The sequence below is a fragment of the Sorex fumeus genome, unplaced genomic scaffold, assembly GCF_029834395.1.
Source record: "Sorex fumeus unplaced genomic scaffold, SorFum_2.1 ptg000007l, whole genome shotgun sequence".
Taxonomy (NCBI): Eukaryota; Metazoa; Chordata; class Mammalia; order Eulipotyphla; family Soricidae; genus Sorex; species Sorex fumeus.
In genome coordinates, this window is record NW_026606064.1 from 49,558,965 (window position 1) to 50,135,680 (window position 576,716).

General features: G+C 40.8%; 2 protein-coding genes, 1 non-coding gene and 2 pseudogenes across 3 annotated transcripts; 3 read left to right on the top strand and 2 right to left on the bottom strand.

Annotated features, from left to right (window-relative positions):
* Window positions 1-53,612: 53,612 nt before the first annotated feature.
* LBR (lamin B receptor) lies at window positions 53,613-85,650 on the top strand. Its single transcript, XM_056138486.1, has 14 exons — window positions 53,613-53,723; window positions 58,452-58,631; window positions 60,505-60,735; window positions 63,427-63,510; window positions 63,732-63,927; window positions 67,286-67,482; window positions 69,967-70,021; window positions 73,328-73,519; window positions 75,269-75,372; window positions 75,854-75,979; window positions 80,325-80,493; window positions 82,122-82,202; window positions 82,304-82,426; window positions 83,773-85,650. The coding sequence occupies exons 2-14, from the start codon at window positions 58,467-58,469 to the stop codon at window positions 83,931-83,933; spliced, it is 1,884 nt and encodes a 627-aa protein (XP_055994461.1). The 5' UTR covers window positions 53,613-53,723; window positions 58,452-58,466; the 3' UTR covers window positions 83,934-85,650.
* On the top strand, window positions 58,143-58,280 carry LOC130017258 (small nucleolar RNA SNORA15). The gene has a single exon (XR_008791366.1). It is a non-coding gene; the product is annotated as a small nucleolar RNA SNORA15 (small nucleolar RNA).
* Window positions 85,651-86,525: 875 nt separating the features above from the next.
* Window positions 86,526-428,910, bottom strand: DNAH14 (dynein axonemal heavy chain 14). Its single transcript, XM_056107024.1, is given in 84 exon segments — window positions 86,526-86,741; window positions 87,856-88,002; window positions 88,591-88,757; window positions 91,141-91,280; window positions 92,266-92,378; window positions 99,089-99,285; window positions 101,368-101,528; window positions 105,906-106,099; window positions 108,613-108,621; window positions 109,908-110,105; window positions 120,073-120,300; window positions 123,557-123,659; window positions 127,473-127,680; window positions 131,220-131,376; window positions 143,642-143,724; window positions 145,937-146,170; window positions 163,000-163,198; window positions 163,916-164,322; window positions 173,403-173,647; window positions 179,362-179,483; window positions 180,485-180,715; window positions 186,222-186,437; window positions 188,111-188,251; window positions 198,593-198,688; window positions 199,660-199,791; window positions 201,447-201,606; window positions 202,031-202,125; window positions 207,541-207,666; window positions 212,625-212,733; window positions 216,654-216,835; window positions 219,856-220,047; window positions 221,012-221,173; window positions 223,635-223,832; window positions 227,133-227,225; window positions 234,411-234,578; window positions 236,537-236,707; window positions 237,946-238,113; window positions 241,097-241,234; window positions 245,063-245,191; window positions 247,075-247,195; window positions 256,426-256,558; window positions 257,908-258,063; window positions 261,305-261,446; window positions 266,577-266,790; window positions 270,206-270,281; window positions 288,129-288,381; window positions 289,093-289,301; window positions 290,927-291,020; window positions 297,571-297,600; window positions 297,602-297,829; window positions 301,224-301,322; window positions 304,736-304,825; window positions 308,628-308,799; window positions 311,385-311,461; window positions 315,824-316,010; window positions 316,745-316,813; window positions 318,349-318,494; window positions 327,892-327,945; window positions 329,239-329,470; window positions 337,038-337,291; window positions 340,115-340,202; window positions 347,617-347,691; window positions 348,407-348,525; window positions 348,615-348,719; window positions 351,116-351,287; window positions 354,968-355,089; window positions 360,168-360,413; window positions 366,875-367,065; window positions 369,372-369,741; window positions 373,703-374,044; window positions 377,325-377,669; window positions 379,236-379,402; window positions 383,021-383,118; window positions 383,208-383,256; window positions 383,971-384,220; window positions 401,013-401,142; window positions 402,654-402,904; window positions 408,821-408,952; window positions 413,116-413,260; window positions 414,934-414,996; window positions 424,467-424,579; window positions 426,301-426,453; window positions 428,655-428,785; window positions 428,892-428,910. Coding segments are annotated over 84 exon segments (13,347 nt in total).
* LOC130016817 (uncharacterized) lies at window positions 91,642-91,775 on the bottom strand (annotated as a pseudogene).
* Window positions 428,911-526,167: 97,257 nt separating the features above from the next.
* Window positions 526,168-526,711, top strand: LOC130044012 (60S ribosomal protein L21-like; annotated as a pseudogene).
* The last annotated feature ends 50,005 nt before the right edge of the window (window positions 526,712-576,716 follow it).

Sequence of the window (576,716 nt, forward strand, 5' to 3'; positions counted from 1 at the left end):
GCTGCTCTTTTCCTGTGGATACTGGTGATTCACGGCTCTCCAGAGAATCCAGTAATCTCTATAGGGAGCACTAGACACCTGTAGTATCTACACACACGTGTAAGGAGGGGGTGTATGGAACTGACTCGTGATTATGGAGTCTGACATATCCCACAATTGCACTTAACAGGTAGAAGGCCCAGGGGGAACCAATGTCAATAATTCCAGTTGGAGTAGGCTGGGCTTGAGACCCTAGAAGAGCTGCATTTTCCTTTTGAGTTAAAAGACAAGAAAAAAAAATTTAAAAAAAAACCAGTGTTCCAGCTCCATAGGAGACATGCAAGAGGAGTTCCTTGCTTGTGGGAATATCACAATATCACTTTTTGTGCTCCTTGGGCGCTCAACTGGTTGGTTGTGACTCACGTTTGAGCCCTATCAGCTTTGCTTGATTTTCTGTCTGAAACAATGCTCCAGGGGATCCCATGCCATAAGGGATCTGGGAGTGTTCTATCATTCATTCTCTAGATTTTTCAGATTCATCCAGTTCAGTCTGTTTTGGTGTACTGTAAGGGTGCATCAGGAAAAAGAACCCTGTTCTTCATGGAGACCCCATGAGGGCGTCAGTCTTACGGTGCAGAGGGACCTCTGCCGGTCTCAGCCAACTGACCGAAGCGTCCCTACGACCCCTGGCGGTAGCTCTCGGCGGTGCAGACCTCCAAGGCGGGTGTGGCGCGCCCTCTGCCGGCCGACGGCCTGCCTTGCTTCCCTTTCCCACCCCCAACCCCCTCCCCCACCCCCCCCCACCCCCAATTTTATGCATGTTCTTTTTTTTTTTTTTTTTTTTTTTTGCTTTTTGGGTCACACCCGGCGATGCACAGGAGTTACTCCTGGTTCATGCACTCAGGAATTACTCCTGGCGGTGCTCAGGGGATCATATGAGATGCTGGGAATCGAACCTAGGTCGGCTGCATGCAAGGCAAACGCCCTACCCACTGTGCCATTGCTCCAGCCCTATACATGTTCTTTAAACAAACTTGTTTTTTTAAAAAAACATCATCACCTACCGGAGCGCATATTTGCAAGTCAACATTTATATTATGGCACCTTCAATAGTCATTCCATCACAAAGAGATACAACAATCAGAAATACTAATATATAAATTTGTGTTCCTAGATATTTTAAGGAATGCTGAGGGGAAAACGACATGTTATATATCTCCGATTATTTTATAAATATCTTTTAGAATAAATATAATTGGTGGTAAAATGTTCACAATCACGATCAGGACCATTCTGTTGTTCATCGATTGCCTCGAGCAGGCCCCAGTAACGTCTCCGTCCTAGCCCTGAGATTTTTTTTTAAAGTGCCATATTCAAGGCTCTTTTAAGGGTGAGGAGAATGAGACCCATCATTGTTACTGGTATTTGGCATATTGGGTACGCTACGGGGAGTTTGCCAGACTCTGCAGTGTGGGCAGGTTGCATTCAGTAGCCTGCCAGTTTGTCCAAAATAAGAATGAGATAATTCGCAGCCACACGCTTCCGGGAGCTGGGTTTTATATTCTCTGGGTCTTGGCCGTTGATGGGATTACACGGCGCCAGGGGGCCAGTTGGTGGGTGTGATTCCTGCCTACTGGAATATGGAGGATCTGGGTGGAGGATGCTCAGCCTCGATCTGAGCAGGCTTAGAGATCTCAGCCCAGGGACCCGCATGCCTTTGCTCCTGGTAAAATGTTAGAGATTATAAATATTAGACCAGAGAGATACTACAGTGGGTAGGATGCTTGCCTTGCATGTGTCAGACCTGGGTTCCTCAGTATCCCATATGGTTCTCCAAGCACTTCCAGAAGTGATTCCTGACTGCAAAGCCAGGAATAACCGTTGAGCAATGCTGGGTGTGATCCAGAAACTGAAATAAATAAATGAAAATTGTAGCACTGTAGCACTGTCCTCCCGTTGTTCATCGATTTGCTCAAGCAGGCCCAGTAATGTCTCCATTGTGAGAATTGTTGTTACTGTGTTTGGCATATCGAATACGCCACGGGTAACTTGCCAGGCTTTGCCGCGCGGGCGAGATACTCTCGGTAGCTTGCCGGGCTCTCCAAGAGGGGCGGAAGAATTGAACCCGGGTCGGTCCGGTCGGCTGCGTGCATGGCAAACGCCCTACCACTAGGCTATCACTCTAGCCCAAATGAAAATAAAGGTATATAAATTTTAAATGTGTCTCTATATGATGGAAAGGCTACCAATTCAGAATGAAGTATTTATAAGCCACTATGGCTGCATATCTAAACCACATCCTCCGATTTGTTAGTATACATTAGTAATAAAGCTAATGAGTTGGGATAGTACAGCAGATAAGGGACTTGCCTTATATGGTGGCCGACCCAGGTTCAGTCCTCAGCACCACATATGGTTCCTGAACACAACCAGGTATAGCCACAAAATGTAATACGTTCATCTGCCCTACTTAGGTTCTAAACTCAGAAGGAAAAGATGACTATTGTTTCCTAGCCACCCCCCTCCCACCTCCACCCTCAAAGTTTGAACAAGAAACTGAGCTATATGTTTCCACACTGAGAAATCATTTTCATAGTTCATGACTTGTTTTTGAATTCTTAATTTATATTCTGAAAATAACTCATTCTAAGGAAGAATGAAAACTATTTTAGAAAGATATAGTGAAGACAGAGCAAAACATAACATGTACGTCTATTTTCTCAGTAATTGTTTGACAGTCCATAATACTTGAGAGTATAGGTTGGAAGATACTGTATGTTCTTTAAAACATGAAGACATACACATCATATGTATGTTTCTGAACTAGCACAGTCCACTGTAGCACTGTCCTCCCGTTGTTCATCGATTTGCTCAAGCGGTCCCAGTAACGTCTCCATTGTGAGACTTGTTACTGTTTTTGGCGTATCGAATACGCCACAGGGAGCTTGCCAGGCTTTGCGGTGCGGGCGAGATACTCTCTTGGTAGCTTGCCGGGCTCTCTGAGAGGGGTGGAGGAACCGGACCTGACTCGGCCAGGCTGGCCGCACGCAAGGCAAACACCCTACCGCTATGCTATCATTCCAGCCCTGAAGTAAACTATTTTTAGTATTGATACTTATAAGTTAAAATTATAAACTCATAATGTTAAGCAGTACATGTGTTATTAAAAAATAGATGTAACGAAAATAACAGATAATAAAATCAAGTAAGTGCATCCATTTAAACCTTAAAACGTGGAACCAGAGCAATAGGACAGTAGGTAGGGCACTTGCCTTGCACATCGATTTCCAGTGTTCCATATGGACCCTGAGCCTGCCCCTTCCCCAAGAATAATCCTTGAGCACAGAGCCAGGAATAAACCTTGAGCACTGCTGAATGTGACCGTTCCCCTCCTTCCCCCAAATTTTAAAAGGATAATGCTAAAGTAGAAATATATACCTTTTCTCTCAAAACAAAATTAGAAAAACCTTAAGTGATAGAATCTTCCAAAGCTCTTGGACTAAAATAAATGAAACAAAGACAAGAGGAATCATATCAAGCCTACATTTGAAGTAATAAATTTAGTAAATTCTTTGTTCAGAATAATGTAGATTGACCCAGGTTCAACTGGTTAAGCTAGAGGGATACTGAAGACTGTTGACTTCTCTGAGCCTTACAGGGAGCTGAGGAAGTAAAAAACTCTCAAGTAAGATGTATTTGTTATTTCTGGGAGTGAACAACTCACTCTCACTAGCATCAATTCAATATATTTGAATTCAAAAACTACAGCCCAAGAATAATCTGGCAGTACAGTATATTTTTTAAATTAAAAAAATAAAGTCCTCTTGGAGCCAGAGTGACAGTACATCAGGTAGGGTGTTTGCCTTGCACACAGCAGTTCCGGTTCAACCCCTGGCATGCCACATGGCACCCTGAGCACTACCAGGAGTGATTCTTGAACATCTCTGGCTATGGACCCCCAAAATTAATGAATTAAGACATTATGGGGGGGTTCCTCCAAGTTTCTAACATTCCATTGTTGCAGTTTGCAGAAACATGTAATTTATCTTACTGGCTGTTCTTTCTCTGTGGTGTGTAGGAGAACCAAGGTTTCTATAATCACAGCTAAATTTATAAATAACGTATCTCATTAAATTAGATAACACTATTTCCTCTTCAGCTGCAGCTAATCAGAAGGTAAAATCTACCCAAAATTAAAAGCAGATTAGCAAAAAGCTATTCAGGAAGCATGGCCCATGCTTGGCTGTGGCTATGAACATTTATCTCCACTTAGACTCTGAACCACAGATCTCATTGAGTCTGATTCATCTACCTGCACTGGCTTCAAATTGGCTTCAAAGACAAAGCGCTTATGGGGACCAAAGCCATAGTACAGAACCTTACATGTAGCTGGCCTGGATTCGATTCCTGGTACCCCTTATGGTCCCCCAAGCACCTCCAGGAGAGATCCCTGAGTGCAAAGGCAGGAGTAAGCCCTGAGCCCCACTGGGTGTGGCCCCAAACCATATATACACACATATATATGTGTGTATATATATCCGTTTAAAAAATAATGGGATATTGGTAAGTCATGAGTAAAGATCAATTTCCTAATCCCAACCAACTAAATCCATTCCAAGAATTTTCAAGGAGTGAGACCAACTGGATATTTTGAAACTTGAAATTTGCAGCAAATCCAAATAATCACTTGGAAGTTCACAAGGAAATCATGATCTGAAGTGCCTTACTGAACTAGGGAATGTCAGGGGAACCCCCCCACCACCCCCTTCACCCCCGCGTCTCCTGGGACTTTGCCATCTGAAGACAAGGCGCTCACAAGCTATGAAACAGCATTGGGGAGTGGATCTAGTAACGACGGAAAAAGCTCAAAGTAGGATTTCTTCCTGCACTACTGCTAAAACTTCTCCCACAGACCGGTCGCCCACCCCCACCCCCCAAAGACAAAGGACAATAGGACAATAGTACACTGCTAGCCAGTGGGTTAAGGTCAGGGATCCCAGGCGAGTTTTGAGTTTGGAGAAAGGAGAGAAGTATGTGGCCATCTTCAGAACAATAAACTGGTCCTTTGGAATAGGGATCTAGGGCACACGAGTGTGAACTTAAAAACGTTATCTTGGGGCTGAGCGATAGCACAGCAGATAGGGCATTTGCCTTGCAGGGGCCCACCCAGGTTTGATTCCCAGCATCCCATATGGTTCCCTGAGCACCGCCAGGAGTAATTCCTGAGTGCAGAGCCAGGAGTAACCCCTGTACATCCCTGGGTGTGACCCAAAAAGCAAAACAAAACAAAACCAAAAAATCCCCGTGTATCTTTGGGCCAGAGTCATACATAGTACAGTGGGTTAGTACAAAGCATTAGCAGGGGTACCCTGCCCCCTCCAGAAAAGAGTCTATGGAAACAAAGATTCGACTGTGCTTTCCCCCTTGCTTCATCGAAGGGTTGTTCCTTTGGCGTTTCCGCAACTCCTCGAGTACTTGGAAAATAGAAGGGGGCGAGTATAGGAATGGTTTTTGAGGAAAACAGAGCATTTTCTGCCCAACTGACCATTTCAAGCCTCAAACAATTAAAAACTCCAAATAGGGCATTGTTTCCTGCCCCAGGCACAAAAAATTGGCATGAATTGATCAGCGTTAGAAACCCCCAGGAGGGAGCGTGAAGTCCGCAGAGAACTGCGCTTCCCGCTAGTTTAACCTTCATCTGCCATTCTTCCCAGGAAAACTCCCCTGGCGCGAGAGAAATGGGTGTCTTTGGCTGTGTGTCGGAAGACACAGCAGAACGCAACCTGAAATTCAATTGTCCCGCTACAGTTGGTGGAGAGGCGCAGAGAGCCAGGCAGGGGAGGCCCAGCTGGAGCCCACAGTCCCCTAGGGGCGGCCACACTAGCCGCCCAGCATCTGCGCCAGGAGCGCGCCAGCCCGATCCGGCATCTCTCCCCCTAGCGGCGGGGCAGGAGAAACCAGGCGCGGACAAGCCTGAGTCCCGCCAATCGCTTCCGAGTTGAGCCGAGATCGCGTCAGAGCCGAGCCGAGCCGAGCCGAGCCGAGCCGAGCCGAGCCGAGCCGAGCCGAGCCGAGACGAGCCGAGATGAGCCGAGATGAGCCGATCACGGCCGACCTTAGCCGATCGCGGCCGACTCGAGCCGATCGCGGCCGAGCCAAACTGAGCTAAGCCGATTGCGTTCGAGCCGAGCCGAGCTGAGCCGATTGCGTCCGAGCCGAGCCGAGCTGAGCTGATCGCGGCCGAGCCGAGCCGAGTCCAGCCGAACTGAGTCCAGCAGAGCCGCCTCCGAGGCCGCGAGGGCTAAGCGTGACCGCCTGGGGGCGCACGTGGAGCTCTGGGAACTGTCCGAGCAGCCCACCTGTCCACTCACCTCTCCAGGAGGAGGCCACCTCGCGCCTCCTGCTCTTGCCGCCTGCTGCTTCCCCTGCGGGATCTCTTCTGGGGGGGGAAGGGATGCAGCGTGGTTGTGTTTCTGTGCCCGCGGAGAGGAAGTCGGGGCGCGTGTTGGGGGGGGGGAGCTCACTGCTCTGCACTAAGGGCTCGTGGGGAGCCTGTCTTTCTTCGTTGGGGTTGGGCCCAGATCTTTCCGAGAGGGCCTATTCCCTTACAGCCTTGCTGTCCATCTTCCTTCACCACCTCCCTGGGCCCCCTGCGCACCCCGTCGGGATCACGTGGCGGGAGGAACTGGGCCTCCTTGTTGATCGTGGCTCTGCCCCAATTTTAATAGGTGTTCTTTTCAACTACTGTTCTTTTTCAACTACTGTTCTTTTCAACCTTGTGGGGAGAAGCTCACCCGCATTCCTCCTAAAAGCTGGAAGCAAAGTGGCCAGAGAGGTGGGAAGGGAGAGGTTCTGGGGGAGAGAACAGAGGCGAAAGCCCGGCATTCTTTGCAGATCCAGGTGGAGGAGAACCGGACCAAGTTCCCTGCGTTTGGGGAACAGAGTCTTTCATGTTGGCAAGTTTTAATGTGAAGTCAGAAAACTATTTCTGTTTGTACTCAAAGTTAGAAGTGCACGCGCGCGCGCGAGTGTGTGTGTGTGTGTGTGTGTGTGTGTGTTTACAAACTGTCAGATTGTCACCATAAGGACTGCAGCGCCAACTCAGTGTGGTGGGATGTTGATAGGGACAGGGGGCAGACAGGTAGATAGGGAAGTTTCCCCCCCTCCCTTCCCCAAGGCAATGGCAATGAATTTCCAGGAAAATATCAATAGCCCTTAAGTTGTAAAAAGCCAATTTTGCAAAAATAGGTACTATGGCCTGATAAGCTTTTCACCTAGTGCGCATAACAGACCCAGAGAAGTCTAGAAACTCCCCCCACCCCCAAACCCACCTCCAGCTCCAGCAGGAACAAAAGGCCAGGAAAGGAATTCCAAGGACCATCTATCAAACTTTAATTGAACCACCACCATTTCAAATTCCCAAATCTACCCCCTTGGCAAACTCCCTAGCAACGGACTTTTACCTAGTTAGCAGCTCTATGTGGAGGAGGGTTGGAAAAACCTTATGAAAGCCATCTTGAACAAAGGAAGGGTGCACATATGCTGCCGAACCCAAGTGCTGCTTGTGCCCACACGTGGTCGAGCACATGTGTAGCCCATATCTCCTCTCTTGTTGTGTACTTTCATGCTTCCATATCTAATGCTGGATTTGTGTAGGGGCTCTCTCTGTGTCCCTGGAGAAGCCTGGGTTCTCTCCAGCGCGTTACTCTCTCACTTTCTCTCCCTCCTTCCTCTTCCTAAAAACCTCCAAATAACATGTTTTTACTTCACTGCTTGTCTACTCCTGAAATTCTTTTCTTCGAGGCAGGACAAGAACATAGTAACCCTGGGTTCCAGGTAGCAGAGATGAATTGGGAGAAAGTGACCATCTCTCTCCTCCCTGCCTTACATAAGCTACCCATGGGGCCCAAAGACATCAGTGTTAGTCGTTTTGGGGGGGGGGAGTAATACTCTGGTGCTCAGTGTTTACTCCTGGCTCTGAGCTCAGGGATCACTCATGGCGGTGATGTCAGTGAGGTGGGGAGGAGAGAGATGGTCACTTTCTCCCCATACGCCTCTACCACCTGGGACCCAGGGTTATTGGGTTCTTGTTCCGTCTCACAGAAAAGAACTTTAGGAGTAGATGTGCAGTGAAGTAAACAGATTTTATTTGAGGGGTTTTTTTTTTGGTTTTTTGTCTTTTTTTTTTTTCCTTTTTGGGTTACACCCGGCGATGCTCAGGGATTACTCCTGGCTCTGCACTCAGGGATCACCCCTGGCGGTGCTCAGGGGACCATATGGGACACTGGGAATCGAACCTGGGTCGGCCGCGTGCAAGGCAAGCCCTACCCGCTGTGCTCTTGCTCCAGCCCCTTATTTGGAGGCTTTTGAAGGAGAGGGAAGAAAGTGGGAGAGAGTGGAGAGTAATTCTCAAGAGAGAAGCCAAGATTCCCCAAAGGTGGAGAAGCTCCTACACACCCCAGCATTAGGTAGGAAAGTACACATCTCAAGAGGGGAGATGAGGGCCACACGTGGGCTCTGGCAGCATTTGTGTGCCCTTCCTTTGCTCAAGGTGGCTTTTATAGGGTTTTTCCAACCTACCTACCCCCTTGTGGGGCTTCTACGTAGGTAAAGTCTGTTGCTAGGGAGGTTGCCAAGGGGGCTAGGGCTGGAAATGGTGATGGCCTTCTTTGAAATTCTTTTCCTGTTTTTACGTTTCTGCTGGAGCTTCTGCCGGAGGGGTGTCCTGCCTTCTCTGGGCCTGTTGCTGGCTTTCATTTCTGTTTTCTGCAAAGCCAACTTTTTTTTTTATAATTTCAGGATTATTGATATTATTGTTAGCTGCCCACACGGCAGAGTCTGGCAACCTCCCCGTGGCGTAATCAATATGCCAAATACCAGTAACAATGATGGGTCTCATTCTCCTAACCCTGAAAGAGCCTTGAATATGGCACTTTTTAAAATCTCAGGGCTAGGAGGAAGGAGACGTTACTGGGGCCTGCTTGAGGCAATCAACGAACAACAGGATGATCGTGATCGTGATATTATTATTTCCCAGGAAATTCATTGCAATCGCCTTGAGGGAGGGGCCTTCCCTATCTACCTGCCTGCCGACATCTGTGGTGCCCTGAGGTCCATAAGTGTGTTGGGAACGTGACTCTGATTGGCCACATGCAAGGCAAGCGCCCTCCCTGCTGTACTATCTCTCCTGCGTCCCCCCCTTGTTTTCCAGGGAGGGGGCACATCTGGAGGTGCTCAGGGGCTATTCTGACTCTCTCCTCAGTGGAGGTGGGGGTGGGGTCGCTTCTAGTGGCCCCCAGGGACCGTGTGGTGCTTGAGACTGAACCCCCATCTCCTCCATGCAAATAATACACTCATTCCTGTTTGGTGTGTGGTTTTTGTTTTTTCCTTTTGAGGCCACACCCAGCAGTGCTCAGAGATCACTCCTGGCAAGCTGGGAGGCCACCTGGGGTGACAGGGCTCAAACCTGACCGGCCTTGTTCAAGTGCATTACCAGCTATCCTGTCTTTGCTGGACTAGCTCTCTCTTTTACTATCTCTGCTGTACCTCAGTGTATTTTTGGCGCTTCAGTGTATTTTTACTTTTTGTTGGCCTGGTTTTGGTTTTTGAGTCACACCCAGACATGCTCAGGGCTGACTCCTGGCTCTGCGCTCAAGGATCACTCCTGGCAGTGCTTAGGAGACAGTACTGGATAGCAGAGATGAAACTTTCGTGGGCTGCATTCAAGGTAAGCAAGCAGGCAGATAGGGAAGGCCCCCTCCCAAGGCAATGGCAGTAAATTTCCTGGGAAGTAATAACCCTGACGTCATGCAGAACTGGTGCCAGTACATAACAGACCCTGGCCGCCCGGGTTGGGTGGTCTCGGACCACTCCTCCAGCCAGGTCGGCCCGTGCCATGGGGCAGACGGAGGAGGAAACCAGGGCCAAGCCGGTTGATGATCAGTTGCCGTTATTCCATTCTCCCCACGCACCTGTTCCAGTCTCTCTGTGCCCCCCATTCTAGTCTCCTCTTCTGCTCTTCATTTCCATTGTTAGGTCCCTAGGTACCCTGAGGGAGATTCCAGAGTTAAAACTCTACAAATTAGTAACTCTCCCTTTCCTGCCCCCTCCCTAGCAGAGCTTTAGAGTGAAACCATTCCTTATTGAAATGTAAATTCTGAAACCATTTGGTGGCCCTTCCTTATCTATTACCTCTGTTAGGAACTTTTCCTATCCACCTCCACCGGAATGCAGCGCTGAGAATCAAAGGAAGCCAGGTGATAACCAAATGTCCGAGTTACCAGATGCCCACTAGCCACAATGCCTATGTTACGTAGATGCTGATCTTTGAATCTATAGGCTAAGCAGTGATGTACTTTTAAATGGATTGGCTAAGAAAGTATATGTTGTTACAAATCTATTGGCTATGAAATGCGCGGGCTTTGCTGTAAGGGCCAGTGAAGGCCTATATAAGATCCCCTTTGAAAAAGTTCGGGGTCTTGCCTCACCTAACTGACCTGCATGTCTGTGTAGGTGGCTCGACCCTGGCTAGCCAGTCTTACAATAAACCTTGCTTGCTGTTTGCAGTCTCTGGAGTCTCTTTGTCGTTAAAGGGAGATCACGATCCGCGCCCTAACACCATCTCCTCCTGTCTCTCCCACTCATCTCTTCATGCTCCATCTTGCAGCCTGGGCTTTCTCTCTCCAACCGCCTGCTCCTTTATTCTTCTACATTCTTCTCCCTCTGTCCCCTTTACTAGTCTCTCCACGGTCCATCTCGCTGCCCTACTCTCTCACTCACCTCTCTCCAACTCTCTCCTCTCCAACTCACCAGCACTGGGGTTAGACACTATGCTACACCCCATCCTGTAGCAAAATCAACATAAGAAAGCCCTTCCTGACCACCCATCAGGCCTAGGGTGGAAACACCACCTAGGGGTGTTCCTCTTCTCCTTAGTCCAATAACAACATTTTAATTAACATCTTAATTCTACTTCTTAATATTAGTTATTTTGTATGGACACAGTAAGAGATACATTGAGTTTGTAGGGTGGCTCTCCTGGGAACATCTTGTCACAGACTCAGACTACAGTGCTCAGGTTAGATTAATCTTTTCTAACCCTAGCAAGGTCAGAATCTAGTTGTTACGTTTTGGATCATGACAGCATTTGTCCATGACCAAGCTCTTAACTTATAGTTAAGCATTATGCACTTTGGCCAGGCCCATCTTGATGCCAGGGTAGCACATAGCTCACAGTTTTCCCTGGGTCATCCAGTCCCTCATCGGGTTCCTGCTTTTGGGGTATTAGGAAGTAAGGGCAACTGAGGCTTAAGTTGAGAGAGCAGATGTCCAGGAGGTAAATATCATTCAGAGTCAATTAACTCCCAAGTTATGAAAGCATAGCATTAACTGTCTTCTTGTGTCCGTACAAAAAGAACATTGCTATAATTTACTATGCAAAGGACTTAAGGAAAAGGAAAAAACAATATTTACAAGTCTACAGAGCACAAAGAAGTTACAAATAAACACAGAGGAATGGGAGCACTGTGATGGGAGTAACCCAATAAATTTAAGCTCCCTGTGGCAAGGCAGAAAGGACAAACCAATGTTATCCTACACTTGAGGAGGCTGGACCCTCTTCCCACAAAAGCTCTATCAGGAACAAAAGGCCAGGAAAGGAATTTCAAAGAAGACCATCACTACTCCCAACTCTACCCCCTTGACAACCTCCTTAGTAACCAACTTTGACCTAGGTAGAAGCCCCATGTGGGGGCAGATTGAAGAACCCCTACAAAGGCCACCTTGAACAAAGGAAGGGTGCGCATATGCTACCCGAGCCCATGTATGTGGCCGAGAACATGCGGTGCCTGAGCACATGTGTCGCCCGCATATCCCCTCTTGAGATGTGTACTTTCATACTTTCACACCTAATGCTGGGATGTGCATAGGGGCTCTCTCCTCCCTTGGAGAAGCCTGGGTTATCTCTTGAGCATATTACTCTCCACTCTCTCCCACTTTCTCTCCCTCTTTCCCTTCAAAGCTTCCAAATAAAAACTGTGTAACTTCACTGCTCGTCTACTCCTGAAATTCCTTTCTGCGAGGCAAGACAAGACCCAGTAACCCTGGGTCCCAGGTGGCAGAGGTGGATCGGAAGAAAATGACTGTCTTTCTCCTCCCCACTTCACATGAGCCACCCGTGGGGCCCACCAACATCACTATCTCTCCAGCCCCCTCAGAGTATATTTAGAAACTGCACTTTCCCTGCTGAGGGCAGCAAGTCTGGGGAAGGTTTGGCAAGGGCCGTCAGTCGTAGTAAGTGCGTCACAATAGAGTTTGTAACTCAGAGCGCTGCTCGGCCCGGCTACGCGCTCCCCGCCTGCAGGACCGCCCGCTTCTACTGCTGGGGGCAGCGCGCAAGCTGCCCGGCAAGCTACCGAGAGTATTCGATATGCCAGACACAGTAACAACAAAGTCTCCAATGGAGACGTTACTGGGCCCGCTCGAGCAAATCGACGATCAACGGGAGGGCACTTTCCCTGAGTTGCTTTCATATAAGGCTCGCTCTCACAAATTCCCCATCAATATATCACTTGTCATATGATATATGTCATCAATATATCAATGTATCACTTGTCATCCGTTGCTCATCGATTTGCATTGATTTGCTCAAGTGGACGCCAGTAACATCTCCATTCATCCCTGTCGCATGCTAATGTTAGCCCAATGGGGTCTGCTCGCTCCAGGAACACAAAGAGCCTCAAACCGTTTCTTCAGGGTCTTGTTGAAGAAGTCTGACCATCTCGTAGGTGGGCAGTCAGGCGTTCTTTTGACGTCCCATGGAATCCATTCGGTAAGGGCTCTAGTCCAGCGGTCGTCTCCAAATCGCATTATGTGTCCTGCCCATCTGACTTTTGACACCTTGGTTACTGATTTCGACGCAGTAACAATATATAGCTATCAATATATAGCACTGTAGCACTGTCCTCCCACTGTTCATCAGTTTGCTCGAGCGGGCACTAGTAACGTCTCTCAACAAATTGTGAGACTTGTTCTTACTATTTTTGGCATATCAAATACATCACGGAGATCTTGCCAGGTTTTGCCATGCAGGCGAGATACGCTCAGTAGCTTACTGGGCTCTCTGAGAGGGGCGGAGGAATCGAACCCGGGTTGGCTGCGTGTAAGGCAAGGCCCTACCCACTGTGCTATCTCTCCAGCCCATCAATATATAATTATATTTATAGGGCTATAAAGATAGCGCACTTGCCTTATATATAGCCATTCCAGGTTCGATCCCTGGCACCCAGTACATCCCCCCCTAGCACGACCAGGCATGATCCTTGAGCACAGAGCCAGGAGTAAACCCTGAGCATGGCTGAGTGTGGCCCAGTCCTGGCCCCAAATTATTAAATTTAGAGAACAGAAAAATGAAAGTCCAGGCACGTTGCTAAGATCACCAACTTTCCAGTACTGAGGACTGATTGGTTGGCGAGAAGTTCCTGCAAATGTCTGTTTGTCCTAAAATGTCTTTTAGGTTCTCTTATTATCTCTATGAATAAAGCATGCTGGGAAAATCCTAAAACAAAAGGGAAACAAAAGAAATTGTCCAAACATGAGGAAATATTAAGTACATGATGTGGCTATTCAGCATTTTACCCTTGATTGAAAGTCTGCCTTTTAGTGGGTACTGGAAAAAAACAGAAAAAAAACAGAAGCCTAAAAACTCATAGTTGTGGAGGGGAGAGAGTTTGGTCACACCCCTCAATCCACAGGGCTACTCACACTCACTCCCGAATCTGTGCTCAGGGGTCACTCTTGGTGGTACTTGGGGAACTGTATGTGATGCCGGGGATTGAGGATAGAACTGGGTTGACCGTGTGCAAGGCAAGAGCTTCAACCTCTGTACTATCTCTTGGGCTCCTAAAGTCACACGTATCATGTATTTTGTTTTGTCTTTTGGACCACACCCAGTGGGGCTGACTCCTCCCCCTGAGTTCAGGGGTCACTCTTGGCTGTGCTCAGAGGACCATATGCGGTGCTGGGATTCAAACCATTGTCACAGCTGCTACCACATGCAAGATCTTAATCTCTGTGCAGAGAGTAGACTGAGTTCTCTGCATCCTAGAACAAAGTATAGATGGAATGGATTTTGTAACCATCAGCCTTCTCCTCTGTGAGGTATGCCTCTCTACTCATCCCAACCATTTTGGATCCGGCTGGAATGATAGTAGAGTTGGTAGGTTATTTGCCTTGTACGTGGCTGACCCAGATTCGATGCCCAGCACCCTGTATTGTTCTTTGAGCCCTGCTACGAATGAACCATGAGCACAGAGCCAAGAGTAAGCTCTGAGTACTGCTGGATGTAGCAAAAAATAAAACCAAGCACCCATAAACTTCTGTAACTCGATCTAATTGTAAACTGGATAATCCATGAAGGAAATTACACTTGTCAGTTTGTAAATAAGAATTTCACCTATCCGGCTGCCAAGAAATGGACTGAGAAAAACATTGTCATCAAGGAGCTGTAAAGACTTAATTATAAAAACTAAATGAAAGAATCTATCAAATCGTAAGATGACTACTTGAACAAAATGAAATGAAAATAAGAGAAATTATGGTAAGCATATATTGATATAATTAGCAAATTTATTAAACTCTCTCTTGGCCTAGGTTAACATAGATTGAGCCACTGTGCCTGCCTTGTGTGCGGGACCAAGTCTGCAAGGCCTGCCCATCTCACCCCCTATACTGAGTACCCCCAAATGAAGCCCTGGTGGCCCCAGCATCAATGGACCCAAAAACACACATCATGGACCTCATCAGGCATCGATTCATCCAACTCTGTTGGCCGAGACTCAACCCTGAGTACTGCTTGGGAGACCCAGCCCCAAAGTTAGAGAAGCAGAGGAAAGTCATGCAGTGTGTGCACACACACATCACAAACGCACACACATCACACACACACACACATCTCCATGATGCTATTTTCAGGGGAACAAATGAAAGAATATTACAAATATTAAATCATTTGGGCAAAAGTGATTATTTTGAATTTTTCTTGTCTGTCCTGTCTCATGGGATGCCGGGGATCGAACCCGGGTCGGCTGCATGTAAGGCAAGCGCCCTCCCTGCTGTGCTATCGCTCTGGCCATCATTCTTGGCTCACTCCCAGTTCTTCTTTCCTGCCATATCTTTTTCTATAAAGCTTTTGAGATTTACTACTTCTGGCTTCAACTTTTTCTTTAGTTTTGCTCATTTCTTTATTCTTTTGATGCTATTGTTTGTTTTGGGGCTACACCCAGCAATGCTCAAGGGTTACTCCTGGGTCCTGCACTCAGGAATTACTCCTGGCAGTGCTGGGGGAACTACATGGATGCCGGGGATGGAACCAGGGGCCAGTCAAGTGCAAGGCAAAAGCCCTCCCCACTGTACTGTCACTCAGGCTCTAGTTTTGCTAATTTCTTTTGCTAACTTTTCATACATAACAAAACTTTCACGCCTATGGAAGTACTTGCTTCTGTATCCCCAAAGAGGTTTCGGGAATGCACTTTCAGAGTTTAGCAGTAAAAGCATCTATTTGCAATAATAAAATAGTTAAGTTTGGTAAGGAAAAAAGTTGATTGAGGGGCCAGAGTGATAAAAAACCCCTAAGGTGTTTGCCTTGCATGCAGTCGACCGAGGTTCAATCTCTGGCATCCCCGACATCCCTGAGCGCTGCCAGAAGTAATTTCTGAATGCAAATCTAGGAGTAAATTCCTGAGTACTGCCAGATGTGGCCCAAAAATTTAAAAATATTTTTTAATTAAAAAAAATAAGCTGGTTGAGACTAGTGCAATTTGCAATACCAAATCTTGATATAAACGCAGTGGCAAATGTTTTCTAGATTGTAGGTCTCCCCCTTCCAGCTCCCAGCCCTTTTAGCTTTTGGGAAGTGCTGGGGATCTAATTTGAGGCCCTAGGTAGAACTCTTGTTCTCTTGGTGAAAGAGAAAGAACAATTCCAACTGTCCTGGGATCAACTGGTCTCTAGTGTTCTGTGAGGCTAGGGAGTTCAGTGCTCTGATCTGGCTGCCCCCCCCCCCCCCCCCCACCGCAGTGGGCCTCGCTCTGCGGGTACCCTTCCAGGACTGGAAGCCAGGGGGCGCACCTGGCCGCTTCCTAGCGGGCCGGGGGAGGGGGGGCAGGGGGGAGGGGAGCGGAGGAGGGGAGCAGCCCCAGCACTCCCTGACCGGCCTACCCTTTCTCCTTCCTACCACTCAACCTCCTTCAGAGATCTGGACAGGAAGTGAACTCCAGCACCCCAGCCACGAAAACAGGGACTCCCTCAAGCCCTGTAGGTGGGTTTTAAATCTGGTTCAGATTGTCCCTCTACTTTTAGGGGTGCAGGTGTGATCAGGCCACTTGCCTGTGGCCAGGCACTGTGTCCAAGTTAGCTACAAACACAGCCCTCCCACTCCAGCTCTGCCAGAGACTGCCCACCCTCCCACCCCCCCACACACCCCCGCCTTTCCACCATTGCCTCCCCCCTTGTAAAGGAGGAGGCAACCAAAGAAACGCTTCCCAGGTCCCAGCCTGCCCTGTTCCCACTGTGCTGGGTCTATTTCCCCTTGCTGGGTGTCCACAGGTTGAGAGTAGCCAGCTGTGTGGTTGTCATGGAAACCCCAATTCCCCAGTCTCAGGACCACAACTAGCCTTCCTTGGCCTTCTAGAGGCAGTGGGTGGGCAGGAGCCCTAATGCAGCCAGCAGGGCACTCGATTGCACATGGCTAATCCGGGTTCCATCCCTGGCACCCCACATAGTCCCTAGGAGCCCACCAGGACTGCAGAGCCAGGAGTCAGCCCCGAGTTACCCCAAAGCAAAACAAAAAGACACTTTGAGAGAAGAGGGAGGTTTCGTCCAGTTTCTGATGACCCTTTGGCTGACAGGGAGAGAAGCCTGACTTTGCTGGGACAGGCTCTGTGACCTTGGGCAAGTTACTCAACTTCTCTGGGCATCAGTCCCACATCAGCAAAGAGGGATCAAGCAATGGGGCTGTTGCAAGGATTAGCCAATGCAGGGAAAACTCATGATTCTATGCCTAGCCCATACTAGGTGCTCCACAGGGCCCACCCCTGGCCACCCCCCACCCCTGGGGAAACACAGGGACCAAAGAAGCAGCGGGGATGCCTGGATGTTCTTGGGGTGCCTAGATGCCATACTGCACCTCCATGTTCAGGTTCTCTCTGCTTCCTCATCTTCTTCCCAACGAGCGGTCTCTTTTGTTTGTTGGGGACCACAGTGGGATTCAGGGGCTCCACCTAGCTGCAGCTTGGGGGTCATTCCCAGCCTGAGCCCTGGAATGTTAAGGAAGCAAACACCATTGTTCTCAAGGAAATGAAATCCAAATCTCTTCCACCCGGGCAGGGGAAGGGGGGGCGGTTTGGGGGATCAGGAGGCTGCTGAGGGGAGCTCAAGGCCCAGCTCATTCCCCGCGGGCCCCCCCATATCTCTCGGCCTCTGAACAGGAAGACCACGAACAACCCCTTCACATTCAGGCCCCCATCCCGCCTGCTCCCTCCGAAGAGAAGCACAAAGACCATCTGTCCCTCTGGGCTGGGGAAGGAAACATTCCTCTGTTTCTTTCCTCCTCTGCAAACAACCCCAGAGCCTGCCTCACACTTGCCGCCAAAGATGATTCCAGGGTGACACCAGGCCTTTAGGTGGGGGAGAGACAACATGCAGGTGGAATCCGGCTGGGTCCGTGCCTCAGGCCTGTGCCACCTGCAGCCACCTTCACACCCAGCCCTAGGCTGCCCCCACCCCCACCCCTGCACTGTTGGGCCACTATTTCTACCCCTTCTTCCAGCCTCCTGTCCTCTCCCCAGCCTGTCCCTCGCCACCCGCTAGCCACCAGCTAACTAGCTTCGCCTTCTCCGCTTTCCCTCCTCCCCGGGCTGGCTCTCAAGCCGCCAAACACCCTATTTCCCCTGGGCACGGCAGCTGTGTCCCTGGGGGTGGCTGGGGAAGGACTTGTTTATGTCAGATCCAGACTTTCTTTCCACATTCCAGGCTGCGTGCCAGCTCCGTCCAGGCTAGCCGCCCAGCAAACCTCCTGCAGCAGGCAGGCGGCTCGGAGCCCTGAGTCCTGCCTCCCCACACCCCTCCTCATCTACCCAGCTCCCCATTTCCTCCTTCAGGATGCAGGCAGGGCTCCTGGGCAAGGGCCCAGACAAGCGTCCACGGCTCACAGGGAGACAAAGAGGCAACGGTCAGTAGTGAGCAGACCTGATCCCAAGTAAATTCTTCAGAGTCTGTGAGCATCTTTTAGCAGATTACACAGATTAGAAATCCCAGCGGCCCTACATCTGTGTGTATATCAACAACATAAAAATAGACGCATCATGGGGCTGGAATGATAGTGCAATGGGTGATGTCGGTGGACTCCACGGGTGGCTCACACGAGTCGGCAGGAGAGAAAGATGGTCACCCACTCTCACTCCGCCTCTGCCACCCAGGAGTCCCTGGGAAGGCTAAGACCGGTAAAGTCTGCAGTGAGCCCCTGCTCGGCATGGGCCTGAGCCCCGGCAGCCCCACAAGGTGGCCATGAGGCCACACCTGAAGTCCGCTTGGTCTTCTCAGCACGGGAGTTGATCACCGCCACCCGATTGCTCGGGGAGCCACGGACTCAGGTTGGGGCGAGGATTTGCTCTTTGCAGGAAAGGAGAGGCCAGTCCCAGGCCTTACCCAGGGTTTCTAGGGTTCTTGTCTCGCTCGCAGAAAATAATTTCAGGAGTAGACAAGCAGTGAAGTAACAGATTTTATTTGGAGGTTTTTGGGGAGGAAGAGAAAGGGGTAAGCGGCTAAGTGGGGAAATGGAGAGTAAGAGAGAGAGTAACGCGCTCAGAGAGAACGCAGGCTTCTCCAAAAATGGAGAGAGCCTAGAATGGGATTTTGGGTGGGTTTTTATAGGCTCTTGGGGTCGTCTTGGTCCGGAAGTTCTTGAGTCTTCTCTGGGTTGATTCACCAAAAGTTAATCGGGTTAAAAGATGCAGATGTGTCTGACGGCTCTCCGGTGAGGGATCAAATTTCTTCAGGGTCTGCTGAAGGGCTGATCAGGTCTTGTTTCCTTCCCAAAATTTTGTTGATCTACATTTCTTTGCCAAGGGCCTTTCCCTGTCTACCTGCCTACATCTTATTGAGGGCACTTGCCTCACACATGACTGACCTGGGTTCAATCCCCGGCATCCCTTATGGTACCCCAAGCACCGTCAGGAGTAATTCCTGAGTGCAGAGCCAAGAGTAACCCCTGAGAACGTGGTGTGGGCTCCCCCCAACCCCTCCCGCAAAAAAAAAAAAAAGACTGGTTAATCTAGCGGGGGAGGACTCATTTCTGTGCTCTAGCCACCCTGTTAATCCAAGACTGAGCAAGGAAGTTCACAAACAGAATCTTTCTCAATCCAGTGCTAATCAAAGGGGGTTATTCATCACTGCTGTAAAGCTAAGCGCCTTATCCACTCACCCCTTCCCCCTTACCTGGACAACCTTAGTTTAGCCAGCATCACCTCTCCCAGGCTCGCCGCCTTGGCCCCCTTCCCTTCCTCACTACAGCCTTACTAAGGACACTCCCCCGTCCCCAACCCCTACCCCCCCTCCCCACCCCGCCAGGTGGCCCCACGCACACCGGCGCAGCGCTGCCACGCTGTGCCCAGCAGGGGGCGACAAGCTTTCTCTGCGGAGGGTGAGCTACAAATACTCTCTGGCCACGAGGTCGACTCCGCCCGGCAGCCTCCCCAACCGCGCCCCAGGGACGCATCAGGATCTGACAAAAACAACCCAATAAAGGGGGCGGGGCGGAGGCTAAAAAGCACGAGGCTGGAGCTCGCGGCGGGCCTCGCTTTGTACTCCCGGGTCTGCGAGGCGCGAGTGGTGTGGCCGGCCCGCGTGTGTGTGTGTGTGTGTGTGTGGGGGGGGGGGGTCCTGGCCCTCAGCCTGCGGAGCTGCTGGTTCTGCAGCCCCCGGAGCAACGGCGGAATCCAGAGGGGAAGCGGGCCGTGGAGGCGTCCGGGGTAGGGAGAGAGGGGCGCCTCCCCGCCCACCCCTGCGCTCCTGCGCGCCCCGCGTCCGCGACTGCACCTCCCTCCGCTCCCTGCGCCCGCCCGCCTGCTCCTCGCGGGGCTGACTCCCCCGGGTCCCCACAGTCTCAGCATCGCCCTCCGGTGCCCACAGACTCAGCATCGCCCGCCGGGTTCCCACAGTCTCAGCATCGTCCCCCCAGGTCCCCACAGTCCCAGCATCGTCCCTCGGGTCTCCCAGTCTCAGCATCGTCCCCCCTCCAGCGCCCCCCCCCCCAAGTCTCAGCATCGCCCTCCCCCCACCGCCCCCTAGCCTCAGCATCGCCCCCGCTCCCCCCCCACCCCCCCGCCGCGCAGTCACCCTTCGGGCCACCCGCAGTCTCAGCATCGCCCCTGGGGGGGGGGGGGTCTTTCCCTGCACGCCCCACTGCACCTGGGCCTTAAGCACCAGTCCCTGCCGAGCGCTCCCACGCGTCTTTCCAGGTTTTCCAGCGGGGCTGGTCGCTCCTCCCCAGCTCCTCTGAAAACGCCCACGGTCGCTTTCCCCACCCTCGCCGGTGACCTCCCTCGCCAGGGGCTGCTCTAACTCGGGGTGTCCGCGCTGGAGGTCACCCCCTTTCTCCCCAAGTCCGCTCGTGGGCCCGAATTTCCTCTAGAAGGAGGCACTTGGGGTTGGGGGTGGGAGGCATCTTCATAGTGCAGAGCAAAAACGTCCAGCGAGCAATGCAAAACAAAAGCCAGGAACTTCGGGGGTCTCGCTTCCAGACACCTCAGGGCTCCAGGGGGCACTGCTTTGTGACCCAAGCGCCCCAATAAAGTGGACCACTTCGACTCTGCAGCATAGCGTGACACTCCAGCTTGGCATAGCGGGAAGAGCCCCCCAGCTGCATCCTTCGTCTCCCCCTAGCCCTCTTCTGTGGAGGGTCCTCCAGGACAGCCCCGAGCGCGCTTCCAGCTGCTCTCCGTGCTCTGCCCTGGGGGTACGAATCTGGTGGGTGCTGTCGTCTCTTCAGGGGGATGGGCGCGATGGGAGAGGTGGTGGGGAAGTGACTGAATTGGGGGAGGGGGCGCGAGGGAGAGCTAGGGAGGACCGAAGGGAGCCCTGCGCCCATTGTACAGATGGTGAAGGTGACTCAGAGAGTAGGGATGTGCTCTGAAGTCAGTTCTCCAGCCTCTGTGTCTCCAGCCGCCGGACCCTGTTCCCCACCCACTAGTTTCTGCTCTCTGGAATAGGCAGCCTCTCCAGGCCCCTCTGAATATCTGAAGCGCCTCATGCCACAGCTAGCCAGGCCTCTGCATCCTGCATTCTTTCTCTTGCTTCTGCGGCCTGGGAAGGCGGGGGTTGGGATGAGGGTGATGCAAACCCGGACAGATGCCTCCACAGATGCCTGGGAGGTGTCTGGCTTCTGGACAAAAACACAGCCCTTGCTACCCTGATCTAGGCGCGTGGGGGGGGCCCTAGGAGCTGCAACCAGGGCTTGCTTTGCAAAGGAATGGGATGTCTGCTGAAATCTCCCCAGGACCAACCCCTGGCCACGCACACAGCCTGCAGGGCAGAAGGGTTTCTGGCTCCGGAGGGTCTCTCCCTTCTCAGCTGCATTTCAAGGGATTGTTTTATAGTTTTTTTTTTTTTGCCTTTTGGGTTACACCCAGCAATGCTCAGGGGTCACTCCTGGCTCTGCACTCAGGAACTAATCCTGGTGGAGCTTGGGGGGCCATATGGGATGCCGGGGATCGAACCCGGGTCAGCCTTGTGCAAGGCAAACGCCCTACCCACTGTGCTATGGCTCCGGCCCTGTCTTATAGCTTTTTGAGTGCACCCCCCACTCCACCATCATCATTTTCCCGTCGGAGTCCTCCCCCTCTCCCCTCAGAAGACACACACTCAAACCTGGGGCAGGAGAGGAAATGACTTTCCAAAGCAATCCTCCACCCTTCACTTAGCCCTGGGAGGCAGGGAGCTCCCTACCCCCAGGTAGTAACACCCACAAACACGGGTGACTGAAAGCAGCAGGAGGTGATGTGAAGAGAAGTGAGTGACCTGCACTCTGGGACACAGTGGTGGGCAGGGCCCCAGCTCTGAAGCAACTCTGAAAGAGTTTACTTTCTAAAAAGTTTCACCACAGATCATGGTGGAGAGGGCTGGCTGGGGTAATAGGAAGAAATGGGTTGATGAGAAGTGAGGAGGGGTCTTTTTTTTTCCTTAATTTTTAAATGTTAATAAATCATCATCAACTTTCGTGATTATGTTCTGGTCATACAATGTTTGGGTACCCATCCTGCCACTCGTACCCATTCTCCACCACCAAAGTTCCCAGTATCCCTCCTGCCAACCCCCAGGTCCTCCTGTGGCAGGCACATTCCCTCCTACTCTCTCTCTTTTTGGGTGTTACGGTTTGCAATACAGATACCAAGCAGTCATCATGTTTGGTCTATAGTCTACTTTCAGCACGCACCTACCATCCTGAGCAAGCCTTGAGGGGGGTCTTGAATCTTTATTTCTGAAAACACTGGGCCAGGCTGGTGGGGAGGCTACTTGCTGTTTGGCCAGTCATTTGTGCCAGGGGCCCACCCTGCTGCACCCAGGGGTTCCTCCTGACTCTGCACTCAGGAATCCCGCTTGGTGGTACTCTTTTGACTTGCACACAGGTGAACCAGTGTTGATTGTGAGCAAGGCAAGTGCCATACTCCCTGTACTATTTCTCTAGCCCTTATTCATTTATTCTGGCAGGGCAGGGTGGGGAGCCATATCGGGCAGTGCTCAGGGCTTACTCCTGGCTCTGCTCAGGGATCATTCCTGGTGGGGCCAGGAATTTGGGGTGCCATGAATCAAGCCCAGGCCTTCGCCCTACTCACAGTACTATGCCTGGAGCTCCCTCATTCCTTCTTTATCCAGAGAAGGCCATCGGAGGGTCTGGAGCACAGGCACATCAAGTCTGATATCACTGAGAGTACAGATAAAAATATTCTCCTCAAGGAGGCAAAGAGACATACAGAGGGTAAGGCTTGCACGCAGCTGACTCAGCTCTCCCGAGCACCACCAGGAGTACTCTCAACAAAATATAAGCATAATCAATATATATATATATATATAATCTGGTAATATTTCTGTATGCAATGTGTCAGAGAAGAAGGAAAAAGAAGGTGGCTGGAGCCATAGTACAGTGGGGAGGAGGTTTGCCTTGCATGCATCTGACCTGGGTTTGATATCCAGCATCCCACATGGTCCTCCAAGTACCACTAGGAGTGATTCCTGAGTGCAGAGCCAGACACAACCTCTGAGCATCACTGGGTATGACCCAAAAAAAGCACACAAAATAGAAAAAGAAACAAAGAAAAGGAAAAAGAAGAGATAGTACAGTAGGTAGGGCTCTTGCCTTACAGCTGACCAAGGTTAGATCCCTGGCACCCCATATGATCGATTCCCTGAGCCCTGCCATGAGTGATCCCCGAACACAAAGCTAGGAATAAGCCCTGAGCACTCCCAGGTATAGCCCAAAAACAAAAGCAAAAAATAAAATTCCCAACCAAAGAAGAAGAAAATACAATTGCATCAGAAAGGATAAACTAACGTGGGAGCAGGAGTCCAGGGGTATGGATAAGTGGTTGAGAACCGCCTTGCAGGTGTGAGATGGCAAGTTCGATTCCAGGCACCATCCCATGCCCCTGGCTCTAAGTGTGAGCCTGGCAACACTGCTGCTTAGTCCCAGAGTAAGTGGCCAGTCCCAAGCACGGCCCAGCCAAGATGCGACCCCTGGCGAGCAAGGCAGCCAGAGTGTGTGGCGGGCGCCATAGCCCAGCACGCAAGCGCGCAGACTCACGCCAGGCACCATAGCCCTGCAGAAGCCAGGGCGAAATGCCTGGGAGCCAGGCAGGAGAGACAGCGTAGAGGGCTGGATGGAGCTTAGCCACGGGCAGCAGCCCTGCATTCCAGCCCTGGCACATTATGGCCCCCTCAATCAGCACGAGGTGGCCAGAGTAGCCCCTGAGCACCACCAGGATTGTACTGATGACCCCCAGCACCCTGGGACTGAACACTAAAACGTCAGGCCCATGTAGTTGGGCTGAATGTCAGTGAGTGGCCCTTGGCTTTCTGTGTTGCTTTGGAGGCCTCTCCCGATAAATTTATATATATATATATATATATGTATATATATATTGCTTTTTGGGTTATGCCCAGCGATGCATAGGGGTCACTCCTGGCTCTGCACTCAGGAATTACTCCTGGTGGTGCTGGGGAACTATGTGAGATGCCTGGAATCGAACCCGGGTTGTCTGCGTGCAAGGCAAACGCCCTAACCGCTGTACCCGCTCCAGCCCCCTCTCCCGATAAATTTAAAATATAACTAGGATGGGGGATGGAGACATAGTACGGAGGTTGAGCCACTTTCTTTTCTGGTGGTCAACGCAGGCTTGATCCCTGGCACTGCATCCCTGAGCACAGAGCCAGGAGTCAGCTCTGAGCACCAATGAGTGTGCCCAACACCCACACTCCCTCAATGAGCACCTGTGCAAGCCTCACAACTAAAAACAAGTCTGTGGCCTTCATTGGGTACCATAGCTGAACACAAGAGCAACCACAGCCAGATGTGAGACTTGCCCCTGGATTTGTACATAATGTGCGTATAAATGGCCCCTATCCATCCTCACAACAGCAAAGACAAAATGGAAGGGGGAAATCAAAATAAATAAGTACAACAGTCTTTCCATTTGCATGTGCTAAGCCCAACTTATGTTTTCCCTTTGCTTGCTTTGCTTGCTTTCATGGTTTCTGAGAAATCACCACATAATACAATGTCATGAAATTACAAAGCATTTGCCTGTCTTTTCTTGTGAGGTTAATGGTATTATCTCTTACATTTTCGCTTTAACATTTTGTTGCGGATATTCCCATCAAAAGTCAGTGAGACACCAAACAGCAAGTCTTCAGAAGCAGCAAAACACTTTTATTCCACTCGGGGCCCCCATTGAGCTGGTGCTCCAGACCCAGCTTCAATTCTAGGGGATGGGGTATTTGCATCCCTTAGGATAGCCCACAGGACAGAGCCTACAGAAGCAGAAATTTCAAAGCACATTATTTTGCTGAGTCTGAATCACCTCAAGGACACGAGCACATTTGGCATACATTCACTGGTTACCAAGGTGACCAAGTCACAATAGGACCGATTCAAGGACATCCTGAATGCACTCCATGGTCCTGTCATGCTACTCTCTCATGTCGGCCTGTTTGAAATATGGGCTGGGGCCTATTTTTCTCAACATATTTACGTAGATTCTTTAGTCCATTTTGAGATAATTTGGGGGACTATATTTGTGGATGTTCAGGGGTTCTCCTGGCTCTGCACCCAGGAATTACTTCTGGCGGTGTTTGGGGGATCATATGGGATGCCAGAAATCGAACCTGGGTCTGCTGCATGCAAAGCAAGCACCCTACCTTCTGTAATATCTCTACGGCCCCTGAGATAATTTTCTAAAATTTGGAATGAGGGAGGACTCCAGCTTCATCCTTTTGTTGTGACTATCTAGTTGTCCCATTATCATTTTATCCTTTATTTGTTCCTTATTATTTTTTTGAGGGGCACACCTGGTGATACTCAGGGATTACTCTTGGCTCTGTACTCAGGAATCACTCCTGGAGGGCTTGGGAGACCATATGGGATGCTGGAGTGGAACAGAGCAAACACCCTGCCCGCTGTACTACATCTCAAGCCCCTATTTGTCCCTTATTCAGTTGTTTCTGGACATATATCCAAAAAATCAACTAATCCATAAATGTGAGAGTGTATTTCTTAAATGACTTTATTGATCTCTATGTCTATTGCCATTTCAGTTCTGCAGACTTTTGTTTTGATTTGGGGTCATACCTGGTAGTACTCAGGATCTACTTCCAGCTCAGTGATAGGGGGATTTCTGGGGGTTGGTTCGGGGGGGGGGGGTATTCAGGGACCCATGTGGTTGGTGGATGGCGCCTAGGGCTTTGCATGCAAAAGATGTGCTCAGCCTATTGAGCTCTCTGGGCCCCCAACTTCTCAGTCTTGATTACTGTAGCTTTGTAATTAAGATTTGCAACAGAGGGGGCTGGAGCGATAGCACAGCAGATTGGGCGGTTGTCTTGCACAGGGCCAACCTGGGTTCGATTTCCAGCATCCCATATGGTCCCCCGAGCAATGCCAGAAGTAGTTTCTGAGTGCATGAGCCAGGAGTAACCCCTGTGCATCCCTGGGTGTGACCCAAAAAGCAAAAATAAATAAATAAATAAATAAATAAGATTTGCAACAGAAAAGGACACTTCCACTTTTGTTCCTTTTTAGGGTTGCTTGAACTATTCTGGGTCCCTTGGATACTCTCATAAATGAATGATTCTACCAGATACTCATAGAGTTGATTGGTGGGGGCAAAATGCAGCTCTGGTCTCCTGTGTTTTAGAGCAGCTCTCCCAGGGGCTGGCGTGGTAGCACAGTGGGAGAGCATTTGCGTTTGCTTTGCACATGGCCGACCCCGGTTTGATCTCCAGTATCCCATATGGTCCCTTGAGCACTGCCAGGAGTAATTCCTGAGTGCAGAGCCAGAAGTAAGCCCTGGGCATCATTAAATGTGGTCCAAATCCCCCCCCCCCCATAATAATAATAAAAAACAACGCTCCCAAAATAATTACTTCTGCTGACCTGGATTCAGTTCCCACAACCACATATGCCCTCCCAAGTGGTCCCTAACCACAGAGCCAGGAGTCCTGAGCACTGCCCAGGTGTGATTAAAAAAAAAAATCTTTTTAAATCCCTTTTTATTGCCCCTGGACTGTGGAGCAATCACCCGGTTTGCTGGTTTCCTGCGTCACACTGTAAGGAGCGGGTGGTGTGTGGGAAAAGCAGCAGCAGTCATCAGCCTGTGTTGGACAACACTCTGCTGTTCTGTTCACACCTCCATCACCCCAGTGCAGAGCGCTGAGTGGGTCACTTGTGTTTGAATCGGTGGTTGGGAAATGTCAGCTAGTTGACAGGCTGGTCTTGGTAGGTAGGAGGCATTTAACCCAGGGGTTCTTGTGCATCTACATGTGAAAACATCCTACAGTGGATAAGCCCGGGTCTTTTGTTTCAAGCAAGTACCTGAACTCCTGTGGTCACCACATCCAAGGCCCTTGCTCTTGGGACATTTCGCTCTAGATGAGTAGGCAGGTGATGAGCTGGATGACACGGAAGACTATATAACATGCTCCGAAGAGAAGGATGGTAGGACAGGGCAGCAGCAAAAGACCTTGGGACGTGAATGAGCACAAAACCAGATTTTCTGTGCTGGTGGGCTCTGGAGGATTGCGTGAAAGATTTGCATACAAAACTTGGGAGGTTAAAAAGGCAGTTGATTGTACAGATCAAATAGGTGGGTCCAGATCCTGCCCCCAATGTCCAGGCTTCTTCTTTACCTGTGTATCACGTCACGTATCCAGTCCTGTGAGTGACCTACCCATGTTATCCCATGTAGTCTGCTCGCTTCCCGTGAACACTGGCCAGGTCCCATCTCTCCGTCACTCTCCACCCTGAATTATTCACTTTCCTTAGTCTCCGGCCATGGCCATGTGCACATGGCCGAGACCCCTGTGCTCTGTACATGTCTCTGGGCCTCCAGCAGTTCCTGCCACGCTGTGCTGGCTTTACTCTGTCTCCAGCCACAGCCTAGCCACGTGCTCGAGAGGGAGTCTGTGCTCAGCATCTTACCACTACCTGGGCATCCAAGCCCTACCTGAGTCTGAGAGTTCCTGGCATCTGAGCCCTGCAGGTAATGTGCCCCACCTGGGCCTCTGAGGTCTACCTGAACCCAGCTGTCTGACCCCAGAGTCTGCTGATGAGCAGGGCCAGAAAGCGGGGGGGGGGGGGGGAGAGAGAGAGAGAGAGACAGAGATAGAGAGAGACAGAGAGACAGAGAGAGAGACAGAGAGACAGAGAGAGGCTGACGACCTCCACTATCTACTGCCATATCATACCCCCAGTCATCCCATAATCTATTCTGATTGGTTGCCTGTTCCATGGGCGAGATTTTTTTTTTATTTTGCTTTTTGGGTCACACCCAGCCATGCACAGGGATTACCCCTGGTTCATGCACTCAGCAATCACTCCTGGTGGTGCTCGGGAGATGGGATGCTGGGAATTGAACCCCAGTTGGCTTTGTACAAGGCAAACGCCCTACCCACTGTGCTATTGCTCCAGCCCCCATGGGCGAGATTTAAAGTGGCCAACTAAATGCCCCTGGCACGCCATCCTTCCAGTCCTGCTGTATCACTGAGACCCTCAACCTTTTTGACTGTGGCCCCTTTCTGACCCCGTTTCCATCCTGTGGCTCCCTGTGCTGTGCCTTGCCTCCACTGACGATCCTTTGGAATCTCTGTTTCTGGCTGAGAAATGCTGCTGTAGGGTAACTCTGAAGGGATTCGCAGAGAGAGCGTGGACAGCTGCCTCTGGGCAAGGTCTGCCTGACACTGTGCTGACCAGAGCCACACCCCCTTTCAGGAATGGCCATTTACATTTTGTCATTCTTGGGACCGGAATGATAGCACAGCTGGTATGGTGCTTGCCAGGCACGCAGCCAAACTGGTCTCAATCCCTGGCACCCAATCTGGTCCCCTGACTTCTGGCAGGTGTGACCCCCCAAATGAAGAAGACTACATTTTGTCAGGGTCTTCCCCTGTTTTCTCCTGCTTGCAGACATTTTCTTGACATCAGCTTGTTTTGATCTTGCTCACCCCTGGGGAAGGCCTGTTCCCTGAGGACAGGGCCGCTGTTTCCTTCCTGACCTGTTTTCAGTGCCCAGAACATAGTCTCAGCAAATATGTGTTGAATCAATTAAAGCTGCTGCCTCAACTGCCACTGAATTTACATGGATTCCCGGCAGCCATCAAAATGAACAAACACCCCTGGAGTGACTTGGAGGGGACGCAGGGCAGCTCAAACCTGAAATCATGTGGCTTCTCTCAAGAGGGCAGGGTGGGGGTAGCTGCTCCTTCTGTGATGTCCTGTGTTCTTTGATGTGAGAGAGGAGAGGCAACCCTGGTTTGGAGAATTTGTTTTATATTAGCCGCTTTATGTGTTATCTGGGCTAGAGCGATAGCACAGCGGTAGGGCGTTTGCCTTGCATGCACCCAGCCCGGCCGAGCCGGGTTCGATTCCTCTGCTCCTCTCGGAGAGCCCAGCAAGTACCGAGAGTATCTCGCCTGCACGGCAATGCCTGGCAAGCTACCCGTGACGTATTCGATATGCTAAACACAGTAACAAGAAGTCTCAAAATGGAGACGTTACTGGGCCCGCTCAAGCAAAAAATCGATGAACAACGGGAGGACAGTGTTTTTATGTGTTATCTATACTATATCTATCTATATTGCCAGATCTTAATGTGTTCTGCTTCTTTCAGAACAAGCTGTTGGTGGCAGGCGCGCTTAGCCCCATTTCACAGATGGGGAGGATAGCTCTGACTTCCTAGGTCACCTGAAGGCAGTCATATGACTGTCAGAAGAAAATCCTGCTTTACCGCTATTCTTGTTGTTAGTGGTTTGGTGGCCACAGCCAGCAGTGCTCAGGACTTATTCCTGCCTCTGTGCTCAGGGATCTCTCCTGGCTATGCTTGGGAAACCTTGTATGATGGTGGGGATTGAACTGAGGTTGGCTACATGCAGGGCGAGCATCTTAGCCGTGGCATGCTCTCTCTGGCTCAACTCTTGGTCTTTTGGAAGGTTTTTCATCATTGTTGTTGCTGTTTGTTTGTTTGTTTGTTTGGGGGCCACACCCAGCAGTGCTCAGGAGTTTCTTCTGGCTCTGCACTCAGAAATTACTCCTGGCAGGCCTGCAGTACCTTACCCACTATACCCAAATCTTAGAATCTTAATCCAGAAAATAAATTTCTAGAGCTGATGCTCCTGCCCATTATGCCCTCAAATAAATTTAAATACACGATCACATCTCAAAAGAATCCACAGGTGGAACTTACCCAAATATCGCAAATTCTCCTTGGCAGCTGAGTTGAGGTTATATATAGATAGTTTGCCTTGCTATTTTTTTTGTTTTGTTTTACTTTAGTGCCACAGTTGGAGGTGCTCAGGGTCAGGGGGTGAAGCCAGGCATACACTAGCCCTTTAAGTTATCTCCCTAGCTCCCTGCCGGCATTGCTAAGTGTACAGGCTAGGTCATGTGTTCGTTTACAGTATTGGGCCACAAGCACCATCCTCCCTGTACCTACCAGCTCGTCTTCTCAAACTAAAACCCCCAACCTTACCAGACTTTGCCCACCCCTGCCCCCCAGAAACCACCATCTGCTTCTGTTTCTCTGTGTCTGGGTCTTATCTCATCTAACACGTCCTGTACCATTCAGCGCATTTTCTTGGGACTCACTTATATCACTTATTGCAGTGGCCTCAAGGTTCACCTGCATGACAGGATGTGTCAGAACTTTCTTTTGAGAGGTTGGAGAGACAGTACAGTGGATAAGGCACACACTTTGCGCACAGCCTACTGGGGTTCAATCCCTGGTGTCCCATATCGTCCTTCTAGCACCATCAGGAGTGATTCCTGAGTGAGGAGCCAGGAGTAACCCCTGAACATTGTCAGGTATGACCCAACCTCCCTCACCACTACCCACCCACCTAGAAAATTTCTTTTGAAATAATATGGCCGAATAGGAGTCCAATGCAGGCAAGAACCCCGCTTTGCTGATGTCTTCTGGGGTGGTTAAGCTTAGGTGGCTGTTTGGACACCCCCCTACCCCCACTTTGGCTGTTGTGAGCAATGTTTAGATCATTCGTACCGAGGAAATAAAGGCCTTAGTGGGACAGTGCATCGGTGCATGTGTGCGTGTGTGCGTACGTGTGTGTGTGTGTGTGTGTGTGTATTTAGGAAACTAAGGCTTCAATGTTTGTGTGTGTATCTGTCTGTGTATATTAAGGAAATCGGGGCTTTAGTATGGATGTGTGTGTATGCGTGGACGAAGGAAAATCAAGGTTTTGGGGTGTGTGTGTGTGTGCGTGTGTGTCTAGGAATCAAGGCTTTGTGGGCCTCTGTTTGTGTTAGGGGGAGAGTCCTGGGGGTGGGAATCTCCCACCTGGCGCTCCCCTTGCTCCCACCTGCTTCCTCAGTGGTTCCTTAGACATGGCCTCCATCCTGGGGTCTGAGCGCCTGCCTGGTTCTCACCGTCTTGTCTCTTCAGCTCTTGGGGCCCAGCCTGGCTCTCCAAGAACTCTTTAGGGGTGGCAGCACGTGAGACCCCAGCCAGGCAGGGTGGGGTAGTGGACACTGGAGCACTAGAATGGGGTTCCTGAGGATACCCAGAGGCAGGCTAGACCGGGTGTCAGACATGTGCCAGGCGCTCTGGGCTCCGGTTCAACTCAGATGACCACAGGTCTTCCCTGACCCCCACAGAGTAGTGGGGTGCCCCAGCCACACCGCCCCACCAGATGACGGGGACAGGTGGGACCCAGGGACAGGACAGGTTGTGACAGACTGAATTCTAGAACCTTCCCTTTAAAAAATGCAAATTAAAGGTTCTGACCTCACAAAGGAATGTCTCAAGTGCTCACTTCCCAAAACTCATGGGTGAAATGGAGTCTGATCCGCTCTGCACTCCACAGCCTCCCAGGCTCTGCCACTGTCTGCACCCCTGTAGCATTTTGAGGGAGCAGCTACCCTGCCTGAAGCTTTGCTGTAGGGCTGGAGAAACCCACAGACACGCCCAGCGCCCTGCAAGAAACTGGCAAGAAAGTTGTCAAAACTGATGAGTGCCAAAAAGTGACAGTCACTGTTGAGGTCAGAATGCCGGGGAGATAGGGAAAGGAAGTGGAGGCTGAACAGTCCTGCCCCACCCCTCCTCACCCATCCCCTGCCCCTCCCCCTTCCTCATTTCTCCCCCTCCTTCCTCATCCCTTCCCTTCCTCATCCCTCCCCTTCCCTTCCCCATCCCTCCCCCATCCCTCTTCCCCACTGCCTTCCCTCACCTTTACTCCACCCCTATACACTACTGACCCCTCCCCACTCCCCCCCCTTTCTTTTTTGCTTTTTGGGTCACCTCCTGCAATGTTCAGGGGTAACTCCTGGCTTTGCACTCAGTAATTACTCCTTGCAGTGCTTGGGGGACCATGTGGGATGCTGGGAATTGAACTCGGGGGTGTTAGGGGTCCACCCTGTGCAAGGCAAACGCCCTACTGCCCTACCCGCTGTACTATCTCTCCATCTCCTCCCCTTTTTTGGGGGGGGGGTAGGGATTCATGCCACACCCTGTGTGCTCAGGGGCTGCTCCTGGCAAGTAACCAGGAGGCACGCCCACACCGGGCAGATGCAGGGCTGGGGAGATGGTGCCAGGTGAAGGTGTTTGCCTTGTGCTGCTGATCTGGACACCCCCTGCTCCTCTTAGATGCCTGGCACCAAACTGACATTTTCAAGAGAGTGATTGACCAGGAAGTGGGGGTGGGGGGTACGGGGGGCGGGGCAGAGCCCAGGGCACAAGGCCAGTGGAGGGAGTGTGTGAGGATGATCTGCGGGGCCTTGCACACCCAGACTGTGACAGGTGGGGTGCCACTAGAGAGTTTAAAACAGACAAATGGCATTTGACAAACATAAATAACTATGTGGTTTGAATTATCTATCCTCAGAGCCCAGACCTGGTGACCCAGTTCCTGGTGGCTCTGGCAGACTGTGGTGAAGGGGTGGTACAGTTTCTACATCTCCTGAGCCAGGTGAGAACACCTTTTGAACCAGTGGGTTCTGTGAAGAGTAGGGTGTGGGGTGAACCTCCTTTTTTTCTTTTGCCATCCTGTCCCTAAACCCCTTTTCCTAGAAGCAGTATCCCAATAAACCTCTGTTGAAACACTCCTGCCACACCTAGTGGGGTTGAACCAGTTCAGCAACGTGGTAGATTTGTGACTCAAGAATTTCTCATGGGGAGCTGGAGAAATAGCACAGGGGTTAAGGCCCTTGCCTTGAGTGCTGCTGACCCTAGTTCGATCCGCAGCACCTCACAGCATCCTCCCCAGCTCCCCAGAAAGTGATCTCTGAGTGCAAAGCCAGGAATAAGCCATGAGCATAGTCAGTGTGGCCCCAAAACAAGGCAAAAGAATTTTTCAATGAGGAAGGGGATACTTCAGTCAAAGTCATGAGGCAAAATGTGACTTTTCAAAGTTGCTCTAGGTTGGACATTTCCTGTCTACCAACAGGAAGTTGATGTGAATCTTGACCTGCTGGCAATGAAGCCATCTTTCCAATAGAAGTGGAGTCAGGGCAGGCATTGCCATCAGATGAGCCCCTGGATCAGGGTATACTGGAAGTATCCCTGGGCTTGTCTATCACGCACAATCACTCCTTTTCCTGTTCTCATTTTTGCATCAGTCACCTTGAATCTTCTTTTCCTTGCAATTTTCTGAGAAGACCCTGTTTTTGAAGACCCTGTTATAGTTCAGCGAGGGTCATACCCACAACAAGGTGAGCTGAGTTAGGTTATGTGGGCCACCACCATCTTTCCTACTCACTCGGCTGTGTGCTTCATTCAAGTGATTTCATGGACATCCACTATATTTCAGTCAGAAGAGATGAAAAATACTGTCTGGGCTGAAGGTAGAGGCACTTCTTGAGCTAAATGTCAGTCACATGCTGAAGAAGTCTGAAAGTTTCATCAGACATGTGGGCTTCCAAGTATCACTATTTATTTATTTAGTTAGTTAGTTTTGGGGCCACACCTGGTGATGCTCAGGGGTTAATCCTAACTCTGCACTCAGAAATCACTCCTGGGGGCTGGAGCGATAGGACAGCCGGTAGGGCATTTGCCTTCCACACAGCCAATCCAGGTCTGATTCCCAGCATCCCATATGGTCCCCCTGAACACTGCCAGGAGTAATTCCTGAGTGCAAAGCCAGGAGTAATCCCTGTGCATTGCCGAGTGTGACCCAAAAAACAAAACAAACAAACAAAAAAAGAAATCATTCCTGGTAGTGCTGGGGTGGGGAACCATATGGGATGCTGGGAGTTGAACCCGGGTTTGCTGATTGCAAGGCAAATGCCTTAGCTGCTATACTATCTCTACAGTCCAACTTCCAACTATTTCTTGAATCCAAAGAGATGTGCTGGGTTAATAAAACACAGGGAAAAAATTCATCATATTTCTCAAACCAAGTAAAATTCTGCTGGGAGAAATAAAACAAAATTATATCACGTAGTAATGTTTCGCATAACTGTTCAGGAATGAAGCTGTTTTGAGTGAGGACTGTTCCAAGTCCTTGGAGGAGAAGTGTTCGAAGAGCAGACGGACGGACCCTCAGTGATCGCCTGTCCCCATCCCCACTAGTCTGTGGAGGGAGATGAATCAGGGCCAGATCGCCAGGCAGCAGGAGTAGGGGGTGGGGGGATGAGTGTCCTTGAAGGGAGGGAGGGAAGAAGGGAGGAATCCACCAAGACTGGGAGCAGGGCCATAGTCTGGGAAGAAGAAAACTGGACTCTCTGGGTCCTGGTTTCTATCAGAGCACAACCACCCCTGAGCCTCATGTCAGCCTCCAGACTGTCAGCCTGCTGGGCTGCAAGGAGGCCCCAAGATGTCCCATGAGATCTTAGTGTTGGTCCTGCTCTTGGGGGACAAAGGGGAGAAAGTTCCCTCAACCTTTCTAGGTTATTTCAGCTAGAATTTAGTTGCTATGAGATTCAAAGACATTAAAAGAGGATTTGAAGAATGAGACAGATACACCATCTTCAACTAAGGAGGAGGAAGGGAGTGGGACTTCAAAGGGAAGTTCAGAAGAAGATGGAGGATCCAGGGTTTGGTAAACACATGTTCGCTGGGTGACACAGACACAATGGATCCAGGAAGGAATCAGGACTGGCCGGCTTTGCCAAATTTCCCTCATTTATTATATTGGCACTCTGCCTTTTGGGGGGGCTGGGGGAGAGGGAGGACATGCACAAGCGGTGCTGGAAATTAGAATCCAGGGCCCCACATATGCAGGGCAAATGCTCTACTTCTAGCTGCATCCCTGCCTCATATTTATTGGAATTAGCTCTGAGGTAGCCTAGTTCCTGGAACAGGGTTAAATTCCTTTTGGCGATTAAAGAGGGGAGATAAGAAGTCTTTGGGTCCTAATTGCCTTTAACTTAAAAACAATCCACATGCCAAGGAGGCATATTTTGGGATCGCATAGTTTGCTCTTCTTCACTGTATGCCACAAGTGCTCATAGAGGTTTCCTTGAATGCGTGGACATCTTGTCAACCATCATTCTGGAAGACAGCAGCCCCCACCCTAGTGTCCTGCAGGACATATGATTTGGGGGATTGTCCCAGACCAATGGTGCTCAGGGGACGATGTGGTGCTGGATGGGGGCGGGGGAACCATGAGATGCCACAGATTGAACCCAGGGCTCCCATGTTCAAAGCATGCACCCCAGTCCCCAATGCTGAGAGCCCCTGGCTTTAAGGGGGTATCATTTTTTTTTGCTTTTTTGGGTCACACCCAGCAGTGCACAGGAGTTACTCCTGGTTCATGCACTCAGGAATTACTCCTGGCGGTGCTTGGGGGACCATATGGGTTGCTGGGAATTGAACCTAGGTCGTCTGCGTGCAAGGCAAACACCCTACCCGCTGTGCTATTGCTCCAGCCCCAAGGGGGTATCATTTTTACAGTGGGCTACTGCACCAGGAATTGTGCAGAGGGAGCTCTCTGGGCACCTCGAGATGCCAAATATACTATTTTTGATCTGGCATCAACATTTTGGATGATTAAGTGTCTTTGAAATGCAACCTTTTAATTATAGGATGAATTCAGTCCTGGGAAGGGGCCTTTTCTCAAATGCTCTTGGCGGCAGGCCCGTCTGAGGGAAACATCCCACAGAGTGCCTGTGGCTGAGAGCAGACCCAAGTGCTCTGCTGAAAAAGGAGCCAGAGTGGGGGTGCTCCGAGTCACGAGAAAGGTCCCAAGGGGACAGAACAAGGGCCTCCCAATACAGCGCCCTGAGCTCCCTAAAGGAAGTTTGTAGCACAGGGGTGGGGAACAAGGGGGAACATGTGGCCCTGCTTCCCCATATCAAAATATTCCCTCCCCTCCGCGAACAGTGGCACAGTGCCAGAGCGTCAGGACCAGCAGGGCCGGCAATGGTTTCCCCGTGTAGCTCAGGCCCAGCCCCACACTGAGTCTGGTCTTTGTTCTCAGAAGCTCCATGAAGCCAGACAGCCCAAAGCCGGGAAGGGGGCTTCCGGGAAACATCTGGGTGCCTGACCAGAGCTGAACTGTGACCTGGCTCCCCAAAGAGTCCCATACACCCTTCCCAGCCTACTCCAAACTAATATCTGAGAACTCCATCCCCCAGGATCCCCGCCCCCCTCCTCACCCTGGGGCCCCCCTCCTGCCCTCCTCCCCAGGGAGCTGCATGTTTGCTTTAATAGCCAAGATGCTAATTAAGATCAAAGTGAGTCTGACATCACCTCGGAGGCACTGGGGAGGTCTGGGGAGGTGTTTGGACCACAAGAGCTTTGCCAGTTCTCCTGGGGGGCCAAGTCTGCAAGGGGGGTGTTTTTCTTTCATGGACCCTTCCACATCCTCATTCACCTAGGGGGTATACTTGGAAATGGAGTTGATGGGGTCTACGCTTTCAGAGTGATGAGAAATCTGGGAGGAGCTACGGTGACAGACCCTCCTGAGAAGCTTCCTCAAATCCAGGTGGCTTTCCCAGGCGCAGCTGCAGGCAGTCTGGCTCCCTCTTCACCCTGATGGTCCTTTCACCCCGTGCCTTCAGGATTCCTGGGACTGTTGGAAGGCATGTCTTTCTATCCCCATCAAGACTTCTGGTCAGAGGGCTGGAGCCATAGCACAGTGGGTAGGGTGTTTGCCTTGCACATTCGATTCCTGCATCCCATATGGTCCCCTGGGCACCGCCAGGAGTAATTCCTGAGTGCAGAGCCAGGAGTAACCCCTGTACATCGCCAGGTGTGACCCAAAAAGAAAAAAAAAAGAATTCTGGTTAGGAAACTTCCAGGGTGTCTCTCTTCCCCTGGCATATCCCTACGGTAACCTCCATGGTCTGCTCTCCAGCAGCGTTCTGCTAGCCAGGTTTCCCCGGCAGACTGAGAGCTGGACTGCCCAGCTTTTGTGTCTGCCCTCACCCAGGTGCCAAGCTGACTTCCATCATGAGCCTGTCCCAATTGCTTTAGCTAGGTGGCGGGCAGGGCTCTACTCACAGAAACGCCCTGGCATTGGGGCTGGGAGGGACAGGGTACCAGTTGCCCCCCTTCCTTATCACCAGGTCCCACATTGCCACATGGTTTCTCACTCAAGTTCAACCCCAGGGAGGGGTTGTTGGTTTCTAGACAAGATCAAAGCCTTTTTTTTTTTTTTTAAATAGAATTGCTTTCTTGTAAACATTTCTCTGTCTGTCCTATTCTTGATTTCATTTGAGGAAATTGTAAATCTCCAGAGTGGGAAGACTCTATCAGTTGCCAGGACCTAAGTGTTTGGGGGCTGGCCAGCAGTCAAGGCTCCATTCTGTCCTAACTTTTACACACAAGCGTCCCTGCTTTCATATTGCAACACAAAGCAAGCCGCAGAGGTTATGACTTCTCTGGGTTTCTTCTTTCATGAACACCAGGCAGTGCCGCCAGCCCGGCCCACTTCCTGTTCACGTGTGAGGTCTGTAACGACCTTTTACTCCCGGAAGTGAAGGGAAAAGCAAAACCCCAACAATAGGCGGCCACTCCCTGTGTCCAGCCCCCAGGCCTATGGTCTAGCCCGAATGTCCCTGGCTTCAGAAGGTGCCCGGGTTCCTTCTGAAGGCCAGTGTAGCCAGTGTTGCAGGCCTTTGAATACGAAAGAGGGACTCACAGCCCGCTTGTATGTGGGCAGATGGGAGTCTAAACTCACTCGTGTGTATCTGACTCTGATTACTCACTCTTGTGAATCTGACCCTTCCAATAGGAACCCGTGTAAGAGCTTGGAGGCCAAGATTTTGTAAAGTCAAAGAGTGTTGATTTTTTCTTTTTCTTCTCTGTGTGTTCGTGTAGGCTACATCTTGACAACATATTTACTTTTTTTTTTTAAACTTCTTTCTTTTTTTGGGTTTTGGGGCCACACCTGAACGTGCTTGGGGTTTAGTCTTGTCTTTGTGCTCAGGAATCACTCCTGTCATTGCTCAGGGTGCCTAGGATCAAACCTGGTCAGCTGTGTCAAGGCTGGGGCTCTACCCGCCTTATGCTTTCTGAGCCCTCTATGCACTAATAGTTTTGGATGTCTCTAGAGCATTGGTGTTTGGGCCTGTTTGCAATATTGGAGGTCTCCTGCTTAGACCCTGCTCTCATACTGCTGGGTTTTTTTGCGGGGAGAGGGGGAGCAGCACACCCAGTGATGCTCATGAGTTACTGCTCAGGGCTCTGCACTCAGAATTACTCCTGGCAGTACACAAGGCACCATGTGTGATGCTGGGGTGGGACCCAGGTCAGCTGCACGCAAGGCAAGTGTGCTACCTGCTGTGCTCTCTCTTCGCCCCCTCTCATTCTGTCTGTGTATGGAACACACCAGCTCTAGCACTCCCTTTGCTGCCTGGGTAGTTAGGGGTTCTGAGGAGAAGGGTGTAGAGAGGAACCAGCTGGGATTTCCTGCTACTCCTGGTGGCCCCTCTTAGTCCATTGTCTGTCACCCGTGGGCTCTGAGTTAGTCACCTGCGTCTCTCTTTCCAGTTCCCTGTGCTGACCATGCCAATCAGTCCTTTAATTTCCTCACAAGCAAAATGGGGATAAAGGTTCCCACCCATGGTGGGGAGTGTTGGCAGGATTAACTGAGTGAGGGTGGGTCAAATGGGGCACCTAGAGGCACACAAGAAGGTTAATATCTACCTTTTGTTTGGGGCAACATGTGGTGGTAATCGGGGATCACGCTTGTCAGGCTCGGAGAACCATATGAGGTGCTGGGGATTGAACCTGCATTGGCTACCTGCAAGGCAAGTGTCTTCCCTGCTGTGCTACACTCCAGCCCAGTGTTTACATTTTTGTTCCTCTCTGGGGGTCAGCAGAGGGTGTGAGCCTGTGGGACCCACATTTCCTTCTCTCTCCCTACCCCAAGGCTATCCTTTCTCCTCATACCAGGCAAGGCACTCCCAACTTTCCAGCTCCCAGTAGTGCTCTGTGCTTAGCCAGTCCTGATCACCTCCCTCCACAGGTGAGGTCACCGCATCCTGCAGCAAGGGCAGGGGTGACTCTAATAATCATGAAACTCTCTGAGCCAATATTGATCTCGAGATGCAAGGATAGGAAGGAAATAGATGGGGGAGATTAGAAAGCAAATGGCCCCAGAAGATTCCATAGAACTGACCCAGGATAGGCACCCCGGATAGACAGAGATGGGTTTTCTCAAACACTCTGTGCTCCCCAACCTCTTTATCTTCCCAGCCTGCATATTTTAAACCCAATTCAGAGTGCGCATCCATTCTATTTTTATATTCTCTTTCTTCCTGTCGTTCTTTCCTTTCTTGTGCTCAGGATTTACATCTGGCTTTGAGCTCAGGGGTCACTTCTTTTTCTTTCTTTCTTTCTTTCTTTCTTTCTTTCTTTCTTTCTTATTTCTTTGCTTTTTGGGTCACACCCAGCAATGCTCAGAGGTTATTCCTGGCTTTGTACTCAGAAATCACTCCTGGAGGTGCTCAGGGGACCATATGGGATGCTCGGAATCAAACCCAGGTCAGCTGAGTGCAAGGCAAATGCCCTACCCACTATACTATTGCTCCAGCCCCTTCTTTTTCTTATTAATGTAGGAGTATTGCTACTTATTCAGCTATTGATTAAGCTGATTGAATTGGACATGAACTCCACATTATTTTAAATTTTTTTAAATTAGATACCCATGAGATAGACCATCATAAATAAAGTTGCTAATAATTGGGTTTCAGTCATACAATGATCTAGCACCCATCCCTCCACCAGTGCACATTTCCCACCACCAATGTCCCCCATTTCCCAACTACCATCCCCCCAACTCCCCACCCCCTACCCCCAGCCTCTCTCTTTGGGAGGCATTTTCCTTCTAGCTCTCTCTCTCCTTTTCCTTTTATGCATTATGGCTTGCAATACAGGTGCTAAGAGGTCGTGGTGTTTGTTCAGGGCATTCAGTATTTTTATCGGGATGATAAGGCTAGAATAGCTTTTCAATTGGGTGGAAGCTTTGGGGTGTGGGATGTGACTGTTGAGGCTTCTAGAAGTACAGGGAGGTGGGAGGGAAGGTAGCCCATCCCGACTCAGGGGTCACTTCTGACAGTGCTCCAGGGACCCAATTGAATGAGGAAGCCTCAGTTTTCCCCTCCCAGTGAGAAAACAAGTCACAGTTTCCTCTCTCCAGATATTCCATCTCTCTCCTATCAACCTGAGATACATTTCATCCCAAGATCTGTCTCAACATTCCTGGGACTTTCCAGGAACATAAAACTCTGAGCCCGGAGTCTAGGCTGATGGGAAAACTAAGATAAAAGGCAACTCTGGAGTCCAGGCTGATGGGGAACCGGAGATAATGGGCAGTTTTGCCTGGAGATTTGTTTCCCCTTGCCAGTGAAGAAGGAAGCTAGGGCTTCTTTTTGCCACCTTTGCCCCATCAACCCAACAAACATTTCATCCCTAAAGTCCTGCCCCAGCTTTCTGAGAGCTTTCCAGGACCATAAAACTCTGTCCTAGAGTCTTGGCCGACAGGGAGACTAAGATAAGGGGCAGAATTATCAGAAAGATTGAGACCAACAAGACATCCCTGTGATTTTCTGGCATCTTTTCTAAATACTAATAAGGAATGCAAGGAGCCCTTAAAAAGGCCTCCCCCAAACTCCCTTACCTTAACTTCATCCTATACTAAGTTCCTCCCCACTTGGGGAGCTTCTTTTCTTTCCTCTTCTACTTTCCAGTAATTCTGCATCTGAGCATATTTATCACTCAATACTTTCGTTCTTGAAAATATTGAAGGACCTGGGAATCGCAAATGAACACCAAGCCCTGCTGCTGTGCCTTCTGTATCACCCACATCTCTATGGGGTGCGGGGGATTTGAGCCAGCTTTGTCATGTGTAAAACCTTAAGTCCTGCCTTGGACCTCTGCTTTCATTCTCCACTGCCTGAGGACAAGTGCCTGACAAGTTCCTGAGGACAACTGAGGACAACAGTTGGTCCTTTTCATCCAACCACCTGTAACCTCTCCAGAGTGTTGCTTATTCTTTTCTCTTTCTTTCTTTCTTTCTTTCTTTCTTTCTTTCTTTCTTTCTTTCTTTCTTTTTATTTATTTGTTGGTTTTGGGGTCACACCTGGTGATGCCCAGGGCTTACTCCTGGCTCTGCATTCAGGAACTACTCCTGGCAGTGCTTGGGAGACCACCTGGGATGCTGAACTTGAACCCTGGTCTGCCACATGCACGACAAGTGACCTACTCACTGTACCATCTCTCCGGCCTATGTGTTTTCTTGTTTTTTTTTTTTTTGTTTGTGTTGTCCTTGGAGCCACTCCCGGCAGTGCTTTGTGCTCAGAAATCGCTCCTGGAGTTGCCCAGGAAACTGTCTGTGATGTTGGGGCTCCAGCCCTGGTTTTAGACACGCACCAGGAGAGTGCCTTAACTGCTGGACTATTGCTCCAGCCCTGCAGAGTGGAGCATTTTCTTCCTCTATTCTCATTCTACCTTAATGCATTCTTTTCAACTTTTTTTCCGGGGGGACCAGACCCAGTGATACTCCTGGCAGTGCTCGGGGAACCATAAACTGTGCTGGTATAAAACTGATGACTGTCACGTGCAAAGCAAGCACTTTCCCCCTGTACTATCTCTCTAGTACCCTTCCTTGTGCCCTGGGGAATTTTGTTTCTATCCATCCAGCATAGCCCTATTGTCTGAAACCAGTTCAAGGATCTCAGAGTGTCCCATGATGAGGTACCAGCTCAGACAGAGCCAGGTATGTGGCCTGCTGGGCCCTTTTTCCCTCCCAGGGCACTGGCACCTTTGTGGGTGGTGGAAGGGGCCTGGAGAGCATTGTAGGGCGGTGATGGTGGTGGTGGAGACCCCCTCCTAGTCCTGGAGAGGAGCCTTGGTATCCAGGGGGTGCCTCGGGCCCTGCCAGGTGGGAGTGATTCTTCAGAGGATCAGTCTGTTTGGCTCTTCCTGTTTAGAAACATGATACAGAAAACGAAGGGGTCAATATTGTTTTATCCTTTTATCAGGTGCATAGCCAACGGCCAAGTTTCCAGCTGCTTTACTTTCGGTTTCACATGTTGGCCACGCTAAGGTTCTGAACTGTTCCCAGCTGTGCACCTTCTCCCGGGGCCACGAGTGGCACAGACAACAGTGACTTCAGCCTTGAAATTGAGAAGCTGCCGTTCAGAACGTCCACAGAGCTCTAGTGGCCGTATTTCACTTTAACTGTCACTCCCACGTATCTGTCATACCCCATTACCCCCCCAGCACCCCCCCAAATTGGCAATGATTATGTGATGAAATGCTATACTTACTACAAACAAACAAACAAACTGTGCTCTGCCCTTCAGCGCTTTGCTCTACCATATGTTTGTAGATTCTAAGTTTCTCTCTTCCTAAAGAGAAACAGAAAACAGAATCCCCTACCACCAAGGCAGAGCCAGCAGAGGGAGCTCAGGGATGGCGATCTGGGTTTATTGAGGACAGAACTTTGGCACCCAAATATTGGGAAATAATCCATATCTTGGTGGTCAGGAGAGAACTTCTGCACCTGTGGACAGAAGAAATCTATTTCCACAGATTTCTGGATGGCTGGACTTAGGACCACGAGTCTGAATGCCCATTGAGCCTGGCATGTGCCCATCCCTCGCCTCCTGTCTCTGTCCCAGGTGTGAACTCTATCGGTGCTGAGTACCCCAGGACTCGGGCAGGAGCTATACAGCACAGCCATTGAGAGACAGAGGAGTGGGTGAGGGCTCCAACACTGGACACAGGCCTTGCTCGAATCACTGGAGTATACTTCCTGCCACCTGATTCTTTGAGTTTTTGGTTTTGTTTGTTTGTTTTGGGCCACACTTGGCGGTGCTTAGGCTTCCTGGCTCTGAGTTCAGAGATCAGTCCTGGTGCCTGGGATCTAATGCAAGCGGATTGCACGCAAGGAAGTGCCTCAGACCCTGAGAGCAGACTACGTGTTGCTCTCCTTGTGTTTTCTTATCACGTTAAAATAACCAAAGGCCCATGGTTATTTTTCAGAAAAACGTTTTTGGATTCTGAAATATTTCCAGACTCAAGGAAAGACTTTTTTGAAGGTAGCTATTTAAAGCTGATTGAGGGATGTGGGGGACTAGCAATAAAGGGATGATTTTCCTGCCGGGTGTTAATTTAGGGAACTGGGCACTGCGGTCTTGGGCCCGTGGGAGGCTAAATTCTCAGCAACAGCAAGTTAGCTGGCCAGCTCACTCCGCAGGCGGGCTAATTGTACCATGGCCCTGGTGTCTTTGGGGCAAGTCTTATTGAAAGGAATTATTTCACTTCGTTTCCCCACCCCCACCCCCGTCCGGGCCTTATCCCATCAACCTACACCTAATTTCCATAAACATAAAAAGTCTTGGCATTTCTGGAATTTTTTGTAAAATTTGTTTCAAATGTAATTTTTCAATTCTTTTCAGACATATTTGGGGAAAAATCATAAACCAAAGAGTTAGAACAATTTCACAATAGTTTATGATTATCCTTAATCTTCACAATTACCCCACGACTGGGAGGTTTTTGTTTTCCCTTTTGGGTCACAATCTGCAGTGCTCAGGGCTAACTTCTGGTTTTGTGCTCAGGAATCCCTCTTGGTGGGCCTTGGAAGACCATATAGGGTGCCAGAAATCGAACCTGGGTTGTGCAAGGCAAATGCCTTTCCTGCTGTTCTATTTCTCAGGCTGTAGTGGGTATTATTATTATTATTATTTTCTCCTCCATATTACACATTAACTATCTCTTCTCAGGCATTGACTAGCACATTTAGCATGGGACATTGCTTTCTTGTAAAAGAAAGTCCTTTGAGGAGGAAACAATTTGGGCATGCTCGCCAAGCCCCTGCTCTTCCTTGAACATGTATTTTGTTTGCTTGTCTCTGCTTGCTTGCTTATTCTTTCAAGCTTATGTTCTCTCCTGAACATGTATTCCTCCCCCTCCCCCATCTCCCTAAGTAAGTTTCATTCAACAAAAACTATCTTGCTTCACACACACACACACACACACACACACACACACACACACACACACAATCACTAAGAAGAGGAAACAAATAATTTAGGGTTCTGGGAACATGTCTGACCTTGTGTGTAAGGCCAATACCATATTCATAGAAAGAATGGAGCAAGAATGCAAGGGGTTGGGTGTTTGCCTTGCATGTTACCCACCCAGTTTCAATCCCTGGCTCCCCATATGGTCCCCTGAGCCCTGTCAGGAGTAACCTCTGAGCATTGCCGGGCATAACCCAAGAACAACAAAAACAACAAATCTAACTAAGACCTGACAATGGTAAGTTGTTCAACAATATGATTTACAGTCAGACAACATGGAGAAAGGCTGGGAACTCCCAACTGGAGTAGCATTGCTATAGTAATGGTTATCTCCAGGATCTTACCTACATTTTTTTAACTTTAATTTTTACTTTTGAATCACCATGAGATATAGAGTTGTAGAGCTAATCGTGGTAGGGTTTCAGTCATACAGTGTTCCAACACCCATCCCTCCACCAGTGTACATTTCCCACCACCAATGTTCCCAGTTTCCCTCTCGCCACCCTCCATAGCCTGTCTCTATGGCAGGCACTTTCCTTCTCTCTCTGTCTCTGTCTGTCTGTCTGTCTGTCTGTTTGTCTGTCTCTCTCTCTCTCCCTCCCCCCTTTGGGGCATTACAGTTTGTAGTACAGATACTGAGAGGTTATCATGTTTCTCCCTTTACCTGTTTTCAGCATACAGTTCTTATCCAGAGTGATCATTTACAACTATCTTTGTCATGGGGCTTACCCACTCTCTTTCTTTCTTTCTTTCTTTCTTTCTTTCTTTCTTTCTTTCTTTCATTCTTTCTTCTTTTTTTCTTTTCAGGCCACACCCAGCAATTCTCAGGAGTTGCTCCTTGCTCTGCATGCATGAATCACTCCTGGTGGTGCTTGGAGGACCGTTTGAGGCCAGGGATCAAACCTGGGTCTGCTGTGAGCAAGGCAAGTGTCCTACCCACTGTGCTATCCCTCCAGCCCAATCCTATCTCCTCTTGTACTAAGCATAAGCAAGGGCCATAATATAGGGGTAAGGCACTTGCCTTGCATGTGACTGACTCTGGTTCCATCCTTTGGCACCATGCATGATCCCCTGGCACCAGTGGGAGTGATCTCTGAGTACAGATCTAAAAGTAAGCCCTGTGACTACATTAAATTAAGAAGCATCTGCACCTCAAATGATATAGTGACCAGAATACAAAGACAATCTACAAAATGGGAAAGGATATTCACTCAATACCCATCTGATAAGGAGTTGATATCAAGGATATACAAAGCATTGGTTGAACTCCACAAGAAGAAAACATCCAACCTCATCAAAAAATAGGGTGATGAGATGAACAGAAACTTTCTCAAAGAAGAAATCTGAATGGCTAAAAAGCACATGAGAAAATGCTCTACATTACTAATCATCAGGGAGATGCAGATCAAAACAATGAGATATCATCTCACAACACACAGACTGGCCCACATCCAAAAGAACAAAGGAAACTGGTGTTGGCACAGATGTGGGGAGAAAGGGGCTCTTCTTCACTGCTGGTGGGAATGTTGACTGGTTCAGCCCTTTTGGAAAACAGTATGGACGATTCTCAAAAAATTAGAAATTGAGCTCCCATTTGATCCAGTAATACCACTCCTGGGAATATATCCTGGAGAGGCAAAAAAGTATAGCTGAAATGACATTTGCACTTCTATATTCATTGCTGCACTGTTTATAATAGCCAAAATCTGGAAAAGACCCGAGTGCCCGAGAACAGATGACTGGTTATCTGTTTGGTATATCTATACAATGGAGTACTATGCAGCTGTTAAAAAAGACGAAGTAATGAAATTTACATACAAGTGGTACTATATGGAAGTATCATGCTAAGTGAAATGAGTCAGAAAGAGAGGGACAGACATAGAAAGATTGCATTCATCTGGGGAATATAAAGTAGCAAAATAGGAGACCAACATCTAAGAATAGTCTAGATAAGTACCAGGAGGTTCACTCCATGGCTTGAAGGCCAGCCGCACATCTAGGGGAAAGGGGAGCTCAGACAGAGAAGGGAACACCAAGTAAAGGGTGTTGAGAGGATCCTTCCAGGATAGGAAATGCATGCTGAAAGTAGACTATAGACTGAACATGATTGCCATTCAGTGCCTCTTTTGCAAACTTCAGCAACCAAAAGGAGAGAGAGAGAACAAAAGGCAATGCCCTGCCACAGAGGTGAGATGGGATGGGGGTGATGGGAGGGGTGGGAGGGATACTGGGATCATTGGGGATGGAGAATGGGCACTGGTGGAGGGATGGGTACTTGATCATTGTATAACTGAAACCCAAGCACAAACACTTGTAATGTCCACAACTGTATCTCATGGTGTTTCACTAATAAAAATAAATAAATAAAAAAAATAAAAGTAAGCCCTGAGCTCCACTGGGTGTGACCCAGATGACTCTTCCCCATCTACCAAATGAACAAGCCAGAGGATACCTTAACAATTTAGGATGAAGTTGCAATCTCCCTCTCCCCACTGCCAGAGTGCCACTGGGATTAGTGCAAAAAAGGCAAAAAGAAAAAAAAAGCCACTTTTTAAATTCATTAATATTTTCGCTAATATTTAAAATTGGTGACTAGCTCTTCCAGCCTCTTTTGTATGGCTCTGAAATAAATCTATGTTGCAACTAAAATTCATCTGCTAAAATATGATATTCACATGTATTTTTAGTCATTTATGTAGGTGTGTGTTATGAATTAAATAATTCAACACACTGCAGTGCTCCAAGTAAGTTTTAGGTTACACAATCAATTAAGACGTTCTTGCTCAAGGAACATGAATTCAAAGTAATTATGCAAATTTGATTTGAAACATTTGTCTCAAATATTTTATGTCATCACTCTCATGCATGTTTTAAGTTGATTTAATTGCCCTGGGTACAGTACTAAATAGAGAACAAAAATGACAGTGAGTTTGCCCTTGTTCTTGAAAAGCGAATCTTCTAGGGGCCTAGGAAGGAAGACAGACAGTGAGCCAAGCCCACTGAATCCAGGCTGAGGGAATATGAAAGAAAAGTTGTTTAGGAAAAAAAAATCAAAGGGTGGAGGCAAGGGCAAGTTTTTGTTTTCTTTTTTTCTTCTTTTTTTTTTTTTGTGGGGGTGGGGCACACCCGGCGATGCACAGGGGTTACTCCTGGCTCTGCACTCAGTAATTACTCCTGGCGGTACTCAGGGAACCGTATAGGAAGCTGGGAATCAAATCCAGGTCAGCCGTGTGCAAGGCACACACCCTACTCGCTGTGCTATTGCTCCAGCCCCAAGGGCAAGTTTTTCTTTAGGGGAGGCATAGTGAAGGTCAACTTGGTAATTTTATGTTTTGGCTATACTCAGCTGTGCTCAGGGCTTACTCCTGGCTCTGACTCAGGAGCCATTACTTGGTGCCGGGATTTGAACCCAGCTGGCAGCATGCAGGGCATACACCTTACACTGGACTCTCTTCAGCCTGTCTTGGGTAATTATTCGCCTAGGAAAATTGACAAAAAGTCCAGGTGCTGTACACTGATGACCTGAGAAGTCTCTACTTGGCAGAACAGATAGACCCTGTGATGTAACTTACAGGTGGTGACTAGAAATAGGTGGCCAGAAGCACTGGGCTGCTGCCTGTGGTGTCCTGATGGGTCAGGTCTGGAAAGAACAGACACTTTGGAAGCCTTGAACTTGAGCTAGAACTTCTGCTTCAGCATTTACTTGTTTGAATGGCAACCACGTGTGAAAGTGTGCTGAGCTTTCCGAGTTTCAGTTTCTTCATTCTGGGGTCCGAGGAGACAGTACAGTGTTGGATAACATTGGTTTGTCCTTGATCCTCCTGCAGGGAGCTTAGGCTTATTGAGTTATTCCTATTACAATGCTCCCAAGGTCAGCCTTACCCACTATTTTTCCTGCCCCTCTGTTACTTCTTGACTTGACCTAGCCTTCTAGGCTTTCAGTAACCAGCACAAGAGGGAGAAATTCACCAACCTGACTTTTAAAGAAAAATATCAGTGTCTTGGCTCTATCTAAGTTCCATAATTCATTCTTTCATCCATTTCATTTCATTTTGTTTTGTTTTTGGGCCACACCTGGAAGTGCTCTGTGGTTATTCCCGGCTCTGTACTCAGAAATTACTCCTGGCAGGGCTTAGGAGACCGTGTGGGATGCTGGGGATCAAACCCAGGTGGGCCACATGCAAGGCAAGTGCCCTACCCACTGTACTATTGATCCATCCCCTCATCTATTTAATCATTAAAAACACACTCCCATCTTATCTACTCCCATCCTGCCTCTTCTCCTCAGGTAACACTAGTTTTGTGATCAATGTCCATGGCAGGGCTCTACGGTAAGAACTTGCCTTGATGCGTGAAGCCCTGGATCATCCCTGGAACCGCCAAAAAAATATAGCTTAAAAATATTAAAAACGGGAAAGAAAGAATAAAGGAAGGAAGGAGGAAGCAAGCAAACAAGCAGGCAAGCAGGGGCCAAAAAGATAGTACAGCTGGTAGAGCTGGTAGGGTGAGTTGAACCTGAGTTCAATACTTGGCATCTCATATGGTTCCCTGAGCACTGCCAGAAGTAATTCTTGAGTGCAGAGCCAGGAGTAACCCATGTGTAAGGTGAGCATCCCCAGTACCTGCTGTACTGGCCCCAGGATCTGTAAGTTTAAGTCTAGCCCAGTAGCATAGATTTTTTTCAGTCAACATGGTATGGAAGTAAAGATTTTAAATAGAATATTTGGTCTAGATGTTCACTAAGGGTATACTAAAAGGTCAGATGTGCACTAAAGGTACACGGGTGATGGCACTTGCCTTGCATGTGGCTAACCTCGATTTGATGCCCAGCATCACACACTGTTCCCTGAGTACAGCCAAGGAGTTACCCTAGTGCAGAGACAGGAGTAAGTCCCGAGTATTGCCAGGTATGATCACCACCCCCAATAAAAATTAAAAAAAAAAGATATTTAATGTCCTGTAGCATTTATATTTTTTTCAGGGGTACACTGGTAGTGCTCAGGGGACTAGGTGTGGTGCTGGGGATTGAACCCAGGTCGGCCATGTGTAAGGCGAGCACCCCCTGTACCCAATGTATTATTGCTCTGGTCCCAATGAATAAAAATCTTAAAAAAGGAAGTGCACTAACAGAGGAATCAAAGGATTTATATACTTATATAAAAATACAACAAATGCATTAACATTTATTCACAATTTCTATTTCTATTCATAATTTCTATTTCTATAAAAGTACCCTATATTTGGGGCTGGAGCAATAGTATAGTGAGTAGTGTGTTTGCCTTGCACGCAGCTAACCTGGGTTCGATCGCTGGCATCCCATATGGTCCCCCAAGCACTGCCAGGAGTAATTCCTGAGTATAGAGCCAGGAGTAACACTTGTGCATCACTGGGTGTGACCCAAAAAGCAAAAGAAAAAAAAGTACCCTATATTCTAAAGTGTGTTTGAGTCATATCTAGCAGTGCTCAGGGCTTACTCTTGACTCTATGCTCAGGAATCACTCCTGGCTGGGTTCTGAGGCAGGCAGCATAGGGGCCCTAGAGTTGCAGGGAATTGAACTAAAGTTGGCCTTGTGCAAGGATTTTATCTGCTGTACTATCTTTCTGGTCACTAATTATAATTTATAATATTTCAATGGTGAATTTAAGGAACTTGAAATCAAATGAAGTTATAATAAGGTTATTGACTACTCTACCTTGGCATATAATAGTTTCATTTACTCCTTCTCAACTACCTAATAAAATAAACATAATCATTACCTTCATTACCCTCATTTACAGATGAGGAACTTGCTAGAGAAGAGCTGAGAGTGACAGATGAGACTGGAGTTCACAGAGCTTCTGGTTAGAGGGCTAAAGATACAAAACCATAACAGTGCAGCCAGTGGTGGAGGTAGAAAGATAATCGCCCCCCCCAAAAAAAACAGTTTTGGGCTATCTTGCCCTCTGGAGAAACCCACATTCTTCCTTGAACATGTATCTCTCTTTCCCTCTTTTTATTCCCTAATTTATCATTAAGTTATTTCTTTAGATAAAACTATTCTACTTTGGGGTCAGAGAAATAGTACAGTGGGTAGGACACTTGCCTGGCATGTGGCTGACCTGGGTTCAATTCCCAGTGACCCATATGATCCTGAGAGCCTGCCAGGAATGGTCCCTGAGCAGAGAGTCAGGAGTAAGCTCTGAGTACTTCTAGGGGTGGCCAAAAGCAAAACAAAAATAAATCACAAAGAACTATTATACTTCACTTAAAAACATAAAAAAGATCAGGAATTTTGTTTACAGACTCTCCTCCGATAATCCTGGAGCTTCCTTGCCTCCCCTACTCCTTTCTGTTTTCTTAAATAAAATATTTTATTTATCTTATGAATTCAGGAAAAGATAAAGGCTTGTTATTACTATGATTATTGTACTAGTTTCTGCTGCTTCCTTTTGTATCTCCATCATACAGACATTCAGGTATACCAAAAGTTACCCACCTACTAGAAGTTTTTCCTGCCAAGCTGGAGATGGAAGTGAACTTGAATCCATTTATTGCTTCCTTCACTGGCCTCTGACAATAGAATGTTAAGAAGAAAAAAGAGGGGCTGGAGAGATAGTACAGCAGTTAATTTAAAAATTTAAAAATTATTATTATTGTTATTATTTGTTTGGGTGCCACATCCAATGATGCTCAGGGGTTACTCCTGGATCTGCACTCAGGAATTACTCCTGGCCATGCTTGGGGGAACATTGGGATGCCAGGAACCCGGGTCAGCTACATCCAAGGAAAGTGCTCTACCTGCTGTACAATACTGCTCCTGCCTCAAGTACAACAGTTTTTTTTTTTTTATTGCAGTTAAGACTCTTGCTTTGCCCACTTCAACACAGGTTTGTTCCTCGCCAATCCATATGGTGCCCAGAGCCCTGCCAGGAGTGATCCTTGAGTGCAGAGCGAGCGCAGAGCAGGTGTAAGTGGGCCCTTGAACATATGTGGTGGCATATAATGAACCAGGGTCAGCCGCCAGCAAAGGAAGTGTCCTACCTACTGAACTATCTCTCTAATCCCTACTTCATCATGTCAAACATAAATTCCATTCCCTAGGAATGAAAACACTCAGATTGAGTGGCTTCAAAAGCACGAGTTGAAATGTGACTTATCAGATGACCTCACGGCACTTATAATTTGTGAATGAAGGCTTTCCGCAGCTCCCAGCGTATATGGGTGTATGCCTCATGGAACACTATCCTCTGAGCCCGGTGAAACTGACTAGATCTCCCAGCCCAGACTCTGGGAAGCAACACCGAACAACAGGCATGATGGAGCGTGTCTATGGTGCGGCACCCAGGTGGGTCTCTCGGGTGCTCAGCAACAGTGCCCAGGGTCTATTTTTCTATTTCTCATTTTCCTTGCAGGTGGAGAAGGGAAGTGTGTCACTCATGGCCACATGAATAACCATTTGCCAAGGGGTTTCAAGTGGCTTTTACTTTAGATATTTGAAAATATCTAAACAACTTGATCATCGTGGTTGACACTGCACAGTCTCAACTTCTAAAGTGATACCCTTTACTGCATATTAATTTGTCCCTGGTGATTCTCAGGGACCATGCTGTGCCAGCAATCAAACTGGGATTAGCAGCATTCAACGCAAATGTCTTAACTCCTATAACATCTTTCTGGCCCTGTGAATCTTCCTTTCTTTCAGAAACCAGAAGACTTGGGGAATGTGAGATCCAGTGAAATTATAGTTCTGGGTTGAACCTATAAGAACCATGTTAACACTGGCCTAGGTATTAGGAATATTAACCACTACAAGTTCCCAATACTCAACATAGGTTTCATTTCCATATTACTTGCTGGAAAAAATGAGTCAGAGCTAATATTCTGTACTTTAAGGGCTAAGGCAACTCAGTATTAGGGTTGCCCCAAATCATAAGGGTGTTCTGTCTCTGAAGTATAGTGTGCATTTCTTTAGTTCCTATTTTCATCTAGAGTATCGTTGACATCTCAGGTAACAATTTAGGGGGCTGTAGCGATAGTACAGTGGGTAGCTAACTTGCCTTGCATGTGGCTGAGCCAGGTTAGATCCCCAGCATCCCATGTGGTCCCCCTGAGCACTTCCAAAAGCAATTCCTGAGTGTAGAGCCAGGAGCAGCTCTAGAGTATTGCTGGGTGTGGCCTCAGAACGAAAACCCCCAAACCAAAACCAAAAAATCGCACCAAAAGACGAAAAAAAAAATCAGTATTAGAGCTTGTTCTCTGGAAAGGCCCAGACAAACTGGATGTGACAATAGTTCAATGTATTAAGTGTTTTGTTTTTATATTATAAACCTGGGTGTTTTGCAGTTACAATTCTGAGATGAGAAATCTTGTACCTGAAGCTAGGCTCAGTATTATAAATGGACACTTCTTCTAATGTAATAAGACACTTAAACTTGCCTAGTAAGAGTGTTAAGTAACACTTTGATTAAAACCACACGGAGAAATAGGGAACTTTCAGTGGACTGTTTTAAACTCTCAACCTCAAAGGAAGGAAGCCAGTGATGATAACTTGGAGGAAAAAAAGTTAAGGTTCATAAGAGATTCAGAGTTAGCAATGCAAAGATTCAGCATTTTGGAGGTCCATTGAAGCCAAATTTGAGGGATGCGATGAAAGTGGCATTTCAGTGAGGAATGGACAGAATTTCCAGTTCTGTGACCTATGTATTGTTGATCCTTTCCTTTATTGGTGAATCGTCCGCCTTAGTAGTTAGTAACCCCCCCTTCTCACAGCAGTGGTTGTAGGGAACCCTTGGACACTTTCGTCCCTCCCTCCTTCCCACTGTTTTCAAGCTGTGGTCCAGGTCGGGTTCTACCCAAGTACAACCCTGGTCAAGACAAAGAATTCCCTGATGGTCCCTGCTCGGCATCCAGGCTTCCGGAGAACGCCGTTAAGGAGAGCACTGCAGTGTTCTTAAGCAAGAAGCACCCGTAGTCCGGGCGAGTTGGTCTTCAGTTATCACCAAGTGAGCTTATTATTTACTTTGTAGCTTTTTATTATCTCATTCGCCACGCCACCTCGCACCCCAAATTCAGGTTGGCGGGCTGCAGTGGTGGGTGCCAAGAGAGTAGGGGCGGAAAACTGGCGGGGTCCGCGGGTGGCTGGGGTGCCTGGGTGATTGCGATAACGCACAGGTCAGGTAGAGCTCCTCCAAGCTTGCAAAAGCAGCCAACCCGCCGCGCTCCGCTCGGCCGCAGGAGCTACAAAGCTCGACTCTCCAAGCCCCGCGGGGCGGATGCTCCGCGGCGCACGACCAATCGGCAGCGCCGGGGACGATTCAAAAGATCGAGGAGCCAATGGGAGCCCGGAGACGCCCCGCGAGGGGGCGGCGCGGGCGGAGGCGGGGCCTGGGAGGCGCGCGCCCGGGCCGCGGGAGCGCGGGGCACAGGAGCGCGGCGGGGCGGCGTCGCGCGCGCGGAACCGCCGCCGGGTTGCTGCTCGGCGACTGTCCCGGAGCTGTTTGTTCGCGCCGGAGCTCGACGCAGGTGAGCGCCCCCACCCGCGACCCGCTCCCGGCGGCGGCGGAGGGGGGCGGCCGGGGCTGTGGGCTGGGGACGGCCCCGAGCAGCCCGGCCTGCGGCGGCGGCGGCTGCCTCGCCGTCCTCGCCGGGGCTCGCTCGGGGCCGCGGCGTGCGGAGGCTCCGGGCGCGCTCCGGGTGCTGCTGCGGAAATGGAGCCGCCGCGTTTAAATCGCCGACGTTTCCCTCCATTTTGGACGGGCTGCGTCGCTGCGAAATGATGCGGGTGGGGGCCGGCTCGGTGGAGGGGTGCGGGGGGTGGGGTGGGGGTGACCCTCGGCGGCCCCTTTGTCCCCGCCCTGCTGCAGCGGCCCTCCCAGGCCGGCCCCGAGCGTCTTTTAGGACAGATAAGTGGGGGGACTTGGCGGGTTCTGCCCCGCGGGAGGCGAGCCTGCGGCTGCAAGCCGGCGGATGGGGAAGTGTGCTTGCAAAGCTACGACTCTTACGGGGCGCAGGTGGTCGCCGCCGGCTCGTTCGGTTTCGGCTTTGGTGACTCTGGAGGGCGGACTGCTGGGGTGCCGGCGTGGTGCAAGTCTTTCAATTTCGTCGCCCGGTGTTTTTTTTTTTTTTTCCTTTTTCTTTTTTTAAATGCACGCTGGAAAAATGAGTTGGGCAGATTGGCGGGATCTGCTAAGACCTCCAGCCTGCTCTCCACCCTCTCCTCCTCCGTCATGGCCTTGACCGAGCCTTGACGGCGTCGTCCAGCTGGCTCAGGGGTGCATTTTGTGCAGCGTTCGATTGCCGAAGACCGGGTTCGAGGCGCCTCTCCCAGACGATTGCACGGGTCGGTGCGTGCGTCTTTGCTGTGGGTGCTTGGACTCCTGGGACAGCGCTCCTGGGTCTCAGCGGTCCGGCCTCGGGCACGTGTGCTGCCCACTGGCCTCGTGGGGCACGCACAGCCCGCTCGACCCACGCTCCCGGGTTCAGCCCGAGGGGCCTGGCCAACAAACACTAGTGGCTGGGCCAGCGCACTTTTGTCGCAGCTGCCTTCAAGGAGAGGATGGGGGCCGGGGCGCAGCGGGAGGAGTGGAGGCTCCTTCTGGCCGTTTTGGAGAGCTGTGTCGGTAGAAGGGGGGACAGTGAGTTGCAGGGGAGTGATCACTGCCGTCCGGGATCCACACGGTTGAGGGGAAATGTCCGGGATGGTGATGCTGCCGTTGCATCCTGCGGCGAGTTCCTGTTTGCCTTTTGGACTCAGGTGTTGATGGGGACACCGTCAAAATTTCAGAGGCGCTTCCCTTTCTCTGCCACCTCCAGACAAGTGAAGGAAAGGTGACCAGAGACAGTGTGTGTATGTAGGCACTGGACACATGGATATATATGTATATTTGTCTTTGAGCTACACCTGGTGTTGCTCAGGCTCTTTGCTAAGGGATCACCCGTGGCAAGGTTTAGGGGACCATATGGGGTGCCAGGGGTTTGGCCATGTGCTACACAAACCCCTACCTGCCACATACCATTACCCTGGACCTGGAAGGCATCATATTAGGGTATGATTGCAGTGAATTACCTGGACAATTGTGTTCAGATCTTGTGAACGGGGGTGCACATAATTGCTTCTAGTTTAGTCATGTGGAACATTTGTCTAGTTTGTAGGCTCCTGAGGACAGTGCTCTTTTCCAATGTACACTGATCACTACCCCAAATCCCATTTCTTTTTCTTTTTTTTTTGAATCCCAATTCTTGTCTTAAAACTTTAAGCATAGAAATCTACTGTCTTCCAGATAACTTACTTTGCATAGCTCCACATTTTTAATTGGTAAAGGAGAAAGCTCCATTGCTTTGGTCTCTGTTCAGTGTTGCACACATGCTGTGTAATAGGTGCAGCAGAAGGAGACCAATAAATAAAAATCAGAAGGGTACAGAAATTGTTCGTAGCCCCAAGGGAATAAAAAATCTAGGGACTAGACAGATAGTACAGTGGGTAGGGTGCTTACCTTTCATCTGGCTGGCTATTCAATTCCCGGTACCACTAGGAGTGATCCCCTGAGCACTGCTGGGTATGGCGCCCCCACCCCCCAAAAAAGACTATCCCCCAAAATTCTGGATTGCTCTTAAATTATGAGCGTCTGTGTTTCAAAAGGGTTTTTTTTTTTTTTGGTAAGGAGTGGCTTGAAATTTGGTATCTTCATGTAGAAAGACAAGAAAGACGCTGTCACCTGGCATTGGTTGCCTGCAGTTTGATTTTGTGTGTGTGTGTGTGTGTGTGTGTGTGTCTTAGGGGTGGGGATGGGGATGGGACTGAGGATAAGGTGGGGAGGCATGAGAAGAGAGAAAGTGGGTTGTTTCCTTCCTCTTTCTTGTAGGCTCTGAGCCAAGTGTTGAAATGGGCAGAGTTTTGCTATTGTCACCTTCCTTTTTTGTGCTCCTGTACACATTGTGAGGTGACCTGTCTGCTGCCCATCCCCCGGCCTCCTAGGTTCCTCCTCAGAGGTTATTCCTCATCCAGGTGTGACTTCAGCCTCAAGAGTTTCTGGATTCTCTCCTCTCTTCTCTAGGCCATTATTACTTCAGAGATACTATCTGGGGAGGGGTTTGGATATAGAAGCTTGTTTCTTTCTGTAAAATGGGCTGAACCTTTAATCACTAGATAAGTGGTTGCATCTTCTTTCATCTGCAGACCTAGCCACTAGCCAAACTAGAGAAGCTTGTAGTTAAGTACTTTTCTCAGGCCATTATGGGAAGACATGGGGTGTTTTGGAGAAACTGTCTTCACAATGAAACTTTTTTCTTGCTTGCTTTTTTGCTTTTTTGAGTCACATCTGGTGATGCTCAGGGGTTACTCCTGGCTCTTCACTAAGGAATTGCTCCTGGTGGTGCTTAGGACCATATGGGATGCTGGGAATTGAACCCGGGTCGGCTGCATGCAAGCCAAATGCCCTACCTGCTGAACCATCTATCTCTCTGGCCCCATTTTTTCTTTCTTAATTCCCCATCTTTAAATGGTCTGAGATGTTCTTTTTCCCTTCCCTTCCCCTCCCTCCCCCTCCCCCTCCTCCTCCCCTCCCCCCTCCCCTCCCCTCCCCTCCCCTCCCCCTCCTCCTCCCCTCCCCCCTCCCCTCCCCTCCCCTCCCCTCCCCTCCCCTCCCCCCTCTCCCTCCCCTCCCCTCCCCTCCCCTCCCCTCCCCTCCCCTCCCCCCCTCCCCTCCCCTCCCCTCCCCTCCCCTCCCCTCCCCTCCCCTTCCCCTCCCCTTCCCTTCCCTTCCCTTCCCTTCCCTTCCCTTCCCTTCCCTTCCCTTCCCTTCCCTTCCCTTCCCTTCCCTTCCCTTCCCTTCCCTTCCTCCTGCCCTACCCTCAGGAATTATCCTGGCAGTGCTTGGGGGGACCATATGGGATGCCAGGGATCGAACCTGGGTCTGTCATGTGCAAGGCAAACACCCTACTTGCTGTACTATCACTCTGGTACCCTGGGAATTATTTTTGTTGTAGAATGGGCTGTTTTGGTTGTAGAGTTAGCTCCTGACCCAGTCTGGTGAGGGGCTGTCTAGAGTTGCTTTAGTTGGTTCCTAGGGAGGGATCTTTCCTGCAGGGCTGTTGGTGGCTTCTCGGATTAGCCCCAACTAGTTCGTTGGTGGTGGAGGTGGGAGATAGAATGTGAAATCCACAGGTCAGTTGGAGGGAGGAATATTATTCCTACCACAGAGCTAGGAACCCCCAGCAATGAGGTGAGTTAGGAAAAAGGATGGCCCATACGGTTTATCATGAGAATGGCAATTCTGACAGATAGTTGTGGTTTCAGATTTTTTTTTTTAAACAAAACTGGGTCATATTTTAGTTCAGTGAAAAAGAATGTTGTAACTGAGGTCTGCTTTAGCAGGAGAGAGCCTAACTAGGATGATGGCCAGGTGTGTGCTTCCCAGGTATGTGGAATTGGCAGTTAATCTTGCTCTGCATTTGGGCCCTTGGCTGTCAGACCTGAAAGAACTTGATGAACTCCTGTTTGCTGTTCATCATAGGTCTGATCTCTCCCTCCATTGGTGGGTTCCAAAAATGGTAATGATGCAGTCTTGATTTCCCCAGATGGCTTGATATTTTTTTAAACTTTGTATTTTGTTGAAAATTAAGTGTATTTTTAGAGCCTCTGTAAGAGTATGCAAATTCATAAATCAGAATTGTGAGATGTGCCTCATTGGTTAGCATGAAACAACAGTTTGTTGTGGGTGTAGCATTTTGCCCAGACCCATTGATGCCTTTGTATGTTTATAATTAATCCTTACTCTCCTGGATAGTGGATAAATCATCCCCTGGAATGTGATTCTAAATGTGATACGTAATCAAAGAACTATGTGTTATCCTGTCATTTCATACCTTCTATTTTCATGTCTTTGGACTAAGCAATTAACATCTTCAAGCTTCACTTTTCTCATGTTAAGAAAACAAAAGCAAGCATGGCTGAATACTGTGTTCTTTTTATCAGTATTTTACACAGCCAGACACCATGCAAAAATAAAGTTCTCCCTTGAAATGGCTTTTGATGGTATGCAGCTTTTTTGTGGCATATCACTATTAAAAGGGGCTACAAATAAATGAGAAAAAAATAGAAAAGAGAAAAAGTTGAACGTACTTTTTGCTCCCAAGGTCTTCACCAGTACAAAGTTTTAGAAAATTGTATTTTAATGTTCAACCCATGAAAAAAAGACAAATGTCAGTATGTATGCATTGATTTCACTTTTTCCCCCCTTTGAAACTATTCAGACTAAGATTTTGAAAATGCCAAGTAGAAAATTTGCCGATGGCGAGGTGGTGAGAGGTCGCTGGCCTGGGAGTTCGCTTTATTATGAGGTAGAAATTCTGAGCCATGACGCCGGCTCCCAGCTCTATACCGTGAAGTACAAAGATGGAACCGAACTGGAACTGAAGGAGAATGATATCAAGGTAAGTGGCTCTTCGCTTCATCAGGCCATGTGGGAAGGAGCTGTTGGGTTTGGTTTTTGGCTTCCCCCAATCAGTTCTGGCGGTTTGGAGGCAAAGGTCATGCACCAGCTACTATGAATCAGACAGTTATTGGCTGCGGAAATGTACGAATGAGGCAGTGCCTTGTCTCCAAGAGGCTCACAGTTTACTGGGAAAGACGATGCTTGCCTCCGTTGTCTCCCTTGTTGAGCTTTTTTTCATTTTTTTTTGGTGGAAGTTTGTCCAGAGTGGTGTTGGGGTACATTGAAGTTAGGGATGGACACTGGCCTCACGGGCTTCAGAGAAAGTTCAAGCTGGTGACAGAGCCAGCGGCTTCCACAAGAGGGCAGCATACTAGTGGCGTGGTATGGGAACACAGCCAGTGTTAGAAGGGTGGACAGGTGTGTGTGTAGGGGGTGGGGGTGGGGGGGTGAAGTAGGGATGAGGGCCAGCATAGGGATACCAGCAGCCTAAACTGGAGGGCTCTAAGCTTCATCCTGAAAATTGGAGATTTTTAATTGAGTGTGACATGAATTAGACTTGTTCTAGCCTTTGTGGTGAGGGCCTAGGTTTCAAAGAATCTGATCTGTGGTATGCACATACTTTTGTAAAATATAAAAGCGAAGTAGGAAGCAGTTGGGGGGAAAATGAAGGCCTCACATTTATTAATTTATTTACTTTTTTGGTTTTTGGCTCACACCTGGTAGTGCTTAGGGCTCATTCCCGGCTCTGTGCTCGGGAATCACTGTGGGCTTGGGGGACCTGTGAGGTGCTGGGATCAAACCTGGGTTTGCAGCGTGTGAGGCAAGCGTCCTACCTGCTGTACTATTGTTCTGGTTCCAGGAGGCCTTAATTTTTCACGGTCAGATTCCATAGGCCTAACATTCCTTTGTCAGAATTAGCAGGTCATTACCGTGGCCCATAGTTTATGGACGACAGGTTCAGTGCTCTAGGAGAGAAATTCGCCAGGTTGTTGACTCAGTGATAGACAGTACATATTTTAGGTGTCAAGGACCCTGTGACTTCTTTGCACGGGAGCGAAGCTCTCGACAATAATGGCAGGGAATGGACCTGGATACGTTCCTTGGCACTGCTGGGTACTTCAGAGCAAGCATCATCGCATGTCTGTCTGTCATTGGTTGTTCCTCCCCACTTTCTACTTACCACCCTCCTGCTGTCACCCCCCCCCCCTGCTCTTGGTATGGCCCCCTTTTTTGGGGGGAAAAACCCTAAACCGGGGTGGGGTCTGCTAAGATTTTGACCTGGGAAATGGTGTGCATTCCAGATTCCAGGTCTCTGGACAGACTGGGATGATTGGTTTGGATTTCATGAGGATAGAGTGAAACCATCTGCTAGGTAATCCAAATGAGTGATTATTTTCAGGATCTGCCTGTAGGTTTTGTTCAGAGTAAAACTCTGCCTCCCCCCCACCCCCTTTTTAAATTTCTTTTGTCTTATCTCAGAATTAATGTTACTGGTGTAATACTAGTGTATTGGTACTCTTCCTTGTCTTTCTGTTTGTTTGTTTGTTTGTTCTTTTGGTGGGGAGGAAAAAAACCAGTGGTATTCAGGGATTATTCCTGTGCAGTTGGGATCACATGGGATGCTGGGAGCAAACCCTGGTTGGCTGCATACAAGACATGTGCCCTACCCACTGTGCTCTCTCTCTGGCCCTTTGTGCTGGTCTTTCAGAGCCCACCATTTCCAGGGATTGTTTCCAAGTTAATGGCAAGGGTTGATGCCCTTAATGGCACCAGTTGTTCCCTCTCTTTTTTGGATCTGTTTTTGTTATTTGTGGTCTTCTCTCAGACTTAATGGTCAAATTATAGCTCAAATTTGCCTTCTTCCCTCCCAGCCTCTGACTTCTTTTAGGCAAAGGAAAAGTGGCTCCACTTCCAGTTCTCCTTCCAGACGCCGAGGGAGTCGGTCACGGTCCCGGTCCCGGTCCCGGTCCCCGGGCCGATCCGCTGGCCGGCCACCCAAGAATTCCCGTCGGTCAGCATCGGCTTCCAGCCAGGCTACTATTCCCGATATTAAGAAAATGAGGAAGGAAGTATTGGAAGTGAAATTGACTCCCCTGGTATTGGTACGGTGGCCCTTCTGTATCACTATTCAGTTCTTTGTCCGAGTCTTCCCATTTGTGTATGGTTTAACTCAGATTACTTGTCGTTATATTAAAATAGAAGTGAAGCATCAAATCTCACTTTGGAAGATTAAATTCAAAAATAAATATTTGGAGGGATAGAAAGTATGCTCAAATTATCAGTGAAAAAGAATGTTTTAAAGTTAAGTTATTAAAATGTTACTTAATACTGAGGTTTTAGAAAAAGCAGTGTTTAAATTTAAAATAGACATAAATTATAGAATGACTTGCGTAAGGTTTGATGGTATCTTAAGAGTTCATGTGTAACCCTAGACATAGGTGGTAAAAAGTTAGTTGGGACTGCATTCCCTGTTATTTCAAGCATCATCACTAGAATAGGATGACTTCTGGAATGCAAAGTGGAAAGTTCGGGCACGTAGAATCTGTAAGGACTTAACACAGTGAGTATTTTGGATTAATTGTATTTTTTGTTTTTAGTAAAAAGTAGAATAAGGTAATTTAAAAAATTATGTTCACTGTTATTTTGGTTTTTGGGCCACATCTGCAGTGCTCAGGGCTTACTCCTGACTCTGTGCTCAGGGATCACCCCTGGCAACTCTTGGGACTATACAAAGGGTGCTGGGAATGGAACCCGGGGTGGCCGCCTGTGAATCAAGCACCCTGTCTCTCTGACCCCCTAAACTTTAATGATTTTAAAACACTATAATAATTATGCTGTTTTGTAGTTAGATTAAAAAAGTTTATTGGGTTAACATTTGTTGACATCCTTTGCTGTCCATTGTTTTTGGGTCACACCCAACTATGCTCAGGGCTTACTTCTGGCTCTGTGCACTGCGTCGAACTCCTGGTGTTGCTCAGGAGACCCTGTGGGGTGCTACGGATTGAACCTGGGTTGGCTACTTGCAAGACAAGTACCCTACCCACAGTACTCTCTCTTTCTCTCTTTTTGGCCCTACCGGCTTTGCTCAGGACTTACTCCTGGCTCTGTATTCAGGAGTCTTCCTGTTGGTGCTTGGGGACTATAGCAAGGGGGTGCTGAGGTCAAACCTGGGTCAGCTGTTTGCAAGGCAAGCTCCCTGCCCACTGGACTACCTCTCTGGTACAGTGTATTTCCTCTTTTACTCGCCGTTTTCACTTGCATTTTGATAATTAGTGAGTGTAAATTTTTGCCCGTTGATTAGTGGCTCTCCTTACTGGTCAGGTGACTTAGGAAACAGATGCATGGTGCTTTCTGTCACATTTTTATTTTTAGCCTTTAGCAGCCATCATATTTTTATACTGTAACCTTCTTATGGCCCTCCTGGTGTCCACTAGCCAGAGCCTGACTCTGCTTCTGCCCTGGAAGTCTCGGACTCCCTGTGTCCCCGCCTGGCGTTTGGGCTGGGGTGTTGCCTAAGAAAGATCAGACTTAAGCTGCAGGGAGCTTTGGCTGTCAAGTCAGCCCTGTGCTTGTTGGCGCCTGGTTGTGTTCTTTTGCAATCATCTCTGCATCCACTCCTGAGTGTCTGTTCGTTTGCACTCAGCACAGTTCCGGGTTGGCTGACCAGCTGTTTACAGGGTTACACTTGTGCTTACTATAGATAATATATTGGACATTTGAAAACAGAGTGGGTCCATTTGCTGCCTTAGTGGCTCATTGGCGTTTAGGCATTTTAGGTATTTATTGAATGTTATTACTGCCCAATTAGACCTTGGTGTGACAGGTCTGGATGCTGTATTAAAGCTGTCCTTTGTAAACTGGCCTCTGAAAAGACAGACTGGCACTTTTCACCTGTTTTCCTTTTTATTTATTCGTATTTTTAATATGCCAGTGACTTTTAAAGGGTCAGAGTGAGAGAGATTATCCATCCATGCTGTGTGGAAAAGTCTTTTGCAATCCAGATCGCATCCTCTGTTCAGTCTGGTGAGAAATTCCCTCCCACTGCATGAAGAGAAAGCTCTCAGGAGACTTGAGTTGAGAAAAAGATTAGAGAAGAGAACAGTTAGGTTAAATAAAATCAGGTAGCATGAGAATCTGAAAATAGGTAGTTTGTTGGCCAGTAATAAAGTTCTGTTAGTATTTTCTATTTAATAGTTTCCCATTACTGGCTGTTCTGGGGCCAGTCAGTTATTCCCCCTTTTTAATTTTTAAAAATTATTATTTTTGGCCACACTTGGAGATGCTCAGGGCTTAAACCTGACTCTGCACTCAAGGATCACTCCTAATGGTGCTCAGGAGACTATATATGGTGCTGGGAATCAAACCCGGGTCAGATATGTAAGGCAAATGACCCTACCTGCTATACTATCACCCCAGTCTTCCCTGTACCCCATTTTAAAGACCCAGTTAATGAACAAATTTATCAGTTTTATACTTTATCTTCGTAAACAAATATTGTTGAGTACATGTTACTGAATAATTGTTACACTCAGTCTAATTACATTTAAAAGATAAGAAATTGTCGGCAGAAATCTGTATTATTATAGATTTAATCCTTGTATGTTTGGAAAATGATAGCCAATTTTATACTAATTGTATTTTTTTTTTTTTAACAAAAGTCGGATGAATTGAGTCTGAAAACCTGTAGCTTGTTTTACTGCTTGATTTATATAATAGTAAGTTTTTGTGATTGGGTTCTTTTTTTCATCAGTCAAGAGTCTCATGATTAAAATGTTTTATATTCTTTAATTTAGAAGCCATTTGGAAATAGCATCCACAGATATAATGGGGAGTCTGAGCACGTGGAGAAGAATGACTTGCCTTACAAAAACACAGAGGTTCGTGAGTGTTACTCTATCCTGTTAAGGGGACTTTCTCTGAGGTAGCCCACTGAAGCAACTTGAGTATTTCTTTTGTCTTCTAAAATTTCGTTCTGAAGTTAGAACTGGATGTTACTCAGTGAACTTATGCCTTGCCATATCGGGATGTGGAGTTAATGTGGTTGCATTAAAGATGATCATCAATTTCACGTATTTGACACAGTTCATCTTTTCATTAGGAAAAATTCCATTTGTCACAAGATAGTAGCTACATTGCTACACAGTACAGCCTGCGCCCAAGAAGAGAAGAGATCAAATTAAAAGAGATCGATTTTAAGGAAGAGAAAAGGGTTACGAAAGGACCAACATCACTGAGAACCTTTGAAGCGCCAACGATGGCACAGACGAAAGACTTGGAGTTTGGAGGAGTCCCGGGTAGGCATCAGAACTGGGCCTCGGGAGGGGAAATGGCTGAAGTTTGCTGTGTGGTGGGCAGGAAGAGCCTTTCTCTGAACAAACTCTGAAGCAGGAACTGAGGGATCTGGGCATGGGATGGGCCCTGGGGGGGAGCCTTCTGATGAACCGCAGATCCAAAGGCCTAAAGGGGAAGTCCCTTTTTAAAAAAATTTTTTTGATTTTTTGGGCCACACCCAGCTGTGCTCAGGGCTTACTCCTGGCTCTTTGTTCAGGAGTCACTCCTGGTGGTGCTCAGGGAACCCTGTGGAGTGCTGGGGATCAAACCCAGGTTGGCTCTGTGCAAAGAAGTGCCCTACCCACTGTATTAAATTTTGAAAATTACTGCAGGCTAGGAAGGATTATAATGCTGTTGTATTTGATTATTAGTTTTTTTTTCTTTTTGTTTTTGGACAACACCTGGCGATGCTCAGAGGCTGCTTCACACAACTCAGGGGTTACTTGACATTCAGGAATTACTCTTGGCAGTATTTGGGGGGGGTGACATATGGGATGCCATATATTGAACCCTTAACCTGGGTCGGCTGTGTGCAAAACAAATGCCCTTCCCACTATACTATTGCTCCAGCCCCTGTGGTTGTATTTGAAACTTTACTAATAGGACTTGAACAGACAATGCGAAGAAGTGATAAGAGAACGTGTTTTGTGAGAGTCTGTGCAGGAAAGATGGTGAGTGGTCAGGGAACTCTGTTGATGGTCAGTCCTGAGCAGCTGCAGGTGGGAAGCCGCCGGCGTGAGCTGAGCAATAGTGTCTATCTGACCCGCCAGGCAGGTCCAGGGGGGCGATGGCATAGAGCTGAAGTGTTCACAGTAAATAAAAGCTTGGATCCCTTAGTGGGTGGAACTGGCAAGTTTATGAGCTTATTAAAGAAAATACTTCTTGCCCAATAGATGAAATTCCTGCATGTCTTAATTGCTTTGTAAATTTTTTATACTCCATAGGAGCTAATCTGGTGAAAGATGGTGTCCGTTATCACTTAAAATCTAGGCACATGTTGCATGGATGTGACACTAATTTTGTTAGGACATGAGGGGTATAGTGGGCCAGACAGATAGTACAGCACCCTTCTTTTACATGGCTGACCCCGGTTTGATCCCCAGCACTGCAGATGGTCCGCTGAGCACTGCTAGAAGTGTTCCCTGAGCACAGAGCCAGGGGTTAGCCCAACAATAAAAACTCAAAACAATAAGAACAATGATAGCAACAAAATGACAAGAGAAATGAGGGCTTATAAAATGTTTTTTTGTTTGTTTTTTTTTCTTTTTGGTCTTTTTTGGATCACACCCAGTGATTGTCAGGGATTACTCCTGGCTCTGCACTCAGAAATTACTCCAGGCGGTGCTTTGGGAACCATATGGGATGCCGGGGATCAAACCACGTCGGCCACGTGCAAGGCCAACGCCCTACGTGCTGTACTATCGCTCTGGCCCCATAAGAAGTTTTTTTAAAAAAATTTTAAGATGAGGCTGGTAATTGTGGATGTTTTAATCTTCAGTTTGTTGATGTTTCAATACTTTTATTCCAGATTGATTTGAGATAGAGTTTAGCTTGATCTACTACTAGTAGTATTTCAGTACTATTTGCTAGTAATGTACTACTATTGTTGATGATGATGATGATGATATTGATGGAGCTAATACCCAGCAGTGGTCATGGCTCTGTGCTTAGCAATAACCCCCGGTGGTACACTGGAATCATATGTGGTGTTGGGGATTAGAACCATGATCATTTGGAACAAGGCAAGCAACTGTATTAATCCTTGTTCTCTTTCTGGCACTCCCCTGAGCCCTCTTACTACTTTTATTTATTTATTTGTTTATTGCTTTTTGGGTCACACCCGGCGATGCACAGGGGTTACTCCTGGCTCTGCACTCAGGAATTACTCATGGCGGTGCTTGGGGGACCGTATGGGATGCTGGGAATTGAACCCGGATCGGCCGTGTGCAAGGCAAACGCCCTACCCGCTGTGCTATCGCTCCAGCCCCCACCTCTTACTACTTTTAAAGCCTATGATTGCTTGCCTATTGGACTTACAGGTAGAGATTAGGAGGCTTTTGTTTTTGAAATATATATATATATATATATATATATATATATCCAATATATATTATCAAAATATGTTGCCTTCTACTTTACACCCCATCATATGTGATGTCCTATTCTTGCTGCATTTAAGTGGGGCAGAGTATGAGATGTTGCAAGGCTGCATTCATAGAATTTTAGAATTTGCTCCAGGAATTCTAAAATTTTAAATAGGGTAATATAGCTAGAGTTAAATTTTTAACTGGATGGTGACTTTGGAGTGTGGGGGTATCTCTGCAGCATGTTGCTCTCTTCTGAGATTTATTTGTGTTTGGATCATGGCTGTCAATGAGCTTATATGGCGCCAGAGGCTGTTCATGGGCATCACTGCCAGGCTCCAGGAAGCACAGAGAGATGTGGGAGGTTACTCTCATTCCCACTCTGAGAGACTGGAGATTTTGGTCACAAAACCGGCATTCCTGAGTTTTTTTTTTTTTTTTAGCAAATTCATTATCATGGATGGGCTCATCTGAGCCTGTGGAGATATGTGAGCATGGAGGCATGACAGTGTTGGGGTTCTGGAGGTTTTTGGCTGCCGGGGCTCTGCTGGGGCAGGCGAAGGGACTCACCTGCGCTCCCCCCGCCTCCCCCCGCACCGAGTGAAACGGAGGCATCTCTATTTTTCGGTTTCTTTATCCAGTCATTTATTCTTGCACACATGGTTTGTTTCCAAAGTTTGACTATTGTGATTAGTGCTGCAGTGAACATAGGAGTCTCTTCTGAGTAGAGATGAAATTTTTCTTTTTCTCTTTTTGGTTTTGGGCCATTTCTGGTTCTGCTTTCAGGGCTATCTCGTGGTGGTGCATGGGGGATCATGGGGTGTTAGAGATCCAACCCAGTCAGCAATCATGTGCAAGAGAAGTGCCCTACATGCTGTACTATTGCTCTGGTTCTTAGATTAGGAGTTTTTAATTGTATGTTAGAAACTGATTTTAGGGTCTAGAAACTGATTTTGGGGCTGTAGTGATACAATAGCGGATAAGGTGCTTGCCTTGCATGCAATCGACCTAGGTTCAATCCCCGGCATCCCATATGGTCCCCCAAGCACCATCAGGAGTAACCCCTGAGTATCAGGGGGTGTGACCCCCAAAACAAAAAACAAAGAGAGAAATTGATTTCAAACACCAGTTGAGTTCTGACCTTAATAAAAGTGATTGGTGGGGGACTGGGAGGTGGAGTGAGGGGTGGGGGAGACGGATGGCCAATCACACCTTGAATGTGCATGATTATTTGCAGGTGTGCTTTTCCTCATGCTTGGGCTGCCTGTCTTCCCTTTCCTGCTCCTGTTGATGGGTCAGCAGAAGGATCCCAGTCTTCTGAATTTCCCTCCTCCCTTGCCGGATCTGACTGGTTTATGGGAGACCAGAGTGTTTGGGATCTACCTTCTCTGGTTTTTCCTCCAGGCTCTGTTCTACATACTGCCGATAGGAAAGGTAAGTTTCTTTTTAGTAGGGCATAGTGTGATGAGATTTTTTTTTTCTTCCTCTTTCTCCTATCTATATGTAAAAAATTTGATTATTGTTTTAGGGTTAAAATTTATCTTCGATTATAAGTACCAAGCTTTTTTAGTTTCTTAAGACTATACTCTTGTATCCTGAAGCATTTGCTGGCTTATGAAGCAGAAGTTTGAAATCTAATTGAGGTTTCTTGTGTAACTTCCCAAACAAACCAAATTGGAAAGAGTATAAGCTATTTTGCACATGAACCCAGCTTATAGAGTTTTAAGGAAGAAAATTTTCTCTTACTATATGTCACTTGAGGTGGAGAATTTTAAATTATCAGTCAATACTAAAATTTGGGCTGGAGCAGTAGCACAGTGGGTAGGGCGTTTGCCTTGCATGTGGCCAACATGGCTGACCCGAGTTTGAGTCCTTCGCCCCTCTCGGAGAGCCTGGCAAGCTACTGAGAGTATCTCGCCCACACAGCAAAGCCTGGCAAGCTACCCGTGACATATTCAATATGCCAAACACAGTAACAAGTCTCACAATGTTATTGGGCCCACTTGAGCAAATCGATGAACAATGGGAGGACAGTGACAGTGACAGTGACTAAAATTTCCTTAGAGATATTTAAAGGAACAAAAGATTCCCTAAACATTAATTCATTTAATGACCTTTTTATTTGGATTTTGCAAGCTTATGGACTGTTGGTAAAACGAAAGAATAAATTTATTAGCTAATGCTGCTATAGGAGGTGTGATAGGAGGGTCGAGCTATCAACTCAAGTACTTTGGAATCTCACTGTAACATGATTCCTTTAGTGGGATTTTTGTGATAATCAGGCGTTTTTACAGGAAAACGCTACAATTAAAAAAGTCTAAGTTAGAATAATTACTAGACTGCTTTAAATTTGATACTCATTAAGGAAAGCAAATTTCTTGGTTAGAAATTTTATATGTAGTCGTAGAATAAAATTACCCCCATGGTCTTTGTTAGATACTTTTACTAGATGAGGGTCATTTAAAGTTAGTATGTGGGTTTTTGCTAACCAATCATGTGGTCTCAAAGGGGTATTTACGTTTCTCTTGGGTTCCCTTTCTTAGCTAATGAAAAAGTCTAGTGGTTTAGCTGTAACTCATATTTTACTGTGGGAATGGGTTGTATATGTCTGGTTTATTTGTGTGTGTGTGTGTGTGTGTGTGTGTGTGTGTGTATGTATGTGTGCGCGCGCACATCTGGTGATACTCGGGTCTTACTCCTGGCCCGATGCTCAGGGATCACTCCTGGCAGTACTTAGGGGACTCTATGGAATGTTGGGATTGAAAAAGGGTCAGCTGGGTGCAAGACAAGCAGCGTATTATTGCTCCGACCCCAGAATTGTACATTTCTGAGTTGTGATTTTTGCACATAAAATGTGTTTGCCATGGCGAAGACTTTAGTTTGACTCATCTTGTTTAAATTGTACCTTTCCTGCGCACCTTTTTTTTTTTTTAAGAAGTTTTATTGGATCACTATGAGATACAGTTACAAACTTGCATGATTGTTTCAGTCATACAGTGCTCGAGCACCAGTCACTCCACCAGTGCACATTTTCCACCACCATTGTTCCCAGTGTCCTACCTGCCACCTCTACCCCACCCCACTCCCTGCCTCTGTAGCAGGTATAATCCTTCTTACTCTCTCTCTATTTTAGGCGTTATGATTTGCAATACAGATACTAAGAGGTCATCGTGTTTGGTCCTTGGTCTACTTTCAGCACAAATCTCCCATCCTAAGCCATCCCCCCAGTCATCATTTACTTAGTGGTTCCTTCTCCATCCCAACTGCCATTTTCCCCAGCAAGTGGGGCTGACTTCCAAACCATGCTGAAGACCCTTCTTGAGCACCTTCTTGTATGAGTATCTCTGCTGGGTATTGTAATTTCATATGAAGAGGTGAAATGCTCCCAGCCCAACAAGTGCTTGTGATCTTTTCTGGAGATAAAATATCCCAGGAGTGATTGGCTAACTGGGTAAAGCACATGCGTATAAGTAGTTCAGCAGGTATCTAAATGAATAATATCTCATGTACCGGAGTGGATTGGTAAGTGGGTGAGTCCAGTGAAAGGGGCCTCATACATGTCAGACATTTACATTATTTTTTGAGTAGTGAAAAGTTACAGGACATTTTTGAAATTAGAAATTGATTAGGTTTCTTGAAAGCAGTTTGTCTCGTGGCGTGTGGGAGGGTAGTGCTGTTGCAGTGGTCTTAGCATATTGAGAAGTTATTACTAGATTTATATTTAAGGTAAATTCTGAAGGTGGAATTGCATCACTGGAGGGCATGCATGCCATTATGGTATTTTGAAAATTACTATTGATTAAACTTTTTTTGTTATCAGATGATTCCCCCTGGGCATGTTGAAATTTAAGTCATATTTGAAGACATGTATGATGGTATAAGCATTAGACTTTAAAGCTTTTTTTTTTTTCTTTAAAGGTTGCAGAAGGAACGCCTCTTTGTGATGGAAGAAGACTCAAATATAGATTAAATGGTGATTTTTTTTTTTTAAGACTCTACTTAATAATAGTTTAGGTTTTTGAATTTTTGTTGTTGTTTTGCTTTGTTTTGGGACCACACCTGTTGAGATGCTCAGTCGTTACTCCTGACTCTGTACTCAGGAATTACTCCTGGAGGTGCACAGGGGACCATGTTGGTTAATGGGCATTGAATCCTGGCTGACTGAGTGCAAGGCAAATGCCTTAGCTGCTGTACTATTGTACTGGCCCCTGGTTTTTGAATTTTGTACTCGTAAATCTATTTGAAACTGATAATAGCTCAGTACTTCCTCTGTGTGAAGGACCATATAGTGTTTGTATATCTATATTCAGCCAACTTTTATATGCAGTAAAATAGCCTCTCACTCATCCCTGTTATTCAATTTTATTTTCTTGGTAGCATTTTTTACCAACTGGAATAATATCTGTGTTGCCATCCAGTCCTTGCTCAGTCAAGTCAGAAATGCTCCATGTATTGGAGTTACTGCACTCCTGTGCTCAGCTGCTTGCCTGGTCCCCACTCAGTATGACCACTGGCCACTGTATTGTCTCTTGCATGTGTTTTAGATCTGTTCTTAGTGCTTTCACATGGAATATTTCCCCTCTAAATGTCTGATCCTTGGGCCCCTTCTCTCCTGCTTTCTCCCTTTTCCCGAGTTATGCCATTCTGACGTCAGCATTGGTTTGGGCATTGGTGTCTGTCTGATGACAGAATTTAGATTCATGGTTTGAAATTGATTCCGTGATTATTAGTGCCCTTGATTCCAGGAAATTGACAGGTAGGAGGTGTTGTTAATAGGAGAGCTCTGAGTGGTGGTCTCACTGAGCCCCTGAAGATCCAGGCACACATTGCCCCTCAATATGGGTATGCCCAGTGTGGTGGTGTGCATGCTAAAAGGGTTAGTCCTCCTTAGCCTGGTGAAGATTTTGATAAATTGCAATTAACTTGACTTTAAGAAATTTACTTAAGTTTAGTTTTTATTAAATGATCTTTTGTTTTATTACATTCTATATTTTAATTTTTAACTTTTGTTTTATTAGTTGCTAATGTTTTACTTTTATTATTTACATTTTTAGTTTTTGGGTCACACCTGGCTATGCTCAGGGGTTACTCCTGTCCCTGAACTCAGGAATTACTCCTGGCGGTGCTTAGGGGACCATAGGGGATTCCGGGGATTGAACCTGGGTCAGCCACATGCAAGGCAAGCACCCCTGCAACTGTCCTATCTCTCTAGCCCCCTCTTACTTATTGAGCCAAACCTGGTACTGGATCCTTTCAAAAAAAATTTCTTGGGCCCGAGAGATAGAAAGTACAGGATAAGGCACTTGTGTGCAAGAGCAACCCCTGGTTTGTTCCCCAGCACCACATATGGTCCCCTTGGCACTGCCAGGAGTGACTCCTGAGCAGAGCCAGGCGTGATCCCTGGGCACCGCCTGGTTTGGCCCAACTCACCCCACACACTAAAGGAAAGAAAGAACAAAACCAATTTCCTCATCTAGTTACCCAGGCTTTAGTATTACGGCTTTTCTCTTTGTGAGGTTTGGCCAACATAAACTAAGGAGATTCCTAAAAACAGTTTGAACAATTATTTAAAATCCACAAAAGCTAAAGAGCAAGAAGAAGCTGCTTTTTATTTTTTTCTTTAATATTTATAATAACTGGAGGGCTGCCCAAGAGTTGTTCAGGAAACCCTGGAATCCTTCCCATTGATTCTCTGCCTATTGAACTTGTGGTCCCAGACCTGGGGTACTCCAGCCTCCAGGGCTGTACCTAGTGATGTCCAGGGGACCATGTGGCACTGGGATTCATAAAAACCGTGTAGGTTTAAAAGAGTTTAATAAGAACAAAACAAAACAAAAAAAAAAACACCAAACTTCTGAGGCTACTCTCTGGAGTATGTCTTATATATGGGGGGGGAAAAGTGGATTTAAATAGTACATTGCCTTCTATGCTGCTGGCCTGGGTTCGATTCCAGCACCCCATATATGGTCTCCTGAGTCTGTCAGGAGTGATCCCTGAGTGTAGAGCTTTGAGCATCGCCAGGTATGGCACCAGAACCAAATCCAAACAACCAAACCCAAATAAGAGATGACCATTTTACTTAGGAAAAATTTTGATTTGGGGGCCAGGACTATGCGGCCTACCCCAGTTTGATCCGCAGAAAGGAATGTTTTAGGTCCAAACACAAAAACCAAAAGAGCTCTTAGGATAAAGACTAAAAAAAAAAAAAAAAAAAAAAAAAATTGATTTTAGAATACTTAATATAACTGACTACTTTTCCATGTTGTTCTGATTTTCCAGATCAATTTGGACTGAGAACACAACTCTCGCAGGCACTCAGCTTCTAAAAGTAAAACTGCCAAAAGAAAAAGATAGGGTCGGAGAGATTGTACAGGGAGAAAGGCGTTTGCCCTGCACACTGCTGACCTGGTTCGATCTCTGGTATAGCATATGGTTTTCTGCACATAGCCAGGACTCCCTCCTGAACGCAGAATCAGGAATAGCCTCTGAGCACCTCTGGGTGTGCCTCTCCCGCAGCCCATCCTCCTTCAGCCTCCACCCCCCCAAAAAAAGACAGTCCACTGTGTTGGTTAGCTAATCTGGCTTGGAGCAGGAGTTTTAATACTCATGGGAGAGTTAATACTCTCCCCCATTTGGGAGGCTGGAGCGATAGGATCTAGGGTAGGTCTCTTGCTTGATGTGGCTGACCCAGGTTTGATCCTTGACACCCCCTGCAGTCCCCTGAGCTCTACTAGGAGTGATCTCTGAGTACAGAGACGAGGAAGTCCTGAGCACTACCACGTTTGACCCAACGTCACTTGCCTTTGGGCCTGAGAATTTGGATCATAGGAGTTTTGATATTCAGCTTTTTCAGAGTAAATCTCTATGCATTTCTTTTCAGCTTTTTCTCCATGGAAAGCAGATTATGACTGCTTAGAGTGAAAAATAATAGCATAAACATACTAGAATACTTGAAAAGTTGTGAGTTATTTCTATCCCTCATATATTTGTATATATTGGATTTACAGATGAAATTAAGACTTCAATAAAAAAGGCATGACATTATTTTGGGTGTTGGGCTACACCTGGCAGTGCTCAGGGCTTACTCCTGGCTCTGAGATCAGGGATCACTCCTGCAGGGGCTCAGGGTACCCAATGGGGTGCTGGCGGTCGAACCTGGGTTGGCTGCCTACAGGGCAAATGCCCCACTACGGCTCCTGCTGCAGGACATTATATTGTAGTCGTGTGATTCTCATGTTAGCTTCAGGTTAACGTTAATTTTTTCTTCTTCTTCCCCAAGGATTCTACGCTTTTCTCCTGACGGCTGCAGCGGTTGGTGCCTCTCTCTTTGGGGGCATCGAGTTTGATTATATGTACAATCATTTCCAGCAGTTTGCATTGGCAGCCACGGCATTTTCTGTGGTCTTGAGTTTTTATCTCTACTTTCGGGCCCTGAGAGCACCGAGGGATAAACTGTCGCCTAACAGCTCTGGTGAGCCTTGGAGAGCTTCCGTCCTCGAGCCCGCAGACTATTGCAGTTGCTACCTAGACTGGCAAAGATGGCTTTGTTTCTAGATTCAGTTTCTGAAAGATGAAGAAGAAACACGCAGAAATAAAAAGACAAAAAATATTTGAAGAATGCATCGAGGGGCTGGAGGGATATAGTATGGCGGACATGGTTGACCTGGGTTCAATCCTGGCACTGCATTTGGTTCTCTGAGCACCGCCAGGAGTGATCTCTGAGACCGAGCTGGGAGTAAACACAACCAAGTCTGGTCTCAAAAAACAGCAACCAATCAATGGAAAGAGGTTTGAGAGATAATAGAGTAGTAAAGGCACTTGCCCTGCATGCAGCATAACTTGGTTTCCTCCCCGGCATTGCAGCACCTCCAAGCCCTTCTTTATCCTGAATGTTGGCCACCAGGAACATTAGTGACTCCCCCACCAAAAAAAAAAAAAAAATTAGAAGATACTAATTTGATTTTTCTTTCCTCATGCTTTTCTGATTTTTCCTTTTTATGTTAACTTGATGATAAGTAAACATTTCAAGATTTTTACTTTAAGTAACATTAATTAAAGTTAATAAAAATATCGCTCCAGCCCTAGGGCTGGAGCGATAGCACAGCGGTAGGGTGTTCGCCTTACTAGCGGCCAGCATGGCCGACCCAAGTTCGATTCCTCCGCCCCTCTCGGAGAGCCCGGCAAGCTACCGAGAGTATTTGATATGCCAGACACAGTAACAACAAAGTCTCCAATGGAGACGTTACTGGGCCCGCTCGAGCAAATCGACGATCAACGGGAGGGCCTTTACCTTTACCTTTTTAATAAAAATATACAGTAACATTACAGTACATGGCCGCTACTACTATTACTACTGCTACACCTCCGTCCCCCAGGGAAAACATGCTCCAGCCCTTTGAGTTGTCTCCTTGGCCCAGCTATTATTTTTTGACTGAGCAGTGAGCGTTCGTTAAATGCGTGCGTGCGTGCACACACACATCCGCGCGCACACCAAGGTTGTAGATTGATTCTAACCTAAAGTATTTAAATATTAAAAAAACTAACTAAAGGTGCACATTAAAAAAAATTGAGTTTATCATTCAAAACCTCTAACTCTGTAAAATCCAGTGACTTGGCCCCAAGGACTGGCACCCCATGAAGCCAGCCCGCAACCATGTTTTAGTTCTGACTCAGTGTCCTCCCTCCCAGCCCATCCCCGTCCCTCAGGGATTCTTTGTCGGGCTCCTGAAGGCAGTTGCATAGTGAGCCCTGGATATTAGGCAACAGTGACGTTTCATTAGAAGAAAAATTGGGGCTGGGGGGCTAGGGGCCACACCCACAGTGCTCAGGGCTTCCTCCTGGCCCTGAGCCCAGGAATTGCTCCAGGTGGACTGTGGCGACCAGATGAGATGCTGAAGATTGAGCCTAGGTTTGCCATGTGCAAGTCAAATGCTTTATGATCTCTCTAACCCAGCAGTACAATTTTAAAGCCCCATAATTGTGTTTAGAGTTCTGTTGTTTGGTTAAAAACTTTTCCTTTTTTTTTTTTTTTCAAATACACTGTTTTTATTTGTTGGAAACATTACAAAGTTGTATATTCCATCTGCAACTGTTAACCAAAATACAAAAATCATGGCAGCATAAAAAATAATAAACCAGAATTACGTGGTGAAAAGTCAGATTCTTTAAAAGTAGTGCATCTACTCTCATAACCATAGAGCAAAAACTTTTCCTTTCTTAGGAAATGCCATCTATGATTTCTTCATCGGCCGGGAATTAAATCCTCGGATTGGCTCCTTTGATCTCAAATACTTTTGTGAATTGCGTCCTGGATTGATTGGATGGGTATGTCTTTTTTTCATTTAAAATTTCAGCTTAGTAGTGCAAATTTGTCTCAGAGACACAAATGTAGGTATTTTTAAGTGGGAGGTTTTTTAGAATAATGATAGCTTACCATAGATCTGTGTACTACTAAAAACATTTCCTGACTGTAAACAGATTCCAAAGGTTTAAGAAAACCTATGAAAATTAGAGTTCATTTTGATTACATCTGTTTGTATTTTTGTAGGAAAATTATAGTGTAGATCAGTGTTTCCCAAAGTAGGTGATTTTCCCTACACCTTTCTCTGCTGGGTGGGGGTTGTTGCTGGAGCAGTGGTGGGCTAGGAACCTCGGGGTTCAGTTGGGGGCTTCTCGTCGTGTATCTTGCAGGGGTTCACCCTGTGGACGTGTCTTGTCACTGACAGGTGCCGTCTGTGGCTTTCCCAGCTGGAGGAGACTGTCTCTATGGGGAGACACTGAGACACGTTTGCTCCTTTGATTTCAGGTGATAATTAACTTGGTGATGTTAATGGCTGAGATGAAGGTACACAATCGAGAGACTCCATCGGTAGCGATGATTCTGGTGAATAGTTTCCAGCTCCTTTACGTGGTGGATGCTCTCTGGAACGAGGTAATTCATTTTAAAAGTCCAGCCTGGAGCTGGAGCGATAGTACCATGAGTTGAGCTTTTGCCTTGCATGAGGCTGATCTGGGTCCGATCCCTGGCATCCTACATGGTCCCACAGCATCACCAGGAGTGATCCCTGAGTGTGGAAACACATAAGTCCTGAGCACTGCCTGGGGGAGAAAAAACCTGAAGGAAATGTGAACTCCCCCAAATGAGAGCTGCCTCTGGCTTGTCTGGAGACCCCAGGACTGGGTGGAATGTCCGCCCCGCTCCTGCTGTCAGGTATCTTCCTTAGGAAAGGGTGCACAGCCCCTGCCCAGGGTCCAGGAGGCAGTCACTGCATCTGCTTGCTTATCTACTCCTTGATTACTTTCATCCTGTTTTGGTCCAGAAAATTCAGAGCCAAGTACATGATAATGGGCAGTCTTGACTCGTGTGGGGCTGAAAGTCCCCCAAGAGTTCATGGCATCCATTCTCCTGTGCTGGTGGTGCTTGGGACCCTCGGGCTCAGTGCAGGGGCTGATGGGATGCCTGGGATTGAAGCTGGTGGCTTCTGGGTGCAAAATATGTGTGCCAGCCTGTCCAACCATCTCCCTGCTCTACTTTCTGCCTTGTCGAAAAAACACCATCACTTGGGAGGTATTAATCCTAGAACATTGATTTGGGGGGCTTGGGTGTGTGTGTGTGGGGATGACCTCTGGCAGTTCTGAGCCCAGAGGTAGTTTGGGAGATTGAACTGAATTCTGCCGCATGCACAACACATGCATTGAGCCCCGTGCTCTCTCTCTGGCCCCATGGAACATTGATTCTTCAACAGATGTGAATTCTCAGAGTGTTCTACATCTGATCCATTTGGAAGTTAGAGGCAGCTGAGGGATACTGTCAGGTTAGGCCTTTTGAGGTTTGTTTTGTTGTTCTATTTTGAGGTACTCAGTGTAGCCTGTGTTGCTGGGGATCCAACCAGGGGACCTCCTTCTGTGCACTGCAGGTGCTCAGCCCAGGGTGCTCTCTCAGCCCCCATTCTGAGTTCTGACCCTCAGTGCGGTCTCTTCATCCAGTCTGGCCTGCAGGCATCCAGGCCACAGAAGTGATCTGGCTATTGATACTAGTTAAGCAAATCCACAAGAGAAGGCCGTTCATTTATGACTGATTTACTCCAGAGGTTTACCGTGTGTGTAAACACACAAAAAAACGGGCAAAGGGACGGCAGCGGCCTATCTCTCCCACCGCTTGCGTTCAGTAGTCTCAGGCCGTTTCCCCACTCCAGGGAGGTCGATGGCGATGGTCAGGCGAAGGAAGGAAACGAGGGCCAGGCTGGTTGGTCTTAGTAGCAATTAATTACATGGAAGAGATGTATGTCATAGAGGCCCCAGGATCTTTCAAGCACGTGCTCACTTGTTCTCTCAGCTTCCATCCCCATTCTCTCAGCCCCATCTTCCCAGGTTCTCTAACGCACGTGTTCCCCAGAATCTCTCAGCCTGTGTTCCCCATTCTCTCAGGCACATGTTCCCCCAGAGAGCCCTGAAATCTCTCTTATATAGATCATGGTACCTCTAAAGGGCGCAATACAGTGATGTCATCAAAAGGAGTTACAGAAAGAACATTGAGGGGGCAAAACATACATTGTTGCTATACATCTGTAGGCCAGTAATCTTGGCCTCTGGAAAGAGGATGCAAAACCAAGACTGAAACCTTTCACAAGCACTTTCACAAGCTACAAGCACTTGGATTTGCATCCCAAAGACCAGTCTGCTAGAGCTTGGAATCTACATCCCAAAGACAAGTATCTGAGCTTTGCATCCCAAAGACTAGCCTGCCTAGAGCCTGGAATCTACATCCCAAAGATCAGGCCTGGCTAACACTTGAGATTACTGAGAGAAAAGGGAAAATGCCTCTTAAAATTTACTGAAATTATTTACTGAAGGCAGTTTGAAGGGGAGAAATGTTCAGTCTCATCCAAGCTAGTCAGGACACACGGGAAAGCTGCTTCTAGGACAGATTCTCATTTAGCAGATCAACCCACCCTAGAACGGAATTCCCTGGGTGTGTTTCTCCTCTCCTTGTCTGACCAACATATAAGCATACATAATATAAATAATTTTGTATGGACACAGTAAGAAATACTTTAAGCTTATAGAATTGCTCTCCTAGGGCCATCTCGATCTCAGACTGCAATGCTCAGGCCAGATATCTTTCCTATTCTTAGCAGGGTCCTAGTCTTGTTACTTTTGGATCATGACAGCATTTGCCTATGATCAGACTCTTAACCTATAGTTAAGAATCGTGGCACCTTGGCCTGGCCCATCTCGATGCAAGGGTAGCACATAACTTACCGGCTTGCCCTGATTCCATCCAGTCCCACGTTGGGACCCTGCTTTTGGGGCCACTAGGAAGTGAGGGCAACTTAGGCTTAAGTTGAAAAAGCAGATGCCCAGGAGTGAATAGTATTCAAAGCCAATCAACTCCTAAGTTACAAAGCATAATGTTAATTGTCTTCTGTATCTATACAAAAAGGACGTTGCATTAAACTATTCAAAAGACGTAAGGAGAGGAGAAAGGCAATATTAACTTACAGTACAACTTCAGTGTCTTAGAAGGATGAGACCTTACAAATTTGTTGGGAAAGAGAGCACAAAGAAGTAGTTATAGACAAAGTACTGGGAATGACTCGGGAGCACTGTGATGGGTGCAACCTGATAATACCTAAGTTCCTCGTACTCCAACACCGTGTTGCTCAGTATTACCTTATAGCGTGGAATAGTTCACATCTGTATGTGAAAAGCCAGATTGCGATTCAGTGGCACTGACAGTCTTCGGACTCTCACAGGTGTCCTTGTGAACCCTTTACTCCTTTACTCTGTGCCAGGTGTGCTAGGTGCCAGGAGGCAAGGCTGAAAAGAGGGCCTGCCCCCCCCCCCCCACCTCCCCCATCAGCTTGGCTCTAGACCACCAACCGGTAGCTTTAAGAAGCTCTTAAGAGGGCTGAGGAGTGGTGAAAGGTGGTAGTCCAGAGAAGGCTTCAGCTGAATTTGGAAAAGACAAAGGGAGGGACCTGGGTAAAGGCCTGGTGGTGAAAGTATCTCGGAAATGTGTTAGTTTAGGATCATCTGAGTGGCCAGAGATGAAGCCCACAGCACGGCTCAGTGTGACATCAGAGTCACATCCCAGTGCCGCTCCCCTCCCACGTTTATTTTCAACACACACACACACACACACACACACACACACACACACACACTATTGAATCACTGTGAGATACAGTTACAAAGCTTTCATGTTTGAGTTTTAGTCATACAGTGATCAAAGACCCATCCCTCCACCAATGCACATTTTCCATCACCAATCACTGCATCACTGTCATCCTGTTGTTCATCGATTGCCTTGAGCAGGCACCAGTAACGTCTCCTTCGTCCTAGCCCTGAGATTTTAGAAAGTGCCACATTCGAGGCTCTTTCAGGGTCAGGAGAATGAAACCCATCACTGTTACTGGTTTTTGACATATTGAATACACCACGGGGAGTTTGCCAGACTCTGTCGTGTGGGCAGGATACTTTGGTAGCCTGCCAGGTTCTCCAGAGTAAGAACTAGATAATAAGATGTCGCTTGGCCGCAAATGCAGCGGCACGCTTCCAGGAGCTGGGTTTATAGTCTCTGGGTCCTGGCCGTTGATGGGATTACACGGCGCCGGGGGCAGTTGGTGGTGTAATGCCTACATACTGGAAGATGGGGGATCTGGGTGGAGGAGGCCCAGTCCCAATCTGAGCAGGCTTGGAGATCTACACCCTGGTTCTGCACACCTGGGTTCCTCTGCCGGTTCCATCACCAATGTCCCATTCAATACCCCCCTCCCCCCATCCCAGCTCTCCTCCTGCCTCTACGTCAGACAGTTTTCCTCTTACTCTCTCTTTACTACTTTTGGGCATTATGGTTTGCAGTACAGATATTGAGAGCCCATCATGTTCATCTACTTTCAGCACACATCTCCCATCCCGAGCGCTCCCTCCAACCATCATTGACTTGGTGATCCCTTCTATACTCTGTATTTTGTGGTGCCAGAGATGTAGCTGTGGCTTCACAGCGCAAGGCATACACTCTGCCACCGAGCCACGTCCCTGATTCCATCCTCCCCGCAGTGCTCTGGGCTTACTTCTGGCACTGTGCTCAGCGATCACACCATGTGCCAGGTGCTCAGCGGTTGCTCCTGGTGGTGCTCAGGGACTCTATGCCAGGCCAGGGGTTTGAACTGGATTTGGCCTGAGACAAGTGCCACAACTCCTATGTTCTTTCTCTGACCTTCCCCTCTCCTCCTGTTTCAAAAGCATAATTTCTTTCACCCGTTTTCGTCTAGGAGGCAGTTCTGACCACCATGGACATCACCCACGATGGCTTTGGATTCATGCTGGCTTTCGGAGATTTAGTGTGGGTTCCATTCATCTACAGCTTCCAGGCCTTTTATTTAGTCAATCATCCTCACGAAGTGTCTTGGCCTGTAGCCTCACTCATTATCGTTCTGAAACGTGAGTCTGAACTTCATTTTCTCTGTCCTTAATGTTTCCTGCTGAGCCTGTCGTGCTCGGAGTGTCTCCGTATGTGTGACCTGCCCTTGTGATGATTATGGTTAGCATCTGCCTGATGTCTTTTGTGGTAGATGAGTAATAAAGGAAGTCTTGCAGCTAAGCAGAGGGGCTCTGTCTTCTTAGGCTCACTAGAGTTTTCTAAATTCTAAACAAATAAGTTTACACAAACAGTTTTGTGTTTTGGATTTAATTTGTTTTTAATGAAATTGTTTTAGTAGCCTTCCCCCCCCCCCCCCCCCCCCAATTAAACACCTGCATTTTCTGGTAGGCACCTTTAAGAGCAGGAAGATTCTTTTGCCTTCCGAGGGCCTGTGTCTGCCTTGGGAGCCCCTGGAAGAGCACTGGGGAAGAGTGGGAGTTTATTAAATGGAATATTAGAGGGTGCAAGGGAGTGAGGAGATAATCTTATCATGGAGGACCTCTTTGAGGTTGGGACGTGGGGAGTGTGAGCTGTGCCTGGTCGAGTTTGGTTGGAGCTCAGGTTTCTGATGGGGCTGTTCCCCGCTCAGTGTTCAGGGGTGTCTCCTGGCGGTGCTGGGGACCATGCCTGCTGGGAATCGGACCTGGGCCTCTTGTATACAAAGCCAGAGCTCCATGTGTGAAGCGATCACTACGGACAAATGCTTTGAGCTATCTTCCTTACATGGCTTTGAATTATTCTCTTTTTGGCCACACCCAGCTGTGCTCAGGGGTGACTCTTGGCAGTGCCTGGGGGACCATTCAGGGTTGGGGATTGAACCAGTGGCAGCATGCATCTTTTTATTACTCCTCCCCGACAGATGTCTATCTCTGGTTCTTTATAGAAATCAATTTATTTTTCTTGTTTATTGAATCACTATGAGATACAAAGTTACAAAGTTGTTCATGATTGAGTTTCAGTCATACCATGTAGGAACACCCATCCTTCACCAGTGTCCACTTCCCTCTACCAGTGTCCTCAGTTTCCCTCCCATCCCCCACCCAGCCTCTATGGCAGACCCTTTGCTGTTTTCTCTTAGGCACTGGTTTGCGATACTGTTACTGAAGGGGTATGTTGCCTATCACTCTACTTCCTTTTGGCACCGGGGTGACCACTTCCTCCTCTCATTGTCTTCTTAACCTCCCTTCCCCACTGTGGCAAACTTCATACTGAGAACCAGTTCCCCTGCCCTTCATTTCTTTTGTCTTGGGACACTTTTCTCCTATGTTTCTTTATAGCTCGCAAGTGAGTGCAACTCTTAAATGTCTGTCCCTCTTCCTCTGACTCAGTTCACTCAGCATGATATTCTCCGTGTCCATCCATGTATCAGCAAATTTCTACTTCATTTTTTCCCTAACAGCTGTGTAGTATTCGAATGTGTAGTGTGCCGTAGCTTCTTGATCCACTCACCTGTTCTCAGGCACTTGAGATTCTGGCTATTGTGAATACTGCTGCAGTGAACATAGGAGTGTAAATGCTCTTTTTGCATTGTATTTTGGCCCCATGTTTATAACAGACTGTGCAAACTAGTGCAGAGATGCTTTCTAAGTGAAATTACAGTTACTCTTAAATATGAACTTAGTTAACATAAATTCAAACACTTTCACAGTTTCTGGATATGTGATCTTCCGATGTGCAAATTCTCAGAAAAATGCATTCCGGAAGAATCCTGCTGATCCGAAGCTCGCACGTAAGTTTTGATTTAAGTTTCTTAATGACTGATTTTCTCTGTGTTTTTAATGTCTCTCTTGGTGTAGGGGTATTGAAGACTTTTTTTTTTAATTTATGTAGATTTAAAAACGATTCATACATCAACGGGAAAAAATCTCCTCGTGTCTGGTTGGTGGGGCTTTGTCCGCCACCCCAATTATTTGGGTGATCTCATCATGGCCCTGGCTTGGTCTCTGCCTTGTGGTAAGTATCTCAGAGTGCTCCCGGGGTCACTCCAGGGGGCGCGCGCTTTGTTGGGACTCTGTGTGTGTGTGTGTGTGTGTGTGTGTGGTGTGGTATGGTGTGGTGTGCATGTACACACAGGTGTGAGGCTAGGGAGTCCCTCTGCCTTGTTAGGGAAAGTGGGGGTGAAAGGGGGTGCACTGGCAGAATCCTGCCTCACCCAGGTGCTCTGTCTTGCTCCTGCGGGGGGCCAGGAGCCTGAATTTTCACTTGCCAAATTGGAAGTTTTCTTTTCTGTTTGGGGGCTACACTCAGTTGTGCTCGGGGCTTTCTCCCGACTCAGTACTCAGGGATCTCTACCGTGGTACTTGGGGTGCCATATGGGATTCCATGGGTGGAACCAGGGTTGGTCGCATGCAAGGCAAGTACCCTCCCTGCTGCACTTCGTTCCAGCCTCAAGCCTGAAAGTTTTCAACTGCCTGAGAGGTTCCCCCCCTCTCCCTTTGAGAGGATATGGACATTAACCTTCATATTTATGACCCAAGGCAAGAGAGACTCAGAAAAACCATTTTGGTTTTTGGTTCTTCCTGAGGAAGAAGAGAGACTCATCTATTTTATCTGTGTTTGCTCACCGTCGAAGGGGCTGGGGGGGGCTGGCCTGTACCCCACAAGTGTCTCCTGCTTTCCCCCCAACCCCCACCCCTTCCACTCACCACTTCACTGATGGGTGTGGGAGAAGGAGAAAGATCGGGGCTAGGGAGACAGCTCAGCGGGTGGAAGCATGTGCCAAGTTCGATCCCTAGCTTGCCAGCTTTGGCCCTGGATTGGTGTGCCCAGCCAGGCGGGGGGAAGAAGAGGCCAGATGATCATGATAGTTGCTTGACTGCATTCTTCTCTGAAGAGCTTCTGTTTTCTCTTCTGCCATGCTCTAATGCAGTTGTTTTGGGGGTCACACCTGGCGGTGCTCAAGGGCTGCTCCTGGCACTTGAGCTCATGTTGTTCTGAGGGATGAATATGGGCCTCTTGCACATCCAGGTGCTCAGCTCTCTCCGGCTCTCAAGGGAAGCGTATTTATTTTTTGATTCGGGGCCATGCCTGACGGTGCTCAGGGCTCACTCCTGACGGTGCTTGGGGCAGCATCTGTGGTGCTGGGATTCCAGCCGAGATGGTCTGGCTGTGTGTTTAACCCCTCTGCTGTATCTGATCCCATCACTCATAGAACTTTTATGAATTGGTTTGCTATTCCCCCTTGTAGGGAGCAAATAAAGTTATCGAGTGGCTTATTTGTAGAGGGTTTATAGAAAAGCAAAGAATACTATGTAGCATTAATAAAGTTACTTAACACAGTTTACTCTTGTCACCCACAGGATTTAATCACATTCTGCCGTATTTTTATGTGATTTATTTCACCGTGTTGCTTATCCATCGAGAAGCTCGTGATGAGCATCACTGTAAGAAGAAGTATGGCTTGGCTTGGGAAAAGTATTGCCAACGTGTGCCCTACCGTATATTTCCTTATATTTACTAGTCTCTTGCCTTGTTTGTAAAATGCTCCTGCAGTTCTGGCTTTCGGCTGTGAAAACAAGAAGAAAATCCAAAATGAACCCTTTTTCATTGCACTGACGGGATCTTTACATTTTCTTTTTCCTTTTTGAGTCAGGACTAATGTATGTTACTCCAACTTTGTCTATTTTTTTTAATTAAATCCTAACAACATCAGGGAAAATAGATAAAGAAGTTAGAATTTTTATTCTAGTTAGCAGGAAAATTTTAACCCTTTAAATCTGAAAGTCATTTGTTTATGGTCAGAATTACTATTTGGGTTACTATTTAAGTTTTGAATTTTTTTTTTTGGTTACCTGTTGTTTTTTCTTATAAAAACACTGTTACATTTAAAGTACACTTACATTCTGCATTTAGAATAAAATTTTATTCATTTCCCTTTTGATCATTTACTCGTTGTATGATTTGAAAGTAGAAATTGGTCTTATATGAACTGTTCCTTATGAAGAGGGTTGAAAGGTAATTTAGTATACATTGTCAGGGAGATTATTAGTAGCAGTTTGCTTTACTTCGGCTTCTACAAAGAAACAGCATTTGAAAATGTAAATACTTAGCTTTTATGTAATATATGGGGACTTCAGATTTGTCTGTACAGTATTTTGAATGTGATATAATTATCAGGACTAAGTATCTTTTTAACGAAAACATTTTCAGTATTTTCAATTAAGTTTTGTAAAGCAATATATGTGAATTAAAATCTTTGAAACAATTAGACTACATTTAATGTTGTGTAGAAGATACTTTCAAAATGCAGGAAGGGTATTTTTCTTAATCCAAAGTTTGTGAATTTGGCTTTGCTACCTCAATTGCAGGTGTTTTGTTTGCCTTTATAAACTATTGCAAATAGAAAAGTATATATTTTTAGAGTAACATCACTATTTAAGCATTTTTACACAGATTGGTGTTTGAAAATTTGCCATTTAGGCTAATATTTTTATATGTTTTTGACTTTTTAAATTAAACAGTATTTTTGCTACTGTTTAGCTTTATGCAGTTTATACTGTATTTTGTATATCCTTTATATGTACAGAACTCTACTGCCTATAAAGGAGTGTTGTTTATCTTTAGAAGTCTATTCATCTAAAAAAAGTAATAGTTTAAAATGTCTTAAATAGATTTGCATAAGGTAGCTTTTGCCATTGCGTTTAGTTTTGTTCACACAGTCTTGTTTTTAATTGTCCTTTAAGGAACAATAGAATAGCAAATTCATTCAACTTTTGTATTCAAAGTAAAATTGCTTTCAGTATGGTAAATATAAGGAATCTAATAAATATAGTGTATATGTTTGGGTTTTTAATGATACATTTTATATATGAGCCATTTAGATACAGTGTTCTGTATTGCTTTGAAGTGTATGTTGACTTAGCTTATGTTAATACAGATCATGAACTTGGTTTGCTGTAGCAGTCTGCATCCTATAGATTCTTCAAACATAGTTTTGGTGAAATTGTTAATTTTTTAAATTATTATTATATTTTCCTCCTGGCATGGGAGAGTGTCATGGGAATTTCAGGGAGGAAAGAAGGTAATTCTGTTCCTGGTAATGAGAAAAAAAAGAGCCTCTGCTACTATTTCTTGATTTCAGCTATCATCTGTAATTTTGTTTTGACATATTTGTTTGACACGTTTTATAATTGTTTCAAGTTGGAAATAATATTGGAAATAAAAAGATGTTGCTTTGATCATTTTGGAGTCTTGTGTTTTTTCTTGTAACTTGGGATCTTTGGTACCCACAAGAATCTAATTCTTTTTTTCCCCCCTAGTTACTTTTACCTGCGAACCTAGAAGTGATAGCACAGTGGGTAGGGTGTTAGCCTCGCACACGGCTGACCTGAGTTTGATTCCTTCACCCCTCTTGGAGAGCCTGGCAAGTTACTGAGAGTATCTTGCAAGCACGGCAAAGCCTGGCAAGCTACCTGTGATATGCCAAAAACAGTAACAACAAGTCTCACAATTGAGCAAATCGATGAACAACAGGAGGACAGTGCTACAGTGCTACTTTTACCCAGGATGGGTGCCTTCCTGTACCACAGGGAATCCAAAAGGCAAACTGGGATCTCTAGTAACTGCTGTTTATGTGAAGGCTCTCTGATTGGAACTTGAGAAGATTCACTATTCATCTTCCAGGTGATGGTCATCGTACTATTGTTGATTTCATAATATTTGTAAATGAATTTTCATTTTTTTTTTGAGGGGGTGGGGTAGCGCACCCGACTGTGCTCAGGTTCTGCACTCAGGGATCACTCTTGGTAGGGTTGAGGTGCTGGGAATCAATCTAAAATTTTTTAATTTAAAGTTTGGTCAGTTTTATTCAGTGGGGTGCTGGGGATCAAATCCAGGTCAGTGGCTGATGGAAAGCCCTTCATGCTGTCCTTGTCAGTGAGTTGAGCTGAGCCCACCTGTGGATCTCCAGTTCTCATCTGGCTGTGGTCCTACAGGGGTGAGACTGGGGCCGGAGAGAGGACAGTGAGTACTCTCACTTTGGCCCTGAACATGTTTGTTTTTAATGAAGGCTATTGTGAATGTAAATACACACCAATCTGCAAAGAGAAGTTTTTTATTTTTCTTTCTTTTCACACAGCAGTGCAACATTCATTTTGATCCAGTGAGTAGGATCAGTCTTTGTGGGTAAATTCACTGAGGTTAAAAAGTTGGAGGGTGAGCCAGTCGTTGTCAAAATTCTTGACCGTTCAGGTGTCTGGTAAACTGGGCATTGATAAGTGTAGAGCTCCGAACTGGTCTCTTCTGTTGGCTTAGAATTTTCAGAAGAAATCTGCAGAGAAAAAAAAAATCTGTAAGATAAATTGGAGAACTCAAGCAAACTAACCTTGAATTTGGGAGATTGCCTACTTTTAAAATAATAGTCTATATACCAGTGAAACTGCCCAACAAAGAGGAATTGTCACGACTTTTTAATATTTTTTTTTTCTTTTTGGGTCACACCTGGCTCTGCACTCAGAAATTACTACTGGCAGTGCTTGGGGGACTATATGGGTTGCCGGGGATCAAACCTGGATAGGCTCCATGCAAAGCAAACTAGTATATGTTCTTGAGAAAGAACATTGGAGGTTATAGCGTCTTCCTCGATTTTAGTTTATATTTTGAGTTTTTTTCTTTTTTTGTGCCAATGGTTCTCGGAATTTACCCCTAGCTCTGGCCGACTTGGAGGACTATACGGGATAACGGAATCCAACCCAGATGGACCCCATGCAAGGCCTGCTTTACTATTTTCTGCTCCTTGGGACTGCGGGTGTTTGCCTTGCACGCGGCTGACCTGGGTTCGATTCCTCCATCCCTCTTGGAGAGCCCGACAAGCTACTGAGAGTATCCCGCCTGCACAGCAGAGCCTGGCAAGCTCCCCGTGGCATATTTGATATGCCAAAAACAGTAACAACAAGTCTCACTGAACAAGTGCTACAGTGCTACAGTTTAAAGTATGTTACCAAAGTAAATATGAGACCCTGTAAAATCTTAGAAGGTGAAATGGGTGAATGAAAATTCAGAGACTAGGACCATCTGTGGTGAGCAAGGGAACCAAGACCTGGTGCAGGGGCTGAGACTGCCTGCAAGTGGCCACAAGTCCAGTCTGGCAGCAATACTGAATTCCTTGGCACCACTGGCAACTACAGTCATTCCACAATCGAATGGTGCAGTTGCAGACAGCACTGCTGCTGGAAAGAGATGCAGACATCCCAGGACATGCCCCACGCCTGCAAGGGGCCTGTGCGCTCGTGTGGGAGCACCGCGCATGGCAGGAGGGGATCACAGCTCCATGTGCGAGCACCAGCCGGCAGCCCCAGCCACTGACGAAACATCAGCCGGGAGAAGTGGTGGTGGTGGTGGTGGTGGGGGGGGTGGCACCAAAGCTGCAGGAAATGGGTGGTTACCTTGGTTGGCAGAAAGTATATTTCAGGAAAATCACAACACAGCTCAAAAGGCAGCGAGTCTTCGAGTATGTTTTGTTCATGATTCCACCTTGCCCCCTCGATGAACAAACCAAAGATGTGAACCCCAATGTGATGGGGGTGTATACCCTGAGATCAAAGAGAGGTGGTGTCAGTGAATTTCCAGATAGGGTTCTTCCTTAAATAGAAGCTCCACTCTCCACCTGGAGGGCTGCTTGGAGAAGGGGACCTCACTTCCCTTCCATCACTGTGGGGCACCATCCTGCTTACGGTAATTTTCCCAGGTCAATTCTCCAACCTATATGTAGGCGTTGGTCTATTAGTGATCATCCCAATCAGAAAAAGCACTTTAAATAGTATTTCCCATTGAGCCTAGAGACCCTGGTTTGGACACCAATCTTGTAAGTTCTACTAGTACCAGAGGAGGACCTCTTTTTTTTTTTCCCCCTTTTTGGGTCACACCCAGCGATGCTCAGGAATTACTCCTGGTGGTGTTCAGGGGACCATATGGGATCCTGGGTCGGCCGAATGTAAGGCAAACACCCTACTCGCTGTACTATCGCTCCAGCCCCAAGAGGACCTATTTATGTAGTTCTTATTTTCAAACATTTTGGGGGCACACCCAGTGGTGCTCAGGAAGCACTTCAGGTGCAGTGCTCAGAAGCCAGGAGTTCAGTTTCTCAGCTCCTTCCCCAACACCTGTAAGCTCTCCAGTACCTTAAAGGCTTTCCGGATCATGTTGAGTCTCCTTTGCAAAACTAGGGAGAACATCGCGTCTTCGTTGGCATTGGGATTATCAGAGATTACTTTGTGGGTGAAAGTGAGAGCATTCAGAGGGATTCCTTGGTACCTTCCGAAGTCTTGAAGCACAGAAGTAAGAAAGGCTTTGGAGAAGAAAAACACATCAATATGATCCTATGAGTTTCAGGGATTAAGATTCAGGGACTGTTTCCCTAAAGTTACTGCTGTGGTTAGCAGTGCTGAAGTCTCTTGCGGAGGATGAAGCAGAGGAGAGCTGGGAGATGCAGGAGGAAGGAAGGAGGAGTGTGTGGGTCCAGCCCCTAACTCAGGCTTGAGATATCAGCTGCACCAGATGCATGAGCGTCCTGGGTAGCGTGGGCTACCATGCTGTTTTGGTAGGTCCTGTTCCAGCCAGATTCTCGTCAACCCATCCTTGCTAGATTCATTTGTGGGGAGATGGGTCTTACCCATGTCTGACCCAGTATTGGAGGGTCAGAGTATGTCACCCTTCTGGCAATAACAATGGGCTACAGGGTGTGATGGAGAATGTCATAGTCTTTTCAGAAACTGGTATATGGGCCTCAGGGAAAGGGAAACGAGTTGCTAAACTGCCTGTGGCCACCTTTTTGCCCTTTGATTGCAGAGAGAGTGAGAAAGAGAGCGAGAGAGAGGAAAGTAGAATCTTAAGAAATGAGGAATGACGAAGATGGCCATTTGATCAAGACAAATGGATCGCCTAGGTAGAACTATACCTGAAACCAAGCACCCCCCTTCTCTGTCTCTGTCTCTGTCTCTGTCTCTGTCTCTGTCTCTCTCTCTCTCTCTCTCTCTCTCTCTCTCTCTCTCTCACACACACACACACACACACACACACATTATTTTCCTTCCTTCTGTTCCCTATTTACACAAACAAAACCTTATACTATTTTGCTCAGGCATATTCAGATTGTACTTTTGTGTCTTTTTGGGGGGGAAGGGGTTGTTTGCACACCTGCAGTGCTCAGAGACTAATCCTGCAATATTGCTTGGATGGCACTGCCAGTGGTGCTCATGGAACGATATGGTACTGACGATCAAACTCAGGCCTTATGCAAGCAAAGCATGCACTCCAGCCTTTCGAACCACCTCCCCACCCCCAACACAACTCTTCAGTTTTCTGTTTCCCACAATCTCCTCTTTCCCCTGCTAACCCATGTTGCATAAAAAAGTCAGTTTAGTAACTTCATCCTATGACTAGGGCCTGGAATCTGCCTCAGGTGCTCACAGAGTCATTTTAATTCCTTGACTACGCAATTAAATCCCCAGTCCTGCCCACACCTTTTAGACTGGAATGCCACCTCTTTGCTATTCCATAAACAATCCACCAAGGGTGCCTGAGTTGAAGACCTTTGCTCCTATCCTCCTCCTTGGATAATCTTTCTCACATTTCTCTATCATTCATCAAGACCAAAGAGCATTTCTCTGGGGCCAGCCAGAAACGACTGACTCCTCCCCATGTTCATCTCAGGGGGCTACAGGCCGTGAGAGAAGAGATGTGGATTTTGATGGGTTCTGTGTTTGTGGTGGGAGCTGACATGCTGTGTCTTTGCTGGAGGTGCTCATCTCGGTCACACACTATTCAATCCGACCCAAGCCATTCTCCTGAGCTCCTGCCCCACAGACCCAACTGCTGAATGAACATTGTGTTTGGATTCTCCAAACATCTCAAACTTGCCATGACTTCTTGTCTCCCTGAAACAGGCTCCCTTCCATGTGGGGTGCTTAGGGATGAACCTGGGTTGGCTTTGTACAAAGCAAACACCTTACCCACTTTACTATTTCTCAGCCCCAGTGTTGGCACTTTAAACCTCCTATCACACCCTCATCATGTGTTGGTGTCAGTTATATCTTATGATTGGATGTTTGTCTTGTTGGACATTTATGACACAACCAATACTCATCCTTTTTTCCTGTTCAGTGGGTAAATGAATGAGAAATCAAATCCCTTGTAGGTGTTCATCTGATGAATCCCTTACACTCCATAGGGGCCAGAGAAATAATATAGGGGTGAAGGTGCTTGCCTTGCATGTGGCTGACTCTGGTTTGATCCCCAGAACTGCATATGATTGATTCCCCGAGCAATGCCAGGAGTGAGCCCTAAGCACAGGAACAGGAGTAATCCCTGAGCACCACTGGATGACTGGATGTGACCCCCAAACTCCCTGTCCCTCAGTCAAAAGAATGCAGTGAACTTTGGGAGAAAACTAATGTCACTCACTGACATCACAGGATCAGTGACCGGAGGTGAGAAAGGGAAGCTCTGCCAAGGTGCATGTGAGGTGTACCAAGAACGAGAGGCATTTGGTAGGGTAGTGGGAGGATCAAGGATGTACTTGAGTGCAAGACCGGGCCCGAGAACTTTGGAGATGCACAGGTGCTGTAGGATCCTCTCATCCTCACAGGGAGGAAGAAAGTATAGCCAGGGAGGGACTGGGGCCAAGCTTGCCTGTGTCAAGTGTGGGATTGTTCCTTGATTCTTACACTCACCTTGTGGGAAAAAGAAAGCTGGGAACCAGTATTTGGTAGGAAATCCTTCTCTACCCATGTCACTCTCTCTCTGCAAATAGGCAGGCTTCAAGTTTTTTGATAAAATTTTGGACATCCAAGGAGTGATGAATTTCAGATACCTAGTGGAAGACAGAGCATGGGATGGAGCCATCAAGGGTGTTGTAACATCCCACTTAGACGTCCTGAGCCATTTTCTCCTTTCTGCCTTTCCTTTAAATCTCAAGTTCTGCCATATTCACAACACCTTATCCTGTACATGGATGGAAACCAGCTAAGACCTGACACCACAACGTGCTTTGGAAGACAGTGGATTTGGGCAACTTTGGCTGTTGCTCTAAAACGAGAATAGTGATAGATGATATTTGTCACCTGGGATTACTATGAGAAGGAAGTAAGTTAGTGTGAGTAAAGCACTCAGCAAAATGTGTCACCAGGCACTTTAGGCCTTTCAAATAGTTTGTATTCTGTGTCAAACCCATTAAATATTACATGCAACTAATTTTTTATTTCCCTTTTGATTTACCCTTGCTAGTTTTGCAGGGTATAATATAGAATATTAAACTGATAAGAACAGATACTACACTTGATCTTAGCCAAAAGGGCTGGAGTGATAGCACAGCGGTAGGGCATTTGCCTTGCATGCAGCCAACATGGCCGACTCGAGTTCAATTCCTCCGCTCCTCTCGGAGAGCTCAGCAAGCTACCGAGAGTATCTCGCCCGCATGGCAGAGCCTGGCAAGCTCCCTGTGACGTACTCTATATGCCAAACACAGTAACAATAAGTCTCATGATGGAGACGTTACTGGGCCCGCTCGAGCAAATCGATGAACAACGGGAGGACTGTGACTGTGACAATATAGAATAATAGAAAGAGAAACGTACTGGGGTGTGGTCCTTGCTCTGTCCTTGGAATAGAATTACCATGGACAAGACTCTCAGCTGCTTAGGGTTCCTTTACTCATCCTAAAGTGAAGATAAGAATGCCTCCCTGGCTTTTTCCCTCAGATGGTGTGAGAACCCAGAGACCAAGTATGTGAAATAATGTTTTAAATGGTTAAACCTTGAGCAAAAGGAAGGAAGAATGTGATGCTCTTTCATCCATACCTATTATGTATTGCAGCATATGCCATTTTGGTCCAGGTATTGAAGAAATTCACACGCTGGATGAGATCATTGACCCAGGACACCAGGGGTTTACAGGACTTGTAGGCATGTTTCTGTTGGGATTTTGAGACAGGCATGTAATTTAATTTTATTACTCCAGCTTTGTCTTGAGGGTCATGGGGAACATATAAACAAATTTTTCCCAGAAGAAATAATTTGTAAGGAGTAGGTATTCTCAATGTTAAAGTACATACATAGTGAGAATGCTGGAAACCATGATTGGGGCAAAACAGCATTATCTTAATGGAAAATAATCATCATTTCAATATAAACAGCAAAGCTATTTCACAAAATTAAATATATTTTAATGATAAAAATGAAGGAAATTAGGTAAAGAAGAAATATCTCAGCATATTAAAAGTCATTCATAAGAAACTCAATGCTAACAGTGGAAAATGAAAAACCTTTCCTCTAAGCAAGGATGCCCAGTCTTGTTATTTTTGTTTGGCCCAGTATTGGAAGTCAGAGTAGGGCTATTAGGCAAGGAGATACATAAGACATCTAAGACAGGAAGAAAGATATTAAATTATCATTGCTTTCAGATGGCATCTTCTTAGAGATCTGAAAGATTTCAAAAACCACAAGCTATTAGAATTAGTAAGTGAACTCTGTAAAGCTGCAGGATAAAAAAAATCAAGATAGAGAACCAAGTTACATTTCTAGATAGGTACAAAGACTATCTGAAAGGTGAATGAAGAAAACAATTTCATTTACCACAGAAACAATAAAACATACACTAATAACTTTAACGAAGGAGGTAAAAGACCTCTATCCTAAAATCTGCAACACATTGAAAATGTTGAAGTCACAGATAATCGGAAAGTTATTGCCTTTTTCTTTTGGATTGGAGGAATTAGTGTCTATACTGCCTACAGTTATCTATATACAATGCAATCCTGATAAAAACCCAACAGGCAGGCCCAGTAGAGTACCTGTCTTGTATATATGCAACCATGAGTTCCGTCCCCAGGGCTGTCCTACTTGCCAAGTGAAATCCTGTTGGCACTGATGTTTGTGACCTGATGCTACAACAAAGTGTTGGACCTCTGACACACTGCAACCAAATGCATGCCAACACCACAACTAAAGAGAATTGAGGCCAGGGAAGCTGAGGCGGGAGTTAAGAGGAGGAAGATGGAGTTAACAGGGGCAGGGGCCAGTGGCCTTGGATACATTGGTGGTGTGGGGCTGAGATATATGTATCTGAACCACAGAACTAACCATACTGTCACCATGAGATCCAAACCGTAACGAACTTGAAAATGTGTCTGTTAAGGAGGTAGGCTGGGGTGGGGGTGTGTGTGTGGAAGTGATCCCGGGGAATATTGGGGAGGGAAGTAGACACTGAAGATGGGATGAGTGTTGGAACATTGTATGCCTGAAACTCAACTACAAATAACTTTGTAAATCATGGTGACTTTATAAAAAATTCTTAAAAAATACAAGAGTTTCATCTTTGGCAAGTGCCAAAACCAAATGTGGGTTCATCAAGTCACTACAACAATCAAGGGAAGGGGAAATTCCAATGACATGGTCCACAGAAATAGAAGACCTGCCTACAATTTATATGGAACCATAAAGTCAAACCAATACCAAGAAGGAAGAACAACAATGTAGGCATATTCCTTCTTTCAAGGCACATTATAAAGCTATAATAAGAAAAATAGTAGGGTACTGTCATAAAACTGCACCAGTGCAAAAGAATAGAGGAGTAGTCTTCAACCACTGAACAGGAGCCAGCCCAAGTGTGAAAAGTTGAAGAACACTGAAATAGAGAGCCCAGAAATAAACCGACACATATATTATCAATTAATCAATTTTTTTTTTTTTTTGCTTTTTGGGTCACACCCGGCGATGCTCAGGGGTTACTCCTGGCTCATGCACTCAGGAATTGCTCCTGGCAGTGCTCGGGGAACCATATGGGATGCTGGGAATCGAACCCAGGTCGGCCATGTTGGCTGCGTCAAGGCAAACGCCTTACCCGCTGTGCTATCGCTCCAGCCCCATCAATTAATCAAATTTTTAATCCTCCCAAGCAATGCTCGGATAATGCTCTGGAACCATGCCTGATAATTGGCTGGCTAAGAGGCTTGGATGATTCAACTCTTAGGTCTGAACATGTGGTACTGTGTGGGCCATTGTTTTCATTCTTTAGTCTTTCTCTTTCTTTCTTTCTTTCTTTCTTTCTTTCTTTCTTTCTTTCTTTCTTTCTTTCTTTCTTTCTTCTTTTAATTTTATTAAATCACCATGAGATAGTTACAAGCTTTCATGTTTGGGTTACAGTCACACAATGATCAAATACCCATCCCTCCACCAGTGCATATTCCCCACCACCAATATACCCGCTATACCCTCTCCCTTCTCACCTTCTCCATGCCTTCACGGCAGACAATATTCCCCATACTCTCTCAAAAAGTATTTGGGCATTATGATTTGCAATGCAGATACTGAGAGGTTATTATGTTTGGTCCATTGGTCCCTTTTTCTGCATTCTGAATAATTTTTTTTGAGGAGTGGGTTAATGTATTTGGGCCACATTTGGCAGTGCTCAGGGGCTATTCCTGGTTTTGTATTCAGCTGTGGTCCCTGACAATGTTTGAGGCACCATAGGCAGTGCTGGGGATAGAACTGGGCAAGGAAGAGGGTTGTTAACCAGCATGCAAGGCAAGTCCCTTCCCTCCTGAAGGATTTCTTTGCCCTCCTGGATACATTCTTACCAATTTATTGTATGGAGAAATCTGCTTCCAACAGGGTTCAATCTCCTGTCAAGCCTGCTGTCTTTGTGAATAGTTTCTTGTTCTTTGAGCTATATAGCTTGTTTAAGTCTGTTTATTCCAGGATCCATAGAAAGTCTTTTGTTTTCATGTTTGATAACTCTATTACCTTAAGTATTTGGGTCAGTTTGCACTGTTTATTTGTTGTGGTTCTTGCCTATAATATCTTCTTTTTCAGTCCATTTGGCTATTTAGACTGACTGTTCATTCCCCTTGCAAAAGACTGAGGAATTCCCTGAGGCTTATAAGGAATATTACTTCTTCCTTCTTCCAGAGGTCCTGATGGATCTATCACATCTTCCAGAAGGGCAATGGAGAAGATTGTCCATGACTTGCACTCAGATCTCTTTGATAGCCACATCCACCTGCCCACATACCAAATTTCTCAGGATGGATATATCGTTCCCAACGTTCTCCCTTCCTAAATCTGACACGCCATTTCATCGGTAAAGAAACGAACAGAACCTGGCCCAGACAAGATCAGACCTGAACACCCGAAGAACCTGCCATCAGTACTCATTAATACACTGGCTCGGCTCTTCACACGCTACCTGTCTGAATGCAAGGTTTCATCCCAGTGGAAAACCAGCAGGACTGTACTACTCTGCAAAAAGGGAAACATCCACGACATTGGCAACTATCGCCTGATCTGCCTATTGTCTGTCATCTACAAGCTGTTCACTCGAGTCATCCTGAACAGGATTGGCAGAACACTAGATGAAGGACAACCATGCGAGCAAGCTGGTTTTCGAAAAGGATTCAGCACGATTGACCATATCCACATGATAACCAAGCTCATTGAGGTTTCTCGGGAGTTCAAGATGCCGCTCTGTCTAATGTTCATTGATTTAAAGAAGGCCTTTGGCTCTATTGAGATGGAAGCGGTGATTAAAGTCCTAGTCAATCAGGGCATCCAAACTCAATACATCAGGATCCTCTGTGAGCTGTATTACGGATTGACTACCAGGATCCCACCATTCTACAAAGTGATCATCAATGTCAAGAGAGGGGTTGGTTCGGCAGGGTGATACCATTTCACCAAAACTCTTCAGTGCCACCCTCGAGAACGTCATGCGACGACTGGAATGGGAAGGAATGGGAGTGAAGATAGATGGTCGGCAACTACGCCACCTCCGCTTTGCTGATGACATTGTTCTAATAACACCAAACATTAGCCAAATGGCACAAATGCTGGCCGACTTCGACTGTGAATGTGGAAAGGTTGGGATCCAGCTGAATCTCACGAAGACAATGTTTATGAGAAACAGTCTCATTCCTGACATTCCATTCGCTCTCAATGGAATGACCATCTCCACATGCAAAAGTTATGTGTATGTAGGTTGAGAAGTCAACATGACGAATGACCTGGCACTTGAGTTGTGCAGGAAGAGAGAGGCTTAGAATGCCTTTAAGAGCATCAAAGAAATAGCTAAGTGGATGAAGAACCTCTGGGTCTGGGCACATCTCTTCAATTCCACAGTTCTTCCTGCATTAACATACACCTCAGTGCCCTGGGCCCTACGAAAACAGGATGAGAACGCTATTTGGGTCTCCCAAAGAGGAATTGAAAGAGCTATGCTTGGAGTATCACGTTTCACTCAAATGAGAGAAAGAATCCGGAGTTCCGATCTCTGTCGAAGGTCAAGAATCAGGGAACACTATCTCATTTGCCAAGGCGTCGAAAATCAGATGGGCTGGACACGTAATGAGATTTGGAGACGACTGCTGGACTAGAGTCATTACCGACTGGATTCCGTGGGACGTCAAAAGACGGCGTGGCCACCCACCTACAAGATGGTCAGACTTATTCGTCAAGACCCTGAACGATCAGTTTGAAGCTCTTTGTGTTCCTAGAACGAACAGACGCCATTGAGCTACACTAGCATGTGACAGGGACGAATGGAGACGTTACTGGTGCCCACTCGAGCAAATCGATGATTAACGGGAAGTCAAGTGATCAAGTGATCAAGTGATCCTTTCAGAAAGGCTTTGAGATTACTTTTCCATGTGTACCCTACATTAATTTGGGCCATCAGTCCTTTACTTTTATGTTTCTTTTGGAAGCTGCAAGGGGCAGTGCTCAGTTTCCTTCTGACTCTGTGTTCAGAGATCACACCTGCCATCAGAGGACCACATGTGATGCTGGGGGGTCCAACTGGGTTGGCCATGTGCTTACCTGCTGTACTGTCTCTCCTGTCCAACACTGGTTGTTTAAAGTGGGAAGCTGCCATTTACCAAGGCTCAGGGAAAGATTTTCTTTCTTTTCCTCATGTTCTCCACCCTGACCCTTCCCCCCCTTTTTTTCTGATCACACCCTGTGATGCTCAGGGGTTACTCTGCTTCTGCACTCAGGAATCACTCCTGGTAGTATTCAGGGGACCATATGGGTTTCCAGGAATCAAATCCAGGGTGGCCATGTACAAGGCAAGTGCTCTACCTACTGAACAATCTTCTCCAACCCTTCCCTCTTGTTCTTTGCTGCAGAGCCCTGGGAGTTGCAGAGGTGATCAGACTTTTTTTCTGGCTGCTTTTCTGTATGAGAGTAGAATTCTTTGAGGTGCTGATCTGACATCAGACATTTCACCTTGGTTGAGCCCTGGAACTGATGTTTGTCCCTTCTTCCCTACAGACCGCTAAATCAGCTAGCTGTTTGTATAGCATTTGTAACAAATACTCTCAGGGCTAAATTCTTGGTATGCTTTCACTGAAACATTCTTTTTCTAATATTGAGCTACAGAGGCATTTGTGTTCTCTTACTGTAATTTTTTTGGGGGAGGGTCACACCCAGTGATGCTCAGGTCTTACTCCTAGCTCTGTGTTTAGGGATCACTCCTGGTGTTTCTCTGGGAACCATATGGGGTGGCAGGGATTGAGCCCTGGTTGGCTGTGTTGAAGGCGACTTCCCTACTGGCTATACTATCTCTCTGGCCTCTTGCTTTAGATTTTGCCTGTTAATTTCTTATTTTCTTATCAGCTCTTTAGTGCATTTAGTGAATTAAAGTTCTTTATTTCTTTTTGGGGGACAAGCCCTGACTGTGCTCAGGGCTTATTCCTACCTCTGCGCTTATGATCAGCTGCATACAAAGCAAATGCCTTACCTGCTATACTATATCTTTGACCCCTATTACAAGGCACTTTTTTTCTTTTCTTTCTTCTCTCTCTCTCTCTCTCTCTCTCTCTCTCTCTCTCTCGGGACCTTATGGTTTGTAATACAGATACTGAAAGGTTATAAACTATATTCCTTTACCTACTTTCAGCACCCATTTCCTGTCCAAAAGGATCATTTCCAGCTATTAGCAATACATTTCAGAGGTATTTTCATATCAGCTTGAATCAGCGTGCTTTGGATGCAACATAATTTAGCTAACCAGATTCCTAATAATAAATAGTTGAGTTGTTTTTAATTTTATGGTATTATAAACTTCTGATAACATCTCTTAGATGCAATTATTTAAGTCAAATTGACAATTTTTCTCTACATTCACAGCAAATCAGTCATTACGTTTTAACAGTAATAATATTTCATCATGTAGTAGTACCGTAGTTAATTTGTTTCTCTTCTGGAATTGAGACATTTATTATTTATTTATTTATTTATTTATTTATTTTTGGGTCACACCTGGCGACACACAGGGGTTACTCCTGGCTCTGCACTCAGGAATCAGCCCTGGCAGTGCTCAGGGGACCATATGGGATGCTGGGAATCGAACCTGGATTGGCCGTGTGCAAGGCAAACGCCCTACCCGCTGTGCTATTGCTCCGGCCCTTATTATTTATTTTTGATCCACACTTGGAGGGTGCTCAGGGTTTACTCCTTGTTCTGTACTCAGGGATCATTCCCAAGGGGCCTGGGGAACATGTGGGGTTCTGGGATTGAACTGAGTCAGCTGCGTGCAAGGTAAGCCCCCTACCCACTTTACTACCTCTCTGACCCTCAGACATTAATTTTTTTTTATCAAGTAAGTAAATAGAAAGTCATTGTTAGTTACCTGCCACAATGCTGGCACTTTCATATTAAGAAAGGAGTGATATAACTCATCCAACTCATCAGTAAAAAAGTACATTCCTTTTAGAGAAAGTTGAAGATCATTCAAAGAATTATGTACAATAATTAATAACTTATCAAATCGTTCAATTTCTTGGCACAGAAAAGTTAACAAGACCGAATGTATAAGGGGATCATAACCTGGATTGAGAAAAAAAAAAGTTAAAGTTACAACACATATAGGGTAAAAGGACTTTCTCTGGACACAAGTTAGAGGAATTTAATGTGTGTAGACCAGGGACAGGGAAGATTTTCTGTGAAGACCAATGAGTCTTTTTAGGGCTTCTAGGGTTTCCTGGAAAACACCCAGATTTTCCCCTTGGAGATGAATACGTCGTGCGACTATGCAGACAAACAGACATGGCCGCATTTCAATAAGGGATCTCAAGTTTGAATTTCACACAACATTTACATATCACACATTATTCTTCTCTTGATTTTTCAAATGATTAAAAAATAAAAAATGGGAAGAAAGGATATAGCTCAATGGTAGAGCACATGGCTAGCATGTTTCAGGCCCTGGGTTCCAGCCTTAGCAAAACATAAAATAGCAACAAAATCCATAAGAACTCCCCACATCACCCTCAGTCTTTGGTAACTACAAACACACATACAAACATCCACACACACTCACACACACACACTCACACACACACACACACAAAGTATAAAATATCTTGGCTTATAGGCTGTGCAAAGCAAATGCTAGTATTGGATTTAACCCATTAACCCTAGTTCAGTAATCATTGACCTAAACAACAGTATTATTTGGATAGACTGTAGCACTGTAGCACTGTCTTCCAGTTGTTCATCGATTTGCTTGAGTGGGCACCAGTAACATCTCACAACAAATTGTGAGACTTGTTGTTACTGTTTTTGGCATGTCGAATACGTCACAGGTAGCTTGCCAGGCTTTGCCGTTCGGGCGAGATACTCTCCGTAGCTTGCCGGGCTCTCCGAGAGGGGCGGAGGAATCAAACTCAGGTCGGCCATGTTGACTGTGTGCAAGGCAAACGCCCTACCCGCTGTGCTATCGCTCCAGCCCTTTGGATAGACTACTGCTTAATATTTAGTGTCAAATAAACCTTTTGTGTGTTTTGTGTCACAACTGGAATCCAAATCAGCTGCATGCAAGGTAAGTGTCTTACCCACTGTACTAACCCTCTGCCCCCTCAAATGATCTTTTCTTTCCCCTCTACATTTTGAACCAGACTTGACTGTGCTCAGGACTTACTCCTGACTCTGCACTCAGGGATGACTCCTGGCAGGCTTGGGGGACAATATGGGGACCTGGGAATTGAACATGGGTCAGTCATATGCAAGGCAAGCACCTTACCTGTTGTAATATCTCTCTGACCCCCAACCCCATGACCCATTTTTAAAGAACTAAAAAATGGATGTTGAAATTTACCTGAGTAAGTTATTGCAATACAATATTTGAGATCCTTAGAGCTGGGGAGCTAACTTGGGTACAATTAAACTGGTGCTGTCTCCCTTGGGCCTCTCCATCCTCCCTTTTTATCTATATATCTATTTTTTAATTTGTTGGCCACACCTGGTGATGCTCAGGATAGGAATTATCCTGGTGGGGTTTAAGGGACCATATGGGATAGCAGGGATCAAACCCGGGTCAGCCATGTGCAAGGCAAGTGCCTGCTCAGGCCCTTTCCTCTTATTTTTAAATTAATTAATAAATTTTTATTTGGTTTGTTTTTTGGCCACACTCAGAGGTACTGAATGTGTACTCCTGGCTCTGCACTCAGGGATCACTCCTGGTGATGCTCGAGGGATCATCTGGGGTCCTGCGGGGATCAAGTCCAGATCAGCTATCTGCAAAGCAATCACCCCACTGACTGTACTATTTTTCCAGGCCCATGCAGCATCATTTTCTTCTCTCTATCTCCCAAGAAGGGAGAGAAGCAGGTAGCAGAGATACAGCCTCCCATCTCATCTTAGTCTTTGTTTTGGGACCACACCTGCCAGTGCTTGGGGCCTACTTCTGGCTTTGCTCAGGGGTCATTCCTGTGGGTGCTCAGGGACCATGAGGTACTGGAGATTGAATTCAGGCATCCCACATGCCAAGCATGCTCTCAGTCCATTGAGCTATATCTCTGGCCCCTCATCGCAATCTTTCTACTCCTGGGGTACTTTTTGTCTCTCTTCCTTCTGATGCCAGAATCCTTTCCTGAGGAGACTGAGGGGTGCATCTTATGCTAGTCTCACCTTTCAAAGTTTTATTCAGAGACTCCCACATGGGGCTGGACAGGATGCACTTCAGGGTGCTCTGAGTTCCAGCACAGTCTTCTTTCTCTACAGATAAGGGCAGACGCTTCAGCAAGTCCATTATAATCGCCATCACTTGTTCATTGTCACTCTTCTTACGGCTGCAGAAGTAATAGAGAAAACAACATGCTACAGAGCAGGGCAAACCAGAAACGGCCTTCTCTCCAGGGAAACAGTGTCACAGAGCCACAAAGCCACAAGACAGGGGAACGTGAGACCATGGAGTGAGTCTCATGTTACCACTGTCTGATTGTTTTCCATTTGTTTGTTTTTTGGTCCACACTCAGCAGTGCTCAGGCCTTACACCTTACTCTTTGCTCAGGGGTCACTCCTGGAAGGCTCAAGGGACCATGTGGGGAGCTTATGGTCGACTGTGTGCGAGGCAAGTGCCTTCCCCACTGTACTATTGCTCTGGGAGCCTAGTGTACCTGACATGTTTGCAAGGAGTTGAAGTTTTCCTCGGATTATTTTGGTAAAATATTCTTATATTAAAAAAAAGAATAAAATATTCTTTAGATTTGCTCGAGCAGGCACAGTAACGTCTCCATTGGAGACTTTGTTGTTACTGTGTCTGGCATATCGAATACTCTCGGTAGCTTGCCGGGCTCTCCGAGAGGGGCGGAGGAATCGAACTCGGGTCGGCCATGTTGGCCGTGTGTAAGGCGAACGCCCTACCAGCTGTGCTATCGCTCCAGCCTTTAGATAAACATGTGCATGAAAGAAGTCCCAAGCCTGCAACAAAGAAGGGGAGACCAGCAGGCCAAGAGAGGTGGCCTAAGGAGCCGACAGCCTGTTGAGTTTGTCTGTTTTCATACCAGGGTTTCTGGTAACCACTCAGGGGTGAAGACAGTGTGGGTGCAGGTGTGAGTAAGGTTGTGATATGGAGCACAGCCATAAAACACTCAGGCGGAAACAGTTGTTTGGAATCTTCCAAGAGACGCAGAAACCAGAGCTCAGGTTAGTGGTTGACAGTTAATGGGGGGAGAAAGGGAAGGGACACACCTATTTTTTTTAATCACTGTGAACTACACTTACAATGCTTTCATATTTGAATTTCAGTCATACAATGATCAAACACCCATCTCTCCACCAGTGCACATTTTCCACCACCAATGTCCCCAGTATCCTCCTCCCTCCCTATCCAACAGGCCCCCTGCCTCTATGAAAGACAGTTTCCTTCTTTCCCTCTACTTATGGGCATTCTGGTTTTCAATACAAATACTTAGAGGTCATAATGTCTGGTCCTTTATCTGCTTTCAGCACACATCTCCCATCCTAGACAATCCCTCCAACCATCATTGACTTAGTCATCCCTTCTTTATTCCAGTTGCCTTCTTCCTAGCTCATGAGGCTTCCAACTGTGGAGCAATCTGTTTGGCCCTGTCTCTACTATTGTTGGGTATTAGTCTCATATTATGATACTTTATATTCCACAAATGAGTGCAATCATTCTATGTCTGTCCCTCTTTTTCTGACTCACTTCACTTAGCATTATACTCTCCAGGATCATTCCCTTTAAGCAAATTTTATGATTTCATCTTTCCTAATAACTGCATAGTATTTCATTGTGTAGGTGTACCAGAGTTTCTTTAACCAGTCGTCTGTTCTCAGGCATTTAGGTTGTTTCTAGATTCTGGCTATTGGGGACACACCTCTTCTGAGCTCCTTCTTTCTGCTTCTTTAGGGGGAATTACTCAGTCCAATGACTGTGCTCCTTCAAAGCCTGGGTGATCTGGAAGCCTTGGAGTACGCTTGGTAGCTAAGCAAAACTGCTGAGTCAGTTTACAAATCAGAACAAACAGAATTCTCTGCTTTTTAATTTCTCAGCTTTCTCATTGGATTTAATTCCTTTTTTAATTTTTGGGCCACACCCAGAAGTGCTCAGGGATTTCTCCTGGCTCTACCCTCAGGAATCACTGCTGGCAGGCACGGGGAACTATCTAAGGTTCCGAGGATTGAACCTGGGTTGACCATGTGTAAGACAAGCACCCTACCCGATGTACTATTGCTCTGACCCCTCACAAGACAGTTTCTGATTGTAAAGTTGGATTTCTCGGTGGAATTCATTCAAGGTCATGTTTAGTGAGTGGAAAGATGGAAATCTAAAATCTTGAAATGCTTTAATAGGAAAAGATTTGCGACAGCAGAGGATGTAAAATTGATCATGACAGGCCAAGACATGACAGGGTTACTGTGGTGAGGGTGCACGCCTGGATGTGACAGATCCAAGTTCAATTCCTGGACCACCCTGGAGGTCCCCAGCACTGCCAGTTGCCTGAGTTTTCCTGACATAGCAGGTACCGGGCATCATCTCATTGAACTCATTGAACCAGTAGGCTGAGAGTTGCTGATGGGGGCCAACCCCGCAAGTGAATCTGAAGTGCCAGAAGTGGAGAGAGAAGTTCACAGAGTCACGTGGTGGAGCTGGACTGGGAACACAGACATGAGGAAGAAGGAAGGAGGAGTGTGCCTGGAGAGGTGGCCTATTTCCTGAGCAGATGTCAAGATTCCCCTTCGAGATCATGGGAGCACATTTTGGGAGCAAAAAGTGAAACAATCCCTTTGGAAATCAAGCTGTTGAGGGTTTAAGCCTTGTATTCCTGGTTGTAGTAAGCAAGGTAGTGTTTTATAGTCACAGGTTGAAGGCAGCCTGAAGATTTGGATTTTCCAAACTATCCTATTATCATTCTCATGATAGCCTGGATGGGTAGACATAGATCCTTGTTTATGGAAAAGTGGATAAAGATATTGAGACATTGTGATCCAGGAAACAAATATAAAATGTTGGAATGGCATAGGCTTCCAAATATTAGGGCTTCTATTTCCTTTAACCCTCACCCCCTACCCCACAGCCACCCTTTTGGGGGCAGGAATCAAATCCAGCTTATCCACATTCAAGACATGCATGCTATCATTAAGTCACATCTTTGGTCCCTCCCCCACCCCCCACATTGATCTCTACTTATAGAACACTTCTTTGTTCCAGTGCTCTAGGAGTAAATGACATTTCACATTTAAGCTAATTTAGTTTAAAAATACCATTCACTGGTGGTGGTAAAATCTGAGTAAAATATAATGCCCAACCAAAATGCATCTGGACTGTGTATTTAACTGTGGTGCTATGCCACCCTGGGAGGGGAAGGATGGCTGTCCCTCCATCTGTCCCCTTTTGTGGCGGCACCATGGTGGCCTGCATATTTTAGAGTCTAATGAACAGCCAGGTATGAGGCTGCATTGACGAGGCACGTGGGGCTTCGTGGGATGGGGGGGGTGGAATTGGCCCTGCTCCCCACCATGACAATGCTCCAGATTGCCACCCTCAAATGCCTCCTCGGGCTTCTGACCGACCATGAACCCAGAGGCACACATACCAATCTCGGAACCCAGGGGCTTCTGACAGTAATCCCTCTAGGTTTATTACTAAAATATCAGAAATTCAAATTCACATGGTCGCTATTGTGGCCACATGACATCATATGCTCTTCATAATCAGCAATAGAAAACAAATTTTCTAATGATGTCTTTGTGGCAGGTCTGAATGTTTGTTGGTGAAAACTCCAAATAACAATGTTAGGTCTTTTGTCTTAATATTGAATATGATCAATGGAGAAGGAGAGGGAGAGAGAGAGAGAGAGAGAGAGGGAGAGAGAGAGAGTGTAAAGCAGAAATCTGCCACACAGGTGGGGGTGGGTGGGAGAGGGGTATACTGGGGTTCTTGGTGGTGGAAAATGTGCACTGGTGAAGGGACGGGTGTTTGATCATTGTATGACTGACCGAGACTTGAACTGAAAGGCTTTGTGACTGTTCTCACTGTGATTCAATAAAAACAAACAAATAAACAAACAAACAAAAATACCATTCACCAGATAAAATTCAATGACCATTCAAAGACTGAAGCCTACTGTGTACTTGGGGATATTTTTGTGTGCTTGTGCATGTGCGAGTGCATGTGTGCGTGCGTGCATGCATGTGTGTGTGTGTGTGTGTGTGTGTGTGTGTGTGTTTGATTTGTTTTGTTTTTGCTTTGAGCCACACCTGGAAGTGCTCAGAGGTTATTCTTGGTGGTGCTTGGGTGACGGTAAGCAAGCACTGTTAGCTCTCTATGATCTCTCTGGTCCTGCACTTGTGTTATTTGGAGAATTCAGATTTTATGTTTTTAGATGGGATATTTGTTTGCTTTTTTTTTTTTTTTTTTGCTTTTTTGGGTCACACTCAGCGATGCTCAGGGATTCCTCCTGGCTATGAACTAGAAAATTACTCCTAGCAGTGCTTGGGACACCATATGAGATGCCGGGGATTGAACCCAAGTTGGCTACATGCAAGGCAAACACCTTACCCGCTATACTGGCCCCTATATGGGATATTTGGATTGTACTTTATACCATATTTTAGTCTGCATCCTTTCATTACTCTTGTTCTCTACCTCTTCAAATGAATATTTAACAAGCTTCAACTTCTAATTCTCCTTGAATTCTTACCCGATCAGGAGGTCAGCTGTGCTAGGTTTTGGCTGCAGAGCAATGAGGTCCTCAATGAACTTTTGGGCTGTGGTCTCTCTGAATTCCCTTGTGATCTCAGGGTGCATTTCTAAAAGTTCAGGAGTGTCGTCGTCAGGCAAGGCTTTGATAATTGTTATGTAGTCCTTCATCGTTTCAGGTGTTCCCAGCTGAGGCTGAAATATCAGAAAATTTAAACAGTTTGTTAGTTTTTTCTAGTGAAACATTTACTTGAGCAGTACATCAAGTAGAGTGCACACTATGTGCCCATGAAATTTTTATTCTTAAGGCTGTTATTTGTAAGTGGCCTGTTCTAGAAAATCTTGTTAAAAGCTAGGTTTGGAACTATTGTAAGGCTCACAGATGCTTAATATACACTTTGAATTTTTTTTTTGTCAGGAGAAAGGAAAGAAAGGACAAATATAGGCAGAGATGGGTCTTACTTCATCTTGCCTTAGTGAACTACCTTTTGGCTTTGGGGTCACCCCGTTGATGCTCAAGGGTTACTCCGGGCTCTGAAGTCAGAGCTTACTCCTGGAGTGCTTGGAGGACCATATGAGATGCCAGGGATTGAACCTGGGTTGATCACATGCAAGGCAAATGAGGCAAATATCCTACCCCATACTCTGACTCTGACCACAGAAATCAGTCTTTGAAAAATAGTTTTTCTTTGGCAAAAATTATAGGAGGAGGAGCTGGAGCAATAGTACAGTGAGTAGGGCATTTGCCTTGCACGTGGCCAACCCGGGTTCGATCCCATATGGCATCCCATATGGTCCCCCCAGCACCACCAGGAGTAATTCCTGAGTGCAGAGCCAGGAGTAACCCCTGTGCATTGCCGGGTGTAACCCAAAAAGTAAAAAAAAATATGAGGAATGTGAAAATGGTCTTATGAATAAGTGACCTCTTGGGAATTAGACAAAGTGGGTGAAAATTGTCATAAACTAGAGACTTCCATGGGGTTGGGGAGATAGCTCAAAAGCTTGGAGTATATGCCTTGCATATATGATGTCCTGTGTTTGGTTTTAGGGACCACAAGACTACATGAACACCACTGGATATGGCCCTTGTTGGCTTCCAGCACTGCTGGACCCAAGTAGCATCACATTGTTGGGCGTGAGAATTGAACCATTATATCCAGTTAATTGAGTATCCCTGGGGGTGACCTCTGGGCCCATAAAACTTGCTTAGGAGGCTCTTCCCAAGATTTTATTATAAAATACATAAAACATGATGTAATATAAAAGGGAAGGAAAGAGCTCTTGCTTCCTATGTATCAATTGATTCTTCCTGTTCATTAGCTTTAAGTACTGAGGGATACATTCTCCACTAAGGACAGTAGTTTTTCCACTGTCTCTGCCCCAGGGTTACAACTTTTAAAAATTTATTAGTGATTATAATGATTATAATGTGATTATAATGTGACTGTGTTGATTCAAAGTATGTCCACATATTCTCTGGCATTCATCTCTTCAAAAGGGGTGGATGACTTGCTTCTCAGGAAGCAGATCAAATGAAAGGGATGGTGTGTGACTCTTGAGGCCTGGTAGCATACACACTGCAACTTCTTTTCTCTTGGTTTATTTACTATAGGGTGCCAGTTGCCAGATTTTGAAGTTACTCCAGCAGCCCTCTAGTCCCAACGTTGAAGCACGGTGCTCCTGGTTCCCAGCTCCCTTAGTGAGCAAGGAAGTGGGTTTCTTTGCCATGGTTAAGCCTCATGTTAAGAGTGTAGTCACTGGTTTCTTCACTGCAATGTCATGAGCCACAATTCTACAGCTAAGCCCTGTTCTTAATTTGTTTTGATGTGGTTTCTAGAAACAGCTGGAGTCTAGAATATAAACTGATTTAAAATATACATGTACATTTAAAAATGAATTGTGAGACCTCAGAGAGAGAGAGAGAGAGAGTTCAACAAGCTGGTGTACCTGTTTCACATGTAGGAGGGTTTGGTTTGATCCTTGGCACCGTTTGGTCCCTAAATGCCACTGTATGTAGCCCCAAAACAAAAACAAAAAATGGGGCCAGGGGTAGGGTGCAGTGTGCTTGTCTTGCATGCGGCTGACCTGGCACCAATATTTGGCTCCCTGAACACTGCCAGGGGTGATTCCTGAGTACCACTGGATATAATCCAAAAAACAAAACAGAAGAAAACAAAGTTTCCTCCCCCCTCAAAACTCAACAAAGAAAGACTGTGGAGAGAAAAAAGAAAAGAAATAGAACTTTCATATGACCCAAGTGATTCTACTTCTTGGCACTTATCCTCCCCCCACCCCCATACACACACACACACACACACACACACACACACTTAACGTGTGGATATCATGTTAAATGAAATAAACCAGAGGAAGAAGGACAAATACCGGATGATCTCACTCATCAGTGGTATGCAGAGAGACAAAACAAGGGTACCAGACAGTATTGAATGATGACAAACTCTTGGCCTTTGATTGCAAAACTGAGATTACCAAGCAGTGAGGAAAGGGGAAAGAGTTGGACTGGAGGAAACATAAGCATTGCTCTACCCACTAGAGGACACATCAGCAAGCGCACCACACACAGTACTCCGGCCCCCTAAGTCAATGAATTTTAAAAAATTGTGACAGCTTGAATGATAAGGGACAGAGACAATAAAACATAAGGGAAGGGGCTTGAGATAGTGGTGTAGAGTGCACTTGTCCTGGACACAGCAAACCTGGGTTTGATCCTATATGGTCCCCCAAGCCTGCCAGAAATGATCCCAGAGCTCAGAGCCAGGAGTAATCCCTGAGCATTGCTGGCCCAGACCACACCTCCCCTTTCATTCCTCGCCCCGTCCCCCCAAGAAAATAGCTATAAAGATTTAAAAACAGATTTAGCTATAGATAGGAGTTCCTTTTTGTGAGGGTGCTCAGATGTAGACCAGTTCTAGCAAAGCAAGAAGTGGGTCATATATGGGAGAGATTATTTTTTTGCACAGGCCATATTGATTTACCAAAGTGCAAATGTTTTAGGGGTACAATATTACCACACCACACCCACCACCAAAGTGCCAATATCTCTTGGCCATTGAACGCTTCCCTCCTGCCTCCTTTTCCCTTCCTCTACTCTCAATAACTTTACTCCTGATTAACCATTTCTCATCTTTTTTTAAAATTTATGGTGCTGCATTATACACCCCTTTATTTTTCCTTTTTAGGTCACACCCGGCAATGCAGGGGTTACTCCTGGCCCATGCACTCAGAAATTACTCCTGATTGAACTCGGGGGGACCATATGGGATGCTGGGAATAGAATCTGGGTCGGCCTCATGCAAGGCAAATGCCCTACCTGCTGTGCTATCGCTCCAGCTCTCTGCATTATACATTATTATATCTAATTGATCTCTGTTAGATGGAAATTGACTTTTGTAATACTGAGAGTTAATGAAAGGCACTGCATGTGAATATGAAAGCTAATTTATAGATTTTAAATAATTTAATAGTATTTACTTAAACATGGGCTAGAGCGATAGCACAGCGGTAGGGTGTTTGCCTTGCGCGCAACTGGCCGGCCAAGCCAGGTTCAATTCCTCTGCCCCTCTAGAAAGCCCAGCAAGCTACTGAGAGTATCTCACTCACACGGCAAAGCCTGGCAAGCTACCCATGATGCATTCAATATGCTAAACACAGTAACAACAAGTCTCATGATGGAGACGTTACTGGGCCCACTCGAGCAAATTAATGAACAATGGGAGGATTGTGACAGTGGACAGTGACAGTGACTGCAATAGCACAGCGGTAGGGCGTTCGCCTTACAAGCGGCCAACATGGCCGACCCGAGTTCGATTCCTCCGCCCCTCTAGGAGAGCCCGGCAAGCTACCGAGAGTATTCGATATGCCAAACACAGTAACAACAAAGTCTCCAATGGAGACGTTACTGGGCCCGCTCGAGCAAATCAACGATTAACGGGAGGGCCTTTACCTTTAATAGAATACATAAGAAAACAAATTCCTTTCCTACCTTATCAGCGGAGAATTGGAAGTCCTTTGTCAGCACATCAGGATTACAGTATTTGTAGAGCAGAGTGTTTAAACATCGCTGGTCCCAGATGTCCGTGGTCCAGCCACCATAAATGACTTCCCCAATCACACTTTGCAGTGTCTGCCAGGGGACCTCTGACTGTGCGTTTAGGATACTGCCTATCAGATTTATAGATGCCTTTAGGAAGGAAGTAGGAAATATAGCAGTTTTTATTATTTCAGTACATGTTTCCTTCTTTGATCTGTTAAACTAAAAACCAGTAACTCTCAAAGAAAGAATTCAAGAGTGAGCTTCTATATGACCCAGCAATTCTTTTTCTTCGATTTACTCGAACCGGCTCCAGTAAAGTCTCCATTCGTCCCAGCCCTGAGATTTTAGCAGCTTCTCCTTACTCATCTTACCCAACGTATTGGAGGCTCTTTCAGGTCAGGGGAATGAGACCCATTATTATTATTACTGTTTTTGTCTGAGTAAAGTAATAGACAATAGAGCATCCTCCACCCAGATCCTCCAAATTCCAGTAGGCGGGGGTCACAGCCACCAACTGTCCCCCTGGCACCGTGTAATCCCATCAACGGCCAAGACTCAGAGACTATAAAACCCAGCTCCCGGAAGAGAACAGCACAGAGTCTCCTGCCCCTGCACCTGGCTGTCCTCGCTGGGGCCCCTTGGAGGGGAACGGGTTGAGTTCTCCTCCCCGCCCCGACCAGGGCTCTGGCAGCCGAAGACCTCCAGAACCAGCCACCACTATGCTGAGACCACTCTCCACACACATGAAGGTACCAGCAGAGGAACAAAGGCATGCGGGTCCTGGGACTGAGATCTCCCAGCCTACTCGGATCGGGGCTGAACATCCTCCACCCAGATCCTTCAAATTCCAGTAGGCGGGGGTCACACCCACCAACTGGCCCCCTGGCCACCGTGTAATCCCATCAACGACCAAGACTCAGAGACTATAAAACCCAGCTCCCGGAAGCGACATCTTATTATCTCATTCCTACTTTGGACAAACTGGCAGGCTACCGAATGTAACCTGCCCACACGGCAGAATCTGGCAAACTCCCAGTGGCATACCCAATATGCCAAATACCAGTAACAATGTTGGATCTCATTCTCCTAACCCCGAAAGAGCCTTGAATATGGCACTTTAAAAAAAAATCTCAGGACTAGGACGAAGGAGACGTTACTGGGGCATGCTCAAGGCAATCGACGATTAATAGTACGGTCGTGATCGTGGTGATCATGATCGTTTTTGTCATATGGATTACGCCACAGCTAGCCTGTCAGACTCTGCCACGTGGACAGGATACTCTCGGTAGCTTTCCGGGCTCTCTGGGATATATATATATATATATATATATATATATATATATATATATATAAAATATGGGCTGGAGCGATAGCACAGCGGTAGGGCGTTTGCCTTACAAGTGGCCAACATGGCCGACCCGAGTTCGATTCCTCCACCCCTCTCGGAGAGCCCAGCAAGCTACCGAGAGTATCTCGCCCGCATGGCAGAGCCTGGCAAGCTACCCGTGATGTATTCGATATGCCTAAACACAGTAGCAACAAGTCTCATGATAGAGATGTTACTGGGCCCACTCGAGCAAATTGATGAACAACGGGAGGACCGTGACCGTGACTGGTGTGGTAATTATGGAAAATGGGTAAGGAGTGTCTTACGATGTGTTGCGTGTTCCAGGAATATGTTCACTCATATGTGAGGCTCGCCTGAGTGGGTGGGAAGCGGCCTGGAGCGTGACGACAGTCGGGTAGTGTAGGTTGGCAGCCGGGGCTGAGTCCCTTAGGGAGGGGAGGGCTCTCACCTGCCCCCCGATGGGGCATCCAGAGTGAAAACAGCCTGGCGTGGAGTCTGGTGGCATGGTTATGGGGGCCTCATTTAATACTCCTGTCTGGGAGGAGCAGCTGTGAGTTCTGGAGAGTGGCCGATGAGGAGATTATCTGGTGCTGGCAGGCTGTTTTCACTCGGGGCGCCCCAGAGGGGTCGGGTGAGAGCCATCCCTGCCCCAAAGGACCCAGCCCTGACAGCAGACCTCCAATACCCAACTGCCGTCATGCTCTAGGCCGCTTTCTACATGCTCGGCCCGAGCCTCACAAATGAGTGAAGTTCCCACAGAACCCTGGTAATGCGGAATTTTGTAACCTTGAACTCTGGACTCAAAGGACCCAGGACCAGAGATCCTCTGCCTCTTCCCCCAGTCTCGGGTGACCTAGAGGTCACACCCATAAGCCATACCCTGCCAGCACCAGATATGTATATAGCACAGTGGGTAGGCGTTTACCTTGCACACGGCTGACCCAGGTTCAATTCCTTCGTCCCTCTTGGAGAGCCTGGCAAGCTACCAAGAGTATCTCGCACACATAGCAGAGCCTGGCAAGCTACCTGTGGCATATTCGATATGCCAAAAACAGTAACAACAAGTCTCACAATGGAGATGATACTGTTGCCTGCTCGAAAGTTTAGTGCATTTTTGCTGTTATATTTTGGGCCATACCTGGTGGTGCTCAGGGCTTACTCCTGGCTCTGTGCTCAGGGATCACTTCTGTTAGGGTTCAGGGGAACCATATGTGCCAGTGATTGAACCTGGGTTGATGCATGCAAGACTTACAGCCATACACACTGTACTATCGCTTCAGTTCAGTTTAGCACTTTTTTTTTTTTTTTTGCTTTTTGGGTCACACCCAGCGATGCACAGCGGTTACTCCTGGTTCATGCACTCAGGAATTACTCCTGGTGGTGCTCAGGGGACCATATGGGATGCTGGGAATTGAACCAGGTCAGGCTGCGTGCAAGGCAAACGTCCTACCCGCTGTGCTTATCACTCTAGCCTCTTAGTACTTTTAATTGAAAACTCTTACAGAAAATTTAAACTATATAAATATATATGTAAATGCATTGCTTGTTGATTTTTCCTTCCAATTAATATGTATTAAATAATTCTAGCACTTAGACTATTCATTATCAATCATTTTTATTATACATTTTGATTGAACAATGCAAGACTTAACAATGTGTACCACAATTTCTACCCCTCTTCATTTTTATTAGGCCTCCATTCTGATAAACTTATAAATAAATAGTTATAGCACTTACTCAAGTAAGTGCTTTCCATAGATCGATAACACTCATTAGATATTATCTACATCTTTGCAAATAAGCAACTATTCCTTTTTTGTTGTTGTTGTTTGCATGTTTTATTTTTTAAATTTTTTAAAAAAAATTTTTATTTTGTGAAACACCATGAGGTACAGTTGTAGATTTACAAATTTTTGTGCTTGGGTTTCAATTATACAATGATCAAGTACCCATCCCTCCACCAGTGCCCATTTTCCACCACCACGGATCCCAGTATCCCTCCCATTCCCCATCCCCCCCGCCCCCCCCCCCCCCGGTCCCACCCTGCCTCTGTGGCAGGGCATTCCCTTTTGTTCTCTCTCTCTTTTAGGGTGCTGTGGTTTGCAAAAGAGGCATTGAGTGGCAATCATGTTCAGTCTATAGTCTACTTTCAGCATGCTTCTCCCATCCTGGGAGGATCCTCCAGACACCCTTTATTTGGTGCTCCCTTCTCTATCTGAACTGCCCTTTCCCCTAGAATGCCTGGCTGGCCTCTAAGCTATGGAGTAATCCTCCTGGTGCTGATCTCGGCTATTCTTGGGTATTAATCTCATATTTTATTACTTTATATCCCCCAGATGAATGCAATCTTCCTATGTCTATCCCTCTCTTTCTGATTCATTTCGCTTAGCATGATACTTTCCATGTTGTACCACTTGTATGTAAATTTCATGACTTCATCTTTTCGAACAGCTACATAGTACTCCATTGTGTAGATGTACCAAAATTTTTTTTTTTTTGCTTTTTTGGGTCACACCTAGCAATGCTCAGAGGTTATTCCTGGCTCTGCACTCAGGAATTCCTCCTGGCAGTGCTTGGGGGACCATTTGGGATGCCGGGGATCGAATCCAGGTTAGCCGCGTGCAAGGCAAACGCCCTACCTGCTGTGCTATTGCTCCAGCCCCTGTACCAAAATTTCTTTAACCACAACTATTCCTTCTTCTTTTGGCAGGATGAATGAAATCTTGGCTGGGAACAAGATTTATGTTCAGTGTTATTCTTTTCTAATTGCTAGGTGCTATTCCACTGTCTTCTAAGTCAGTGAAATAAATAAAAAGTCTAATGTCATACTGATCTTTTATAGCTTGTCCTAGATGCTTAGAGTTTAGAAAATTTTCAGCAGATGTCCAAATGTACATATTTGCAATGATTCTATCTGAATTGGTATTCTTAAATTTTTAAAAAATTGAATCACCATGAGATTCACATTTACAAAATTCTTCATGATTGAGTTTCAGTCATATGATGTTCCAACACCCCACTCTTTATGATTTGGAATTTTTTTTCTTTTTTGGGCCTGGCGATGCACAGGGGTTACTCCTGGTTCTGCAATCAGGAGTTACTCCTAGAGGTGTTCGGGGACCTTATGGGATGCTGGGAATTGAACCAGGGTTGGCCGTGTGCAAGGCAAACGTCCTACCCGCTGTGCTATCGCCCCAGCCCCTGATTTGGAATTCTTAATAGGCAAACTCAAATCTGTCATCAGTTCAGGAGAAATAAACAACTGTCCTTTTGGATTGTTTTTTTCCATCTATTCAATTTTCTCCCCAGAAATTCATATCATTTGAGTGTTAGGTTTCCCTACAAATTTTAGGATCATGATTTTTATTTGGGCTGGAGTGATAGCACAGCGGTAGGGTGTTTGCCTTGCACGCAGTCAGCCTGGCCGAGCTGGGTTCGATTCCTCTGCCCCTCTTGGAGAGCCTGGCAAGCTACCGAGAGTATTCAATATGCCAAACACAGTAACAAGAAGTCTCACAATGGAGATGTTACTGGGCCCGCTCGAGCAAATCGATGAACAACGGGAGGACTGTGAGACCGCGGGATTTTTATTTATTTATTTATTTATTGGTCTTTTTTTGGGTCACACCTGTGCACCGTGATTATTAATTCTTTCATATATCTCACTGTTTTTAGTACACATAGATCTGTACTGTAATTAAACTGTGAACTACCTGTGATCTACTGAGTACCTTTTGCTATGCATGTATAAATAAATCATGTTCAAATATATAAGATATGTTTTTTGTGATAATCGCTATCACTATCACCTCGTTGTTCATCGATTTGCTCTAGCGGGCACCAGTAACATCTCCATCCATCCCTGTCAAGTGATAGTGTAGCCCGATGGCATACTGGGGGCTCTTTCTGGGTCAGGGGAATGAGGACAATCAATGTTACTGTTTTTAGCATATCGAGTATGCCACGGATAGCTTGCCAGGCTCTGCCTTGCGGGTGGGATACTCTTGGTAGCTTGCCGGATTCTCTGAGAGGGATGGAGGCTTTTGGGGTAGCCTCTAATCACATTTACAGGTGTTCCCAGTCAGGCATATATGTGGAAAGGATACTCTCGGTGGTCTGCCGGGTTCTCTGTGAGTGAGAACTAGACAATAAGAGATTGTGATAATAATGTTTGCAAAATGTTTATAACCATAAATAGAACTGTTATTATTTTTTGTTTTTTGCTTTTGCGACACATGTAGCAGTGCTCAGGGCTTATCTCTGGCTCTGTGCTCAGGGATTACTCCTGGCAAGATTTGGAGGTATTGGGGTGTTAGAGATTGAACTTGTGTGCAAGAGTGCAAGACAAGTACTCTATCCATTGTACTATCTTTCTAGGCCCACATAAATAGAGCTGTTAAGAAAAAAACCAAAATGGCAAAATTTGGAAATGAGGTAAAAGTGTGACTTTTTCAATGTCTTACTGGAACACGCTCATTTAATGTTCATCAGAAACTCTAGTACCATCTTTGGTTATTTGACCTTGTTAATTATTGATTATGTACTTTAAAACTTAAGACTGGATGCCAACCTAGAGAAAATTGATAGCCCTGTATATGATTCCTTCTGATAACAAAGCAAATGAGTTTTGTCCCAAGAAACATATATACAGGTACACTGAAAAAGTCTCAATCTAAAGGATGCACTTTTATTATTAGGGAATTTGCCAGTTTTGTATGTAATTTAATAATCATACTTTATTCCTATTACTTTCAATAGCTATAAATACTCATAGTTTAAAAAGCTTAGTAATCCTGCTAGTTCTTAGATCGATGGATTAAAAATACTTTGAGGTATACTCACTTAAAAATTATATGTGTGAAAGACAGGGAGATAGCTCAAAAAACTTGAATGGGGTTGGAGTGATAGTGTAGCAGATAAGGCATTTGCCTTGCATGTGGCTGACTCAGGTTAGATCCCCAGCATCCCATATGGTCCCCTTGAGACTGCCAGGAGTAATTACTAAGTGCAGAGCCAGAATAATGACTGAGTACTCCTGTGTGTGATGACCACTCCCCCTCCAACCCCCAAGAAAGCTTGAATGCATGCTTTGCGTGCAAGAGTCCTGGATTCGGGCTGGAGAGTTAGCACAGTGGGTAAGGCATTTGCCTTGCACGCGGCTGACCCGGGCTCGATTCCCAGCATCCCATATGGTCCCCTGAGCACTGCCAGGAGTAACTCCTGAGTGCAGAGCCAGGAGTAACCCCTGTGCATCGCCAGGTGTGACCCAAAAAGCAAAACAAAACAAACAAACAAAAAAAGAGTACTGGATTCAATCACCAGCACCACCTGGTCCTCTGAGGATAGCTGGGAGTAACTTCTAAGTACTGAGCTGGGAGGAAGCAGCCCCCAAGTATTGATGGGAAGCAGCCCCCAAGTATTAAGCAGTCCCTAAGTATTGACATCAATACTTATTTTCAAACAAATAAGCAAGCAATCTTATGTGTGTAATATGCATGTGAATGGGTTTCTATATCTTTTCAGAGCTCTAATAATTTACTGTTCTCTTTCTTGTATATTTTCTCTCTTTACCTCCTGGATCTCACTGGATATTATTTTTTCCAGGTTTTTGTTGGATCCTAGGTCCAGGTTTTGGGGAGTTTTTAGTGGTGGTAGCCCTTTACCTGGTATCTACTGGAGCCTGATGAAACATGGATTGATAAACTGCTAGACAGAGGGTCCCCTAAGGAGACACATTTAAGTTGCCCGCAATGGGGACCTCCCCATAATGAAAGGAGTTCCCCTCTCTCCGCATTCCTTAGTGTGTTCAAAAGTAATTCCACAGTGAAACTATAGTGCTCAGGCCTCAGTGAAGAAGGCTGTGCATAAATCCAACTTCCCACAAAGCCTTGAAGTTAGCAGCTGTAGTTTCTAGAAAACTCCCAGGAACACCAGTCGCCTAAACTCAGACAGCTGTGCCCTTGGCATTATGGACCTCTCCTGTTGGCAAGTCTACTACTACATACAGGCTTCACCGAGAGGGAGAACAAAGGAAGGGAATGGAGACCAGCCCTGTGATGTCACCCCCTGCGTGTGGCTGAAGCAAGTCTCTTTGCAAGATGCCAGAAGAGAGCAGCCCCCCAGGAATCCCGGCCTTGAGGACTGAGATACTGCTGGCATACGCCCAGGCTGCCCCACTCCTATTCTCCATTTCCCTCGCAGATGAGATCATCTGTAAGTTCAATTTATACGGAAGTAAATACATAGTGTGGCTCTTTGTGCAGACATGAGCTCATGCGATTGATGCTCTTTGGATAGCCCAATTTTATTAAACAATCTTATAAACGTGGCTTCCTCTACAACATCAACAATACTCAGAATCCTCTCAAAGCCTTTGATGTAGATGACTAAATTGCCTTTCAGAAAGTAACAGTTTAATTTCCAACAGCAATGCTCGGATCTCCTGCCTCTCCACATTTTTGTTTATTTTACTCACTGTGAATGCAAGGGCCTGAGGAGGTGGTGCTGCTCAGGCCTGGTGGTATCGAGGATTACCCAGCCCGCCCTGGCAGTGTCAGCAGCCTTCAGGGGCCTAGCGATGCTCAGGGGTTCATGCTAGGAGTTGAACTGGGATCAGTCACATACAAGCTGCCTCCTGTACTATCATTTCTCAAAGCCTGGCACATAAGTAACCATGTCATTTGCTGATGAAATGGAACAATTTTTCATAATCTTACTTTTGTGTATTTAATTGAGAATTATTGATACATGTCCTTACTAATTAGGATTTTAAAAATTTCTCTTACAGGAAATTCTTTATGTAAGTCTATAAACTCTTTGTCTTATATATGGCATAAGTCCCTGGGTCCACTTATATATCATTTATCTTTTATTGAGCATTGAGTAAGGTCTGGACAGAGGCCTACTTGAGCTCACATTTCACATTCCTTGACAAGCATTGAGAGTACAGCTGTTTTCTTTTATGTTTTGGTTGAGTGCCCAGGCATATACACTGCCAGGCAATTGAACTTGCAGTGAGTCTGACAGCCTCTTGTGAAAATAATGAAACTTAATGAAGACATAGGAAATGCACAAGGAGACCTAGTCAACATGGGTCTGAGTGATAGATGCCCTGTGACATTACTCAAATTTTTCTTTGCAAAGTGATTCTGGGGGCCAAAGAAATAGTCCGGCAGGTAAGGCTCTTGCCTTCCATGTGCTGACCTGGATTTGATCCCTAACACCCCAAATGGTTCCCCCAAACCCCTCCAGAATTGATCCCTGATCACAGGGCCAGGAATGGTCCTGAGTACCACCAAGTGTGCCCTGCCTGGCCCCTGTCCTACACCCCCCCCCCCCCACAAAAAAAAAGGATTTAAGTATTTTCTCTAGCATATCAACAAGACAATGTTTTGTTCTGTGTCGGAGGACAAAAGTATAAGAAATTAACTTGGGACAAATTTAATCAGGTGTTCCCACCTGTCTATTTGAGCACTGAAGAAAACACTCCTGGGGCTGGATAGATAGCACAGGGATAAGTTTATTTTGCACAAAGTGATCTCAGTTTGATCTCTGAAACCTTGTGTGGTTCCCTGAGTATGGCCAGGTGTGATCCCTGGGCACAGAGCCAGGAGTAAGTCCTGAGCAACAACAATGGAGGAGGAGGAGGAGGAGATGAAGAAGTGGAAGAGGAGAAGGAGGAGGAGATGGAGAAGGAGAATAAGGAGAAGATAAAGAAGAAGTGGAAGAGGAGGAAGAGGAGGAAGAGGAGGAGGAGGAGAAGAAGAAGAAGGAAGAGGAGAAGGAGGAGAAGGAGGAGAAGAAGGAGAAGAAGAAGAAGAAGAAGAAGAAGAAGAAGAAGAAGAAGAAGAAGAAGAAGAAGAAGAAGAAGAAGAAGAAGGAGGAGGAGGAGGAGGAGGAGGAGGAGGAGGAGGAGGAGGAGGAGGAGGAGGAGGAGGAGAAGGAGGAGGAGGAGGAGAAGGAGAAAGAGAAGGAGAAGGAAGAGAAGGAGAAGGAAGAGAAGGAGAAGGAGGAGGAGGAGGAGAAGAAGGAGAAGGAAAAGATGAAGAGGAGGAGGAGAAGAAGAAGAGGAAGAGGAGGAGGAGGAGAATGAGGAGAAGATGAAGAAGTAGAAGAGGAGGAAGAGGAGGAGGAGGAGAAGAAGAAGAAGAAGAAGAAGGAAAAGGAGAAGGAGGAGAAGGAGGAGAAGGAGAAGGAGGAGGAGGAGGAGAAGGAAGAGATGAAGAGGAGGAGGAGGAGGAAAAGAAGAAGATGAAGAGGAAGAAGAGGAGGAGGAGGACCACTCGTCAACACAAGACTGTTAAGTTAAATTCCTGATTCTATGCCTGGTCACAATTTCTTCTGTTTTAAACAAATAAGAACAACAAACACATTTTTGCATTTTATCTATGTTAGATACTGTTCTGATGCTATAGACCTTGATTTGGCCTCCTATCTGGCTCTTGAGAGCAGGCACTGACATTTCCCTCAATAGCCCTCACACCTCTGTTTTGGGTCGAAGAAACTAAGAGTTTCTTTCTTTCAATTAGTTTGTTGGACAGATGAAATTTGTGTAAGGTTGAAGAGCTAGAGCTGTGATTTCATTCCAGAAAAGTAGGCTCCATGATCCAAGCTTACAAATATGAGCCCTGCTGACACAGCCCCATTACAGGATTCTTACCACCACAAAAAGCACTTAGGATTTGTAGAGACACATAGGAGCACTCCCTTGGAACAGTATTGCTACTTACTTATTGCTATAGTTTGTTTTTAAGATCCTGCACTTACCTCCAAGTCCGAAGAACAGAATTGTTTAGCTATATTCCAGTCCAATAGTCCATATTTTTTTCTTTCGCTGACCAGAGCATTAAACACACATAAGCTGAATACAATTTTTTTCCACCCTGGTCCACAGTTTTTTTTTTTAAATATCTCTTCTGTCACCTCTTTATTCTCATCCAATCCAAATGTATGCAGTAAAGTATTTTTCATCCCCTGGGGATTTTCCAAGGTAATCTTGAAAACAAACATAAGGAGAAATATGAGGCCCAATTCTCTAGAGAGATCTGATGAAAAAAAAAAAAAACTCCCCAATTTTACAACTAATTTTAAGAATCCATGGCAAATCAAAACTAATGTGCTATTCTTCCCCATCTGAAAAGTTCTATAAAAGGATTGATCCAGTTTGCCTGTGGCTACATTTCATATATCCAGTGACAAGTCACTAAAGGTGGTTTGTTCTCAACTTGCCATAACCATGCCACCAGGCCCTGGATCCCACTCCAGACTGTTTCATTCTGGGCACCCCAGAAGGGGGAGGGGGAGGCCCCTCCCCACCCCAAGGGACCCAGCCCTGGCAGCCAAAAACCTCCAGAATTCAATCACCTCCAGGCTCATGGTCGCTCTTCACATGCTCGGGCCGAGACCCTTACCATGAGTAAACCTATCCCTGGATATCTCCATACCTCACACCACTCATACTCCAAAAGTAGCATTAGATGGCGTTTAAAGTAGAAGACAGCCAACCTTGAGGGAAATATATCTTTACAGATATACATATATATATATTTTTTTTTTTTTCGATTCATCTGCCCCTCTTGGAGAGCCCGGCAAGCTACCGAGAGTATCTCACCTGCATGTCAAAGCCTGGCAAGCTTTCCGTGATGTATTGATATGCCCAAAACAATAACAACAAGTCTCACGATTTGTTGTGAGACGTTACTGATGCCCGCTGGAGCAAATTGATGAACAACAGGAGGACGGTGCTACAGTGTATATATATATATAGCACACAAATAAATTAAAAAAATTGTTTTGTTTAGACTGTCACTGTCCTCCCATTGTTCATCGACTTGCTCAAGTGGGCCCAGTAGCGTCTCCATTGTGACAATTGTTACTGTGTTTAGCATATTGAATATGAGGAATTGAACTCAGGTTGGTCATGTTGGCTACTTGCAAGGCAAACGCCCTACCTGCTTGTGCTATCGCTCCAGCCCCAATAGCACAGCGGGTAGGACATTTGCCTTGCATGCGGCCAACATGGCTGACCTGAGTTCGATTCCTCTGCCCCTCTTGGAGAGCCCAACAAGCTACCGAGAAAATCATATTCGATATGCCAAACACAGTATCAATTGTCACAATAGAGACTTTACTGGGCCTGCTGGAGCAAATCGATGAACAACGGGAGGACAGTGACAGTTTTTTTTAGACATAGAGTTTTGGAAGAATGACATTTTAGAAAGTTTAACAATGAAAGCACAATGTAGCATTTAAGATTCCTCAGCCCTAGCATCTTATATTCTGGATCCCATTAGCTGAATGTGGGGATCGTGAAAAATTTGGCAACAGTGAAAGGTTTCTGAATGCCCAACAATCAGAAATTAGTTTCAAATTAACCACGGAGTGAATCACCGGTATTTCTAGCAGTGCTTGCTCATGTTGCATTTCTCAGACTGAAAAGGAGTGAGTGGAAAACATTTAAACAGCTCTGGCCAAAGGTTTTAGTGGCTGCTGACAGCAAGGCATCAGATCCAAGAAATGCCAAATTACAGAAAACAGAATTTACTGAGTCAATAGTTATCATTGACGTTAATAATGAGAAAAAAAAATCCAATTTGCTATGTTACTAAATTATTTTGCTTGCCTTAAAAGTTCCCTTTGGTTGGGGGCTGGAGTGAGAAGTATAGCGAGTAGGGTCTGTGCCGTGCATATTGCTCCCCCAGGTTTGATCCCCAGAACCCCTTGTGGTCCCCTGAGCCAGAGCTCAAAGTGAATTACTCCCTGAGCACAGAGTCCAAAGTAAGTTTTGAGCACAGTTAGGTGTGGACCTTGTCCTCCGACCCCCCCCCCCCATCCCTTTGATTGATTTTTTTCTTTTTTGGGGGGGGTGAGAGGCATACCTGGCAATGCTTTGGCTCTGCACTCAGGAATTACTCCTGGTGGTGCTCAGGAAACCATATGGGATGATGAGGATTGAATTCAGTTTGACAATTCTGGTCCTTTGTTTGATTTCTTAATTAGGATAAGTGAGGTGAGATGGGGAGAGAACTAACTGGGAGGCTTATTTTGAGGGTGACTGTCTTGATCTGAAACTTAGGGAGTTTCAGAAAGGCTCCTTATCGGAATAGCTTACAGATCCCTGCTTTTATGTACATGGGTGTGGATTTCATTAAGAGCTATGAAGCTAATGATATTTTGAATGTGTGGGGAGATGCAATGACTACTTGTGCATGAACTCGAGATGCTAGGATCAGATATTCCCCTGTTCTGAAGCCCCAGAATGAAGAAGAGCAGGATGCCCGACACAGCTACTAGTGAATGCATAGCGGGGACCACAGGAAAGAGCCTCTGGTGACAGAATTGTGAACTCGGGCAGATTAGCCAGCAGAGGAACCCTCTGTCCTCTCCAAGAAAGAGGGATTTTGTGTCTGGAATGCAAACAGACCCTCTCTGAGATAAGAGGAGATGGTATCTAGTTTCCACGATGCCAGGAGTAGCAGCAAATGGCATTGAGTTTTCCTACCCTTAGAATGTGAGCAAGGGACTGGGAGGAGCGCCTGCCCTGCTGTGAGACCTGGTCTCTCCCGAGTGTGGACGTTGCCATTCGCTTTAATGCTTTTGGCCAGAAATCTCAGGAAGCTCGGAGAAAGTACCGCAGGAAGGTCGCAAGAGCGCCGAGTTTCGGTTGTTAGAACAAATTCTTCTTGAAATATGGGCTTCCCCAGCAGTGCTTGGTATCTTGTAGGGCTACACTCAGAGGAGCTGGCTGGAGGCGCGTTAGCTCAGGGAACACATTTTCGAAAGAGAGGCTTGTGTTCCACCTCCAGGACCACCGAGGCTGATCCCCCTCCTTCAGCCCCCTCCTCCCGCCCCCCCTCCTCCCCCGCTCTCTCCCAAACCCATCTGGGATGGGTGGTAATTTTGGGTCACACCCCGCATTGCTTGGGGAAATCGGTCCTGGTCGGTGCAAAGGTCAGCTGCATGCAACTCAAGCGCCTTAATCCCTGCCATTATCTTTCTCACTTGCTGAGTCTGATTCTTTTGTTGTTTAGGACTACGCCTGCCTCTGAGCTGAGGGATCTGAACTTCACCCCCTAAACAGCAATGCACAGGGGTTACTCCTGGCTCTGCACTCAGGAATTACCCCTGGCGGTGCTCAGGGGACCATATGGGATGCTGGGAATCGAACCCGGGTCAGCGGCATGCAAGGCAAACGCCCTACCCGCTGTGCCATTGCTCCAGCCCCCCAACAATGTATTTTTTTTAAACTCACCTTTAAACCCCTTTGAAGAATAAAAGGTGGCAATGAACTGTCTGATTTTGAGCTTAACCACAGCCTGAATTCAGGGTTTATATTCATATCTGGATTCTGAAATCTGAAATATATAATGATTCTATAATGTGAAAATTCAAACAAAACTAACATGTTCTAAGAATAGTACTTGAATATTTGAAATGATGTTAGAAATAAATTTAACTGCAATATTCTCATATTGTGTATTAATAAATTTAATAATCAAAGATCTTTTTAGAGTACCCTAAGAGCTTCCTTTCATGTTGTGCAAAAATTTGCACAAAACCCATTAATTCCCAATTACCCAAGGTCATATGGTTTCACTGGTGAATTTTGCAAAACATGCTTGTCTTGTTCCAGATGTTAGGGGGAAAGGTTTTAAGTTTTCATGTTTGAATATGATGTTAGCTGTGGGTTTGTTATTCATGGCTTCTATTATGTTGAGGTGTTTTTCTTCTGTTCTCCAATTTGTTGAATGTTTTTGTCATAAATGGATATTGAATCTTGTCAACTGTATTTTTTTTCTTTTTCTCAGCATCTATTGATCCGATCTTTTGGTTATATTTTCTCTTGCTGATCTGCTGTATTATGTTAATTGATTTATATGTTGAACCATTCTTGCATCCTTGGGTCATGATGAAGGATTCTCCTTCACGTGTTACTGATTCACTATGCCAAATTTTTTTCTGAAGATTTTTGCATCAACTCATTAGAAATATAATCCAGTAGGTGTGTGTTTGTATGTGTGTGCATGCACATGTGTGCTGTCTTTTTCTGATTTGGTTTTAACATATTCGCCTTATTTATTGATTTTGGGAGCATTCCCCTTTCTTTCAGTTTTGGAAGAGTTTGAATAGGATAGATATTAATTATTCTTGTATATAGTATGGTTTTAGGACCAAAGCAAGGCCATGGACAAATGGAATAGAACTGAAGAACTGTGATTAGAAAGACACCATTTGACACATAATACGAGACTATTGCAATTAAAAAATTACTGGATAATACTAGTGGGTGACAGATTTATTATTTTTTTTAAAGAAAATAGAAAAGTTTATTGAAAAATAGAAGAGAAAGAAACTTCCCATCTGGGAGGAACTTAGTGTAGGACTAAGTTCCCTAAGTGACAGATATTTTAATCTAATGATCAAAGCTAATATTACCAGTAACAGAAAAGATTGAAATAATACGTCTTTTTGGGTTTTGAATTTTGGGGCCTAATCCCAGCTCACTGTCTGGGGGTTGTTTAAGGCTCTGCTGGGGATCATGTGGTGCTGGGAATTTTACTCCGGCCTCCACAGGCAAAGCATGTGCTCCAGTTGTCTGAGCTCTCTCCATGGTCCCCATGATATGCTTCTTGATCAGATGACCAAAAAAACAACAGTGTTCTACTGTTGTATACTGTACACATAATACTCTCTGGTATTCCTGCAACATTACATATTCTTGAGCATAGGGGGTTCTGAAAAACTTGGTAACAGTGAAAGAGTTCTCAATTCTCAACCAAAAATTCATTCCAAATCAACTGTGTAATTTGCGGTGGTTCTGGCAATGCTTGGCCAAATTGCATTTATTGAGTGAAAAGCATGAGTGAAAAAAGTTTATGAAACCTCGTTTTAACAAGTAGGGTGAGCAAAAACAGTATCTACTATAAGCTGTAAAATGAATCATCACTGTAAATAGGAATATGAAGTTTTATAGTCTACTGTTTGGAATCATCAGAAACTATTTTTATAGATAGATACTTAGGGCTGGAGCGATAGCACAGCAGGTAGGGCATTTGCCTTGCAAGCGGCCAACATGGCTGACCGGATTTCGATTCCTCCACCCCTCTCCGACAGCCCGGCAAGCTACCGAGAGTATCTCGGCCGCACGGCAAAGCCTGGCAAGCTACCCGTGACATATTCAATATGCCAAACACAGTAACAACAAGTCTCACGATGGAGACGTTACTGGGTTCACTTGAGCAAATCGATGAACAACGGGAGGACGGTGACAGTGACTTAGGTATAGATGTTCATGTATGTATCTAATGAGGGTGAGAATTTGAGGAAAGAAAGAGAAAGTGGTTAACAGAAAGTGAAACGAGGAAGTTTTTTGGGGGGCAGGGGTGTCTTTCAAGCAGAGATCAGGGGTCCTGGAGCTACTCCCAACACTACTTGGTCTGGTGACACACCCTAGTGGTAATGGGGGCTGCCAGCGCCATGTCAGTGGGTGGTGAGGAATCATCACCTGGTACTGGAAATTGAACTCAGCTCTTCTACCAGTTCTCTCTCTCTCTCTCCCCCCACCCTCTCTCTCTTTCTCTCTTTATTGAATCACCGTGAGATGTAGTTACAAAGCTTTCATGTTTGAGTTTCAGTCATACAATGATCAAACACCCATCCCTCCACCAGTGCACAATTTCTACCACCAATGTCCCCAGTATCCCCACCCCCATCCCAATCCTCCCCCCTACTTCTATGACAGACATTTCCCTCCCTACTCTTGCTCTACTTTTAGGCATTATGGTTTGCAATGTGGATACTTAGAGGCTATCATGTTTGGTCCTTTATCTACTTTCAGCACACATCTCCCATCCGGAAAGATCCCTCCAATTATCATTAAGTGAATCCTTCTCCATTCCAGTTGTCTTCTCCCCCATCTTATAAGGCAGACTTCCAACTATGAAGCAATATTTCTGACCCTTGTGTCTAAATGTTCTTGGGTGTCAGTCTCATACTATGTTATTTTATATTCCACAAATGAGTGCAGTCATTCTATGTCTGTCCCTTTCTCTTTTTCTTTTCTCTAGGAAATTTCTTCTTTATTCCCCATTTTATAACTTTTTGGAACTCTACGGTTATCTTGCACTCAATCTTTTTTAGTATTTTAAAAAAATTTTTAAAAATTGTTAAAAAATTTTTATTAGTGAAACACCATGAGGTACAGTTGTAGACTTACACATTTTTGTGCTTGGGTTTCAGTTATACAATGATTGAGTACCCATCCCTCCACCAGTGCCCATTCTCCACTAATCCCAGTATTCCTCCCACTCCCATCCCCCCATCCCACCCTGCCTCTGTGGCAGGGCATTCCCTTTTGTTCTCTCTCCTTTTGGGCGTTGTGGTCCGCAAAAGAGGCACTGAGTGGCAGTCATGTTGGTCTATAGTCTACTTTCAGCATGCTTCTCCCATCCTGGGAGGATTCTCCCAACACCCTTTACTTGGTGCTCCCTTCTCTATCTGAGCTGCTTTTACCCCTAGAGTGTGCGGCTGGCCTCCAAGCCATGGAGTAAACCTCCTGGCACTTATCTTGGCTATTCTTGGGTGTTAGTCTCCCATTTTGTTACTTTATGTTCCCCAGATGAATCCAATCTTTCTATGTCTGTCCCTCTCTTTCTGACTCATTTTATTTTGTGCTATATTTTCTTAAAATTAATTTTAAATGTATAAAAATGCCACAACTGCGGATATAATTCTAAAATTAAGATTGATTAGCCTCCAGCCCTTTAATTATCTCTCTGGCCTGAGATCTGTTCCCTTAATTAAAAAAAATGTATATATTCTTTGTGGAGCCTTGACACTTTGGAAGAAAAGAACATTTTTTATGGGAAATGAAAAAAGTTTTATCATTGTTTAAACCCTGTGTACACTGTCATCTTCTGTGTTTTGGTTTTTTTTTTTTTTTGTCACTACTGCATTTGGCAATGTTCAGAACTTACATCCTGGCTCTATGTTCAGGGATCATTCCTGGTGGGCTTGGGGGGGACCATATGTGGTATCAGGAGTTGAATTTAGGTCAGCTGTGTGCAAGGCAAGCATCAAATCCACTGTACTATCTCTCCAATCCCAAGTCTTCTTCCCTGTTTTGATACTTAATTTGGTCCTCTTAAACAAATGAAAAACACACTTACGATTTTATAATAGTGCAAAGTCTGGGCATAAATGATGCTGCAAGATGGCAGTTCTTGAGGAAGACCCATTCTGCTCTGCTAAGGGCCTTCACAATGATGTCTTCTGCTTTAGCTGCCTGGCCACGACCCAGATAAATTGTGGTAACTGGGTGTGTTGCTTTCTTTAACTCTTTTGTTAATTTCTGGAGAGTTTTGGAGATATCAAAACCTGTGTGACAATATAAAGAGATTCATATAACTATAAAATCAATTACCTATGAGAAAATATAACTAGCATTTATTTATTGGTGGTACTGGGTACAGACATTGTAAAGAAATGAGTCTTTGAAATTATTTTTTTTCTTTTTCTTTTCATTTTGTTTTGGGGCCACACCCAGCATGCTCAGAGTTTACTTGTAGCTTTGTACTCACAAATCACTCCTGGCAGTGCTCTGGGGATCATACGGGGTACCAGAGATAGAACTTGGGTCATCTGTGCACAAGGCAAGTGCCTTATCCTCCGTACTTTTTCTGGCCCCGTCTTTGAAATTCTTACCCAGAGTTTATGGTTTTTACTCTGTTACTTTCTGTCCAATGGCCTCTTGCGGATGGCAGCCACCGAGCCAAGGGGGAGCAGGCGAAGGGACAGCACCCTTTCCCCCCTAGGGTGGCTTGGGAACAGTAACCTACTGTGGGGTCCAGACGCATTTCTGTGTTTCAAGATTTGTTTCTGAGTCTCTGGGATCATGGCCATTGAGCAGCTTGATCAGGAGCCAGAGAGTCCGTTCTTGGGTAGTGACTCAGGGTCTCGTTGGGAGGAAAGGGCTGGATCCACCCCCATCCCATGAGGTCCCACGTGTCTTGTCAAACCTGACTGTCCAGTGGCCTCTGGAGGATGGTGGTCACTAGGCCGCCAGGGGGAACAGGCCAAGGCACGAAATGTATTCCCACCTGGGTTGGCCCACCACCGGTAGCCTATTGCAGGGTCCAGAACACATTTCTGCCAAAAGCTGTTGGGTTTCAAGATTTGTTTCTGAGTCTCTGGGATCATGGCCGTTAAGCAGTTCAATCAGGAACCAGAGAGGCCATGCCTCCAATTATATAGCTGAGCCCGAGGTGGTTTGTGGGTGTGTCTCCCACATACCTAACTTTTGGCCGTTTACTTTCTTGGTAAACTTTGCTCCAATTTTTTTGGGTCTGGCCAAAGGCACAGCAGCAATTTTGGGGTATCTGGAAGTCTGAAGGCGCCATCAGGCTGCTGATGCACTTGCCTCACAGGTACAGATTGACCTGCTGGTGGCACCATACTCCCTAAATGCATGTTTAGGATGTATTTTCTGTACAGAAACTTAGCAATGACCGAGTTCCCCAGGTTTGTAAGTCAAGAATATCTTAGTCCTCTTTTTTTTTTAAAAAAACATTTCTAGAAAGATTCATTTTAAACTTAGTTTAAAAATGTAATATCTCCTGACAACGTCCAATCCTAATCTCCACTATTTCAAGAGGTCCAGCTCCAGAGCTCCTGAACCTCTCTGCTCGAAGCAATATCCTACCACGTGATATTAATTTTAGTCTTCACACCTGACCTCCACCATTTCAGCAGGTCCAGATCCACATCTCCTGAAGCATATGGCCATGTGGCAGTTCCTCATCACATTTTACATTGCTCACAGTTGTACTCCCTATCACTGGGTAAAGATGAGTAGGAAAGGAGGAGCACAATTCCCATCCTGGTTCCTCAGAGTTACAGCCGGGTAAGTATAAACATTCATCCTCAGGAAAGCCGGGGCAGGGAAAACCCACTGGGGAAGATGCATAGAAGCCCACCAAGTTCAGTGAGCAGAAACAATAGCACAGAAGGCTCAACCAGAACCAACCATCTCAGTAAATCCTCCGTGACTTTAGTGACAACGTGATTAGGATGTTTAATGAACCCAAAGAAATGATGGCGAATGATGTCAGCAAAGCACTAGAAAGTATGAGAGCTAAAATGAAAAAAAAAAAAAAGAAACTACAAGCAGAAATGAAGAGTTTAGTAGGTAATATTAAAAACACAATAGATGCTCTGAGCAACAGTGTGAGGGCAGTTGATGAATAAAAGTATGAGATGAGTTCAAGAGGAACAACATAAGAATCACTGGAGTTACTGAAGAACAGGAAGGCAAATTTGATGAAGGAACAATAGTTAAATCATTGAAAATAAAATTTTCTCATAGTTGAGGAATATAGGCACTGAGACCCAGAGAAAGTAGATTCAGGTAGGAAAACTGGTCACTTTGTACTCAACATGACAAAAAACAGGACAGGCGGAATATAGAAAGCAGCAAAATCAGAAGAGGAACTTATATACATAGGAAAGTCCATTAAGCTCACAGCAGGTCTATCAAATGAGATTCTGAGCCAGAAGAGAATGGAGAGACATAATACAAAAACTCAATGAATTGAATATGTGACTTAGAATAGTCTATCCAGCTAGATTATCATTCAGATTTGAAGGAACATACAGAACTTCAAAGAAAGACAGTTTACAGATTTTGTAGCCTTGGAACCAGTCTTGCAAGAAGTATTAAAGGAGCTTCTTTAAAAGACAAGACAAAAAGGCACTCCCCAGCATTTGGCATTGAGTATGGTAGTCAATCATGGAGTTTATGGCTGCTATCTACCAGATAAAAACAAAACAAAACAAAAGGTTTGTTTATTCCTATCCTGCTAAGGGGTTTTATACATTCACAATAATGAACTAACATTTCATTTAAATTGAATGTTGTATATCTGATAAGATGTTTTTTTTTAATTCTTAGAGGGTTTTTTTTTCTTTTTGGGTCACACCCGGTGATGCTCAGGGGTTACTCCTAGCTCATGCACTCAGGAATTGCTCCTGGCGGTGCTCGAAGGACCATATAGGATGCTGGGAATAGAACCTGTGTCGGCCATGTTGGCTGCGTGCAAGGCAAACGCCTTACTCGCTGTGCTATCGCTCCAGCCCCGAATTCTTAGAGATTTTTATTACAATCCTTTACTTATTAATGTAGACACTTAAACAATATCTATAATATAATATTTTCTAACATATAGCTAATATTCCCTTTCTTAGGATAAAATGCACTTTTATATTATTATAGGCCTACTCAGAGTCTCCCCCTTAAACTTTTCTTAACTCTTCACTCTTCTAAATTTTACATTTGTAGGATCCCTCATTTTATGTAAATCTGAAAATCCTTTAGTACAGAATTATCCATGATATTTTAAAACTTACATCACTGTAAAAAAATATAGTTTTGAATTTTTTTGTACTTTATCATTGACTTACAACTGTGTGGAATTCCAGGAGTTTAGCTCTATTCACCTCCACAATTAAAAAAAATATAGAGAGAGATATGTCCCAAATATGAGATAAAAAAAAGCATGACGATTTTGTATATAGAGCTGAGTTTACATGATAGGAGTGGGAAAGGGTGGGGGTGGAGGGGTCCTTGGGACACTGATGAAGGGAAGTGAGCTCTCTGGTGGTGAATGATGTTGGAAAGATGTATCCATAAATAGAATGAGTAACAATATTGTAAATCTCAATACTCAAAAAGGTAAACAAATTTTTTTGATAGGCTCTTTTCCTAAACAACTTCAATAAGGAGAGCGAAATGCTTTAACAAGGGATAATTTTACTTCACCTGACAAAGAACCTATTTTCTTCACCTGACAAAGAACCTATTTTCAAACCTGCATCTTTGGAGGAATTTTCATTACTTTAATTGATCACAGATAGCTTACCCTGGGTGTGAATAAGTATCAATGGGGTCCTGGCATTGGATTCTTTGTAACATTCTTTCCAATTCACTTGGGTTCTGTGAAGATATTTATTTCCAAGATTTTCAGTTATAAATTGTCTCACTGAACTCTGTAAACTTTCTGGTTTAATAATTTTTATCTGAAAATAAAAAACATGGAAGGTAGCTGTAGGTAACTTAATTTTTTGCAATCTTTCAAATAAATAAAATATTTGAAATATTATCTAAAATTATCTAAAAACCTTAAAAATAATTGAATCATCGGAGAAACACAGTTACAAAGCTATTCATTACAGAATTTCAGTCATACAATGTTCCAACACACATCCCTCCACCAGTGTACATTTCCTACCACCAATATCCCCAGTTTCCCTCCCACCAACAACCCTTCCCCCGCCCCCACATCTCTTGGCATTCTCCTTCTTCCCTCTGTCCCTCCTACCCTCCTTTTTTCTTCCTTCCCTCAATCTCTCCCTCCCCTCCTCTAGGTAATTTTAAAAACCTCTCAAGAGAATGTGACCCATGGTAAAAGATGGGTCTGGCCACATTTTGTCTGATAATCTCATGTGAGATGTAAAAATCCAAATCACTGATCCTGATTCTGCATAAAGGGACCCCTTTCCTGGGTTTCTTCATGCTCTCCTATTTATTTTTAGACCAAGAAAGCCTTTTGCTGTTGGAGGTATGAAAATCCAGAATATCATAATTGAAGGAATACTAACTCTTTGATTAACAAAATTAAAAGAAATAGTGCAATGTTTGTACGTTTTAGCAAATTGAATACATACTGCCAAAAAAATGTCTAAAGGGATTAAAAGGTTTTGGAGATGTATTAGGTAGAGAATCACTGCAAATTTCAGAGGTAATAAATATTTTCATGAACACTTTTTATGCAAATCACTATGCTTTTTTAATGAATCATTGTAATTCTGTCCATTTCAAAATCTGTGATGCCAATATATATTTTTTCATCTGTGATTTGTTTTAATCATCTTAATTCTTATGATCACATAATTTACAAATTTGTGCTAATGATATCTCCTCTACTAATGAGTTGGCAAAAGCACCGTTACCAATTACATACACAGGGTTAGTTTTCTAAGTGTGCATTTCTGAATAGCTGTTTAAAAGACAATCCTGAACTATATCATAGTCTGACTTTAGTAAAGAACAAGCAAAATTTGCCACTCTTAACTCACCAGGCTAAATTTTAAAAACATCTGACCTTAAGATCATCTAAAAGTTGTTAGAAGTGGTATTTTTTATTCAATGTTATACATATATCACATTAAAATACTTTTCAGTAAGTGAAGGTAAAGGTAAAGGTAAAGGCCCTCCCGTTGATCGTTGATTTGCTCGAGCGGGCCCAGTAACGTCTCCATTGGAGACTTTGTTGTTACTGTGTCTGGCATATCCAATACTCTCGGTAGCTTGCCGGGCTCTCCGAGAGGGGCGGAGGAATCGAACTCAGGTCGGCCATGTTGGCCGCTTGTAAGGCGAACGCCCTACTCGCTGTGCTATCGCTCCAGCCCAACCTTTTCACTTCAGTAAGTGAAAGGCAACATTTTTAGATACAGGGAATTTTTAATTACCACAATTAAGAAAAAGATATAAGGTCACTGCCAACTAATCTTATCAGGCTAAGAAACAACCTAAGGAGACTGTGATATCCTCAATCTTTAGATATATTAATATAGCTGATTCTATAAATCTGAATAGAAAACTATTCTCCCACAGGTATGAGACGGCCATCTCCATCCCTTGAAAAGTTGAATGTGGAGAATTAAGTTCAATCATATTTTTGGAAAGGGACAGTGATTGCACTTGCTGACCTGGAATTATCATTAATTCAAAAAAACTGATCATAATCATTTAAAACACAAACCAATCATTTAAATCAGGGCTGCCCGACAAAAATACGCTATTGGTCACTCATGTTTGGTGTTATTAAAACAATGTCATCAGCAAAGTGGAGGTGGTGTAGTTGCCGACCATCTATCTTCACTCCCATTCCTTCTCATTCCAGTCATCACATGATGTTCTCGAGGGTGGCACTGAAGAGTTTCGGTGAAATGATATCACCCTGCCGAACCCCTCTCTTGACATCAATGATTTCTTCTTTGTAGAATGGTGAGATCCTGGTAGTGAATCTGTAATACAGCTCATGGAGGATCCTGATGTATTGAGTTTGAATACCCTGATTGGCTAGGGCTTCAATGACCACTTCCATCTCAACAGAATCAAAGGCCTTCTTTAAATCAATGAACGTTAGACAGAGTGGCATCTTGAACTCCCGAGAAACCTCAATGAGTTTGGTTATCATGTGGATATGGTCGATGGTGCTGAATCCTTTGCGGAACCCAGCTTGCTCGCATGGTTATCCTTCATCTAGTGTTCTGCCAATCCTATTCAGGATGACTCGAGTGAACAATTTGTAGATGACAGACAACAGGCAGATCGGGCGATAGTTGCCAATGTCATGGACGTCTCCCTTCTTATACAGTAGTACAGTCCTGCTGGTTTTTCACTGGGACGGAACCTTGCATTGAGACAGGTAGCGCATGAAGAGCCGAGCCAGCGTATTGATGAGTACTGACGGCAGGTTCTTCAGGTATTCAGGTCTGACCTAGTCTGGGTGCTGTTTGTCTCTTTACTGACAAAACGGCGTGTCAGATTTCGGAACGGAGAACTTTGGGAACAACATATCCATCCTGTGGAATTTGGTATGTTGGCAGGTGGACATGGCTATCGAAGAGATTTGAGTAGAAGTCATGGATAATCTTCTCCATTGCACTTCTGGAAGATGTGATAGATCCATCAGGACATCGGAGGGCAGTCATCTTGGTCTTGTAGTTGGCGAAGGACAGGTGGGCGTTACGAATACTTTTCCTGGCTTCTGCCGCATCTACCAGCACTTCTGCTCTTCTCTCTTTGAGGTCTTCCTTGATCGCATCTCTGCACTGCTTTGGGAGCTCGGACGTTCGCTTGCGGTTGCCTGAGGCATGCGCCAAACAACGTTGGCGAATAAGCTCAAGAGTTTTCGAAGACAGGCGTTTTTTTGGTGGCTATCTCTCTCTTGGCACAATCATGGAGCTGCTGAACCAGTTGATCGTATTCTTCGTCAATGTTGTCAACAATGGCATCCTTCCATGTTGCCGCAATAGTGCCAAAGAGCTCCCAGTTGGAGGTTGTTCTGGGAGATCTCTTCTTAGACTTTGCAGCCCTTTCTCCCCGCTCTGTGAAGTAGAATTTTGCACAAAGGAGACGGTGGTACAATCCCGTTTGGAATTTTGGGACACAGCGACAATTGAAAACCGTCAATTGAATATGATGTGGTCTCACCACCATGTCTGCCCGGAGGGGAAAGGGTGTTGCTCCCTTCCGCCCTCTCCCCTCAGGAAAGAAAGATGGCAGCCGCTTGGGAGCCTTGTGGAAAGCCAGGTATGAGCCGGTGGTGACGGGGTGACTAAAACCTCATGGGAAGGGGGACATTCCCGGCTCGTCCTTCACGCCCTACTGAGGTCACCAATTGCCCCCCACGAGCGGCTCTCTGGCACGGCCATGGCTCCAGAGCACAGAAACCAATCTCTTAAATTATCTGACTCTCAGCAGAAATACTTCCAGGGTTAATAAGTAAAATAGCAGAAATCCAAAACCATCATTTAATTCTTGAACCCAGCTGTAGAAAGCAAATCATTTCACAATGCCTTTTCAGCTTGTCTGATTTGGGTGGGGGGGTAAACTCTAAATAATAATGGTGCATCTTTTATCGAAACAATGAATCTAGTCAAAGTAGATAGAGTGTTAACTAGAACTCATCTGCCTCACAGGCATTGGGAGGGGTGGGGGGGGTGGGGGTTTATTGGGGTTCTTTGTGGTGAAAAATAAGTATTGGTAAAGGGAAATGTGTTTGATATTTGCATGACCGAGACCTAAACCTGAAAGCTTTGTAACTTTTCCCACAGTGATTCAATAAATAAATAAATTATAAAAAAAAGAATGTGATGTGGTCTATTACATTGTGGAATCATCCACCAGAAGATTCCCAAGTCCAACGTTTAGATTTGGCCTTCTGGAATCTTGAGTTACCATGGATGGTCTTGGTCGACATGATGAACTCAGACAGTCTCTCACCTTGTTCGTTCCATTCTAGGTCATGGGTCCCGATGCGAAGTTCTTCGGCTGATCTTCTCAGTCCTATCTTGGCATTAAAATCACCCACAATGATCTTGTAGAAGGTGTGCTCTTCTTTATAGAACTTCTCCAGCTCCATGTAGAACTTCTCAATTTCTCCTTCATCATAATTGGTTGTTGGTGTGTAGGCAACAAAGATAGAAACTGCCAGCTGTGAGCCACATCTATTCAAATGTAAACTTTTGATTCGGGTTGTTAGGCATTCAAATGAATCAATGCTCATGGCCAAGTTTGTGTTGACAAGGACACCGACGCCACTGACGCCTCCGACACCTCTTTTATCGCATGTTCCGAGGAACAATTCTTCTCCAGTGCGAAAACAGCGTGATGCGATTGGTGCCTTCTTGTCTCAGTCAGACCAATGATGTCGTACTTGATCTTTCGTGCTTGTACCATCAAGTCCTCAATGGACGCATCTGATGCTAGTGTACATGCATTGAAAGTACAGACGATCATTTTTGTCTTCCTTTGTTGTGGCAGCCTACTTAGGCCTTGAGATTTTATCAGCCTCTCCTTTCTCATCCTTCTCAATGCTCCCATATTGGTGACACCTTCAGAGTCAGGTGAATGAGACCCATTGTAATTACTGGTTTTGGCATATTGAATACACAACGGATAGCTTGCAAGGCTCTGCCGTGCGGGCGGAATACTCTCAGTAGCTTGCCAGGCTTTCCGAGAGGGATAGAGGCTTTTGGGGTGGCCTCTAACCGCCCTTGTAGGTGTTACCATGGTTCAAACCATGTGTGAACCCTATCAAATATGGTGCTTGCAATTCTGGAATATGGGTATTTAGCCAAGCAGCACAAATGCTGACCGACTTCGACCATGAGTGTGGAAAGGTCGTATTACAACTGAATCTCACAAAGACAATGTTCATGAGAAACAGTCTTGTTCCTGATGTTTCACTCACTCTCAATGGAACCACCATCTCCGAATGCAACAGTTATATATACCTAGGTCGAGAAATCAACATGATGAATGACCTGGCACCTGAGTTACACGGGAGGAAGAGAGCGGCTTGGAATGCCTTCAAGAGCATTGAAGAAATAACTAAGAGGACAAAGAACCTCCAGCTCCAGTTTCATTTGCCAAGTCATCAAAAATCAGATGGGCTGGACATGTAATGAGGTTTAAAGATGACCGCTGGACTAGAGCCGTTACTGACTGGATTCCACAGGACGTCAAAAGATCTCGTGGATACAAGATGGTCAGACTTCGTCAAGACCCTGAATGATCGGTTTGAGGCTCTGCATATTCCTAGAAAGAGCAGATGCCATTGGGCTACGCTAGCACGCAACAGGGATGAATGGAGACGTTACTGGCACCCGCTCGAGTAAATCGATGAGTAACGGGGTATCAAGTGATCAAGTGAATCTCGGCCTTCTTGGGTGTTTGTCTCCTATTTTGTTACTTTATGTTCCCCAGATGAATGCAATCTTTCTATGTCTATCCCTCTCTTTCTGAGTCATTTCACTTAACATGATACTTTCCATGGAGTACCACTTGTATGTCAATTTCATGACTTCGTCTTGTCTAACAGCTACATAGTACTCCATTGTGTAGATGTACCAAAGTTTCTTTAACCAGTCACCTGTTCTCTGGCACTCAGGTTTTTTCCAGATTCTGGCTATTGTAAAGAGTGCTGCAATGAACAAAGAAGTGCAGATGTCACTTTGACTATACTTTTTTGCCTCTCTGGAATATATTACAGGAGTGGTATTACTGGGTCAGATGGGAGCTCAATTTCTAATTTTTTGAGAATCGTCCATACTATTTTCCAAAAGGGCTGAACCAATTGGTATTCCCACCAGCAGCGAAGGAGGGTCCCTTTCTTGCCACATCCATGCCAGCACCGGTTTCTTTTGTCCTTGTGTATATGGGCCAGTCTCTGTGGTGTGAAATGATATCTCATTGTGGTTTTGATCCGCATCTCTCTGATGATTAATGATGTGGAGCATTTTCTCATGTGCCTTTTAGTCATTTGGATTTCTTCTTTGAGGAAGTTTCTATTCATTTCATCTCCCCATTTTTTGATGGGGTTGGATGTTTTCTTCTTGTGGAGTTCAACCAGTACTTTGTATATCCTTGATATCAACCCCTTCCCGGATGTGTATTGGGCGAATATCCTTTCCCATTCTGCAGACTGTCTTTGTATTTTGGTCACTGTTTCTTTTGAGGTGCAGAAGCTTCTTAGTTTAAGATAGTCCCATTTGTCTATCTCTGTTTTCACTTGCTTGGTCAGCGGTGTGACATCTTTGAAGATACCATTAGCTTCAATGTCATGGAGGGTTTTGCCAACTTTTTCCTCAATGTACCTTATGGATTCTGGTCTGATGTTGAGGTCTTTAATCCACTTTGATCTTACTTTTGTACCTGGTGTTAGGCAGAGATCTGAGCCCACTTTTTTGCATGTAGCCGTCCAGTTTTGCCAGCACATTTTGTTAAAGAGGGTTTCCTTGCTCCACTTCACTTTTCTTGCCCCCTTATCAAAGATTAGATGGTTGTATGCTTGGGGGGAGATGTCAGTATATTCAACCCTGTTTCATTGGTCTACAGATCTCCCTTTGTTCCAGTACCATGCTGTTTTAATTATTACTGCTATTACTGCTTTGTAGTAGAGTTTGAAGTTAGGAAGGTTGATTCCTCCCATTTTCTTTTTCGCAAGAATTGCTTTAGCCATTCGTGGGGGCTTATTGTTCCACATAAATTTCAGGAGTGTTTGCTCCATTTCTTTGAAGAATGTCATGGCTATCCTAATAGGGATTGCGTTGAATTTATACAGTGCTTTGGGAAGTATTGCCATTTTGCCAATGTTAATTCTCCCAATCCATGAACAGGGGGTATTTTCCTATTTCCTCATGTCCTCTTTTATTTCCTGAAGTAGCGTTTTGTAGTTTTCTTTGTACAGGTTCTTTACTTTCTTAGTTAAGCTGATTCCTAGATACTTGATTTTCTGGGGCACAATTGTGAACGAAATTGTTTTCTTCATGTCACTTTCTTCTCTTTCACTATTTGCATATAGGAAAGCCATGGACTTTTGGGTACTGATTTTATAGCCTGCAACATTACTATACAAGCCTATTTTTTCTAGAAGTTTCTTGGTAAAGGTTTTAGGGTTCTCTAAGTATAGTATCATATCATCTGCGAATAGAGAGAGCTTGATTTTTTTTCTTTCCTACCTGGATGTCCTTAATATCTTTTTCTTGCCTAATCGCTATTGCAAGTACTTCCAGTACTATATTGAACAGCAGTGGAGAGAGTGGACATCCTTGTCTCGTCCCTGATCTTAGAGGGAAGGCTCTCAGTTTTTCCCCATTGAGGATGATGCTTGCTGTAGGCTTGTGGTAGATGGCTTTAACTATATTGAGGAAAGTCCCCTCTATCCCCATTTTGGCTAGGGTTTTCATCATAAAGGGGTGCTGGATCTTGTCAAATGCTTTCTCTACGTCTATTGATATGATCATATGATTTTTATCTTTTCTTTTGTTGATATGATGGATTATGTTGATTGATTTCCGCATGTTAACCCAGCCTTGCATCCCCGAGATGAATCCTACTTGGTCATGGTGTATGATCTTTTTTGATGAGTAGTTGAATTCTATTTGCTAGTATTTTATTGAGAATCTTCGTATCTGTGTTCATCAGGGATATTGGCCTGTAGTTTTCTTTTCTTGTGGTGTCTTTGTTTCGTTTTGGTATTAGAGAGATATGGGCTTCATAGAAACTGTTTGGGAGTTTATGTTTTTTCAATTTCCTGGAAAAGCTTGAGAAGGACTGGCAGTAGATTCTCTTTAAATGTTTGGAAAAATTCGCTAATGAATCCCTCTGGACCTGGGCTTTTGTTTTTGGGAAGACTTTTGATTACAGTTTCCATTTCCTTGATGTTAATAGGTCTATTCAGATACTCTTCTTGATTCAGTTTTTGGAGATTATAGGAGTCCAGGAATTTATCCATTTCTTCTAGGTTCTCTTGTTTCGTGGCTTACAGACTTTCAAAGTAGTCTCTGATGATCTTTTGGATTTCTTTGGTTTCTGTTGTGATATTTCCCTTCTCATTTCTGATTCGGTTTATTAGGGTTCCTCTCTCTGTTGCTTTGTGAGTGTTGCTAATGGTTTATCTATCTTGTTTATTTTCTCAAAGAACCAGCTCTTGGTTTCATTGATCTTTCGGATTGTTTCTTTGGTTTCCATGCCATTGATTTCTGCTCTAAGTTTTGTGATCTCTTTCCTTCTGCCTGATTTAGGCTCTTTCTGTTGATCCTTTTCTAAGGTCTTGAGCTGTGAGGTCAAGTTGTTTATGTGCATCCTTTCTACAGACCTAAGATATGCTTGCAGAGCTATAAATTTTCCCCTTAATACAGCTTTCGCTGCATCCCATAGGTTCTGGTAACTCGTGTCTTCATTCTCATTTGTTTCCAGGTATCTTTTGATTTCATCCTTGACTTTGTTCCTGACCCACTCGTTGTTCAGCATTGAGTTGTTTAATTTCCAGGTGTTTGATTTGGTTCTCCGTGTCTGTGTGTGATTCACTTCTATCCTCAGTGCATCATGGTCTGAAAAGAGGGTTGATACTATTTTTATCTTTCTGATTCTGTTGAGGTATGTTTTGTGTCCTAGCACATGGTCTATTTTCGAAAATGTTCCATGTGCACTGGAGAAGAATGTGTATTCTTTCTTTTTTGGGTGTAAAGCCCTGTATAGGTCTATAAGCCCTTTCTCTTCTATTTCTTCTTTCAAAGCCAATGATTCCTTGCTGGGTTTTGTTCTTGTTGATCTATCCAGAGGTGATAAGGCGATGTTGAAGTCTCCAAGTACTATTGTGTTGCTAGCGATGTCCTCCTTAAAATCTGTTAGCAGTTGCTTTAAATATTTAGCTGTTCCCTCATTAGGTGCGTACACATTTAAGAGTGTGATTTCTTCCTGTTGTACGTATTCCTTGATGAAGAGAAAATAGCCTTCACTGTCCCTTCTAATCTTTTTAAAGGTGAAATTAATGCTGTTGGATACTAGTATGGCCACCCCAGCTTTTTTGAGGGAGCTGTTTGCTTGCAGAATTGTTTTCCATCCTTTGACTTTGAGTCTGTGTTTGCTCTGACTGTTGAGATGAGTTTCTTGTAGGCAGCAGAATGTTGGGTTCTGTCTCTGTATCCATTTTGCCACTATGTGTCTCTTAAATGGTGAATTTAGACCGTTGACATTGAGAGAGATTATTGTTATGGGGTTTTGTGTCATCTTTCTGTAAGGGTCTGTTGTGGTTGTAGGGTTTGTCTTGTCTTATAGTAGCCCCTTTAGCCCTTGTTTTAGTTTGGTTTTGGGTCTATGAAGTTCCTGAGCTGCTGTTTATCTAGAAAATAGTGTACCGTTCCTTCAATTTTGAGTGAGAGTTTAGCCGGATAGAGTATTCTTGGTGAAGCATTCATTTCAATGAGTTTTTTTTTTATTATATCTCGCCACTGCCTTCGGGCTTGGAGAGTTTCCTTTGATAGGTCTGCTGTGAATCTAAGGGGTGCTCCTTTTATGTGATTTCCTTCTTTGACCTTGCTGCTTGCAGTATTGTGTCTCTATCGGCAGCATCAATCATTCTAACTACGATATGTCTTGGAGTGTTTTTGTTAGGGTCTTTCTTAGCTGGCACCCTTCGGGCTCCTTGAATCTGAATGGCTGCATTGTGGAGCTCTGGGAATTTTTCCGCGATGATTTGTTTAACCATGGCTTTTTCATTGGGATTGTTTCCCTGAGCTTCTGGTAGTCCAATGATTCTAATATTGTTTCTTTTGGAATCATCTCCTAGGACTCTGATTCTCTGTAGAGCTATTTTGAGGTCCTTTGCCACTGTTTGTCCTTGCGTGTTGGCTTGGTGCAGCTGATCTTCCAGCTCACTGATTCTTTCCTCAGCTGTGGTTATTCTATTTTTGAGGGCACAGACTGAGTTTTTCATTTCATCTATGGAATCTTTGATTCGTGCCATTTCTGTGCGTAGCTTTCCAATTTCTGCTCTCATTTCTTGCTGTATTTTGTCGATTGTGCGATCGATTGTTTCTTTCATGTCCTCTTTCAATTTACTGGATATCTGTCTGACTGTTTCATTGAGTTGATTGAACATCTTCATGACTTCATATCTGAATTCTTTGTCAGAGAGGTCTCTTAGGTGGATAGCACCTACTGAGGCTTCTGGACTCGTTTCATCGTCCTCTCCTTGCGGAGGGAATTTGCGTTGTTTCTTCATGTTGGTGTGTAGGTATAGGAACTGTGATGTCACACTAGATGTCTTGGTATAGTAAACTACCTGTGGCCGTGTGAGTGGCTGCCCGCGGAAAATTAGTCCACGCCCACTTCTAAAGAAGCCACACCCACTTCTTTAAAAGCCACGCCCACTTCTAAAGTGACCACACCCTCTATTCCTTTTTTCCCCATAAGTGGACTTAAGCTAAACAGCTTGCCCATTATTTACATGTTAGGTAATATAGTTGAAATATAATTTTGTGTTATGAATATGTGAACTATTAATTTACACAGAGAGTAGGGTTATCAATCTGTCTATAGATAAATTAGTAAGTGGGTTAGAGAGAAGAAAAAATTTTTTTTTGTATATGAAAAGTGTAGCTCTCTATATCTTATAAGAAAATCTGTATAGGTCTCTCTATAGATCCAAGTGCATTTGTTTGAAACATTGAAAAGACACAAAACAAAATAACAGGCCAAACAAAAACATGTCTTTAAGTCTGATATACTTCCCCCGCCCCCACCATATCCAAGATGAATTTTAAACATCGACAAAGTAATATTTAAGGTAGAAATAAAAAGGAGTCTGACTGTTCAGACTGACATTTGTTAAGAATTTACAGAGGGGGCCGGAGAGATTGTACAGCGGTCAGGGCTTTTGTCTTGCATGTGGTCAACCCAAATTCAATACCCAGTATCCTATATAATCCTTTGAACCCACTAGGAGTGATTCCTGAATGCAGAGCCAAGAATAATCCCTGAGATTGCCAAGTGTGGCCTCAAAACAAACAAACAAACAAAAAACAAACAAAAAGAAGGCAATGAAAAGAAGAATTTTTCTGCTTGCTAAACTTGTGGAGTAAATATAAAAACGAAAAAAGATTGTTTTTAAGCATATAAGGATGAATTTAGGTTGGTCTACTTTGAAGAGGAGTAATATAGCATCGTTGATACTAAAACAAAGACTTGAGAGTGTTAATAGTAGTTCATTGTTGGTTTGTAGTGTATAAAATGGGGTAACTAGGACAGGGAGACAGTACAAGGGTTAAGGGCGCATGTTTTACATGTGCCAGATCCCTGTTTGATGCCCGGCACTGCTGATATGGGGGGCCTTTGGTACTGCTCGGGTATCCTTACTGGTCCCCTTGGGTACTGGCCCCTGCCACGCTGCCTGAGAATTCCCTTGAATATTTCTGGGGCTCCTTCAGCACCTCTCGGGAGGCCCTTACTTCCTGCCAAGAAAGAAAAGAAAATGAAAACAAAATACCAAAACCAAACAAAAATATATAAAATGAGAATGGGAAATCCATATTTATTTCCTAAAATAATTTTGAGGATTATATATGCATGCAAAATGTTTAGCACATGCTTAGCTTCTGTTGTTTTAGGGGGCTCAGAGTGACATTCATTGTCATCTCTAACCCATCAGTTCCCCACTGTCTCCCACTGCCCCGCCAGAAACAGAAGGAGAAAGCATACTGTCACCTTTGCAAGAAAGATCAACACAGTGGATGTGGTTTAGGTGTGTGTATGTGCTCCTGATTTGGAGCCTGGACTTCCCTCTCACAAGTCATGGTTGGCAGCTATTGGTCTCAGCTATGGAGCCAGAGTCTGTTTCTGTCCTTCTGAGCACTGAGAAGTGTGTGTCTCAGAAAACAGTGTGGACTTTTATGCAGAGAAGCAAATCTCCAAAGGGATAGGGAAGGAGGGGCTGACCCAAGCACTCCAACTTCATCTCTCAAGTTTATGGTTGAAAAGTCCTTCCTTCACTCCAGGGAGTTAATGTTACTCTAATTGGATTCTCTTCACACAAAAGAAACATTGAGATGAAGTGTAAGTGAACCTCTTAATATATTAGTGCTAGTTAAATGTTTGCTAGGGGGAAAAATCTACTTTGCTAGTTAAAGTTTTAGATTAGAAGAGTTTAAGTAAGTGAATTAAGTGCTCAAAACATTTCCAGTATTAACATTTTCTCATAACATAACTTACCAAAATAAGTTTTTGAAATGAAGTAAGATTTTCCCAGGGAAAATTTACAGGTGCATATATGTCTTCATTTTCAGAGAGTTCAACTAGATAAAAAAGAAACTTGAGATTAATACTTTAAATAATCAAAAGATAGGTACTCCAATGAATTTTTTTGTTATGAAATTTGTGGCTATTTTAACAAACCTAACTTTGGTTCAAATTGAAGTTTTATTTGTATAGGATTTAAGCTACCATTTGTATTTCAAGAGACAAGCTACCTAGAGTAAGTTTAAGTTTCATCTTGGCTCTTATGAAAAGACTGGTGGATGGTAAAATATGAGACAATTAAAGGACATGAAAGAGAAGCTGGGAGGGCCAGACTGAATATTTTATAACCTGCTTCTGATTATGTGATATTTTTCTGATGTATGTATACTGATAACTCAAGAGGGAGAGATTACTATTCTTAATTTACCTATAACTGATATAAGAAAGAAAAATTAGGGGGTAGGAAGTGTTCTAGTCTTTTTACCCACTATCATTTCAACATAGCTATCATTTTAATTTACTCCCATATTTGATACTTTCTCAATGTCTAACTTTTAGTACAAACTTAGATTATAAATACAACTTTCTTAGTATTGCTGAACTAGGTTTGTTGATCTTAAAAAGGACCTTGACACATCTAGTTACAAATTGATAAATTGGGAGATACTGCAAAATGAAAAGATGTCCACTTTGCAGAAAAGGGCAGTAAAGACTGTCTGTTAATATAAGATATTGACTCATCTTACAGTATAATATGTAATGAGTCCAAGACAAAGCAGTAATGATCCAGACAGAAAAATCTAGGGGAGAATGACTTTTTAATCAGAATTTGAAAAAAAGAAGCCATAAAAAATAGATAAAATTTTATGGACAAACATTAGAATATTTATACTTATACTTGCCATGGACAAATCTGGTAGAAGATGACAAATTAAAAATCTGAATGAAAAGATTGATATTTTAATTTTTATCTATTATTTAAAAAATATTTGGGCTACACTCAGTGGTTCTTAGGGCTTACTCGTGGTTCTGTCCTCAAGGATCACTCCTGGCTGTGTGTGGTGCCAGAATTGAACCTCGTTTGGCTGTGTGCAGTGGAAGCACCCTGCATGTTGTACTATCTTTCTGGCCCATAGTTTATACTTTTATAAAAACACAAAACTGATTACTTTTTTGTGAATAAAGTTCTACAAAAAAGAGAAAGGAGTTCTGTAGAAAACAGAAAGTGTATATGAGTTTGCAAATTCAAATAGTATTTAAGGGACTGGAGCGATAGCACAGTGGTAGGGCATTTGCCTTGCACATGGCCAACCTGGAGATGATTCTCAGCATTCCATATGGTCCCCTGAGCACTACCGGAAGTAATTCCTGAGTGCAGAGCCAGGAGTAACCCCTGTGCATTGCCGGGTGTGACCCAAAAAGCAAAACAAAACAAAACAAAAAAACCCCCAAACCCCCAAAATGCTATTTAGATATTTAGGTATTTAGATATCTAAAATTTCTAGAAGTCTGGGAAATTAAAATGAAAATCCTTAAAAAATTTTAGATTGGCAAAAGTTAGAATGGAGGCATATGTTGTTTGTAAAATAGAAATTACCATGGATTTTAAGAGAAGCAAACTATTTACACAAAAATAATACTTTTGACATAGCAATTCCTATCTTGGATGTCTGTTCCATTAAAAAACCAAAGGAAATATATAATATATTTATTTTATTGCATAATAAAATTGCAGCAAAAATATGAAAGTAAATGGAGAAACAAGTTGAAGGAAACAAATTAAGTTGCATGCTGAGTTCAAAAGATGTGGGTGGAAGGCAGAGAGAAGGGAGGAAAGTTCTAAATGGAAAAAATACAAAGGAAAAAATGTGCTGAAAAAAAGCAACTCATGTAAAGTGAGTTCTCTTTGCTCTGTAATTTAAAATCATATCATATACATACTTAAATGCATTTCTGTTAGATGAGGCACTGACCTATTGTAGATGTAGACTACTTAGATTAACATAAAAATTAATGTGGTATAATAAAACTATAATGTGTGGGATAATTTCATCACTGTGATGTTTTGACTTCTCATTAGAGCCTTTCTTCAACAATGATCTTTATAATAACCATTATACAAGACATGGTTAACATGTAACAATAGTTGTTACATAAAATAACAGATGTGGTTACAGAATAGTTATATTTTTCCCTTTCATTTGTTGTAAATACTTACTACCTTCATAATTAATAACCTAGTTACACATATACCTCACAAAGATGAACGTTCTGATGCTTCCTTACCTGACTCCTCCGAACTACTTTCTTCCAAGAAAGATACACTCATCAGAGAATAAACATCTTTACTGTTGTAAAAAGCATTCCATTGTGGTGCATTTGATAAAAGGGATTTGCATAAATAGGAAAATGATTCTAGTTTGCTAGCGACATATTGGCATTGTTTCCACTTGTCAGTTGACAACCATGGGAGAGTGGTTTGTGTAAAGACTTCATATACATCTAAAAGAAAGGGAAATGATCACATCAAAAGAGCTATAACCTTTATCTTTTCTTAATTATTGTAAAGTAGATGCTTAATCCATACTTGTTGAGAGAAAAACCTTGTTTTATAAAAATTGGTTACATAAAAGGCTAATTTTTTTTGTTGTTGTGGTGGTAAGAATACGTGACAAAGATTTTACAACTTTAACCATTTTTGTTGTAGTTTTTTGGGCAACACCTGGTGGTACTCATAGGTTATTCCAGGCTCTGTGCTCAGGAATTACTCCTTGTGTTACTTGGAGGACTGTGTGGGATGCCAGGGATAAAAACGGTGAAATCCCTTAGTGCAAGACAAATGCCCTACTGAAGGAAATTGCTCCAGCCACACTGAAACAATATGTAAAATTCAGTAATGTAAAGTATATCCATACAGTTGTGAAGTAGATCACCAGAAGTTTTTTTAAAAAAAATTATTGTGATTTACAGTACTGTTAATAATAGGGTTTCATGCATAAATGCCAGAAGTTTTTGTACAAATTTGAATGTCAATCCCATGAAACAACTTCACTAACCCTTCTCCTTAACCACATCCTCCACTCCTGGTAATCATTCTACTTCCATGTTTTATGAATTTGATTTCCTTAGATACCTCAAATAGGTAAAGCCATACAGTATTTGTCTTTTTTGGGGGGGGGACACACCCGGCAATGCACAGGGGTTACTCCTGGCTCTGCACTCAGGAGTTACTCCTAGAGGTGCTCAAGGGACCTGGGAATCGAACTCAGGTCGGCCATGTGCAAGGCAAACACCCTACCCACTATGCTATCTCTCCAGCCCCCAGTATTTTTTACACAATGTCCTCAAGGTTCATCCATGATGTACCATGTGATAGGATTTCCTTAATTTTGGAGGCTGAATATTTCTTTGGCTATATGTTCTACATTTTATTTATTCTTTTATATATTGATAGACATCTGTATTGCTTCTGTCTATTGACTGTTGCAAATAGTGCTAAGAACAAAGTGTGCAAATGTGTCTCAAATACTCTGATTTCAGTTCTTTTGAATATGCAACCAAAAGTGGGATTGCAGATCATATGGTAGCTTGATCACTTGACCACTTGACTTCCCGTTATTCATCGATTTGCTCGAGCAGGCGCCAGTAACGTCTCTATTCGTCCCTGTCATGTGTTAGTGTAGCTCAATAGCGTCTGCTCGTTCCAGGAACACAAAGAGCCTCAAACCGATCGTTCAGGGTCTTGACAAAGAAGTTTGACCATCTCATAGGTGGCTGGCCACGCTGTCTTTTGATGTCTTGTGGTATCCAGTTGGTAATGGCTCTAGTCCAGCGGTCATCTCCAAATCTCATTAAATGTCCAACCCATCTGATTTTCAATGCCTTGGCAAACGAGACAGCATCCCTGATTCTTGACCGTCGATGGAGGTCGGAACTCCGGATTCTTTCTCTCATTTAAGTGAAATGTGATACTCCAAGCATAGCTCTTTCGATTCCTCTTTGGAAGACCCGAATAGCATTCTCATCCTGTTTTCGTCTGGGGCGTATGTTAATGCAGGGAAAACAGTGGAATCGAAGAGATGTGCCCAGAGCTGAAGGTTCTTGGTCCTCTTAGCTATTTTTTTGATGCTCTTGAAGGCGTTCCAAGCCGCTCTTTTCCTTCTGTGCAACTCAGGTGCCAAGTCATTTGTCATGTTGACTTCTCGACCTAAGTACACTAACTGTTGCATTCGGAGATGTTGCATTCGCTCCATTTGTTGAGAGCGAATGGAGCATCATGAACGAGACCGATTCTCATAAACATTGTCTTTGTGAGATTCAGCTGTAGTCGACCTTTCCACACTCACGATCATTTGTGCTGCTTGGCTAATGTTTGGTGTTATTAGAACAATGTCATCAGCAAAGTGGAGGTGGTATAGTTGTCGACCATCTATCTTCACTCCCATTCCTTCCCATTCCAGTCGTTGCATGACATTGTCAGGGGTGATACTGAAGAGTTCTGGTGAAATGGTATCACCCTGCCGAACCCCTCTCTTGATATGGATGATCACTTCTTTGTAGAATGGTGAGATCCTGGTAGTGAATCCGTAATACAGCTCACAGAGGATCCTGATGTATTGAGTTTGAATACCCTGATTGCTAGGGCTCTGATGACCGCTTCCATCTTAACAGAATCAGAGGCCTTCTTTAAATCAATGAATATTAGACAGAGTGGCATCTTGAACTCCTGAGAAACCTCAATGAGCTTGGTTATCGTGTGGATATGGTTGACTGTGATGAATCCTTTGTGGAACCTGGCTTGCTTGCATGGTTGTCCTTCATCTAGTGTTCTGCCAATCCTATTCGGGATAACTCGAGAGAACAGCTAGTAGATGACAGACCACAGGCAGATCGGGCGATAGTTGCCAATGTCGTGGATGTCTCCCTTCTTATACAGTAGTACAGTCCTGCTGGTTTTCTACTGGGATGGAACCTAGCATTCAGACAGATAGCGTGTGCAGAGCCGAGCCAGTGTATTGGTGAGTACTGATGGCAGTTTCTTCAGGTGTTCGGGTCTGACCTTGTCTGGGCCAGATGCTCTTCGCTTCTTTACCGACGAAATGGTGTGTCGGATTTTGGAAGGGAGAACATTAGGAATGACATATCCATCCTGCGGAATTTGGTGTGTGGGCAGGTGGACGTGGCTATCGAAGATATCCGAGTAGAAGTCATGGACAATCTTCTCCATTGTCCTTCTGGAAGATGTGATAGAACCATCAGGACGTCGGAGGGCAGTCATCTTGGTCTTGTAGTTGGCGAAGGACAGGTGGGAGTTGCGAATGCTTTTCCTGGCTTCTGCCGCATCTACCAGCACTGCTGCAATTGGTAGCTGTAGTCATATTTCTTTAAAATTGAGGTATCATCATTTCCACTAGTCTTAATATTTTTAAGGGTACTAGAGGGTGGTGAAAGGGAAGCTGAGGACATTGTTGATAGGAAACGTACACTGGTGGAGGGGTCGGTGTTGGAATATTGTATGACTGAAACCCGATCATAAAAGCTTTGTAAAGGTTTTCTCAAAGTGATGCAATTAAAAAAAAATAATGCAACTGCATCACATGCAGCAGCAGAATCCCGGTCTCCCTCAACCACAGTCTCTAGGTACCTTCTTGTTTCATCCTTCCTACCCCACATCCCCATGCTTAGGGCTCTGCACTCAAGGATTGCTACTGGCAGGCTTGGGGGATTGAACCCAGGTTGACCATATATAGGTAAAGCAAGTGCCTTACCTGCTATACTATCTCTTTGGTCCTGGACAATTTAATAAAAATGAAATATCATGTAAGTGAAGAGATAGAAGAAAACATATCAGACAAAAAAATAATCCAGATAAGATTTGACTCACCTACCAGCTCTGTTCTATGGATTCATGACTAAATCTTTGAAGAGATACTAGCTAAGCAGCTAAAATTCATGGAAACATTGGTCCCTGTGGCTTGGGTCACCCTCAAGAGATAGAAAGGCTGAGTACCAGCAGTCACACCCATACCCCACTGTTGCAGCCACGCCAAGGGCTCAACTCCCCCACTTCGGGAATATTCTCTGTGGAGATGTCAAACTGTGAATAATTTCATGTACCCCAGTGTCCTGGGCCAGAACGATAGCATAGCAGGTAGGGTGTTTGCCTTGCACGCAGCCAACCTGGGTTAGATTCCTCCACCCCTCTTGGAGAGCCCGGCAAGCTACTGAGAGAATTCCACCCACACGGCAAAACCTGGCAAGCTACCCGTGACGTATTTGATATGCCAAGCACAGTAACAACAAGTCTCACAATAGAGATGTTACTGGTACCCGCTCAAGCAAATCGATGAACAATGGGAAGATAGTGCTAAAGTGCTACCCCAGTGCCCAGGTTGAGAAGTCCAGGTGTCTTCTTGGAGATCCTGCAGTCTCTGGATCACACAGCTGCATATGCCAGAGATTGAGCCCATGCAGGGGCATAGACACCTCCTAATTCCTCAATGCTAAAATTCCAGTAGGAACACACCAAATTATATGGGAAAGTAGCATAGAAGTCACCACCTGAACTCAACAAACAAAACCAGTAACACGGGGGGAAGATGGCAGTGGCTTGGTGGCAGGTGCCAGAGCTAGTGGAGCAACCGCAGCTCTCAGTGCTCACAACAGCGGCTGAGGGTTCACAAAATTTCTGCCTCACATATTGTCTCTCAAAAGGAGTGTCTTTTAAGACCAACTTGGTTGCTGGATCATTGTATGGCTGAAACCAAATTATGAACAGCTTTGTAATGGTCTATCTCATGGATATTCAATTAAAAAAATTAAAAGAAAAGTAATGTGGAATTCAGTGCCCAAATTCAATCAGCTTAATCAATGACTGAATAAATAGCCATACGCCTGCACTGTAGCACTCTCCTCCTGTTGTTCATTCATTTGCTCGAGTGGGCACCAGTAGCGTCTCCATTGTGAGACTTGTTGTTACTGTTTTTGGCATATCAAATACACCATGGGTACCTTGCCAGGATCTACCTTGCGGATGGAATACTCTTGGTAGCTTGCTGGGATCTCCAAGAAGGATGGAGGAATCAAATCTGGGTCGGCCAAGTACGAGGCAAACGCCCTACCCGCTATGCTATCGCTCCAGTCCATACTCCTATATTAAAAACAAACAAACAAATCAAGCTGGTGCCCACCGCAAAGCAATGGCCCAAAGTGGGACTCATGGAGATGGTGGTCACCAGCCATGGGCGCTGGCAGCTCTCAGTGCTAAGGGCAGCAGGCTGCATGGCCCCAGAATATCTGCATGAATGAATAGTGTTAGTGCTCTTTGGGGCCATCCTGGCATTACGTGGAGCACAGACCCAAAGTTCCCACAATGGGGGACCAGCTTGGGTGGCCCCAGTCCCACCTTCACTGCTCCCTATGGTCAGCTGGTGCTGATGTTGTCTCAGCAGCATATTTTGGAGGGAAATACCCTGTGCTCCAATTGCCTGGAGACGAACCTGAAAATGGGGGCCAGTGCCCCCCCTGATCAGGTTCTCCTGGATGGGGGTTGGGAGCCACCCTGGTCCTGATCTTGGTCCGGGTGGGGGCCAGAGCTGTGCCACCATTGGGGCCCAGGGCACAGTGCCACCTGTGGGGCAACCTGGACCCACTGGGCTAGAGCATCAGCAGCCTGGTGGTGCCCTCCAGCTTCCTGACACCCCAGAATTGCTGCTTTGCCTCTGGCTGAACTCCAACAACTCAGGGCCAAGATTTCTGAGAAGCTACACTGCCAAAATTTAGGTTTGTGGGAGCTACACCCTCCAACCACCTCTAGCTCTGCCATATAAGCTCATTTATCAGCCTTGATTCAGAGACCCATACCTAAATATCTAAAGAGGTCAAAGAAACACAGTAAACTTCTCAAACCTGAGCATATCTGAATAATCTGGAGCACATCAGGGGTGGGGGCAGGGGTGGGGGAATTAGCCCAGTGCTGCCCAAACAGAGCCCCTGGCAGCTGCTTGCTCCCACAATCCAAAACTGCTGCTGTGTTTACAGCCAGAACGAACCTCATCAGGAAATTAACGTGCTGAACAATCAGGCACATAGGTTTTGTAACTGAAACCTCCAGGCTTTCTTGGACTCAGGAAGAGCTACCTTCCCCCACCTCCCTGTGAAGCCCTGGCAGTCATGTCCACACCGTAAAGCTGCCACATAGAGTAAAGCTGCCACCTCTCCAGCTGTCACTGTCACTGCCCTCCCGTTAGTCATCAATTTGCTTGAGCTGGCCCAGTAATGTCTCCATTGTGACACTTGTTACTGTGTTTGGCATATCGAATACATCACGGGTAGCTTGCCAGGCTTTGCCGTGTGGGCGAGATACTCTCAGTAGCTTGCCAGGCTCTCCGAGAGGGGCGGAAGAATTGAACTCGGGTCGGCCATGTTGGCCGCTTGTAAGACAAACGCCCTACCCACTGTGCTATTGCTCCAGCTGTACCTTACCAAATAAAAATACTGAACCCTCTTAACAAACACGATGACCTCTTAGTACCTGTATTGCAAACCATAATGTACAAAAGGAGAGGGAGGAGGGAGAGAGAGAGAGAGAGAGAGAGAGAGAGAGAGAGAGAGAGAGAGAGAAAGAGAGAGAGAGAGAGAGAGAGAGAGAGCACCAGGCTTGGGGGTAGTGGAGGGTGGTGAAAGGGAAACTGAGGACATTGTGGATGGGAAATGTACACTGGTAGAAGGATTGGTGTTGGAATATTGTATGACTGAAACCTAATAATAAAAGCTTTATAACAGTTTTCTCATAGTGTTGCAATTAAGAAAAAAACAACCCAATAACATAGAAGGCTCAACTTGCAACAAACAGCTTAGTAAATTTAAAAAAAAACAAATAAAAAATACCCTTTTTTTGGGGTCACACCAGTGGTGCTCCTGACTTTGCACTCAGGAATTCCTCTGGGCAGTACTCAGGAGATCATATGAGTTGCAGAGATCAAACCCAGGTCAGCCTCGTGCAATGCAAACATTCTACCCTCTGTACTATTGCTCTGAATCCCTTAGTAAATACTTAACAACCCTGTGATGAGATTTCACATTAAAAACTTTAAAAAATATTTGTTGATTTTAATATTGGAGCTTTGGGCTGTAGCGATAGCACAGTGGGTAAGGCGTTTGCCTTGAACGCAGCCGAGATGGCCAACCTGGGTTCGATTCCTCTGCCCCTCTCGGAGAGCCCAGCAAGCTATCAAGAGTATCTCGCCCACATGACAAAGCCTGGCAAACTCCCTGTGATGTATTCAATATGCCAAAAACAGTAACAACAAGTCTCACAGTTTGTTGTGAGATGTTTACTGGTGCCCGCTTGAGCAAATCGATGAACAACGGGAGGACAGTGCTACAGTGCTACAATATTGGAGCTTTGTTCTCTAATCAATTTCCACTCTAGAATTGTATCCACAGCTGTGGCATTTGTCTACATTAAAGTAAAAATTTAAAATATCCAGAAAAAAATATTCTAATATTTATGGGAGGCTAGAGTAGTTGGTCCTGCATGGCAGAGCCTGGCAAGCTACCTGTGACATATCCAATATGCCCAAAACAGTAAAAATAACGGGTCTCATTCCCCAGATCCTGAAAGAGCCTCCAATATGGCAGTGTTGGGAAAGACGAGTAAAGAGAGGCTGCTAAAATCTCAGGACGAATGGAGACTTTACTGCTCGAGTCAATCGATGAACAATAGGATGACACAGTGATACAGTGATAAAGAGTAGTTGGTAGGCTCAATGGAAGAATGGAACAAGATGTGCTATGGAAGATACACAGGAGTCAGATTCTCATAGTCCTTGTATGTTATAATAAAGAATTTGAATTTAAGTAGAGTGCCACTTATGTGGAGAAATGTTTATATTACATCCTCACTGCATGTAACTATAAACTGAAAAAATATAAAGAAAAAAACAAAAGCAAAAACCACAATTATTTAAAGGCATTGGGAGGCACAGGAATATTTACTTTAGTTTATTATTACTGAGGTAACAGGGTTTATAACTGTGCCCAGTGCTTATATATTTGTAACATTATGTTAAGTTACTGCACCTCTGCATCTACTGTAACTGCATCATATGTACCTCCAGCATGCAGGGCTCCTCCACCACAGTCTCTAGGTACCTTCTTATTGCACCCTTCCCACCTCACACCCCCTTGCATAGCGCCCAAGGATAAATACTGGCAGGCTTGCTGGGTTGAACCTCAGTTGACCATGCACAAGGCAAGTGCCTTACCTGCTGTATTATCTCTTTGGTCCCAGACTATTAAACACAGGCATATTTTGATTTCTACTTTAGTTTCTAGTTGATGGCAAGACACAGCACATAGATTGGCAAAATTTCTAAATGAAAACGTGAAATCTGAGCCTTTACAAATTTGAAAAAAATTTGAGACAGCTAAAGCAATGGAGAACTTTAGATCATACTTCTGTAATCAGAGACTCAGGAAGCAAGTGTGCTGTGAAGGGTATAAAAAATCTTATGCATAAAATATGCCTAAATATCTTGTTACCCACTAAATTACACATGCACAGGTGGAGAATCCTTATGAAGGACAAAGTGACTTAGCAGAAATTTGAGCTGTTACGCAAGAAGCAGATTTTTCAGTGTAAGAATAACTGACTTAAAAATCTTAAAATAAATAATTTCAACATTTTTCGCCCCATCACAACTCACAAATCACAAATCATCCTGTTATTTGTCGATTGCCTCGAGCAGGCCCCAGTAACGTCTCCTTCATCCTGGCCCTGAGGTTATATTCAAGGCTCTTTAGGAGAATGAGACCCATCATTGTTACTGGTATTTGGCATATTGGGTACGCCACGGGGAGTTTGCCAGACTCTGCCCTGTGGGCAGGCTACATTTGGTAGCCTGCCAGTTTGTCAAAGTAGGAATGAGATGTCATAATAAGATGTCGCGTGGCCACAAATGCGGCTGCGTGGTTCCGGGATCTGGATTTTATAGTCTCTGAGTCTTGGCTGCTGATGGGATTACACGGCGCCAGGGGGCCAGTTGGTGGGTGTGACCCCTGCCTACTGGAATTTGGAGGATCTGGGTGGAGGATGCTCGACTCCAATCTGAAGTAGGCGTGGAGATCTCGGCCCCGGAACCCACATGGCTTTGTCCCTCTGCCGGTACCTTCAGGTGTGCGGTGAGTGGTCTCAGCATGGTGGTGACTGGTCCTGGAGGTCTTCGGCTGCCGGGGCCCTGGTCAGGGCGGGGCGGAAAGCTCAACCCGCTCCCCTCCAAGGGGCCCCGGCGAGGAATAGCCAGGCGCGGGGGCAGGAGACTGCACTCTTCTCTTCCGGGAGCTGGTTTTTATAGTCTCTTTTCCCCCCATAGAAGAATAAAATAAAGTCTAAAGATTCGGAATGAATATAGAATATATAAAATATCTTGAGTGCAATCCAAAATTATGCACAAAATGAGAATTGGGACAATATGACTCATTCTCAAATGAAAATCAAAATAGACAAAACTGACTTGAACCAGATGTTGAATTGAGCAAAATAATATTAAACATCCATTATAACTACATTCAGTGACAAAATGGAAAATATGTGAGTACGTGAATATATGTGAAATCTTAGAAAAAATAAGAAATGAACTTTACTTTTAAATAATCAAAGATAACACTGAGAACTAAAACATTAAAATATAACAGAATGGAAATAGTGAAGTACCACTAAATTTGAAATGTTATTCTTACGTTCAATAATTATTGCTTTATTATTATTCTTTTCTCATGAATTTTGTATTCATGTTTTTAGATAGCTTGTTACTTTCAAGCAGTCTATTTTTCCTTATTAGAGAAATTCTTTAAGTATTTCTTGGAGGACTGGTAATAGTAGTAACTGTTCTTCATTGTTTCTTCAAAGGGCTTTTATCATCTTTCAAATCTGAACGCCAGACTCGCTGTTAGTGCACTCTTACTGAGCAGGCTTCTCCATTCAGCACTTTGTACATATCAAACTCCCTCTTGGTATAGAGAATTTCTGTGGAAAAACTCTGCTGATAGTGTGTGGGCGGCTTACAAGGAGTTGGGGGGGCGTGTTACCTAATATTTGAGGTTTTGCCCCTCCCTCCTTTTTTGGGTTGCTTTAAGGATTCTGTCTTTGTTTGACTTTTGCCATTTTATTTTGGTTTGGGTTTTTTGGGGGGGAACGTGTGGGGCACACACCTGGTGTTGCTCAGGGGTTGTTCCTGGTTCTGCACTCAGGTATAAGTCCTGGTTGTGTTTAGGGACCATATGAGATTCTTGGGATCAAACCTGGGTCTACAGCATACCAGGTAAGTACTCTCCTCACTGTAGTATTGCTCCAGCGCCTGTTGGACCCTTTATATTTCCTGAATTTGGGTGTCTAGCTTCTTTTTCAGTTCATACTCTTCTTGGCTGTTATTGCTTCAAATAGGACCCCTGCTCCTTTCTCTCTCCTTCTTAAATTCCAATTATGTGAATATTGTTTCTCTTTATACTATTCCATGTAGTTCTTTAAGTTATCTTTTTAAAAAATGTTTATTTTATTTTATTTTAAGTTAGTTCACAATATTTTATTACATTTAATATTCAAGCACCAATCCCCCCACCATTGCACCTTCCCACTACCAAATTTGGGATTTTCCATTCCAAGGCCCAATTCCTGTCCCAAAATACAAACAAAAGAATATGTTTTGTATTGTCTGTTATGAAGAACTGCTGAACATGCTTACAAAAGTGTTCATATAGAAAACAGTGTGAAGATTGTTCTATTTTGGCAGGAACGATTAAGACTCACTAACTAATATAGGATATCACTAACATGTTAAAATTTGGATGATGTGAGCTTTGTTGTATATGTCTGAAATTAAGTTATCTTTATCATTTAAAATTCTTTTTTCTTTTAGCTGGCACAGTGTTAATAGGGTTGTGGAAAAAAATCCCTTATTTACTGTTAATGAGAATATCTTCTGACTCAGCTCCATGGAGATTCCTCAAAAAGGTAAGAACTGTCATATGACCTGGAGATTTTGTTTCTTGTCATCTACCTCAACCTTCAGTCACAAAAAAAATCAATTTGAAATATATAATATATATATATGCAGACCTAAATGTATATATAGATACACACATATATGCATACATATGTTCATTGAAGTCTTAGTACAATATTTAGGATATGGAAACAAACCCAATGTCTAATGACAGATGAATGGGTAAAGAAGTTGTAGTATATGTACACAATGGAATACTACACAACTCTAAAAAAGATGAAAGTCTTCAGTCTGCTGCAACCTGGATATAAGTAAAGGGCATCATTCTAAGCAAAATAAATCCGAGGAAGAAGTACAAATATTTGATTATCTCACTCACATGTGGAATATAGAGAAAGAAAATAGGGAATAGTACTGAATAATGACAAAGGCCTTGGATTATAAAACTGATGTTATCAAACAGTGGAGGAGGTGGCAAGAGGAATGAAGAATTGGACTAGAAGTTACATCAGGAGAATGGTGGAGGGTCTTGGGTTCTTTACTGGTGGTGAGGGGGCAGTGACTTTGTGCACCAAAACTATAAATATTAACGCTATTGTCACCACATTATGTAAACTATAACTAAAATAAATACAATGTGAGGTGAATGTTGTAATTTTCTTTTCCTTTTAAAGAAACAAAGAAATGTGAACATTAAAACAGCAAGTTTTAAAGTTTTCCAAGTATATAAATGCATACATATTATTTATAGACAAAGGATATGGAAGATCACATACTTATATACACACATCCAGAAAAGCAAAAAATGTTGATCATTTACATATGCTTTCCTATGCTCCATTATTTTTTAGAATATGAAAAAAAGATTAAAATAGTTGATTAAAATACAGAATCTGGTAAGGATTTAGCAACTTCCTTTATTAGTAATCATAGTGTTTACCTTTTGCTATAAAAAAAATGAAAACCAGGCCTAGAGCGATAGTACAGAGGGCAGGGTGCTTGCCTTGTATGTAGCCAATCTAGGTTTGGTCCTGGGCACCCCATATGGTCCCTGCAAGCACCACCAGCAGTAACTGCTGAGTGCAGAGCCAGGAGTAACCCCTGCACATTGCCAGGTGTAGCCCCCAAACACACAATGGAAATCACATAAGGTTCACTTAAAATAATGAACAAGTACAGTAACGAGTACAGCTCTAGTGTTCCCAACTCATTGCTGGGGTGGTCCTATAGGTCCCTGGCACTATAGAGTCTGAACTGCACCACTGCTCAGCCCATGTATTCAACCATCTGACCTGGTTTGTCAAGTAGACCCTGGAGTGGCTACCAGGCCTGCTGAGCACCATGAATTACAAAATTACAAGCTACCCATGGCGTATTCGATATGTCAAAAACAGTATAACGGATCTCATTCCCTGAAATGAGAAAACCCTGAAAGAGCCTCCAATATGGTAGCGTTGGGAAAGACGAGTAAGGAGAGGATGCTAAAATCTCAGGGCTGAGGCGAATGGAGATGTTACTGGCCCCCGCTCGAGTAAATCGATGAACTATGGGATGGCAGTGAGACAGTGATACAATGATTCATTATTAAGTTTCAGGAATACAATATTCCAACATCAATCCCTTTGTGAGCCCACTTACCTCCATCAATGTCCCCAGTTTTCCTCCTGTCCCTTAGCCTGCTTCCAGAGCAAGCACTTTCCCTCTTCCATTGTCATAGTGATCCCTTCCCTAATTTATTCCCCCCCACATCTAATCCAGAGGCAAGGTTCCTACTGAAGGACAGTTCTGCTCTTCATTTCAATTGCCTCTGGGGCTTTGCCTTTTTCAATAGCCTTTTTCTCTTATGAAGAAAATGATATTTTTAATTTGTTATTAATTTGTTGAAAAGCTAGTTGGCACAAGTCTGTGCATCAAAGTAACTTTTTTCAAATACATATGAAGATCTGTGCATCAATATATATGAAAATTAATGGAGAAACAGTCTTGTTCCTGACGTTCCATTCACTTTCAACATCTCTGAATGCATGTGTACCTAGGTCGAGAAGTCAACATGACAACTGACTTGGCACCTGAGTTGCACAGGAGGAAGAGAGTGGCTTGGAATGCCTTCAAGAGCGTCAAAGAAATAGCTAAGAGGATGAAGAACCTCCGGCTCTGGGCACATCTCTTCAATTCCACTGTTTTTCTTGCATTAACATACGCCTCAGAGACCTGGGCCCTATGAAAATAGGATGAGAACGCTATTCGGGTTTCTCAAAGAGGAATCGAAAGAGCTATGCTTGGAGTATCACGCTTCACTCGAATAAGAGAAAGAATCGGGAGTTCTGACCTCCATGATGCTCAAGAATCAGGGACGCTGTCTCGTTTGCCAAGGCATTGAAAATCAGATGAGCTGGACACGTAATGAGATTTAGAGATGACCGCTGGACTAGAGCCATTACTGACTGGATTCCATGGGATGTCAAAAGATCATGTGGCCGCCCACCTACGAGATGGTCAGACTTCTTTGTCCAGACCCTGAACGATCGGTTTGAGGCTCTTTGTGTTCCTAGAACGAGCAGATGTCATTGGGCTATGCTAGCACGCAACGGGATGAATGGAGACGTTACTGGCGCCTGCTCAAGCAAATCGATGGGTAACAGGATATCAAGTGATCAAGTGAATGAGGGAAAAATCCAAAATAATAGTGATTATCTTTGGATCACAGAAATACAGAATACTTCTTTTACCCTTTGATCAACTATAAGTTCTAATGGTTTTTATAATAAACACTTATGCTTATTTAATTTAAAAAAACAAAGCGGAGTCTTTATTGAGGCTTCTGTACTCTTTTTACACTTTTTACACTCTTTTATACCTTTTTTACACTTATTTTTATACTTTACACCTTTTTTTTACACTTTCTACACATTTTTTTTGTAGGAGTACTGCTATTTATTCAGCCACTGATTAGCTGATTGAATTGGGCATGAACTCCACCTTAATTTATTTGATTTATTTTTTTCCTTTTTATATTTATTTATTGAATCACTGTGGGAAAAGTTACTAAGCTTTCAGGTTTAAGTCTCAGTCATACAATGATCAAGCACCTTTCCCTTCACCAGTACTCATTTTTCACCACCAAGAACCCCAGTATACCCCTCCTCTCATCCCTCCAAATGCCTGTGAGGCAGATGATTTCTACTTAACTCTTTTCTACATTGATTACTTTCATTATTTCGACAAAAGATGCACCATTATTATTTAGAATTTCCCCCCAAACAATCAGAATTGCTGAAAAGGAATTGTGAAATATTTTGTTTTCTATAGCTGGTTATGAGAATCATATAATGTCACGCAGCCATGATTTTGAATTTCTGCAAAGAGCCAGGTAATTATGCGATTGGTTTCTGTGTGTCTGGTGTTATGGGCGTGCCGGAGAGCCGCTCGTGGGTGGTAACTCGTGACCTCAGTAGGGCGTGAAGGACGTACCGCCCCCCTTCCCATTAGACTGCAGTTGCCCCGTCACCGCTGGCTTGTACCTGGCTTTCCTATAAGCTCTGAGACGGTGGCCACCTTGCTGCCGGGGGGGGGGGGGGGGGGGGCGGAAGGTGGAAGGGAGCAACACCCTTTCTCTCCCGGGGAGGCATGGCGCTGTAGTGTAACGCATGGTCCATTCACCTTTCTTCTGCAAGCTGCCGGTTCTGGATTAAGTCCTTTTGCCTCTGGAGCCATGGCCATGCCAGAGAGCCGCTCGTGGGGGGCAACTCGTGACCTCAGTAGGGCGTGAAGGATGAGCTGGTACCACCCTCCTTCCCCTGAGACTGCAGTTTCCCCGTCACTGCCGGCTCATACCTGGCTTTCCAATAAGCTCTGAGGTGGTGGCCACCTTGCTGCCAGAGGGGAAAAACGCGGAAGGGAGCAACACCCTTTCCCTCCCGAGGAGGCATGGTGCTGTAGTTTAATGCATGGTTCATTCACTTTTCTGCCACAAGTTGCCGGGTTCTCGATTAAGTCCTTTTGCCTCTGGAGCCATGACCCTGCCAGAGAACCGCTTGTGGGGGGCAACTTGTGACCTCGGTAGGGCATGAAGGACGAGCCGGTACTGCCCCCCTTCTCATGAGACTGCAGTTGCCCTGTCACCGCCGGCTCATACCTGGCTTTCCAATAAGCTCTGAGCTGGCAGCCACCTAGTATGCAGTCCAGATGCATTTCTGACAAAAGTCACTGGGTTTCAAGATTATTTCTGAGTCTCCGATATTATGGTTATTAATCAGCTTGATCAGGAGCCAGAGAGGCCATTTGTAGGTGGTGACTTGGGGTCTCGTTGGGATGGGGAGAAAGAGTCAGCTCCACCCCCATGTAGTGAGGCCCCGTGTGTCTCGTCACTGCAGGCCCAAATCTGACTGTCCAGTGGCCTCTGGAGGATGGTGGTCACCAGGCCGCCAGGGGGAACAGGCCAAGGCATGAAATGTATTCCCACCTGGAGTGATCCAGCTCCGGTAGCCTACTGCAGGGTCTGGACACATTTCTGCCAAAAGCCTTTGGGTTCCGAGATTCATTTCTGAGACTCTGGGATCATGGCCATTAAGCAGTTCGATCAGGAACCAGAGAGGCCATGCCTCCAATTATACAGCTGAGCCCGAGGTGGTTTGTGGGTGTGTCTCCCACATACCTAACTTTTGGCCGTTTACTTTCTTGGTAAACTTTGCCCCAAGATTTTGGGGTCTGGCTAAAGGCACAGCAGCAATTTTGGGGTATCTGGAAGTCTGAAGGCGCCATCAGGCTGCTGATGCACTCACCTCACAGGTACAGATTGACCTGCTGGCGGCACCATACCCCCTCTACACTTTTTCTATATTCTTTTTACACTTTTTACATAGGAGAGAACTGGTTTTTCTCCTATTGGTATTTGGCTCTTTGCCTTTTCTTGGGTTTCACTGAACTATACCAGAATCCTAAAAATTTGATTTTCTTTGTTTAAACTATTATTATCATAATTTTTGGCATGCAAAGGAATCTTAATTCATGTATTAAGAACATATGTGAATTCAATTTATTTGCCAAACATCTAAAATAAAGCACAATATTTCAAATGTCTGATATTTTTCATAGCAACTCTCTCATGATTTTATTCTCACTTTCCATCTTAGATAATAGCTTCCAAACTCTTGACAAATGCAGCTCTGAATCACTGCTTTTTCCTCTCCCCTGAAATCTCAGGCTCTCCATCATTGTATTTTTTCTGGGCCTAAAAGATGGCCCTCACACCACAATGTGGTTATACTTTATACCTCTGATGTCACACTAAAAAATGATTGAAAGTGGCTAAAGGCAGCAGAGCCTGAGAAGTGGTCTACAGAACTTACATGATGATGGGGGCTGGTGGAGGATGTGGTGTGGGATTGTGGTATGCATGAAGTTCTATAATTAATAGTATTGTAAATTATGGTGCTGGAAAATTTAAAAAGTGGTTAAAATGGCAAATTCCATGCTATGGAAATCTTGCCAAAACAAAAATAAATCTACTGAAAAATGTACAGCCCAGAGATGTCCAATATTTAAGTGAATTAGCCTGATTTTTGGGGCTCTAATTTCCAAAAAGTTTTCATGATGAAGTGAGGACAAATGTTATGGGGGGTGAGTAGAGGTGAAATCCTGATGGTATTTAATTAATGTTTATATATGTGTATGTGTGAGCGTGTCTATATCTTTTGACTAAAGTATTCTTTTTTGTAGATTAGGATTACAATCACTGTATCACTGTCATTCCATTGTTTGATTTACTCGTCTCTATTGTGAGACTTGTTACTGTTTTTGGCATATGGAATACTCCACGGAGAGCCTGCCAGCCTCTGCCATAGGGGCGAGATACGCTCTGAGGGGACGGAGGAATCAAACCTGGGTCGGCTGCGTGCAAGGCAAACACCCTACCCGCTGTGCTATTGCTCCAGCTCAAAATAACTGGGGTAGATTATATCACCAGCATTGTAGGGCATATAATGATGAGTTAGGCATTCCTTATACTTGATCTTAAGTTCCTTTAATGTAATTAAACTAAACCCGTTAAATTTATATTAATGTAGAAAAATATGAGAAACATGGAGTTGGTGCATTTTAGTGAACTTTTTTTTATCTTAGTGAACTTTTAACATTTTTCGGGGCACTTTTTTTTTCTTTTGGTTTTTGGCAGCCTAGCTCTGTGCTCTGAGATCACTCTTGGTGGCGGTAGGGGGACCATACATCAAAATGTGTCAGATAAGTAAGGCAAGTGACAACCCCTGTACTATCTCTCCGGTCCCTATTTTTTTCTCTTTCTACAAACCTTGAAGCAATAATAATACTTACTATCAAGTTCATACTGGAGAACTGCATCTCTACTATTAACCATTGTGCCAGAATAAAGGAAGATATTCCATTCTTCATCTGTAAGGGATTCCATATCATCCTGCTCTGTATTTCCATTAGCATTATTTTGCATGATTGTAATGCAAAGTTGAAAAGAGAAACAAAGTTTATGTTGATTAAATAGTGCTAAAGAGACCACCTAGAAGGGAAATAGAACTGTTAGACTAACCAGGTAGATTAAATACCCATGCAAAATTTGCATCGAAGATTGTCTCACTTTTACCCAGCAATTCCACTTCTGGGTATATATCACCAGAACACAAAAACATTCATTCAAAAAGACATTTGCACACCAATGTTCTTTGCAATGCTTAGTACAATAGCTAGGATATGGAATCAACCTAAGTGTTTAACAATAGGTAAGTGGATAATGAAGATGAGGTACACACACAAAATGGAATACTACATAGCTGTAAGGAAAGATGAAATCATGCAGTTGACTGCAACATGGATGGTACAAAGGGAATGCTTAAATCACTCTTGGCCTCAGAGTATAGGGAGGAGAAGGGCAGAGAAGGAAATAAATTGAGGAGGGGATGCAGAGATAAACCAGAAGCAACAGGAAGCAGAGCATCAAGAGGGAATTGAGTACATCGGTGGTGTAAAGGAGTGGTACAGCTAAATACCCAAACTGCAGAGTCAAGAACACTGAGAACAAGGGATCTAAACTTCAACTACCAATCAAGGTGGAAGACCAGGGATGAATGGGTGGGAGGGAACCTGGGAACATAGTGGAGGGAAGAAGACACGGGTGATGGGGTTGGTGCTGGAACATAGTTTGTCTAAAACACAGCTAGAAGTAACTTTGTAAATCATGTTTTTTTTTAAATTAAATATAAAAAGAAGAACATCATACCTTAAGAACGTTTCTTGTCAATAGATCAATTGAAGTTTTAAGATAACTCTTTAAGAGAGTCTCCTTATTTGCTACATAAGAAGATTTTCCGGCATTTGAGCTTACTCTTCTCCAAGTTAATTTCTTTCTTATGAAGTAATCTTCTTGCTCTTTGTGAATGATGGATGAACCAAAAACTCGACGAAACCAGTCCAAGGAGAACTGGTACATGTTGTTGATCTGGGTAAGATTAGTCACTAGAAAGTAGAGCAGGGAGCCTCGGGTAGCAAGAGGGAGATAGCTTTCTCGTGTATCTTGAATTTCACGTTCTTCTCTTTCTGTTGACTCGATGCTCTTTAAAATTTCGCTTAAATTTGTGTTAGAGCTTTTTAAGTCCTCAATAATGTTCTCGTCATCCAGAATATGCCCTAAAGACAAAGTGAGTTGAAATAAATAGCATTGGTACATCAAATTGCAGTTTCCTTGTTCTACACTGACTTTTTACTGATGATTGTGGTAGTTTTATTTTGGAGACAGGCTCTTAAATGAATATAAGCTAAAATTTCAATCAATTAGATTAGTAGCACACATGTATGCTGATTTTTTTCTTGCTTTTTGGATCACACCCAGTGTTGGCCACGTGCAAAGCAAATGCCCTACCCGCTGTGCTATTGCTCCAGTCCCCCTTTTTATCTTAAGTGTTCTTGATTAATTCTAATTTCTTATTTTATTAAATAGCAATTGTTCTGGGGAGGAGGGCTGAAGCAATGTTTCCACAGCATCCCCAGAAAGGACTCAGCTTCTTCTGTCTTCCTTCTCTTCCTACTCCTGCCCATGGTCATTGATGCCACTTCATTTAGGTACCTGGTTGTATCTGTTCCAAACAGCTATGGTCAAGGACAGCTAAATTTGTATGTTATATTGCAGCATCTTTGGTATAGTTGTCTGTAGGCTTTGGAACTCAGACAAACAATCAAAAATATAATTCATCTTTGTCTAGATGTAATTTTGATTTGTAGTATCAAATGTATGAACCTTGCAAGCCACTGATTTGGGCTCGATCGTCTGCATCCCAAATGGTGCCCAGAGCATCACCAGGAGTAATTCCTGAGTTCAGAGTCAGAAGTAACCCTGGAGCATTACCGAGTGTAATGCTAAAATTTGTATGCAACCTTAAAACATTCTAAAGAGTCAAAGCAACTCTTGGAGTCTCGGGCATAGGTCTTTCTCTTTCTTTCTTTCTTTCTTTCTTTCTTTCTTTCTTTCTTTCTTTCTTTCTTTCCTTCCTTCCTTCCTTCCTTCCTTCCTTCTTTCTTTCTTTCTTTCATTAGTGAAACACCATGAGGTATAGTTTTAGACTTACAAACATTCATGTTTGGGTTTCAGTTATACAATGATCGAGTACCCATCCCTCCACCAGTGCCCATTCTCCACCACCAATGATCCTAGTAGCCTTCCCACCCCCACATCCCCGCCTCCGCCTCTGTGGCAGGGCATTCCCTTTTGCTCACTCTTTCTTTCAGGGTCTTGTAGTTTGCAATAGAGGTATTGAGTGGCCATTGTGTTGTCTATAGTCTACTTTCAGCACGCATCTCGCATCCCGAGCGAGTCCTCCAAACATTCTTTACTTCGTGTTCTCTTCTCTATCTGAGCTGCTTGTTCCCCCAGCATGTGCTGCCAGCTTCCAAGCCCTGGAGCAGACCTCCTGGTACTTATCTCAACTATTCTTGGGTGTTCGATTCCCATTCTGTTAAACTTTATATTCCCCAGATAGTGCAGTCTTTCTATGTCTGTCCTTCTCTTTCTGGCTCATTTCACTTAGCATGATACTTTCCATGCAGAACCACTTGTATGTAAATTTCATGACTTCATCTTTTCTAACAGCTGCATAGTATTCCATTGTGTAGATGTACCAAAGTTTCTTTATTTAACCAGTCATCTGTTCATGGGCACTCAGTTTTTTTTCCAAATTTTGGGCATTGTGAACAGTGCAGCAATGAACACAGAAGTGCAGATGTCATTTCGACTGTACTTTTTTGCCTCTTTTGGATATATTCCCAGGAGTGGTATTGCTGGGTCAAATGGGAGCTCAATTTCTAATTTTTTGAGAATCGTCCATACTGTTTTTCAAAAGGGCTGAACCAGTTGGCATTCCCATCAGCAGTGAAGGAAGGTCGCTTTCTCACCACATCTGTGCCGACACCAGCTGCTTTAGTTCTTTTGGATGTGGGCCAGTCTCTGTGGCGTGAGATGTTATCTCATTGTTGTTTTGTTCTGCATCTCCCTGATGATTAGTGATGTAGAGCATTTTCTCATGTGCCTTTTTGCCATTTGGCTCTCTTCTTTGAGAAAGTTTCTGTTCATTTCGTTGTCGGGCATAGATCTCTTTTTTTTTTATTTATTTTTTCTTTTTTTTATTAGTGAAAAACCATGAGGTACAGTTATAGGCTTACAAATTTTGTGCTTGGGTTTCAGTTATACAATGATCAAGTCCCCATACCTCCACCAGTGCCCGTCATCCATCCCCATGGGTCCCAGCATCCCCCCCACCCTCATCCCACCCCCCGTCCCATCCTGCCTCTGTGGCAGGGTATTCCCCCTTGTTCTCTCTTTTAAAAAATTGTTATTAAAGAACTGTGATTTATAAAGTTATTGAGAGTTGAATTTCACTCGTATAATATTTCAACATCAATCCTACCACCAGTGTCAACTTCTCTCCACCAGTGTTTCCATAATCCCTCCCTACCCTCACCCCCACTCATGCCTTGCCAGTCAATTTGACAGGCACCTAACAAAGTTTCAGTGGTTACATCTTAGATCTCATGTTTTCAGTTTTATTGAGTCTATGTTTGGGGTTTATGGCTATTCCACTCACCCTTATCACTGGTAAAACTAAAGCCCTGATGTCATATATAGGTCTTTTTATGTTTGCTAATGGTTAGTCTTTTCTTTATTAAAAGAACCAGCTTTTCTCTTGGTATTAGGTTTAGGCATCTTATAAAAATTTTCTTCCATCTATCTTCATAAAAACGTTATTGCGTTTTTTACTTTAGTAACTGCTGTAGATCTAGAACTGATTTTGATTGGTATGAGGAAGAAATCCAGAATATTCTATTGCTTTGTGTGGATGACACAGGAGTACTCATGGAAATTGTTTCTTCTCAGCCTTCTTGGACTGGCCCCTTTTGCCCCCTTGTGTAATACTGCAGGTCTTCTAACTGGTTCCCTGGTTTTCTGTTTCTCAGAGGTTCCTTGCAGGCACCAGCTGTTTTCCTTGATGGCCACGCGGTTCCTAACACCCTCATTTGCTTCTTTTAAGCTTGCTGTGATGTTATCTCCATGCTATTGTAATCTTCATTGTCACCAAAGCTTTCTGCTTGCTATTCCACCATCCCAGGTGAAGCTTGCCTCTGGCAGATATCCCTTTATATATGTATATATATATTTAATAAAAACATATGTATTTATTTAAAATGGAATCACTGTGAGATAGTTACAAATATTTCATGATTGAGTTTAAGTAATATGTTTCAAGACTCATCCCTTCACCAGTTTCACCTAACCCAGAGCCCCCAGCCTGATTCTATGGAAGGCACTCTTCTCCTCTCTCTCTCTCTCTCTCCCCCTCTCCCTTTTATGCACTATGGTTTGCAATACTGTTATTGAAAGGATATCATGTGTGTTACTCTATTACTCTACCTCCTTTCAGTACTCAATTCTTGTCCAAAGTAACACCCTGGGTAGGGATTTTTTTTTTTAGTGGATCACCGTGAGGTACAATGACAGAGTTATAAACTTTTGTGCTTGCGTTTCAGTCACATAATGATCGAGTACCCATCCCTCCACCAGTGCCCATACCACCAATAATCCCAGTATCCCTCCACCATCCCCACCCGATTCCCCTGGCCCCCGCCCCTGTCTCTGTGGCAGGGCATTCCCTTTTGTTCTCTCTCCTTTTGGGTGTTGTGCTCTGCAATAGAGGTATTGAGTGGCCATCGTGTTTGGTTTATAGTCTACTTTCAGCACATATCTCCCATTCTGAGCAGGTCCTCAGAACACCGTTTACTTGGTGTTCCCTTCTCTATCTAAGCTGTCCTCTCCCCCAGCATGTGAGGCCAGTTTCCAAAATGTGGCGCTAACCTCCTGGTACTCATCTGTGGAATATAAAGTAAAAGAATGGGAGACTAACACCCAAGAATAGTAGAGATAAGTACCTGGGTAGTTTTTTAAACAGTGTATTTTGGAGACGATCATTTTGCAAGCAAATGTCTAAATCCCTATACTATCTCTCATGCTCTGGAACATGCTTTTTATTTTATTTTTTGGGGGAGTCTCACCTGGTGATGCTCAGGGGTTACTCCTGGCTCTGCACTCAGGAACCACTCCTGGCTGTCCATGGGGGACCACATGGTATACGGGGGATCTAACCCTCACTGTGTGAAGGCAAACACCCTACCTGCTGTATTTTTCTCTCCAGACTCATCTGTTTCTTTTAAAAAATGCTTTGTATCTTTGTTAAATTTCTTATTTTGCCCATGTATTGCCTTTGTGATCTTGTTTAATTGCCTTTCTAGGTTTCTCGTAACTCTTGAGCTTCCCGGAAACAGTTGTCTTGAATTCTATTTAGGGTGAACTGCAGATCCCTGGATTGGGTTCAGTTACTGGAAAATTACTGTGAATTTTGGTGGCGCTGCGTTTCCTCAATTTATTCCGTTTTGTGTCATTATTTTTGCATTCGTGGTAGCGTGCGCTCACTTCTTCCAGCCTTTCCTAAGTGCCTTCAAGGTGATGGGTGTTTCTCTGAGGCCCTGCTCTTTATTCTGAAGCTTTCTTTAACTTGGTTGGATATATGTGACCTATACTTCTTGCACCCTCTAGTGGTAGAATTCGCAAACTTTATGGGGTCTTTTTCAGGATTGCAACAGTGTTGCAGTAACCACGGTTTTGTCTTCCCAAAGTGGCGCTGTAACTCCAGGTTGTGGTTTCTTCTTGTCCACAGATCCCGGCCGTTTGGCCAGTAGGTGAGCATAGCCCGTGTCTTCCCAAGCTTTTGCTGCTGCCTTGGGCAATGGGCTCAGGGAGCGGGCATTAGAATGCGGAAGAAGTAGGTTTGGTGCCTAAGGGCCAGCTAAGGGGATCCCCAGGGGGAGATTTTTCTCCTGGAGTCGAGGATGAGTCAGTTGAATCCAGTCTTCTTAAATCCCTCTGATATTCTTCCCCTCCTCTTTCTGAACCTCCTCCCCCACCCATCACAGAACTTTAAATTTAATGTGATAGGCAGAACTGGCGAGGGGTGAATTAGCCTAGCTGGTCCCCGCTTTTTTTTTTTTAAGACAAAAGTTATAGCTGGTTTGTGTCTTTTTTCCTTTAAAAAATTATTTTTTAAATTGAATCACCAAGAGATAGAGCATTACAAAGCTGTTTATGATTGTGTTTCAGTCATACAATGTTCCAACACCCATCCCTTTAGCAGTGTAGTTTCCCAGCACCAGTGTCTTTGGTTTCCCTCCCACCCCTCCAAGCCACCTCTCACCCCCCACCTGCCTCTATGGCAGGCATCTCTCTTCTCTTTGTCTCTTTCTCTTTCTCTCTCATTTTAGGCATTATGGTTTGCAATGCAGATGCTCAAAGGTTATTAGGTACATCCCTTTACCTACTTTCCACACTCAGTTCTTGTCCAGAGTGATCATTTCCAACTAATATTGTCGAAATGGACCCCTTTCTATCTTAACTACCCTCCATCTCCCATACCCTGGTGGTAATTTCCTGGTGGTAATTGGCCAATCCTCCTGGTGCATTTTCCCTGGTCTTGGATATTAGTTTCTCACATTTTTTTTTGTATCCCACAAATAAGTGCAGTCATACTGTATCTTCGGACTCATTTCATTCAGCATGATGCTCTCCAAGTCCATCTATTTATAAGCAAGCAAATTTTATTATCTCATTTTTCCTAACAGCAGTGTAGTATTTCATTCATAAATATACCATGGCTTTTTTATCTATTCACTTGTTATGGGGCGCTCAGTTGTTTCCAGATTCTGGCTGTTGTGAGTAGTGCTGCAATGAACATAGAAGTGCAGATAGTGTTTCTGCTGTGTGTTTTTGGACCCTCAGGGCATATTCCCAGAAGAAGTGATATTGCTGGGTCAAATGGGAGCTCAATTTCTAGTTTTTTCTTTTTCTTTTTTTTGGGGGGGAGGGGAGGATGTCTATATTGTTTTTCAAAAAAGGCTGGACCAGTCAGCATTCCTACCAGCAATGTATTAGGGTCCCCTTTTCCCTGCATCTGTTCCAGCATTGGTTGTTCTTATTTATTTGTAGGTATGCCAGTCTTTGTGGCTTGAAATATCTCATTGTTGTTTTGATTTGCATCTCTCTGATGACTAGCGATTTAGAGCATTTTTCCATGTGGCTTTTGGCCATTTGAATTTCTTCTTTGAGGAAGTTTCTGTTCATTTCTTCTCCCCATTTTTTGATGGGGTTGGGTGTTTTTTTTTTCTTGTAAATTTCCACTAGTGCCTTGTATGTCTTTGATATTAAACCCTTATCAGATGGATATTGGGTGAATAGTTTTTCTCATTCCATGGGCTGTCTTTGTATCTTGGTCACTGTTTCTTTTGAGATGCAAGTACTTCCAGTACTATATTGAATGGAAGTGGCTCTTTTGATCCATTGATTGGGTTGATTCATTGATTGGGAGTGATTGCCAATGCCCTCTAGCTCTGCAAAGTGCCATTTGTAGAGAGGAATGATGCTGTCAAAGTGTGTTCATCTTCCACACTCCAGTGTGTCCAAACTAGGATTGCCTCCTTTCAACGGAGTGTTGGAAGTTGCCCTCAGGAAACAAAGGTTCTGTTAATCTTGAGCTCAAGTTGCTTCCAGAACGTGCCCAGGAAGGGATGGCGCAGTTCTCAGGAGCTCTTGCTTCCATGGCGCACACAAAGGTCTGTCAGTGACTCACTGTGCAGGTCATGACGAAACTCTCCCCAACTTCTTTGGTGTGTGGTGCTCCCAAAGGCACTTTTGTGACACAGTGACAAATTTTCATTGTTAAAGGGGGAATGAAATGAGGAACAGTGTAATACATAGAGGATGCTATCATTCTATCACTCTTATTTTGAATCATAATTGGGCAGATTGCAGACCTCCATTTTTGACAGTTATTGGAATTTTATTGTTTTTCTTTGATTTTTCATGGCCGTTAAGGTATTGTATTACTTTCTGTGAATTTAAAGAAGCAGTTGCCTCTGCTAGTCTTTGCTCACTGATTTCAGTAAAGAAATTCTTTTCTTCAGCCCTGATAGAGATCGGGAGACTTTTTTTTTTTATCTTCTCCGTGTACACCAGTTACGTACTTCTTGTTCCTTCTACTGGAAGATTTTTATTGTTATTTTTTAAAAATTGAGGTTTCATAGTTTACAATGGTAATAAAGTCACTATTTTATAGTTGCAAAATAGAACATCAATCCTGCATCAGTGTTTTAAAATCCCCCTATCCCATTTCATTTTCCCATGGCTCCTTCTGCCTTCCCACTGCCCACTCAGTTCCCAGTTCTATTGATCATGTCTCAGCATTGTTTCTTACTTTATTGTGTTTTATTTCATTTTCAGGTCACACCTGGAGGTGCCCAGACCTTACTCCTGGCTCTGTATTTAGGGACCACTTGAGGGGGTGCTCTTGGGACCATATGTGGTGCTGAGGATTGAAACAGGGTTGGCCATATGCAAGGCAAACCTTAACTTATGTATCCTCCTCCTTGACCTCCTCGTCCTCCTTCTTCCTCCTCTTCCTCTTTTTCCTCTTCCTTTTTATCTTTCCTCCTCCTTCTCCTTCTCCTTGCCCACATTGCTTAACTTGATGATGTGCCTTAAGTCTTTTGGTATTTTACCATTATTTTGTTCCTTTCCTCTTTGCTTCTCTGGATAAGTTTACATGACTTATCTTCAAGTTCACTAATTCTGTCATGTGTATGATTAAATTTGCTGCCTAATTTATTTTCTATTTTGATTATCACATTCTTTAGGTCTAAGATCTCCATTTAGTTCAATTTTATCTTTGTTTAAAATCCCCCACACATTCAATTTTCCTGTGTCCAGTTACTATCTTTAATTTTTGAGGAGGAAGGGAAGTTGGATTTTAACCAGGTGTTTCGTAGGGTTTAATTCAGACTTGGTGTTTGGAGGTCCCTCCTGGCAGTTCTTGGGAAAACATTTGGTTCTGGGAATTGAACTTAGGTCTCCTGCATACATGCAAAGTATGTTTCATTGCTCTGAACAATCTCCTCAGTTCACATTTATCATCTTTATGGTGTTTATTTTGAACTGGTGATCATTTTGCAATATAGACCCAAATGTATTTCAGTTGTATATCCTGAAACTAATGTAATGTCACACATCAATTGTATTTCAATGAAAATGTGTAAAAGGACTTTAAGAGTCTTTACATAATAAACTGAAAAATATATAAAAATGAAAAAAGACAAAATAGAAAAAGCAGTGAATTCCAAAGATGATTCTGATATACATATATAAATATAATATATATCCTTTATTAAGTATTAATGTATCTCAGTGTAAAACAGGAAGGCAATCCACTACTGAGCATATTTTACCACTGTTTAGAATTAGCAGCCATGTGTGCTTCAACAGTTTATATTTAATTGTTTAGAATTTACATTGTTCAGTTTTCTTGTTTTTTAGGTTGTGTGATTTTAGCTTTATGAACTTATGTTAACAATGGTCTTTTTTAAATTTACTGTTTTTTTTTTTTGCTTTTTGGGTCATACACAGTGATGCTCAGGGGTTACCTGGGCTTGGCACTCAGAAATTACTCTTGGTGTTGCTTGGAGGACCATATGGGATGCCAACAATAGAAGATAGGTCAGCTTTGTGCAAGGCAAAGGCAAAGGCCCTACCTGATGTTCTATTGCTCTGACACTCCCCCCCCCCAAACCTAGCAATTTGTCTCAACAATCTAACTTGAAGGGCCCAAGAGAGAGCACAGTGAGTAGTCACTTGCTTTGCACATGTCCAACCTGGGTACAATCCCTAGAACCCCATATGGTCCCCCAGCTCACTACGAGTGATTCCTGATCATAGTCAAGAATAAACACTGAGCACAGCTGAGTGTGGCCACCCCCCCCCCCCCCCAAAGAAAAATCTAATTTGAAGTATAATGCACATAGCAATTACTTGAAGTAAATGTACAATATAATGGAGGGAACAAATCAGACTCCATGTGATTAATTTTTTATAACTTGTAACCAATTATACACTGGCAAATGTGCTATAAGATAATGAGCTAAAGCAGAGGTAAGACCCAAGGAACATAAACATTCATATCATGTTTTAATTTTTAGAAATTTGGATGATTCACCCATATTAATCAGTACCCTGAGAAATGGAGGCCTGGTTTTTTTGGTACCAGTCATACTATACCTCTTATACCTTTTTATTTTCTTCTTCACAAAGGTATGCAAAAGGTTTTCGAATACCACTAAATACTTACCTAGTGAATTCTGCAGTAAATTTAGTATTTTTCTCTCCAGTTCTTCAAGAGTAATAGCATTAAGGAAAATTTTCTTCCATAACTGGAAAAGTTGTTTTTCTAATTGAGGAACTCTATAATTCAATACAGAGGATAATAATTGATTTTGCAAATCTTGGAATGTTAGAGTATAGTTGATAATAGTAAAACTTTTATACATTGATAGGGGAAAGTCAGGATTTTCCATTTCTGTAGATAAATATAACCTGAAACACAAGAAAATTACCGATTGTTAAGATTATATCACAGTCAGTCACAGTCCTCCCGTTGTTCATCGATTTGCTCGAGCGGGCCCAGTAACGTCTCCATCATGAGACTTGTTACTGTGTTTGGCATATCGAATACGTCACGGGTAGCTTGCCAGGCTCTGCAGTGCGGGCGAGATACTCCCAGTAACTTGCCAGGCTCTCCAAGAGGGGTGGGTCGACCCGAGTTAAGATTATATAGGGAATGAAGACTAAAATGGGATTTTTTTCCCTGAAAGTAACCAAAGTTAATTTTTAACATTATTCAGTCTTGTACTCAAAGTAAATTCTCAATCTGTGCTATGTGAATACATTTAGTATGATGAAAAAAATCCAACCATAAATTAGGTTCATACTATTTTTGGTCTAAGCATAATGACAGAGTGAAGAAAAATTCTAAATAGCAGGAATGCTACTAGATGATTGCAAGTGCTTTGTAATGAGTAATCTAAGAAGCTTATGTTCATTGCAACACTTAGTACAATAGCCAGGATCTGAGAAAAACCCTAATGTCTAATGACAGAAGAATGGATAACGAAGTTATAATATATACATATACAACAAAGTACTATGCAGTTGTAAGGGAAAATGAGATCAAGGACTGGAACAATAGTACAGTGGGTAGGGTGTTTGCTTTGCACCTGGCTGACCCAAGTTCAATTTCCAACATCCCACATGGTCCCCCAAGCACCACCAGGGGTAATTTCTGAGTGCAGAGCCAGGAGTAACCCCTGTGCATTGTGCCGGGTGTGACCCAAAAAATCAAAAAGAAAAAAAAAGAAATCAAGTAGTTTTCTGCAACTTGGATGGAACTGGAGGGCATCATAATATGGGATATAAACCAGAGGGAGAAGGACAAATGCTACATGATCTCACTCATCTGTAGTATAACTTGATAACTTGACTTCCAGTTAATTGGCGATTTGCTCGAGCGGGCACCAGTAACATCTCCATTTGTCCCTGTCACGTGCTAGTGTAGCCCAATGGCGTCTGTTCGCTCTAGGAACATGAAGAGCCTCAAACCGATCTTGATGAAGAGGTCTGACCATCTGGTAGGTGGGCGGCCACGCGGTCTTTTGACATCCCATGGAATCCAGTCGGTAACAGCTCTAGTCCAGCGGTCATCTTTAAATCTCATTACGTGACCAACCCATCTGATTTTTGACACCTTGGCAAAAGAGACAGCGTCCCTGATTCTTGATCGTTGATGGATAAGATGGGCTTAATGGTATGTTATATCAAATCTTCAAAGAGGATCCTCCCAACACCCTTTATTTGGTGCTCCCTTCTCTATCTGAGCTCCCTTTTCCCCTAGCATGTGTGACTGGCCTCCAAGTCATGGAGCAAACCTCCTGGTACTAATCTCAGCCACAGTTGGGTGTTAGTCTCCTATTTTGTTACTTTATGTTTCCCAGATGAATGCAATCTTTCTATGTCTATCCCTCTCTTTCTGGCATTTCGCTTAACATGATACTTTCCATGTAGTACCACTTGTATGTAAATTTCATGACTTCATCTTTTCGAACAACTACATAATACTCCATTGTGTAGATGTACCAAAGTTTCTTTAACCAGTCATCTGTTCTTAGGCACTCAGGTTTTTTCCAGATTCTGGCTATTGTAAAGAGTGCTGCAATGAACAAACAAGTGCAGATGTCATTTCGACTTTACTTTTTTGCCTCTCTGGGATATATTCCCAGAAGTGGTATTGCTGGGTCAAATGGGAGCTCAATTTCTAATTTTTTGAGAATTGTCCATACTGTTTTCCAAAAGGGCTGAACCAGTCGACTTTCCCACCAGCAGTGAAGGAGGGTCCCTTTTTCACCACATTCGCGCCAGCACTGGTTGCTTTTGTTCTTGTGGATGTGGGCCAGTCTCTGTGGTGTGAAATGATATCTCATTGTGGTTTGATCTGCATCTCCCTGATGATTAATGGTATGGAGCATTTTCTCATGTGCCTTTTAGTCATTCAGATTTCTTCTTTGAGAAAGTTTCTATTCATTTCAACACCCCATTTTTTGATGGTGTGGATGTTTTCTTCTTGTGGAGTTCAACCAGTACTTTGTATATCCTTGATATCAACTCCTTGTCGGGTGTGTATTAGGCGAATATCCTTTCCCATTCTGTAGACTGTCTTTGTATTTTGGTCACTGTTTCTTTTGAGCTGCAGAAGCTTTTCAGTTTAAGATAGTCCCATTTGTCTATCTCTGTTTTCACTTGCTTGGTCAGTGGCGTGGCATCTTTGACGATACCATTAGCTTCAATGTCATGGAGGGTTTTGCCAACTTTTTCCTTAATGTACCTTATGGATTCCGGTCTGATGTTGAAGTCTTTAATCCACTTTGATCTTACTTTTGTACATGGTGTTAGGCAGAGATCTGAGCCCACTTTTTTGCATGTAGCATCCAGTTTTGCCAGCACAATTTGTTAAAGAGGCTTTCCTTGCTCCACTTCACTTTTCTTGCCCCCTTAGATTAGATGGTTGTATGCTTGGGGGAAAATGTCAGTATATTCAACCCTGTTCCATTGGTCTACAGCTCTGCCTTTGTTCCAGTACCATACTGTTTTAATTATTACTGCTTTGTAGTAGAGTTTGAAGTTAGGGAGGTTGATTCCTCCCATTTTCTTTTTCCCAAGAATTGCTTCAGCTATTTGTGGGGGCTTATTGTTCCATATAAATTTCAGGAGTGTTTGCTCCATTTCTTTGAAGAATGTCATGGGTATCGTAATAGGGATCGCATTGAATTTGTACAGTGCTTTGGAATTAACATTGCCATTTTGGCAATGTTAATTCTCCTGATCCATGTACAGGGGATATTTTTCCATTTCCTCGTGTCCTCTTTTATTTTCTGAAATAGCGTTTTGTAGTTTTCTTTGTACAGGTCCTTTATTTCCTTAGTTAAGCTGATTTCTAGGTACTTGATTTTCTGGGGCACTATTGTGAATGGGATTGTTTTCTTCATGTCACTTTCTTCTCAAGACACATCTTTAAAAGCAGAACTACTCTATCTGCTAACTGTGGGCAGAGGAAGAAAGGAGACTAAGAGATGTCAGATCCTGGTGTAGTGGCTTGTAAATATTAGAATCAATTGTAAATATTACTTAGTCTTTACAAAAACCCAGCAAAGCAGGGACAATTCCCTGTTCTATTTTAGAAACAGTGAGGTTCCGTCACATCATGACAGAATGAAAGAATGAGGCTCTCCAACAGGCCCTCCACGCCTGCCTCTCGAAACACAATTCAGACAGGCAATTCAAACCATCCAGAGAAAGCAGCTTCACTGGCATGTCTAACAATGAATCAATCCTAACAGTGAAAAAGAAAGAATGCGTTGGGGAATTGGGGGAGGGGGGGAAGAATAGATTGACTTGGCATTTCCAGAGAGTATTTCCATGGAGTATTGTTTTCTACCAAAGTTTTGTTAGGTAAAGGGATTTCAAGTTCTTAAAGGAAAAGAATCCTCTTTAACATTGGTTAATCCAGTGCTTTTAAAAATGTTGGGGTCCCTTCTTTGAGTGTTACCTATTAAATTGTGGAATTGCGGTTTTGAGGAACATCTGGAAAAGGTTTCATTCAACCGAGGAAGGAGACTGGAAGAGAGTTCTGAGAAGTGAGAATCTGATTGCCTGGATGAGGAAACTGGATACATTGAGCTTCACACTGGCATCGGGACTCTACAATAAAGTGTCTGCCAGAGTTCAATAAAGAAGGCTAGTGCCCAGGCTCCCCTGTTAAAGATCATCTTCTATTTCCCTTTATTAATTCTTTGCTTATCCAGAATGCCTCTTACTGAATTCACATGGCTAACAATTCTCATCTCTCACTGCCTTGGGGATTAGATTTTAGTGGAAACTTCATTTAGCTGAAGTTTCTGTGCTGAAATTTTCTTTACTGAAGGATTATGTTTTGAGAAGTGGGTGAGACCTGATTTCTTGGAAGTCCATTACTGCTAGGAATATGGAAAATCCTTTTTAAAACAATTTATTGAATCACTGTGAGATAATTACAAGCTTTCATGTTTCCATGTTTGGGTTACAATCACACAATGATCAAACACCCCTCCCTCCACCAGTGCACATTTCCCACCACCAATATTCCCGGTATAACCCCCCACCCCCTTTCCCAGCCCTTCCCTGCCTCCATGGCAGACATGATTCCCCATAATCTCTCTCTACTTTTGGGCATTATGGTTTGCAATAAGACCCTGAGAGGTTATTATGTTTGGTCCTTTATCTACTTTCTGCACACAGCTCCCATCCCGACCAATTCCTCGAACCATCATTTTCTTAGTGATCCCTTCTCTATTCCAGCTGCCTTCTCCCCTTTGCTCATGAGGCAGGCTTCCAGCTATGGAGCAATCTATCTGTCCTGTGTATCTACTATCCTTAGGTGTCAGCATCATGTTATGTTGTTTCAAACTCCACAAATGAGTGCAGTCCTTCTATGTCTGTCCCCCTCTTTCTGACTCATTTCACTTAGCATGATACTCTCCATGTCTATCCATTTATAATCAAAGTTCATGACTTCGTCTCTCCTGACAGCTACATAGTATTCCATTGTGTAGATGTATCAAAGTTTCTTTAGCCAGTCATCTGTTTTAAGGCACTTGGATTGTTTCCAGATTTTGGCTATTGTGAACAGTGCTGCAATGAACATATAGGTACAGATGTCATTTCTACTGTGCTCTTTTTCATCCTCGGGATATATTCCCAGAAGTGGTATTGCGGGGTCATATGGAAGCTCAATTTCTGTTTTTAAAGGACTGTCCATATTGTTTTTATGGAGAGTGCTTTTATCTGCCTATGCAAGAATAGATCTTTTATGCTTTAGTTGTCATATATAAATTTTATCTTTTAAAGAAGCAAAAGTTTTCCTAGATGAAAGAAAATATAAGGCAAGCAGATCAAATGGTGTTCCTCTGGATCAAGTGGGCTAGTTTCTTGCTTCTCACTCTTTCTCCACAACTTCTGTTTTTAGAACCCATACACAACTTGCAAAATATTTGCCATGTGGAATCACTGGATGAATAAAATGTATTCTGTATGCTGATGAGTGCTACTGGAAACACAAAAACAAAAGGAATAGTGCAGGGGTTAAGGCTTTGCATGCAATCAGCCTTGGGTTTCATTGCTGTTACCTCATATAGTTTCCTGAGTAACATTTGGAGTGATCCCTGAGCACAGGACTAAGAGGAAGCCCTGAGAATCTCTGAGTAATTGACCAAACTCCCCTACTCTCTCCAAACTTAAATCAGTTTTCCCTCTAAAGCTTTATCAAGACAACTGCAAAGATAGTTAGGAATGAGAAGGGACCACTATGACAAAGATAGTTAGAAATAGGTAAAGAAAGAAACATTATACAAACCATAATGTCCAAATAAGGTGGAGGGAGATGGAGAGAGAGGTGGGGGGAAGAGACAGAAAGTGCCTGCCATAGAGACAGATTGGGGGTAAAGGTATGGCAGGGCACTGGGGACATTGGTGGTAGGAAATGTATACTGGTGAAGGGATGGGTGTTGGAACATTGTATGACTGAAACCTTACCATGAACAGCTTTGTAACTGTATCTCAAGGTGATTCAAAACAAAAAAAGGCTTATATACAAAAACTTCAATATGATTTGTCTTAAAAATATATACTTTTAAAAAACTTAATTTAACCGAGAGACGTATTACCGGAATTTGGTATTGTATTCAATCTCAGAATCTTCAATCTTCATAAAATATTGTTCTTTTCTCTTGTATATATTCTTTCTCAAAATTGCCTTTAACCTTGGACTTATAGTTTCAGTGAGATTCTGAAAAAAGTAAAGATGCCTAATAAACATAAATTTAAAAAATGTCCATTTTACAACAAATCTAATAAAAAGGTAGCATTTAAAAATTTTGTGTATCTTTTTAATATCTGGACATCAGTGGGTATTACGGTTTGCAACAAGACCCTGAGAGGTTATCATGTTTGGTCCTTTATCTACTTTCTGCACTCAGCTCCCATCCCGACCAATTCCTCCATTGTATGTATCTATCAGTGATAGATCTGTGGGAATTGTACATAGAAAACTATCTCTCCATCCATCCATTTATCTATCCAAATCTGCTGTAAAGGTAGCAATCTAAAACTTTTGTGTGTCTTATTAATATCTGGACATCAGTGAAAAATCAGTAAAATGTACATAGAAAAACTTTACCCATCTTTCAATCTATTATTTATCTACCTATCATCTCTAAAATTTTTTTGAGAGAAAGTACAGGAGGTAAAATACTTGCCTTGAATGTGATCAACCCCAGTTCAATCACTGCCTATAGTCCTCTAATCACTCCCAGGAGTAATCCTTGAACACAGTGAGGAGTAAGCCTGAGAGCTGACAGGTGTGGTCCTCCTCAGCTACACTAAACATTTTAGCTAAGTCTACATAGCTATTCTGCTTCACCCGCATCTCTACTTGCTATATGCCATTTATTTCTCTTACTTGTAAGGGGTATCCTCTGCTCTCTCTGCTCTAGAGAAGCCCACAATCTCTCTTGAACACATCAGTTTTTCTCTCTCTTTTCATATTCCTAAAAAAAACTATTTTACTTCCCAAAATTAAAAAATAGATTTTTTTCTTCTGTAAGTTGTCAGAGATCTTGGTGATTTTTTAAAAAAAATTTTGTGTGTGTGTGTGTGCTGGAGATCCGAGCAAAGGTCTCATTCATACATGTGACACATCACACGTGTACCTCTGAAACAAGGGTTGCTCAGTGTATACGTACACGTCAGCTGAAAGGAATTAGGGAATGAACCCACTCATCAAGATACCTGCAAGTAGACACTTCCTCCTATTTCTATAGCCTTTTCAATTTTTTGGACACAATTACTGTCCTCGGCAGAGAGCTCCTGCAGCTTTGTTCCTTCCAGCCACCGGATCCAGCTGTCTGCTTGCTTATGTGGGTTGATCAGCAGAGGCCACTGCAGAGTTTTCATAATCAGGATGGCATTCTCTGTGGAATACTGGCCAAGGGGTAGTCCATGGTGATGCCAAAGGCAGACCTAAAATGAAATAGTCCTTGCTTTCATTATTTCATAAACTCCTCACATCCCAATATCCTAAAGGATACTAAAGGATCCTACTAGATCATTAACCTTAGAACACTCCAGGGCTCTTTAGGAGAACTAGGGAAACAAATAATTTAAAATAACCAGGAATATGAATTTTTGGCTAAGATTAGTAATTATATACTAAATCATACTAGTCACCAGAAAGGATTTTTAGAATGACGCACAAAACCAAGGTACTACAAAGATAGAAAATAAATATGAGAGAGTGCTTGTTTCCAATATCTTTTTATAGCCTCTAATGCATCTATAAAACTCACCATAATACAGAATTGAACATATAAAAGAATGACTACTTTCTTATAAACCTACCACCTGAAAAGCACATAATTGCATTTTCTAGTTAAATTGCTGTTAAACAACCCTTGTTTCTCAGAAAAAGGAACTGAGGCTTTAAGGAAGTTAGGAACTTGCTAATGATCACTTGGCCAAAATAAGACAAACTTGGGAGTTTGACTCAAGACACCGACTTAGAGTCAGATAAATCTTTTTTTTTAAATAAATGATTTATTTATTTTGCTTTTTGGGTCACACCCGGCGTTGCTCAGGGGTGACTCTTAGCTCTGCACTCAGGGATTACTCCTGGCAGTGCTTGGGGGATCATATGGGATGCCCAGGATGGAACCTGGGTCAGCCAATTGCAAGGAAAATAACCTCCCTGTTGTCCTATCCCTCTAGCCCTCAGATAAACTTTTGTCCTTGTCTGGCCTCTATTTATCACTCTTGTTGTATGCTGGTATCAGCAGGTTGGGAGAAAAGAGCCATGAAGTTTCCTAGTTGTCAAAAAAAAAAAAAGACTGAATCCATGAAACCTTTATGAGAAAGGCATAGATACTTCTCTGGGAAAAGCTAAGTAGAACTGCTTTTTGGGGTTCAGTGAGATTGGGGCGACACCCAGCAGATCTCAGGGTTTACTCCTGGCTCAGTGCTCAGGAATTGCTCCTGGTGGTACCAGGGGGAGGGCATGTGACGTGTCAGGGACCGAATTTTGATCAGCAATGTGAGAGGTAAGATACTTTTTTCTAGTTCCTTAAGATGTAGAGTTGAGTAGCTTAAGCTCTTTCATTATTTGTTATGTTTTGTTTTTGGGCAACACCAGACAATGCTCAGGCTTACTCCCAGCTCTGTGCTCCTGGTGGGGATCGGGGCACCACATGTTGTACCAGGGATCAAACCCGGGATCCTTGTGCAAAGCAAGCACCTAACTGGCTGTACTATCTCAACAGCACCACTTTCTTATTTCTTAATGTTGGTGCTTACTGTCATGAATGTCCCTCTCAAAACAGCTTTGATACATCCCTGAAATTCCGTGGTTTTTTTTTGGTACATTGTGTTTCAGCTTTTATTTGCCTCAATAAACTACAGTTCCTCTTTATTCTTGGTACATTGATTGTTTAGGAGAGTGTTGTTTAATTTCCACATATTCATGCATTATCCAATCTTGGTTTTGTTACCAACTTTTGCTTTTCATGGCATAGTAGTTAGAGAAAATGCTTGGTGTGATGCACTCTTTTGGAAATCACTATGACTGGTTCTGTGACTTGAGATATAACTTAGAAAGTGTTTTTTTTTTTGTATTTGGGAAGGCTGTGTGGTCTGCTGTTGTTATTTTTTAGCCTTCTTTGCTAAAGAATCTGTTTTCTTCTTGATCTCCTGTCAGTAGTAAGGACTTATCTATTATTGAGAATCTACTTAAAAATAGATGTTTAAAATTCCCAACTATTATTGTATGATTTCCTTCCTTCCTTCCTTCCTTCCTTCCTTCCTTCCTTCCTTCCTTCCTTCCTTCCTTCCTTCCTTCCTTCTTTCCTTTCTTCCTCCCTCCCTCCCTCCCTCCCTCCCTCCCTCCCTCCCTCCTTCCCTCCCTTTCTTCCTTCCTTTCTCTGCTAGATAAACATACATGCATTTATTTTGGGTAAAAAAATCCTAGGATTTGTGCATATGTGGTGAGAAAGGGACCCTCCTTCACTGCTGGTGGGAATGCCGACTGGTTCAGCGCTTTTGGAAAACAGTATGGACGATTCTCAAAAAATTAGAAATTGAGCTCCCATTTGACCCAGCAATACCACTTCTGGGAATATATCCCAGAGAGGCAAAAAAGCATAGTCAAAGTGACATCTGCACTTGTTTGTTCATTGCAGCACTCTTTACAATAGCCAGAATCTGAAAAAAACCTGAGTGCCTAAGAATAGACGACTGGTTAAAGAAACTTTGGTACATCTACACAATGGAGTACTATGTAGCTATTAGAAAAGATGAAGTCATAAAATTTACATACAAGTGGTACTACATGGAAAGTATCATGTTAAGCGAAATGAGTCAGAAAGAGAGGGATAGACATAGAAAGATTGCACTCATCTGGGAAACATAAAGTAACAAAATAGGAGACTAACACCCAACTGTGGCTGAGATTAGTACCAGGAAGCCAGCCACACATACTAGGGGAAAAGGGAGCTCAGATAGAGAAGGGAGCACCAAATAAAGGGTGTTGGGAGGATCCTCCCAGGATGGGAAAAGTATGCTGAAAGTAGACTATAGACGAAACATGATTGCCACTCAATGCCTCTTTTGCAAACCACAACACCCAAAAGGAGAGAGAGAACAAAAGGGTATGCCCTGCCACAGAGGCAGGGTGGGATGGGGGGGATGGGGAGTGGGAGGAATACTGGGACCCGTGGTGGTGGAAAATGGGCACTGGTGGAGGGATGGGTATTTGATCATTGTATAATTGAAATCCAAGCACAAAAATTTGTAAGTCTACAACTGTACCTCATGGTGTTTCACTAATAAAAAAAAAAAGCCCGCAAGGCAAAAGATCCAGCTCTTTGATACTGTTGCCAAAGCTGAATATATCCTTAACTTTTAGCATCTTGTTTTTCTCATCACTGGAATAAATAAGTTTAACTGAATTACCCCATAGGTCTTTATTATTACTAAAATTCTATTATTTTGCCAATCATATTGTCAGTGTTCTCTCACAAAAACTTACATAGTAAAGGGGGAAACTTTCCATTTAACAAAAGGACTCCTGGGCAGCCAGAGACACTAAAAAAATAATTTAAACTATTTTTAAGCTTCTGCAAACTCATGCAAGATGTTCTATCTCTGTTATATTTGAACATTCTATTTCATTGTGATAAATATAACCTTAAAAATGCACAGGTGCTAATTACTTGTTGATACAATAAACACAAATGAGCTGAAAACAAAAATAAAAACAAAACAAAACAAAATCCTAAGATTTGAATGTTGGTTCATGCGTAGGAGCTATGTTTTGTTTTTTGTTTTTGGGCTATACCTGGTGGTGCTCAGGGCTTATTCCTGGTTCTGGCTCAGAGATCACTTCTGGTGGGACTCAGAGGTGCCGAGGGTTGAAACTAGGTCGGCAGCATGTAAGACAAATACCTTATCTGCTATACTATCTTTCCAGCTGCTGTGTATCTCATTTTAGATTTAATTTCTGTTCTTCTAACTAATAATGTTCAGCATTTTCCACACATTTATTGGTTATTTGGAGAAGGCCTTTGGTGAGCTGCCAGTTCAAAGCTCTGCACCATTTTGCTACTGTGTGAGTGATAGCACAGCAGTAGGGCGTTTGCCTTGCACGTGGCCGGCCCAGCCGACCCGGGTTCAATTCCTCTGCCTCTCTCCGAGAGCCGGGCAAGCTATCATATTCAATATGCCAACCACAGTAACAAGTCTCACAATGGAGACGTTACTGGGCCCAAGTGAGCAAGTTCATGAACAATGGGAGTACAGTCTTTATGCTGTTGATATTTTCCTTCAGCCTTGTTAGTAGCAATTTATTTTGAGACTCTTTTTGGATGTATATGTGTTAATGAGCTATTGACCATTCTAGAATATCCATCTCTGTCTTCTAGTATCTTTTGAGTTTAAAGTCTGTTTTGTCTGCTATTAATTATGGCGGTCCTAGCCTTTTTAGGCTACTCTGTGCCAACATGATTGTTCCCCAAGTTTTTAAATGGATCTGTCTCTGAAAACATGCACTGTGAGTGTATCTTGGTGGGTTTCTGTCCCGTTCCATGGGTTGGGATGTGTGCTTGTTTCTCTAGTTTATTTTGTGAGAGAGCAGCAGGCATTATTTAGGTTTGATTTTGTGTCCACCCCCCACCCCCTCCAGTTTTGATAAAGCTCTGTTACTTCACTTTCTTTCTTCCTTTTCTGCCATCTGGCCACCTGGTCAGGCATTTAGGTTTTAAATATTTCTATTTGATTAAAAAAATGTAACTGACTTAAAAAATGTAGCTTTTAGGGTGGGTGTAGCTCAGCAGTTCCCTTATATGTGTGAAGCCCTGGATTTGATCCCTTACACCACAGAAATAAAGTTTCGAAATCCAGTATATCAGTGAATAGCTTGTCAGTTGAAAACACAGCACTGGGACTGGTGGGATAGTACAGCTCGTAGGGTGCTTGCCTTGCATACTCTGTCTGCTCAGTCTAGGTTTAATCCCTGACCCCAACAGCGTCTCTCATACCCATATGGTCTCGCAAGACTCACCAGGGGTGATCCCTGAGCACAGGGCCAGGAGCCCTGAGTACCGCCAGGGTTAAAACCCCTAACAAACAATCCTCCCCTTGCCCTCCTGCCCCCAACACAACTCACAGACACAGTTCTACCAGGTTGTCTTAATTATAGTGCTTTTTGCCGTAAACTGCATTTTGTCCTTTTTTGGGGGTAATATATAGTAATATTTTCTTATTTAAAACTATTTAGTGTCAACATAATGTTTAAGTGTGCACATTCTAAATAATGTGATTTATATTTTCTTGCTTAGTTTTATATTTTTTATATAGTCACTACTTTAGTCTTTTAACTGTACCATTTACCATGAATGTAAATCATCCATCGATTTGGATTTAAATGGGTGATTTTAGCATTATGAAAATGAGAAATCACCATCTGTTTCAGAGGCTAATGGTTGTAAGGTCAGTTGAGTTCTCAGTGGGGAAACGAATGTAAAAGTGTTCTCTGATTATAAAAAATAAGTTGTTCCTTTTTATGCTCTCCACATTAGTATAAAACTTAAAGATTGAAAATAAAAATGCATTGATATCATGAGATCTATATTTTGGCTATTTATAAGAATACTACTCACCTGCTATTATTGGATGCTCAATAAGCTCAACAATATTATTAATGAAAGGATTTTTGAGGGCAGGAACTTACTATTTTTTTTTTGTTCTTGAGAAAAGGGTAATAAGATTTCCATGAGAAAAAGGATATTTTGTGACTTTTGACAGATGATGAAAAACAGGAAATGTAAGTAACTGAGGCATATGTGGAAAAAAGTAAGGTCTGGACCAAATCAGTACTTTATCAAAATGATTTGGGAAAAGATCTAACTTCCCAATATACACATACCCCAAACACAAATATATATTAAAATCACTTAATTGAATATTAGAAGGATGCTTATACCTCATGTTTTTGTGTCATGACTTCAATTAAAGAAAATTTAGAAGATAAAGAGATGCTGTTTTTAATGCAGAACTTCTCCCATTTATTCACCATTAACTGTCGAAATTCTGCTGTTAAAGCTCCATTATAGACAATGCACGCTGCTGATAGAAGTATATCACCGAAAATTCCCTCCAACTTCATGTTTATTTGATCGATTCTTTCTTGCCATTGAATCTAAATGTCAAAATAAAACTGAATTAGTGCTATTTAATATAAAATATGCTATTATGAAACACCTTATGGATTAATGATTTCCATGTTGAATTTATTATTGCTATATTGTTCTCACATCATTGTTGAGCTAAAACAATGGGCAATATTTGAAAATAAACTTTTTTGGTTTATTTTTGGGTCATATCCAGTGGTGCTCAAGGCACAGTTTGTGGGACCAGTTTGGATGCTGAGAATTGGACCTAGGTAAACTACTTCCAATGCAAGTAAGCACTCTGCCTACTGAACTATCTCTTTGGCCCTGGAAATAAGTTTTTTTAAAGAACAGGAGTCCTATTCTTGGGTTTGTCAAGTGTACTATTTATTTAGATCGATGGACAGCATTTAAAATCATCAATTAAAAACATAAATTCAGGATAATGTATTACAAATTGTATTTCAGGATAATAATAACCAATATGTTTAATACTTATATGGTTCAACACTGTGCTTTGAAAATCTTATTTGCTGCTTTCAATATCTTATTAAGTAAAAGCCATTTATTTCATGTTGAAATGGGGAAGCTGAAATTTAAAGTGAAGCAACTCGCTTGAGGTTGTAAAGCTCCTGAAAAGGGGATCAGAAGATGGTGTGAGACTTTCTCCTGCAGGCAGGTATATGCCTGATTAGTCAGTAGATAAAACATGCTGAGCTAGGACTCTCTCTTCTGGACACATCTACAAAGTGTTGATATATTGCTGATTATCAATCTGTACTTAGCACTTATTGAGAACAGTTCCTCTGATTTAAGCCCCACCCTTTCTCCTTTGTATGAAACTCATGAATAGATACTTGCATTACAATGGACATTACATTTTAATAGGATATTTAATAGGATAACTATCTATTTCGACCATTAAGTGAAATAAAAATTATCTTGCAAATTTTGTAACATCTTTCAAGATAGCTGATTTATGTTTAAGTTAAGATTCTAGTCACTTTACCAGGGAATTCAAGTATAAGAAGAAAGATTAGCACTGTAGCACTGTCCTCCCATTGTTCATTGATTTGCTCGAGTGGGCACCAGTAACGTCTCACAACAAATTGTAAGACTTGTTGTTAATGTTTTTGGCATATTGAATACGTCAGGCTTTGCTGTGTGGGCAACATACTTTCGGTAGCTTGCCAGGCTCTCCGAGAGGGGCGGAGGAATTGAGCCCGGGTTGGCCCCATGCAAAGCAAACACCCTACCTGCTGTGCTATCTCTACAGCCCAAGAAGAAAGATTACTTTGAGAAACTAAAATATGAGACCAAAGAGGTCAGAAGATGCAGGAAATATCTTTTTGCTTCCTAATTACGTTTTACCCTTTCAGCCCCAGTCACAATTTAGGCATTCAACTTGGGCAGTTCCTGAAGGAAAAGCTGAACTTTACTTTGGGCCTCATCAAACAAGAGTCTGTATGCTGATAGAACAAGAAAACCTAACTCCTGAGCTTTGCAGTCTTATACCTCTGTTTTAGAGTGTTTTAACAGAACTTCTTTACTTTTATCTGAGTAGGACTTTTGTTAATTTCTGTGAGATATTGTCAGTATGATAGTTTTAAGAAGTTTGCAATATAGCCCCCAGTAAAATGAAAACCTTCAGATTTGCCAAGCCTCGGAGACATTCATGGAGGGTATAAAGCTAAAGTCATACCCTCTTCTTGCCCAGGATATTTAGTAAGAGGGAAGCATGCTGCAAACGCCTGCTGACAAATTTTATTCGCTTTGATAATATCTGTTTATCAAGAATAATATTTTTATAGTCTGCCTTCAAAGACTGCAGATGGTCTCCAATCTGAAAGACAATGAATTTATTATTGAGATAAAATATTATTTACATTATTCTTGAAGGGTTTATCTGTCATATATATAAATATAGTCTATATAAGTACTTCACTTTTTGTCCTGAAATATCTTTCTGAAAAGATGAATTATATCCCAAAAAGTATGTACATGATAGTAATTCAATGAATGATTCCTTGGTATTAAAGTTGACCTGGCAACTTTAAATTTGGCAGTTTAAAAAAATGGCAATTTTAAATTTAAAATGATATCCTTCTCAATAAATATTTTAACTATTACAGCATTGAAGAGTCATCATTTCCTGATTCACTTTTAACACTGGAAATTTTATGTCATTATCAACTTCTTCCTCTAAGAATATGATTAAACATTTTTTAAAAATCTCAGAAATACTGACTTACTCAGAGGAACTAATGAGTTTTTGAAGGTATGTAGGCTTGATATCCCTAGGCTTTCAAAAGAAACTTATTCTGCTTATGAACAGTCAATAAAATAATTTTCTTACATTATCACTGACTTTGTATGTTTTGATCATACCCATCAGTGTCCAGAGCTTACTCTTGGCTTTGCTCTGAGAGTTCACTCCAGGCAGGACTCAATAGTGGAGGGATGAATTGAACCCTGGTTGACCACATGCAAGTCTAATTAATGCCTTCCCCACTGTACTATCTGTCCAGCCTAATCTTGGTAATATTCTTCCTCAAAAAAATTTGGTGAATTCTTATGGAAACATATCCCAAAGTTTTGACCATACCAGTAAAAACCTTTATTTATGTTTTTGGACACACCTGGCAGTGCTTATTCCTGTGCTCATGGGTCAGTCCTGGGGAAAGTATGTAGGGCCAGAGATTGAACTGAGGTTAGCTGTAGGATAACATTATTCTGTCCTTCCTCAGGTAGCTTACGTTTATCGGGTCACACCCATTCCAGGGCACTGAACTTGTATTATAAGTTAATATTGCCTTTCTCCTCTCCTTATGTCTTTTGAATAGTTTACCTTAAAGCAATGTCCTTTCTGTATGGACACAGGAAGACAGGTAATATCATGCTTTGTAACTTGGGAGTCCATTGACTCCAAATAATATTTACTCCTGGGCATCTGTTTTCTGGATCCAGGCCACACACAGTGGCTCAAGAGCACTGAACGGTGGCAGTGAGATAGAGCCGTCCAGAGATCCCGTGAAAACACAACCTTTGGCGTGCTAAGATTTTACAGCTGGCGTCCCTTGGGTGGGCTTGAGCTACCAACTAAAGGTAAGAATAGCGTTCGGTGCTCTTGAGCCGCTGTGTGTGGCCTGGATCAGCACGGCTGTTGGCCAAGGGCAGATGAAGGAAGAAACGAGAGCCAGGCTGGTCGATATCAATTGCAGTTTATTCCAATCCTCTTCCAATCCTCAAGCTGAAAGATGTCTGGTCTTCTAGGCAAGCCCACTCTCTTGGAATAGGGACGATTTTATCAGTTGTGTAAAAATTATTACAGAGTCAAGGGAAATGAAAAAACAGAGGACTACACCCCAAGCAATACAATAGTAAATAATGCTAAAAATATATCTGTAGACTACTATCCCTGATGAAAGCAGATGCAAAAATAATCTCAACAAAATGTGAGTAAACAATGCCAGAATCCATTAAGATTGTACATCACAGCTGTTAGAAAAGATGAAGTCATGAAATTTACATACAAGTGGTACAACATGGAAAGTATCATGCTAAGCGAAATGAGTCAGAAAGAGAGGGATAGACATAGGAAGATTGCATTCATCTGGGGGATATAAAGTAACAAAATATGAGATTAATACCCAAGAATAGCTGAGATCAGCATCAGGAGGATTACTCCATAGCTTAGAGGCCAGCCAGGCATTCTAGGGGAAAGGGCAGTTCAGATAGAGAAGGGAGCACCAAATAAAGGGTGTCTGGAGGATCCTCCCAGGAGGGGAGAGACGTGTTGAAAGTAGACTATGGACTGAACATGTTTGCTACTCAATGCCTCTTTTGTAGACAACAACACCCAAAAGAATAGAGAGAACAAAAGGGAATGCCCTGCCACAGAGGCAGGGTGGGATGGGGGGATGGGGGTGGGAGTGATATTATCCATGGTGGTGGAAATGGGCACTGGTGGAGGGATGGGTGTTTGATCATTGTATAGTCGAGACCCAAGCACAAAAATTTGTGGATCTACAACTGTACCTCATGGTGTTTCACCAATAAAAAAAAAGAAAAAAACTATTAAAAGGTTCTACATAAAAAAAAAGATTGTACATCACAATGAAATGAATTTATTTTAGGGATGTAAGAATGTTTATAATATTTGCAAGTCAATACATGTTTTAGTATACATAAAATGGTCATCACAATAGATGGATTTGACAAAATGTAAATTTTTTTCCATTGAAAAGCAAACAACATGTTTAGTATAGGAAGAATATGTCAGAACATAAAAAATTACATACTGTAAACCCAAAATTGATATTCCAAAGCTGATATTACACTCACTGGTAGATAAATGGAAGCATCAGGGCTGGCATTCTTAATCAATGTAGTACCAATAAAACTAGCTGAAATAATTGAGAAAAACTAAGAAATAAAGGCACCCAAATTGTTAGTATTTGCATAGGAAATGCCAAAGACTAAGTAAATAATAAAAAAAAGTAAACAACAGCAACAAAAAACATTGAAACTAATCAACAGTTTCTAGTAAAGTTGGAACATATAAGTCAAAATACAGAAATTAGTTGGATTTCCAGACACTAAAAAAAAGAATGGTCTTGGCATAAACCGGTTCCCCAATGCAAAACAGAGAGGTCAGAATTGATGACCATTCTTTGACAGGAGAGACAAAAAAATTCAATAGGCTAAGAATTGTAGCTGTCACAAAATGTAATGGAAAAACTGTATAAATACATATAAAGCAATAGTTAACCGCTTATATCAGATGACTCACAAAACAACTCAAAGTGAATTAAGATGTATAACTTATACCATAAAATTCTGGGAAAGAAAATATTAAAAGGCTCTTTATTGTTGGTTTTGGTAATGATTCCTTTTTTTTTTAAAATTAATCCACCAAAGCACAAGCAAGGGTCAAATTTTTTTTTTAAAGATAAAAGAACATAAAAGATTCTGCACAAAAAAAAGTTAACCAAAGAAAAGGGAAATATAGAATGGGAGAAAATAATGAGCTGATATTTTAAAAATATAAAGAATTAATAAAACATAATAACAACTAACTCCCAAACTCTCTACTTAAAAATACAGCAAGTATGTCATTTGCCTTGTCCCACCAGCTGCAGTGGTTGACCTGGGTTCAATCCCTGGTATCCTATATCATCCTCAGAGACTTACCCAGGGATGATCAATAAATACAGAGCCAGGAGTAGGTCCTTAGTACTGTTGGGTGTGACCCCCAAATAAAAACAACCCCCCAAAAAAAGATGGGCAGAGGAGCTACTTAGACCTTTCTTTCAACGAATATACACGAAAGGACCAACATGTAAATGAAATCATGTTCTACATCACTAATCATAAGAAAAATGCTAAGTAAAAGAACCACAGTAAGATATCACCTCCTATTTTTGATGGCAGATAAGAGAGAACAAATGTTATGGTTATATATAAACTTTAGGCCTGAATATTTTTTTTTTTCTTTTTTATTAGTGAAACGACATGAGGTACAGTTGTAGATTTACAAATTTTTGTGCTTGGATCTCGGTCATACCCCGATCAAATACCCATCCCTCCTCCAGTGCCCATTTTCCACCACCAGGATAATATCCCTCCCCCCCCATCCTCCCATCCCCCCATCCCCCCCTGCCACTGTGGCAGGGCATTCCCCCCTGTTCTCTCTCTCCTCCTGGGCGCTGTGATCAGCCAAAGAGGCATTGAGTGGCGAACATGTTCAGCCCAGTCTACTTTCAACCTGCATCTCCCCTCCTGGGAGGATCCTCCAAACACCCTCCACTTGGTGTTCCCCTTTCTATCTGAATTGTCCTTTCCCCTAGAATACCCAGCTTAGGCCTGAATATTTTATGTCAAAAAAGTCACCGGAAATTTTACAGGCATTTTATTTAATCTGAAGACACAAAACCCTTGCTTTGGGTAACATGGAGGTTATCAGTTTTCTTTCTTCCAATCAGTAAGTAGCACTGTCCTCCCATTGTTCATCGATTTGCTCGAGCGAGCAACAGTAAGGTCTCCATTGTGAGACTTGTTACTGTTTTTGGCATATTAAATATGCCACGGGGAGCTTGCCAGGCTCTGCCATGCGGGCGGGATACTCTCGGTAGCTTGCCAGGCTCTCCGAGAAGGATGGAGGAATCAAACCTGGCTCGGCTGTGTGCAAGGCAAATGCCCTACCTGCTGTGCAATCGCTCTAGCTCACAAGTATGAAACATTTTCACTTGTGTCTTCTTTAATTTCTTTCATTGTTATCTTAATATTTTCAGTATACAGATATCACTGTATCACTGTCATCCCATTGTTCATCGATTTACTCAAGCGGGCAACAGTAATGTCTCCATTTGTCCCAGTCCTGAGATTTATTTATTTATTTATTTATTTATTGAATCACCGTGAGAACAGTCACAAAGCCTTTCAGTTCAAGTCTCGGTTGGTCATACAATGATCAAACAGCCGTCCCTTCACCAGTGCACATTTTCCACCACCAAGAACCCCAATATATCCCACCTCCCACCCACCCTCCACCTGTGTGGCAGATTTCTACTTTACTCTCTCTCTCTCTCTCTCTCTCTCTCTCTCTACATTGATCACATTCAATATTATGACAAAAGACCCAACATTGTTATTTGGAATTTTCCCCAACATTCAGACCTGCCACAAAGACATAATTAGAAAATTTGTTTCCTATTGCTGATTATGAAGAGCATATGATGTCGTGTGGCCACAATAGCGGCCACACAAATTTGGATTTCTGATATTTTCATAATAAAACTAGAGGGATTACTGCCAGAAGCCCCTGGCATGTGTGCCTCTGCAGCCCTGAGATTTTAGCTGCCTCTCCTTACTCATCTTTCCCAACACTGCCATATTAGAGGCTTTTTCAGGGTCCAGGGAATGAGACCCATCATTGTTACTGTTTTTGGCATATCGAATACACCATAGGCAGCTTGTCAGGATCTGCCATGCGGGCGGGATACTCTTGGTATCTTGCTGGGCTCTCCAAGAGGCATATATATTTCCCTCTATGATTTGTTGCCTACTGTCTGAACCCCCTCAAATATGGTGTGGTAATTACGAAAAGTGGGTAGGGAGTGTCTTATTTTATTATATTTATTATATCAGATAAGCCCCCTAAAATATTCAATTTAAATTTATTTCTATGCGTTTTATTACTTTTGATTCTATTGTAAATGGAATTGCTTTCATTATCAGCGTATAGAAATATGACCAATTTTGTGATCTTAAACCTGATTATTAATTCTTAAAGCTCTGTGAGTGTGTGTGTGTGGTGTGTGTGTTTGTGTGTGTGAGTGTGTGTGTGTGTGTGTGTGTGTGTGTGTGTGTACACCAGTATGTGAAATATTTAGGAATCTAATCTAAGATAATTTTGATCATCTTTCCAAAAAAGCCAGCTTTGGGAACTGGAGTGAGAATATAGGAGCTAAAATCTTGTGTTGTATACAGCTGACACTAGTTCAATCCTTGGTACCATCCATGTATGGTCTCCTGAGCATAGAGCCAGGAGTAAGCCCTGAGCACAGGTGGGTGCGACTCCCCAAAACAAAAACAACAAAAAAGCTAGCTTTGGGTTTCATTGCTTTGATTTGTATATTCTCTGTTTACCTATGCTTTCATCTTTATAATATTTTTCTGTCAGTTTGGGGTTTTGGCTCTTTTTAAAAGTGTAGTTCCCTACAGTATAAGTTTATGTTTTAAATAGATAATTCTCTTCTCTTTATATAGCTATAAATTTCTATACGGCAGAGTCTGGCAAGCTACCTGTGACGTATTCGATATGCCAAAAACAGTAAAACAGTAACAATAACAGGTCTCATTCCCCTGGCACTGAAGGAACCCCCAATACGCCACTGGGCTACGCTACCATGAGACAGTGACGAGTGGAGACATTACTGGTGCCTGCTCTAGCAAATCGATGAACAACGGGACAAGTGATACAAGTGATAAATTTCTAGTTGAACAGTGCTTTTGTTACATAATTTAGATTTGATGTGTTGTATTTCTTTTTTAATTTAAGTACTTTCTTCTTCTGGGAATGCATACCCAGGAGCTACTCCCAGCTCAGTGCTCACTGTTTGCTTTTGGCAGTGTTCAGGGACAAAGCGGTACCAGGGATCAAACCCAGGCCTCCTGCATGTTAGACATGCTCCAGCCCGTTGAGCTATCTCTCCATCCTCTGTGGTGTCTACTTTATCCTGTGATTTCTTCTTCGATCTACTAAGAGTTTGCTATTTAATTTATACATATTTGTGAATTTTCCAGTTATTAATTTCAAGCTACATCCTAAGAGGACAGGTGGTATCTGTTACAGAATGCTTATGTTTAAAAATAATGACCTGGAGAATGCTTTCCATACACATCCGAGAAGAATATGTTTTCAGTTTTTAGGAGAAGTAATTTGTATATCACTGTATCACTGTCATCCTGTTGTTCGTGGATTGCCTCGAGCAGGCCCCAGTATTGTCTCCTTCGTCCTATCCCTGAGATTTTAAAAAGTGCCACATTCGAGGCTCTTTCAGGGTTAGGAAATGAGACCCATCATTGTTACTGGTTTTTGGCATATTGAATATGCCACGGGTAGTTTGCCAAACTCTGCCGTGTGGGCAGGATACTTTTGGTAGCCTGCCAAGTTCTCCTGAGTAAGAACTAGATAATAAGATGTTGAGTGGCCGTGAATGTGGCTGCTCGCTTCCGGGAACAGGGTTTTATAGTCTCCGTATATATGTCTTTAAAATTTTTTATTTTTTGCTTTTTGGGTCACACCCGGCGATGCGCAGGGGTTACTCCTGGCTCTGCACTTAGGAGTCACTCCTGGCGGTGTTCAGGAGATCATATGGTATGTGGGGAATTGAACCCGGGTCAGCTGCGTGCAAGCAAATGCCCTACTCGCTGTGCTATTACTCCAGCCCCATATATATGTCTTTAAGGTCTAGTTGGTTTGTGTTGTTCAAATCCTCTATTTATCTGATCCTCTACCTATCTGGTTGTCCTATTTGTGTTAAATACTTTTTACCCCCTTCTGCTCTGGCTTCCCAAATTCTGGGAGCACAATACTTGGCCAGCTGGATCAGATGGTTTAGTTGCTCAGGTTGATTGGATGCTTACAGTGCTCAGTAGTGATGGATACTACCAGGATTATGTCTGGTGAGGATGAGTGTACTGAAGTCCAAAGTCAGGTCCTTGATCATGCAAGTGACGTACTCCTAATTGTTGAGCTATTTCCCCAGCCCCTCTGATATTTAAAAAAATCTTATTATTCTTATTCTTTTATTATTTAGCTTTCCAAGTTCTTTAAAATTGATTTTCAGAGATAATAATTTTCTGACAAACTAGGTACATTATTCAAATTTACCTAGTGTTTCTAGCAATTATTGTAAAAAAGAAATGAGTACCTGGATGAAGTACAAAATTATTTCGTCTTGAAAACCCAATTTTTCCAACTTCTGTCATGGTTATTTTCCCCTGTAAGCTCAAAAGTAAACTCTCTTTTCTTGGGTTTGTTCCCAACTTGTGGATATTCAGTGGAACAGTTATTAAAATACCCACAAACGTTTGCAGTATTGCTAACTGGCCAAGCCTCATGCCCTGAAGTGCGTTTGAGTGTATGTACAGTGCTTAATCTGCCCCTATAACCCCTCTTTACTCTTAGCTGGAGGGTCCAGAATTCTTATTCAGTTCTGTGGCTCATGAACATTCTAATTAGTTGGTGACTGTTCCATACTGTCTAGCAGATGTTTTGAATATCACTTGAAACAGAAATATTTTATCATGTCAATTAGTAGTTGAGCACATGAAGTGTTTAGAATTAAACAAAATCGACTTAGAACAGAGTCATCTTCGTTTTTCTCCAGATCTTTCAAAGTTAGTTTTTTTTTTTCCACAGCTGGTGGTATTCAGGACTGACTCCTGCCTCTGCACTACTCAGGGTCATTCCTGGTGGAGTCAGGGTACCATAGGAGATGCCAACTCAGGTTGGCTGCATGCGAAGCAAGTACCCTAACATGTTGTACTCCGGCCCCAAAGTTAATTTTCTTATTAGTAAAAATTTGCTTATGAAAGTTAATTGGAGAATTTTCAGGATACTTGGAACATAGTAAATGCCATTATCAGCATATATATAAATGAATGATGACAGGCCATAAAACATTCCATTGAAATCGATATAAAATAAATTCAGGGGGCTGGAGCAATAGCACAGCGGGTGGGGCATTTGCCTTGCACGTGGCTGACCTGGGTTCCATTCCCAGCATCCCATATGGTCCCCTGAGAACCGCCAGGGGTGATTCCTGAGTGCAGAGCCAGGAGTAACCCCTGTGCATCGCCAGGTGTGACCCAAAAAGAAAAAATAAATTAATAAATAAATTCAGTTAAAATTATTAAGTTCCTTAAGAATTACTCTCTTTCATATGCATATGTAAAATAAAGATATATTTTAAAATGTGTCTGTGTATAAGAAATGTCTATGGAAAATGTTTATGGAGTCAGGCAAGTAACATAAATGACAAATGCTTGAAATGAGTTTGGGGGACAAGGAAGAATGCTAGTCCAGTGTTGCCAGATTTATTGCATTTTTAATATAAAATAGAAATTCAGATTTTAAAAGAAATCTCCATATTTTCAAATGTTGATAACTACATCAGAGTGTTGGGGTGAACAGAGAGTACGGGGAGAAAGGGACTCTCCTTTATTGTTGTTGGGAATATCGACTGGTCCAACAATATGTATGTTTCTCAAAAAACTAGTAATTGAGCTCCCATTTGAGCCAGCAATACCACTTCTGGGAATATAACCCCAGCGTGAAAAAAGGCACAGTAAATATGACATCTGCATTAACAGTACGTTCATTGCAGCACTGTTCACACTAGCCAGAATCTGGAAACAACCCGAGTGCCCGAGAACAGATGACTGGTTTAAAGAAACTTTGGTACATATACACAATAGAATGCCATGAGACTGTTAGGAAAGATGAAATCATGAAATTTGCTTATAAGTGGATGGTCATGGAGAGTATCATGCTAAGTGAAATGAGTCAGAAAGAGAGGGGCAGACATAGAAGGACTGCACTCATTTGTGGAATATAAAATACCATAATATGAGACTAACACACAAAGGCAGTAGAGACAGGGCCAGAAAGATTTCTCCATGATTGGAAGCCTGCCTCATGTGCTGGGGGAGAAGGCAGCTGGGGTAGAGAGAGATCATTAAGTCAATGATGGTTGGAGGGATCGCTTGGGATGGGAGATGTGTGCTGAAAGAAGATAAAGGATCAGACACGGTGGCCTCTCAGTATCTGTATTGCAAACCATAATACCCATAAATAGAGAGAGAGTGAGAGGGAAATTGTCATAGAGGCAGGGAGTGGAGTGAGACAGAGAGGAGGGAGGGATACTGGGGACATTGGTGATGGAAAATGTGCACTGGTGGAGGGATGGGCGTTTTATGATTATATGACTGAAATTCGAACATGAAAGTTTTGTAACTGTAAGTCACGGTGAATCAATTAAAAAAATAAAGGAAAGGAACTTTGGTCATAAAAAAGTGTTGGGATGAGGTGTAGGATAAGGGGAGATGGAGCATAGAACAACAAAATATGCAATAGGCTGCTGAATTTGTCTGCTAGTTTTCTGCCTCTAACGTTTACTATTCCATTAACTCTCAAAACATATGTGAACTAGAGAGCTGTCATACAGGATGTAATCATATTATGATCATATCAATATAATTTTCATAATGACCATATTAATTAAAGTCATTGAAAGGCTAAAATTATCAAGCAAAAATAATTGATGCAATTATATTAAGCATAGTTTTGTAAGAATACAGATTGGTACTGTCTCAGTCTTTGGAAAACTGAAGTTACAAAGCTCTCCTGAGAGAAACTGTGTACAATAGTGAATTAATATATCACTGGCAAAATAATAGCTGGCATCATTGAATTTTTTTATTATCGGAAAACATTAAGACTTTTACATACAGATCTATATAATTTACTTAATCACAATATCTTCACTACCTTTATTATTATCTGTGTTTTATCTTTAACTGATGTATTCTACTGAGAAAATGCTTTTATCGCTGATATTTTTGTCTAGTTCATAAAGATTCTGAGAACTTCATAGGAAATAAAAGTTTTTCTTACCAGCTTTGAACCTTTTTGTTTTCTAGCCAACCTTCGTTGTTTAATTTTTAGAACAGTTTGAGCTTCTTCTGCATGGACTAGTTTAGGGGCTACAAGCTTAAAAAAGAAAATTACAACATTGAAGTGTTATAAAAATCAAGTTTATCATTTAAAATGCCACTTAAGGGATGGGGATATGGCATGAATGATAGATCCCATATTTTGCATCGGGGAGTCCTCTGTTCAGTTCTTAAGTCCCTGATGGCCACCTCAGCTCTCCTGGTTGTGTCCTAGGTGCCCACCTCAAAACACCTCTAAGTGTGACCCAAGGCACTCATCGTTGCAGGTGTGACCTCCCCAACATTAAGAGTCACAATTATATCTGGAGGAATATGGAGCTAAACCCCTGAAAAAGGAAAAGGGGAAAAATCCTTTTATGTTTAAAGATGTTAATTCTTAAGGCAAGCTTTTCAGGGTGCGAGAGCTAGTTCTCAAAGGACTGAAGCGCATGTCTTGCATGCTGGAGGCTCAGTTTCGATCACTGCCACATGTCTTCCCAAGCACGGCAGGAGCAACTGATGAGCACTGAACTGGACTGGGAATATTTCCTGAGCACCACTAGATTTGGTCCCACAAACAAACAAACAAAAAAGGGTAAGCATTGGTGACAGAATGTGTCAACACATTGTGTCAACATTATATGACTGAAACCCACTCATGAACAACTTTGTGACTGTGTAGCTCATGGTGGTTAAAAAAATTAAATTAAAAATTAAAATTAAAAATTAATTAAAATTATTAAATTAAAAAAAGTTAAATTAAAAAAATAATTTTTTAAAAAACATAAATTTTCCTAGAGTTATGTATATAAATGGTTTAGGATGGTGAAGCATATGGAAACAAAATAATAGCTAAGTTTTCAAAGAAATTGACCAAATTGCATAATATCTGTGAGTTAGCATTTAAGTTTCATGAGTCACTCTCTCTTCCCACAAAGTTCATTTGAACCCCATTAAATAAAAACTGCTTCTTGGGACTAGGAGGTGTCATTTCCAATTATTAACAGGATTTGGGAGGAGAAAGCATACCTTCTGTATTTCATGGTAGTTGTTCAAAGCTATAACCCACTGACACATAGAGCAACAGGCCACAGAAACTAGGGCAACCTTTCTTGGGTTGAAGTCGGGGAAGGCTAAAATTTTTTTCAGCCGTTTGAAAGCCTAAGAAGAACACAGTGCGTGCATTTATTACATGAGTAAAAGTAGGATCGACCTGAAGTTTTCTCTAGTTTACACCAGAACTGTTACTTTATATAAGGATTACACAGCTACACTTCAATGGCCTGACTGAAGTTCTGCCTACACACCTGCATGCAAAACAGACAGACTGCTAAGTCTACTATAAATTTCTTTAGAAGTAGGGGAGAAGTGTCTATTAGAAACTTCTTGTTGCAGTTGTTTTCAAAAAGGAGCTCTATTTGAGAGCAAATATAAAACAGATTAGCTTCCTACAGTCTCATGAAATTTGGTGTCAATAGATCTGAAGTTTTCTTTTCTTGCACGTTCAGTGTGATGCGACCAGGTACAGACCATCTTCCACCTATGGTTGCCTATGGAACATTCTCTTCAGAGATATAGATTGAGGTTTGAGTCTGTGATACTCACAAGGCTGCAAACATCTGAGAAACATTTTCTAAAGGACTGGTCTGGAATAACCCACTCCTGTAGGCAGGAGAGGCAGCAGTGTTTCAGGGAAGGAGGTCTATGTGCTTATTTTTAATGTTTCTGAGTGCTGATATGTAATTTAGCACACATCCAAGGGTCTATTGAAACATTACCCAAATAATACAGAAACATCTCTGAATTCTTTTCCTTTGTCATATTCTAACTCCTGGCATCTTGCTTGCACACATGTAGGATGACCATGTTTTGTAATTGATGCCATCAAGGGTATATCCTTGATTGCTTGGCTCCGATGGTTAGAACGTTTCATCCAGAAGCAACTTGATACTTGATAGATATTCATCTCAAGCATAAGGAACATTTTCCAGGATAGGCCATATGTTAGGCCATAACAAAATATTTGAAACATTTTAGGGACTGAAAAAATGTTAGGCATTTTATTGAACTGCAGAGGTATAAAGGTAGAAATTTATAATAAGAAACTTAAAAAAAAAGCTCATATATGGTTGAAAGGTATGCTAAGTAAAGAGACCAAGGCTGAGAGGGAAATAAAACCAAAGCAGGTTCACTGGAGTGCTTCCAGGCGAGGTTCATGGGTCTCTAAAGAGGCCAGTGAAGTTGCTCCCTCCAAGTGGGGCTGCAGTTAGCCAGGGGAGAAGGGGTGCAGTGGAATGAGAAAGTACGAGCTTCTGTGCAAGTTATTGCTAGATAGTGCCTCTGTGCAAGTTCCAGGAATTCCAACAGGATGATAAAAATCTTCGGGTGGTTTCATAAGCCCCATCTGCAGGTGCTCACCAATAATTTCAAGATCCCTTCTACCCTGAGCCCCTGTACCTGCCCCCAAATGGTGAGATCAAGTATGTGTCTGGGACACAGTGGTGAAAATGGGTTTCTATTTCAATCCCCGGGACTACATGATCCTCTTGCTCCCCAACCCAGGCACTGCTGACCAGTATGACCCTTGTGGACCTCTGAGCACTGCTAGGTCCCAACATCACTAACAGTTAAGGCTAGTACTGACCAATGACTATTCCTAAGTTTAGACAAGTACTCTACCTTCCGTACTATCTCTCCAGCCCTGACAAATAGTATCTAATATTTCAACTCACTGTTGACTTCCAGTTCTAAAACTTCTACTAAACATCTATGCATCAAAAAACACAGAACGCATCAATGAGAAAGTAGTGGTTTACCTTCTCAGGTATGTTGTCCTTGTCAAGGTTTATCAATTTTTTTAGAAAACCAGTTTCTGAAAGAAGTAACTTTGCTGTTGTCCAATTAGGTTTCTTTTGCAGTAGAATGCAAACTGCGTTCATAACAGTCAGTACAAGGAAAGGAGGCCTTTTGTAGACTCTGCAATAGATGGTGAAAATTAATTAACTTCACAATGAAACTAAATGCATCCTCTAAATGATCTCAGGGGAGAACTTGCACAGGTTTTTTATTTTTTTGCAATGGGCAGGGGGCACCCACAATGGTACTTGAGACTCACTGGATCACACCTGGTAGCACTGATAGAGCACGTGAGAGCAGTGATCAAACTCAAATGCCCTATTCATGGTACTATTACTCTGGTCTCAAAATATTGATATATTTTAAAATTGATGGTATAGTAAAATTGGTTAGATGCAGTAAAACAAACACATTGAAAACAATTAAGTTACAAATATGAGTTACAATGACTATTTAGTGGAATAGAGTTTTAATTATTTTTACCAAAAATTTATATTTTATTCTAAAATTTTTCAGTGAAAAATGAATACAGGCAATAATCTACCTTAGTTCAGCAATATCAGCTTTATCCAGGGAATATAGACCCACAAGGGATTTTTCTAGAGCTGGCAGTACACTTTTCAGTTCATTGGCAATTTCCTACAATAAAATTGGAAATCGTTAATTACCTAAGAACAAATATTAAAATTTTGAACTTAAAATTATTATTTGGTAGTTTTATAAGCTCCATAAATTATGTAGCATGCATGACTTATATAAGAACATATGTGCTTATCCTGTTGGAAATATGTGTTACAGTTCTAAATATAGCATATTAGTCAATTCCTCAAGAGAAGTAATTGGCGAGTGTGGTTTTTGCTTCTTCATTAGACTCAGTGGAGTACCAATAATGCCTTTTGCTTTGTTTTGTTTAAGGTAAACGCCTGGTTTTGCAAAGAGGCTACTCCCAGTTTCATACTCTGGGCTGTTTCTGGCAGTGCTCAGGGGACCATGTGGTCCTGGGATCAAACCTGGGGCTTCCATATGCAAAGTATACTACCCAGTCCTTTGAGTTATCTCCCTAACAGTGCCTTTATTTTTGTTTTGGGGTTACACCTAGATGTGCTCAGGGCTCTATGCTCAGAAATCAGTCATAGTTGGACTTAGGGCATGATATACAGTGGCAGGGATTGATTCAGGGTTGGCTGCTTTTTAGGCAAGTGTCTTAACCCTTAATAATATTCTTATGCTGAGTGGTAGAATCAAAGGTGGAATTACTATAAAGTTAATGAAGCTTGACTTTTCAAGTCCTCAAGTGCACAACCCCACCCTCCCCTTGGGATCTTTGCCAATATTTTTGTAGGTTGTGCACCTTTTTTCAGACTAGCAAAAATAAGAGATTTTAAATTCAGTCAAGATCGTTTTCTTTGGGTATTTTGAGTCACACTTCATTAGGTTTCCTATCACGGCAGGTGGTGCTGGAATAGTTGTGAATATTTTGGGGACCTGGTTTTAGGAAGTGGAAGTGGGGATTATATTTATATTGCTCACATTCTTTTCCCTATAAATTATTTCAAGTATCTCAAAAAGGAATGAATTCTAGAAAATTCTGCTGTTCAATGTTCCAACTTAGTGATGTGACTATAAAGTATGGGTTCAGAAGTCCTACAACACAGAAACTGATTGTGATCCTGGAGATAACAGACAGTTGAGTTGCCAAGGCCACACCTGGTGTATGTGATTGGAGTCAGGGATTGAATTTGAAAGTTGGCACTTTGTCACTGACCCATCTTATGACTCACATTTATTGCGGGGGAATAGGGAAATATTACTTTTAGTTTTAATTATGAACTAGTCATTTTGTATTTATTGGGGGGGGGAATTTTGGCACTACACCCAGGATTGCCAGGGGATTACTTATTACTCTGTGCTCAGGGATTACTCCTGATAGGGCCACGGGCACAATATGGGGTGCTGCAGAGCAAATCCTGATCAACTGCATGGAAGACAAGTACCTTCCTCACTGTACTATCTCTCCAGGCCCCCATTTTGTATTATTAAAAAAAAATTTGTGACCAAAAATTGTATTAACTTTTGGATCCTACAAAAACTGAATTTGCCCGTGAAGTCAAATGATTCTTTGTGGCATGGCAAAAATAAGCCTTATTAATGCCTACATATCCATTTTCCTTTGGCCTAAAAATTGAAAAACTGAAATTAAGCTGTATTTGTTTAATACATTTATGAGCAGGGCCACTTTCATGTGATCAGACTCATGGAGGTTATGCTCCTTCCAGTGAAAATCATGACATCTAGAAGCATAAGAAAATTATTGCAAACTGAAGTGTAGCCAGAGTCTGTGTCCCCATTTCCTAGAGGCTCAACACATTGCAAAGCCCTGTAGTTTGCCTGTCAACAAGTAAAGGGGTTTAACCTATCATTTATACTAAGTTAGCTCCTAACACATGGAAAGGTAGTTCAGCATCTCCCAGAGAAACTTTGGATTGAAAATAATGTTAAAAGGGGAATACACATGAGCAGTGAGGAAAAAGGACAAGTCTTATTCTGGCATGAACCATCAGTCACATAATAAGATGAAAACAAAATAATTCGACTACCAAGAAACCAGTCACAGATTTTAAAGTTATCAGATAAGAATGTATCTCAGTAATGTTGCATGCAGTATGTAGTTGTAGCATGATCACGATCACGATCACAACCATCCTGTTGTTCGTCGATTGCTTCGAGCAGGCACCAGTAACGTCTCCTTTGCCCTAGCCCTGAGATTTTAAAAAGTGCCATGTTCAAGGCTCTTTCAGGGTTAGGAGAATGAGACCCATCATTGTTACTGGTATTTGGCATATTGGGTATACTTACATTCGGTAGCCTGCCCCATTTTGTCCAAAGTAAGAATGAGATAATAAGATTTGCGGCCGCACACTTCTGGGAGATCTCAGCCTCGTGGTGGTGGGGGGGGGGGGTTGGAGGGGTGGGGGGTGGAAGGGGCAGTTGGTGGGTGTGATCCCTGCCTATTGGAAGATGGAGGATCTAGGTGGAGGATGCTCAACCCCGATCCAAGCAGTCTTGGAGATCTCAGCCCTGGGACCCGCATGCCTTTGTTCCTCTGCCGGTACCTTCATGCATGTGGAGAGTGGTTTCAGCATGGTGGTGGCTGGTTCTGGAGGTCTTCGGCTGCCGGAGCCCTGGTCGGGGTGGGGAGGGAAACTCAACCCGCTCCCCTCCAAGGGGCTCCGGCGAGGACAGCCAGGAGCGGGGGCAGGAGACTCTGTGCTGTTCTCTTCCGGGAGCTGGGTTTTATAGTCTCTGGGTCTTGGCCGTTGATGGGATTACACAGCACATAGTATGCTTTACATACAGGAGATCTGGGTTCAACCTTTTAATGCAAGCATGTAGATTAGGGGACCCCCTCCTCTCTTCCCTTTAGCAATGGAATTCCTTAGTAAAACCACCTAGCCCTAAGGCTGTCAGGACACACCTTGTGGCTACAGCAACTAAAACCAACTAAGACCTTTACCTAGACATATCCCAGATCAGAGAAGGTGGGACTTAATCTCTGAGACAAATTCCAGAGGAAACAAAGGTCAAGAAAAGGTCAAGATGGTATTCAAAGACCATCCCAACTCTGGGCTGGAGCGATAGCACAGCGGTAGGGCGTTTGCCTTGCACGCAGCCAACATGGCCGACCCGAGTTCGATTCCTCCGCCCCTCTCGGAGAGCCCGGCAAGCTACCGAGAGTATCTCGCCCGCACGGCAGAGCCTGGCAAGCTCCCCGTGACGTATTCAATATGCCAAACACAGTAACAACAAAGTCTCCAATGGAGACGTTACTGGGCCCGCTCGAGCAAATCGATGATCAATGGGAGGGCCTTTACTTTTTACTTTATCCCAACTCTACTTCCCTTGGCAACCACCCTAGCAACGGACTTTTACCTAGCTAGAAGCTCCACATGGGGCTGATTGGAGAAACCCTATAAAAGCTGGCTTGAACAAAGCCCATATGCTGCCCGAGCCCATATGCTGCTTGTGCCCATGTGGCCGAGCACATGTGGTACCCAGGCACATGTGTCAACTGCATCTCCCTTCTTGAGATGTGTGCTGGGGCTCTCTCTGCCTTTGGAGAAACCTGTGTTCTCTCTTGTGCACATTACTCTCACTTTTCTCTCCCCCCCTTCCTCTTCCTCTAAACCTCCAAATAAAATCTGTTCTGCTTCACTGTTTCTCTACTCTGAAATTTATTTTTTTGAGATAGGACAAAGACCTGGAAGCCTGGATAAGGCCTAATACTGGCTTTATTTTCCTGTAAAGAGTAATTCTTTGCTTCAGCCCGAGTCTGTGGCTTCCTGAGAAATTGGGTGGTGGGGATTAATTCCTGAGCTGGGAAGACCAAGTAGATGGCCGCCTGGTGGAACAGGAGGGTCTCTGGCTCATGCTGCGCAGGAACTCATCCCCAGACTATCAGCCTTCCCAGCCCTTGTGGGGTGGCAGAGGTGGATTGGGAGAAAGTGCCTTCTCTCTCCTTTCTGCCTCACATAAGCCATCTGTGGGCCCACCAACTTCACTTTGACACAGAAAATTCAAGTAAATAGTAGCACTGTAGCACTGTCCTCTTGTTGTTCATCGATTTGCTCAAGCGAGCCCAGTAATGTCTCCATTGTGTCTCCATTACTGTGTTTGACATATTGAATATGTCACGGGGAGCTTGCCAGGCTTTGCCATGCGGGTGAGATACTCTCGGTAGCTTGCCGGACTCTCCGAGAGGGGTGGAGGAATTGAACCCGGGTCGCCGCGTGAATGGCAAACTCCCTACCTGCTGTGCTATCGCTCCAGCCCAAGTAAATAGTAAAATTACAAAAAGGACTGTTTGAGATATATATTCACATTCATCATTATTTGTTGTACTAAACTTTGCTCTGGCTAATGCTTTGGGAAATCAGTTAATGAAAACTTTTTGTATATATAATTTATACTATATGACCACATACATGTTGAGAATTTAGGATTTTATTTTTTTATTTTTAAAAAATCAACACCAATCCCACCATCATTACATCTTCCCATCACCATTATTTTGAAGTTTCCCACCACCACTCAAGCCTGTCCCACAGGAAGATGCTAGATAATTTATTTTGTACTGCTTGTTATGAATAGTATAAGATGTCTGTAAGTGTCTATCTCATTGTGATTCAACAAAAAAGAAAAAAAATAGTATGAGATGGGATTCTAAAAATTTAAATAATTGGGGTCTGGAGCCATCTCTGCAGCAAGCTGGTTCTGAAATTCATTTGTGAGTCTCTGGATCATTATCATGCTTAAAAGTGGATTATATATATATATGTATAGAAATATAAATTATATATACACACTCTATTATACACACATTTGTTATATAATATGTTTACATAATATATAATATATAACATTATATATGTTTTATATATATATACACACACATATCTATATTATATGGGTTTACTTGATTGGAATCTTTCCACTTGGTATTTAGTTGAAATGCCACTTTGCACTTCCTTTTGTGCTGAGATGTGATTACTAATTATACCAGAACCAAGCATTTAATTTACTAAACCACACTCATTTCTGCTGGGATTGACTGCAATCCAGACTGAGAATTGACTGGAGAGTATGCATGGCCAATTTAAGAGATGATTATTCAGTTAATGAGAAAAATAACATATACTGAACAAGGTAATTCCTAGAATCGCATTGTTCCCTGCAGTTATTCCTCTTAGAGGCCACACACACTTTTGACATGGTCTAGGAGAATGCCAGTTTATTGTACCCACAATGAACTTACCTGCCTCTTCCTGGGATTGTAGGTGTCAAGGACAGGGATAATGTGTCTTTGTATTTTTTTTTTAAATTTTCAGTAATAGTGTCTAGTTATAGTAGGTTCTCAATAACATTTATTCGTATAAAAATGGGAAAAAATGGGGGCACTTTCTATTTAAGAGAAATCAGCCCAACCTTTAAATCTGGGGGAAAGGGAATAATTTTTCAAATACCCAAAGATTTTTATTGGTTGCATCTTAATTTTACCTGAGAATACTCTTCCACAATTTTCATTTCTTCTGCCATAATTTCTTCATTCTGTTTAACAAGCATCTGAACTTTCTCGACGGTATGTGATTCTTTCTCCAGCTTTTTCTTTAGTGTTTCTTTTTCCTAATGAATGAAACACTTATTCTTAGGATGAATTATGAAAGACACAGTAACATTGTTTAAAGAGAAATTCAAATAGACCCTTTCATCATTAGAAGATCTATCAAAATCAGCTAATACATTTAGTAGCCTAATAAATATGACAACAATAAATATCACTTCATACAATGTTTATAAGTAGTATAAATAGTATTGATAAGTAATTATTTTTTGAACACTTTGCAGACCACCAGTCACTATAGCACATTTTAAGTGAATTTAATGAATAACTTAAGCATTTTTTATGTAAGTGTCTACAGTGATTATGCAACTGTCATCATTTAATTATTGAAATATAATCATGAGATTCTATCAAGACTATTGTTATTGAAGCTGGTCCAAAGAAGTTAAGCATTGAATTAAAAATTAGAAACCAGAAAACTTGTCTGGGCAGGGATTGTTGGAAATGTTGAGAATGCCTCCTACGCTTGCATAGTCCTAAAGAGTAAGAGGCTGAAAATCTAATTAAAATCTTTGCAGTTACATTAGAAGTTGCCTTGAAGGGGGAATTTATTGATCATCCTGGTGCCCATCAGTATCTGATGCACCCTTCGTAAAAGAGTGAATCCTGTTCCTTTTCCCTATAAAAACTTCTTTTGACCATAGAACAAGATCTTTTTGGGGGTTGTGGGGACACAAATCTGCCGTGTTTCAAAGCTTTTTTCTTTACTTGTCAGGGTGTGTCTTGCCCCTTGAATGGCAGTGAAACTGACCCTTCAAAATTACAATTTTGAGAGTTAACTAGAAGTGGAGTCTTGACATGGAGAGCTGATCTTGTGGGCAAAGTGCCAAGCAGATTCCTCAGCTGATAGGGATCTTTGTCTATTACTGCCCTTCCCAGTGGATTATCTCCCTCTCTTTCCCAGTTTACTCTCTGCAGCCTCCCATGTCACTCTGGACAGATCAGAGAAATTTCTATGGTAAGTTGACTAACCACATGTTTGTGAACACTTCTTTGTATGCAGGAAGGAAAGTTGCCTTGGAATGCATCCCAAGAGTGCCTTTCCCCTTTGTGTGGACTACTTTCCCTGTCGACTTGGAGCAATCTTTTGTATGCTTTTCTTAGTAGGGAATAGTTGTGGAATTTCCTGGATATCTGTGAATTGTTGCATCAGTGTTTGACAATTGTTGTGCCTCTTACTTACGGGGCTGGTGGAAAAGCAGGCTGGGAAAGGGAAAATTTGAAATTGAAAACATTTCCCACCTCTTCATAACTCTGTAAGGTTAAGTCAGGTTAAGTCTGAAGTAGAAACCACCATGTCCAGATGATCTGGTTTAACTAGTTAAGAAAGAGTAAAGACTGAATTGGCATTAGAGACGAGAGAAATGGGGGTCTGGAGAGTAACTAGCAGTTTGAGAGACCTAGATGTCATATAGCTAGAAATATGTGCTGAGTTTTCCTACCTACCCCATGACATGTTCCAGGCCTTTGTAAAACCATGGCTTACCAGGGATGGAACCACATGTCTTCCATAAGAAAGCATAGCATAGCAGATAGGGCGTTTACTTTGCATGTGGCCGACCTGGCCGACCTGAGTTTGATTCTTCCAACCCTCTCGGAGAGCCCGGCAAGCTACCGAGAGAATCTCGCCCGCACGGCAAAGCCTGGCAAGATACTCATGACGTATTTGATATGCCAGACACATTAACAACGAGTCTCACAATGGAGGCATTAACTGGACCCGCTTGAGCAAATTGATGAACAACGGGAGGACAGTGCTACAGTGCAACCTCCCATGCTTTGGAAGAGATTGGTGGGTTGTTTTATTCATGTGCATTTTAAGTTTTACTGTAATTTTTTACTGCGATTTTGGGTTTGTTTGTGAATCAGAAGGTGTGGAGCATTTATTTTTTCATATTTTCCCTCATAACTTTTTATGTATTGCAGCATCTAGGCTCTGTCTTTAATAAGATGGAAGTTTTTAAAAAAAACTAAAAAATTCATTGGTCAGCGGTCATTAGAGACTTTTGAGTTTCAAAAGCTGCACTGAGTTCAAAACTGTACATCTAAGGGAAGCAAAAATAGAACGGGCTGATGAGAGACTGGGAATCATAGAAAGTAAGATAGGAAGATAACGTTATCTTCTCTTCCTGCCTGCCTGTTTGAAATCATTGTGTTCATTGTGACCTTTATGAAGGGATTTAAACATACGTTTAGGGATTCAAAAATTTGATCATAAAGAATATAGATGTGTGTTTTAAATAAGAGATAATGAATAGAAATATCGTTGTTTAAGGAGAAAAAGGAATCCTGTTTTTTTCCCCATGGTATGTCTTTCTATTTATTTGTTTCTTGTATTCTTTTAATTTATAAACGATTTTCAAAGTACTATTTTGTGAAGTTGATTCCTAGGTTCTTAATTAATTTTAATGCAATTGTAAATGGAATTGTTTTGTTGATTTTCTTCTCTTTAAAAAATAACAATTGGTTCTGAAATTTTGAAGAATACAAAATGTGTATTTACAAGCACAAATAGCAATTCTACTACTTTTTAAAATAATTGTGTGTTTTAAACTATTAGTCTCTTAAATCATGGAAAAAATAACAAGCACATTAAAAACTTCTTAGAAGTTTTTAATATTAGCTTTCATAATGGCTCACATACTTATTTTCATCAAGATTCTATCTCTCTATACAGTATTTTTAAAAAAATTTAAATTTTAATTGAATCATTGTGAGATACAGTAACAGACTTACAAATTTACGTGATTACATTTCAATCAAACAATGTTCAAGTACCCATCCCTCCACCAGTACCCATTCTCCACCACCAATGTTTCCAGTGTCCTTCCGGCCACCCCCACCCTTCCCTACCCCCTGCCTCTGTGGCAGACACATTCCCTCTTATCCTCTCTCTCCTTTTGGGTGTTATGGTTTGCAACATAGGCACTAAGCAGCCATCATTTTATTTTCAGCACGCACCTACTGTCCCCAGTGATCCCTCGGGAGGGATGGAGGGGGAGGGGCGGAGGAATCGAAGGTGGAGGAATTGAACTCTGGTTGGCCCACCAGGCCTCCTGCAAGACAAACGCCCTACCTGCTGTGCTATTGCTTTAGTCCGCCTCTAATAGAGGGTAGAAAATTAAAAAGGTAAAATATGGGATCTCAACTCTTGTTCGTAGGGAATTTCAAGTTTACTGAGATAGACTGGTGTGACTAGAGAAGTTTCACTGATAGCAGATGTCACCATTAGTGCCTTGCTAACACAGGGAACTTAAAGGCAGCCTGGGACAAGAAGAAGCTTGAAATTTTCCTTTATGGTGTAAAAGCCAGGACTTTTGAAGAGTGAAACATCAGTATCTATTATTATCATCTGTCCTCTACTCAGGGTTAAAAGAAAAATCCTGGAAAGCAGTTATTACTTTCAGTCCATAAAGGGGGGATAATGAAGAATTCTACAAACCAGATTATTAAGATGGAAGAGACCCAAGACCACTTTCTGCTCACTACACTGATTTGAATATCACCGGAATCATCATTGGTCTGAATCTTGGGTAATCCTTTACATGGCAGGTAGGAATATTAATATATTTGTTGAGAAGAAGACAGCAACTTCATGCTTAATCGTATCTCCAGAACTTCTTTCAGCAAAATAATGTGGGTAATTAAAATTAACCAGAATAGAAAATTTATTTATGATCTCTATTCTGGCTGTAATTATGCTGAATTACTAGTGAACTTGATCAGAAATAAACCAGTTTGTCACTAATTATTCGGCAGGTTAGGTGTGAAGGTAGAGAGAAAAAATGTGTTTCAGGAGAGTATTTTTTGTGTGAAGCCCAAATTCTAGTCCTCTCAAATTTTTGAAAATCTTACTTTTTGCTGGTAGAGTGGAACAAAATCTGAATTTATCTAATAATATCTGATTCTGACTTTCTGAACTAGAGTTTTCAGTTTTTTGGTGGTGACACTTAGTGTTGAGAAGTCTTACTGACCCTGTCTAAAGCCAGACAAGATGGAGATGTGGAGCTTGATACAGACTGTAGAGAGCTGAGTACCTGAGAACCTGTATCTGAAGTTCCAGACCCATAGTTCTAGGAATCTTGACTGGATTTTCAACTGACTTCCATTCAGACCTTTTTCTACTCTTTGTTCTCTAGAACTGCCTATTATACAGTCAGTTTTAACTCAATGCCTCAACTTCCAATTCCATAGAAATGGAAGGAAGGGGATAATGCTGGCTCAGAGAAATTTAGAACCAAATTCAGCATTAGAAATAAAAAAATTTGACAGTTGAAAATGCTGAGCATGTTTTTCATTCATAGTCCTAAAGAGAAAAGAGGGTGGAAACTTTAATAAGAAATCTGAATTTGCTGGTTAAAGAGAGAGTACAGAGGTTAAAGCACTTACTTGCCTTGCCTGAGGTTAATCCTGATTTGTTCCTTGTCACAACAAAGTCCCCCAGGAACCATCAGGAGAAACTCCAGAGAACAAGGTTGGGCATGGTTCCCTAACACTATCGTGTGTGGCCCAAGCCATAGGCCCCTGCCCCCACCCTGAAAGAAATCTTTGTTTGCAGTTAACATTGCACATGTACATCAGGGGATCAGCCCATGAGGGAATTAAAATTACTCTGGTATCCATCCACCAACTACCCTTTCTAAAAATGTGATTCGCTGTTTCGTTTCGTATAAAAACTTATTTCTTGGAACCATGCAGACATTTTTTTTTTCATGAGAAAGGGGTACAGGAGAAACCATTATGGCAGTGGAACATCCTGGAGCCTTGTAGTTACACTGTTACACTGTCACTATTTCTCACATTTTACACATAAGAAAGTTGAGACTAAAAGATGTTACAGAGCTGCATAGCAATGCTGAATTTTTTTACCCATACTCGTCAAATAGTTTTATTTTTGTCTTCAAACACTGTTCTATATTAAACTGTAAAATCTTTAAAAGAGAGTTCCAGTCACACATACGTTTTTTATTCTTTCTAGTTGTGGACCAAGGTTCCCAACTTCATTTTGCATATCTGTAACCAGACTGGCTGCTTCCAGAATCTTGGCCAAACCCTTATGAAGATTATTCCTGGATGGAAGAAGAAGTATTTAAGCAGGAAAAAAAATATAATATCAACAAAAACAATTCATTAATACTCAAAAGAATTATACTTAATGGTTACATGGGGTTTAAACCAGAGATACAAAATGGGCTTAGTATTTGAAAGCAAATCAGTGTACTCTGCCTTAATAATGGTAAAGAAAGAAGAAAAAAGAGCTGCATAATTATGTTAATTTAGAATAAATTTTTTGATAGAATTTATGATAAAGTTATTACAGGGGCTGAGGAGACAACTCAAAGGGCTAGTGTACATGTGTAAGATTCTGTTTCAATCCCTGGGACCACATGGTCCCCTGAACACTTGGAGTGATTCTCCCCCACCACCCTCCCACAGCAATACCCTACCTGGTGTGGTCCATAAACAAACAAAAAAAATCAACCACACAATAAATAAGACTCTTTTAAAAACACAGAAGTAGTGAGTCAGTTCCTCAATTAGATAATTTCTACTCGAAATCTGCAGAGACTAGTATACTTAATGATGAAAGATAGAATGGTTTCTCCCTAAGATGAGGAATAAGACAAAAAAGTACATTATTGCTTGGTCAAACGGGAGCTCAATTTTTAATTTTTGAGAATCGTCCATACTGTTTTCCAAAAGGGCTGAAAGTATCATGTTAAGCGAAATGACTCAGAAAGAGAGGGATAGACAGAGAAAGATTGCATTCATCTGGGGAACATAAAGGAACAAAATAGGAGACTAACACCTAAGTGTGGCCAAGATTAGTACCAGGAGGTTCGCTCCATGGCTTGGAGGCCAGCCACACATGCTAGGGGAAAAGGGAGCTCAGATATAGAAGGGAGCACCAAATAAAGGGTGTAGGGAGGATCCTCCCAGGATGCGAGAAGCATGCTGAAAGTAGATTATAGACCAAACATGATTGCCGCTCAATGCCTCTTTTGCAAACCACAACACCCAATAGGAGAGAGAGAACAAAAGGAAATGCCCTGCCACAGAAGTAGGGTGGGATGGGGGGGATGGGGGGTGGGAGGGATACTGGGATCCGTGGTGGTGGGAAATGGGCACTGGTGGAGGGATGGGTATTTGATCATTGTATAATTGAAACCCAAGTAAAAAAATTTGTAAGTCTACAAGTGTACCTCATGGTGTCTCACTAATAAAATCTTTTTTAAAAAGTACATTATTGATACTCTTACTAGAAACAGCATTGGAAATCTGTAACAAGGTATGATATTAAAATAAAAGACATATTGGATACAGAGGACAAAATGAAACTGTCCCTCTTTGCAGATGATGTTATAGTTTATATAGAAAGTCCCAAGGGATTTGAAAATAAACTTCCTCTAACAAGTAAAATTCAGCAGCCATAGTATACAAATATTAATAGAATTTCTGAATGCTAAAAATGACTATGTGCACTAAAATAAAAACTATAGTTACTAAAATAAAAACTATGCTACCAATTGTAATCACTCAATAAAATGAAGGTTGGATAGCATGTATGGGACTTGTTTACTCAAAGCTACTGATGAAAGAAAAAATTAAAAAGATAGTAAAGTAAAAAGTAAAGTAAAGGCCCTCCCGTTGATCATCGATTTGCTCGAGCGGGCCCAGTAACGTCTCCATTGGAGACTTTGTTGTTACTGTGTTTGGCATATCGAATACGTCGTGGGGAGCTTGCCAGGCTCTACCAAGCAGGTGAGATACTCTCGGTAGCTTGCCGGGCTCTCCGAGAGGGGCGGAGGAATCGAACTCGGGTCGGCCATGTTGGCTGCGTGCAAGGCAAACGCCCTACCGCTGTGCTAGATATTCTGTAATAATAAATTGGATAGCAATTCACATAGAGATGTCAACACTCATAAATTAATATGTTTAGCAAAATTCTTAAAAATCATAGTAAGATGTAAAACATATTGTAAGTATAGATGTAGAAATAATATCAAATTTATATGGGACAACAAATGAGCTAAGCTAATAAAATTCACTTGGAAAGAGAAGAATAAAACAGTCTAATATACTGTTATAAAATACATACTTGATTGAAAGAGTCTTTTAGTACAATAATAAGGACTATATGATACTAGCAGGAAAATAGACATAGTCAATCTATAGAAATGACTTAAAAATTCATACACACACGAGCATATATCTAACTGATTTCTGACAAAGGAACAAAAACAAAATAATTATTTCAATAACTTGTACTGGAGCAATTGTTTTAAAAACATAGAAGCCTAAGACAAAAATTTACTCAAAATGAGTCATAGAAATGAATGTAAAAGATAAAAGTATAACAATTTTAGAAGAAAGCAGGAGAAAATTCTGTAGGATCTATGGCTTTGTGAAGTTTTTTTTTAGACAGGATAAGGGAAGCGTAATCAATAGGATCTGGTGACTTGTGTGAATAAACAATTTGCACAAAACTGAATAAGATTAGTTATATGAATACTCAGATGATTCCATTTAGCGTCATTGCTTTCAAAGATATTCAACAACTTTAAATGTTACCAATGAAGAATGTTCCGTGGGACCTTAACAAAGCTGAGTAAAATGAGACTTTAACCCTTTATTTTCCAACTGCTGTGGTTGAGGTCGCTTCCTAGGTCAGGCATATACTTGTTTGCCACACAGAAACTACTTTAAACTCTTCCGTGAGTGACAATAAAAAATTTCATTGCCCTGGTTTCCCTGCTAGCCTTTGGAGAATATGTGATTGCCAATGACTCTTACTTAATCTGCCTTAGTAGTTTTTTTCTTCTTTTTGGGTCACACCCGGTGATGCACAGGGATTACTCCTGGTTCATGCACACTCCTGGCTCATGCACTAAGGAATTGCTCCTGGTGGTGCTTGGGGGACCACATGGGTTGCTGGGAATCTGGGAATCAATTTCGGTTCGGCCCAGTGCAAGACAAACTCCCTACCCTCTGTGCTATTGTTCCAGCCTCTGCCTTAATAGTTTTAACTGGCTCAACTCCAGATTGGGAAACTATCTGGAGTTTATCCTTCAAGAGACAGTCATGGCCATGGTCATTTTCATCCAAATGCCTAAGATATCCAGAATAAATTTGGCTCATGCCGCAGTGAGAATAATTCAGAATGACTGAGGTTTTTTTTTTTTTATTAGAATGTCCTACTCTTTATTTGCTAGTTATGTGGCAAGTGAAAGGAAGGGCTTACTTACCACCCATGCTAGAAACTTTTCCACATCTCCACATAGATCCTGGAGGCAAGGTTTAACTCTGCCCCAACCACATTCATTCATATTTTTCTCCTAAGCAGAGGCCTATTGCTACCATTTTTATCTTGCTTGCTTATTTTGTTTCTTCCCAATGAAAATATCAAATCCATAAAAAAGTAAATAAATGTGGCTCATCTAGGTCTTAGCAAAATACCATGGGATCCATCTGGGACAGGGTTTAGCAGATGCTACAGGGTCATTTCTTCCTCCCTGCATCTTCCAAGGAGACTGTTCTGATACTGTTTCTCGATATCTGCTGTGTTCTGATCCCATATTCTTCCCAGGTATAGCCAAAGGTGCTATAATTGCCAGGCCATAGCAAGATTTGGATTTTTCCACCACAGGAAGACAGTGTTGTATCTTTTGGCTCTGTGCTGTTTCATGGGAATTGAGGAGAGGCCCCTTTGGTTGCTTGTGTCATTGTCCATGTGTATACTAAACTGTTTAGATTTACAACAAGAGCTCATTGCTGATTTGCTAGCTGCCTCAGCCAGCCTTGCCTTGATGGAGTCTACTCACTGTGGAGGGAGCACTCCAGCTTGACTCTTTAAATGTCTTCTACAGTTTTTGCCTTTTTGCTCTCACTGAAAAGGCAAACTTGGGCTTACTAAAGAGCATCTACTTTTCTTTTACCAATAAAAGTAAGAATGCAATTATTTTACGTTTTTGTTTGATCTCTCTCTTACCTCTGTGTTTGCAATTCCTGCCTTCGTGATTTCAGCATGTGTGCAAAAGTTTCCATGAATTTTAAGTAGGTACTGGGAGAGATATGATAATGCCTTCCAGTTTCTTTAAAGTATTTTGTGCTCAATTCATTTACACTTTTGTAGATTTGGATGCATGTTGATACAAGTTTTTCTTGTAATTTCTGAAAAGTCATTTTTAAGGATTAAGAGAAAACAATCCAAAAATATATAGAACAACAACATTAAAATCATGTAGAGGACTTAAAATAGTTTATTTTTTTATTTTCTTGCTTTTTGCATCACACCCGGTGATGCTCAGGGGTTACTCCTGGCTCTGCACTCAGGAATTCCTCCTGGTGGTCCTCGGGGAACCATATGAGATGTTGGGAATCAAACTCGGGTTGGCCGCATGCAAAGCAAATGCTCTACCCGCTGTGCTATTGCTCCAGCCAAAGAATAGTTTATTGCTTTTGAGGTGTGGATATATTTATATCTAGTGAACAAAACAAAAGAAAAATGAATGTCCCTTTGTTTAACTTTCTTTGTTTTTATTTCTTTTCTTATTTTTTTCTGGTCATATCCTGTGGTTCTCAGGGACTACTTCCAGCTCAGGGCTTGAGGGTTGTTCCTGGAAGTGCTTAGGGGACCATGATGGCACCACACTGTGACTATGACCAGGTTATGGAGATCAAACCTGGATTCCTGAACCTTCCAGAACCCTCCTACCAGTTTTGACTTTGCTTAACTTTGAACTAACATGGTTAGGTTACCATGGTTACCCATCTTCAATCCAGCAAACTAGTGAATTATATGGTTGCTTTGGACTCAGTTACATCTGCTTCCTGCCATCATCCTTCTTGCCCTTTGCATTCTGGAGTACTTAGACAAAGATACAAGCCCTTTTCTTTGTCCTACACTGTTTCATGCCTTAATAAATTTTTATATTTGTCTACACCCTGTAAGATCTTCAGATGGATGAATCACTTAGGTGTGGTTTTAATTATGAGCTATTTTTGTGCTAGATTATAGCATTTCCTTGTACTTTTTTTGGTTGTAGCCAAGATAGAGAAATTTATAAGGAAAATTAGAAGGTTCTATCACAGCAGGTAAGACATTTGTTTTGAATGTGGCCGACCGGGTCATCCCAGGTTTGATTCCTCTGCCCCTCTCGGAGAGTTTGGCAAGCTACTCAGAGTATCTCGCCTGTATGGCAAAGCCTGGCAAGCTCCCCATGATGTATTCAATATGCCAAACACAGTAACAACAAGTCTCACAGTGGACACATTACTGGACCCGCTTGAGCAAATTGATGAAAAACAGAAGGACAGTGCTACTTACAGAAGGTTGCAGTCTTCTTACCATAGACTAGTATAAAAAATGGAAGTCATTTTCCTTTATGGAAATCTGCTTTTCCCTTTTAGGTGCAAAATAGTAAAGAGACTAAAGCAGTAAGGAATCTAGCAAGCATTAAAAATGGGTAAATTAACCAGCAAAAAAGGGAAATTAATCAAATCAAGATAAACAAATGATCTATTTCATAATTTTGCCTAGAGTTATCAATTTCACGATCATCTTGTTGTTCATCAATTGCCTCAAGCAGGCACCAGTAACGTCTCCTTTCGCCCTAGACCTGAGAGTTTAAAAAGTGCCATATTCAAGGCTCTTTCTGGGTTAGGAGAATGAGACCCATCATTGTTACTGGTATTTGGCATATTGGGTAACCACGGGGAGTTTGCCAGACTCTGCCGTGTGGGCAGGTTGCATTTGTTAGCCTGCCAAGTTGTCCAAAGTAAGAATGAGATAATAAGATTCATGGCCACACACTTCTCAGCCTCGTTGGTGGGGGAGGGAAGGGGGGGGGAAGGGGCAGTTGGTGGGTGTGACCCCTGCCTACTGGAAGATGGAGGATCTGTGTGGAGGATGCTCAGCCCCGATCCAAGCAGGCTTGGAGATCTCAGCCCTGGGACCCGCATGCCTTTGTTCCTCTGCCGGTACCTTCATGTGTGTGGAGAGTGGTCTCAGCATGGTTGTGGCTGGTTCTGGAAGTCTTCGGCTGCCGGGGCTCTGCTCAGGGCAGGGAGGGAAACTCAACCCTCCCCCCTCCAAGGGGCCCCGGCGAGGACAGCCAGGCACGGGGGCAGGAAATTCTGCGCTGTTCTCTTCAATTAAGTGTGCATTTAAATACCTAGCACTTTTTGATATTTAGACATTGTGTTATTTAATCCTGCTAAATTATCTGGAAATTCATTATCATTAGATTTTTTGGGGAGTGGGGTGGTGTGGTGTCACACCTGGCTGGGATCAAATCCAGGTTGGCTCTATGCAAGGCAAATGCCTTATCCGCTGAACTATTTCTTTGACCCCATTTGCATTAGATATTTGTGTGTGTGTGTTTATCAGTATCTTTTTTTTCCCCTAAGTTTTATTTATTGAATCACCGTGAGAGTAGTCACAAAGCTTTTCAGTTTAAGTCTCGGTCAGTCATACAATGATCAAACACCCGTCCCTTCACCAGTGCACATTTTCACCACCAAGAACCCCAGTATATCCCCCCTCCCTCTCCCCTCCGTCCACCTGTGTGGCATATTTCCACTTTATTCTCTCTCTCTCTACATCGATCACATTCAATATTATGACAGAAGACTCAACATTATTATTTGGAATTTACCCCAACATTCAGACTTGCCAAAAAGACATCATTAGATAATTTGTTTTCTATTGCTGATTATGAAGAGCATATGATGTCGCACGGCCACTATCGCGACCATGCGATTTGGGATTTCTGATATTTTAGTAATAAGCCTAGAGTGATTATTGCCAAAAGCCCCTGGGTTCTGAGATTGGTTTGTGTGCCTCTGGGATCATGGTCATTCAGGAGCTGGAGGAGGCGTTTGTGAGTGGCAGCCTGGGGCCTTGTCAGGGCGGGGAGCAGGGCCGATTCCACACCCCCCCCCCCCCCATTCCACGAGGCACCATGTGCCTCATCAATGCAGTCTCATACCTGGCTGTCCATTAGGCTCTAAAAGATGGAGGCCACCATGCCACCGCCGTGAGGGACAAACACCCTTCCCCTCCCAGAGCGTCATAGCACCATAGTTAAATGCACAGTCCAGATGCATTTTGGTTGGACGTTATATTTTGCTCATATTTTCCCACCACTATTCAAGTGCATTAGATTTTTAAAAAAAGAAGTCTTACTTACCTCTCTTTTCTCAAAATCCACATTTTCTCTTAAGAAAGTTCTGGTTACAAGAAGGAGAGCTTCTTCATTCCATTTCTCATACCAGTCAATTGTGCAGGCACTTATGATAGAAGAATATTGTTTGCAATGATAATGAAATTTAGGTTGTATAGGATTCATTGTTAAAAATATATGAAGATTTTTATATACTCTCTGAAAATCAATAAAAATATAAGTTGACAAAATACCATCCATTGCTTTGGAAAAATATTGTATTTAATATTGCACTTAAAATTTATTAAACTCTTGCTTTAGTAGGTGGAGTAGAGACTGATCAGTTATTTATTGAGTTCCTGCCTTAACCAGAGACTTTCCAAGGAAAAAGGACAAGTTCTACAGAGTTCTGAAGAAATTAAAGAGGTTCTTCTTTGTGAAACCCTACCCTCTTAGCTTCCAATGGCTGGGCTGGGTAGAAGCACTGAACAGTCAGTGCCTGTAAAAATTCTTAGAATGTGTTCTGGATAGAAGAGAGAAATATACTAGATGTTATTGGCATGACACTTTGGCTCTTTCCTTTTGGGTGGTGTGCACTTAAATGTAGAAACTCAAAGTGAGAAAATGAGATGAATTCAAACTGGACGATACAGAGAGAAGTACGGGTAAAGCAACAGGGGAGTTTTAATAACCTATCGCTGAGAGATGCATCTAAGCAGCATTAGGTCCTATTCAAAAGAGAAGTGACATTTAGAATGGACTCAGCAATAGGGCACCTATGAAAGATTAGATCAATAGAGGCTTTATGATTGACCAGTAGCTTAATAAACAATGAGCAACCAAACTAAAATATTCACGAGAAAGTACCACAGGTCAACTTATTCCTGGTACCAATTTCTGCCTACCATAAAGGTAAAAGGTAAAGGCCCTCCCGTTGATTGTCGATTTGCTCGAGCGGGCCCAGTAACGTCTCCATTGGAGACTTTGTTGTTACTGTGTCTGGCATATCGAATACTCTCGGTAGCTTGCCGGGCTCTCCGAGAGGGGCGGAGGAATCGAACTCGGGTCGGCCATGTTGGCTGCTTGTAAGGCGAACGCCCTACCCGCTGTGCTATCAAATTCATATACTGCCAGATATGGTGGCAGGATTTATTTGGTAAAACCAAGACATTACAGAAAGTACCTTTTGGAAGAATGTAAGTAAAGACTGTCTGTTGTTACTGCAACCAGACTGCTCAGCGAAAGTGCGAATCCTTGGGACAATAGAGTCCCACTCCTCATTTTCAAAGAAATCAGGCATTTTCCCCAAATTGATAACACTCTTCAGATCTTCCAAAAATGACTCCTTCAATGAAGCATAGTTAAGAAAATTATTCCTAGGACTGAGTAATAGTATAGTGGGTAGGGTGCTTGCCCTGCACAAGGCTGACCTGGGTTCAATCCCCAGCACCACATGTTTTCTTGAGCATACGAGGAGTGATCCCTGAGCTCAGAGTCAGGAGTAACCCCTGAACACCTCTGAGTATGGCTCTAAAAATTAAACTAAAATTATTCCTATAATCTGCTTCAAGCACACTGAACTGAAAAAAAATAGTGTTTAAAGAAGAATAAAAATAATTCTTTAAGAGTAAGCATTTCATAATTTTTGGGTGAGGAGGGTCACACCCAGCAGTGCTCAGGACTTACTTCTGTTCTGCTCAGGAATTATTTCTGGCTCCAGGTGACTTGAGGGAACATATAAGGTGCTGGGGGTCAAATGTAGGTTAGCTGAATGCAAGGCAACTTCCCTATCTTATGTACTATCTTTCCAGTCTGCATCTTATAACTTAAATTAGTCAAATATATATTTCTGAACAAAAATAAACTTTATTCATCCATCCATTATTCAAACATTAGAAAAGTACTATTTGGTACTGATGGTACGATAAACAGTGATGTTACACACTGGGGCAAGAGATATGAAAGGTAAAGGGGCAGTAAAGAATTGAGGAAGGACCTTGTTTTTAGAAGTTCATAGAAAAACCTCAATAATCTATAATTGCATTTGAATAATACACAAACTAGGAAAAAGCAGGGCTAAAGAATTATTTTAATCTCTATAAAGGGTTTCTATAAAGGGTTAAAAATAGGAAAGATAGGGGCTGTAGTGATAGCACAGCGGGTAGGGTACCCTGAGCATCGCCAGGTCTAATTCCTGAGTGCAGAGCCAGGAATGGCCACTGTGCATCACCGGGTATGACCCAAAAAGAAAAAAAAACGGGAAAGATAACAGATGAAGAATAAAAAGTTACTCTAGAGGAGTTATTACAAAAGTATGAACATTTTGAATGCAAATAAAAGAACAACGAGATACTGTCTCACATCACTGACACTGTCACACACCAGAAAGAACCAAAGCAGTCATTGCTGGTATGGATGTGGGATAAAAGGAACCTTCATTCACTATTGGTAGAAATGTCAACTTGCCTAATCTTTTTTGGAATTAATGACTCAAAAAGCTAAGAATTGAGCTTCTATCCGAACCAGCATTAGGAGCCAAAACAGTTATAGTTTGAAATAATACTAGAAAGTTTACACATCTGGGTCCTAGATAGTGAGAGAGGAAGTCCCAGTTTCCCATTGTCACCTACTGAAAGAAACTTCATTTTAGCCGTCATGTTCTACATTCTAAACATTCCTGTGGTTTTCCAGACTCTCTTTGAAACTAGGGAGTCTATAATTTCCCATGGCTATGCTTAAGGCTGAGTGGACTAAATTATGCCCAGGACTTGGACTGGCTCACAATAGGCTGAGAGGTAACAACAGGCTGTGCCAGGGAAAACAGTCATAGTAGTCCTATATAACAAAAACTACTATGGAAGATGACAGCATCATTGACCTAATTGGGAAAAATGGCTGTTAGACTAAACATCGACAGAGCCTCAATTATCAGAACATTGTGGGGAGCAAACGGGATCCTCTCGTTCAATCCAATCATGTTAAGAAGCACAAACACCCAATTTTCCTATAAACTCTCCCCCTGAAAAATGAGCTGGACTTTAGATTAGTCTTACACTAAGTTCCTTCCTGGTTGGGAGTTACTTTCTTTTCTTCTTTTTAATAAACTTTTCTAGCTTTCTAATTCTGAGCCTGTGCATCTTTATTATTCAGTATTTTGTTCTTGAAAATATTGAAGAACCTGGGAACTGTGGACCAACCAGAGATCCACAACCACCATTCTTGCATCAATAATACACAATGTTTCCTTGAAATTCTGCCACAAAGGTGTATATATAATTTGACATAGTATTTCTAAGTAGGTTTTGTGTTTTAAAGGATACAAATTAGGCGAAATAACACATAGGAAAAAAGTTGAGTGATTCTTATTTTTTGTTTCTAATAAAGAAAGTAGATTCTGCTAGGAAAATCCTGAAAGTTGGTAGAGAAATTACATCAGAAGGATAAAGGAGAGAACCAGAAGCTTAAGATGTGACAATGTTCCATAAATGACATGATCAAGTACTGTAACTTTACTTTACAAGTACTGTAGACAGATGGTAGTTTTATTGAAAACACAGATTACAAAGTAGTCTGACATAGGATAGATAAATTAAGACACACAGACTAATAATTTCTCCTGGTTCAATCAAAATGAAGTTTAAAAAGGAATATGAGAAATGCTTTTGTTATAATGCTTACATAAAACTATAGGATGTCACAAATTGGAATGCTGACTGAGAAAATAATTGATGTAATTGACTAATAAATTTGTGAAGGAGAGTTACTTACATTTCAAACAGGAAATAATAAAGACAGAGAGTACTTACCGCTTCCATGTTTGAATAAACAATTATCAAAACTGTGGGTGTCCCTTCTATTCCTGCTTGTACAAACCCCCTTTTAAATTCTTCTTTGAATAGTGTGTAGGAGTAATTGTGAGATATAGAGATTTCCTGAACTTTGTATTCTTTCAAATGACAGGCCAGTTTTGCACAAGTTTCTTTTCCACATCCAGAGATTCCAATCTTTAGAGGAAAATAATTCAATGTATGATTCCTGAATATGTTCTTAAAATATTTTAAGGCATAGTTATCTGTTTATAAGGGCTAGAACGTTAGTTAAAATTCCATAAATATTTTTATATGATTTTTGGGAGAGATATTAAGCACATTCAAGTATTTTATGAGCTTTTTAAGGTATTAATACACATTCAAAATTTTTCTCTTTTCTCTTTATAGTCTGTTAAAATATATGGTCACTGAAAAGATAAAATGATGCTAAAATTAAAATAGAAGAGATTTTAAATCATATGGAGTCATACAATGTGAAGTATTTTGTGTCTGACTTATTTATTTGGTATGACAGTCTTGAGATTATTTTATATTGTGTATGTTGGTTGTTCATTTGTTTTTCTGCTTTATTGGTTTTGACTTTCGGGCCACACCCAGTAGACCTCAGGGTTTACTCTTGAATTTGCAAGCAGCATTGCTCAGTATTTACTCCTGGATCTGCACTGAGGGATCAATCCAAGTGGGTTTGGGGACCATATGGGGTGCTGGGGGTTTAACCTGGGTTGGCTGATGCAAGGTAATTGCCTTATGATCTCTACCATCTCTCTGGCCACAATAATTCATCCGTTTTTATTGATGAAAAATATTCTATTGTATGTTATTCCATTTATTCTCATATATGGAATAACCATTTATATTTCATTTACTCATTCACTCACTGATAGATACTTGCATTGTTTCCATTTACTTGACTAGTGTCACAGTACTGCTAGGTTCAACTGTCTGACAGTAACTGTCTGCATACATCATCTTTTTCCATCTGTTCATTTTCAACCACTTTGATTCTTTGAATCTTTTGGCAGCATATAATTGGATTTTTGTTCTTTTCAAAATCCAGTCCTATAGGGCCAGGGAAATAACTCAATTTTTAGAATGTATGCCTACTATGTATAAACCCCTCAGTTTGATTCCTGGCACCACATATCTCCTCAAAACAATGTGAGGTAGAGTCTTGGTGGAATTTCCATTGAATATGTCCATGGAGTCCTGCAAGTACTGTATCCCAGCATTACACCATGAGGCCCTCATTTTAGAAGAAACATTGCTTGGAGTGGTGGTCTCTATTAGATAATAAAATAAGAGATTAGAGAAATAGTACAGTACTGGTACCAGTACAAAAGTCAGCAAGGCACTTGCCTTGCACATGCTAACATAGGTTTAATACCTGGTACTGCACATGGTCTCCTCGCACTGCTAGGAATCATCCCTAAACACAGAACCAAGAGGAAGCTCTGAGGAATGATCACGCTGAACAAGATCTGAGTGTTAAAAGGAGGTAAGGTATATTCTTGATAACCTTATAGTATCAGTATTGCAAACCACAATGCCCAAAAGGGGGCAGAGAGAGGGAGGGGGAGAGAGAGAGAGAGAGAGAGAGAGAGAGAGAGAGAGAGACTGTCATAGAGGTAGGCAGGGGTGGGGTTGTGGGGGTGATGGGAGGGAACCTGGGTGGGGACACTGGTGTTGGGAAATGTATGTACACTGGTGGCGGGTTGTGTCTTGGAATACTGTATGACTGAAATTTAATTATGAATAGCTTTGTGTCTATCTCATAATGATTCAACAAAAATGTAAAAAGAAAAATAGAGAGTAAGCCCTGAGTATTGCTGAGTGTTTGGTTTGGTCCTCAAACAAAACCAAATAAAATGAAATAAAAGTCAGTCTTATAGTCTCTACCTTTAATGAAAAATTAATATACCTACATTTAATGTCATGCTTGATTTGATTTATGCCTGCCACATTGTTGTTCTCGATATGCTCCATGTCTGTTTTTGTTTTCTATTTTATTTTTTATTTATGAAATATTTTGGGTCAGATTTTATAGTATTATATTTAATGCTTTATTGTTTTTTATTTTGTATTTTGAATTATTTTCTCATGATTTCTCTAGGTAATATACAGTTCTGCAAGGAGAGACTAATGGTCAGAGCCAGGAGTATACCTTGAGCATCACTGGGTGTGGCACCAAAACGAAAAAAAGCAAAAACCAAAACAAAACTCCAGACTCACAAACCAAATAAAAAGTGTGGTGTGTTATAAATTTTCTTGACCAAATTGTTAGTGCCCCTTCCAGCTTCTACTGTCAAAGCCCATATAACAGTCAGCATTCGTTCAGGGGACATTCAATAGGTATGAAAAATTGAAACATATCATTCATTTGACCTACTATAAATATCTACTAGTGATATTTAATTGGGGAAAATAGTTATAGGAGTAGAGAAAAAGAAGTCCATATTTTACCTTGTATATTTAATAAGGATTCTGAGGAAGAAGATAGGTTTATAGGAAACCAAATGTAAAAAAATGTTAAATGGTATAGTTATAGCTGAGAATTAGTGAGCTTTGAAAATTGTTCCATTAGGCATTCTCAGGAATCTTAGAACCTAACTTAAAAATGCAAACTTTTTATAGAAATGAAAAGAAAGATTTTTAAGTAAAATTCTATAGGTTTTGATCCCCCTCACCAAAAATAATCCCTCAAATTATTGTGATAGTTGTTTTGAATGCAAAAAGGTCATTGAAAAATGGTAAGAGTTAAATACTTATGATAAAACACAAAATAAAAAATTGTAATAGACTTAAGTCCACTGATCTTAAACAAATAGAATAATGTAGCTTGCATAAAAGAAAGCATGCTAGAATTTGTCTTCCAGAAAACTTTTCTCTATTCAACTTTTGGGAGCATTTTCAAGGACTTAATTTCCAATTATTCTAAGGAGAAATAAAACTTTATGAAAAGTTTTATAAACTCATATTTTAGGGCTGGGGAATAAACTCATATTTTAGGGCCAGGGAGACTGTACAGCAGGGAGGGGACTTTCCTTGCACGTGACTGACAGGAGTTCGATCTTTGGCATACCATATGGAGCCAGGAGAAACTCCTTAGTATTGCCAGGTGTGGCACAAAAACAAAAAATACTCATGTTCCTAAATAAATATTTTGGTAAATGTGCTATGATCAAGATCAAGATTCACCTGCACAAGTACTTTATTACTGTTGAAGGTATGGTGAAGATAGTGCCAGGGCCATCTGTTTTAATTGCTTAAAATGCCATCTAAATATAACTTACATTTTGATACATCTGTGTTGATACATTTCTCATGCAAATTCTAGAGAGGACAAGTTATTAAATTGAATGATTGCAAGCTCTCTAAATGTAATCTGGATAGAGGAAACTTCTATTATAAGCAAAGCATATTTTACTGAACTTCTTTATGTTTTTTCTGAAAACTTAAAATGAAAAATGTTTTTACCAGTAACATGTGACTTCCTGATTGACGAAGGACTCTTGATGCTCTTGAGATGTGCTGTATGGTTTCTTTAAAGAATACCACAGAATAATCAATCTAGAAGAGGAAATGGGACAAATAAACTTGATTTTAGGCGTAGTTCATTGTGGTTTTGCATGTTCATTGTGATTTTCCATATAAGGATACAGGAGTCAGAGGGGTCAGAGTATTATTCTTGTAGTTCTGTAATCTAGATTCAGTACAACGGGTTACTTTCATAGAAAACAAATTGGAAAATAAGGGCTAGCTCTACATCAATATTCTGGTGAGTGAGAAAGATCAAGAAAGTCATAGGTTTGAAAGAAGATAACAGCATCTTTTTTTCTTTTCTATTACTCTTTTTGGGATTCTATGAGCAAGGAGAGAACAGTAAAAGTCATAATCAATATGAATTCTCGTATTAACAACAGATTTCTCAGCAGAAAGCTCATAGTTAGAAGAGAACGAAATGGAAATATTCAAAACTTTCACTTTTTACTTTGTGATCAAAGTAAAAACAATAAAAAATAAAGTAAAGTAAAAAATCTTCAACCAAAAATACTTAACTAAGCTATCACTAGAACTAAAAAGTATTAAAGAGATTTTTTTTCAGACAAGATAAGTTAGATCCACAAAAGTAGCATTGCAAGAAATATAAAGAGACCTCTATAGAGTGAAAAGAAATCCCTCAATAAACATCAACATACCAGAGGCATAAAATTTGGGGTTGGGGGTGGTGGTGGTGGAGATTGAAAGAAAAGACTATAAGTTGAAAAAGATGTATGTGCACTTAGGTTAAATCGAGGGCTTTTTATAATAGTCATGATCTGAAAATAATTGAAATGCTGAGCAACATGAATAGAAAAAGAGGTTGTGGTTTACACAATGGAATACTACTCAGGTGTAACAAAAGATAAAATTTTGCCTTTTGCTACACCTTGGATGTGACCATAGGACATCATATTAAGCAAAATAAGTCAGGAGAAGGACAAACACCTGATGATCTAAATCAAAAGTAGTATATAAGAAATAAAGAAATGGAAAAAAAAAGAAATAAAGAAATGGAATAAAAAAATAAAGAAAACAAATCTTTGTGTTCTGTCAACAGAGTTGAGTATACCATGGGTGTAGAGTAGGGGAGATTATGGTGGAATAAAAGTGACATCTTCGTTGTCTACGCACCAACATCTCATTATGATGAAAGAGAAATCGAGAAGTTCTACATGGAGCTAGAGAAATTCTATAAAGAAGACCACACCTTCTACAAGATCATTGTGGGTGATTTTAATGCCAAGATAGGACCGAGAAGATCAGCTGAAGAACTTCACATCGGAACCCATGGCCTAGAATGGAACGAACAGGGTGAGAGACTGTCTGAGTTCATCATGTCGACCAAGACCATTCATGGTAACTCACAGTTCCAGAAGGCAGAATCTAAACGATGGACATGGGAGTCTCCCGGTGGACGATTCCACAATGAAATAGACCACATCATATTCAATCGACGGTTTTGCCTGACTGATGTCGCTGTTGTCCCAAAATTTCGAACGGGATCGGACCACCGTCTCCTTCGTGCAAAATTCTACTTCACAGAGCGGGGAGAAAGGGCTGCAAAGTTCAAAAAGAGAACTCCCAGAACGACCACCAACTGGGAACTCTTTGGTACTATTGCGGCAACATGGGAAGATGCCATTGTTGACAACATTGACGAGGAATACGATCGACTGGTTCAGCACCTCCATGAATGTGCGAGGAACGCCAAGAGAGATAGCCACAAAAAGTCGCCTATCTTCGAAAACTCTTGAGCTAATTCGCCAGCGTGGTTTGGCGCATGCCTCAGGCAACCGCAAGCTAACGTCCGAGCTTGCAAAGCAGTGCAGAGATGCGATCAAGGAAGACCTCAAAGAGAGAAGAGCAGAAGTACTGGTAGATGCGGCAGAAGCCGGGAAAAGTATTCGTAACGCCCACCTGTCCTTCGCCAACTATAAGACCAAGATGACTGCCCTCCGACGTCCTGATGGATCCATCACATCCTCCAGAACGGCAATGGAGAAGATTATCCATGACTTCTACTCAAATCTCTTCGATAGCCATGTCCACTTGCCGACATACCAAATTCCACAGGATGGGTATGTCGTTCCCAACGTTCTCCCTTCCGAAATCCGACACGCCATTTCGTCAGTAAAGAAGCAAACAGCACCCGGCCCAGACAAGGTCAGACCTGAACACCTGAAGAACCTGCCGTCAGTACTCATCAATACACTGGCTCGGCTCTTCACTCGCTACCTGTCTGAATGCAAGGTTCCATCTCAATGGAAAACCAGCAGGACCGTACTACTGTTCAAGAAAGGAGACATCCATGACATTGGCAACTATCGCCCGATCTGCCTATTGTCTGTCATCTACAAGTTGTTCACTCGAGTCATCCTGAATAGGATTGGCAGAACACTAGATGAAGGACAACCATGTGAGCAAGCAGGGTTCCGCAAAGGATTCAGCACCATCGACCATATCCACACGATAACCAAACTCATTGAGGTTTCTCGGGAGTTCAAGATGCCGCTCTGCTTAACGTTCATTGATTTAAAGAAGGCCTTTGATTCTGTTGAGACGGAAGCGGTCATTGAAGCCCTAGCCAATCAGGGCATTCAAGCCCAATACATCAGGATCCTCCGTGAGCTGTATTGCGGATTCACTACCAGGATCTCACCATTCTACAAAGAAGTGATCATTGATGTCAAGAGAGGAGTGCGGCAGGGTGATACCATTTCACCAAAACTCTTCAGTGCCACCCTCGAGAACATCATGCGACGACTGGAATGGGAAGGAATGGGAGTGAAGATAGATGGTCGGCAACTACACCACCTCCGCTTTGCTGATGACATTGTTTTAATAACACCAAACATCAGCCAAGCGGCACAAATGCTGGCCGACTTTGACCGTGAGTGTGGAAAGGTAGGACTACAGCTGAATCTTACGAAGACAATGTTTATGAGAAACAGCCTTGTTCCTGACGCCCCATTCGCTCTCAATGGAACGACCATCTCCGAATGCAACAGCTATGTGTACCTAGGTCGAGAGGTCAACATGACAAATGACCTGGCACCCGAGCTGCGCAGGAGGAAGAGAGCGGCTTGGAACGTCTTCAAGAACGTCGAAGAAATAGCTAAGAGGACGAAGAACCTCCGGCTCCGGGCACATCTCTTTGATTCCACTGTTCTTCCTGCATTAACATATGCCTCAGAGACCTGGGCCCTACGCAAACAAGATGAGAACGCCATTCAGGTCTCCCAAAGAAGAATAGAAAGAGCTATGCTTGGAATATCACGTTTCACTCAAATGAGAGAACGAATCCGGAGTTCTGACATCCGTCGATGATCAAGGATCAGGGACGCTGTCTCATATGCCAAGGTGTCGAAAATCAGATGGGCTGGTCACGTAATGAGATTTAAAGACGACCGTTGGACTAGAGCTGTTACTGATTGGATTCCACGGGATGTCAAGAGACCGCGTGGCCGCCCACCTACCAGATGGTCAGACTTCTTTGTCAAGGTCATGAACGATCGGTTTGAGGCCCTCCATGTTTTCCGGAGCGAAGAGATGCCATTGGGCTACACTAGCACGCGACAGGGACAAATGGAGACGTTACTGGCGCCCGCTCGAGCAAATCGACGACTAACGGGAAGTTAAGTGATTAAGTGATTAAAAGTGACATAGGATTAGGGTGGAGATGCAGTAACTTTGTGCACCAGAAGCATAAATATTAGCACTATCATAATCCACATTACATCAAAAACAAAAAATTAATTTAAGAAAAAATGGGTATTGTTAGAATGAACTTGATACTAACTTGCTTCAATTTAAAATGGTTATAAACATAGCACCACTCATATACCTTTATCTATATCTTAGTAACCTCAAAAAAAAATAAAACAACCATAAAAAGAACAGAAATGAGATAAAAATTAAATCCAAATCTTATACAAAAGGTACATGTGAAAGTATAAGGAAGATAATAAGAAAGATTTGAGACAAACTGAAGAAACATTCAGAAAACAAAGAGCAAAAAACCAATAAATACCTATATACTAATAATTTCTCTAAACATCAGTGGTCCAAACTCACCAATCAAAAGACACAGAGTTGCTAGAAGGAGTTGAAAATTACTCAGCTCACTGCTATATGCAGGAGACATATTTGAGTTCTAAAGAGAAATGTAGGCTCAAAGTAAAATGATGTAATAATTATACAATCAAATGTTAATCTAAAAGGACTGAAGGCCATTCTTAAAACAGTTAAAATACATTTCCAGATAAAAATGAAAAAGTGTCAGGGTTTTGCATTCTGTAATGATTAAGAATCCACCCACTAAGAAGACATTATACTCAATATTATGTATATGTGCTAAATCATGGCACTTCAAAATGCATAAAGGCACTATTAATATACAGAGAAACACTGACAGCAACAAAAAAAGTAATAGGAAATTTTATTATACTACTTACTTTAATGGGCATAACAGTGAGACAAAAAATCAACAAGAATCAACTAGCAACAAATAGATCAGTAAATCCTCAGACAATGACTTTAATAAAACCATTGTGATATATAAAAACTTTCACAAATTTTCTTTTACTGAACTATTTTTTTTCAATAATTCTACTTTCTTTTTTTGTTGTAAAAAGCAATGTAATATAAATGATTTTGTGCTTGCTAACGTGGCAGGCTTTGTGGGGGTGAGTGGGAAACTGGGGACAATGGTGGAGGGAAGGTCACACAGATGGTGCTTGAACATTGAATGGCCCCCCCCCCAAAAAAGGCCCTCCCCGTTGTTCGTCGATTTGCTCGAGCGGGCCCAGTAACGTCTCCATTGGAGATTTTGTTGTTACTGTGTTTGGCATATCGAATACGTCACGGGGAGCTTGCCAGGCTCTGCTGTGTGGGCGAGATACTCTCGGTAGCTTGCCGGGCTCTCCAAGAGGGGCGGAGGAATCGAACTCCGGTCAGCCATGTTGGCTGCGTGCAAGGCAAACGCCCTACCGCTGTGCTATCGCTCTAGCCCTTGAATGCCCAAAACAATTGTATTATGAACAACTTTGTAAACCACTTGTATTTAAATAAATTTAAAAAAGAAAAAAGAAAATAAACAAGAAAATAATAGCCTTAAATGAGGAATCAAGACAGATGAACATTGGGGCCAGAGAGAAATTACAGTGAGCAAGGCACCATCTTACGCATAATTGACCCAGGTTTGATCCCTGGTTCTCCAAATAGTTTCTTTTGCATCACCAAGAGTGATTCCTGAGAACAGAAGCAGTAATAAACTCTGAGCAGAGTTGAATGTGGCAGCTGAAGTAGTAAATAAATGAATCAATCAATCAATAAAACAAATGGGTTTAAATAATAACTTAGAGGACACCCAACCTCCCTAGAAGCTAAATATATATATATATATTTTTTTTCAAGTACTGATTGAGTTGAGGATTGATAACAGATTAATATAAAGTAAGTGTTGATAAAGATTATAAATTGAAATAATGTCAAGTAGCCATTCTGAGGCCATTAGTATAAAACTTGAAATAAACTACAAAAAGAAAATTGGAAAAATCTCAAGTGTAGGGAGAATAATAAACACATTGTTGAGTAATTGTGAAAAAAATCAAAGGAGAAGGGAAAAGTATGGAGACTAATAAAATGAAGAAATGAGTTAGCAGAACCTGTGGATTCAGTAAAAGCAGAACTGAAGTTCATAGTAATATAAGTCCATTCTAAGAAATAAGAAAAAGTTAAATTAACTAAATTTTCACTTAAGGAAACAGAAAAAGAAGGGCAAATGAGATTAAAATTTAGTAGAAGGTAATGGTAAAATTAGATGAGAAATAAAATAGAAACAAAAAAGACAATACAAAAGATCAAAAAACCAAAAGACAAGTTTTTCAAAATATAAAATTCATAAGCTTTTAGTTAGGCTCACCATGAAAAAAAAAAGAGAGTGGAAACTCTAGTAAATAGAATGAGAAATTAAAGAGAAATCCCAAGAGATAGTAGAGATATAATGAACAGCTCTATTCCAGTAAATTAAAAAATCTGTAAGGAATATTTTAAACCCTATAATCATATAACTTTCCTAGACTAATTGAGGAGAAAATATAAGACCTGAATAGACCAATTATAAAGAGCTCTCCCTTCAAAAAATGTGCAGAACCACTAGTGAGCTATAGTGAACCTTCAGAGATAATTAACACCTATCTTTCTCAACTTCTTCAAAAAAAATTGGAGAAAAGACAAATTCACTTTGTGAATTCACTTATGAATATTCACTTTGTGAATCTAACATTTTTTGTGTATGTGTGATACAAAAAGCAGGCCAGTACATCAGAGAAAAATAAATTTAAAGATCATGTTTTATATGAACACAGATTTAAAAAAAACCCTCAACAAATTCTTAGCAAACTGAATTCAACTAGGATTATATATCATGACCAAGTGGAATTTATTCTAAGGATGCAGTTGATAGTTCAACATATGCAAATAAATTAATGTAATACATCAATAGAAAAGATTAAAAATATTTTTATCATAGCATAAAAATCTTATCAACATAGTACTAATTGCATAGAATACCTTTGGCAAAATTAAACATCAATTTATAAAAAAAAACCTCAATAAAATGGTAATAGAAAGAACTTATTGGAACCCAATAAAGGTCATGTTTGACAAGTCCCAGTTAACAGCATACAATGCAACTTTTTCTCCTCTATCATCAGGTAAAGACATCCACTATTTGTAACAATAGTAAATATAATATTGGAAGCTCTAGTCAGAGCAATAAAAAGTAACAGAAATCAAAATTTTGAAAGATGTAAAACTCTCACTATACGCAGATGACATGGTAATATATGGAGAAAAATTCTAAAGACTACACTAAAAACAATAAACCAGTTTAGTAAAGTGATAGCAATAAAATCATTCTATTTTTTTATAGGATAAATAAATAAATCTATTGTGTTTCTACAAGCAAACTAGAAGAAGTAAAGAAAATAATCCTGGGGCCGAGAGATTACTCAGTGGCTCAAGCACATGTCTTTCAACTGTCAGGCAATGATTTTGATCCCTGTTGCCATCCACACAACTGAGCATAATACTGGAAACTCTAATACACACACACACACTCACACATACACACACACACACACACACACACACACACACACATATATATACTATATGTTACTCATAAGATTTTATATGATATGTTCTTACCCCCAAAGAGAATGAAGGCAACTTCCCTTGGAATTCATTGAGTACATGGGCAAGTTTATTATAATCACTGGTATTCTGATATACCTTTTTACTATGAGATTTATTTATATCCAAGAAATCCACAAATATAGTAGAGTCATTCATCAGTTTTTCTTTAGTCCACAGAATCTATGATATAATAATTTGACCATATCTGTTAATTCTAGAATTCTACTTATCAAAACTAATGCAGAGGGAGTCTGTGAACACTACTGGAGAGGACAAAACTGGTGGCAAGATTGTAAGGGGACATTGCATGTCCAAAACTCAACTATGAAGAACTTTGTAGATCATGGCACTTCAATAAAATAAAATTTGAAATGACAACAAAACTAACACAATAAATCCATGCTAGAGATCTTGCCACAAGATGTCTAGGATCAATAGTGTAACCTGTGGATCAATTTTTAGAATAACAATTTCAAATGCATGTAGTAAAAATAACAGTTATAAAATAAAGCGAATTTATTTAAATCCTGTTCTAAGGATTCTTTGTGGTTTTCTAGATGTCAGGTAAAGAACTTCTTTTGTGTGAATATTAACTCAAGACTCACCAACAATGAATGAATGAATAAAGGAAAATAATTTTTCTTCATGCAAGTATTAATTACTACCATAGGTCTGCAAGTTTGCAAACATGATTTCCTAACTTACTAGTTAATTCTTGTCTATTTTTCCCAAATCACTGCCTTTAAGAAGTCTAGCCATTTCTTCTCCCCTTTCTAAAGCTGGGTAGAAATTTTCCTCTTCCTTTGTTCCATCACTGTGGCATGTGAAATGCATGCCATGGCACTAAAGATGTATTATGCCTAATAAGTAAGGTTGAAAGGAGATGGGACTAACAGTAGTTCTATATAGTCTTCCCAACTGTCCTTGGTTAACGTCAGGTATTAGGAAGATGTTTAGCAAATGGTTGACTGAAAATTTAGAGGAAGTGTAACTTTATACTTTGGGAAATATGTGGAGTTAGAGGTACTGTGTTTGAATAACTTTTTAACTAGCTGTTTAACCTTAGGAAAATTCTTAACCTCACTCTGCCCCACTTCTTTTGGCATTTTTAAAAAATGAAAATAACAGGATCAACATCACAAGGATGTTATATTAAAACGAGCAATGATAGATAACATTCTTTTAACAGTGACTAGACACTTAAAAATATATTTTGACTTTGGGTTACACCAGCAGAGTTTAGGGTATACCCCTGGCTCTGTGCTCAGGGATCAATCCTGGCAGGCACTAGGGACCTCCAGGAGCCTGGACTGGTTCTGCTGAACACAAGGCAAGAACCCTATCTGCTGTACTCGCTCTCTAGCCTCTCACATGTATTTTTAAGTCTATCATCCAACCAACTAATTAAGAGTACAAATTCAAGTTCTCAGAAGAATAGTTTGCTTCTTGAAGGAAGGTTTGATTCATTTATTTTTATTTTTTTTGTTAAGCAATTTATTTGGGATTTTTAAAAAAATTTAAAAAATTGTTTTTAGTGAATCACCATGATAGCCTGCAATTACACCATGAGGTATAGTTGTAGACTTAGAAATTTTTGTGCTTGGGTTTCAGTTATATAATGATCGAGTACCCATCCCTCCACCAGTGCCCATTCTGATTAATTTATTTTAAATTTGGGATATTATAGCTATTCTTGCTGTACATAGGATACATTCCTGCTCTGGCAAAATATGTTGTGCATAAGTATTTACCTGCCCGGCAAGCTACCGAGAGTATCCCGCCCACATGGCAAAGCCTGGCAAGCTCCCCATGACGTATTTGATATGCCAAACATAGTAACAAGTCTCACAATCTAATTGGGCCCACTTGAGCAAATTGAGGAACAATGGGAGGTCAGTGACAGTGACAGTGACAGCCCTGCATACCTGGGTTTTTCTGCAGATTACCTCATGGGTGAGGCTCATCCGAACCTGTGGAGAGCAGCCTTGAGCATGGTAGTGGTTGGGTTCTGAAGGTTTTTGGCTGCTGGGGGTTTGTTGGGGTGGGGAGGAAACCTCAACCTGCTCCCCTCTTTGAGGACTTCTTATAGCTATGTTTTTGCCTAAGACATCGTTTAAAAGCATTTGAAAAATGTTTACCTGAAAATAATTTTCTAGTTCCTTTGAAAGAAACTGATAGAACTGAGACTTTTCCCTATGTTCTATCAGTCGATCAAGAAACACTCTGCTGGCTTCATGAACGAAGAATAGAGCAACCATCTCTTTGGAGTTTATAATAGTATTGTCAGCTTGTAGTAATCCTAGGAGAAGCTATTAAGGATTTAAAAATAGCAATTTAGTTTTTGGGGTATGGAACATTAGCAGTATAATACATGTCACAAAAGTTCAATTTTTTTGTAGTTTATGTTTCTATGAAAATAGAAGCAATAATCCAAGGTAAGAAGTGTCAGTTTCCACAAGAATAAGATTTTGATGAGATGGGCCAATTCTATGCCTGGGAAATTGGCATAGCCCCTTGAGAGGGCTCCCAAATCACATCTAATGGAAGTCTTGCTGAGACTGGAAACCGGAATCTAATTTATGGTGCTGAGCTAGAAGCAGGGTCACTCCCTGCAGTACTTGGGAGACCTTTCAGTGTCAGGGATTGAATCTGGCCTCCACAAACAGTACATGTGCTCAGCCTATTGAGCTATCTCCAGGCTCTTAGAGGTGCTTCTTAACACTGATCTGTTTGAATGCTCTTATTTTGACTTAAAAATTTTATATGCCCATTGCAAACATTATTGGGCTAAAATCTCACAGCAAGGAAAGCTAATAAATCTGGGCTGGAGCAATAGTACAGCAGGTAAGGCATTTTTCTTGCATGTGGCCAACCCGGGTTCAATCCCTGGCATCTCATGTGGTTCCCTGAGCACAAAGTTAGGAATAAGCCTTGAGCATCACCAGGAGTGGCCCCTAAACAAAAACACAAAGCTAAAAGGTATTAGGTCAAATATGTGTTTAAAAACATTTCTTTTCAGGAAATTATTTGACCAAAGTCTGTGATTAAATTAGCATGGTTGGTAACATTCTGTGATGTAAAAGCAAAATTTGCAAGAATTTAAGCATGTTTATGAAATGCACACAGGCTTTCATTATCTGAGATCACAATAAACTTACAGAAATAAAGCAAAATCAAAACCTGTGTTATAACTTTGTGATTTCTCTCCTTTGAAAATCTTAATATTTGAATATTAACGAATAAAACCTCATCAAATTCTCTTCATGGGATTATTTTAACTATTCTTTTCAAGTGATTCTTGGAATCAGTAGCTAATATACAGAATGATAAATCAACTTGATCTCATTTTTTTCCTTTCTCATAATTTAATGCTGTCAGTGTCAGTGTATAGAGTAATGGAGAGAAGTAGGTATTTGTGTGTGTGTGTGTGTGTGTGTGTGTGTGTCTGTGTATGTGTAAAAGAGAAGGAGAAAGAGAGTTTAGTAATATTATATTTTCTAAACTTAAATTTTAAAATTAAAAATAGAGAATGGATTTAAAAACATACCTTAAACACATCTCGGAGATTAAATATGTAGTGACATTTTGTTGGAGTTGGTAACATATTCTCACATATTTGATAGTACATAGCAAGGGAACAAGAAATTATTTTATCCTTATTTTTCTGAACTTCATCTACAAAGTTATTGGTGGAGAAATACATTCCCAAATGAACCTTTAAAAGAAACTTTATAGTTTAGTGTTGAGACAATTTAAGCAGACTGTTCTATCTAACCCCTACTAAAAAGGATATGTGTGCTTTATAATGGAAGAGTAATTTCATTGCAAGTTTCAGAAATTGTAATTTAAACAGATGGCAGATTTGTATAGACACTGAGTGTTGTAAACTGGAGAAATTCCAACTGGTCTTACATTGGTGAGTGATCTAGAGATTTCTTTATCTTTCCTTTTTTTTTCTTGGTGTCTAAAAATTTTTATTTTAAATTGAATCACTGATTAAATTGAATTTCAAAGTTCCCCTTCCCTCAGCCTTCCCCACCCGTTTTTAGGCTTTGTGGTTTATAGTACTGTTATGGATAGAGTGATCATGCATTTCACTTTATCTCCTTTCAGCACCAAGTTCTGGTCCAGAGTGAACACTTCTCTTTATCATTGTCTTAGTGTTCTTTTTCTTAACCATTTCGCTTCCACTACTATCCTAGTGTTCCCCTCTTAATGTATTCTGTTCCCCGTTCTGTGGCAAGCTTTCTACTAAGAACCAGTTCTCCTGCTCTTTGTTTCTATTGCCTTCGGGCATTAGTTACTTCCCTACTGTTCCTTTATAGTCTGCATATGAGTGAGATTGGTCTGTGTCTCTCTCCCTCTCTTCATTTCACTCAGCATGATACTTATCAGATCTATCCAAGTATCAGCAATTGCATGACTTCATCATTTTTGACTGTTTTCCTTTCTCAGTCACTTCTCTGTTCTCTCTGTTTACTTATTTCTGTGATCCACAAGTAATGTGAGTCCCATGGACACAATTTTTCACCTGTGGCTCCTGTGGAATATCCTTTGGGCCTACAAAGGCACATGGAGTCCCTGATTGAGAAATGTTGTTCTAGAGGCAAGAATTATATGTTCTGGAAACTATGTCCCACCTGTGTATATACCAGATATGCTGAAAATTCTTCCACCTCCTTGCTTCCTAGTAAATGCTACTAAGAATAATAAGGTGATAGAAATATCACCTTAGTTCATTTGTTGTTGTTGCTGGTTTGGTTTGGAGCAACACCCAAAAGAGCTCAGAGCTTACTCCGGGCTCTGCGCTCAGGGGTCACTTCTGCAGGCTCAGTGGGGTGCCAAATCTGGTCGGCTGCATGCAAGGTGAATACCCTACCTACCCACTGTACTATTGCTCTGGCTCTAATATTGCCTCAGTTTTGACTTGCTCGTGTACATATAAGTCTGTATATATGGAGCACTGTCAGGAATAAAACTAGGGATTCATATTTAGAAATTAATTAAACATTTGATGTTTTAAAGAGAAAACATGACTAATTTTCAAGAGTTAATAATTTTGCTTTTTAGATTTTAGGTTTGACAGGGTGATACCATTTCACCAAAACTATTCAGTGCCACCCTCGAGAATGTCATGTGATGACTGAAATGGGAAGGAATGGGAATGAAGGAATGGGTTGGCAACTACACCACCTCCGCTTTGTTCATGACATCGTTCTAGTAATACCAAACAAGAGCCAAGTGGCACGAATGCTGGCTGACTTGGACCCTGAGTGTGGAAAGGTCGAACTGCACCTGAGTCTCATGTTTCTGATGTTTCATTCACTTTCAGCAGAATGAACATCTCTGAATGCAGCAGTTATGTGTACCTAGGTCAAGAACTCAACATGACGAACGTCCTGGCATCTGAGCTGCACAGTAGGAAGAGAGTGGCGTGGAGCGCCTTCAAGAGCGTCGAAGAAATAGCTAAGAGGACAAAGAACCTCCGCCACCAGGCACATCTCTTGACTCCACCATTCTTCCTGCACTAACATATGCCTCAGAGACCTGGGCCCTATGAAAACAGGATGAGAACGCCATCCGGGGCTCCTAAAGAGGAATTGAAAGAGCTATGCTTGGAGTATCACACTTCACTCAAGTGAGAGAAGGAATTCGGAGTTCCGACCTCTGTTGATGATTGAGAAGCAGGGACGCTCTCTCATTTGCCAAGGCATCAAAAATCAGCTGGGCTGGACCCGTAATGCGATTTGGAGATGACTGCTGGACTAGAACCGTTACCGACTGGATTCCACGGGACGTCAAAAGATCGCGTGTTCGCCCACCTACAAGATGGTCAGACTTTTTCATCGAGACTCTGAAAGAATGGTTTGAGGCTCTCGTGTTCCTGTAATGGGCAGACACCACTGGGCTACATTAGCACGTGACAGGGACGAGTGGAGACGTTACTGGTACCCGCTCAAGCAAATCGATGAGTAACAGGATTTCAAGTGATCAAGTGAATAATTCTGCTTAAGATTTAGTCAAATTTGAATTAGATTTCAAATTGAAACACTCGTCTAATAAGACAGTTCAGATTTTTCTCTCAGTATTTTTTATTATAGAAGAAAATGAAGAGAATTTAAGAGGCTACAAGGGTTAAGGTGCTTGCCTTGCATTGTAGCTGACCCTGGTTTGATGCCTGGCAAAGTAATGATCCCCACTGTCCACCTTAGCTACAAGGTGCAATCCAGCACAGCTGGGGTAGCCCACAGAATCCCTAGAATCTGCAGGACCCAAGCAGCACTTTATCTGAAGGCCTATGCAGTGAATCAGCAGTCTGGTTAGCTGAGGATTGACAGAGGGCCCCTAGGTCTCTTGAGCACCTCTTGGGAAAGAATAAGGTGAAAACAGGAAAATGAAGAGATCAAATAAATTCTAGTTTAATTATAAATACAGATCCTTGTTTAACCAGAACATGAGAACTTGAGAATAAAGTCTTATGTCACATAATTTGAATATTTATTACACATGTATCACGTATTCTTATGATTCTTTTTCTATTTAAAGATAAATTATCACAAGGGGACAGAAAGTATAGGGGATGTAAATTCTACTCCCGAAGACACTATTCTTTCAATGTTTTTTAAATGCTTTCACTTTCCTTTATGCTTCAGAATTAATCTTTTGCAGTACATGGTGAACTCAATGTGTTGTATTACCTGGAAAATAGTACGCAAGGCATTTTGTGAAGGATGAGGCAATACAAAAACAGAAAAATGTTTGAGGAGACGTTGGTTAATAGTTCTCTTGCCAAATGGAGGTTCACATGATGCAATTAGACAGAAATCTTGAATATTCTATAGAAAGAATAAAAAAGAAAGATTAATATATCGATAAAAAGTGAAATATGTATCTGATCTTGGCCATAAATGACAATATTTTTAAATTGGCAAGTGAAATATTATTGACTGAAAGGCAAAAATGGTACTAATTAAAAAAAATCTCTTTTCAGAAGTCAACCATCCTAAAATACAATTTAAAAACATGTTACTTCTAGAAGCCCGATTAAATGTCCTCAGAAAAGAGTCTTTTTGAGAAAGACTGTTTCCTCCCAGAGGCTTTCTTATTCCAATGTTAATCATGGACTGAGTTAAATATTCCCCAATGGACAATCCAGACCTTTTTGTTAAATAGGCTCTTTCAACAACAAGATTTTGTAGTTGGCATTCCATAGCTTATCAATATAAAAATTTTATATATTCTGTTCTGTTTATCTGCGAGTCTTTCCTTACCCCATACCATGCTGTTTTAATTACTATCACCTTATAGCACAGTTTGAAGTTTGGGAAAGCAATGCCTTCCAATTTTTCCTGAGGATTGCTTTGGCTATTTGAGGGGATTGATTGTTTCATATGAATTTCGGGAGTGTTTCACCTTTCTCTAAAAAATGTCATGGGATTGCACTAAATCTGTATAATGCTTTGGGGAGTACTGCCATTTTAACAATTTTGATCCTTTTCATTGATGAGCAGGGGGTGTGTTTCCATTTCCTTGTATTCTTTTTTACTTTAGTGGTATTTTACAGTGTATTTTTCAAGGTCTTTCACCTCATTTGTTAAGTTGATTCCTAGGTACTTGATTTTCTGAGCCACAGTTGTGAATGGGATTGTTTTTAAAATTTCCTCTCTTTTATTTCATTATTTGCGTATAAAAAACTATTGAGTTTTTTGTGTAGATTTTGTAGCCTGTCACTTTACTATATAATTCTAGTGTTTTCAGGAGCTTTATGTGTGTGTAGTCTTTAGCGTTTTCTAAATATAGAATCATGCCTTCTGCACAGAGCCAGGAGTAAGTCCTAAACACTGTCAGTATGGCCCAAAGAGAAAAAATATAGTATAGATTTGAGAATCAGAGTGTAGGCATACTCAGAGTGAATATTATTGCTTCTAAGACACTTTGCTAAATAGTACACATTCCAGGGTGAAAGTGTGTGTGTTCTTCAGTGTAGCAACAGTCCTGCAGTTTATATAAGTATAGAAACTGTGAACAGAGTGCTCATGACATTTCAGTAAAGAAGGAGAGAACCAGGGCAGTGGTTTTGGGGGTATTTTATGTGAAATAGGGAGGAGAGAGGTGGCAGCCGCAAGAAAGAAGTCTACTTCTTCTGTCTCTATTCATTCCTGTCACCTAGGACTGATGAGGGTCTGTGATGAGCATCTGCACAGGACAGTCCTTGCATTGGATCCTCTCTGCAAGCTGGTCATCAAACTGTACCTGAGTCCCACTTGATTTGTCTGACATGGGAAATGATCCCTGCCATTTGATTTCCTGGAGAACTATGGGACTCAGGCTAAGTCGGGGAACTGATCTTTGCAAAGAAAGTCAGTCCTGGATTCTACCCAGATTTTCCAGGAATGTAGCCTTCCGTCACAGAAAAGAATTTTAGAAGGAGAGGAATAGTAAAGTAAGACAGCTTTTTCTACATTAGGGCTAGTGACAGAATAACTTCTTTAAATCACTTCTTGATTTTATTATTTCCTGAGAACTCATTGCAGAAGCCCCATATCTACCTGCCTGTCAAAGTCTCACCCAGCTGCTAACATATTTTTTCAGTTCCTGGGCTTCCCAAGGCAGTTGCAAACTGGATGGGTGTGATTTTCACTATGCAAATATATTCCTATGTACTCATAATGAAGCTGAAAGGCGGTGAAATTAACACTATTTGACTTAATATGATTGCAATTTTTACTAATATTTCTCATACTGAAAACAAAAATTACATTGTAAAAAAATTTATTTATTGGGCAAAGGTAATTTCTTCCAAAGCTTTTCTTCTTTCAAAAGAAGAAATTTTCTCCTTGAGTGTGGAAGACCTCTGAAACCCTTATCCAATTCCAACCTCCAGTTGAAGTTATTCTTGTGAATAGGCCAGTTATTAACAACTAGATTGCGAAGTCTGCTATTCCAACATGTATAAAGAATATCAAATTCCTTTTTCAAGATTTGCATTTTGCTCACACCTCAAAATTTAAATACAGTCTTTGATGAGTCAAGATGTTGGTATTATCAGGATCTTGCCATAAGGTATATATTTTCTCATTCTAACTTACTTAAAATATGTTTCTTCTCTACTGAAGATAACCAGCTTGTTAAAGCTAAACATAATGATCTATGTTTTAAATGAAGTGTTCAGATTTTACTGTCTGACTTCTTGGAGTGGCCTTGAAGCTGTGAAATAATTAAATCTCTTTCTTTTATCTGAGGGGACTGAGTGATAGAAGAGTGGGTAGGGCGTTTGCCTTGCACGCGACCGACGTGGTCAACCCCGGTTTGATTCCTCCGCCCCTTTTGGAGAGCCTGGCAAGCTACCGAGAGTATCTTGCCTGCATGGCAAAGCCTGGCAAGTTCCCCGTGACATATTTAATATGCTGAAAACAGTAACAACAAGTCTTACAATTTGTTGTGAGACGTTACTGGTGCACGTTCAAGCAAATTGATGAACAATGGGAGGACAGTGCTACAGTGCTACAGTGCTTTTATTCAAAGTGTAGAAGTGATTTAAGTGATACGATGAATACAAGACCTTGTGTTTAACTGCAAAGATGTCATTGGTGAGTACAATGTAGCCTGTTGGCATTGAGCATTAGGAAGTTACAAAAATGATCAGGAAATGTTCTGGAGTTCCTGACTTTTGCTAGGCTCAAAACGGGTTGTGCCAGCTCAACCCATTCAGCACAAAGAGAGGTCTGATAAAACTCTGAACAAGCAATACCTCCAGAATTCAAAATTCATTTTTCTTGAGAAAACTCTAGTGATAGACAGTTCCCTGCACAGAGAGCCCCAAGCCAATGCCTTTCCGGGAAGGGCTCTGTAATAGGCTTTGCAAAGCAATGACTGCATGTTCTACCCTGGGAATCCTCACTCTACTGGATTCTTTCATTTCTTTCTCATAACTGAAGCTGGGCCAAAGACCAATATTAGACAAGAACAACTGTCTTTGCTTCAAACCTTCCTTCCCTCAAAGCCCAACTTTTCATTTTGTTTAAATTTGCAGAGAGATGAAGAGTGCCTCAGGAGACCATCCTAGAAGGGATTTTTATCTTACCAGCATCCACTGACTTGAAACCCACCCTTCCCACAAATCCTGCTTCTCTGTTCTCCTTCTCTGTAAAATCCCTCTCCTGTAGTTGCTTGAACAATATCGTTGCTTTGAATACATGGACCCACCAGTCACCTTTCATGAAACTTTTCTACTTCACTGATATTTTTTTCTCTTGAAATTCGTTTCTGTGAGAATAGACAATGAAGTTAAACCAATGAAAAACTCGAAGAGCTTGGGATGGACCTTTCCTTTTCTTCCTGTGAAGAGCCTAACCTTGTTTTAATCTCGGAATCACAACTCCAACTCTAAAAGTCTTCAGGCCACACACACCACTGACAACATTTTGCAAGCGAGGCAAGAGGGAGGTAATGCACTCAGCTGAGACTCTCTCTTCCATTCTTTTCCTTCTTGTACAGACCTAAAACAGTAGCATGGTTATACTAGAGTCTCAACTTTGTTCTGCATGTCAGTCTGACTAGATATTCAACATTTCTTGGTTAAGTAACCCAACATTGTTACAAATACTTAATTTATTGTTAAGTAACAATATTTAATGTGAATAGAATCTTATTTTATACTGTACCTTCCATACAAGATTTTCAGTATCATAAACTCCTGACAAGTCTAATAATTGTCTGATTAATTCCAGGGATGGCTGTGCTCCATATCCATCTGATTCTGATACAGTCAGGTCATCAATGAATATAACAAACTTAGGAAAAACAAAAATTAAAACATATTAGTGCTGCCTTTCTGTTACTAAATGTTAATATTATGGCCCAAGGAAAAAAGTATATGTAAAGTATATGGCATATCTGGTTTTCTACTAAAGAGCAACACACTAGGCTGGAGTGATAGAGAAAGTAGGTAGGACATTTGCCTGTGGCCAACCCTCGTTTGATCTCTGATACCATATCCAGTCCTCTGAGCCTTGCCAGGTGTGATCCTTGAGCGCAGAGGCAGGAGTAAGCTCTGAGCACTGATGGGTATGGCCAAAAATATAAAATGCAACATACCAATGTCTTATCAGGACTCAATTCTTGCATCTCCAAAGGAGATACAGCCTTTACACATTTGAGTTGCCTTTGGGCTAAGAACAGTAACTTCTTTTCTTTAGATCCTACCTTAATTGTATTTCTTCCTGACAATCAAAGTTAGTGCCCCCTATCTACCTGTCTGCTTCAATATGACTTTAGAAATCATGTTTTTAAAATAATACAAGCTCTATTTACCACACTCCTTAGATTTAAAATATTATAGTTTATAATAAAAATCCATTTGTTGCTGGATAAAGTATCTAATCTTGTCCATCATAAAGAAATATGGTTATTACTTAACTTTTGCTTATTGAGTGTTTATTATTGACAAGGTATTGCTGAATTTATTTAGACATTTATTTTATTTGCACCCTGGATTATGATGAAGTCGACTACTTAGAATTAAACTCTACTCAAAAATTTAGAAATTTAGCTCCCCTTTGACCCAGCAATACCACTCCTGGAAATATATCCCAGAGAGGCAAAAAAGTATAGTCAAAGTGACATCTGTACTTGTTTATTCATTGCAGGACTGTTTACAATAGCTAGAATCTGGGAAAAACCTGAGTGCCTGAGAACAGATGATTTGTTAAAGAAATAAATTTTAGTACATCTACACAATGGAGTACTATGTAGCTGTTAGAAAAGATGAAGTCATGGAATTTACATACAAGTGGTACTACATGGAAAGTATCATGCTAAGCGAAATGAGTCAGAAAGAGGGACAGACATAGAAAGATTGCATTCATCTGGGGAACATAAAATAACAAAATAGGAGACTAACACCCAAGAATAGCTGAGATAAGTACCAGAAGGTTTACTCCATGGCTTGGAGGCCAGCCACACATACTAGGGGAAAAGGCAGCTCAGATAGAGAAGGGAGCACCAAATAAAGGGTGTTGGGAGGATCTTCCCAGAATGGGAGATGCATGCTGAAAGAAGACTACAGGCCAAACATGATTGCCACTCAATGCCACAACACCCAAAAGGAGAGAACAAAAGGGAATGCCCTGCCACAGAGGCAGGGTGGGATGGGGGGGATGAGGGGTGGGAGGGATACTGGGACCCGTGGTGGTGGAGAATGGGCATTGGTGGAGGGATGGGTACTTGATCATTGTGTTACTGAAACCCAAGCACAAAAAATTGTAAGTCTACAACTGTATGTTATGGTGTTTCACTAATAATAAAAAAAAAGAATTAAACTTTAAAATTTCCACTGCTTATGCTGCTATCATTAAAAGCCCAGCAGAAAATTCAGGCACATTTCTGATTTTAAAATTAAACTTTGTCTTCAAAAGGTTAATCAAAATGTTTTGATTATAATTTCTGTACATTCTCCCTCTTTTTTTTTCCATCAGGAGTTGGATGATTATAGACAAATTAACCTGACAAATTTCTCATGCTTACATGTTTTATTTGTAAGATTAGGTTGCTCACTATATTTTGATGGTGGCAGGTAGATAGGAAAGAGCCCCTATGGCAATGGAATCCCTCGGAAGGAGTAAAACCAATAACCCCATGACTGCAAAAAAGTTCATAAAAATGGGATGTGTTTTACCTTGTTGTTATTTGGTGCTCCAAGATTGTCTTTTGTTCTTTTTACTAATTTCTTAAGGATCATCTCTTTGGTTTTAGCAGCTGTCATATTGATGCTAAAATTTATTTTAGAGGTCATAATTCTTTGATTAAACATATGTAAATTTTCATAATTCTGAAGTAATGATCTTCTACCTTTTTATTTGATGTCAAATATAAAAATATAAAGAATGGTGTTAAAAACACTCAGAACATTTTTTGCTTTTAAGATATTAAGTTATGTGAAAATTAATCAATGTTACATTATGTTTGGGACTGGAATGATAGCACAACGGTAGGTCATTTTCCTTGCACATGGCCGACCTGGTCGACCCGAGTTCAATTCCTCTGCCTCTCTTGGAGAGCCCGGCAAGCTACTGAGAGTATCTTGCCCGCATGGCAAAGCCTGGCAAGCTCCCCATGACGTATTTGATATGCCAAACACAGTAACAACAAAGTCTCACAATGGAGACATTATTGGGCTTGCTCAAGCAAATCCATGAACAACAGGAGGACAGTGCTACAGTGCAGTGCTACATTATGCTTACTTCACACATTGGAGGCATATTTAATTATCAGAGATTTTTAACAGTAAAGTAAATTTTGAAAATTATATAATTTTACTGTATTATTGCCACTTTTACACAATTACTCTGGATGGCAAATTATTTAAATAAAATATAAATATTAATATTAAAAACAAAACTATGAAAAATAAAAATAATTATGATAGTTTAATATTAATTAATATTCAGAATTATTATGTTATTAATATTCATTAATAACAGAGCCTGGCAAGCTATCCGTAGTCTATGCCAAATAGACCAAATTGATATGCCAAATCCAGTAATAAATGGATCTCATTTCCCTAACCCTGAATATGCAGAGTCGAGAAGGATATGGAAGGAGAGGCTGATAAAACATCAAGGCAGACATAGGCTGCCAAAACGCAGAAAAACAAAAATGATTGTCTGTACTTTTAATGCTTGTTCACTGGCATCTGCTGCATCCATTGAAGACCTTATGGTACAAGCACGAAAGATCAAGTACGACATCATTGGTCTGACCGAAACGAGAAGACATCAATCCCATCATGCTGTTTTCGACACTGGAGAAGAACTGTTCCTTGGAACATGTGATAAAAGAGGCGTCGGTGGTGTCTGTATCCTTGTCAACACAAACTTAGTCACGAGCATTGATTCATTTGAATGCCTAACAATCCGAATCGGACGATTACACTTGAATAAATGTGGCTCACTACCGGCAGTTTCTATCTTTGTTGTCTATGCACCAACATCCAGTTATGGTGAAAGAGAAACTAAGAAATTCTACATGGAGCTGGAGAAGTTCTATAAAGAAGATCACACCTTCTACAAGATCATTGTCGGTGATTTTAATGCCAAGATAGGACCAAGAAGATCAGTTGATGAACTCCACATCGGAACCCATGGCCTGGAATGGAACGAACAGGGTGACAGACTGTCTGAGTTCATCATGTCAACCAAAACCTTCCATGGTAACTCACAATTCCAAAAGGCTGAATCTAAACGTTGGACATGGGAGTCTCCCGATGGACGGTTCCACAATGAAATAGACCACATCATATTCAATCGGCGGTTTTGCCTAACCGATGTTGCTGTTGTCCCAAAATTCCAAACGGGATCAGACCACCGTCTTCTTCGTGCAAAATTCTACCTCACAGAACGAGGAGAAAAGAATGCAAGGTTTAAGAAGAGGACGCCCACAACAACCACCAGCTGGGAGCTCGTTGGCTCTATTGCGGCAACATGGGAAGATGCCGTCATTGACAACATTGATGAGGAATACGATCGAATGATTCAGCACCTCCATGATTGTGCAAGGAATGCCAAGAGAGAGATAACCACAAAAAACCGTCTTTCTTCAAACACTCTTGAACTTATTCGCCAACGTGGCTTGGCACGTGCCTCAGGCAACCACAAGCGAAAGTCTGAACTGGCAAAACAGTGCAGAGAAGCCATCAAGGATGACCTCAAAAACAGGAGAGCAGCAGTACTGGTAGATGCAGCAGAAGCTGGGAAAAACATTCGTAATGCCCGCCTGTCCTTCACCAACTACAAAACCAAGATGACTGCCCTCCGACATCATGATGGATCTATCACATCTTCCAGAAGGGCAATGGAGAAGATTATTCATGACTTCTACTCAGATCTCTTTAATAGCCACATCCACTTGCCCATATACCACATACCACATGATGGATATGTCGTTCCCAATGTTCTCCCTTCCGAAATCCAACATGCCATCTCGTCGGTAAAGAAACAAAGAGCACCTGGCCCAGACAAGATCAGACCTGAACACCTGAAGAACTTACCATCAGTACTCATCAATACATTGGCTCGACTCTTCACACGCTACCTGTCTGAATGCAAGGTTCCATCCCAATGGAAAACCAGCAGGACTGTACTACTATACAAGAAAGGAGACATCCACGACATTGGCAACTATCGCCCAATCTGCCTATTGTCTGTCATCTACAAACTATTCACTCGAGTCATCCTGAATAGGATTAGCAGAACACTAGATGAAGGACAACCATGTGAACAAGCTGGATTCCAAAAAGGATTCAGTACCATCGACCATATCCACACAATAACCAAGCTCATTGAGGTATCTCGGGAGTTCAAGATGCCGCTCTGTCTAACGTTCATTGATTTAAAGAAGGCCTTTGATTCTGTTGAGACGGAAGCGGTCATGGAAGCCCTAGCCAATCAGGGCGTACAAACTCAATACATCAGGATCCTTCGTGAGCTCTATTGCAGATTCACTACCAAGATCTCACCATTCTACAAAGAAGTAATCATCCATATCAAGAGAGGGGTTCGGCAGGGTGATACCATTTCACCAAAACTCTTCAGTGCCACCCTCGAGAACATCATGCGACGACTGGAATGGGAAAACATGGGAGTGAAGATAGATGGTCGGCAACTACACCACCTCCGCTTTGCTGATGACATCGTTCTAATAACACCAAACATCAACCAAGCGGCACAAATGCTGAACGACTTTGACCGTGAATGTGGAAAGGTCGGACTACAGCTGAATCTTACGAAGACAATGTTTATGAGAAACAGCCTTGTTCCTGACGCTCCATTCGCTCTCAACAGAACCACCATCTCCGAATGCAACAGTTATATATACCTAGGTCGAGAAATCAACATGATGAATGACCTGGCACCTGAGTTGCGCAGGAGGAAGAGAGCGGCTTGGAATGCCTTCAAGAGCATTGAAGAAATAACTAAAAGGACAAAGAACCTCCAGCTACGAGCACATCTCTTTGATTCCACTATTCTTCCTGCATTAACATATGCCTCAGAGACCTGGACCCTACGAAAACAGGATGAGAACACTATTCGGGTCTCTCAAAGAGGAATCGAAAGAACTATGCTTGGAATATCACGATTCACTCAAATGAGAGATAGAATCCGGAGTTCTGATCTTCGTCAACGCTCAAGAATCAGGGACGCTGTCTCATTTGCCAAGACATCAAAAATCAGATGGGCTGGACACGTAATGAGGTTTACAGACAACCGCTGGACTAGAGCCATTACTGATTGGATTCCACGAGACATCAAAAGATCACGTGGACGCCCACCTATAAGATGGTCAGACTTCTTCGTCAAGACCCTAAATGATCAGTTTGAGGCTCTACATGTTCCTAAAACGAACAGATACCATTGGGCTACGCTAGCATGCAACCGGGATGAATGGAGATGTTACTGGCACCCGCTCGAATAAATTGATAAATAACGGGGATTAAGTGATAAGTGAAGTGATTCATTAATAACTTAATATAATTCCCAATCATTTTTACTAATAATAAAATAATGTGACATAAATGTATGAATTGTTTAGCAATGTTTATAAGGTAAAGGTAAAGGCCCTCCCGTTGATCGTCGATTTGCTCGAGCGGGCCCTGTAACGTCTCCATTGGGGACTTTGTTGTTACTGTGTCTGGCATATCGAATACTCTCGGTAGCTTGCCGGGCTCTCCGAGAGGGGCGGAGGAATCGAACTCGGGTCGGCCATGTTTATAGAGAATATAAAAATTAAAAATAAAATTTAATAGATGATGCTAAAAAATAAAGATGGGCAGAGATTTCAAGTATAAATAAGACTCCTAAAGTTTCACATATCTTTTTATTGTAGAGTTTAATTTGAAAACTCCTGTGGAACATTTTGCTTGCCATTTTTCTAAGGATATTAAATAACATGGGCTGGAGTGATAGCACAGCGGGTAGGGCGTTTGCCTCGCATATGGTCGACCTGGGTTCGATTCCTCCACACCTCTCGGAGAGCCCAGCAAGCTACCGAGAGCATCTCGCCTGCATGGCAGAGTCTGCAAGCTCTCCATGGCATATTCGATATGCCAAAAACAATAATAAAAAGTCTCACAATGGAGACATTACTGGTGCCCACTCAAGCAAATTGATGAACAACGGGAAGACAGTGCCACAGTGCTACATTAAATAACAGAATAGACAGACATTGTATTTGGTTACTTATAGATTTGTAAACAATAGCATCTGTTTTCTGGGAAGCAGACTAAGTATTACTTTCCCATAACTATTGAAGTTTTTGAGTACTTTAGAGTATTTAGAGAGAATATCGAATATTTTTACGGATCTTTTGTTTTAAATTTACAATTAAAAATTTTATTCTGATATTTGTACTAGTATAAAATTATTTGTATATGGTTGAGATAGTAATGTTTCCAAATTATTTTTGAAGCACATACCTTTATTTCCTTTTATCTTAGTTTCAGAAATCAACATGCCAAGATTCTGTTTTAAGCTAATGGAATAAATATTTAAGGATTAAAAATTAGATTATAACAGCCATATGAAAACAATCTGTGTTTGGTGTATTCTACTTATATCCCCATAAGTCTTTTATTCCCCCATTCAAAGATAAAATTAGGTTACCATTAAAGCAGATACCCAAATTTAATAAATTATGTGACACTCTAAAAACAAGCTATGCATATTGCTAAGTTCAGTCTGTTGAGTATTTGTCCCTTTATTCAATGCACTATATCTTATAAATCATTTACCGTAGGCCATCGATATGGTATTAGATGATAGCTTGGATAAAAACATAATTAAGAAAAGAAAAAAAAGGAAAAACACTAAAAACACATGTTTAACAGGCTCATTATCTTCTGATCTATAAGCCAGAAAAAGACAGCCCAAAGAAGAAAACTACAGACTGTTCTTTCTGATAAACATCTGTGCAAATACCCCATAAAATCTTGGCACACTGAGAATGTGACTTGATAGTAGAGAACCGTACGTCCTTAATTCAAAGGACCCGGATTTGATTTCTGGCAACACTAAAAGATAAAGATACAAAGCTTCAAGAGAAGACCAAGTACTTGGGAGTGAACTTAACAAAGGAGGCAAAGACCTATACAATAAAACTATGTACTAAAAGAAGTAAAAGAAAATGACACAAGGAAATGGAATCCTTTGTTCATGAATTGGATAAATCAATGTTATTAAAATGACCTCTTTCTAAAGCAATCTATGGATTCAGCTTAAGCTTTATTAAAATGCCAATAACATTTTCCAAATCGAGAATAAACAATTCTGAAGTTTGTGTGGAACTAACTCTAAAAGACTTGATAACCGAAGCAATTCTGAGAGTAAAGAACAATGGAGAGATCACACTACCTAATTTCAAACTATCTAACAAGGCTATGGTAATAAGAATAGAATGGCACTAAAATCAAAATGGACATAGACAAATAAATAGAAGAGAGAAAGCAGAAATTCATCCAGGTACATCTGTCACTGTCACTGTCACTGTCCTCCTGTTGTTCAACAATTTGCTCGAGCGGGCCCAGTAACATCTCCATTGGAGACTTTTGTTGTTACTCTGTTTGGCACATGGAATACACGGGTAGCTTGCCAGGCTCTTCCGTGCAGGTGAGATACTCTCGGTAGCTTGCCGGGCTCTCCGAGAGGGGCGGAGGAATCGAACTCGGGTCGGCCATGTTGGCTGCGTGCAAGACAAATACACTACCGCTGTGCTATCACTCCAGCCTAAGACAAAAGAACCAAGCCTTTGCCTTGAGTAAAATAAAGGCTCTTCAACAAATGGTGTTTGAAAAGGTTGACACCTACATGAAAAAAAAGAATGCTCTATCATTATTTAATAGCAAAAATTAAGTCAGGGTATATTAAAGATTTAGGTATTTGATACCAAACCATAAAATATATACTAAAAACACTCCAGGACCTTGACATAGAGATGTATTTAGGTACTCATCTCTATAAGCAAGAGTGTAAATGAACAATGAAAAATAATAAATAAGTGGAACTACCTCAAATTAAAGTTTAATGCACAATGAAAGAAATTACCACAATAAAAAAGACACCATAGAAACTGAGACTTTTTTTTGCACATTAACATCTGAAAGGGGATTAAAATCCAAGATATCTTGAAGAAATCATGCAACTCAGCAGACAAAGGAAACAACTCAATTTAAATTGGGAAGAGGGCCCCTGGCGCCATATAATCTCATCAACAGCCAAGATCCAGAGAGTATGAATTAAAGCTCCTAGAAGAGAGCAACACAGAACGTCCTGGAACACAAGGTTGCCTTTCTCGGCTGATCAACCTCTTATATTCTAGCCCACTGATGTACCAAGAGTAGCACAAATTTGTTTGGTTTTAACATACATGCTTGTAATGTCTTATATAAGGGCTTAATTGGCCTTACATAAGGATGAAATACAACAATCTTGACACACTTTCCTCTTATGGTGGTAGGAATGTGCACGGTCGTGGGATTGGTGTTTGAATATTATCTGTAATTATCTGTAATGAACTATTGTGAACAACATTATAAAAAATATATATACAATCCAAAAAAATGGGAAGAGGTCTGAATAGACATTTTTTCTAAGAAGATATGCAGGTGGTTCGTAGTCACTTGAAAAAATTCTGAAAATTATTTATTATTATACAAATTCAAATTAAAATATAATAAAGTATCACCTTGCTACAGTTAGAAGGCTTATCTCATTAAAGAATGAAAATAGGGACTGGAGTGATAGCACACTGGGTAGGGTTGCCAACCTGGGTTCATTTCCTTGCATCCCACATGGTCCACCCGAGCGCTGCCAGGAGTAATTTCTGAGTGCAGAACCAGGAGTAACTCCTGAGCACTACTGGGTGTGGCCCCCAAAGAAACAAAGAGTAACAACAACAACAACAACAACAACAACAAATCCTCCAAAAGACTGAGTTGAGCCAGAGAGAGCATGCTACTGGGTGTTACCTAAAAAGAAAAAAAAAAGGAAAGAGAAATGAAAAGAAAAAGAAAATAAGTGTTGGCAAGGGTGGAGAAAAAGGAAAATATTGGTACAGTCTGTGGAAAATGGTATAGCAATTTAGATTTATAAATAAGATTTATTTTCATGACTTCATGATGTTATGGTGATTTGTATTTATAAAAATAAATAATAATTGTTTTGGAATTGACCTAAAAGCCAATGACACATGATTAGATGAAGAAGCGGGTGGTGGTATATATACATATATATATAGCACAGCGGGTAGGGCGTCTGCCTTGCACGCAGCCAACATGGCCGACCCGAGTTCGATTCCTCCGCCCCTCTCGGAGAGCCCGGCAAGCTACCGAGAGTATTCGATATGCCAGACACAGTAACAACAAAGTCTCCAATGGAGACGTTACTGGGCCCGCTCGAGCAAATCGACGATCAACGGGAGGGCCTTTACCTTTATATACATACAAACATATACATACATATATACATATATATATACTCAATGGACTACTACTATGCCATTTAAAAACATACTTTTGGGGGCAAAATAGATGAAAGATGAGGTGATTATACAGAGTAAATGAGTAACAAAGTGAAATACAATTTCTATATGATATTTGTGATGTGTGTGTACTATGTGTGGTATATATGGAATATAAAAATGCCGCTAAGCTGTCACCTAAATTTGGTGGAAACTTAAAATTCTTAATAGAGGAAAAAAGAAGAGTGAGAGTGGGAAATATGAGTAGTGGGTTTTATTTTTGTTGGCAGGGTGGCACTGGAACTTTGGTGGTGGTGCAACCAGGTATAGCCACAGCTGTAACTATAGAGCTATATCCTTAAAATGCCATAGTTATGTTAATCAATGATAAGTTAAAAATGATCACCTATTAAAAATGAGGGACCAACAAAAGAAAAGTAAAAGAGAAGTTGAGAAATACAAATGTGTTGTAAATATAGAATAGCTATGACTGAGCAGAGGATTGGAGGGGGTCAGGGAAAGTGGAAGGAAACATAGGAATTAGGAAAAATGAAATGAGCTATTGGTCATTGAAAATGAGAAATTCAAGAACAATTTCTGTTTCAGGTTTGAATAACTTGTATTTCTCTTACTGAAGTGAAAATTACTGCACTAAGGATAGGTTTGGAAGAGAAATGAACAATTATATCTTTACTAAGTTAAGGTTGAGACACTCATCAAATAGCCAAGTATGTATGTGACAGATGCGGTTGGATCCATAAGTGTAATGAGTAGAGGGAAAGACTGATATAGGTCTCACATTCCCATCTTCTTATTAAAATAAAAGAAAAATGAGGTCCTCTAAAGTCCTCATAGATTATTAATTAAATAAAATATTTGCACTACTTATTTATATAATTTAGATATCTTTTTATTGCTTCAAGAAAACAGATGCAGTTTTTTATAAAAAGTATTTTCATATTTGATAAGAATTAACTGTATCTTTAGTGCAACCCAGTCAACTATGTGCGACTTTATTTGTAAGGTTTAGGTGCATTTTTCTAGGAAAGAAAGTGTAATCATATCTTGTTTATAGAAATTGAGAGTTGAGGGGCTGGAGCAATAGCACAGCAGGTTGGGCGTTCGCTGTGCACCCTCCAACCCAGGTTCGATTCCCAGCATCCCATATGGTCCCCTGAGCACCGCCAGGGGTAATTCCTGAGTGCAGAGCCAGGAGTAAGCCCTGTGCATCGCCAGGTGTGACCCAAAAAGCCAAAAAAAATTGAGTTGAATTTAATTACGTTTTAAATATATGTAAGAATTTCTCATTTAAAGAAATTAATCTTTTGGCAATATTTTGAAAAGTAAAGAGGAGATTAAATATTTTATTAGCTTCTTTTTAAAATAGTTTTGCATTTCTTACATAAATAGCCTGGTTTTGAAAATGTATATAATGTAAAACTGTACAAAATGTAAAACTTTATATACTAAATTAAAGATTTTACTGGTCAAATCATATTTAGAGAATAATGTAGCCAACCTTGTTTTTTTAGTTTCATTATATAATAAAACTTCTCCTACAAGTGATCCATATTTCACACTAAATGCTCCTGATTCCTGCAGTCTTTCAAGCATTTGGTTAACAAGAGTGGTTTTTCCAACACCAAGATCTCCTAAAAGGATACATTCGTTAGAGCAGAAGAGTAGATTTATTGACAAGAAAATCAATAAAAGCTAATATACTAAAATAAAATAATATTTATTTCATTAAAAATTGCATGAGACGTTGTTTTGCTCATCTTTTTAAAAAATGTGGTTAAAAAGACCAAACATTATTATGAAAACCTCAAATTATCTTGAGAATGATTTAATATCTAATGTTTATTTAAAATATTATACATTTTTTACCTTACAGACTATAGCAGCACTACTGCAGTACATTAATTCCTTTACAATTTTTTTTTTGTCAACACAGTCTGGGGGAGAAATTTGTTGACAAACCCTATTGTTGCAAAACAGGTTGCAACTGACCTTGCAACTGACCAGATTAAGTTGAAACATGAACCAACCTCTTTAGACAAAATTGAAGGCAGTGAATGAGTCCTTCTGAGAGTACAACACAATTTCATTAGATCTTTGTATAAAAGTCTATAAAGTAGACCTCTATATAGGGCATTGAAAGTAATACTATTGCTTCTTATAAAAAAACTACTATCCAGAGAGTAGTGTTGAAAAAAATATTATGTTAATAAAGAAGTAACTAATTAAATGAATATGTAGAAATAAATGTTAAGTTAATAAAGAATAAGAGTAACATGTAATTTTTCATTTGATTATGGAAAATAATTGAAAATTTTAACTTGGTTAGAGAATTGTATCCCTCCTCTTTTTAAAAACTCAGTAATTTTTTTCTTGACTACAATGAATTATGTAAATTTAATTAAAGCAGTCAATGTTACTACCATAAGTAGTTCTCTAAGGGCCTTAACCCACAGGCTTTGGAGGTCACACATATATTCATCCTACAGTTCTACTTTTGGAATATTTTGAAGATAATGAAAGTACAAAGTAGATTAATAATACCCTATTTCTGCATGTATGTGGCTATTGGTAAGAACATATATAAATACAATCATAAAAACTTTTAAGATGATTTTGCTCACCTCTCGTATAGAGAGAAACGACACAAAGTATAGATGCATCAAATGATAATAAACCTTTAGCCCTGAGTAGCAATTGAAAATACCAAAAAAGGGAATGTGGGGGAGTGGGTAGGGAGGGAAAATGAGGTGAATTGGAAATAACACAAGGACATTGGTGGAGGGTCTTGGGCACTTTTCCAGTGGTATACACTGTGTACACACATCAAAAATCGTAATATCAACACTACTATAAGCCTGTAATTTAAATGATAGTAATTAAAGATTATATGTTTCCTATTTATACAATAACATAGTTAAGCTAAATAATTAAGAAGCTTCTTAGAAACACTGAACTCAATTTTCTTTACATATTTCAATACCTGTGAGAAGAACAGGGAAGGAATTTCTTAAAAGAAGACTCATGAGAAAAGAAATACTTTTTGTATCTCTGGTAGCAATATGATAAATATTCTCTCCATATTCTGATATCTTCACGAGGTTATCATTGTATTCAGCATTAGTTATTATTGAAGTTCCTAAGTTAAAATTGTAAAAAGTTTTGAATGATTTATAAATAAAACTTATTCTGCATATTGTTAACCTAATATGCCTGTCTGCCAAAACAGCTGAAACCCAGAGAGAGAACAAAATTGTTAGTGCCTAGGGACACTGCTGGTCTTAGAGATTATCCTTTGCATTAATACTAAGAACTGATGAATTTAACTTAACACATCCCTAAGTTACCCTTATGTAAATTCCCTGTCTTTATTGTAGTAACCTACTAATTGGCCCTTGCATGCGATGCAAGCATCTTATTATTTATGTAGGGGGCATTCTTGGTGTTTTGGTCTGATGGTCCTGCTGCTCCGGAGGTGCAGTGTTTGGGCCTGCAGTGCTCAGCGACCACCAGGGCTATGCCGAGGATGGCGGGGAGGGATTTGCAGGGCTGGGGATAGAACTCATAAATTTGCACATAGTAGGCATTTGTTTTACCACTGTCTATTTTTTAAGCCACTGTCTTGTCAAAGTTTCTTTTAATGCTCTGGTTCTTTAGTTCTTTTGGAAATCCTGTCCTCCACTATTGTGTCTCTTACTTTCTTCTGGAATTTTCCATTAAATAAGCAGATAGATGCTAGTATCTCTGATATTTTTATTAGCTGGACCACTGAAATTCGCAGGTTTGTTAGAAAAAGAAACATTCAAATGTGTAACATTTTATATGAAATAATATGCACACACACAATACATCCACATACATCACAAAATTAAACCCCGAGTCCTATTCTCTTGATTTCACAGTTTTCTATAACTATGATCCAAATTCTTTCCCTCATTACACAGCCACAACTCTCAAATGGTTAAACGCAAAATAGACTCACTGGTTAATCTTTTAGTCACTCTTAACTTAATATAATTATTTACCTGAATTTAATATAAAGTACTTTAAGGTATATAACAAAGAATTAGTCCTGGGGGCTGAAGTGATAGTACAGTAGGTAGGGCGTTTGTCTTGCACATGTCAACCCAGGTTCAATCCCTGGCATCTGATATGGTCCCCAAGCACGGCCAGGAGTAATTTCCGAGTGCAGAGCCATGAGTAACTCCTGAGCATTGCTGGGTGTGGCCCAAACCACGTTCCATTCACCCCCCAAAAGAGTTAGTCTTTTCTTATCTTTACATTCCAGTCACCTAGTTCCTATGAACGATGCTATGTGAATTAATAGGGCTTTATTAATCTATAATAAAGGCTAATATTTTATAATCTCTCATATGTGCTGGAATCTTAAAAAGAACCCAAGGACACAGAATACAGATTGGTGGTTGTTGGAGGCAAAGGACGATAGTGTATAGAATGAGAGAAATGGGAATGAGGAGAGTGAAAAGGTAAACAATTTCAGGGAATATAATGTATCACCTGGAGATTATAGTTAATCATATTATTTACATTTGAAGTTACCAAGAGTGAATCTTAAAGTTCTTATCACAAGCAAAGTATAATTCTCTGAGGTAATGGTAACTGTTTTTATAAAAATTTATCACAAATTTTATTGTTGTATTCACTATAAATATGACTCATATCTAATTTTGTTAATATCTTTATTGTTGCAGAAAATAGGTCCTAGGCATAAAAAATGGCAAAAATTGTTATAAGAACTAATGTTAACTAATTTTTATTCTTCCTTTAAATATTTAAAGTGACACTGAGATGCTGACACTGAGAGTTAGTGAGAAATAGTAAAGTTTAAGAAAACAAAGGCTGTGATGAGGAAATTGTACTTAATAAAAAACAAGTTATATAAATAAAATGACAACAGAAAGTTAAAAAGTATAAACACACAATCTGCTTTGCGTGCTGGAGTCCAAACCTGGATTCACTCCTGAACACCAAGCTCATGTAGGCTGACTGCTTATTTGCCATATGTCCCCCATGCCCACAGTTTATGCAAACATTTATTCTTTGTCCTATTGATATATATCAACTTATAAAGAATAGTGTGTGTGTGTGTGTGTGTGTGTGTGTGTGTGTGTAATCAAGGATATGGAAGTTTTCCTCTATAAAAAGGCCAGGCAGCCCCTGTTCACTGATGTTTGCGCTAGCTTGTGGCCTTAACAACTCATTGCATCTGTTTCATTCTCTGTGCTCAAAACTGCTGAATTGAGTTGAAGATTCAACTGGTTTTATGATACTGATCCAAATCAGTATCATATTTGGAGAAAATATTTCTGGCTTCCCAAAGAAATGATGAGTTGTGTAAGATATTAAGATACTGAGTTGTGTGCATTGAGGGTTTTTTTTCCCTCCTATATAGTGGTAAAGCTAAGGTAAAAATGATTCAATATCATTACTAACATAAGCTATACATTTCAGAGACACTAAATAAATATTATTACTCACTAATACTAATGGTGACAAGTGATTAACAATAGAGCTTTAGTATTTATAAATGAAATTTATAGAACTTTCTGAATACTGCATGATTCTGCTGTATGATTGCTTTCTATCGAAAACTTCTAAAAAAACTAAATTTGGAATTCTTTCATAAGTTGAATCTTCCATCAAAGTAATTCAGTGAGATTTTTCACATACTGAATTTCATATATTTGGAAGAACTCTGCATGAAGATTGATCATTAAATTTTCATCTGAAAATTCAATAAAACATTCAAAGTTCATCAGTTTCAATATGTTTTTCTAAACATAGAAGCAGAATATTGAGAATAAAAATAATTCTTCATATTATGGATACTTGTCAAACTATGGTTACTCTGGGTGGGGGTAATGGGAGGGAAATTGGGGACATTAATGCTGGGAAATGTACACTGGCGGAGGGATGGGTGTTGGAAGACTATATGACTGAAACATAATCATGAACAGCTTTGTAAGGGCCTGTCTCACAGTGATTCGATGAAAAAAAAAACAAACCCCATGGTTATACATTTCTGATTATCAGTTTCCTTTATAACCGAGCAAGTTCTTTTCTTCACATATATTTTTTGTACTTTAGAATAGGTCTTAACTTCCCTTTTTTTCAACAATAATAGTTAACTAAAATAATGAATTTCCATTAGTAAGACTGTCAAGAAAAATCAACAAAATACAGTTTTACTTTTCCAGAAAGCAATACTTAAAAGTATTTTTAGAGATAAGTTTGGTAAGTACTTTTCTAAACTGTTTCCTACTCAAGCACTTAAAGTCTTTGACAAAACTACCTTTACGGATAAAGCATTCCTTAAACTTTAGAGAAGTTTTGAGCATGATTTCTGTAATCACACTTACCTCTTTGAATTAGTGTGTGAATACTAGGAAGTAATTCTGACCATAATACGAATTCTCCTTGTCGTATATCCACAAAATATCCAAAAATGGAATGTTGACCAGTTGGTAGGTTACAGCCTATGTTTGAAAAAGAGAAATAAATCTCAAAAGTGTAAAAAAGGGTTTTTACTCAAGGATATAAACATTTATTGATAATAAATCTTGGGCTCTGAATTATAAACTTGAGAATGCCAAACTGGGGGGACCTGGGGAAACAATAAGGTTGACTGGAAGTAGCACAGGGGCAAAGCTGGAAGGTCTGGAGCAAATGGGTGGTGGCTAAGGGAGGTAACAGTATGCACAGAACCCACAACTGTTAATCAGCAAATATGGGTGAGGAGGAAGGACGTCAAACCAGAGGTGATGTAAGGACATGGGTTGGGGGTCGTCATGGATGCTTTGTTGGTGGCGATATATGTAGCAACTTTTGTGTATCTATACCATAACCTTAAACCCTACTTTAACCCTATTGCCTAAAGTATGATAATAAAGAATTGTCCCAAGTACTATTACCCACTGGAATATTTTGGTTTATATCTTACCAGAACCTTAAAATAAAAATGATTTTTAATGTAATCTGAAACCAATACCCACCCCCCATCCAGTGTAGTTTCAGCATCTGCTCCTAAGATTAGTCTTGTAATTTCAGCTCATTTGTTTCTGATACCTAATTATTTTTTATTCTTTCCTAAATATATATATATCCCAAAGATATAAAATATATAATACAGATTACATATATACATATAAAATACATAATACAAATATACAATACCATTTCTTTAACACATTTATTTAATTCAAATTTCCAAGTCTTTGTGGCTGGAAGGATTTCAGTAATCTCAATTTGACCATATTGTTGGGACATAAAGTGCCTCATGAAATAGTTAATTTAGAAGAAAAAAAATGTTTAGTTATTTTTGATGATTTTTTAAATCTCACTTCTTTTATAAGAAACTTGAAGATTAGCAAGATAACACAGCAGGTTAATGGGACAGCATGAGTGTGCATTGGATGCATTGGATGACAGCTAGGAGTCTCGGGTCACGAGGACCCTGTAGCAGCTAAAGCTCCAAGGTCTAGCTGGCCTGACCTTTGGCCTAGGGTTCATCTAACTGGAATATTGCATAAAGTTTTCCATAGAGGTTGTAACTTTCTATGCTATAACATAGAAATATATTTAATTTCTTGTTTATAAGCAGCTATTCAAACACTTGGTAGTTTTTCTATTTCTATTATAGATTTTTATTTTTTTTATTTTCCAGCTACATTGAAACTTACTGTTTAAGTATGAAGGGTACAATGTAATTTTTTGATATATATCTATTGATACATGATTATCACATTAGGCTAGTTAATATTCAGCACTTCAAATAACTTTTTGAATAGAGTAAGGAAACAGTTTATGACTTGTGAAAAAACTGAAAAATTTATTCGTTAATTTCCAAGTATACAATACGATATTGTTACCCAAGATCACCATGGTGTATGTTATCGCTCTAGAACTTATTTACAGTGTAGCTTCAAGTGTATACTTTTTGTTTGTTTATATATATATATTTTTTTTGGGGGGGGGGATCTCCCAAGTGGTGTTCAAGGGATCCAGGGACCACTCAGGGAACTGTGTCTGTGGTTCAGTGCTAGAGCCTGATGATAAGATCTTGCATGGGTCCTGAAATGCTGGGGATTTCCTGGATGACTCTGGTGGTACTCAGAGGCTTCTAGAGCCACACCTAGGAATGTTGAAGGTCTTCGAGCTATATCCAGTGATGTTTGGGAAGTCACATGTCTTGGGGATTGAACCTGGGTCAGATGCAGTCCAGGTATACATGCTGCTGTACATTTCCCAGTACAGATTTTTACTATCTGTTCAGCCTCTCCTCATTCTTCCATCTCCCAACACTGGGCAATTGCTATTGTATTGTTTTATGAGTATGGCCTTTTGATTCCTCATGAAAGATAGATCTCAATATCTGACATTACATCCTAATGCCCCCAGAGTGTAACATTACATCCATATTATTACGCATCATAGAATTTGATTTTTTATGGTTGAGTAATTTTCTGTGTATGTAGATAATTACAGCTGTATTCATTTTCTACTAAATGGCAGATTGTCTTCACATGTGTTAGCTATTGTGAATCATCATCCTGCAATGAATAAAAGAGTGCACATATCTGATATGATTTTATTTTTTCGGAGGAAGGGGTAAAGACCTGGAAGTATGACTGCTAGGTCATATGGTAGCTCTATTTGTTTAAGGAAACTTCATGCTATTTTACATAATGTCTGTACCAATTTGTAATCCCACTCAAAGTGCACACGGTTACTATTTTACACAAATGCTGATTATGAAAATTTGAATCTCTTGCCTTTTTAATGACAGCCACTCTGAGAGTTGTGAGGCAATGGTTTTAATTTATCTCCCCTTGATGATTAGTAAAATTGTATATTTTTCTATGTGTAACTTTTGGCTATTTTTTATTTTCAGAAAAGTGGCTGCTCAGGTCAACCACCATTAAAAGAAATCAGATTATTTAATGTTTTTGCTTCTGAGTTCTATGAGTTCCTTTAATATTTTGGGTATTAATCCATTTTTACTTTTTACAATTTTGAATTATTAAATCACTGTGAGATACATCTAAATTAATCTGCTCATGATTTGTTTTTAGCCATATAGTGTTTCCAACACCCATCACTCCACCAGTTACCCAGCACCAGCGTCCCCAGCTTCCCTTCCATCACCTTCTCTGCCACCCCCAGCCTACCTCTATGGTAGGCATCTAGGCATTTTCTTCTCTTTCTCTTTCTCTCTCTCTCTCCCCTCTCTCCTCTATTTCACCTCTTTATCCTCTCTCTCACCTCTCACCTGTCTCTCTCTCTCTCTTCCTCTCTCCCTCCCCTTACTTCACTCTCTTTCTCCTTCCAGTCCTTTTGCTATCTTACCCCACACATACTTGTAGTTGATTTCAAGCACCCACCAGTCCTCTTAGACACTGTTTTCCCTGACTGTGATACCTCTGTATCACTGTCATCCCGTTGTTCTTCGATTTACTGGAGCGGGTACCAGAGCATCTTTATTCGTCTCAGCCCTGAGATTTTAGCAGCCTCTCCTTAACTCGTCTTTTGCAATGATTGGAGGCTCTTTCTGGATCAAAGGAATGAGACCTGTTATCGTTACTGTTTTTGGCATATTGAATATGCCACAGGGAGCTTGCCAGGCTCTGCCTGTGTGGGTGGGATACTCTTGGTAGCTTGCCGGGCTCTCCGAGAGACATAAATATATATTTCTCTCTATGATTTGTTGCCTACTGTCTGAACCCCATCAAATATGGTGTGGTAGTTGTGGAAAATGGGTAGGAAGTGTCTTATGATGTGTGTGTGGCTTCAGAGCCAAGCTCTTAGAAAAACAGCCTGGAGCGTGGTGGCAGTTGGGTAGTGGAGGTCGACTGCTGGGGCTGGGTCCCTTGGGGCGGGGAGGGCTCTCTTTCATCCCCCTCTAGGGTGCCCTGAGTGAAAACAGCGTGGCGCGGAGTTTGGTAGCATGTTTATGGAAGCCTCATTTTATGCTCCCTCCCAAACCGTGAGTTCTGGAAGGTGGTTGATGAGGAGATTATCTGGTGCCGGCAGGGTATGGCTTATGGGTGTGACCCCTGGGTTGCCGGAGACTGGGGGAAGCAGGCAGAGGATCTCTACTCCCGGGTCCTGTTAAATCCAGAGTCTAAGGTCACAAAGTTCTGCATTACCTGGGTTCTGTGGGACTTCATTCAAGCATGAGGCTCAGCCCGAGCTTCCGGAAAGTGGCCTGGAGCGTGGTGGCAGTTGGGTAGTGGAGGTTGGCTGCCGGGCCTGGGTCCCATATTCCACAAGACTGTGGAATGTCTTCTAATATATATATATATATATATATATATATATGTGTGTGTGTGTGTGTGTGTGTGTGTATGTGTGTATGTACACACACATGTATATCACAAATGAATTCAGTCATTCTATATCTGTCCCTTTTTTCTGACTAATTTCTCTCAGCATGATACTCTCCAAGTCCATCCATTTATAGGCAAATTTCATGACTTCATTTTTCCTAACAGCCGAGTAGTATTCCTTTGTATAGATGTGCCATAGTTTCTTTATTCATTTGTCTGTTCTTGGGCACTCAGGTTGTTTCCAGGTTCTGGCTAATCATCAGGGAGAAGCAAATCAAAACTATAATGAAATGCAATCTCACACCAGAAAGACTGGCACACATCTAAAAGAATAAGAAAAACCAGTGCTGGTACGAATGTGGGGAGAAAGGGATTCTCTTTCATTGTTGGTGGGAATGCCAGCTGGTCCAGCTATTTTTGAAAACAATATGGACATTCCTCAAAAAAATTAGAAATTGAGCTCCCATTTGACTCAGCAATTCCACTTCTGGGAATATATCCTGGGGGCCCAAAAACACATAGTAGAAACACTATATGCAGCCCTACGTTCACTGCAGCACTATTAATGCCATTTCTGTATATGATTTGAAGATCTCTTCTTCCATTCCATAGGTTGACAATTGTTCTTTTAATTTTTTTGGTGTGGAAATGTTTCAACTTAATAAAATTTCACTTATTATTTTTGTTGATTTTGTTGCCTGTTCTTTGTGTATCAAGTCCAAAAACTTATTGCCAGGACAAATATAAATATATGCTTCTTTTTGTGAATAAGGATAACACTTCTAGGTGTTTTGCAGTGTCAGGTCTTACCTTTAATTTTTAATCCATTTTAAATTCATTTTTGTCAGTGGTTTAGAGGTTCCACTATTATTTGGCAGGCGAATAAAAGTTTTTCCAATATCATTTATTGAATTTTTTCTATTTCTTTTTTCTATTTTCTTGGCTCCTTAATTGCAAATTAACTGCCTATGTAAATGATCTAATTCTGTGCTCTCAATTATACTCCATTAACTGGTGTGTCTGTTTTTATTCTAAAATCATGCTGTTTTAATGCTATAACTTGGTAGTTTGAAGTCAGGCAGACTGCTATTTCCATTCTTCTCTTTACCCAAAGCAATATACAGTTTCAATACAACTCCCATCAAACTTCCAATGACATTCTTCAAGGATATAGAAAAATAATTCTGAAATTTGTATGAAAACACAAAATACCTAAATGCCATAGCAATCCTCCAACTGTCTAAATAGAACAAATTATGACTCTGTTCTACCAGAACTTACCATACAGTAAATTGTTTTCAAATACTTTATGAACAAGTTTGTCAAACTCATTTGTCACTTTTGCAGGAGACTCAGGATTATAATTTAAATATTTCAGTATGTCATCTTCATGTTCATCCTCACGTGTCAAAGTGCCTCCAAATGCCCAAGTATAAGCAAAAATGAAAATCTTTTGAATCAACCTCTTTTCTTTTTCATGATTTTTCTCTAGATACCATTTATCTTCAGCACCAGGTAAACTATATATGAAAAAATTAAGGTTAAATATTTTAGAAGGCATTTCAATAATTTATTTAAAAATCATACCAACTTTTAAAAAATAAAATAAAATAAAAATCATACCAACTTTTAATGAAAATTATAATACAGTATTATTATTAATAAGTATTGACATAAGTTTTAAAGTTAATGCATAAGTCCCCTTTGACAGTTGGTGCAAATTATAAACTGTTACCCTTTTTAATTATTGCCATATGTGTGAGATACTTGTACCAACCTTTATTTCATTAATTTGGTTCACAAGATTTACTTTTAGGTTCATTTATTGACCAATAGTTTATCTGTCTTTGAGAGAGGAATTGATAATTTCCTATCCTATGTAGAAAGGAATAAATTAAAAGTCATTTACTTTTGCTCCTCTCAACCAGGTCCTGAAGGTTTATTTAGTTCAACCTCACTCAAACTAGGCAGTGTGAATCTGGAACACTTAAAAATTAGCCTCAAATTTGAATTTTAATGAAATTGACTCAATTAGGTCAATTTCATTCATTTCTCAAAGTTTATCAGTTTTTTATACTGTACTATCATTATCTATGCTATTCATACAACAGGCTTTAAATTTTTAAAATTTTTTTATTAGTGAATTGCTGTGAGATACAGTTACAGACTTGCAAACTTTTGGGCTTGCGTTTCAGTCATACAATGATCAAATATCCATCTCTCCACCAGTGCCCATTCTCCACCACCAATGATCCCAGTATCTCTTCCACCATCCCCAAACCCTCCACCCCACCCCACATCTGTGGCAGGACATTATCTTTTGTTCTCTCCTACTTTTGGGTGTTGTGGTTTGCAATAGAGGTATTGAGTGGCCATCGTGTTCAGTCTACAGTCTACTTTCAGCACGCATCTCCAATCCTGAGCGGGTCCTCCAAATACCCTTTACTTGGTGTTCCCTTTTCTAACTGAGCTGACAGGCTTCAGAACTTCTTACTCTTGTGTTAGATATAGAAAGATTTTACCTATGGCAAAACGTGCATGACACTGACGCTAAAGGTATCTTCAAAGATACCTGGCCAACCAAGTGGAAACAGAGATAAACAAAAGGGAATATCTTAAACTAAGAAGTTTCGGTACTGCAAAAGAAACAGTGACCAGAATACAAAGTCAATCTACAGAATGGGAAAGGACATTCACCCAAAACCCATCTGATAAGGGCTTGATATCAAGGACATACAAGGTTCTGATTGACCTCTACAAGAAGAAAACATTCAACCCCATCAAAAAATGGGGTGATGAAATGAACAGAAAATTTCTCTAAGAAGAAATTCGAATGGCTAAAAAGCATATGAGAGAATGCTCTACATCATTAATCATCACGATCACGACCATCCTGTTCTTCGTCGATTGCCTCGAGCAGGCACCAGTAATGTCTCCTTCGTCCCAGCCCTGAGATTTTTTAAAAAGTGCCATATTCAAGGCTCTTTCAGGGTTAGGAGAATGAGACCCATCATTGTTACTGGTATTTGGCATATTGGGTACGCCATGGGGAGTTTGCCAGACTCTGCCGTGTGGGCAGGTTACATTTTGTCCAAAGTAGGAATGAGATAAAAAAAAAGATGTCGCACAGCCACGAATGCAGCCATGCGCTTCCGGGAGCTGGGTTTTATAGTCTCTGAGTCTTAGCCATTGATGGGATTAAACAGCACCAGGGGACCAGTTGGTGGGTGTGACCTCTGCCTACTGGAATTTGGAGGATCTGGGTGGAGGATGCTCAGCCCCGATCTGAGCAGGCTTGGAGATCTCAGCCCCGGGACCCGCATGCCTTTTTTCCTCTGCGGGTACCTCCATGCGTGTAGAGAGTGGTCTCAGCATGGTGGTGGCTGGTTCTGGAGGTCTGCGACTGCTGGAGCCCTGGTCGGGGCGGGGAGGGAAACTCAACCTGCTCCCCTCCAAGGGGCCACGGCGAGGACAGCCAGGCGTGGGGGCAGGAGACACTGCGCTGTTCTCTTCCGGGAGCTGGGTTTTATAGTCTCTGAGTCTTGGCCGTTGATGGGATTACACGGCGCCAGGGGGCCAGTTTGTGAGTGTGACCCATGCCTACTGGAATTTGGAGGATTTGGGTGGAGGATGCTCAGGGAGATGCAGATCATAACAACAATGAGATATCATCTCACACCACAGAGACTGGCCCACATCCAAAAGAACAGGGGCAACCTGTGTTGGCACGAATGTGGCAAGAAAGAGACTCTCCTTCACTGCTGGTGGGAATGTTGACTGGTTCAGCCCTTTTGGGAAACAGTATAGATGATTCTCAAAAAAATTAGAAATTGAGCTCCCATTTGACCCAGCAATACCATTCCTGGTAATATATCCCAGAGAGACAAAAAAGTACAGTTGAAATGACATCTGCACTTCTATGTTCATTGCTGCACTGTTCACAATAGCCAAAATCTGGAAAAAACCCAAGTGCCTGAGAACAGATGACTGGTTAAAGAAACTTTGGTACATCTATACAATGGAGTACTATGCAGCTGTTAGAAAAGATGGTAAAGGTAAAGGTAAAGGCCCTCCTGTTGATCGTCGATTTGCTTGAGCGGGCCCAGTAACGTCTCCATTGGAGACTTTGTTGTTACTGTGTCTGGCATATCGAATGCTCTTGGTAGCTTGCTGGGCTCTCCGAGAGAAAAGATGAAGTCATGAAATTTACATACAAGTGTTACTACATGGAAAGTATCATGCTAAGTGAGATGAGTCAGAGAGAGACAGACATAGAAAGATTGCATTCATCTGGGGAATATAAAGTTTAGCAGAATGGGAGTCGAACACCCAAGAATAGTTGAGATAAGTACCAGGAGGTTTACTCCATGGCTTGGAGGCCAACTGCACATGCTAGGGGAAAGGGCAGCTCAGATAGAGAAGGGAATACCAAGTAAAGGGTGTTGAGAGGATCCTCCCAAGATGGGAGATGCATGCTGAAAGTAGACTATAGACCAAACATGATTGTTACTCAATGCCTCTTTTGCAAACCTCAGCAACCAAAAGGAGAGAGAGAGAACAAAAGGGAATGCCCTGCCACAAAGGCGGGATGGAATGGGGGGTTGGGGAGTGGGAGGGATACTGGGATCATTGGTGGTGGAGAATGGGCACTAGTGGAGGGATGGGTACTCAATCATTGTATAACTGAAACTCAAGCACAAAAACTTAGAATGTCCACAACTGTACCTCATGGTGTTTCACTAATTAAAATTTTAAAATAAAATAAAAGAAAAAGAAAAAGAAAGATTCTACTGGAATTAAATTAAGATTAAATTAAGTGAATTTTATATTATGAAGTCACAAAAGTATTGATTTATTGATGGATAATTAATCCTGTGCTTATTTGAGTGTTAGGAAGCTTATCAGTCACATTTCTGCTGAATTTATAGAACTCACCCCTTCATAATCTTGAATCTGACTTTTGAAGACTCAGAAGTTGCTTCTTCAGATAGATTACTCTTCAAATCACCGTCTTAAAAAGAAAAATATATATTTTCCCCCAAATTAACAATGTATCCAAAATTTAGCTGGTTAATTGGTAAATTTTAACCTAATTTTCATCTTTTTAGTTTGTGAATTGACAGAGGAAAGCATATTTGCTGCAGAAAACAACAGTTTAATTATAGAAAACTACAGTTTCTAGAATTAGTTCATTTGATTCAAGTGGGAGTTAGCTACTCTAAGAAAAAAAAGAACAGAGAATGATCCTGCAATTGTCACAACTGATTTTCATTTATTTGTATACATACTGCTCTTTTACGTTTTATTCTGGCAACTTTTTATAAACTTCTTCCAAAACAATTTTTGTAAATTTCTTTAAAATATTCAGATGCCCCCTCCAAAAGTGGTACACATTTCTAACTAAATAAATGGGACCTAATGGAACCTAATAACATTAAAAAAGAAAGCTGAAAGCTTTGAAGAAAGAAATTAATTCAAACAAGCAGGTGCTCCTTAGACAGACTGTTACCTGTCTTTCACCCACCTGTCATCACAACTTTTGTTTGTCACCTATTCATAGAAGAACATAAAAGTGGACGATTATTTATTCTTCTTTTTAGCTTATTTTTCTTTTATAATGTTCATTTTCTTTATGCTAAAATTAATTGCATGACTTTTGTACAACATATGATTCTTTTGTTCTTTAGAACATCTGATGCATAAAACATTAAAGAAACCGGGGCTTTCGATCATTTTAAAAAATTTAAGGCCCATTTTTATGTCTTAAAAATTTATTGCAATATAATTTTGTTGCAGCAAATTTTGTGAAATTCTTCAACTGATAGAATTTCCATTTTTATGATTATAAATAATTCTGCTATAAATAAAGTTCTATGTACATAAATCTTAGTACATTTTTTGGACTGTTTCCTCATGAAAATTTCCAGAATAACAAATGTAGGAAGACTGTATGAATAGTTTTAGTATCTATTTGCCAAGTTTTCTGCCAAGAAAAGTAGAATCAATTTCTATTTCAGATAGCTTCTGACAATGTCTGCTTTGGCACATTACAGATTAGCAGTGTGAGTTCTCCATTCAAAATTTTCTTTTGTACTAAGATTGTCACTGTTTTATTAACCAGCAAACAGATGCTCTGGTCCCTTTTGTGATACTCCCTGTACAGGCACACAGATATCTTGGGTAATCCAAAACTTGATTGTGGATGTATAACTTCAAAAATTGTGTTTAGATAAGATAGAGCACGGGAATAAGGAAATTTTAGAATATAATAGGAGACCAAGATCATTTTCTGTCCCCTCTAAACCACTATTTTGTGGGATTTGCCCAAAGCTGGGTTGTATACCTTCTTCTGAAAGGTACGGGTTCCTAGTAATAAACTTTGCAGTAATAGAGTTCAACTGAAAAATGAAACAACCTTCAGAGTATGACTTTCTAGTACTATTGTATATTTGTGGTCTAATCTTTAAGCTCCCATGGAATTCCATCAAGATGTTTATGTAGGGGCATGATTTGAAATTTAAGTTTGGTTTTGGGCTTCTCCTGGTGGGCTGGAGCGATAGCACAGCGGGTAGGGCGTTCGCCTTACACGCGGCCAACATGGCCGACCCGAGTTCGATTCCTCCGCCCCTCTCGGAGAGCCCGGCAAGCTACCGAGAGTATTCGATATGCCAGACACAGTAACAACAAAGTCTCCAATGGAGACGTTACTGGGCCTGCTCGAGCAAATCGACGATCAACGGGAGGGCCTTTACCTTTACCTTTACCTTACCTGGTGGTGCTCAGGGCTTACTACTGGCTCTTTGCTCTAGGATCACTCTTTTTGGGGCTTGAGGATCACATGGGGTGCTTGGGGTGGAACCTGGTTAAGCTGTGCTCCAGGCAAAAACCTTGCTGCCTGTATGATCTCTCTGTCTTTGATTTGATATTTAAGATGAAATAAATGTTCAGTCTCTAATTCCCAGGTCAATCACGTGCAAGGAAGCGCATTACCTACTCTGACCTGCAAATACTTGATTTTTATGTTTCTCCCCCTCCTCCACCCTCCCTAATATTTCTTTTTTTGGGGGGGGGGAAGGTGAAGTTTTTTGGACTTAAAAAAACCACCCCTTTATTAAAGCACTGTGAGTTACAAAGTTATTCATAATTAGGTTTTTGACATACAATGTTCCATCACCATTTCCACCACCTTGTCAACTTCCCTCCTCCAGTGCTCCCAGGTCCACCGCCGCTCATCGCCCCTGCCTCCCCTAGCCCCAGCTCCAGACCCAGCCTGACATCTTGACAGAAAGCTTTTAAGTTTGGTTATTAAAGTTTGGGTCTTGGGATTTGAGTGTTGTTGACTCTGTAGTTTGGATGTTTAGCTCTATCATTCCTTAACACCAACAGATGTACCTGAATCCCCTTGACCCCTGCCCCTGTTGCTTCTCATCTATCTTTCCTCCCCCTTCTCCTTCACTCTATTTTATTCCTTCTCCTTCTACTCTGGGGCCAAGGGTAATCCTACCATAGCCCCCTTCAAACCATTGCATTTTCTCATCCAGTTACTCTAATATCACATTTATGCCATCTCATTCTTTGTTTATACTCCTACTGGGTTACTTCATTTAACATGATATCTTCCAGTTACATCCATGTTGCAGCAAATTGCAAGATTTCATAATTCCTTATAACTGCGTAGTATTTGAAAAGGTGACTTTTAGAGAAAAGGAGAAACAGTTTATGTGGTGGAATGTTAGCAGCTGATGAGCTTGATTGGATGGGGATTTGGGAGCTCAGTATTATTTGACAACTTTCCTAGAAGTTTTATTTTGTTTTAAATAAAATGTTACAGTGAAGAGCAAAAAAATATTCTCTTCCAAGAATAGTTGAGATAAGTAACAGGAGGTTTACTCCATGGCTTGGAGGTCAGCTGCACATGCTAGGAGAAAAGGCAGCTCAGATAGAGAAGGGAGCACCAAATAAAGGGTGTTGGGAGGATCCTCCCAGGATGGGAGAAGCATGCTGAAAGTAGACTATAGACCAAACATGATTGCCACTCAATGCCTCTTTTGCAAACCACAGTACCCAAAAGGAGAGAGAGAACAAAAGGGAATGCCCTGCCAAGAGGCAGGGAGGGACGGGATGGGGGGTGGGAGGGATACTGGGATCCGTGGTGGTGGAAAATGGGCACTGGTGGAGGGGTAATCATTGAAACCCAAGCACAAAAATTTGTAAGTCTACAACTGTACCTCATGGTGTTTCACTAATACAAATTAAAAAAAAAACTTCTCTTATTTATTAGATTAAATTTTATCTTATTTTCAAAAAGATCATTTTATTTATATTCTGTAGGGTTACATTTTGTGAAAAAAATGTTTATTTTAGTACAAAAATTATCTGCGACTCAAGTAACCAAAGGGTAATTCAAAACATATTTTCTTCCCCTACTAGGTCTCCTGTGCTCCACACTTTCAGTTACTTGTTACCTCTTATCTTTTTGATAAGTTCTTGAATAGCATTCTAGTGGGTATAAGGTTATAGTTCATTGTGTTATTATAATATATAATTTTAATTAAGACACAATTCTTTCAAGCATACACTGTTGTAAGACTGACACCCACTACAGTGTCCCCAGGGTTTCTGCCATCCCCCAGTTTGGCCCCCTGGTAGACCTATAACAAATCTATGCACATTTTAAAAAGAAATTGCTTTATAAATTTTTATTGTTATCAAGTCATTTTATGCACATGAGTTCAGATTCTGTACTTCATATCAATTTTTTTTATAATATCACTCCTAAAAGGTACAAAATAATTGTTTTTACTTAAGAGTGATGTTGAACATTTTTTCAAGTGATTGTTGGTAAATTTAATTTTTTAATATATGTTAATTTAAGTCCATAGACCATTTAAAATTGCGTTATTTTGGTTTTTAATTTGTTGTTGTTTTTGATTGATGTTGATCAGCTACTGAGTTATAGAAGTCCTTATTATATTCTAAGTATTAATTCTTCTAGTTACTGCAGCCTCTAGCTGTGCCGTAGTATGGTAACTGGAAATAGGAAGGACAACAGTGCACTGAAAGCAGTGAAAAAGTGGGAAAAGGACAAACCCAGTCTCCCAAACCCAGTCTCCCCTACTTTATCTCTCATTTCTGGTATCCTATTCTTCTTATTGCACTTTAACTCTCTTATTATTCCAGGAATTTCTCACAATTTCTTTTAGTTTGATGGATCAAAATTGGATTATAGATATAAAGTTGTGAGGCAGTGCTGATTTACCATCTTATCTAAAATAGATTTAGTCTTTGAATGTAGTCATTCTAATTCTAGAGACCATGCCTTTTGCTCTAATACTATGGGTTTTCCCTCATCTGAAAATAGAATGCTCCTTTTAGGAATGATTTGATAGACTGTTTTGGGGTCTAGAAACACTAAACGTATAACCATTGATTTATATGGAAAAATTTTTAGCTCCCATTCCAAATAAGAATGAATGACTTTTCCCCTCCAACTTTATTTAAACACTGTGGTATACAAAAATTGTGAATAATATAGTTGTTTGGGGCATTCAGTGTTTCAATACCAATCCTACCAGTGTACCTTTCCTCACCATTGTCCCTAATCCCCCCCAAACCCCCCAGCTTGCTACCTTATTTTTAACTTTTTAAATTTTATTTTATCTTTATAAAGTTGTTCACAATAATTTATTACATTAAATATTCCAACACCAGTCCTATCACCATTATACCTTCCCACCACCATATTTCAAATTTTTCCACCCTGACACCAAAAGCCTCCCTCCATACCAGGGTCTAAATAATCTGTTTTGTATTGCTTGTTATGAAAAGTCTGCTAAAACTTATCCAAAAAAGTTTTCTTAGAGGAAAGGGAGTGAAGATTGTTTGTTGTATCTCACACTGGAGCCATTAAACCTTGTATAAGAGATTACTAACATGTTGTTAAGAGTTGAACCTTTTTTTGTAGATCAGCGGTGTAGAGGATGAGATGTCATACAGCTGCAAATGCTGCCGTGTACCCAGGAATTCTAAGATTTTTTAAATAGGGTAATATAGCTAGAATTAAATTTTTAACTGAATGGTGACTTTGGGGTCTAGAGCATCTCTGTGGTGTGTTGCTCTCTTTCTCTTTCGAGATTTACTTGTGAATCTTTGGATCATGGCCATTAATGAGCTTATATGGCACCAGAGGCAGTTTGTGGGTGTGACCACCAGGCTCCCCGAAGAGCAGGGTGATGGGAGGAGGTCACCCATTTCCGACTCCAAGAGACCTTGGAGATTTTGGTCAGACAACCCGCGTATTTGGGTTTTTTCAGCAGATTCACTCATGGATGAGGCTCCTCAGAGCCTGTGGAGATCAGCCAGGAGCATAAGCTTGCTACCTTAGCAGGAAGAAAATAATTTATTTAAAAAATTTTTTTTAATAAAATAATTAATTATTCCCTAACCCTGAATATGCAGAGTCGAGAAGGATATGGAAGGAGAGGCTGATAAAATACCAAGGCAGAAATAGGCTGCCAAAACGCAGAAAAACAAAAATGATTGTCTGTACTTTTAATGCTCGTACGCTGGCATCTGGGGCATCCATTGAAGATCTTATGGTACAAGCGCGAAAGATCAAGTATGACATCATTGGTCTGACTGAAACGAGAAGACATCAATCACATCATGCCATTTTCGACACTGGAGAAGAACTGTTCCTTGGAACATGTGATAAAAGAGGCGTCGGTGGTGTCGGTATCCTTGTCAACACAAACTTAGTCACGAGCATTGATTCATTCGAATGCCTAACAACCCGAATCAGACGATTACACTTGAATAAATGTGTAATCAGACGATTACACTTGAATAAATGTGGCTCACTACCGGCAGTTTCTATCTTTGTTGTCTAGGCACCAACATCCAGTTACGGTGAAAGAGAAACTGAGAAATTCTACATGGAACTGGAGAAGTTCTATAAAGAAGATCACACCTCCTACAAGATCATTGTCGGTGATTTTAATGCCAAGATAGGACCAAGAAGATCAGTCGATGAACTCCACATCGGGACCCATGGCCTGGAATGGAACGAACAGGGTGACAGACTGTCTGAGTTCATCATATCAACCAAAACCTTCCATGGTAACTCATAGTTCCAAAAGGCTGAATCTAAACGTTGGACATGGGAGTCTCCCGATGGACAGTTCCACAATGAAATAGACCACATCATATTCAATCGGCGGTTTTGCCTAACCGATGTTGCTGTTGTCCCCAAATTCCAAACGGGATCAGACCACCGTCTTCTTCGTGCAAAATTCTACCTCACAGAACGAGGAGAAAAGAATGCAAGGTTTAAGAAGAGGACTCCCAGAACAACCACCAACTGGGAGCTCTTTGGCTCTGTTGCGGCAACATGGGAAGATGCCGTCATTGACAACATTGATGAGGAATATGATCGAATGATTCAGCACCTCCATGATTGTGCAAGGAATGCCAAGAGAGAGATAACCACAAAAAACCGCCTTTCTTCGAACACTCTTGAACTTATTCGCCAACGTGGCTTGGCACATGCCTCAGGCAACCACAAGCGAACATCCGAACTGGCAAAACAGTGCAGAGAAGCCATCAAGGATGACCTCAAAAACAGGAGAGCAGCAGTACTGGTAGATGCGGCAGAAGATGGGAAAAGCATTCGTAATGCCTGCCTGTCCTTCACCAACTACAAAACCAAGATGACTGCCCTCCGACATCATGATGGATCTATCACATCTTCCAGAAGGGCAATGGAGAAGATTATTCATGACTTCTACTCAGATCTCTTTAATAGCCACATCCACTTGCCCACATACCACATACCACATGATGGATATGTTGTTCCCAATGTTCTCCCTTCCGAAATCCAACATGCCATCTGGTCAGGAAAGAAACAAAGAGCACCTGGCCCAGACAAGATCAGACCTGAACACCTGAAGAACTTACCATCAGTACTCATCAATACATTGGCTCGGCTCTTCACACGCTACCTGTCTGAATGCAAGGTTCCATCCCAATGGAAAACCAGCAGGACTGTACTACTATACAAGAAAGGAGACATCCACAACATTGGCAACTATCGCCCAATCTGCCTATTGTCTGTCATCTACAAACTATTTACTCGAGTCATCTTGAATAGGATTAACAGAACACTAGATGAAGGACAACCATGTGAACAAGCTGGATACCGAAAAGGATTCAGTACCATCGACCATATCCACACGATTACTAAGTTCATTGAGGTTTCTCTGGAGTTCAAGATGCCGCTCTGTCTGACATTCATTGATTTAAAGAAGGCCTTTGATTCTGTTGAGACGGTAGCGGTCATGGAAGCCCTAGCCAATCAGGGCGTACAAACTCAATACATCAGGATCCTTCGTGAGCTCTATTGCGGATTCACTACCAAGATTTCACCATTCTACAAAGAAGTAATCATCCATATCAAGAGAGGGGTTCGGCAGGGTGATACCATTTCACCAAAACTCTTCAGTGCCACCCTCGAGAACATCATGCGACGACTGGAATGGGAAAGCATGGGAGTGAAGATAGATGGTCGGCAACTACACCACCTCTGCTTTGCTGATGACATTGTTCTAATAACACCAAACATCAGCCAAGCAGCACAAATGCTGAACGACTTTGACCATGAATGTGGAAAGACCGAACTACAGCTGAATCTTACGAAGACAATGTTTATGAGAAACAGCCTTGTTCCTGATGCTCCATTCGCTCTCAACGGAACCACCATCTCTGAATGCAACAGTTATATATAGCTAGGTCGAGAAATCAACATGATGAATGACCTGGCACCTGAGTTGCGCAGGAGGAAGAGAGCGGCTTGGAATGCCTTCAAGAGCATTGAAGAAATAACTAAAAGGACAAAGAACCTCCAGCTACGAGCACATCTCTTTGATTCCACTATTCTTCCTGCATTAACATATGCCTCAGAGACCTGGACCCTACGAAAACAGGATGAGAACACTATTCGGGTCTCTCAAAGAGGAATCGAAAGAACTATGCTTGGAATATCACGATTCACTCAAATGAGAGATAGAATCCGGAGTTCTGATCTTCGTCAACGCTCAAGAATCAGGGACGCTGTCTCATTTGCCAAGACATCAAAAATCAGATGGGCTGGACATGTAATGAGGTTTACAGACAACCGCTGGACTAGAGCCATTACTGATTGGATTCCACGAGACATCAAAAGATCACGTGGACGCCCACCTACAAGATGGTCAGACTTCTTCGTCAAGACCCTAAATGATCGGTTTGAGGCTCTGCATGTTCCTAGAACGAACAGATAACATTGGGCTACACTAGCACGCAACCGGGATGAATGGAGACATTACTGGCACCCGCTTGAATAAATCGATGAATAATGGGGATTAAGTGATTAAGTGATATTGCTTCCAGTAGGCGGGGGTCACACCCACCACCTGGCCCCCTGGCGCCGTGTAATCCCATCAACAGCCAAGACTCAGGGACTGTAAAATCCAGCTCCCGGAACTGCGTGGCCGCAAATGCAGCCGCGCAACATCTTATCAGGACATCTTTTTATGACATCTTATTATCTCATTCCTACTTTGGACAAACTTGCAGGCTATCGAATGTAGCCTGCCCACGGGGCAGAGTCTGGCAAACTCCCCGTGGTGTACCAAATATGCCAAATACCAGTAACAATGATGGGTCTCATTCTCCTAAAAAGCCTTGAATATAATCTCAGGGCTAGGATGAAAGAGACGTTACTGGGGCCTGCTCGAGGCAATCGACGAATAACAGGATGATGAAAAAATGAAATGAAAATTGCTTATTACAACAAAATAGTAAGTGGAATTATCCAAAAATAGTTCAGCAAAAGAAAATTTGTGAAATTTGTTATATCTCACATTATAACAGTTACAAAAATATAAAAATGTTACTAAAGTCATTTAGGATTTACTGAGCTCTTTGTTGCTAGATGAGCCTTCTGAGTTATTGTTTTCACTTAGTGAGCTTAGTGGGCTTCTGTGACACTTTCCCATCAAATTTTCTATGCTCTTCCTGGGTTGTCAGATGTAGGATAACACACTTTTGTCCTTCCTCAGGTAGTTTAAGTATATCTGGTCACTCCCATTCCAGTGCTCCAGAGTCACTCCCATCCTTTTGTTTATTTGTAACTACTTCTTTATGCTCTCTTCCCCAAACAGTTAATCAGCTTATTCCCCTAGTCAGTTTCTGTTAATTTGTAAGGTCAGATCTTTCTAGGACACTGAACTTATATTGTGAATTAATATTGCCTTTCTCCTCTCATGTCTTTTGAATAGTTTACTTTAAAGCAATGTCTTTTTGTATTGACACAAGAAGACAATTAATATTATGCTTTTGTAACTTGGGATTTAATTGGCTTCTAATATTATTCATTCCTGGGCATCTGCTTTCTCAGCTTAAGCCTCAGTTGCCCTCACTTCCTAGTGCCCCCAAAAGCAGGGTCCCGACGAGGGACTGGATGGAACCAGGGCAAGCGGTAAGCTATGTGCTACCCTGGCATCAAGATGGGCCTGGCCAAAGCACCACAATTCTTAACTATAATTAAGAGCTTGATCATGACAAATGCTGTCATGGTCCAAAAGTAACGATGAGACTAGAACCTTGCCAGGGATAGGAAAGACTAATCTGGTCTGAGCACTGTAGTCTGAGATAGAGATGACCCCAGGAGAGCAATTCTATAAATTTAATGCATCTCTTACTGTGTCCATACAAAATGATTAATATTATGAATGCTTATATGTTTGTTGAACAAGGAGAGGAGAAACACACCCATGGGATTCCACGCTTGGTGGGTGGTCCTGCTGAAAGAGAATCTGTCCTAGAAGCAGCATCCCCTGAGGGGAAGAACTTTAACCCTATTGATTGTGACCACACCTATGTGTAAGCCCAGCCCCTCAAGGTTGTGGGGATTTAACTAGAATGTAAGAGGGCTGGGGGAGAGAAGAGAAGATCAAGATCCAGAGCCAGAGCCAGAGCCAGGAAAGAGGGATTCCAGATCGGGGCCTGGGAGAGAAGGAGAGACAGAGACAGGAGTGAACTGGGATGAGAATGGAATAAACAGCATCTGATCAATCAACTGCATTGGCCCTCGCTTCCCCCACTGTCTGCCCCAGGGCCCGGGCCACCCCAGCTGTGGACTTGGCCAGGGGAAGAGCCTTTGGGGTCACCCCCTGGCCGTCCTCGGATATTTTTACAGCTGGCATTCCTGGGTGGGCTTGAACTACGAACTAAAGGTAAGAATTGGGTTTGGCGCACTCCCACTCTAGAAAGTGAGTGGGAGAATAGATTTTTTTTTAGTTTGCTGGGAGTCAGAATCCTAGCAGCAACCTCCCACTAAAATGGGACAGATTCTGGGCCTTCCCAAGATCTTTCATAGTGTCTCGAGCCAGACTAAACAGGCCAAGACGTTTATGGGTTTGATTCAGTGTCTCCTGCAAAACAGGGAACCCAGAACTATACATTTCCAGAGACCAACTTCGGTTCTGCTTTAAAGTAGTTTATGAAGTAAGCCCATGGTTCCTGGATGAAGGGACTCTAGAAACCAAGATTTGGGAAAATGTTAAGAAATATGTCTATAAGGCATCTAAGGAAGGGACAAAGACCCCCTGGAATTCTGGAATACATGGAAGATTGTTGATTCTATTCTCCTGTTTTGGAAAAGCACAGTTGAGGAGGAGGAGAATATTAGGGATAATACGGCCTCAGCTCCTCCCATACCTAAGTCTAGAAAAGGGTTTTCATAGTGAAAATATTTCTCAGGCTGATGACTATAGCTCTACGTCCACTGGATCAGATGAAAGTGATGCGGATTATGAGTCCAAGAGTAGCTCAGCAAAGCGGCCTCCAGACTGCTCGGGACATGCTCCCAATTGCCTAGTCCAGGCTGAGAAGAAGCAGCCTCCATCCATGGATTCTCTCCACCATGGATTCTCTCAGTCATTTTAAAAAGGCCTGTGCCTCATACGGGCCTACATCTCTGTACGGTAGGGAATATCTTACAGACTGGAGTAATAAGGCTTACTGGGTACCTCAAGATTTTCACATGGTTGCTAAAATGTGCTTAAGCCCTTCTCAGCACCTGCAGTGGAGGATGTGGTTCAGTGATGAGGCCAAGGCAAAACTTCAGAGCCTAGGCCATGCTGGACAAAAATTTTCAGGGATTAAACTGATTTATGAGATTTAATAGGTGAAGGATAGCTTGCCAGGCTCTTCCGTGCGGGTGGAATACTCTCGGTAGCTTGCCAGTCTTTCCGAGAGGGATAGAGGCTTGTGGGGCGACCTCTAATCACCCTTGTAGGTGTTACCATATTTGAACCCTATCAAATACGGTATGACAATTCTGGAAGATGGGTATTTAGTGTCTTATGATGTGTCGCGCGGCTGCTTTGTGGCTGCGCGGATCCGGAAAGCGTCCTGGAGTGTGTGGCGATAGCTGGGTAGTGGAAGTAGTGTCCGTTGTGTATTCGATATGCCAAAACCAGTAACTACAACTGGTCTCATTCACCTGACCCTGAAGGCTTCACCGACATGGCAGCACTGAGAAGGATGAGAAAGGAGAGGCCGACAAAATCTCAAGGTCGACCTAGGCTGCCACAACGAAGGAAGACAAAAATGATCGTCTGTACTTTCAATGCACGTACGCTAGCATCAGATGCATCCCTCGAGGACCTGATGGTATAAGCGCGAATGATCAAGTACGACATCATTGGTCTGACCGAGACAAGAAGGCACGAATCTCACCATGCCGTTTTTGACACTGGAGAAGAATTGTTCCTCGGAACATGTGATAAAAGAGGTGTTGGAGGCGTCAGTGTCCTTGTCAACACAAACTTGGCCAAGAGCATTGATTCATTCTAATGCCTAACAACCCCAATTGGACGTTTACATTTGAATAGATGTGGCTCACTGCCGGCAGTTTCTATCTTCGTTGTCTACGCACCAACATCTCATTATGATGAAAGAGAAATCAAGAAGTTCTACATGGAGCTGGAGAAGTTCTATAAAGAAGACCACACCTTCTACAAGATCATTGTGGGTGATTTTAATGCCAAGATAGGACCGAGAAGATCAGCCGAAGAACTTCACATTGGGACCCATGGCCTAGAATGGAACGAACAGGGTGAGAGACTGTCTGAGTTCATCATGTCGACCAAGACCATTCATGGTTACTCACAGTTCCAGAAGGCAGAATCTAAACGATGGACATGGGAGTCTCCCGGTGGACGATTCCACAACGAAATAGACCACATCATATTCAATCGACGGTTTTGCCTGACTGATGTCGCTGTTGTCCCAAAATTTCGAATGGGATCGGACCACCGTCTCCTTCGTGCAAAATTCTACTTCACAGAGCGGGGAGAAAGGGCTGCAAAGTTCAAAAAGAGAACTCCCAGAATGACCACCAACTGGGAACTCTTTGGTACTATTGCGGCAACATGGGAAGATGCCATTGTTGACAACATTGACGAGGAATATGATCGACTGGTTCAGCACCTCCATGAATGTGCGAGGAACGCCGAGAGAAATAGCCACAAAAATTCACCTATCTTCGAAAACTCTTGAGCTAATTCGCCAGCGTGGTTTGGCGCATGCCTCAGGCAACCGCAAGCTAATGTCCGAGCTCGCAAAGCAGTGCAGATATGCGATCAAGGAAGACCTCAAAGAGAGAAGAGCAGAAGTACTGGTAGATGCGGCAGAAGCCAGGAAAAGTATTTGTAACGCCCGCCTGTCCTTCGCCAACTACAAGACCAAGATGACTGCCCTCCGATGTCCTGATGGATCCATCACATCCTCCAGAATGGCAATGGAGAAGATTATTCATGACTTCTACTCAAATCTCTTCGATAGCCATGTCCACTTGCCGACATACCAAATTCCACAGGATGGATATGTCGTTCCCAGTGTTCTCCCTTCCAAAATCCGACACGCCATTTTGTCGGTAAAGAAACAAACAGCACCCGGCCCAGACAAGGTCAGACCTGAACACCTGAAGAACCTGCCGTCAGTACTCATCAATACACTGGCTCGGCTCTTCACTTGCTACCTGTCTGAATGCAAGGTTCCGTCCCAATGGAAAACCAGCAGGACTGTACTACTGTTCAAGAAGGGAGACATCCATGACATTGGCAACTATCGCCCGATCTGCCTATTGTCTGTCATCTACAAGTTGTTCACTCGAGTCATCCTAAATAGGATTGGCAGAACACTAGATGAAGGACAACCATGTGAGCAAGCCGGGTTCCACAAAGGATTCAGCACCATCGATCATATCCACACGATAACCAAGCTCATTGAGGTTTCTCGGGAGTTCAAGATGCCGCTCTGTTTAACGTTCATTGATTTAAAGAAGGCCTTTGATTCTGTTGAGATGAAAGCGGTCATTGAAGCCCTAGCCAATCAGGGCGTACAAACTCAATACATCAGGATCCTCCGTGAGCTGTATTGCAGATTCACTACCAGGATCTCGCCATTCTACAAAGAAGTGATCATTGATGTCAAGAGAGGGGTGCGGCAGGGTGATACCATTTCACTGAAACTCTTCAGTGCCACCCTTGAGAACATCATGTGACGACTGGAATGGGAAGGAATGGGAGTGAAGATAGATGGTTGGCAACTACACCACCTCCGCTTTGCTGATGACATTGTTTTAATAACACCAAACATCAGCCAAGCGGCACAAATGCTGGCCGACTATGACCGTGAGTGTGGAAAGGTAGGACTACAGCTGAATCTTACGAAGACAATGTTTATGAGAAAGAGCCTCATTCCTGACGCCCCATTCGCTCTCAATGGAACGACCATCTCCGAATGCAACAGCTATGTGTACCTAGGTCGAGAGGTCAACATGACAAATGACCTGGCACCCGAGCTGCGCAGGAGGAAGAGAGCGGCTTGGAACACCTTCAAGAACGTCGAAGAAATAGCTAAGAGGACGAAGAACCTCAGGCTCTGGGCACATCTCTTTGATTCCACTGTTCTTCCTGCATTAACATATGCCTAAGAGACCTGGGCCCTACGCAAACAAGATGAGAACGCTATTCAGGTCTCCCAAAGAATAGAAAGAGCTATGCTTGGAATATCACGTTTCACTCAAATGAGAGAAAGAATCCGGAGTTCTGACATCCATCGATGATCAAGAATCAGGGACGCTGTCTCATTTGCCAAGGTGTCGAAAATCAGATGGGCTGGTCACGTAATGAGATTTAAAGACGACCGCTGGACTAGAGCTGTTATCTACTGGATTCCACGGGATGTCAAAAGACCGCGTGGCCGCCCACCTACCAGATGGTCAGACTTCTTCGTCAAGATCATGAACGATCGGTTTGAGGCCCTTCATGTTCCCGGAGCGAACAGATGCCATTGGGCTACACTAGCACGCGACAGGGACAAATGGAGACGTTACTGGCGCCCGCTCGAGCAAATCGACGACTAATGGGAAGTTAAGTGATTAAGTGATTAAGTGAATAGGTGAAGGGAAATGGCACGACCAAAAAAGGCAAGTCACCTTGCCTCGTGCTGTTTTTGCTCATGTCTGTGACATAGCCCTGCGTGCATGGGAGAAGATTGATGCAGATGCAGAATTTAAGGGAAGTTTACTAAAATTATTCAGAGGGCCTCAGAACCTTATGCAGATTTTATAGGAAGGTTGATGGAAGCCACTGAAAGGCAGGGTAAGCTTAAGGAATCTCAGGAACTGTTGACTAAACAATTCGCCTTTGAAAATGCTAATGAGGATTGCCAGGCCATTCTGGGCCCTATCAAAGAGAAGGAAGATATAATGGTTATTTGAAAGCATGCAGGAATGTTGGTTCTGTTAAATGTGAGGTGCAGATGAAGGCTTTGGAGGCCTATACTGTACAGAGACAAGCTCAGAAAAGATGTTTTAATTGTGGAAAACCAGGCCACTTTCGTAAGGACTGCAGGGCACCTCCAAAACGTGCTACTGTGAGAGCACCTCCTGGGTCCTTTCCCAGGTGTAAGAAGGGAAACCACTGGGCCAAGGATTGCAGAGCCAGATTTGCACATCACGGGCCCTGTCCCAGATGTAAGAGGGGAAAGCATTGGGCCAGAGGTTGTCGCTTCAATTTTGATGCAGCTGTTGACCCCAATTCGGGAATCCTGCAAGGGCACCAGCCCCAGGTACCGCAATATCAGGAGATGTTCCCAGCTCCCCAGTGTAAAGTTTCAGAGCTCCAATCAGTATAATCGCTGCAGCTGTGACTGCAGGAAGCACAGCCTTGGATATTTTCTGTCCTGATATGGTTCCTATAGCTCCTGCTCAGTGTCACTAATTAAATTCTGGTATAAGGGGACCAATCCCACAAGGCACTGTAGAAGCTACTCTTAGAGAGAAGCAGTTTGACTTTTAAGAGAACACTGCAGCTTTAAGCCCACTACATCTTCATATTCAGTGGATATATGGCAAGTTAAATCAAAGACAAAAAAAGGAGGTATTTTCCCATTTGGATGTAGCAGGAAAACTCCTCATTCGAGGTAAAGGCTATGCTTTTGTTTCAACAGATGATAACCCCATTGAGAAACTTTTGGGTCCCGTTACGTCTCATAAGGAGTAGAATTCATCTACCTGACTTGAACCTCAGACCGCCAGAGACTCACCAACCTTCAAATTCCAGCCCCAAGCCATCACCAAACTGATTTCAGCTGGAAGTCACAAGGGAAAGAAGAGGAGCCAGCATCAGAGGACCTGCAGCAAGGCCTCCAGCTCCTTTAACACCTCATGAGTTCACATTAAAGCATTCCTTATACCCCTCTTTTACAGATTGTGGATTGGACAACACCAGGCCTCCATATTTTGAATTAACATTTCAGTACTCTTACCCTTTCCTTGGAATTCACAGATTCCTGAAGGAGAAAGGATTAACTTGACAGGAACAACACGCAGCCAACATGGCCGACCCGAGTTCGATTCCTCCGCCCCTCTCGGAGAGCCCGGCAAGCTACCGAGAGTATCTCACCCGCACAGCAGAGCCTGGCAAGTTCCCCATGACGTATTCGATATGCCAAACACAGTAACAACAAAGTCTCCAAATGGAGACGTTACTGAGCCCGCTCGAGCAAATCGATGATCAATGGGACGGCCTTTACTTACTTACTTTTACTCCAGGATATTCATCTGTGCTAGAGCTTCCCTGTCTTTTTCTCTACTCACAGGCATGGAGACCAAACCCCAACAGTCAAAGCCTCTGATACCTTTAAAAAAGTGTTTTTCTCAAACATGAGCCAGGTTGGACATCTGTGATTGCTGATGAGCCTGACCAGGGTGCAAAATTGTGGATTTTGGAGAAGTCATATAGCTGCACACTCTAGGAGCTGTAGCACTGGGATGATTCTTAGATTCCATGTCTCTTCTGGGAATATTTGTGAAGCTGGGCCATTTATATACCAGAAACTGTGTAGTGTGGGTGTCACTGCTAGGACTTCTAATGGTTATGGGGGTGGGATGGGATGAGACTGTCTGCTCCCACTCTTAGAAGGACAGAGTTTTCAGTCCAAAGGCCTGGGAATTTCAGTGGTTCACTGTCTCTTCTGAGATTAGTCCAGAATGTATGACATATATGTATAGCAGGGAAATCTGTTACTTTGAAAACATACTCATTTGAAATTTTTTTTATCTCTCTTAAGGTGTTTTACTACTTTGCTTATTGCTTTTTTTATGATTGATTGCAAGCTTACACCTAAGATTTTGTACACAATTTTGCTATTATTTCAATATTCTGAGAATCTTTAAAACATAGCAAAAACATTCTTTTTTAATTGACAACTTGTAAAAAATTTTTTGTAGTCACTTTTTGGTGACCCTTCAACACTTAACTAGTTAGTAATTTACTTTATTCATGTTCTCCTCTCTGAGTTTTAATCTATTCCAAGTGCAGTCCCTGTTGTTGTTTGACTTACACTTAAAATTTCTGACCTTATTAATTTGTTTTTTGACCATAGCTGGTGGTGCTTAGGGATTACTATTGGTTCCGTGCTCAGGGATCACTTTTATTTTTGCTCAGAGTGCCTCTATATGGGCTCACAGGGACAAACCTGGATCATATGCAGGGAAAATGCCCTATCTGTTGTATTCTCCAGCCCCTCCTGGCCTTACTTTAAAATATTTCTTTAAAAAATTGCATTCTCTCATCCAATTATTCTGAATACCACTTATAAGTGAGATCATATTGTGTTTGTCCTTCTTCTTCTGGCTTAGTTCATTTAGCACAATATCTTCCAGTTCCATCCATGCTGCAGTGAATTTAATAATTTCATTTTTAAAGGGGAAATGCTTAGATATTCCTTGGCTCCAGATTATAGGGAGGAGAAGAAAGAAAAAGGATTAAAGAGAAAGAAGAAAAATCAAAGGGTGTGGGGGACTTGGGGGAAAGAGAAAGATAGGAAACAACTGCAGGCAGGGTCAAGGGGACCCAGGTATATTGGTGATGACGGAATAGTATAGCTAAATATCCAACCACAGAGCCAAGAACACCGAAATCATGATACCCAAACTTTAATTACCATATTAGAAAAAGGTGCTTGTCAAGGTGAAGGCTGGGGGTTGGTGAGGCAGGGGATGGGGGGTGGGGCGCTGAGGGCTGGGGAAAGAACCTGGGAACTCTGGGAAGGGAAGTTGACACTGGCGGTGGGACTAATGCTGGAACACTGTATATCTAAAACTCAACTACAAATAATTTTGTAAGTCATGGTGCTTTAATAAACTTTTTAAAAATTTCTTTTATAGTAAACAGTAAGTAATACATATTTGCCCTTTTAATAACTATTATACCATTAAATGACTGAGGGGCATGGAAAAACTCACCTTGTTCAAATTCTCCAATTTCACAAATGGATTCAAAGAAAGCATCAAGAATTCTGCAGAGAGTTTTAACAATTGTTAGGTCTGGCACAGGAAATGGCTGATATTTCTGATACTTCTTTATAAACTGTAGTCCATCTGTGACACTACTTTTAATCAGGACTTCAACATAATCCACCCCTGGTCCACTCAAAGTTTTAGAAATTTTCAAAAGCCATGATTTAACATAAGGCTCCCATCCTAGGTCACCAGGATCCTGACAATAAAAAGCACAGGACAATCTGATATAAATAAATAGATACCACGTCTACCAATTTTATGCTATTTCTTTGCTTTACCATTGCTCCCTATCAAATATGATTTAATAGTCATCATTTTTAAAGGACATGTGATCAAAACAGTTATATAATTGCTCTAATATGAATGATTTGTGGTTTACCCATGATATTTTAAGACCATAAACAATTAGGCATTGATCTGTAAGAAAATGTGTTGAGACTATGTGTACATGGAGGAGGGAATTGCTTATCAAGAAGACCAACATTATACTTAGCTTTATTACATTGAGATAAGTAGATTAGAACACAGGATTGATCATGATTAATAGTTTTATGTATAATGGACACTTATTGTTTGCTATGTTGTCTCTCTCCTTAATACTGACCTGGTGATACATTTCACAAGTTGTGAAAAGAGGCATAGATGGGTATGAAAAGTCTTCAGGACACTTTTTATTTTGTTGGAAAAAATAATGCACACCAGCAGTAATTGTTACTCACAATTATTTTAAAAATATTTGATGAAATGAGCAGTATTCATAACAGTAGTAATTGCATTTGTATTTATTTCTGAGTTAGGAAGATTTACCAGACACAAACTTAACTACTAGGATCACTTTGTTAGACCCAATAGATAATGACTAATAGCTTCAATGGCACATTTTCTGTGTTAAAAAACAAAAACTTACCATATAGACCATACCACATTGGCTGAGAATGGAAGGGGGGGCTTGAGAGAGATTGTCCACTTCAAAAATTACTCTTATTTTTTTAGTTAGAGTTATTCTCTCACTATTTGCTAGACACAATGTTCTAGTGTCATCTAGCATAGAGTTTATATTTTCTATCCAAGAAGTATCCACTGGACCATCAAAGATAATCCATTGCCAATCAGTGTCTAGAGAGAAAAATATTTAATATGTAGCTAAGAATAATTTGCCTTCTTTCATTATAAGATTTCTAGTGTATTTGGAAATAGTAATTAACAATGATAGCCTGGAAAACATGCAGTCTGTTAGTTTTTAAAGATAAATAGTCATATTAGATAAATGTTTAAACATAATTTAAATATTTCTTGATTGCTATAATGTATCCTTAATTCTTGGGTAAAAGAAAAATCCATGAATTTGTCATTCATGTAATAATAAACATTTCAAGGTAAAATATTTTTATATAAAGGTAAAGGTAAAGGCCCTCCCGTTGATTGTCGATTTGCTCGAGCGGGCCCAGTAACGTCTCCATTGGAGACTTTGTTGTTACTGTGTCTGGCATATCCAATACATCACAGGGAGCTTGCCAGGCCCGTGTGCGGGCGAGATACTCTCGGTAGCTTGCCGGGCTCTCCGAGAGGGGCAGAGGAATCGAACTCGGATCGGCCATGTAGGCCACTTGTAAGGCGAACACCCTACCGCTGTGCTATCGCTCTGCCCTATTTTTATATAATGTAAAATATTTTTCATAATGCTTTATGAGTTGTCTCCTTCCTTGTGGGAATAATTTTTAGATGTGATACTATGGAAAACAGGTAAGGGAGATAGATTTTTGAAGAAAGAATAAAATTAGAACGTTTCACATTGGTAATCCATTTACTCATCTTTCCAAACTTAACACTGCCTTATTATATAATATTATAAAATCTATTGTTCTGGACAAGAGAGTAATAAATTGATCACTATGGAGACAAAAAATCTCCTCCTACTCCTTTGTCTCCTCCTCCTTCTAGTTCCCTTATTCCCCCATACTCATTGGTGCTCAGGGATTAGTCCTGTTTCTGTGCTTAGGGATCAACTCTGGTGATGCTTGGGGTACAATATGCAGTGTCAGGGATCGAACTTGGTTCACCTATAAGCAAGGAAGCTACCATACTCTTGACCAATCTCTATGGTCCTGTAGAGGAAATTTATTCTGCTCAATCACTGTACTCTCCCAAACAGAATACCAAAAAGTGACACACAAACATTCTAGTAAATAATAGAAGTGTCTTTCAGAATCTGGAACACATTTAGTAGATAGTGATATGGTTCAATCTGCAGTAAACTGGCAGCACCTTTTGGAGGGTCTTTGCTCTATACGTGCTATTTCCTTAGCACACAACAAAGTGGCATGTAATTGTATTTAATTTTAGATTAAAATGATTGGGTTGTATGATTTTACCAAAGAATGGAAAGATTTTCTCAAGTCCTACTACTGAAGCAATACTATTGTAGGTTGCCACTATTATTACACATTATTTATTACCATATTTAATATCTTCTTGGTTCTTGTGAGATATTAATGATCACTTATAAAGTAAAAATAAGGCAGAGCAATTCCTTGACATAATTACATAGTGTAATAGAATGTGATAATACTATACACATTTTAAATAAACACATGAGAAAATTGAAATACAAAGAATACAAGAGAAAAGTTGAAATATGAAGAATCATTAATAAAATATTTTGAAGCTACAAATAAAGCTCATATTAGTCTACTTTGTCTTCTAGGTAAATTAAAGCTATTAAATTCAATACTAATACTTACCCTGAGTTTCTGAAACTATAACTTCTTTCTCTATCTCACTCATAAAAACATTATCATCAATATCTTTTGTATATGAGTCACTGAGATTGAAAACCTAAAATATGCAATTATTTAAAAGTTTTTATTTGATCACACTTCATTATAATATAGATTTATAGCTGTAAACAAGAAAATTCTCAAAAAAACAAAAATAATAAAAAATTAGAACAAAATAATATAAAAAACTGAAAGATCATACAAAATACTTTCATCTGCTGGAAACTTTAATTATATGCTTTTAAATATGTCTAAAATATAGCTTTTATCATATTATAAATCATGTACTTAAATAAAAATTGATAAGATCAATAAAGTCAAGAGTTGGTATTTAGAAAGGATTAACAAAATTGATAACTACACTGCTAGACTCAATTTGACAAAACATGGGGCCAGAGAGATAGTACAAAGGCTTAAGGTGCTTTTCCTGCATGCAGCCAACCTAGATTGGAGGACACTAGGAAATGGGGACACATTCCCTGCTCATGGATTGGGAGGATTGACATTGTCAAAATGGCAATACTACCCAAAGCACTATACAGATTTAATGTGGTCCCTATAGGGATACCCATGACATTTTTTGGAGAAATAGACAAAATACTCCTGAAATTCATATGGAACAAATATGAATTTGTTGTGATCAAACCCCCCAAAATAAACCACCACAAATAGCTAAAGCAATTCTTGGGGAAAAAAAAGATGGGTGACATCAACTTCCCCAACTTCAAACTGTACTACAATTCAACTTAACAGCATGAATTGAAATAGAAACAGACCCATAGACCAATGCAATAGAGTTGAATATTCTGACACAGACCCTCAAGTGGATGATCACTTAATCTTTGATAAAGGAGCAAGAAATATAAAGTGGAGCAAGGAAGACTCTTCAACAAATGGTGCTGGGAAAATTGGACAGTTATATGCAAAAAAAAAAAAAGAACTCAGACCTCTAACACCATGCACAAAAGTCAGATCAAAATGGATTAAAGACCCCAATATCAGAACTGAACTCATAAGGTACATGGAGGAAAATGTAGGCAAACCCTTCCATGACATTGAAGCTGAAGGCATGTTTAAGGATGAAACACCACTGACCAAGCAAGTGGAAACAAAGATAAACAAATGGACTACATTAAACTCAGAAGCTTCTATACCTCAAAAGAAATAATGACCAAAATACAGAGAGAGCCATGGAACGGGAAAATTTATTTACTCAATATCCATCAGATAAGGGGTTAATATCCAGGATATACTAGACAACAGTTAAACTTTCGTGATCACGATCATCCTGTTGTTCGTTGATTGCCTTGAGCAGGCACCAGTAATGTCTCCTTTGTCCTAGCCCTGAAATTCAAAAAAGTGCCACATTCAAGGCTCTTTCAGGTTTAGGAGAATGAGACCCATCATTGTTACTGGTATTTGGCATATTGGGTACTCCATGGGGAGTTTGCCAGACTCTGCCATGCGGCAGGCTGCACTCAGTAGCCTGCCAGGTTGTGGAAAGCAGGAATGAGATAATAAGGTGTCGCGCGGCTGCATTCCAGGAGCTGAGTTTTATAGTCTCTGGGTCTTGGTCATTGATGGGATTACAGGGTTCTGGGTGTCAGTTGGTGGGTGTGACCCCTGCCTACTGGAAGATGGAGGATCTGGGTGGAGGGTGCTCAGCCCTGATCCGAACAGGCTTGGAGATCTCAGCCCCAGGACCCGCATGCCTTTGTTCCTCTGCCGGTACCTTCATGCATGTGGAGAGTGGTCTCAGCATGGTGGTGGCTGGTTCTGGAGGTCTTCGGCTGCTGGGGCTCCAGTCGGGGCAGGGAAGTAAACTCAACCCTCCCACCCCCTCCAAGGGGCCCCTGTGAGGACAGCCAGGTGCAGATAGCAGATATAATCAAAATTAGTTTCTTGTTAGAAAGCCGCATGCACAGTTTGCGGGGATGTGAAATATGTCTCTCCTGAGTCCTGGGGATGCTCCTTGTCCATCAAGGCTTTGTTGCCATGGCACCAGAAGACTGCTTCGAGTGTTCGAATTCCAGCTTTCACCCTTCTGGAAAAACCAAGCCCAAACTCCTGCCTCCTGATAAGAGAGTTTGTTAGGGCAACAATCCTAAAGAAATACTGACCAAAATACAGAGAGAGTCATGGAATGGGAAAATTTATTTACTCAATATCCATTAGATAAGGGGTTAATACCCAGGATATACTAGACAATGTTTAAACTTTATAAATAAAAAAAAACAACAAAACTTCCAACCTCATCAAAAAATGGGGGGAAGAAATGAACAGAAGCTCCCTCAAAAAAGAAATACAAATGGTCAAAAGGCACATGAAAAATACTCTACATTGCTAATCATCAGGGTTATGCAAATCAAAACAACAATGGGATATCATCTTACACCACAGAGACTGGCACACATCAAAAAGTACAAGAACAACCAATACTGGCAAAGATGCAGGGAGAAAGGGACTCTCCTTCATTGTTGGTGGGAATGCCAACTGGTCCAGCCTTTTTTGAAAACAATATGGGCATTCCTCAAAAACTAGAAATTGAGCTTCCATATGACCCAGGATTACCAATTTTGGAAATGTATTCCAGGGGTGCAAAAAAGCACAGTAGAAATGACATCTGCACCTGTCTGTTTATTGAAGCACTATTCACAATAGCTAGAATCTGGAAACAACCCGAGTGTTTGAGAACAGATGACTGGTTAAAGAAACTTTGGTACTTCTACACAATGGAATACTATGCAGATGTTAGAAAAGATCATGAAATTTGCTTATAGGTATGGGGAGTATCATGCTAAGTGAAATGAGTCAGAAAGAGAGGGACAGACATAGAATGACTGCACTCATTTGTGGAATATGAAATAACATTGGATGAGAATAACACTCAAGGACAGGAGAAACAAGGGTCAAGAGGATTGATTCATGGTTGGAAGCTTGCCTCATGTGCCGGGGGGGTGGGGGAGGAAGTTGGGATAGAAAAGAGACCACTAAGTCAATGATGGTTGGGGGGATTGCTTAGGATGGGGGGTGTGCTGAAAGTAGACAAAGGACTGGACATGATGGCCTCTCAGTATCTGTATTTCAAACTATAATGCCACAAAGTAGAGAGAGAGTTAAAAGGAAAGTGCCTGCCATAGAGACAAGGGTGGGGTGGGGTGGGGTGGGGTGGGGGTGGTGGAAGGGATACGTCTCACAATGTTACTGGGCCTGCTCAAGGAAATTGATGAACAATGGGAGGACAGTGACAGTGACAATGACAGTGGTGGGACCAGAATCACTAGGTCATCCTCTACTTACACTTAATCTGCCTGTGTGCCTTTAAAAATTCATCGAGGTTCTGTGATTTGAAATACTGTTAATGGTGATTTCTCATGCACATAATTCCAACACCAAACCCATCACCAGTATATTCACCTCCTTTCCCCAAGTGTCCTAATGTCCCTCTCTTTCAATCACCCTACCTGTACACCTTTTAAAGCAAGTATCCTTGACTTCATTTTATCATTTACTTTCTTAAAACGATGTCAGAAGCCATAGCAATAGGTGGAGCGCTTTTCTTGCACTTGGTCCATCAGTGGTGATGTCCCAGGCATCACATATGGTCCCCAAAGTCCTCTAAAAATGAACCTGCCATCAGCACTCATCAATACACTGGCTTGGTTCTTCACACGCTACCTGTTTGAATGTAAGGTCCCATCCCAGTGGAAAACCAGCAGGATTGTACTGCTGTACAAGAAGGGAGACATCTATGACTCTGGCAACTATTGCCCTATGTGCCTGTTGTCTGTCATCTACAAGCTGTTCACTCAAGTCATCCCGAATAGGATTGGCAGAACACTCGATGAAGGACAACCATGTGAGAAAGCCAGGTTCTGAAAAGAATTCGGCATGATCGACCATATCCACATGTTAACCAAGCTCATTGAGGTTTCTCAGGAGTTCAAGATGCCACTCTGTCTAACGTTCATTGATTTAAAGAAGGCCTTTGATTCTGTTGTGACTGAAGCAGTTATCAAAGCCCTAACCAAACAAGGCATTCAAACTCAATACATCAGGGTCCTCCATGAGCTGTATGATGGATTCACTACCAGGATCTCACCATTCTACAAGGAAGAGATCATCCATGTCAAGAGAGGGGTTAGGCAGCATGATATCATTTCACCGGAACTCTTCAGTGCCACCCTCGAGAACGTCATGTGACGACTGGAATGGGAAGGAATGGAAATGAAGATAGACAGTCCGCAACTACACCACCTCCAGTTTGCTGATGACATCGTTCTTAAAACACCAAACATTAGCTGAGCGGCACAAATGCTGACCGACTTTGACCATGAGTGTGGAAAGGTCGGACTACAGCTGAATCTCACGAAGACAATGTTTATGAGAAACGGTCTTGTTCCTGACATTCCATTCATTCTCAACGGAATAAACATCTCTGAATGCAACAGTTATGTGTTCCTAGGTTGAGAAGTCAACATGATGAATGACCTGGCACCTGAGTTGCGCAGAAGGAAGAGACCAGCTTAGAACGTCTTCAAGAGCATCAAAGAAATAGCTAAGAGGATGAAGAACCTCCGGCTCCAGGCACATCTATTCGATTCCACTGTTCTTCCTGCACTAACATATGCCTCAAACACCTGGGCCCTACAAAAATATGATGAGAACACTATTTGGGTCTCCCAAAGAGGAATCAAAAGAGCTATGCTTGGAGTAACACGCTTCACTCAAATGAGAGAAAGAATCTGGAGTTTCGACCTCCATTGACTATCAAGAATCAAGGATGCTGTCTCGTTTTCCAAGGCATTGAAAATCAGATGGATTGGGCATGTAATGAGATTTGGAGATGACTGCTGGACTAGAGCCATTACCTACTGGATTCCACAGGACGTCAAAAGCCGACCTATGAGATGGTCAGACTTCTTCGTCAAGACCCTGAATGATCAGTCTGAGGCTCTTTGTGTTCCCAGAACAAGCAGACGTCACTGGGCTACACTAACATGTGACAGGGATGGATGGAGACGTTACCGGCACTTGCTCGAGCAAATCGATGAGTAACAGGATGTCAAATGATCAAGTGATCAATTAAATTCAACAATCCAACAAAAAGGTCATTCACCATGACCACATAGGATTCATCCTGGGATGCAAGTATATTTTAATATATACAAGTCAATCAATGTAATATACCACATCAATACAAGAAAAAATAAAAGTCATATTATCATATCAGTAAGTGCAGAGAAAGCATTTGCCAAATGCTCATTTGTGATTAAAAAAACTCTCAATAAAATGAGAGTTGAAGGAAATTTCCTCAACATAGTCAAAATTGTTTACTACAATCTCACAGCAAATGCTGTACTCATGGTGAAAAACTGAAAGTCTTCACTCTAAAACCAGACACAGGATAAAGTTCCCACTACTATTCAATATTGTACTGAAAGTCCTTGCCATAGAAATTAAGGAAGAAAGAGGTATTAAGGGCATTCAGATTGAAAAAGAAGAAGTCAAACTCATTATTTGGAAATTACATGATACTATACTTAGAAAACCCTAAAGACTCCTTAAAGAGATTCCTAGAAACAGTTGACTTATACAATAAAGTTCAGGCTATAAAATCAGTGCACACAAGGGGGAATACCCTGCCACAGAGGCAGGATGGGACGGGGGGGATGGGGGGTGGGGGGGATGCTGGGACCCGTGGTGATGGATGACGGGCACTGGTGGAGGGATGGGCACTTGATCATTGTATAACTGAAACCCAAGCACAAAATTTGTAAGCCTATAACTGTACCTCATGGTGTTTCACTAATAAAAAAAGAAAAAAAAATCAGTGCACATAAATCCATGGATTTTATATACAAATAATGAAATGGAGGAGAGAGAGTTCTTAAAATATTAATTCCATTCACAGTTGTGCCTCAGAAAATTAAGTACCTGGGAATCAACGTAACAAAAGAGGTGAAAGACTTGTATAGAGAAAACTATAAACCACTGTTAAAAGAAATAAAAGAGGACGCATGAGGAATAAAATAAATAAAAGAGGTCATGAGGAAATGGAAACACATCTCCTCTTCACAGTTGGGAAGGATAACTAGTGTCAAAATGCCAATACTGACCAAAGCAGATCCAATGCAGTACCTATCAAAATACCCATGAATTTTTCAAAGACATCAATCAACACTCCTGATATTCATATAAAATAATACACTCAAACCATCTCCAGAATAGTCAAAGCAATTCTAGGAAAAAAGATGGGAGGCTTCTCTCACCACCAACTTTTTCTCTTTTAAAATGAACCATAATCTTGTTTTTTTTTTTTTTCTGGCAGAGGGTTGTCCTAAGAGATAATACAGGAAAAAGGCACTTGCTTTTTATGGGGCTAACTGAATTTCCAGGCCTGTATCATATATATTTCCCAGAGCACTTCCAGAGGTCACTCCTGAGTACAGAGGCAGGAATAGCCCCTGAGTAATACCAGGTGTGATTCACTCCCCCCACAAATCCTCATTACTCACTCCAGAACTTCCTTTTATACTAAAAAGTGTTTATAACACACATAAAATGTACAATAGTTCAATGAAATACTCATTTCACATTAAGCTTACATTAGGTACATCTGAGATTTTGGATTTTTTATCTTACTTCAATATCTTTCTTTGGTAAATTCTTCATAGAGTTTGAGGATACATAATTTCGAACTGTTAATGATAATAACCCATCGGTCCATTCCATAGTATTAGTATCCAATTGTCCATAGAGTTCACTAAGAGTGAGGCACTTTGGATTTAAAATACAGGTGTCTACTTTTGTTTTTCTTCCTGTAACCTGAGAAGACTCCAGTTAGGTTTCTAGGTACAATAAATACTGCTTTTGCATTCTTATTATAAAACAATTGTAGGAGAGATTCTTTACTCATTCCAAAGAAAGATTCTCTATAAAGGAAGCTATTAGCAATAAATAATAAAAACTGACTTACTAAATAGAATTAGTTATGATATTAGAATTATTCTTTTAGGAGCCAAGGATATGACTCAAGTGGCAGAGCACATAGCATACATGTATAAGGCTCCGAGTTTGGTGCCTGTCATCACATGGTCCCCCCAGGTACCACCAGATGTAGCCCTGGCACTTCCATTCGCAGATAGGCTGAGTACTGTATAATTGTATGGAGAAACACCAGGATGGACGTCAAGCCTCTTCAGCACCACTAAGAGTGGTCCCTATATATGAATCATTCTCTAAAAAAATTCTACTACAAATGATATCCTTAGAAATAAATGGGAAAAATTCAATGTCCCTCATTCAGACCACAATGTATATGAGTTGGGACTGGTAATGTCTAGAGTAATGGTTTTATATGGATGTGAGTGATTTTATTTACAATTTAACAGTTTGGGGCTGCCTGCACAACTGTTTCTGGTCCATCAACACGAATCTAAGGAAGAAATAATGTTAGGGACTTACTGTGAAAGATGCAGCCAAACTATAGTCCCCTACAAGTTGAAAACATATATTTTAAAAAGTTAAGGTAGAAGTCTTTGGAAAATTAAGAATAGATGACTATATATGGAGGGTAACTGTGAAAACCACCCAGAGTGGATCCAGTCATGATGAACTAAAAAGTCCTCAGAAACTTCACATTTTCATCTAATTATGATTTTTTTGTTAGTTTGTTGTGGGGGCTATATTACCAACAATCTTATTAAAATATTTATTTATTGTTTTTCTATTTTTTGGGCCACACCCTATGATGATCAGGGATTACTCTTGGTTGTGCTTGGGGGACCATCTGGGATGCTGAGGATCAAACCCAGCTTGGCTGCATGCAATATAGTGGGGGCCCTATTTTTCCAGCCCTCACCCACAACAAATCTTATAAGTAAGATAATTGGACTACATGTTACTTATTGGTTGGGCTGGAGCGATATCACAGTGGGTAGGACATTTGCCTTGCACATGGCTGACCTGGCTGACCTGAATCTGATTCCTCCGCCCCTCTCGGAGAGCCCAGCAAGCTACTGAGAATATCTTGCCTGCATAGCAAAGCCTGGCAAGCTACCCGTGACATATTCAATATGCCAAACACAGTAACAACAAGTCTCACAATGGAGACGTTACTGGGCCTGCTCAAGCAAATTGATGAACAACGAGAGGACAGTGCTACAGTGCTACTACTTATTGGTGTCTATATTTATATCAAACAAAATTAATAAAGTCACATCACGAAAAGTAATTTTTCTAATAACTTAAGGATGACAAAACATTAGTAAACTTATCAACATAACTATTAAGTGAGAATATTTTTCTCATTTATTTCTAAGGATATCATTTGTAGTAGACAACAAATCATAGAGGGAAATATATATATATATATATATATATATATATATATATATGAATCCGGCAAGCTACCCAGAGTATCCCGCCTGCATGACAGAGCCTGGCAAGCTACCCATAGTGTATTCAATATGCCAAAAACAGTAACAATAATGGGTCTCATACCCCTGATGCTGAAAGAGCCTCAAATATGGCAGCATTGGGAAAGATAAGTAAGGAGAGGCTGCTAAAATCTCAGGGCTGGAACGAATGGAGATGTTACTTGCTCCCACTCGAGTAAATTGATGAACAATGGGATGACAGTGATACAGTGATTAACATGACTCATTATGCTAATCATTGATAATGTTAAAAAGTAGCTGCTATGATGATTTTATAAAATTCAAGAGTCAAGAGTCAGTCTAATGAGTACAGAATATTCCAAAGTATTAAAGCAATAAAATAAATTTTAGAGATATCAGAAAAGAAAAAAATGATAATAATCTGAAGTAGATGAGCTAAACAAAAACTTGACTTTAAAATTCCATTAAGGTTACTAAATAATTTACTAAATCAAAATACAGAGAATATTAGAGAAATAAAAATAAATAACAAAAATAAAAACAGAATTCAGAAGCTTTATCTTATACTAGTGATTACCAGTTTAAGTAAAAGTAAGTAAAGTAAAGGCCTTCCCATTGATCATCGATTTGCTCCAGCGGGCCCAGTAACGTCTCCATTGGAGACTTTGTTGTTACTGTGTCTGGCATATCGAATACATCACGGGGAGCTTGCCAGGCTCTGCCGTGCGGGCAAGATACTCTCGGTAGCTTGCCAGGCTCTCCGAGAGCGGTGGAGGAATCAAACTCGGGTCAGCCATGTTGGCTGCGTGCAAGGCAAACGCCCTACCACTGTGCTATCGCTCCAGTGGCGCTATCGGTTAGCGCGGTACTTATACGGCAGTACCAGTTTAAGATTAAAGTAAAAAAAATCATTGCTAGAATGATTCCTATAAATCTATAGAATCTATAAAATTCTCAACAATAAATTCAGTTTAATAAGTACAGTCTCATGTAAATGGACCATAAAATGTTCCTTAGATGTAAAACAAGATTGAACAGAGGGCCATATTATTTAGTAGAATGTTTACTCGTGGGGTACCCCAGTGGGGGCAGGAAAGACCTTTCCCTGCCCCAAGGGACCTATCCCTGGCAGCTGAAAATCTCCAGAACCCAGCCACTGCCATGCCCATGGCTGCTCTCTACTCTCCACACACTTGGGCCAAGCTTCACCCATGAATGAATCTATTTCTGGACTGAGCAGCTGCTCGATACTTCAAACCAAACACCTTACCCATACTCCAATATTACTGTACCACATTTAATAGGTTCAAAGTAGAAGGCAACCAATCTTAGAGGGAAATATACATTTATATATATATATATATATATATATATACATATATATAAAGCCTTGTATGCTTTCTCTCTCTATATATTAGAGATACCAGAAAAGAAAAAATTACAATTGTATATATATATATATAGAGAGAGAGAGACAGAGAGACAGAGAGAGAGAGAAAGCACACAAGACTCAACCTTTAACAACATGTTAGTGATCTCTTATAGAAGGGCTTAATGGCCCTTGTATGAAATAAAACAACTTCCACACTCTTTCCTCTAAGGATACTTTTTTGTAGCATTTTCAGCAGTTCTTCATAACAAACAATACAAAATACATTATTTTGGTTTTTCTTTGTGGCAGGGATTGGTGTTTGGTATGGAAACATCCAAAATACGGTGGTGGGAAAGTGTAATCGTGGTGGGATTGGTATTTGAATATTACATGTAATAAAATATTGTAAACTACTTTATAAAATTAAAAAAACTTAAAAATGAATATTTACTTGTGAAACAAAATTGACGTCTTCAGTTGTTGATACATCTATAACTGGTAATAGCGTTAATGCTCTTTTTAAAATTTTTCTGACTGCTGTCTTTCCTCCACCTGTTGGACCTACTAACATCACACCAACAAAAGCCTAAAACAAAATTGCAGTCATGATTTAATTTTGGTTTATGATGATTCAGTTAAACTGAAACCTGAAGTTTCTTATATATTCAAATACATCTCACAATACACCCATGAGTTCTTTCTCCAAAGTTTTTTTACTGTATAATAATTCAGATTTTCTTATTGACTAAGCTAAAAATATCACCAGAAAATCTCCTAACTTTAATTTTTAAAGAAAAAAATCAATTCTCCATATTAAATACAACTTATCTCTCACATTCTCTCTAAATTGATTCTACTCTACATTGATTTCTCTGATAGTATAAATATGTGCTTTTCTCTATTTTATCATTCTGTTGAGTTCTTATGGTCCTTTCTATGCTAATCTTAATCCATCCTTGAGTTCTTTCTTCTACATTGTTCCTAGTCAATATCATCAATCGCATGAATGTCTTGAACAATGACTTGAATTTCAACTAAATTTAATACTCCCTAATGAATATATTTAAACCATTATTTGGTCTAAGTGATAGATTGAAAAATTGATGGGCTAGAGTGATAGCACAGAGAATAGGGACTTTGCCTTGCGCAATGCCGATGCAGCTGACCTGAGATTGATTCCTCCTCCCCTCTTGGAGAGCCCAGCAAGATACTGAGAATATCTCACCTGCACGGCAAAGCTACCTGTGACATATTTGATATGACAAACACAGTAACAAGTCTCACAATATTACGGGGCCCACTCGAGCAAATCGATGAACAACGGGAGGACAGTGCTATGGACAGTGCTACAGTGCTACTATTTGCATATACATATTTACATTTGTATATCTCATAATTTTCAGTCAACCTAATTTCAAAAGTCTACATAGTCTAATATGTTCACTTGATCATTTGATCACTTGACATCCCGTTACTCATTGATTTGCTTGAGCAGGTGCCAATAATGTCTCCATTTGTCCCTGTCACATGCTAGTGTAACCCAATGGCATCTGCTCATTCTAGGAACACGAAGAGCCTCAAACCGATCGTTCAGGGACTTGACGAAGAAGTCTGATCATCTCGTAGGTGGGCGGCCACGTGATCTTTTGACGTCCTGTGGAATCCAGTTGGTAATGGTGCAGTCCAGCGGTCATCTCCAAATCTCATTACGTATCCAGTCCATCTGATTTTTCATGCCTTGACAAGCAAGACAGTGTCCCTGATTCTTGATCGTCGATGGAGGTTGAAACTCTGGATTCTTTCTCTCACTTGAGTGAAGCGTAATACTCCAAGCATAGCTCTTTCGATTCCTCTTTGGGAAACCTGAATAGCGAAAATCCTGTTTTCGTAGAGCCCAGGTTTCTGAGGCATATGTTAGTGCAGGAAGAACAGTGGAACCGAAGAGATGAGCCCGAAGCCAGAGGTTCTTGGTCCTCTTAGCTATTTCTTCGACCCTCTTGAAGGCATTCTAAGCTGCTTTCTTCCTCCTGCACAACTCAGGTGCCAGGTCATTTGTCATGTTGACTTCTCGACCTAGGTACACATAGCTGTTGCATTCGAAGATGTTCACCCCATTGAGAGCAAATGGAATGTTCGAAATGAGACCATTTCCCATAAACATTGTCTTTGTGAGATTCAGCTGTAGTCCAACTTTTCCACACTCATGATCAAAGTTGACCAGCATTTGTGCCACCTGGCTAATGTTTGGTTGTTATTAGAACGATGTGATCAGTGAAGCGGAGGTGATATAATTTCCGACCATCTATCTTCACTCCCATTCCTTGCCATTCCAGTCGTCGCATGATGTTCTCGAGGGTGGCACTGAAGAGTTTCGGTGAAATGGTATCACCCTGCCGAACCTCTCTCTTGACAATGGATGATCACTTCCTTGTAGAATGGTGAGATCCTGGTAGTGAATCTGTAATACATCTCATGGAGGATCCTGATATATTGAGTTTGAATGCCTTGATTGGCTAGGCATTCGATGACCACTTCCATCTCAACAGAATCAAAGGCTTTCTTTAAATCAATGAATGTTAGACAGAATGGCATCTTGGACTCCCTAGAAACCTCAATGAGCTTGGTTATCGTGTGAATATGGTTGATTGTGCTGAATCCTTTGCGGAACCTGGCTTGCTTGCATGGTTGTCCTTCATCTAGTGTTCCACCAATCCTATTCAGGATGACTCGAGTGAACAGCTTGTAGACGACAGACAACAGGCAGATCAGGTGACAGTTTCCAATGTCATGGATGTCTCCTTTCTTGTACAGTAGTACAGTCCTGCTGGTTTTCCACTGGGATGGAAACTTGCATCAGACAGGTAGCGTGTGAAGAGCTGAGCCAGTGTATTGATGAGTACTGACGCAGGTTCTTCAGGTGTTCGGGTCTGATCTTGTCTGGGCTGGGTGCTGTTCTCTTCTTTACTGAAGAAATGTTGTGTCAGATTTCGAAAGGGAGAACGTTGGGAACGACATATCCATCTGCAGAATTTGGTGTGTGGGCAGGTGGACGTGGCTATTGAAGTGATCCGAGTAGAAGTTATGGATAATCTTCTCCATTGCCTTCTGGAAGATTGGATAGATCCATCAGGATGTCAGAGGACAGTCATCTTGGTCTTGTAGTTGGTGAAGGACAGGCAGGCGTTGTGAATTCTTTTCCTGGATTCTGCTGCATTGCCAGCACTGCCAGTCTAATATGTTACTGTAAAAATGTTGTGGCTTCTCTTCCCCCGACCCCCAAAACTACTATACACTGATTGTCTCAAGTAGCATACTAATCTTTTTTTCTTCCCCTTAAGTCTTATGAATCTTTGCTTGATATCATCATCTTGTCTCCATCTCAACTACAAGTACCTTGGTGTTATGCACTGAATATTTGCATCACATTACAATTCAAATCTTGAAGTCCTATCCAATGGTAATTAGAGGTAGCAAATTTGGTAGGTGATGAGAGTATTTTTAGGTTGTGGGGATGGGATCCTATGATGAAATATATCATTAGAAGAAAAGGACGAGAGACTGGAGCTCACTAGAATAGTGAACACCTTATATCACATTTGTAGAGAGTTTTACAATGATTTATTATAGAGATTAAAGCATAAAAATCAATTTATTGAGAGTTAATGTGGGGGATTGTGTAGCAAAATCTAGAGATTGAAACTGCTTTGAAGGACAATGTGATGACTCTTAATATTATTATATTTTCCTCCTTCATCCTACCTATTAAAACCCAAGAGCAGCTGTAAAAGAGATAGTATAGGGGTAAGGTGTTTGCTTTGCAATGCTCTATCCCAGTTTAATTCCTAGATCTTCATAAGGTCCCATGCACTATCAGGAGTGATCCCTGAATAGAGTAATCCATAGGCACAACCCTGAGTGACCCAAAACATAAAGAAACAATAACAACAACAAAAACCCTGGAGTGAAAATGACAACTTATTGTTAATATTATATACTTACCTGAAGTTGAGTATAAAGCTGTAAAATTTTATCTTTCTGAGCAGGCAATTTCTCAAATTCCATTTGTTGTACTACAATAGGTATTGCTCTCTAAAAGGAAATAAATATATTAATCTAAAATGCTCTGTAAATTAGATTCTAAATATATAATCCTACAAGTATTTCCATATAGTACCAAATATTAAAAATTAAAATAGCTCTTATACTTTATTGTGCCAGAGACTGAACCAAGGGTATTACACTTCTGAGAAAAGGTTTACATGATAGAACCTTGGCAAAATAAGAAAAATGACCAGAAATTAATCTCTCCCTACTATGTGAAAATACAGTGATTGCATGTCAGGAAGAGGTTTCTCACCAGGGACCAAGTTTGTCAATACTTTGATCTTAACCTTCTCAGCCTGAAGAACTGTGAGAAATAAATGTATTAGACTTAGGTTATCCAAGTTTATAGTATTTTGTAATAGTACTCTCAAGTGGACTAAGGCAATTGGGGAAAGAGTCAGTTGCTAAATCTTTTAAAGTGTCTCAGTGATTCCTAATAACTTCTTCTGACTGTTACTAATAATGTCATGAAACAAAACAAAGGAGACTTGTCATTCTGCTTATTGGGAAGAATGTTTGACATCCAATGGTCTATGGTCTAGCTGTTTGGAAAACTAGAGTCCTCTTTGGGAGTGTGAACTGTAGGAAAAAAGTGTGAGTGTTGATCAAACTATCTTACTTTGAGTTATTCATGGACCCATTGTGAGCATCTAGTTTTTGATCAGATAACCCAGAATCAAGCTATTGATTGAACTTACCCTTTTCAGATTATCATGATTACTGTCTGGCTATAACACTATACTAGATATTCATGATCACATACCATCACAAAGGACTGTATTTCTCATGCAGAAGTTAACGGATTCAGGAGAATAGAATTGAAAACTCAGAGATAAATCCTGGGGCCTTTATTGCTCAGAAAGCAGACTCCCTTCTCTCCTAGGTGAGTCTTTGCAGCTTCCATGCCCAACCTCCTGCACTATTTTCTCAGCAGGTCACCTCCAATTCTCCAATTCTCGGGAGCTGCATGGCTACATATGCAGACCCATGACAACTTTACCCATCCCACATTACACAACTCACGCTTTTACTTCCTGTCACAGGTGAAGTCAGGTAGAGAAGGAAAAAGAGCAACACACAATACTCAAGAGATTTCCAGGGTGGCTAACTACAAAGATTCACCCTCAGCGCAATGGGAACACAGCAAACAATGGGGAAAACATAAAATCCCACCAAACTTAATGTGTAAAAATAATAACACAGAAGATTCTACTAATACCCACTAGTTCTGTAAACTCTTAGAAAGTGCAGGTAGTCACCAAAGCACAGGAAATTATAAGAATTAAAATGGATCCTCGAAAAAAAGGGAAGACAAATTCAATGAAGAACTACTAGTTAAAGAAATATCTAACAATTTCCCAGCATTGAGAATAATAGTCCTCAATGAGGCAAGAAGGTTTTCAGTGAAAACATACAAATAGTGAAACTCTAATAATAATAATAATAATAATAATAATAATCAGAATGCAAAAACTATAGAGAGACAGAAATTCAGCAAGTAAGGAATCATTGAGGCCAGAGAGATTGTGCCAGGGTTAAAGCATTTGTCTGATGAGATTCTCAGAACCTCACATGGTTCCCTGAGCACAGTAATTCTTGAGTTTAGAACCAGGTGTGGCCCACCTCCTCACCCCCTAAAAGAAAGTAAAAGCAAAACAAAGAAATTAAATAACTCCATTAAGAACAAGAGAGGACCTGAAGAATCTTTTCCACAAAGAGCAGAAACACTGCCAATGGGCACTTGAAAAGGAATTTATCCACACTGATTATTAGGGAAATACCAATTAAAACAACAATTAGATTTAGTTTCACATTAATGAAAATAAAAATGGGCTGGAGCGATAGCACAGTGGGTAGGGAGTTTGCCTTGTACATCGTCGATCCCGGTTCGATTCCTCTGTCCCTCTCAGAGAGCCCGGCAAACTACCAAGATTATACCGCCCACATGGCAGAGCCTGGCAAGCTCCCCGTGGTGTATTCGATATGCCAAAAACAGTAACAACAAGTCTCATAATGGAGACATTACTGGTGCCCGCTCGAGCAAATTGATGAACAGCAAGAGGACAGTGTTACAGACAGTGCTAATGAAAATGATTCATTCATTCATTCATTCATTCATTCATAAGCTTTCAAAAAGCTTGTGAAAGACAAGTGCTGGTGGAGATGCAGAGAATAAAGGAACTGTCTTCCACAACTGGGATTGTCATCTGGTTCTAACTCTACAGCAAAGAAAGTTTTCTAAAAATGTTAAAAATAGAACAGCCAATTCTATTGGCTATATAGAGCTGCCATTTCCACTCCTTGGCATTTATCTCAAATAGACAAGAACATTCATTGAAAATTCATAATATGTATTTATTGAAGTGCTATTTATAATAGCCAAACTTTGAAAATAATCCAAGTACCCAGACAAAAACAAGTATATTAAAAAAAAGGGGAACAGATACAAATGGAATGTTTAGCTATATGAAATGATAAGCGCTTGCAGTTCACTGCTTCCTGGAGAGAACTGGAGGGCCTCATACTAAGCAAAGTGAATTAGGAGGATGGCAAATACTAAATGGTTTCACTTATTTGTGGAGTATAAATGGCAGAGCCTGGCAAGATACCCGTGGCGTATTCGATATGCCAAAAACAGTAACAATAACGGATCTCATTCCTCTGTCCCTCAAAGAGCCTCCAATATGGCAATGTTGGGAAAGACGAGTAAGGAGAGACTGCTAAAATCTCAGGGCTGGAAAGAATGGAGATGTTACTGGTGCCCGCTCGAGTAAACCAATGAACAGTGGGATGACAGTGATACATGAAATATAAATAAACAAAATGAGGAAATAGACAAAGGGAATAATTATTGACTAATGAGAAGAAACCTCAGATTATGCCTACAGAACTGAGGCTGTGAAGTAGAGGGTGGAATAGGGAAAAGGAGGGACCCAGGGTCAGTAGTGGGGAGATGTTATCAGTTTGGTCATGGATATGATATTAAACATTGCATACCAAAAACATTAATAGTAATACTATCAAATCATGTTTCTGTTTTTAAAAAGAGAGGGCAAAGAATATGGAGGTAAGGGAAGAATGGAGATAAAAAATATATAGAATAGAGATTTGTAGAAAAGAAAATTCAAACTGCCTAGATTGTAAAAGGTGAAGGGAGTTACTTTAGGTTTGAAATTGAGATCCAAATTCAGGCAGCACTGATCACAATGGATTGCTGATATCATCGATCAACTCTGGTGACTATATGAAAACATTTTTAGAATGTAGGGAGTGGGAAGAAACTGTCTAATAATGGCAATAGATATTGAGATCCTTTTCACACTAAGGCAATGACAGTCAGGTTGTCTACATAAGAGAAAACATTAAGAGCTTTCCAACTGTAATAAAAAATTAATATTAATTTAAATTATTTTTAAAGATCACACAATGTTTACGTTTAAAAGCATTTGATCACAACTCTGATCTAACTTGGTTCTCAAGGCAATCCTTTAAAGTAAGAGGATTACATTACCATTTCTATTTGAAAGATGAGAAAATTGAGCAATAAAATATCTAACAGCCTTTTTTCTCCATAGGTGTCTAGTTTGTTTCTCTTCCCATAAGTTTATAAGGTACTGAAAGTTCTCCCTTCATACCTAGGGTATAAAATAAATCTGAAAATATATGCATTTTTGACCTCCCAAACGTGAACATTTAAAGAATAACATTTTAAATGAATATCTAGTCTCCAATTTTATTTGACATTCCATATCTAGACATTCGTGATAATTTTCAAAGATCTTTTTACCTCCAAAGGGATGTCATTTTCCCTTGAAAATACTGCTTCACGAAAAACATCTCTTATGATCTTTTCAAAAAGTATGATATCTTCATGATGAAATTTTGGTATACTAATTTCTTTCACAGCCTCAACCAGCATCATAGCTTCAATTTCTTCAGAAAGAGAGTCACTGGTGGTACTTAAATGGTAGAAGAAAAGGTACATAAAGAACAAGTTAGCAAGTACACTTTGTTGACATTAATGGTCTTTTAAAAATAGGGAGCAATGTCCTTTCCTCTTTGTCTTCCGTGCAAAATACCTATATAATTTGGGTGAGATTAATGTGATTCCCCAGCTTCAACAATATCTTCGATTGGAGCAGTCACGGGCGTGCCACAGCTTGAGGACCTGACTCAGGGATGGAAATTATGCCAGTAAGGTTTTAAAAATTGTAAACAACAGAAATAAATTGAGGCTACTATCTGATGGAAACAAAAACCATGATTTACTTATTAAAAATCTCTAGGAGGATCAATTGTGGGTGTTGTAGCTGGGAACAATTGCGAAGGTGATGTTAACGAAACTAGTCCTATGTGACTATTATTGACAGAGGCTGGCTCTGTAATTGCTAGTTGCTCAGGCTATTACTGTTAACTGACTGCAGTTACTACCACTAGAGTGAGTTTTGCCAGATGGACTCTGTGCATTTCTTTTATCAATCATTTGAGATTCATTATTCAACAGTAATCATCTCTGAATTTCCAGGGTTCTGTGTGCAAGTCAAGTCATAGATATGAAGGAATTTTAGAAATCAAGTATGCTCTATAATATACTATACCAATTAATTTTTCAAAATGGCAGTTCTAGTCTACAGTAAATTACTTGAACCTGGTGATTAGAACTAGACAGATGACAAGCTCATGCAGAGTGATGTGTACTTCAGTTTAGAAGTTTCAATAGTTTCAGTTATCATTAGAAACCATTTTTGCTACCCAAAAGGAAGCTAACCTAAAGAAATGCTAGTCCATGGGGGCAGGGTGGGGTGGGATGGGGGTATGCAAGTGCTGAGAATATCCCAGAAATATAAAACTCAAATCCTAACCCACAGGTAAATTTCCTGATTGGGTGAAACAGTAAATTCTTTCTGCTGTTAAAGTGAACTTGAGTTTTCTAATTGCAATAAAAGCCTTCTGATATAGTAAGTTGTTTTAGAACACACACATTCTTCCATAATAGCAATATTTCATAATTAAGCATGGTATGTAGTTTTATAAGCATGTAATAGAAGAAAATCAAATTAATGGTGCTTCACTTTTATTTTTTGTTTTTTGAGCTATTTTTTGTTTTTTGGACTATATCTGCTCAGGGCTTTGGGAATGTGATGCCTGGGACTGTCCTTGGTGAACCAACTATAAGGCAAACACCTTATTAGTACTGTCTGTCTTAGTACTAATACTGTCAGTATTAGTACCTTACTGTCTAGTCCACTGGTAGGAAAAAAGAACTTTTCCCTGCAAAAGTATTCCTCACATCCTCTTCTTTATCAATATCTGAAACTCTTCATCATGATGGACATATTTTTAAAAGATTTGATCCATAATAGATACAAGTAATAATTAGCAATATTTACTGAACAATTTTAGATAGGAACTTAATGTATTCAAGGTCGTTTTTAATTAATCTTTCAATAGCCAAAGAAGTAGAGGAGTGATATTCAGAAATATTAAATAACATGACAATGTCACATGCTGTTAAGTGTCTAAAGTGCAGTTTAATGAGGACTCTAACTTCAAAGGTCATATTCATAATTACTTCACTGTTCCAATGGGAAATGTGTATTGAGTTAGTACTGATGTCAATTCAGGTCTTTCTATGCATATCAAATTTTATTTGTGTGTGTGTGTGTGTGTATGTGTGTATGTGTGTAAGTTTGCACAAACGTGGGAGATAATCTCAGTGATACATAGGCTGACTGGGGACCAGAAATTTGAATGCTCAGGCTGGCTATGTAATGCTTAGCGCTTGGGGCTACCAGGATCACATCAGCCTCTGCAAGCAGGGCATATGCTTCAGCCCATTTAGCTATTTTCCTGGATCTAATTATCAAAGTTTGGTGTCTTAGAACTTAGAAAGATATTCATTCCTCATTTATCTTTCAGTGTGTTTCTAGGTAGTCTAGTTGCTTATTTTTCTGAATGAACTTTAAATCAGCTAGTGTAAAAGTAAGCAAACAATGCCTTTTAATATTTTTCTGAAGTTGCATTCATAAATTACCATTTAAAGTACTTTAAATCTTTATGTGCTAATAATCCTTTAAGATATTTTGCTGTTTGTTTTGGTATTAACTGTGTAGTATATTTATTTTCTTTATTCAATTTTTGTGTCTTTCCTTCATGTTGTAAAAAAGTCATTAGTTTTTCAAAATGGATTTTGCACATTTCTCCGGTATATTTATATTGATTTTACATTGATCATTACATTATTGCTCTATCCATGGGATCTTTCCTTACAGCACCACTTTTATTATATAAAGATTAGGCCCAATCTTTAAGAATAGCTCTTTTTGAGGGAACTCACCCAGGAATGTTATGTATTTTACATTCCATTCTTTCATATTATTTTTTATTTTATTTTTAATTTTTAAATTTTTATATTCTTAAAAAATTATATTTTACTGTGACACTTAGAGAGCTTTCTGTTTAACTTGTCATCATTAAAGCTTAACATTTTTCTCCAGTGTTGTATGACTCTTTTTAGCCAACCACTCAATTAAAAATGACTGACCTTTTAAACTCTGATATCTTCTTTCCAGCCATTGTTACAATTGTCTTCAGATTCTTCAGGCCAAAATTATAAAAGACCTATCAAATATTAATTTTTTATTTATTACATTTCTAAAGGAAAAAAGTAAAACAATTTGGAAATAAGCACATAGAATAAATGGCTAAGAAAACATTTTAATTCTATTTGTGATATTTTCATGTCTCTCCTAAATTTGGATTGCTAAAAGTCTTTTTAAAAGAAAGAGTAACGGGGCTGGAGCGATAGCACAGTGGGTAGGGCATTTGCCTTGCACGCAGCCAACCTGGACTCGAATCCCAGCATCCCATATGGTCCCCTGAGCACCGCCAGGAGTAATTCCTGAGTGCAGAGCCAGGAGTAACCCCTGAGCATTGCCGGGTGTGACCCAAAAAGCAAAAAATCAATCAATCAATCAATCAATAAAAGAGTAATGAAGAGACAGGATCCTGGAGCTGATCAGCGTGCATTGGGACTGGCTTTTGGAGCCAGGGGAGATATTCTTCTTTAACAGGTACCCCTGAAATATGGCTGTGCATTTTTTCACCAATTCATAACTCACCCTAAACATATAAGGGCATCCTAACTTAGGCTTCTAACCACACAAATGCAAGCAGGAAGTAACTCCAAACTGCAGAGGTTGCAATGGTAAAGCAATGCAGAAACCCACCAGGCTTAGTGAGTGAAGAAGCTAGCCTAATGGCCCCAACCAGTAATAATGAGCTATACAACCTCTCTGAAAAGGAATTTAGAATGGAACTATTAAGGATGCACAAGGAACTCAAAGAAACAATGTAATGCACTGCCAATAAAATATGGGAGGAAATGAGAGCAGAAATAAGAAAATACAAGCAGAAATGACAGATCTGAAAAATCTGGTAGGTGAAATAAAAACCTCACTGGAAGGCTCAGCAGCAGAGTAATAGCTGCTGAGGACAGAACCAGAGGGCTCCAAGATAAAGTGCAAAGAATCTCCAGAGAACAGCAGAAAATGGAAAAGAGCCTCAAAATAAACCAACAGATGGCAAGACAACATTAGGATGATGCCTAGAGGAACAACATAAGAATCATTGGAGTACCATAGAAGCAGCTGTCAAAGCTATCATTGCTGATAATATTCCCAAACACATCCTACTCAGAATGATAAAAAATCACAGATAGAGATAGAATCCTGAAAACAGCAAAATCAAAAAAGGAAATTGCTTTTAATGGGGCATTCCTAAGATTCACAGCAGACTTATTGGATGAAATCCTCTGGGTCCGAAGACAATGGTGAGATATAGTGAACAAACTTAATGAAATGAACGTTTCACTAAAAACACATTACCCACCCAGACTCTTATTCAGATTTGAAGTAATAATACACAACTTCACAGATAAAGAACAATTCAGGCACTTCATAGAAACAAAGCCAATATTACAAGAAGAAATAAATGGGTTACTTTAAGATAAGACAAGCCCCACAAGTACACCAAGTTCCTACATAAAGACAAATCTCCACCACAATAATCTCTCCCAATGTCAATGGACTAAATGTACCATTCAAGAGGAACAGAGTGACAGGATGGATTAGAAAATTGAACCCGACATTCTGCTCCTTGCAAGAAACACATCTGAACAATCAAAGAAAGCACAGGCTCTAAGTCAAGCATAGGCTCTAAGTCAAAAATTGCTGGAAAACAATTTTCCAAGCAAACAATCCCCTCAAAAAATCCAGGGTGGCCATAGTATCAGACATGGTATCAAACGACATAGACTTCAGGCTGAAGAAGATTAAAAGAGACAGTGAAGAACATTTCTTAATGATCAAGGAATAGTACACCTGGAAGAACTCATACTCCTAAATGTATATGCACCTAATGAGGGAACCAACAAAATGCTTAAAACAACTATGAATACACTTGGAGAAAGACACTGATAGCAAGACAGCAGTATTTGGAGACTTCAACAACTATTTTTCAACCTTTGAATAGATCAACCAGACTAAAGTTCAGCAAGGAAATACTTTATTTGAGGGAATAAATGGAAGAGAAGTTCTATCTATCTATCTATCTATCTATCTATCTATCTATGAACACCTTTGTAACTCTGAATCTCATGGTGATTCAATTAAAAATAATAAATTTAATAAAATAAAAAGTAACAAGTATTAAAGGTTAAAAACTATCAATATTCTAATTAATTTCCTCTGAAAAATTTTAAGAATTTAAAGAGATTAAGTGTAAGAATATTAAAAAGCAGAGCACCTTGGTGAAAATATAGTTATCCAAAACATTATGGACCACACACACACTGATGTGTGTTGGCATATCCTAGGACAAAAACATTCAAAGTATAGCACTCGGATCAGTATTATCAGAAACATTTGAGAGTTTCCTAGAAACTAGGCTCATATATGGAACAGGACAGTGCCTTCCCTACCAAAGCAGTGGCAGCTGTTCCCATACCCCAAAGCCTCCACCATGCCTCTGGCCGGACTCTACCACCTCAGGACTGAGCTCCATAGAGAACCTAATCTGCCGAAAATTCAGGTATACTTATTTTCCCTCTAAAAACTCCAGGCCTTCTCAGAGTCGAAATGGACTGCCTCCCCCACACCTCCCCATACTTTTAGATGCCTGGGCAGCCACACCCATACCCCAAAGTGCTGCCATACTTCAGCTGAACTGGCCCATTGAATAGTCTGGGTTTTCTGGAGGAATGTATCCAAACTCTAAAACACTGACATCCCAGTAGTAGCACACCAAACTGGTGAGAATGTAACATAGAAGTCAACCAATCTCAACCAACAAAAGCATTATGGAAGACTTAATTTGCAACAACAGCTTAGTAAACCCTTTAACGTTAACAAGGACTTAATGTTCCCATGGTGAGATACAATTGTCACAAATTTTTTTCTACAGAAATATTTTTGGTCATTCCGTTAGCCATTTAGTGATAACAAGCAGTATAAAATAAATTGTTGTTGGCTTGCTGTGGGGGCGGGCTTGAGAGGTGGTTGGGAAAATGGAAACAATGGTGGAGGAAAGGTGACAGTGGTGGGAGTGATGTTGGAATACTGAATGCCTGGAAATGCCTGGAACAAATCATTATGAAGAACTCTGTAAGCCTCAATATTTAAATGAAGTGGGGAAAAATAAATATTTTCTAAAAGAAGAGAAAAAAATAATCCCGTCTAGTTAATGAGTAAGTTGGTGGGAAGGCCCAGAAATTGGTGAAAAGTTAATATTGAAGTTCGTTCTGTGATTGCCTCACAAATCCAAACTACTAAAGCTGAAAAAGACAGCTTTTCTGTCAGGTATTTACTGCATTTTTACCTTTTGAATGAAACTTACTGTTTAATTATTCAAATAATTTTCTACAATAAATGACTGAATTGTTTTTTATTAAGTATAAATTAAAAGGAATGACATTTATGTTGATGGTCTCCTTTGTTTAATAATAATTTGAAAATTAAATAATATGAAAATTTATATACCTAACTTTTGTGCCAACTTGGGGTAGTCAAATATTTGCCCAAGTTTAGTACAGTCTCCTGAGTAACCAGGACAATAATGCAAACACATTCTACTCTTCTTTTTGAGATTAAATGTTCTTCCCACCTCTTTGTTTTATATTTCATTGAAAAACTCAGTTTTTGATTTTTGACCTAAATATATTCCTCCAAATTATTTTGATGAAAGTAAGAACTTTAGAATTAATGCTCTTTCTCATAGAGGGAAGGTGGTCTAGAATTTAAAAATAATGGATGCTTGATTTCCTTCTTCAGATCTTAAAAGATGCTTGAAAACTTTACCAATTTTAAGTATTGCCTTTTATTTAAGTTGGCACACAGAGTTCATGTATTAATAATAATTCTAGTTTCATTATTTTTCCAGGATCAGTTATTTACAATGGACCAGTACAGTAAAATGTTATATAAAATTTTATAAAATCACAGGCTGGAGAAATTATATAGGAGTTAAGGAATATGCCTTGCATGTGGCTGACCCCAATAAGATTCCAGGTATCACAAGTTCTTCTGAGCATCTCCTGGTGTAGGCCTAGAGGTTCCTGATAACTACTGGGCATGACTCTGGAGGTCCTTCCCAACAAAAAATATTGCCAGGTTTTATTGTCAAAGACTCTCCAGAAGGGGCCAGAGGCTTCTTGGGTACAACTTGGGAATCTATCCCCCACCCCAAATTTTATAGAATAATTTATTTTTAAAATTTAATTTGTTTGGATCACACTGGTAATGCTCAGGGGTTATTCCTGTGTCTGCAATCGATAATTACTCTTGGCGGTGAAAAGGAGACCTTATAGGATGTCAGGATTGAACCCTGGGTGGGTTGCATGCAAGAAAAATAAATGCCTTACCAGCTATACTCTCTCTCTCCAGATCCCATAGAATCATATCTATTTTGAGAAAAGTAGTTCATTACCTGTTGTGGAATTTGTTTGCTAGCCAATTCATAAATGTTTATTAGCTTTTCAGAGAGTGATTTTGCAGATTTAAAACCAACTGAAAATAGTGCTACTTCAACAATCATTTCAGAATGTGGTGCCATCAATGACACTGGGCGAAATAGAAATATTAAGTTATCTGGAAGTTCTCTTCTATCATTGCATCTAAGATGATAAAGAAAACAAAGAAACATAAAACACCACTTTTACATGAGCAACCACACAACATTATTCTTCCCAAATAATACATTTCCTCTTGAGCTTAATCTGAACACAGTGTTTTGTCATTTTGGGGGGCATACTCAGAAATGCTCAAAGGGAAACTCCTGACTCTGATTTAGGGTGAATTCCGGCAGAGGTTGGGGAACCATTTATGCTGGCAGGGATCAAACTGGTGTTGACTGGTTAAGGCAAAACATCTAATCTCTGAACTCTCTCCAGTTCTCTGAGCACAATGTTATAAGATGGATTCTACTTTCATTTCATATAGCTCCCTCATTTATACTATTTTCTTATAGTTTCTTTCCCCCAATTCACCTCACACCAGTTTCTCTGATTCCCAGGGCCATCATAATATGCCACCAACAAATATTTAGTTGGTATACTGAGCACCCCCCACCTTTCTGTCACCATCACAGTTTCATTCCACCTACTCCTCCCTGTCTCTCCCTTGATAATTAACAATTCTGACTTTCTTTTTGGTTGTTCATAAAGTGAGAGTGTTCCTTGTCAAAAGCTTAAGAGGAAATCATGGATAAGTGCAGAATTATAGGTTTCTGTAAACAATGTGGGTAGAGGAAAGATGGCGGAAGGTCAGTGATAAAGATATCTCTCTATGGGTAAGATTTGGCAAGATTTTATTCCATGTCTATGAACACCACATATTAGAGGACACTTACTCAGAATTTATGGTGATAAATATTGCACAGGACATATTGATACGAATTTCATTTCCTTCCAATACAAACCTATAAGACATTATTATAATAATATTATTAAAATAACTTTTTTCTAGGTAATCATGTTAAAACTACAAGTTCGGGAACTATAGTAAGGCAATGCTATATTTAAATAAAAGTAGAATAGGTGAGAGGAAACAACATGAGGGGAAAGAAGAGGCTTATTTCAAATCAAAGTTGTTAGTCCTTTTAGTATTTAGATATTTTGATCATGTTTGAAGATGCCCAGGTTTTGGCAGGACTGAGGCTGGTAGGTGCCCATCTGAATAAAAAGACTTAGGGAAAAATTCCTTGGCATAGGACTCTTCAGGGTGGTGCCATAGTGGAATGCAAAATGGGTGCAGCACAAACTTATTTATTGTATTAGCATGGAACAAAGTCTGTCTCCTAATTCCAGCTAAACAGCTTTGGTAATACTTTGAAACAGAGTTCATAATGGCATGTGTAATGGTTGTACTGTTGGTACCAGAGATAGAGACAATGGAGAGAAATCCTCTAGTGATCTCATGGGCAGCTGATACCAAGTAGGGTCATCAAAACAGAAAAGGAAGAAAAATAGAGACAAAACCAGAGCACTCTCTGGGTACAATTGAGGAGAAGTTTGCAGGGACTGAGATGTGATAAAGAACAGGAAAACTGTGGGTTACTGTCATATCCCTTTACCCTGCCCATCATCTTCTAGTCATAATAGATTTAAGAATTTGAACACAAGGGACTGGAGTGATAGCAAAGTGGGTCGGGCATTTGCCTTGCACGCGGCCAACCTGGGTTCGATTCCTAGCATCCCATATGGTCCCCTGAGCACCGCCAGGGATAATTCCTGAGTGCAGAGTCAGGAGTAACCCCTGTGCATCATCAGGTGTGACCCAAAAAGAAAAAAAAAGAATTTGAACACAATTCTTTAATAAAGAGAGCAGTCAATATCTATTAGCTTTAATTAGAAATATTAAATTGCAATAGAAAATTTAAACCTTAAAAATTCAATAATTCCCTTAAAGTAAATCATGCATTCGTAAATTTATCTGAAGAGGGAAAAAATGTCAAGTTAGTAAATGCTTGAATTAGTAAACAATGTTATCTCTAATATATGTTTTGTTATTATAAGATTTTTAAATTAAAGTATTTTAATTTGGATTAATAGGAAAAGAGGAGTGCCATGTGTGTAAACCAGTCAGTATCTTTTTAAAAGAGACATAGAATTAAAATGAAAAAAAATGGGTTTTTCAATAAAATATAAAACAAAGAGGTAGGAAGAACATTTAATCTCAAAAAACAGTAGAATATGTTTGCATCATTGTCCTGGTAACTCAGGACACAAATATTTGACTACCCCAAGTTGGCACGAAAGTTAGGTATATAAATATACACAATTTTTGCTAAGCAAAGAAAACTTTCAAGATAAGTGTCATTCCTTTTGTTTTATACTTATTAACAAACAAAACAAAATAGAATTCAATCACTTATTGTAAAAAATTATTGTATAATTAAACAGTTTGCATTTCAATTTTTGAATTTCATTCAAAAGGTATAAATGTAGTAAATACCTGACAGAAAAGCTGTCTTTTGCAGCTTTAATAGTTTGGATTTGTGAGGCGATCACAGAAAGAACTTCAATATTAATATTTTCAAATTCATCAAAGCAACACCATGCTCCTGACTGAACTAGTCCAAAGAAGAATTTTCCCATTATCTTAAAAAAATGATGATTGAAATTATTACAAAGGTGAACACTTTCACTAGGATATTTGCTTGTGCATGTTCTTTCAATTTTACCCAAACCAAAGAGATGCTGTTTCCATACCTTCTTCTCAGGCTTTTTTGTTAGGCTGAAAACTTGTATAAGTCACCTACCTAGTCTGCCTATCTCTCCTAATAGCCTAGGCAAATTCTGATACTCCCCAGAACCACCGTTTACATCCTCCTAACAATAGCTCTCCTCTGGCAACCATTTTCTCACAGAAACCTTCACTGTCATAAAGAGTCATTACATACCCATGCAAATAGTATGGGTGAGGTCATGGGAGCATGAGACAGGATAGAGAAGGGCAAACAACGTTGAGGTTACTCAGCAGCAAGGGTCCAAGCCAGGTAACAGTACTAATTTATGTAGGTTTTTTTTTCTTTAAAAAATCACTGTATATAAAGGAAACTTATCAGACATAGATGGTAAGTTTCTTTTATATACAGAATTTGATTTATTTATATCACTGTATCACTGTCATTCAGTTATTCATCGATTTGCTTGAACAGGCACCAGTAACATCTGCATTTGTCCCAGCCCTGAGATTTTAGCAGTCTCTCCTTTCTCATCCTTCCCAACAGTGCCACATTGGAGGTTCTTTCAGGGTCAGGGGATTGAGACACATTATTGTTACTATTTTTGGCATATCAAATACGCCACGGGAGCTTTCCAGGCTCTGCTGTGTGGGCAGGATACTCTCGGTAGCTTGCCGGGTTCTCTGAGAAGGAGAACTAGACTATAAGAGGTCGCGAGGACACATATGCTTCCGGGAGTTTTGTTTTATAGTCTCTGCATCTTGGCCATTGATGGAGTTTCAGGGCACTGGGGACAGTTTGTGGGTGTAACCGCCTAGCTACTGGAAAATGGGGCATCTGGGTGGAGAAAGTCCAGTCCCAATCTGAGCAGGCTTGGAGATCTCAGCCCCAGCACCTGCTCATCTGGGTTGCTCTGCCTGTTCCTTCATGGGTGAGGCTTGTTCGAGCGTGTGGAGAGTGGCTTTGAGCATGGTTGTGGTTGGGTACCAGAGGTCTTTGGCTGCTGGGGCTCTGCTTGGGGTGGGGAGGGAAACTCAACCCACCAATTTTTGAATTTATTTATACAGGTTAAAAATCATATGGCAATCAGGGGCCGGAACGATAGCACAGCAGGTAGAGCGTTTGTCTTGCACGTGGCCGACCCGGGTTCAATCCCTGGTATCCCATATGGTCCCCCAAGCACCGCCAGGAGTAATTCCTGAGTGCAGAGCCAGGAGTGACCCCTGAGCATTGCTGAGTGTGACCCCAAAAGGCAAAAAAATCATATGGCAATCAACCATTGCAATTTGCTTTTATCGATTTATTTTATGGTAACACCATTTGACATTCCTCTAAGTTTTGTTGGAGCAAGTAATTTGAAATAAATTTGTTATATACCTGAAAAGGGGGCAGACTGGTGGGTGTAAGGGAACCTGGAAACATTGGTGGAGAGATGGGGTACTGGTGATGGGATTGGCACTGGAATATTGTATGCCTGAAATAATTATTTTATGAGCAGTTTTGCTCATAATAACAACACTATCTTAATAAAACATTTATTATTATTATTGTTTTTTGGGTCATACCTGGTGATGCACAGGGGTTACTCCTGGCTCTGAACTCAGGAATTATCCCTGGCGGTGCTCAGGGGACCATATGGGATGCTGGGAATCAAACCCAGGTCAGCCGCATACAAGGCAAACGCCCTACCCACTGTGCTATTGCTCCAGCCCCCAATAAAACATTTTAAAGTAAAACAAAAACATCACTGGAGTTTGAGGACATCCTGCAAGGTATCCAACCACCTGGGGGTGGTGGGACCCAAGGAGGGTGGGAGGCAAGCATAGGTCAATCTCAGCTGATGACTGTGTGAACTCCGGATCATTGTATGATGATGACACTTTATGATCAAGTCTTGGCACCATGATCAAGTCTTGATCAAGACCCATTGGGGAAGGAAAATGAGAGGAAATAGGGAAGAAACAAAGACAGTAGGGGGTGTACCCTGTTAGAACCCCACTTTCTATGCTTGTGAGAGTGTCTTTGCTACTTTCTCTTTCTCTTAAGATGTTTCAGCTGGCACTGCAATTTGTGTTAAACCACATTCAAGTGTGAGCCACTGGTGGCATGTGTCAGTAGCAATGTGTTAAATAAACACTTCAATTCCAGCAGGGTGTTTGCTTCCTTTAAGTTCTTAAATAACATCCTGCTTAAAACATGTCCTGCTTTCTGTGATATCTTTCTTGAGAGTACACAAGAATCGAACAGAATAGGGGGAGCTATGTGTTCCCATACTTTGGACCCCTTGAGCTTTATCAATATGACATTCTTTCAAGGGTAGATGAAAGTAGAGTGTATGAAGGAAGCAGCTCCTTTTCCTGGATCAGACTAAGCCTTAGGTTCATCATAGATTTCAGGTAAGCAGTGATATTGAGTTCTTCAACCCAGACCTGGTTGAAGATCTGTGAAAGACTACAAAATCTAGACGGAAATACACTGATTTGTAGATAGTAGTGAAATGAGAGAAAACTTAGTCAGGCCCAACAGAGCATCTATGGACTGAGAATAGGTTAAACAATGGCTAAACGAAACACAAAGTGTGTGCTAGGTTTTGTAGAGAGAGAAGGAAGAGCAGATGAGAGAGACCCTCTACTCAGAAGGATACAGAAGTTGATTCTTTACCCAAGAAAACCCAATATATTATTAGAAGGGCAGTCAACCTGGCTGTAATCAACACAGCGGAAACCTAGTTGTCAACTAAAAGTCCAAGGCTGACTGTGCCTAACTGTTCTCAGGACTCCTGGATCTGGTTCAGAGATCACTTCTGGTAGTGTTCATATGATTCTCCGATTCAAAGCAGCACAAGTACTGGTAGAAGGAGGTATCTCTGAGAACAGCTATTCTCTGGATAATTTGGAAATAGGCTCAGGCCAGGAGTCATCTTTTGCATTCAGCTGGGAGAAAAAGTGAGAGTAGATGGAGTCTGGAGTTGCCCCACCTATGGGAAACTGCCATCGAGGATCAAATGGACAAGTACCAAGCAACTGTATCCAAACAAAGCAGTTCCACCAACTATACAAATGAGTGCCAATGGTGGTGAAATCAATAAATTAAAGAGATAATGTGCACCCAGGTCCAGAGGGCTGTATATCCCATCAAGATGTATAAAAGTTTCTGCAACTGAGACTAGAGGGCCTGTCTGCTCCTCTTTTGCTGACAAAGATTCCTCCAGGTAATGCTCAGGTGAAGAGAGAGGTCCAGCAGTCTATTTATCACCAGTCACCAGATGCCAGATGCCAGAGATTCCAGCCTTTCTGAAAATTCTGTCAAAGCAGTGAAGAAGTTCCAGACTCCTGACTGAGAGATCTGTGGAATGTCAGAAGACCTGCTACCCAGACTGGCTGACGAAACTATGGTACATCTACACAATGGAATACTGCGCAGTTGTTAGGACAGATAAAGTCATGAAATTTGCTCATAAGTGGATGGTCATGAAGAGTATTATGCTAAGTGAAATGAGTCAGAAAGACAGGGACAGACATAGGACTGCACTTTTATGTGGAATATAAAATACCATACTATGAGATTAACATACAAAGGCAGTAGAGACAGGAAAATTGCTCCATGGTTGGAAGCCTGCCTTATGAGCTGGGGGAGAAGGCAGCTTGGGGAGAAGGCAGCTGGGATAGAGAAAGGATCACTAAGTCAATGGTAGTTGGAGGGATAGCTTGGGATAGGAAAATGTGTGCTGAAAGTAGAAAAAGGACCAGACATGATGGTCTCTCAGTATCTGTATTGCAAACCTTAATGCTCAAAAATAGAGAGAGAATAAGAAGGAAATTGTCTGCCATAGAGGTAGGGGGTGGGGTGGGGTAGGGGTGGCAGGAGAGATATCGGGGACATTTGTGGTGGAAAATGTACACTGGTGGAGGGATGGGTGTTCGATCATGGTATGACTGAAACTCAATCATGAAAGCTTTGTAACTGTATCTTGGCGAATCATTAAATTTTTTTTTTTTTTAAAGGAAGACTGTCTACCCTAATGGAGCAGCTCCGGGCCAACCAGCAGTGTTTAACATCAGCTGCTTCTGTTGCTCTTACTGCAACAACAAGTTCAATCAAGGAACTTAGGCATCTTTGCGTGGACGCATCTATTGCAAGCCTCAATTCAATCCATTCTTTAAGTCTAAAGGCAACTAGCACGAGGTCCTGGGCCACGGCCTAGCAGAGTGAGGGAGCTGGAAAAAGTCCAAGGCACCAGTGGTTCAGAGAAGCGTGAGGCTGTAGGGAAGAGCCTGGGAAAGAGCAGAGGGTGAGCGGGGAAGCAGGGAAGCGCATGTCTTTGAGATGGAGAGAGAAAAGCTTCTAGAAAACAGAGCAAATGTAGATGAAGATGATAGCCACCATCTCAAAGTGCAACCGCTCATAGAAACCAAGGCTTCCCAGATGACACTTCCAGTAAAGAATTCACTACTCTAAATCCACCTTCCCAAGAGGAGGTTCTGGGAGGGTGAAGGTAAAGAGCTGCCTAGAGCAGAGCATATAAAAGAGAAATCACTACTAAGATGAGGAGGAGGAGGAGGAATGGTGAATTGTCTTGGTGCTGGGCCTTGAATTTGTATTAGTGTAAATGAGTCACTGCCCTTAATCAGAGTAACTCATGGAAACAGGCATTTTATCAGGAACTGTAATTTATGTTGAAGTATCTGTGGGAGACACATCCCACCTGCAAACAAATCCTGTACTACAATTCAGGTGAACCAATTTCAAATGCTAGGAACAAAACATATTACTTAAATTCTCTGTCTCAGTGATAATATATGTTAAGTGCTTTAGACTTTGTAAGGGGGGGGGGATTATTCCAACTCCAACTCCAGATTCCACTGCATTTCAAAAAGACAGTATGAAAGTGGCCGGATACACTATAAGTTAAGTTGTGGAATTAAGGAACAGAAGGTAGGGACTCAAGAGTTCCAAACATTGTAACTGAATGCACTTTAGTATAAAAGGCATTGTTTGCTTATTCGTAAATGAATATCAATATGATTATTTAGTATCCATTCATTAAGAGATTAAATATCTAGTCTTTAAAATTTTGGAGGGCTAATTTTCTATGAAATACTTAAGGGGAATCTGTTGCTGTTTATCATATTCTTTAAACCACATCCTTAACTGGATTACTGAAATATATCCTTTTTGTAGCACCTTTGGTACTACACTCTCCTAAATAAGCCAAAATAAATAAATTTGGTACCCACTCTCCTAAATAAATAAATAAATAAATAAGCCAAAATAAATAAATTTGGTACCCACTCTCCTAAATAAGCCAAGCCTACCCCGAGTGATTCCCATCCATCTCCTCACTCTGGTGATCTCTAGACTTCTTTGATTTCGTAGAAGCTGCAACGTTTTCTTAAAAAAGATTTTTTTATACTGCTGTTTGCCAGACTGTAGTGAGAGCAAAGTAGGAATAACAGGAACAAAACATCTACAGGCTCACAGCCCCAAATCTGGATTTGGTTTCTTATATTCCCTTTCTCAGACACTTGTGAGCTTTGAAATTTATTGGCTTTTTAATGGCAACCAGTATTCCCAAAGTGCAACTAAACCAGTTATAGGCCAGGTGGGTCAGAGGCAGGATCACTGTCACTGTCCTGTCACTGTCCTCCTGTTGTTCATCGATTTGCTTGAGCGGGCCCAGTAACACTGTGAGACTTGTTACTGTGTTTGGCATATTGAATACATCAGGGGGAGTTTGCCAGGCTTTGCTGTGAGGCAAGATAATCTCGGTAGTTTTCCTGGGCTCTCCGAGAGGGGCGGAGGAAGCCCTTGGATGTGTCCTCCTGGCTTTGGGCTTTTTTAAAAAAAATTTCATTTTATTGTAAGTTAAATGCTTTATTGAATATAACTGTCTCACAACAAAAAATCATAAATCATCCTGTTATTCATCGATTGCCTCGAGCAGGCCCCAGTAACGTCTCCTTCATCCTAGCCCTGAGATTATATTCAAGGCTCTTTAGGAGAATGAGATCCATCTCATTCCTACTTTGGACAAACTGGCAGGCTACCGAATATAGCCTGCCCACACGGCAGAGTCTGGCAAACTCCCCGTGGCGTACCCAATATGCCAAATACCAGTAACAATGATGGGTCTCATTCTCATAACTATCTCAGAATAAGAAAAAGTGTAAAAGAGCCAAATATTTTACATCTCTACAAATATGATTTCGAATGTGTTATGTACAAATTATCAAATGTACTCAAATTTATAATGTTTCAAATCCCTAAAACATTAAGTGAACCAGGGCAGGATATGGCCGAGGCTGGCCGAGCCAGTTCGATTCCTCCGCCCATCTCGGAGAGCCCAGCAAGCTACTGAGAGTATCTCACAAGCGCAGCAAAGCCTGGCAAGCTACCCGTGGTGTATTCAATATGCCAAACACAGTAACAATAAGTCTCAAAATGGAGACGTTACTGGGCCTGCTCGAGCAAATCGATGACTAACAGGAGGACAGTGACAGTGTCAGTTAGGTGTTTTAATTTTCATATCATGGCACTGTGATTTATAAAGTTGTTCATAACAGAATTTGAGGCATACAATATTCCCACACCCGTCGCACCACTGCTGTCAACTTCCTATCACCAATGTTCCCAAATTCTCCCCCCACAACCCCCAGCCTGCCTTGCTGACAGGCACATTTTTCAGGGAAATTAGAAAGGATAGATATTGGATGATTTCACTACACTATTTTTTTTTCTTTTCCTGGTTTTGCAATAATATCAAAGGAATGGTACTTGGGAGAAACTTGTCTTTTTTTTTCTCATTTTATTAAAAAAAAATCACCAAGCCTGAAGTTTTATTAAAAAAAAGTATCACCAAATCTGAAATGTGTGGTTTCCTGAAAATTCCAACGGTAGGCATTGGCACCTATACAGCACAGATCAAGTGGTCTCAGGTGCAGCTTGATGCAAGACTCACCGAGGCTGACAGAACTTTAATTTTGACTTTCAAAATAGTACTTCAAGATATTATTTATATGGGGGACAAAGTTGTTTGCTTTTCTCTCAGTTTTGCTCAATGCTTAAGAGTTTTTCTCACCTCACCCTCATCTCAGCCCTGCTGGGCTTTACTGGAAGGCAGTTTCCAGTAGATAAGAGACTATTTGTTAGAGTGTCTTAATAACACCTCAAAATCTTATCTATATTTATTGTATTTTAATGTGCTAAAGGAGCACACAAAAAGCAAAAATCTCAGAGATTATGTGTTTTAGAACTGCAAATAAAATGACAGCAACAAATTGTAAAACATTTGGACTAAGTATGCGAAACAAAATAAATTGGAGTGTTTTGAGACAGTAAAATGTGTGACATGTACTTGGAATTTTAATAAGTATTGCTAAATGTCATATGACTTAGATAATTTGCCATCAAAATAAACTGACATAAAACTGCAATCATCTATATAAACTCTCATTCAAATTGCTGCAGGCAGGGAAATATGGAGCTTTGGAATTGGGGGTTGGGAAGGACACCATTTCCAAGTGAAACCAGCCCAAAGGCATCATGGCCTATGAAATACAGGATCCATGTGAGGATCCCAGAAAACCTTTGAGAGACAGAATTCCAGTCCTAGATCACTGGCTGGATCCCGTGTGCAAGGCAAACTTCCTACCCACTGTGCTATCGCTCCAGCCACTGTGACCCCCTGTGAGGATAGATTCCAACAGTGGAACAAAGAAAATCCAATATTAAATAAATAAATTTAAAATATTAAAGAAAACCATAAATAGTTCTAAGCTTGCCCCCTGGATAACGGACAGCCTAGAAACAGACTTATTGATTGGGTTGAAGGAGTGAAGTTTGAGAAAAACCTTATACAAACTAATTTTGCAGAGCAAAGGTACCCACTTCCCCATTCTGGGGTTTATCCACACCTTTACCTGAGATGTGCAATCCCTTTCTTTTACTTAGAGTGTGACATTCACACTCTATCTTGGGGATTTGTCCACTTCTCAACTTGGGACATGTACACTGCTCTCTCCACTGTGGAGCTGTCCACTCTGGAGAGTATAACTCTTATTCCCTTCATTTATAGATCCCAATTAATTTATCTTCACTATTGGTTTCTTTCCTAAAACTCTTTTTGTTGAGGGCAGGCAATGTATCAGTCTGTGCAAAAAGTTCAGGGCTGCATTTTTTTTTTCCCAACAAAGAGAAAATCCCTCCCTTCAGCTCATGGAGGCGGTGGTGCTCTTAGAAACTGGGTGATGGGGATTAATACCCATGTCTTGAATATCAAGTGGAACTCAGGCTATTTGATGACTGGTGGTGTTGGTAATGTACAAGTGTCTATACCACAAAGGGTGCTCATAGCAGGTTTTATTAGTCTTTTTTTTTTTTTGCTTTTTGATTTTTTGGGTCACACCCGGCTATGCACAGGGGTTACTCCTGGATCATACACTCAGGAATTACTCCTGGTAGTACTCGGGGGACCATATGGAATGCTGAGAATCAAACCTGGATTGGCTTCATGCAAGGCAAATGCCCTACCTGCTATCCTATCGCTCCAGACCCCAGGTTTTATTAGTCTTAACCCTCTTGCATACCTCCTGGCTGACTAAGGTGGTAAATATGAAGACAGCAGGGCCCTCTCAAGACCACTGCCTCTCTTTTCCTCATTTCATGTATGACACCAGCAGCAATATCATTAGAGCCTCATTTCTTCTTAATGATTATACTTTCAGTAAATAAAGGTATAGGACTAAAATTTATAAATTAAATTCATAAAGCAGTACTCAACTATCTTATTTGTATATTCATGTCCTGTATCAGACTTTTTAGGGGAAATTCTACCCATCAAAAGTCTGGTAATCACTGTAGTAAGATATATAAAAATAAAAGTCAATTGCACAATGTTTTAAGTTTCTATAATATTCCAAATTTCTATTTTGTTGATTTAGCATTATATTTATTAGTAGTCAATGATAATAGCGAACAAATTTCTTATCCTTTCATTCTTCAATTAATGACTTCTTTTATGTATACAATGTTTTCATATGTGTTTATTTATATGTGTATATATATATGTGTAATGGGCTGGAGCGATAGCACAGCGGGTAGGGCGTTCGCCTTACAAGCAGCCAACATGGCCGACCCGAGTTCGATTCCTCCACCCCTCTCGGAGAGCCCGGCAAGCTACCGAGAGTATTCGATATGCCAGACACAGTAACAACAAAGTCTCCAATGGAGACGTTACTGGGCCCTCTCGAGCAAATCGACGATCAACGGGAGGGCCTTTACCTTTTTTACCTTTTATAATGAATAAGCCTTACCTTATAATCTAAATTCTCAAAGCAGTTGAAGACCACACAATGTTTTCCTAGGGACTGGGAAACAAAAACGTTATTTTAGTATATTTCTTAAATATGAGAAGCTTTTAAAACTCTTACAGAAATATTATGTCCTTGGGCTGGAGCGATAGCACAGCAGTAGGGCGTTTGCCTTACAAGCGTCCAACATGGCCAACCCGAGTTCGATTCCTCTGCCCCTCTCAGAGAGCCCAGCAAGCTACCAAGAGTATCTCGCCCGCATGGCAGAGCCTGGCAAGCTACCCGTGACATATTTGATATGCCAAACACAGCAACAAGTCTCACGATGGAGATGTTACTGGGCCCGCTCAAGCAAATCGATGAACAATGGGAGGACCATGACATTATGTCTTTATATTGCTACAGTTTTCTTTTAAAGAATAAATTAAAAAGAATAAATTATAAAGAATAAATTACATACCCAATTAAAAAATTCACAAAACTAAATATAAATACTATGTGTTCATTCAGTTAATTATAGTTCATGGAATACAAAGGTTATGCTTTTAAATACATTAGCAAAATTAAATCAATCAAAACCCCTTCATATATATGTGGCCATGTTTTATGGGGGTTCTTCTGGGTTTGTCTGGCATATCGAATACTCTCGGTAGCTTGCCGGGCTCTCCAAGAGGCGCGGAGGAATCGAACTCGGGTCGACCATGTTGGCTGCGTGCAAGGCAGACGCCCTACCCACTGTGCTATCGCTCCAGCCCTTTAATAGCGGCCAACATGGCCGACCCGAGTTCGATTCCTTCGCCCCTCTCGGAGAGCCCGGCAAGCTACCGAGAGTATTCGATATGCCAGACACAGTAACAACAAAGTTTCCAATGGAGACGTTACTGGGCCCGCTCGAGCAAATCGACGATCAACGGGAGGGCCTTTACCTTTACCTTTAGCAAAATTAAAAAATATATAACATTCAAGTGATATCAAAAAGTACACTAGTTTTCACACACAAACTTTCATATACACATATAAGCAATGTTAATAATCACAAAGACAGAGCAGAAGTTTGTGTGTGGATTCAAATTCACTGAGTAATCCTAGAAGAATAAAAGATTTTGTACAGGGTACAAAATTGTCATTATCTATCATTTGGCTAAAATTGCAATTCCCAGTAAACACAAAGCTTGCTGACTGATATATGTTGCCAAGTTCTAGCACACAACAGATTTTCAAAAATCAATCAACTGCACAAAGTAATGAATGAGCTAAATTGTTAAATCTTATGAACATTTAATAGTAGGAATGGTCAAAATTTGATTCCATTGAAGGAAGTTTTTTATTCTGGATAGAGAAACAACTTACTTTTGCTAGATCTTTGACACTCTCAGTTTTCCCGGTACCAGCTGGACCAGCAACACAACCTGCTAGATTTAAGCGCAATGCTGCAGTAAGAGTTAGCCAGCATCTGTCGGTGAGAGGTGTAATAACTAATCTTGGGGAGCAACCCAAGTACTCATAGCCATAAGTAAAGCTGGCATCTCCTTGTGATACATAACACAACTTTTGTTTTTCATTCCATTTATATTGCAAATATCTGGAAACAATATTTTAAAAGCATGTTATCTGAGCAAAATTATTTCTAAATTTCCTTCACTAGAAAAAATAATACAGATTAAAACAGAATGTTGATTAAAATGTGAAATCAAACGTTAAAGTCAAATGAAACTTATATGCAAAGGAAAGTCCATGTGATTCACAGAAGATTTATCAAATGATATTCTATGAGTCAGAAGAGCATGGAGGGTTACAGTATAAAAACTCAATGAAAACACCTCACCAAAAACATTCTATTCTAGATTATTATTCAGATCTAAAGGAATAACACAGAGCTTCAGGAACAGACAACAGTTTAGGGAATTCATGAGACAAGTCTTACAAGAAGTATTAAAGGAACTTTAAAGGCAAGGCAAACTCTCCAGCACTTGGCATTGATTGAGTATAGCATTCACTCATAGCACTTAATCTCTTATTCTCTACTAGATTAAGAAATGTTTGTTTACTCCTTTCCTGGGAAGGGGTTGTGTGCATTTGCAATAATGAATTACCATTTTATTTATATTGAATATTATATGTAGAATCAGGTATTTTTACATCTATAGAGATAATTTTAAAATTACTTTACTGATTTACAATATCTATAATATATTTCTCAGCAAAATACAATATTTCCTTTCTTAGGATAAAATACAGTTGCTTTTACTTCTATTGACCTATTCAGATTCTCTCCTTATATTTTCCTTAATTCTCTTCACTCTTACTAAAAATTACTTTCGCAGGATTTATCTACTTTATGTAAATATTAAAATGCATTAGCACAGGGTTATTCATAATATTAATTTTATTATGGTTTTTGGCCACACATGGCAGTATTCAGGCCTTACTCCTGGCTCTCTGCTCCAGAATCACTCCTGGAAGGGCTCAGGAGACTATATGGGGTGCCTGGGATTGGGCCTGTGTTGGTCATGTGCAAGGCAAGCACCCTACATACTATGCTATCTATCTAGCCCCCATAATATTAATTTTTTAATTGTATAGACCTAAAAATATACTTTGATTTTTTTGATTTATCATTAATTTACAGTTTTGTGTAATTCTATAAGATAAGTTATATTTACCTGTATGTGTAGGTGCCACTACTCCACAAATAAAAAAAAACCAGAAAGATCTATCTTAAATACAAGATAAAAAATAAACATAGTAAGTAATAGTCAAAGTAATCAGAACTGAAGTTTTTTGTCTACAGAGCCGAGCTTACATGGCGGGGAGGGGATCAAATGGAAGGGTCCTTGGGATATTTGGTGGAGGAAAGTGGATGATGATAGGGTGTGTTAGAATGTTATAGTCATGAGAAGTACAATTAACTGTATTATGAATCTCAGTACCTCAATAAAAATGGTTTTAGAACATAAAATCAAATGGAAAAGGAGTGATTGATAACTCATCAATGACTCTACTAGACAAATGCTAGAACCTCGAAGACTATAAACATTTGAGCACTCATCTTCCTGAGGAAAACAGCCTTGCTGAATCATGCTGCTTGGGCGTGATGTTGGCGTAATAGAGGATTTGTATGGCAATCATTTCATTGAATTTATTATGGCTTCCAATAAGATTATTGTCTCAGATGTTGCTCACTATAACTAGGATCTTTACTATCAGGGTAGATGTGATTTAAGTTTAAAAATTGTGCTTTGTCCCACAACACCCAATAAGAGAGAGAGAACAAAAGGGAATACCCTACCACAGAAGCAGGGTGGGATGGGGGGGATGGGGAGGATACTGGGATCCGTGGTGGTGGGAAATGGGCACTGGTGGAGGGATGGGTATTTGATCATTGTATAATTGAAACCCAAGCACAAAAATGTGTAAGTCTGCAACTGTACCTCATGATGTCTCACTATTAAAGATTTAAAAAAAATTGTGCTTTGTTTCAGGGGATCTTGAAGTACTGGTGAAGGGATTGGTGTAGGTGCCCTGCAATTATGAACCAGCTTCAATGGTAGTATAAACTATGAGATCTGAATGAAATATGAATTTATAAATTCTTTCAAAGAAAACAAAAATTTCAGAAAAACCTATGAAAATGACATCATGACATTCAATTGATAAAGATTTTCAAAACAATATATAGAAATATTAAAAGAAAACATTTGTCATCTTCAACTAGACCCTCATATGAATTCTTGATTTTATTTTTATCTCACCAGTGTTGCCTTATGAGGAAAAAGCATCTTTATACATGCAATATTTTATTTGATTTTGAATTACAAATGGATGAAGGTACACTAACTTTTCAGAAATTAAAGTGAACAAGTTTTTAAAAAATTGACCTCCTTATTATCTTTTTAATAATTACATACTTTACTTTTCAGTTGAATACAATGATACATAGCATTGTATAAGTCTAATATATACAAAATGTTGATTTGATGCATTTACATATTGCAACGGGCTGGAGCGATAGCACAGCGGTTAGGGCGTTCGCCTTACACGCGGCCAACATGGCCGACCCGAGTTCGATTCCTCCGCCCCTCTCGGAGAGCCCGGCAAGCTACCGAGAGTATTCGATATGCCAGACACAGTAACAACAAAGTCTCCAATGGAGACGTTACTGGGCCCGCTCGAGCAAATCGACGATCAACGGGAGGGCCTTTACCTTTTACCTTTACATATTGCAACATGAGCGGCAATTGCGTTTATCATGTCACATAATAGGCTGGCACTGGCTTTCACCTTTGTGTTTCTTCTCTAAGTTCATTTTCAATGTATGTTACCATGTGCTATTTTGTGCATTTTAAATATCCTTATAACTTTTTTTAATCCCTTCTGTAACAATGAGATACGGTATAAGAAAGTATAAAAACGGAGTCAATTTTTAAAAATAAAATTTAAATTGAAAAATAGAAATGTTGAATTATAAGCCACTACCTTGCAAAGTCCTGATACCCTAACAAGAGAAATAACTGTTGAACAAAATGATTTTCCGAAAATAGAACTCCATTTTAACAACGAGCACTTGTTTTGTGATACAAGTGTCAAATATTTTTAGCATCAGAAAGTTTTAGCTTTCCAGAGTTTTAGTGTTTAACATCTTTCCTGTAGAACAGAGATTCCAAGATTTTCTTGGTTTACAGAATTTTTGGCACCTAACCAATTTTTTTATGAGCACCCTAGGCCAAAAGAAGTAGTTAATAGTTCCATTCCTTAATTTTTAGCTATGAAGCAACAAAGTAATTTCAACTTAGTAACTGTTAAAAAAATAGTCCTTTCACAGTTTTTAAAGATCTTTAAGTGTTCTGTGAATTCCCTATGGCACCTTGAAGGCACATTGGTACACAATTTAGAATTTGTGACTCTAGAATCATAGATACAGGTATAGTATGCATCATTAAATATGAGTGTGGGTATGTGTTGCATTAAGTACATTTCTAAAAGTGTAATTCTGTCTTTCACCATGCACATGCCTCCTTTGTACTAATTAACCTACTTCCTTACCCTTTTTCTTCCTGTAATCACTAGCCTTATATTCCAAGAGTTCATTTTTATTTAGTTCTCTGCTTGTTTTCTCTATATACCTCACGTGAGTGAAATCATAGTGTTTGTTTTACTAAGTATAATACCATTTAGTCTTATTTCATTGAATGCAGTGCCCTCTAGGACACTGCATTGTTGCAAATGGCATATTCATCCTTTAATGTTTTTTTGGTTTGGGGGCCACACATGTAGTACTCAGGGCTTAACTCCTGACTCTGCATTCAGGGATCCCTTCCGGCTCAGGGGACCATATGTGGTGCATCTATCAAAACTGGGTTGGCTGTTTACATTCTACCCACAGTACTAGCCCCAAGATTATATAGCTAAATAGTATCCTCTTAAAGCTAAATAGTATTCTATTGTGTACACTTCTAGCTTCTTTATCCATTCATTAGTCAATAGGACCTCAATTCATTTTCATTTCTTAGCTATTGTTTATAATAATTCAATTAACATGTGTATACTTATAGGGTGTGTGTGTGTCTGCTTTGTGTATTAGGGATTATATAGTATTTTATTTTCAGTTTTCTGAGATGTATCTATACTATACTGCATGATTTCAGGTCTTTGTTTTACTAATTTCCAAGTCTTTAAACTATTTACAGTGTTTTTGAAATTTTCTCCTTCCTTGTTTCTTTCCTATATATGTGCTTTCATTTTTATTTTTAAAGAGACAATATAATGCAATATTGGTATCTGAAGTTCTATAAGATAATATTTCATAAACAGGATATATTTCTTTTCTATTTAGAAAGTAATTTTTGCTCTACATAATTATCAAATTAAAAATGTTCAGATAAAATATACTGTCTACCAAATACATCAGCTTCTTTCTGCTCCCATTTACTTAAAGTTTAGATAACCATAGTCTATTTAAAAAGTTTGTCTTTCTTTGTTTGAATATTACTACACCACCTCTGCTTTACTGATGACATCATTCTAATAACACCAAACATTAGCAAAGCGGCACAAATGCTGGCCGACTTCGACCATGCGTGTGGAAAGGTCAGACTACAGCTGAATCTCATGAAGACAATGTTTATGGGAAACGGTCTCATTTCGAACGTTCCATTCACTCTCAATGGGACGAACATCTTCGAATGCAACAGTTATGTGTACCTAGGTCGAGAAGTCAACACGACAAATGACCTGGCACCTGAGTTGTGCAGGAGAAAGAAAGCAGCTTGGAATGCCTTCAAGAGTGTCAAAGATATAGCTAAGAGCATGAAGAACCTCGGGCTCTGGGCACATCTCTTAGATTCCACTGTTCTTCCTGCATTAACATTATGCCTGGGCCCTATGAAAACAGGATGAGAACGCTATTCGGGTCTTCCAAAGAGGAATTAAAAGAGCTATGCTTGGAGTATCACGCTTCACTCAAATGAGAGAAAGAATCCGGAGTTCCGACCTCTGTTGACTGTCAAAAATCAGAAATGCTGTCTCATTTGCCAAGGCATCAAAAATCAGATGGGCTGGACACGTAATGAGATTTAGAGAAGACCACTGGACTAGAGCCATTACCGACTGGATTCCACAGGATGTCAAAAGACCGCGTGGCCACCCACCTACAAGATGGTCAGACTTCTTCGTCAAGACCCTGAACAATCGATTTGAGGCTCTTCGTGTTCCTAGAATGAGCAGACGCCATTGGGCTACACTAGCATGCAACAGGGACGAATGGAGACGTTACTGGCGCCCACTCAAGCAACTCGATGAGTAATGGGATGTCAAGTGATCAAGTGATGTCAAGTGATCAAGTGAAACAAAAAAGTTTAAGCTAACTATTTATTTATTTATTGTAGAAATATTTTATATAATTTCCAGTATTTCTACAGGGAATATGTATATTATAGAAATAAAGGCAAACAATTCAGTGAATTCAGAGAAATAATTTTCCCTACCCACCCAACTGGAAGGCCTCAGGTTTGCTTGGTTTCTATGAGGTGTGTGTCCTTAGGCTACACATGACTTACTATGCCCAGTACTAACTCTGACATCTGGGTCTGTGCAGCTGCCTTGGGGCCTGTTGAGTCAGATTCCATTTTGCCTCTGAGCTGTCTTGCTGAGTTTTTCAGGTGGAGAATAAGCCTGACTAAAATTCCAGAGGGTGGTGGTGTGGGGACAAAGGGCAGGGGTGGAAGTGCTTGATGGATGATGGTGGAGGATTAAGGTCATTCTACTTGTAAATATGTGTGATAACATTGTATCTCTATACCATATGAACAAATATTTACATTTTGGTCAACCAATGTTACCCAGGATTTACTTTTTTAAATAGAGAACAGTAACGAAAAACAAAAATGCTAAACCAAACTCCCCAGTGCCTTGAGCATGTGAAACATATCTTAAGCCTGCCTTTGGTGGTAGACTAGATCATGATTTCTGTTCTTGGATAAGCATTTTTTAAAAATTATATTATAGCCTGATGATACCTTGGTTAACACTCATTCTTGGAAGATGAGCTTTCCACGGAAGTAAATTTCAAAGCAGTAGAGAGAGAAACCATAAAGCATCAAGCTTACATTTCAATTCTACTGCTGAAGTTCCAACAAGTTCCTTAAACTCCCTATGTATGTGCTCATTAGATGACCTCTGTTACCACTTATCACTTGGAAAAAACATGGAGCGTCTCCATTTTGTGCCACCTGTCCTAGAAGATAGGCAATCTAAAACCCTCCTCCCACTCTCTGTCTGGCTTTGACCCCAGAAGGCCAAAAAATCTTGCTAATGGCCCTGGCCAGGGTTTGACAAGTTATTTTCAGGTCTTGAAAATACCACAGACATACTTTGGAATGAATCTTTGCACCTTTTCCCAGGGAACATTTATACCTCTGTCTGCTTGTAGAATGTAAAGTTTATCTTCGGTTCAGTCAACAGGAACTGTCAGAGGAAGTGAAGAGGCAAGAGTTCCCCATTATATACTCCAGTTTCCTGAAAGTATGTCTTTGTTCATGTCACATAGTCACTATCTGTTTAATGATTCAGAATCTTTGTTAAAAACTCCCTCCTATTCAATTTATCCTCCAGGAACAGAATTAACATAAGTTAAGATTAACTTTGGCTTTGGAGACAAACACTAATCCTATTATCTGATACCAGAAGAGAATCTTTTGTTTTGTAGCATTTTCTGAGCTTTTCTTCACAGCATCTCAGATACCAGGCACACATGTTCAAGGTTGAGCCAAGTCTTTCAATGTGCAGATGTACAGCATTAGTGGCTTAGGTACAAGAGATGAAGGTTCCCATAGATAAACTGTCCCAGAGCATCATTGAATTAGTGACACACTTGCTAGTCATGCCTTGTTATTCTTGTACATCCATATTTCTTCCTAAATATTTTTTTGGTTTCATGAAAGCAATTCAGAGATGCCATTCCTTCCTATTCCTTCTGTTGTTTTCACTTCTGTGCTCTCTCCCACCTATACTTGCTCATACAAATACTTTATTTAAAAATTTACTTTTCTTGAGAATCAGAGACCTTATGCAAGCAGAATACTGTTTTTATCCTATTGATAGAGGAAACGTCATAAAAATATTTAAAAGTTTGAAATTTCACACTTATAAGTATCTTATATTGATCTCACTGAAGCTACTGGCTCTGTTTATTCTATCCCTTCATTTTTGTACATAAACTACTATATAGGAGCATATACAATAGACTTTTGTAAGAAAGAGGCACTACAGAGTTGGATAACTAGGTGGAAATGTTCTGTGATGTTCTCCCCAGGTTAGTCTGTTCTGGAATTTACAGGAAAAAGACTTGAAGTAGTTTCTCTCATTATCCACTTTCTGCTTTCTGGCTGAGGAATGAAAGGCAAAATACAACTATAAGAAGAGTGCACTTGGGTGAGGAGAATAAAGCAGTACAAGTGTAAGAAAAAACATAGTGGAACAGAAAAAAAGGAAAAACCATGAATATAATTTTCAAGCTGGTCTTCTTTGCTTAGAATTTATGTATCCTATATAATTAACAATCATGTCTGAATTTTTGGGTACTTGATCAATTTTTCTGTGGATTGGAAAGCAAGAAGTTATTTTCTATAAAATTATATTTTACATCTACTTACCTTGTCCATGTAAAATCATCTGCATTAGTGGTATTTTTAAGTAGCAGATCACTCACTATGTCTCTGCAGTGAACATAAATGGCAAGCAATGCACCTAGTACAGCTTTTGTGCGAGAGTTACTAACATCCAGTCCTACTAGCTCCACAATTACTTCCAGGCAATGAATTATATCAACATGAACTTTTCCCAACTCTCTCTTTGCTTGAGGATTTGCAAAGCTTCTGAGGCAATTATTATAAAATATTATCTGGCTCTGAAAAATTAAGAAATATGATAATTAAATCAAGTGTTATAAATTAAAATATGTTTCCATTTAGTATATGTGATGTTCATATGTGAGTGCACATATTCATAAATATCATTAAGTATATGTAATGTTTGTATAAAAGAGAACTTAAATGCTGGTATATATAATAAGAGTTTGAGATTAAATCTTGATTTTTTCTTACTAAGTATTATTTATTAATAAATGAAAATATATTTATCATCAATATTTATATTTTCTCAATCTTGTATTCTTAACCCATCATTACTAGGCTGTTATAATCTGGGGACAGTAATAATGTTAGAAAATAAGTACTATCTCCTCAGTTGAACTCAAAAGAAATATTTCCAGAATATGTTCTATAATTATAGTTTTCAGAAACTGCTAATATGGTTCATACCTTGATTCTCACTATTCTTATACTATTGAAAAGAGGTTACTGGATTGAGGTTAGATTGACCTTAACCTGTAAGTTCATTAGAGGGACTGTACAGGAGGCATATAAATTTCTGGATAATTAGGCTAATTGTTTTTCCACTCAATGAGATAGTATCTATTAAAAGGAAAGTATTGTAGGTGAAGGAGAACAATGAATTGATTGGTGGAGACACAGAATTTGAAGTGACTATAAAATAAATAAGTATAGCCATAAATAAATAAATAGCATAGAAGACATAACATAAAATGGTGAATTCTTTTCTAGAGCAAGAGAAAGGTAGGAAATGGGAAATCTGGTACTCCAATATTCTTGGCTGTATGCAGCAGAAAAATTGACTTTCATATAATGTGCTTTAGAACCACAACAGAAAATCAATAGGTGGCTAGTTACTGAGGTTTAGAAAGTGGGCAGGAGCAAAAGTTTGCAGTCTGTGGAAGATCTTTTCTTAATGGAGCATATTTGATTATTTGATTTCCTAGAAAACCACAGAAGAGTGCAAGCTGATTCCTTAAAATTGTGTTACTTTTGCAAGCAACACCTTAATTAAATCTTTAGTTTATGATCAGAGTACTTTATCAATAGTCAAGTGGAAAATAAAGGGAACCGAACAGGGTTGATCATCATCATTTGTGTTTACTGTCCCAGGTATCTTAACAAAGACTAGAAAATTGCCAAAGCAAAAAGAAATGAATTATTTTTAAATTTAGGAGAGGAGTGCAAGTTCAATCAAGTATGCTTTATAAATGTTTGATTATAGTAAAAAGCAACATTCATTTCTCCAGGAAAACTATTGTTTCCAACATTTGTGTTGACTCTCATAATTTCTATAATGGAGCTTTCAGACATCTCCAGAACATTTTAAAATTATGACCCACACTTTTTTTCATAAAGAAAAATCAAACTAGCAGAAAGTACTCCTTAGCTTTTATTACAACTTTTATCACTCTTTCTTTTCCTTATTTTCTCCCTCTGGTCAGTCTTTTTTAGTTCTTTTCAGAGAATCCTCATCCGTTATCTAATCATTAAGTGATAATATTTCTTGGAGTCTTTATTTATCCTCTATTTTGCATGCTCTACAGGGGGGAAATTTCACTATGCCCTGGCTCCAGCCAATACAATCTCTTCTAATAGCTCAACTCTTACTTCACTAGTTTTTATAAAAAGAATTCCCTACTTTGGTTCCTGTACTATCACAATTACTTTTCTTCTTTTCCTTTTTTTTGAGCTTCAGAAAAATTTAACTCACTTGAACAAAATACATGTGATAGGCAGAATAATGGTTTCTATGAAAACAGACCATGTGCTAATTTCCAGAGCAAGGAATAATGTTATCTTGTATTGCTAAAGGAACTGCTAGTTGTGATTAAATGGGTACCTTGAGATAGAGCATTTTTCTGGGTTATCTGAGTTGGATTGATGATTAATTTTTTTTTTAAATATCTGAGATACTTTTTTCTGCTGTGAGCAGGGAGAAATTATGGCTACAAAAGAATGTTAAAGAGATGCAGTAGTTTTAGCATTGATGAGGAAGGAAAGAGTCAGGATTGCTAGAGACCTTTAAAAGCTGGAAATTATGCTCCCAGAGAGTAATCAACACCTTTGACACTTTGATTTTAGCCCCGTCTGACCAGTGCTAGTCTAACCTACAAATATATAAGACAATATATTGTCTTGTTTTTGGAAATGAAGAATGCAATGACATTTTAATAACATTAGAAAACTAATTTAAAAGTACAATGATATATAAAAAATAATTTCAGTTATTTTATGTAGCATTTTATTGTGAAAAAGTTAAGCTACAGAAGCACTGTAGCACTGTAGCACTTTGCTCTTGTTGTTCATCTATTTGCTTGAGCGGGCACCAGTAACAAGTAATATTTCTTGGAGTCTTTATTTATCCTCTATTTTGCATGTTCTATCGTGAGACATGTTGTTACTTTTTTTGGCATATTGAATACACCACGGGGAGCTTGCCAGGTAGTGGTATCCTGTGTCGGCGGGATACTCTCGGTAGCTTGCTGGGTTCTCTGAGAGGGAAGGAGGAATCAAACCCGGGTTGGCCATGTGCAAGGCAAATGCCCTACCTGTTGTGCTATTGCTCCAGCTACAGAAAAGTTTGAATAAATTCTTAAATACCCATATAATTACCACTCATGTTCTACAATTAACTTTTTTTACTATATTTGCTTATTCATACACCTGTCTATTCATCTAATTTTCTATCTGTTCATCTTATTTTCTTTATGTTTATCAAAATAAACTACGTGTACCAGTTTGGTTCATAATGATTTGTTTATATAGCTTTACTTTACTTTCTCGGCAATGAAACCAGAAACTAAATACATGTATATCAAAGTGATGTTTTAACTTACCACAGTGAGCACCACTTGTCCTGGATGGGATAACACCCATTGGGAAAAAGATTGGGTATTCCAATCTTCAATCCCTTGGCTTATAAATCTACAAAGAAAAATATTATTTATATTTAATTGTGGGTCATTCCACATAATGATCAAGCATGAAAGATCACATGCTAGCTCTCAGTTTTGCTCATATATACATATGTATGTATAGCCTGGCAAGCTACCAAGAGTATCCCGCCTGCATGGCAGAGACTAGCAAGCTCCCCGTGGTGTATTCGATATATCAAAAACAGTAACAACAAGTGTCACAATGGAGACATTGCTGGTGCCTGCTTGAGCAAATCAATGAACAATGGGAGGACAGTGCTACAGTGATATATATATATATATATATATATATGTATATATATATGTAGGCCCAGATAAGAGTTCATAAAACCTTAATTAATGCCTAATGCACATTCCTTAAATTCCTTGCTAAAATTATCTGTACTTTCCCAATGAAACCATTGAGTTTTGGGGATGGAAATTATGTTAAATATATACATATGTATATATATATATGTTTGATTTTAAATTGCGAACACAAACAATTACAAAACACGTATTTAAAGTCATTTCAACAAGTGTTAGTAGTGGACTAAAATACAGAAATATTTTGACAATGAATGTTTGCACTTAAGTTAAAAAATTAATTATAGGGGCTGGAGAGATAGCACAGCGGGTAGGGCGTTTGCCTTGCATGCAGCCGAACAGGGTTCGATTCCCAGCATCCCATATGGTCCCCTGAGCACCGCCAGGAGTAACTCCTGAGTGCAGAGCCAGGAGTAACCCATGTGCATCACCAGGTGTGACCCAAAAAGCAAAAAAAAAAAAATATAATCGATAAAATAGGATTTTAAAATCCATTTTTTCTAGGATTAAAAATATCTGTGACCATGATATATTTTGATGTTATTTTGGTGTCTTTTTTCTATACACAAGCTTTAAGTTTCTATACAGTCAAATTGATCAATTTTTCTGTTTAATATATTTTATCAATGATAACTTATTTTTAGAAATTCTTAACACAAATTTTCTTCTCACATTTAAGTGGCTTAACTTAAAATTTTGTATCTTTGTTTTTATGATTCATACCTGGTGGTACTCAGGGATCACTCCTGGCGGTGCTCAGGGGACTGTATGGGTTGTTGGGAATTGAGTGTTGGCCACATACAAGGAAAATACCCTACTCACTATGCTATCTCTCCAGCTTCTATGTGGCTTCATATTTTAAAAAATCACACTTATTTTCTCTTGCTTACAGTCATTTATATAACATATATACACACATATATATACATATATATAACCAAGTTCAGGGACCCCTATCACTATGTCTGTTTCCAGTTAACTGGAAAAGACAAAAGCCAAAGTTACTGGACTTTGTCCTGAGTCAAATGACATTTTAAATTATGGAAAATACATTAAAATAGATACACATATATAAGTATCTGGAAAATAGGAATATGCCCCTCAATAAATAAAAAGTAATCCAAAGTAATAAAAACCTTGGATTGGATTATAAAAATAAGGGTGGGGAGACCGAAAACAACTTGCCAGCTTCAACAAATACAAGAAGCAACCCAGGGGAAATATTTGGAAAAAAAAAACAAAGAGAAATTTTCTAAATAGGAAGACCATAGCCCTCTGTTTCTTTCAATATCATGAACTCCCAAACTAACTAGTTGCTAATCATTAATAATTAAAATTCAAGAAGTATGGGGTGAAGGTCCTTTAATGTGATGTTTGGGCCTAGAGACAGAAGCAGAATAGGGCCTAAAATAAATCATCCTATTCTGATACACTAGTGAAAAGAAGAGAAAGGATGGTGGGAAGCGAAGAGAGCAGAAGGATGGAAACAAAGAATATGACCTTGGCATTTTCCCCTAAGAAATGGAATTTTTCAAATACAACTAAAACTAGAATAACAGTGAAGTGTAAGAGCCAGTTTGCAACCTTGAGGAGAATGAATGTCCATGAACTAATATGAGTCCAAATAAATAAATCTGGAAAGACAGGCTGTTATTTGCAGGAAATAGCACTTATCACAGGGCTGTTTGGTAAGAACTGAATGAGGGGATCTGCAAAAAGGAAGGCAATCAGTACAAATGCAGATCTGCCCCACCCTTATTTTATATTCCAAATATCAGGGAACCAATACAAACTGGAGAAATGCCAGGATCTAGCAGTAGGAAAAGCCATCCCACATCTTGAAGAGGAGGGGAACAAAATTATTAGAATCTGGCAAGAGATGGAGATTTTGAGAAAAGCCATCTGTCAAGACCTGTGGCTTTCAGGAAAGGAATGCAGATCTACTAAAACTTTAGGGAAGCAGAGAGGAATCTCACATTTACCTAATCCCTGACTAGAATTTTGAGGGCAAACACAAACAAACACTGTCTTCCCATTGTTCATCAATTTGCTCTAGTGGGCCCAGTAACATCTCCATTTTGAGACTTGTTGTTACTATGTTTCACATATTGAATCTATGATGCATATTGAATATGTAAATATATAAATATTGAGTACATATTGCTATACTCTTGGTAGCTTTCTGGGCTCTGTGAGAGGGGCAGAGGAATTGAACTTGGCTCAGCCGGGCTGGCTGCGTGCAAGGCAAACACTCTACTGCTGTACTATCACTCCAGCCCCTTTATTGAGGGCAAAGGAACCCAAATAAAAACAATCCCTGGGCATGGATGTCTCACGTATAAGCCGTTAAGATAGAAAAGGTCAGAGATCTGAAAGTACAGACAAACTGAATTGAGTAACAATCACATCATACTGTCAAAAAAAAAAGACAAGAATTAAGTGAAACCTGATTTTGTAGTTTGAGTCAAGAACCATTGGGCTGGAGCAATAGCACAGTGGGTAGGGCATTTGCCTTGCAAACCGGAGCCCAGGTTCAATTTCCAACATCCCATGCAAAAGATAATTAACCAGTATAAATATTGATAGTGACATAGTGTTTTGTAGAACAATGTAGTATGAAAAGAGATATTAGAAATAAATTGTCACAAATAAAAAAAAATTAAAAGTACGAAATAAATGAAATAATGTTTAAAACAGACTTCTAGGAAATAAAGCATACATAAAAATGAAAGGAAAGTTGCCCTAATTGATTTATAAATTCAATGTTTGGAAATGTATTGATATAATTCATGACATCACAAATTAAAGGTAAAAGTGTATTTAAAATCAGAAGAGGCATAAAAATAGCACTTGATGTAATGAAATTGTCTTAAAAAATCTTAATAAATAGGCTCAGCAGATAGTTCAAAGGACTAGAATGCATGCAATGTATAACAAAATCTTGAGTTTGACCCCTGGTAATGAAAGGTTCCTATCCCCAGCACGGTCAGTTATGGCCCTGGTGGCCCCAAGCATCACCTGACCAAGTACCAAGTCAGTAGGCCCACCCTACCTGACAGAGTATTGTGTATCAAAGGCAGTGGCCTTAGGGAGACAGAACACAGTTGGGGAGGAGACTCCTTATGGGAAAAACTTTCCAAAGTAAAAAAATAAGATTCTACTTTTATTAGGGACTGTTTCATAAACACAAAGCTCCTTAAGAAATGGTAAACTATCAGTGACTTTTCTAATTAAATTTGGAAGAAAAAGAGAGTATCTGTACTTTCACACAGTGTAAAAAGTGTGATCCAAAACAAAGTGAAAATAAAATGACATATGTCAAAGAATTATAGAGAAAGAAGGCCATCAATCTTAGTAAATGAGAAATTGTTTAAAAATATTAATAAAATTAATACAATCAGAGCTGCAGTTGAAAAATCTATTGTCAGTCGCCACCATGTTTTTTGTTTGTTTGTTTGTTTTTGTTTGAATCACCACGATATATAATTACAAAGCTTTCCTATTTGAGTTTCAGTCATACAATGATTGAACATCCATCCCTCCACCAGTGCACATCTTCCATCACCAATGTTCCTAGTATCCCACTCCTCTCCCTGTCTTTGTGGCAAGCAATCTCCCCCATACTCTCTTTTGTATTGCTTGTTATGAATAGCATAAGATGCTGCATGGCCGTGAGAGTGACTGTGTGCTCCTGGAATTCTGAAATTTTAGATAATTAGGATCTGGAGAAATGTCTGCAGCGAGCTGCTTGGTTCGGAGATTCTCTTGCATGTCTCTGGATCATGGCCATTAAGGAGTTTAAGTAGTAGCCAGAGACAGTTTGTGGGCACGACCCATGGGGACTGAGTCCCATGGGGACTGGCAGATGAGAGGGACTAACTTATCCCCTATCCCTTGAGCCTGGAGTTTACTGTCACTGAACCTGCATACCTGCACTTCTCATTGGGTTCTGGAAGTTGGCAGCTGTTGGGATTCTTAGGGAGCAGGTGGAGGGACAACGCCTACCCCCATCTGAGGCATTCTGCTGAAGTAGGCTTGGCTTAAAATCCGGAGGCATTTTGCAGCAAGCTGCTTGGTTGGGAGATTCTTTTGTGTGTCTCTGGATCATGGCCATTAAGGAGTTCAAGTAGCAGCCAGAGGCAGTTTGTATGTGTGACCTCCAGGGTTCCATGGGGATGGGCAGATGAGAGGGGCTGGTTCATCCCTAACCCTAGAGGCCTGGAGTTTGTCATCACTGAACCCATATACCTGCACTTCTCATTGGGTTTTGGAAGTTGGTGGCTACCAGGGTTTTTAGGGGACAGGTGGAGGGACGATGCTTGACCCTGTCTGAAGTCGCAGCCATGTTGACTCACCCACCACCTCTGCTCTACTGATTCCTGACTAAATCTCCTGGGAGATGCGCACCAAGAAGATAAAATTTATGGAATCATCTGTCTCTGCAGCTGAAAATCTGGGGTTACCCATCACTCCAGGAGGTGAGTGGGCTGAATAACCTTCTGAAGCCCTGGCAGCTGCACCCACACCCCACCACTGCAGTCACACCTAGGGCTCTACTGTTTCATGAATATTCTCTGCAGAGATGCCAAACTGCAAATAACTTTGGGTTCCTGGTGCCCAGGATGAGTACTCTGGTGTTTTTCAGAATTGGGGTAGACAGCTTCCCCACAATTCCCCACACTTTTGGAAGCCCTGGCAGCCATGCCCTTCTCCCACAGCTACTGATATGTCAATTCATAGCCCAAACCATAGATCCTGAAATTTCTGAACCATACGACACCTCTTAATTCCTCAGTACTGAAGTTCTAGTAGGAGTACACCAAATTAGGTGAAAAAATAACATAGAAACCAATTAAAATCTATAGCAAAAGCAGTAATAGGGATGACTCAATTATCAACAAACAGCTTAATAACTTCTTAGACAAGGACTTAACAACCCTGCAGGAGGGAAACTGGAGACATTGGTGGCAGGAAAGATACACAGGTGAAGGGATGGGTGCTGAAACTCAATCATGACCAACTTTGCAACTGTATATCTCATGGTGATTCAATAGAAAGGGTGATGGGGAAAAAAATCTCTGTCTCTTAGATACTTGCCTAGATGTATTTGTTCAAGATTCCTCATCTATGGAACTAACCCCTTCACATGAAAGATGGCATCTGATTACCACATAATTCAAGGGATAAAAGTTGGCACAAAGGAAAAGTATTGCTATTATTTATGTAGTACTGTTGTCCCGTTTTTCATTGATTTGCTTGAGCGGGCACCAATAACATCTTCATTCATCCCTGTCTGCTCACACTTGGAACACGAAGTGAGACTTGCTGTTACTGTTTTTGGAATATTGAATATGACATGGGTAGCTTGTCAGGCTCTGCCGTGTGGGTGGGATACTCTCGGTAGCTTTCTGGGCTCTCTGAGAGGGACAGAGGAATCGAATCCGAGTTGGCTGTGTGCAAGGCAAACACGCTACCCACTGTGTCCAGCCCATTATTTATGTACATAAAAAATTTATCTGCTCAGTTCTAGAAACTTTGTGTTGTCCTTCAAGATCACTTGATCACCTGACATCCCGTTACTCATTGATTTGCTCGAGTGGGTGCCAATAACGTCTCCGTTAATCCCTGTCGCGTGCTAGTGTAGCCCAATGGCGTCTGCTCATTCTAGGAACATGAAGAGCCTCAAACTGATCGTTCAGGGTCTTGACGAAGAAGTCTGACCATCTCATAGGTGGGCGATCACGTGGTCTTTTGACGTCCTGTGGAATCCAGTCAGTAACGGCTCTAGTCCAGTGGTCATCTCCAAATCTCATCACGTGTCCAGTCCATCTGATTTTTGATGCCTTGGCAAACAAGACAGCTTCCCTGATTCTTGACCATCAACAGAGATTGGAACTCCGGATTCTTTCTCTCATTTGAGTGAAGTGTGATACTCCAAGCATAGCTGTTTTGATTCCTCTTTGGGAGACCTGAATAGAGTTCTCATCCTTGTTTTCATAGAGCCCAGGTCTCTGAGGCATATGTTAATGCAGGAAGAACAGTGGAATCGAAGAGATGTGCCTGGAGCTGGAGGTTCTTGGTCCTCTTAGCTTTTTCTTCAACACTCTTGAAGGCGTTCCAATCTGCTCTCTTCCTCCTGTGCAACTCAGGTGCCACGTCATTCACCATGTTGACTTCTCGACCTAGGTACACATAACTGTTGCATTAGGAGATGTTTGTTCCGTTCAGAGAGAATGGAACGTCAGGAACGAGACTGTTTCTCATGAACATTATCTTTCAGGATAATGAAAGTAAATATAGATATTAAACTTAAAGGTAGATGCCATTGGGCTACACTAGCACGTGACAGGGACAAATGGAGACGTTACTGGCGCCCGCTCAAGCAAATTGACGACTAACAGGAAGTTAAGTGATTAAGTGAAACTTAAAGGAGTGCCTGGTCCCATCAAATTTTTTTTTAAAAGTTCATAATCTGATATCTTTTTTTTCTCTTAAGTGGATGCCAATGATAGATTAGAATCTAAAAAGGAGAGAATGAAAAAGACTGAACCAAGGAAAACAATTTTAGGAAGCAACAGTGGGATAAAACTTAGCTGTGACCAGATGGCTGAAGCTTGTGAAGACAGGCAGAGATGGACATGACTTCAGGTCTTGGCTAGGTTCAGTTACAAATGGGTCTCAAGCAACAGAACAGATGCTGTTCATGATTACCCTCTCAAACTGACATTTGACCTGTAAAAGTTTTTATTCATTTATGTGTAATCATGTTCTATTAAAACCTATTGAGCAGTCTGGTTCATGTATTTCCCTGGATACTTCCTACTTAGATTAGTAGATGACTAGCCAAGTGAAAAAAATAGAGAATCAACATGAGAGATAGTACAAGAGTTAAGGACATGTCTTACATTTGGCTACTGCAGTTCGATCCCCAGTACCATATGATTCCCAAGCATCACTGGGTCAGTTTTGGTAGTCGCCAGCCCCATAGTCTGAGAACCCCTCTGGATTCCCTTGGCACTGCTTGGGAGACCAACCTCCAACAAAGCTAGATAGGTATATCAATAGACAATAATAGGAAATTTGGGGGGAAAACTTACTTTTTAAGCACATCAAACATGCCTTTCTCAACATTTACCAGCCACTTTTCTACAGCACTTCTTATATGAATTTTCCTATAATTTTATGAGAGAATTATTTTTATTTTAGTCATTCCTTTGACAAGTATTTAAAAGAGTTTTCAATTACTCTAATATTCATGGTGAAGAGATTATAAATCTCTATTGTCTATGGTATTTCTAGATCTCAATTTGGAAAAACTATAAAATGTTTCACCTAGTTTTAGGAAATTCTGACATAAAAATCATAGATTTACAAGACTAAAAGTTTTCCATAAAACATGAATTTACAAAATAGACCAATATATAAAATGGATAGTATTTTAGGATTCCTCATTGATTCAAACAATAAATCTTGGCCAAAGTGAGGTTAAGGGTTCTGGTGAACAGCAAGGCGAAATTGTACCACATTTTAAAGCAGTACATGAAAACAAAGCCCTTGGCAGGGCTAGCAAATTGACCTAAGTATCTAGCTTAAGACAATTGACAGGGAGCCATTCATGACAAAAACCAAAGGTCAGGAGAAGCAACAATACAAATAAATTTCGTTCCTATCTATCTTCAGATAATAAAACCCTATGTTGTCATTCAGGGAAATATTAATAAACATACCGAAGGGAAATAGAACTCTACAAAAATACATTATTCTAAGTTTAGAGTTTGCTTAGCAAGATTCTATAAAATATCATGAATTTTTCAATTGAAGGTGCAAATAACTTATAATTTAATCTTAAATGGTAAATATATACATATATAAATATTATTATCATACTTTGGTAGCACAAGAGCTTCTCCTTCAGCAGAGATGAGCATTTTCACAGCAGAGGGGCCAATTTCTTGTTTCCAAAGCCTTAATTGTCTTATATTTTGAAAACATTTCGTAAGGTAAGGCTGTGAACCATAAGTAAATGTTAAATACGTTATATAGTTCTGACTCTCATGGGAAAATAATATTGCTGGTCAGAGAAGAATGAGCTTACCTCTACAGATTCAGGATTTTTGCTGTTAGCTAGAATATCAAGAAGTTCAGTGTTGCTAAGGAAGTAAAATCTTGGAAAAATCATTCTTTTAATTTCAAGGTAGTTCTGTTCATAACCAAAAAACAAATAAAAATGGCACATCAATTCATGGCATTAAACACCTTTTTATTTAAGTCTATACTATAGACAAAAATTCAAGAAATTAAAGCAACAGTATAAATTGTGTTGTCAGTCAAAATAAATTTTATACACAGTGAAAGCTACAATTGAATTTCTTTTAATAAAGCAAAATTGAAACAACTGGAAACTAAAGGCAAAAAGTTACTCCCTTCCACACTCACACACAGAGACACATGAACACACCGGCACATGCACTATTGTATTGATTAATAATAAATTGCTGTATTTTGATATTCTTGACATTGCTTTTTGATGCTCCCATAAACCCCAGCCATATCTTCTCATTTGTTTTCAAGATCCATCTTTATCTTTTATATTTTAATGCTGATATCTCTTGAGTTCTATCCTCCTCACTTGTCCTATATTTCTTCCTTCTAAGATGTGAATGTTCATGATGCTTTTTGTTAGCTATTTGATACCTACCTGCTTACCCTTTGGCTCCGATCAATTTCCTATGCCTCTGCTCTATAAGCCCAGTTGCTTTTCATTATAGATGAAAGTTGTTTCTACATAAGCCATCACTTCCTTCAGTTTCTCTCTTTGTAGTGAGCTACAATGAGTCTTGGTCAAATATTGGTCAGGACCTCTTTTCGTCTATCCTCTACTTACCTACCCTAAGTTCCTGGATCCAACTTCTTTTATCCTCATCTGAGTCTTACATTAGGTAAGTCCAGTATTTTGGCTGTCCAGCCACAATGCCACCAATCTATATATACTTTATGCTTATTTTCAAGAAAATATTTCTAAATCAAATTGTTTCATGTTCCTGCTTAAAATTCTTCAGTGATATTCAAAGACCTTTGTTATTTGTTCTTCTTCCCTGGAAAAATCTTATCTTTTACCACTTAACATTTGCAATCAATGTTACATCTGTATCAATCTGCTTATGATTCCAGAATTCACTATAGTGACGCAGGCTCTATATCTTGGTGTTTTCTCATTCCTTTGCCTGTTTTCCAAAACGCCAAAACTCTTTTTACCTAAATAACTCACACGTTAACAAGACCTAATTTCCTTTTCACTTTCTCCATGTTAGGTTAATTTCTCTTCTTTCAATGAGATCACATAGCTCTCGTTGCAATATTTGAACTTTTTTTGGTGTCTGTTTCTGGCAGTTAGATTTTGAATTACATAATGGTAGAAATTATATATATTTTTATTTGTTAATCTCAGTGTCTAGTAGCAATACCTGGCATAAAGCATTTTAAATACAAAAATGAACATAAATTCACTGATTGGTAATTATGCTTACCAATAGTTTGAAGATACTTAGAATTAAGTAAAAGGTTAGCTCAACGGCACCTAGCTAAAGGCCTATTATTGACTGACACAAAGTGTGTATCCCATTATGACTTTTCCAGATCACAGATTTATGCACAAGAGGTTATTATGGACTGAGAACCTATAGACTATCATCAGGATTTCATCACCCTAGGCACCAGTTTGGGATGGGTCACCATGACCATTGAAATGAGTTCATAAAATAGAAATAAATTTCTCAAAATAAATTCCATTGTTTATAGAATGAAGTAATATGTCCTCCATTAATCAAAATAACAAAGCCCAATACGTAAAGATTTTATATAGAATTGACAACTTAATGTTCTAATTACATATATTAATACCTTACATCAATATTTTCTAAAGTAACCCAAAGTACTCTATCAACTTTTGCTGATTTCTTAAATGAATAATAATAATGATGCTAATAAAAAGATATTCATTAAGTACTTTGTGGAAACTTATTTTATTTTTTCATTTTGTTTTTGGGCCTTACCCAACTGTGCTGATTACTCTTGGCTTGGTACCCGCTGTACTATTTTTTTTAGCCCCAGCTCTCATCTTTCAATGTTTCCCTCATTTATCACAAAGCCCCTCAGAGAAGGCACTATTATTATTCCCAATATAAGGATAAAGATACAGGCACATAAAAATGTATTGGTGATTTTCTTAAGAATGTTCTTATTGGGCTATACACCTTCTCCACTTATGATCATAAATTCAATAGATGGTACAAACTTGAAAAAAAAAAAGCAACAACAACTAAAGAATAAAATCAGTGGACCAGAGTGATAGCACAACAGATAGGGCATTTGTTTTGCATGCTTTGGACTCAGGTTCCACCCCCAACATGCCATATTATCCAGGAACGATCCCTGAGCACAGGACCAGGAGTAATCCCTGAGCACCACTGGGGGTGCCTCCCAAACAAAAAACAAAACCCAAAGAATTAAATCAGTGCTGAAATTAGTTTTTGTGATTGATCACATTACATTTGAATAAAATTAAAGGATTCTCTACTTTAGGATAGTGAGTTGTACCTCAAGACATTTTTCAATGTATTCAAGATTTGCACCGCAAATTTTCAGTTGATTAAGGACTCCAGTAGAAATGATTACTCGCAAAGCATTCAGCTTGTTTTGTATTTTTGACGTAATCTTTTTCCATGAGAAAATCACCTCAGAGTAGAGTCTATTTTCTTCTGGGAGCTGCCTTTAGAAAAAAATTTGGATAATTTAATGTTTTTATGTAATTAAAAAGCTGCACTTTATATGCATTTGCCAATAGAACACTGTTTAATTTAAAAGTTGCATACTGTTTTAGTGATTTTTGCTGGTTAATCATAAGACATTAATTAATTTGGCACATTACCGGGTACTGAAAAGCATGAACCCCTATTTGACACTCAGACCCTCTCTATATTAGTCCACAAGAGGCTCAAGACACTCAATCTTGAAACCCACATTGTCCCCGCACCACCACCTCTCTCTTAAGGTTGTATAAACTTGATGCAAAGCTATCTTCACTCAAAAGCTGTAATTTCTGACCTCCACTGTTCAGGGCCATAGAACTCTGTACAAAAGTACTCCAGGCATCACAAACCTGACTTCCTGTTCCTAGCCTTCAATGCCTTAGGAACTTGGGGTATCTATGTCCTCAAGTGCTATCAATCTTGTATGGATGTTGCCCCCACAGACCTCAGAGCTCTACACATACTTGCCACTGGACAATTCTGACTGTGCACCCTTGGCCAAGATCCAGTCCTCAAATGTGGTTCATAGACTAACCTAGGCATCATAATTTTGAACATTTTCAACCCTTGTACAAGTGAAATCAAGCCCACAGTGGTGACCCACTGATATAGTCATTTAAGTTTTATTTCCACTACTATTGGAGTTAGGTGAGTAAAATATTTTCAGAAGTTTTACATTCTTGAGCTCTCTTTGCTCACCCCTATACTTTCTATTCTCATCCCAACCAAACTCCAACATGATTCAAGCTTCCCATTCTTAGAAGTTGAGATAGAGAGTAAATTGAATAAATTGAGGAGTGTCATTTTTAAAACCAGCTATCTCAGAGAGAAAGCTCAATGGCTTGAAGCACAAGCTTTGCATATAGGAGATGCAAGTTTATTATTTTTAAATCTATATTATAATTTTATTTTATTTTGTTATTTTTAAAATTGAATCACCATGAGATACAGTTACAAAGCTTTCATGTTTGAGTTTCAGCCATACAATGATTGAACATCCATCTCTCCGCTAATGTACATTTTTCATCACCAATGTCCTCAGTATCCATACCCCATCCCACCCTTCCTCCTGCCTTAATGGCAGACAATTTCCGTCTTACTCTCACTCTACTTTTAGGCATTATGGTTTGCAATACAGATACTGAGAGGCCATCATGTTTGGTCTTTTATCTCCTTTCAGTACACAAGGAAATGCAAGTTTTATCCCTAGCACATCATGGTCCCTCAAGAGCATGACTGGGAGTGACCTCCAACTCCAGAGCAGCAGAGAGCTCCTGGGTGTACCTTTACACAAAAACAAAATTTAGTTGGTGTTCTGGTAATTCTCTTCTATCAAGCTCAGTTATCCATGGGGTTATGCTGAGGTATTTAAAGTATCCCCGAGAAGAGAAGTAGTATATTGCTTCATTCCCCAAATCTCTCCACCTTACCTCTTACAACCATTTCTCATGTTTTCAACTAATATTAACTAATACTTAGGATCCGTTTTCTGACCAGCAACCATAGAGATGTTTCTAGATGGAACCTTATACTATGTCTCCTTTGTCTGAAGCAGTATTTCTTAGCTTGAACACAATTGACCTCTTTGATGGGGGTAGAGGTGTTTTCCTGTGCATTGTAGAGTGTTCAATAACCTTTACTCATTGACTGCCAGAAGAATCTACTATCTTCCACTCTCAGATTGTGACAATCAAAAATGTCACCAGGACCTGGGAGAAAGTTCAAGTGGAAGGGCACATGCTAAGAATGTACTAAACTTTGAGTTTCAATCCTGACCACCTAAGCACTGCTGGGCTGAGTTCCTATTAGGTCCATGCTGTGAACAGAACATTTCTGGGAGTGATCCTAAACTCCTCTAACACTTCTGGAGGTGACCCTTCTGAAAATAAAGCAACTTTTGTTTGTGGTGAAGCTAAGAGCATACCTAGTAGTTCTCAGGAGCAATTTATGACTGTGTGGAGTTTAGGGATAATGTGCAATTCCGGGAATTGAATATGGGTTGGCCACAGGCAAGGCAAGTGCCTTACTTCCTATACTACATCTCTGACCCTAAAAAAGTTTTTCTAAAAAAAGTATCTCCAGACATTGCAAATGTCCCTTAGAAAGCAAACTCACTTCTCACTTCAAAACCACTAATCTAAGAAAACACATATTTTGCATTTCTTTGCTGTGCTATTAGAGACTCTTAAAAAATTCTCTAGAGAAGAGGCAAAACCTAATTTCTAATGCTCTCAAATCAAAGGTTATAAATGCCAGAGAAATATTCTTAGATTTCAATTTCAATTTCATTTCAATCATGATGCATTACCTTTCTTGGAGGTAAAAAAAATAAAAAAATGTTCATAGCTCAGAGAAAATCTTCTCAGGAGGAGATTTCAATTTACTCTATTATGTACCTTCACAAGGCCTCAGAATGGTTCTGGTGACAGCCTGTAGATAGTCTGGAGTGCAGGGTGGATGGCACAGCATCTTCTATGCTCCTAAATTCCCTTTAAGGAATTCTCTCCTCACGCGTACTCTTTCCTTCCCCCACTTCCCCATTAGCCCGCTGGTTGTGCAGAGCCCATAATCTTTAACCATTAGTCAAAGACAGATCCATTAAATATACCTTTTTTCCCCTTTAGAACTATTTATTGGTCAGGAATCTATAGCATCCCTTAATTTTAAAAAAGATTCTTTCAGCCTGATAGGGAATTCTATAAAGGAATAATAATTTGATGACATGCTGAACTCCTTAGTCTAGCAGGTTTATCTCTCCACCAACTACAAAAAAGTCTTTAGTTTCACCAAGCAGTTATCATTCCTTAAGTATATGATTTTACCTTTGAGAACTGTAATAACTGGAGATTAATAGAAGAAACTAAAACATTCACATGACAAGAAATTGATAGGTGTAACAACAAAACTACATATTGTTCTCTACAAAGCAATCTTCAGATCTACATGGTTCTCTTTTATAAATTGCCAATGAGTCACTAAAAATAAATAATTTTAAATTGTTTCATCTGATAATCAAGATCTTCTATGACTTGTTCTAATTTGTTTTACAAATATATGGTTTATGATTTTGCCTGCCTTATTTCAGAATTGCTTGTCAGTGGTTTAAGCTGGAACTGATAACACATTATCTCAACTTAATCATTCCTTGAACCAATCACACAAAAAATAACAATTTAGAAGCTATAAATAAAAAGAAAAGGTAGAATTTCAACAAGGGTGTAGAACTTCTGTTTTATGTCCCAAAGAAATTATTTTAATGTTTTAATGTTGTTATGTTTACTGTTTATATTCAAACCAGACCAAACAAAAGCAAAGTATTGTAACTTTGGGATACTATGTTACTCTAGGCAACAATTGTACCTGCTATTCCTTTCCTAATCCTTAGTATGCAAATTTTTTGAAATTTGTCCTTTGATTTATTAATAAGACTTTAGAAAAAAGCATGATGTTTGCCATCTTTTATGGAAAAAACTGACACAATCTGATCAGCATTATACGCTATACCTATAGGTAGGATTAGAAAGTATTCATTGAAGAAATTACTTTTCAAGGATTATAGGAAATGTTACCTGCTATGAAGATTTATACATATATATATAAAACATATATATATGTATATAACGTATTAAATTTTCTTTACCTTTGTATTTCTGAAGAATGAAAGACTGGTTCAAGATTAAGCAAAGTGGCCTGACATTTCATCCATTCCTCAATAGTGTGAGAGAAGAGTGTCAAGTTTTCAATCCATTCGTGTACAATATCCTACAAAAAAATTACAGAGGCATATGCATCTAAATATATGAAGTTTTACTCTATTTGAGTCATAACAAAAAATTAAGATAAAAGATTTTGATTGTCATTGACATCAGTAATTAACTGCACTGCACTGCACTGCACTGTCCTCCTGTTGTTCATTGATTTGCTCAAGCGAGCCCAGTAACATTGTGAAACTTGTTACTGTGTTTGACATATCAGATACATCCCTGGGAGCTTGCCAGGCTTGGCCGACGGGCGAGATACTCTCTGTAGCTTGCCAGGCTCTCTGAGAGGGGCGGAGGAATCGAACTTGAGTCAGCCCGGTATGCTGCATGCAAGGCAAACGCCCTATCTGCTGTGCTATTGCTCCAGCCCAGTAATTAACAAGGGTCACAAAATATAAATCTAAGTCTGACTATAACTCTATTTTGGGAAAGTTTGAGATGTCTTGTTCATCCACTTTTCGGGTTTTATTAATTAGATAATACACAAAGATTTGGAGCTACGTATATTTTCTATTAGCATTTTCCTTGAATATTTTTGCACATAGATATGTTAGTATTTTAATAGTTTACATAAATACAGGACTGGAGCCATAACACATCAGGTAGGGCATTTGCCTTGCATGCAGTTGACCTGGGTTTGATTCTTTGTCCCTCTTGGAGAGTCTGGCAAGCTACCGAGAGTATCCCACCCGCAGGGCAGAGCCTGGTAAGCTCTCCGTGGCGTATTGGATATACCCCAAACAGTAACAACCAGTCTCACAATGGAGACATTATTGGTGCCCACTTGAGCAATTTGATGAACAATGGGAGGACAGTGCTACAGTGCTACATAAATACAGCTGCACATTGTTCTGTATCTTGGTCTTGCTTTTTAAAACTAATAACTTCAGAGAGAGGCCTTTTGGGAGAAAGAGACTTAGTATGTAAAGGTTTTCTTTATTTTTCTTTTATTTCTTTATTATTCAATCAGTCCATATTCCAGAACTTCTTTGTTCTGTCATCTATCAGTGGGTATTAATGTTGATTCCATATTTTTACTAATGTAAATAATGCTGCTATCGGTGCATGAATATTTTTTGAAAGTCATATTTCTGTGCTGTTGGATAAAGGCTGATAAGCATTATCGGTAAATTATATAGTATTTCTGGGAAGAGCATGTGTGTCATACTCAGCTCAGTGCTCAGGGATCACTCCTGTGCTTGGGGGACCCTATAGTGTCAGTGACTGAATCCAGGCTCCTGCATAAAAAGAATGCTTTCTAGTCTGTTTTATATATCCCTGGCCTCTGTATATCCAATTTTGTTTTGCTTTAGAGACACAGCAAGCTGTGCTCAGGAACTACTTCCCAGGATGTGCTCAGGTGCCAAGGTCAAACCCTGGCCTGCATGCTAAGCATGTGCTCAACCCATTGAGCTATCTCTTTGGACAGTTTTTACTTTGAAAAAAATCAAATTTATTTAATCAAATTTAAATTAAATTCAAAATTAAAATTTATTTTATCGAGGTGCTATGATTTACAAGGTTATTCACGATTGACTTTCAGGCATACAATATTCCAACACTAATCCTTTCATGAGTGTCCACTGAAAGGGTATCTTGTACCCTGTTGTAATCTCTTCCTCTTATATCTACCTACTCCCATCCCTATGCAACCACTGGCACTTACTTGTTTACTTTTTAAAAATTCAGCAACGTTGCACTGGTAATGTGGTTCATATGGCGGACTCTCGGCTGGAGTGATAGCGCAGCGGGTAAGGCTTTTGCTTTGCAAGTGGCCAATATGGCCCACCCAAGTTCAATTCCTCCGCCCCTCTCGGAGAGCCCGGGAAACTACTGAGAGTATCTCACGTGCACGGCAAAGCCTGGCAAGCTCCCTGTGAAGTATTCGATATGGCAAACACAGTAACAACAATTCTCACGATGGAGATGTTACTGGGCCCGCTCGAGTAAATCAATGAATTATGGGAGGACTGTGACCGTGACCATGATGGCGGATCCAGGCATAGTCCCTGGCACCAAATATAGTTCCCTGAGTACCACCAGAAATGGTCCCTGAGAGGAGTCAGGAGTAAGCCCTGAACTCAGCTGAGTGTAACCCCAAAACAACAACAAAAATTGTTCATGAAATTATTTTTCAGTGTGTAGTGAGAAGACAAATTTTAGTCCTTTTTTTTAATACTGTGAATTACATTAAGTGATTTTTGCATGCTAAAACTTATGGCTTACATCAATCCCTCTTGGTTATAAAACATCATCCTCTTTATGTGTGGTGGTGGTACTTGAAATAGTTTGGAATTTTCGCATCTATGTTCAAGAAGGCTAATGATCTCTCATTTTCTCACAATGTCTTTGATTTTAGAATCAGGGTAAATCTGACATTATAGAATAAATTAAAAGAGTACTTTCTCTACAGTTTTTTGAAAATGGCTGTGCAGAATTGCAATTTCTCCCTTGAATATTTGTATAAGTCATGTAAGCCTGAACTGTTCCTTTGGGGCAGGTTTTAAATTATCATTCAAATATCTTCAATTCTTATAGAGCTATTCCTGTTATCTATTGCTTCTTGAGTAAACGTTAGTAGTCTGTGATAGTTTCTAAAGTTATGTTTAAAATCTATTTCTCTTTTCTCCTACAATTTCTAATCGTCAGTTAATCCCATTTGGTATACATTTCATTTTAGAAATTTTAGTTTTGATGTGTAGAAGCTTAATTTTAATCTTTTTAAAATGTCTTCCACATGTCCACTTAAATCTTAAATATATGGCATATTGTTATAACTTTTAATTTCTTTTTTCACTTATTTTTTATTAAAGAAGTGTAATTTACAAGATTATTGATAGTTGAATTTTAAGCCTAGAATACTTATTTATTTATATTTTTAGTTTTTGGGCCACACCCAGCAATGCTCAGGAGTCACTCCTGGCTCTGTGGTCAGGAATCACAGGGACCATATGGGATTCAGGGATCAAACCCAGCTTGGTTGCGTGCAAGGCAAATGCCCTCCCAGCTGTGCTATTGCTCCAGTCCCAAGCATATAATATTTCAACATTAATCTCACCACCAGTGTCATCTTCCCTCTGCCATAGGATTAATTTTTATTTCTTTATCTGTATTGGTTTCCATTGGCTAATTATGACTTCTATTTCAAGTTCTATTTTCTTGCTTTTTTGAATGTCTGATAATCTTTGATTATATTCCAGACATCTTACTTTGCTGACTATTGAATATTTTTATACTTCTATATTCTTTTTAAAAATTTTTTATTAGTGAAACACCATGAGGTACAGTTGTAGACTTACAAATTTTTGTGCTTGGGTTTCAGTTATACAATGATCAAGTACCCATCCCTCCACCAGTGCCCATTTTCCACCACCACGGGTCCCAGTATCCCTCCCAACCCCCATCCCCCCATCCCACCTTGCCTCTGTGTCAGAGCATTCCTTTTGTTCTCTTTCTCCTTTTGGGTGTTGTGATTTGCAAAAGAGGCAATGAGTGGCAATCATGTTTGGTCTATAGTCTACTTTCAGCATGCTTCTCCCATCCTGGGAGGATCCTCCCACACCCTTTATTTGGTGCTCCCTTCTCTATCTGAGCTCCCTTTCCCCTAGCATGTGTGGCTGGCCTCCAAGCCATGGAGCAAACCTCCTAGCACTAATATCAGCTATTCTTGGGTGTTAGTCTCCTATTTTGTTACTTTATGTTCCCCAGATGAATGCAATCTTTCAATGTCTATCCCGCTCTTTCTGACTCATTTCGCTTAACATGATATTTTCCATGTAGTACCACTTGCATGTAAATTTCATGACTTCATCTTTTCTAACAGCTATATAGTTCTCCATTTTGTAAATGTGCCAAAGTTTCTTTAACCAGTCATCTGTTCTCGGGCACTCAAGTTTTTTCCAGATTCTGGTTATTGTAAAGAGTGCTGCAATGAACAAACATATACTTCTATATTCTTGAGCTTACTTCTAGATGATAAATTTCTTTGAAGCAGTTCCATTATTTTTTTAAAGATTTATTAAGGAATTAAATTTAATCTATGATTGATTTTTCCACATAACTACAGCAAGACCTCAAGACTTATTTTTCTGTTTCCTTTTTATCTCAGAACTCCCAAGTAATGCTCAAGATATTTTGGGGTCACTCCCAGTCATGCCCAAAGGCCATGAGAATCACAGTAGCGCCTGTGGGCCACAAGTGCTATACCTGATAGTACTAAGGTGGCTATGTGGTGCTGGGGTTCAAACTTGGGATCTAGTGCATGCAAGACAAGTGCTCCAGCCCTTTCGGTCTGACCCCCTGCATCAAAGCCTTTCAAAGTGCTTTTTCTAGCGCTCCAAAATCATAGGAGTTTCTATTGCATGTAGAGGAAATGGACTCTATTCTCAGTCTCCCTCTAATGCTCTCAACTGATTTTTCTCCTGGTCTCAAGCAGTTTCCTATCATTCACATACCAATGATTGAAACTGTTACATACTTGAGCAGTGTTTGGGCCTTCCACAAACCTCTGAAATTCTGGTTCTTGGTAGGTCTTTTTCCCCTAACACTTCATCCTGCAAATTCTACCTTCCTTTGACTTTCTTTCAGCACCGTCACCCTGCTATCAGGAATTCTGTTTGATTCTGGTTAATTCCTCCCCTTTCCCAAAACAAAATCTAGAAACTTCAGCCAGTGAAGTTAAATTTAATCTTGTCTGTCCAATTGCTGCTAATTTTTCTTTTTCTTTTTTTGGGGTCACACCTGGCAATGCACAGGGGTTACTCCTTGCTCTGCACTCAGGAATTGCTCCTGGCGGTGCTTGGGGAACCATATGGGATGCTGGGAATTGAATCTGGTTTGGCCGCATGCAAGGCAAGTGCCCTACCCGCTGTGCTATCATTCCAACCCCTCGCAGCTAATTTTTCATAAGCAATTAATACTAGTTCTATTAAAAACTCTTTCATACTCAAACTACTAATCAATGTCATTTCTAATTTAAGCATATGAATGATTGTTTTATTTTCACAGCTTGCAGATACAAAACTTAAAATGCTAAACAACATGCACAATGTAGACATTTTCCTTAGCCATAGCATTTACCTTAATGGGCCCAAGATAGGAAGATCCTTTAGCTGTTAAAAGTAAATTTTGAGATTCTTCTAACTGAGTCATTAGGTGTTCTATAGATGGAAGTATCATTATAGAATAGTTTTCTGTGGAATGAGGAACCAAACCTAAAGGAGTTTTGTTCCAAAGATCAATAACTTTCAATAGCAAATTTTCCAGAGAAGCTTCATTAGTTGCAGAGGCTGAGATTTCATTTATTTCATTTTTATGATGAAACAACTAAAATTAAAAAAAATCTTTTAATATACAATCACTTATCTCTTATCACTTAACTTCCCGTTAGTCGTCGATTTGCTCAAGCGGGCGCCAGTAACGTCTCCATTTGTCCCTGTCGCGTGCTAGTGTAGCCCAATGGCATCTGTTCGCTCCGGGAACATGAAGGGCCTCAAACCGATCGTTCATTCGTATATTCAGAATGATCGGAACGAATATACAATGGGGTAAATTATTATTGATACATTAAAATGGAAGCTTTAAATGAGGATGTTTACTAGATGCCAGAAATTTTGAAGAACTTGTTTTAATCACTTTATAGTCAAACCCAAGACTTCAAGGATTGGGGATTTAGAAATGGAAAAAAGGTAAAAGCACTTGCCTTGCATGTGGCCAAGGTACCACCAGAAATGCCTCCTTGAGAACCGCCAGGCATAGCGCAATACCTACCCATCCCCCAACCCTACCAAAAGCCTGTAGAGCCTCAGTTTCATGTTGTAGTCCTTTTTAGTTTTTCAATCAGTCTGTTTATATCTGTGCTCAGAGACAATTTCTAGCTACACACTTTATTTCCTGATTCCAGTAAAAAATAATTTGGTTTTCATTATTATTATTATTATATTATTATTATTATTATTATTATTATTATTGCCACACTGCTTTTAGAGTAAGTTTCTCTAAAATCTGTAACAGAAACTATGGTTAGATATTTCCATGTGCGCTGACTTTCAATTCTCACAGGACAATATCTTCCCACATTAGGAGCCAGAGAGATAGTATAGTGTAGATAAGGCACTTACCTTGCTTTCAGCTGACTCTGGTTTGATCCCCGTTATCCCCCATGATACCCTGAGCACTATCAGGAGTTATTCTTGAGTCCAGAGCTAGGAGTAACCTCTGGTGTGGCCTCCGAACAAACAACTAAAAGCTCTACACATTCAATCGATTAGTAAAAGGTAAATCATCCCCATATCTTAGAATTACTAAGCAGGCCAATTGGTTTTTGATCCTGAAAGAATTTAACCAGTGTTCTTGTATTTTGCCTCCAGTGGAGTTAAACAGTGATGCATAAGTCCTATGTTTTTGTATGTAGCTCAGTGAGAACTATGAAAAAGATATGACAGGGTTTTTTAAATCATCTTTTCTATGAGTCTGCCAAAGAAGGGTATGTCAATGTTGTAATCAGTTGATGTCAATATGGCATTAAGCTGAAATTTTGAAAAGGTGACCTCTCTCTTGACAAAACAGTCAAAGGAAAATAAGGAACCACAGGACTGTCAACTTTCCATGCAAAAAAAGAACTTTGTGCCTAATTCTGATGTACTGAAGTGACCAGAAACTAAACTCAGAACCTAATAATGTATCAAGAAAAATTTCAGCCAAGTGCATACAACCTTATTGAGTCTTGTGGTCAAAATTTGAGACCTGACTGAAATATAATTGTATAATTATATTCCAATGGTCTTGGTAATATCTGGAAGGATCCAGATTAATCTTAGTGCCTATAATCATGGATCTGCTTGAATAACACATGTGCCTTTCTAAAACGAAAGGGATTAAGCATTCATCAAGTGATTGTGTTACTCTAGGTGCACCATTAACCTCTTCCTCTTGCCTTACTTTGTGACATGCTTTTTATATTACAGGCTTTTTGGAGCCTGCATAATCTCTTGGACATAATGGTTGCCCTATATGAGTCATATATATTGTGTTTCAGTAATTTGGTAGGACTGCGATGAAGCTCTATCATGGTTTGTCCAAGACATCCTGGAGCATGCTGCCATCTCTGGGTCAACCTTCAGTAAATGAAGATTGAGTTTCTGGCCTGAATCCTGTCTGCCTAGGCATTTGCGGTTTACTAGATAAATTAGGGAGTTTGTGCAATATAACCAAAATCTTTTAGAAACTCATAGACTAAGCTTATTTAAGAGTATCAGATTGTCTGCTTAGCCTCTTCAAACTTCAAAAGGGTAGGGAGTATTTTTGAGGTTAAAGACATTGTATATTTTTTAGAAGTATTTATCTTACAAAACTGTGTGAGACTTAACAACTATTCCTGTTACAAGCATAAGGCTAGCTCACTAGAGTCCTTTGAAATATTGTGAGATATTATATTATATTATATTATATTACAATTATATTTCAGTCAGGTCTCAAATTTTGACCACAAGACTCAATAAGGCTGTATGCACTTGGCTGAAATTTTTCTTGATACTCACCAGCAGATCCCGCCTAGGTATTCTTACCTTAGTTTTTATAGCTTGTGCTACGCTTTGCCAAATTTTACTCTTTACATTGGCTAAAAATTATTTTGATAACTCACCTTCGGAAAAACATAATTAAAATTATGCCAGAATTTTGAAGTGCTGGTTTGAAGAAACCAAGTTTTTGTCACTGACAATTTTTCCCCCTGAAATTATTCAGATATTGTGCTGAATTCAGTCTTTCTATACAGGCAAATTAGGCGTGTTTGGTCATAATCAAGGGAATAACGGATAAAACAATGAGTTGAGGAGTGAGAAGCAAAAGAGAATAATAAATTAATAAATGTTAACCTCTGCAACTGATATAAATGGAGCATTATTAAACTTAGATATATTGAGTAAAGAGTAGAATTTGGGAGATAAGGAATAGGTACATTTTAGGACATTAATTTTTACATGTTCTTAGACATGAGGGAAATTGAAGTTAGAACTGGAGATGTAAAATAACTTACTTTTTTTTCTTTTTTGTTGGAAAAGGGTCTCCCTAAGCAGTGCTCAAGGGATCTTGGGGCCATTCCAGTGAAACTTGGACAACTAACCTTGATGGTTCAGTGTTAGGGTCTGGTGATATGGCACTGTTCAGTCCGTCAGTGCCAAGGGCTGCCAGGGCCCCATGTGGTTGTGCTCAGGAGGCCATTCAGGACTGAGGATCAACTTATATCCTTACACATGCAAGATATGTGATTTTGATCCTTGAGCTATTTCCCTGGTCCTCTAAAATAACCTAACATAGAAATAAATTCTGTAGCTTAAAATTCTTATGTTCATTTTTAAAAGATTGTTACCTATCTTTTGTGAAAATAGGCTTGACTAAATTGTTTTATGTTTAGAAAATCATACATAAAAAGTACTATTATTGATTACATTAGGGCTGGAGTGATAGCACAGTGGGTAGGGTGTTTGCCTTGCATGCAGCCAACATGGCCAACCCGAGTTCGATTCCTCTGCCCCTCTTGGAGAGCCTGGCAAGCTACCGAGAGTATCTCACCCACACGGCAAAGCCTGACAAGCTCCCCGTGGTGTATTCGATATGCCAAACACAGTAACAACAAAGTCTCAAAAAATGGAGACGTTACTGGGCCCATTCGAGAAACTCGATGAATTGGAGGACAGTGACAGTGACAGTGATTACATTAGATGTTGTCAACCATGAAAAATGAAGATTTAATGAAGTTCATTGTATCTAATCAACAAAATAAAGCATGGAAAATTATGAAAATACTTTTTTAAAATAAAAAAATACTATATGGTAAATCAAAGAATTACTAACTATCAAGTATTAATATGATTCTTCAGAGATGCTTTTAATATATTTTGGGTAAAACTCTTTTACATTAATATTATTACATGTTTATTTTGCTTTTTTCTTTTTAAAAATTTGTTTCCCTCCCTCCCTCCCTTTCTCTCTTTCTCCTCCCTCCCTCCCTCCCTCCTCTCTTTCTCCCTCCTCTTTTCTCCTCTCTTTCTCCCTCCTCTCTTTTTCCCTCCTCTCTTTCTCCTCTCTTTCTCCCTCCTCTCTTTCTCCTCTTTCTCCTCTCTTTCTCCTCCCCTCCCCTTCCCTCCCCTCCCCTCCCCTTCCCTCCCCTCTCCTCTCCTCTCCTTTCCATTAAACCACCATGAGTTACATATACATAGTTACAAAGTTGTTCCTGATTAGGTTTCATTCATACAATGTTCTGAAACCCTTCCCTTCACCACTGTACATTTCTCACCAGCCCTGTCCCCAGTTTCCCTCTTTCTATCCCCCACCCCCAGTTTGACTTTATAGCAGGAACTTTTCTTCTTTTTCTCTCTGTTTCTGTCTCTGTCTCTGTCTCTGTCTCTCTGTCTCTGTCTCTCTCTCTCTTTCCTTTGGGGCATTATGGTTTGCAGTACAGGTACTGAAAGTTTATCATGTATACCACTTTAGCAACTTTCAGCGCTCAGTTTTTGTCCAGAGTGATTGTTTCCAACTCTCATTGTCATTGTGATTCCTTCTCAAATGGGCAAAATTCTTGCTATCTTTTGGAATTCAATTTCAAGACAATGGGTGAAAAAAAGTAAAACTAAATAATGGGGTTATGTCAAATTAAAAAAAGCTTTCATAGGGCAAAAGAAATGGTCATTCAAGTGAAAAAATATTCTACTAAATCAGAAAAAAATATTCAAATACTATTCATCTAAAGAGCTAATTTGTAAAAAAGAAATGAGGCTAATTTGCAAGGTATGTATAAATACTCACAAAACTCAATAATTGGAAACAAATCACCCCCTTAAAATGGGAAGATAACAGGAAAAAATGAGAGAAAGCAAGAGAAAGGCAGAGAGAGAGAGAGAGAGAGAGAGAGAGAGAGAGAGAGAGGAGAAAAGTGCCTGCCACAGAGGCAGACTGCAGGGGGAGGGGTGGCAGGCCAGAGGGAAACTGGGGACATTGGTGGTGGAAAATGCACAGTGGTGAAGGAACAAGTGTTGAACACTATATAACTGAAACCCAGTCATAAACAACCTTGTAACTGTGTATCTCACTGTGATTCAATAAAATAACAACAACAAAAGGAAACAATACAAAGGAACAACAGACAAGATGAATCAACAACAAAAATTAACAGCAACAACAAAAAAAAATCTTCCTAGACTCTGTCTGAGGAAGTGAGAAATCAAATGTGAGGAAAAAGTCCAATGAAAGATGAAGTCATGAAATTTGCTTAAGTGGATGGACATGGAGAGTATCATGCTAAGTGAAATGAGTCAGAAGAGAGGAACACATAGAATGACTACACTCATTTGTGGAGTATAAAATAACAGTATGAGACTGACACCCAAGGACAGTAGAGACAAGGGCCAGGAATATTGCTCCATGGTTGGCAGCCTGTCTCATGAGCTGTGGGAGAAGGCTGCTGGATAGAAAAAGGATCACCAAGACAATGATGGTTGGAGAAATTGTTTGATATGATGGATCTTTGTGCTGAAAATAGATAAAGGACCAAACGTGATAACTTCTCAGTATCTGTATCGCAAACCATAATGCCCCAAAGTAGAGAGAGAGTATAGGGGAAATTGTCTGCCATGGAGACAGGGGAAGGGTTGGAAGGGAGCGGGGTATACTGGGGACATTAGCAGTGGAGAATGTACACTGGTGGAAGGATGGGTGTTTGATCATTGTATGATTGAAATTCAAACATGACAGCTTTGTAACTGTATCTCACAGTGATTAAAAAAAAGTTGGATGGATAAATGGGGAGACAAATTGGTACTTTGGTGTAAGTGTGGTAACATACATTTTTAAAGAAGTGTGAAACTGTGCTCTAAAACATAGACCAAACATGATTGCCACTCAATGCCTCTTTTGCAAACCACAACCCCCCAAAGGAGAGAGAGAACAAAAGGGAATGCCCTGTCACAGAGGCAGAGTGGGATGGGGGGGATGAGGGGTGGGAGGGATACTGGGACCCGTGGTGGTGGAAAATGGGCACTGGTGGAGGGATGGGTGCTTGATCATTGTATAACTGAAACCCAAGCACAAAAATTTGTAAGTCTACAACTGTACCTCATGGTGTTTCACTAACAAAAATTGAAAAAAAATAAAACATATGTTTCTTTCAAACCAGTGTTATCTCAATAAGAAAAATGATCTAAAATGTAGTATTTTTGATCTTTTTACTTAAAAACTGACTTACTTTTCACTTTGTGGTTTGTTTTTTGTATTTCTATAATTGCATTTTCTAAAAGTGGTACATGATAAAGGATAGAATATTAATTTCATATATTATGCAAGAAAAAAGCATTACTATTTGTCAGTCACCTAGATAATGCAGACACAATGAAACATTACCCAGTATTTAACCAATGTCTCCAATACAGCTTCTATTCATCTATCATCTACTAATAAATATAATCTCTTGCTACAACTGCTTCAAATATTCTATAAACTCCCTTATCTAGTCGTATTCCTTATAGATTTACTTGCTTCTTTAAAATTAGCCCCTCTGGTATTTCAGTCTTCAATTTATTAACTTTTTTTGTTTTGTCTTTGGGTTACACCTACAACTGGAAGTGGTCAGGGTTTATTCCTCTATCTGTGCTCATGCATCACCTCTGGGAAGGTTTGAGGATTGTGATATTGGGTGACGAGGATAGATCCTGAGTCAGCTGTGTGTATAGCAGGCACTTTACCTGCTATATTATGTCTCTGGCCCTCAATTTTTTGAAATTACGTTTATTTACCTTAAGTTTTTCAAGATTCTCTATTGTGCAGTTTTTATCAAATGTAACGGACTTCCCAGTAATCATTTGAAGTCGCTCCCAATGCCTTGGCTTGAGATAGGGGTTTTTCAGAGCTATGATAACAGGGAGCTCTTGTTTAAAATCTGCCACGGACTGCTTCAGTTGGATTACCATGTTGTTCTTAGGTAAACCTGTAAAAAGACAATGGCCTGTCTCATAACAGAGCTCACAGGACATATTTGTCAAAATTTTTATAAGTCAAAAGCACATTTATTACTTAATGTAATAATAGTTCATCAGTTAATAGCCTAAATGAAAATAATTGTAACATTAATTCCCCAGAAGAATTATAAATTAAAGAGAAATGGTTATTCAGATTGGTGATTAAAACCAAGTTATTGGTTTTAATGAAAAAACAAGTTATTTCAGAAAATTTGATTCTAGGCATAAGCAGATAGTCCAGTATTGAAGATTTTTAGTGCTGAGATAAGACATACAGGCAGATAAATACACACCTCTTCGGACTCTTATGTACATTTCTTAGAGATTTGGGGTTTTTGAATTCTTCCCAGGAAGGAAGAAAGATATAAATGGGTTATTTGTAAATATAATATCAAAATATTTCAACACTACAGTGTAGTAAGTATAGATTAAAACTTTGCCATATATTTGTCCTCTGGCATTAATCAGCAACTGAGTTATAGTCATAATATGGAAGCAACTGAAGATTCATTCAACACTCAGCACATTTTCACTTAACAAAGTAGATGTGGTGAGAGAAAAATCGCTAAAATTGGGGACTGAGGAGAAATGGAAAGTACATCCATATTTTTGAATATCCTATTTGTACAGATGGGAGATCTTTTTTAGAGCATACCGAAAAACAATATTGTATACTTCAATACCTGATTAAATAGGACAAAATTATTGAATTTTACAAGTCTGTGCTTTGGCACAGAATAAGATTCTATCTTGGAAACTGGAAAACTTGGAAATTGGATAACAAATAAAAGATGTCAAGTTATTACTTTATGCATTGTTTTCTGAGACATATAAAATACAATCAAATTTTGAAAGATAAGACAGAATGATAAGTTTATGTTGAAATACTGAGACTATTGCAATTTTTTCCAACTGCTTCCTTTTGTAAACTTTTTGTTACACTTTTTGCATTGTTTATATCTTTATTCAATTATTTTTGTTTGGTGTTGGCTTGGTTTTGGGTCACATCAAGCTTTGCTCAGGGCTTTCCCTTAGCTCCATACTCAGGGATCACTCCTGACAGTGTTTGTGAGACTATATGTGGGTCTGGGAATTGAACCAGAGTCAGCAGCATGCAAAGTGAGTTCCTTAGCAACCTACATCTCTCTGGCCCCTGTTGTATAACTTAAATACAGATAGTGAGCTGGGGGCACAGGTGCTTGAGAACATAATTTACCTGTGAAGACCCTGAGTCCTCTGGCACCATGTGTGTCCCCCCCCCCACACACACACCCTCAAACACACACATCCACCCTCAGCATAAGCAGGTGTGGTCTTATGGTCCCTGAGCACTTCCGTGTATGTTCCCAACATCAACAAAGAAGATGATAAAACAAGCCGAATCAAGTGAGTAGTGTGTGTGTGTGTGTGTGTGTGTGTGTGTGTGTGTGTGCTTGGTGAAGAAATTATAGCTACACAGTTGTATAGCTGAAGGATAAAGGATTAAAGAGGAAATTAAATAATAACAAAAAGAACTTTACTTCTGGCTGGAGCACATGCCTGGCAATTGCTAGGTCCCACATTTGAAATTTGGGCCCCGGCACTATTTGCTTCTTTCACCTACAAGCATCTCTGGAGTGGCTCTGGTGATCCCAACATTTTTGGGCCCCAATTTGGTTTGTACCACTGGACTGTCAGGCCCACAGAGGTGGGTAAACTATTATGGAGGGTGGCCCTAGGATTCCCTAAACACTGGTTGTGTGCATGCCTTCTGGCTCTACCCCAAATCTAGTGAAGGTTTGGGTGAAGAATATAGAGATGGGCCCTTTCTATAAAATTATCTATGATTATACAAAAATCCAGAATCATGATGAAGTGTCCAGTGTTCAACCATGGGAACTAACTTTTAAAGGATGTAAAAGTTATTATATTTGAAACTTGAGATAGTACAGCAGGCAGGGTGCTTGCCTTGCATGCAGAACCTGGGTTCAATCCCTAGTGCCCTAGAGAGTTCCCCAAGCACTACCAGAGTGATTTGTGAGCACAAAGCCAGTATGGTACCAAAACCAAAAAAAAAAGAGAAAGAATTGCTATACTTAAAAACTAACTCACTTTTTAAAAAATTCTAATCTTTTCCTGTATCTAAAAATAATTCTGACCTTCCATCCTTAGTTTCTACGGGCATTATGGTTAACCCCTAAGGCAGGGTAAAGAAACAAGGCCAAGAACGGCAATCTTCTCAGCCCAGAAGCCATTTTGCATTTGAGTTAGGGTAGAAACCTTGAGACACTTTTACCTTTTTCTAGCACAAAGATGATGTGCATCCATTTTGAAACATTTTTCTGTATGGTGTCTACATCGATACTGTGAAGAATGCTGTTCCTCCATTCCCCAAAGAGGACTTTCCATTTCTCTTGTGACTCCCATAATAGCTTCCGTAGGGATAAGTCATATTCAATGTCAGAGATCTTTGAACGCACCGTTTGTGTAACCTCTACCATATTAAAGGGACAGATTTGATACTGGGCATCGCTCAATCGATCCTGGTAGCTTGAATATATTTTAGTTCTTATAGCTAGAGTGGAAGTTTCCTGCAAGAGGGTCTGGATAATTTCCATTGCAGTTGACACTGGAGTACTGGCTTGTAACAGAGTGGGTGTTCTTACCTAAAAAATTAATAGGAAGATACTCTAATAAATCATAGTATTTAGAACTTAAACATAGCTTATTGAGAACATTTCAGTATGCAAACTAAATTTTAACAAACGTTAAGTGGGGTGCATCATATGAAAATTTGGTCTTTATAGTTACTTGTGTTTATGATGATTAACTTAATTACTATTACCACCATATCTATACATATGTACACACATATATGTGCATACACACGGTCACGGTCACGGTCCTCCCGTTGTTCATCACTTTGCTCGAGCAGGCCCAGTAACGTCTCCATCATGAGACTCATTGTTACTGTGTTTGGCATATCGAATACGTCACGGGTAGCTTGCCAGGCTCTGTTGTGCGGGTGAGATACTCTCGGTAGCTTGCCGGGCTCTCCAAGAGGGGCGGAGGAATCAAACTCGGGTCGGCCATGTTGGCCGCTTGTAAGGCAAATGCCCTACCACTGTGCTATCACTCCAGCCACTGTGCTATCGCTAGATTTAGAAAATCTAACCTATGGAATTGCATGCAACATTGTATTTGTTGTGTATAGTGCAGTTAGTCAGCAAACACTGATAATAATCCTCCAATAAGATGCTGTGTAAGAACTGACATTGTATCTGTGGTAAGAGGATAGGGCTTCAGAGGGGAAAGGGTGTTGCCCCATTCGCCCTCTCTTCTCTGGAAAGAAAGATGGCGGCCGCATGGGAGCCCTGTGGACAGCAGGTATGAGCTGGGGGTGTGGGGGTGACTAAAACCTCATGGGAAGGGGGGCGTTCCGGTCTGTCCTTCACGCCCTGCCGAGGTCACCAGTTGCCCCCCACGAGCGGCTCTCCAGCACGGCCACAGCCCCAGAAGCACAAGGACTTAATGCAGAACCCAGCAGCTTGGAGCAGAAAAGTGAATGGACTATGCGTTAATCCAGGCCATCATGTCTGCCCAGAGGGGAAAGGGTGTTGCCCCATTCGCCCTCTCTTCTCTGGAAAGAAAGATGGCGGCCGCATGGGAGCCCTGTGGACAGCAGGTATGAGCTGGGGGTGTGGGGGCGACTAAAACCTGATGGGAAGTGGGGCGTTTCGGTCCGCCCTTCACGCCCTACCGAGGCCACCAGTTGCCCCCCACGAGCGGCTCTCCAGCACGGCCACGACTCCAGAGCACAGAAACCAATTTCTGAACTATCTGACTTTCAGTAGAAATACTTCCAGGGTCAATAAGTAAAATAGCAGAAATCCAAAACCAACATTTAATTCTTGAACCCAGCTGTAGAAAGCAAATCACTTCACAATACTTTTTCAGCATGTCTGATTAGTGGGGGGGGGGGGTAAACTCTAAATAATAGTGGTGAATCTTTTATTGAAACAATGAATCTAATCAAAGCAGATAGAGTGTTAACTAGAATTCATCTGCCTCACAGGGACTGGGAGGGGTGGGGGGTGGAGTTTTATTGGGGTTCTTCATGGTAAAAAACAAGTATTGGTAAAGGGAAATGTGTTTGATATTTGCATGACTGAGACCTAAACCTGAAAGCTTTGTAACCTTTCCCACAGTGATTCAATAAATAAATAAATAAATAAATAAAAAGAGGATAGGGCTTGATACACACACAGTAGAATGAATATGACCCAGCTATAAGAAAAGCTAAAATCAATCAATTTGCCACTATAAAATGAAAATGGCATAATGCTGAGTACAGTCAGTCAGAAAGGGGGAACAAATGCATAATAATTTCTCTCATAATTAATATACAGAGAAATTTAGTAAGTCAATAACAAATGGCCAAAGGCCTGAAAATGGACCGACAGAACTGACTACCAAGGGAGGTGGAGAGATGGGATGGATCAGTCACGGATGGAAGCTAATACTCTGGTGATGGGTGTGGTGTTAGAACACACTAACAGTATTTTGAATCATGCAGAGTCAATAAAAATTGGGAAGAAATAATCCGTAGAAGTGATGTCTGTATGATGACATATAATAATTTTTTCTTAGGTAAGTCTTATGATTTTCCACTCATTAATTCTGGTTCATGTTTATAAGTCAATTTTGGAGGATGTGGGAAAATACTTAGAGAAATAATCTTATGGATTATTTATTTGATGGGGTCAAAGTCAAGTTTTGCCAATTGTATCAGCAATTTCCTGAACAGATATCTTCAAAGAATGATCTCTGCCACTAGGAATATAAGTCAAGTCACTTGAGGGGTTATAGAATAAGCAATCTCTTAAGCATGCTCGTGCAGGGAAAATAAAGGTAATATAAGGGCCCAGCCTTTTTATTATCATTCAGATTTAATAAGATTTAATTTTGTTCTCATTCAGGATAAATCTCTGGCATCATTCTAGGTCTAGATATTCCCATAGAATGCCTTGAATTTTACAATAATATGATTAAATTCTTTCTACCCAATCATAATCCACTTAGTCCCTTGCATTGCTCCTATAAACTCAACCCTGTAAACTTTATTACAATAGAGATCTCCATTTCAATCAGTGTCCAACCTAATAAATATTCTTAAACAAAAATAGGGCAAACTGGGCACTTTTTTAGATATGTATCTGTAGCACTGTAGCACTGTCCTCCGTTGTTCATCCATTTGCTTGAGTGGGCACCAGTAACATCTCACAACAAATTTTGAGACTTATTGTTACTGTTTTTGGCATATCGAATACGTCATGGGTAGCTTGCCAGCCTTCGCAGTGTGGGAGAGATACTCTCGGTAGCTTGCCAGGCTCTCTGAGAGGGGCGGAGGAATCGAACCCAGTTCCATCGTGTGCAAGGCAAATGCCCTACCCGCTGTGCTATATGTATCTGTACATTTCTTTTTTGGTGCAGAACACCTGGTAGGCTGGAGCTATAGCACAGCGGGTAGGGCGTTTGCTTTGCATGTGGCAGACCCGGGTTCGTTTCCTCCTTCCCTCTCAGAGAGCCTGGCAAGCTACCTAGAGTATCCCGCCAACACAACAGAGCCTGGCAAGCTCCCCGTGGCGTATTCGATATGCCAAAACCAGAAACAAGTCTCACAATGGAGACGTTACTGGTGCCCGCTCAAGCAAATCGATGAACAACGGGTAGACAGGGCTACGCACCTGGCAGTTCTTAGGGACAACTCCTGCCTCTGCACATGGGAATTACTCCCGGAGGTGCTGAGGGTACCATGTGGTCCAGGGATCAAACCTGGGTTAGCTGCATACAAGGCAAGTGCCCTATCTGCTGTACTAGGGCTTCTGCCCCCATATCTGTACATTTCTAAAAATATTTCAGAGGCTAACTGGATATGTGTATCAAGAACTATCGTATGACCCTCTGCTTTTCATCTTCACTATATTTGAATGAAACACTGAAAAGGTGAATGTATAGATTGAAAACTTTAAAAGTTACTAACATTTCAGCTGTGGGTGTTGTGTAATCTAAGGCAGCTTACTTTTTTATCAGGGTTTTGTGTCCGTCCCCTCATCCCCACGAAGATAAATATAAAAAGCGCCTAGCATAGCTCCTGACATCACGACTCTTAAGTGTTGATTTTATAGTTGATTTTATTTTGCTTTGCATAATAAATGAGTTAATTATAATTACTATTTGTCCTATACAAAGGTCCAGAGAGATTTCAGGGAGTTTTTTAAAAAACTCTTTTTATTGACCTGGGACCCTTGGTATATTGTGTTAAAGTCAATGAGAAAAAGTCACCACTTTTGGTGCTGGTACTGATGTTTGGTTGTATTCATTTGTGTATCAGAAAATGCTAAATTTCAATTATAGATTAGTGAAAATAGAGATACCATTTTATTTCCCATTCAAGTTTATTAATAACCAAATTTTGTATATATATTTCTGGCTAAAATGCACACATGAAATTATCTACCTAAGATTGCACAGGAAGCAAAAACCTATCTCTTAAACTTACATGAGACTAAGATCAAAGTAACTTTCAGTGAAAAGCAAAGAAACAAAAACCCAAAACCAACTTACTTTGTCCTTTAAATCACAAACTTCATCCCGTAGACGAATCATGCAGTCTTCCAAATTTTCCCTGAATTTCACAATAGTGTCGTCTTTATTTGCTTCTCTAATCTTTGAGGTAGCTTTCAGTTCGCTAAACTTGGTAAGAAATATTTTATAGACAACATTTTGCTGTTCTGTTGTAGGAATCTGGTAATATCTTAAAATAGAATTCAGCTCAGAAATTATTGAGTACTCTTTTTCTAATGTAGCTATTTTGGAGGGAAGTTTATCCAAAAAAGTAAAGTGTTCTGCAAATTGTTTTGTTTCAGTGGGTTCATGTATCAAATTTTTCAATAATGATTCCACAACCTGAAATTATCAACATGTTAGTTAGAATTCTATAATTATTTCACTATTTTAGAAGACACATTTTAACTACCACCATTAACTTTCATAGCTATAATTTCAGGACAAAATGAAAACATTATTTGACATTAAACATTGCTTTAAATACCCGAGCTTAATGGATCCAATTCTCTCTATGATTAGTGGGTGAAATATGAATGTATCCTGCTCATAAAAAATATTAAAACATAAAAAGCACCAAATAATTCTCTTTATGAGAAATAAAAGTAACTTGGGACAAGAAAGATAGTAAAAGTGGGTAAAGCTGATCCAGGTTCAATCTTTGGCATCCCATATGGACCACCTCCAGGAGTGATTCTTGAGTGTAGAACCAAGAGTAACCCCTTAGTACTGCCATGTATAGACCCCCAAACCAAAATTTAAAACAAAAAGAAAAATAAAACAACATATTCAAAAAAGTGTGGAAGTTTTCAAAGGGATCAACTGTGGCAGATGCTGCAAGTTGGATTATTTGAAGCTCATACATGAAATAGAGAGCTTGAGATCTGACATCTTTGGCAGGTAGAACCCCTTGCAGGTATAGAAGGCATAGTGACTGACCCACAGTAAAAAGTAAAATGATTAGCAATGAGTAGTAAAGCTTATAATACTATTGTTTCCTCCTTGTTTTTGACTAAAATATGGAAATTTATCTGTATTTATCTAGAGCAACAGTTAAAAGAAAGGAGTTGAACTCCCTTCTCCAGATCACCAGCCTTGGATTATTAAAGCTTAGATTTTTTTCTGCATATGACAAATAAACCTCTTGCATAACGTGTATAATGAACACCAGCTATTTTGTTCGCTTATGGGAATGTAATATTACATGAAATAAGAGTACTTTTTATAGATTATAGAATTGCTATGAACCTAAACATAAGATATATATATTTTATTAAAAATAGCACATAGAAACCTGTCACTTAATAGGTACTTTCAGTCCATACTGAAAACTCTTTGTAATGTGAAAAAGTTACTAAGCTCCAAAGGAGTAGCATAGTGGCTTAAAATGCTGGGTTTGTAAGAATATGGTAATGAGTTCAATTCCTGGTGACACCATATCAACCTGTATGTTCCAGGCTACCCAGATGCTTAAACCTTGCAGCTCTGCTGTCTGTGATCCTTGGCATTGCAAGTATTTTCCAGTCACACCACAACCAGGTGTTTATAACCCAGGGTGAGCACTGCAACTGAAAGATGTGCAAAGATCGCATCTAGGAAGTACAATCCTTGGTGAGCATGTGTGACATAGTAATGATCGTCAGAGAGCACTACAACAAGAATGTGCTACTTCACTTAAGTGTGTGGTACCCATGACCATATGTGCAAGCACCACAATAAAAGGGTACAAACCTACTCATCTGTGGAATATAAAGTAACAGAATAGGAGACTAACACTCAAAATAGTTGAGATGAGTACCAGGAAGTTGCTCAATGGCTTGGAGCTGGGGAAAAAGGCAGCTTAGATAGAGAAGGGATCACCAAGTAAAGGGAAGAGGACGCTCGGGATGGGAAATGCGTGCTGAAAGAAGACTATAGACTGAACCCAATGGTCATTCAATACCTCTATTGCAAACCACAACACCCTAAAGGAAAGACAGAGCAAAAGGGAATGCCCTGCCACAGAGGCAGGGTGGGGGGGGGGGGTTGGGAGGGAGGGTTACTTGGCTCATTGGTGGTGGAGAATGGCCACTGGTGGAGGGGTGGATACTTGATCATTGTATAACTGAAATCCAAGCACAAAAGTTTGTAAGTCTACAACTATACCCCATGGTGTTTCACTAATAAAAAATAAATTTTAAAAAAAGGGTGCAAACCTTAGTGAATAATTCTGTTAAGTGTTTGAGCACCACAACCTGATGTACAATCCCCCCAGTGAGGACCACAGTTAAATGTGAGTAAGGGTGTGTGTGTGTGTGTGTGTGTGTGTTAGACAAAGGGGAAAGAGTGAATTATTTTTAAAGCTACTAAAAGTTCTCTCCTCAAAATTTTCTGGGTTTCTTCTTCTTTTTTTTAGTTGCTCTTTCTTAATATACACTGGTGTGTACGATAGCACAGCAGTAGGGTGTTTGCCTTGTGTGCAGCCAGCCTGGCCGAGCCGGGTTCGATTCCTCCGCCCCTCTCAGAGAGCCCGGGAAGCTACCGAGTATTCTCTCCCGCACGGCAAAGCTTGGCAAACTACCTGTGACGTATTTGGTATGCCAAACACAGTAACAACAAGTCTCAAAATGGAGATGTTACTGGGCCCGCTAGAGCAAATTGATGAACAACGGAAGGACAGTGTTTTGTTTGTGTTTGTGTTTTTTCTAGAAATTTTCTAAATATTAGTGTTCATTTTGTTTTCCTGTTTTGGGGCCACACTCAGTGGTGCTCAGGACTTGCTCCTGGCTCTGTGCTCAGGGAATCACTCCCAGTGGGCTCAAGAGACCATACGGGATGCCAAGGGTTGGTTTTATGTGAGGTAAGAGCTCTTCCCACTGTACTATTGGTCCAGCCCCATAAATGTTGCTGACCTTTAGTGTAGGTTTTTTCCATTATCATCACCTCAACAAGTGCATTCTCATTTACTCTAATGATTTTGACCATTACTTTGTATGCTGATCATTTACATGTATATTCCCAGTCTATTTTTCTTTTCTAATATCCATGCATGCACTCCTAGACCTGAATTTAACAAGGCTTATATTCTCCTCCTGAAATGCATCACTGTTCACCCTGTTGCTTAATCAAAAACCTATTGAATAACTATCCTTCGTTATTCTTTGTATTCAATCAGTGATTAAATCCTGTTGACCTCCTGAATATGACTTAAAATCCGTATTCTCCTCAGACTCTATTGTTACTTGGCTTAAGCTAGCATCACTTCTTTATTAGTCATCTTCCTGTCTTGTTGAACTTTGGTCAATCTTTACCCTGCAGCCATAGAAGGTTCTTATAAAGATATAATTGCATAGTAATTTTCCTGCTTAAGTCTCATAGTGATTCCCACAATGAAAGGAAGCAAAAATTATATAGGGCACAATTTTAGATTACAATTGTAAGAGAAACTTTTGAGAAAGTTTGAGAAACATGTGATCAGTGATAAATTTAACACATACTGGAATATGTATTATAAGTTATAAATTGTCATTGTCATTTGAATTAGTTATTATTCTTATACTCAATACATATTTTAAAGTATAATCTATTAATCTTAAACATTGTCAGGCAATAGAAATTTTCAAAATACATTTAAAATACTTACCTTCAAAATATTTACACTCTTTTTTTTAATTGTAGATAACAAGGCATTATTGCTAATAGTTACAATATTGTCGACATATGGTAAACATTCTGACTGATAATCAAAAGTTAGTATGCTGAAAATGCCAATACGCTTTTCAATAGTCATAGTAATAACACGTTTAAGGTACTTTCGAGAATTTTCTAGGATAATTTTAAACTGCGTTGGAGTAAATTCTTTCATATCTGATAATCTCATACTCATGATTTTGGCCTTTGATGTAATGGAACAATATTGTAAAAATCTGTGACTGTAGGCATTAACTAAACCCATTGAATGACCAATAATGGTCAGGAGACACACAACCTGTGAAGTAAAATATTTTTAAAAGTTAGAATACTAAGAGTAAAAATTAGTGTGGCTAAATATGCTACTAGTTCTGCCAAAATATTTAAAATAATAGTTTCATTTGGAGTTGTTTCATGAAGAAATTTTCTAATTTTTTTATATTTAACCTCTATATGAATTCTTACTTGACCATTTTACTTTACTATTAGCACATTATTTTGAACCCTGTACTAGACACAGCATTTGTTTATTCCTTTGCCATCCAGTTTTAGCATATATACTTTATGTACAGACTTGGGAAAGGACAATTCTTATTCTATGTGACCTTAGCCAATTACCAATATATAGTTAGTTTGGAGAGGATGGCATCCTGACTCAAGCAAAGACAATTAAATTCCTTTGTGAATTTGAATTAAAAAAATACCCAGTTATGGTTAAAGAAACTTTGGTACATCTACACAATGGAGTACTATGCAGCTGTTAGAAAAGATGAAGTCATGAAATTCATATACAAGTGGTACTACATGGAAAGTATCATGCTAAGCAAAATGAGTCAGAAAGAAAGGGACAGACATAGAAAGACTGCATTCATCTGAGGAACATAAAGTAACAAAATATGAGACTAACACCCAAGAATAGCCGAAATAAGTACCAGGAGGATTACTCCATGGCTTTGAGGACAGCCGCACACGCTAGGGGAAAAGGTAACTCAGATAGAGAAGGGAGCACCAAATAAAGGGTGTTGGGAGGTTCCTCTCAGGATGGGAAATGCGTGATGAGAGTAGTCTATAGACAGAACAAGATTGCCACTCAGTGTCTCTTTTGCAAACCACAGCACTCAAAAGGAGAGAGATAACAAAAGGGAATGCCCTGCCACAGAGGTAGGGTGGGATGGGGGAAGGGGGTGGGAGGGATACTGGGACCGGTGGTGGTGGAGAATGGGCACTGGTGGAGGGATGGGTATTCTATTATTGTATATTATTGTATAACTGAAACCCAAGCACAAAAATTTGTAAGTCTACAACTGTACCTCATGGTGTTTCACTAATAAAAATTTAAGAAAAAAAAACTAAAAAAAAAAAACAGGTGGTAATAAGAAAAGTGAGGGTTATTGCAAATCAATATGCTGGCAAGTCAATATTACAAGGAAGCCATAAAGAAATATCTGGGGCTGGAGAGATAGTACAGGGGTTAAGGTGTTTTTCTTGTATTTGGTGAACCTGGTTCAATCACCACATATGGTCCTCCAAGCACCACCAGGAGTTATCCCTGAGCATAGAGAACCAGAAGTAAGCCCTGAGCACTGCCTGGTGTGGCCCAAATACTTCCCCAAATTCCAGAAAGGAAGGAAGGGAAGGAAGGATTTCCAATTTACACCTTTTCGTGATGTAAATTAGAGAAAAAAACACAGATGAATAGAAGAAAGGTTAGTATGAAAAATAGAAGAAAACCTGGGAAAGATTTTTCAAACGCCATAAAACACAATATTATAATTTTTCAATGAATCCCCTTTACCCAAGAATTTCAGTGGGTTTGTGCATCTTAAACTATAAATTCCTTAAAACAGACTACTTTTAAACTTACTTTCCTTTGGTATATAGGATCTTTTTCAAAAAGGATTTCACAATCTAGCCTCTTTTTTCGCTTATTACATTCTAGTTCTCTTTCTGTATTGTTAGGAAAATCCACAGTTAAAACAGAATTAGTAAAGATATCCAGGCGAGGATCTTGGCAAAGAGGTTTCACTGTAGCTAAAACATGTAATGGTGATCAAAAATTAGTATTTTCAGAAAAGACACTGAAAGTTAAAACCTTAAAACTATCCATAACATATGCAACTATTGAAAACATACTTACCATGTAATATTCTGTGCAAATAGAATAAAATAGAGGAGTGCATATATGTTTTCTGTTGTGGTGGTAGGTTTGGGAGCCACACCTGGTGATACTCGGGCATTACTCCTGGCTCTACACTCAGAAATCACATCTGGCAATGCTCAGGGAAGACACAGGGAATGTTGGGATCAAACCTGGGTCTGTTCTTTTGGATGTGGGCCAGCCTCTGTGGTGTGAGATGGTATCTCATTATTGTTTTGTTCTGTACCCCCTGATAATTAGTGATGTAGAACATTTTCTCATGTACCTTTTAGCCATTCTGATTTCTTCTTTGAGAAGGTTTCTGTTCATTTCATTGCCTCATTTTCTGATGGGGTTGGATGTTTTCTTCTTGTGGAGTTCAACCAGTGCCTTATATATCCTTGATATCAGCCCCTTATCAGATTGGAATTGGGTAAATTTCATTTCCCGTTCTGTGGATTGTCTTTGTATTCTGGTCACTGTTTCGTTAGAGGTATAGAAGCTTCTTAATTTAATACAGTCCCATCTGTTTATCTCTGTTTCCACTTGCCTAGTCAGTGGCGAGTCATCTTTAAAGATACCTGTAGCTTCAATGTAATGGAAGGTTTTGCTGACTTTGTCTTCAATGTACCTTATGAATTCTGGTCTGATGTTGAGGTCTTTAATCTATTTTCATCTGACTTTTGTGCATGCTGTTAGGTAGAGGTGTGAGCCCATTTTTTTGCATGTAGCTGTTCAGTTTTGCCAGCACCATTTGTTGAAAAGGCTTTCCTTGTTCCACTTCACATTTCTTGCTTCCTTATCAAAGATTAGATGATCATATATTTGAAGGTGTGTGTAAAGATATTCAACTCTATTCCACTGGTCTGCTGCTCTGCCTTTGTTCCAGTACCATGCTGTTTTAATTATTACTGTTTTGTAATAGAGTTTGAGGTTGGGGAAGGTGATGCCTCCCATCGTCTTTTCCCCTAGATTTGCTTTAGCTATTTGTGTGGGTTTGTTGTTCCATATGAAATTCAGGAGTGTTTGGTCCACTTTCTTGAAGAATGTCATGGGTATCCTTATAGGGATCGCATTGAATATGTATAATGCTTTGGGGAGTATTGCTATTTTGACAATGTTAATTCTCCCAATCCATGAGCACAAGATGTGTTTTCATTTCCTCTTGTCCTCTTTTATTTCATGAAGTAATGTTTTGTAGTTTTCTCTGTATAGGTCCTTCCCCTCCTTAGTTAAGCTGATTTCAATGTACTTGATTTTCTGAGGCATGATTGTGAACGGAATTGTTTTTTCGTATCACTTCATTCTCTCTCATTATTTGCATATAGGAAAGCCATGGACTTTTGGGTGTCGGCGTGTGTGGGGGGAGAAAGGGACTCCCCTTCACTGCTGGTGGAAATGCCGACTGGTTCAGCCCTTTTGGAAAACAATTTAGACGCTCCTGAAAAAATTAGAAATTGAGCTCCCATTTGACCCAGAAAAAACCACTTCTAGGAATATACCCCGGGGAGGCAAAAAAGTATAGTAGAAATGACATCTGCACTTGTATATTCATTGCTGCGCTGTTTACAATAGTCAAAATCTGGAAAAAACCTGAGTGCCCAAGAACAGATGACTGATTGAGGAAACTTTGGCACATCTACACAATGGAAGACTATGTAGCTGTTAGAAAAGATGAAGTTATGAAATTTGCATGTAAGTTGATCAACATGGAAAGTATCATATTAATGAGTCAGAAAGAGAGGGACAGAGATAGAAAGATTACATACATCTTTGGAATATAAAGTAACAGAATAGGAGACTAACTCCCAAGAATAGTAGAGATAAGGACCAGGAGGTTTGCCCTATGGCTTAGAAGCCTGCCTCATATGCTGGAAGAAAAAGGCAGCTCAGACAGAGAAGGGAACACCAAGTAAAGAGTCCTGGGAGGACCTGCTCGGGTTAGGAGCTGCCGAAAATAGACTATAGACTAGACTGAACATGACGACCACTATACCTCTATTGCAAACCATAATACCCCAAAAGAGAGAGAGAACAAAAGGGAATGCCCTGCCAAAGAGGCGGGGTGGGGAGGGAGAGGGGATGGAGGGGTGAGAGGGATGCTGAGATCATAGGTGGTGGAGAATGGGCACTGGTGGAGGGATGGGTAACCAATCATTGTATGACTGAAACACAAACACGAACGTTTGTAAGTATACAACAGTACCTCACAGTGATTCACAAAAACAAACAAACAAACAAACAAACAAAACCAAAAAACCCTGGGTCTGCTGTGTGCAAGGCCTTACCCACTGTACTACTATTGCTCCAGGCCCTGCATTGCTAGGTCCTATGAGCTGGGTCATATAAATTACTTTTTGAAGAAATCTTCATACTACTTTTCAGAGAGGCTGAACCAAATGACAGATTGAAGAATGTCATTAAGATGTTTATTGCATTGAATCTGTATAATGTATTAGCGAGAATTGTCAGTTTGGCAATATTAATTCTTCTAATCTATGAGCATGGAATATTTTTTTCCATTTCCCTGCTTCTGTTGCCTATTTTTGTCAATAGAGACAGAGTTTTCAATAATCTTTCACATTCCTTGTTGATTCTTAGGTATTCTTTGTTTTTAGACACCATTTAAAATGGAGTTGTCTTTTTTCTCCCTTTCTCTTCTGGTTTATAATTTGTTTATTGAAAAGCAACACATTTCTGTGTATTGGTTTTGTAGCCCGATACTTTTCTACATTGGTTTATAGTTTCTAAGATTTTTTAGTTGAGTCTTTATGATCTTCTATGTATAAAATCAGTCATCAGCAATTAGTAATAGTTTACCTTCTTTTCCAGTCTTGATCCTTTTGGTTTCTTTTTCTTGTTGTAGCAAGAACCTCTAAACTATATTGAGTAGTACTGTAGATATTGAACATCCCTGTCTTGTGCCTGATCTCAGAGAGAAGGCTCTCACTTTTTTTGGGGGGGGCATTGAATATGAGGTTGACTGCTGTTTTTTGGTAAATCTTCATTAAAATATTAGGGTACATTCCATATATCCCTGTTTTATTTATTTTTTAAACCATGAACTTTGTACAATATTGTAGAATATGGTAAACGGTTTTAATTTATTGATACAATTACAGGATTTTGACTTTTGTTGGTATGGTGCATGTATTGAACCATCCTTGCATTCCTAGAATGAATCCTACTTGGTCACGGTGTATGATTTTTTATTTTGTTGGATTTGGTTTGCTAAAATTTTGATGAAAAAATTTGGATCAGTGTTAATTAGATATACCGGTCTATAATTTTTTTGTATTATCTTTATCACTTTTAGTATAAAGTGATAGATTAATGTAGCCTCAAATAATTTCACATCCTGACTGATCCCATGAGTATAAATTAATTGCCTAAGATAAAATATTGCTGCTAAATACATTTATTGATAAAAATTTAGATACTTAAGTTTAAGGAAATATTGCTAAAGAAGACAATATTTTTATATTCTTTTACTAAACTTTTAAGATACTTACTTATACATTTTTCCATTTCAGCCAGCATATTTTGAATTTTTATTGAAAAATCAAATCTGTTTGGTTCTAAAAATATGTTTGTAGGGAATTCTGAAAGTCTAAGAAAACAGTAGAACCATATTTCAGTAGAAAAAAATAACAAGATTAAATCCAATTTCTTGTCATCTGAAAACTATATAATACTTACTCCTCATACGTCACGTCTTTATTCTCAAAATCATTCTCAAGTTCTATGTCTGTTAAAATCCATTAGAAAAAACAGTGAATAATTGATAAATGATTAGATAATACATGTCATTGTTTAATGAACACCCTAAAAATAAACTGGAAAATATTCGAAAGACTGTATTCAAAAGCTATCCCCACATTCTAAGTGAAAACGACCTAAAATAAAGTATGAATCTGTATTTTAACAGGCTTGGTGTTATTCACCCTGATTAAAAGGATCTTCAGGACACCTCTAGTAAGAAATGCCATTTGTTTTGAGATAAAAATAGTGTTACAGGGCAACACACAGTTATTACTTATGTGCACCAAATATAGTTTGCATATTTATGTTGTCTTTTCATCCTTTAATTTTATAAAATCATATAGCACAGCGGGTAAGGCATTTGCCTTGCACGAGGCCTACATGGCTGACCCGGGTTCAATTCCACCGCCCCTCTTGGAGAGCCCGGCCGAGAGTATCTTGCCTGCACGGAAAAGCCTGGCAAGCTTCCCGTGATGTATTAAATATGCCAAAAACAGTAACAACAAGTCTCACAATTTGTTGTGAGACGTTACTGGTGCCAGCTTGAGCAAATTGGTGAACAACGGGAGGACAGTGCTACAGTGCTATACTCATATATATTTATATATAATATATACTTTTATATATAACATTTTTTCTCACTTGCTATTTTTTCAACTATTAGCATATTTTCTTCATTCTTTATAACCACATTCTTTACCTGAAAACATTGCTTCAAGATTCCAATGACGTGTTTTGTGTATCTTTACTGGATATAGTATTTCACTTGAAGATTTTGTGAGAAATTTGCTTTCAGGAATTTTAGAGTTTCCAGCATACATTTTGGGGTCACAGCTGGTCTCACATAAATTTTCTAATAAATCACTCTCAGAAGGAATTCTCAAGTGTAGATGGACTTTAAATATTGGTGCATATTTTTTTCTCATATCCACTTTAATAACATTCAAAATCTAAATGAACAGATATAGTACGGTCAGTAACAGTATATAACCCTTTGAAAGAGCATTTCTTTTAATACAGAGCTAAATTTTAGTATAACCAATAGAACTGAATGACATAGTATTGTGATACAGCTGATATTAGAATGTTCAAATAATAGTAGTATAAATGATGTATTGTGATATAGTTCCCCCTCAATATTTGTAATGTGAGAATTTTCCCCAAAATATTATTTGACAGTAATTATTTGAAAGCTTACTTAAAGTAGCAATTCTTGGTACCTAATCCCAGAAATTTTGAGTTAAAATGGCAAGGGTCAGGAGGTCAGGAAAGCAAAATTTAAATGTTGGACAGATGGGTACTCAAGGTTAGTAATAATAAGTGATGTCCTGAGAAATTGAAGCACCATGGTGTCAAGGGCCTTATTTGTTTCTTGAGATTACCATTTTGTCCCCCAGGTCATGACCCCACATGAAGTGTGGTTACTATGTGACTGTGCATTTCTTAACCTCTTTATAACTCACCTTGAGCATACAGTGACACCCTAACTCTAGTCATCTAACAACACTAGAAACATTTCCAGAATGCAAAAGTCATAGTGGTAAAGCAATGCAGAACCCCAGCACACTTAGTGAATGCCCCAGAGATTAACTCAGTAATAACAAGCTACATAACCTTTCTGATATGGACTTTAGAGAGGAAATGTTAAGGATGTTTAAGGAGCTTAGAGAAACAAAGGAACATGCAGTCAATAAAACATAAGAAATTGTGAGAGCAGAAATGGGAAAGCTACAAACGGAAATGACAGAAGTGGAAAACCTGGTGGGTGACATGAAAAACTCACTGGAGGGTCTCACCAGCAGAGTAACACTGCCAAAGACAGCGGAACCAATGAGTTACAAGATGAGGAGCAGAAAATCTCCAGTAAACAGTAGAAAATGGGGAAAATCAACCTCAAAATAAACAAACATCTGACAACTTGTGGATGGATTCAAGAGGAACAACATAAGAATCATTGGCATCCCAGAAGGCCAGGAGGGCAAGCCTAATAATGAAGAAGTACCAGTCAAAGACATCATTGCTAAGTTCCCAGAGCTGGAGAGTGCATGCACCCACATCCATGAGACCCAAAGGATACCAGTTCAAAGAAATCCAAATAAAAATACTCTAAGACACATCCTAATCAGAAAAGCAAAAGACATAGAGATGGAATACTGAATGCAGCATGAGCAAAAAAGAAAATTATTTACAAAGGAGCTGCTTAAGATTTACAGCAGATTTACCAAAAAAAAACTTTCCAGATCCAAATACAATGATGGTGGGATATAGTTAAAACAAAACAAACACAAAAGTACAACAACAACAAAAATACCCTAAATTAAATGAATGCCTCACCAAGAATATTATACCTGAATGAGAGACAGACTCTCATTCAGCCTTGAAGTTACACAACTTCACAGATAAACAACTCAAGACTTTCATAGATTTAAAAAACTCTTTTCAAGAAGAACTAAAAAGGGGTTACTTTAAGACTAGATGAATCCCACAAACACACCAAACTCTTGCCAAAAGATGGCACAAAACTCCATGACAGTTATCTTTCTCAATGTCAATGGGGAAAATGTACCAATTAAGAAACACAGAGTAGCAGGGTGGATTAGAAAATTGAACTCAACTTTTTGCTCCCTGCAAGAAACACATTTGAATATTCAGAGCAAACACAGACTCAAAGTCAAGGCGGGAAGACAATTCTTCAAGCAAACAACCCCCTCAAAAAGTCTGAGATGGCCATACTAGGAAACAGACGATACAGACTTTAGGTTATAAGAAAATGTTATGAGACAGTGAAGGCCATTTTTTTAATGATCAAGGGATATATGTATATCAGGAAGAATTCACAGTCATAAACACAGATACATCTAATGAGGGACCAGCAAAATATTTAAAACAACTCCTAATGACTTGAAGAAAGATGTTGATAGCAACACAATGTTAGTTGGAGACTTCAACACTGCCCTGTCACCTGTTGATAGATCAAGTAGACTAAAGTTCAGTAAGGAAATACTTGATTTAAATGAAGAAATGGAGGAGAGGGCTTTATACACACACACACACACACACACACACACACACACACGTACATAGCTTTTCATTTTCAAAAAGCCAAAAACACATTCTTCTCCAATATACACGGGGCAGTCTCAAGATAGATCACATGCTGGTATATAAAACATAAATCCACAAAGTGAAAAAGATAGAAATCATGCCAATTATTTTCTCAGAAACATGATGCACTGAAAATAGAAATCAATCATAAACATAAATGGAGAAACAACTCAAAAACCTGGAAATTAAATATCTCATTACTGAACAACTAATAGGTTAGAGAGGAAATCAAAGAAGAAATTATAATATTCCTGGAAACAAGCAATGAATGAGGACAAAACCTACCAGGACTTGTGGGACACAGCAAAAGTGATGTTAATGGTGGGGGGAGGGGAGATTCAGAACTATGCAAGCATTCATCAGGAAGGAAGAAAGGGCCCACATAAATAACTTGAGGGTACAACTTAAGAAACTGGAAAATTACCAATAAGAGAAGCCCAAACCAGGCAGGAAAAAAAGAAATAATAAAATTAATGAACTGGAATCCAAACACAAAATCCAAAATATCAATGAAAATAAGAACTTTGAAAAAATTAACAAAATCAACAACTAGCAAGGCTCACAAGGAAACAAAGAGAGGGAACCCTAGTAAATGGAATCAAAAATGAAATAGGGAAAACCATGACAGACACCATAGAAATTCAAAGGATCATGAGAGATGCTTTGAGATCTTTATGCCATGAAACAAGAGAACCTAGAAGAAATTAATAAATTCTTGGACTACTGTGCCCTCCAAAGGCTGAACCAAAGTAACTTGAAATATCTGAAAGAACTACCACTATCAAGGACATTGAAATATTAATCAGAAGTCTTCCCCAAAACAAAAGTCAAGGCTCAGATGAATTCACTAGTGAGTTCTTTCAAACTTATAAAGAGGACCTATTGCCAATCCTTTTCAGGCTCTTCCGGGAAATTGAAGAAACAGAAAGAAACACTATCAAACAGTTTCTATGAAGCAAACATCACTCTGATAACCAAAAGCAGGCAGAGACATGAGAGACAGAGAAAGAGAGGAAGAGAGAGAGAGAGAGAGAGAGAGAGAGAGAGAGAGAATTAGAGACCCATATCCCTATTGAATACTGATGCAAAGATTCTTAACAAAACAAAATATTAGCAAATAGAATCCAACAACTCATCAAAAAGATCATAGTATGACCAAGTAGGATTCATCTCAGGGATGCAAGGATGCTTTAACACACACACAAGTCAATCAACATAATACACCATATCACACTGACACACTGTCCTCCCATTGTTCATCGATTTGCTCGAGCGGGCCCAATAACGTCTCCATTGGAGACTTTGTTGTTACTGTGTCTGGCATATCGAATACGTCACGGGGAGCTTGCCAGGCTCTGCGTGCGGGCGAGATACTCTCGGTAGCTTGCCGGGCTCTCCGAGAGGGGCGGAGGAATCGAACTCGAGTCGGCCATGTTGGCTGCATGCAAGGCAAACGCCCTACCGCTGTGCTATCGCTCCAGCCCATATCAATTAGAGAAAAATAAGAATCATATGATCATATCAATAGATACAGAGAAAACATTTGACAATATCCAGCACCCATTCATGATAAAAACTCTCAACAAAATGGTAACCAAAGGAACTTTCCTTTGGTAAAGGTAAAGGTAAAGGCCCTCCCGTTGATCATCGATTTTGCTCGAGTGGGCCCAGTAACGTCTCCATTGGAGACTTTGTTGTTACTGTGTCTGGCATATCGAATACTCTCGGTAGCTTGCCGGGCTCTCCGAGAGGGGCGGAGGAATCGAACTCGGGTCGGCCATGTTGGCCGCTTGTCAGGTGAATGCCCTATCCTCTGGTAAATGAAATCAAAGCCATTTACCACAAGTCTGCAGCAAACATTATAGTCAATTGGGAAAAAAACTAAAAGTCTTTCCCTCTAAGATCAGGCACAAGACAAGGTTGCCCACTCTCACCACTTCTATTTAACATAGTACTGGAAGTACTTCCATAATAATTAGACCAAAAAAAGATATAAAGGATGTTCAGATAGGAAAAGAATAATTCAAGCTCTCACTGTTTGTGGATGACATGATATTATATTTAGAAAATCCTAAAGACTATAAAAATGCTCCTAGAAGCAATAGATTTGTATAGTAAATTGGCAGGCTACAAAATTAATACCCAAAAGTTTCTGACTTTCCTACATGCAAATGACGAAAGAGAAGAAAGAGATATTAGAAAAACAATCCCATTTACAAATATTGCCTCAGAAAATCAAGTACCTCCGAATTAGCTTAACAAAAGAATTAAAAACCTATACAAAAAAAAAGTATGAAACATTATTTCAAGAAATAAAAGAAGACACAAGGATATGGAAACACATCTCCTGCTCATGGATTGGGAGAATTAATATCATTTAAAATGCCAATATTCCCCCAAAGCACTGTAAATATTCAATGCAGTCCCTATAAAGATACACATGACATTTCTCAAAGTAATAGATCAAACACTCTTGAAATTCATATATAACAATACCCCTTCCCAACTGGAATAGCTAAAGCAATCCGGGGGGGGGGGGGAAGATGGGATGAATACTTTCCCAAACTTCAATCGATATTACAAAACAGTTGTGATTAAAACAGCACATAACTGGAATAAAGAAAAACCCTCAGATCAATGAATGAATTGAATATTCTGAAACAGACCCTCAGGTATATAATCAGATGATCCTCAATAAAGAAGCAAAAAAAGAGAAATAAAGCAAGGAAAGACTCTTCAACAAATGGTGCTGGGAAAATGAAACAAAGAACTCATACCTCTTTCTAATGCTATGCATAAAAGTCAAATTAAAATAGATTAAAGAATTCATGAGGCGCACAGAAGAAAGCATAGCCAGAATTATTAGTGACACTGAATCTAAAGGCATCTTCAAAGATGAAATACCACTGACCAAGCAAGTAGAAGCAAAAATAAACAAATAGGACTACATTAAATTAAGAAGCTTCTGCACCTCAAAGGAAATGATGAACAGGAAACAAAAAGAGCCCTCAGAATGAAAGAAATTATTTATTCAATGCCCATTGATAAGGTGTTAGTATCCAAGATAGTTATAGAACTTTACAAGAAAAAAAAAACATCCAAACCCATCAAAAATGGGGAGAAGAGATGAACAAAAACTTTCTCAAAAAAGAAATAGAAATGTGCTAAAAAGTGCTCTGTATCATCAGAGAGATGAAAATCAAAACAACAATGATATATCATCTCACACCAAAGAGACTGGTACACTGCAAAAACAACAAGAACAACCAGTGCTGGTGTGGATGTTCCCAGGGGGAAAAGGACTCTCATTCACTGTTGGTGGGATTGTTTGATTGGTTCAGCCTTTCTGGAAAACAATCTAGACATTCTTAAAAATCTAGGAATTGAGTTTCCATTTGACCTAACAACTCTACTTCTACCCACAGGGCCCCGAAACAAAACAAAATGGAGAAAAGACATTTGTACTCCTATGTTCTTGCAGCCCTATATACAATAGCCAAGTCTGAAAACAACCCAAATGTCCAAGAATAGATGACTGAAAAAAAAGGGTATGTATACACACAATGGTATGCACACACAATGGAATATTACTCAGCCATAAGTAAAGATAAAGTCATGTAATTTGCTACTACATGGAGGGACCTGTAGAGTATTATGCTGATATTCTCATGTATCATGAGAGAGAAAAATATCACCTTAGAAGAAGATTGACACAGAATGTTCTCTCTCCTATGAGGAATACAAAGAAACATAATGGTGGAATAATGAATAACCAAAGAAAATGGAAACAAAGAACAAAAGAACAGGTATTTATTAGGAAACATGCCGCTTGAGGGAGCTGGAGGATAGAACAGGGAGGGAGAACATCTAGGGTGGAGGGAAGAGTTTATATGGGAGGAGGTGGGGCTGAAAGGCGGTGAAGAGTTATCCAGGAAACCCAATCAGCAAAAGTAATGTAAACCACAGTGCATAAACTTACTTTAAAAAATAAATTACAAGTCAAGGACTGGTTCCTAATTTATTAGTAGAGTCCTAGCATGTGAAGTCCTGGTTCTTATCCCCAGTACAGAAAAAATATTATAAACATGTGAAGTCCTGGTTCTTATCCCCAGTACAGAAAAAATATTATAAAACAAAACTATACATTCAATCATTAATATCTGTCCCATTTCTTCACTTTAACATGAATATTATAGAATGACATTTATACTGAAAATGTAGGGATAATTCAGATCTCAGTATCCAATTTACACAATTTAAATGCTTCTAAATTCCACTGAGGCATGGGTTCTCAATCTGTTGATTTCTCAGATCCCATAAATAACCTGCAGTGCTACAGTTATTTAGTCAATATTTTTCAATATGTTTATCTGAGTTATCTTGTAAAAACATTAATCTTTAGTTCGAGACATTAATAAATAAAGACAGTTAACAGTATAAATAAACATCACTTCAGTCTACTGAAGGTATGGTATGTATAGATGTTGAAGAAATTTTCAAAACTTCAAAAGTCACACAAATAGAAAGAGTTTCTGTTTGAAATCATAAAAAATGTCTTGAAACTACTAAAATGATTAATTATATTTGTCGTGTGTATCCATATATTGTAACTGTGTGATTAACAGTGACTCAATTAGAAAAATTAAAAATCATCAAATAGGAAGCAAGGATAAGGAGATACAGGTGTGAAGACATATAGATCAGCAAGAGAGTATATTGAAATAAAGTGCATATATTCTATGATCCATTGATCCGAGGCAAGCAAGTAGGGGAACCCTGGCAATGAGTTTGGGGAAGCAACAAAACCAAGAAATGATCTAGAAAGTTACTCCGTTATGAGACCAAAAGTAATTCTGGAGCATGAAGGCTTTGCATCCCCTTTGGAGATGAAGAAACGAATGCCTGTTTATAAGACTCTAAGTGTCCAGAGATGGCTTAATCTCCTAATGAGAGAAGAGATTGGAGCAAGAAAAAAGACCAACGAAAGTTCAAAATCTTTTCCTCTTGACAATGCCCTAGCAACACTCTTACCTACATAGAAAGCCTTAAACAGGAGCAGTTTGGGGGAAACTATGAAACCAACTTTAAAAAGCAAATGGTGCACATTCCCATTCTGGGGTCACCAGCATTACAACTTGAGGTGTGTAATTGCTTTCTTTTACTTCAAAAGATTCTCTTGTCTCTGAAGAAGCCCATGACCTCTCTTGAATGATTTATATTTTCTCTCTCCTTTTTTAAATTTTTTTAAAAAATTTATTTATTTATTTTTAAAGTTTTATTAGTGAGACACCATGAGGTACAGTTGTAGACTTACAATTTTTTGTGCTTGGGTTTCAGTTATACAATGATCGAGTATCCATCCCTCCACCAGTGCCCATTCTCCACCACCATAGATCCCAGTATCCCTCCCACCCCCGCTTCCCCCATCCCATGCTGCCTCTGTGGCAGGGCATTCCCTTTTGTTCTCTCTCTCCTTTTGGGTGCTGTGGTTTGCAAAAGAGGCATGAGTGGCAATCATGTTCAGTCTATAGTCTACTTTCAGCATGCATCTCCCATCCTGTGAGGATCCTCCCAACACCCTTTGTCTGGTGCATTTCCCATCTTGAGAGGATCCTCCCAACACCCTTTATTTGGTGCTCCCTTCCCTATCTGAGCTCTCTTTTCCCCTAGCATGTGCGGCTGGCCTCAAAGTCATGGAGTAAACCTCCTGGTGCTTATCTCGGCTATTCTTGGGTGTTAGTCTCCTATTTTGTTTATGTTCCCCAGATGAATGCAATCTTCCTATGTCTGTCCCTCTCTTTCTGACTCATTTCACTTAGCATGATACTTTCCATGTAGTACCACTTGTATGTAAATTTCATGACTTCATCTTTTCTAACAGCTACATAGTACTCCATTGTGTGGATGTACCAAAGTTTCTTTAACCAGTCATCTGTTCTCGGGCACTCAGGTTTTTTCAGATTATAGCTTTTGTAAACTCTCTTCTCTTTTTTTAATAACATTTATTGACTTCACTATTTCTCTGAAACTGTTTCAGCAAGGGTGAAAGACGAACCTGGGAATCCTGGGTGGAGACCCCGACTAATCCTTTTCCTGCAAAGAGCAATCCCACACTCTTGCCTGAAGTCATGGCTTCCAAAAATTCAGTGAAGATCAGTTTCTACACCACGTAGATCAAGTGGATCTCAGTTACAATTTGATGACTGCTTCTTGAGCTTAATGGGACACTTGCATCCCCACCATCCCTACCATGCAAGTCTTCCGTGAACACTCTATTCAATTCTACCTTCCCCTCTCCCCAGGCACTGCCCTGGGGTGAAATGGGTCAAACAGAAGGCTATGTCATGGCTTTCCATGCTTCCAACCATTAGCAAATCTGCTGCAAGTGCATAGGATAGGAGCAATTTTCAACTAGTCCACAAGAAAACATTAATAGTTTGTTTATCATGGGCTGGAGCAATAGCACAGCCGGTAGGACATTTGTCTTGCATGTAGTTGACCCGGGTTCGATTCCCAGAATCCCATATGGTCCCCTGAGAACTGCCAGAAGTAATTCCTGAATACATGAGCCAGAAATAAACCCCTGTGGATCACCAAGTGTGAGCTAAAAAGAGCAAAAAAAATTTTAAAAAAATAGATATTAAATTTGGTGAATAAAGGACTAGAGAGATAGTACATAGGTTAAGGAACATGCTCCACTTCAATCCTGACAGCACACAGACCCCCCAACATCCACCAGGGACAGTCATAGATTGGCTCTGGAAGCCCTTCATCTTTGAACCCTCACATTGAACTACCAGCCCCATTGCCAGAGAATCACCAGGAAAGATAATCACTCTTGGTTTTGTGAGCACTGCTTTGGAGGAAAAAATTTTTTTGCACGAATGACAATATTGCATAGTGTTCAGAAGCAATACATTATATGTATTTATATATATATGTATGCATATACTTCCAAAATACATAAAAGTAATTTGAAAAGATGTATGCACATTTTTATTACTTGTAGCACTTAGTACAATAACCAGGACTTGGAAAGCAACCCAAATGTCTAACCACAGATGAATGAATAAAAATGTTGTGGTATATATACACAATGGAGTGTTATACAGCTCTAAGAAAGAACAAAATCATACAATTTGCAGCAACATGGTTGGAGTTAGAGGGTATCATGCTGATTGAAGTTGGGAAGATAATGATAGAACAGAATGTTTTCATATGTGGACTTAAAGATACACAACAAGGTAGAAACAAAGGTCCAAAGGCAACAAAATAGGAGAACTGATCTAAACAATTAAATCGATAGCGGGGAGTTTGAAAGGTAGGACGTTGGCATCCTTGGGAGAGGAAGGTGGGCACACTGTGATGGGTGTGGTGTTGAAATTATGTGCATGTGAAAAAATTATTAATAGTATTGTAAACCACAGGCTCTCAATCAATACAAATTTTTAAAATAAACTAAAAAAATAAAAAGAATTGGAAACAAAAACAATTTATTTATCTATTTATTTAATTTTTAACTATTCCAATGGAGCTCAAGGCTTTCTCCAGCTCTGCACTCAGGGATCATGAGATGTTAGAGATCAGATTAAAACCAGGTTGCCTACATACAAGGGAATCACCCTACCTCTTGTATGATGCTCTAGCAAAGAAACAAAAGTATTTTAAAATTTAAAAAAATGTAATATGTGACAGCACTAAGATGAAAAAAATTTGCACCATATGAATTCTGGAACCAGAGGGGAAAATGCTTGTTTTACTAAATAACAGCCAAGAACTTTACCAATTTGATAAAGAAAACATACACCAAGATTCAAAAAACTCAGTTCCAAACCAAATAAGCTCAAAAAAGATGAACACCAATTATAATTGGCAAAATTAAAATTAAATTATAATTAAAATGACAAAAATAAAGACAAAATTCAAAAAGCAGCAAAAGCCAAGACTCACAATAAGCACAATAAGGGAAAACCTATAGCACTCATAGAAGATTTATCAACAAAAAACTTTACAGATTATAAGGTACATATATATATATGTATATGCATATAATATATACAAAGTGTTGAAAAAGAGAGACCTGTCTTTGACAAAGACTGTCCAGTTATGTTATCAATTCGATTCAAATGAATAATCAAAAGTTTTATTAAGTTTAAACAACAGTTAAAAGAATTCAGGGGCTGAAGCAATAACACAGCGAGCTGGGCATTTACCTTGCATGCAGTCAACCCAGGTTCGATTCCCAGCATCCCATATGGTCCGCTGAGCATGACCAGGAGTAATTCCTGAGTGTAGAGCCAGGAATAACCCCTGTGCATTGCCAGATGTGACCCAAAAAGCAAAAAAAAAAGAATTCATGGCCACTTAAATGGCCCTGTAGGACAATATAAAAATGATATTCTATTATAGGATGATATAAGCCTCAATTAAAATTTGTATGACTAAAACAAAACTAAATTGTGGGACACAAGGATATAGATAATAGGGGCTCCTACAATGAACCAGACTTAATTGCTTTAAATTTTAAAAGTGAGGGCAGGGAATGTGGCTCAACAGTACAGCATGTGACTTGCATGAGATCTGGGTTTGAACTCAGAACCACACACACACACAAATATTTAAGTGGATATAATCTTGGAACTTTAAATGGAAGTTTAGGTTATTTCAAGATAAAAATACATAAAAGAACCAAGAATAAGCAAATGTGACCTGGTCTGCGTAACAGGCAAGTAGCAAGGCATAAGGGGGAAAAAAACAACAGGAAGTCAAAAGAAACAAAGACAAACTGAAAAGAAAATCCAAAAACCATATTGAAAAGTGCCAATAAGTTCCATTGTGTTAATAATATCTAAATGTCCATGGTCTCGGGAGCTTCACTCCATGGCTTGGAGGCCAGCCGCACATGCTGAAGGAGAAGGCAGCTCAGATAGAGAGGGGAGCACCAAGTAAAGGGTGTTGGGAGGACCCTCCCAGGATGAGAGATGCATGCTGAAAATAGACTATAGACCGAACATGATTGCCACTCAATGCCTCTTTTGCAAACCACAGCACCCAAAAGAAGAGAGAGAACAAAAGGGAATACCCTGCCACAGGGGTGGGGTGGGATGGGGGGATGGGGGTGGGAGGGATGCTGGGAGCATGGGAGGTTGGGAATGGGCACCGGTGGAGGGATGGGTACTCAACCATTGTATAAGTGAAACCCAAGCACAAAAATTTGTAAGTCTACAACTGTACCTCATGGTTTTTCATTAATTAAAAAAAAAAGTCCATGGTCTGAGTTCACCAAATGAAAGACAAAGTGACCAAGTGAATCAGAAAACAAAACCTCTTCCTGCCTGACCGAAACCATGAGTTGCACCCCCTCCCCCCAACCCCGGGCGCCACGAAGTGGCTCTCCGGCATGGCTGTGGCCCCAGAGACACACAAACCAATCTCGGAACTATGCAGATTTTGGCAGAAATCCCTCTAGACTTAATTAGTAAAATATCAGAAATCCAAAATCGTGTGGCCGCAACATCATATGGTCTTCATAACCAGCAATAGAAAGCAAATTATTTCACAATGCCTTTTCAGCGGGTCTGATTGTTGGGGTAAAATTCCAAATAACAATGATGCATCTTTTGTCGAAATAATGAATGTAATCAAAATAGAGAGAGAGTTAAGTGGAAATCATCTGGCTCACAGGCATAGGGAGGGGTGGGATGGGAGGTAATATGAGGGTTCTTGGTGGTGGAGCGATAGCACAGCAGGTAGGGCGTTCGCCTTACAAGCGGCCAACATGGCCGACCCGAGTTCGATTCCTCCGCCCCTCTCGGAGAGCCCGGCAAGCTACTGAGAGTATCTCGCCCGCACAGCAGAGCCTGGCAAGCTCCCCGTGACGTATTCGATATGCCAAACACAGTAACAACAAAGTCTCCAATGGAGACGTTACTGGGCCCGCTCGAGCAAATCGACGATCAACGGGAGGGCCTTTACCTTTACCTTTACCTTTACCTTGGTGGTGGAAAATATGCACTGGTGAAGGGATGGGTTTTTGGTCATTGTATGACTGAGACTTAAACCTGAAAGCTTTGTAACTGTTCTCACGGTGATTCAACGAATCAATTAAAATGAAAATTTTTATAGCAATTTTGGTTTTGTATTTTGGCCACACCCAGTGATTCTCAGGGATTAGCATTGTCTCTGAGCTCAGAAATCACTCAAAATAGTACTTGGAGGACCACACACGGTGCCGAGGATTGAAACTGGGTCAGTTGCATTTTAGCCAAGCATCCTTTTTGCTGTACCCTCTCTCTGTCCCCAATATAGCAATTTTTAAAAACATGTCAATTGTGGTGTTCTTGTATTGCAGAGTCCTAATTAATTAACTTTGAGTAAAACAATTAAGCACAAGCAATTATAATTTTAACAATAAAGTTAATAGAGCACCAAAAAAAAAAAAAGAAAAGAAAAAAGAAAACAAAACCTATTCCCTTTTGCTGTTTGCAAGACACTGACTTGAACTTCAGTGAAAAATACAGATTCAAATTAAGAGTTTAAAACACATTCATGCAGGGAACTGGCAATCTAAGTAAGGCAAAGACATCATACTTAGATGAAATAGAGTTTAATCTAAAAATGGTAGCAAGTCCAGACTCATAATTAAATTTTGAAAGAGATCAACCAGCTGCCAAAAATCCTTTGGACACCTGTACATGGCTGAGGCATCCAGGGTACCTGGAGTGGGGTAGGCCAACCAAGGGCCCACCCAAACAGAGTCCTGGAAGCTGCTTGCTGCCATACTGCAAAATTGCTGCCACGCCTCTAGCTGGACTCCATTGTCTCAGGACCGAGCCTCACCTGAAATCAGCCTGCAAAAGTTGAAGTATGTGGGACTTTGTGACTGAAATCTCCAGACTTTCTCATAGTAGAGGTGGGCTACTATGCCCCACCTCCCTGTACTTCCAGAAGCCTAAGCAGTCAAGGCTGAACCCCAAAGCAGTTGCCCAGTTAAAAAATTGGCTCCAGCTATATCAACCAGTTAAAAATTTTGGACTTTCGGGATGGCTGCACGACATCTCCAAATTCTACAACACTGATAACCCAGTAGTAGCACTCAAGTGGATGGGATATAACATAGAAGGCAACAAATCTTGACTAACCAAACAGTAACACAGAACACTTAACCTGTAACAACATCTTAGTAATTCCTCATACAAGAACTTAATGTCTCCGTGGTGAGATACAACAATTTTTACTAATCTTCTAAGGAAATATCTTTTCATCATTCTGATAGCAATTTACTAATAACAAGCAATATAAAATAAATTATTGTGGGCCTGTTATGGGGGTAGGCTTGAGGAGTGGTTAGGATAACTAGAGACAATAGTGGAAGAAAGGTGATAATAGTTGTGGGATTGGTGTTGGAATGTTGTACACCGATAACAAATCATTATGATCAACTTTGCAAACCACAGTGTTTATATAAAGTGTAAGGAGAAAATTTACATAAGTAGGCCTTACCTATTTCATGCAAACTCCAAAATATATTAACACAGGATTTCCTTAGAAGTTTTATTAAAGACAGGTCACTCATGGTGATTATAATGAGATCCAAATATAAAATAAAATTTAATTCAATATAAAATAAATAAATAAAAATAGTAGCAATAGACATGGATTGACATTATATGATAATTGGGGATGAATATAGCAAGAGGATTTAGCACTAAGTAATATATATGCAACAAATAAAGAGACATCAAAGTAAATAAGTCTGTTTTGATCAAGTCCAAAGACATTGACAGCAACACAATGCAAGTAGGATGCTTTGACATCATTGGAACTCTCATTATTGGAACAGATGAATCAGACAGACAATCAATAAGGAAACAATAATCATAAATGAGGGTTTGTAGACTGTGTTAAATAGACTGTTCACCCACTGTAGGCTGAATACCGAGGTTTTAATGTATATGGAATGTTCTCCAGGATACAGCACATGCTGAGAGACACAAGTGTCAACCATCATGAAGACTGAAAGCATATAGAGTACCTTTTCAGAAATCTGGGGAAAAGTCAAACATTTGAGATGAAATAATTTAAATTTAACAAAAAATTTCAAGCTTTCTGTGGAAAAAAATGTATAGTATATTGAAAAATATTTTAAAGATCAAACAACAATGGTAGGAAGACCCAATATTATAAAATATTATCTCCACCTATATATCTATATATTCTGGGCAATTTCAGCAAAAATTTAAATAGTGTTTGATCTTGAAATGCATATTAATAGACAAGATACATTTTGGGAAGACTAATTTCAAATATGCATAATTAGTTGTATAAGGAATTGGCATAAAAATGGCTAACAGAAGAACAGAACAGAAAGTCTGGAGCTAGAAGGCATACAAATACAGGAACATGATAGATGAGAAAGATGACACTGCAGATAAACATTGAAATATATAGATAAAATTATTCTAGGGAAGTAGTTGCTCATACAAAAATAAATGAAAACAGATTCCTCTACTATATATACACATAGAAAACATTCACAGATAAAGACAGAAGTGAGAAATAAACTGTAAAACTGAAAGAAAATATTTTTATGACTTTAGGATGGTGAATAATTTCAAACACAAACATAAATAGAAGGATTGATACATTGAAATGACTACTACATTGAAATGACTACTAATAATCAAATATATTTAAAGGTGAAAACCTAAGTGATCAGTAGAATAAACTGAAATTTTTTAAAAAAAATCCTCTCAAATAAGAATAATAACCTCACAAGCTAATGAGATAAAACATCAGATGTAAAGTTAGTGTTTAATAATGTGTTTGAAGGACCTCCTAAGCATTGTTCAGGGGGTACAGGGATCAATCTGACCAGTACTTGGTCAACTGGGCCATATGGTTCTGTTCTAGGATCAGCGCTGTGGTACTGCTGTGGCCCAGGAGTGCTCAGGAAAGGAGATATCAAATTCTAGGGATTAAACTTAGGTCCTTGCTTATGAAAGGCATATGCCCTTGAATGATCCCTGAACCATCTCCCTGGTTCCTAATAGTATGTTATTTTGAAATCCACACAAAGTTAGATATAAGGGTAATGCAAGTTCAAAACACAATACAATTAACAAGCACATTAAATGCTGGTGAGAATTTGTGAAAAAATGAAACAATAAAAACACGTGCTTTGCCAAAGGCCATTTAAATTGGTATCTAGCACTTTGGAAAAGAACTTTGCCTTAGTATAGTTTAAGTATAGTTTATACTTTTATATAGTTTATACTTTTTGGGCCCAGAAAATTTATTTATTAGAAATTAATCAATAGTTAAGAGTATACATACAAATGCATTTGTAGCAAAATTGTGTCTAATAGTAAAAATTAAATCTGAAAAGAATCCTAAAGTTTATTAATAATAGAATAGATGATTTGTTTTATCAAGATGAGATGTGAAAAAGAGACATTAAGCTGGCTGAAGTATATGTGGATTTTACTCAGCTCTACTTTAAGTTGTACATATATTATATATTTTTGCAGCTATAATGCACTTAATTCAAAATTTATAGCTATAATGCATATATATTAGACTAAAAATAAATGTATATAATAAAGTAAAACTTATCTAGCATCCTATCACACAGATAGTTTTTGCACATGTGTCTTGTTGCACATAACTTCAGGCCTCAATCTATGTAAGTGTGCATATTTGAGTTTAATAAATATCAACATCTTCCCGTTACCACATCTGCTTAAAATATATGTAAAGCAAAAAATACTGAAAGCACTTAATTTACAAGGCTATCTCATAAAAATCAGATTTTGTCAAACAGGACAAGTTTCTACCACATGAAATTTTAATTCCAGAAAATACTGGTGGGGAGTGTGCAAGGATGGTTGTTTATCACAAGAAAAAATATACAAATGAAATCCTCTATGTTCTTCCAAATGTGCTTTTTCTTGTTCAATCTTGAACCACACTTATCAGTACTCTAGAGCTGTTCTTAGTTCAGTGCTTAGGGGATTTGCTTGGCAGTGCTTGTGGGGCCCATGGTGTTGGGGATCAAACCCAGACCTACAGCATGTCGAGCATACATTCTGAGATGCCTTGGCCCCCCCAAAGTATTTTGCACATGACATGTTACCTTTCAATTAGTAACACATAAATGAAAGTACTCTGAAGTAAAATAAAGAAAATTTATACATTAGGGAGTGATAACTATTTTATCAGTTCCATGTAAAAATTTCACTCCATATGACCTGTCTTCCTTTATTTTTCTTCATAGTACTGAGAACAATATTCTCTATCTCTCTGGGACTGGAGAGATAGTACAACTGGTAGGGCGCTTGCCTTGCATGTGAGTGACCTGGATTCAAAACTGCTGGCACCCCATATGATTCTCTAGGGCTTTTATTCTTATTACTACCGCATTTCAGCACTTCATTCTATGACTGGTACATAGTATAGTCTCAATAATATATAAGAAACGAAACTGAGAGAAGTGTAATTATTTTCTACATTGGAAGCAGGTGTGTATGTATTCTTTATACATGTTGGGAAAAATTGTATTAATTACAAATCACATTTTATTCCAAAATTAACCATTAATTTTGCTTAAAATTGTTTGTATTTTTCAAAAACTTTTACCTCATTAATTTCAGCTTCTGCTTTTAATTCAGACTTTAGAAAATAAGTATCTTGTAAATTTGAAATACTAGTAGGATCCTCCTGGTCATTTGTCATCTTTCCAACATAAGCAAAGACATCTTTGTATATTCTAGATTAAAAAATTTTTTAAAAATAGGGTAAGAAAAAATAGTTTTAAAGTATACAAAAACATCTGAGTAAGGAGAATCAGAATATAAACTATTAGAATGAGCTCAAAATTGACTTGTTAGTAACTTTAAAAAAGTATGTGTGTATGCATGTGTGCAAACCACATAACTTAAAAAAAGAAACAAAATAAGTATTATAAATAAGCTCAAATCAATGCTAACAAAAGTTGTCAAATAATAAAGCAAAATAAGAGACACAAGAACAGAAAGGAATTACAAAATCAGTTAGAGAGCAATTAAAAATGTCAATAAATATATATCAATAGTTTCAGTAAATATAAATAGACTAAGAGCCCTTCAAACAACATAGAGTAGGTATTCATATTTGGAGGCAGTTATATGTTGTATTAATAAGCATATGCATATACACAACATTCTATCTAGAAGCAATAGAATACACACTCTTCTCATGGGCACATGGAACATTCTCAAGGTTAGATATATTTGTTGGGCCACTAACAACTGACCAAAAAGTAGTAAAACATTTAAGAAGATTAAAATTATATCAAGCATCTTTTCCAACCACAGTGCTATCAAACTAGAAACCAAATACTAGGACTATGAAAAGTCACGGGCTGGAACAATAGCACAGCGGTAGGGCGTTTGCCTTGCATGCAGCCAACATGGCCGACCCAAGTTCGATTCCTCTGCCCTTCTCGGAGAGCCCGGCAAGCTACTGAGAGTATCTCGCCCGCATGACAGAGCCTGGCAAGCTACCCGTGATGTATTCGATATGACAAACACAGTAACAACAAAGTCTCCAATGGAGATGTTACTGGGCCCGCTCGAGCAAATCGATGAACAACGGGAGGACAGTGATAAACAGTGATAACAGTGATAAAAAGTCACAAACCTGTGGATATTAGCAATATGCTACCAAATCTCTCCTGGGACAATATAAATTTCAAAGGAGAACTTGAAAAAAATATTTAAAAACAAATGGAGCTTAAAATATGACACACCAAAATAATTGGTTTGCAGCAAAAACTGTACTTTTAAAGGGAAGTATATGGCAATATATACTTATCTCAAGAAACAAGATAAATTTCAAATAATCTAAATTAACAAAGTCAGAAGAAATAAGAAAATGAAGATAAGAACTAAAAAATTTAAATAGACAAAGTAAACTACAAATCTCAATGAAAATAAGAGCTGTTACTTTGAAAAGATCAACAAAATAGACAAATATTTATCTAAAGTAACTAAGAAAAATGGGAAACAACTTCAAATAACTAGTCACAAATGAAAGAAGCTACAATGAATACCACATTTCTGATTTAATTTTTGAAACTGTTTCCCTTTTTCCTTCACAATGGCAATATATTATTGCATACTATAGTACACAATATTTAGTCATTATAATATATTATATATTTCTATACATTATGAGTATTAATTCCTTTTATAAGTCAAAAAAGATATGGTTCTTTTATAAGTCTAAAATTATGATTACTTGAAAAGATGTTCATTCTTTTTTTCCACTGACAACAGCATACTTGCAGAACAATGAAAGAATTCCAAAAGCATTGTGATTGCATTATGCATTAATTGGTGAATTAGTTCCAGAAATAAGCAGTCAATCAGCTTCAGAAACCTCAAAACTCTTTCTAATAAACGTTTGTATTTTGGCAACATGAAATGTGCTGTATTCTGTTCAGGAACTTCTGGCACAAAGTATGTTTCAATATTTTCCCTTTTTGCCACCTGAATGTCAACAAAAATTTTAGAGTTAAGTGATTTCCTATGTTAATATAGAATGATTTCTTGTTTGAATTATTTTTATTGGTGAGAAAAACATCAGAATTAGACATCACTAACACTCATTAAAATTTTATTTCATACTTCCACTATACTGAAGTGTAAAACAAAAAAGAAAACAATTTATGTGTTCTGAAGCCTGTGAAATTTGGGGTCTTCTGAGCAGGAACGTTAATAGAATTCAGATAGGAAAAACAAAACTCTAAAATCATATTTAGATTGAGATATGGTTTTAGAGTTTTGTTTTTAAGTAAAATATTTCTTAAGCTGATTATTGAAGAATTTGTTAAAAATTATACAAATATACACATATATGGGTGACACCAGTACTATTTAATATTTCTAAATTAATTTCTAAATTTGAAGTTACTTTACATTTTCCATTTTAGACACAAGTAGTTTCTTTACCTTTTGTTTTCTTTCTGATGTGGGAGGCCTCCTAGGGGATCCAGAGACCACTCTTGGCAATCCTCAGCCTGATGACACAGGGGTTAGGCACATCTTGAATTTGACTCCATGTGCACTTCATGGATGATGTCGCTTGGCTTCTATCTAATCACTTCTCTACTTTTAATATTTTTCTAGACTCAGTCATTGCCCAAAAAAGCACCTGGAATAGTTTCAACCTAGGAGTACATTAGACTCACTTGACAGGCTTTTGCCAGTGCTCCTTGAGCTCTTCCATTTGAGATTTTTTTTAGGAGGCTGAGAGATAGTACAGTGGATAAGACACTGGCCTTGAATGCAACTAACCCGGATTCAATGCCCAGCATCACCATGGTCCCCTAACCCCACCAAGCATAGACCCAGAAGTAAGCCCTAAGTACAGCCAGGTATGCAAACCCCCAAACCAAAAACAAACAAAAAAGAAATTCTAAATGTAATCAGTCTAAGACGGTCCAGAATATCAGGATTACCTCCCACCCACAGGTGATTCTTGTTGATTCTAGCAAGCAGTCTATTTGACATTTCTGTCCTAGTGTTTACTGGATAGACAGTTGGCACCTCCACTTCGCTGATGACACCATTCTAATAACACCAAACATCAGCCAAGCGGCACAAATGCTGGCCGACTTTGTGAGTTTGGAAAGTTTGGACTATAGCTGAATCTCACAAAGACAATGTTTATGAGAAACGGTCTCGTTCCTGATGTTCCATTTGCTTTCAACGAAACGAACATCTCTGAATGCAACAGTTATGTGTACGTAGGTTGAGAAGTCAACATGATGAATGACCTGGCACCTGAGTTGTGCAGGAGGAAGAGAGCAGCTTGGAATGCCTTCAAGAGCGTCGAAGAAATAGCTTAGAAGACAAAAAACCTCCATCTCTGAGCACATCTCTTCGATTCTACTGTTCTTCCTGCATTAACATACGCCTCAAAGACCTGGGCCCTACGAAAACAGGATGAGAACGCTATTCGGGTCTCCCAAAGAAGAATCAAAAGAGCTATGCTTGGAGTATCACGCTTCACTCAAATGAGAAAAAGAATCCAGAGTTCCAACCTCCATCGACAATCAAGAATCAGGGACGCTGTCTCATTTGCCAACGCATCAAAAATCAGATGGGCTGGACATGTTATGAGATTTTGGAGATGACCGCTGGACTAGAGCCATTACTGATTGGATTCCACGGGAGGTCAAAAGATCGTGTGGCCACTCACCTATGAGATGGTCAGACTTCTTCGTCAAGACCCTGAATGATCAGTCTGAGGCTCTTCGTGTTCCCAGAACGAGCAGACGCCATTGGTCTATACTAGCACACAACAGGGACGAATGGAGACATTACTAGTGCCCACTCGAGCAAATCAATGAGTAACGGGATGTCAAGTGATCAAGAGATCAAGTGAACAAGTCCTAGTGTTTGGCCAGGAAATTTGGACATTTTAGTGAACTGTTAGGGTCTGACTATCTGTAGCCCCCACTTCCACTCCAGGACCCCCTGAGAAAATCAATAGTTACTATGTATTAGATATCCTTACATGAACAGAAATATTCATGCTCTCTTTGGGAGAGCTCTGGAGTGTACTTATGAAACGTTAGCAAAAGAGTAAAAACAAAAACCCTGAAGGGTGTGTATCATTTTGATGGTAGTAGAGGTATAGAAACTTTGTACATCAAAAACATAAACATGTACACTGGTATAACAGTATTACTTCAAAAATACTTAAATTAATTAAAATAAGATTTTAAAACCCTGAGAATAACAGCGGGGCTGGAGCCATAGCACAGCAGGTAGGGCTTTGTCTTGCACGCAGTTGACCTGGGTTCTATTCCTCCGTCACTCTCAGAGAGCCCAGCAAGCTACTCAGAGTGTCCCGCTGACACGGCAGAGCCTGGCAAGCTCCCCATGGCATATTCGATATGCCAAAAACAGTAACAAGAAGTCTCACAATGGAGACGTTACTGGTACCCGCTCGAGCAAATCGATGTACAATGGGAGGACAGTGCTACAGAGAATAACAAGTGCTATAGCAAGTGATAAGGGAGACACATTTTATTTGCCTGTATCACTCCCTCCCACTAGCTGACATCACGGAGCATCAAGAGGAAGCTCCCCAGGGTCTGAAAGAAAGAATAGCTGATAAGGCATTTACTTTGCATGAAGCTGACCTGGTGTTGATCCCTGGAATCCCATATGATCCCTTGAGTCATGCCAGGAGTCATCCCTGAGAGTGGAGCCAGGAGTAAGCCCTGAGCACCAACAGGTGTGGTTAAGAAAAAATAAAGAGGAACTCCCAAACCTGGAAAAGAATAGAATGAGTCACAAGTTTTCCTAGCCTTTTGGAGTAGCACACCAAGTGGCACTTCAGTGGGGCACCTTGAGCAGCAAAACTGAATTATATGACTAGAACAAGGAAGAAAACAGACAGCCAACAGCAATCATGAAGCAAGAGCATTTTTCAGTTCATAGTGGCCTATTGTACTGACAAATCCAACAGGCTTTGGCAGTGAAGAGTCAATAGTCAGTCGAACAGATTTCACCAGTTTTTGTATTTGCTTGCGTTCACTAGTACAACTACATAAGCCCCTATCCACCACTGCCACCTGTTTCTGCCAGAGCCCAGAAAAAAACACACTGGAAGCTAGTCCAGATTTCTATGGTTGCATGAATGCCAGACACAGCCTGGACCCCCACTGATGACCAATTCTGTCATGCACATACTCAGGGATAGGTCCCTTACCTGTGCATTTGCATGCTGTAGACCTGATAACTCATTACTAACTCATTGATGTATGCGGGTTGAAATCAGGCTCCATCTTCGGTCACTGGCCTGCACTACTGTTAGTAAGTACAATGAATCCCACAACTGAGCACCTATATCACCCCAGCTTGACCTCCATCACCAGCCTCCAACTGCCAAGAACACATAGTGAAATATAGTAGCCACCGTAAAATATGCTAACCATTAGTTTCCAGTAATTATCAATACACCCACAGTTGACCTGGATATTGAGGTCTGCCCTCTCATAATTGCATATACCTCCACTGGTCCCACCATTAAACAGTCATTTGAATATAGTCCCAGTAGCTGAATGTGTTTATAGCACCGTTCCAGTTACCACTACCCTCTGCTCTTATCTCTAGCTGACAAGAGGCATCATCAAGAACCCAAACTGCTCTTGCAGCCTTGCTGTACCTCCATGGTGCTTTCCAAGGACCATACAATTGATGATGCTGTGGATTTCAAAAGCCTGAGTGTGTTTCAATTGCTTAATGCATCCTCAAGATATCACATCTGGCACCCCACATCACTAAGACCTAGGATCACAAGATACTGACATGTCTGACCACCTGACCAAAAGTAAAGGTATTCTCTTGCTGAGATCATACCATAATGAAGGCAGGATGAGAAGGACTGCTTCTTCAAATATACCTTCCTCTATATGAGACTATAGCAATTATGAAAATCAGGGAAACATGACTGTAAAAATGAATGTAATGCATTTCTTCTAGTCATCCTAACAAAATGAATGTTCAGGAATTATCCAAAAAGAAATTTAGAATATTTGTTCTAAAGTTGCTCAGAGAGCTCCAAGAGAACACAAATAGACAAATGAATAGGATTAGAAAATAATACAAGCAAAAACAAGATGTTATAGCAGAGATAGAAACTATAAAACTGGAATAGAAGCTAACGAATACAAATGAATGAAGGAATGAAAACTTCAGTAGAGAGCTTCAAAAACAGACTTCAGGGGCTGGAGCGATAGCACAGCGGGTAGGGCGTTTGCCTTGCATGCAGCCAACATGGACGATACAGGTTCGATTCCCAGCATCCCATACGGTCCCCTGAGCACCGCCAGGAGTGATTCCAGAGTGCATGAGCCAGGAGAAACCCCTGAGCATCGCTGGGTGTGACCCAAAAAGCAAAAAAAAAAAAAAACCAGACTTCAGGCCCTTCAATGCAACCACCCTGGTTCAATCCCTGGCACACATATGGTTCTCCAAGGACCATCAACAGTGATTCTGAGTGCAAAACCAGTAATAAGCCTTGAGCACAACCAAGCGTGGTCCCTCCTGCCTCAAAAGAAACAGACAAAAAACAAAACCATCACCAACAAAAGGAAGAGAAAAACAAACACCAAAAATCAATTGGGATAAAATACAGATAAATTTAAATAATCAAAGTTAGAGGAGAAAAAAGAATAAAAAGAATGTAGCTATGAAATACCATTAAAAGCATGAATTTGCAAATCACTGTAGTCTCAGAAGTGGATAAAGGGATAGGAAACTTATTTTTAAAAATGGCAACAACAAAAAGAAAATGGCTTGTAAAACATAAAATAAATCTAAATATTTACTGGCAAAAAAACTGAATGAAGAAGTGGAGGAATACATATTCAATGGAATATTATTCTCCTTGGAGGGGAGCGGGTTGAGCTTTCCTCCCCGCCTCGACCAGGGCTCCCGCAGCCAAAGACCTCCAGGACCAGCCACCACCATGCTGAGACCACTCTCCGCACACATGAAGGTACTGGCAGAGGGACAAAGTCACGCGGGTTCCGGGGCCGAGATCTCCAAGCCTACTCGGATTGGAGTCGAGCATCCTCCACCCAGATCCTTCAAATTCCAGTAGGCGGGGGTCACACCCACCACCTGGCCCCCTGGCGCCATGTAATCCCATCAACGGCCAAGACTCAGAGACTATAAAATCCAGCTCCCAGAACCGTGCGGCCGCATTTGCGGCCGTGCGACATCTTATCAGGACATCTTTTTATGATATCTTATTATCTCATTCCTACTCTGGACAAACTTGCAGGCTATTGAATATAGCCTGCCCACAGGGCAGAGTCTGGCAAACTCCCCGTGGCGTACCAAATATGCCAAATACCAGTAACAATGATGGGTCTCATTCTCCTAAAGAGCCTTGAATATAATCTCAGGGCTAGGATGAAAGAGACATTACTGAGGCCTGCTCGAGGCAATCGATGAATAACAGGATGATGAATGAAATGAATGAAAATTATTCTACTTGGATGAAATCATGTTTTTTCAAACAAAATGAATGAAACTTAAGGTGACTATGCAAGTGAAATCAGTAAGAAAGCCAACTATAGATGGCTAAATACTTTTTTTTTTTTTGCTCTTTTTGGGTCACACCCAGCAATGCTCAGGGGTTACTCCTGGGTCTGTACTCAGGAATTACTCCTGGCGGTGCTTGGGGGACCATATGGGATGCTGGGGATCGAACCCAGGTCGGTCGCATGCAAGGCAAACGCCCTACCCGCTGTGCTATCGCTCTGGCCCCGATGGCTAAATACTTTTGTCTCTCATTTCTAACACTTTTTTCAGGGATACAATTTGGAACAAGTGCTTCAGTCAATACATAAAAGCCAATAAATAGGATACTTATAAAATTACCTTTAAAATGACATCCTTAATTGCTGAAATTGATTTATCTCTGATATCTTCAAGTTGCTTTGTTGCCTGGGTAACTTGCTGTAATTGTTCTTCACAAAACTCTTCTAGAGAATATGTTCTAGTGTTATCCAGCTAACAAAATGATATTAAATGTTGAGTATTTATGTTGAAATTCATTTTTACAGAAAAAATAAAATATTTTAATAATCTTTTTTCCATAAATAATAGGACATTTTATACTTTGCTTTTTTATGTGCTATGCTTTAAACTTATAGCTTAAACTTTAAGCTTATACACTCTTCAAATTCAAACACTTATAGTTAAATCTAATTGTCAAGATAAAGAGACACACACTACATTTGATTTATTTTTATAGGATCACTATGAATTACAAAGTTATTATTTTTAAATTTAATTTTTTTAAATTTTTGCTTTGGGGTCACACCTGGAGATGCTCAGAGGTTACTCCTAGCTTTGCACTCAGAAACCACTCCTCGCAGTGCTCAGGGAACCATATGGGATGCTGGGACCAAAACTTGGTTGACTGTAAGACAAGAGCCTTACCTGTTGTGCTATTGCTCCAGCTCCAGTTATTAATAAGTAAGTTTCAGGTGTATAATGTTCCAAAACCAAAACCTGCATCAGTGTCCATTTCTTTCCACCAATGTTCTCAGTTTTCTTTTCAACTCCAATCCTGCTTCTGAGGAGGCATTTTTTCCCCTCTACCATTGTCCTAATGCTTCTTTCCCTAACTTATCCTGGCACCCCCAACCCTACAACAACAGCAAGTTTCCTACTGAAGACCTGTTCTACTGTTTTCATTTCTATTGTCTTTTACATTTGATATTCCCCTGTAAACTTTCTTTATATCCCACATATGAGAGAGATCATTCTGTATCTGTTCTTCTCTCCCTCTGACTAACTTCATTCAGCATCATTTTCTCTAGCTCCATCCATGTATCAGCAAATTTTATGACTTTATCTTTCCTTTTCTCTTTCTTAAATTTTTATTAAAGAGTCATGGTTTACAAAGTACTGATAGGTGCATTTTAGGCATACAATAATTCAACACCAACCCTTCCACCAGTTCCCTTCCAACACCAATTCCCTCTCCATCCCAACCCTCACCCCAACCCCACCAGCCAACTTGACAGGCAAATTACAAAGTTGCAGTGCTTGCTGCTTAGATATCTTGTTTTCAGCTCTTTTGAATCTTGTTTTGAGTAGATGGTGATAACCCTCACTTGAATCACTGCTATAACTCAAGTCCTGGTGCCTATTAATCCATTACTTCTTGTTCTCTTCTTCCCCCCATTGATTTTCCTTTCTTTCTCTTCTGTCTCCTCTCTGAACACTAGGGTCGAGGATAATCTAAGCATCCTCCTTTTGTTACAATACATTTCCTCATATAGTAGTCTACAATCCACAGATAAGTGAGATCATCCTGTGTTTGTCTTTCTTCTTCTGGCTTACTTCACTCAATAGGATATTTTCCAATTCCAACCATGTTGCAGCAAATTGCATGATTTCATCATTCCTTGAAGTTGCACAGTATCCTATAGTGTATACATACCACATCTTCACGAACCATTCATCTGTCCTTGGATGCCTCTGGTTGATTCCATATCTTAGCTATTGTACTAAATGCAGTGATGAATAATGGCGTGCATATGTCCTTTTGAGAGACTGGTTTTTATGTCCTGGGGATAGATGTCCAAAAGTGGAATTTCTGGGTCATTTGGCAGTTCAAGTCTAAGTTTACTGAGAACTCTCCATACTGTTTTTCACAGGGGGTATATCAGACAACTTTCCCACCAACTGTGTAAAAGAGTTCCTTTTTCACCATATTCCTGCCAACACAGATTGTTCCTACTGTTTTTGATATGTGCCATTCTCACTGATGTGACATGATTTTCATTGCACTTCATATTTTATAATGGATGCATAGTATTTCATTGTGTACATGTACTGTGGGCTGGAGCGATAGCACAGTGGGTAGGGTGTTTGCCTTGCACACGGCCAACCCAGTTCGATTCCTCCGCCCCTCTCCAAGAGCCCGGCAAGCTACGGAGAGTATCCCGCCCACACAGCAAAGCCAGGCAAGCTACCTGTGATGTATTCAATATGCCAAAAACAGTAATAACAAGTCTCACAATTTGTTGAGACATTACTGGTGCCCGCTCAAGCAAATCGATGAACAATGGAAGGACAGTGCTACAGTGCAGTGCTATATGTACTATAATTCCTTCATACAGTCATCTGTTCTTAGGCACTCAAGTTGTTTCCAGATTTTGGCTACAGTGAAGACTGCTTCAGTGAACATAAGATTGAGATGTCTTTCCTGCATTGTGCTTTTGGGCCCCTGGGAATATTCCAAGTAGTGGAATTGCTGAGTTGTATGGAAGCAATTCCCAGTTTTTTGGGGAAAGACCATATTGCCTTCCCAAATGGTTGGACTGGTCAGCATTCCCACCAGCAGTGAATGAGGGTATCTTTTACCCCACATCCTTGCCAACACTGGTTGTTGTTTTGTTTGATATGTGCCAGTGTCTTAATTATGAGGTAATGTTTTGGTTTGCATTTCCCTGATTATTAGTGATCAGTAGCATTTTTTTTTTGGTGTGTCTCTATTTATTTTTTTATTATCAGTGAGACACCATGAGGTACAATTGTAGACTTACAAATTTTGTGCTTGGGTTTCAGTTATACAATGATCAAATACCCATCCCTCCACCAGTGCCCATTTCCCACCACCATGGATCCCAGTATCCCTCCAACCCCCATCCTCTTCATCCCACCCTGCCTCTGTGGCAGGGCATTCCCCACTGTTCTCTCTCTCCTTTTGGGTATTGTGGTTTGCAAAAGAGGCATTGAGTAGCAATCATGTTTGGTCTATAGTCTACTTTCAGCATGCTTCTCCCATCCTGGGAGGATCCTCCCAGTAGCATTTTTTTCATATGCTTTTTGATCACTTTTCTCTTTGAGGAAGTTTCTGTTTATCTCTTCTCCCTATTTTTTGATAGAATTTGCTGTTTTTTTCTTAGAGAGTTTGACCAGTACTCACCTGACAATAAAGCAATCTAATGACAATTCGCCAATTTTCTTACACATCAAAGTCCTATAAAAAATTTGCCCTCTGGGAAAGATCTCCTATTCCTATTTAACTTAAATCTTAGCTCTCAGATTTAACTCTAACCCTTTATTATTACTCTCATTCTCATTGTAAATGACTATCAGTTTTACTTTACAGTCTCTCTGTAACACAGTGGGCAAATGAAGTAAAAGCTGCTAGAATTCTGCTCGATTATATACTAAACACTCAAAATTTACATTTCCATATTCTTAACCTTTTAGAAAGAACTATCCTATAAAGTTATTTATGGGTCAGAGTGATAGTATAGCAGGTAGAACATGGGCCATGCATTCAGTTGACCCTGTTCCCATCCACAGCACCACATATGGTCCTCTGAGCCCATGAGGAGTGATCCCTGAGCACAGAGCCAGGAGTAAGTCCTGAGAACTACTGCAATGACTCAAGAAGCAAATAATAAATAAATAGTTATTTCTTAAAACAGTAACCTTCTGTATAAGAGAAGAATTCAAAAATTCAATGAAACTTCTGAGCTACAACTAAAGACAATATATTGACATGTTATCACTGAGGGGGAAATAGCTGGTTGCTATAAATTATGTATTGGAAACAAGTTAATAGCTGCAAATAATACTATACATATAGAGCTGAAAATAAAGGGAATCATAAAAGTTTTATGTTAGGGGCTGGAGCTATAGCACAGTGAGTAGGGCGTTTGCCTTACATGTGGCCAAACTGGGTTCAGTTCCCAGCATCCCATATGGTTCCCCTGAGCACTGCCAGGGGTAATTCCTGAGTGCATAGCCAGGAGTAACCCCTGAGCATCATCAGGTGTGACCCAAAAAGTCAAAAAAAAGTTTTATGTTAGGTGCAAGGAAGACACTATTTATACGGAATATTAACTACTGAAATAGACTCCACAAACATATAATGTTCTTTTGGGGCATTTTAGAGCATTTGCTGTTCAAAGGCATTGCTAGTTATGGGTCTAGAATATATATCATTCAATAAATATATGCATTCTATATCTATTATAAAATTACATTTTATATGTAAAGTATACTTTATATATATTATTAAATATATATATTATTCAAACTACATTTGTCCCTTCTAGATTCTTCATACCAATATTAGTTTATAGTAGTATATATCTACCCATTTTCATACCAATATTACCTTAGAATAGCATATGTATACCCACCTTTACAAGAAATATGATAGAGGGATTAGTTTTATGGCCATAATGAATTCTGATAGTAAGTGCATCTTCACAAAGTCCTTTTATATAATACAGACATTCTTGAAATAACTTATCAGCAAAAAAGAGATGGCAGTTCAGATAATATCTGAAGGTTAGAAATTTTTCACAACTTATGTCCCATTCAAAATGAGTTGAATTTTGAGATAACTAGTACAATTTCTCTCATATTCATGTAGTTAGTATGTAATGCATCTTTCATATTTTAAAAGACAATAACAAATATTAGTGATCATTATTTGTTAAGTTGACTGATAACTATTCAGATAAAATTTAGATACTACATTTGTTGAATAAGAACAAAATAGGAGAAGGAACAGATAATATTATTACATAGGATCCTGAGTTCTAATAATTTTGAAATAGTATGCAGACATGTTAAACAAACTATATTTCTATTATACTAAATTTAAATATTTTTTCCCTAATTAGAGAAGAAAATTAACTAGCTTAGTTACCATTTGGCGAATATTTCCTGAATTCTTCCTCCATTTCTATCCTAATTTAGGGGAGATCAGTACTATCCTATTATCAGCACCTACTATCTAATACCACAAGTTCTTACAGAAAATTGAGAATTAGTAATTCTTGCAAGCAATATCTTATATCATGCCAAAACCTGATTAAAAATGGATTAAAGACTTGATGTTAGACCCAAATCCATAAAATACATGGAAACATTGACAGAAATCTCCATTATAATTGACTTCAGAAGCATCTTCAAAAATTTTACTTCAATGGCAAAAAGCTAAAGCAGAAATCAACAAATTGGTTTAGAAACTATGGCTAAAATAAAAATCACAGTGCTGAATGGGAGAAAATATTTGCACACTATACATCTAGCAAGGGCTGGAGTGATAGCACAGCAGGTAGGGCATTTGCCTTGCATGCAGCCAACCCGGGTTCGATTCCTCCACCCCTCTCGGAGAGCCCGGCAAGCTACCAAGAGTATCCTGCACAGCATAGCATGGTAAGCTCCCCATGGCATATTCAATATGCTGAAAACAGTAACAAGTCTCACAATGGAGATGTTATGGTGCCCACTTGAGCAAATCGATGAACAATGGGAGGACAGTGCTCAGTGCTACAGTACTACATCTAGCAAAGTCTCTTGTGAGACTGTCATACGTCTTTTTGTTTCCATAAAATATAAACACTTCTTTAAAACAATCTTAAAAACTCCATAAGCATATAATCCATTATTGGATTATATAAATCCATATAATTCATCAATTCCACTCCTTGTCTATTACCCAATCTATCCTAAGAATAAAAGACACCAGTTGCATATATGTAATACATATATATATATATATATATATATATATAACATCACAGATGAATGGATAAAGAAGTTGTAGTGCATATACACAGTGGAATGCAAAGTGCTCAGGCATAATTAAAGATAATAAAAGATAAAATCTTGCATTTAACTACAGCATGGATGAAACTAGAGGGTTAAAACAAAATTTGAAGGAGGAAGACAAAAATCCAACGGTCCCATTCATGTGTGGTATATAAAGAGACAAAGCAAGGGAAGAAACACAAATTTTTAGATTTTGACAATAGAACCAAAGCTATGAAGCAGAATAGGTGGCAGGTGGGAAAGTTTCTAGGGATAACGGTGGAGGCATATTGGCATTATTGTGGTAGGTCAGTGTGGACCTTAAACCCCCAGAACTCAAACATTTATACTTTTGTAAACCACTGTATCATATTTGAATTAAAGTTTTCTCTTGAAATACAAATGTAAATACTTACAAGCACCTTTTCCTCTTAACTCTTTTAACGTTGAATTTCCAGGTAACAAAAGCTTTATTTATTCTGAAAGGGAAACGTTTTTCACATTATATGTTTATGAATCATATATTTATACAGAATAAATTTAGTAAAGACTTAATAGTACCAGAAAATTCTCCAGAATATGTCTCTTTTATTCTGTTACCTTAAAACTGGAGCATATCACTTTTCTCCCAAACCTTCAATAGAATAAAGATTAGGAGATAAATTCTACAACTACTATTTTCCCAAATAAATATCTAGAAATATCTAGTTCATGAATTTTGGGGACTAATGTGTTACCATAGCACAATCTTTTTCCTCAGGAACATTTTGTCTTGATATAAACAATCATTCCGACACTGAGATATAATAATTGATCACCACAGTGAGATAGATTCCTTATGTAGTTGGTAATAACCAGTGGGAAGGAAAGGACGGCAAGAACAGGAATGCTCCAGAGGTCAATTAAGCAAACAATGTTTGTGATGACACTGGTTGATTTTGACTCAAAGAAGAAGGAAGGAAGGAGGTCTGGAGCCAACAGAAGTTCAAAGAGGGGACAAGAGATTATTCAATGAGGAAACCGAGACCATAGAAATAAGACATGCCTTAGGCAAATCTAGCAATATCACCTTAAATATGGTTCCAAAGATGCATTCAAAATAAATACCTGCCTCACCTCAACCTGGAAATTTAGAGTCATGTGTATCAGGAATCTGGAAAATTCCTGGAAACTAGCTTAAGTCAGAGATGTCAACAATAATGGTCTAATGAGCATACACAAAGCACTGGAAACTGCCCAGAAAGTTTCATGGGATCGAAGCTCACAATCATGCTCAAATAATTCCTGCTCTGTATACATGGCATCATCATCTTATATGATTAATACTTCATATTTTTTCTATTTTAAATGTTTTTGTTATGTGTTATTTTAAATCTTTTTATAAGTACTGCACACTAATCAAGTGCACAACCAGAGCTTAAAAATCTTTTTTAAAATAGTAAAAATAATTCTGAAAATAGACTGAATCTAATATGGGGAGGAACAGGGGCTGTGCTCAGTGCTAACCCCTGGCTCTGTGCTCAGGGTCCATATGTGGTGTGCTCAGTGGACCATATGTGGATCAAATCCAGGTCAACAGAAAGCAAGACAGGCATCGAACCTTCTGTACTATCTCTGTTCCCTCTACAAGTTTAAACCTGACTAAACCTTATTTCTAGTTGTCTTAGTATGATGAAAGAAAATGAATAATTTTGACTATGCACTTAATTGATGCTTAGAGAAAGATTATCATATTTCTAAGTTTCAAAATCTGAAAGACTGAAATTAATACAGTCAAATGGGATCTAAAAAATGTTTTACAAGGCAAAGATAGCAGTAGAAAATCTAAATTGAGTCACACCCAAGAACCATCTCCAAGGCTCTATAAGCTCAGTTACTGGTCTTGCTCCAGAGACTCATAAATAAATCCTGAAAGAGATCAACCTGCTGCCAGAAATCCTTCAGACATCCAGAATGGCTGAGACATCGGGGCACCCGGAGGGGGGCAGGCCAGCCAGGGCCTGCCCAAACAGAGCCCTTGCAGCCACCTGCTCTCACACTACAAAATCACCGCCATGCCTCTGACTGAACTCCATTGTCTCAGGAGTAAGCCTCAACCAGAAATTAATCTGCCAAAAATTCAGGTATGCAGGTCTTTGTGACTGAAATCTCCAAGCTTTTATGGAGTCTAGATGGGCTATCTCCCCTTATCTTGGTACATCCAGATACATCAACAGTCATGTGCCCACCCCAAAGTCACCACTTCCCAGTCAAAAACTTAACTCCAGCTGTACCACCCATTTAATAATTCTGGATTTCCTTGGACATCTCCAAACTCTACAACACTTATAATCCAGTAGCAGCACTCCAGATTGGATGGGATGTAACATAGAAGGCAACCAATCTTGACTAACCAAATAGTAACATAGCACTGTAGCACTGTCCTCCCATTGTTCATCGATTTGCTCGAGTGGGCACCAGTAACATTTCCATTGTGAGACCTGTTGTTACTGTTTTTTGGCATGTCAAATACGGCACGGGGAGCTTGCCAGACTGCCATTCTGGTGGGATACTCTTGGTAGCTTACTGGGTCTCTGAGAAGGACAGAAGAATCAAACCCAGGTCAACTGCATGCAAAGCAAACGCCCTACCTTCTGTGCTATTGCTCCGCCCAGATACTAACAGGATGCATAAGCATCTTAATTATGCTTCATCACTTATCACTTAATCACTTAACTTCCCGTTAGTCGTTGATTTGCTCCAGCGGGCGCCAGTAACGTCTCCATTTGTCCCTGTCGCGTGCTAGTGTAGCCCAATGGCATCTGTTCGCTCTGGGAACATGAAGAGCCTCAAACCGATCGTTCATGATCTTGATGAAGAAGTCTGACCATCTGGTAGGTGGGCGACCACGCGGTCTTTTGACATCCTGTGGAATCCAGTCGGTAACAGCTCTAGTCCAGCTGTCGTCTTTAAATCTCATTACGTGACCAGCCCATCTGATTTTTGACACCTTGGCAAATGAGACAGTGTCCCTGATTCTTGATCGTCGAGGGATGTCGGAACTCCAGATTCTTTCTCTCATGTGAGTGAAACGTGATATTCCAAGCATAGCTCTTTCAATTCCTCTTTGGGAGACCTGAAGAGCGTTCTCATCCTGTTTGCGTAGGGCCCAGGTCTTTGAGGCATATGTTAATGCAGGAAGAACAGTGGAATCAAAGAGATGTGCCCGGAGCCGGAGGTTCTTCGTCCTCTTAGCTATTTCTTCGACATTCTTGAAGGCGTTCCAAGCTTCTCTCTTCCTCCTGCGCAGCTCGGGTGCCAGGTCATTTGTCATGTTGACTTCTCGACCTAGGTACACATAGCTGTTGCATTCGGAGATGGTCGTTCGGTTGAGAGCGAATGGGGCATCAGGAACGAGGCTGTTTCTCATAAACATTGTCTTCGTAAGATTCAGCTGTAGCCCTACCTTTCCACACTCACGGTCAAAGTCGGCCAGCATTTGTGCTGCTTGGCTGATGTTTGGTGTTATTAAAACAATGTCATCAGCAAAGTGGAGGTGGTATAGTTGCCGACCATCTATCTTCACTCCCATTCCTTCCCATTCCAGTCGTCGCATGATGTTCTCGAGGGTGGCACTGAAGAGTTTCAGTGAAATGGTATCACCCTGCCGCACCCCTCTCTTGACATCAATGATCACTTCTTTGTAGAATGGTGAGATCCTGGTAGTGAATCCGCAATACAGCTCACAGAGGATCTTGATGTATTGGGCTTGAATGCCCTGATTGGCTAGGGCTTCAATGACCACAGAATCAAAGGCCTTCTTTAAATCAATGAACGTTAAAGAGAGCAGCATCTTGAACTCCCGAGAAACCTCAATGATCTTGGTTATTGTGTGGATATGGTCGATGGTGCTGAATCCTTTGCGGAACCCAGCTTGCTCGCATGGTTGTCCTTCATCTAGTGTTCTGCCAATCCTATTTAGGATGACTCAGGTGAACAACTTGTAGATGACAGACAATAGGCAGATCGGGCGATAGTTGCCAATGTCATGGATGTCTCCCTTCTTGAACAGTAGTACGGTCCTGCTGGTTTTCCACTGGGACAGAACCTTGCATTCAGACAGGTAGCATGTGAAGAGCCGAGCCAGTGTATTGATGAGTACTGACGGCAGGTTCTTCAGGTGTTCAGGTCTGACCTTGTCTGGGCCGGGTGCTGTTTGTTTCTTTACCGACGAAATGGCATGTCGGATTTCGGAAGGGAGAACATTGGGAACGACATATCCATCCTGTGGAATTTGGTATGTCGGCAAGTGGACATGGCTATCGAAGAGATTTGAGTAGAAGTCATAGATAATCTTCTCCATTGCAGTTCTGGAGGATGTGATGGATCCATCAGGACGTCGGAGGGCAGTCATCTTGGCCTTGTAGTTGGCAAAGAACAGGGGGCGTTACGAATACTTTTCCCGGCTTCTGCTGCATCTACCAGCACTTATGCTCGTCTCTCTTTGAGGTCTTCCTTGATCGCATCTCTGCACTGCTTTGCGAGCTCAGACGTTAGCTTGCGGTTGCCTGAGGCACGCGCCAAACCACGCTGGCAAATAAGCTCAAGAGTTTTCGAAGACAGGTGTTTTTTTTGTGGCTATCTCTCTCTTGGTGTTCCTCGCACATTCATGGAGGTGCTGTACCAGTCGATCGTATTCCTCATCAATGTTGTCAACAATGGCATCTTCCCATGTTGCCGCTCCCAGTTGGTGGTCGTTCTGGGAGTTCTCTTTTTAAACTTTGCAGCCCTTTCTCCCCGCTCTGTGAAGTAGAATTTTGCACGAAGGAGACGGTGGTCCGATCCCGTTCAGAATTTTGGGACAACAGCGACATCGGTCAGGCAAAACCGTCCATTGAATATGATGTGGTCTATTTAGTTGTGGAATCGTCCACTGGGAGACTCCCATGTCCAACGTTTAGATTCTGCCTTCTGGAACTGTGAGTTACCATGGATGGTCTTAGTAGACATGATGAACTCAGACAGTCTCTCACCCTGTTCGTTCCATTCTAGGCCATGGGTTCCGATGTGAAGTTCTTCAGCTGATCTTCTCTGTCCTATCTTGGCATTAAAATCACCCACAATGATCTTGTAGAAGGTGTGGTCTTCTTTATAGAACTTCTCCAGCTCCATGTAGAACTTCTCAATTTCTCTTTCATCATAATGAGATGTTGGTGTGTACACAACAAAGATCGAAACTGCCGGCAGTGAGCCACATCTATTCAAATGTAAACGTCCGATTCGGGTTGTTGGGCGTTCGAATGAATCAATGCTCATGGCCAAGTTTGTGTTGACAAGGACACCGACGCCTCCGACATCTCTTTTATCGCATGTTCTGAGGAACAATTCTTCTCCAGTGTCGAAAACGGCATGGTGAGATTCATGCCTTCTTGTCTCGGTCAGACCAATGATGTCGTACTTGATCATTCATGCTTGTACCATCAGGTCCTCAATGGATGCATCTGAAGCTAGCGTACGTGCATTGAAAGTACAGAGACCTTGGACTCCAGGCTCAGCGGACCCAGGGACAGAGATTCTCTGCTTGCTCCCACCAACCACAGGTGACAAAGGAATTCTAATCAGGAGCCCCACCCTACCCTGCCCTGTCTGCTTCCACCAACCACCCAGGGATCGGATTACGCACAGAAGACCCACCCTACCCCTACCGGGACCAGATAAATACCCAACTGGCAGACACTACCTCCACTACCTCCACTACCCACCTGCCACCACACTCCAGGATGCTTTCCGGACCCGTGCCGGCGCAAAGCGCCCGCGCGACACATCATAAGACCCTAAATACCCATCTTCCAGAATTGTCGTACCATATTTGATAGTGTTCAAATATGGTAACACCTACGAGGGCAATTAGAGGTTGCCCCAAAAGTTTCTATCCCTCTCGGAAAGACTGGCAAGCTACCGAGAGTATTCCGCCCGCACGGAAGAGCCTAGCAAGCTATCCATGTGTATTCGATATGCCAAAACCAGTAACTACAACTGGTCTCATTCACCTGACCCTGAAGGCTTCACCGACATGGCAGCACTGAGAAGGATGAGAAAGGAGAGGCCGATAAAATCTCAAGGCTGAACTAGGTTGCCACAACGAAGGAAGACAAAAATGATCGTCTGTACTTTCAATGCACGTAATGCTTCATACAAGAACTTAGTCTCCATGGTGACATATAACAATTTCCACTCATTTTCTTATAAGAAAATATTTTTTGATCATTCTGTTAGCAATTCATTGAAAACAAGCCATATATAAAATAAATTGTGGGCCTGTTGTGGGGGCAGGCTTGAGAGGTTGTTGTGAAAATTGGAGACAATGGTAGAGGGAAAGTGATAATGGTGGTGGGACTGGTTTTGGAATGTTGAAGATCTGTAACAAATCATTATGAGTAACTTTGCAAACCATAGTGTTTATATAAGGTGTAGGGGAGAAAATTTACATAGTTTACATAAGTAGGCTATTTCATGTATACTCCAAAATGTATTAGCACAAAATTTTTTTAAAAGTTTTATGAAAAAAGAAAAAGTTTTATGAGAGACAGGAGGGATGATTATTACCATAATAAGATTCAAACGTAAGATAAAACTTAATACAATATACTTTATATTCTAGAGTTGAGAACTTACTTACGTAAATGAGAATAAGCAATTTACTATATTGTATTAAAGGGTTTTATTTTCCTGATTTACATAGGTAAAAATCATATAACAATCACAAAGTGGCTTCTACTGATTTATTTTCTGACTATTCTATTTGGCCGTTTCTTAGTTTTGTTGGAACAAGCAATATAAAGTCAATTTGTTATGCAGCTAAGGGAGCAGGTTGGAGATGGGAGGGAAAATTGGGACATTAGTGGAGGGAAGGTCACACTGGTGGTGTTGGAACACTAAATGCCTGAAATAATTGTATAATGAACAACTTTGTGAATCACAGTGTTTTTAATAAAAATAGATTAAAAAAGAAAATCTAACATTAACAAAGTTCTAAATAAATATAGAAAAACATTTTGGTAATAACGTAAACTGATTGTCTGTAGTTTAAAAAAATCTATTACCAAAAAGATGAACAACGGGAGGACAGTGCTACAGTGCTATGAAAAATCAAAATCTACTAGTATCTAGTCTATAGGGATGCAACTAAAGTACATATTCTTTTTTTTTAATTTTTATTAGTGAAACACCATGAGGTACAGTTGTAGACTTACAAATTTTTGTGCTTGGGTTTCAATTATACAATGATCAAGTACCCATCCCTCCACCAGGGCCCATTTTTCACCACCACAGATCCCAGTATCCCTCCCATCCCCCAGCCCCCAAAACACCCTGCCTCTGTGGCAGGGCATTCCCTTTTGTCTCTTTCTCTTATTGGGTGTTGTGGTTTTCAAAAGAGGCAATAGGTGAAAATCATGTTTGGTCTATAGTCTACTTTCAGCATGCTTCTTCCATCCTGGGAGGATCCTCCCAACACTCTTTGTTTGGTTCTTCCTTCTCTATCTGAGCTCCCTTTTGCCCTTGCATGTGTGGCTGGCCTCTAAACCATGGAGTAAAATTCCTGGTACTAATCTCGGCCATTCTTGGGTGTTAGTCTTTTATTTTGTTACTTTATGTTCCCCAGATGAGTACAATCTTTCTATGTCTATCCCTCTCTTTCTGACTCATTTCACTTAACATGATATTTTCCATGTAGTATCACTTGTATGTAAATTTTATGACTTCATCTTTTCTAACAGTTACATAGTACTCCATTGTGTAAATGTACCAAAGTTTCTTTAACCAGTCATCTGTTCTTGGGCATTCAGGTTTCTTCCAGGTTCTGGCTATTGTAAAGAGTGCTGCAATGAACAAACAAGTGCAGATGTCACTTCGACTATACTTTTTTTGCCTCTCTGGGATATATTCCCAGGAGTGGTATTGCTGGGTCAAATGGGAGCTCAATTTCTAATTTTTTGAGAATCATCCATACCGTTTTCCAAAAGGGTTGAACCAGTCTGCATTCCCACCAGCAGTGAAGGAGGGTCCCTTTCTCGCCACATCCGCGCCAGCACCGGTTGCTTTAGTTCTTGTGGATGTGGGTCAGTCTCTGTGGTGTGAAATGATATCTCCTTGTTGTTTTGATCTGCATCTCCCTGATGATTAATGATGTGGAGCATTTTCTAATGTGCCTTTTAGCCGTTCGGATTTCTTCTTTGAGAAAGTTTCTATTCATTTCATCGCCTCAGTTTTTGATGGGGTTGGATATTTTCTTCTTGTGGAGTTCAACCAGTAACTTGTATATCCTTGATATCAACTCCTTGTCGAATGTGTATTTGGTGAATATCCTTTCCCATTCTATAGACTGTCTTTGTATTTTGGTCACTGTTTCTTTTGAGGTGCAGAAGCTTCTTAGTTTAAGATAGTCCCATTTGTCTATCTCTGTTTTCACTTGCTTGGCCAGTGGCATGACATCTTTGAAGACACCATTAGCTTCAATATGAAGTGTTTTGCCAACTTTTTCCTCAATGTACCTTATGGATTCCGGTGTGATGTTGAGGTCTTGAATCCACTTTGATCTTACTTTTGCACATGGCGTTAGGCAGAGATCTGAGTCCATTTTTTGCATGTAGCCTTCCAGTTTTGCCAGCACAATTTGTTAAAGAGGCTTTCCTTGCTCCACTTCACTTTTCTTGCCCCCTTATCGAAGATTAGATGCTCGTATGCTTGGGGGGAGATGTCAGTATATTCAACCCTGTTCCATTGGTCTACAGCTCTGCCTTTGTTCCAGTACCATGATGTTTTAATTATTACTGCCTTGTAGTAGAGTTTGAAGTTAGGGAGGTTGATTCCTCCCATTTTCTTTTTCCCAAGAACTGCTTTAGCTATTCGTGGGGGCTTATTGTTCCATATAAATTTTAGGAGTATTTGCTCATTTCTTTGAAGAATGTTGTGGGTATCCTAATAGGGAATGCATTGAATTTGTACAGTGCTTTGGGAAGTATTGCCATTTTGACAATGTTAATTCTCCTGATCCATGAACAGGGGATATTTTTCCATTTCCTCATGTCCTCTTTTATTTCCTGAAGTAGCATTTTGTAGTTTTCTTTGTACAGGTCCTTTACTTCCTTAGTTAAGCTGATTTCTAGGTACTTGATTTTCTGGGGCACAATTGTGAATGGGAACAAAATCCATTAATTTATCTTACATAAAATTTGCTCCAGATTTTTATTATTTCAGTAATTTACCATGTTAAATGCAAGTTAAAGATATTTATTTTCTTAGTCCCCAGCAGATAGCAGCAAACCACAAGAAAAGACACATGTTAGAGAGGAAACCAAAAATACTAAAAATCTAAACAATCACTGAAAAAACAACAGCTAGGCCTACTTGATGAAGAATCAGAGTCTTGAGAATTCTAATGTCATGTTGTATAATGTAGTATAATCTAATCTAGAAATATAAAAATTTTAAATGATGATTATTTTTCAGTAAGTTTTCTTCAATTTTTTAACTCCTATTTTCTGACATTTTACATATGAAATGTGCTTTTTAAAATAATCTCTCTTACCTTTGACAGAAGGACAATTATTTGGTTTGTTGAATACAATATCTATAATTATTTATAGTTCTGAGAAATCTCTCAATAAATATTCATTAATAATGCATTAAAACAGAGGTAAAATAAGTTATTATAGTAAATTTTTCTTTGACTATAATTTTTTCTTTTTTAGCAATATTTTCCTCAAAAATTTAAACTAAATGTTATAATATTTAGCTATATAAGAAATATTTCTTTATGTAAAGACTTTGTAGAATAATTTTCACTCCCCTTAATTCTTCACGAATATAAAATTACTATAATGGAACCCCAGTGTTACAGAGGCAATTGATATTTCAAAAAAATCATACTATAAATAGGAATAGGTATCTCCATTTTCTTTGATCTCACCGGAAATTGGAAAATATCCTGAATTGCTGTAAAAAATAGTAATATCTTTTTTCTAATAGCCATTGTGGAGTTGGTATGAGTTCTGTCTCTTCTGTCTGGCCTGTTTTTACAATCTGAAAGTACAAAGTACATAAAGTAATACTTCTTTTAAAATATGTGCCATTTTCAGGAAATTCAGAAAGCCTAATTTAATACTTAAGTACATGCCTTGATAATTAAAACTTTCCTATAGATGGCCTCAACACATCATCTAAGCTCAAACTTGATTTATCTTTAAACACTATTTCTTCTTTTATATTCATTAAAAATTTTTATTTAAATTTCACTGTAGTTCAGATAATATCATTATAATAGTGCTAACATTTCTGACTTTGATACACAAAGTTACTGCACTTCATCACCACCCCCAAAGTGCCAAAGACCCTCCACTAACATCCTTATGACACTTAAAGTTTGCCTCTTCCTCCTCCTGCCCTGGCCCACAACACAACTGCTTAGTGACCTCAGTTTTGTAATCCAATATATTTACCACTTTCTAATGTCATTTCTTTGGCTGCAACAGGAAGGTTAAGAAATACTTTTTTCATCATATTAAGATTTTTTTTTACAAAATTATTTCCTTATTTTGTTTTGTTTTGGAGCCACAGCCTGTGGTACTCAGGGCTTTACTCTTGGCTCTGTGCTAGGTAATCACTCCTGGCAGGGCTTGGTGGACCATATAGGAATGACTGGGATTGAACGTGAGTAGGCCACATGCAAGGTAAGTGCCTTACCCACTGTACCATCTCTATGGCTCCAAGATTATTCCTTATTTCGTGTCATATTTTCTATAAAAGTAACACTTACAAACTTAATTTAAAGTACAGGGATACAATTATTCCAAAGTAAATAGTAGCTCATTACCCCATTCTGATATTCAAAAATTACAGGTTCTCATAAAGAGATCATTCTTCCCTGTTCAAGTATTGAACAGTTGCTTACATTTCTTCCAGAAATAGAGGTATACCTTTATCAGAATACATATTTTTTCTGTGCATGTTTCTACTTGTAAGTTGTTTCTTCCACTTTTAATTAATAACAAATATTAGAGATCTCACTGACATATCGAGGAAATGTATATTAGAGATAAGGACTATATATATATATACATATATATATATGCACATTGAAATCTACTTTCATATGTGGTTTTGCCCACAAATACTTAGAAATACAGTTGGAAGTCTGAGAGGACAGAGGAAAACAGAGAGAGATTAAACAAATGAAAAAAAAAAGTCACTGGGTAATTATGATTTGTCAGAAACATCAAAGTACTCTGTAAGTATAATAGGTGTGTTTTACATCAGGTAATGAAGTTTCTGACAAATGAGAAACATTATTTCATTATTATAATTTCAATTAAGCCAGTCCATTTTTTATTATTTCATCAAAAATTAGAAAAATTGTTTGCAAGTATTTAAAATGTAAAATAAAACAAAAAAACCCTCAAATTGAAAGAAAAAACAAGTCACATCAAATAAACTTTTCCTATGAAATATATATAATAGTCCCTAAAATATCAGGATTTTGTCTGAAACATGCAATGGTAAATGTATAAGAGGTATACATTTAAATTTAAATGAATAAAGAATAGCACAGCAGGCAAGGCACTTAGGCTCACCTGGGATCAACCCAGCATTACCCCTGAGCACCAACATAAGTGATCCCTGAGCACAGAGCCAGGAGTAAGCTCTGAGCACCAATGAGAGAGCTCCCCCTGAACAAAAAAAAAATCTACATTTAAATTGTTAACTTTCACTATGACTCTGAAAAATGAAAACATATTGTATATTACTTTTGAGATAAATGAAGCAGAAACTGTCCAGAATTCTTTGCAACGTCTAGCATTCTGAGAAGATACCACTTGGAGATCATAAGGATTATACAAAGTTTCAGAACATTTTTGAGAAAGGCAGTATACAAATTCTCCATCATCTTTCATTTGTTCCTGAAAACATATTTTAATTAAGTTGATCAGAGTAAGTAGTAAAGTGGATGAATACACAGTATTGAATGTATTGAATATAGCAATATGAATGCAGCAATATCAGTATATTGAAAATATAGAGAAATTATAATTTTAAATAACATAGAACTTGGAGCGTATGGTATATTGTAAAGCAATACTAATTAAGAGTAAGAATAAGGTCATTGAAGGATGCTAATATCAATTTGTGTCTATTCAAGTTCAATAGAATAAATCAATATTATTGTCTTTTATGCTGGTGGTTTAGTATTAATTAAGATCTATTGAATAATATGTATACAATAAGTGTCTCTTGGGGCTGGAGCAATAGCACAGCGGATAGGGCGTTTGCTGTGCACGCGGCTGACCCGGGTTAGATTCCCAGCATCTCATATGGTCCCCCGAGCACCGGCCAGGCGTGATTCCTGAGTGCAAAGCCAGGAGTAACCCCTGAGCAGCGCCAGGTGTGACCCATAAAGCAAAAAAAAAAAAAAAAAAAAAAGTCTCACATGATATCTTTATAGCCTTAGACATTTAATCTCTAACATTTAAACCTTGACTTTTTAAAATAATTAAACAGATACAGAATTTAATGTATTTAGAAGTTAGGTCACTCTCACTATCACTGTCTCTGTCCTCCCGTTATTCATTAATTTTCTCAAGTGGGCCCAGTATCGTCTCCATTGTGAGACTTGTTACTGTGTTTTGGCATATGTCATGGGTAGCTTGTCAGGCTTTGCCTTGTGGGGGAGATACTCTCGGTAGCTTGCCAGGCTTGAGAAAAGTCACAAAGTCAAGATGATTTGAGCACAAATACTAAGCCTACTTTAATATAAGATAATGCTTCTTTATCATCTACCTAGAATTATTGAGGAATTAGTCTTTTCACATTAAGAAAAATTTTAATTAAAATCAATTTCTTTTAGTTTGAAGCCTCTAACATTTATTGATGAAAACAGTTCTAAAATTATTCATAAGGAAGCATAATATAATCCTTTCTTGGGTAATTAAATTTTATTATTAGAAAATGTATTATTCTCTTATAATTCAGTGAGGCCTTCTGAAGATATTGAATTGAGCACTTGAACAATTTCCAATCACTGTAATTTTGGATCCAGTTTTCCTTTGGGAAGGGAGGATGTTTGGATTACACTTGGCAGTGTTCAGGGATTACTACTGGTTCTGCACTCATGAATCACTTCTGGCAAATTCAGGGACCACATAGAATGCTGGATATTGAGACCAGGTCAGCCACAAGCAAGGCAAGTGTCCTCCCGACTATACTATCTCACTGACCCCAGTTTTACTTTTCATTTAATACTTTTTTCCACACTGAAGACTCAATTGTCTGAGTTGGTTCACCTTCTTATTTTGACCCCTGGTATTAGGAATATGGACCTAGGAAAAGAAGGTTTCACGTAAAATGCAAAACGCCTTTTGTGATAATTTGTATAATGTTTGCATTATAGCTATTTGGTCACATGAGGCATTTTTATTCTAAATTATATTCACCCCCAAGTTGAAATTACTAGGAACCTTTATGACAAAATCATTCTAGGGCCACAGAGATGACTCAATGGGCTGAGCACTTATTTTACATGCAAAAGGTCTGTGTTTGATTTTTAAAAAAATAATAAATAAAATTAGGAGGAGACAATTTTATTCTATCTTTGATCAGCTGCAATAAATAAGGTCCCTGGAGGGAGACCTTAAGTCTGATTACAACTTTCTTCTAGTATCTGCTTGTGTGATCTTAGACAAGATAAAATTTCTCTGAAAAGGCTAAACAGGTCAAGAAAAAAATGTAAAGGACAAGGAAACTTAGAAATGATAAGATAGAATATTAGTTTCCAGAAAGCAAGAGAATGATGATAGAATATTATGAAAATACATTAAAATTTCTTTTTAAAATCACAAAAATTAGGTAGACAGGATTGCAAGACAGCTAACACCCATTCCCAGGAACAAATTAATTGGAGAAATTTATAAAAAGATAGTTTTAAATTCTGATCTCTTGAGTTTTTAAATAAGCTTAATGTTGGAAGCATATATCATGGAATAATAACTATAATATGGCATTAATGTAATGTCTGATTTTGGTATAATATCTAAAGTGCATGAAATAAAGATAATTTTAAATACAAATTTCAAAAGCAAAAATAGAATAGAATAAAATAGAATACCTCTTGAAGAGTCTTCTGAACTGATAATTTGCATTGCTTGACATCAAATTTACTTTCTGGCAATATTGTTTCCCAACCGTACTTTTTTCTTAGCCTAATAATATGCTTTACCACATCATCACCTTCTAGTTCTAGTTTAAAACATGAAAAAAAATCCAATATAAGTACAAATATGTTATCACTAAGGATAATGTATAATATTACAAATATTTCCATTGGAAAAATTTAGATGACCACTTTCATGTAAGGGATTCATAGAACTGTATAATTGGAGGAGAAAATGCAGCTTAAAATACAATTTTAACAGAAACTGTAAAGGTATAATGGTTTTCCATTTAGGAGAGATATCATAGAAAACCCAATTCGTAACAAAGGCAGTTAACAAGAGCCAATAATAGAAACCATCAAAAGACTTTTCTTTAAAAGGCTTTGTGGGGTGCAGGGAGGTTGGTGCAGGAGTATGGAGCAGAGAAATAGTACAGTGGCTAGGGACTTGTCTTGCAATCCTGGGCTGACCAGGGTTCAGTCCCGGGCATCATATATAGAACTCTGAGTCCTTCCAGAGTGATCCCTGAGCACAGCTAGATGTTGCCCAAGAACCAAAAATTAAAAAAAAAAAAAAAGGCTAAACCTCCACTACCCAGCTGCCACCACGCTACAGGATGCTTTCCAGACCATTATAAGACACTTAATATCCATCTTCCAGAATTGCCGTACCATATTTGATAGGATTCAAATATAGTTTGAACCATGGGAACACCTACATGGGTAACTAGAGGCCACCCCAAAAGCCCCTATCCCTCTCGAAGAGCCTGGCAAGCTACCGAGAGTATTCTGCCCGCACGGCAGAGCCTTGGAAGCTATCCGTTGTGTATTCAATATGCCAAAACCAGTAATTACAATGAGTCTCATACCCCTGACCCTGAAGGCAGCATTGAGAAGGATGAGGAAAGAGAGGATGATAAAATCTCAAGGCCGAACTAGGCTGCCAAAACAAAGGAAGACAAAAATGATTGTCTGTACTTTCAATGCACATACGCTAGCATCAGATGCATCCATTGAGGACCTGATGGTACAAGAGCAAAAGATCAAGTACGACACCACTGGTCTGACCAAGACAAGAAGGCATCAATCACATCACACTGTTTTCAACACTGGAGAAGAATTGTTCCTCGGAACATGCGATAAAACAGGCGTCAGAGGCGTCAGTGTCCTTGTCAACACGAACTTGGCCATGAGCATTGATTCATTCGAATGCCTAACAACCTGAGTCAGACGTTTACACTTGAATAGATTTGGCACTGCCGGCAATTTCTATTTTCGTTGTCTATGCACCAACATCCAATTATGATGAAGGAGAAATTGAGAAGTTCTACATGGAGCTGGAGAATTTCTATAAAGAAGACCACACCTTCTACAAGATCATTGTGGGTGATTTTAATGCCAAGATAGGACCGAGAAGATCAGCTGAAGAACTCCACATTGGGATCCATGGCCTTGAATGGAATGAACAGGGTGAGAGACTGTCTGAGTTCATCAAGTCGACCAAGACCATCCATGGTAACTCACAGTTCCAGAAGGCCGAATATAAACGATGGACATGGGAGTCTCCGGGTGGACAGTTCCACAATGAAATGGACCACATCATATTCAATCGATGGTTTTGCCTGACCGATGTCGCTGTTGTCCTAAAATTCCAAACGAGATCGGACCACCATCTCCTTCATGCAAAATTCTACTTCACAGAGCGGGGAGAAAGGGCTTCAAAGTTTAAGAAGAGAACTCCCAGAACAACCACCAACTGGGAGCTCTTTAGCACTATTGCTGCAACATGGAAAGATGCCATTGTTGATAACATTGATGAGGTATATGATTGACTGGTTCAGCACCTCCATGATTGTGCGAGGAACATCAAGAGAGATAGCCACAAATAACTCCCGTCTTCGAAAACTCTTGAGCTTATTCGCCAACGTGGTTTGGTGCATGCCTCAGGCAACCGCAAGTGAACATCCGAGCTCGCAAAGCAGTGCAGAGGTGTGATCAAAGAAGACCTCAAAGAGAGAAGAGCGGAAGTGCTGGTAGATGCAGCAGAAGCCAGGAAAAGTATTCGTAATGCCCGCCTGTCCTTCGCCAACTACAAGACCAAGATGACTGCCCTCTGACGTCCTGATGGATCTATCACATCTTCCAGAATGGCAATGGAGAAGATTATCCGTGACTTCTATTCAAATCTCTTCGATAGCCATGTCCACTTGCCAACATAACAAATTCCACAGGATGGATATGTCGTTCCCAATGTTCTCCCTTCCGAAATCTGACAAGCCATTTCGTCAGTAAAGAAACAAACAGCACCCGGCCCAGAGAAGGTCAGACCTTAACACCTGAAGAACCTGCTGTCAGTACTCTTCAATACGCTGGCTTGGCTCTTCACACGCTACCTGTCTGAATGCAAGGTTCCATCCCAATGGAAAACCAGCAGGACTGTACTACTGTACAAGAAGGGAGACATCCATGACATTGGCAACTATCGCCTGATCTGCCTCTTGTCTGTCATCTACAAGTTGTTCACCTGAGTCATCCTAAATAGGATTGGCAGAACACTAGATGAAGGACAACCATGCGAGCAAGTCGGGTTCCACAAAGGATTCAGCATGATTAACCATATCCACATAAACCAAGCTCATTGAGGTTTCATGGGAGTTCAAGATGCCACTCTGTCTAACGTTCATTGATTTAAAGAAGACCTTTGATTCTGTTGAGACAGAAGCGGTCATTGAAGCCCTAGTCAATCAGGGCATTCAAACTGAATACATCAGGATCCTCCGTGAGCTATATTGCAGATTCACTACCAGGATCTCACCATTCTACAAAGACGTAATCATTAATGTCAGCAAAGGGGTTCAGCAGGGTGATACCATTTCACTGAAACTCTTCAATGGCACCTTCTAGAACATCATGCGATGACTGGAATGGGAAGGAATGGGAGTGAAGATAGTGGGTAGGCAACTATACCACCTCCACTTTGCTGATGACATTGTTCTAATAACACCAAACATTAGACAAGTTGCACAAATGCTGGCCGACTTCGACCGTGAATGTGGAAAGGTAGGACTACAGCAGAATCTTACAAAGACAATGTTTATGAGAAACAGCCTCGTTCCTGACACTCCATTCGCTCTCAATGGAACGACCATCTCTGAATGCAACTGTTAAGTGTACCTAGGTTGAGAAGTCAACATGATGAATTACCTGGCACCTGAGTTGCGCCGGAGGAAGAGAGCAGCTTGGAAAGCCTTCAAGAGTGTTGAAGAGATAGCTAAGAGGAAAAAGAACCTCTGGCTCCGGGCACATCTCTTTGATTCCACTGTTCTTCTGCATTAATATACGCCTCAGAGACCTGGGCCCTACTCAAACAGGATGAGAACGTTATTCAGCTCTCCCAAAGAGGAATCGAAAGGGCTATGCTTGGAGTATCATGTTTCACTCAAATGAGAGAAAGAATCCGGAGTTCCGACATCCATCAACGATCAAGAATCAGGAACGCTGTCTCGTTTGCCAAGGCATCAAAAATCAGATGGGCTGAACACGTAATGAGATTTGGAGATGAGTGCTGGACTAGAGCCATTACCGACTGGATTTCCCCGGGACGTCAAAAGACCATGTGCTGCCCACCTACCAGATGGTCAGACTTCTTCATCAAGATCCTGAACAATCGGTTCGAGGCTCTTCATGTTCCTAGAATGAACAGATGCCATTGGGCTACACTAGCATGCGACAGGGACAAATGGAGATGTTACTGGCACCCGCTCAAGCAAATTGATTTACGAGAAGTCAGGTGATCAAGTGATCAAGTAGTAGATGTGTTACTGCGCTTTTTTGGGTGCTTGCTTCTAGAAGACCAATTCCTCAAGAGACAAGTGGGTAGGGTTGGGGTGAGTCTACTCAGATACTAGAAACCTGAGAAGATGGCAGATGTCTTGTACCGCAGAATCTGTCTTATTCTGAGAAAATGTATGGTCTCAGGGAGAAGGGAACTAAGTCTTAAAGCAGTCTGGGCTGGCATCAGTGGTTAATGAATCCTTGGGGGTTATGGCCAACTTCTTGTAAAGCTTTGAGATAACTTGGTTAAACAACAGTCACTTCTGGGGTCTTCATGTATCTTTTGAGAGGCCTTGGGGTTTATTATTTCCCCTCCATCCATGTCTGGATCTGGCTTAACAGAAACATACAATGCATGAGAGTATCTCATAGGATTGAGAGAAAGTGCAAAGGTCAAAAAGAAAGTAATGTTCTAAGAAGTACGTACGTGAGGAGCAAGATGGAGGCTTAAATCTTGCTCACTTACATAACTGGGATGCCAAAACAGGGAAAGGAAACAGACTGTCTTAAGCTTCTCTCTGTGCCATTTTACTTTGGGATTTTTTTTTTATTGTTATATAATGAACTATCCAAAACACAAACAAATAAAACTAAGGTAAGGCAACACAAACTTATTTTCTCACCATTTCCATGAGTCAGGAGTCTCTTAGGTCACAACAAATTTCTCTTGGGATGCAGGAACTCAGAGGGCTGAAATCAGGATGCTTTCTGACTAAAACCTCATCTGGAGACTTGACTGGGAAAATAGTGACTCTCTAAGCTCCCTGCAGTTGTTGACAGAAATCATGTTCTTGAGTCCCTAAGACTGAGGATTCATTTTTCTTGCTAAACTCTGGTGTAGGATGAACATTGGTTCGTCCTTTCCACCTTGCCACAGGGAGCTTAGGTTTATTGGGTTACTCACATCACAGTGCTCCCATTCTTCTGTGTTTATTTGTATCTTCTTTGTGCTCTGTTGACTTGTAAATATTGTTTTTCTCTTCTTTTTTCCCCCTTTTTTTATTAAAATTTTTTTTAATAGTGAGACATCATAAGGTACAGTTGCAGACTTACACATTTTTGTGCTTGGGTTTCAATTATACAATGATCAAATACCCATCCCTCCACCAGTGCCCATTTCCCACCACCACAGAACTCAGTATTCCTCCCACCCCCCATCCTCCCATCCCACCCTGTCTCTGTGGCAGGGCATTCCCCTCTGTTCTCTCTCTCCTTTTGGGTGTTGTGGTTTGCAAAAGAAACATTGAGTGGCAATCATGTTTGGTTTATAGTCTACTTTCAGCATGCTTCTCCCATCCTGGGAGGATCCTCACAACACCTTTATTTGGTGTTCCCCTCTTTATCTGAGCTCCCTTTTCCCCTAGTATGTGTGGTTGGCCTCCAAGTCATAGAGTAAAATTCCTGGTACTAATCTCGACCATTCTTGGGTGTTAGTTTCCTATTTTGTTACTTTATGTTTACCAGATGAATGCAATCTTTCTATGTCTATCCCTTTCTTTCTGAGTCATTTCACTTAACATGATACTTTCCATGTAGTACCACTTGTATGTAAATTTCGTGACTTCGTCTTTTCTAACAGCTACATAGTACTCCATTGTGTAAATGTACCAAAGTTTCTTTAACCAGTCATCTGTTCTCGGGCACTCAGGTTTTTTCCAGATTCTGGCTATTGTAAAGAGTGCTGCAATAAACAGACAATTGCAGATGTCACTTCGACTATACTTTTTTGCTTCTCTGAGATATATTCCCAGGAGTGGTATTGCTGGATCAAATGGGAGCTCAATTTCTAATTTTTTGAGAATCATCCATACTGTTTTCCAAAAGGGCTGAGCCAGTCGGCATTCCCACCAACAGTGAAGGAGTGTCCCTTTCTCACTACATCCGTGCCAGCACCGGTTGCTTTTGTTCTTGTGGATATGGGCCAGTTTCTGTGGTGTGAAGTGATATCTCATTGTGGTTTTGATCTGCATCTCCCTGATGATTAATGATGTGGAACATTTTCTCATGTGCCTTTTAGCCATTCGGATTTCTTCTTTGTGAAAGTTTCTATTCATTTCATCTCCCAGTTTTTGATGGGGTTGAATGTTTTCTTTTTGTGGAGTTCAACCAGTACCTTGTATATCCTTGAAATTAACCCCTTATCAGATGTGTAGTTGGCGAATATCCTTTCCCATTCTGTAGACCGTCTTTGTATTTTGGTCACCATTTCTTTTGAGGTGCAGAAGCTTCTTAGTTTAAGATAGTCCCATTTGTCTATCTCTGTTTTCACTTGTTTGGCCAGCGATGTGACATCTTTGAAGACACCATTAGCTTCTATGTCATGAAGGGTTTTGTTAACTTTTTTCCTCAATGTACCTTATGGATTCCGGTCTGATGTTGAGGTCTTTAATACACTTAGATCTTACTTTTGTACATGGCGTTAGACAGAGATCAGAGCCCACTTTTTTGCATGTACCTTTCCAGTTTTGCCAGCATAATTTGTTAAAGAGGCTTTCCCTGCTCCACTTCACTTTTCTTGACCCCTTATCAAAGATTAGATGCTTGTATGCTTGGGGGGAGATGTCAGTATATTCAGCCCTGTTCCGTTGGTCTACAGCTCTGCCTTTTTTCCAGTGCCATGCTGCTTTAATTATTACTGCCTTGTAGTAGAGTTTGAAGTTAGGGAGGTTGATTCCTCCCATTTTCTTTTTTCCCAAGAATTTCTTTAGCTATTCGTGGGGGCTTATTGTTCGATATAAATTTCAGAAGTGTTTGCTCCACTTCTTTGAAGAATGTCATGGGTATCCCAATAGGGATTTCGTTGAATTTATACAGTGCTTTGGGAAGTATTGCCATTTTGACAATGTTAATTCTCCCGATCCATGAACAGGGGATATTTTTCCATTTCCACACATCCTCTTTGATTTCCTGAAGTAGGGTTTTGTCGTTTTCTTTGTACAGGTCCTTTACTTCCTTAGTTAAGGTGATTTCTAGGTACTTGATTTTCTGGGACACAATTGGGAATGGTATTGTTTTCTTCATGTCACTTTCCTCTCTTTCACTATTTGCATATAGAAAAGCCATGGAATTTTGGGTATTGATTTTATAGCCTGCCACTTTACTATACAAGCCTATTGTTTCTAGAAGTTTCTTGGTAGAGGTTTTAGGATTTTCTAAGTATAGTATCATATCATCTGCGCATAGTGAGAGCTTGATTTCTTCCTTTCCTACCTGGATGCCCCTAATATCTTTTTCTTGCCTAATCGCTATTGCAAGTACTTCCAGTACTATATTGAAAAGCAGTGGAGAGAGTGGACATCCTTGTCTCGTCCCTGATCTTAGAGGGAAGGCTCTCAGTTTTTCGCCATTGAGGATGATGCTTGCTGTAGACTTGTGGTAGATGGCTTTAACTATATTGAGAAAAGTCCCCTCTGTCCCCATTTTGGCTAGGGTTTTCATCATAAATAGGTGCTGGATCTTGTCAAATGCTTTCTCTGCATCTATTGATATGATCATATGATTTTTATCTTTTCTTTTGTTGATATGGTGGATTATGTTCATTGATTTCCGAGTGTTAAACCAGCCTTGCATCCCAGGGATGAATCCTACTTGGTCATAGTGTATGATCTTTTTGATGAGTAGTTGAATTATATTTGCTAGTATTTTGTTGAAAATCTTCACAACCATGTTCATCAGGGATATCGGCCTGTAGTTTTCTTTTCTCGTGGTGTCTTTGTTTCCTTTTGGTATTAGAGAGATATGGGCTTCATAGAAACTGTTTGGGAGAGTTTCCGTTTTTTCAATTTCCTGGAAAAGCTTGAGAAGGACTGGCAGCAGGTCCTCTTTAAATGTTTGGAAAAATTCTCTAGTGAATCCATCTGGGCCCAGGCTTTTGTTTTTGGGAAGACTTTGATTGCAGTTTCTATTTCGTTGATATTAATAGGTCTATTCAGGTACTCCAGATCTTCTTGATTCAGCTTTGGGAGATGATAGGAGTCCAGGAATTTATCCATTTCTTCTAGGTTCTCTTGTTTAGTGGCATACAGACTTTCAAAGTAGTCTCTGATGATCTTTTGGATTTCTTTGGTTTCTGTTGTGATATCCCCCTTCTCATTCCTGATTCTGTTTATTAGGGTTCTCTCTCTCTGTTTCTTTGTGAGTGTTGCTAGTGGTTTACCTATCTTGTTTATTTTCTCAAAGAACCACCTCTTGGTTTCATTGATCTTTCGGATTGTTTCTTTGGTTTCCATGTCATTGATTTCTGCTGTAAGTTTTATGATCTAAGTTTTATGATGAAGAGAAAATAGCCTTCACTGTCCTTTCAAGGTGAAATTAATGTTGTCGGATACTAGTATGGCCACCCCAGCTTTTTTGCAGGAGCTGTTTGCTTGCAGAATTGTTTTCCATCCTTTGACTTTGAGTCTGTGTTTGCTCTGAGTGTTGCAATGAGTTTTTTGTAGGCAGCAGAGTGTTGGGTTCCATCTCTGTATTCATTTTGCCATTCTGTGTCTCTTAAATGGTGAATTTAGACCGTTGACATTGAGAGAGAGTATGGTTATGGGGTTTTGTGTCATCTTTTTGTGCGGGTGTGCTGTGGTTGTAGGGTTTGTCTTGTCTTATAATAGCCCCTTTAGGCCTTGTTTTAGGTTTGGTTTTGAGTCTATGAAGTTCCTGAGCTCCTGTTTATCTAGAAAATTGTGTAGCGTTCCATCCATTTTGAGTGAGAGTTTAGCCGGATAGAGTATTCTTGGTGAAGCATTCATTTCAGTGAGTTTTTTCACTATATCTCGCCACTGCCTTCGGGCTTGTAGGGTTTCCTCTGATAGGTCTGCTGTGAATCTCAGGGGTGCTCCTTTGTATGTGATTTCCTTTTTTGTCCTTGCTGCTTGCAGTATTGTGTCTCTATCAGCAGCATTGATCATTCTAACTATAATATGTCTTGGAGTGTTTCTGTTCGGGTCTCTTTTAGCTGGCACCCTTCAGGCTTCTTGAATCTGAATGGCTGTATTGTGGAGCTCTGGGAATTTCTCGGTGAAGATTTGTTTAACCATGGTTTTTTCATTGGGATTGTTTCCCTGAGCTTCTGGTAGTCCAATGATTCTAATGCTGTTTCTTTTGGAATGGTCTCCTAGGACTCTGATTCTCTGTAGAGCTATTTTGAGGTCCTTTGCCACTGTTTGTCGTTGCATATTGGCTTGGTGCAGCTGATCTTCCAGCTCACTGATTCTTTCCTCAGCTGTGGTCATTCTATTTTTGAGGGCAGAGAGTGAGTTTTTGACTTCATCTATGGAACCTGTGATCCGTGCCATTTCTGTGCGAAGCTTTCCAATTTCGGCTCTCATTTCTTGCTGTATTTTGTCAATTGTGCGATCGATTGTTTCTTTCATGTCCTCTTTCAATTTAGCGGATATCTGTCTGACTGTTTCATCGAGTTGATTGAACATCTTAATGACTTCATATCTGAATTCCTTGTCAGAGAGGTCCCTAAGGTGGCTAGCACCTACTAAGGCTTCTGGACTTATTTCCTCACCATCTCCCTGTGGTGGGGATTTGCGTTGTTTCTTTATGTTGTTGTGTTGGGGTCAGATTTCTTGATTTGAGTAAACTACCTGCACCGCATGAGTTAAGCGACGCCCACTTCTAAAGTGGCCACACCCCCATGGATACCTGGTGTGTGTCCCGGAAGTAAAGACTGGGTGGGGAGAAGAGACCAGCTCGGCTTGGGCGGTGGAAAGGGAGAGGCAGAGTGGCTCAGATCAGCTTTGTCTCAGGCGTCCGGGGGACGCCTCAGGGCTTGCACAGTGGAATCCAAGTCCTGGATCCAAGTCCTGGTGCAACAACTGACCTGGGGTTTGGGGAAGAGAGACCAGCTCGCTTGGGCTGCGAAAAGGGAGAAGCAGAGAGTGTTTTTCTCTTCTTAAGTCCTCTGCATAGTTAATTCAGAGCAATGTCCTTTTTGTATGGTAAATGCTATGCTTTTGTAATGTAGGAGTTAATGGACAATGATATTTACCCCCTGGACATCTGTTCTCAGTTCTCAGCCTCAGTTGCCATACTTCCTAGCACCCCCAAAATCAGGGTCCTGACGAGGGACTGGATGGACCCAGGGTAAGCGGTGAGCTATGTGTTACTCTGGCATCAAAATGGGCCTGAGCAAAGTGCCATAATGCTTAGCTATAAGTTAAGAGCTTGGTCATGGACAAATGCTATCATGATCCAAAAGGCAATAACTAGATTCGGACTCTGCTAGGGTTAGGAATGATTAATCTGGCCTGAGCACTGTAGTCTGAATCTGTGGCAAGATATTCAAGAGCTGCCCTACAAGCCTCAATGTATCTCTTACTGTGTACATAAAAAAGTAATAATATTAAGATGTTAATTAAGATGTTAATTTAGTTATTGGACTGAGGAAAGGAGAAAAACACCTTAAGAGGTATTTTGCCCATGAGCTAAGAAAGGGCTTTCTTATGTTGATTTTGCTACTGGACTGGGTATAGCCTCCAACCCAGAGTGCTGGAGTTGGAGAGTGAAGAGGGAGTGCAGAGCGGCTAGATGGAGTGCCAAAAGACTTGCAAGGGGAACAGAGAGAGAAGGATGTAGAAGAAGCATACAGGAGCAGGCACGTGGAGAGTTAGGAGAGAGAGCAGGGAGCAAGATGCAGTGTGGAGAGATGAGTGGAAGAGACAGGAGGAAACCGGAATGAGGGGCAGCATGAGACTAGAATGAGAGGTTCAGAGAGACTGTAACAGGCGCATGGGGAGAATGGAATAAATGTCATCTAATAAATCAACCTCAGAGACCTGGGCCCTACACAAACAAGATGAGAACGCTATTCAGGTCTCCCAAAGAAGAATAGAAAGAGCTATGCTTGGAATATCACGTTTCACTCAAATGAGAGAACGAATCCGGAGTTCTGACATCCGTCGACGATCAAGGATCAGGGACGCTGTCTCATTTGCCTAGGTGTCGAAAATCAGATGGGCTGGTCACGTAATGAGATTTAAAGATGACCGTTGGACTAGAGCTGTTACTGATTGGATTCCACGGGATGTCAAGAGACCGCGTGGCCGCCCACCTACCAGATGGTCAGACTTCTTTGTCAAGGTCATGAACGATCGGTTTGAGGCCCTCCATGTTCCCGGAGCGAAGAGATGCCATTGGGCTACACTAGCACGCGACAGGGACAAATGGAGACGTTACTGGCGCCCGCTCGAGCAAATCGACGACTAACGGGAAGTTAAGTGATTAAGTGATTAATAAATCAACCGGCTTGGCCCTCGTTTCGTCCTCCGTCTGCCCCATGGCCCAGGCTGCCCAGGCTGGGGGAGCGGCCTGAGGCCACCCGGAACCCTGGGCGACAAGGAGTAGAGCCACCCGGACCCTCTCCTAGCTGCCCTGGGAGATTATACACTCTGGGTACTGTTTTCAGCTACTATAGACTACCTCTACTCTTTCCATGTGACCTGCTCTGCTCTGCAATAGTGCAGTTTGTGGAGTCAAAAGAAGAAAATAAGTTACCTTCCTGATTCCTCTTTCTTTTAAAGAATTAAATTAGGTCAGGCTTGCCCCAGCATAATCTCCTTTGCTTTAACTCAAAGTCAATTACAAAGCCCTTAATTACATTTGAAAAATCCTTTTTTTGCCATCTAAAATAACAGTCATGGGAAGAAAGTCCATTAAATTTACAAGCTCTGCCTTCATTCAAGGAGGAAGGATTTATAACAAGATATGTACATACAACAGGGGACAATGTTTTAAAATTTTGCTTACTACAACTTCCTTTCAAAAGATTGAGAAAAATATTAACATCTGTTATATTCAGGCTTAGTATACTTTAAGTTATTAAATTTCTGTCACGTTATTTTCTCTACTTGTTAGATATTAAATTTTTGCATAATTTTTAAAGCTTAAATAGTTTGCCAAGTACTTAGGTCTTTACCAGTCTGTCTTCATGTGTTTATAGAAGATAAGAAAGGGAAGCAAATAAACACCATCAAGGTTAAATTGATAAAGATTAAATTGAAAGAGTACAATGGGCTTGAATGTGTGCTCTGCCTGCAGGAGGCCCTGGATCAATCCCTGCACTATGGAAGTTCCCTTGAGCACTGCTAGGAGTGACCCCTGGGGGAGAGTCCAGAGTAGTTTCTGAGCACTACTGAGTATGACCACAAAACAAAGCAAAAATTATATAAATAATTTTTACCAGCAGTAATTAAGCAGTCTGAAATTGTTGCCCTTTCTTACACTGCTGCCAATTTTAAAACATTAAAGAAATACTAAAAATTCTTAACACCTAGCAACAGTATTACATTTATTGCCAATCTAATCTATTATATTTTAGGTTTTTTTGAATGCATAAATTTGTGGTTGAAAACAACACAGATTTCTATGGACCAAGAGCCCATGGCTTATCAGTTTCTTATTTGTCTTATTATTATTATTTTGGTTTTTGGGCCACAGCCAGCAGTGTTCAGGGTTTACTCCTGAATCACTATACTCAGGAATCACTCCCAGTGCTTGGAGAACCATATGGGGTGCCAAGGATTGAACTCAGGTCCACCATAAGCAAGGCAAGACCCCTACCACTGTACTGTTGTTCAGGTTCTGGATCCTCATTTCAAGTTGTAAAGTCTGCAGTCAAAATGTTATTACTTGGGGCCTGGATTCTCATTTAAAGAAATAAATGGGTCAAATTCTGCTCCAGGTTAGCGGAATTTATTTCCTTGTGCCAGTAAGGAATCTTAGAAGTTTTCTTTCTCAAACCCCTCAAGAGAATAGAGGTGATTATGAGTCTGAGAGGAAGGTAAGATGGGGCAGGGCGGGGGGGGCGGGGGTGGACGGAGGGCCGCGCTGGCAATGAGGTCCAGGAAAAAATAAAACTAAAATTGGATCTAAAGAAAAGAAGTTGGGGCTGGTAATTTCACAAGCTTAAGTTTTAATAATTTTATAGTAAGTCTGCCTTGAATCATGGTCTTTTCAATTAGAGATAAAAATTCCTAGTTTTCCTATAAAACTTATAAAAATACAAACTGGAAAAAGCTAGAGGAGAAAAATGTGCTAAAATAAATTATTTATTTAGAGATTTGGGCTGGAGTGATAGCACAGTGGGTAGAGCGTTTCCCTTGCATGCGGCCGAACTGGCAAACCCGAGTTCAATTCCTCTGCCCCTCTCGGAGAGCCCAGCAAGGTGCCAAGAGTATCTTGCCCGCATGGCAGAGCCTGGCAAGCTCCCCATGGCATATTTGATGTGCCAAACACAGTAACAACAAGTCTCACAATGGAGAAGTTACTGGGCCCACTTGAGAAAATCGATGAACAATGTGAGGACGGTGTTACAGAGATTTAGACTCTGTCAAAGACATAAAATATTAAATATAATGTTAGTATCAAATTTTCCTGAAAGAATAAAAAAAATCATACAACTTTATCTTGTAAAATGTTATAATCATTACCATCAGAGAGTATTCCTGACTAAAAGTCACTGGACTATCTCTGAAAACTTTATAACATAATGAGAATTTTTAAAAGAAAAAGGATTTTCTAATATTTTTTAATATAATGGGGCTTTTAAAAAGAAAACTTAAAACACATTGGAACAATTCTTTAAGTAACTGAGCACATAAATGATATTTTTCACATTAAATCAATGCACAAAGTAAACAAACAAAACAGAATAACTTGAAAGGGTAGTGTAACAAAACAAGATGAGTCCATGATTTACATAACTCTTGTATCACATAACAAAGTCTTACTTTTCTTAACTGTTTGACAAACAGATACTTTTTTATCCTCTTTTCCTTTTGATATTTTTTTTTCCGTAGAGAAAACTGGTTCTAGAGCAGGAACATTTTGTTGAAGTATACATTTTGGAAGGTAATCTGAAAAAGGAAACCAATAGTAACCAAATGACTAGCATGGTAACTCTACATGCCAAGCAATGTATGAGGCAACCATAGTATATATAGTATATAACAACCGTAGTATTTGAGAGCATAGGTTCTACCATGCCAGTTCCATCACAAGCTTTTACAAACCTAGCAAATATTGTGATTTGTTTTGTAAGTAATTTTTCTGCCTAGCTTCATTTACCTTTAACAAGAATGATCAACAATAAGAACTTTCTTGAATAGTTACAAAGATTAAATTAATAATTTCAAACTCATACTGTTTACTAAGGTAAATGCTACTTGATTTTATTGACACAATCAATCTTTAAAATGTGAGACATGGGGTTGGAGAGATAGTACAGGGGTTAAAGTTTTTTTTCTTATATACAGTCCCACATATGGTCCCCTCCAAGCACCTTCAGGATTGATCCCTGAACCAGGAGGAATTCCTGATCATGATCACATCTAAGTAGGGCCCCCAAATCAAAAATAGATAAATAAAACATGAATCCTGATCTCAGATAGTTCAGTGGATAGGGTAACCGGTTGCTTTGCATGTGCCAACCTGGATTCTGTCCCAGACATGCCCTACCATCCCCTGAACCCACTGGGTCCTCATATTAAAAAATGCAAAAACCTGTCTTTTTTAATTTTTCCACACACAGGAGATTGAGTAATTATTAATAACAGGGATTTTTAGAAACCAATTTTACTTATTCTCATTCATTTCACAAATAGTTCTCTGGTCAACCAAATAATGGATAAGATAATAATTACAGACAAACCAAGATGAATACAATATTTGATTTATTTTTTTAAAAACATATTATTCATCTATTTTAAGTCAAAAACAGTCTGCTTTATTATAATTTTGTCAGCCCGCTCGAGCAAATCGATGAACAACAGGAGGACGGTGATAATTTTGTAATATAATTGAAATTCAGAAGTGTGATTTTCATCAACTCTTTTGTTCTTTCTCAACTAAAGTTTTTTTCTAGTTATATGGTGTACTTATGGTTCCATGCAAATTTTAGGACTATTTGTATCACATACAAAAATGATCTTGGAATCTTGATAGGGGAAGTATTAGATATGTAGCTTACTTTGAGAAGGACAGACATTTAAAAAAATTGTTTCTTCTAATCACTTGGCACAAAATATCTTTTCATTTACTTGTCCCTCCTTCCATTTTCCCATTAATGTCTATATTTTTCAGTAAACAGATCTTTTTTAACCTTGGTTATGTTTTTCTTAAGTATTTACACTTTTTTTTTCATTTTTATAAAAATCTAGTTTATTTTCACAAAACATATAGTAAAACTTTAAAAAAAATACCCACAAAAAATAGAAAAAAGAGATGAATAGAAACCTGCTAAAAGAAGATATAACAAAATGTATGTGACAAAATGTTCTGCATCACCTATCAGGGAAATACAAATCAAAAGTATGATGAGATACCATCTAAAGACCACTGAGACTGGTACACATCAAAAAGAACAAAAAGAACAAAACACATCAAAGACCACTGAGACTGGTACACATCAAAAAGAACAAAAAGAACAAAACACATCAAAAAGAACAAAAAGAACAAAAATAACCAGTGTTGGTGAGGATGAGTAGAGGATGCTCATGCACTGCTAGTGGGAATGTCAACCTATTTTTAAGAAACAGTATGGGGCCAGAGCAATAGTACAGTGGATAGGGCGTTTGTCTTGCATGCGGCCGACCCAGGTCTGATCCCCACCATCCCATATGGTCCCCCAAGCACCGCCAGGAGTAATTTCTGAGTTCAGAGCCCTGAGCATCACTGGGTGTGACCCAAAGAGAAAAATTTTTAAAAAATCGATACTTCTTTGAAAAAAAAAAGCTTCCTTATTACCCTGCAATTGCACTTTTGGTCCTCTATTCCAAAAGTCCAAAAAACTTCAATTTAGAAAAGAACTCTGCACTTTTACATTCATTAGAGTACCGTTCACAGTAGCCAAAATCTGGGGGAAAAAACAAACAAACAAGTGTTCAAGAAATGGTGGTACATATACACATATACACAATGGAATGTAAGGAAAAATATAAAGTCATGAAATTTTCAGCCATTTGGAAAGATCTGGACCATACCATGTTGAATGAATTTAGAATGAGACGGACAGACACAGAATAATTACTCTCACATGTGCGATATGATGAAACAGAATGGAGGAATAACAGCTACCCAAAGCCCACATAAACCAAGAACTTGTGTTCTGTAGGAGCCTTACCAGAGGGTGAAATGGAGTAGGGGGGGATACTGGGACAATGGTGAGGAAAGTGGAGACCTGAACAAAGAGCTGATGCTGGAATAGTTCATGTATGAAACCCTGCTAACTACAGTTTGTAAACCCTGGTGCCCTTCACCTCCCAAGTATTTCTCTAATATTTCTTTCTCACACCACTTTACTGCTTTGGTTTTTGCTTGCCTGGAAAAACTATGACTCCTTCAGTTTTGAAGGTTAACTTTGCCATGCTGGATCTTCTAGTTGGCAGGGTTTTTGTTTTGTTCTGCTTTTAAATTTCAACTCTCTGAGTTTATCCTTCTGGTCTGCAAAGCTTCAACTGAAAAATCTGCTATTAGTTATATGGAGAGTTGGGAAGAAATTCCTTGTATATATCAGGTTTTGTCCCATTAAACTTTTTTTTTTTTTGCTTTTTGGGTCACACCTGGCAATGCTCAGGGGTTACTCATGGCTCATGCACTCAGGAATTGCTCCTGGCGGTGCTCAGGGGACCATATGGGGTGCTGGGAATCGAACCTGTGTCGGCCATGTTGGCTGCGTGCAAGGCAAAACGCCCTACCCGCTGTGCTATCGCTCCAGCCCCCATTAAACTTTTAATGTTTAGCTTTTAATGTTTTTTGATGTGGACTTGCTTTATTTATTTATTTATTTCTAGAATTCATCTTAATTGAAACTTTGACTTTTCTTTATTTGAATATCTTTTTCCTTTCCCCAAATAAGGAATTTTCTGTCATTAACTCTTGAAATGAGAGTTTTCTTCTTTCACTCTCTTTTTTTCCTGGAACATCTACATTGTGAAGTTTGATCTGTTGTCACATAATCTACTTAAACTATCTTCACTGTTTTTCATTATTTCTCTCTTTTGCTATTCTTATTAGGTGAGTTTACAGTTCTGTCTTCACATTCACTGATTCTTTTCTCTCCTTCATCAAGCATGATATAGGATCCCAGTATTTCATTTTATAGGTCTATGATTTCGTTTTATGGTTCTATGATTTCATTTGGCTGAAGTGATAGCACAGTGGGTAGGGCGTTTGCCTTGTACGCGGCAGAGACGGCTGACCCAAGTCCAATTCCTCTGCCCCTCTTGAAGAGCCCGGCAAGCTACCAAGAATATCTCGCCTGCATGGCAATTCCTGGCAAGCTACCCGTGACATATTCAATATGCCAAACACGGTAACAAGTCTCACAATGTTATTGGGCCCGCTCGAGCAAATCGATGAACAATGGGAGGACAGTGACAGTGATTTTGTTTGGTACTTTCAAATATTTGTTGAAATTCTTCTTTATTATTCAATTTTCCTCTGTGTTCACGATAATCTAAGACTATTATTTTATCAAGTTAATCACTTACCTATATTTCAGTAAAGTCATTCTTAAGGTTCTATTCTGTTCTTTCATTGCAATATCCTCCTCTGTTTCCTTATTTTGCTTACTTTTTATTGTTTTCTATGCATTGGATAAAACAGCCACTTCTCTGTCTTAAGACAGTGCCCTCCCATAGGAATGAATCTTAATATTTAACCCTGCCCTAGCAAGAGATTGTATCTCAAACCTTGATGATTTTTCAGTTTAGTTTTTGGTGGCCGGCAGTAATTAAAAAAGGTTTTCTAGGTCCCACCTATGTCCCAGAGACTAGGATTTCAGTACCTACATCCAGGCAAACGGAAGTCAGATTTCAGGTAGCATCTTTTAAACACAAAAGTGTATCTTCTTGCATGGGAAACTTGGGAGAAGAATATTAGTGTCTGCTACCTTTATTCTGAGCTGCTAGCTAGTGAAGAACTGTTTCTTTGCTACCAGGGGAAAAAAAAAAAAAACAGGACCTGAGTCCTGAGCTGGTAGCCAGTGAAGAGCTGTTTCTTTCTTTGCTACCAGGCCATGAAACTTTTGAACGAAAGCTCCTTTGGCCACAAGAATCAGGCTATTAACAAATGTGTCCCCTAGAGAGAAAATACAAAATGCACAAGCTAAGATGCACTGAAGGCTCCTTATTTAAAAATATTAGCCATCCAGAATAGGGCAAAGAAAGGGCCAATCAGCAACTTCCAAAAAAAAAAAAAAGAAATGGAATTGGCCAATATTTATGTCCTAACACACATACACCTTTTTTTCCGACTCAGGCACTACTTATGAAGATAATTTAATAGGCCTGTCCCACAAAAAGACTTTGGTCTTTTAATCTATTGGCTCTATCTTGAACCCTCGGAGTGATGGTTCTCTTTCTCTGGTTCTTTCAGTCCTATGGAACCTACTAACATTAAGTCCTGCTTACACCAAAGATACTGACCTAAAAACCAGTGTGCCTGGGGTCTGGAGTGATAGTACAATGGGGAGGGCGTTTGCTTTGCACGCAGCCGACCCAGGTTCAATTACCAGCATTCCATATGGTCCCCTGAGCACCGCCAGGAGTAATACCTGAGTGCAAAGCCAAGAGTAACCCCTGTGCATCACCAGATGTGACCCCCCCCCCAAAAAAAATTAGTGTGCTGAATAAGTATCCAAGCTCTATTTAAGAGATAATAGTTGCCTGGAGGAAGGTAGAGAAAGACCTCTAAGATGGTTCCCTTTGACCTATGTCTTTGAGAGTATCTATTATGCTCCTGGATGTTTTAAATTTTATACCTGCCCTAAATACTTTAAACAAGGAAGACTCTTTTAGAATTAGTCTGGGCACTTCCAGTTGACTGCCTCTGCATTGGGCATTATAGTGGGTGAGTCCACACAAGCATTTAAAAACTATTTCTCAATCTGTTATAACCTATGAATCTTATACACACAAGCCCCATTGGTTATAACAGCAAGGAATTTCAAAGTTCATTTCTTATGGGAGCAGGTTTAAAAGCTTGGGCTCCAAATACAGCATTTAAGCCCTCTATTTCCCAGAGCTGGACCGATAGCACAGCAGATACAGTGTTTGCCTTGCACACGACTGACCTGGGTTCGATTCCTCCGTCCCTCTCGGAGAGCCTGGCAAGCTACCAAGAGTACTCGCCCACACGGCAATGCCTGGCAAGCTACCTGTGATGTATTTGATATGCTAAAAACAGTAACAAGTCTCACAATGGAGACGTTACTGGAGCAAATCGATGAACAATGGGAGGACAGTGTTACAGTGCTATTTCCCAAGAGGAGAAACTTAAAATTAAATTCCTTCCTGATGGTGGGCCTCTGTACAAAAAAGGTAGGGTTTATATCAAGAATCTAGCTATGTCTTTCCAAAGCATGTCAAGGGGTTTTTTTTAATCCCTCAGAGAAAACTGTCCCATATTAACTATAAATCTGGTTTATATATGATAGGAGGTATTTTTAGGATTTTCTTACATTGTCATCATGAACCAAAACATGTTTTTGGTTCAGTGTTTTTCTTGAGCCAGTGAAACACCACACACTCATTCTCTGCCAGCCTAACCATCTGACCAAGCCTATGTCCCTTTTGTAAATACTTAATTGCATATGATAGTTTTTTTTTATGTGTAAATGCTTTGGCTTCTTTATCCTGCTTTATCCTCACTTTATATACCTTTTCAAAGCAATTTCAGCCATGCTCCACTTTATTATTCTCAAACACATCATCTCAGACTGACTTCTCTGAACTCCAAGAGTATTTCTCCAACTGCTTCCTTGGCATCTGTACTAAGAATAACCATGTCAAAACTGACGTCTATGTTGTCTACCCAAATCCCTCAATTCATGATCCTTTTCCATCTTAGTAAATGGCACCACTAGTCATTGTGTTGAATGAGAAACCTTGGTATCAATCATTATCTTTGGCTCCTTCTTCTCCCTCACCAACATTTCCTTCATCGTAACTGGCAATTCTATGTTTAGAATATTAAATGACTCTTATCTAGTCACCCTATACCAATTTTTGCTCCTCCTTTCATATCTTCTTCAATCTTTTTTTATTTAAAAAATTTTATTGAATCACCAATTTTTAGCCAAAGTTACTTTTACAAACAGAAAAGTGATGTTAACTCCTACCTAAAACCTTTTTATAAATCTTTGTAGAATTACAAAAATTGATAACAGTTGAATACAAAGCATTTTGTCTTTATATTCCTATCCAAAAATTCCTGGATATTTCTGCCCTCTACTGGACAAATTAACAATAGGTGGAATACTACTTTTCACTCTCCTGAGACTTCAGAATTACAAGCCTATAAGTTCAACAACTTGCTTTGTCTTAATAGCTCATATAATATTATTGGTCACTAAAAGTCAGAGTTCTGGAGCTCAGGTCCCTTCAGGAAATCAAATGTGCCCAACTTTGAGTGCCAACTTAATGTGTGAGATGTGCATTCAATAGGGAATGAGAGGAAATATTTCATTAAAACTCAAATATCAAGGCAACAGAAATGGAAAATTTGTTCCACAGAATTGAACTTATGGGGGTAGAAGAGGTCTGAGTGGAAGGCTTCTGGGACAGTGGCAGAAGGAAGTGGACACTAGTGGTGGCTGTGGTGTTGGAATGATGTGTGCATAAAATTATCACTAATAGTATTACAAATGACAGAACCTCAATAAAGATTAAAATATAGTTTAGGTAGAGAGAGAGAAAGACCACTAATTTTAAGAGCCTCTCAAATGCCCAAGAAGCAACAAGATAGAGAAATAAAAACAACAAAAAAAGATATGTAAAAAGCATAGCTGGAAAAATTGAAAGCCAATGAGAGCAGTTTCTCCTAAAAGTCTAGAATGAAAAGGAAATAGTAGGAAGAATTAAATACCTACCAAAATTTACTTTATTTAAAAATTAGGGAATTTTTTTCCATTATTGCTTTTTAAATTTTTTTTAGTTTGGGGGGCACACCTAGCGATACGCAGAGGTTATTACTACTTGCTGTGCACTCAGAAATTATTCCTGGTGGTGCTTGGTGGACCATGTGGAAGGCCAGAATTGAACCTGGGCTGGACACAGGGAAGGCAAATGCCCTGCCCATTATACTATTGCTCTGGCCCTGAAAAAGTCTTATCAACAATAAAGATGGCAAAATTCATGCTGGAGTGAATTAAGACTTTTTTTGGTTTTCTTTTTAATAAAGTATCAAGTTTAGAGTTAAGACTAACCAAACTTAACCTCTCAGCCTCTTCCAAACTTGGAATTGGGTGGGGATGCATACCCAGGAGTGCTGAATATGAAGTGCTATTCCTGGCTTAATGCTTGAGAGCCTCCTACAGGTGCTTTAGGAAGCATGTAGTGTCAGGGATCCAACCTGGGCCTTCTGCATGCAAAGCTTGTGTTTCCACATTGAGCCCTCCAAGCCTAAGATTAGAAATTTAAACTAGCCAATCTGGAGTTTCCTAGTTAGACTGTGAGGTCATTTGCATAATTACAAAATCCTGTTTCCCCTGATGAAAGAGGTTTTAACCTGAAATCATCTGTCTTTTCTTTTGCTAATGACCCTGTCCCACCTTTTCCCTAATAAATAGCATTATTTTGTATACCCTTGTGTATTATTTTTTAACTTGCTAGTTGAGAGAGCTACCTGGTGCATGGTTCATGAATTATTTAACAAAGTCAATTAGATCTTTAAAATTAGCTTTGTTTTAGTTTTTGCTATTTAACATAATGAAGTGGAGACAGGGAATCTAAGTGACTGGGATGTATTGTATATAAAGGTAAACTGAAAGGAAGAAACACATAAATGAAACTGTTTCTGAGTTGCTTTGTTTTAAGATTTGTAAATCTTACATCTGTAGCTTGATTTCATACTTACAGAAAAGACTCAGTAGAATGTAAGGGAAGATGACAGATGGAATTCTGGTTCCTGTGTTTATAACAGAAAAGGAGCTCCAGAACTAAAGTGGTGTGTCTTCCCTTTAAAAAGAGAAAAAGACGGCTATTTCCTTAGGACTCAAGAAATCTGGAGTGGCCAAAAGAAAAGAATTGCCTGGAATTGGTAGTTATTTAGCAAAATTTAGGACAGAGGAACCACTATGACAATGATAGTTGGAGATGATTGCTCTGGACAAGAACTGAGTGCTGAAAGGAGATAAAGGGTTATATATTGTAAGTTCTCCAGACTCTGCGCCAAGCTGTTTTCACTCAGGGTGCCCCAGAGTGGGGTGGGTGAGAGCCTTCCCGGCCCCGAGAGATCCAGCCCCTGCAGCCGACCTCTACTGCCCAACTGCCGCCAAGCTCCAGGCTGTGTTCTGGTGTCATAAGTGTCATAAGACACTTCCTACCCATTTTTCATAATCACCACACCATATTTGATGGGGTTAAGACATTAGGCAACAAATCATAGAGAAAAAAAAATATATATATATATAAATCAGAGAGCCTGGCAAGCTACCGAGAGTATCCTGCCTGCATGGGCAGAGCCTGGAAAACTCCCCATGGTGTATTTGATGTGCTAAAAACAGTTACAATAACAGGTCTCATTCCCCTGACCCTGAAAGAGCCTCCAATTATTGGGAGAGGTAAGGAGAGGCTGCAAAAATCTCTGGGATGGGAAGAATAGAGACATTACTGGCACCTGCTCGAATAAATTGACCAACAGGATGACAGTGATACAGTGATATTGTGAGTTCATAAAGTGTAGGGATGTGTGTGTGTGCGGTGTGTGTGCGTTTGGTGGTCAAGAGTCACCTGTCCAAACTCCCCAGCAGAGAGACAAAGAGACGGAGACCACAGATGGATGATAAAAATGACCCATTTAATTCAGAGCTGCTAGCATACAGCTAAAGGGGTTTGAGGGATAGCACTGCACAGAGGTGTGATTGGTCATTTATAGAGGTAAAGTGTTTCAGTAGAGACAATATAGATGTCTCCCAGGGACATCTATATTGCTTTTCTCTTTCCCTTAAGTTGTACATATTAAACAATTAAGTTTACTTCTTATTAATACTTGCAGTTATTTGGATAAACACAGTAAGAGATAAATAGATTCCAAAACTTAGTTCTCTGAGTGCAAGTAGGGCTTTTACTGTAAATCCCAGACTGTCCTCGGGCCAGTGCAGCTTGTCCTTTCCCCTGAGGGCCTTCTCTTAAGTCGTAACAGCTTGAATTAAAACTGTGCTTTTATGCTTTCTAGACTGTCACATTTTATTTATTTTTTTAATTTTTATTAGTGAGACATCATGAGGTACAGTTGTAGACTTACAAATTTTTGTGCTTGGGTTTCAATTATACAATGATCAAATCCCCATCCCTCCACCAGTGCCCATTTCCCACCACCATGGATCCCAGTATCCCTCCCACCCCCCATCCCACCCATCCCACCCATCCCACCCTGCCTCTGTGGCAGGGCATTCCCTTTTGCTCTCTCTCTCTTATTGGGTGTTGTGGTTTGCAAAAGAGGTAATGGGTGACAGTCATGTTTGGTCTACTTTCAGCATGCTTCTCCCATCCTGGGAGGATCCTCCCAACACCCTTTATTTGGTGTTCCCTTCTCTATCTGAGCTACCTTTTCCCCTAACATGTGTGGTTGGCCTCCAAGCCATGGAGTAAAATTCCTAGTACTAATCTCGGCCATTCTTGGGTGTTATAAACTGTCCCATTTTAATGCCAGGGTAGCATCACCACTTGTCTTGGGTCCATCCCAGTCCCACGGTGGGAATTAACTTTTGGGGTGTTAAGAACTATAGCAACTGACACCAAGTCAAGTAATATGACGAATGCCCAGGAGTAGATATATTTCAGAGTCAATCAACTTCCAAATATCAGGAACATAGCATTAATGAACTTTCTGAGATATGCAGGCAGGCAGATAGGGAAGGGCCCCTCCCAATGCAGTAAATTTCTTGGGAAGTGATAGCCCTGAAGTTGCAAAAGCCAACCTTGTAGAAAACAGGTACTAAGGTCTGATAAGACCCTCACCTGGTGCCAGCAACAGACCCAGAGAAGATTCAGCAGAAACAAAAGGCCAGGAAAAAAATTTCAAAGAAGACCATCACCACTCCCAACCCTATTGCCCTTGACAAGCTCCTTAGCAATGGACTTTTACCTAGGTAGAAGCCCCTCGTGGAGGCAAGTTGGAAAACCCTTATAAAAGCCACCTTAACTAAAAGGCGGGCGCATATATGCCGCCCGAGCCCATTTGCTATTTGTGTCCATGTGGCTGAGCACATGAGATATGTGAGCATATAAGTCGTATGCATCTCCCCTCGAGATGTGTACTTTCCTTTCTAATGCTGGGGAGTATGTAGGGGCTCTCTTCGCCCTTGTAAAAGCCCGGGTTCGCTCTTGAGTATGTTACTCTCCACTCTCTTCCACTTTCTCTCCTTCCTACCCTTCAAAAAAATCTCCAAGAGAAATATGTTCTACCTCACTGCTAGTCTTCTCCTGAAACTCTTTTCTGTGAGGCGAGATAAGAACCCAGAAACCCTGGGTCCCAGGTGGCAGAGGAGGATAGGGAGAAAATCACTGTCTTTCTCCTCCCCGCTTCACATAAGCCACCTGTGGGGCCTATCTACTATATTGCTGTGCTTAAGCAAAGAACATATTTTTCTATAGTAAAATATGAAGAGGCTATAGGAGAAGTAGAAAAGCAAGTAATTCACTATGAATACAAAGACCAGAAACACCAGAAGTTTTGGCTTCTAAGTAAATAAGACTGGCTTGGGGAATTGTGACAATGAGAGGTAAAACACAAAGGAAAGGTTAAAGATAAACTCAAGGGATTAGGGGTGCTCACAAGAGCACTGTAAGCTTCTCTGGGAGGAGGAAAAGGGGCAATTCACTTCATCAAGCCCAAAACACTAAGGGTTGATATCCAGCAATACATGATAACCTTTCAGTACATGTATTACAAACCATAATGCACAAAATGAAAGAGAGAGACAGAGAGAGACAGAGACAGAGACAGAGAGACACAGAGAAACAGAGAGAGAAGTGTCTGCCATGGAAGTTGGCTGAGGCAGTGCTGATGACAGGAGGGAAACTGAGGCCATTGGTGGTGGGAAATGTACACTGGTGAAGGTAAGGGTGTTGTAACATTGTATGACTAAAACCCCCATCATGAACAACTTTGTAACTGTGCATCTTGTGGTGATTCAATAAAAAAAATTTTTTTAATTTAAATTAAGTGAAAAAATAAGAGTGTCTTTACCTTTCCTCATTAAAGCTGAAATACATATTAACTTAAGTGTCCCCTAATTTTATAATTAGATCCCAATGATACATACAACATTGACTCCTTGTACTTTAATTCTTTCCCCCATGAAGTCAAAGAACCTGGTATATAGGTTGAGAGCATTAGCTTTCCTTTTCTTCAGTCCCAAAGCATATTATCTTGTCCTGATTGGAGTTTCATGGTTCTCATGGTTCCTCAGCTCTAAAGTAGCAGAACAAGATCCCAACCTATGCGTATCAAATGGATATTGTACAGGGACCCTTGATGTAGATCAGGAAAATGTATTGTTTTGAACCCAAGCAGCCCAAAGGCATGACCCTTTTCTGAGGGTCTCAGAAAATCTTTGAGAATTCTAGACCCAGTGCATCTACTGAGGTCCCTTGGAGGAGAGGTTCCAGTAACAACCAACAATGCTGTAACGGGGCTTGGGGTATAGTGTAGAGTGTAAGGCACTTGCCTTGCATGCGCTAACCCCGTTTAACCCCCCAAGGGTACAGCGAGTGATCCTGATCACAGAGCCAGGAGTAAGCCCTGAGCACTGTTAGGTATGCCCCCAAACAAAACAAGAAGCTGAGTAAAGACCATGCTAAAAATATTAAAGGAAACCATCAACAGTTCCAAGTTTGATAACAAGCTTTCCAATAGACTGTGGGAAGCAGTTTGAAACAAATCTTTTAAAACATAACTTGGCAGAGGCAAAGGTATGCATTTCTCTATTCTGGATATCACTTGCATCTCTACCTGAGATGTTTGCATCCTTTTTTCTACACAGTGGTGCTCATTCTCGGATTGGCCAGCATTTCTGTTTAGTATGTGTACTTGGCTCTTTCCACTCTGGAGAAGCCAGAGGGCATAACTCTCTCTCTCTTTCATAATTCACAAACAAATTAATCTTATTTCACTATCCATCTTCTTGAAATTCTTTTTTCTGGCCATGAGCTAAAGTGGGGAACAGGAAATAATAGGACTGATTTATTTTTTCTTTTTAGGTCACATCTGGTGATGCTCAGGGTTTACTCCTACGTCTGCACTCAGGAATTGCTCCGGTGGTGCTTGGACGGCCATATAGGGTGCCAGGAACTGAACCTGGGTAATTCATGTGCAAGGCAATTTCCCTACCCACCGTACTATTGCTTTAACCCAGACTGATATTTTTCTCTTTTCCGGCAAAGAGGAAAACTCCTCTTTCTAACCTGAGGCCATAGCTCCCTAAGAAATTAGGTAGAAGGGATTAAATCCTATGATGTTTAATATTAAGATTAAGTGGGACTCAGGCAGTTCTTGCACCTGGTAGAGCAGGTGGAATTTTGGTGTCTGTGCCAGAAAACACTCATAGCTGGCTTTATCAAACCTAATACCCTCCCAGACACCTTCTGGGAAACTGAAGTGGGTACAGTGATGAGGTCCCTTCCAGGCAACTAAATCTCTTCTCACTTCGCATAAATCACTTGCAACAACATGAATATAGACTGGCAACTGCCTTTACTGACATTTCAGGGCATTATCTGAGCTGTGCAGCAACCCACAGGAGCCACTTTAATTGCTACAGTCTCTCTGAGACTGTCTCTCCAGCAACATTATTGCAGAGAGAATTATAAAGAAAGATTTATTGTTTCTTTCAGAGGTACAGAATCTAGTAAAAACATAAAAAAAGAAATAATAACTTGCAACTTTTGTTTCAGAAAGGAATTCACAGATAATTCAACACCATCCAAATGATCAGATAACCCTATGGTCTCAAAATCCACAGCCTATTTATCTAGATACCGTCATTCTGTATATGAAAACATCATCATCCAGATGGACAGATGACAGATGTCTACAGAACCCCTCTTCTTTTCAAATCAGGCAGAAATAATCAAATGATGCCAACTGATATCCCCACTTCCCAACTCCTCTGCCTTCTTTTTCTCTTTCTGTTCTTAAAAATACTCTCCTGGGACAACGGGATGTAAATAATTAAAATTTGAATAAAAGATTGAAACAAAGAGATACTAATTTATTTGTACTTTTGACTCCCTGGCCAAAAGAGCAAAAGTTATAAAGCTTTTTTCTCTTTGCAAACAACAGTGTGATAGTACTTGGCTCTCTGTGCAGATCAGAAAATGAGGCGCTATTTAATAGCGAGACAAAGTATGGTAGATGGGATGAGGAAGCTGGAAGCTACATGCTTCCATTTGATTATCTCTACTTTAAATTGTTGTCAAGTAGGAGGCATGCAAGAAAAAGAATCATGGGTAAATTGCAGAGATTGGGGGGAGGTGATTTCTCCTTCCTTCTCAGTTCCTTAACAATCAACACAACATCAGGCATGTTGACAAGAGAAAAAACGTTTTATGACGTGTATACATCCTGCATGGCTAGAAACTGTAAAAACATTAATTCTAAGAAAATGGTCTGAATTCCCTTCTTAAATACTAAAAACAAAGGATGTGAGGGGAGGGCCAATTTATTCAGAAAGGCAGAGTAAACAAAGATTTACCGTTAATATATAAATTTCTGACTTTTCCATTAATAAAAGTTAACGAGATTTAATCTTTCAAGTAAGAATGAAGGCTATAAGGTATTCTCAGGACAATAAAGGAGACAGCTCAGCAAAGCATATTCTTTATATCTGTCCATATCTCTTATAAAGTGGAATCAATCATTCTCTGACACTCAGACACTCCCCTGTGAAATAACCTTTATTTATGTCAGAGAGATATGTTTTGGGGTGACATTATTTTGCTTCCTTAAAACAATTTAAAGTGATTGTGATTAATGGGAAAGTAAGCTATGGAGACATATACAATTATACCAGACAGTAAAACCAGCTCTAAAGGGAATTAAGATCTCATCTAAATTGGCTCACTCATCTAAAACTGGTAAGTAAATTACTGAGGATGTTTTCCTTATCTTGTGCTTCCCCAAAAAATCTTTACAAGGAAGATAACATTTAGACTGTACTGTTAATTAGAAATCTTTCTTTGGTTTTGCAAATACATTGGAGTATGAGTCAGAGGAATTTATTGAGCATACTGGCACCCACCAGTCTGCAACTTGCCCTTTCTTGAAATAAACTTCTCAGAATGCAAATCAAAATAAGAATATCACCTTATACCAGTGAGAATGATCTGTACAAGAATGTCCAGAAACAAGCAGTGCTGACAGGGATGCAGTTAAAGAAAGAAAAAAAGAGAAAGAAGAGGAAATCGTCTCTCTGTTGCACAATTGTCATCTGGTACAGCTTTCTATAGAGATTTCTCAAACGAATTAAGATTAGGGCTTGAGAAAATAGTACAGTGGGTAAAGCATTTGACTTAATAGGTGCCCAACACAATTTTGATCTGTAGCACCTCATACCATCCCCCGAGCAATGCCAGGAGTGATGCCTGAGCACAGAGCCAGGAGTAAGCCCTGAGCAATGCTGAGTGTGGCCCCCAAACAAAACAAAAGCAACAGCAATAGAAAAAAAATTAAAACTAGTACTCCCATATAAAGCAGCAATTCTATTCCTTAACATCTATCCCAAGGACACAAACCATTAATTCAAAAAGATACCCACACCTTTAGTTGCACTCTATTTATAATAGTCAAGATCTAGAAACAACCTATCTGTCCAATGAAAGATAACTGGATTAAGAAACTAGTTAGGTACACAGTGGAATACTATTCAAGAATAAGAAGAGATAAAATTCAGCCTTTTTATACAACTTCAATGAAACTAGAAAGTGTCATGTTAAGTAAAATAAGTTAGAGGGAGAACAAATACTGGGTGATATCACTAATATGTAGCATATAAAAAAGCTAAAAGAATAGACATTGACCCATGAAAATATGTCCTAGAACTCTGAAAAGAAAACTGAGATCACTAAGCAAAGAGAAGGGTAGCAGGGAGAAAAGTGTGGAAGGAACAATGAAAACTGGAAATGACATAAAGTATTTTTAGGTTTTGGGTGATGAAGACAGCAAATCTGTACAGCATATCATAAATATCAACACTATTATCACATTACCTCAACAGCAATAAAAAAATTTAAATATTCTATTCTTTTTCTATATAAACAACTTCCTGTAACCATGTGAAACCCAACTGCCTCAAAAAAAATTTGGAAGAGCAAAGACTTGACAAACTTCTCATTTTGTCCTTACTTTATTATAAGTTTGTAGATAAGCTGAGGTATGTAGGATATTGTCCCATAAATGCAGGGCCTATAATATATTCAGCATTCAGGAATAAGCATGTTTGCAGAAAGCATGTTTGCATCCAAGCGGAGAATGTACTGCTGAGGAAAAGTACAGACCTAAGCACAAAACGTCCTGCTAAGGAAAATTTGAACAGGAAAAATCCTGCTAGGGACAGTACAGGCTTGAACAGACTTAAATCCGCTTAAACAAAGACAGCTCAGCAAGGAGTGTCCTGTGAAAAAGAGGACATTCCTATACTCTCAAGCCCATTGCTTGAGACAATGTCCCCCATGCTCACAGCTGCCCTAACAGTTTATCCGTTGTTCTAGGTACTAACCATACTAACTCATACATGTTCTGATGAGAGGGAGGAAGGAAATGGAGGCCACACCTAACAAAAGGTCAAGGAACCCTTTGTTTTGTGCTGCTGAGGATAATCTGAAGAGCCACTGATTCTGTCACATTTTTTGCAATCAACCCTGCTGGATGGAATCAATTTGATTGGCTTTATTTTGGGTGTGTACATATCCAGATGTGCCTCAGAAGATTAGTTCATGTTTGTTCTAGAGCCCACTGGTCTGCAGTGCACCCTTTCTTCCCTGATCTTTTCCTATAAAACCCGCTTCTTGAGACTTTGTGGACAACAGGATTGCTTTGAGGACCTGAGTCTACCATATTTCAATCTGTATGTTTGTGGCCAATATAAATCTGTCTCTCCACCGGTCCTGGTTTCTCTCCTTTGATTGGTCATCCAGTGACAATTGAATTGAACCTTTATGGTTATATGTGTCGTAATGATGGTTCTACAGATAGCAAGTTAACCATCTTACAACTCACTTAATCACTTGACTTCCCGTTAATCGTTGATTTGCTCGAGCGGGCGCCAGTAACGTCTCCATTTGTCCCTGTCACGTGCTAGTGTAGCCCAATGGTGTCTGTTTGCTCTAGAAACACGAAGAGCCTCAAACCGATTGTTCATGATCTTGATGAAGAAGTCTGACCATCTGGTAGGTGGGCGGCCAAGCGGTCTTTTGACATCCCGTGGAATCCAGTCGGTAACTGCCCTATTCCAGCGGTCGTCTTTAAATCTCATTACGTGACCAGCCCATCTGATTTTTGACACCTTGGCAAACGAGACAGCATCCCTGATTCTTGATCGTCGAGGGTGGTTGGAACTCCGGATTCTTTCTCTCATTTGAGTGAAACGTGATATTCCAAGCATAGCTCTTTCAATTCCTCTTTGGGAGACCCGAATAGCGTTCTCATCCTGTTTGCGTAGGGCCCAGGTCTCTGAGGCATATGTTAATGCAGGAAGAACAGTGGAATCAAAGAGATGTGTCCGGAGCCGGAGGTTCTTCGTCCTCTTAGCTGTTTCTTCGAAGCTCTAGAAGGCGTTCCAAGCCACTCTCTTCCTCCTGCGCAGCTCAGGTGCCAGGTCATTTGTCATGTTGACTTCTTGACCTAGGTACACATAGCTGTTGCATTCGGAGATGGTCATTCCATTGAGAGCAAATGGGGCGTCAGGAACGAGGCTGTTTCTCATAAACATTGTCTTCATAAGATTCAGCTGTAGTCCGACCTTTCCACACCCACGGTCGAAGTCGGCCAGCATTTGTGCCGCTTGGCTGATGTTTGGTGTTATTAAAACAATGTCATCAGCAAAGTGGAGGTGGTGTAGTTGCCAACCATCTATCTTCACTCCCATTTCTTTCCATTCCAGTCGTCGCATGATGTTCTTGAGGGTGGCACTGAAGAGTTTCAGTGAAATGGTATCACCCTGCCGAACCCCTCTCTTGACATTGATGATTACTTCTTTGTAGAATGGTGAGATCCTGGTAGTGAATCCGCAATACAGCTGATGGAGGATCTTGATGTATTGAGCTTGAATGCCCTGATTGGCTAGGGCTTCCAACTAGCCAACTTAACTGTGAATAAATCAATTTTGTTTATCCACTACCTTGGCTCGGCTCTTCACTCACTACCTGTCTGAATGCAAGTTTCCGTCCCAATGGAAAACCAGCAGGACCGTACTACTGTTCAAGAAGGGAGTCATCCATGACATTGGCAACTATCACCCGATCTGTCTATTGTCTGTCATCTACAAGTTGTTCACTCGAGTCATCCTAAATAGGATTGGCAGAACACTAGATGAAGGACAACCATGCGAGCAAACAGGGTTCCGCAAAGGATTCAGCACCATCGACCATATCCGCACAATAACCAAGCTCATTGAGGTTTCTCAGGAGTTCAAGATGCCGCTCTGTTTAACGTTCATTGATTTAAAGAAGGCCTTTGATTCTGTTGAGACGGAAGCGGTCATTGAAGCCCTAGCCAATCAAGGCATTCAAGCCCAATACATCAAAGATCCTCCGTCAGCTGTATTGCGGATTCACTACCAGGATCTCACCATTCTACAAAGAAGTGATCGTTGATGTCAGGAGAGGGGTTCGGCAGGGTGATACCATTTCACCGAAACTCTTCAGTGCCACCCTCGAGAACATCATGCGATGACTGGAATGGGAAGGAATGGGAGTGAAGATAGATGGTCGGCAATTACACCACCTCCGCTTTGCTGATGACATTGTTTTAATAACACCAAACATCAGCCAAGCGGCACAAAAAAATGCTGGCCGACTTTGACCGTGAGTGTGGAAAGGTAGGACTACAGCTGAATCTTACGAAGACAATGTTTATGAGAAACAGCCTCGTTCCTGATGCCCCATTCACTCTCAACGGAACGACCATCTCCGAATGCAACAGCTATGTGTACCTAGGTTGAGAAGTCAACATGACAAATGACCTGGCACCCGAGCTGTGCAGGAGGAAGAGAGCGGCTTGGAACGCCTTCAAGAACGTTGAAGAAATAGCTAAGAGGACGAAGAACCTCCAGCTCCGGGCACATCTCTTTGATTCCACTGTTCTTCCTGCATTAACATATGCCTCAGAGACCTGAGCCCTACGCAAATACGATGAGAATGCTATTCAGGTCTCCCAAAGAAGAATAGAAAGAGCTATGCTTGGAATATCACGTTTCACTCAAATGAGAGAAAAAATCCGGAGTTCCGACATCCCTTGACGATCAAGAATCAGGGATGCTGTCTTATTTGCCAAGGTGTCAAAAATCAGATGGGCTGGTCACGTAATGAGATTTAAAGACGACCGCTGGACTAGAGTTGTTACTGACTGGATTCCACGGGATGTCAAAAGACCACGTGGCCGCCCACCTACCAGATGGTCAGACTTCTTCGTGAAGATCATGAACGATCGGTTTGAGGCTCTTCATGATCCCAGAGCAAACAGATGCCATTGGGCTACACTAGCACGCGACAGGGACAAATGGAGATGTTACTGGCGCCCGCTTGAGCAACTCGACGACTAACGGAAAGTTAAGTGATTAAGTGACTACCTTGGTTAACACTACAAGCAGCAATGGGACTGGAACTTCATGGTTGTCCTGCTGCTGGACATCCTGGATAAAAAAAAAACTACCTGATATGACTATGTATGGATTTCTGTCAAAAGGCTTAGCAACAAAAAATGGTAAAGTAGGAAGAAATTGACAGCTACGTTGAGGAGACTGAAAGTTTTGCCCATTCAGGTGCAGAGAAAAGAAATAAGACACTAAAAAAAAAGTGTTGAAGCTATTGTTAACAGAAGGACTGATTCAAGAAGAAATGAAGATAGGGCAGAAGTAAGTTTTTAAAAAGTCAGGATGTCAACAAATTGAGTAAGAAAGGAAGCTAGGGTTTAAATATTATATTAACAGGTCATATCTATGATAAGGAAGTAAAAAATGAGACGCAATAAAACATTGAAAGGGAAGCAATGGCCATAGCAACCTATCCAGAAGGTGCTGAGACTGTAGATGACTTTGAGCCATCTTTAGGATCCTTAATGCAGATCAAAAAATATACAAAAGAAACAGTGATGTGAGCTATAGTTTCCTATAGGAATATGAGATATTCATGGTGGTGTTAATAATATTGCTAAATGCAGTATTAGCATAACCATTTAACCATTATATATCCTACTCACTGTACTATATGGTAGTGTACTATATATATATAAATATATATATATACACATATATAAAACCAATAGATAGCCTACCACTATACATCTCTCTAGGCCCAACACTGTTATTTTTATTAGGATGACAAGCATTGAGGTTGTTTCATTTAAAAGGCAAGTTTTGTGGATCCCTTTAAAAGGCAAGCTTAGTGAGGGCAGGATGAGAAATAAAAATAAAAAGGCAAGCTTCAATTTGAAGATACTGCTAATGGCTATAATTTACAAAGGGAATATAGTACCAAACCTTATATTTTGAAAGTAGATTTTAATATTCAATGTGCCACTTGCTATCTTGATTCAGTGCTATGAAAAGATTTCATTTCCATTAAAGAAAATGTAATCTACATGCCTGGATAATAATCTTCCTCACTTTCTTCTGCTTCCTCTGATAGCCTTTTAGATATCCCATATTTCAGTATTTCCTTTTTTCTTGCTGTTTTAGCTGACTGATATGTTAGGACTTCAGAGTACTTCTTCTCTGCAGGTATGAAAATCCTAAAGTGACAAAGTAGGATACAATAGTTAACATTGTCTGTAATGAATTTTAAATCTCCATTCCATGTTTTACAATTCAATATCTATCCTTTCAAGCAATTTTAGGTAGGAACTTTGAAAAGCAGATTGGAAACACTTTTATATGCTATATAAAGTAAATGCTTTTGTCATTGAAATATTAACACTGTAAGGCTTTTAAGAATCTTCATCCTCAATTAAATATATATATATATATGTAAAGTAAAGTAAAAGCGATAGCACAGCGGGTAGGGCGTCTGCCTTGCACGCAGCCAACATGGCCGACCCGAGTTCGATTCCTCCGCCCCTCTCGGAGAGCCCGGCAAGCTACAGAGAGTATTTGATATGCCAGACACAGTAACAACAAAGTCTCCAATGGAGACGTTACTGGGCCCGCTCGAGCATATATATGTATAAAAACCAATTAAGTTTGAGGCTAAGGAGAGATAAGAATACTTTTTTGAAGTTTAGTTCTCAAAGTAGCCTGCTGTTTTGATTACTATTGCTTTAAATAAAATATTACTGATTTACCAGAGATCTTATAACATTTGGGGGTAAAAGCCTCACTGCCCCCACCATTATATATTTCAACACCATCAAACGATCATAGTGACTCCTTCTACCCATTTTTTGGGGGGGCCACACCTGGCAATGCACAGGGAATTGTGTACTCAGGATTACTCCTGGCGGTGCTCAGGGGCCATATAGGATGCTGGGAATAGAACCTGGGTTGGCCGTGTGCAAGGTAAACGCTCTACGTGCTATGCTATCACTCCAGCCCCCTCTATCCATTCTTCCTATCCTCTGATAACCACCACATTTTTCCCAGTGTCTAAGACTGAGTTTTGTTAATTACTCTATTTTGATAACTCTAGGTCAAGCCTCCTAAATTTTCTGTTTTTTAAAAGAGGTTTTTGCCTAATCTTGACTTTTTTCTTTTCTATATAAGATTCTGCTATATTCTCAAGTAAATTTTATTTTCTCTCTAAAGGTTAAGTACCTCACTTTAAAAAAAGCAATTTTTTAGGTGTTATAAGGGAATTTTGTGAGTGACAGATGAGTGCCACGCAGAGAGGAAAAACTGGGAATCTTCAGTACAGAAGCCAGCGACCCTCAGCGGACCAAGGTCACAAAAAACTCAAGGCCCAGAGAACAGTCAGAGACGAGTTTATAAAGGCAAAAACCACATCCTCAATAGATCGTGGATAAAACCAATAAGGAGATGTTGGTCAGCAGAAAAATTACAGAAGCGAAATAAGTTAGTTAATGGTTAAGCTGGTTTACGATCATGGGGAACAATTGGAATTGGGTGTAGTGATTCTGGAACCAGTTATTGTGTTGCACCAAACTCTTGGAAGAAAGGTGGAGAGTCCCCTTCCCTCCAGGAGGCTGGGAAGGAAATTAAAACGGAGTCCCTAATGTCAGGAGTCTTTAACGCACAGGCACTTTACTGACTATAAAAATGTAATTCACAGTACATATATAGTGTTGAGTGCAATTCAGTAGTCTTTCTAAACTGATTTATTAATTTAAAAAGATTTATAAATTGATTTGGAGAAACTCTTGGCAGAAAATAATATTTTAGAATACTTATGGCTTATTTCTCTTTCCAAACCTCCCAGATTTTTTTGGTCTTCTTTTTCTTTTATTGCATTAAAACCTAAAGTAGGATGTTGAATAGAAGTGGCAAAACTCCTTGTCACTTTTCTAAGCTTAAAGAAACACTTGACAACCATAAAATACATTATTACTGGACTGGAGTGATAGTACGGTGGGTAAGCTATTTGCCTTGCATGCAGGCGACCCAGGTCTAATCCTCAGCAACACATATGCATTCCTGAGCACCACTAGGAGTAATTTCTGAATACAGAGCCAGGAGTAACCCCTGAGCAGTGCCGTGTGTGCCTTCACCACCCCCCCTCCAAAAAAAGTCATTAATTTAGGTTTTGAATAAGTGTCTTTAATTAGTAGTTTGCTAAGTATTTTTAACATTCAGGTATACTAAATTTTATCATATATTCTTTGCTTCCTCTCATCATTAGTGATAATAGTTACAGGTTGCTGGAGCTGGAGTGATAGCACAGTGGGTAGGTCATTTGCCTTGCATGTGGTCAACACGGCCAAGCTGAGTTCGATTCCTCTGCCCCTCTCACAGAGCCCTGCAAGCTACCAAGAGTATCTCTCCTGCATAGCAAAGCCTGGCAAGCTACCCGTGACGTATTGGATATGACAAACACAGTAACAAGTTTCACAATGTTACTGGGCCTGCTCGAGCAAATTGATGAACAATGGGAGGACAGTGACAGTTACAGGTTTTATAATACTGAATTAACCTTATAATTCTGAAATTTAGTACTATGATGTCACCTATTTTATACATTTCTATCCTTGGCAATTGAATATTTTAAGATATGATTGCAACTGATGAGCTGGGAACTATTTTCTCCTTTTCTAGTCTCTAGTGTAAGTTATTGCCCCTTCCCTACTCTTTCCCTCTCTCCCTCCACCTATCTCTCCCTCCCTCCCTTCCTTCCTTCCTCCCTTATTTCTTTTCCCTATATTTAGTTTTAAAATAAAAATATTTTCCTATTTCCTTTAAGGGGTCCTTCTTTCATCTGTGGGTTATTTCGAAAAGCGTTTTTTAGATATAGTTTCATTTTCAAATTTGTGAATTTTTCTCTTTGTAACTGATTTTTAATGTAATAAAGAGCATGTGATCTATACTGGTTTTGTTTGTCTGATCTGGGGGGTTTAGGTTATACCAAGCTGTGTTTGGAGTTTACTCAAGTGATCAGGTGACCATACAGTGCCAGGGATCAAACCTGGGGATCCTACATGCAATGTCATCTTTCCAGTCTTATATATACATTTTAAATTTGGTAAAGAATAAAATAATGCTTTCACAACAAAATTTTGCAATTGTTCCACATGACCTAAAGAGAATATAGGTAGACATATTTTCTTTTTTATATCTATTGATATCCTTTATTTTTCTTATTCAACACTTGTATTTTATTTTTATCTATTTTAATGTTTAAAAAGTTTGGTTCATTTGCATTTATTATGATGAAAAATATTCTAAAATTTTATTTCTACATTATTGTTCTTTCTACATAATGCTTACCTTGTCTTTGTTATTTTCCTTTTTTTTCATTTATTTTACTATCATTTTAAAGAGCTTTTAGGAAGGAGAGGAGTAAAAGTATAAGTTCAATGTATTGTGCTCAAATAAAAGTCACTGTCACTGTCCTCTTGTTGTTCATCGATTTGCTCAAGCAGGCCCAGTAACGTCTCCATTGTGAAACTTGTTACTGTACTTGGCATATCGAATACATCACAGGTAGCTTGCCAGGCTTTGCTGTGCATGCAAGATACTCTCTAGTAGCTTGCTAATAATATTTAAATATTTCCAGTTTTTTCTCACTTTCATTAACTTTTTCTGACTGGATGCTGACATACCCAGAGAAATGTGAAAAACAAACAAACAAACAAACAGATATTATAATATATATGTATGTATATGCAAATATGAACCCCAATTTTTCATCATCTTTGTGCTACCCTCTTCTGTTTTGAAAAGCCAATTTATATCCCATAATATATATAACTAGATCTAACCATTTGTCACTGAATCACTATGTCATGTCTGATATCCACAAACCACTCCTTCTCTCTTATTTTTAGCTTTTCCAAGATTGGTCTAGCATTAATTTGCCTGTCTTATAAGAAACCATTTCTTTTTTAAATTTTTATACAGTTGCTCACAATATTTGATTACATTTAATATTCGAACACCAATCCCACCACCATTACAGCTTCCCACCACCACATTTTGGATGTTTCTATCCCAAACCCCAAACTCTGCCCCCAAAGCATATCCGAAATAACTTATTTTGTATTTCTTGTTATGAACAATCCCCTAAAAATGAGACAACAAAGATTTCTTAGAGGAAAGTGTGTAAAGATTGTTGAATTTCACCCAGGAGCCATTAAGCACTTCTATAAGATATTAGTAACATGTTGTTAAAGGTTGAGACGTGTGCTTATATTTATACCTGTATAAATGTATTTCCCCCTAAGATTGGTTGCCTTCTACTTTAAACCCCATCAAATGTGGTGTGCTACTCTTGGTGTATCAGTGGTGTAAAGTATGAGATGTCCAGGAATAGATTCACTCACAGTTAAGTCTCCTTCAAGCATGTGGAGAGCGGCTGTGAGTTCTAGAGGTTTTTGGCTGCCAGATCCGGCTCTTTGGGGCAAGGAGAGGCCTCATCCACCCTCCTCCTGGCTGCCCCAAATGAAACAACCTAGCGTGGGGTCTGGAGGCCTGGCTATGGAATATCATCTAATATTCATCCAAGAGATCTATATTGTCTCTCTGGATCATGGCCTTTAATAAGATTATGTGGTGTCAGAGGTGGCTTGTGGGAGTGACTGCCAAAAAAGGGGGAGTTACGGAGAGATCACCCATCCCCAGTTCCATTGAGCCTAGAGTTTTCAGTCACAAGTCCTACATACCTGGGTTAGAAACCATTTCTAACTGAGATTTTGCTAACACCAGAATCCTTCTTCAGTCCTTACATATAACACTTGTATTTCTCAGAAAACTTTTATTGTATTATATGTTATTTTACCTTGGTCTTGGGATATTTTCTTCTTCAATTATTTGGGTTGAATCGTAGGAAATATTTTTCTCCATATGAAGCAATAAACTGTAAAAATATATCCATCTATATTTAATACAAATGACTACTAAATAGGTACAACTATTATTTAAACTGCATATACAACCCCCAACTTCTCACTAGCCCTAATTATCTTCAAGTGTTTTATATAGCTTTTAGAGTCTCCCTCATGTTACTTATTCTTCTCAGTGTCCTTTCTACATATTGCTTAATTATACTCTGAAACAATGTTTACCATTTTACATTGATAAGTGAATGTGCATCTCATTTTAATTTAATCTTAAGTTCCATACTGAAGATAATGGTAAATTTTAACATCATCTTCTTGGAGGTAAAATGATCAGAAAGGAACAGGACTTTAAAATATTAAAAGGGACTCTTCTTGACCATGGGGAAACCTAATAAGACAAAACAAAGTCTCTAAACAAGCATGGTATAGTAAGTATATGGCCATATATTCTAAATAAAGAATTTAATCTAAAAAACTAATTAAAACAACAAAATAGATTTTAAAAAAACTTAAGCTTTGTAAAGTTCTACCAATGCCTTTATGTCTTGAATACCCTTTATCTGGGTAAATAATCTTTCCCTTTCAATGAGCTGCCTCTCTATCTTGGTCATCATTTCTTTTGAGGTGCAGAAGCTTCTTAGTTTAATGTAGTCCCATTTGTTTATCTTTGCTTCCATTTGCTTGGTCAATGGTATTTCATCTTTAATGATGCCTTTAGCTTCAATGTCATAGAGAGTTCTGCCTACATTTTCCTCCATGTACTTTATGAATTCAGGTCTGATATTAAGTGAAAAAACTAGAAATTGACCCAGCAATACCACTTTTGGGAATATATTCCAGGGCACAAAAACACACAACAGAAATGGCATCTGCCTTCTATGTTCATTGCAGCACTTTTCACAATAGCCAGAATCCCTAAACAAGACAAGTTCTTGAGAACAGATGACTGGTTAACAAAACTGTGGTACATCTACAATATGGAATACTCTGCATCTGTTACAAAAAAAATGAAGTCAGAAATTCCGCTTATAAATGGATATACATGAAGAATATCATGCTGAGTTAAATGAATCAGAAGGAGAGGGAAAGACAGAATTATTACACTCATTTTTGAGATGTATAAAAACATAGAATGAGATTAAAATTCAAGGACTGTAGAAATAAAGGCCAGGAGGATTGGTCCATAGTTGAAAGCCTGCCTCAAGTGTTTGGGGAGAATGTGGGATAGAGAAGGGACCACTATGACAATGATAGTTGGAAATAATCATTCTGGATAAGAACTGCAAGCTGAAAGTAAGTTAAGAAACAAAAAGGAGAGAGAGAGAGAGAGAGAGAAAGAGGAAGAGAGAAGAGAGAAGAAGAAAAGTGCTTGTCATTAAGTTAAGGCAGGCTAGGGGGCGCACATGCTGGGAGAGAAGGCAGCTCAGATAGAGAGGGGAGCATCAAGTTAAGGGTGTTGGGAGGATCCTACCCGGATGAGAGATGCATGCTGAAAGTAAACTATAGACTGAACATGATTGCCACTCAATGCCTCTTTTGCAAACCACAGCATCCAAAAGGAGAGAGAGAATGCCCTGACACAAGAATGGGGTGGGATGTGGGGGTGGGGGGTGGGAGGGATGCTGGGAGCATTGGTGGTGGAGAATGGGCACTGGTGGAGGGATGGATAGGATACTAAATCATTGTACAACTGAAACCTAAGCAAAAAAGTTGCAAGTCTACAACTGTACCTCATGGTATTTCACTAATAAAAATTTTTTAAAAAAGCAGCCTAGGGGGTAAAGAAAAGGGGGTGGTGGAAGTGATATTGGGGGACATTGATGTTGGGAAATGTACACTAATGTAAGCATGGTTTATGGAGCATTGTATAACTGAAACCTGATTATGAACACTTTGTAACTGTGTATCTCATGGTGTTTCAATTAAAAACAAACAAACAAACAAACAAAATCCCCAAACTAAGTCTCCATGCTAGCCTAGAATCAATGTAGAATTAAAAAAAATTAACTGACGAGTAAATAAACTTCAGATAAATCAAATTAGACTTAAATAGAGGAGAGGAAATAGTTTTTACTGGAATTTGAATCTTTATACTAGAAATCTATATCTAGAAATCTCTGGTTATAAAACAACTACGGTATCAATGCAGTGACCCAGAGATGCTCAGCATCAAATCATCTGGTTAGTGAGATCTCAACTTTGATCCCTGATATTGACCCCATGTATCTGAGTCAACAACTGTGCTGTTTGGAATCCCCAGTGCCACAAAATATGTGATCTCAACCTCAACCAAGTGTGTGTGAGTACCACAACTAAAATGTGTGAATCCTGAGAAAATGCTACAGAAGATCTTATTGTTGTAGGTGAAGAATTTACCACTTCCAAATGTGCTTGGCCTTCCAGAGAATTGGGACAATTCACAAGTCAACTTAGAAAAAGAGGGACTGAAGGGAATCACTTTGGCTATGTTGGTTTGTGATCTAAACCAGCAAGCTCCAGGTCATTGGGACATGCAGGTCTTTCATGCAAAAATCTGCAAACTCTTTCATGGAGAGAATGTCCTACATGGCTGCTAAACTTATCTGTGGCTAGATAAGTTTCAGTAATTTAAATAAACATAATATGGAAAAAGAGTTGAGCCAAGGTAAATCTGTTTATGAGCCCAAACCATTGGCAAAAAGCTCAGAAAGCAGAGCAGGCCCTAAAAGGAAAAATCTTCCAAATCTTGAAAGCCTAGAACCTCTTCTCCTTCATTAGGAATTTGAGCAAGTCTATCACCAGGATAGCCCACAAATGGCAGCAGATTTCCATGGTTGAACCAATAGGAATGGCCTACTGAACTTAGACAGAGAAAGGGTCTGGTCACAAGATTAGAGGGAAGAGCAGTGGATTTCATATGCAGAGGTAATCCCCACCTAGGGTAGGAATTGAAGGAAACCCCCTAGATTGACTCCTCTTCCTATATACACCTGAGGGTATGTAGGAAGGTTCTGAAACACAAAGGAGATTCTTAAATCAAGATCTAAATTGCTTTCCAGTAAATAAAAAAGGAAATGCTTAAAAAAGAAGAAAATAAACCCAGTGATAGAATGAATACCAAAAAATATGGAAATGACAAATTTAATATAGTGATCATGGAGGAAATCAATAAAATGCAACAAATTAACAGTATCACTGTAGGACTGTCCTCCCATTATTCATCAATTTGCTCAAGCGGGCCCAGTAACATTGTGAGACTTGTGGACAGGCGGGCGTTATGAACACTTTTCCCGGCTTCAGCCACATCTACCAGCACTTCTGCTCTTCTCTCTTTGAGGTCTTCCTTGATCACATCTCTGCCATGCTTTGCAAGCTCGGACGTTCATTTGTGGTTGCCTGAGGCATGCGCTAAAACCACATTGGCAAATAAGCTCAAGAGTTTTTGAAGACAGGCGTTTTTTTTTTTTTGTGGGATCTCTCTCTTGGTGTTCCTCGCACAATCATGGAGGTACTGAACCAGTCGATCAGATTCCTTGTCAATGTTGCTCCACTACCTCCACTACCCAGCTGCTGCCACACTCTAGGATGCTTTCCGGACACTCCAGCTGAGACTCACGCATGACTGAAGCCCCACAGAACAAGATAAGCAGAACTCTGAGACCTTGGACTCCAGGCTCAATGGACCCGAGGACAGAGATTCTCTGCTTGCTCCCACCAACCACAGGTGACGAAGGGATTAAAATCAGGAGCCCCACCCTACCCTGCCCTGTCTGCTTCTACTAACTGCCACAGAAGACCCTGCACACAGAAGACCCACCCTACCCCTACCAGTACCAGCAGACCTCCACTACCTCCACTACCCAGCCACCGCCATGCTCCAGGATCCTTTCTGGACTGCGCGGCCACAAAGCGGACACGTGACACATTATAAGACACTTAATATCCATCTTCCAGAATTGCCTTACCATATTTGATAGGGTTCAAATATGGTTTGAACCATGGGAACACCTACAAGGGTGATTAGAGGCTGCACCAAAAGCCTCTATCCCTCTTGGAGAGCCTGGCTACCTACCAAGAGTATTCTGCCCACACACAGAGCCTCACAATTTGTTGTGTATTCAATATGCCAAAACCAGTAATTACAATAGGTCTCATTCCCCTGACCCTGAAGGCGTCACCAATATGGCAGCATTGAGAAGGATGAGAAAGGAGAGACCGATAAAATCTCAAGGCCAAACTAGGCTGCCAAAACAAAGGAAGACAAAAATGATCGTCTGTACTTTCAATGCACGTACACTAGCATCAGATGTATCCATCGAGGACCTGATGGTACAAGTGCAAAAGATCAAGTACGATATCATTGGTCTGACCTAGACAAGAAGGCACCAATCATATCACGCTGTTTTCAACACTGGAGAAGAATTGTTCCTTGGAACATGAGATAAAAGAGGCGTCGGAGGCGTCGGTGTCCTTGTCAACACAAACTGGGCCATGAGCATTGATTCATTCAAATACCTAACAACCCGAATTGGACGTTTACATTTGAATGGATGTGGCTCACTGCTGGCATTTTTCTATCTTTGTTTTCTATGCACCAACGTCCAATTATGATGAAGGAGAAATTGAGAACTTCTACATGGAGCTGGAGAAGTTCTATAAAGAAGACCATACCTTCTACAAGATCATTGTGGGTGATTTTAATGCCAAGATAGTACCAAGAAGATCAGCCGAAGAACTCTACATCAGGACCCATGGCCTAGAATGGAACGAACAGGGTGAGAGACAGAGTTCATCATGTCAACCAAGACCATCCATGGTAACTCACAGTTCCAGAAGGCTGAATCTAAACATTAGACATGGGAGTCTCCCGATGGACAGTTCCACAATGAAATAGATCACATCATATTCAATCGACAGTTTAGCCTGACCAATGTCGCTGTTGTCTCAAAATTCCAAACGGGATTGGACCACTGTCTCCTTCATGAAAAATTCTACTTCACAGAGCAGGGAGAAAGGGCTGCAAAGTTTAAGAAGAGAACTCCCAGAACGACCACCAACTGGGAGCTCTTTGGCACTATTGCTGCAACATGGGAAGATGCCATTGTTGCCAACCCAACCATTTATAATCTAGGATTCCAGATTAAGCACGCAGCCAAGGCACCCAAGATTTTCAAAATGAGCTATGTACAATAAATGATGTAGCATCTACCCCTGACAGGCAGGCTTGAATAGTGGTGGGAAAATTAGAGCAAAACATAATGCCGAAAAGTAGAGACAATATTGGTGAAATTGCCTGTCATGAAGGCAGAGTGAGAACTGGAATGCGAGGGGGGGTTGGGGGGAGGGGGATGTTATACTGGGGACACTGGTGGTGGAAAGTGTGCACTGGTGGAAGGATAGGTGTTCAATCAATATACAGCTGAATCTAGAACATGAAAGCTTTGTAACTGTATCTCCCAGTGATTAAAAAAAAAGTAATGTGGAGTTCATGCCCAATTCAATTAGCTTAATCAATGGCTGAATAAGCAGCAATACTCCTACATAAAACAAAAGATTCGGAAATAAAAAGGCAAATAATGCCAAAGATCATAATTGGCTCCTGTATGGCATGTTGTCCCTAAGAACTTCCAGAAGAGATCCCTTAGCACAGAGCCAAGAAAAGGCCCCGAGCCCCTCCAAGTATGGTTCAAAATCAAAAATCAAAGCAAAACTAGAATTTATTTCACCATAAAAACAAAACAGAGTAGTTCTGACCTTCCATCCAGCAGCATAACTTAAGTAAATATAACGCAACTATGTGATACAAAATATAAAATTCAAACACTAACAACCTAAAGGAGACAAAATAATGTAGGATAATAATGGAACAGTCTATCCAATTTCAATTAACTGGAACAATTCCAAAGCCATCAAACAGAATTTAACAATCTAACTGAAAGGTTTAGCATAAATTATATATAGATATATGTACATAGGTAATCTATACAATTTAAGTGGTAAATAATTTATGTATTTAAAAGCTCACATCACAATTTGAAATTAACTACTAACTGGGTCATAAGCATTATGGACATAAGCTTTAACAAATTCAAATGATTTAGCATCATACTTTATAACTACAATGCAATTAGACTAGAAATAAAGATAAAAAGTGAAAACCCATAAATTTATAAATTAAGAAATAACTGACTAAATAAATCAGAGTTCCAAGGAAGAACTATAATAAAATTTCAAAATCATAAAGACTTAATGCTAAGATGCTAAATGTTAGAATGTCTGAGAATCATCTAAAGAGATAAGCATAACGTCTTAAATGCTTACATTAGAAAGGACTATTTAAGTTAAAGCTCTAAATTAAGTGAGAAAACCAAACTATAAATAAAAAATAAAAGTAGAATGAAGGAAACAAAATTCAAGCAGCATGCAGACCTTGATGTATCAACAAAACATTAGAATAGGAGGCATCTGCCCTTGTTCACACACAAAAGCAACAAATTGGCATCCATCAATGAAAATAGCCCTAGGGAGGCTCATGAATCCAATTAAGAACCTACAGCAGTGGAGAGGAAAATGAACTACATATAAAGGATCCCTAAGGAGATTGGCTTAGTTTAGCTACAAGTCTGGAGATGGCTAGCAATAGAGAGGATGGACCATCAGTTGTCAGTCATGCAGCAGATTCAGTCATGACTCCTTCTCCCAAGATCCCTGCACTGACCCCACACACACATGACCTGCTCTACAGAGAACCCCAAAAGCCCATGCAATAGCTCTAACTCCCCTCCACTCTGATAGTGGGGTATCCTGTAGAGTTTATTGGAGTGGGCTCCATCGACCTACAAGGACAACAGGAGCGTAACTGTCTTGAGATAACTAACAGCCATCACTGCCATAAAACCTCCAGAAAGGAAGATACAGTTGCACTCCCCAGATATGCTATTGCTACCACCACCCTAAGCCTTAGTTCTGAGAATCCCTCACATCTTTGTTGATACTTCACTGATGGAGCTACCTGGCAACTGCTTTCAGGGCCTTCCCTAGAGTCAGAATCTCCACATCCACGTAGCCAGTGCCCTTGCACCCACCACAGGTGATCTTTCCTGATTGAAACCAGTCCATAATATCTGGATGAAGTAACTGTTCTATCACATGCACAGACATCAATACAAAGGTATGGAACACAAACACAAAATCAAGTTAAAAAAATAAGCACCACCAAAGGAACACAATAATTTCCCAATTGTAGAAATGAAAGAAATAGATATCTATTAATTGTTGGACAAATAATTCAAAATAATTTTAAGAGAGATCAATAAATTACAGCGAATACTGACAATTACATGAAACAAGGAAAACAAAACAGGATCAAAATAAGAGAGTCAACAAAGATAAAAATTATAAAAAAGAGCCAAATTCTGGAATTAAAAAAATACAATGAAAGCAAAGACTACATAGCATCAACAGTAGCCTTGATCAAGGTGAAAAATTAGGAACTCAAAGACAAATAATTTAAAACTGCCCAATAAGAGGGTAAAAATAGTAAAGGAAATAAAAAATAATTTATAAGCCTGCTATAAGTTATTTAATAACAACAAACAAGAGGGTATTAGTATATAGAAGTCTCAAAGAAATAGAAATGGAAGAAGCATAAAGAAATGGTGTGGAAACCTTCTCCTGTTTGGGCAAAGGATGTGGATGTTCATGGATTCAAATAGTCCTCATGAATTCAAATAAAACTTCACTGAGAGACATTACATTAAACTGTCAAAAAGCTAAGCAGGCATTTTGAGAAGTAAATGAGAAAAAAACTCATATCATACAAGAGAACTCTCAGAAATTACTGGGAGCTTTCATAATAATCCCCTTGAGGACTAGGAAAGACTTGGATTATATATTCAAGTACTGCAGGTGGAGGTGGAAGATTTGGGGGGACTGATTTTTTTCTTTTATCGTCACACCCGGAGATGCTCAGGGGTTACTCCTGGCTTTGCACTCAGGAATGACTTCTGGCAGTGCTCAGGGATGCCAGGGATCGAACCCAGGTTGACTGTATGTAAAGCAAATGCCCTCTCTGCTGTGCTATTATCACTCCAGCCCTCCAAGACTATTTTACCCCAAAAAGCTGTACTTCATACTGATGGAAAGACAGACATTTCTAATCAAACAAAAATTTAAGAAGCTCATCTGCATTATATCTCCTGTGTTACAAATGTTAAAGAGAACTTTTCAAACTGAAAACAACATAATTAGTAACATGAGAATATATAAAAGCATACAAATATTTGGTTTAAAAAAAGACAGAAATTCAAGTGATTAAACATTGTAATTAATGGTCTATGTAAATCACTATAGCTACAATGATTTTTTAATGGATATGACATATAAGAAGATATTTTTTTACTAATATCAAAACCATAAGATGTGGTGGGGAGAGTAAAAGGGTAATTGCATATCACGATCACAATCACGATCACGACCATCCTGTTGTTTGTCGATTACCTCGAGCAGGCCCCAGTAACATCTCCTTCGTCCTAGCCCTGAGATTTTTAAAAAGTGCCATATTCAAGGCTCTTCCAGGGTTAGGAGAATGAGACCCATCATTGTTACTGGTACTTGGCATATTGGGTACGCCACGGGGAGTTTGCCAGACTCTGCCATGTGGGCAGGTTACAATCGGTAGCCTGCCAGGTTGTCCAAAGCAAGAATGAGATAATAAGAGCTGGGTTTTATAGTCTCTGGGTCTTGGCCGTTGATGGGATTGCACAGCGCCAGGGGGCCAGTTGGTGGGTGTGACCCCTGCCTATTGGAAGAAGGAGGATCTGGGTGGAGGATGCTCAGCCCCGACCCGAGCAGTCTTTGCATATACAGAAAATTGCATATACAGAAAAATAATTCATGACAAAGTCACTAAGAATAAATCAGCAATGAAAGGGTAGTTTCTTCAATACATTGCAGTAGTTTTACACTTCCTTGGAGTGCAGGACAGGGTCATATACTTGGTTGTGGTGCTCACACCATTGTGGTGCCTGCTGCGTGTTGCACACTTAGTGGTGATCACACACTTTGTTGCAATGCATTTGCTAGAGATCACACTCTTGTTCCATTACGAGATCAAGGATCACAAAGACAACGGCACTGGCATCATATTCAGCATGTGGGACAGTGCCAGTGATCCAACCCAGGGTCTCACACTTGCAAGGCAGTTACTGCAGCAGGAAACTACATTCCCAGGCCTCCTCACTTTCCCTCTAGATATCAACCACTGTGTGGGAGCACCAACTATACTGGAGCAATGACACTTCAGTCATATAAAAAACCTTTCAAAGGATCAAAGTTAAGACTTCTTAAATTTGGGACACACGAAAGAATCTTGGAATTGAGCAGCTCACTGCAGAGATGCCTCCAGAATCTGCACCAGGCCGATTTCACCAGGGTGCCTCAGATGGGAGCAGGCGTCGTCCCTCCACCTGCCCCCTAGGAATTCCAGCAGCCGTCAACTTCCAGAACCAGTGAGAAGCCCAGATAAACAGGACCAGTGACAGCAAACACCAGGCCTCAAGGGATAGGGGATGGACCAGTCCTTCTCATCTTCCTGTCCCTAAGGGACCCTGGAGATCATGCCCATGAACTGCCTCCAGCTGCTATTTTAGCTCCTTAACAGCCAAGATCCAGAGATACACAAAAGAATATTGGAACCGAGCAGCTTGCTGCAGAAATTTCTCCAGACCCTAATTATCTAAAATTTTAGAACTCCAGGAGTGCATGGCCAGGAGAGCGAACATGTTTGGCATATCGAATACTTCACAGGTAGCTTGCCAGGCTTTGCCTTGCGGGCGAGATACTCTCAGTAACTTGCTGCGCTCTCTGAGAGGGGCGGAGGAATCAAACCCGGGTTGGCCAGGTTGGCCGTATGCAAGGCAAACACCCTATCCACTGCGCTGTGCTATCGCTATTCATAATAAGCAATACAAAATAAATTATCTAGCATCTGCCTTTTTGGCTGGTTTGAGTGGTGGCAGGAAAATTCAAAATAATGGTGATGCAAAGGTATAATACTGGTGGGACTGATGTCAAAATATTGAATGTAACCCATTATTGTGAACAAGTTTATGAAAATAAATTTAAAAAAAGATTTCTTAAATTTTCCACCTTAGCCTTCTCTGAAGTAAACACAAGTCACAGGTGTGATCCAGGGTCTTAAAGCACAGCAAGACCAGCTAACAGTCGTAGACTGTTGTAGAGAAATAATAAACACTGTTGACATAAATGTCAGCATTGTTTGTTACAAGGAACAAGTTCTTGGATAACTCTGTTGGTAGTGTCTGCTTTGCGCATCAGGTCACAAAGTCCACCCCCAGCACTGGCCCACATGCTGAGTGGAATCTCCAAGATCCTGCCATTTGGGATCCACAGTACCCCAACAAAATGCACAACTGTCAACAACCAAGCATGCACAAGCACAACAACTAAAAGCAAGCAGCACTCCATGACAAAATATACAATAACAAAATATACATAACAAAATATACAATCCCCACCCTCAACAAGTACTACAATCAAAGTGTGTGCAAGCACCGTAGCCAAATTGTGCAATCCCTGGCAGAGATGGCAATTGAAGCGTTCAGGTACCTTGTCCATGAGCAAGTGTGTAACTGACCCCTAGTCATCACAACAGCACAAGGGAAGGGAAGGCAAGGGAAAGGAAGGCAAGGGAAGGGAAGGGAAGGGAAGGGAGGGGAAGGGAAGGGAAGGGAAGGGAAGGGAAGGGAAGGGAAGGGAAGGGAAGGGAAGGGAAGGGAAGGGAAGGGAAGGGAAGGGAAGGGAAGGGAAGGGAAGAGAAAAGTGGGAAAAGTGGGAAAAGTGGGAAAAGTGGGAAAAGTGGGAAAAGTGGGAAAAGTGGGAAAAGAAAAAGTTCTAGAAATGGAAGATGAAGGTGATTATACAATATGAATGTACATACTGTCATTGAAATGTGCATTTTAAATGATTAAAGTAATCATTATTTCATGTTATGCATCTTATGACACACACAAAAAAGGAAAGAAATAAACTATGCCAATGTTAGCCAAAACAAGCAATAATAAAACGTGGTATATGATATACTATCAGACAAAACAGAGTTAAAAGAAAAGCACTAATAAGAGAGACTGGATCCTCCTTGATAATAATAGGTGAGGCAACTCAACAATAAGTCACAACTAATGTAACTTTTCGCATTTAAAATCACCTCAAATGCCCTGCCACAGAGGCAGGGTGGGATGGGGGGGATGGGGAGGGGGAGGGATACTGGGATCCGTGGTGGTGGGAAATGGGCACTGGTGGAGGGATGGATATTTGATCATTGTATAATTGAAACCCAAGCACAAAAATTAGTAAGTCTACAACTGTACCTCATGGTGTCACACTAATAAAAATTTTTAAAAAAACTAATTACTCCTGTTGACATCAGTGAAAATTTCTGTTAAGAAAATGGAACTAGAGATATGCTACAAATAATAATAAAAAATGTTGCAATTCTACAAAAAAAAATAGAAAGAAATACTTAACGGAGTTACAGAAAAAATTGCCATTTCTCAAAAACAGTCATAGTTAGATATTTTTAATATATTTTTCTCAAAGATTTGGAGATCAAGTGATCAAAAACATTGCAAGTATACAGATTTGTGACTTAATATGCTTATGCTAATAGAACCACAAGGAAACCTGTTAGTAAGAGAAATTGTTTTCTTTTTTTTTCCCTTTATTTTATTTTATTTTTTTAAAGTTGTAGATTTACAATTTTTTGTGCTTTGGTTTCAATTATACAATGATCAGATACCCATCCCTCCACCAGTGCCCATTTTCCACCACCATAGATAATATCCCTCCCACCCCCATCCCCCCATCCCCCCTGTCTCTGTGGCAGGGCAATCCCCTGTGTTCTCTCTCTCCTTTTGGGTGTTGTGGTCTGCAAAAGAGGCATTGAGTGGCAAACATGTTCAGTCCATAGTCTACTTTCGACATGCATCTCCCCTCCTGGGAGGATCCTCCAAACATCCTTTATTTGGTGCTCCCTTCTCTATCTGAGCTGCCCTTTCCTCTAGGATACCCGGCTGGCCTCTAAGTTATGGAGTAATCCTCCTGGTGCTGATCTCAGCTATTCTTGGGTATTAATCTCATACTTTGTTACTTTATATCCCCCAGATGAATGCAATCTTTCTATGTCTATCCCTCTCTTTCTGACTCATTTCGCTTAGCATGATACTTTCCATATTGTACCACTTGTATGTAAATTTCATGACTTCATCTTTTCTAAGAGCTACATAGTACTCCATTGTGTAGATGTACCAAAGTTTCTTTAACCAGTCATCTGTTCTTGGGCATTCAGGTTTCTTCCAGTTTCTGGCTATTGTAAAGAGTGCTGCAATGAACAAACAAGTGCAGATGTCACTTCGACTACACATTTTTGCCTCTCTGGGATATATTCCCAGGAGTGGTATTGCTGGGTCAAATGGGAGCTCAATTTCTAATTTTTTGAGAATCGTCCATACTATTTTCCAGAAGGGCTGAACCAGTGGACATTCCCACCAACAGTGAAGGAGTGTCCCTTTCTCGCCACATCCACGCCAGCATCGGTTGCTTTTGTTCTTTTGAATGTGGGCCAGTCTCTGAGGTGTGAGATGGTATCTCATTGTGGTTTTGATCTGCATCTCCCTGATGATTAATGATGCAGAGCATTTTCTCATGTGCTTTTTTGCCATTCGGATTTCTTCTTTGAGAAAGTTTCTGTTCATTTCATTGCCCCATTTTTGGATGGGGTTGGATGTTTTCTTCTTGTGGAGTTTAACCAGTATTTTGTATATCCTGGATATCAACCCCTTGTCAGATGTGTATTCGGTGAATATCCTTTCCCATTCTGTAGACTGTCTTTGTATTTTGGTCACTGTTTCTTTGGAGGTGCAGAAGCTTCTTAGTTTAAGATAGTCCCATTTATCTATCTCTGTTTTCACTTGCTCGGCCAGTGGCGTGGCATCTTTGAAGATACCATTAGCTTCAATGTCATGGAGGGTTTTGCCAACTTTATCTTCAATGTACCTTATGGTTTCTGGTCTGATGTTGAGGTCTTTAATCCATTTTGATCTTACTTTTGTACATGGTGTTAGGCAGAGTTCTGAGCCTATTTTTTTGCATGTAGCCGTCCAGTGATGCCAACACAATTTATTAAAGAGGCTTTCCTTACTCCACTTCACATTAAGGTAAAGGTAAAGGCCCTCCCGTTGATCGTCGATTTGCTCGAGCGGGCCCAGTAACGTCTCCATTGGAGACTTTGTTGTTACTGTGTCTGGCATATTGAATACTCTCGGTAGCTTGCCGGGCTCTCCGAGAGGGGCGGAGGAATCGAACTCGGGTCGGCCATGTTGGCCGCTTGTAAGGCAAACGCCCTACCCGCTGTGCTATCGCTCCAGCCCGTCGTTGATCGTCGATTTGCTCGAGCGGGCCCAGTAACGTCTCCATTGGAGACTTTGTTGTTACTGTGTCTGGCATATCAAATACTCTCGGTAGCTTGCCGGGCTCTCCGAGAGGGGCGGAGGAATCGAACTCGGGTCGGCCATGTTGGCCGCGTGTAAGGCGAACGCCCTACCCGCTGTGCTATTGCGATAGCACAGCGATAGCACAGCGGGTATTGCGGGTATTGCTATTGCGATAGCACAGCGATAGCACAGCGGGTAGGGCGTTCGCCTTACACGCGGCCAACATGGCTGACCCGAGTTCGATTCCTCCGCCCCTCTCTGAGAGCCCGGCAAGCTACCGAGAGTGTTCGATATGCCAGACACAGTAACAACAAAGTCTCCAATGGAGACGTTACTGGGCCCGCTCGAGCCACTTCACATTACTTGCACCTTTATCAAAGATTAGATGAGCATATGATTGAGGAGAGATGTCAGTGTATTCAACCCTCTTCCATTGGTCTGCAGTTCTGCCTTTGTTCCAGTACCATGCTGTTTTAATTATTACTGCTTTGTAGTACAGTTTGAAGTTCGGGAGGTTGATTCCTCCCATTTTCTTTTTCCCAAGAATTGCTTTAGCTATTTGTGGGGGCTTATTGTTCCATATAAATTTCAAGAGTGTTTGCTCCATTTCTTTGAAGAATGTCATGGGTATCCTTATAGGGATTGCATTGAATTTATACAATGCTTTCGGTAGTATTGCCATTTTGACAATGTTAAGTCTCCCGACCCATGAGCAGGGGATATCTTTCCATTTCCTCATGTCCTCTTTTATTTCCTGAAGTAGCGTTTTGTAGTTTTCTTTGTACAGGTCCTTTACTTCCTTAGTTAAGCTGATTCCTAGGTACTTGATTTTCTGGGGCACAATTGTGAATGGGATTGTTTTTTTCATGTTGCTTTCTTCTCTTTCACTGTTTGCGTATAGGAAAGCCATGGACTTTTGGGTATTGATTTTATAACCTGCAACTTTACTATACGAGTCTATTGTTTCTAGGAGTTTTTTGGTGGAAGATATTGGGTTCTCTAAGTAAAGTATCATATCATCTGCAAATAGTGAGAGCTTGATTTCTTCCTTTCCTACCTGAATGCCCTTAATATCTTTTTCCTGCCTAATCGCTATTGCAAGTACTTCCAGTACTATATTGAACAGCAGTGGAGAGAGTGGGCATCCCTGTCTCGTCCCTGATCTTAGAGGGAAGGCTCTCAGTTTTTCCCCATTGAGGATGATGCTTGCTGTAGGCTTGTGGTAGATGGCTTTAATTATGTTGAGGAAGGTCCCCTCTATACCCATTTTGGCTAGGGTTTTCATCATAAAAGGGTGCTGGATCTTATCAAATGCTTTCTCTGCATCTATTGATATGATCATATGCTTTTTATCTTTTCTTTTGTTGATATGGTGGATTATGTTGATTGATTTCCGAATGTTAAACCATCCTTGCATCCCTGGGATGAATCCTAATTGGTCATGGTGTATGATCTTTTTGATGAGTAGTTGGATTCTATTTGCTAGTAGTTTGTTGAGGATCTTTGCATCTGTGTTCATCAGGGATATCGGTCTGTAATTCTCTTTCTTTGTGGTATCTCTGTCTGCTTTTGGTATCAGTGTGATATTTGCTTCGTAGAAACTGTTTGGAAGTGTTTTTGATATTTCAATTTCGTGGAAAAGCTTAAAGAGCATCGGGAGTAAGTCCTCTTTAAAGATTTGGAAGAATTCACTAGTGAATCCATCCGGGCCAGGACTTTTGTGCTTGGGGAGACTTTTTATTACCATTTCAATTTCCTTGATGGTGATAGGTCTGTTCAGGTATTCCAGGTCTTCTTGGTTCAGCCTTGGGAGTCTGTAGGAGTCTAGGAATTTATCCATTTCCTCGAGGTTTTGATGTTCCGTGGCATAAAGCTTCTCAAAGTACTCCCTGAGGATCCTCTGAATTTCTGTGGTTTCTGTTGTAATGACCCCCTTTTCATTTCTGATTCGGTTTATTAGGGTTTTCTCTCTCCCTTTCTTTGTGAGTTTTGCTAGAGGCTTATCGATCTTGTTAATTTTCTCGAAGAACCAGCTTTTGGTTTCATTGATCTTTCGGATTGTTTTTTGGGTTTCCATCTCATTAATCTCTGCTCTGAGTTTTATTATTTCCTTTCTCCTGTTCGGGTTGTGCTCCTTTTTTTGGTCCTTTTCCAAGCTCTTAAGCTGTGAGGTTAGGTTACTTATGTGTGCTCGCTCCTCCTTCCTGAGGAATGCTTGTAGAGCTATAAACTTTCCTCTTTGCTGTGTCCCATAAGTTTTGGTAACTCGTGTTCTCATTTTCATTCGTTTCTAGGAATCTTTTGATTTCCTCTTTGATTTCCTGTCTAATCCACTCGTTGTTCAATAGTGCACTGTTTAATTTCCAGGTGTTTGATTTAGTTTTCTGTTTTTGTGTGTGATTTACTTCTAATTTCGGCACATTATGGTCTGAGAAGATTGTTGATACAATCTCTACCTTCTTAATTTTATGGAGGCATGTTTTGTGGCTCAGCATGTGGTCTATCTTGGAGAATGTTCCATGTACACTTGAGAAGAATGTGTATTCAGCTTTTTGTGGATGAAGTGTCCTGTATATATCTACTAAGTCCCTTTCTTCCATTGTTTCCCTCAACTGAAGTATGTCCTTGCTAAGCTTGAGTCTGGTTGATCTATCAAGAGGTGACAAAGCAGTGTTGAAGTCTCCCACTAGTATTGTGTTGCTATTGATGTCTTTTTCCAAATCTATGAGTAGTTGTTTTAAGCACTTTGCTGGTCTCTCATTAGGTGCATATACATTTATTATTGTAAGTTCTTCCTGTTGTACATATCCTTTGATCAATAAGAAATGGCCTTCACTGTCTCTTATGACCTTCCTCACTCTGAAATCGATGTGGTCTGATATAAGGATGGCTACCCCAGCTTTTTTATGGGAGCTGTTTGCTTGTAGGATTGTTTTCCAGCCTTTGACTCTGAGTCTGTGTTTGCTTTGACTATTGAGATGCGTTTCTTGCAGGCAGCAGAATGTTGGGTTCAATTTTCTAATCCATCCTGCCACTCTATGTCTTTTAATTAGTGCGTTTAGCCCATTGACATTGAGAGAGATTATTGTTATGGGATTTTGTCCCATTGTTCTGTTAAAATTTGGTAGAAATTGTTTTCTTTTTAAATCACCTGAAAAACTGATTTATAAATCACATTTATAAATGGTACATTTATTAAAAAAGTAACCCCAGTGGGTACCCCCCAAAAAAAAACTCACAAAATTTTTAAAAAGTTCAAAAATATTCAGATTACATTTTGTATAATGCAAATATATTGCAATAAAGTCACTAAAATGCACTTTAAAAATGCTTCTACTTGGACTAGAGAAGTAGCTCATGGGTAAAGGCACTTGCTGTACATACTTCCAAACTGGGTTCCATCCCTGGACCATAGGGAGTGATCCAAGTCCAGAGCCAGGAGTAGCTACCATGCACCACTGAGTGTGGCTCCAAATTGTCTCCTCCCCCACAGAACTGAAAAATCTCTACCTTTAGAAATTTGAAATCTCATTCTCAAATAAACCAGGGATTAAAAAAAAAATTAAAATGGGGATTATTTTTATATGAAAATAAAGTTTTAAAATAGTAAGTCTTCACATTTGATAGATACTGCTTGTAAGTTCTTCGAAGTAAAGTTTATCAGTAATTTTATTAGGTGTATTGGGCATTTTAAATCTTAAAAATCATTTAAACATCCAATAAAGCACAAAGAGAGTTTTAGTGAGAAACAGCTCAAAGAGAAATAAATAAAATAGAAAACAAAGAAAATTTAAGATCAAGAAACCAAAAGCTCCCTGTATGTATGTATACGAACATCTATATATGTGTAACTTTATCTGTATATTTCTTAGTGGAGGTTATCCCTTGAAAGCAAGAACAGCAATTCCTCAAGTAACTACATTCTCTCATTCTCTTCAACTCCTCTTGGTAATTATAAGGTCATAAGAAAAAAGGAAAGAAAATGTTAGTCCAGGGATCAAAGAGACCACTTAAGAAAAGGGCACTTATCTTGCATGTAGCTTACTAAGGTTCTATTCCCAGCATCTCATATGGTTCCCCCCCCCCCCCCGCCCTCCCCCTATCCCCCTCCAGGATTGAGCTGGGAGTAAGCTCTGAATGCCACAGAGTGCTTCCCCAACATCCCTCCCTGGAAAAAAAAAAGAAGAAATAGCAGTCCACACTGAGTTAAATTACCTGTTTGATCCCAGAATCTGCTCCCCCATATACTTTTTTTGCTTAGTCACAGTTTCTACCAACCTATGGACATCCTAGTAAGTGAGAACTAATTATGAAATACCTTTCAAAAACTGTTAATGTCAATTTTAATATTTTAGAAGTTTTAGAAAGCCACATTAAATCGTGCCTCTATATAATCATGTATATTGATTGGTGGTGTATGTATGCATGTAACACAGTAAAAGGTGCCAATATTTGCGGGAGTTCTTTGCTTACTTTTGAAAATGAGGGAGAGAGGGAGGGGTCAAAAAAGAGAGACAGAGAGGGAGAGAGAAAATGAGAGAGAGGCGGAGATAGGGGGAGAGAGAGGGAGAGAGGTGGAGAGCGAGAGGGAGAGTCCTGGGGGAGAGGGGAGAAGGAGAGGGAGAGGGAGAGGGAGAGAAAGAGAGAGAGAGAGAGTGTGTGTGTGTGTGAGAGAGAGAGAGAGAGAGAGAGAGAGAGAGAGAGAGATGAGTCTGTCCTGAAATTCCTGCAAACCAGGCTCTCTCAGTTTCAGCCTGATGCATTGATGCATGGGGTAACTCAGTATGCAAAGTAATTAGTAAAGGTGGCTTTTGAAGGCATTTCCACGCAAGCTGGAGAACCAGGACTCCCCTCCATTTCTACTTAGTACACATGGCTGTCCCCTTACACACCCTCCAGGCCCTGCAGATGAAGTAAAACGACCATTACCTCCGCGCCCAGACCCTTTGCAGCACCTAAGTACCACGACAGGAGGCGGGCACAGCACCAGCGGCTCAGGACATCCAGCTCTCCATACCCTCCCAGGAGCCGGTAACGGCCACCTTCCACCGGCCTGGCCTCGAGCCACAGGTCAGCCCATGATTCGCTGGAAATAAGGGGGTTCTGGGGTGTGAATGTCCTGAGCGCATAGACTAGCGCATAGTTGGTGGTGGCGGGAGCGGGGGTGGGGTGCTGGTAGTGGACTTCATGGTTGTGGTCCTGGAAATGGGATCTGGGACTGAGCTCAGAATCGAGCCAAGGACATTCCCACACCAGCGACTCCGTGGTCCATCCTGGTATCCAAACACTGACCTAGGCTAAGGGTTCATGGTATATAACCCAGAAAGGTGGCAAACCTATCAGGTTAGGGGGTGTGAGTTAAGACTCTCAGATCTGCATGAGGCCTGAAGAGAGGAAACTTAAGAAAACAACCTCCACTCTGGGAACTTTGGCAGGAATGACCCAAGTTAAAGCGTGTAACTGGGCACAAATTATCATACTTTAAAAGTCTCTGTTATTAGTAAAAGTTTATGGACAAAGATGGAATAAAATGGGTCTGAGAAAGCACAGGATTTCTTAGAAATAATTATGTGCAAGTATGAAAATACCTCCTTTTCAATGTCATAAAATTTTTTTGCTAAGTGACTATCCTGTGCTTCACTGGCTCGGTAACTATTTACTGAGCACTTTTTGTACCCAGAAACTATCAGGCAAAGAAGAAATGGGCCCCTTCTTGGTACTTATTGTTGTAGGGGGAGAGCAGAAAAGAAGCAATAATTGTTAGGGACACTGTGTTTTAAAAGAATAGTTTTGAAGGAATATATTGACCCCTTCTGGTATTAATAACTGTGAATGTAGAATCTTTCAGATGTCAAAATAAAACCTGAACATGCTATTTGAGTTTGGGAGAAGCTTTTATTTTAAATGTTGAGAGGGAGGGAAGTTATTACTTTGAAAGGAAAAATCATGTTAGAAATCAGGGTACCTTACCAATAATTATTTCTGGTCACATTAGCCTAAAAGCTGAGTGATAACCCACTAAATGTCATAAATAAATGGCATAAACAAACAAGACAGACTATTCTCTCTGGTATGTAAATAGCACATTTACTGTGGGAAATCCTCCACTTACTCTCCTTTCCTTGCTACCCCAGTTTAATTTATTCTCAAATCCTGTGAGTTCTAGCCATTAAATCTGTCACTTTGTTCTGTCTTTACTGTGTGAGCTAGGGACTAAGATGTTCAAATTAGGGAAGTGTACATCTGCAGAAAGGAGATAACTTTTAGAGGTGTGCATCAACTGATGGCTTTTAAGAACCCAAATCTAGAACTCCATCAGAGATTTGCATTTCCTAATCTCGCTTTGAAAATTTCTGATCACCCACACTCAAGAGAAGCACAAGATCTCTCCCACCTAGATACCCGTGATTGTGCTGCCCAGGTGTGAGAAGCCACAAAGTCACTCAAGTTACCATGTATTTCTGATCTCTTTTTGTCTTTATTTATATAGAATGGAAAGTTGTGCCTAAATGGTGTTTATTGAGATGTCCTAGAATCCAGTTATTATGGAATGTGGGCAGTGAGTTGATGAAGACTTTTAACAGGCGGTTCTCTTTTACAAACAATGAACGCCAAAGAAGCTTCTGCTCTGAGTAGAAAGCTTCAAACGCAAAATGGAGGAGATCTGAAAAAAATAATAGCGACCACTAACTGGGATCTTTTGATATATTAAGATACAAGAAATATTTTAAACTGTTAATTGTATTGATTCTCAACATATTTTGTTAGCTGCAAATAAAAGTATCTTCAAAACAGAAGCAATGCACTATTTTTTAAAATGTCGTCGTCGATTGCCTCGAGCAGGCCCCAGTAACGTCTCTTTCATCCTAGCCCTGAGATTATATTCAAGGCTCTTTAGGAGAATGAGACCCATCATTGTTACTGGTATTTGGCATATTTGGTATGCCACGGGGAGTTTGCCAGACTCTGCCCTGTGGGCAGGCTACATTCGATAGCCTGCAAGTTTGTCCAAAGTAGGACAATGTAAACGAGAGTGTTTTAAAGGCCATTGTCCTCCAAAGCACAAGTATAAAATCTGAAGAATGAAATATTAGTTTATTTTTTAAATATTTGTTCTGTTATATAATAATTTAAAGTATATTTTCCCCCTGTTTTTGATTTTGGGATCACACCTGGCTGTTCTCAAGGCTTACTCCTGACACTGAATTCAGAGGTCATTCCTGGCTGTGCTCAGGGGACCATATGTGTTGCTGGGGATCTATTTTCTTTAATTTTATCAAGAATTACATATTCCAGTTACATTTAATCATCATCTTATTTCATTCCGTTAAGTGCAATATTTTCTGTTCTTTAAAACCTTTTTGGATATTGAACCAAATAGATTATGCTTATATTCATATACCTTTTTCTTTCACTAAATGCATAAAAGTAAAGTAAAGGCCCTCCCATTGATCATCGATTCGCTCGAGCGGGCCCAGTAACGTAGATACTCTCGGTAACTTGCCAGGCTCTCCGAGAGGGGCGGAGGAATCGAACTCGGGTCGGCCATGTTGCCTGCGTGCAAAGCAAACGCCCTACCACTGTGCTATCGCTCCAGCACATTAATATTAATGCATAATAAATATTTTAATGTCAACACGGGTCTTTATTTTTAAAGGGGTCTTTATGATTCTGACTTGATAGCAAAAAGCAATGGATGACCAGTATTTAATGTATACCCCCAGGTTTACCAAAGAAATACCATTATTTTAATCAAAAACTTATGAGGAATTTAGATTTTAACCATATATATCACATTATCATGTTTAAGTGATGGGAACTGATATATAAGTTATTATACAAATGGAGATATTTTATCTACATGATTTAATATCGGCTGGAGCGATAGCACAGTGGGTAGGGCATTTGCCTTACACCCAGCCAACATGGCTGACCCGAGTTCGATTCCTCCGTCCCTCTCGGAGAGCCCGGCAAGCTACCGAGAGTATCTCCCCCGCACAGCAAAGCCTGGCAAGCTACCCATGACATATTCGATATGCCAAACACAGTAACAGTTGTCACAGTGGAGACGTTACTGGGCCCGCTCGAGCACATCGATGAACAATGGGAGGACAGTGACAGTGATATTTAATATCAACTTGATTTAGTATGACATTCTCTCATGGATCTTACAGTGGCCCTCTACAAAAGGTTCGTTTATTCCTAGCTTGCTAAGGGATTGTATACATTTCCAATAATGAATTGTTTTATTGGTACTAACTGTTCACTTTTAAAATGCATTCACATTGGGAGAGTAATGGCTCAGCAGTAGGATCTGTGGCACTATCCCACATAAAGAGTCTGATCCTGGCATTACTGTTTGGGATCCCTGATGCCACAACAAAGAGATCACACTCTTTGTAATCTCAAGTAGGTCTGAGAGCATTGTCCAAACACAGGTCATCAGGAGAGAGAGAGAGAGAGAGAGAGAGAGAGAGAGAGAGAGAGAAAGAGAGAGAGAGAAGAAATAGAGAGAGGATAATATTTTTTAAGGAACTAATCTGTATATTTCATAGAACTTTCTGTACATTTCTAAAAATATTTATTCTTCTTTGGTTTGTTTCTAGGAGGGCTACCCAGGATTGAACCCAAGACTTCACAGATACAAGTAATCTACTCTAACAGTGACCTATAACCCTATCAGAAACATTTATTAATAAATTAATGTGAATTGAAAAATAAAGTCAGATATATTTTTTACAAATGTAATGTTGTAATGTCAGTCTGTGGGCTACGAAGATGCATCAAAGGTCTGATGCACATGCTTTGAATAAAGGATCCCTGGGTTGGATCCCCTGTACTTCATGGTTTCAGAGAATCATTGGGTATGCCTCCCCCTCAAAAAGCTTAAGCATGTTTTGGATAAGTGATTGGACAATGCTAATTAGACTACAAACATTTTCTATAAATTAGGTTAACTAAATACACTGAATGATTATTTGTACAAAAAAATTGTTGAAAGTATTAAAAATATTCACAGCCAAAATGTATTGAAAAAGGCATATTAAAATATTTTTATCATCCTAACCTTTTTTGAGAATACTTTTTTGAGAATAAAGAGGGACCGTTAGTGGGGGGAAAAGTAGACCAGTGATTTGATTCAAAATAAAATCATTTTTTCTGATTTGATTTGAAAGTCAGAAATTGAGATTTCTCTGAAATTGAGAAAATGAGTGATTCTTTCACCTGGTAATGAATACTAATCTTTGTCAAACTCCCTCTTCTGCCTCACAGTTCCCCAGAAAACATCTGTAACAGGTTTCATTTTTACTGTCACTGATACTGTCTTCCCGTTGTTCATCGATTTGCTCGAGTGGGCCCAGTAACATCTCCGTTGTGAGACTTCTTGTTACTGTGTTTGGCATATTGAATACTTTCGGTAGCTTGCCAGGCTATCTAAGAGGGGCGGAGGAATCGAACCCGGCTCGGCCAGGCTGGCTGCATGCAAGGCAAAAACGCCCTTCGATACATTATATATATATATATATATAGTTTTCACATTTAACAATGCTTATTATTTATATTATTGTCACATAAAATTAAAAAATAATTTTTTACTTTACTAAAATTAACCAATATTAAAATAATTCCCTTAAAAGAAATCATTTTCAAATGATGAGTTCAAATGTGTAAGGCATTTCTCTACTCTTTTGCTTACTTCCAGTTCAATTGCCACTTTCCAAAAGAAATTGGGAATGCTAAGACACAATGTTTTTAAATTAATCTACACCCCCACCTTACTAGCAAACCTGTTAGGTACCCATAAATCTGCTGGCTAATCTATTTTTGGTTAATCCCAATTTGAATTTCAAAAATTATTAGTGGTAATTTGATTTTTTGGATTTAAAAAAAATCACAATTGCTTAAATCTATCTTTGTGTTGGATTTAACAATGAGTTTTCATGGAAAATGGGCTGGATGACTACAGGAGGGGCAGTGTTTCAGACTAGACTGAGATATTACATTGAACTTCTCAAACACTCATCATTACCCTCAAAAGATTGATTCTTTTCCAGTTGATGCTTCAGTGCCGAAGGTGACTTCCTTCTGTGAATTTTAGTGTTCCTCCATAAAGACAAAAATACATCACTCAAAAACATTACCTTTTTTTATTAAAGAAAACTGCTACATGTCTTATTCTAGCCAAAAAATAAATTTCTAGGAACTTATTCACTTATTTTCTTTTTTGACCAGTTACTAGACCGTTGACCCTTGATATAGCACAGCGGGTAAGGCATTTGCCTTGCACACTGCCTACCTGGGTTCAATTCCTCCGCCCCTCTTGGAGAGCCTGGCAAGCTACCAAGCGTATCCTGCCCGCACAGCAGAGCCTGGCAAGCTCCCTGTGGAGTATTTGATATGCCAAAAACAGTAATAGCAAGTCTCATAATGGAGACATTACTTGTGCCCGCTCGAGCAAATTGATGAACAACAGGAGGACAGTGCTACTATGTATACATATATCCTACATTTTATAGCAACTTAAAATATAAGATAATTCCAATAATACCACCTTTAGTTGTAAACTGCATAGATGGTTAAAGAAAATACATGGTATTTTATGAATTTTGTCAAGAATTTCAGTAAAAGTTTTCATGCTATCGCTATAGACATAATTGATAAGTGAGTTTTTTAATGGAGAAAGTTTTTATCATTGCTAGACTCTTCAATTTTTTTCAAAATTTTTATCTACAAAAAGAAAAATCTGATATTTGTTTAGGGGCAAGAGATATGGCACTGCAGAGTAACTGTCTTCACTGTGTGAGGAGTTTGGGTTCAATTTCCAATTACCACCACCGACACCCCCTCCCCCCCCACACACACATTTTCATTAAAGTCATTGATATCCGTGTGGCAGGAAGGCTGAGTTAGGTGTGTGTATGACATACCCCCACATCTGCATAATCAAATGGTAATGATATAAGCCTGTATGAGCAAGCATATGTCCTTATATGCATGTGAAGCTTTAGCACACCCAATCATGCCAATAACACCCAATCCTTATGTTTATTCCCCAGTCTTAGATACTCTTATCCTTATGATAGTATAGAGGTTAGAGGCCTGGTTCTATCCCCAGTACTACATGATCTGCAAAGCCACTTGGGAGGCTCTGGTGGTCCCTAGTATCACAAGACCTAAACAATATCACATCTGTAGACTTTAGTGTTAACTGCTGGCCTGGCAGGCTGATTTTCACAGGGAGTGACCTCAGGACAGAACATGACAAAATCTCTAGCCCCCAAACCTGGTGTAGTACTCTTCCTCAAGGACACCCACTAAATATCTCTAGTATAGACTGTTTTGTTCTGGATTTTTTTCCCAGCAAAGAACAGAAATCTGGTTTTTCAAGTGGAAGTCACTTTCACACCTTTTTTTTTCTGGATCTGAAAACTCTAAGTATCATCCCAGGCTAAGTTCTGTGGTTCCCCTGAGACTCCAGTGGGAGAGGCTCATTCCCAGGTGGAGCAGATCTAGTGCTAGGTACTTAATGGTCACCCTGTGGGACTGGCAGGGTGATTGCCTGCACTAAGCAGCAACTTACCCAGGTCATCCCTTATTTCTTGGAGGTTCATGGGTAAGTATGTACTCACCTGGATCTTCCATTATATCTAGGGCCTCGAAAAGTTTTTTTCCTGGTAATGATGACAGACATTATTATACCAGACATAAGATAGCAAAAACTAACTGCAATTCTGGAAATAAAGGAGCCTATTTGGTGGTCTAACAATGGTATGTATAATAATTTTCTAAGAAATATAATCCTGGAACTGGAGTGATAGCACAGTGGGTAAGGCATTTGTCTTGCACATGGCCGACCTGAGTTTGATTCCCAGAATTCAATATGGTCCCCTGAGCACTGCCAGGAGTAATTCCTGAGTGCATGAGCCAGGAATAACCCCTGTGCATTGTCAGGTGTGACTCAAAAAGAAAAAAAAAAAGAAATGTAATCCTGAAATCTATGTGTTTGGCCTTCTGAATGGAAAAACACTAGATTGTTCCAAAGGAATAGGGAAAACCTGAATGATTGCCCTTCACTGTACTGACTAGAAAGCCAGAATGATTTTCTGCTGCAGGAGGATTGATGACCACTTTCCCTCCACATTCCCATTCAGAGACTGCAGTGCCTGCATATTACAACAAAACCATGTTCATCCCAGAGGAATACACGGCACCACATTATTTACATCCTGGAAGTACTGTGGACAGGGCCAAGGAGGATGGGTACAGGGCATAACAGGGAGGATGTCTGGTTTCACGCAAAGCAACAACCACCTAGATATTGCATCAATTTTTGCTACTAAGGGAAACCAATAATGGAAGTAAGAAAGATCTCATTCAATAAATGTCTATAAAGACAAAACCTGCACAAAGATTGTCTACATCAACTTTAACACTGATTCCCCACTAGACAGAAAGAATCTGCTTGCTCCAAAGTTGATACTGAGAAGAACTAACTAGTCTGTAGGTGACTGCTCACCAGATGTTTCCTGAACAAAATAGTATTGCATGAGAAAAAGAACACAATAATAATAGCAAGGGGCTCTTTCCAGCAATGTGATATTTGTTTTGAGCCAGGAAGTCTTAGGTTCTGTATTGGTCCTCAATAGGTTGCCTCTCATTTCTGGATGCACCATTTGAGCATATGTTCTGTGATGAACGATGTGATTCTTTTGAATTCCTTCAATTAAGTGTAGCATTCATTAATTTAAGAATAAACTTCTTGGAGAACTTTACTCAGGAACTAGGGCCAGTGGGACAGAAGAGTTTGCCCCAACGATTGGACCTGAATTGGCATCTTTGATCTGCAGCCTCAGCCTGGCAGTAACCTTTACAGATTCCTCAACATGGAAACCAGCGACACTCATTCCATGTGCTCTGAAGGAGTCCATACTTCTGAGATGCCACTCTTCCTCTACTTGATTTCCCACCAACCGGCAGCCAACGGACAAACTGCATTCCTGAGGGTGGTCTCTTATTTTCTCAGAAGCTCAAACCTACCAAATTAGCAAGTTACTCATGGGTTGAAAACCACCTCCTCCAATAGAGCCCCTTCCCCCATGTATCCTCCTACCTCCTTCAGCCATAGGGAATCACGGAGTTTCTTTATATCTTATAGCTACTCTATATTTTATTATTAATCTTTAATATGTTTCTGTATTTTTGGTGAGGGGGGCCACACCCAATAATGCTTATTCCTGGCTCTATGTTCTGGGAACACTGGCAGTGCTCAGAGGAATGTATCTAGTGCCTTGGATTGAAGAACCCCAGCTTGGCCTCAAGCAAGGCAAGCACCCTACCTGATGTACTATCTCTTCAGCCCAATGAACTTCAACTTAATTTATCTTTTGTTTATGTTTGAAGGTGCTTCCCACAGGTGCTTGTGGTCACCAGAGCTTGGGAGCCTGTGTGGAACCAGAAATCAAACCTGGGGCCTTGTGCATGCCAGTCAAAAATTTTAGCTCTTTTTAGGGGCAGAGGAGAGATTTTTGGGCCACATCCAAGGGTTTTTCATTGTCTATTTTTGGCTCTGTGCTCAGGAATGACTTCTGTCAGTGCTTGGAGGACCATATGGGGTGCCAAGAATTTGAACCAGCTGTGTTCAAGGCAAGTGGTTCACCTCTTGTATTATCTTTCTGACCCCATGGGCTCCAATCCTTTGGGCTCCCCCTCTGAATCACTATTAAACTTTCATAGTAAATTTTCTCCAGCTCCGCAGTGTGTGGTTTCCATCTTCTGGTTTTACCCAGACTTCTAGGAATATGTTATGCTTATTTACTAACTTCCATAGCAATCCCATGAAGTGAGAACAGCTATTAACCTCATTAGTTCAGATTCAACAACAGGTTTTATTTTTCTAATGTTTTAAATGGAAAAGCTTTGAAAAACAGGAGCTAGAAAACACAGCCTATGTAGGATATAGAAGAAAAAATAGGAAACTGCACTGTTTTCTCAGGAAATCAAGAAAACATAGCCTTTCTGAAATACGAACAATGAGGCATAAAAACTGAGCCATCTGCACTAGAGACAATAAAGAGCAAAATTAATGCTGCGGAAAATTGAGTAGTTGTGACCAAACAATTCTCCAAGAGAGCAGAGAGGGGGAAAAAAGGTGAAAATAATGAGAAAACTGATGAAAATGCAGATCTAAAAAGTGAAGGCAAACCTGCCAACTTTATTCACAAAGTAACACAACAGGTCCTTAAAAACATAATTTTGTTCACTTCATTTCATTATAATGATGAGGGAAAAAACATTAAGTGCATCCAGCTTGATGTTGAATGATGCTGCATTCTGAGGACCTGCTTTCATTACTCAATCTTTTATTTAAAACAAAGACCAGGATAATATATATAAATAAATCCAAATGTCACTAAAGAAAAAAAATGTCCCCATATAGACCGGGAAAGTATAAATCAACAGGATTGATTGGTTTTGTCAACAACAACAAAAGTTCACTTATTATGGCTAGCTGCTCCAATGTCAATGTTTACAAGAGAGAATGAACATGAAGTCATTTTAAATTGAACAGTAAATTCTGATAATTTTCTCCATTCTCTGTAACAAATGAAACACTTTCATTTTATGTACTGTCATTTACTGCTACACAGTAATGGAAAGTGGTGATTTGTAAGTTTGTTTTAGCGAAAAATGACACAAGAAAATTATAGCAATTAACAGAACCATCCAAAGCAATAATTTCTAAGCATATAAATTACTAGTATAGTGGGCAGAAATATGCAACAATTTGGATTCACAAATATGTCAGCTTTAATCAAGAAACTTGCATTCTCATATGTAAATCAGACTCTAAAAAAATCAATGTGTATCATAGATCATTATTATGTTTCTATGTATCTAATAGCTTTCTCCAGTCCAGTGGTGGAAATTACAAATTGGAACTGTATCTTAAAACACTGTTGTGCAACTTAAATGCTGCTGGTGTTCAGAGAGTGGTCATGGGGGAGATTCACCAAGTCGCCAAAGCTTGAATTGGTATATACATGTGTAGAGACATTCTATGCTTTAAAACCTAGGCAGATTCTACTCTACCATGCAATTTTTTTTCTTTTTGATTCTGCATTCAGGAATTACTTGTGGCGGTGCTCGGGGGACCATATGGGATGCTGGGAATCAAACCTGGGTCGGCCATGTGCAAGGCAAACGTCCTACCACTGTGCTATTGCTCCAGACCCTACCATCCAATTTTTGATCATTGTGGCCAGATGAGTCCTGTAATCTTTCTGAGACTTATATTTCACAGTACACAGCAGAGCTCATCTCTGTTTCTCTGGCTTTTCAACTTCTACATTTTTTCCCCCACTCCATTCCATATTTAACTTTCTGCGTGTTCAAATTCACCTAAAGTAGTAACTCCTATTCACAATTCATTTACATATTATTCTCTTTGAAAGCATAAATCTTTTTGGAGTAGACAAGTAAAAAGTATACCCAAATTCCGGAGGGGAAAAAAAACAGAGAAAGGGCTAGAATTTGAAAAACTCCCTTCTTCACAACTCATTTCATTAACCTTGTCTTAGAAAATTGTTGATTTTGGTGGTTTCTTCTCTCCCAACTATGGCCTATGCTCCAGCTAAAATAATTAGTTTGCTACCCCATTAGAAAAAAGCAGGCAGGAATGGATATGATTTGAGTTTGTGGAAAAAGCCTACAGTAGTCTGTTCCCAATTAGAGATCATTTCTTCTCCACCTTATTTTTTGTGTTATTTTCCTGTTCTTGGAGTCAGTGTTGCTAATTTATATTAAATTGCTTAAAATAGCAGATACACCTTCTTGCTTTTGATAAGTTTCACAGCCTCATCCCTGCTATAACTGTGAATTCTTACTTTGGCTCTCTTTTCCTGTAAATAGAGCAGAAGTGAATTTTCAAAGGACATACATGATTAAACTTGAATTATGCATTAGTTTATCTGATTGCATCTTCCCTAGTTGCTAAGTGATTTTGATTATGGGCTTAGGCTTGTGTGGGCAAAGTAGATTGTGGAAAATTAAGAAATGTGGTCTTGTGGTTTGGGTCACTGCTTTGGGAAAGCAGTTATTTGGACCAGAATACCATGGAGGATGAAAATATAGAAAAAGGAGGGAGAGAAACTGGAAGCCCAACATGACCTAACCTAAGAAACTCAAAACCTCTCCCTGTGGATGGAGCCACCTATTTAGCTTAACAAGTACTAATACCTAGTTTCACCATCTTAAAGGCTACTTAAGTTTCACCACTTGGTGCTTAGTGGCTCCAGTAAATTATATTATGAACCAATTTTCTCATATCATTACAGAGAGGAGTTTCCTACCAGCTCTCTGACCCTTCTTTTATGATAAAAAAAAAAACATGTAACTTTATTTTTAAATTACCAATCTACTTTCATGTGTTTAAGACCTTTAAAATAAAATAGCTGGACCAGGGATGTGGCTGTTAGATGAGGCCCTAAGTTCAATCCTCAGAACCACTGGACCTCAGCAGTGCATGGACTGCCATCCCACAGCCTCCAGAGTCAAACTAGTAGTTCAATTTGCTGCTTTATAGGAGTGGTAGAAACTGCTGTGCTATAGGTGTAGAAAGGTTGAAAGCCTATGATCTACAGCTATGGTTTAAACTGCTGATCCTTGGTATACCCAGAAAGACAGGACAGCAGGTAAGTTGGATCTTTATCACTCCATATGGTCCCCCATGGCCACTAGGGGTGGTCCCTGGATACAGAACCACAAGTAATCCCTAAGTAGACCCAAGTTTGGCCCCCAAACAAAAGTCAGTAAGTAAACTGCTGGTCCACAGATGGGGATGCAGATAAGTGCTTGTTCTCATTTGCAAAATGTAAGAAACCAATACATACGATAAGAAAGTTGGCCTTATCCAAATTAATACCTGACCTTTATCTTTGGATCCTGGGAGGAAATTTAGCATAAGAATGATAACAGTGTCTTAACTTCATGCTGAGTCCATGACAGTCTACATTAGTGAGGTGACTCTGGGCAGGATTGGTTATACCTAACAGATGGGGGTTGACTATTCTGGAACGACGGACCATGTGCTTACAAGGCTGGGACTTCTGGTATCAGTCTCTACTCAAAGGAGAGAAACTTGAATTATAATAAGTAGACAATCAATCAATCAAACATGCCTACATCAGAAGGCCTCATACTCCATGAACACTGAAGCTCGGGTGGGCTTCTGGGATTGGCAATACACCCTGTATACTATTACCAAATGTCAGTGTTGAGAGAGCAATACCTGAGTACAATGAGATCTTCACATTTGCAACCTTCTTAGGCTTAACCCTGTGAGTCTCTTCCTTAGACTAGTTCTAACCTTTTTCTATCATAAATGTGACTGTGAGCATATCAACTTTGAGTAAGTTATGTAAGACTTTCTAGTGTATTCTTGAATCTGATGATGTTTAAGAAAAAAAATGGGTCCAGAGAGAGTACAGCAGGCAAGGCACTTGCCTTGCACACAGCTGACTGATTCATCCCTGGCTCCCTATATGGTCCCCTAAGCATTTCCCGGAGTGATCCTTGAGCACAGAGCTAGAAGTAAACCCTGAGTACTATCAGGTGTAACCCCAAAACAAAGCAAACAAAATAATTGTTTAGTTCTAGTTAATTTCAGGAAGATGCCTTTTCTGACTTGAAATTGGACATGGTCTGGAGGATGTTTTGTACATTATAAGTGTTTGTTAACTGAATATTTGACAAATAGGAAGAACCTATCCTTCTTTTAAGTTCAAAGAAAATATTTTAATAGTGACCCTACTTGATGGTCATCTTTTTTAGAACCGCCCATCATAACACCTCCTATTTTTCATTAGATGTAACTATGCACACTACTAGACCTTAAAAGAATTGTTTTGTATAATAAACATGCTCATATATTAGAAATGTGAAGCAGCAGTCAAATAGTGACCTCCCACTGATATCCTTGTTTTAATTCCCAGAATGTAAGTTTATATTACCTCATGTGGTAAAAGAGGATTAAATTAGCAAGTATAATTTGGATTGCTAATCAATTGACCTGAAAGTATGTGAGTTACCCTGTGATTTGGACTGGCCAAAGATAATTACAAAAAAAGGGCTCAATAGTGGACAAGTACAAGGAAGGCAAAAAAAAGTAGGTCAGCAAGTGTTAGAACTCCACTTGTCACCAAAGAGGTAGGGGGTGTTAGGAATCAAGGTATGAGGTCAATCTCCATAAGGTAGAAAAGACAAGAAAACAAATTCTCCCCTATAATCTCTAATGACATTTGATTTTATTCCAATGAAATCATCTTGGACTCTAACCAAGAGAACTGCAAAATAAGGTAGAAGGTGGGATTCCAGACTCTAGAACATTGGACTCTCCAAGGAGAAGAGTCTTCCAGGCAGAAGATGAAGTAAAAGTGGAAAGAAGGGCTATCCGTTGGAGCTAGAATAGCAGAAACACGTGCCCTCTCGTAGACAAAGCAGAGAGAACAGTGAAATGCTTCAACAACTTGCTTCTCTTATTTGTCCATTTTTGGCAATGCCAAACCTCTCCAGGAAGCCAGAGGGCAACAGAGCCTAAAAAATGTAAAGTCCAACATAGAGAGAAGGACATGGGAAAATAGTTCAGTGACTAGAAGGCCTTCTCACCCAGGAATAAGGAAAGCTTTTCGTGGATTTTGGGAAGGAAGTATCTCTGCCCTTGTCTTATCTGTCTTCTGTTTTCTACTGACCAAATCAGTTTATATTGTATGTTTTGAGATTAAACCTAAAGTGTATCGTGCTGGAAATATCACAGAATTCAGGCTCTATTGTTACACATGTTGAGTGCTCTGCCACATAATCCCTTAGTTCACCAGCATCAGTGATGGACAGTTTTAGTTTACACTATGAACAACTTCTAAGTTCAAGGGTCCATATTTCTACTTCTCTATGGAGATGGTTTTATAAATAACTGTGGTTTACAAAATTGTTGATAGTTGAGTTTTAGTTATATAATATTTCAATACCTATCCCATCACCAGTGTCAACTTCCCCCCACCAAGGTTCCCATATTCCTTCCCCAAGCCTAGCCCCTGCCTCAATTCTGCCTGTCAACTTGACAGGCACATTACAAAATTCTAGTGGTTACATCTTAGATCTCACATTTTCAGTTTTTTTGAGGCTATGTTTTGGGTTTATGGCTATACCATTCACCCATATCACCAGGAGATGTTTTTAAATACTGCAAATGTTTCTCCTGAGTCTGCAGTCCTACAGTTGACCTCAGCGAAAACTAACCCACATGCCAAAGTGACACGTCTTGGGAAGACCTGTCTAAATGGGACAGTCTACCCTTCAGGAGCAGTTCTCAATCACCCTGGGACTGTGCTAGTGAACAAATAAATATTCCAGCTTACTTGTCCTTTTGATGGGGGTTCTTCCAATATCATCTACTCTACTCCTTAGAATTTCCATTAGGATTGAGCCTCAGTTGCCTCAGTGGTAACTTTTTCAATCATGGTACCCACAGAACTATCCTCTTCTAGTTTTGAGTATGTGTATGTGTGTGTGTGTGAGAGAGAGAGAGAGAGAGAAAGACAGAGACAGAGATAGAGACAGAGAGAAACAAAGAGACAGAGACAGAGAAAATGCATGTATGTATGAGTGTGTCTGTGTATGCAAATCCCCCTGATTCAGTTGCACAGTTCAGATGGGAGTTGCACTTGAATTTAGTCTAATTTTTCTCTTGGTGTCCTTATCTGGGAGGGGAATTTCAGAAGGTAAGGTGAGAGTGGAAAGACAGTCAGTGAGAGTCGAGGTATAAAATAGTGTTAACTGAGAACTTAGAATTTCACAGCTAATTAATGAAAGTGATTATGTGATAGGTCTAAAGTCTATATCCAAGATCACTTAGATATCGCTCATATTAGTCTTTCTCTATTAGTTTGTAATTTAAATGGTAAGAGCACAAGACACTTGGGTGCCAAAGTGTTAGCCTTGAGTACATTTTATGTAAATGCAACCTTTAGGGGAGGAAGAAGAAGAGGTTGAATAATTAGTGAATCAAATGTAGGTAATCAGCACCTCATGCAGTACTGGCACCTAATTACAAGCCAGATTCACCTAACTTGTTATTATCACAAAGAAAGATGGGTAAATGCTGTAACTCATTCTGCAAAGTTATAAGAGATTCTCAAATCTGTTTATAACACAGCATTAAACAGCAACTACTAAACCAACACTTTTAAAAAAAAGTCATGAAACAGTAATTTTCATGAAAGCATGTGCAGAAAAAAATCTCTTTTCACTTGATATCTAGTTCATAAAATCACTAAAAATAAGATTTTACAGCCCTTCATCAAACTTTAAAATGTGAGCAAATTTTCCTAATGCCATAAAATGCTTATTCAACTAAATGTCAGAGAGCCATGTTTCCATCAATCCTTCCACACTCACCTTGTGTGGACAAGGTGCAATGATGAAAGCAATGTGGTTCTTGGAGACAACCTCCTTCCCTTGGTGCAACTTCTCTTTGTAAGGACCACTATACACTTATTCATTTATTCACTTATCAATCATTAGTGAATAAACTTATGTATGCTGCACAGCCTCTCACCCTGCTATCCCAAATCGGCCTTTCCAAGATAAATATTCACAGTCCATAATGTTGTTATCAAGAATTGATTGAACAGAGCATTTGTTGTGTCAGGTATACAACAACTGAGGTGGTGAAAGCAGACTTTATTCAGCAACTATTGATAGACAGGGAAAGAGCTAAATTTACTCCATTTTAAAAAAAATCATCACTTTAGAGGCAAGTGAGATAGTACAGCAGGTAGGGCATTTGCCTAGCACACACTCAACCCAGTTCAATACCCTGTACCACATGAGGTCCTCTGATTACTGTTAGGAGTGATCCTTGAGCACAGAGTCAGGAGTTAAATCCTGAGCACTGCTGAACATGACTAAAAAAGATAAAACCATGTTAATTATTATAATTTAGGTCATATGTTTACAATAGTGGTAATGTTTATGGTTTTGATGTACATACAGAACCATAAACAAAGTGCCCAAGACTCTCACCAATGTCCTTCTGTTACTTCTGGTCCACCTCATTATTTACCTCACCTAACCTGCAATGCCAGATAATCTAGTGAATTCAATTCGTCATCTTAAATTTCACCCACATGAGAGGTATTTGATCAGATAGACAGCGGAAATTGCTAATAAGTGAAGAAATAACCACTTAAAGGGGACATGTCAGGTAACCCTCACCTGTGCCTGGGCAGAAAACAGGAGCCCTCACCCATAAATACATATTTAGAGAACAGAGGAAAGTCAGAGGGACAAACAGCAGCAGGGCAACGGGGTCTTGAGAGGCAGACAGAGGAGTCCCAATGATGAACCACAGAGTAGCAGTCGGGTTGAAAAGGGTCAGTGAGGGGACAGGAAATATGACCTTAGGAAGCTACTAGTTTGAGACCTAGACAAATAGGGATCTAGAATTACCTATTTACACTGCAGTTTGGGAGTCAAAACAATGATACAGTGGGTAAGGCACTTGTCTTACATGTGGTAGACCCAAGTTTTATCCCAGGCATCCCATAAGGTTCCCCGAGCACTCCCTTCTAGGGATGACTCCTGAGTGCTGAGCCAGGAATAAGCTCTGAGCATAGCTGGTTATGGCCCCAAAACCAAAGAAGCACTCCCCCTAAAAAAATTTTTAAAAACAAACAAATAGCTCTTGTACATAAAGAACATTTTATCAGCACCATCAAGAACTCTGCAGGCTGATTTTATGCACAATATTCCAGGATTCACTCAGGAGTCCACTTTCACAGTAACACAACCTAGAGGAATACAAATTGGGGTGTCTTACCCAGAATTATGGTTATAACAAGAAACAACCTTTCTATCAAAATAGCCACGACAAAGCAGCCTCCTGAGTACAGAGCATTCGGTCTTTGCCATGTGAGTACCCTCCTCACTCTGCAAAGTCCCAAGACTCTTCCATTCCTTTGCTCAAGACACATACCCCCATTGCTCCACTTTGTCTTTGGCTGTCTCCCCCTTGTCTACTGCACATTCTCTACATGTACAGAATTAAATTTGTTTTGTTTTCTTGTGCCCCCATGATCTGTCTGAGAGTAATTTGATTAGTTCCTCAGAACAAAAAATTAGAGGGTAGGGGATATTTTCTTTCTTCCCATATTCGAGAGTTAGGTCTGTCTATTTTCAACATTTCCTATCAATGGACACCTACAATATGTATCTTTGTATTATGTAAATTTAATTTTTTTTTACTTAGTTTAATGGGTTGGAGCGATAGCACAGCAGGTAGAGCATTTGCCTTGCATGCAGCCTACTTGGCCGACCCAGGTTTGATTCCTCTGCCCCTCTCGGAGATCCCAGCAAGCTACCAAGAGTATCTTGCCCACATGGCAAAGACTGGCAAACTACGCATGACATATTCAATATGCCAAACACAGTAATAAGTGTCACAATGGAGACGTTAGTGGGCCTGCTCAAGCAAATCGGTGAACAATGAGAGGATAATGACAGTGACTTAGTTTAATGCTTTCCAAGTTCATCCAGAGTGTCACATGTGTTGTTACCTCATTAGCATGTCTGAATATTGCAAAACATTTTATCATGTGCTATTTATTTATCTGTTGAGAGACATTTGAGTTGTTTCCACTTTTGCGTTATTACAGATAATGTTGGTGTGGATACATTGTGGATGTGTGCTTTATTTTCTTTGCTAATATCCATATTTAAGCTTTTGAAGAAGTGATGGGTTCCATCCCAAAACTGGTGAACTATTTCTCATTCCCACCAACAGAATACCTAGCAGATATTCCTTGTAAAAAGGCTCATATGTGGTTTTCATCTTGTTCAGCATCATTGCCTCACCACTGATCAGTAGAGCTCACTCTAAATACACAAATGAGAAACTTCAGTTGCCTGTGTATCCGTTTTGAATATGGTCCCAGAAGCTGTAGACTTTTGACTGTTAGGAGTGACTGGGACTGTTCAGAAGTTCTGGCTAGGTAGATAATGATGTTTAGGGCCAAATCACAGGAAGGTTTCTCCAACTTGACTTGTGGGGTATGGAAGTGCAGAGCAATCTGTACTCCTGCAGAGAAGTACCCAGACTACAATCTATTTATCTACTACCTATCCTTTATTTATCCTCATTTTGCCCCGTTTGCTTTAAAGTATACATCCAAGTAGTTTCTCATATGTGTCAAATTAATTTTGTACTTCTCTCCTCCTAATCTTCCTGATGTTAATTTCATGGCAAACCCAAAGGGGTAGGGGGAAATATTCCTCCTCTCCAATACTCCTCCTCATGAAGCAGAGAAGAAAATTTAAGTGCAAACTCTAAAGAAGTATTCCCTGGGTGGGCTTTTTATCAAACATACAATCGTATCAGAGTTTACAAGGAAAGACACAGTAAGTAAAAAACAGTACAGTGAAGTAGATTGAAGTTCTTCCTTCTCCATTGATAAATGAAGGCTTTTAAGTCTCCTCTGTGCACTGGGGAAGAGAGCTTTTTACAGAAGGAACGTTTCCTTAGCACATGCAAGGAAAACATGCCCTAGAAACACAAAACGATCCAGCCTCTTATGGAATGATTCTTTTGCCAAGGAGGCCAATTTTGTGGGTGACAGATTTTGCTACCCTACCTCTAATTAGTTGAGGTCAGTCTGACCTCCTCTTGTCTGCATGTGTTTTCATTTCTTGGAAATAAGGTAGGTAGTTTCTACTATTTCTCCCGGAGGGTTTTCTTATCCATAGTGTTTTGGAGCCAACCTCAGGCGAAGGCAGCATGGAGTCACTTTTTGCAGCCCAACACTGCTGTGCTCCCAGCTTTTCATCTTGATAAACAGGAGTTTGGATTATTGCCTTCCTGCTGGGATGAAAAAGTAATAACAATACTAATTGTAATTTTAATTGTTTTTAAAAGATAAAATGATGTTTTCCAAAGAGTGTGACAGCTCAGTAAAAAATGCTAGCAGTATGTCGACAAACTGTGAGCACTGTAAATCTAGGAACAGTCAGAAGTTTTATTTCTTGAAAACTGCATAGCACTTGCAAAATCTGAAATGATTCCAAGAATGCATTTAATTATGTGAAGTTAACTCCATTTTGCCTATTATTTTTAACACACTACCCCCACTATCCCCCCCAACGTAGAAATAAATGCTTCTTCTATTAAGGAGAAATATGCTATTATAATTCAATAGCTAATAGGACATTCTATCAGTACAGAAAGTTTCTTTTAATTGAATTTTTATCAATTTATAGTACTGTGGAATTTCAGGGTTGAACTTCATACTGTTAAATGTATGTAATTGTTACCAATGCCATCACCAAAGTCCCAGTGCCATCCCACCACAAATGAATAAATAAATAAATCCTCTTGTTTCTCCATCCCTTTCCCCCTTTCTCTTTTGTAACCCCATAGTTCCAGAACTGTCAATGAACTTAGGGATTTGTTTTTTCTTGCCAATTCAGTTGCTTTAGTAATTTCTATCCCATATCTAAAATAAATCATCCTAGAATTATCTTTTCTTAGCTATTTTACTTAACACAATTATTCCTAATTCATCTGGGCTTTTTTTTTTTCAAAAAGGGCACAATTTTTTTTTTCTTAATGGCAGAATAGCATTCCATTGGGACTAGAGGTCATGACTTCTTATCCAACTCATCCATTGAGAGGAATTCAGGTTGATTGCATGTTTTGGCTATTGGAGAAAAGTTATTCTAAATACAGTATTGCTTTGAGTGTCCTTTAAAATTAGTATTTTGCATTCTTCAGATAAATTCTAGGAGTGATATTGCTGGCTCTTAAGGAATTCACAACTTTTGAAAGGAATTTCTATACTATTTTCCATAGTAACTGCACAAATTTACATTTCCACCAAATGAGCGCCAGGCTCCTTTCTGACCATATCCTCACCAATATTTTCCTTCCAATCCCTTTTATTTTGGCCATTTTCACAGGTCTGACTGTGGTTTTTATTTGAATTTCCTAATAATAAGTTATTTTGATCATTTTATTCATGTCTAAGGACCATCTGTATGTCTTCTGTGAAGTTTCAATTCAGATCTTTTGCCCATATTTTTTATTTGATTATTAATTATTTGAGTAATCTATTTTGGATATTAATCCCTTGTCATATGTGCAATGTACTTGTTGGGATGTCTTTTGCTTTTGTGGTAGATTCTTTTTCTGTGTAGAAGCATTTTATTTTTGTGTAGTCCCATCTGTTTCTTCTTGCTTGGTGTCCCTTGACAGTGGAGTTGAGTCTCCAAATATATCTCTGATGTTGAAGTAATACAGAGACTATTTGGAAGCTGCGAAGCTCACCACTATGCTACCAATGATGCTAGTATAGAGAATATGTGAAATGAAATTTTACTCCAAATTTAAATCATGAGTTCCCTCCTCAAAATACTTAGAAACAAATTTTTATTTGCAAAGTTATTGGGCTGGAGTGATAGTACAGTGGGTAGGGTATTTGCCTCCACGTGGCCTACCTGGGTTCAATCCCCAGCATCCCATAGTCCCCCTGAGTCTGCCAGAGTGATTCCTGAACACAGAGCCAGGAGTATGCACTACACTGCCAGGTGTGGTCCCAAAGCAAAACTAAGTAGCTGAAATAAAAGTAGTTATTTGAGTCTTCTAAAGCCGAAACCACCATCTTTCTTTCCTCAAAAACATAATATGGATAGATATATTACTTGTGTTGTATTTGATATGCCAGACACAGTAACAACAAACTCTCCAATGGAGATGTTACTGGGCCCGCTCGAGCAAATCGATGATCAACAGGAGGGCCTTTACTTACTTACTTACTTACTCTTATATGGCAATGTAATAGAATTTACAGAACTGAACTTGAATTCTGCCCCCACTGCAATTTAAACAAACATTACCTCAGTTGGATGAATTATTACCTCAGTTGGATGAATTATTTAAACTCATAAATCTTTAACTATAAAGTAGGAATATTCTCACTTTTCTCATAATACTGTACATGGCAGAATGGAGTTAAGAACTGAACTAAAATTGAGGAACATCTGTGAAGCCAGATGAATCTGTTTTTTTCTCTTTTTTCTTAATTTATTTAACTGAAAACCAAGCTACCTATCTACTCTTCTCAGTACAATCTATATGAACATGTTACCATTATATTATCTTCTTGAGTACAATTTTGCTTTCCCAAGTTATTTTTACCCAAGTATTATCTTGATTTTTCATTATAAGTTTTTCATCAGCCATTCATTAAGAAGCATCATGTTGCTATATGATCAATGATGTCCATACTTAGAAATCTTTGCCTTATTTTCTCAAAACTGTGAGAGCTTAGTATCAAAGGAACAATGACCAAATCTCGAATGAAAATAGAACTGGCCCACTCTTCAGCAGCCCACCCAGCATACTACTCATTAGTGATAGTAATCAGTTCAGAATCTAGCCTGCAGTCTGCAAGTTAAACTTGTTTGGCAGACCACTATCTTTACAGGAACTTTTGGAAGTCAAACAATAATAAATCTTGTAACAAATGGCACAACCAGGCCAAAGAGTATGATAACAGTTAAAGCACATGCCTTTCATGCAGCCAACTGCTTGGTTCCCAGCACCACATATCCCCAAACACTGACGATGTTGACTCCTTTACACAGAGCCAGAGCCAGGAATAGCCCCTGAGCACTACTATCCTCAACACACACATAAACACACACATACACACACACACACACACACACACACACATACACATACACACGCCCAAATGGCCAGAACTTGATTCATAACTGATATCATTAAACCTCAGGCTCTTTGGTTCTTAAGAAACACAATCTTATGAGGCTAAAGCTCTTTTCTCAGAAGTTTATTAGGGACAGCGGATTATGCTGGAGATAAAGAAAGATAGCACAAAAGACAAATGTCTGTATATTGGCTTTCTGACATGGTAGGGAAAGTTTTTAAAAGGGCAGAGGTAAAAAGGAATGACTCTGGAAGATCAGGATGGGACATTCAAGCAGTCGAGTGTGCCAACTCAGTGAATAGAGCATGCGTCTGCATATCTCTGTAGGCCTCATTAGAATGCTAAATCTCCATCTACAGGCTGAATTTTCAGTGTTAAAAATGAGAGGGAAAGCCAATAAAGGGGTCAGTACAGTGTCTTACTTTGGCAAGAGCCAGTTTGGCAATAGCTCATCCCTTTTGCTCCCTTTTCTGATAAATATTTTGTTGAAGAGCAGCTTGTAATGTAATGTGGACATTACAACTATTCAAAAAACATTTGGCTCAGTCTTTTCTTCAAGGTGATAAACACAGAGCAATAAGCTCCAAAGTTAAGTCAAGAGCAGTATTCTGAGCAAGGTCTCTATTTTGCCTGAATGACAGATTTCCTAATTTTTCTCTGATATCCAACTTAGGGCCAAAGAAGGAGAAAGCCAAATACAGACTTATGTTGACTACCAAAAATCCAACTGAATTGATTTTAAAGATTTAATTGGCTTTATTAAACAATTCTTGAATCTTGTTAATTGACTTTATTAAACAATCTTGAATCTTGATGGTGACATCCCATCTGGGAAGCAGAACAATGTTTTAAAAGTCTGTATAAAATTGATGCGGGTGAGTTGATGGGAAGGGCTAGAAACTAAGTTTTCAGGAAGTCATAAAACCAAGATGTCGGTTGAAAAATGTCACCTGGTCTCCAACCCAAAGAATGTATGCCAAGAATCCACTGAGATGCAGAAAGAAGACCAGGTAAAGTTTTAACAGGAGTCTTCACACTCTGGATACCCCCAGTAGAGGAGAAACTGGGCAGAAACCAGAGGCTATGGTAAGAATATGAAAGAAGGACACTGAAAGTTCCAACTTCTTTCCCTTTACAACACCCTAGCAACAGATTCTTACTGATATCCTCCCAAGTTGGGGAAGCCTGGAAAACCCTATGGAACTAACTTTGCAGAGGCCAGAGCAGACATTTACCATTTGGGGGGATTACCCACAATTCCACTTGGGAAGATGCGTTCCCCATTTGGGGGTGGTTACAGCTTAGCTCTATGCTCAAGAATCCTCTGGAGAAACCCACATTCTCTTGTAAATGTGTTTTCTCTTTTTCTCTCCCCTCATATTTTGCTTTTCTATTCCTCCCTTTCCTGGAATTCTTTTCTATGAAGGGAAATGACAAACCTGGGAGCCTTGGCAGAGGTCAGGACTAACTTTCCTATTCCTGAAAAGAGCAACTTCTCTCTCCAGTTTGAGTCCTGGCTTCTCCTGCACTGAGAGGTGAGAAACAACTCTGTGAGGGTGAGGGGAAGTTAAATACAGATACTTATCTGATACTTATCAAGTTAGATACCTGATGGCTGTCCTCCAGGGCTAATAGGATGTAGGGGGAGCTGGTGGCAGGATTTATCAACTAAAAGTCCCCCTGGCTTTTACCCAGGTAACCAAGGTGGGTTGTATGGGAAGAAGGTAGCACTTTCCTTCTCTTGGGGTTGCTACTGATGCAGGAACAGTGATAGAAGGTCTGTGTTTGTCCACAATTCTCGGGTTCTTCAATATTTTCAAGAATAATAAAGATGCTCAGGCTGTTGAAAAGGTAGAAAAGTTTATTGAAAAGTAACAAAGAAACCTCCCTGCTGGGGAGGAACTTAGTACAGGACTAAGTTCAGTGTGGCTCATTTTAGGGGTTTTTTAAATAGGAAAGTTGGGTCTTGGTGTTACTGATCAAGTGACAAAAATGTTACAAAGAATGTGAGGATTTTACAGAGCAGGTCTGGCTATTGTGGTTATCCATTTTTACCATTTACCTAGGTATTGCCCACTATTTCTTAGATTCCAGTGAGCCTAAAGTTTAGGGCAGAATCTGTGATCTTGTTAGTATTAAGATCATAGATTGCTTACTTCCTGTTCTTAGAAAGAACCCAGGAATTTGCAGAAACGTTCAAAATGTGGAATGGGTCTGCTAAACTGGTGCTGTTCAGAGTGGCTGGAGGGCATGGGGAACTGAGGCTTCCTCTCCACTACCTTTCTAGCTCCCCACTTCACCCTGTCATCTTAGACTGTACAGTCAGGAATTAGAGCAATTGCAGCACTTAGCAGCCACCTACTTCTTTGGGGCAGCCCTCCCCCCCCCCCCCCCAATCTTCCGCAAAATGTAAGGTTTTTATAAGCAGGACAAGGATGAGATAAGGGGAGAGGAAATTATTTCAGGCCCAGAAAACCCACCTAGAGAAGGGTAAAAGATCTTGTAACAGATAATCTCATTTTTTCTTTGGGGAATGGAGACGATTACTTCATTGGTGGCGAGGCTGACAGGTAAATAAGAGGCACTTGGGGAAAAGAGTATTGGAAAGCAATAAAACCAAGATAAGTTCTAAAAAAAGAATTTACTATGTAGCAGCTATTTCACCAGGCTGATTCTCTTAGAAGGTGCAGAAATTGAGGCCTGATAGAACTGAATGATGACAACACTAGTACAGAGAAGGCCAAACCTCCTCAGGAGAAGAGAAACTTCATCAGGAAGAAAGATCCTAAAAAGAAATATGAAAGATCACCAAAAATTTTAAGTCCTTTTCTCTTAAATCTTATCAATGTAGAAAGTCACTAAGCTAAGCATTTTGTAAAAACTGTGCAAAATTGGGGCTGACTTCATTTAGCATAATATCTTCTAACATCTTCCAGTATCATGCTGCAATGAGTTGGTGATTTCATCATTGCTTACAACTGCATAGTATTTCATTGTGCATTTGTATATGACCCCCTAACTGTTGTTGGACATCTAGGATGATTCTGAAGTCTGTAAGCCCCCATGATTGGCTTACATGAGGCTGAGAGGAGAGAGATGTTCACTTTTTCCTGATCCACCTCTGCCACCCCAGGACTGACTGGGAAGACTAGGACTGATAAAGTCTGCAATGAGCCCCTGCACAGCACAGACCAGAACCTCACCAGCCCCACCAAGTGGCTGTCAAGCCATACCTGACGTAACTTGTTCTTCTAGTGATGTCGGTGGGCCCCACGGGTGACTTATGTGAAGCGGGGAGGAGAAAGACAGTCACTTTCTCCCCACCCTCCTCTGCCACTCGGGACCCAGGGTTGCTGGGTTCTTGTCTCGCCTCGCAGAAAGGAATTTCAGGAGTAGACAAGCAGTGAAGTAAATAGATTTTATTTGGAGGATTTTTAGGTATGGAGGGAGGGAGAGAGAGTGAGAGAGTAAAGTTAGACACGAAAGCATGAAAGTACACATCTCAAGAGGGGAGATGCGGGCGACACATGTGCTCGGGAACCACATGTGCTCGGCCACGTGGGCGCAAGCAGCACATGGGCTCGGGCAGCAAATGCGCGCGCTTCCTTTGTTCAAGGTAGCCTTTATAGGGTTCCTCCAACCTGCCCCCACGTGGGGCTTCTTCCCAGGTAAATGTCCCGTTGCTAAGGAGGTTGCCAGGGAGGATGGGAGTGGTGATGGTCTTCTTTGAAATTTCTTTCCTGGCCTTTTGTTCCTAGAGGAGCTTCTTTGGGTCTGTTGCTGGAGCCAGGTGAGGGTCTCATCAAGCCTTAGTTCCTGTTTTCCTATTTTCTGCAGGGCTGGCTTTTGTCATTGCCTCGGGAGGGGGCCCTCCCTGTCTACCTGCCTACATCATATCCCCCCCAGAGATTTCACCACCTTAAATCTTTAAGGGGAAATTGGTCGGTGTCTATCTTCTGAAGCTGCTTCATGCTGACAAGGGGCGCAGACCCTGCCTGTGAAAGGGGGAAATCTCAAACTACCTTAGTTTATAATGGGCCCCAGGCAATGAATTGGTTGGGTTCCTGAAGTTATCTGAAAGAAAAGATCAGATGGATTAGACTGAGGGATATCACTTTGAAATGGTTAGACCCTGAAGGATTAGTAGTTCCTTTCTGACCCAGTGAGGACAATGTTGTTTGCTGTCTTAAAAAAACAAGAGTTAAAGCAACAGAAACCAAAGCAACATAATGCCATACCCATATCTATCATTAAAATAATGGAAAGGAATAACTCTACCCACAGGTTTGGCTGATAGAAAAATGACTTCCTGTGTCCAGATTTTTCTACTGGACACAGAAACACCAAGCCATTCTCTGGCTTTCTCAGTGCAGATTGGAAAAGCTTCTGCCCATACACTGAAGCTATCAATAAGAACCAATAGATATTTATACCTTGAACATATGAGCATTTGATCATTTGCATAAGGTCAAGCTGCCGATCCACCTATAAGTTCCTTGATGCTGAACAGGTGTTAGGAGAGGAGGTTCATTAATGGCACAGAAAGCACAAGTCTGAGTTACATCTGCCTTACTTCCTGTTCAGTCCCTTCCCATGGAAGATGGTTTTCACTAGTGTTAAAGCATGACCCTTTAATAATATTCCACTGCATAGGTCCAGGAGTTAGTAACTTTCCTTGTTGGGTAAATCCATCAACTTCCTTTTGGAAACCTCCAATGTCCATCGTTCTTCTTCTGCAGAGCATTCTGGCTTAGAGAAAATATTCTCTGGTGTTAATCCCATGATGCAACAAAAATTAAGAGCTGTTAACATCCTTGTTCTCTCCAAACGACTGTTCACAGAAAATGAGATTCAATACAAAAAGTATAGAAAGAAAATTCACAGTATTTTAGAACAAGCTATTAATCCATTCTAACTTAACCAGTTTAGATGCCCTTTCTTGACACTTTGGCCAATTCACAGACTGGGGGAAAGCAATTCTGCACTTTGAGATGAGCTTCACCCTAGTAAAGCTCTGATCGAACTAGTGACAGCATGCATAACATTGAGTTCCTTTATACATTAGGCTGTTTACCTATAGTCAGTAAACCAAGTTTTATCTAAATTTCCCAACGAGGGGTACCTTTTAGATCAAGATTAAATACATTTATTCAATCACCTCTGTAGAATTAGAATCTGAGTCTTACAAAAAAGCAAGTTGCAGAAACATGGTTTTCTCTCCACCTTCATTTTAAAACTTTGCAAGATAGTTTAACAAACCTGGCTTGTTCTTTTGCATAAGCACAGTAAGATTAGAGAACTCTCCATTTGGGATACCCCATTATTTACTGAGAAGTCCTGGGGATTGGCTAAAGACAGGAGACACACCAATAGTGGCATTAATCTTATCTGGCACGTCAGAGCTACTCAGGCCTGGCCAGAAGATGTCCCACGATGAACTGGATTGATGGCCTCATTTTCCACATAGATGTCCTGGCAGAAAGGAGTCCATCCCATCCCTTCTTCAGGGATGGGAGAAATCCTGATTTCCAGATTTTTCCTTGATGCCGAGAATAGGCCCAGACTGAGATCCTGGATTCCTCATTCTCCATAGCAGTGATGATTTCCACATCTTTCCTCAAGCCGGCCTGCCTCTAGGGTCGCCCTGAGGTTTGTAGGGTACTTGAAACAGTACCCGTTAAATCCCTGCTCCTGTCATTTAGACAGATCCCCTGACTGTTCCCTGGAAGAGGGCTTTGGGGTCCCATAGTTGGTTTTTCCTGTCTGCATAAGGGGTAGACCCTATTACAGAGAGGAAAGACTTATCTGGATTTATGCAAACCAACATAGTGCCATGAAGCATCAAAAAACATACTGAAGGTACAAAAGAAGAGAAAAGCAAGCATTTCATTTTACTCACAGAGATGTAATACACCTGTTTGCTGTGGGTCCTAGTCAGAGAAGCTAAAATCTGTAGAGATAAAGCATACCGTTTAACATGTTTTCAATCCCACATGGAAAAACTTTAACTTCTCATTAATAAGAGCACTGTACCAGGAGTCCAGCGTACAGTTTAACATGTCTAATTAATTTAATCCCATGTCAAAAACTCTTGATTTCCTGCAATTTTTGAAAAATTCAAATATCTAAGAGCACTATAACAGGAGTCCGGATAATCCGTCCAGTATCTTTCCCATAGATCTTACAAAAAGGTACTAGAACAATTCTGCATGTGATTTAAAGAGTTTCTTACAACAAAACAATTTGATCAGTTCTTTTTCTTAAAACAACCTCAAACCTTCTACACATTCCTTTACATACATTCTGTAACTTTCATTCATTTAAAAATCAACTTCACTTTAACAGAATTCCTTTCCTTTTTCCCTCTGATATCTCCATCCATTATCTTTCTGACTTATGACATACATCTATAGTAGTACAATGTACAATGTGATCTCCCAAATTTAGACACAAGTTACCAACCATCTCACTTAACATGACAAAACTGTACTCTGCAGTACCATTCCAAAAGCATCAGTTCCATAAATACTTAAAAGGCTTTAGAGATGCTCACAACTAAAGTTCTTACAACATATATTCATTGGGCAAAAGTTCACTTTACATTAGAAATTAACCAAGAGACATTTTAGGATTCTGATTTCTAGGAAAACACAAATGCAAAAAGATTAAACACTCATAGATTACCATGAAACAGAAAGGATTTTACACTTGTGTACAAAGTTCTGTGAAGGTCAGGACTAGGTTGATACCTGGAGACAAAACTTGGCATGAAATAAAGTTATCATAATAATAGCATGCACTTTTAAGCAATACACAGGCTGATTAACAACATAGTAAAATTTCCCACATTTTCCATGCAATTCTCCATTCTCAGAAACTATTACAGAAGGCTGACATCTGAGGTGAACCCATTTTATAACTCTTAGTAGTTCTAGAAATTTTAGTTACCAAGAGTCTCAGAGATCAAATCAAACACTGGTAGGATAAGTTTTGCAACCAACTTTATAACTCTAGAAACTCATATTTTAAAATAAACATGAACCTGTTTTTATGTACCACATTATTTCAACTCACAAGATTTTCTAGGTCAAATATTCTAATCCAATGCAGATAAAAATATATGCATTGATATAACAGCATAAAACCCTTGAACCACCAATTAATATAAAACATGATAAAACTTTCTTTGGCTTAATTTCAATAGTTCTTGTACCTTATTTAAAATCATGAGCTTTCTACAACAGGTACTTTTAACAATTCCACAAGAATACAAACATGCTTTCAGACACAGAAAAAACCCTTTGGATTTTTTACTAAACTTTGATATTAGCATAAGAAAATACTTGAATTGCTGTATAAACACAAAAAGGATGGCAACAATCTATCTTTCCCACCGCCAGCGTTCTGTAGTTTCCCCCACTCCAGGGAGGTAGATGGAGATGGGCAGGAAAAGGAAGGAAACCTTATGGCCAGGCTGCTTGATCTTAGTTGCAGTTTATTCCAATCCTCTCTCCACTCTCGTACCAAAGACTAGCCTGCCTAGAGCTGGGAATCTACAACCCAAAGATCAGGCCTGGCTAGCACCTGAGATCTCCGTATCTAAGACCCGCTAGGTTCTGTGAGAAAAGGGGAACTGCCTCTTACAAATTTTTCATAAAAGTTAGCTGAGGCTTGTAAGATAAGTTCTTGCTTTCTCTAAACTCTTATTTCACTTTAGTTTTAGGCTCTAATTCCGCAGCTCTTCCTGGGCAGTATAGATTCTTAAGTTCAAAAAGGATTACAACTGTTAATAACCTTTAATGTTCTTCCAATAAGAAATTTAGATTGAGAATTCTGCTTTCTCTGTAGGTAACTTTCTGATAAGGATTAACCCTTGCCTAACAGGTTCCTAAAACAACTGCATTTCTTAAATCACTGGGTTGCATGTCACTAACTTCTCTAAAATTTCTACTTCTGATTTCAGCCTGGTTCCAGCACTCGAGTGTTCCACACAGACACACAGACAGACAGACACAGTCAGACAGACGGACACAGACAGTGAACTGACGAAAACACCACACGTACATGTGCACATATCTGCAGTTGACCGGTCTGACCCTTCAAAAATGGCAGGTAGAAAACTGATGGACTGAGAAAGGAAGAAGCAGTCCCCAGGGCAAAGAAGCCCTGTCGGCCGATTGGGAACAGTGCTCCCCGTTTCCCAGCCTGACCAGTCAGTCTCCTGTTTGTTCAGAATGGGTCAAGAAAGCGCTTTTGTTGATATAAGCCGGCAAAATAAACTATGACAAAGATGTTAAAACCTAAGGTGGTCAGATGTTAGATGTTACCATATTTTGGTCAAAGCTAGTTCTGAGGCAGGGAGTTAGTATCTTGCATTTTCCTGCCTCTTCTGCTTTGATAATCCTATTTCTTTTGTTACCTGCAAAGATCTGACTGCAAAATGATCTGGTAATGCAAACTGCCATTCACTGTATATCCTTCCCAATATTCTAACTTATACTCAGGCCACGTGGTGTTACAGAGGTCAGCAAGATATTTCTTATCTAGACTTCCTACTTGGAAGCTCCTCTGGTGTTTTAAGGAGCAACCCATAGGAGAATGTTTAGGTACTGATGTAGAATTTCCCATCCTAATTGCAAGCAATAATCTATGAAAAAGATGGTTCCTTGGCAAAACTTTTCTTCAGGTCTATCCAAGGGGACTCCAACCCCTTTACTCTGGCTTCTCCCGAGGGGACTCTAACCTCCCGTGAATTGGCCTTCACTTTGGCTTCTCCCAAGGGGACTCTAACCCCCTCTATACCCTGGCCTCTGCCGAGGGGACTCAAACCCCCCATTAAATTGGCCTCTTGTCAGAGGCTCACTGGATTTGGACCGTCTCCACCAATGGCCTCTGCTTCCACCACAGGCGTCCCTGGGCGGACCTGGCATCGGGCAGACCCACAGCTGTGTGCCCGAGCCTAACCTAGTGCTGTGGTCTTAAACTCTCTCCTTGAAAAAGTTCTGCCTTTTCTTAGCTTGCTACATCTTTCCTGCTTTTGCTGGCTCGCTGCTTTTCTCAGGCTTCTTACCTGCCTTTTACACTTTTTTTTTTCTTTCTGCCTTACCTCTGGACTGCCTTCATTCATTAGCATTTCAAATGACCTCTAGCTGATTTTCTAGTTAGGCTGGGGAGAAGGATTTTCTAGTTAGACTGGGGAGATTTTCTGTCTGGAAATTGATCTGCTTTAGTTTCCCAGAATCTTCACACTATTGGGCTTTCCTCCCATTCCTCCCATAGTGGACGGATGACCCAAGACAAACAAAGGAGGGGTGCCTCTTTGCAGAGACCATCAGGGTGCTCATGCACACAGATATTCACACAGAGGTTATCACATTCCTCCCCCTTCCCCCTAGAGATTTCCAAGGGAGCATACCTCCACAGCAGATTTTCCACAGATTACCTCCTTCCTCATGGATTTCTTCACTGCATCTGTCCCATCTGGGTCGCCATCTGATGTCGGTGGGCCCCACGGGTGACTTATGTGAAGCGGGGAGGAGAAAGACAGTCACTTTCTCCCCACCCTCCTCTGCCACTCGGGACCCAGGGTTGCTGGGTTCTTGTCTCGCCTCGCAGAAAGGAATTTCAGGAGTAGACAAGCAGTGAAGTAAATAGATTTTATTTGGAGGATTTTTAGGTATGGAGGGAGGGAGAGAGAGTGAGAGAGTAAAGTTAGACACGAAAGCATGAAAGTACACATCTCAAGAGGGGAGATGCGGGCGACACATGTGCTCGGGAACCACATGTGCTCGGCCACGTGGGCGCAAGCAGCACATGGGCTCGGGCAGCAAATGCGCGCGCTTCCTTTGTTCAAGGTAGCCTTTATAGGGTTCCTCCAACCTGCCCCCACGTGGGGCTTCTTCCCAGGTAAATGTCCCGTTGCTAAGGAGGTTGCCAGGGAGGATGGGAGTGGTGATGGTCTTCTTTGAAATTTCTTTCCTGGCCTTTTGTTCCTAGAGGAGCTTCTTTGGGTCTGTTGCTGGAGCCAGGTGAGGGTCTCATCAAGCCTTAGTTCCTGTTTTCCTATTTTCTGCAGGGCTGGCTTTTGTCATTGCCTCGGGAGGGGGCCCTCCCTGTCTACCTGCCTACATCACTAGGAACGGGAATTAATACACACCACCTGATCTCTCAGGGAGACACAGAATCAGGTTAGGGGAAGGATTTACTCTTTGCAGGAAAGGAAAAGTCAGTCTTAGGCCTTACCCAGGATTACTCAGTTCTTGTCTTGCCTCGCAGAAAACAATTTCAGGAGTAAACAAGCAGTGAAGTAAAAACAAATTTTATTTGGAGTTTTTTAGGAAAGGGAAGGTGGGAAAGAAAGTGAGAGAGAGAGTAATGAGTTCAAGAGGGAACGTGGTCCACCAGCTCTCTAAGAGCTTCAGTGGTCGCCATTTTCTAGAAGCTAGCAAGAAGCATCAGGTACGAGCAATGATGGCAAATCCCAAATCTCGAGGGACAGGGGAGGGGAGGGTGGGCCCTCACCGCCCTGATGCAATGCCGAGATAATGTCACATCCACCCACTGTCTTCTTAAGCTCTCACGTGGCCATGATCCAGAGACACACAAATGAATTTTGAACCCCAGCAACTTGCGGCAGCTATTTTTTCAGACCCTAATTATTAAAATCTTAGAATTCCTTGACATTCTATTATATCCATAACAAGCAATACAAAACACATTGTTTAGCATTGTATTTTCGACAGGTATGAGGGATGGCGAGACTAGTCTTGAAATATAGAAGGCAACTAAAGTGGAGAAAGAGTATTTTGCAAATTGTCTGCCATACAGGCAGGGGGAGGTGTGGAATGGGGGCAGGAGGAATCTGGGGATTTTGGTGGTGGAAAGTGTGCACTGGTGAAGGGATGGGTGTTTGATGACCATATGATCAAAGTTCAAGCATGAGATTTTTTGTTACTGTACCTCATGGTGAATTAATAAAAAATTTTAAAGAGAGAGAGAGAGAGAGAGAGAGAGAGAGAGAGAGAGCGTGGGCTTCTCCAAAGGCCGAGAGAGCCCCTGAACACATTCCAGCATTAGATATGGAAGCAACAAAGTACATGTCTCAAGAGTGGAGATGTGGGCAACACACGTGCTCAGGCATCACATGTGTTTGGTCACATGAGCACAAGCAACACATAGGCTCATGAAGCATTGTGTGCCTTTCCTTTGTTCAAGGTGACTTTTATACGGTTTTCCCAACATGCCTCTTGTGAGCTTCTACGTAGGTAAAAGTCCATTGCTAGGGAAGATGCCAAGGGGGTAGGGTTGGGAGAGATCAATGACCTTCTTTGAAATTCTTTTTCTGGCCTTTTGTTCCTGCTGGAGCTTCTCTTGGAGGGGTTCCACCCTCTTTGGATCGGTTGCTGGCGCTCAGTGAGGGTCTTATCAGGCCTTGGTTTCTGTGTTTGCAGCCTTGGACCTATTGGTTTTATTACTTCCTAGGAATTTCATTGCCGTGGGAATGGAACTTTTGATATCAATTCCAAATCTTAGCTGTTGTACTGAATGCTGTAATAGTGATGTACATATGTCTGATTCTGATTTGTTTTTGTTTGGGGGCCAATCCAGGCAATGCTTAGGGGTTATTTCTGGCTTTGCATGCAGGAATCACTCCTGGCAGGCTTGGCGGGGGGGGGGGGGGGGGGGACAATATGGGATGGTGGATATTGACCTGGGTATTGACCTGGGTTGACCACGTTCGAGGAAAGAGACTTCCTCTTGTTTTTATACTCTTTTCATGCACAAAAGAGAAATTTGAGGGTTGTATGGCAACTCAATTTTAAGTTTAAAATTTAAATTTAGACTGATGGAACCTGTGTCCTTGGTCTGGCCTTGTTATCTGTGGTGGGTCGATTGCATCCTGGTGGCTTCCTGTGGGCCCTAAGTCCCTGAAGGGGGCAGGGTGATTTTTTTATTCCAGGAGTGTGTTATCTCATCAGCCGGTTACTCTTTGGTCCTGGTTGCCTTTTGGTCTGAGCAAACCTCACAATAAGTGATGATGAGCATTTTTTTATGTGCTTGTTGGTAATCCATTTGTCTTCCTCAGAAAAGTCACTATTCATTTCTTCTCTCCATTTTTTGATGGGGGTTTTGAAGTTAGCCGGTGCCTGAGCACATGTGTCGCCTGCATCTCTCCTCTTGAGATGTGTACTTTCATGCTTTCATGTCTAATGCTGGGATGTATGTAGAGGCTTTCTCCACCCTTGGAGAAGCTCAGGTTCTCTCTTGAGCACGTTACTTTCTCTCCCACATTCTCTTCCTCCTTCCCTTCAGGAAACCTCCAAATAAGATCTGTTTTACTTCACTGCTTGTCTACGGCTGAAATTCTTTTCTGCAAGGTGAGACAAGAACCCTGAAAACCCTGTGTAAGGCCTGGGTCTGGTTTCTCCTTTCCTGTAAAGAGCAAATCCTCACTCCAACCTGAGTCCGTGGCTCCCTGAGAAATTGGAGATCAACTCTCATGTGCCTGGAAGACCACGCGGATCTAACAACCTAACAGCTACCTGGTGAGGTTGCGGGGGTGCGGCTCAGGCCGGTGTCTAGCAGGGGCTCATCACAGACTTTACCAGTCCTAGTCTTCCCAGCAGCACCCAGGTGGCAGAGGTGGATTGGGAAAAGGTGACCATCTTTCTCTTCTCCCCGATTCATGTGAGCCACCCTTGGGGTCCACCTTCATCAAGAGAGTAAGGGGCAATGGGATTCAGGTGTCTCCGTGGTATTGAGGAATGAAAGAGCTAAACTTCCAAACTGTTCTCCACTTGGAGACTCCCATTTTCTCTGCAACCTTATTTCCCATCACATCTGATACCCTGTACCTAGGCTATGGTTTTCTAATGCAAATAGTCTCCAGTTAGAGGGCACAGGAATTTTCCTTTCTTCACTCGTTATGAAGCTTTCCCATAGACTCCCTCTGGGTAAATAAATAAATAAATAAATAGCCTTTGTATATAAGAAACTTGGATGGTCTTTGTATGATCTTAATCTTAATCCTAACAATAATCACAACAGGAAGGAAATGTTTGCATGATTCTGCACAGTTAAGACTTTCCAAAGGAACTGAACTTGTGTCCAGGTTAAAGGAGCCAACATCTTGGAAATTAAAGGGCAATCAGATGCCTCAAAATTTCAGAAAGATTTACCACCCTGGAGGTATTCATTTACATTTCAAAGGGGGATAAAACCCAAGCCTGGAGAAGATCCAGAGTCCTGGAGACTTTTATTTACATTCCAAAGGATCTTCTTTTCTTTTCTTCGCAAGGAGATATTGTTTGTAGTGGGGAGATTACGTTTCTCTCTTGCTCTCAGAAAGAAAATTGTGCTGCTGTGCTGTGTTTGCTGTCCTCTGCCTACTGCCAGAATGATAATTTTGAGATTCCTCTCCTAAAGTGCAATAAACTCTGGGTCACACAGACCCCAATTCTCGTTTTCATTGCATCCCCCTACAAGAAAAAATTGAGGCTCTTGAGATTGATGCAGCCATTGCTGGAAGTAAATATTAATCTGCTAGATCTATAAGTCTTGTGTTTGCATTCAGGAAAATATAAATAAAGTGAAGACATTAAAAACCTAAATGTCAAATTTTAAAGATAAGAAAAACTTGGCAGCACACATATTCCCATTCTCAAACACTGCCAAGGGTAGATGCGATAGTAAGGGGAATTGATGTCAGTGGTAAATTTTAAATTTTCTTCTGACTTGGGTTTTTGGGGTTTTGTTTTTGGTTTTGTGTGTTTTATTTTCTTTTTCGGTCTTTTTAAGAGATTCCTGGAAGCTGACTGAAATACTGTTGAAAGGATGGGAATATTCCCTCCCCCTCTAGACTCTTTGACTAGTCAAGCTTTTTAAATTACTATCAGGAAAATTAGTTGGAGAATAAAAGTAATTTAGTTACTTTTATTAAATCTACAGAGATATGTGTATTCCATAGTCAGTGAAGAAAAATGAGATGGGCATATCTGGAATAGATTGAAGCTTATGTTGCAGATGAAACAGGTGGCCCCCTCGCCTAAAAGCTGGGTTCCCTGGATGGCTCACGAATTGTCTGAGAGGTCACTGGACTTCTGACTATCTTGTCAAGAGTTGCCAATAATGTGGGGATGATATGGGGAACAAGCCCTTGAGAAAACAGTGCTTCCATCTCTGCTTGGCCACCCAGGAAATGGTTGTTGTGGATTAGGACTGATCAAGTCTGCTAAAAAAAAAAAAACCCATAGCATTGATTTTTGCATCTTGCCAGCCTCAAGAGACAGTTGTCATGCTCCACCTCATGTCCACTTTTTCTGCATGGCTCAGGAACTGGTCCTCAATTCTTGGGGAACTGTGGACTCAGGCTGGAGTGAGGAATTATCCTATGCAGGAAAGGAGAAATCAGTCTTAATCTCTTCCCAGGTATTCCAGGAACATTGCCTTCCCTCACAGCAAAGAATTTCAAGAGAAGATAAAATAGTGAAGTAAAACCATTTTGTATGTTTATTTGATGGGCAAGCGATTGTGGGGTAAGGGGTGGCGTGGGTGGTAATTGGACCATACTCCGTGGTGCTCAGGGCTTAACTTCTGGTTTTGCACTCAGGGACCTGAGTTAGCTGCATGTAAGTTAAGCACCCAGCCTCCTATCACTCAGGCCCAAGGTGGTAAATGTATCCTGCATGCTGGTTTTATAGCAGAGCTGGTTTTATAGCAGAGCTACTCCCCAACTGCCTAGGCCTGGAGTTCTCTGAATAAAGTTCATCTGGATAGTATCACAAAGAGAAATCCTGTAAGTTATATTCAGAAAAGTTTATCTGAATAGTGTCACAATGAGAAAAAATGTCTCTCTCTCTCTTTCTCTCTCTCTTACTCTCGCTCTCTATCTCCTTTTTCAGTCCACACCCTGCAGTGCTCAGGACTTCCTCCTGACTCTGCACTCAGGATTTATTCCTGGGGGTGCTGGAGAACCACATGTATATTAGGTACTGGGAATCAAACACCCTACAGACTTTACCTACTCTACTATCTCTCCAGCCCTATAAATCATATTCTTATTGATGCAGGCGAGGCAGAAGTGGCAGTGGAGTATCTCTGTGTTTGTCTGCAATTCCCAAGTTCGTCAATATTTTTAAGAATCAAAATATTGAATAATAAAGATGCTCAGCTCAGACTTGGAAAGTAGAAAAGTTTATTGAAAAGTAGAGGAGGAAAAAAAAGGGGCTCCCTAAGTGGGGAGGAACTTAGTATAGGACTAAGTTAACTATGGCTCTTTCTGTGAGATTTTTATAGGAAAACCGGGTCTTTGTGTTACAGGGAATGCAGAGACTGTGCAGAGTGGTCAGTTTGGTTTGTCTTTCTGATCACCTGCCTCAGGCATTGTTTATTATCTTAGTCTTGTGACTCCTAGTTCTGGGACAGAAGAATATGGACCTGGGGAACTCCAGGAATGTTAAAGATAGGACCTTGGGGATGAGGTGTGGTCAGTAAATAGGGGAGAAATGGAACTGCTCGTGAAGGGAAACTGTGGGCTCCCCTCTTGTTGGCAAAGGGAAACTGAGGCCTCCCTTTTCATTATCAAGACCATTAGATTCTCTTGAAGTTTCTATTTTTTCTGAGGGCTTCCAACATTTAGGTGGTACCTCAGTTTCTCCATCTCCAAAGAGCTTAGCATTGCATTTCAAAGGAATGTGGTTTTTATGCCTTTGGGTTACCTCAGGGCTAGGCAATTTCTTCTTGTTTTAATATTGTCCCCCAAAAATCCAATACCAAGGCATTGTATGGCATCCCATCCATCTATCTGTCTGCAATAGTTGGGTTTGGCCCCCTCACCTCAAAAAAGAAGCCTAACAAGTGAATTCTTCATAGTATTCACTTACCTCAAGCCATAACTGATCAAGCTGCAAATTCTTCAGGACATGCTAGTCAGGCTTTTTTTTTTTCTTCTTTGTTTTATTTTGTGCTTAGATCCACACCTGGCAGTGCTCAAGTATCACTCCTGCAGGGCTCATGGTGCCAACGATTGAATCCAGGTCATTTGCATGCAAGGCAAGTGCCCTGCTCACTATACTATCAGTCCAGTTCGAAATCAGGCATTTTCCTCATTTTTCTACTGCTTCCCACCACACTTCCTAACATGTCCCTCACCCCACCCCTCCATCTGCCCCACCCAAGACAAGAAATAAGGGGCAAATTCCTAACCCTAGTTCTTTTGTAGTATTAATCTCTCTACTTAATGACCTACCTGGTGTCATCTACAAAAGCACAGGAACACATGAATAAAAATTGAGGGTGGCTACCAGCCTAGAGAGCAGTTTCAAAGAAAAAAGAGTATGGTTCTGGCTTTATGCCCAGCCGAGAAAGAGTGGCATCACAACTTCTACATATTTTCATCATTTTTAGAAACTCATAAATATTCATGAGGGAAACAGACAGCATGCACAACTGAAGAACAAACAAATCCTAACCTTATAATAATAAAGCTGCTTTTTTTCAATCCCTTATACTGGGAAAATTAAAAAGATGGAGAGGCCAGAGAAATGGTTCCATGAGATGAAGCAAGTACTTTGTATGTGGATCTCAGAATCTACCCCTGGCACTGCTTGAGCCCCCAAGCACTGGCAGGAGCAACCCCTGAGCATAGAGTCATGAGTAGTCTCAAGTACTACCAACTATGGCCCCCCAAAATCAATTTAAAAACACACATACACAAGAATGCTTCTTTTGACTGTCCTGACAAGATGGCTGCTTTGAGGATGTGAGTCCATCATCCATCAATCTGCAGATTTGTTGCCAACGAAGCTGTTTCTCAGTTCCTCACTGTGTCTTGTGATTAACTGGCTTTCGAGTGGAATGGACCTTAGTGTATGACTGGGTTGAATTATCTAAGTCCTGACATTGGAGCAGACTGCTTTGGCAAAACCAATAATAAACTGCAATCTCACACAAGTATGATATGAACTGAGGGTCTCAAAATAATTCTAAAATGGGACCACACCTGGTGACTATTTCAGGGCTACACGAAGTGATGCTTTGGGAATCATGTGGTTCTGGGATTTGAACCATGATCGGGGTTGTATGTATGTATGTGCCTGAACCGCTGTACTCTTTCGTGGCCCTTATTGATTTTTTTTTTTGTATGTACATAGGCTCCTTTACAAAAGAATGAAAGGCAAAGACAGGGCCTGAGCAGAAAACTACCTATTTTTAGAGAAACAACACATTGGTGAAGAATTGACCCAGTGAAGGGTTTAGGGTTTGGTGTCATAAATAGTGAAGAAGTAACTAGAAAGGAAAAGACTGGTTTAACAAGGGTCAAGGCACACACACACACACACACACACACACACACACACACACACACACACACACGCCCTCTGGGTTCTTCTGGTCATCTGGGCTGGCAAATAATCAAGCATCAGACAGACTGGCAAGAGAGAAAGGCAAAACACACAACATGTATCTGTGGGAGAGGCCAAGTAAGACTGAGAGACAGCCACATAGTTTCAAATACTACCTTAAATAATCTCAGGTGAGATTCAGGAGTAGGGGCTGGCTGCTGAGAGGAAAGTCAGTTATGGGTGGTTTATCAGGAAAGGCATAGCAAATAAAGGGCCCATAAAATGGGAAATTTAAGTTTTCACTCCCCTTGAATAGAGGTAAGGAGATTAAGTCTGCCTGAGACAGCTGAGGGAGAAATAGATCTTTCTTTTCACATGTAAATGCCTCTTTCCAGTGAAAACTGCTGCCCAGATTTCAGACCCCTTCTGAACTAAATCTTTCACCAGAAATGCAAGATTTTATTGACCCTAGGACAGGGAGGGTTTATACAGTGGAGGTGTCAGGGTGACCTTTTACTTCTATTTTCAAATTTTTCTTCAGCTTAGAGGCTGAAGAGAAAGTAGAGCACGTAAGACCCTTGTCTTGCACACAACTGTCTTGGATTTGATCCCTCATATTCCTTAAGGGCCCCCAGAACCACCAGTAGTAAGCCCAGAGCATTGCTAGATGTAGACCTCCCACATACTGCCAAAACTTTTCTTTAGCTTGGGCTTAGCAGATGCTTTAGTGATTAACCTTGCAAGCATAAAAGGTAAAAGGTAAAGACCCTCCCGTTGTTTGTCGATTTGCTCGAGTGGGCCCAGTAACATCTCCATTGGAGACTTCGTTGTTACTGTGTTTGGCATATCGAATACGTCACGGGGAGCTTGCCAGGCTCTGCTGTGCAGACGAGATACTCTCAGTAGCTTGCCGGGCTCTCCGAGAGGGGCAGAGGAATCGAACTCGGGTTGGCCATGTTGTCTGCGTGCAAGGCAAACGCCCTACCGCTGTGCTATGCACTTGTACAGCTTTGTTCACTGTGACCCCAGTTCCATAGAGATTACCCACTGCACCACAGCCAGATAAGTAAGCACTATAAGGAAAAGAAACAACCTCTTACAAGCCCAGTAACTAAAAGACTGTGTGAGAACCATGGCCAGAAGTGCAATTCTCTGGAGATCAGGGGAGTGAGCACCACAGCTGAAGGTGTGTGACCCCAGGCAAGCACCACAATTCTGAGTGTTTGTGTTTTTGTGTGTGTGTGTGTGTGTGTGTGTGTGTTCTAGCCATCACAACCACAGCAACAAACACAAGGAAGGGAAAGAGAAAGGGTAATTAAATAAATTTAATTTAAGAATTCCTTTCACTTGCTTTTGGCCGGAACAGCCAGCGCCCAGTAAATCACAAAAATGACCAACACAAAGGGGAAGCGGAGGGGCACCCGCTATATGTTCTCCAGACCTTTCAGAAAACATGGAGTTGTTCCTTTGGCCACGTACATGCATATATACAAGAAAGGTGATATTGTAGACATAAAGGGAATGGGCACTGTCCAAAAAGGATTGCCCCACAAATGTTATCATGGCAAAACTGGAAGAGCCTACAATGTTACCTAGCATGCTGTTGGCATTGTTGTTAACCAAAAAGTCAAGAGCAAGATTCTTGCCAAGAGAATTAATGTCCGCATTGAGCATATTAAGCACTCTAAAAGTCGAGACAACTTTCTGAAACGGGTGAAGGAAAATGATCAAAAAAAGAAGGAAGCCAAAGAGAAAGGAACTTGGGTTCAACTGAAGCGCCAGCCTGCTCCACTCAGAGAAGCACACTTTGTAAGAACCAATGGAAAGGAGCCTGAGCTGCTGGAGCCCATTCCCTATGAATTCATGGCAGGAGAAGTGTTTGTTTAAAAATAAAGAGACTCCTGGATTATAAAAAAAAAAAAAAAAAAAAAAAAAAAGAGTTCCTTCTACTTACTGTAATGAATAGTCCAAGGTGTGTAATTATGAGCTACTGTGTTGATACCCATTGATATAAATATTTAAATGCCAGGGACCCCCCAGTGCCTTTCTGTATCCTGTTCCTGTTATCATGTAACTGTGAAGGTTTGGCTCCATGCCCTTGAGAGCCAATCACAGGAAAGACTCGGTGAAGGACTGAGAAAGAACTTTGTTGGCAACATGGCAGACTCTGTCCATAAAACAATTATCTTGGCTGCCTGGTCACAAGAAGTTTGTTTTGTTTTGTTTGGGTTTGGGTTTTGGGCCACACACAGTAGTGCTTAGGGATTACTTCTCAGCTCAGTGCACAGGGATCACTCTTGAAGGTGATATGTAGTGCTGGTGATAGAACCTGAGTTGGCCATGTGCAAGGCAAGCACCTTCCCTGCTGTGGTATTTCTCCAGCCCACAAGAAGGAGTTTTTATAGCTTAACAGGAACAGGGAAACTGTATTTAAGAAGGGTACATTCCAGGCTGATGGTTTTTGGGACGAGCACTAAATTCACTCAGCAGCTGGTTCTCCTGGGAAACACTTCCAATATGACCACAAATAAAGATTTTTGATGATGTCTCTTCTCTTATCCTTTAGGAAAAGATAAGGGATTCTCAGCATGTTCCATCATTCTGAATCAGACAGATTTTCTGGCTTGTAATATTAAATTCTACTCCTCATTTCTTTGGGTCAGCTTCAACCATACCTTCGCTGATACGTTCCATCACCTCCAGAGTCAAAGTAAATATGTCCTTGGCTTTCTGAATTTGGAGACCCAGTAAGTCTATCTTAAGTATGATGGAATTCCCTCAGCATACAAGCTCTTCCTTCACATTTGGAAAACTTCTTGGCTTCTATCTGCTTGGTCTTCATTCACGTAGGGACTCTTCTTCCTCTGTCTACATCAGAACCTGGACATTTGGGGAAAAGACCTGTGCTTTCAGATCCCCCACCTTCTCAGATTCAGATGGTTGAAGGGAGCCATGTCCAGGCTACTTTGAATTCTGGCAGGTCGAGTCCTCTGTGTTCATCCTTAGCACCATCCCCAGTAACTGACAAAAAATGGCATTTCAATCACAGATTAAGGATTGGTTGAATAAATAAATAAGTGGCTTTCATCACTGATTAACGTGTTAGATGTCGTAATCCCACCTTGCAGTAGAGACAACTGAGGATCAAGGAAATGAAGTCATCTGCCTAATATTGCAGGGGGTGACCTGAATTTAATTCTTCAGATTCCTAATATAGCATTGCATGTGTCTTGAGGAGACAAAAGGCCATTGGAAGGGCAGCACCTAGCAACATGCATGGTGTGTAAACAAAAAAGACACAGCAGCGGCAGTGGCTGTCTCTCCTGCTGCCTGCGTTCGGTAGTCTCACGCCAGTTCCCCCAACCCAAGTAGGTCGATGGCGATGGGCAGGCTGGTTGATGTCAATTGCAGTTTATTCCAATCTTCTCTCCATCCACTCCTGTCTCCCTTCTCTGCCTCTTCCTCTGCTTCTTCCTCCCCCATGCTGCTTCATTCTCCTCCTCGATCTCCCTTCATTCTCCTTCTGGCACTGGAATCTGGACACTGACTTCTGATCTCCCAGCTCACTCTTACAGTCTAGTTAAATCTCAAAGCATGAGGGGTTATACATAGGTGTGATCACAATGAATAGAGGTAGAATGCTTTCCCTGAGGTGGAAAGCCGCTTCTGGGACAGATACTCTCTCAGCAGGACGACCCACCCTAGAGCGGAATCCTATGGGTGTGTTTCTCCTCTCATAACATAAATCATTTTGTATGGATACAGTAAGAAATACCTTAAACTTATAGAATTGCTCACCTAGGGCCATCTCAATCTCAGACTACAGTTCTCAGGCCAAATAGTCTTTCCTATTTCTAGCAGGGTCCTAGTCTCGTTGTTACCTTTGGATCATGACAGCATTTGTCTATGATCAAACTCTTTTTTTAAAAATTTTTTTAATATTTTTTTAAATTTATTTGTTGAATCACCGTGAGAACAGTTACAAAACTTTCAAGTTTAAGTCTCAGTCATACAATGATATGATAAAACTCTTAACTTATAGTTAAGAATTGTGGTACTCTGGCCTGGCCCATTTCGATGCCAGGGTAGCTCATCGCTTGCCCTGGGTTCATTCAGTGCCTTGTGGGGACCCTGCTTTTGGGGTGTTAGGAACCAAGGGCAACTGAGGCTTAAGTCAAGAAAGCAGATGCCCGGGAGTGAATAATATTCAAAGCCAATTAAATCCTAAGTTACAAAAGCATAATATTAACTGTCTTTCTGTATCTATACAAAAAGGACATTGCATTAAAGTAAACTATCCAAAAGACATAAGGAGAGGAGAAAGGCAATATTTCACTCATACATATAAAATCATAGATTTCTGAGGAACCTAACCTTACAAGTTAACAGAGTCTGATTAGGGAAAAAGCTGATTAACTGGTTGGGGAGGAGAGCATAGGGAAGAATTTACAAGTAAACACAATGGAATGGAAGTGCCTCAGGAGCACTGTGATGGGTGTAACCTGATAAACCTAAGCTCCTTGTGGAGAAAGGGAGAAAGGACAAAGCAATGTCATCCTACACATGGCATGGATAGGGACTGGCTGGCATACTGGCCCCATCTGAAAGGAAATGCTCTCTGTTGGTTACTTCAATGTTATGTGCAGGGAAGAACTTGAGTTTTTAGATCCTTTGTAACTTATCTTGAATTTGGAAGGTTCTTAAAACCCAGACTTCCTTAAAGCTTCTCATCCCCTTGTTTTTAATGAATTATGAGCCATCACTTATTTATAACCCATGTACAGCTGCCTTTATGGGGCATAAAATGGACTACTTGCCAAAGTAATTACCCTTTTTATAGATATAGAACAAACACCCATAGTGCATTCTCTCCTAAATGGCTGTTGTGCGGGGTTTCAGCTTTTTTGCTGGACCTGCCTGTTTCTCTGTGCCTTTATGGGCCCCATGTAGGATTATTTTTCTAACTGACCCTAGAAGTCAATTTATTACAGAAAATTGGCTTGTTACTGCCACAGACCAAGCGTTTTAAGTAAAAGGCTGTTTTTTCTCAATGGTGAACAGGGACCTTGAGACTAGCATGGCCTTCTCTAGGCAAATATATACTTTTTAATAGATGGTGTCACTTAGGTTCATACTATAATCATCCAGGCTGGGAGGTAGAGGAGAAACTTGGCCATTTATTTAGCTACGAGCAGAAAATATGAGGCCATTTGTGCCAAAAGAAAAATAACTATAGAAAAAATTATAGTGAATCATTTGACTCAATATTTATATTTAATAGTCATAAGTTCTGTTCATATTTACAAATGTATATAAATATATGTATTAAGAGCAACATAATGCTCATTTAGTAATCATTTGTATCATTTCTCTTTTTCTTTTCATTTCTTTTCTCTTCTTTCCTTTTCTTTGGTTTTTGGGGCCAAAACCTGTAGTGCTAAGTGGCTACAACTGGATCTGTGCTTAAGGTCTTTCCTAGAAGAGCTTGGGGACCATAAAGTGTGCAGCCCATAGAGGTACATCTCACTAACCCTCATCCTATTTCTAAATTGAACTGAATACTGTGAAAGTTATAATGATAATGAGCAATAACCAGTTAATTCATTGATGAGTTTACCTTATACTGTAGTTTTCAGTGAATATTACTATTTTAGGAGCTAAAATCTCCAAACACGGATACAATTTGTAATGGTAATATTACATAAATATTTCATAGTGAGACAAAGAAATCTAATAGCTGTATACTTGAAACCTCTGTAAACCAATATCACTAAGGTTTTTTTTTTAATTTAATGAAAGAAAGAATCCCAGTACAATTATAAATTGGTGGTAGAATTGGTCTATATTAGTCAAGTAAAGGGCTGGAGCTATAGCACAGCTGGTAGGGTGTTTGCCTTGCACGCGGCCAACATGGCCAACCCGAGTTCGATTCCTCCGCCCCTCTCAGAGAGCCCAGCAAGCTACCGAGAGTATTCGATATGCCAGACACAGTAACAACAAAGTCTCCAATGGAGACGTTACTGGGCCCGCTCGAGCAAATCGATGATCAACGGGAGTGCCTTTACCTTTACCTTTACCTTTACCTTAGTCAAGTAAAAAGATTTTTAAAGTTAAGAAAATATACTCAACATATCCCAATATTTCTGTCTCTAAATCAGTCACAAAAGTTCAGGTCTAACTCTCATTTCTTTATATCATGGTTACAAAAATACCTTTGAACTCAACTCTCGAGGTTTTGTGAAGATCAATTCAGTAAAAGGATGATATGGCAGCTTACTTGGCCTATGGCCTATGCCATTTGGTCTATGAAGTGCTGACTTTTGGGTCTTCACTCAAAGAGGACAATTATGCCACAATAACTGTGTGATTTTGAGTGAGTTATCAGGCCCAAGGCTTCCTTAATGTGAAATGAGAGATCTGCTAATATATCACAAGAGACTTGGAAAGATTGAGTGTTCTGTAGGTAGAAAAAAAAGAACAAGTTACAAATAATGAAAAGACTTAGCAATAAAAAAATGTTGGATGCATTCTCATCAGATACCACATCTGGGCACCTGATCTTGCTCCCCGCTCCTTCCACCCATCCCTTATGGAATCATTACAAAGAAAAAGGAAAGAATGGAAGAAGAAAGGCAATAAGAAGGAAAGAGATGATGAATGAAGAAGGAATAAGTGAGATGTAAGCAGGTCCATGAGCAAAGGCAATGACTTTAAAAATCTGATGACTGTAAATCTGGGCAGAAAAGACAACTAGCTGACCATTTAATGCTGTCATCTTCTAATTTCTTCTATGGAGAAAGAGAATGAGTCAACTGTCTCTATGCTACAGCCGCAAAGCACTTTAGAAGCTGGAGAGTTCCCCAGTCAAATAAGGACTGGTCAGAAGCAGGGAGTCAACATTGCAATCCGTGTTCTTATAGTTAACTTTTTTTTCTCCTTCACAACTGTTTGTTTGCTTGTTTGTTTGTAGGACATACCTTGTTGTGCTTAGGGCTTTCTCCTGACTCTGCATTCAAGGATAACTCCTGATGGGCTGGGGTATGGGTGGGTGGGGGTCCCAGATAGGGTGCCAGAGATTGAACCCGGGTCTACAGTGTAAAAAGCAAGCACCTTACCCCCAGTACAATCTCTGTGGTCCCACAACTTTTTTAATGATGACTGTAATTCCAGAAAATGTGTTTGAAGCAAAGCATATAGATAGAAAATAAATTAAAAGCATCCAGTTTAACTTTAAAGATGAAGAAATACGGTTTATATTTTATTGCACTGTGCTTGGAATCATGCTTAAAGGATATGAAGACAATGAACAAGAACATTCAAAATTGAAACTAATATATTAACATCTATGCTACTTGTATCTTTTTTTTTGGAGTCCACCTCTGGCTATGCTCAGAGTTTTCACCTGGTCCGGTGCTCAGGGGTTACTCCTGATAGTGCTGGGGGATTGTACCTGGCTCAGCCTCATGCAAGGCAAGGGCTTTATCCACTGTACTATCTCTCTGGCCCCATTATTTCTATTTCTTTGTTGAATATCCCAAACTGAACTGCAAGTATTTTAAGGACAGGTATGACAAGCTCATTCTTAATTTTGCATAAAGCACATTCATATGCATTGTACAAGCCTTGAACATGGACTTTGTGGTCATGCAGCATACATAACACAAGCACAAGTTTTCTCAGATACATACCCGCACATATGTATGCAACTCATGTACGTACCCAGTTGTATCTTTGCATACACACATACACACACACATATATGTACACACAGTTATATGTGCATGTATACACACATAGGAGCTGTAATGCATGTGCCTTCAGTCATATGTTTACACAAGTGTTCACTTAAGTATACATTCTCAGGCATGCATATAAACATGTGCACATCACCACTGAAGTCAGTTTCCTGCAACCATAATTGTTAGGTGAGCCCACGAGTACATAACAAACTAGGACATGTGTTAATTTACTGTGCCAACAGCTTTTTCAGGAAAATAAAAATCCACACATAATCTTTTTGATATTATCAAAACCAAGGACTAAAAGAATTATAGCAAGGGAAAGCACTAAAGGAAATTCAATTTTGTAAGAAATATAGGAGAGCCAAAATCCTACTTTCTTTTATTTAAGGTAATTCAACAAAGTTTTTTAAAAAGTGCTGGGAAATAAGATCAAAATGTTTTACTTCTTAAGATGCGCAGATTACTGCTCTAAGATCTTGAAATCATTGACTAGAGGAATCAGTTAATTGAAATGTAAAACCATGTTTTATGGCAAAGAAGAAACTCGGAGGACAAGTAATTCAACTCTAGTTTTTATAGACTTATAGACATCACTTACTGGCTTAGAGTCACAGCTTGTTACTGGAGACGTATACCCCATGTCTTCAAACATTCTTTCTTGTGTGTTTTTGTTTTTGTTTTGACGACTCCATTAATCCACAATAAACTTGTGGTGTGGAAAAACGAGTGAAAAGTCTAGATGAAAGCAACATGCTTCTGAGCCAGCATATCTTACACACTTGAGAGGTCTCCATAGTCCATTGTTGGAGCAGAGAGAGCCTTGGATGAAACCATTCATGGCATCCTGTCCCCACTATTTTCTGAGCCTTCTCTTTCCCTATAACCTCTACACATGCTCAACTCCTACTATACTAGAGTCTCCCTTCTGTTTTCAATTTCATACTACCAGATCTCCGATCATCCTTTAGACTTGGCATCAAAGTTAGCCTCCTTTCGTCTAAAGCTCATCATTATATTTTCAACCCAATGATGTTCATTTCAGATTATAAAAATGATTAATTTAACTATTTAATACATAAAAATATATTAATTTTCAAGGACTGGGGAGTTTGGAAATTTTATACACCCTTGAAGGACACATAAATTGTGATAACTATTTCATAGAATGGCTCTGCAATATCTGATCAAAAATTTAATGCGATAAATGCCCTAGAAAACCTATAAAGTATAAATAAGCAAATACACACTGTTTTTTCTATTGTAACAAACAACTCCTCAAATGTTAGTGGCTTACAACATCAAATATTTATTTCTTATCCGTGTTAATTTATTATCACAAATCAGTTGAAGCTCTGCTAGGCCAACCTGAGCTCCATGGAACTTGACTAGAATCTACTTAGTTCAGGTAGATTACATTTGTCTTCCCATTCAGTGATACAATTGAGAAATTAATCACCATTTGGAGCTTATCATTCTTATGATGCAGTATAGAAGCTGAGAGACAGAGTTAAACCACAAAAACGTTTTAAATTGTCAGTTCAAATGTGTTACAAATAAAATAATGGCATCTGCTAGAGTCTATTTTCTTGTACACAAAATCTTGCCTCCGCAAACAAAATCTGTTCATCTTTTTCCCAATATACCTCAAGAGCTTTATACAATCAGACATCAGGTTTGAAGGCCAGGACCACATGACCTACATTAAGCTCTAATACAGTGTCTCTGAAATCAAAGGAGACCCTTGAACTAAAAAAAATTATTTGGTCCCCATATATCTATTTTATAATGGTAGAATCAACCATTCCCAGTTGGAAAGGAGAACACAATAGGTTACTAGGCCATAGCAATTCTGATATCATGCTGGGAAAGCCCTTGAAACTGTAGGGGGAAAAATATGCTTCAATAGAAAAAATATGAATTTAGAGCAGATTGTTCTACTTTATCAGACTTTGAGTCCATAGGGGTTCTATGTCTTTCATTGCTTTTGAACTATTTTAAGTTATAGACAATTATAGCAATGTGAAAATGATGCTTGGCTGTTGACATGCAAAAATTTAGGTTCGTTGGAAACTCACATGTGGACAAAGCGAGTTTTCCTCTATTTCCACAATCCCAATCTATAAATATGTTTGCTCTTTGGATCCTTCTTTGGAGAGCCTCTTTTGTAATCATGCCTCATTATTTTATTAGTAAAGAGTTAAACAAGACATTAATGACATGCTCATTTTATATATGCACAAGAAGAATGATTTCACCTTCTTTTTTTAAAAAAAAAAACCTTATTCAGGATAAATTATAGTACTTGTCTGAGTCCTGGTTCTGATTTCTAGGTGTTGTTCCTCTAAAACCTCTTAATTCACCCCTGGTATTCTCCTTCTTTTCCATTATCCTCTTTCATTGATTCTGAAGTTATCACTGAAGACTATATATGCTTAGCAGTCGACCTCCTTTCTCAGCCTGTTTCCTGTCTATAAAAAAATTGAATTGTTTTACATCTTTTTTTATTATTTTTTTATAATGTAGGAGTACTGCTATTTACTCAGCCATTGATTAATCTGATTGATTTGGGCATGAACTCCACATTACTTTTTTTATTATTCAGAATGTTAATTTTATTTTATTATTTTATTATTATTATTCTCCTCCCCTTTTATTGATTCATTGTGAGATGCAGTTACAAAGCTTTCATGTTTAAGCTTCGGTCATACAATCATCAAACCCCGATCCCTTCATCAGTGAACATTTTCCACCACCAAAATCCCCAGTATTCCACCTATCCCCAACCCCGTTCCAACCCTTCCCCTGTCTGTGTGGCAGACAATTTTCCCAGAAAATTCTGTGTCATTCTCTTCTGAGATCTTTAGTTTATAGTCTCTGGGTCTTGGATATTGATGAGATTACATGGTCCCAGGGGCTGTTTGTGGGTGTGACTGTCAAAACAGTTACTGGAAAACTGGGGACCTGGGGTGAGGAGGCTCAGTTCTGATCCAAGTGGGCCTGGGGCTCTCAGTCATGGGTTCCCATCTACCTCTGTGCTACAGGCCCTAACTGCGTCTTTTAATCTCTTTTGAGATTTATGGGTATCTGAAACAAGGTTAATAAATGAACTTACATAGCTGAGCCGGAGGTGGTTTGTGGGTGTGGCTCTCACATATCTAACTTTGGCCATTTAATTTCTTGGTAAACTTGGTCTCAAATTGTTGGGGGTCTGACCAAAGGCACAGCAGCAATTTTGGAGTATCTGGAAGTCTGAAGGCACCATCAGGCTGCCGATGCACTCGCCCCACAGGTGTAGGTTGACCTGCTGATGGCACCATACCCCTGAATTTTTTCTTTTTTGCTTTTTGGGTCACACCCAGTGATGCACAGGGGTCATTCCTGACTCTGTACTCAGGAATTACCCCTGGCGGTGCTCACGGGACCATATAGGATGCTGGGAATCGAGCCCGGGTCAGCCGTGTGCAAGGCAAGCACCCTACCCACTGTGCTATCACTCCAGTCCCACCCCTGAATTGTTTTACCTCTTGAAAAATATCCATCTTTATTGATACAGAGTAGTTCTATTTGGCAAAATAAATATCTTAAGAATTTCTATGTTTAGTTATTTCCATTTAGTTATTGCTGGAGTGATAGCACCGTGGGTAGGGCATTTGCCTTGCATGCGGCCAACCCGGGTTTGATTCCTCTGTTCCTCTCAGAGAGCCTGGCAAGCTCCTGAGAGTATCTCACCCACACAGCGGAGCCTGTCAAGCTCCCCGTGGCATATTCAATATGCCAAAAACAGTAACAACAAGTCTCACAATGGAGACATTACTGGTGCCCGCTCGAGCAAATCGATGAACAACAGGAGGACAGTGGACAGTGCAGTGCTACAGTTATTTTTTAAGTGTTATAAAAGAATATCTATTGTTGTCCCACAGGCTCTGTCATGTTGACTCACCCACACAGTCCTGCTCTATTGATTCACTACTAAATCTCTGAGGAGATGCAAGCCAAATACCTGAAATTCATGAACATACCAGTACCCCTAGCTGAGAACTGCATGATGCCTTTGCGAGAGGGCAGGCCAAGTTCCACTCTGCAGAAGCCCCAACAGTTACATCCATAGGCCACAGCTGAAGCCATGCCAAAGGCTCAACTCCACCACTTCACTAATAATCTCTGCAGAGACACCAAACCATAAAAAATTTCAGGTACTCTCAGAGTCCAGGCTGAGAACTCTGGGGTGCACGTGTTTAGACTGAACACTCTAAAAAAGATAGCTCAAATTAATGTCAATTATACCTTTCAAAACATAGGGGTCAATTATTTTCTGGTATCTTTTTTTTTTCCCTTTTGATCGTTGTGCCACATTGGTTTGTGTTCAAGATTCACTTCTAACTCTGTCCTCCAGGATCATTCCTGGCAGCATTCAGAGAATCATATGTAGTGCTGGTCAAACCCGGGTTGACAGTATGCCCTACCTGCTGTGTCAGCTCTTCAGCCCCTCTATTTTCATTGGTCATTATCCAATACAGATAATAACAATCAATACTTGACTATTTCTCCACTGAGAGTTACAATATGGTTGCAGCGAGGTATAATTTTGGCAAATTTTCTGCAGAACTTGATAGCCACATTGACTATCTCCTAAAGCCAAAGCCACATCATTAAGTTTTATTCCAACAGTAACTTATTACTGTCAGGTTAGAGACCCATTGCTGCAGTTGTTAGCTTCTGCAGCATCAACAATCTACACATTGAACTGAATTTATTTTAGCAGCAAACACAGCAAACATTTCTCTCTTCCTTAAGTAGCTGGGGGAGGGGAGCAGGGGAGTGGGCACAGAGTGGCTGGGAAAGTCTGGGCCTAAGGAAACTAGGTTGAGCTTGGTCTCTCTCATTTGGTTCCTAGAATAATAATCACTATCTGGGCCTGTGTATCTTTCCATAACAGTGGGGAAAAGAGGGTTTATGGTTTTCTTTTCCACAATTCTAGTTATCCACCAATAACCACAGTGTGAAAATATTACAATAACAAGATATTCTGAGAGACACAATCACAGAACTTTTTATTAGAGTATATTGTTATAATTGTTCTATCATTACTTGTTGTTGGTCACTCAGTGTGCCTAATTTATTTATTTATTTTAGATTTGAGTCGCAGCCAGTGGTGCTTGGGGGTCACTCCCTGCAGTACACAGGGGACCACATATCAGCCACTTGCAAGGCATGTATTGTAACTCTTGTACCCCTTTTTGTGTTCTTTACAGACACCTGGATGTGGTGTGGCTGTAGATCATTTCTGGTGTCAGAAGTAAATGACATCCAGGCTCACACAATAGAGCTACCTCTGCTAGGCTTAGCGCATGTGGGACACCAAGTTTACAAATCATCAACTGCATGCGAAGCAGGCATTCTAAGTCCCTGTGCTATTATTAGGGATCTACCTAATAATTTTAATTTTTCTTTTCTGTATTTTGGTCTGGAGCAATAGCACAGCAGGTACGACGTTTGCCTTGCACGTGGTCCACCAGGGTTTGACTCCTCCGTCTCTACTAGAGAGCCCGGCAAGTACCGAGATACCGAGAGTATCCTGCCCTCATGTCAGAGCCTGACAAGCTACCCATGGCATATTCAATATGCCAAAAACAGTAACAACAAGTCTCACATTGTTACTTGTGCCTGCTCGAGCAAATCGATGAACAACAGAAAGACAGTGCTATAGCGCAGTTTTTTGGCAATATCTAGGAGACTTAATTCTGGCTCTTCGCTTAGGGATTACTCCTTGAGAGGCTCAAGGGACCATGTTGGATGCTGATGATTGAACCAAGGTCAGCCTTGTGCAGGGCAAGTGTTCTACCCACTGTACTATCTCTCCAGCCTGAGCTTATTTTAAATATTTTTATAGAGGTCATTCCCAACAGAGCTGGATGGGGTGGCAGGACCACAACTGCAGATGCTAGACCCAGATTGTTGGTCTGACCATTCAGGTTTAACAATGCAGTTTGGCTCAGCCACAGCAGTGTTTTGAATCCACCAAAGCTACACCTGGAGATATGTGATTTGGGATCAAATTCAAGGCTTTTCACAGGCAAAGCATTGCTCTACCACTTGAGAAATCTCTTTTTAAGATGTTCTTAATTTTTAAAAATTTTTTGAGACATAATACTATTTTCTAGAAGCTAAACAAGTTTATATTCCCACCAATAATGAATGAAGGTCCTCTTTTCTCTAAATTCCAACCAGCTTTTTTGATGTTTCCAACTTTTTTTTGTTAAAGGTCAGTCTCACTGTTTTGAGGTGATAACTCACGTAAGTTTGATTTGTATATCCCTGATAATAGTGAGAATGAGCACCCCCCCACCACCCCGTTCCTATTGGATTTTACATTTTTTTAGGGGGAAAATGTTTATTCAGTTCTACTCCCCATTTTTGGAGGGGTTCTTTATATTTTGTTAATGAGTTTTGTGAGTGCTTTATGTATCGTGGATAGTAGCCTTTTCTCAAATGTATAATGTACAGATTTTTTCCCCATTTTATAGTATATCTTTTGTCTTAGTGATAGTTTCTTTCAAAGTGTAGCAGAAGCTTTTTAATTTGTATAATTCCATTTGTTTAATATTTGTTTAATTTTTCTTTCATTTCCCTTGTCAGTGCTGTTGAAATCACAAAAGATACTGCTGAAGCCAATCCCATGGAATGATTACCTGTTTTCTCTTTGATGAATTTAATGAATTTGGATTTAACATCCAATCGTTTAATCCATTTTGTGTTAGCTTTTGTGTGTGATGTGATGTAGAGTCCATTTTTTTTAATGCAAGTAATTGGTTTTTCTAGCACCATTTTTCAAAGAGATGTTCACTGTCAATTATGTGTTCACTTGTACATTAACTTTCCATATTATCCAATATCTGAAGTTTATTTATGAGCTTACAATTCTATTCCACTGGTCTTGCTCTTTTCAATGCCAAACTATTTTGACTACTATGACTACTATACTTTCTCTTTCTCTCTCTCTCTCTCTCTCTCTCTCTCTCTCTCTCTCTCTGTGTGTGTGTGCGTGTGTGTGTGTGTGTGAGATGTGAAGTCTACTATCTTCTTCTGAAGACTTCTATGGCTACTTGGGTATTTTATATTTTCATAGTAATTTTTGTACTGTTTAATTAGGGGTTTCTTGGAATCTTAAAGTGATTGTATGGAGTGGTCATTTTAACAAGCTCAAATCTTTCAATCCATAAACACTAAAAGATGTTTTTTTCTTGAGGAGGACAGACATAGATTGGATTCATCTGGGGAATATAAAGTAACAAAATAGGAGACCAACAACCAAGAATAGTGAAGATAAGTACCAGGAGGTTCACTCCATGGTTTGGGGACCAGCCACACATGCTAGGGGGAAAAGGCAGCTCAGATAGAGAAGGGACCATCAAGTAAAGGGTGTTGGGAGGATCCTCCCAGGATGGGAGATGCATGCTGAAAGTAGACTATAGACCAAACATGATTGCCACTCAATGCCTCTTTTGCAAACCACAGCACGCAAAAGGAGAGAGATAACAAAAGGGAATGCCCTGCCACAGAGGTGGGGTGGGATGGGGGGATGGGGGGAGGTGGAAGGAATACTGGGATCATTGGTGGTGGAGAATGGGCACTGGTGGAGGGATAGGTACTCAATCATTGTATAACTGAAACCCAAGCACAAAAATTTGTAACTATACCTCATGGTGTTTCACTAATAAAAATTAAAAAAGAAAGATTTTTTGATTTTGGGGGCACACTCGGTGATGCACAGGGATTACTCCTGGCTCTGCACTCAGAAATTACTCCCAGAGATCCTTGGAGGACCATATGGGATGTTGGGAATTGAACCTGGGTTGGCTGCGTGCAAGGCAAACAAACACCTACCCTCTGTACTATTGCTCCAGTCCACTAAAAGATTTTTCATTTCCTTTTGTCATCTTCTATTTTACAGTGCTTAATTTATAAGTTAATATTTATAGTAGGAATGTATAATAGGAAAAAGCATATAGTCCATACAGTATTCACCACAACATGATTTTAGACATCCACAAGGATCTTAGAACATATCACCCATGGATCAGGGAGAACTAGTATACACAGAAATATTTTGTTCATACATGGTTCCATTGGTCAAAGCAAGTTACACAGTCATGTCCCAAATCAACGTAGCAGAGAAAAATATTCCATTTGTGGGAAAAGTTAGCAAGATCTGAGGAAATAAGTAATTGTGAACAAGTAGTGCAACCATTGTTAGTTTACATGTAAAAGTTTGCATACCGGTGCATTGCTGCATTAGGAAAAATCTAGAAGCAGCTCTAAATGAGAAGTGGGACAGCCAAAATATGACAAAGTCACACAATGAACTATTATATGGCAGTTAAAGGGAAATTTTATTTAACTGACCTTTATTTTATCAGAAAAATTTAAAATACATAATGCTGAAAGAAAAGATCAAGCTGTTACTTTGGCTGGCGTTTGGCTAAATTGCTTCATAATTATTGCAGTTTCAGCATCCAGTTTGTGTGACAAGTAAACTGACACCAGTCCTTGCTGGAAGCACATACCCAACATAATAGCTTGTAGAGTCACAAGTGAATATGAGCTATGTACTAATACTATGGCTGCCGCAGTGGTTTTTATGATTAGCAGTCTCTGCCATATCCAGGTCCTTCTTGTGTGCTCCTCAGAGCACACAAAACCCTGCTGTATTTGTTTTAAATGGTCGATCCAATCTTAGCTCAGGAACTCAAAAGCCATCTAGTTCCCTCTGCCTCCATCCCAATATAGGTCTTTGTCCCATACCCTGGTGTGCTCACTGTCTGATTTCTTCCATGGCTTCATCGCAAGCCCCTATATGTGAGTGACCTAATTCTTTATTTTAATTTCCTTATGATCTTTGATTGAGTGAAAGTTCACCCTTTGACTCCCTATTCTCCCTTTAACAAATGATCATTTTATAGCCACCACAGTTGGTTTCAGTGACCTCCCCAACAACAAATGAAATGAAAGTAAACAACTGGGATTCTCTTAAACTGAAAAGCTTTTGCACAGCAAAATATCATCAAAAAGAAAAGACAGTTTACTAAATGGGAGAAGATAGTTGCATATTATGCATCTGATAAGGAATTAATACCCCAGGTATATAAAGAACTCAGACAGCTTAATCTCCCCCCATAATAGCTAATTAAACCATAAAAAATAAAATGGACAGGAGATAACAGTTCTGAAAAAACACTTCCCCAAAGAGGACACACAGATCAAACAAATGGCTGGCAGACACATGTAAAGCCATCCATTATCACACCTATAAAGATTGTTAGGGAAAGGCAAATTAAAACTACAGGGAAACACCACCTTACACCTGTAAAAATCATTTACATTAACATTCAGAAACAAAGTAAAGTCAATGGGCAGGCATTATTGAATTGCATATGGTGGCTTTTCTTTTCAGGGAAACTAGAAGTCTACTTTCTAACATACTTTAACAGACAGGAACCCTTTGTGCATTTAATTAACTGTTCATGAGTGAGTGGGAGAAAAGGTCATCTCAAGAAAAATGAAATCTACATGGTTGGACTTGAAGGAATAGGTCACCACATGGGTCTTAAAAGATGATCTGGATTTTATTTATTTATTTATTTATTTATTTTTGCTTTTTTGGGTCATACCCGGCAATTCACAGGGATTACTCCTGGCTCTGCACTCAGGAATTACTCCTAGTGGTGCTCAGGGGACCATATGGGATGCTAGGAATCGAACCTGGGTTGGCTGAGTGCAAGGAAAACGCCCTACCAGCTATACTATCACTCCAGGCCCTTATCTGGATTTTAAAGACAAATATTAATATGCTGGATCAAGAGGAATTAATATGCTGGATCAATAGTCAGTACTTTTGAGTGGTGAGGGAATTGCCAATGAAAGGGAATAGTTTGAGGAAATGCATGGAGGGACATTTCCAAAAACTCATAAACTTTCTAGTCACATTGCCCAGGACACGCATCCAAGTAAAGGTTAATTCACTGAAATAGGAAGGAAAACACTGTTCTGTGAGGGATGACATTATACTTTAGCTTCCACTGGACTCAACTCAATGGCCTCTTTCTGGGAATACCTGAAAGCTATTCTCAAAGATGACAAAAGTATGAGTTAAAAAGAAAACAAAATTACTCTTTTGGAAATGATTCATATGCAGTATTGTGAGAGCTAACAAAATATATCTAGCAAATAGACTTGTGAAGCCCCTAAAGAAGGCTGGAATGTTTTTTTCTGTCTGTGTGAAGCCACTTCTTCGGTCAACACAGTTCTCTAATTTTGGTCCCCTGACTGGGCCTCAGTGAGTCTCCAGTTTGGCTTTGGAACCAGTTGTACATGAGGATCTGGTAATTCCTCTTGATTCAGCATATTAATGTTAATGAGTCTACTACTTTTTGTTGTTGTTGTTCATTTTGGGTTTTTCGTCTATATCTGGAGGTGTTCAGGACTTACTCCTGGCTCTGTGCTCAGGTCCTACTGGCTGTGTCAGGGACCATATGTCACAAAAGGAATTAAACAATAGTTGACTGCATAAAGGAAAATGCCTTAACCTCTATACTATTCTCTCTGGCCCAGAGACTACTACTTTTCACATACTTTGCATAAGTAGATATTTTATTTCAGCTACTGAGAGTTCAGCAATTTGCTGTTGACCTAGCTATTTTTGTTTCTGACCCTAATTGCTTTTGAAAAAAGCAGTGCCTTGCTGACCCTGAAGCATTTGAGATTTAAATTCCCACACCCTCCATGCTAGAGCAGTGGGAAAGAGTTCAAAGTTTTCTGCAGATTAGATAATATCCTAAACATTTTCTGATCTGAGTGTTGCCTATATTATTGTTGCCTCCCCATTATCCACTACCTTCTCTTATTGCAACATGAAACAGAAAAATAAATTATTTAAAGGGAGGAAAAATGGATTTAATAGCTGGTTCAACCCTAATAGCGTGGCCATCTGATATTTATTTACATATTCAAATATTCCAGTTTACTTATCTAAATATGAAGAGGAAGTTCTTATCTCAGAACTCTAAGGATTAAACAAAAGAATGTATGAAATAGTTCTAAAGAATATATGAAATAGTTCTCTCCTTATTCTTCTTAGTAATCTTGTTCTCCAAACAAAGGAAACCTAGTTTCCAATGCAGCAATCAATAGGCTAACCTACAGGGACTCTACTAGTTTAATTATTTGCTAGTAAAAGAGAGATAAACCTATAACTCTGCTGGTTGAATTGACATAAAGGAAAGTGAAGCAATCAAAACCAAAAACATTTATTTTAAATTTAATAGTACTTAAAAAATACTTGTGCATTTATTTTTTATAAATAAAAATTACCTATATTTACTGCATACAGCATGATCTTGTGAAATGATCACCACAATCTAATTAACATCTCTATCAACTTTCATGACACCGCTGTTTGTGTGCATATGGAAAACACTTGAGGTTGTCAGCAAATTACAACATTAGCCAGAAGCAAAGGGCAGATACAGAATGACCTCTCTCATAAGTAGAATATAAAGAAACACATACATGGGAATAATGAATGGCTAAAGGCAACAGAATATATGAACTGGTCTACAGAACGGAATTTGTCATGATGGTATGAGGTGGAGTGGGAAGGCACTGCAATAACAGTGGAAGGAAAAAGACTCTCTGATGCAGGGGGTGGTATTGGAATGTTGCACACGTGAAACTGTATTATCAATGACATTACCTTAAATAATATAATAATGTTTAAAAATACACTATATTATTAACTGTGAAGACAAGGCCATTCAATAGGTCTCCAAAAATTGTATACCTTTTAATTCAAAGTTTGTGACTTTTGACCAACATTTCCCCTTTGACAGGAAGCAATCACCATTTTCCTCTCTGTTACTAAGACCTCACCTTTTATTTTTTTTCATATTACACATATGGGTGAGTTCATGTATTTGTCTTTCTTTTTTTTACTGTTCTGCTTTCAGAAATTTATTTATTTCTAAAATTTTTATTAGTCAATCCTCATGAGGTACAGTTGCAGAGTTATAAACTTTCATGCTTGCATTCCAGTTACACAATGATCGAGTACTCATCCCTCCACCAGTGCCCATTCTCCACCACCAATGATCCCAGTATCCCTCCCACCACCCCCATCCCAACCCCCACCACCCCACCCCTCCTCTGTGGCAGGGCATTCCCTTTCATTCTCTCTTTCCTTTAGGGCGTTGTGGTTTGCAATAGAGGTATTGAGTGGCCATCGTGTTCATTCTATAGTCTACTTTCAGCATGCATCTCCCATCCCAAGTGGGTCCTCCAAACACCCTTTACTTGGTGTTCCCTTCTCTGTCTGAGCTGTCTTTTCTTCCAGCATGTGAGGCCGGCTTCCAAACTGTAGGGCAAACCTCCAGGTCCTTATCTCTACTATTCTTGGGTGTTAATCTCCTATTTTCTTACTTTATATTCCACAGATGAGTGCAATCTTTCTATGTCTGTCCCTCTCTTTCTGACTCATTTCACTTAACATGATACTTTCCATGTTGATCCACTTATATGCAAATTCATGACTTCATCTTTTCTAACAGCTTCAGAGTATTCCATTGTGTAGATGTACCAAGTTTCTTCAACCAGTCATCTGTGCTTGGGCACTTGGGTTTTTTCCAGATTCTGGCTATTGTAAACAGTGCTGCAATGAACTGTATTTGTCTTTCTTTGATTTATTTTATTTAGCATTACTTTGTCTATATTATCCAGATTGCCATAAATGGCAGATTTCCTGCTTTCTAAGGCTAAATATATTCCACATTATATACATCTGATATGTGATAGGTATATATGATCTATTTATATCCACATTTTCTTTATCCATTACCTACCAATAGAATCATAAATTGTTTTTGAATCCTGGCTGCTATGAATAATTCAGTGAAAAACCTGTACATGCAGACATGTCTTTGAGATACTGAGTTTGATGAAAAATCTTTGAGTATCTTCCTGAAAACTAGATCTTCGTTACATTCATTTATTTATTTTTTGGCCAAATTTTATTGGATTACTTTAATTCTTAGCTTCGGCACTGATCCAGAAGTTGCTTTACTGGGGCTGTTTCGCCTTGCTTGCTGTCCTAAAGGAAGTGGGACCAGCAGGCACTGTGAAACATCCTGCTTGCAATTCAACACATTTTGCTTTAACAGAGGAAGATGTTTTCTGTTTCCTGTGTTCTCACTGATGCTTGTGACTCGGTTAAGTGGATAGCAAAGAAGGTTGACTGGGGAAGACTGTTTCTACCTCTCTGCTCCACCCACGTGGACCACCAGCACTGGGGGAAACGCCTGGCCTAGATTAGGTCAGCCCCAACACAGGAGTTCTGGGTCCATTGCCTTTCCCTCACAGAAAAGAATTTCAGAAAGAGACAAAATGGTGAAGCAATATAGTTATATTGAAATTTATTTAGAAAGATGTGAGGGGAGAAACACAGGGAACTATGTGCTTGACAGAAAACATAGGCTTCTCCAAAAAGGGAAAAATCCAACAAAGAAACAAAAAGACAAGCAAGCAAGATATGTATTCAATAGAGAACAAGGGCTTGAAGTACACGACTCTTTGACTTTTTTTCAATGTTGTTGTTTTGTTTTGCTTTGTTTTTTTTGGGGGGGGTTGTTTTGTTTTTGTTTTGTTTTGTTTCTATATCATCGATTTTTTTCTGTAAATTTTTGTTTGATTTTGTTTGATTTATTTTTAGGTCATGCTTGTTGGTGTTCAGGGCTTATTCCTGTTATTCCTGACTCAGTGGTCAGGCTCACTCCTGGCTCTATGCTCAGGGCTCACTCCTGGCCTCATACTATCTCTCTGGCCTCTCTGCTGCAACTTTTATTACTTCCTCCTTTCTGCTTACTTTGGGCTTCCTTTATTGTTCTTTTTCTAGTTTCTTTAGATGTGAGGTCAAGTTAATTATTTGAACTTTTTCCTTTTCTTGTATTTTATTGACTGCCTGTATTGCTATGAATTTCTAATAGTGAAACTCATGTGCCCCCCATGGTCTGGTAGTTCATGTCTTCCTTTAAAGTTTTTTCCATGAATATTTTTATTTTTTCTTTAACAAACTCTTTTCCCAGTAGTTGTTCAATAGTATGCTGCTGTTCAGTTTCCAAACTGTTTTCTTTTATCTCCTCTGGAAAATTTCAAATGGTTTGTCTTTGCAGTCATTGATGTTTTGGGTTTTGGTGGAGTCAACTGTTAAATTCTTATGTTCAGTCATTGTAATTTCTATTTTTCTTGGCTACCATTTCTTTTACTGAACTCATCTTTTCATACATTATTTTGTTGATTTAATGTAGTTGCCTGTTTTTCTTATAATTTGCTGCATTTCTTTAGAACAATTATTATCAATTCTTCATCAGGCAATAGCTTTTTGTTTTTTTTTTAGGGTGAATTATTGGAGTTTTTTTGCATTAGTATCTGTGCATTAGAGGAAGCTGTCTCCTCTTGTAGCTTTTCTCAGCAACTGGGTAGAGTATTGGCTTATTTGTTTCCCAGAAGAGCTCTGTGATATGCTTCATTGTAACTGCTGTCTCTGGAAAGGCTTTTTGGTTTGCTGGATTGGATGCTACACTCAGTATGCTGATATCTTTTCAGGTGGTCCATGGCATTGGCAACTGTAAGGTTTTTGGCAATGGAGCAGTGGTGGTGGTGCAGAGGATCAAGGGGGGGGGCAGAGGAGGGGGCTCTCCAGTGGTTCTAAAAGACGTTGGTGTTCTCAATAGCACTGTCAGGTCGAGAACAAGGAACCTGGGCAGCCAGGAATTGTGGCACTCCGAAGGTGTCTGTGGGAGCAGTAATGATGCTGTCATATACAATAGTGAGGACTGTATATAGACACAATAATTTCCGATATGACCAATATGTCTCCACCTAGACCACACCAATCCAATCATCACTGTGAGCCTAGTCATAAAATTAGGTGCAAAGAAATTTAGAGCTGAAATTCAACTTAAAGATACACATCCTCACTCAAAATAACAACAATTTCTTGGGGGAAGTATTGCCTTTCTATGCCTTTAAGATAATGTGCAAGTTGAACCCTTAATCAGAAACCTTTGTTTAGATTTGCAGATCAAATGGAGTGTGCCTCAGGAGACCAGCCCATGAGGGAATTAATTAATCACCATGGTGCTCACCAACCAGGAAATCTGCCCTTTTTGAAAACATGCTTCCCTATTCTTATCTTGTAAAAACTGCTTCTTGTGACCATTGGACTACTGGGTTACTTTGAAGATGTGAAGAAGCCATCTTCCAATCTGCTGGCGTGTACCGTCATGAGCCTCTTCTATCCATCACCTGTTTCTGGATTGATTGAGCAGCAGTGGAACTGGAACTTCCAGGGTTACGCATAGCTTGAGAGGGTGTCCAGCACAAGTGCCATTCTCAGGATGGAGCTGATCTTACCATCCCTGCCTATTAAACACCCACACTGCACATTTACATAGTTACCACCCTTTCACTATGCCTTTGAAAGAAAACAAGTTATCTCTTTTCACAGTTACTCATTTGTTGTCTCTTAGGCACGTGGCCTGGTATTAATTCTACTCTACGCCTTAGTCATCAGACCCAGAATAATTGTCATCATTGTCTTCCAAGAAATACTTCATGCCATTAACTCTTGCTTAACTGCAGAGCCTGCATATTCAATGTTAAATAAAAAGAAATTGGTGAGGGTCAGCATATGAAGTCTGGGAAGCAGTGAAGTGAACGGGGAGAGAAGACTAAATGGGATGAGAGAAGAATTACAGATAATTTGCGGATACTTACCTTGCCTCTCCTTCCATTTCATCTTTCAAACTCAACCTATTTTAGGAAGTATCCGTTAGAGCTTAAGAGTGTTTGGGGGAGGTAGAAAACTGATCACAGCTTCTTGACAAGCAGAAGGGCAGTTTTCTTCTAAATTATGAAGGCAATTTCTTAGGAGGAAACATTTTTAGAACCGTAATCTCCATACCCCTAAAATAAAATGATAATGTACACTTCTCAGTAGTGATTTTGACAATGTTATTTATTACTCCACAGTTGAAAAAGAAGCATATGGTGCACAAAACACCTTTCAGGTCCATGAATGTAGATTTCAGAAGCCGTTTATGAAGAATCTCTCAGTTCTATACTTAAATGTCTGCAAAAACAGCTGCCACCACTGCACCATGTGCAATTTTTGGTGGCATTTGGTGGATTGACAACAAAAGAAATCAGTACTGGATGTACTAATGATGTCATAGGAATAATTATGCTACCCAACAGTTGCTGAAATCTATTTTTAAAACAAATCTCAATAATAGACATAAAAATAAAAGATTTTGTAAACCTGCTTTAGAAAGAAAAAGGTTCTAGTTTAAAGAATAAAAGTAAGCTGGAAAGTGTCTTAGTAAAATTGTTCTCTTGGGAGTTGGGAAGATAGTTCAAAAGGCTGGAGCATGGTATTTACATGTAGCAGGCCCAAGTTTTAGGTCCTAGCACCACATGTCTCCTAAGTATCACTGGCAGTGACCCCAAGAACACTTAGATGAGAGTAACCTGGAAACACTTCCCCAGGTAACTAGGGTGGGTCAAGAGAAAAGCAATAAATTCTCCTCTCAGGCGGCCCCTCTTATTTCTCCACTCCACATACATTACCTGCAACCAGATTTGCAAATGATGTCTACACAAAGAAAAACAATATATACATCCATTTTAAAAAGGGTCCAGTTGAAGAGGAAACAGGGGAGTAAACTCAGAGAAAAGCTCATTTAGGGCTAAATCTCAAACCTGATCAACTTTTGAGTAACCTGGGGAACTAACTTAGAATTTGTAAATCTCAATGTTGTCATCTAGTTAATCAAAGTTATAACTACATGACTCAATGCAAGTTCCTTCAGACCCCTCTGCCCATACAACTTTAAAGGACCTCAGGTCATTCTGCATAAATTTCCCTAAATCCTGAGTATGTAAAATGCAGTAAGCCACTCTATCTTTCTCACAACTTTAAGATCTACCAAGGCAGACAGTTTTGTTCAGAGTACAAGGAACACTAGCTGCAATCGGTTTAAGACCCAGTAAATAAACACAGTTGTACTCTCTGCTCCAAGCATCACCCATCATGCATATTCTTATTTTTCTGCCCCCCTATCTTAGAATGTGATTTTTATATTCAGGCGCATATTACATTTAAAGAGAGGTCCACCACTGATTCCTACTCTAAGCCATTGAAACAACAAAGAGGGCAGGAGGCATATTTCTCCAAAGTCCCACCCAACCCTTCTCTTCACGACTCTTTGTCATGAACTAAGATATTTGGCTACACCTGATTGGTCCCGTTGGACCATATATTGGTCATAGTAGCACCTCCTAATTGGACCCTAGCACTGACCCATCCAGCCCAGTTGGCTAGTATCACTGGGAGTGACCCCAGAGGTCCCCAAATCACTGCATTGGAGGCGCCCTAAAATGTAGCACTGTCCTCCCGTTGTTCATTGATTTGCTCAAGTGGACACCAATAACGTCTCCATTGTGAGGTCTGTTGTTACTTTTTTTGGCATATCGAATATGCCATGGGTAGCTTGCCAGGTTCTGTCCTGTGGGTGGGATACTCTTGGTAGCTTTCCGGGCTCTCCAAGAGAGGCGAAGGAATCAAACCTGGGTCAGCAGCGTGCAAGGCAAACAACCTACCCGCTGTGCCATCGCTCCAGTCCGCCCCCTGAAATAAAGTAATACAATTACAATAGTTAATATAATATAAGCTTTGCCACAAAAGTGCATAGAGGTCTCCCTTCCCTCAAAGGATTCCCAGGCTCTGCTTTCATGAACTCAGCACTAAGGACCATAATCTGTACATGAAGCAAGTTTGGTCTTGTGTTTTTCTTTCTTTCTTTCTTTCTTTCTTTCTTTCTTTCTTTCTTTCTTTCTTTCTTTCTTTCTCTCTTTCTCTCTTTCTCTCTCTTTCTCTCTTTCTCTCTCCCTTCCTTCCTTCCTTCCTTCCTTCCTTCCTTCCTTCCTTCCTTCCTTCCTTTCTTCCTTTCTTTCTTTTGCTCTGGCAATCATTTCTCTGTGACTTTTACCATGTTGCATTAGTTCTCTTCCATAAAAAGATACTTTAAAATATCTATTACTCTGTCACTGTCACTGTCCTCCCGTTGTTCATTGATTTGCTCAAGCGGGCCCAGTAACGTCTCCATCATGAGGCTTGTTGTTACTGTGTTTGGCATATTGAATACGTCACGGCTTTGCTGTGTGGGAGAGATACTCTTGGTAGCTTTCCAGGCTCTCCAAGAGGGGCGGAGGAATTGAACTCAGATCAGCCATTACTCATCACTATTAAAACTGTCATCTCACTGAGTCCTTTATATTTTTAAAGAAATCCATCCTGTGATCATTTTAAAGAAAGCCAGTCTTGCTCTTTGTCAGGTTGTTACTGACCTTTCCAGAACAGTTCCCAGAACTGTGCAGGCTGTTCTGGACCTGAGGCTGGGGGAGCTTCCTTTGTCCCTGTTCTTTCCTGACCTCAAGTTAAATTCACTTATTTGTTGACTCCATTACACAGGACTATCATTGGCTCACAGAGAGCTACTAAACTTTCAGGTATATTTGACATGAACCTTTTCAAAGACTAATTCTCCCCTTTTGTACATTTTAGTTGTACTCTTTACCTGCCTAGCATGCCTTCCTAAATCTCCAAAGTAGCCAGTACCAGACCCTATACACTGTTTCGTCCTCTATATGCATGCCTACAATGAACTTTAATTTATAAAGTAGGCATAGTAAGAGAGTAACAAAAATAAAAATGAGATAATTATAGCAGTATATCATGAAAAGGGTTATGTAAATGTGCTCTCTCTCAAAACAAATTCATGTAGGTTTGTTATTTTTATTCTTTTCATATTGTTACATTGCATCTTTTTTGGGGGGAAACACACCCAGTAAGATTCCAGGATTGCTCCTGGCTCTGTGCTTAGGGTTCACTCTTGGCAGGCATGTTGGGGTGTTGGGGATTGAACCTGGGTCTGCCATGTGCAAAGCAAGCATTCTATCTGCCTTACAATTATTCTATCCCTTAAATATTATTTTTACCCCAAATAAACTTAATCTAACTGCCTGTTTCTCTTCAATGTATAGACCCAACATTTCAACTGGTTGAGATCTTTTATTTGCTTGTCAGGCAGTATACTCTATCTTTATCAATCCCACAGCACTGAACAACTGACCTTCTAAGTCATTGTCCACATGCAACCACATTGTAGAAAATTATTATGGAATATTCCATGGGAAATCCAATAAATCCCCTTTTTTGTTAAATTAAAACCATTGCTGAATTTCCTTCGAAGTCACATACCAGAGTTTGGACAGATATCAAAGTCCAATAACAATGTTTCTCGGATCTTTACAAGAAAAAACGGGGAACTCCCAAGGTGGGTCTGTAAAAAAAGAAGAGATGTAGATCTCCATTTCTCCAGAGCCCTCATGAGAGGTAGGCAAGACCAGGGCTTTTGTGATGGCACCAAGGGCAGGGTTGGGGTGGGAGTCGCTTGTCTCAGAAAAGGAAAAGGACTTGTTCCAAATAGTCTTCCCTTCACTTAGGGCAAGTATGAGGAAAGCTTCACTGAGCAAGCACATGAAGACTTGTGTGACATCTGTTCTGAGGAGTTTCTTAGAAACATAAGCTGCCTGCACCTGCGGGATGTAGGCCCCTGGGAGTTTGTTGTCCCAAGTGGTCTTAGGAGAATGCCAGGCATACATCCCAATAGAAGAGCTATTATCCAATCAAACTGGATATAAATATCCCACTGGAGAAAATGAGACCCAAATCCCAGCTGGCTGGTTGTCCAAACAACCAAGGGGTAGTTCCCAGAGTTACTTTTGCCCTGTTTTACCACTGGCATTACATCCACTGATGAAAGATTCTTTGTATTGACTCCAATTCAGCTGTGAATTCAGATAAGACTATTGACACCAGCTCTAATTATCCATCTCATCTATAAGGAAAGTGAAAAGACTTTGAGAAAACATACAGCTCTCATCAAAAAAATTAACAATTTAAGCTTCATATGCACAAATCTATAGCCTTTTCAGAATGAAAGCTCTTTAATGCAAAGACTGGGCATTACCTGTGATCTGCAGCATGTCAAACTCCAAACTGTACAAACTAGGAGCAGTCATATTTGTTGGCCCTACTAGGTTAAGCATTGTGTTAGCATTAGGTATTATTCTATGTCAGTTGTTTCAACTGACTTACTGTCCTCTCTGCTCCTTTAGGATATCCCTGGGTAATGCCCATTGAACAAGTGAAGAACAGGTTCCATGCATATATCCACAGATGGGAAGTAATGGGGCTGGATTTAAACTGAGTGTATGACATCTCAAAGTTCTTCTGTTGTATCAGCAGCACAACAATAATTCAATAGATATCACTGAATAGTCCATCTATAAATATTTGTATTTCCAGACATAATTATTTCTCAATTTCCTGAGACTTGAGGATGGATGCTGCAATAATAGTTTTGCCAACATAGTCTTCTCAGGATAAGACCCACTCTAAAACTAAAATAGAATGAAACTAGGCTAAAACACACCATGACTTATTTACTACATAAACTGGATTCTGAGGGTACAAAGTCCCTTAAATCTCTCACTAGGAATTCATTATGCCATTAAATGGCCCATCAAGTCCCCTCCTATTCCTAGGATTATATTTGAGGTCAATAGCACAGCAGTAGGGCATTTGCCTTACAAGCGGCCAACATGGCCGACCTGAGTTCGATTCCTCCGCCCCTCTCAGAGAGCCCGGCGAGCTACCGAGAGTATCTTGCCCACACGGCACAGCCTGGCAAGCTACCCGTGACTTATTTGATATGCCAAACACAGTAACAACAAGTCTCATGATGGAGACGTTACTGGGCCTGCTCGAGCAAATCGATGAACAATGGGAGGACTGTGACTGTGACCGTAACCGTGACTGACATTTGAGGTTATAACCAAAACATTTCCAATGTGCTTTCCAGTAATAAGAGTTTCTGTGAACACTTTCAGCCAATACAATGCCAGTCCCACCTAACATTCAAACTCCAGACACTCATTCAGCTTCTTTTCCTTCAGGTTTCCTTCAGGAGTTGGGCTTCTCTTTCTCTGTCTCAAACTAATTTAGTAGCTGTAGTTCAGAGCCTCTCTGGCGTGGAAATGGGGGTGAGAGGAGGGACTTATAAAATCTCCTGTGTGAGGTGGTGTGCTTTTATGTGTTTTCTCAGAAGCTCTTGAGAAAAATTTTTTCCCTTTTCTTTCCTAGATTCTTTAGCTGGCTTAATAGGTAAACTAACATAACACAGATTAACAGGAGAAAAATATCAATTAGGTACATAATCAAATCATAAAATTTAATGAATGCTGTTTATGGAGCTGCATTCATTATATAATGTGTTCTCTGTGTGGGTTTTATCATTTCACACTCATCAACCTGATCAGGTAGGTATCATTAAACCTTCTGAACTGTGCACTGCCTACCTTCAATTTTACAGATGAAGCAACTGAAGGCATTGTCAGATGACTTGTCTGATTCCAAACTCACAGACTGAATCCCTGAAATCACAGAGTCTTTCATGCAGAGTTGGAAAGGAGAATGACATCATTATGAACACCATTCAAAGGAAAGCTCACAGAAGCCTTTTAGTCCACAAAGAAAGGATACCAGCCCTTTTGAGAATTTTGTTTGGAAAGTTGTTATCTTATGCTATGAATTCAGTAGTATTAAGATTTGGGAACTTAGGAACTATTATATCAAAACTAAACTATTCTACAGCACTCCAGGACCCCACTATTATGCCACCAACCTTTCCCGAATGCTCAGTATGAACCCTCCTCTCTCCCCAAATATTTGCTTTCTTGGATCAAAAAAGTCAAACACACTTTATTCTCGACATAGAACCTTGGAGCAGGATAAATTTTCAACTTCAAAAGTTTATCTATTGTGAATAGTGCTGCAACACCGTCTAGGTGGGATATAGACAAGAGAAACAAAAAGCATGAGAACTGGTAGAAAGTGTGCCACTGTTCTTGGGAAAATAGGTCAGGAAGGGGAGCACTACAATAATGTTGGAAAGAATTGGTCACTCTGAAGAAGGATAGGGTGCAGAAAAGGAGGTAGGAAGTGCCTGCCATGGAGGCAGGGAGGAAGGGAAACTGGAGATATTGATGGAGGGAAGTGAACACTGATGAAGGAAATTGTATGCCTCACTTCACAGTCAGTTATGAATAACTTCGTAATTCATGGTGATTCAATAAATGAAAAAAATTTAAAATTATCTAAGTCTTTGGCAATAAAAGTCTGTCATTTTATTTAGAGATCCAACTTCGACCTCAAATCTTGGATTGGCTTTGTCAAACACCTCTCATACTCAGCACTCATTCACACTTGGCTCAGTTTCTTGAGGACCGAAACTAAAAGCCCTGCAATTAGCTTTTTTAGCCACTAGGTGGGGATCTTATGATGGAGAGATAAAAATCTGACTCAGTTTCCTACGAGAAACCAGAAAGCAAATCAACTGGAGACTAAAGCTTATAAACAGTCAAAGTAAGCCATGATGTATGCATATATATGCATATTCAGAACACTTATGGAGTTCAGACAGTAGGCAACAGATCATAGAGAGAAATATATATATATATATATATATATATATATACATATATATATATATATATATGCTTCTCAGCGTGCCTGGCAATCTGCCAAGAGTATCCTACTTGCACAGGCAGAGCCAGACAAGCTACCCATGTCGTATTCTATATGCCAAAACCAGTAACTATAACGGGTCTCATTCCCCTGATCCTGAAAGAATGTCCAATCGTTGGGAAAGATGAGTAAAGAGAGGCTGCTAAAATCTCAGGGCTGGGATGAATAGAGACATTACTGGTGCCCGCTTGAGTAAATTGATGAACAACAGTGATGACAGTGATAGTGATATATGCATATATACATACCTTTGTATATATACACACACAAAATAAATGAACATGTGAAATATGATTTATAAGCAGCTGAATCTGCCTATATTAGATTTTTATTATGTGATCTCACACAAGGCATACAATGTCAGCAATCATGCTTTTTATCATTTTCTTCATGAAGAAACATGAAATCCAAGGACAAGAAACAATTCAGACAAAGGGAAAAAACTAATATATTTGATCACTGATTTTATTTCATGACACGGCTGGTGTATTTTCCTAATAAAATTATAAGCAGCAGTAGGACTAGATTTCTAGTGCATTTGACTCTCCAACATCTCTACTCTACACAAGAGTAATTATCTCCAGTCAAAATAACCATCTTTGAGTGCCAACTCCGGTAAGCATTGTTTTAGATGATGCCTAAAACCACACAATCCTCAGTTTAAAAGGTCTATGTGGCCAACATTTCATTTTTATAGGTGAGAGAGGAGATTCCATTATCAATTACATGGAATCAGTGACACAAAACTAGTGAGGTCTCAGGAATCTAATCCAGATCAGCCAGAAAACAAGGTGTATGGTATCTCCCCTGCCTCCCTTGGATCCATACAGCATGGCACAACCAGGACCACTCCAGGAAGGGTTTGTGGTGGGCTTCTCAGTTCCTAAAGTGGAATGAACTGGTGCTCGGCTGTCTTTTGACACTGTCACTTAACTAGAGTTGTTAGCTCTGCTCCTCTGCCATCAGTGCCCTGGGCCAGCTGTGCTCAGGTGTATCTTTCCCAGATTAAGGCTGCAGAAAGTGGAAGAAGGCCAGTGCTCTGACAACCTCACTGCACAGCATCATCATTTCTCAACTCAAATATTGGTCATCCCAGGAACAGTGGGATGGACGAGGCAATTAGCCCTCCAGCAAATGTTGAGTTCTAGTTATGTTCTCTGGATGGAGATATGAGTAAACATGCCCTCTGTGCTCACTGTCCAGTGGAGAAGACAAATGCCATGGTGATGGTGGGCTGTGAAGGTGCAGTGGACAGAGCAACGGACTGAAGAAGAGGCTGTCACAGGGTGCCTAGTGTCATCGTTGCCCTCTCCAGCTCTTAGCTAGGCTCAGCTCTGGCCAGGGACTTTTTCTTTTGTTGGGTCATTGTTTTTAATTATACCCCACGTGGAGGTCTGAGAAAGACTCTCAAGCTTCTTGCCCTGCCCCTTTTATCCAGATATGTTGGACAAGGGTCCACATCACCAGCATAGGGCATTAATACCCAAACTGGTCATTGACAAGGGTATCTGCGGGTGCTGATGCCTGGTAAGTAGTTTCCGAATTGTCACGACATCCACTGTAAGACACTGAATAGCTAGACTCCTGCCCATAACTTGTTTTGGGATCTGTGAGCTAAGCATGTTCCAGAACTAGGACCATACACATATTAGGATCCCAGAACAGTGGTATGCCTTCATTTGATGGCCAGCTGGTCGGCAGGTGGCTATTTTAGGAGCACACTCTCCTCTGGCCTTAGTAATGAACTTGGTCACAAACCAGTATCTGTTCTACTGAGCCCCCTACATGTGTCCCACTTCACTCACCTCAGCCAGCTCCTCTCATCCCAGAGGGGAGCAATTCTCAAAGGGGTGCCTGCTCTGACTATGGGCCCATTGGGATGACCCCTTTGTTCCTAACTGGGCTCATCTGAAGAGCTTCCAATCCTTGTACAGAAGTTAGGAGGGTAGATGCCCTGTCCATCCCAAAGGAGAGATGAGGTAAAAGTCTGACTGGAATAATTTATTTTAATGAACATGTCCATGGAGCATTGCGCTCCTTAGAACTAAGCATGAGTTTAAGCTACATTGTTATAATGGGACATCTGTGAGAAGCCTAAAGGGATTTCCACTCTCGTGTAGAATTAATTAGCCCATCTAGCCAGTAATTGGATACGGTTTAGGGATCTCATATGACACTCAATTTCAATATGAAGGAAAAACCAAGCTCATATTTCAAAATCTTCAACCATACAGAAACACAATGAAATTTGAGTAAACATGTTCTCCAGCTCTGGGGCTGCCAGTTCCTTGACTGTCTACTGGACGAAAGAGGAGGTCCTTAGACATTATCTTGATGAACTTTCAAGGCTTTTAAAATCTGACCCAGAGGCATCGAAGATTATTATATAGAGAAATCTTCGGGGATTCTATCTTTAAAAATCTTGATGATGATACGAGATAGCTGCATTTAAAAAAAAAGTTTTGTAAAAACATCAGTAGAGCTATCAAAATATTCCTACTTAACCCACAAGTAATTAACTACTGAATGCTGAAAAGAAAATGTCCTAACACTGGAACATTAGAGTCACTAAAAATCAGACAGGCCCAACAAGGCCTCACTGACAAGAAAGGGCTAGTCCTTGAAGGTGGGTGGGTTGGGGCATGGAACAACTGCATTACCCACAAAGACTGACTTTTTAACACCTGGAGTCTGATTAGACTGGAAGGTCTGGCACTTGCTTGTATTGTGGCCATGGCCAATTTCCCAGGATAATAGCCAAGCACCATCTGATAATTATATATTTGCTGGCTTCATTAGTGCACCCATTAATTTCAGCTGGGCTGTCTAGCTTTGAAGCATTACTGAGGCCAGTTGAGCTCCCATGCTGTCAGCTGGCCCTTAAGCATCCATGTTGGTATCTAAGTACTCAGGCCCCTATTGCAGTGTCTCTCCTGCCTCACAGCACCGGGAGCTACCCCGCTCTCTTCCTTGTCTGTCAGTCCAGTACATCAAGCACATGAGCTGGCATGGGGGCTACAGACATGATTAAGTCCTGACTTTCATAGAAGGAAGGGCACACACCTTCATATATACCATAAATGTCAGTGTGAATGACATGAATCTAATAAGTGGCAAATTAGAGGAGCTCAGAAACACAGAGGGGATTCAGGAAGCCTTTCTGGAAGAGGACACTGTCCTCCTGTTGTTCATTGATTTTTCTCAAGTGGGACTAGTAACGTCTCCATCGTGAGACTTGTTGTTACTGTGTTTGGCATATTGAATACATCACGGGTAGCTTGCTAGGCTTTGCCGTGTGAGTGAGATACTGTTGTGTAGGAAATAGGCGTTGAGAATGGAACCAGGCAACAGAAAGGGCTTGAGGTGGGGATTTTTTTTTTAATTAAACACTGTGGATAGCTTGCCAGGCTCTTCCGTGCGGGCGGAATACTCTCGGTAGCTTGCCAGTCTTTCCGAGAGGGATAGAGGCTTTTGGGGCGACCTCTAATCACCCTTGTAGGTGTTACCATATTTGAACCCTATCAAATATGGTACGACAATTCCGGAAGATGGGTATTTAGTATCTTATGATGTGTCGTGCGGCCGCTTGCGGTCCGGAAAGCGTCCTGGAGTGTGGCTACGGCTGGGTAGTGGAAGTAGTGTCCTGGCAAGCCTGGCAAGTTCATAGCCTGGCAAGCTATCCGCTGTGTATTCGATATGCCAAAACCAGTAACTACAACTGGTCTCATTCACCTGACCCTGAAGGCTTCACCGACATGGCAGCACTGAGAAGGATGAGAAAGGAGAGGCCGACAAAATCTCAAGGCCGACCTAGGCTGCCACAACGAAGGAAGACAAAAATGATCGTCTGTACTTTCAATGCACGTACGCTAGCATCAGATGCATCGATCGAGGACCTGATGGTACAAGCGCGAATGATCAAGTACGACATCATTGGTCTGACCGAGACAAGAAGGCACGAATCTCACCATGCCATTTTCGACACTGGAGAAGAATTGTTCCTCGGAACATGCGATAAAAGAGGTGTTGGTGGCGTCGGTGTCCTTGTCAACACAAACTTGACCAAGAGCATTGATTCATTCGAATGCCTAACAACCCGAATCGGACATTTACATTTGAATAGATGTGACTCACTGCCTGCAGTTTCTATTTTCGTTGTCTACGCACCAACATCTCATTATGATGAAAGAGAAATCGAGAAGTTCTACATGGAGCTAGAGAAGTTCTATAAAGAAGACCACACCTTCTACAAGATCATTGTGGGTGATTTTAATGCCAAGATAGGACCTAGAAGATCAGCTGAAGAACTTCACATCGGGATCCATGGCCTAGAATGGAACGAACAGGGTGAAAGACTGTCTGAGTTCATCATGTCTACCAAGACTATTCATGGTAACTCACAGTTCCAGAAGGCAGAATCTAAACGATGGACATGGGAGTCTCCTGGTGGACGATTCCACAACGAAATAGACCACATCATATTCAATCGACGGTTTTGCATGACTGATGTCACCGTTGTCCCAAAATTTCGAACAGGATCGGACCACCGTCTCCTTCGTGCAAAATTCTACTTCACAGAGCGGGGAGAAAGGGCTGCAAAGTTCAAAAAGAGAACTCCTAGAATGACCACCAACTGGGAACTCTTTGGCACTATTGCGGCAACATGGGAAGATGCCATTGTTGACAACATTGACGAGGAATAAGATCGACTGGTTCAGCACCTCCATGAATGTGCGAGGAACGCCAAGAGAGAGATAGCCACAAAAAATCGCCTATCTTCGAAAACTCTTGAGCTAATTCGCCAGCGTGGTTTGGCGCATGCCTCAGGCAACTGCAAGCTAACGTCTGAGCTTGCAAAGCAGTGCAGAGATGCGATCAAGGAAGACCTCAAAGAGAGAAGAGCAGAAGTACTGGTAGATGCGGCAGAAGCCAGGAAAAGTATTCGTAATGCCCGCCTGTCCTTCGCCAACTATAAGACCAAGATGACTGCCCTCCGACGTCCTGATGGATCCATCACATCCTCCAGAACGGCAATGGAGAAGATTATCCATGACTTCTACTCAAATCTCTTCGATAGCCATGTCCACTTGCCGACATACCAAATTCCACAGGATGGATATGTCGTTCCCAACGTTCTCCCTTCCAAAATCCGACACGCCATTTCGTCGGTAAAGAAACAAACAGCACCCGGCCCAGACAAGGTCAGACCTGAACACCTGAAGAACCTGCCGTCAGTACTCATCAATACACTGGCTCGGCTCTTCACTCGCTACCTGTCTGAATGCAAGGTTCCGTCCCAATGGAAAACCAGCAGGACCGTACTACTGTTCAAGAAGGGAGACATCCATGACATTGGCAACTATCGCCCGATCTGCCTACTGTCTGTCATCTACAAGTTGTTCACTCGAGTCATCCTGAATAGGATTGGCAGAACACTAGATGAAGGACAACCATGCGAGCAAGCCAGGTTCCGCAAAGGATTCAGCACCATCGACCATATCCACACAATAACCAAGCTCATTGAGGTTTCTCGGGAGTTCAAGATGCTGCTCTGTTTAACGTTCATTGATTTAAAGAAGGCCTTTGATTCTGTTGAGACGGAAGCGGTCACTGAAGCCCTAGCCAATCAGGGCATTCAAGCCCAATACATCAGGATCCTCCGTGAGCTGTATTGCGGATTCACTACCAGGATCTCACCATTCTACAAAGAAGTGATCGTTGATGTCAAGAGAGGGGTGCGGCAGGGTGATACCATTTCACCGAAACTCTTCAGTGCCACCCTCGAGAACATCATGCGACGACTGGAATGGGAAGGAATGGGAGTGAAGATAGATGGTCGGCAACTACACCACCTCCGCTTTGCTGATGACATTGTTTTAATAACACCAAACATCAGCCAAGCGGCACAAGTGCTGGCCGACTTTGACTGTGAGTGTGGAAAGGTAGGACTACAGCTGAATCTTATGAAGACAATGTTTATGAGAAACAGCCTTGTTCCTGACGCCCCATTCGCTCTCAATGGAACGACCATCTCCGAATGCAACAGCTATGTCTGCCTAGGTCGAGAGGTCAACATGACAAATGACCTGGCACCCGAGCTGCGCAGGAGGAAGAGAGCGGCTTGGAACGCCTTCAAGAACGTCGAAGAAATAGCTAATAGGAGGAAGAACCTCCGGCTCCGGGCATATCTCTTTGATTCCACTGTTCTTCCTGCATTAACATATGCCTCAGAGACCTGGGCCCTACGCAAACAAGATGAGAACGCTATTCAGGTCTCCCAAAGAAGAATAGAAAGAGCTATGCTTGGAATATCACGTTTCACTCAAATGAGAGAGAGAATCCGGAGTTCCAACATCCGTTGACGATCAAGAATCAGGGACGCTGTCTCATATGCCAAGGTGTCGAAAATCAGATGGGCTGGTCACGTAATGAGATTTAAATATGACCGCTGGACTAGAGCTGTTACCGACTGGATTCCACGGGATGTCAAAAGTCCGCGTGGCCGCCCACCTTCCAGATGGCCAGACTTCTTCGTCAAGATCATGAACGATCGGTTTGAGGCCCTTCATGTTCCCGGAACGAACAGATGCCATTGGGCTACACTAGCACGCGGCAGGGACAAATGGAGACGTTACTGGCGCCCGCTCGAGCAAATCGACGACTAACGGGAAGTTAAGTGATAAGTGATTAAACACTGTGATTTACAAAGTTGTTCACGATACAGTTATTTCCAACATTTAGTGTTCCAGCACCACCAGTGTGATCTTTCCCCAACCAATAAATATCCCCAGTTTTCCTCTCAACCTCAAACTACCCCCCTCAGGCACATAACAAATTGATTTTTGTGTTGCTTGCTCCAACAAAGTTTAAAGAAATGGCAAATAGAATGATCAGAAAATAAATCAGTAAGATCAAATTGTGATTTCTATATGCTTTTGGCAGAGCCTGGTAAGCTATCCATGGTGTATTCAATATGCCAAAAACAGTAACAGTAATGGGTCTCATTCCCCTGACCCAGAAAGAGCCTTCAATATGGCAGCGTTGGGAAAGACAAATAAGGAGAGGCTGCTAAAATCTCAGGGCTGGGACGAATGGAGACATTATTGGCACCCACTCGAGTAAATCAATGAACTATGGGATGACAGTGATACAGTGATACAGTGATATGCTTTAAACCTATGTCAATAAGGCAGTCAGAACCATTTTATACAGCATAATTGCTTATTCTCATTTGCATAAGTTTTCAACTCTGGAATCAGAAGTATATTACATTAAATTTTATTTTGTACTTGGATCTCATTCGATATCAAGGCATTAAAAATCAGATGGGCTGAACATGTAATGAGATTTGAAGATGATCGCTGGACTAGAGCCATTACTGACTGGATTCCACGGGATGTCAAAAGATCACATCGCTGCCCACCTATGAGATGGTCAGACATTTTCATCAAGACCCTGAATGATCGGTTTAAGGCTCTTCGTGTTCCTAGAATGAGCAGATGCCATTTGGCTACGCTAGCATGCAACAGGGATGAATGGAGACATTACTGGCGCCTGCTCGAGCAAATCGATGAGTAATGAATGGGATATCAAGTGATCAAGTGACTTGGATCTCATTCTGATAATAATCATGCTTTCCTGTCATTAATAAAACTTTTTAAAAATTCATATTACATGAAACAGGTAAGGCCTTCATATGTAAAAAAATTTCCCTATATTTTATTTAAACACTGTAGCTTACAAAGTTGTTCATGATGATCTGTTACAGGCATTCATTATTCCAATAACAATCCCACCACCACTATCACCTTTCCTCCACCATTGTCTCTAATTTTCCCAACCACCCCTTAGGTCTGCCTCCATAGCAGATCTTCCATAGCAGGGCTGGAGCAATAGCACAGAGGGTAGGGCATTTGCCTTGCATGTGGCCGACCTGGGTTCTTCGATTCCTCCGTCCCTCTCAGAGAGCCCAGCAAGCTATCGAGAGTATCCTGCCCACATGGCAGAGCCTGGCAAGCTCCCCATGGTGTATTCGATATGCCAGACACAGTAACAACAAGTAACAACAAGTCACCCACCCAGTGGAGACGCTACTGGTGCCCGCTCAAGCAAATCGATGAACAATGGGAGGACATGCTACCCCGTAGGCCTGCCTCCATAGCAGATCCACAATAATTTATTTTATATTGCTTGCTACCAATAAATTGCTAATGGAATGATCATAAAATATTCCCTTAGAATAAAATGAGTGTAAATTATTGTATCTCACCACAAAGTCCTTGTATGAGGAATTATTAAAATGTTGTCATAAGTTAAGCCTTCTTTGTTAATGTTTTGTTAGTTGAGATAGGTTGCCTTCTATGCTACATCCCCAATTTGGTCTGCACCTACAGGGTTATCAGTATTGTAGAGTTTGGAGATGTCATGCAGTTGTGGCTTCAAGCTCCAGGAAATCCAGAATATTTAACTGGGTACTACAGCTAGAATAAAAACTTTAACTATGTAGTGGCTTTGAGGTGTGAATGTAAGTGCCAGGGCTTCTGGGTACAGGGAAATGGGGAGAGGTAGCCCATCCCAACTCAAAGAAAGCTTGGAGATTTCAATCACAAGAACCCACATACCTGAACTGAAGGTTGGTTAATTTTTCTGTGAGGCTTGGTCCTGAGATTATGGGAGCCTGGTCAGAGGCTTGGCCGTGACTTTGAAGTGTAAATTAGCATCTGCTCGGACTTTGTTTGGTTGGGCATTGGCCTGACCCCCTCAGGAATGCATAGGGCATCTCAGCTGAAAGCGGGTGTCTAATAAAATTGTTGCAGCTAGTTGATCTCTTTTGAGATTTATTTATGAGTGTCTGGAGAAAGGTCAGTAAATGAGCTTACATGGCACTGAGGTGGTTCATGGGCCTGGGGTGAGGATTAAGAGTGCATCATATGCAGAATCTCCTGCCCCTATGCAAGGCTGTCTTCACCAGGGCCCCTTTGGAGGGGGACAGGTTGAGTTTTTCTCCCCACCCCAAGCAGAGCCCTGACAGCTGAAGGCCTCCAGAACCCAGCCTCAGCCATACTTAAGGCCACTCTCCACACACTTGGACGAGCCTCACACATGAAGGAACCGGCAAACTGGCAGAGGAACCCAGGTATACGGGACCCATGACTGAGATCTCCAAACCTGCTCAGATCAGGACTGGGCCTCCGCCACCCAGATCCCCAGTTTTCCAGTAGCTTGGCAGTCACACCCACAAACTGCCCCCACCGCCATTTAATTTTATCAACAGCCAAAATCCAGAGACTATAAAACAAAGCTCCCAGAAGAGAGCAATGCAGTTTTTCATGCAGTGCGCGGCCTCAACCTCTTATACTCTAGCCCACTGATGTACCTAAAGCAGCACACATGTGTTTAATTTTAACATACTTGCTTGTATTCTGTTACATATGGGCTTAAAGGGCCACAGAATGAAATCAATAACCTTTACACACTTCTCTCTTATTGTGGTCAGAAGATGCTTACTGGTCAGGTGGGTGTTTGAATATTATCTGTAATGAACCATTGTGAACTACTTTATGAAAATAAAGTGTATAAAAATCGCAAAAAAAAAAGAGTGCATCATAATGGGGACTGGAGCAAGAGTACAGTAGGTAGGGCACAGCTTTCCATGCAGCAGAATTGGGTTTGATTCCTAACACCCATATGATCCTTTGAGACTGGCAGGAGTCATCTCTGAGTGAAGAGTAAGAGTAAGTCCTGAGCACCACCAGGTGTGGCCCCAAAGCAAAAAATACACCACCATCAACAAAAAGAGGGCATTATAAGTAATGACAGGAAAGGGAGCCTCTGTGTGGTAGCCCCATGGTATGCTGGTGTTGGCTCTTCTGTTTCTAGATAATTGGTGTTACTGGGATTATTGATGCCATAAAACTTGACAACTGCCACTGACTTTTTGGTTATTGGTTTTGGAAGTTGAGTGGGGGTGTTGGGTGTTGAGCCAGACCCACCAGTGCTCAGGGGCTATTCTGGTGCTCAAATGTGATATCTGGTGGTGTTGAGGGAACCATATATGATTGCAGCAGATAGAACCACCAGCAAAGCAAGTCACTTTACCGTCTGTACTATTTCCCAGACCCCGTTGTCATTGGAAAACCAGTTTAAAGCGCACCATTGGGCTATCGTGTAATGAATCAAGAACAATCTTCATTTTAGAAGTAGTGAAACTTTGATAAAAGTATCAGATTTTTATGCGAAGGTTATTGACCCCTTTTGTATTTTCCAAGGAAGCTACAGACCTTTAGAAATGGGGTAGAATCAGACAATGGAAACTTCCTTCTGACTTCCAGTTTTGCTAAGAACTTTCTGCTAAAAATGTTCTGCTTTTCCCCCAGTTTTTTCCCTCTCTTTCCTGCTCTTATTCTTCTGATTTTATTCTGCCACAGATGTTAGAAAACACAGCTGATGAAACTTGTAACATTTAAATATGAAAAGTTGGACACTTGAGAAAGACTTATATCTACCCTATTGCAGGTTCAAAATACCTTAGAGGAGGATTGTTATTCTCTCACTTTACCAGGTGAAATTACAGATTAGAACTAATCCAAATAGGTTTAAACAGGATTTTAACCATCCACCCCCAAACCAAGCTGATTTATGAAGTCTGCATCGTCTGTGCTGATAACATGACCTTGTCTCTCAGTGATTAGGAGTCCTGGCTGCCTCTGAAACAACTATGACACAAGTCTCCTTCATGGACTCTGAAGCTAAGGGTCCCACAAGTTAAACTTATATTGGCTGATTACCTCATTTGCACTGATAAAAACCTGCTAATCTGTTTTAGTCAAGTCACCCTTTCCTTGCCTTATTTGAAGCCCCCATCTACAGAGTTCATTTCTCTGTAACCACCTTGAGGAGACATCAAGGTCCAAAGTAAGCAGCCCAAACCAGCAAACTGATGAAGCTCCCAGTGACAAATAAGAAAGAACATCCATTTAGGGATTGACAGAAAGACATGTGATCCTCACCTCTCTAAGATTAGGAAAGACACAGGAAGTCCACCTTGAGTGATTGTTATCAAAAGATGCACCTAAGTACTTGTGTGTAAAGACTGCAGTGAACCAGCCACCAAAACGTTAAACAGATAACCTAAGCCTCACTAGAGCATTTCCCTAACCCTACTTAACCCTTCAAAGGTTCAGAATTGAGGAGACAGATTTGAAGTTCGGCCTCCTTTCTCTTGGCTGTGATAAAGAGTACCTGGTAACCACACAGATATTGGGTGGCATTGAGGGGGGGGGTAGGATGGGGGGATGGGGAGAAGCATTTCCTGAATAAAAGTCATATTGGGCAAAACCAGTAGTTTTTGAACAGATACAGAGAAGAGCTGTGTGGCAAGAGGTAAAGCTATAAGTAGTGTGGAGGGTTGGGCTTTACCTAGAAGGTGATGCAGGGGACAGGATGGGGACACTGGGAAGAGAGTCATACTGAGATTTCTGTTTTGAATAGATTTTTGTGGCTTTGTTGTGAAAGATGAGTATGTAACTGGCAGACTTGAGGCAGCTGGAAGGCAATTGCTCTCTGCTGGGCAAGACTATTTATTTCATCTTACCTTGTGCTCACAAGGTTGCATTTTGCTTTCTTTTTCCTGGCTTTTCATATTACTTTTCATCCCTTTTTTTCCCTTGTTCATTAGGGCTGCTATACTAGTGGCTATTTCCCTTCACCCAGAGGTTATAAGCAAACTCTTTCTTTGTTTCACTGTATCAAACAAAATACAGATGAATTTCATAGAGTAAGGCCTTTTAATTCCCCCACTATACTCTCTCCTAATAAGAGGAGGCCTTTACTTTAAAAGGTCTTTATTTTCCAGATTTTCCTGGAGACCTTCAGAATGTTCTCTTTCAAAGGTCTATTATAACAGTTAGTAGATCTCCCTTTGCTTTATTTTAGTAATAATTTTTAAAAGCAGCACAGAGTAGTGTGGGGATGAACATAAAGTGGGAATGAACTGAAATAGACAAGGCTAGTGAGCCAGGAGGCCTGGAACTCAAGGACAAATTTAGGGTGTGAGTGGCTGGAGGAGGAGATTATGCTTGAGGGAACAAGAGGTTCCAGAGCAGAGCAGTAAGAAAGGAAAGAGGAGACACCGAGGGAAAGGAAAGACCTACTTTGCCTTTTAATTACCTTCAGTCATTAACCTCTATTCCTTTGATAGAATGTGTTTGTACCAAGACTGATCCATCTGGGATCCCAACTGAATATAGGTTATTTTTTGCTAAGCCTCTATGAACATTATTATTTAAAAATTAAATCCTATGACATTAAAAAAATTACTGACGGAGACACAGAAAGAAATTACTAAGTGAACTACTCAGTTCTTCTTTACTAACAGAACAGAATACACCTCTGAATCAGGACCCACATCTAGAAGTAAAATACTGAATGCACCTAGGAAACTCCCCTTTTGCACCCTTTGGTCACTACTAACTACATGTATAGGTAAAACTCTTGCTTGTACACAGGATCAGTAATGGGTTGTACTTACTTTTATATGCTGTCTATAGTCTCACCTGATATGCTTTATTGTGGTAGTGCCTTTGGTTTAACATTATATGATTGTATCACTGTTATCACTGTATCACTGTCATCTCATTGTTCATGGATTTACTCCAGCGGGTGCCAGTAACATCTCCATTCATCCTATCCCTGAGATTTTAGCAGCTTCTCCTTACTCATTTTTCCCAATGCTGCCGTATTGAAGGCTCTTTCTGGGTCAGGGAAATGAGACCTGTTATTGTTACTGTTTTTAGCATATTGAATATGCCACAGGGAGCTTGCCAGGCTCTGCTGTGCAGGTGGGATACTCTCAGTAGCTTGTCAGGCTCATATATATATATATATATATATATATATATATATATATCTCCCTCTATTATTTGTTGCCTTGTTGACAGTAGGCAACAAGGCAACTCTATGTATGTACCCATATATATGTATATATACTGTCACTGTCACTGTCACTCTCGTTGTTCATTGATTTGCTCCAGTGGGTGCAGTAATGACTCCATTGTGAGACTTGTTGTTACTGTGTTTGGCATGTTGAATACGTCATGGGTAGCTTGCTAGGCTTTGCCATGCAGGCGAGATACTTTCAGTAGCTTACGGCTCTCTGAAAGGGGCAGAGAAATTGAACCTGGGTCAATTTCTTGACCCGGGTTGGCCGCGTGCAAGGCAAATGCCCTACCACTGTGCTAAATATAATATTCATTCATATTGTAATCAGAGAGCAGCAGTACTGGTAGATGCAGCAGAAGCTGGGAAAAACATTCGTAATGCCCGCCTGTCCTTCACCAACTACAAAACCAAGATGACGGCCCTCCGACATCATGATGGATCTATCACATCTTCCAGAAGGGCAATGGAGAAGATTATTCATGACTTCTACTCAGATCTCTTTAATAGCCACATCCACTTGCCCACATACCACATACCACATGATGGATATGTCGTTCCCAATGTTCTCCCTTCCGAAATCCAACATGCCTTCTCGTCGGTAAAGAAACAAAAAGCACCTGGCCCAGATAAGATCAGACCTGAACACCTGAAGAACTTACCATCAGTACTCATCAATACATTAGCTCGACTCTTCACACGCTACCTGTCTGAATGCAAGGTTCCATCCCAATGGAAAACCAGCAAGACTGTACTACTATACAAGAAAGGAGACATCCACGACATTGGCAACTATCGCCCAATCTGCCTATTGTCTGTCATCTACAAACTATTCACTCGAGTCATCCTGAATAGGATTAGCAGAACACTAGATGAAGGACAACCATGTGAACAAGCTGGATTCCGAAAAGGATTCAGTACCATTGACCATATCCACACAATAACCAAGCTCATTGAAGTATCTCGGGAGTTCAAGATGCCGCTCTGTCTAACGTTCATTGATTTAAAGAAGGCCTTTGATTCTGTTGAGACGGAAGCAGTCATGGAAGCCCTAGCCAATCAGGGCGTACAAACTCAATACATCAGGATCCTTCGTGAGCTCTATTGCGGATTCACTACCAAGATCTCACCATTCTACAAAGAAGTAATCATCCATATCAAGAGAGGGGTTCGGCAGGGTGATACCATTTCACCAAAACTCTTCAGTGCCACCCTCGAGAACATCATGCGACGACTAGAATGGGAAAACATGGGAGTGAAGATAGATGGTCGGCAACTACACCACCTCTGCTTTGCTGATGACATCGTTCTAATAACACCAAACATCAGCCAAGCGGCACAAATGCTTGTGGACTTTGACCATGAGTGTGGAAAGGTCGGACTACAGCTGAATCTTACGAAGACAATGTTTATGAGAAACAGCCTTGTTCCTGACGCTCCATTCGCTCTCAACGGAACCACCATCTCCGAATGCAACAGTTATATATACTTAGGTCGAGAAATCAACATGATGAATGACCTGGCACCTGAGTTACGCAGGAGGAAGAGAGCGGCTTGGAATGCCTTCAAGAGCATTGAAGAAATAACTAAAAGGACAAAGAACCTCCAGCTACGAGCACATCTCTTTGATTCCACTATTCTTCCTGCATTAACATATGCCTCAGAGACCTGGACCCTACGAAAACAGGATGAGAACACTATTCGGGTCTCTCAAAGAGGAATCGAAAGAACTATGCTTGGAATATCACGATTCACTCAAATGAGAGATAGAATCCGGAGTTCTGATCTTCGTCAACGCTCAAGAATCAGGGACGCTGTCTCATTTGCCAAGACATCAAAAATCAGATGGGTTGGACATGTAATGAGGTTTACAGACAACCGCTGGACTAGAGCCATTACTGATTGGATTCCACGAGACATCAAAAGATTACGTGGACGCCCACCTATAAGATGGTCAGACTTCTTCGTCAAGACCCTAAATGATCGGTTTGAGGCTCTACATGTTCCTAAAACGAACAGATACCATTGGGCTACGCTAGCACGCAACCGGGATGAATGGAGACGTTACTGGCACCCACTCGAATAAATCGATGAATAACGGGGATTAAGTGATTAAGTGATTAAGTGATTGTAATCAGAAGTGGTACGTCATTCTAATTGATTGATAGGATTCTATTGGGTGCATATATTATGATTTTTCTACTCTTCTGTTGGTAAACAATTGGGTTGTTTCCATTTTGGATTGTTCTTAATAGTGTTACTATAACCCATTCATCTATTAATATGAAAACTATCTCTAGGTTCCTTATTCCCTAAACTTATATATTGGGTATCCAGGATAGATCAAAGTTTTTAAACAGGTCTGAACTGGGTTATCAAAGCTTGGTTAAACAGAACTGGGAAGAGTTATGCAGCATGGGAAGCAGGTCTTCTTCCACACTCACCTCTCATGATAACAGAATAATATAATGTCCATTCCATCTATTATTAATGTATGGTCACATTTCCCTCAGTGTCTGCCTATGTTACCATTTTGATTAGACATCCTATCCAAATTTGAATTAATTATTTCCACTAAGGAATTTTTTTTCATTTCTGGGGATTGAACCCATGGCCACACACATACATGTAAGACAAGTGCTCTACCACTGAGCTGCATCACTTGTCCAACTATTGAATCTTAAATTGCTTCCCCACCCCTAGCTCACTTTTTTTTCAGTTGCCATGTTCACCAAAGATCACACCTTTTTTGGGGTACTTACATATTCACCTCACCATGGTGCAGTCAGAAATCGCCTGCAGTGCCAGGGACCAACAGCTCCTAGCATCACACTCAGCTTATGTGGACACCAGAGATTTCAACTAGTAACCATATACTTGCAAGATAGGTACTCTAAGCCTATGTACTCTTTCTCTGGACACCCCACACCCCCAGTTTTTTTCTAAACCTCCATATGTATTGTTCCATATGTATGGAATTGAGGCTATTCACTATAAAGAAAACAGAATCTTCACTAATCTTAAAACAAGGCAATGAACAGTGGATCCTGTACTTAGAAATACACAGAAGGAGTTTTTCATGGCGAGAATTTTCTACTTTATTAGAGCTGGCATCTATTCCCACATCTGCATTGTAGAAAATGATTCTTCCAAAACAAACTGGCAGAACACTGATGACCTCGCCATCTGCATGAATTATTTTAACTTGGGAGTTAAATGAAAGATGTAGTAGCAAATGTTGCATCCTCATCTCATGGTTTTGTTCAATGGCTATATTTCCTGTTTCCTACTAGAAATAAAAGAGGGGAAGGAGTTAAGAAATGGAGAGAAGGGGGGGACGCCTTCTGCTGGTCATTGAATCATGACAGTGGCATCATGTAGATTTCACAGGTGCACTTAGGAGGCAGGTGGAAACATTTAGGGTTTGAAGTAAACACTGCCAGGCTGGCAATCGACTTGCTATAAATAATGTGGTTAGGATGAGATTTGGGGAGGAGAGTTCTGCCAACAAACCCAAACAGTTTTTCTTCATCATTGATCAGTTCTTCGTTTGGAGTGGCAAATACTTTGAGAAGCTTTGCATTTTAAAGTAGGAAAGAAAAGTCGGTAAAGAGCTTCCCGACCTGCACCCAGTCCTGTCTGCCATCTCTTAACTCTGAACAAGTGACAGCTTCTCGAGGTCTCAGTTTCTTCGCTGATGAGTCTCAATAAATAAATAAATAAATAAATAAAATAACTACAGTGAAAGTTCAACAGTGCAGCCTTACTCCCTTCCAGTGATCTTTCCTTAGAGAGCTTTTGTTTTCTTAGTATGGTATTTCCCTTGGGAAAATAATTCTTAAAAAAATTATTGTACTAATAATGTAAGTGCATAGATTCTGTTATTCTATTCTGCCCTTAACTTTGGACTAAGTGGATGATCCTCTTGCACATGTTGGTAAGTTGTCTAGACACAACAAGCAACATTGTGTGTGCTCCCACTCTAACCATGCTTTTGTTTCAGATCTAGTGCTTCTGAGTATGCATGTGTTGGCAGAGGTTGTGATATAGGAAAAAGCAGGAGCCCTGGAATTTCAGATTACCTATTAACATTTTGGACAGTAAACACTAATTGTAAGCCAAAAATAGATAATCTACTTATATGAGGAAAATACACATATAGAATACTTCTCTCTATACTCTTAATAGGGAAGGCCTCTAACTAGGGGATCTGGAGGGTCTGGAAGGCTTCCCAGCTCTGAAAGATTCTATAATCACTAATTACTGAAGATCAGCCCTCAGACATTTTTTTTAACAAATGGAACCCAGATGAAATGAGTGCTTTAAGCATTATATATGATAGGTATGTAGGTATCATATCACTTTCCAGCATTATAGATGACAGTGGGTTCGGTGGCCAGTTCAGTCTCATGTTCTAGAGGTAAGATCTATGGACTCAGTCTACTAATGACCCAGAACACATGAAGATAACAAGGCCAGGTAAAAAAAAAACTACAATTAGCACAGCGGATAGGGCATTTGCCTTGCACATGGCCGACCCAGTTTCGATTTTTCTGTTCCTCTCAGAGAGCCCGGCAAGCCACCGAGAGTATCCTGCCTGCATGACAGAACCTGGCAAGTTCCCCGTGGTGTATTCGATATGCCAAAAACAGTAACAAGATGTCTCACGATGGAGACGTTATTGGTACCCGCTCAAGCAAATCGATGAACAACAGGAGGACAGTGCTACAGTACTACTAAAAAAGTATACAAAGTACAAAGATTGATGATAAATCATGAGATCAATGTAGTTAATCTCAAGGTGAAAAGAACCAGAGGCCCAAAGGCTGAATAATTGACTTGAGTAGGGTCTCCAGCTGGTAGCAGAGTCACACCAAGGAGCCAGACCTCCCATGTCAGACAATGGCTGCTTTCACCAGCCTCCTTCTCCAACTTGCTTGGTTTACCCCTCTCCATTTGACCATGGCTTCGTTAGCATCTTCAATGGCTCAGGAACTATGCTGTTTATGTGCTTTTAATCCTCCAAATAAATCTCACAGGTAACATGTTATTATATGTTTTTGAAGGGAGCAAATTAAAAGTAGAAGACATGAAATCTACTCCTTCTTCCAGTGGTTTTAGGATTATGGCCAGGTATAGAAAACTAGGCTACTTCTCCCAGTGTCTCTTGCGTCTAGGCATAGCCTTGTGACTATGTTTTCTTCTACATAATAGAGAGAATGATTACCACCATTTTCTGTACAGAGGTAAAAGGGTCTAGTCTCCATCCTTTTCCGCTGAGACTAGTTGCAGGTGATGTGAGAGTACAGAGGTCAAGGTAGGAGTTGGTTCCCTGGGTCAAGAGAGCCTTGAACACACCTGAACACCTGCCAGCAACTGTTAAATGGGTGAGACACAAAATTTCCATTATGACTTATCCAATGGAGTCTCTGAACTCTGTATGAATATGAATATAGTTTATAATATATATACACATATATTAGTTATATATAGTTATATATAGTGTATATGGGCTGGAGCGATAGCACAGCGGGTAGGGCATTTGCCTTGCATGCAGCCAACATGGCCGACCCGAGTTCAATTCCTCCGCCCCTCTCGGAGAGCCCGGCAAGCTACCGAGAGTATTTGATGTGCCAGACACAGTAACAACAAAGTCTCCAATGGAGACGTTACTGGGCCCGCTCGAGCAAATCGATGATCAACGGGAGGGCCTTTACCTTTTTACCTAGTGTATATATAGTTATAATATATATACACATATATTAGTGGCTTGTATTTGGAATTTTTTCTGATGGGATTGGCTATGTAAATAGCTGACATAAGCAGTCCTATCTATGAAGTATTGGGGAATTGGTGATAGTTTTGCCCCTGCATTTGTCTTCTTATTGTATTTATAAAATTGGGGATTACGGAGTTGGCCACACCCAGCAGTGCTCAGGGATGACCTCAACTCTTTGTTCAGGTATCAGCCAGACTCATGGGACTACATGTGGTACCCATTCCAAGCACAGAAGCACCTTAACTTAACTTCTGTGCTATTTCTCTGGCCCCTGCATTCATAATTTTAAATCACAGACACTTTATAAATACATCATTTTTTTAATGGAAGGCAGATTAATCTTGACCTTTAAGCCTTGCTTTTTGGAAACCTAGGACAACAGATAATCACTCCCTTTGGTTTCCCACTTTATCTACTCTTCCCAGAGTTCCTAGACTATTTTCTTTTCAGGCTCTGTGGCTGGAACATCTACAGATGAATATTTCTTAGAAGGTACTTCCCTTCTCTGATGTTGGGAGCTTTGTTGGCCTGGATTCACTTGCACTCGTGCATATGCTTCCATGGAAAAGCCTACCTTCCTGGTGGAGCCCACCTTCCTACAGGACTAGAAGTGCCTGGTAGCCTCAAGGCTACAAATCCTTTATAATTCATCTAAGAGCCTTATGTGTGCCTTTTTTTTCCTGGTCAAGAACTTCTGCCTTACAACCATCACTGGTAGTATTCTCTTATTGCATTCTTTCCTTCTCAGCTTTAGGAAGCTTTTCAGTTATTTCTATTGCATAAGAAATGATTCCCAAACTCATGACCTGAAGGTATAGTACAGAGGGGAGGACTCTTGACTTGCTGGTGGCCTACCCAAGTTTTTCCCCTGGTATCTCATATGGTCCTTGGAGCACCACGGGGAGTAATTCCTGAGTGCAGAGTCAGGAGTAACCACTGAGAATAGCTAGGTGTAGACCCCCAAAGAAATGAAATTACCCCCACATTCATAATTTTCAGCTTGCATTAATTTTTCTCTTAGATCTGCAATTTGAACAGGATTAATGATGTAGTTTGCCTCTGCTCCAGTTGGCTGGAGCTGGGATGACTCAAGACTGAGAGCAGAAGTCCCCTCAAGGTTAATTTACAGCAAGTACTTGGTGCCCAGTGCTGGATATCAGCCTGTGCAATGCTGTTGGATTGCATCTCTACCTGACTGCTCCTGGGCTTCCTCACAACATGGTGGCCAGGTCCCAAAGGTAAGGCATTTGAGAGAAAAGATGACCCAATGGATATCATCTCACTTTTCAGGACTTAACGTTATAAGTGTCTCTTCCTCCACCTCCTATTAATTGAGATAAGTGCAAAGTGCCCGGTACAGGAGTTCCAAGGGAGGGGAACATAGGCTCTGTGCTTTAGTGTGGAGTATTCTGTTCTCAGAACACATAAAGAAGCAGAATTACTGTTGTGCCATTTGAAGAAAAATCATTCAGCCACAGAGATACACATGGTGATAATTTTGTGGGATTTCCTGGTCAGGAGAGTTTCTTTCTTTACATTTCTAATTCTCATAAGATAATGAGGGCTACCTCAAGGGGGAAACTTTATATTTCTTGTGCTTTTGCCCAGAGTTTGAAAATGAAAATAAAAATCATGTTCTCCCTTGATGAAGAAAACAGAGGACACATTTCATATTGTTTTCTTATAAAATATTATCTGTCAGAAACAAAATCAGAATTTTAGTGTTTTTTCCAGCACAGAGCGTGATCCTCCATCAATATTGTTCTGACACTGGTAGGAGACATGATTTTTCAAGTGTTTTCAAAATAAATTCTTCCCTTGCCGGCTGCACATACGTTTCCATCTGTTCATAGCTGAGAGGCGGTCTGGCTTCCTTGAAGGTCATTCGAAGCAAACTTTTTGTTGCAATGCAGTAAACACTTTTACTTTATAAAATTACTTACAGAATTATTGGATGAATGCACTGGAGTGCACTTCAGCCAACTCTCTCCCAGCTCTGTCTAAGGCATCCCACTGAGAAAGAGGTATAATTTCAGCACATGTTTGTGAAAACTGACATTTTGGAAAGCAGGGAAATCTAACTGATGAACGCATAAGACATATTCAGGATTGGCCAGTCTCACTGACTTGGCTCAAAACAAAGCCCAAAACCTTGTTCAGTACTTCCAAAGTACACCATGAAATTGGAAGTGAACTGTTTTTCTCATGTGGACATCCTCTGACTTACTAAGGCATCTTATTGAACATTCCTACTCATTAATCTTCCTGAAAAAAAAAGTCCTTCTTCCGGTTTTTGTTTATATGTCTTCATTCTGGCAGAAGGCTCATTGTTCCTCTTAGACTTCATGTGGTCCCGTACTGGAATTTCCATTCCCCATACCCTCCAACCCTTTTTCTCTTGCTTCCCAGTCCCAAAACCTCTTTTAATGGCTTTGAGTGAAAACAGGCATGTCTTCATCCAGCACTTAAGGTATATCTGGCCCAGACTGTGAACCAAGTTCTTGCTTTTCTAAGTCCAGCTCCTTCATGATTAACTACTAGGATCTCCTATGACAACCTCCTCCCCAGCTCCCCTGCCCCCGCATTTTTTTTTTTATTATACTGTGCTTCTGACATTCCCTCAGCCTGAAGAGCCCTTTGCTAGACCAGTCCAAATCCTACCTATTTCAGGGGATTTAACAAAATGCTGCTCTTTAGCC

Excerpts from the sequence above, each read along its gene's own strand:
- LBR (XM_056138486.1), top strand. The coding sequence starts at position 58,467 with ATGCCAAGTAGAAAATTTGCCGATGGCGAGGTGGTGAGAGGTCGCTGG. Across the intron at positions 63,928-67,285 it reads GGAGTTTGGAGGAGTCCCGG|GTGTGCTTTTCCTCATGCTT; the intron begins GTAGGCATCAGA and ends GATTATTTGCAG. Across the intron at positions 80,494-82,121 it reads ACTCATTATCGTTCTGAAAC|TTTCTGGATATGTGATCTTC; the intron begins GTGAGTCTGAAC and ends ACACTTTCACAG.